General features: G+C 46.0%; 1 protein-coding gene and 1 long non-coding RNA gene across 3 annotated transcripts; one reads left to right on the top strand and one right to left on the bottom strand.

Annotated features, from left to right (window-relative positions):
- The first annotated feature begins 135,693 nt into the window (after window positions 1-135,693).
- Window positions 135,694-527,263, top strand: CMBL (carboxymethylenebutenolidase homolog). 2 transcript variants are annotated; one of them, XM_069613746.1, is made up of 6 exons: window positions 135,694-136,000; window positions 176,451-176,676; window positions 264,149-264,256; window positions 283,545-283,687; window positions 449,138-449,229; window positions 526,880-527,263. In XM_069613746.1, the coding sequence occupies exons 2-6, from the start codon at window positions 176,462-176,464 to the stop codon at window positions 527,057-527,059; spliced, it is 738 nt and encodes a 245-aa protein (XP_069469847.1). In that variant the 5' UTR covers window positions 135,694-136,000; window positions 176,451-176,461; the 3' UTR covers window positions 527,060-527,263. The 2 variants fall into 2 exon arrangements, with proteins under 2 accessions (XP_069469847.1, XP_069469848.1); XM_069613747.1 differs by lacking the exon at window positions 264,149-264,256 and having other exon boundaries at window positions 135,864-136,000.
- On the bottom strand, window positions 145,081-158,774 carry LOC138481560 (uncharacterized). Its single transcript, XR_011274275.1, has 4 exons — window positions 158,736-158,774; window positions 155,986-156,126; window positions 146,406-146,485; window positions 145,081-145,512 (listed from the first exon to the last, which is right to left on the bottom strand). It is a non-coding gene; the product is annotated as an uncharacterized lncRNA (long non-coding RNA).
- Window positions 527,264-576,716: the final 49,453 nt, after the last annotated feature.

Below are 576,716 nucleotides of genomic sequence, written 5' to 3'. Positions count from 1 at the left end.
TGGACAAGAGAGAATCTTGCAATGGGGAACCCTTTTACGATCCAGAAATAGACACCTCCCTGGCAGGGTGGGGAGCTCACTACCTTCACCACACAGCTCAGGGTCTCTGGTCTCACACAGTGGCTCAGGATCACATCAATCTGCTACAACTTCTGGCAGTCTTCAGAGCGCTTCGGGCATTCGAACCCCTCCTGTCCACCCAGTCAGTGTAGATCCTAACAGACAGCACAACGGCGATGTTTTATTTAAACAAACAGGGGGGCACTCGTTCGCCAAATCTGTCCAAGCTTGCCCAGAAAAGTTGGAAATGGGCACATTTACCTGTCATCCCAACATGTTCCAGGGGATCTCAATTCACTAGCAGACGCTCTGAGCAGAGATCCCCTCCCACAGGAAAACGAATGGCGACTACACGAAGAAGTCGTAGAAGATCTCTTCTCTCAGTGGGGTTTCCCCACTATAGACCTATTTGCCACAGAAGAAAACAGACAGTGTCCAGACTTTGCATCCAGGTTCCCCCAGCCAGGCTCCAAGGGGAACGCTCTATGGATGAATTGGTCAGGGATGTTTGCCTATGCTTTTCCACCAACACCTCTGATGAGGAAGGTGGTCAACAGGATACACAGGGAATCGATGACGCTCATCCTAGTTGCTCCTATGTGGGCGAGACAACCATGGTTTCCACACCTACGCAAACTGGCGGTGTGCGACCCCATCAGACTCCTGTGCTGGTACAACCTACTCTCCCAGCACGAAGGACAAACAGTGCATCCTCAACCCAACGCGTTGAACTTGGCAGCATCGCTCCTGAAGTCATAGAGTTTGGCTATCTCAATTTACCCCAGAGATGTATGGATATCTTAAAAGAATCAAGAAAACCTAACACAAGGCACTGTTATTTAAGTGGAAAAGATTTGTTATTTGGTGCCAGAATAAACAAATCAACCCAATTGATTGCACTCCTTCCAATATTGTCACCTACACGCTCCACTTACTGGACGCAGTGTTGGTATTTAATTCACTCAAGGTACACCTGGCGCCGCTGTCAGCATACACCACCTCACATAACAAGGTGTCATGGTGGAAAGTGCCAGTTGTCAAAGCCTTTATGGAAGGGGTGAAGAGACTCCACCCTCCAATTTCTAACCCACCACCAGGCTGGGATCTTAATGTGGTGCTTGCTAAAATCACGGGAACTCCCACTTTGAACCCATGCATAAAGCTAGTCTCAAACACCTGATTTATAAAACTGCCTTCTTAGTAGCCATTACCATAAGAAGGGTCAGTGAAATTCAAGCTCTGTCAGTGCAGGATCCTTTCTTTACTGTCCATAAGGATAAACTGGTTTTACGCACTCACCCTAGGTTCTCACCTAAGTTCATTTCAAAATTCCATGTTAACCTGTCCATTGAGCTACCAGCCTTTTTCCAAGAACCGAAAAGCTCTGCTGAGGTGAAACTCCACACACTAGATGTGAGGAGAGCGGTCCTCTACTACGTAGACAAGACCAGACCGCTAAGAAAGACAGATCAACTGTGTGTCTCCGTAGCTACAGGCAGAGAAGGAGATCGCGTCTCTAAAGGTGCCATCTCTAAATGGATAGTCAGATGTATCCAATTGTGCTACTCCCTTTCAGACAAGACACTGCCTTTTAAGCCAAGGGCCCACTCCACAAGAGGTACTGGGGCCACTCTGGCTTTCATTGCAAATGTACCCCTTGATACCATTTGCAAAGCAGCTACATGGAGCTCTATTCACACTTTTACTCAGCACTACTGCATTGACACTCATTCCAAGACAGATACTCAAGTGGGACAAGCGGTTCTAAGACATTTGTTCGCTCATGACCCTTCTCACAACCCACCTCCTTCTTCTAACACTGCTCGCTAATCTATGCACAGCATGTGATCTAAGCAGATTCCACAAGCCTCAGAAGGGATACATTACTCACTGTAATCATATTTCTGATGTTTGTATCTGCTTAGATTCACATGGGCCCGCCCTTCCTCCCCTCTGAGAGAAGGCACATGGATGCTTGTAGTCTTATCTATCTTATCTACTTGGATACGCTGTACTCACGCTACTCCTCATGCTACCTCATGTCAGAGAAAATACAATCTGAGGGTCCTACAAGTGTGAGGGATCATGGGTACAGTGGACGTCCCAATATGGATAGTATTACTGGCACGCCCTAGTTCGACGCCCCTTTTCGAGTTTCGAAAAACAAACTGTAATACTCTGCAGCTTCCACTAGATGTCGGCCTATGCACAGCATGTGAATCTAAGCAGATACAAGCATCAGAAATACGATTACGGTGAGTAATGTATCCCATATATATATATATTCACTGGTAAAAAAACGTTAAAGGAACATTATGGTTAAGTTGCACTACCAAAAACCTATGCAATTCAATGGACAAACGTTGTTAAAGGTATGTTATGGTTACAGGTAAAACCGAAACCCCCCCAAAATTCGCAAGTTATGGTAAGGTAAGCAACCATAACTCGCACCACCAGTATGCACTGCAAGGACTAACACCCATGACATCAAAGATGCCATCACAAATCTCATTCATGACATCACTGATGACACCACATGTGCATTTAGTTTTCATGGGAAGCCTCCACAAGGGATTGGTATTGTTATGGTGGCAAAAAACTATCAAACATCATTGGAAGAACTACCAAGAGAGAAGTAGTTCATTGAGCAATGCTTAGCTATACACACCATCGTATAATACACTTCTTTGCAGTACATGAACCAACACATGTGGAAACGAAGCTATTCTCTGTACCATGCCCCATTGAAGTGTAATATTGAAAATCTTTCCATGTCACATAGTGACACCATGAATGCTTTCGATTCACAGTTTTGGGTACTGTGAAACATAAAGTAGTAGCTACAATTCTCTTAATAACACAATGCATACCAATATGAGCATATACAGGGAAATTAAAGTCAGCAAAAAAGGAGCACTATTACCAGAAACTGTTCATAACATAATTGATTATCTTCATGCACAGAAATGCTTGCTGTGTTTTACACTTTTTTCTTCCCCTATGGGTGTATATATGACATCATATGAGTGTACCCTAAGGAAAGTAGTGTAACAACATATGAGAAGGGTGCTGTACACAAAGACAGAACCTTTTGAACTCTTACTGACTGTTAGTGAAGAAAAGCACCTGGCCTACTTATGTCAGTGAACAAAAAAGAGGGAGACACACATGTGATGTCATCAGTGATGTCATGAATGAGATTTGTGATGGCATCTTTGATGTCATGGGTGTTATTCCTTGCAGTGCACACTGGTGGTGCAAGTTATGGTTGCTTAGCTTACCATAACTTGCGAATTTCTGTGTTTTTTTCAGTTTTACCTGTAACCATAACATCCCTGTAACAACATTTGTCCATTGAATTGAATAGGTTTCTGCTAGTGCAACTTAAACATAACGTTCCTTTAACGTTTTTTGCCAGTGAATTTCATTGGTTTTTAGCAGGATATCCTTTGTTTGTAAAGAAGAACTCTCCAACATAGTGAAACTGCTGGCAGCATGGTAACGCATAGCAAAAACAAAGAGGTGATGGCTGGAAGGTTTAGAATTAATCTTAACCACTGGCAACGCTCTGGGCAACCCTCCAGACCACTGTTCTTCGCCTGCCAAGCCATTACAGAAGGGAAAGACCATATGCAAATCAGGCTTGGCCCCACCCCAAAAGGGGCAGTCCAGCCCGAACTGCTAGGCCACATCCCCTCTGCACGAGACCACAAGCATCCCCAAACATGTTTCGCCCTTGTTGGGGCTCATCAGTGAGGAGTAGCTTGGGTCTCTAGGCCCAGCAGGCACGGGACCCACGTCTGGGCATACCCGTCCCACTCGGGGTGACATAGCAAAAACAAAGAGGTGATGGCTGGAAGGTTTAGAATTAATCTTAACCACTGGCAACGCTCTGGGCAACCCTCCAGACCACCGTTCTTCGCCTGCCAAGCCATTACAGAAGGGAAAGACCATATGCAAATCAGGCTTGGCCCCACCCCAAAAGGGGCAGTCCAGCCCGAACTGTAGGCCACATCCCCTCTGCACGAGACCACAAGCATCCCCAAAGACTCTGGGTAAGTCTCTCGTAACCAGGACTAATGTCTGGCAGAGGGACTCCCAGGACCCCCCTTGTTAATTAGCATGGTAACGCAGACAGCAGTCGCGGACTATGCGTCTGGTTGCGCACATTGGGTGGCATCCAACCTGCTCAGGAAGGCCCCTGCTCTCTTACATAGTGGTGCCAATCACTGAACGCAAAAAATATATGAAAACAGCTGCATGGCAAAGAATAGCAAGAGAAAATGGAGTAGGTGTAGAAATTGGTACGTACAAAGCAAACAGGAGAAAGTCATTTGGAGGACACCAAAAAGGAATGCATCAACAGCAGAATTAATGTCTGCCTTCACCAATCGTACCACACTGCTACTGTACATGGGAACAAAGAAGTAACTGGCAGAGTAACAAGCTTAGAGCAAAACGTAGGTACAATGTAGTAAGGAAGCAGAACAGTCTCTAATGATTACACAGGTGTTGCAATATGCAATAGTACATATGTATAACGTGTCTTTTTGTAAAGCCGCAAAGCTGCACTTTCGAGTTGCAGGAAAGAAATGTCCCTCATAATAGGATGACTTTCTACAGTAACCCCATTGGAATGCACTGTAGTGTGAAGCGTACATTATGTACTATATATTCCTGCATGTACATCAAACACATTCTGTTTTCCGTAAGAAAACATATTGGAAAGGAAAGTAAGGCAGTAGAAGATGAAATCCTTGCACAACACCATTTGCACATAGCAAAGGAAAGAAACTGTGCAAATAGCAAAATGGAGAGACTGGAAGGCAAAGTGAAAAAAATGGGGAACAATTGTGCCCCCTTACAAGTTGTGCACAACCAAATGTTTTGGACAAAATGAAATGGCTGTGGCACACCTGCACGTATACTCCTTCCCCATGTCGCAGGCCGCCATCCCCTCAAAAATCATGTCACGGGAGATGTGACGGTGACACAGCAATCTCTTCCTTCCGTAACCAAGTTCTGCAAATCCGCATTTCCCCACAGTAAGTATGGAATTGTGCTACCCCTTCCCTTCCCTAATGGGTTTTAGGAATGTGCAAAAGTGAACATTCATAATGATAGTGTTACTAAGTGTTTGGGTGGTCTTTTGTTTCTGAAATGGCGTTCAGACTCAGTGGCACACAGTCCTCCTTGCAATGCTTGCAATTAAGCAAAAGATAAATGTCCTACGGAATACCCACAATCACAATGTACGCATCCGCACGACGGCATCAGGCTCTGTATGGCTGCATGTTGTCCACCACCTAGCAATGCGTGTGGGAACAGACGTTTGTGCGTGCTGCAATTACAGGCATGTGTATGTATGCCTCTGTGTCCTGGTAACATTAGCACTCTGCAGTATATGCGAAGGAACGTTAATGTTGTTGGGGCGTGCACCCACGTCCTACAGATAGGTATGCGAATAAGCATCCCACCTGGTGCACCCTATAAGTAGCCAGCATCTTCCCAAAATGGTTGGCGCACGTGTTGCGCACGATTAGTCCACAGAAATTTGACAACAGTGTGATTAGTACACCCACGCACATGTGCAAAACGCAGTGCGCCCAAAATGCGTCCAGCGGACAGTCGTCCAAAAGCATAGGAGCCAACATTCTTTGCCCAAAAGTGTGTAGGGATGTTAATGTTTCTTCCTAAGCAGTACACAATTTCCTCTTGAAACATATCAATAACAACAATGTAATTCACCATTCACTTTGGATTTTTAGAACTGGATGAAACCTCATGAACAATCTATAAGATCACGACACATGTATTACTTATGTACGAATGAACCATTTTAATAGGTATTGGTAAAAAAAACGACATGTCAGTGAGTAAAGACAAGCAAGTAAAGAAAGTGATAATAGTGTACTCAGTAGGTAAATGCAGTAACTTTTTAAATAGCAAAGAGTACCTTGACATCAAACAGATTTTGTTTTGTAGAGGCCTAACAAAGCCTACACTTTTTAACAAAAAACAAGTGTACTTGGTGTTACAAACCGTAATGCTACATTGAAATAAGTAAGCATCAGAAAAATGGGGACAAAATATGAGCAAACATACAATACAGGGTTCCAAAATCAGGGGTGCTGGGAGCAATGTAGATTCTACCTGTAGCAGAGAAGGGCCTGCCTAGCTTAACACTCAACAGTTAACAGGAGCTACATTTGACACCCACACCAACTACTGCCAAACAAGCACAACTATGTCAATTTGGGACAATCTGTAATTAAACATTATGACACATCTACATCAAAATCATTCAAGAAAAGAATCCTTAATTATTCAAGAAAAAGTCCTCTACTCGTGTTTCACCACAAAGTGTGGATCTTCAGGTGGTGAAAAGTACTCTTATGTTGATTTATCCTATTTATGATTTGGCAGTTTGATTTATATTTTAACCAGACCATTTGTGAATGCTTTTTGTACTGGCTGAATGGAATGGGATTCATAATCCAATGTTTCTTTGTTGGAGAGGAAGAAGGAGATATCTCTTTCCTTGGTGGCCGTGAGCAGGAGTTTCTTATTAGGACAGGTTATGCTTTAAATGTGCTTTTCTTTTGTGCATTGATTGTATTCTTGTGTGTTCGGATTGGTTAAAGGATTGGATTGTGTATAAGGTCTTGATAAGATTATATCACTGTAACCAAGTATCTCTATGTAACTAAGACAAGTTCATGTAACTAAGAAAATGTCATGCAACAGCGCCTCGATGCCCTTAGGCTGCTAGTGCACTTTACAAATCCAAATCAAAATAAATAAATACAAAAATAAAAAACATAATACATCACTCAGTTTCCTACAAAGGCAATGTGATCTCACAAGGAACAGATACAGTATTGGGGGTTTGTGAAACATGCATAGAGGCTGAAAGAACACATCACTGACTTTCCTACACAGTCACTCAGACCTCACAAGATACACATACACTGGTGGGTGTCTGTGCAAAGTGCATTAGCGACTTTCATAAGATATCACTCAATTTCCTATACAATCAGTCAGACTGCACACAGTACACAAACACTGCGGGGGGCCTCTGAATGTTCTTGAGCAGTATGTCACAAATGCATGTGAGAGGCCTGGGTAGGCTGGGGTAAAGAGTGTCTCTTGAAACCATTTCTAGAAGAAATTGGGTGCATTTCACTTTCCGCCATTGTGGAATGGCTAAAAGTAGTTTCCTACAGTGCATCTGCAACTGCCAGCAATCATTTCACTCTGGTTGAATACGCACAGTAGTGGAGAAAATTATGAACGTCCCTTCCTGTCACCCACACTCTGAAACACTTGCGTACGAGCGTGATAGAAATAAAATATCAATCAATCTACCACACCTGCAGCAGCGACAGTCCCCATTGTCCCAATGTCATAGGCAGCTTGCAGAAAAAGGGAGTATACGCATGTGCGTTTACCCAAGTACGGCGACAGCCTTGTCCGGATGAAGCTGAAACATTACTTCTTCCCTTTGCAGTCTCTTCTTTTCAGAACAGCGACATTGTATACTCGTAAAAAGTTGCACACACTTCCACCAATAACTTTGAAGAGCTCTCCATGTCACAGCATTAGTTGTTTACGACGTCCCTCTGCGTACACACCAGGGCCACAAACATAGTTTCACAATCCCTGTGGCTGTACAGTCCCATTTCCATAGCCGCCATCCTCAAAGTCCCTGGATGTGCCTTTTGAACTGCGTGACGACAGCAGTGCCAACGTGACCAGCCGACCACACCGACGGTGCACGTGGGCTCTCATTTCGGGGACAGGAGCCGGACTCTCCCACAGCGGCAAAGCATAGGGTTGAGCAATGTACGCAGTATTTTTTGTGAAGGGCAGGCTTACAAACACATTGGTATTGTAAAGCTTACCTTAAATCTCTGCAGGAGCATAATGCCTTTTCAGCTGAGGTCCTGTGGCCTGGGCACTAGTTCTGTGGAAACAACAATTATAACAAAACCACTATTGTAATCCCCATTCACAAACTGATAACTGTGATACAGTGTACCTTGAAAATGACCCTCCCTTCTCACCTGTGCTTTTTTTGTGGAGCTCTCCATCCTGTATTATACAGGTGCGTGTTGGTTAGGTGACTTATTCTGGAGGGGGTAATGGTGTCGAAAGCCTTTTATCTGTATAGCATCCAAAACATCTTTTAAAGTATCAAGGGAAAGTCTCTTGGTAAGAATAATAATTGTTTATAGGTCATCGAATTAGAAATGGTCCCTACGTTGGAGAGATCTCTCTTGCTAGAATTTCCTTTTATCCTTTGCAGGTTTGTGGTTCCCTAACAAGGGCTTAGGCTGTGGTAAGTCTGCAGCTATACTCGTTTTTAAGTAAAAATTAAACTACATCAGTTAGCTGAAAAAAAACAGAGTAATAGCTGCCTTCAGAAACAAGCACGGTAAAAATAAGCGAAGAAAAGCCTTGCCGAGGCTTCAGGTAAGCACATATGAAACTTCTTCTTTCTTTTCTTTTAACAAGGTCATACATTCATGAAATACCTTTGTTTTGCAGGTCTTTAAGAGACTGTGGAAGAAAATACCTTCGGACGATGCAGGGAACTGCTGTGGAAACTTTCGGAAGAATATGCTGCGACCACTGACAAAGGCTGCTGAGAGAAGAAATGCCGCGGCTGCGATGGAGCTTCTGACAGGAGATGCAAGACTTCAAATATTACTGCGGACTGAGGAAAATTCCTGGAAAACTTCGGTTCAGGAAGTCTTTACAGTTCTTCTGCTATTCTGTTGATTTTGCTATGGAACTAATATCTTTGACTTGTTTTCTTCTATTGACAGGTTCTGTCAGGAGATCGCTGGAAGCGTTACCCACTATCAGTGGAGAAGACGCAAGCGAGAGCTTCGGCGGAGGCGGGGCTTATGTAGCTCCATTTGCTACAAGTGTAGAATGCACTGTGAGTTACCTCATGGAATTACCAGCGGCCATGTTGAAGATAGGGAAGATAATGTAAGTGTAATGAGCCTATGGGTGCAATGCTAAGAGTGAGGCAAATGCCTCTTGTGCCAGGCTTGAAGCCACTGTTGACCCACTGATAGAAATGAAGTTCCCTGCCTCTCAAGTATTTCTGAATGGGATCTGGATTTCTGTGCTGGGATCATGACAGTCCCCCCGGCCCCCCAAGACCTCTCCCAAGGATGACCCCTCCGGTCCTGGCTTAGTCGGGTGATTTTGATGAAACTTTTGGAGTAGTCTAGGGGCATGAATGTTTGAGCTAGGTTCCCAAGTCCTATCCTGTGGACCAAAACCTTTCCAATCTATCAGGTAGAACAATTTATTTTGAACTATCTTAGAGTCTAACATTTCTTTTACTATGAATTCTAGTTCACATTTGACAATTTGGGGTTTTGGTGATGGCTGTAATCTGGTCCCTGGATTCAGTGGTTTGATCAGAGAGACATGAAAAACTGGGTGAATTTGCATGTGAGAGGGTAACTTTAGTCTTACTGCTGCAGGATTAACAAAAGTCTCTACTGGAAAGGGGCCTATGAATCTTGGTTGGAATTTACGTGGGCCTTTGAATGCCATGTTCTTAGAAGACAACCAAACCTTGTCTCCCACCTTATACTCTGGTGACTCTCATCGAAGTCTATTTGCAAATTTCTTTTGATCCTCCTTTGCTGTAGCCAAATGTCGTAGAACTTCTTCCTGTACTCTGGTAATGTTGTCATGGAGACTCTGTACTGCTGGCATCTCTAAAGACTCAGTGGGATCGAAAGTGGAGATCCGAGGATGTAAACCGTTCAGAGTGTAGAAAGGAGTATAGCCCGTGGAAGTGTGTTCTGAGTTATTATAAGCGTACTCTGCGATCGAAAGGACATACACCCAAGAACAATCTATCTGGTGAAGGAGACATCGAAGATATTGTTCCAGGGTCTGATTGGTTCTTTCTGTTTGACCGTCAGTCTGTGGGTGGTGGCTGGTAGATAGGCGCACTTCAATCTTGGCCAATTCACAACATTTTCTCCAAAATTGGGATACAAATTGGCTTCCCCTATCTGAGATCACAGTAAGAGATGCACAATTTGTTCCAGGAAGACCTTCGCTACAACTGCGGAAGTTGGGAGTTCCTTTAAGGCTATGAAATGCAGCCTCTTGGTAAATAAGACCGCCACAAATAAAATAGTGTTATATCCTTGACAAAGAGGTAGCTCCGTAATAAAGTCCATAGAAATGGTATGCCATGGCACTGGTGGGAAGGGCAACGGTTGCAGTAGTCCTGCTGGTTTCTGTTTTGAACTTTTGTTCTGAGCGCAAATTTCACAAGTTTGAATGTAATCTTTGATGTCTTTGCGCCATGTTGGCCACCAGAAGTTTCTCTTGATCTTGGCCGTGGTTTTAGCGATCCCAGGGTGACCCTCCAAGGGTGCTCCATGGTAATCTGCCATAACTTTCTTTTGCAACTCCAGATGGGGTAGGTAAAGTCGACTCTGGAAATAAGGTAGACATTCTTGAAGACTAAACTTAGGTCCTCTTGATTCCCAAGCCTTTAATTGAGATGTGGTTAAGTGAAGTAGAATTTGTGCTTTTAAGCCTTCTTTGGGGGATCCAGTGACTCCCAGCATCTTTTCTTCAGGGATTATGTTTACAGGTTCTGTGATGCTTTGAATCTTTTCTTTTTCTCCAATACTTGACAGGGCATCTGCTTTGCCATTTCGTACCCCTGGGCGATAAGTGATAACAAAATCGTATTCTACAAAAAATAACGCCCAACTGAGTTGTCGTGAAGATTGAGCCTCGGCATTCCGCAAATATTGCAGGTTTCGATGATCTGTTAAGACAGTAACTGTATGTCGAGCCCCTAACAAGTGGTGTCTCTGTTCTTTGAACGCGTGCTTTATTGCCAGTAATTCCTTGTCTGTGATGCTATAGATCAATTCAGCTGTTGAGAACTTCTTGGACCAGAAGACCACTGGATGCAGCTGTCTGGTTTCGGGGTCTTTCTGGGATAGTACTGGACATGTTGGTTTCGACTACAAATGGTAACTCTGATTGAGGGTGTTTCAACACCGAAGCTGTGGTAAATTCTTTCTTCAATATCTGCAAGGCCTGGGAAAATGCTCAGACTAGCAATCTAGCAAGCAATGGTGAAATAGGATTAGGATTAGGAAAGTTGTGTTGCAACATATATATTTAGAAAATACCCTTTAAATGCATTTCTCTATCTATTACAATGTATTACTATCCTTGGATGTCCAAACAATTGAAGCAATTTTCTTTTCATAACATCCTTCTGGGGCATGTGCTCTGCACCAAGGCAACAAGCTGGGAGCAATATAGCTCAGTTTTGTTAATAGTTTAAGCAATGCCTGGTTACCATAAACATAGGCCATTCACCAGATGTACAATATCTGAAATAACGTACAGGTACAATTACAGCTGAGTATGAATTATGTACAAAGGTACTAGGATACCCTTGGACTACTATAGCCATAGGAATACTTGTCTCCCCTCAGCCTCCAGAAGATTTCGGACCTTCTTAATACTTGGTATTGTATATATTTTCAGCAGATTTGGGATATTATGCTTCCAATTGGTTGTCATTTAGCCACTTAAGCACACATTCACGGTCCATCTTGCTGTCCCCTTTCAGTGTAAGAAGGCAACTGCCCTACAGGGAAGAACTTTGGTAAGGAGTGGTATCTGCAGGTGACTACCAGAAGGTCAGAGAACTTCACACATCGAGTGGAGGCTCAAAAGGAAAATAACAGTGTGGCAAGGTTGTCAAAAGAGCAGCACATGGCGGAGACCCTGGGCTGAACTTGTACTTCCGCTGATTAATTTGGCTGTCTGAGCCTTACCCTTTATCTGGAATTTACAGCATGCAGCAGTGTTGTAACGTGTGCAGAAAAAATGCAGTACTATATAAAACGCAGCACAATAAAAGAAACTTCATTGTTAGGTCCCCCCCAACGGCACCGTATACAGACTTACTAGTAATAGTACAGGTGACCAGATTGAACATGTATGATAGTGGGACACAGGCAGGCATTTCCTGTTCATTTTTCCATGTCAAAAGCAAGATTTTCTAAATGAGAACCGTTCGTAGCTGATATGTCAAATAGAGATAAGAGGTCCGATATCAGGAGCAAGTAGATGCATTCAGGATTAGCACACAATCAATAGCATCGAGCTGCTCCAGAGTCACAATGCCTGTACTACAATCAACGCAAACACTAGATTGGTCAGGAGCAACAAGCGACTGGTCACAAATGTCGCTTCAATTGAAGGAATACCATTTTTTGCATAGTCATTCCCAAACAAGGAAGTGTTATACAATCTTCAATCCAATCTTCAAAGACAACCTCTTTAAGGCATGTCTATCGCTGGCTGGCAACAGTGCAAATAATCGAAACGTTAGATTGACATTATGTTTAGCCTTTGCTTGAATCTTTGGTGGTAAAAAGGGGGGTTTCTGCCAGGACTTGAGACAAATATCTCAATAATAGTATACAGTGCAGTGTGTCATGTATGGATTGTAGTGGGTGCTCTATCTTCTACACCGTGATTTAAACAAAAAAAGACAAAGGAAGAATCACTGGCTAACTTGTTCTGTTTTCACTAGTTTTTAGTGGGTAGATATCGTTTCAGATTTATTATTCAAAATGGATTTGCTATTGCTATTGTGACAAATTATGTAGAATCACACCGGCAATTCAGGTTCTTCTGGCATTCACCGACCAATACCTTACATTTCACACCTACTTCTTCCTTCTCCCACCCCAATAAACTCTACTTCCCTCCCTTTATTACAGAATCATGCACTGAGTCAGCCCAAAAAATCACAAATTAGCTATGCAGACCTTTTCTATTGCCAAGCTGGAATATTAAAACAAGCAGCAAAGCTGGTGATTGGCAAGCCTGAAGACCACATTAATTCAGCCGTAGCATAGTTGAAATCAAAACATTTGCATCTCAATAAGACGCTGACTTCACCAATAAACATAAGTGTCTGACAGGTGGGGAATCATCACAACATTTCATTTAATGTAAGTAGCTAGTCTTTGTTAACACCTGTATAAAAGTGCATTTGGAAATTCAAATATAAGCTCAATAAAGTTAACTTGTTCCAAACAAAAATGTGTACTGTCGTTTTTCCCAACCTCAGGAGTTACCTTGTTGTGATGGTTGGGCTAAACTGCAGTTTCACTTTTGAAGAGGCAGGACCAAAGACTCCCTCTTAGCAATAATCAGAAGATTTGCTGTGAAAATTAGCTGGTGATGGAAGGACTGAAGCTTTCCCTTGGAAACCTCATAGCTTTCATAACTCTCTGTACTCTCGCTACTGCCAGTGGATTGGGCTTGTTTAGTTGGCAAGATTTAAGGGAAATTGTTTTACAATTAATGCATTCCCCACATATAAAGCAGGGGCTGCTCAAAAAAAGTTGGACACTTCACAAATCTTTTCCCTTCAAGAGCCTTAATGATTCTTAAAAAACGATGGTGACCCTTCAATGGGAAAACAACTTATAAGCAAGCACCTGTCTGCAATCCTGGACCCTCTAATAGACTATTTACAGGGCACCTTCCTCCTGTGAGGACATATTCCCTTTTTGGAACCGCTGGGTTTTCATTTAGCTGCTCCTTTCAGTACGCTGAGGATACAGCCAGTTCCTTTTCTAGAAGTATGCCCTCAGTGGTCAGCCACATATCCTACATCTGACTTTTCCTCAGTTGTTTCCGAAAGGAAATCTCTGCTGGAAGGTCCTCCCCATTTCAGAGACAGCACCCCTTTCCTCATGCCAGCTCTTAGTCTGTTGCTAACAAATGTTGCTTCCAGATTTGAAAGTTTCCCACATGCCTTGTTTTCTCAATTAGTTATCTCAATTGTATCTGACTACTGTGATGATTCCTGTGGAGTCATCACAGGTTCCCCGGCCGTTACATCCTCCCATGTGGCCAGGGCACAGCAGCCACAGCCACTACCTGATTCTGACCTTGGGGGTTGTAATATAAGAAAGGAGTAAATGGGAAGAGTCAGCTACTGGGAAGATGTCATAACTTCGTTGGAGGAGTCACAGAGTTCCCCCGTGACCTTGAAGAAGGCCCTCTAATATCCAGGTTCTCAATGGCCTATTGCCATGTTAGCAGGTCTACACCTTTCACCCAAACTCCCACAACTCACACATAACATTTTACCAAAGAAAGTTATCGACTTCAACGCCTATAAACACTCAGGTACTGAGACGAGGAAGAGGACAGAGGTGTTTGTGCAAGATGACAGGACCTGGAAATGCAACATGTGGACTAGTTTTTTCTGAACCTGTAAGAGTAGGACATTTAAAAGTGGCAGACACATTGAGAAGGAGAGAGGTGCAGCAAGGCGTGCAGAAAGAGAGGTTAACTACACAGCAACTTTTGATTGCGGTACTTACCGAGAGAGCCGGTGAAGCAGAGAGGGCTACCGGGGAAGGGATTGAGACACTTGGTGCGAGTGAGAAAGGCTGTGAAGAAACTCTGAGTAGTGTAGAAGCTCTTGGAGGCCGGGCCACATGACGGGACAGCAGTCTTCACTCCGGGCCACGGGGAAAGCTGTCTGGTGACCACTGAGCCGCACTGGATACCGGAGAGGTATCCGCACACCCGAACTGAAAACCAGAGGAGGAGGCCATAATGAGAAGGTGCTAAGGAGAATTCTCAAAATGTGCTAATTTCCCTTACCTTTTGAGACTCCCAGCAACTTTCCTGGTTTTCTAGGATTTGATTTATTTACCTGGGAAGAGTGAGCCTTTTTTCCCACTCTTCCGTGTATTTTGATGTGTGTTTTACTTTTGTGTTCTTTGGTTATGGATTTTTAACACAACTCCATAGGCATCATCTTTTTCTGTTAGTCACACAGCACCTTCAGTGCAGTGGCACAGAGATGTCTTCCAGACTTCCCAAGTTTTAAATACCATCTCTGGGACTGACTACGGTCTCCCAGAGCATGTAAAGTTAAATTGACTTTACTAGTCTCTTTAAATTTACTGACCCAGCACACACTATCTTACTATAGAGTGCAGAAGGGGTTGCCCAGCTTCCCCTAAACCAAAACACTCATGTAACAGTCAAATGTTACCTTTTCCTACTTTAAATGGCTGGTGGCAGTGGTTTAGATCAAACTACCATGATTTTTCCCGACCGCTAACAACGGTAGCTAAAAATCGTGTCAGCCATGTTTTTCAATATGGCGCCCCAGACCTGTCTGTAAAAACAGACTCTGGTGATCTTTTTTCACCATTTCTTTTAGGAAAAATTCTTCTTGTGTTTTTCTATGCGCGCCAAACCAGGTTTGGTCCCTTTGTTCGTTGGCCTTTGGTGGGCATCAGTGCTGAAGCCCTCCTCTGGCGCCTGAGTGTCTGGTGTGGACAGGATGTGAGGGAGGTGCCCAAAACTCCCTGTGCTTAGTCTCCTAGGAGACCTGAGTGCACTCTGGTGTGATTGGCCGGCTGGCTGTCCGGCAAGGACAGCCACCCTGCTGTGTGAGTGACAGTCAGGCTGGAATGAATGGGGGAAAACTGTTTAAAAGAAGGTCTCTGGGGCTTGGAAAGCAGAGTTGACCACTGGAACGAAAGAACCAAAGACGAGCTGAAGGAAGAGGACTGCTGCAACTCCTGGACGACCGGTGAAGCCCTGCTGCAGGTCCAAATTGCTTGAAACTCCATCGACAGAGAAGCCCATCAAGGTTAACTTCTTCCCTTGAATTTGGTGGGAACAACCAACTTGCAAGCCACCTGGACACCGTCCCCATCTGGTCGAATTTTCATCAGAGTGCTGTTGAAAACCGGATAGCCAGAGTGAAGGAAACCAGCTTGTGGACTTTAAGGCACTGACACCTTAAACTGACGTCTTGCTAAGCTTTTGGCCTCATCCCTGGGCAGTGCAGGAACCTCCCGACGTCCTCCTTCTTGTCCCCACGATTGAAGCTGAGGAACAGCGAGATCTGCACGAATTGCCGCAAACAACTGCCTCAGCTCCAGCTCTTCTTCATTATCAAGGTACTGTGCAAACGCGGTCTGGAAATCTTTTTGGCCATCGCGAAAGTTCGTGGAACTTTCCTCAACTTCGAAGGTTTGTCCTTCCCTAAACATTCGTCAAACTTTTCGCCTAGCCAAATTCTTCTAAACTCTGTGGCAAAGACTTAACCATTACTACCAGAATTGTGCTATCCTATACAAAGACTCTGAACCATTGACTTCAGCCCAGCACTATTGAGAAGAATTGCTAGTTGTATTTAAGTGAAACCCTTTGCCCTGCCTATGAATGTACTTGGGCTGTCTATTCTTATAATCGTGTCTTTTTACCCCTTTAAGAAGTATCTGAAGTGCCATTTTGCTCCCACTTCAGGGGAGCTAAACTTGTTCATTTACTTACCGGTTGTATTTTTGTGGTTTATTAGTGTGTGATATTGAACTGCTTAAGCTAGTGTAATGTTTTATAACTGACTGAGTAAATAAATGTATATTCTTTTACCAAGAAACCTTGAGTGTTTCTTTGAATCACTGTATTAGTTGGTCCTTTGTGTAACTTATTGTACTGCACACTTAAACTCTTGAGATAAGTCTGGCTGCTCAGCCATCACTACCACTTTACTGTGTAGTACAGGCTTGTACCAAAGGTGAAATTGTGCTTTCACTTGTAGTCTTAATTTCATGTAGTGTTCCCAAAGGGTACTGCATGGGATTCTGCCCAACACTGGTGTACAGGGGTGAGGATTAAGTATACTTGTTACATCTAGAGTGCTAATTTTACCTTCGTTCAAATAATCCTCCCAAGGCTAAGCAACACTAGTAAAGCAATTGTTTTTATCATGACTGATATGGAAAGCTACAGACAGGAAGGAGACCCTAGTCACTTTAACAGTTGATCAATTGAGAGATATGTGTAAACCTAGCAATCTCACTGTAAAAGGCAAAAAGGTTGAATTGATAGAAAGGTTGTTAGAATACCAAAGTCTGATGAGTGGGTCTGAAACCCCCACCCCTGCAGCAAATACAGAAAATGTTGATGAGGATGATAATATGTCAGAGCCTAGCGCTAATATTGTGGATGAGTTAGATGAGGCAGAAGAGTCTCAGAATGTAGGCCATGTTTTACCTCTACCTGCTCATAGGCCTCAACCTTTGACCACAGCGACCCCATCAGGTCCAAACCTAAGTCCTGAATTTGTCTCACTGGAAAAGATGAGACTGGAATTAGACTTTAAAAGAATCCAAGCTCAAACTGAAAGCAAACATTAAGAACTTAGACACAGAGAAATGGAGTTGAATCATGCACTTGTAATGAAAAAGTTGTCTCTTGAAACTGGTTCTCTCCAACAGTCCTATAGGTCTTCCAGTCCTAAGAGACCTCACATGTCCAAAGATGCAGTAAGTATGTATGAGGTTAAGCTTGATATTTTGGATTGGTTGGCTGCTTTTGAATATAACCATGGGATTCAAGACATTACAGGGAATTAGTTGATTCCTTGGCTTTTTTCTAGGCTACCCCCTGTTGCAACTGATGTGGTAATGGAGTTGGGGGATATATACAGAAAGGAGTATGAAACTGTGAAGCTAGCTTTGATAGCTAGATTTGGGAAGACCCCTTCACAGTATCTTAAGAGGTTTAGAACCCTTAAAAGCATAATGGTACCCCTTTGGCTACCTGGGTGACTGAATGTTTGAAAAACTTAGATGGATGGGTTAAGGGTTACAGAGTTAACATTTATGAAGGTACGAGAAATCTGTTTATGTTGAAATCTATTTATGATGCCTGCTCTCCTGAGCTGTGACAGCATTTGGCTGGCTGACTCTAAGGAAATAGATCCAAAGAAGTTAGCAAGGGCTGCTGACTTGTGGGATGCCAACAGGGCTACTCACAAGGATTCTGGGGCAACTCAGAAGAAGAATGAGGGAAAGCAGCACAAGAAAGACACCAAAGAGAATTCGAATACTTCCATTCCAAAAGAGGGCCACAAACATAACAAGGGTAAGCCACAAGGGAAACCGAATCAGGTTAGTGTACCTTCTGGTGACAAACCAGAAGGAGGTCAGAACAAACCCCCATTCATAAAGACATTTGGTAGATGTTATGCTTGTGGGTCAACTGACCATGTGAAAGGAGATCCCAGATGTAAAGGTAAACCTTCAGGGATCCACACTGTCTCCTTAGCCTTCTCCCCAGTGGATGAAGTACCAATGGCAAGTGGAAACTTTCACTTACTGGCTGAGGAACCCATGAAAGTCTCAGCCAGTGTTTCTTTAGTATTCCTGGTTCTGTGGGAACAACAGAACTTAGATGTGTACAATTCCATTCCAGACAATACTAAAGAGTATTTCAAAGACAGTGTTCTTGTGAATGGTCAGGAGACCCCTGCCATCAGAGACACTAAGGCCAGCATAACTGTCATGATCTCTGCTTCCAAAAGGTCAGGGTTTTCCCAACTCCCTTGGAAGCAGATCCATAACCAATTGGGACCTTTTGGACCCAGTCCTGGCGCCAGTGGCACCAGGCTCATAAATATGCCCAGTCCCAGCGCTGGAAGCGCCGGGCTCATAATGCTTGGGTGGACTTACCTTCAGCAGACCATGCTGCTTACTTGCCTGCCAGTTGAGCCTCTGATCCTCTTCTGTTTGGAACTACTTTTCCTGTTGGGTGGGGCTGGAACCACTCCCTAGATTCAGAACACTGGAACTCTTCTGGAAGGCAGGAACTCTTTTCTTACCAGGAACTCTTTTCTTACTTAGGCGTGGCTGTGGAAGGAGACACATAAGCACTACAGGAGGCTATTTAAACCACACCCGGTGGATGAATCTTGCTTTGCGTTATTCTGCAACCTCTGCAGCAGAACGCTCATCGTGTCTTCTGCATCCGGTCCTGGGCCTAAGGAAAAAGGCTTACCATCCTGAATCCAGTCTTCAGCAACACCTATAAAGACAAGAAAGAACAGGTTAGCATTCCGGCATCTGAAAGGCAAAGGCTTACCATCCTGAATCCAGTCTTCAGCAACACCTATAAAGACAAGAAAGAACAGGTTAGCATTCCGGCATCTGAAAGGCAAAGGCTTACCTACTCTTCGTGCGCTCCGGAGGTCTTCACACTGCATTCCGGCATCTGAAAGACAAAAGTTTACCAACTCTTCGCACGCTCCGGAGGCCTTCGGCGCTGCATCCCGCATCTGAAAGACAAAACAAGGTGCGTTTAAAGACATTGGGGAACTTTAATACTCACGTGCCATTACTCCTTTCCACATCTAATCCAGTGGGTATTCCGGCACCCTGCAGCCGCTCCGAACTCGTACCTGCAAAATAAAAAGACAGTTAGAGCGCATAGTGAAGCAGGCAACAAGCGCTTACTTACGTGCTTCCAGGCGCTTCTATTCATCACACGGGCTCCATCTTCAACTCACTTCAGCCCGTCATCCGCCATCGCCGGAACCCTGCAAAACAAGAGACATCATTACTAAAGACTTTAAAGACATTTGAATGACTCGAAACTTACCGTTCGTGCAGTAAACGACGGACAGCAGTCCTCTGAAGTCAAGAGTCCTGCGCTACCTATCCAGTGAAGAAACTGGTTACAGCACCCTGCCCCGAGGCAGATGGAGAGCTCGGCATTCACTTACCTAAGACATCTTACTCTACACGTCAGGCATACAGTGCACAGAGGTCCAGCCCAAAGAGCCAACCGGGTGCTACACATCACCTTTGAAGATACGGTAGTCGCCCAGTCAAGACCGGCGCCTCTGTGAGAATCAGGTGAGCGTTACAGAACGCAAAGCCTTCCGCAAAACTCTCGCCCAGGCGCTATGGAAACCTCGGATACTGACCCCCTAGCCCGGTTACTTGGGGAACTAAGGGCAGAAGTGCATGCAGCTCGTCAGGAAACAAATGCTCTAAGAAGGGAACTAATTATTTCCAAGGAGAGAACAGACAATCTTGCTAGACAAGTGCTACAGTCACAAGCCGGACAGACCCCGTTACCCGCATCAGGGGCAAATCTTACTTCAACATCCTCTATGAATCCAGTGCAGATCAACCTACCTGGGAATGTACCTCTGGCTCCGCCCGAACGATTTTCTGGTGACCCAAAGAGGTTTGCAGTATTTATCAATCAGTGCCGGTTGCACTTCTTATGCCGGCCAGCAGCCTTTCCAACTGATCAAGCAAAAGTAGCTTTTGTACTTTCGTACCTTAGTGGCAATGCGGCAGACTGGTCGATCCCTCTAGTTAATCAAGATGATCCGGTTCTCCATGATTTTCAAGCCTTTCAGCTTAGTATGGAAAAACTGTTCGCAAGACATTCACAGGGGCAGGCCTTGGACAATGAGCTTCTTTCGTTGCGACAGGGTAATCAAGACCTTTTGGCTTATATTGCATCTTTCAATAGACTAATAGTGGAAACTCAATGGCCTGAGGACAAAAGGATTACGCTGTTTTATAGAGGTCTACGTGGAGAGCTCAAAGACGTTTTAGCCCAAGTAGTGAATCCCCCACAAGACTGTTCGGATTATATAGACTTGGTCGCTCAAATAGATCACAGGCTGCAGAACAGGAAGGCCGATCGTTCCAAGTTTGATGCTCGAGTATTTTCCAAACCGCCAACTCCTTCCAAAGGAGTAGACTCCGGGGAACCCATGCAAATAGGGGGTCTGAAAGTTCCTCTAACACAAAGGGAGCGGGAAAGGAGGAAACAGTTGCAATTATGCCTATATTGCGGAAACTCAGGGCACTTTCTTCGAGACTGTCCGGTGAAACCTGCCAAGAAGGCAGTAGGAGCTGCAGTTACCAAAGTTACAAACTCTGAGCAGGGAAACGACCTCGCCCAACAAGAATAGAGGTCCTCTTGCCGAGCGTGAAAACCAGTTCCGTGACCTCGCATTTCGTGATACCTATGGTCCTCATTAGCCCTGATAATCCGGATCGATTACATGCAATTGAAGCTTACGTCGACAGCGGTGCCATCGGCAATTATGTGGATCATGAAATGGTTTTGAGGATGAATCTAACTCTTTGTCCCAAGGCTGTAAAGGACGTCATGACTACGGTGGATGGTACGGAGATAGCCTCCGGGCCAGTAACGCATACCACTCAAGAGGTGACGCTAGTAAGTCAAGATGGACACCATGAGAAGATCGTGTTCGATGTGATCAAGGCCCCTCAGTTTCAGATTATTCTAGGAATACCTTGGTTAGAGAAACACAATCCTCTGATCGATTGGCGAGCAAGAACGGTCCAGTTTCCAGAATGTGTCTCTACTTGTCACCCTCCACCTGGTGTTGCACTGGCCGCAATTTCTTCAGAGACTCCCCAGTTACCTCCCGAATACCTAGAATACCAAGATGTTTTCCGGAAGGATCAGGCTAACTCTCTACCTCCTCATAGGTCTTATGACTGCCAGATAGACCTGATAACTGGATCTACTCCTCCTTGTAGTAGAATTTATGCCCTCACCGAGCCTGAGAACCTTCACCTTCGACAATACCTGGATCAATACCTGGCAAATGGGTTTATTCGTCCTTCCAAGTCCCCTGCTTCTTCAGCTTTGTTCTTCGTTCCAAAAAAGGAAGGAGACCTTAGAACTTGTATCGATTATCGCTCCCTGAACCAGATCACTGTTAAGAATAGATATCCGTTACCTTTGATCCCTGAACTCCTGGACCAAGTCAGAAAAGCATGCATATATACAAAGCTGGATCTTAGAGGAGCTTACCACTTGGTACGAGTAAAAGAGGGCGATGAATGGAAGACGGCCTTCCGCACCAAGTATGGGCTATTTGAATATCAGGTCATGCCCTTCGGACTTTGCAATGCCCCGGCCGCCTTTCAATATTTTATGAACGATGTCCTCAGAGAGCTCATAGATGTATGTGTTGTTGTTTACATTGACGACATCCTCGTTTATTCTTCATCGGAATCTGAACATCGGAAACACGTGAAAATGGTCCTCGAAAGATTGCGTCAACACAAACTTTTCGCTAAGTTGGAAAAATGTGTTTTCAACGTGACTGAAGTTGAATTCTTGGGATTCATATTATCACCTGGCGGAGTGCGTATGGATTCAAAGAAGGTCGATGCAGTTCTCAAATGGCCATCACCATCCTCCGTAAAAGGTGTGCAAAGCATGTTAGGCTTCGCTAACTTTTACCGCAGGTTTATCCCCGAATTCTCTCGAATAGTCCAGCCCATCACTGCCTTGTTAAAGAAAAACAAACGTTTTGAATGGTCTACCGAGGCGGAACAAGCTTTCCAGGATTTGAAGACTAAATTTATCTCTGCACCAATCTTAAAACACCCTCGCCCCGAACTCCCCTACATCGTGGAAACTGATGCTTCAAGCCTTGCCATGGGGGCAGTTCTATCACAAAAGGACCCGGTAACCAATCAGTTGCATCCCGTGGCATTTTGGTCCCGCAAATTCTCGCCTCCTGAAATCAATTACACGATTACTGACAAGGAACTTCTGGCTATCAAGTCTGCCTTTAAGGCTTGGCAGCATTATCTGCTGGGGGCCCGACACACTGTTACTGTGATTACGGATCACCGAAACCTGCAATATTTGAAGACCGCAAAAGCCCAATCCTCTAGACAACTCCGTTGGGCATTATTCTTTGCCGAGTTTGACTTCATAATTACCTATCGACCTGGTACAAAGAACGGTAAAGCCGATGCCCTTTCTCGGATGGGAGTGGAAGAACACTTGGTCAACCCTAAACCTGTACCAATCATTCCCGAACAAAGAATTCTGGGTGTTATCGCCACAGAATCCATAGAGGAAGTTAAGGATAAAGCCAGGCAACTTGTAACTCCAGCAGACATACAGAATTGGCATCTGCAGGGAAAGGACTTTGCAGTAAAGGACAACTTATTGTATTTCCAAGAACGATTATACCTACCCAGCACAGATTTACAGAAAAAAGTAATCTCTTGTTATCACGACTCTTTAATGGAAGGTCATCCCGGTATATCCAAGACCTCAGAAAAGATCAAGCGCTACTTCTGGTGGCCGTCTTGGAAAAAAGATATCAGAGACTTTATAATGTCCTGTGGAGTATGCGCCCAAAACAAGAGTCAAAAGGAAAGACCAGCAGGCCTCTTACGCCCTATTGACATCCCACCTCGCCCTTGGCATACGCTTTCTATGGACTTCATCACCGATCTACCTCCATGCTCCGGATACAATACGATTCTAGTAATCGTGGACTTATTCTCCAAGATGGCGCATTTCATTCCGCTCAAAGGCTTGCCAACAGCAGCAACTCTGGCCCGAGAATTTCTCGAAAACATCGTCCGACTGCACGGTTTTCCTTCGGTTCTAATTTCGGATCGAGGTAGTCAATTTATTTCTCATTTTTGGCGAAGTTGCTGTCGGTCGGCTCAAATTGATGTGAGACTATCGACCAGTCACCACCCTCAGACCGACGGACAAACCGAGAGGACCAATCAAACTCTGGAACAGTATTTACGCTGCATGCTGCAACAAACTGAAAAAACTTGGAAAGATATCCTTTGGATAGCCGAGTATGCCTACAATAACTCTGTCCATTCGGGAACTGGGAAAACCCCGTTTTTTCTTTTGTACGGCAGTCACCCTCGAACCTCGGAGTTGGATCCCCTCCAAGATCTTGAAACACCAGCAGTAGACTACCTGCATTCTACAATCACCCAAGCCTTTAAGGAAGCTGTTTCTCACCTTCAAAGGGCTAAAGAACAATACAAGAAAGGAGCAGATCAACATCGGAAGGAAGCCCCTCACTATCAAGTAGGGGATCAAGTCTGGTTATCCACCAAATATCTATCTCTAAAAGGGCCACGCACATTCAACCCAAGATACCTTGGTCCCTATTCCATCACTACCATAGTAAACCCAGTAGCTGTCAAGTTGGACTTGCCCCCGCACATGAAGATACATCCGGTCTTCCACGTCTCTCTATTAAAACCCGTGCAACCTCAAACCCGACTAACCAAATCTCCAAAACCTATCCTAGTGGATGGAGAACTCGAGTTTGAAGTCAAAAGCATTCTGGACTCCAAGATCTCCAAATCTAAACTATTCTACCTAATTGACTGGAAAGGCTACGGCCCCCAAGAGAGATCCTGGGAACCTGCTGAATATGTCCACGCTCCTCGCCTAATCAAAAGATTTCACCGAACATTTCCTGACAAGCCAAAACCCCCGGAGAAGCCCGGTTTGGGAGGGGCCTTGAGGGGGGGTACTGTCATGATCTCTGCTTCCAAAAGGTCAGGGTTTTCCCAACTCCCTTGGAAGCAGATCCATAACCCAGGTTCCGAGTGCCAACCAGTCCCAATTGGGACCTTTTGGACCCAGTCCTGGCGCCAGTGGCACCAGGCTCATAAATATGCCCAGTCCCAGCGCTGGAAGCGCCGGGCTCATAATGCTTGGGTGGACTTACCTTCAGCAGACCATGCTGCTTACTTGCCTGCCAGTTGAGCCTCTGATCCTCTTCTCTTTGGAACTACTTTTCCTGTTGGGTGGGGCTGGAACCACTCCCTAGATTCAGAACACTGGAACTCTTCTGGAAGGCAGGAACTCTTTTCTTACCAGGAACTCTTTTCTTACTTAGGCGTGGCTGTGGAAGGAGACACATAAGCACTACAGGAGGCTATTTAAACCACACCCGGTGGATGAATCTTGCTTTGCGTTATTCTGCAACCTCTGCAGCAGAACGCTCATCGTGTCTTCTGCATCCGGTCCTGGGCCTAAGGAAAAAGGCTTACCATCCTGAATCCAGTCTTCAGCAACACCTATAAAGACAAGAAAGAACAGGTTAGCATTCCGGCATCTGAAAGGCAAAGGCTTACCATCCTGAATCCAGTCTTCAGCAACACCTATAAAGACAAGAAAGAACAGGTTAGCATTCCGGCATCTGAAAGGCAAAGGCTTACCTACTCTTCGTGCGCTCCGGAGGTCTTCACACTGCATTCTGGCATCTGAAAGACAAAAGTTTACCAACTCTTCGCACGCTCCGGAGGCCTTCGGCGCTGCATCCCGCATCTGAAAGACAAAACAAGGTGCGTTTAAAGACATTGGGGAACTTTAATACTCACGTGCCATTACTCCTTTCCACATCTAATCCAGTGGGTATTCCGGCACCCTGCAGCCGCTCCGAACTCGTACCTGCAAAATAAAAAGACAGTTAGAGCGCATAGTGAAGCAGGCAACAAGCGCTTACTTACGTGCTTCCAGGCGCTTCTATTCATCACACGGGCTCCATCTTCAACTCACTTCAGCCCGTCATCCGCCATCGCCGGAACCCTGCAAAACAAGAGACATCATTACTAAAGACTTTAAAGACATTTGAATGACTCGAAACTTACCGTTCGTGCAGTAAACGACGGACAGCAGTCCTCTGAAGTCAAGAGTCCTGCGCTACCTATCCAGTGAAGAAACTGGTTACAGCACCCTGCCCCGAGGCAGATGGAGAGCTCGGCATTCACTTACCTAAGACATCTTACTCTACACGTCAGGCATACAGTGCACAGAGGTCCAGCCCAAAGAGCCAACCGGGTGCTACACATCACCTTTGAAGATACGGTAGTCGCCCAGTCAAGACTGGCGCCTCTGCGAGAATCAGGTGAGCGTTACAATAACTGTAGTTGATTCATCATTTTTCAAGGTCGAGGCTGTTGCTAAGGCACCCAAATTCCTAACTAAGCTTGCTAGAGGCCCTGTCCAAATGTTTCCACAGTTACCAGCTCTTATCCAGTGCAATGACATGACTGTCAAGATACCTGTAAGTGTGCAGAGTGAAGTACCTGGAAGAGTCCTGTTGGGGAATGAATTAAAGACTCTTGGAGTTGTATCAAGCACCTCCAGGCCTCCCAGCAAAAGGCAACCGAGCAAACTAGGAAGGCCAGAGAGAGTACCTTAAGGGGCTCTCAAGAGGAGATTATAGAGGAAACTATAACTCCCAGTGCACAAGACTTAATGACTGCAATTTCTAAGAAGAAAGAGGAAAAGGGGAAACCTAAATCCCCCAAGAAGAAACCAGCCAGCACTCCTGTGCTACCAACAAGGATATCCCAGAAAGGACTGTCCAAAGTCACAACTGTGACTCCTCCACCAGCTGAGGCTGAGTGTGTGGAACAACCTTGTGTGGTTGAATCAGCTGCTGAGAAATCAGAGCTGGAAGAGGACCTTGCTCCTGTTGGAGATCTGAATCCTGTAGAGCATCCTGAGCTGCAGTCTTTACTGGCAGAAGGTGGACCCTGTAGGGCAGACTTCAGCAGAGGTCAAAGAGAGTGTCCTACTCTTAAGGGTCTTTGCCAACAGGCAGCTTCCCTGCTGAAAGGGCAAGAGCCAGGGTAGCATATGTTGTACTGGGAAGATTCCCTCATCTACAGTGAACTGACTGAGTCTATCCCAGGGGACTAAGGAATACTTTTAGTGTCTGTTGAAAGCAGACTCCAGTTCCTACAGTTAGCCCATGAGATACCTTTGGCTGGTCACTTAAGTTTTAAGATGACCAAGGAAAGGCTCTCTCTATACTTTGACTGGCCTAAATTGGGGTCTGATGTAGACAAGTACTGTAGGAGCTGTCACACTTGCCAAACCTCTGGCAAGAGTGGAGACAAGAATGTGGCACCCTTGGTGCCTCTCCCAGTGGTGGGAGTCCCTTTTGAGAGGATAGTAATCGACATTGTTGGTCCCTTAGACCCTCCAACCTCTTCAGGAAACAGGTTTATCCTGGTAGTAGTAGTCCATGCTACTAGGTATCCTGAAGCTATACATTTGAGGACTGTTACAGCTCAGGCTGTGGCTAAGGCCCTACTTGGTATTTTCACCAGGGTAGGTTGCCCTAAGGAAGTTATCCTTGACAGGGGATCCAATTTTAAGCAGAAAACAGTAGCCAGTCCTGAAAGGGTCTGTGCCTCCAGAAGCCTTGAGTGCAGAGGTTGTGCAGCGGGAAGCATGAAAGAGGGAAGCTTGTCTTCTGAAGACCTGTTTTGCTAAGGCTGCACAGCAGGAATCAAAAGCAAGGGAAGCGTTGCTTCCCAAGAGGCTGTCTGTGGGTGGCCCTCGAGCACCAGAGAGCCTCCGGAGGAAAGGATGTTTCCTTTTCAAGTTGCGCAGGAGACGGCTGACCAGAAGTAGCAGTTTGCCGTGTCGCGAGGAGCCACTGAAGCACATCATCTGCGACCACCAAGGAGATTGGACGTGCATGCCTTACCTGGTGAGTTCACAAGCTAATAGTGATCCTAGAGCGCTCCGAGACATCTCGCATGCTCAAAACAGATGTTTACCAAGTAGCAAACACTTGCGTATGAGTGGAAGTAATACTATAGTAAATTTGAATACCGAACTAAATGTGCCAGTATTACTGGCATCAGAAATAGCGTCACTGCCAGAATGGGAAGCTCTTAAGGCCATCTTGAAAAACTCAATCTACCCCAAATCACCCATTTCCAGCTGGCATCCAGTCCCCAATGTCATAGCAACAGCATGGCACAACAGAAGAAGGCCGTCTGTCAGATCTCTGGTTCTGCAAGCCTCAAATTCACAGAGGCAGAGCTAACTGCATGCGCAGATGCAATGGTGGAGGATGCTGATGCACTATTTGGCAGCAGGCAGAGGAAAACCAGTGGCCAGCAAAAGTCTGCCATATGTACCCCCTACTGTCAGGGACTGCTGGAAGTGCTGGGATGACCTCTCCAAGCACAGGAGGCAGAGTGCCAGCATAGGAGGAGGCATGCTGGAACCCCTTTGCCTCATACCCTGGGAGGAGATGGCTCCATCCTCCACATGGAGGGCATCAAGGGGATAGGGACCACGGATGCTAGAGCAGGGACCGAAGGCGATGGCGGCGAGTACAACTGACAACATGTACATGTACATCAAGTTACCAAATGCATGCGTCCCCCAGCATCGACAGAATGGGCACAGGAAACGGTTCAACACACGGCAGTCACAACAAATGGCCAGTGAACACACACATACCAGGGGATGCGAGTGGAAGTACCAATTCACATGCACAAAATGTATATGTCGACACATGGACACATGAGAAGCACACATGTGTGCCAAGATAGTCCATGTCAGAAAGTGAGGCCCCACCACACCCACAACAACATCCCACATTGGCAGGCCAAAAGGGAATGTGCACATGCATTGTACCGTGTACATCCTCAGCAGGAACTTCCACCACCTGAAAGTAGGAGCATTCATTGAGCAACGCCACCCATGAAATATGCATCTCTGGGACACACACAATGTTGCATGAGTATAATACAAGCCCACAGACATGTCTGCTAGATGACTAACAGCATGTCATTTCATTACCAACAGGTACACAGTTCACGGACAGTGAAGAGTCAGGACATTCAACTGCAGGAAAATCCTCTGCTTTCACCCCTGCACCGGTCAAACCACTCACCAGCAGGAGCATACAGTAGGGCAGAGTTGCAGAAGCAACAGCAGCACCAACACCACCACCACCACCTTCAACCACCATGGACACACCAGCAAGATCTGAGGGGGACACAATCCCCATGGCAGTGCTCAGTAGCCCCGCCATGTAGTTGACAACGCTGTCACTGCAGCTTCCAGTGCCATGCCACATCAACAGCTGTAGTGGCACACCCTGATGTAGTCCCAGCAGTGGGTCACATACCTCAGCGCGTGCAGTGCAGCCACTGGCACATTGCGGCAGGGGCCATGTCCTACCTCAGATGAGGAAGAGGGGGTGGCAGAGTATGACCATGACATGGCCGATACCACACCATGCTTCAGCCCGAAGCCACCACAAAGCCCACAGAGCCCACCAGCACTGCCTGTGACCAACATGTCTGCAATACGTGCAATACTGGATGGCATTGAAAGTCAGCAGGTAGTCATACATAAACTGCATGAAATGCAGGTCTTGTGGGACTGCCTGCAGGGTGTACTTTCAGGATTGCCCGGTCACTTGGCCATGCCACCACAGTCATGGTCAAACTGGGACAGAGAGTGTGTGAGTACACAGATCCATCCTCTGTTGTGCCGCTCAAACAGGCCATCCAGCAAACCCAGCAGTACATGCGGGCACAGAGGTCTGAGCCATCCACCTCTGTGACAACCACAGAGGACTCCCGATCCAGCACCCCAAAGTGCCACTCACTGCACTACCTCACTGCCAAGGAGAAGGAGAAGGGCCCCAAGCCCAAGAGGGCCAGGATATGACAGTCGAACACTGCCAGGGTGTTTTGAGGTTTTAATCGTGGGTCATTCGGGGGATGGTGTATTCAAGCTGGGTCATTGGGGATGGTGTTTTTAGGGTCTTGTGGTGAAGGTCGTTACACATTGCAAGATAGAATTATATTCACTTAAGGCAATTACCGGACATTCCTTGTTGTGTGCAAGTGTTTCATGTGCACAAGAAAATCGATACATACTAAGGTGTAAGGGGAGTGCAATTTGGTGGCTTCATGAGAAGAAGTTCTCAATACATTCCAGGCAAGCCAGTCGTCCATGCCTGGACTCCACTTGCTCAGTGTGTGCATGCATGGCACCAGCAGCCACAAGGTCATCCTCCTAAGGGGGTGGCATGTCCACATCTGGGGGCAGGGGTATGTTGCGCCGGATGCAGATGTTATGCAACATTGCACATGCCAGCACAATCTGGCACACCTTATCCAGGCTGTACATGAGCGCACCCCCCATCCAGTGTTAACATGGGAAGCAGACTTTCCACAGGCCAAAGGTGCGCTCAATTGACAACCGGGTCCAGACATTGACCCAGTTGTATGCCACCTCCTGTGGCATCAGGGGATTCCTCAGAGGAGTCATCAGCCATGGAAGCTGTGGCTAGCTCGAGTCATCTGCAAGGGGAAGACACATAGGTGTCAATCATGGTGATTTGTGGGTGCGTTGCCTGTAATAGCAGCATCTCAATAGACAGACTGTGCATACATGTCCCATATTTCATCACAATACGCTATTTCATATTCCGGCCCTTGCATGTGGAGACAGCTATTCAAGGAAGGCGGGGGCGTTCGGGATGTCATGGTACACCTTGCACACAGCTCACAGTCAACACTCATGGCTTCCATGGTCGGTGATTGACAGGGCGGCATGCCATGGTTCCTGATGGGGGTTTGGGGTGTAGGTCTTCTGTGTAGATCAGTTGATGGATTCAATTACATGGTGTCCTGATAACCTGCCATGTCAAATGCCAGTGACATGTCCCTCAGTTGCAGTTAATCAGGATGTCATTACATGTATGCCACTGTTCTTCAGGCCTTGACATGACCTGATGGACACTCCATGGGGTCAATTGGTGCTCCCCATCTCCCTCAGCTCACACTAAGGGTGTCTGAGAATGGGCAGGCTGTTCAGACTTCCAGGGTGCTGTAGCAGCAACTTCTCACCTTGTTTATATTTTGTAATGTGTGTTTTGACTATTGCATGGACGTAACCTTGGTCATTGGGTATGTTGCCATCTGTCATCCTCACAATTCTTCCATGGCTCTTGTGGCAACCCCTCGTCATACCTTGGATGTCCTTAGATGGGATAGCCCCCCCCATCCTTGCAGACCATGCATGTAGGGGGATGTGTGATGTTGCATTCTGGTAATAGTCCAGTGTGTGTGGCTGGCCTGATGGAGAAGCATGTCTTGGCCATTCACTGCTGCATGATGAGTCATGTCCTACTCCTGTGGATTGCAGCATGCCATGTGCTGGGTGTGCGGGTGAGTCCTGCATGTATATGATGTATATGTATGGGGCCTTGTCAGGGCATGCAATATCTGTGTGGGTAACCCGCCTCCCCATTGCATGCCACTTGTAAGGCAAGGTTAGTGTGATGAAACACGTACTCGTCCAATGCCCAGGTCTGATGGCCTCCATGCCCCTCCATGTACGCTGCAGCATGCTTTTCCACAGGATCATGGCATCATTGGTTGATCCTGAGAACTAGACACAGCAGTGGGTGATCGTGAGGTCGGCATCACAGGTGACCTGGACATTAAGTGACTGGAACTGCTTCCGGTTCCTGTAGACTTCCTCCAAGGCCTGAGGTGCCACCAGCTCTAAATGTGTGCAATCCAGGGCTGCCACCACATTGGGCATGTGTGCTATGGCATAGAAATCTTGCCTTCCTGGTGTTCACCTGTGCAGTGTGGTGGGGAGTTCAATGTGCTGTCCCACATGGCCTAGGAGTGCATCCAACACCTGACCCAGCACTTTGGAGAATGCAGGCTATGAAATATCATGCAGCTAGCTCAGTGTGCTGGAACGTGCCCATGCCAAGGAAGTGCAGGACCAACACCAGCTTTACCAGCAGTGGTATGGCTGTCCTGATACCAATCCTGCTCCCTCTGTTATCCTGGATCTGGTTGATGAGGTTGATGAGGTTTGCAATGATCTCCCTGTTAAGGTGGTAGAGCGTAAGGATGCGAGTGCCCTGAGGTTGATGAGGTTTGCAATGATCTCCATGTTAAGGTGGTAGAGCGTAAGGATGCGCGTGCCAGGGTGGGTCCATGGTGTAGCCCTTTCATGGGGTATGGGGGCACACCTTGTGTGGCATCTCCTGCTCCTCTCCTCTGCCTCTTTTTCCCTCTGGTGGTATTCCAGCCCCGCAGCTCCATGTTGGCCTGGAGCAGCTGCTTGTTAATTCTGACTGTGATTATTGGCAGCATGGTGGTGCAGGGAAGTGGGTTTGGGGAAGGTGTGGCCTTTGTGTACTCTTCCTGGGTGCATTGGGTGCACATGTGGCCTCATTTCCATCACCTGTATTCATTTACTGCCTGCTTTCTGGTGTAGGTATCTCTGCCTTGATTATGCTGGTAATACCGGTGAAAAACGACAGTATTACCACCATTTCCCAACTCGTAATTGGCCGGTAATACTGTTGTGCCGGTAATACCGGTGTGCACTGGTTTGGGATATTTCATTGCAGGTTTTACCGGCACCAGTGTTTTTGGCACTGGAAATAACGGCGCTGTTAATACCGGCAATGGTATTGCAGCCAACTTGTACTTTGCCGGAACGGTAAAAGTGCTTGTAACTGGAATTACTGCCACTTTTACTGTATACCGGCAAACTCGTAATGAGGCCTTAATGCTATATCACACTACTATAACTAAGTGCTTGAATTTTCATTAGAAAAAGGTTGGTTGTGACTTCTGACCTAGTAAAATTGTATGTCAGGAATGGGGTTGTTCAGTCCGCTACTGATGTGCACCCGAGAGAGTGGATGGAGCTGGGTCTCATAGGCTAGTTACCCACATTCATGTCCAGTATTTTCTGCACTGGGCCATCCAAGTTCCTTAATCCAAAGTGGAAACATGGTTGGGACACCCTTTCAAGCCATACAGAAACGAGTTGTGAAACTAAACAGCCGAGAGTAGTAAGCTATTCTGCGACCACTCGTGGATCATTACGAGACTGTCTCAAATTTACCAGCAGAAGCACAGTAGGAATCCAAGCAACTGTAACCCAAGTAGATGTACAACGTGACCATTGCAAGGCCGTGTATGTACCAGAGCGGATGCGTAATGCCTTTGTGCGAGGAGCGGCTATGAGCATAAATCTAAGATGGCACCAATGGGGCGCTGCAGCTATAAAACTGGTGGTAAAATTGGTCCACTAATTCACCAATACAAAAACGCCACTGATTACAACTTTCAGAGTCAATTAAGGGGAATAATAAAAAAGCCCAATCCCAATGCATGACACAAACTCCTAGGATCCAAGCCAATCACGAAGAGTGAGCCAAATACACAGACGTGAAAGTCACTATAAAAAAGGTTGGTTGAGCCCAGGGCCAGCAGACCAGTAACAGAAGGGTGTGTTCCACGCTATTCTCTGGGGAGACATGGAGATCACCACTTGGCAGATGGTTGTCACTTTGCTGTCGCGCCTTGAAACACTTGTGTATAGGTGAATTATAAATCCCATATCATATCATACTTGGGATGTTGCTCCTCCCACAGGTCTAGGACGAGAAATGAATGCTCGACGATAATAGGTCTAGTAAGAAGAATGAAAGTTGATTAACTCATAGGTCTGCAAATGCCCTACATAAATGAATGCTGGGTTAGACAAAGATCTCGGGGAGAACTACCCAGTGAATAACTGAGAACCTAAGAAACCAGAGGTCCAGAAGGGATCTGTGCAAATGAAAGCTGAAATTATCCAGGTCTGGGAGAGACATGCACAATGAATACGAAAAAACAGAGGCCGTCTCAAGTGTTATGAAACCAAGGATCAGGAAGAATCTATCATAGGTTGGGATGAAACCAATAGTGCAGCAAAGGACGCTGGAGGATTTCCCAGTACAAGCTGGAAGACAAAGAGGCTGAGGAGGAGCCTACACGAGAAGCCAGAAAACCAGATGCTTCTGAAAAATCGCAGAGTACATAATGAAAGCAGGAAGACCAGGAGAGGGTCCTCTGACTATGAGTAATGCTGGGAAGAATTCAGAGGAGAGCTTTTCTTTATGTTGTCAATAGAATAGGGCTGGACTTTAAGTTTAGGATTTGTGAACTTTTTTATTGGCCAAACATTGAAACAATTTCCTTTTCAGCTTAGGATAGCAATGAGGCTAGGGACCTATTAGGAATAGACCTATTACCTATAGACCTATATAGACCTATAGACCTATTAGGAACTTTGTGTTGGACATTGATTTGTAGATTAGGGTGTGCCTGGAGGGGACGTGGAATCTTATGGAAAGGTTACAAAGTTATTGTGGAACATCCTGACTGAAGGTGCTGGATATACCAGGAAATGCCATATTTTGTGTGTCTTATAACTGACAACATTTTCACTAGAAACGTCCTTATCTATAGATGTGTCCCTAGTTCCTCTAGGTATTTGGTCCAACCCATTCCCTAACATAAATCAGAATATAAATAAATTGTTGAGTCACATTAGTTGTGTCAATTGTATTATTTGCTCGATCTACCTACAGGTGTCACATTCACCATCCACAAAGTCTAAAAAAACCTTAACCCCAATGCTGAAAACCATTAAATTAGACAGCATAGGACACCGAGGGCTTGTTGCTCTTTGAGTCTGACTTCCATTTGCACAATTATCCTTGTGCACCCTCTTCTTAAGAAACCCTCTGCTGACCCTTTCTGCCTGGCTAACTATCTTCCAATCTCCATCACTCCTTTCCTGGGAAAACTCCTGGAAAAGCTGGCCATCTCCCAGCTTAATCTTCACTCTGAATCTGTTGGTTGTCTCCATGACCATCAGTCTGGCTTCAGAGCTACCAGAAGCATAGAAACTTCTCTCCTGAACATCCGTGAAGACCTGCTCTCCAACCTCAATTCCAACACTGCCTGTGTCCTCATCTTACTTGATCTCTCTTCTGCCTTTGACACGGTGAACCATGCCATCCTGCTCAACCATCTTTGTGATAACCTGGGTATCACTGATAAGGCCCTAGCTTGGCTGACCTCCTTCCTCTCCGATCGACCCTCCCAATTCCAACTTGGGGCCTTCCTCTCCTCTATCTTTATCTCCACCTGTGGTGTTCCCCAGGGGTCTAACCTCTCTCCCTGGCTGTTCAACCAATACCTGGCACTTCTTGCCCACCGCATTGCCGCTCTCTGCCCCAACTTCCAGTGTTATGCGGATAACACTCATCTCATTTTCAGGCTCCCTCCAGCCACCTCCTCTCCTTCTCTCATCTCTGACTGTCAGTCCGCCATCCAGGAGTGGTGTGCCACCAATGATCTCTGCCTTAATGCCAGTAAGACCGAGATACTCCTCATCAGCACACCTGCTCCCTCCTTTCCTGTCACTCTCTTGCCGGTCTCTCTTGGCCCTCTACCTGCTCCCACCTGTGAGGCTAAAAACCTTGGGGTCATCTTCGACTCCACACTTTCCTTCTCTCCTCACATCTCCGATGTCTCTAAGAAGTCACACTACCAGCTGCACCTCCTCAGAAGTATTCTTCCTTTCCTCTCCTTCCCCCAGAAGCTCACTGTCTCCAGAGCTCTGGTTCTCTCTAGGTTGGACTATTGCAACAGCCTCTTTCTAAATCTGCCTGCCTCTACTCTCTCGCCCTCTGCAACTCATCTAAAACAGGACTGCAAGACTTGTCCTTGGCCTCAAGCACAGGGATCTTTTCTCTCCAGGACTGAAATCTCTGCACTGGTTCCCAGTGGTGGCGAGGATTAAGTTCAAAACCCTCTGCATTGTCCACAAGGCCTTCTGGGGCTTGGGACCTCAATACTTTCAACTTTCTCTTCCTAAATATCTTCCTTCCTGAGCTCTTGGCTTGTCTGTCTCCAACTCCCTCAGGGTTAGTCGCTTCTCCAAGCAGCGAGTTGGTGGCAGATCTCTTTCTTCTGCTGGGACCTCCCTCTGGAACAGCCTCCCTGCTTTTCTGAAACTTGAGGAGAACCATCTCCGGTTCCGGAAGCACCTCAAGACCTTCCTCTTTGCTTCTGCTTTCTCTCCTCCTTTCCCCTGCTGAACACTTGGCTGAATCTGAAACTGCACTGGTTACCTGGCTACCGTCTGATCTCGAGCCCAGGTTGCCCCCCTGCCAGTTGCACACCTGCACTGCCCCCCTGGCAACCATGGCACTCGGGGACTGTTTCTGTATCCCTACAGCCCCTACTAGCACTTGATACCTGATGTCTGCACTTACCCTTGCATTTGCCACCAGCTGGCTGCACTTTTATTTATTGTCTTTGTTTTACTGTTATCTTATGTACTGCACTGCCCCCTCCCCTTTTCCCCTGCACTTTTCTGCTTCCCCCGTCCTCTGCACTTGTGCGATCTCAATGTCATCTGGCATAGTAGGATCGTCGTCTCTGTCTTCCCTCTGTTTCCCCTCCCTTGCCTCGTCGCGCCTTGAAACACTTGTGTACAGACGTGTTATAAATGGCATATCATATCATATCCTGACAGGACCAACTCTGCTTCAGAAGCGCTGCCTCACAAAGGGAACATTACAGCTTCTGAAAACAAAACTGTGACCGAAGTGCCTTCTCATAGTGTGTCAGTAGTTCTGTAGTTCACATTCCAACTGATGAAACATGAACAATAGACTGCCTGTGAGTGACCTCAGAAGGGCTACCTTTTAAAAGCTGCAATCTCATCTTCTTTGAGACATCAAAAATAGCAAGGCTCGGGAGGGAAGAGAACAGCTAATCAATCCTAAATTGCAGAATCAGCTATGGCGAAAGTACTGACCGAGAATGCAGCGTAGATTCAATGCCAAGAGTGTGTACCAACATCGCTGCCTGTCTGCTTCTACAAGCATGACGGTATTGACAGGTGTAATTCTGCACAAGCAAAGTCAATTTCAGGACGGTGCTTCACCGTCTTTTACACTGATCGCCAATGGTCAGAATGCTAGAACTGGTCAGAAGATGATCGCATTGCCCATGGGGGACCCCATATGTGAAAGACTGTTGTCAACACTGTAGTAGATTCATTGTTCCCAAGAGAGCTAACAGACCTGCAGTGCAACCTGCATCATCTGGAAAGCTTGGGTCCCAGGTCAGAAGTCTGCATGGATTTCTTGGTTTTGGAGATGGACGGAAAAGGCATCGAAAAAAGCTTACTAATGAATGGCCATTTTACCTGCTATTCCTGTTACGCCTCGGCAGGCACGGAGGAGGATTATTGCCCTTCGGAAGGGCATGCGTCACATTGCAAATCCATTCTACGCCCACTGGCAACTGCCCTGGAAAATAGTGGCTTCGGCTCACTCCGCGGCGCCCTGCGGCAAGTTGAACTACGATTCCCAGCCTTCCGCCTCCCGCTCTCAGCAGATGGGCGATGATGCGTGAACCTCGGTTTCGTCCGGTTCCGCCTTTCCCCTTCCCGATTTAAACCGCACAACCGAGAAAGACGCTGCTTCTGATTGAAGTTGCATCCCGGTGTTTAGAAGTTCCGTCTTCGATCCTACTATTCTTACATGTGTACCAGACCTAATTTCTCCTTCACGGACTGCCTCTGCCTGCCGCTTTTGGAAATCTACTTACCTGTGTACCAGACCTATTTTCTCCTTCACGGACTGCCTCTGCCTGCCGCTTTTGGAAATCTACTTACCTGTGTACCAGACCTATTTTCTCCTTCACGGACTGCCTCTGCCTGCCGCTATTGGAAATCTACTTACCTGTGTACCAGACCTAATTTCTCCATCACTGACTGCCTTTGCCTGCCACCGAAACCATCACCTACAATTCTCCACTTCCATTGTGTCTCTTATGGTTGTCGTTCCCATCATCTCCACAATCAGACTTCCGTTGGACATTCTTCAGTAGTGCACAGGGACGCCTTGCAGATAGTGCACCCACTCGACTCTAGCGCGGCCCTCGTTCCGCCCGGGTTTAGTTCCCTAACTAACCTACCCATTTCTTATTTTGCACTTCCGTTTTTGAACTCCTTTGGGACAACTCAGACTCAACAGCACAGCCGTGGTAAGGGTTCTCTAATTTATGATTCCATACCTCGTAGCGAAGCGACCACTATCATTAGTATAGGTTACATTCTCCTTTCTTACTTGTAGGTGGTTCCGGTTGCCTTAAACAAGGGGAGGGCATAGCTCAGGTACTACTAGAAAGAAGTATCAAGGGAAAGTATTCTTCTTACCGTTCCAATTGCTCACCTCTGTTTTTTCCTTTACAGCTGGGTTATTGGCGGCGTGTCCTCCCCGCCCTTTTGAGCGATCAGTCCATCTGCCTGGTCCTACCCAGCAGAGGGTCATATCGTTAAAAAGGTCTTGTGCCCTCACAGAGAGGAGGCTAGGTTGGAGGCCCCGACCTAGCTCTTCAATCAATAGTGGAGTCCTGTGTCTTCCGGCCACCGATTGGTTTACTTCCCGTCCGGTGAGTAACAAAATCAGAAGCCATGGAAGAAGCGGATCCGTTGGCCACTCTAGTTCATTTGGTATCCGAACTACGGGCAGACATGTCTGCCGCACATGATGCCTTACACCAACGGATTGACAACATAAGGCCCTTTCCTGCACCCCAGACACTGGGAATTGATCCGTCCGGTGCTACTGCCTCAGGTTCTGGAGCCCATTCAGCCTCCGCCTCTGGGTTTACTTCGGGCCCCGTTCTGATGGCCACCCAATTCCCGTTGGCTCCGCCAGAACGCTTTACGGGTGACCCAAAGCAGTACCGGACATTTATCAACCAATGCAAATTGCATTTTCTTTGCCGCCCCTCGGCCTTTCCCAATCCCACCACAAAGGCGGCCTTTATCCTTTCGCACCTCGGAGGGACGGCGGCAGCTTGGGCTAATCCCTTGCTTGAATCCAATAGTTATGTTTTGTATGACTGTGATGCTCTTATCACAGCCATGAATAGGGTATTCGATACCCGGTACAAGTCACAAGCCACGGATCTAGAATTCTTAAATTTACGTCAGGGTACGTCTTCCCTGTTTACATACCTCACTAGGTTCAATCAGTTGGCAGCCGAGACGGATTGGCCGGAAGAAAAGAAATCTGCGGTATTTTACAAAGGATTGTCTGAGGAGTTAAAAGACGTCCTTGCTACTGTGCCGGTGATTCCTACTACATTCGGGGAGTTACTTGATTTAGTACTACAAATAGATACTAGAAGATCTGAACGGAAGGGAGAACGGAAAAATATGACTCCAGTTCCCCTTCCCCTTGATTCTGTTAACCCTCCTTCCTCTGCTTCTTCTGAGCCTATGCAGATAGGGGCGGTACGTGGTCCGTTGTCTCCTGCACAACGTGAACACCGTCGAGCCAACAATTTATGCATGTACTGTGGTTCGTCGGAGCACCACCTCAAGGATTGTCCAAAGAGACCCGTTAAGAAGGCGGGAAACGCCAGAACCCGGCGATAGCAGGAGTCCCTATGCCGGGGGTATTATCTTTGGACTCGAATATGGCAGTTACCGTACCTGTCAGTCTGCCAGTGGTATTTACCACTTCAACTGACTGTTCTTTCTCTTCTCAGGCTATAATTGATTCCGGTGCTACTGGGAATTATATGGATTACGATTATGCCCTGAGCAATAACGTTCCTGTGGTTTCTAAACCACAACCTGAAGCCGTACATGCGGTAGACGGCTCTTCTCTGGTCTCGGGTCTGGTTACTCAAAGTACGTCCCTCGTCCGTATGCAGACGAACGATGGACATACGAAACACTCACATTCGACCTAATTAAGGCCCCCCAGCTTCGTGTAATTTTGGGCATTCCGTGGTTACAACATCACAATCCTGACATTGACTGGGCCAGGAAGGTGGTACAGTTTCCTTCCTCTGTCTGTAACGAAAGCTGTTTTCAGACTAGTAGCATTTCCGGCACTTCCTGTCAAGCCCTGGTGGCCTCAATGGCCTTGATTGGTGCCATTACCAATGCCCTTGAGCCTAGCATCCCTGTGGAATACGCTTCTTTTCGGGACGTCTTCGATAAAGGTGGAGCAGAACAGTTGCCCCCACATAGGCCGTACGATTGTCCTATCGACCTGGTACCGGGGGCTAAAATACCTGCCGGCAGGGTTTATTCGCTCACACTGCCAGAAGACAAAGTGCTAAAAGAGTATATCGACAAGGCATTGGCTACAGGGTTCATCAGACCATCGAGATCACCGGCAGGGTCTCCGCTGTTTTTTGTTCCTAAAAAAGAGGGTGACCTTCGCCCTTGTATTGATCATAGGGCATTAAACGCCATCACAGTCAAGAACCAGTACCCTCTTCCCCTGATCTCTGTACTCTTGGATCAGCTGGGTTCCTCTGTGATCTTTACCAAACATGATCTGCAGGGTGCTTACAACCTAGTCCGCATAAGAGAAGGGGACGAGTGGAAAACCGCCTTCAAGACCCGGTATGGGTTATTTGAATACCTAGTGATGCCCTTCGGGTTGTGCAACGCCCCGGCCACCTTTCAAGCCTTCATGAATGATGTTTTTCACGATTGTCTGGACCGGTTTGTTGTGGTCTATCTAGACGATATACTGATATACTCCTCATCCAAGAGTGAACACACTCGACATGTGAGATTCGTCTTACAAAGGCTGAGAGAGAACCATCTCTTCGTCAAAGCCGAGAAGTGTATCTTCAATTCATCGGAGGTTGAGTTTCTAGGTTATGACCTTACCAACCGGGGTATCCGGATGAGCCAGTCCAAGGTTAAGGCCGTTTTGGATTGGCCTGTCCCTGCTACAACCAAAGCCCTACAGTCATTCCTGGGGTTCTCGAACTTTTACAGGCGCTTTATCTTTTCATTTTCTACCATCTCAGCTCCTTTGACGGCTTTAACTAGCTCAAAAAAGCCATACCGATGGACACCAGAGGCGCAATCCGCCTTCGAGGCCTTGAAAGCGGCTTTTTCTTCAGCGCCAGTGCTGCAACATCCCAATCTGCTCCTGCCATTTTTTGTGGAAGCTGATGCTTCTGGGATGGCCATCGGGGCTATTCTGTCGCAACCCTGTCAGGATTCGGGTGAGATCCATCCGGTGGCGTTCTTTTCGAGGAAACTGACACCATACGAACGCAACTATCCTATCACGGAAAGAGAATTGCTGGCAGTCAAGGACGCTTTCGCCGAATGGCGACATCATCTATTGGGGGCACGTCATCCGGTTACTATCTTCTCTGATCACCGGAGTCTATTGGCATTCAAGTCAATGAAGTGTCTCACTGCCCGGCAGGCCCGTTGGCACCTCTTCTTTTCCCAGTTCAATTTCACCATCACGTATAGGCCAGCCCGTCTCAATGTTTGTGCCGACGCCTTGTCTCGCCTGCCCTCTCACTCGGAGCAAAGCAAACCCGAATGCCCTCTTCTACTGCCTTCTAGGGTCGTATGTGCATGTACTCCACGTCCTTTGCTCCGTTCTTTAATCTCGGACTGGGTGAATACACATAAAGATGAATGTGTAGTCCTAAACCTTGATGTGGTACGAGGACTTCCTTATATTCAGGGCCGCCTGTTTGTGCCCCCGGGTAAAGCACGTCTCCAAGCCCTTGCTTTATCCCATGACTCCTTGATAGCGGCTCATCCAGGCCAGAAGAAGACTCTGGACTTGCTTCGGCGTTGGGCCTGGTGGCCGTCTATGTCACAGGACGTGGTTCGCTATCTGGCCTCCTGTTCTGTGTGTGCTCAATGTAAGGTCTCCCGGTCTAAACCTATGGGTTTGTTACAGTCACTCCCGGTTCCTCACAAACCATGGTACATGTTCTCTATGGATTTCATCGTAGACCTGCCACCGGTGGACGGTTTTGATACCATCTGGGTGGTAATTGATTATTTCACAAAAATGGCACTCTTCGTTCCTTGTGTGGGTTTGCCCTCTGCTCCGACTTTGGCCTCATTGTTCCTTAGGAACGTATTTCGTTTCTTTGGTCTGCCCTCTATTGTGGTTTCGGATCGCGGACCGCAGTTTACATCGCGTTTATGGAGGGCTCTGACGGCATCTGTGGGCATTGATGACAGGTTCAGTTCTGCCTTCCATCCACAAACTGATGGGCAGACTGAACGGCTCAACGCTACTCTCGAGCAATACCTGCGCTGCCTCACACTTCGTTTCCAGTCGTCTTGGTTGGCGTTGTTACCACCTGCAGAATTCGCTTATAACAACTCTCTGCATGCCGCTTCTGGTGTATCTCCCTTTTTTGCACTATACGGACACCATCCACGGTCCTTGCCCCTGGATCCTGATCTTCCAATTGACAATCCAGCGGCTCATGCGTGTGTTCGGGACCTCAAGTCCATTCATGAGGTCGTTCGTCAACACCTGCTGCATGCTCAGGCCAAAGCTAAGAAATTCGCTGACAAGCATCGGGCACCGGCACCCGACTACCATGTAGGTATGAAGGTTTGGCTGTCATCACGCAACCTGAGAATGCCTGGAAAACGGATGCTCTTACCCAAGTTCGTAGGACCTTTTTCTGTCACTAAGGTTTTGAATCCAGTTGCTGTACGTCTTTCATTGCCCTCGTCCTGGAAACAGCATCCTGTGTTTCATGTCAGCTTGCTGAAGCCTTGTCCGGCCAACATGCGATTGCCGATACGCCCGGCCCCGGTACGGGTGGATGGTAATGATGAGTACGAGGTGGCCGATATCCTGGATTTCCGACTTCGGAGGGGTCGTCCTTTTTACCTGGTTGACTGGAAAGGTTTTGGCCCTGAGGATAGATCTTGGGAGCCTTTATCTAATATACATGCTCCGGCCCTGCTTCGCCGCTTTCATGCCCGTAGGGGGGTGGTGCCGCCTTTGGGGGTGGATGCTGTTACGCCTCGGCAGGCACGGAGGAGGATTATTGCCCTTCGGAAGGGCATGCGTCACATTGCAAATCCATTCTACGCCCACTGGCAACTGCCCTGGAAAATAGTGGCTTCGGCTCACTCCGCGGCGCCCTGCGGCAAGTTGAACTACGATTCCAAGCCTTCCGCCTCCCGCTCTCAGCAGATGGGCGATGATGCGTGAACCTCAGTTTCGTCCGGTTCCGCCTTTCCCCTTCCCGATTTAAACCGCACAACCGAGAAAGACGCTGCTTCTGATTGAAGTTGCATCCCGGTGTTTAGAAGTTCCGTCTTCGATCCTACTATTCTTACCTGTGTACCAGACCTAATTTCTCCTTCACGGACTGCCTCTGCCTGCCGCTTTTGGAAATCTACTTACCTGTGTACCAGACCTATTTTCTCATTCACAGACTGCCTCTGCCTGCCGCTTTTGGAAATCTACTTACCTGTGTACCAGACCTATTTTCTCCTTCACGGACTGCCTCTGCCTGCCGCTATTGGAAATCTACTTACCTGTGTACCAGACCTAATTTCTCCATCACGGACTGCCTTTGCCTGCCACCGAAACCATCACCTACAATTCTCCACTTCCATTGTGTCTCTTATGGTTGTCGTTCCCATCATCTCCACAATCAGACTTCCGTTGGACATTCTTCAGTAGTGCACAGGGACGCCTTGCAGATAGTGCACCCACTCGACTCTAGCGCGGCCCTCGTTCCGCCCGGGTTTAGTTCCCTAACTAACCTACCCATTTCTTATTTTGCACTTCCGTTTTTGAACTCCTTTGGGACAACTCAGACTCAACAGCACAGCCGTGGTAAGGGTTCTCTAATTTATGATTCCATACCTCGTAGCTAAGCGACCACTATCATTAGTATAGGTTACATTCTCCTTTCTTACTTGTAGGTGGTTCCGGTTGCCTTAAACAAGGGGAGGGCATAGCTCAGGTACTACTAGAAAGAAGTATCAAGGGAAAGTATTCTTCTTACCGTTCCAATTGCTCACCTCTGTTTTTTCCTTTACAGCTGGGTTATTGGCGGTGTGTCCTCCCCGCCCTTTTGAGCGATCAGTCCATCTGCCTGGTCCTACCCAGCAGAGGGTCATATCGTTAAAAAGGTCTTGTGCCCTCACAGAGAGGAGGCTAGGTTGGAGGCCCCGACCTAGCTCTTCAATCAATAGTGGAGTCCTGTGTCTTCCGGCCACCGATTGGTTTACTTCCCGTCCGGTGAGTAACAATTCCCGTGCTTTCACTTATAAAGGACCAAAAATCTGGTATTTGTAGCAGGAATGTTTGCAGCTAGGTTTGATTAAAATAAAAAACCCTTCTCCTGCAGGGGTACATTATTAATGTTTTAAAGTGCTCCAGTAACTACTGCACTCATCTAGACAGCACTGAGTAGTGTCTGGAAAGCAGTGAACTGTGCCCCACTAGGCATAGCCAGACCTTATTCTGTATAGGAATGGAAAAGGGCACTAGGGAAGATGTAGGAGCTTTTGCTAGTCGCATACACGTTGCATCAGTGAGGAGTGTTCAAGGATATGGCTGACTGGGGAAAGGGATAATGCATAATGCTTCTGAGATCTCCCATGCAAACCGGAACAACAGTTTTTAGTACTTCAAAGAAGCATTGAAATTGACCAGTTTGTGTTTGCATAATGGGTATTCGTTGTACTCCAAAGTACACTCACAGAATGGAGGCGTGTGTATCTCATAGGTGTTAACATAATCTGCCAGACTTCAGGTGGACAACTCTGGGACTGAGCAGTCAGCTGGCAGAAGTGACTGTGTGCAAGGGGTGTGTTGGCAACACAAAGGGAAGAGGTAAATGCAGTGTATACCCTTCCTGGGAGTGCCACTCTGGCATGGCAACGTGCTGGGAAATGCTTTTTGCGGATGAAACAGCATGTAAGCATAATTAGAGGGAATTATTGTAACCTGTGAGATATTTAACATAGAGGTAAGGGTCTGGTGATGCAGGGCAGAGTGGCTGAATCATAGACAACATTATATTAAGGACAAGCTTCCAGCAGGACACAGGTTCCATATAAAGTCATTCTTGAGATTTGCGTGACCATTGGTTGATTCATTTACATTTACAAAGCATTTCACTCAAGCTCAGTACAACAAACTAACAACGTTGCTACAAAAATATTTGGAATAAACCAAAAAGTAACCATCATGGAGTAAACAAAGAAAGAATGAGATGAATGGAAGAAGATAAGCAAGATGAACAGAAGCAAGAGTAGATATCCAGTGCAGATACAGAGAGGGAGGATTCTAAAGTTCAGGGGAAGAAGGGTGAAAGAACAGAACCAGTATTGGGCACAAGGGGGCCACAGGATAGACAATACAAACAAAGAAGCAGAACATAGAAAGCATGATGGAGAATATACAGAAATGAGAGATGAAAAGTAGGAAGAAGCAAGAAGAAATAGAATAAAGCAGGTGGAGATGAAATTAAAAACAGATAGCCGAGTTAGAAATTGAATTTAAAGGATCAAGAGCATTCACCAGAAGACCAAAGAGAATAATCTAGTTGTTAGAAAAGAAGAGTAAGAATCTAAATATTAGTACAAGGGGCATTAAGTGAATATTGAAAATCTGGTAATGACAAGAACATGCAAGAAAAGAGATTTGAAGGTAAAATGAGAGGATGCCAAATTGAAAATGACTGAGATCCGAGTCTAGAATGAAAGAGAGCCAAAAGGGAAATCAATAGAAATCAGAGGAGAGCAGAGCGCTATCATAAGGGGAAGGAGCAGGAAAGAAAAGCGCATTCTTGCATGAGTTAAGATGAAGGAAGTGAGAAAGCCTTAAAGGCCAGCAGGCATCCAGAAATAGTGTTCAGACATATTCGGCTATAAAAACCGTTACAAAAAACATAAAAGCAACATCACATCACACATTGCATATAAAACAATTATAAAACCAAAGAATTCCTCATCATTAAATGCAGTCAAATCCATCCCCAGCAAGAATACATTCTGAAAAACAATAATAATTACAAATTTAACACAACGATCTAAGAATAGTCTTCTTAAGCAAGCTCTGAACACATAATTCAATGTAAAATAAACTGCATTCAAATCATCTGTAATTTTGCAAAAATGTACATCTGCAACAGTCAATCTGATATCCCTCAACCTAAAAAGTGGTAACAAATAACATTCCCTCAAGTCCTTAAATCCTGGGCAGAACAATAGACAATGTATTGTCGATTCCTGGAAGAATCCACAGACTTACACTGGCAATCATTAGAGCGTGACCACTTTGCTGTAAATGTAGCCAGGCAACTTGTGTTGTTACGCAGCTGAATAAATAATGTTCGAGCACATCCAGGGCCAACACAATTACAATAGGGCTCAAAGCCCTCTGTCGGTTTTAACTCATAGTACAGGGAACCAGTACTCAAAATGATACAAGCCCATTTCAAACTGTTAATAGTTGCCTCGTTGCACAATTTTTTCACTGTCTCCTTAGTGCTGGGGGTCAAACCTACAGGGTTAGACCAGAGAATGTCCATGTCCAAACCCACTAGACCTTTGCGAATGAACCTAAGCCAGGGCAGAGAACCTGAACCAGATACATCCAGAAGGCTACTAAGCGCATATCTGTATTTACCCAGTTCAGGTGCACTCCATAAGCGCATCTCTGTATTTACCCAGTTCAGGTGCACTCCATAACCTAATCTAGTATAGCAATGGTTTATTCACCAGTACCTCAGAGATTGACTTGAGGTCACATTTCCACCGAATGCTAGCCATAGGTACGCCTTTCGATTGCATATGTAAGGCTCTCAAAAAATATTGTCGACTACATTTAATGGGGCAATTGTACAATGCCCCCCACAATTCAGCCCCATATGTGATGGCTGCCGAGCTTTGAGATTTATACAATTGTATAGCAGGTAAAACAGCACCCGTGTCGTGGCTACAATAAAGCTGATAGACTCCTGCGCTGTATTTTTCTAAAATTGCCACAGCCTTTATGTGGTGAGCCGAGCAAGTTAAATTCTCGGAGAACCTAATCCCCAGTGTCATATGAGCTCACATGTTCCGAAACACAGCCTTCGTTAACAATCTTCAATTACATTTTCTTACTGGGCTTTTGGCCGAATACTATCACTTTAGTCTTTTCAGAATTGAACACCATAGAAAGTTCCTTACTTTTCTCAACAAAAGTTTGCAAATTGTGTCTCAATCCAATGGGAGTAGTTGATAGTAGCACTGCGTTATCGGCGTAGAATAACGCGGGAAGCCTATCCTTCCCCAATGTTGGGTGGCCGAGGCTGCAGACTAACAGATCTTCAATAACTACATTGATGTATAGGCAAAATAAGAGGGGGGGGCAGCACACACCCCTGGCAGACCCACCCTCTCTACCTCAAAAGGGTCTGTTGTCTCCCCTCCCAGTCCCCACCTCACTGATGCCCTTTTGCCAGTATATAGGAACTGATTTTTAGCCAAGAGATGCCCTGGGACGCCCTCATTTCTCAGAACAGACCACAATTTATTACGAGAAACACAGTCCAATGCTGTGCGCAAATCCCAAATTATTGCATATATTCTACAATGCTGTAGGGATACGTATTGGCTAAGAAATAGTTTATAAACTGAAAACCTGCATACTGTTCTTGCCCCTTCAAGGTCGTGCTCTGTGGCACAAGGAAAAATATAAATAGCAGGTCCGATAGCACAGCGAGCGCTCGCTTTGGTATCCGTGTAGAGCCTGCTGATGCCAGTTTGAATCCCGGCAGGGCCAAACTCAGCCTTTCATCCGCAACTAGGGTTCTACAAGAGAGTGCTTCAAAAAAGAATGTGCTTATTCAATACAATTGTGTCACAATTAGATCAACAAGGGAACCCAGTATTACGGACCTACTTATGGTCATTGGAGGAACCATGTATGAAATGTGTATAGGTGGGACTGTAGACAGGCAGCTTGATACCCCTCTGCCTCCGTGTTACCAATTTACACGCTGCTCTCCCAGTTCATCAATCTCATTCACCTCTATCAGTCAGAAAAGGGGCAGGCCCTCATCAGCCGCCCTCCCAATCAATTACATGCCTGTGTCTCAGAGTCAGAGAGCCACCTGGGTGTGAAGCCTGCTCCCAACCGCGGGGCAGGCTGGAGGAGGGGCGCTGCGCGAGCCCTGTCTCGTGCATGCAATGAGACACGGGATAACTGCTCTGTATGGCACTGGAGCGGGGACTGCCTTTCGGCAGGCTCCTGCTTCCTTTTATTTGCATGCCCACATGACTGGGATCAGGTGGACATCACATCCCTTATCAACTTTTGATAAACATTCAACATGTGAAACATTAACACTATTCTGGAGATTGCGGCTGGAACAAGTCTCATCATTGCTGGGATGGGCTGGCTCCCGGTTCAGTTTCTTGGTCGCACGTATATGCCATTGAGGACGTATCCTTTTAGCCTCGTGGATGGCACTGGTCGTCTCCTGAGTGCGTAGTGTTCTCCACGTTGTCGGTGGGGAGTTTTATGTGTGTCACTGCCCCTCTCTTCTTCATTTTGGTCAGGAGGCCCTGGGGTTGGTTCTTCTGTGAGTCTCTCTGTCGTTGTTGGGCTGCCTGTTTGTGGCGGTTGGTCTTCTGCGGGGCTGTTGCCTGCTTTTCTTTCTTCCCATAGGGTCGGCGGGACTTTCTTGAAGTGTGAGACATTTCTGGTTACTGATTCATGCCCACGGGTGGATGACGCGAGGCTGGGTTCTCGATGTGAGACTGTCCACGGTACCGACTCGTATGGGAGTGACATCTTCCCTTTTTGTGTTCTGGTCTTTACCAGTACCATGTCTCCAATTTGGAGATCACTGGGTGTTGCCTTTCTGGCTAGGTCCTCTTTGGCGTTGTGCTTGTGCCTTCTAGCTTCCATGCTTTCTAGGTCGACTGGGGCCGGGCTCCAGGAGTAGTGTAGGGGCAGGCTCCCTTGGATGGGGACGCCGAACATCATGTCCGCTGGGCTGACATGAGTTGAGGAGTGTGGTGTCAGCCGGTAAGCGCGTAGGAATCTGTAGAGCTCTGGGAGCCACCTGCGACCTTTGTCCTTGGCGATTCTTACAGTCTTGTTGATGGATGCCATGAATCTCTCGGCGTCTCTGTTGGCTTGTGGCCAGTATGGTGTTACATGATGGTGGCGTATTCCCAGGTCGTCCATGAAGCGTTTGAAACCTCTGCTTGTGAACGGTGGTCATTTATCACTCCGGATTGCCGACGGGATGCCGTGTGTTGCGAACATTTTCTCTAGCGCGGTGGTGACAGACGTGGCATCTGTGGAGAGGATAGGTTCAACCTCGGGGTACCTGGTGGGCTCATCAATCGCTACTACCAGATAAATTTCATTGGTGATCGTGCAAAAGTCAATGCTGATGGAGTTCCACCTGCGGCTGCACTTGGGTGGGCATTCCATGGGTTCTGGCAGTCTGGTCGGGGTGTGGACAGGCATGCGGAGCAGGTTTCTACCTGGGCCATGACTTTTCGTTGCATGTGAGGCAGCCATAGGCGTGATTTGAGGTATGCCTGTGTTTTTATGGCTTGATGCCCTTCGTGTGCTAGTTGGATTGCCCTCTCGTGTAGGGACATTGGTAGTACGATCCTGTGTCCTTTTAGTATTAGGCCCTCCACCGACATGGACAACTCATGGCGTATTCCAAACTGTGCGTGTATGAGTTCTTGAGCTGTGGGCGTCCTTCGAGTGACGGCTGTCAGGAATGTCTTCCATTCACCTGATAGGATGGCAGACTTTGTTAATTTCAGGCACAGGTCTTTGTCTGTTTCTGTTTGTATCTCCACCAGTGTCATGGTTTTTGGTCTGGCATATTCGACTATTTGGCAGACGTGTTCCTCTGTGATTTTTGCCGCCTCTCGTTCAGTCGTGGTGGCTGGGCGTGGGTGGCAGGACAGTTAGTCCGCTGGGTTGTCAGCGCCTGCTCGGTTTTGGACATCTAGGTGGAACTGTTGTACTTGTAGTAGCCAGCGCTCGATCCTTGCGGGGGGGGGTGCGGTGCCGAGCCTCCAAAGATGGGGATGAGTGGCTTGTGGTCGGTTAGTACTTTCGCTGGGTGTCCTAAAATATACACGTGAAAGTGTTTGCACCCCCAGATAATGGCTAGTGCCTCTTTTTCAATATGGGCGTAGTTTTTTCTATTGGTGTGAGTGCTCTGCTTGGAATGCGATGGTGTAGACTGTTCCGTTCTTGTCTCTCTGAGTCTGCACAGCCCCTAGCCCCACCGGGCTGGCGTCGATGAGTAATTCAGTGGTGCGGTTGATGTTGAAGAACGCCATGGTGACATCACTTGAAAGGGAGTCTTTAATCTTTTGGAATGCTTGTTCTTGAATGGCGCCCCACTGCCATGGAGCTTTTGCTTTTGTGAGTTCACGTAGAGGGGCTGCGGTGGTGGCTAGATCGGGAATTAACCAACCACAGTAGGTGGCGATTCCTAGGAAGCTTCTGACTTCCGACGCTGTGGACGGTGCTTGTGCATTTTTTATGTCGTTGACCTTGCAGGGGACTGGGGAGACACCCTGCTCGTTGAATATGTAGCCGAAAAAGCTGAGTGATTTCTTAGAAAACTCCCATTTTTCTTCATAGAGTGTGAGCCCTGACTCCTCCAGTCGCTGGAGTGTCGCTGCTAACCGGGTGGTGTGTTCAGCTTCTGTTTTTCTGTAGACCAGGATGTCATCACTGACGCTGGTTACTCCTGGCAGGTCTTGGAGCACTCTGCGAATCTCGTTCTGAAAAACCTCTGCTGCAGAGGAAATGCCAAAGTTGAGGCGACGGTAGCGCCGAAGGCCCAAGTGTGATGAGAAGGTGGTAATGTAACGTGATTCCTTGGCTAGGCGGATCTGGTGGTAACCTGACCGAAGGTCAAGTTTGCTGAAGACAGTTGCGCCTGTTAGGTCTATGATCAGTTAGTCTATTGTTGGCATGACATGTCTTTCTCGACCTATTGCTGCATTGGGGAGACGCATGTCAATGCATATGCGGACTGCATTGGGTTGTTTGGGTTTTGCTGTAACTACCATAGGGGAGACCCATGGGGTGGCTCCTGACGTCTTCTCAATGATTTTGAGATCTTCCAGTTTGCTAAGCTCAGCTTCCACAGCAGTTCTCATGTGGAACAGTACCCTCCTGTGCCTTACTGCCCTGGGTTCAACGGTCTGGTCGATGTGGAGTTTCACTGATTGGCCTTTGAGGCATCCAATGCCGGTGAAAAGTTTCTTGTGTTTCTTGAGCAGGTGTTCAATGTTTTCGGGCTGGATGGAGAGGTTGAATTGTATGACCTCTAGGCGTTCCGCAGTGGTGCAGCTGAGCAGAGTCTCAATCCTGCCGTCAACAACGTGGATTCGTGTCCTGCAACTGATTCCCCGATGCGAGAGTGTCGTTTTGAAGTACCCTGTCACTGGAGGGGCTTTTTGCATCCATAGGCGTAAAGTAGAACTGAGCGCCGTCGAAGCGTCGGCCTAGGCTTGTTTGGCAAACCTAGAGACAGGCATGACGTTCACGGTGGCCCCTGTGTCTATCATCATGGTGACAGGGATGTCTCCTACCAGTACGTTGCATCGTCGCGATCTGGTGCCACTGTGGTTGTTGCTGTTTCCTGGTTTCACTGCCGAAATCATGTGCACTCTCTCTTTCTTGTGGTTGTGGCCCCGCCTGTGGTGGTCGGGGATGGCTCTCTGCTGGATTGGTCTTCATTGCTGCTGGGGCAAGTCTGAGTTTTCCCCATCAATGGCGCGGGAACGCCCACTTCTGCCGTATCGTGTCCCGCCAGTTTGCCTCTTCTGACGGTGGGCCGGTCTCTCTGGGTGCCTTGTGTGTCGTCGGGTTCCCGCGTCGTCTCTGTATCGCGGGGCGTTCTCCCTGTGAGTAGTGACTTTGGGCTGTCTGGAGTTCAGGCACACTGATGCATAATGATTCTCTTTTCTACATTTGTGGCACGTGGTGCCATATGCCGGGCATGGGTCGTTTCTGCTGTGCTGTCCTCCGCACCATATGCAGTCTTTTGGTCTCATGCTGGGTGGTCCTGTCTGTGGTTTCTGTTGTCTCAGGGCGTTGATCATCGAGGCGTTGTCCTTTGAAAGGTCGGAGTCTAGGGGCAGGCAGCTTATGATCTGCTCCATTTCTGTCGCGTACTCGTCCGTCCTTTCTCGTAGTCACCCCATGGCCAGGATGGTGTCGAGCGGGAGGTCTTCTTCTGCGAGGATGGTGCGTCTTAGCTTCTCAGGAGATAGCTCATGTATAACCTGTTGCCACACTGAAAATTCCTTGTTCGGGAAGTAACACTATAGTGCCATTTCTCTCAGGCGGCTGTGAAAATCGTCTATATTCTCCTGCGGGCGTTGTCTGGCCTGGCTCATCTTAAACCTTTCAAAATAATGGCTGGCTTTTGGTTTGAATTTCTTCGTGAGAACGTCCTTGGCTGTTGCATAGTCGTCATCAGTGCCACGGTTTGGTAGGGCATTGAAGATGCGAAGGGCCATCGTGCCTAGGTTGAGCATGAGAAACACTCTCTTCTTTTCCTCATCATCGATCTTGCGAGTGTGGAGTGATAGTTCAAACTGTTGTAACCACAGTTCCCACCGGAGGCCGGTACAAGTTCTGAATGGCTGGAAGGGTTGCATGAACGTGCCTTGTGTAGTGTCTAGCCACGTGCTGGTGTCTGGGTTAAGGGCCTGCAGCCTCTGCGGCGTGGTGATGTTGTCCGTCATGGTGACTTTGGCTGTGCGCCTTTAGACCCTTGGGGTGAGCGCCCATGTGGCGTTGTGCTTGTGCCTTGACTTAGGGGCTGCTGGTGTGTGCCGTGTGGTTCCCAGTCTGATTTGTAATGGAGGTTCCCTTTGGTGTGTGGTTATGGAATGGGCCTTGTGGTGCTTGTGAGCATAGGCCTGGGGCCTTGGTGGCCACTCTCTTGTTTGGGCCACGTGGTGCGCCCTTGCTGTGGAGCTGCATTTTGTGTGCCTCCCGCGCTTCTTTGGGGCGCCTGTGGCCACCTGTTTTGGCCGAGTTATCAATCTCGTATGGCCGTAGAAAATGTATTTATTTATTTTTTGGGAGTGCGAGCCGGCGCCTGTGCTGGGGGCACCTTCGATGTGGCTTGCGCATCTATGTGGCAGCTGGAGAGGGGGGGGGGTGTTGTCTTTTTCCCTCTTATTCAGAGTGCGGCGCAGCGCACTTACTTCTGTGTTGTTTTTTTTTTCGCATCTCCTGGGCTTCCCCTCGTGTGGCGCGAGAAGCTCAGCAGACCATGGGGTTGCCCGGGAGGCGCTGTCGTTGGGCAGTTCGGGAATCCCACCTCGTCGCCAGTGTGATGCCTGCTCCCAGCCACGGGGCAGGCTGGAGGAGGGGCGCTGCACTGGCCCTGTCTCGCACATGCAATGAGACACGGGACAACTGCTCTGTATGGCACTGGAGCGGGAACTGCCTTTCGGCGGGCTCCTGCTTCCCTTTATTTGCATGCCACGTGACTGGGATCACGTGGATATCACACTGGGCTTTAGCCCTTAGTACAGGCAAAGCAGTAGCCACACAATTATCAATAATAGAAGAATACTGGGGGATAAGAATGGATGCATATAAAAGCCATTAACAGCCCAAATAAGACAGTGGTTCCATAAACAGTGTCGTAAATGATGAAAAAACTGAACCAAGTTGGAATATAATGCTTAGGGGGTACTAAGCTGATGTGCGCAGTTGCCTCAGTGAGCTGCTAACAGTTCTTATCTAAATGCTCATTACATATCATGAAGATCCCCAACTTCAGACCAGTCTCAGATCCCAGCTGCACTAACCAAGTAATAATGTGTGATATAGGATATCAAGAAGCCAAGAGCTAAACGATCAAAATAAACCTTTCAGAGGCAAGAAGAATGACCCCATATTCAAGATGGATGGTAGGACTAAAGGTACATCCCAAAGAGTAAGGATTAGCAGAAACACGTGTATTTGACATTAGAGCTGGTATATTCCTATAAGTACACCTAGACAGAAGGAGTTTCAGCGTAGCCTTCTTTGGACTATGGTTCCCAGAACATAAGGTTGTCATTTGCCAAAGACCTGCTAGCTTGAGCAGCAGTCTTGAAAGGTATGCAGCAGAATTTCCTTGCAGTTGATAATAGCCTTTCCGTCACGACATGTAAGCACAGAGGCAAAAAATGGTTGCTCTGTAACCTTCCCAGAAGAGTGTCTGTTATAGGGATAAATCAACCATTAAATAACCCCTCCCCTCCTGTTCTGAAACTGCAGCTATTTCCTAAAACAGACTGTTTCATATTTTCTAAAAACATCTCTCATTATATTCCCCACATCCTCAACACCATCTCTACAGAAAAGGAGGACATTGCAGTTGCAGTAGAAGAGTAATTGCTTGAAGGGAGGTCCATCTCTGATTTGCTTCCATATATGTTTGCCTCGGAGATCCAGCCCACATCTCCAGCGGCAAAGACTGCAGCCTGGGAATAACCTGCTAACTAATGGAAAGATCCCAAATCCCTCCCTAGACAGACCCAAATATACAGCAATGAAACTGAAGGCGTTGCCTTTAATGGAATCCCTCACCTTGTCCCGGGCATAGGAGGCATGACATAAGAGGAGAGCTGGAGCAGATGGTAAGCGCTGAAGTGGTGAGGAAGGAGGTGATAGCAAGGATGGTAGTAGTGGAGAGGAATGAGTTGGTAACATCAGGAGTGGAGAGGAAGAAGGTGACAATATCAGGAGTGAAGTGGAAGGAGTTGGTGACATCAGGAAAGGCAAGGCAGGAGGTAGCAACAGTAAGATGGGAATGCGGTGGAATTATTAAAAGAGGTGAGTAAAGAGGTGACAACATGAGGAGCAGAAGGGAAGGAGTTGATCAAATCTGTAATGGAAGTGATAACATCAGGTAAGGAGGTGGTAACAAAGAGGAGGCGTATAACACTGAAGGGTGAGGTGGTGAGTGTCAAGGAGGAGGATTGTTATGAAGACAAAGTTTGGCAAGGAGAGGAAACAGATCTCTTGGCGGATAAAGAATGGGAACAATCATCAGTGCCCAGGAGCAAGGATGTAATGTCCTACTTCATTGTTTATTGTTTACTTGTCAGGGACCGAGTCCTCTTTCTGTTGTTTCAGTTGTGGGCTGCAACCCACATAGTTGAGGGGCGGGGTTACCGCCCAGTGCGCCAGTTCGCGCTTGATTAATGAATGGTTCAGACATACTTTCCAGTCTCCGTGATTCATTGATATTGCTGGTCATTTGGCTTTATCTAATTGCCGGCTACGCCTCAGTAATCATACGTGCGATATTAGCACACACTCAACAAAGATCAAATCTGTGCTGACAGCAAAGGACAGGAATGCAGAAGAATTGGGATAGAGGGGGAGAATATGTAAAACCAAGGAAAACTGTCAGGAAGACAAGGGTTTCATCAGCCAGAATACGCAGGTTTCAGGGGCCAGGTCCAGATGGTGGGTGGAGGAACGAGACTGAGTCTGGGAAAGTCCACACAGGGAAAAAGGCAGAAGTCCAGGGTTTGGTCAGCCTGCCCAAGGGACCCTACCCTAGTTCACTCTGCCTGCTGCTACCAGTGGCCTAGCCACTAACAACATTAGACAAACACAGTAGCCCAGGAGAACAGGACCAGGGAAAGCCTGCATCGAGAATCAGCTAAAGAACATTGTTCAGGAACCTCGCAAGAATACGGCATGGGGGGTGCGGCAACTTCCCAGGAACATTAAGGGCTTGGGGAAAGAAGAAGGCTTTGGGAACATCCTGTTCCCACAATGCCCGAGCAGAGGGTGGTGCAGCAATCTCCTGAGAGCCTCTGAGAACTGGGACATTGATGTCAGAGTGGTGCATGATACCCACACCAAGCAGAAGAGACGTATAACACGAGAAGATCATCCTGTTTGTTGTCTTGTTACGTTTTTGTGGGAAGATCCCAGTTACTATTTTGTTAATCTCAATGTGTATATCCTCAAATAAAGATTGTGAAAGAAATCCTGTGGTTTTAGCATCCTTCTCAGCCAACATTGTTGCGCTGTGACAGCCCTTACCTTAATCCTTCCACCCCACTCAAATATGACCACTTATTCACACTGTCTTTTCGGGACATACAGGGATTATCTGAACATTACTTGTGGGGCAGGATGCTGGTCAAGTCCAGGGCTAAGGTACTTGAGGTAAATTCAGACTGAGATTCACTTAGGAGGTGAAGGCAGTTGGCAGCAGAAGGCCACCCTATGCCTTTCCCATAGAGCGGGGAAGGAAATTACCAGGAACCCAGAGGTGACGGGAATCTTTTTCTTTCTCCTGTCTTCAGACACTGCAGTCAGACAAGGGCTCGAAGGCCAGCCACAGCAACCTTTCTTCTTCTTACAGTTCTGTGGTAAGGAGTTCTGTTTCAAAAGACAGACAGAAGCAGCGGCTGTGTCATAGACGTTCTCCCTCTCTTCACTCTAGTCGCTGGGCTTTGAAGCTGGAGCTGGTCTTCCATAGTCCGAAGAGTGCTAAATTGTTCAGCTAAGGAGGGGACACAGCTACCACAGGTGAGTGAGCACACAGCAATCAAGTCTGGGTGCAACCTAGGACAGGGCACAGGGCAGAACACACAGGAACAAGGCCTCAGGGCAAAACCTATCTCAGAACGCAACTGGATGCAGGGTCAGGCTCCCTAGAGAAGTGTGCCAAGCAAAGTCATGGATATGCTTTTCAAGGTTTTGGGAATATACCTATAAAAGATGCAGTGAGGAGTTCAGCAAAGATGTACCAAGTACCAAACACACGACAAAGGTGCATTAACTCCACATTTTCAGCACAAAGTAGGTAAATGTATGGTGAAGCAACAAACCTGCACCGACTTATTGAAAAATGGTATGCTGAATTTAGATTTTGTGTGGAGATAACTGAATAGGTATGCAGCATGTGCTTTGGAGGATGGTTTACCTTCACCAGGTGACCTGGCAGTTTAATGAGCACTCAAAAAACAAATGGCACCTGTGCACACACCAACATTGAATTCCATATAGAATTCAAAATGTATGTCAAATAGACAATTGAGTCTATTTATTTTATTTAATCAAAATTTAAATGAAAACAATGCATTTCTGGCACATAAATACCTACAAAACCTTTTAACATTTATTTACAGAGCGGAAGACCAGTGTCCTTAACAATGGGGATGTGGATATTGGACCAGATGAAGCAGGGGAGATAGAAACTTGAATCAGGGACAAGACTAGGGCATGCTATAGGAATGGGATAGTGGAGGAAGTGCTATGTTTAGGGTGCAGGGATGAGGGATACGTGCTGTGGGGCTGTCGTAGAGAGGTAGCGGGATGGGAGAACAGGGAAATGTTATGGTATAGAATGCGATGCAGCTGGAGCTTCAGAAAGGAGGAGAGCTAGGAGGTTGGCTTCATATAGAGATAGATTGGGAGTAGTGCGGAAAGGGAGAGGAAGAGCATTTCAGAGTAAGTGATTGATTGAGGGGAGGAAGATAGTGGAAATGAGAGAGAGTGCAAGGGACACATGAGGTGACAAGGAGGTGAGCCGGGGATGATCGTAGGGAGCCACGGGGAGAGTAGGGAGTGAAATGGGCCAATAGTGAGGGTGGGGAAAGTTCATGTATAGTTTTGAAGATGATGAGAATGAGTTTATATTTTGCCCTCTGTCTCATACATAACCAGCCTAACTGATGATTGGCTGGGGAGGTGGAGGTGAAGCTGGGATGGTTGAAGTGTGGACTCACAGCAAAGTTGGGAAGGCCATAGAGTAGACTACCACAGTAGTCACATCGAGCGAGTACTAAAGAGGAAATTAGGTGCTTAGCAGGTCAAAGATGACACCAAGGTTGTGAGCAAAAGCAGAGTAGGGAAGGTAGTAGAAGAGAAGAATAGAAGAGGGGTGAGGAAGAAATAGCTTGTTTGGATGGGAAGTAGAGAACGTCAGTCTTGGTGGAGTTGAGCATGAGCGAGTGAGATACCATCCAGTGTTTGATGGCGGAGAGACAGTTAGACATTTTTGACTGTAGCTCATCAGATGAGGATGCAAAGGAGAAGAAGTTCTCAGTGTCAACAGTGAAGAGTTGATAGGAAAAGCAACAGGAGGAGATCAAGGTTACACGAGCAGAGGTATAGAGAAGGACGAGTGGTGGACCTAGGATTGACCGTTGGGGCACACCAACAGTAAGGGGGGTGAGTGGGGAGGTTAGGCTGTTGCAGGAAACCTGGAAGTATCTTCTGGCGAGATATGAAGCAAACCAAGCAAGGCCCTTGTCTCTGATGCCTAGGATAGTGTAGAGACAAGGACAGAGTGGTTGACGGTATCAAAGGCAGCAGAGAGCATGCATGTCAACTTTCTGAAGCACCTGAGAGGGAGATTTCATCAGAGAAATCGGGAGAAATGAATTTTCCCATAGAAATATATTGGGTTTAGAATATTTTTAGCTGGGAGAAAGTGAAAAATAACTATACTTTTAAATGAAAAAATCGGGAGTCTCCTGCCTAAATCAGGAGGGCTGGCATGTGTGAAAGAGGCCGAGAAGAATAAGAATAGATGAACGGTTAGCATGATGAGCAGAAGAGATGTAGTTGCTGACATTGAGGAGAGCTGACTCAGTAGAATGCAGAGGTCGGAAGCCAAATTGAGGAGAATGCCAGAGGTTGTGTGTGTCAAGGGACTCAGAGGTTTGGTTGAGAACTACACGCTCTAGATCTAGGATTTTGGAATAGTGAGGTAGTAGAGAGACAGGACAACTGTTGGCAGGACAGTTAGGATCTAGGCCAGGTTTCTTAAGGATAAGGATAACAGTAGCTGACTTGTAGGGTGATGCAGAATTGGCACTGTCAAGAGAGGAGTTGAAGAGAGAAGTAAGATATGGAGCAACACTGGGAGCTATGAGTTTCACTATGTGTGGGAATAGAGGGTTGATAGGGGAACATGAAGGGTTAGCCCTGAGGAGAAGGTCAAGAATCATATGAGGGTGAGCGGGGGCAAAGGAAGACATTGTCACAGGTGAAGATGGTAGAGATGGTGAAGAAAAGTGAGTAGGTGGGGGTATAGAAGGTACTTTGCAAGGGTCTTTTGAAAGTTTGACATTTTTGAAGCAAAGTATAGAGCTAGATACTTAGCAGAAAGAGTAGAGGAGGTGGGGGAGGGTTTAGGATGTGAGAGAATTGAGTTGTGAGATTTCTGGAGACACCTAGGTTGAGGGGATTGAGATGAAATGAGAAAGAGATAGAAGTCACATTTGGCAGCGTCGAGAGCAGAGGAGTCGTTTTGAAGAGCAGTCAGGTAGAGTCAGAGATCTGAGGAGTGTCTAGAACTTTGCCAAGTGCAACGTTATTTCCTCATTGTTTTTAAAATTTTGTTTATTGTTTTATCAATTCAACTTTTTACTTATAAACCATTATTAAAATATGTCACATTTTTCACATTTGTAGATTTGTTCTTCCTTACAGCAAAAAAGTATATTTTGAACGGTTGCTTCATATATTCCACAGAATGCAGTTCAAGCTTGCTTTACATAATACTCCCTCTATTCAAGGGACTCCCGTTAAAATAGTACTTCTAGCGTTTCTGGCTCTGCCTCCTCTTGGCAATGTCAACATGTAAACTCCTCCTCCATTCCTAGAGATATGATGTTGTTACTCTCACAGGTGGGAAGCAAATTAAACCTAAACCTTCAAAAATTATACCTCCACCTAGGCTAGGGGACATTCTTAGGTATAAAGCAATGGAGCCAAGACCTTTTTCAGTTAGATGCAAGATGTGGAAAGGTTGGTATTTGACAATTTACTCTCTAGTTTTGACGCAGTCTAATTGCTGCAACTTTTTTGTTACACTTGAAGGCCGTTCAGTGAGAGTCTCATTGTTCACGTCTAGACTTTCCAGTATACTCTGCGTCTCCTGACACCAACAGTTTAATAGAAAAATATTTGTTATTGGTATTCAAAACCTGTAGTTTTGTATATAATGATTCAATTGGGGGACTTAACACCTTGCTATATAAGGTCAAAGATTTCCACTGCCTTTGAAATTCAAGGGAACTGAGTCTGAATTTGAATCATAGAATCGCCATTGGCACGCCCTTAGGCCAATTTAGAGCCGCTCTCCATATCGTGCCCTCCAGCTTGCTCCATTGGACTTTCAATGGTAAAGATTCTGTCCCGTACATCAGGGAAGGAACAATGTTATCCCAGTAGAACTTAATAAGTGGCAATACAGAGAAATGTCTATTTTTTAATTTGTGCTATAACAGGAAGACTTTTCATTTGAGCTTCATTGTGGACATTAATAGATGTTCAAAATAAATACCCAGGCATTTCCATCTAGATACCTGTTCTAACTTTATATCATTCAGGTACTAAGCAAAGTGGAATGTTCTGGTCTTTCGAGGTAAAATAAATAGAATTTTTGTTTTTAAGCAGCTTATTTCCAGATCTCTCATATTGGTCAGATATCACTGGAGTCATATCAGTGTCTGGTCTAGCAGAATTATATTGTAAGCATAAGCGAAGTGCCTAATCTGCCATTGGCCCAATTTAGGTGGATAAGTATTAAGGGAGGCTAAAGCCAATCCCACCTCCGCCATATAGAGGCTAAATAATGTGCCAGCTAGTACGCACCCTTGTCTTTACCCTCTGTGCAACTGAATTGTTTCTGATAGGGTGCCCTTGCAGTCCAAAAATACTTGGATCATAGTGTCCGCATGTAGATGTCTCTGAATGTTAATCAACGAGGTAGGGAAACCCATACTACACAACTTTAACCATAGTTTAGTGCGATTTACTTTGTTGAATGCTTGCGTCAAATCCATAAATGGCACATAAGTGGGTTGACTCAATATCTTGGAATGCTGCTAAATAATAGATAAAATAAAGGTGTTTAATTCTGTGTCTAACATTGCCCTAAATCCTGACTGATTAACATCCCATACTTTATATTTCGTCATCCAAGTTCTGAGATTCTTCAGGACCACTGCATAGAAGATCTTTCGAACTTAATCAAATACGTCAGTAGATCTGTAATTGCCCGGAAAGGCCCTGTCCCCCTTCTTGAAAAGAGGGATCAAAAATGCAGTTTTCTAGGACTCAGGAGATTTTCTGAGAAGCAGGATCCTTCAGAAGAAGTTAAAGAAAATTTCAGACCATAAAATGGGATTTCCTTTAAATACCACCATTGGGACTCCATCCAGCCTGTCGCTTTTGAGTGTTAAGATTTCTTTATGATCTGAACTATGTCCTCTCTGTCAAATTCTAGATCCCCGGATAGGTCCTCCCACAGCCTCTTTTGTTGTCCTTCATATGTTAGGTCAGTGTATATCTCGGAGAGATGCGCTATCCAGATGTCTTCCCCTATAGAGTTTTTACGGGCTGTACTCGTGGACTGCCCACATCATTAATTATGTCCCAAAAGTGTTTGGACTGTCCTCATTGTTTTCAGGGTGCGGATGGTAGGTTTAAGCCAAGGCCATGTAGGGGAGGGTTTAGGAGTGTATGTAGTAAGACGAGAAGTGAGCATTAAGAGAAGCGTTAAAGTTAGTGAAGGCTTTATCAGTGGCTGGAACAATGTATTTTGCATTGGAGGAGAGAGTGGTGTAGGTTAGAGAGGTAGATATGAAGTCTGGAGGGAAACCTGCTCCTGGTAATGAAAGTGGTGGATGGAGAGAGAGAGGGGTGGAAGTAGGAGTGAATATTTAGGGAAAGATGATGGAATGGCCAGAGGGAGAAGGAGCAGTGGAGGTAACAGAGGCAGAGAGTTGAGAGGAGCTGAGAATATGGTCATGGGAGTTGCCATCTGAATGGGCGGGCAGAAAGTGGACATAAAAGAGTGAGTGGTTAAGGAGAAGAGTGCTAAAGTCAGTGGATAGAGGAGTGGAGAGGGAGGGGAGGTTAAATTCACCAGTGGCAATGAGGTGATGATGGATATGAAAGGAATCAATCATTTGTGAGAGGTGGTCAATAGATTTACCAGTGGGACCAGGTAGCCAATAGAGAGATATAATAGGAATTCCATAGGCAGCAGTGGCTGTGGAGATAGTGTATTTGAAAGAGGCTGAAATAGCGGGGATGAAGGATTAGGAGAGATAGTGTGGAGGTGGACCTTTGATCTCCTTACCTAAAATAGGCCTACCTCTTAAGAAGCGAGTGTGTTTGTCTGTAAAGCAAGTATATTGCACAAATGGCTGGGAGGGACTAAACGACTCTTTAGAGACCAAACTAACCAGATTCTCTCTGAGCCACAGAAAGGTTACACATTATATACATTATCACAACAATTAACACTAAACTTAACTTAACAATATTTTGTTACAAAGTCATCCCCCCAAACATTATTGATGAACCCCATACAAGGACATCTAATGCCCCCAAGTTCTCACACTCTCATTGGATACATTCATTTAATCACCAACCCCTTTCAACATATATTTGCAGTAGTTCATATTTACAACACACCCCTTTTTGGGATCTTTCCATAGTCAGTCGTGACATCATCACATGGTTGCATAATCACACACAACAATCCTAATTTATTACAGGTATTATCTGGTTGGGGACCTCTAACTCTGAATGTGATGCACATGGCGTTACAAGGACATTTCAACAATATGAGAAGGAAGAGAAACAAACAAATTCCTTTTGAACCAATGATAGCCATCTTATCTGCCCAGACTTGCTGGTGTACCTGGTATCTCTCACTTTATGCTGATCTTGTCATGATGCCTACCTCCAAGGTGCCAGACAAGACCCAGCTACCCCAGAGGCAGACATCATGTCTTCAAGGGAAGTCACAACAGCCTCAAGTAGGGGCTCTTTGGACTCAGTCCTGGCGCCTTTGGCGCCAGGCTCATATCGGGCCACAGTCCTGGCGCCATAGGCGCCAGGCTCATAAAAGGGGACTTTGTGTTAAAGGTGCTTAGTGTTAACTTACCTTTTGAGGCCTGAATGGGACTACTTTATCTTTGGAACTACTTAACCACACGGGTGTGGTCAGGGGAGGAATACATACCTGAGAGGAAGGATACATACCTGGAACTACTTTGAAGGCTATTTAAGCCACGCCCAAGCAGCAACTCACACTTCGCGTTGTTCTGCATCTAGCAGCTGGACGCTCACCGTGTTTGCTCCTGCATTCTGTCTTCTGCCACTCCTGCCAGCATCCTAGAACACCTGCAAAGAGAGAAGAGAAGAGAAAAGGGTAAAGAAGAGTCCTTACCTGCTAAATCCGCATTCCGGAGACATCTCGCCGACGGTCCTCAAAAGGAAGACATCCATTTAAAAGCACATCGCATCGATCGCTGCAGCGCCGCATCTCACTCACCTGTACAAGGTACCACCACGTTCTACGGTGACATCTGTACTCGCAGCCACATCACCGCACCTAGGGAGAAAAAGACAAGAATAAAGGTGAGAGGGTAAAGAAAACAAGGAAACCTTAATTTCCATTACAAAGCTTACCTGTTGGGTTATTCCAACTTCATTTCGGGTCGGTGCCGCATCCTGGCATTTCCGGACCCCGGCCCCTAAGGGGAAAAAGACACATCAGCATTAGTGGGCGCATGAAAAGACGTTACCCAACGCCCATTAAAGACTTACCTGATTTCTTCTGGATTGATCTTTGTTTCGGGTTGGTGCCGCATCCAGGCATTTCCGGACCCCGGCCCCTACGGGGAAAAAAGACATCAGCGTTAGTGGGCGCATGAAAAGACATTACCCAAACGCCCATTAAAGACTTACCTGATTTCTTCTGGATTGAGCTTCGTTTCGGGTCGGTGTCGCATCCAGGCATTTCCGGACCCCGGCCCCTATGGGGAAAAAAGACATCAGCGTTAGTGAGCGCATTGATACAAGGACACTGATAGAACTCTCATCAAGCTCACCAGAGTCTCATTCTTCGGTTCCACAGCTCTTCTCTGAATAGTTTCCGCACCTGAAAAAGAGACAACGAACAATTATTATTGCGGAATCATACTCATTAACAGAATCCTTACGGTACTATACCGGGAAAACAAAACTTGAACCGTCTACAATCAAAATCCCAGATAAGTAACTGGATACAACGCGCTCCTGCATGAGAAGCAGGATGGAGAGCTCAACCTTTCAAACCCTAAGGTGAGACTTCACGTGGGGTCGCAGGAGGGTTTCGTAGAGGGGTGAGAAGGGAGCGGGAGGCTTATACTTTCTCCCGCAGATTGTTAATACTCCCTTTTCACATACAGAAAGATATTCCTGCGAGCCAGACAAGCCAGATTCGAAGGTCCGGTCCAGTCCATCTTCCGGGTCCTGCGCTTCACCATAGAAGAAGCAACAACACTCCAAACCAGACCTGCGCCTCCGTGGGAGTCAGGTGAGCGTAACAGAACGCGAAGCGTACCTACAATTTCCCACCCGGGCGCTATGGAAACTTCCGAGACAGACCAGCTGGCTCAGCTTTTGGGGGAATTAAGGGCAGAAGTACACTCCGCCCACCAGGAAACTAATGCTCTCAAAAGAGAATTAATCTTATCCAAGGAAAGAACTGATGACCTGGCCAAACGATTGTTGCAGGGTCAAGCAGGACAAACTCCTTTACCTAGTTCTGGGGGTAATGCCTCGTCAATGGTTTCGAATAACCCGGTACAAATCAATCTACCTGGAAACATGCCTTTGGCCCCGACTGAACGTTTTGCGGGGGACCCCAAGAAATATGCCGTTTTTATGAACCAATGTCGCCTACACTTTCTATGCAGACCTGGGGCCTTCCCTAATGATCAAACCAAGGTAGCCTTTGTATTATTTTATCTCAGTGGCTGTGCTGCCGATTGGTCTGTTCCGTTGGTAAGTCAGGATGACCCAATTCTCCAGGATTTTCAAAGCTTCCAGGTGAGCATGGAAAGATTATTCGCTCGACACTCTCAGGAAGAGGCCCTTGACAACGAACTACTATCCTTACGACAAGGTAACCAAGATCTCTTATCTTATATTGCCCCCTTTAATAGGCTGGTTGTAGAAACGGGGTGGCCCGAAAATAAAAGGATCACACTATTTCATCGAGGCCTGCGCGGAGAACTTAAGGATGTTCTAGCTCAAATAGTAAATCCACCTCGAGCCTGCGCAGAATACATAGACTTAGTGGTCCAACTTGACCACAGACTGCAAACTAGAAAAGCAGATCGGTTCAAGTTCGAAACTCGAGTGCTGATCAAAACTCACGCTAACCCTAAGAGTACCGACGTTTCAGAACCTATGCAGATCGGCGGTGTTAAAGGACCATTGACGCAGAAGGAACGAGAGAGAAGACGGCAAAAGCAACTATGTCTCTATTGCGGGGCTTCTGGTCACTTTCTACGAGACTGCCCGGTAAAGCCACCTAAGAAGGTGGTTGGAGCCACGGACAACAATTTAATAGAACCTGATTCAGGAAACGGTCAAGCCCGACAAGCGTAGAGGTCCGCTTGCCGAGCTTGAAAACAGACTCTTTGACCTCGCATTTCGTCATGCCAATGGTGCTCGTGGACCCAAAACAGCCTCAGCGGTTGCATGCTATAAAAGCATACATCGACAGTGGAGCTATTGGAAACTACGTAGATCGTGAATTGGCCTCCAGGATTAATCTTCCTCTCCGTCCGAAAGTTAACAAGGGTGTCATTACTACAGTAGATGGAACCGAAATAGCCTCAGGGCCGGTAACACATTCCACTACAGAAATGACACTAGTGGGACAGGATGGACATCGGGAAGCAATTGTGTTCGATGTAATCAAGGCCCCACAATTTCAAGTAATTCTAGGAATCCCTTGGTTAGAAACACATAATCCTCGAATTGACTGGCGAGCAAAGAGAATAACCTTTCCTGATTGTGAACTGACTTGTTATCCAAGAAATCCAGATATGGGTCTGGCCACAGTAACTTCCACCACGATACAACTACCGGTTGAATACCAAGAGTTCCAAGACGTTTTTCAAAAAGAACAGGCGAACACGTTACCTCCCCACCGGTCGTACGATTGTCAAATCGACCTGGTACCCAATGCTCAACCGCCCTGTAGTAGGATTTATGCTCTTACTGAACCTGAGAACGTTCATTTGCGTCAGTATTTAGATCAGTATCTTGCCAACGGTTTTATTCTCCCGTCAAAGTCTCCTGTTTCCTCAGCTCTGTTCTTCGTGCCGAAAAAGTAAGGCGACCTTAGAACATGTATTGACTACCGCGCCCTAAATCAAATAACGATTAAGAATCGTTATCCTCTGCCTCTGATCCCTGAACTTCTTGACCAGGTAAAAGATGCTTGTATATACACCAAGTTAGATCTCCGAGGAGCTTATCACCTGGTACGTATAAAAGAAGGCGACGAATGGAAGACTGCATTCCGCACCAAATATGGGCTCTTTGAATATCAGGTGATGCCCTTCGGATTATGCAACGCACCTGCCGCCTTTCAATACTTTATGAATGATGTTCTTTGGAAACTTATCGATGTTTGTGTCATCGTATATATCGATGACATCCTGGTATACTCCTCCTCGGAATCAGAACACAGAAAACATGTCAGGGCAGTTCTTGAGAAATTGCGCCAGCACAACCTGTTTGCGAAACTCGAAAAATGCGTTTTTCATACCACAGAGGTCGAGTTTCTCGGATTCATCCTGACACCTAAAGGAGTCCGAATGGACTCGCGAAAGATGGACGCCATCCTCAAATGGCCATCTCCTAACTCTGTTAAGGGGGTTCAGAGTATGCTTGGCTTTGCCAATTTCTATCGAAGACTCAACCCGGAATTTTCTCGAGTGGTTCAACCCATAACGGCCCTCTAACGCAAGAATAAACGTTTCGAATGGACTCCTGAGGCAGAACAGGCCTTTCAAGACCTAAAGACCAAATTCACCTCCGCCCCTGTATTGAAGCATCCGCGCCCAGATCTCCCTTACATTGTTGAAACTGACTCTTCCAGTTTGGCCATGGGTGCTGTCTTGTCTCAAAGGGATCCAGAAACTAACCAGATGCACCCTGTAGCCTTTTGGTCCAGGAAATTCACGGCTCCTGAAATCAATTACGCAATCACCGACAAAGAATTACTAGCTATTAAGTCCGCTTTCAAGGCTTGGCGTCATTACCTCCTCGGCGCAAGACACACCATTACGGTGATTACAGATCACAGGAATTTGCAATATCTAAAAACGGCCAAAGCCCAATCATCCCGCCAACTCCGATGGGCTTTATTCTTTGCAGAATTTGATTTCGTAATCACCTACCGCCCTGGTTGCAAGAATGGCAAAGCGGACGCTTTATCCCGGATTGGAATGGATGAAACAAATTCAAACTTAGAACCAGTACCAATTATACCCGAACAAAGAATTTTAGGCTTGACCTCTTTACAAACTATAGAGGACGTTCAAACTCGAGTTAAACAACTTTTAAATTCCACAGCCTTGCAAGAATGGACTCAAAAGGGGTCACACTTTTCCGTTAATAACGATTTACCGTACTTCCAGGGGCGGTTATTTCTGCCCAACAAAGAACTGCAAGAATTGGTCATTGCTCACTATCATGATACATTAATGGAAGGACATCCTGGTATCGCAAAAACTGAGGAAAAGATCAAACGACAATTCTGGTGGCCATCCTGGAGAAAAGACATAAAATCTTTTGTGATGTCTTGCGGAGTTTGCGCCCAAAATAAAGGTCAAAAGAAGAGACCAGCCGGTCTCCTACAACCCTTGGATATTCCACCGGCCCCTTGGCACACCTTGTCAATGGACTTTATTACCGACCTGCCTCCTTGCTATGGATATAACACTATCTTGGTAATCGTGGATCTGTTCTCCAAGATGGCCCACTTTATCCCTTTAAAAGGGGTACCTTCAGCCTCCATCTTGGCCAAGGAATTTCTGGAAAACATAGTTCGTATGCATGGTTTTCCATCCATATTAATCTCAGACCGAGGAAGCCAATTTATTTCCCATTTTTGGAGGAAATGTTGCCAACTGGCACAAACTGATGTACGCTTATCCACTAGTCACCACCCCCGGACCGATGGTCAAACCGAGAGGACTAACCAAACCCTTGAACAATATCTTCGGTGCATGTTGCATCAATCTGAAAACAGCTGGAAAGATATTCTATGCATCGCAGAGTATGCATATAACAATTCTGTACATTCTGGAACAGGACAAACCCCTTTTTACACCTTGTATGGTCATCATCCTAGAACCTCAGACCTAGACCCTCCTCAAAACCTGGAAATGCCTGCAGTTGATCATTTGCATTCTACTATAACCCAAGCCTTCAAGGAAGCTACAACTCATTTGCAACAAGCCAAGAAAAAATACAAAGAAAATGCTGATCTACATCGGAGTGAAGCACCTTCGTACCAGATTGGAGACCAGGTGTGGCTGGCAACCAAGCATTTGCCTCTCAAAGGACCGCTGACTTTTAATCCCAGACACATTGGACCCTATCCCATCAAAGCTATAATTAACCCGGTGGCCTTTAAACTCGATCTACCAGCCAACATGCGAATTCATCCAGTTTTTCATGCATCACTGTTAAAACCGGTGCAGCCTGGAACCAGACTAAGCAAACCACCTGAACCAATTCAAATCGATGGGGAATTAGAGTTTGAAGTTAAGGACATATTGGATTCCAAAATGTTAAAATCAAAACTCTTCTATCTAGCTGATTGGAAGGGGTACGGACCTCTGGAAAGATCTTGGGAACCAAGTGACCATGTACACGCCCCGCGATTAGTGCAAAGATTCCACCGAAAATTCCCAAGCAAGCCGAAACCCCCGGAAAGGGCGACTTTGGGAGGGGCCTTGGGAGGGGGTACTGTCATGATGCCTACCTCCAAGGTGCCAGACAAGACCCAGCTACCCCAGAGGCAGACATCATGTCTTCAAGGGAAGTCACAACAGCCTCAAGTAGGGGCTCTTTGGACTCAGTCCTGGCGCCTTTGGCGCCAGGCTCATATCGGGCCACAGTCCTGGCGCCATAGGCGCCAGGCTCATAAAAGGGGACTTTGTGTTAAAGGTGCTTAGTGTTAACTTACCTGATGCAGACCATGCTGCAACATCCAGGCCTTCTGAGGCCTGAATGGGACTACTTTATCTTTGGAACTACTTAACCACACGGGTGTGGTCAGGGGAGGAATACATACCTGAGAGGAAGGATACATACCTGGAACTACTTTGAAGGCTATTTAAGCCACGCCCAAGCAGCAACTCACGCTTTGCGTTGTTCTGCATCTAGCAGCTGGACGCTCACCGTGTTTGCTCCTGCATTCTGTCTTCTGCCACTCCTGCCAGCATCCTGGAACACCTGCAAAGAGAGAAGAGAAGAGAAAAGGGTAAAGAAGAGTCCTTACCTGCTAAATCCGCATTCCGGAGACATCTCGCCGACGGTCCTGAAAAGGAAGACATCCATTTAAAAGCACATCGCATCGAACGCTGCAGCGCCGCATCTCACTCACCTGTGCAAGGTACCACCACGTTCTACGGCGACATCTGGACTCGCAGCCACATCACCGCGCCTAGGGTGAAAAAGACAAGAATAAAGGTGAGAGGGGAAAGAAAACAAGGAAACCTTAATTTCCATTACAAAGCTTACCTGTTGGGTTATTCCAACTTCATTTCGGGTCGGTGCCGCATCCTGGCATTTCCGGACCCCGGCCACTAAGGGGAAAAAGAGACATCAGCGTTAGTGGGCGCATGAAAAGACGTTACCCAATGCCCATTAAAGACTTACCTGATTTCTTCTGGATTGAGCTTCGTTTCGGGTCGGTGCCGCATCCAGGCATTTCCGGACCCCGGCCCATATGGGGAAAAAAGACATCAGCGTTAGTGGGCGCATGAAAAGACATTACCCAAACGCCTATTAAAGACTTACCTGATTTCTTCTGGATTGAGCTTCGTTTCGGGTCAGTGCCGCATCCAGGCATTTCCGGACCCCGGCCCATATGGGGAAAAAAGACATCAGCGTTAGTGAGCGCATTGATACAAGGACACTGAGAGAACTCTCATCAAGCTCACCAGAGTCTCATTCTTCGGTTCCACAGCTCTTCTCGGAATAGTTTCCGCACCTGAAAAAGAGACAACGAACAATTATTATTGCGGAATCATACTCATTAACAGAATCCTTACGGTACTATACCGGGAAAACAAAACTTGAACCCTCTACAATCAAAATCCCCGTGAATTAACTGGATACAACGCGCCCCTGCATGAGAAGCAGGATGGAGAGCTCAACCTTTCAAATCCTAAGGTGAAACTTCACGTGGGGGTCGCAGGAGGGTTTCGTAGAGGGGTGAGAAGGGAGCGGGAGGCTTATACTTTCTCCCGCAGGTTGTTAATACTCCCTTTTCACATACAGAAAGATATTCCTGCGAGCCAGACAAGCCAGATTCGAAGGTCCGGTCCAGTCCATCTTCCGGGTCCTGCGCTTCACCATAGAAGAAGCAACAACACTCCAAACCAGACCTGCGCCTCCGTGGGAGTCAGGTGAGCGTAACAGATCTCTAATGACTACCATTTCAGCATGCATGGCCTCTGGCCACATCCTGGTCATTCCTAAGAACCTGATGGAAACCCATAAACCATTTGCCAACTCTGCCCTTAAGCACCCCTTCTACTGTATAACAAACTTCCATGTTCTCAGAAAGATTGCATATCCTATTCACAATTGCACCAAGTCATAAAACCATGCCTGGCCACAACTGACCATTTGATGTTATTGCAGCTGCCTGAATGCAGTTAGCTGCCTTCCTCCATGCTGCGTCCTCGATCGACCAACTTCCCAGGTCGCACAGAGTTTATTTCGCCAACCCAGGATTCTGTGTCCTACACAAACCCCAACTACGAAGGACCCACGGTATACAGATTTGTGCGTTTTGCCATGTACCCATGGTTCCCCAGGTGTCCCAAACAAATTTCTTTGAAATCCCCTGTGTATATATGTCTGCGCATGTATGTTCAAGACTACCACGTCCCCTCACAGTGGCGTCTCCATCCGCGAATATCCTTTCTCACGTGCGCATATAAAGCTCCTTGCTTCTCATCTTTAGACGCTGTATTGCATGCCACACAGCTACACTGTATTCATACTGTATCTGCAGACTTATGCTGCTACGTGTATGTGAATCTAAAATGTATCAACTATAAACAAAATAATACTAATAGTAACAGTCATCCCATTCTTATTGACTACACTGTACACATACTGAATCGCATAATTTCTCTAACATCGCTTCTACCCCAGTCATCAATACGGTACACGCAACGCAAACCCTTCTTTCCCATTGAAACCATTATCGACCACCGCAACAATAGGAAGTTTGGAAGATGCGAACAGTCCTACACCATCACCCCTATCAGTTGTGCATGGAGATTGGGGTATGGTGTAGGCCGGGCCGCAAAGGGAAGCAAGGGTTGTAGAGAAATCCAAGTTTCTTTACCAGTAATAAAGCCATTAGTGGAAGAATGGGAAAGAAGGAAGTCAGGGTAAAGGAAGTCTTGTTACAGACAGATTGTGCTTTCCAAAGAGAAATATAAGAGATTTAGATGTAGAAGCATACTGATGTTGAGATCGTGAAGTAGAGAGACGCTGGGGGTAAATGCGAGAAGAGGAAGTGTGATGAAAGTTAGGTTTGGAGGTTTTGTGAATAGAGAGAGTAGGTGAGCGAGAAGAGGGGTTGGCATTGAGGAAAAGAGATTAAAAGGATAGGGAGACGGTTGAAATTATTTTGAGCAGAGGAGAATGTAGAAAGAAGTAGAAGGGAAAGGAAGAGATTGTAAGGGTACTGTATGGTGATGGCGGGGCTGAGCAAAGACGTAATTGGAACTCACAAGCAAGTAGCAGGACACCATAAATAAATAACTCAAAGGCAAAGACATTGGAGGAAAGTCTGCAGGTTGGCCCTTAGCTGTTTGCCCTTTGCTGGGTTGCCTGGGGCTGAATCATCACAAGGCAAGGAATGAACTACTGGAAGTGGTGAGGTGCATTCAATAGCAGGAAGGGAAGGTGGGGCCACCAGCCTTTGGCTAAAGAGCAGGGAAGGCAGGAAGATGGAGTCCTGGCCCAGCACACTGTTCACCGCTTGAACACCAGCAAGCCCAGCTCTGTAATAACAGTTGGGGCCAACTGTCACTTATCACAACAAGTGCACACGCAATGGCATTCCAAAGTGGAATATTTGCATGCCATTGCATGCACAGCCGATATAACATATGTTTCTTCTTATATATAGCATATTAAAACGTTGACAGTGAAACATGGTGGAAACGGATAACAATGAAAAATGTATATGAATAAACACATTAAAAATTACACACAAGATGATAATGGAATTAATTGGAATATATTAGAGAAAAGAAAACACAATCATGTCACATAGTCATTACATTTCATTGGTCTTCTTCTCACACGACAATTGGTGCCCTCATGGTCCCTCTCCCTGCCATCACCCTCTTCAACCGACCCGTGCCCTTCTTGTGTCCCTTGCTGTGAACCGTCCCAAATACCATCGGGATCCATGCCACAAGCTGATGTAGACATTTGTTGAAGTTTCCCTGTTGTCTGTTGAGGGACGTCTATTTGCGACTTAAGTTGCGAGGGAATGGGGTTGGAGGTCATTTATATGGGGATACTCAACTAAGACAGTTTTGTCCTTAGCAAAATTTCTGGTAGAGCTGTGTGCTGAATTAGAAGAAAGGTGCGCTAACTATCAACAGTGATAGCGTTTCCTTGAGAAGTTTTCAAACAGAACTATCTAATTAATTTGTAAAATGTAACTGTTGTGTGATGGATTCTTGTGATTTTTGTATAAGAGAGCATTGTTTTACTAATGAAATCAATGTGGGCTGGTAACACACTGTTATATATGTCGCTCAAAAAACTGTTTGATGTTAAAAGGTGATGCTAATTTAATTGTTTATAATCAGGAATGATTTATATCGAAATATTTATGTTATTTTATATGCTATGTGTTACGCTCACCTGATTCCCACGGGGGCGTCGATCTGGACTGGCCCGCTGTTGCTTCCACCAGAGTAACACATAGAGCCGAGATGACAGACTGGACAGACCCACTTGGCTTCGTTTGTTGGACTCGTATGAATATCTTTCTGCAATGGAGAAAGGGAATTAACCTCCCGTAATCTGAGCATTAACCCGCCTTCCCACTCCCCTTGTCTGCCCACAGAACACTCCTGAAGTTCCCTCTTAATCTCACCTGAAGATTTGGAAAGATGAGCTCTCCATCCTGCGTCGAGCGCAGGGGCGCGTAGACGACCAGTTACTTCACTGGCGTGGAGGAATTGGTGAGTTCCAGTATTGACTCTAAGTCCAATTGTTCGTAAGAGTTCAAAAGTCTGATCTTCACTCCGCCAGGTTCCTTGCAGGTTGCGGATTTAAACCACCAGAAGAGTTCCAAGTGGCAATTGGTAAGATCCTGGTAAGTCTATTGTGGTTCTCCCTTTTGGGGCCGGGGTACAGCGATGATGCAGAATTAACAGCGCCGACCCGAAATGAGGGAAGTACCCCCCTGTGGTAAATCGGGTAAGTCTTTGGGGTTAGGTTGTATTGTCCTTGTTTTTTCCCCTTAGGGGCCGGGTGCGGCGGTGATGCGGAATTGACTACGCCGACCCGAGATGAGGTGAGTACCCCCCTTTGGTAAATCAGGTAAGTCTTTGGGGGTGGTTTGTATTGCCCTTGCTCACCTATCTTTTCTTGTCTCCCCCAGGTGTTGAAGAATGGCCTGGAGATGCTGGATTCGCGATGGAGTAAAGGAATGCAGCCTCGGTTGGTGAGTTCAGCGCGGCTCTGCGAGGTGCGTGGCAATGCACCTGAGAAGGCTTCTCTCTTCTAGATCGACGATCTGCTGGATCAAGGATTCAGGTAAGGGTTTTGTTCTGACCTCTTCTCCTTCTCATTTTCTTGTTTCAGGTGTTCGAGGGCTGAAGCGGGCGTGGCTGAAGACTGGAGCTGCTGAAGCACGGTGAGCGTTACGCTGCAGCAAGCAGAATAACGCAAAGCACGTGTGGATGTCCGGGTGTGGCTTAAATAGCCTTGGAAGAAGTCCCAGGTAAGTATTCTTCCACAACCCCACCCGAGAGGAAAGGAGCCCCTGAGGTAAAGTAGTCCCTTTAAGCCTCATTTGGCTTGTGGCTTCGAGCAGCATGGTCTGCATCTGGTAGGTATGCAGCATGGTCTGCAACAGGTAAGATTTCTGTAATGAGCCTGGCACCCATGGCGCCAGGACTGTAGCCAAAGAGCCCCTAACTGGGGTTTTTGGGCATGCTTCAAGTGGCATGATGCCTGCTGGTTGCTGGGCCTGGTCTGGCTTTCCGGGGGCAGGCATCGTGACACTATGTGAGTGTTGTAAAAGTTTGTTGAACAAACTAATAAACGATTTATTAATAAATAAAAATTAAAAAAAGATGTAGACGTTTGTTCATCCAACCTTAAATTATTTCCTTTATCATTATCACTTTTGTACCAAACATCTTCTATTTCTCTTGATATGTCATTGTGTCTTTCCACTGAAACTCTCTCATTTGAGGTTGGTGTATGATGGCAACAAAGTCTTTACTCCACCTTCTCGCATCACTTGTGACATCATGTCTCTTGCCCACTCTCACCACTTCAATGTGCTAAAAATATCAGGAACATCCTTTTGGTACGCTAAATGTTTTTTTAATCCATACCATATCACCCACACACACACCACTCCCTTCCACATATCTTTGCTCATCATCACACTGTTTGCTCACAACCATCCAATGGGGATATAATTCTGTGTGCATCTTCCTACCCCTCATTTTCACGAATGGTGTGACACCAGTCAATACATGTGGTGTGTCTCTAAACGCCCTCTTAATCTCTTGTATAATTCTCCTCCAATCCAAGCCATTTGCAAATGCTAATTGAATAGTTTCCTTAATAATGCCAGCCATTGGCTTGTTCAACTAAACCATTTGCCTTAGGATTTCACAACGGTGTACAGTGATTTTCAATGCCATTTCCTTCCAAGTATTCCCGCATCTCCCAAGACACTAATTGTACACCATTGTCAGAGATTACGATCTTGGAGTATCCTTCTCTTGCAAATACTTTTTCCATGAAATCAATTACACATTTGATAGAAATGCTTTCGACAAATTCCACCTGAAACCACCTTGAAGCATAATGAACCATTACAATGGCAAATCAATTTTCTTGACCCAATACACTCATGGGGCTCATAAAATCTATGGCTGCTTTCTCCCAAGCCTGCTCTGGGATGTCCATGTTCCCAATCTCCATTTTCTGGGTTTTAAGAGATTCATCGCTCGCTCCACAAGGAAAGCAAGCACCCGCTTCTTCATCCAACATGTCATCCATACCAGGCCACCAAAACATTGCCCTCAATCTGCATGTGGTCAAGCTTTTTCCTAGATGTCCTCTATGCCTGACCAGTTCCTTCCTAAGCAATGTGGGAGGAACCAATCTCTTTCCTCGAGCCGGTCCCCATATAGAACTACTCAACTCATCGCTGATCTTATAGAATGGTGAACTGACCTCTTCGCCGTTGGCGCTATCCACGCTCAGTCCTGGAAATTGCTTTCTTCAACCCCTATCACTATCAATGCCCCTCAACCACATCTTTTTTGAAAATGCGCAGTCCACAGTACTCACAACCTGAGTGATCCACTCATCACCCTACACTTCCACCTCCACAGAACTCATCCTAGGGGACCTTGATAGGCAATCGGAAACAGGATTGCAACTCCCAGGACAAATCTAACCACAAAGTTGAAACCCTGCAAAGCAGATAACTTTTTTTAAAATTTGATTATTGGTTAAGAACAAACCTTATACACAATTAATACAGACACGTGAAAAATACAATATAAAAATGATACTATAAATAGTGAAGGATTGCACAACTTAGCAAGATAAGATCATCATTACAATATCGGTCACAATGTTCTCAAATAAAAAAATGTTTTAAAAATAGTAAAACAATTAAAATCATTGACCATTAATAAGTGCACAAGCACATTTTCACACATGGTAGGTATGCTGCAGCCGCAATCACAAATGATTCTGCTCCAAGGAGTGTGCTCCAAAATTGATCGGCGTCTCTACTCATATCACGAGAAATAAAACTTTCATACCCTTTTTTATAGATAACAGTCATAGCTGGTCATTGTGTTAAAATGTGATGGCAGACTCCCCTGTTTGATTACAGAGGCAGAAATGTCTTTCCTCTCTGGGCAGTTTTTTTCCATCTACCTGTGTGCTCAAGGGTAGGTAAGATGTTCATGCGCAGATAGGTAATACATTTCTCAATTGATGCTAAGTACAATTTACTTAAATATGTGCATAGAGCATTTCTGCGGTTACTGCCAAAGCCCTGTTTGCTGTATTCTACATAAATTGTCAAAGAGGAAAGATGATCAACGTCATTACAATGAGCAAGAACTTGGGCCTTCTTCTTTAGGACTTGGACCCAGTTAGGAAGCGCTCAAAGTACATTTAATGAAAGGTTTAGGTCAGCAAGTAGGGAGTCTGCGTCTTCACCCAATTGTAAGAGAAACATTCTTACAAGAGCCGGTATTAGCTGCAGCTAAATAAGAAAGAAGACTATCAGGCTTTTCAGTAGCTTGCAGAATGGTGATATGCATAATACTCTGCTGCGTGAGCCAGAGAGATCTTAATTATTGCAGGCCCAATTTGCAGCGCAGAGCCTCCACAGGAACTGCCTGTTGGACCCCCAATATGGACCGCAGTATTTTACCTTCCTGTCGGGCCACCCAGCTCATCAGATGGCCCGGAATTACAGCCAACCCATCAAGAATTCCAGGGACAATACTTTTCCAATACAAGGCTATCTGTCCATCAATGTTATTTCCTGCTTTAAGACGGATACATTTTTTTAAAGAGGAAACATTTCTTCAATCTATTAGGTGTCAAAACTAACTGCACTTGATACGTGCGCCTTCTGTCGCACCAAGCTCAACCTGCTCACACTCTGCTGCTTATTAATAGGTTTTTCTCAGCCTAAATCTTTTTGCCTGGCTTGGACGCTGTACGTGCATCCCAACATTGTAATTCATTGAGTAGATAGTAGGGAGATGCAACCTCTGGCTATATGGGATGTGGAACATTAATGTGCAGGGGGCCCATGTGCTATGCCTGGGATGCTCTATGCAACAGCAAAGCCATGGATTGTGTATTTTGGTTGTCTGGCTGAGGAGATAAGCAGATCCAGTGGTTTTGGCAGGTTTTCCATGAGGAATGCAGGCTTTGTAGCCAGATTGAGGGCAGCAGGCTAGAGACATCCTATTTTGAAGCAATGCTGTCTAAAACCTCCATCTACGGGTGCAGTCAACCAGTGTTACATCAATGGGCAGCCGCTGCAGTCCTCTGCCTTCCCATGTTTACCTGCCTATTTGGTTATTTGAGGCACAGTGAATGTGGCCTAGGACCCGGGCTCCACTGGTTGTTAGGGCAGCGCTGCACTGTCTTTCTCTGCATGCAGCGTGGCCATATAGTTTGGCCTGCATTGACCTCCCTCCACTTTTCTTGGGAGGTTACGGGTGCTAAGTTTCTTGCCGGCATGTTGCTCCTCTAGTGGGCACGACATGGATTGGGAAAGGACTACCAGTCGCTTCTCTTCCTCCTATTTTCCCCATGCCAAGGTGACTATTCATTAGACAGACAGTGCAGCAACCCAATTCCAAATGGTAAGTTGCCTTCTTCCTTTTCCGAGTCATTAAAGGTTGGGACTCCAGTACAAGAAGGACAGCTAGCGGCTGCTTTGGGTGTCTCACTAGGTTGTGATGTTACTAACAATATGTTCTATACCCCTTTAGTCAGATCTTGGCTGTTTCCTGGCCTTCTGCTATTTTGACTAGCTTTTTAATGCTTTGATTTCTTTTTTTGGTTCTTTTGAACCTGACCTGTTTGTTCCCGGTGGGGCTTTTCAGCCTTTGACTTCCCCCGTCCCCAGGTTTGCTCCTCCTCCTCCTTCTGCCCACCTCCTTGTGTCCTTGTTTTTCAAGGCAGCATAGGTGCACCAGTGAAGTGTCAACCCAACCTGCCCACCACTAGGAAGACTAAGGTAAGCTTGGCTGTCTGTCCAGCCACTGACCCCAGGCCTTCACACCAATTCCCCAATGCAGAGACATTTGTGAGGTGAGTGGGGCATTAGTGCATAAAGGAATCTAGAGTCAGCAGTCCAGTTAGGAGCAAGGAGAAAGTGCAACTGTGAGGAGTGACTCGGAACCAGGCGTGTCTCCTGTAGTGTGTCATCTGTATTCTACATAAGGAGACACAGAAGCAGAATACAAGATAAACCACCAGTTAATATCTCTGCTAGGAGGGTAACTACCATGCCGCTGTGTGTTGCAAACCCATTAAATCTCCTGGCTGAGTGGACGAAGCAGGACAAAAGAGTAAAAAAACGTTGAAAAAATGGGTTTGTATGTGTGCAACCGTTCTTGTTGGCCTGACCTTAGTTTATTTTACAATCTGAAGCTGCATTTTTATTTTTTTACTTTTCTGCCTTCCACGTTTCCCCTTTACTCCGAGCTACTGAACGTCAAAGAAATGAGAATGATTGTGGGTCATATTGTCCAGAAGGCAGATCAGAGGGCGGTATCGTTTTGGAGAGACTCAGAGTGCATTTACCATCTGAGAAAAGGAAGAACAATCTTTAATAATGTACAAAGCCACTTGTGTGCTCTGCTATCATTTTATGTGTCAAAATAACTAATGCTATGCAGGAGTACAGAGATGAGTAGTGGTCTCTAAACTCCTAATCACACCCACTACTACTAAACCAGTAGTGATATCAGTAACAAATCTGGAATAGGCACAACATGAATGACATAACCGTGTCACCTCTTTAAGGTAGCCTGGGCTTTCCTTGCCTAGTAGAACTCGAGAGAGAGCGTGATTCACATCGTTTGCACTGGAGCAAATCAGGAGATGCCACTGAGCATCTTCAGTTTGCAGCTGCTACTTATACCTCCTTTACAAGGCCTACAGCTGGAGCAACTCTGGAGATTCCTCAAGCATCTTTAAAGTGCGCTTGAACACATCTTTGTGACTCACACTTGCAGATGAGCATCTCAGTGATGCTCCAGGCATCTCAGAATTGTGCCTCCTTTAGGCTTTGTGGATTTGATATAAGGTAGTAGTTGCACATATGAGATTCCCACTTGCTCGAGTGCAAATCTTTAGGAATTGGGCCCAGTGTATGCATTCCTCTCTGGGTTCATCACAACCAGAGTGGGCAGCGGCCAGGCTCCTGCAGAGATAGCACTAAAAGGCAATCCACCAGCAACATTTGCTTTATATTTGCCTCTGTGTTTTAAATGATATTTTATTTTCCCAGTCCTTGAAGCTAGACATTGACATTGTTAGTGGTATTGCGTGAGGGCAAAGTGTCTTTTATGATGCCCGGCTCTCGCCTGTCAATGCTATGTGCACAGAAGAAGCAAGCTGATCCTCTGTCAACTACTAGAAATTAGTCACCTAGACAAACTCCACTCATTGGTGCTGGAACCATTTTCAGAGTGGGGGTGCTGGCCACTGGCATCACTTCACCAAAAACATGGGGTTGAGAACAATTCTGGTCTAACTGAAAGGGCGAGTGTAGCAATTTGGCTAATTCCTGCAGTAGGAGAATATTTGTATGGGGGCACTTCGAATATTATTTTAAATTACAGTTTGCCCATTTTCCCTGACATACGTTGGAAATCGTCTCTTAGTACTGAGAAATCACTAGAAACAAGTGGATGGCTGAGAGCCTTTGAGGAAGAGCAGGTCTGTAATACCATGCAAACCCAATACCACCATACAGCAATCCTATGAATGAATGAATGTACTACTCATCAATTTTGTAGAATAAGGAAAAGGATTTGCACAGTGTAACCCCAGAAGCTGGGCAGAAAAATGTTTGTGCTTTGGCAGTGATTATATTCATGTGAAATGTTAAGCCATCACAGAGGTAATACTCAGCATGCATACTGTGCCATTGAAAGTAATGGGCATCAAGAATCGTGTGCCATGTGAAAAATATCCCAAAGAATACAGAGAAAGGAAAATGTTTCAAACAGAAAATCAGTTGGTTTATTGGAATACTTGCCCTTTGTAATACTCTTTTATGAAATGTATTGAATATGTGTGAACTGGAATAATAAATACAATTCTGAATAGTGGGACCAGGCCATTCCCAAAGAACATACTCTTTCAGAACAGGACTTTGGAATAGTGAGCTGTACATAGAAATAATCATTATTGATATCTGCTAGCATCACAACAGTCAATCCTCATTTCCTGAAAGCAACTACAGAAATATCAGAGGTTCTCATAGTCAGTTGGATATTCTGGAAAAACTCTTATGAAAAGCCTTCTATAAACATGGTCTTCTATGCATGGCCATTAGTTTGCTATCTATGTTCCCTTTTTACAATCTTGCAATCGCTTTACTCTTAATAATAGCAGAATCTCTTAGTGCTGTGTTCTTGAAAATGCTCTCTTGGCAACACTGTAACTCATTCAGTGTTCTTCTCCTCACACACAGACTTTCTCAGAGCTCTCCAGATTCAGCGTGTCTTCAACATGTGCATTAGGTAATAGCCAGCATGTCTAAGAGGTCTTATTATACTGTGGCACTGATACTGACTGTGCGCCTGACCGTGAAAGTAAGCTAGCACATGTCCTCAGGTGTTAGCTCTCTCAGAAAAGAGTGTACACTACAGCAGATGCCCCAGTGCCCATGGTTTCAAAGTCCTGCACAGGTAATAAGCAACATCAATCATGTTTCTGACATAGGCACGAATTACACAGCACTGGGAGGGCTGCCCTGGCTGCTTCTGACCCACTTACCCTGACATGGAGCCACTTGAGGAGATATGCTCCACTTACCTTCGCCAGAGATGCATCACTGTGGTGAGATGGTTGCCCACCATGACTACACTCTCCAAGATAAGGGAATGGAAAACTTGCAGTGGACGTCAGACGGCACAGAAAACTAAAGCTGCCAAGAAATGTAGCAGTGACCATATTTTTTTTATTTAAAAGTTGTGTTTAGTTTATACATAATAAACTTTTACAACATGATTCTTAGAGACAATATAAAACAGATAAAAATTAAATACTAATCATTTGTTTCAATCGAGTAACATTTTGTGAATAAACAGTTTTTCTTTCCAATTTCAATTCATTGTCAAATGATAAAATTATACAGAATGTTTTTGCAACCAGACTTTAATTATTTGTTTCCATCAGAAAACATTTTGTTATTAAACAATTTTTCTTTCCAAATTCAAATAAAAAAGCAAGGTTGTTCTCAATCATTAATTTTTGCAAACAATAGCACATTATGTACCACTCATTTCATAAAGACTCTTGTTCAACGTTCCCAGCTTCTATAAGTAGTGGTTCATTTTTCATTGATAGTGCCTCATCAATTTTCCATAAGATACGAGCTAATGATAGTATCAGACACATTCTCCCCCCCCATCCATACATCTCTCCCAAAAAGATGATCTTGAGATAAGAGTGTCTTTTGGTGCATTTATCCCCAAGAAATGTTTTCTATCATCTTCAAAGAAGGTGCAATCGACCACAAGATGTTTCAAGGTTTCAAATTCTGTTCCACATTCACAGGATCGACATTTCAATTTATCTTTTACCCTAATATGTTTTGCCAATGATGAATTCGCTCTAGTGTATGAAACTGATTCAATTTAAACCGCATATAGGTGTTACGTATTTTTCTAGAGGGGCATTGGGATAGATAAATCGATCTCAGTGTCAGCGTAAGAGCAGACAATTTCATCAACTACCACTCTCATAGGAAAAGAACATTTGATGCTACATTGGCGCATGGGCTGTTCTTTCTGGCGCTTCAGTCTGGCACAAGTGACTCCCTGCAATCCTGATACTTAATTTGTGGTGTTACCAAGATGTAAGTCACCCGCTGACTCAGAACTAAGTGCATGATTGTTTAGTCAAGGAAAATATGCATAGAGACTTAGGCCTGTAAGAAATATCTCTTTGCTAAAATGTAGGGAATTAGTTCATAACCATTTCGCTGTTGCTACACTTCTTATTTCGGGATCCTTGACTAGTGAATTATCAGGCATTATTCCAGACTAGGCACGCTCGATTTTCACGCTATTTGTTATGAACTGAATAAGCCACACAATAACAGACAAACACACAGGCTTTAAAAAGTATGCCCTCGGGCACTTTTATATTCATTCAGCAAACCAGAATAAAAATATGCAGCAAGGAGACATCAGAGTTACATTCTCACTGAACACATGCAAGAAACATGAAGAGGAAAAAAAAGAAAAAAAACACAGCTTTCATAATTGATCAGTACATTTGTATTCACATGTTACCGGCATACTTTTAAACCTCAGTGACAACCCTCCACCCCATAGCAGTGATTTCTTTTTATCTGAGTGAACTTAGCTGGTACTCATTAACAAACTTGGCAGAACACAGGCATTCCCTAGATGCAATCTTGACTCTATACTTGGCAAGATTTTAGCAATTCTGCATGACATGACAGAATGAAACTCCCTGCTTCAGAAACAATTCTCAATTTACACTCCCTCCAACCCAGTTGCCTTTCGGTACCTCAAAGACAAATAAGTTCTTGCCCTTTTTGTCTTCAGTTTGACAATAATTTGAGTATGGGGGTGTCTTGGTTAATTATCTTTTTTATCATTACCTATACTCATCAAAGTTTTAGGGTCTGCAGTCTCTGCCTGCCATGTATTTCGTCGCACTGGATTGCGACCTTCCGTCTCAGCTATTGTCTCTCTATCTGCCAAGATCGGCTCTTCCCAGGGTCAGAGCAAGCTGTACTAGCGCCCGTCTCTTGTCTCCCAACAGGCTGCCTTGTCACAAGTCGGCGAGCCAGTTAGTCCCGATCCGATTCCGTTGATTTTCATTTTTCTCCTTCATCGCCTCTCTCTGTTCTTGCTAGTTGCATGTCCAACCCCTTTATCTCCCCTCCCCTCACCCCTTTTAAGCTCTCCTCTATTCACCTCGCATCTACCTTCATTCTCAGATACCATCGTGATGTTATGGATGATGCCTCTGGCCAACACACCCAGTAACTTTCCAGCCCTTTCTGGCTTTTCCTATGATGGCCTTTACACAGCAATTTTGGCAAACAAAACACTGAGTTGTGAATTGTGAAACAAAACTTCCTATTTGCTTGCTGGCTTTCACTAGCCTGAACAATGAAATTGTTCTTTTCAGCGAACATTCTTCTGTGCCATTGAGCTCTTTCTCCAGCGTCTGCAAGCACACTGTTGTTCAGCTTTACATTTTTGTATTTATTTCCTAAACTAACATTGCAGCATCAACGATCATGCACCTCCAACCTTCAACATGGCCTATGGCCTAAGCAAACCCAATTTCTAATGTCAGTATTGTTAAAAAGTAGTATTGATAATACTTCGATATGTTAATGCTATCACTAATACCATACACTGCAGTATGCTATGCTAAGCCCCCAAATCAACCCACTCTTTAGTTTACCCTCAATGCCACACATCAGTACTAGTATCCTAAATCACACACATAGCACATGCTGTCATTTTAAACTGGTGCGCAATGTACCTGTTGAAATCAGTGACGCTGTTGAAATTAGTTTACAGTTAAAATCTGTCCACTGCATTATTCTAAGAGCCCACATGCTGCTGGATCTGGGAGTGTTACTGACTCTCAGAACGTATGGAACAAGCAGCGCACTTTTATACTTATGGAACCAAATGAAAACAAATCAGAGAAAGAGAAACCATACCATATGACTAGTCACTCTTTTGTGGAAAAGAAGATAGCACTAACATGAATGGATACACTACATCTATACATATTGTGCTTTGATAAATCATTATTTTAAAACTAAGGGGGCTTGACTGTGTGCATATTTAATGATGAATGTCTAAACATGTAAGGAATATGAATGTCTGAAATGATCAAGTATGTAGAGAAGGGAGCACAACTTTCCCCCATATTCCCCTTCCCTAATACTCATTCCATTGCACCTAACTTTGCTTACCTGTGATACTAACGTTCCCTAAGCCCTCCCCTGCGAGGTTGGTTATATTCTAGGAGAGATGGTTAGTGCGTTCTACACCTGCAAAGTGAGGATGACATGACAAGCACAATCCTTGATTGGGGTGTAACATGGGCCCTGAGCTTAAATTGCACAAGTCATTAGTAATCTGTGTACATCACATACCTAGAATATCCTCGGACACAGGGTTGTCAGGGATAGCCATATTTCAGACCCTTTTATCTCTGTTCAAAGAAAAGCAGTCTGTAATGTGTAGTAGCATAGTGGGATATCAATATAATGCTGAGAGTACAAGCTCCTGATACCAACAGTATGTAACTGTTTATTGAGAAGCCACCCTCAACACAGGGAGTCCCTTCCCTCCCCACTCAAGTGGTTATTCAACAAACTGTTTAACAGATATATTTTTTTAGCCCTATCTCAGACACATATCATGCCACTCGGATCCCTCTCCCCTGAGCTAACAATGAGCCAAGAACTAGGCCGTTGTACGGGAAATATATTGGTATTTATTTAAATTAACATTAATAGAAATTAGCACGAAAATATCGAAAACACCACTTTATCCGAGTTAAAAAAACACAGACACAATTCTTCCCTTTCTGTAAATATCACTTCACAAAATAATTACAATGATCAATAATATAATTTCACCCCAAACTTTTGGTTTAAAACAAATACAGGGTGATTTATCGCTTTGTTTTTCAGACCCCCCGGCCCCCTTGCTTTGGTCTATGTTGGGAAGTCAGTCAGAAAAATGTGAATGCTTTGGGGAATTTTGGATTTCAGACCCCCTTTACTGAAAGGCCTGTGTTGGGGAAGCTGGATAAAAAGATTGGACTGAGTTAAGAACAAAGATACCACTCTTCCTTATAGAAGTCAGGGTCAGCTGGACAACAAGGATTACCCAATTAAATGATAGGCTATAGTTTTCCGCACACACTGGGAAGTGGGCTTTGTTAATTACAAATTTTAACAAAGTTCACCTCGTAGTATTCTGCCCAATGCAGAATTAATTAAATGAAAATTTTTGATTATATAGGCTAAGGATCTTAGGCAGTTTTGCCCCCCTGCCCCTCCAACCACTATAAAGGGAATGGATTCAGGGCAAGCAGACTCCCCCCCACCTTTTGGTTTTCCAGGGCTTAATTCTACTTACATAGCAAGCTCCGTTTAAGGTTCAGGAAAGCCAGCTGCATCTCAGGACACTCTGGAAAGATAAGGCAGGGGTTTGGTCACTCCACTCCCAGATGCACTCTTGGTAATCTCCTCTGGTGTCTCCTTACAGCTGTCAGATGATACGTTTCAGCAGCCTTCCTGTCTTTCTCCTTTTTCTGTCACCCAGTTTTGTGTGTCCTTTGTCTGTCCTAGTGCAGTTTCCCTTATGTAGCAAAAATGACATCACCCATTTTACAATCTTGGGGAAGTACCCTGCAATACTTCCATCCACTGGGATTGGACAGTTACCCTCTCTCTCCGCCCCAAGTCAGGACTGGTTTAGGGGTTTGGCGCAACATATGTCTATTCCCATTTGTCATCATTCTTTCATCTCATTTCAGCTTTTGGCAAAAACTAGGTATGTATCACAACTTCATAATTTTAGTAGCAACTGCCATACCAAACATATTTTCTGGTTTAGATGATCATGTAGAATTAGATACACCAAATCCGTACAATGTAGCACGGCCATGTTGCACATTTCTGTTGTTTCCATAAAATGCACAACAGTTATGAAGATATAAGTTATTAAGCAAATCCCTAATTTCATTTTCCACCTTTTCACCAACTCTCATATTTGGAACATGTTCAAATCAGCCAGAAACCTAGTCTAACTGGACATTACAGTTCCCAGAGTCACAGGTAGATGCATTTTATATCCCCAAAATCACCTGGAAATTACATAAAAAATGGTCAAAAAAATGAAATCAATCCACAGTATGGTTGTACGAAAAATGCCTAAATGATACTATTAATTGTGAATGTTCATGTTCAGCACATGGGAGGTCTGCTTCATCCAGCACAGCCATCTGTCTCCCTGTGTCAGCCTGTGACTAGAATTTGTTTTATGAGTCTCTTTGAAATTGGTAGTTTGCTATTTGAAGTGAAAGTCCCCATTTTCACAAATATTAGTCGTTGTTACTCACCGGAATGGAGAGTACGTAAACAGGCCGGACCTCTATTGCTGGGGAGTTGCTTGAAGGAGCTACGGTTGGAGCCTCCACCCAAGCCTCCTCTCTGTGAGGGAATGAACTCTTTAAACCAATATGACCACCTGCTGAACTGTACAGACAAGGGGACCGATCGATCAAAAAAGCGGGGAGAACAGACCGTCTCAAACCCAGGCTGTAAAGGAAAGGATAACAAGTTAAACAATCTGCCAATAATGAATCTGTTTTTTTCCCAAGACTATTCCCCTTTAGTAGTACCTGGTTTAATCTCCCCTTAAGCCAAAGGAACCGGAGCAACCTATAAAGTAGAGAGGCTTTAGTATATGGCTAAGGTATAATTCTTCAGTATGGAAAAACCAAGAAAACTATACTTTACCCCTGATGGAAATAGGATTGACGTAAAGAGTCCTGGGAAACAACGAAAGTATAAAATAAAAAAAGGGAGGTTAGTAAGGTAGCTATCCCCGAACGGAACGAGGGTCGCACTGGTTTTGGGATGGTGCACCACAGCAAAGCGTTCAAAAGATGCACTTAGGAATGAAGTCGAACTCCACAGAAGATGGGATTCCAATTAGAGTCTTTCTTACCGGAGTAGTTACTATCCCAGAGTCCAGGAAGCAGGCAAGGGGTCTGGTACACAGGCGGTCACGAAACACAGCAGAATCAGTGTCCAAGAGTTCCGGAAGCAGGCAAGGGGTCTGGTACACGGGCGGTCAAGAAACACAACAGAATCAGTGTGCAAGAGTTCCGAAAGCAGGCAAGGGGTCTGGTACACGGGTGGTCAGAAAACAGTTCAATCGAGGATTCAGAAGAAGGAGTCCGTGTGCAGGCAGGGTCGGTACACGGGAAAAACAAGGACTTCACAATTCAAGATACAGGGAGAGCACTTCGGAAAGTATGCCGGTTGTAACTTTAAACAGAAGCAGCGTTCTGTATGCCGCTGTGGAATAAATAACAACAAAGAGGCGTACCGTTTGAAAATGAGGCTCCCATCTCAACGCCGAGAACTACAACGTAACATGTTTTCTGGATACTGTAGTTCATGTAGAAATTTGCCATGGGAGCTGCCAGCGCGATAAGAAGGGCGCATGCCGGCGCCGTAACCCTTTATGAAGGGCGATCACTTTCCTGTCCCTTATTCTGGTGTTACCTGGAATTCCCCAATTGTTCTTGCGCATACGAGAGCAGCGAGGCAGAACCTGGGAAACGTGGCGCGGCCGAGGGCGAGGTGTAACAGCATCCACCCCCAAAGGCGGCGCAGACCCCCTCCGTGCATGGAAACGGCGCAAGAGAGCCGGAGAATGTATATTGCATAAGGGCTCCCAGGACCTGTCTTCGGGACCGTACCCCTTCCAATCCACCAAATAAAAGGGGCGCCCCCTACGGAGATGAAAATCCAGGATGTCCGCCACTTCGTATTCATCATCCCCATCCACCTGAACCGGAGGAGGGCGATCGGGCAGCCGAACAGAGGGTGGACAAGGCTTCAGGAGACATACGTGAAATACCGGATGTTGATTCCACGAGGTAGGTAAAGAAAGGCGTACAGCCACCGGATTTATAATCTCAGTAATGGGAAAAGGACCCACGAATTTAGGCAACAACAAGCGTTTGCCAGGAATCCGCAAATTACGGGTGGACAACCAAACTTTCATGCCCACCTTATAATTAGGTGCCGGTTTTCTGTGACGATCAGCATTTTTCTTTGCCCTGGCCTGAGCTAGAAGCAGATGAGAGCGAACCGTACTACGGGTCGTCACCAATTCCCTTACACAGTCCCGAGCCGCCGGGTTGTCAATGGGAAGCGTAGGATCAAAAGGTAATGATCGTGGATGGCAACCATATAGGGCAAAAAACGGGGAGACCCCTGAGGCGGTATGCATGGAATTATTGTAAGCAAATTCAGCAGAAGGAAGCATCGTCAACCAGGATGCTTGGAAACGAAGGCAGAGACACCGGAGAAATTGTTCAAGGGTGGCATTTACTCTTTCAGTTTGCCCATCCGTCTGAGGATGATAAGCAGAACTGAACCGATCGTCAATACCCAATGAAGCAGTCAAAGCCCTCCAGAAACGTGATGTAAATTGAGAGCCACGATCCGAAATCAGGATGGCAGGCAATCCAAAGAACCGAAAAACGTTCTGGAGAAAAAGGGAAGCCAAAACAGGGGCAGAAGGCAGACCTGTACAGGGAATGAACAACGCCATCTTGGTGAAATAATCAATTACTACCCAGATAGTGTCAAGACCTTTCACAGGAGGTAGATCCACAATAAAGTCCATAGAAACCATGTACCATGGTTTGTAAGGCACAGGGAGAGGGCGTAACAGACCCACAGGTTTAGAACGGGAGACCTTGCATTGGGAACATACAGAACAGGATGCCAGATAGTCAATCACATCCCTTGACATGGTAGGCCACCAGGACCAACGGCGCAATGCCTCCAGCGTCTTTTGCTGACCCGGATGAGCCGCACATAGGGAATCATGAGACCAAGCTAGAGCATGTAATCGTGCCTGTCCTGGAGGCACAAACAAGCGTCCTTGGATGTAGGGTAGGCCTTGAACCACATCAAGATTGAGAGTCTCACATTCTTCTTTATGCGCGGAGACCCAATCCGAAATCAAAGTCCGCAGGCTAGGTTGAGGAGTGCAGGCACAAACAACGTTACCAGGTAACAAGAGCGGTTTGTCAGAGGCTTTGTTGTCAGAATGGAAGGCAATGCGTGACAAAGCATCTGCACAAGAATTCAATCGGGCCGGTCGATATGTGATTGTGAAATAAAACTGGGAAAAGAAAAGATGCCAACGAGCCTGTCGCGCAGTAAGACATTTCATTGATTTAAATGCCAAAAGGCTCCGATGATCCGAAAAAACTGTGACCTGATGTCGAGCCCCCAAAAGATGGTGCCGCCATTCAGAAAAAGCGTCTTTTATGGCTAGGAGTTCTCTTTCTGTGATTGGATAGTTGCGCTCATAGGGCGTCAATTTTCTTGAAAAGAATGCAATCGGATGGGCTTCCCCTGAGTCTGGACACCTTTGAGATAGAACCGTCCCAATAGCCGAGCCAGAAGCGTCGGCCTCCACCAAAAATGGGAGTAACGGATTAGGGTGCTGTAACACTGGGGCGGAAGTGAAGGCTGCTTTAAGGGTGTCAAAGGCTCTTTGTGCCTCCTGGTTCCATTGATAGGATTTCTTAGAGCTGGTCAAAGCCGTCAGCGGCGCTGATATAGAAGAAAAAGAACGGATGAAGCGCCTATAGAAGTTCGAGAACCCCAAAAAGGATTGCAAGGCTTTAATCGATGTAGGAACGGGCCAATCCAAGACAGCCCTAACCTTAGAGCGACTCATTCTTATACCCCTACTAGTCAGGTCGTAACCAAGAAACTCCACCTCAGTGGAGTTGAAGACACATTTTTCAGCTTTGACAAATAGGTGGTTTTCCCTCAACCGTTGCAAGACAATTTGCACGTGCCTCATGTGCTCCTCGCTGGAGGGTGAATATATGAGGATATCGTCCAAATATACTACAACAAACTGATCCAAACAGTCATGGAAAATATCATTCATGAATGCCTGGAAGGTGGCCGGGGCATTACAGAGACCAAACGGCATCACCAAATATTCATACAGTCCATAGCGTGTTTTGAATGCGGTCTTCCACTCGTCCCCTTTTCGCATTCGAACGAGATTATATGCACCCCTAAGATCCAGCTTAGTAAAGACTACAGAAGAACCGAGCTGGTCTAAGAGCACTGAAATGAGCGGGAGGGGATATTGATTTTTTACCGTCACCGCGTTTAATGCCCGATAATCAATACAGGGGCAGAGGTCGCCCTCCTTTTTAGGGACAAAAAAGAGCGGAGAAGCCGCAGGGGACCTGGAAGGTCTAATGAACCCAGTGGCCAATGCCTTGTCAATATACTCCTTTAATACCTTATCTTCTGGAACCGTAAGGGAATAGACCCTACCCGCCGGGACCTTAGCACCTGGCAATAAATCGATTGGGCAGTCGTAAGGCCTATGAGGTGGCAATTGGTCTGCCCCTCCCTTGTCAAACACATCACAGAAAGACTTGTATTCAGGAGGGATTTCGGTTTCGGGAGATTTAGTGATGGCTCCAATTATAGACATAGATGCTACCAAGGCTTGACAAGAAGACTCAGAGGACACACTAGTGTCTAGGAAACACTTTTCGTTACACTCAGTGGAAGGAAACTGCACCGTTTTTCTTGTCCAGTCGATGGCTGGATTATGATGTTGCAACCAAGGGATGCCCAAGGTGACCTGGAATTGAGGGGCTTTAATGAGATCGAAGGAGATCGACTCAGCATGTCCTTCCCTGGTTTGCATATGAATTAAGGAGGTATTTTGTGTAACTAGGCCAGAGACCAAGAATGTAGCGTCCACAGCGTGAACAGCCTCGGGTTGGGCTTTAGAGACAACCGAAACATTCTTACTTGTGGCGTAATCGTAATCCATATAATTCCCGGTGGCCCCGGAATCAATGATCGCCAATGAAGAAAAGGTACTATCTTCAGTGGTAAATACCACAGGAAGGCTAACAGGAACAGAACCAGCACCATGTGAGTCCAAGGAAAGCACCCCCGGCGTAGGGACCCTGTCTATCGCCGGGTTCTGGCGTTTCCCGGCTTTTTGACAGGTCTCTTAGGGCAATCCTTCAAGAGGTGTTCAGCAGATCCGCAATACATACATAAATTATGCGTTCTGCGATAATCCCGTTGTGCAGAAGTCAAAGGACCTCTTACTGCCCCGATCTGCATAGGTTCCGGAAGCGAAGTAGAAGGAGAAGACTGTTCCACCTGCAGAGTAACAGGGGCTGGTGACTTGCGTTCACCCCTTCTTTCGGTTCTTCTAGCGTCTATTTGTAATACCAAGTCTAACAGTTCACCAAAAGTGGTTGGAACCACTGGTACCGTGGCCAAAACGTCCTTTAACTCTTCTGACAACCCTTTGTAAAACACAGCTGATTTTTTCTCTTCCGGCCAATCAGTTTCAGCTACCAACTGATTGAATTTAGTAAGGTATGTAAACAAAGAGGATGTGCCTTGACGCAGATTGAGGAACTCCAGGTCAGTAGCCTGGGATTTATAGCGGGTGTCAAATACTCTGTTCATGGCCGTGATGAGAGCATCACAGTCATAAAGGACGTAGCTATTAGATTCCAGTAACGGATTAGCCCAAGCGGCTGGGGTACCCCCAAGATGAGAGAGAACAAAGGCTGCCTTCGTAGTAGAATTAGGGAAAGCAGTGGGCCGACAGAGAAAATGTAATTTGCACTGGTTGATAAACGTGCGATAATGTTTAGGATGCCCAGAGAATCGTTCTGGGGGGGCCAGTGGGAATTGAGTAGCCATAAGCACCGGGGTAGTCGTAAAGCCAGAGGCAGAGGGTATAGGCCCGGTTGAACCTGATGCCGTAGCAGCAGACGTATCCACCCCCAGGGTGTGGGGGCTTGGAAAACTCTGCAAAGTGTCGATCCTTTGATGGATAGCACTATGTGCGGCTGTCATATCAGAACGAAGTTCAGATACCAAGCGAACCAAGGTGGTTAAAGGATCAACTTCTTCCATGGCTTCTGTTTCTGTTACTCACCGGAATGGAGAGTACGTAAACAGGCCGGACCTCTATTGCTGGGGAGTTGCTTGAAGGAGCTACGGTTGGAGCCTCCACCCAAGCCTCCTCTCTGTGAGGAAATGAACTCTTTAAACTGATATGACCACCTGCTGAACTGTACAGACAAGGGGACCGATCGATCAAAAAAGTGGGGAGAACAGACCGTCTCAAACCCAGGCTGTAAAGGAAAGGATAACAAGTTAAACAATCTGCTAATAATGAATCTGGTTTTTTCCCAAGACTATTCCCCTTTAGTAGTACCTGGTTTAATCTCCCCTTAAGCCAAAGGAACCGGAGCAACCTATAAAGTAGAGAGGCTTTAGTATATGGCTAAGGTATAATTCTTCAGTATGGAAAAACCAAGAAAACTATACTTTACCCCTGATGGAAATAGGATTGACGTAAAGAGTCCTGGGAAACAACGAAAGTATAAAATAAAAAAAGGGAGGTTAGTAAGGTAGCTATCCCCGAACGGAACGAGGGTCGCACTGGTTTCGGGATGGTGCACCACAGCAAAGCGTTCAAAAGATGCACTTAGGAATGAAGTCGAACTCCACAGAAGATGGGATTCCAATTAGAGTCTTTCTTACCGGAGTAGTTACTATCCCAGAGTCCAGGAAGCAGGCAAGGGGTCTGGTACACAGGCGGTCACGAAACACAGCAGAATCAGTGTCCAAGAGTTCCGGAAGCAGGCAAGGGGTCTGGTACACGGGCGGTCAAGAAACACAACAGAATCAGTGTTCAAGAGTTCCGAAAGCAGGCAAGGGGTCTGGTACACGGGTGGTCAGAAAACAGTTCAATCGAGGATTCAGAAGAAGGAGTCCGTGTGCAGGCAGGGTCGGTACACGGGAAAAACAAGGACTTCACAATTCAAGATACAGGGAGAGCACTTCGGAAAGTATGCCGGTTGTAACTTTAAACAGAAGCAGCGTTCTGTATGCCGCTGTGGAATAAATAACAACAAAGAGGCGTACCGTTTGAAAATGAGGCTCCCATCTCAACGCCGAGAACTACAACGTAACATGTTTTCTGGATACTGTAGTTCGTGTAGAAATTTGCCATGGCAGCTGCCAGCGCGATAAGAAGGGCGCATGCTGGCGCCGTAACCCTTTATGAAGGCCGATCACTTTCCTGTCCCTTATTCTGGTGTTATCTGGAATTCCCCAATTGTTCTTGCGCATACGAGAGCAACGAGGCAGAACCCGGGAAACGTGGCGCGGCCGAGGGCGAGGTGTAACAGCACCCACCCCCAAAGGCGGCGCAGACCCCCTCCGTGCATGGAAACGGCGCAAGAGAGCCAGAGAATGTATATTGCATAAGGGCTCCCAGGACCTGTCTTCGGGACTGTTCCCCTTCCAATCCACCAAATAAAAGGGGCGCCCCCTACGGAGACGAAAATCCAGGATGTCCGCCACTTCGTATTCATCATCCCCAACCACCTGAACCGGAGGAGGGCGATCGGGCAGCCGAACAGAGGGTGGACAAGGCTTCAGGAGACATACGTGAAATACCGGATGTTGATTCCACGAGGTAGGTAAAGAAAGGCGTACAGCCACCGGATTTATAATCTCAGTAATGGGAAAAGGACCCACGAATTCAGGCAACAACAAGCGTTTGCCAGGAATCCGCAAATTACGGGTGGACAACCAAACTTTCATGCCCACCTTATAATTAGGTGCCGGTTTTCTGTGACGATCAGCATTTTTCTTTGCCCTGGCCTGAGCTAGAAGCAGATGAGAGCGAACCGTACTACGGGTCGTCACCAATTCCCTTACACAGTCCCAAGCCACCGGGTTGTCAATGGGAAGCGTAGGATCAAAAGGTAATGATCGTGGATGGCAACCATATAGGGCAAAAAACGGGGAGACCCCTGAGGCGGTATGCATGGAATTATTGTAAGCAAATTCAGCAGAAGGAAGCATCGTCAACCAGGATGCTTGGAAACGAAGGCAGAGACACCGGAGAAATTATTCAAGGGTGGCATTTACTCTTTCAGTTTGCCCATCCGTCTGAGGATGATAAGCAGAACTGAACCGATCGTCAATACCCAATGAAGCAGTCAAAGCCCTCCAGAAACGTGATGTAAATTGAGAGCCACGATCCGAAATCAGGATGGCAGGCAATCCAAAGAACCGAAAAACGTTCTGGAGAAAAAGGGAAGCCAAAACAGGGGCAGAAGGCAGACCTGTACAGGGAATGAACAACACCATCTTGGTGAAATAATCAATTACTACCCAGATAGTGTCAAGACCTTTCACAGGAGGTAGATCCACAATAAAGTCCATAGAAACCATGTACCATGGTTTGTGAGGCACAGGGAGAGGGCGTAACAGACCCACAGGTTTAGAACGGGAGACCTTGCATTGGGAACATACAGAACAGGATGCCAGATAGTCAATCACATCCCTTGACATGGTAGGCCACCAGGACCAACGGCGTAATGCCTCCAGCGTCTTTTGCTGACCCGGATGAGCCGCACATAGGGAATCATGAGACCAAGCTAGAGCACGTAATCGTGCCTGTCCTGGAGGCACAAACAAGCGTCCTTGGATGTAGGGTAGGCCTTGAACCACATCAAGATTGAGAGTCTCACATTCTTCTTTATGCGCGGGGACCCAATCCGAAATCAAAGTCCGCAGGCTAGGTTGAGGAGTGCAGGCACAAACAACGTTACCAGGTAACAAGAGCGGTTTGTCAGAGGCTTTGTTGTCAGAATGGAAGGCAATGCGTGACAAAGCATCTGCACAAGAATTCAATCGGGCCGGTCGATATGTGATTGTGAAATAAAACTGGGAAAAGAAAAGATGCCAACGAGCCTGTCGCGCAGTAAGACATTTCATTGATTTAAATGCCAAAAGGCTCCGATGATCCGAAAAAACTGTGACCTGATGTCGAGCCCCCAAAAGATGGTGCCGCCATTCGGAAAAAGCGTCTTTTATGGCTAGGAGTTCTCTTTCTGTGATTGGATAGTTGCGCTCATAGGGCGTCAATTTTCTTGAAAAGAATGCAATCGGATGGGCTTCCCCTGAGTCTGGACACCTTTGAGATAGAACCGCCCCAATAGCCGAGCCAGAAGCGTCGGCCTCCACCAAAAATGGGAGTAACGGATTAGGGTGCTGTAACACTGGGGCGGAAGTGAAGGCTGCTTTAAGGGTGTCAAAGGCTCTTTGTGCCTCCTGGTTCCATTGATAGGATTTCTTAGAGCTGGTCAAAGCCGTCAGCGGCGCTGATATAGAAGAAAAAGAACGGATGAAGCGCCTATAGAAGTTCGAGAACCCCAAAAAGGATTGCAAGGCTTTAATCGATGTAGGAACGGGCCAATCCAAGACAGCCCTAACCTTAGAGCGACTCATTCTTATACCCCTACTAGTCAGGTCGTAACCAAGAAACTCCACCTCAGTGGAGTTGAAGACACATTTTTCAGCTTTGACAAATAGGTGGTTTTCCCTCAACCGTTGCAAGACAATTTGCACGTGCCTCGTGTGCTCCTCGCTGGAGGGTGAATATATGAGGATATCGTCCAAATATACTACAACAAACTGATCCAAACAGTCATGGAAAATATCATTCATGAATGCCTGGAAGGTGGCCGGGGCATTACAGAGACCAAACGGCATCACCAAATATTCATACAGTCCGTAGCGTGTTTTGAATGCGGTCTTCCACTCGTCCCCTTTTCGCATTCGAACGAGATTATATGCACCCCTAAGATCCAGCTTAGTAAAGACTACAGAAGAACCGAGCTGCTCTAAGAGCACTGAAATGAGCGGGAGGGGATATTGATTTTTTACCGTCACCGCGTTTAATGCCCGATAATAAATACAGGGGCGGAGGTCGCCCTCCTTTTTAGGGACAAAAAAGAGCGGAGAAGCCGCAGGGGACCTGGAAGGTCTAATGAACCCAGTGGCCAATGCCTTGTCAATATACTCCTTTAATACCTTATCTTCTGGAACCGTAAGGCAATAGACCCTACCCGCCGGGACCTTAGCACCTGGCAATAAATCGATTGGGCAGTCGTAAGGCCTATGAGGTGGCAATTGGTCTGCCCCTCCCTTGTCAAACACATCACAGAAAGACTTGTATTCAGGAGGGATTTCGGTTTCGGGAGATTTAGTGATGGCTCCAATTATAGACATAGATGCTACCAAGGCTTGACAAGAAGACTCAGAGGACACACTAGTGTCTAGGAAACACTTTTCGTTACACTCAGTGGAAGGAAACTGCACCGTTTTTCTTGTCCAGTTGATGGCTGGATTATGATGTTGCAACCAAGGGATGCCCAAGGTGACCTGGAATTGAGGGGCTTTAATGAGATCGAAGGAGATCGACTCAGCATGTCCTTCCCTGGTTTGCATATGAATTAAGGAGGTATTTTGTGTAACTAGGCCAGAGACCAAGGATGTACCGTCCACAGCGTGAACAGCCTCGGGTTGGGCTTTAGAGACAACCGAAACATTCTTACTTGTGGCGTAATCGTAATCCATATAATTCCCGGTGGCCCCGGAATCAATGATCGCCAATGAAGAAAAGGTACTATCTTCAGTGGTAAATACCACAGGAAGGCTAACAGGAACAGAAACAGCACCATGAGAGTCCAAGGAAAGCACCCCCGGCGTAGGGACCCTGTCTATCGCCGGGTTCTGCCGTTTCCCGGCTTTTTGACAGGTCTCTTAGGGCAATCCTTCAAGAGGTGTTCAGCAGATCCGCAATACATACATAAATTATGCGTTCTGCGATAATCCCGTTGTGCAGAAGTCAAAGGACCTCTTACTGCCCCGATCTGCATAGGTTCCGGAAGCGAAGTAGAAGGAGAAGACTGTTCCACCTGCAGAGTAACAGGGGCTGGTGACTTGCGTTCACCCCTTCTTTAGGTTCTTCTAGCGTCTATTTGTAATACCAAGTCTAACAGTTCACCAAAAGTGGTTGGAACCACTGGTACTGTGGCCAAAACGTCCTTTAACTCTTCTGACAACCCTTTGTAAAACACAGCTGATTTTTTCTCTTCCGGCCAATCAGTTTCAGCTACCAACTGATTGAATTTAGTAAGGTATGTAAACAAAGAGGATGTGCCTTGACGCAGATTGAGGAACTCCAGGTCAGTAGCCTGGGATTTATAGCGGGTGTCAAATACTCTGTTCATGGCCGTGATGAGAGCATCACAGTCATAAAGGACGTAGCTATTAGATTCCAGTAACGGATTAGCCCAAGCGGCTGGGGTACCCCCAAGATGAGAGAGAACAAAGGCTGCCTTCGTAGTAGAATTAGGGAAAGCAGTGGGCCGACAGAGAAAATGTAATTTGCACTGGTTGATAAACGTGCGATAATGTTTAGGATCCCCAGAGAATCGTTCTGGGGGGGCCAGTGGGAATTGAGTAGCCATAAGCACCGGGGTAGTCGTAAAGCCAGAGGCAGAGGGTATAGGCCCGGTTGAACCTGATGCCGTAGCAGCAGACGTATCCACCCCCAGGGTGTGGGGGCTTGGAAAACTCTGCAAAGTGTCGATCCTTTGATGGATAGCACTATGTGCGGCTGTCATATCAGAACGAAGTTCAGATACCAAGCGAACCAAGGTGGTTAAAGGATCAACTTCTTCCATGGCTTCTGTTTCTGTTACTCACCGGAATGGAGAGTACGTAAACAGGCCGGACCTCCATTGCTGGGGAGTTGCTTGAAGGAGCTACGGTTGGAGCCTCCACCCAAGCCTCCTCTCTGTGAGGGAATGAACTCTTTAAACCGATATGACCACCTGCTGAACTGTACAGACAAGTGACCGATCGATCAAAAAAGCGGGGAGAACAGACCGTCTCAAACCCAGGCTGTAAAGGAAAGGATAACAAGTTAAACAATCTGCCAATAATGAATCTGGTTTTTTCCCAAGACTATTCCCCTTTAGTAGTACCTGGTTTAATCTCCCCTTAAGCCAAAGGAACCGGAGCAACCTATAAAGTAGAGAGGCTTTAGTATATGGCTAAGGTATAATTCTTCAGTATGGAAAAACCAAGAAAACTATACTTTACCCCTGATGGAAATAGGATTGACGTAAAGAGTCCTGGGAAACAACGAAAGTATAAAATAAAAAAAAGGGAGGTTAGTAAGGTAGCTATCCCCGAACGGAACGAGGGTCGCACTGGTTTCGGGATGGTGCACCACAGCAAAGCGTTCAAAAGATGCACTTAGGAATGAAGTCGAACTCCACAGAAGATGGGATTCCAATTAGAGTCTTTCTTACCGGAGTAGTTACTATCCCAGAGTCCAGGAAGCAGGCAAGAGGTCTGGTACACAGGCGGTCACGAAACACAGCAGAATCAGTGTCCAAGAGTTCCGGAAGCAGGCAAGGGGTCTGGTACACGGACGGTCAAGAAACACAACAGAATCAGTGTTCAAGAGTTCCGAAAGCAGGCAAGGGGTCTGGTACACGGGTGGTCAGAAAACAGTTCAATCGAGGATTCAGAAGAAGGAGTCCGTGTGCAGGCAGGGTCGGTACACGGGAAAAACAAGGACTTCACAATTCAAGATACAGGGAGAGCACTTCGGAAAGTATGTCGGTTGTAACTTTAAACAGAAGCAGCGTTCTGTATGCCGCTGTGGAATAAATAACAACAAAGAGGCGTACCGTTTGAAAATGAGGCTCCCATCTCAACGCCGAGAACTACAACGTAACAGGTTTTCTGGATACTGTAGTTCGTGTAGAAATTTGCCATGGCAGCTGCCAGCGCGATAAGAAGGGCGCATGCCGGCGCCGTAACCCTTTATGAAGGGCGATCAATTTCCTGTCCCTTATTCTGGTGTTACCTGGAATTCCCCAATTGTTCTTGCGCATACGAGAGCAACGAGGCAGAACCCGGGAAACGTGGCGCGGCCGAGGGCGAGGTGTAACAGTCGTGCTTCAGCCAAGGGTGAATTTCCTTGAAGCCCCTGCTTCTAGAGCCGGCAGGTCTGGCGTATACTGGGCTTTCAACACCTTCAGCAGCACATTTTATTGTGGGGGTCATTAGATGGGAGAAGTGACATCCAGACTGGAAGTGGGAGTGTTCCTTTGTGAAGTTTTTACCACAGCCAGAAACAGGTTTTACATGAAGACAAAGCGGCTCTTCAAATGTCACTGGAGTTTTGTAGGTGAAACAGGGCCTGATTCATGGAAGTGTTTTATAATGGCACAATCCCATAGGAAAAATTCCATGAATCAGGCCCAAAATGATATACATTACTTTTGTCAAGCCACACATCATGTTTTGTTTTCCTGACATGTTTCTGTGAGCAGTGATATTTTTTCCCACTTTGGCTTTTGAAAGGCGTTTTTATTTGCACACACATGTGCAGGCCGTTTTTGCTTTCAATGTTTAAGAATCCTGTTTTCCATGTCACAGGGATCTTTGATTCCTCTTTCTTTTGTAAATTAAACTGCTGCTTGTCCATTGGTAATGACAGGTAGACCCCCTTTCCACATGGCTCTTTAACTTTACTTCAAAAACAAAAGCAAAAGCCAGGCCGTTTTGGTTTCAGTGTTTAAATGCCTGCCATTCATGGGAAAGGGACTTCAGTTTGGGGCCTTTAAATGCACCCCACATACACCCCGCCCCGTTCTTCCATGACTCTTTGTTGGGGAAGAGCAGGGCAGAGTGGGGTTTCCTTAGGCGTAATTTTCCTTCATCAAGGTGTGGGCACTGAAGTCTCCCCTTCTGTCTTTAGGTTGGAGGGTGTGGCATGGCACCCCCTTTCTTCCTTCCTTTCCAGCTCCCTGGGGAACTCATCAGACTCCACTCTCACCTCCAGGCTAAAGTTTAAGGTTAGTTCTCAAATAAAAGATAGAAAAAGAGTTTCAGTACCTTTTACACACCTTTTTCCCTGGGGAAATTTACATTGAATTTACAACAACAACATACAGTTATAACATGACATTTCCGTTTCACAAAACACATTTTTATTTTTATTTCATTTACTTGTACAATAACACCAAGAAAATGACTCCCTGTTATATATGTATGTATATATATTTCCGTCCGATTTTTCCTCCTTCCTTTTCATTCTTCAGATGGTTCCTCTGCTTGACTTTAATTTGGCTCATTAATCAGTCGCAAAGCGTGTCTGGGATGACAGCTTTTCAACTGATTGATGTGGACCCATTTTTCTTCTGTCAGTTCTCCTTTTGGGATGCAGATCTTGTAAGCAGCAGGTGATATTTTATCTATAATTTCAAAGGCAGCACGCCAAGATGGGAGGAATTTCCGCTCCTTGGCCTGATTCCTTTAAAAATTGAACAGGTAAACCATGTCACCTATTTCATACTCTTTCTTGGTGGTCTTTAGATCAAAGTAGATCTTCATTCCTTCAGCCTACTTTTCTAAATTACGCTGAGCATAAGCAAAAGCATGCTGTAGGTGCTTCCTTAAAAATGTTCAATGTACTCATGAGTAGTGGACGCATTTATGAGGGTCTGCTCCTGAGTCCGATAGAGCAGATGCTGTGCTAACACCATTTTCTGTCCAGTTATGAGCTCAAATGGAGACATCTTTGTTGCAGAAGATGGTGTAGACCTAATAGCCTGCAGGACAAGCGGCAATCGGATGTCCCAACTGGGTGCAGAGTCTGCCACATACTTCTTTGAGATACTCACAATTGTTTTGTTGTATCTCTCCAACCCCCTCCCCCGCTTGAGGACAGGTGGTAGGAAATGTGGAGTTTTCTTTTTACCCCTAGAATCTCCCACATCTTTGCCATCACCTCAGTGATAAAATGGCTTCCTCGGTCCGACTCAATCCTTTGCAGGAGGCCGAAACGAGAGAAAAAGTGGTTGATCATTAGTGTAGCAGCTGTCTCTGCCTTACAATTTGGGGCTGGTAGACATTCTACCCGCACTGTGAACAAGCATGTCACAGTCAACATGTACTTGTTTCCTCTAGAAGAGACAATCATTGGCCCGATGAAATCGACTTGCAAATCTGACCCAGGCAGGGTTTTTGTAGGGGAGCTCTGTGTGTGAGTGAACTGGGCTGGAATTGAGCACACACAAGACACCCCTTTAGGTAAGTGTCGAGGTCCTGGCCCATGGGTGGCCAGTAGGCAACCTCACACACAATTTCCAATGTCATATGAAACCCCCTATGACCGGCAGTGGCCGCGTCATGGGCATGGTTCAACATCAGGCTTCGGAATGGGGTAGGTACCACCCACTGGTCACAGCCAGATAGGGCTCTCCTTACCAACAAACCGTCTTGTATCTGGAACATCTTGGAAAACTTCATCAACACCCACAGATCCTCTTTACCAGCATAATCCGACTGTTAGAGGAAAGCTTACAGGGTCTTCAATGTATCAATAACATTTCCCAATCGGGTCCTCTTTCTGTGCAGTGATGAAATCTGCATCTGAGGTATCTTTACTCCACTGGGATGTTCAGAGTTCACTGTTAGCCCGGGTTTGTGACCTGGTGACCGCTGCCACCACTTCGATTTCACCCAGCAGGGATTCAATTTCTATGAAATTCCCCTGCAGAGCTCCGGTTTTAGCCAGCTGTTCCGCCAGGTAATTCCCAGCCTTATCTGTTCCCTCCATCTTAGAATGACCTCTTATCTTTTTCCAATAGATGGCCATCCCATTGGATGTCACCAGGTTGTTGATTGACTTGTAGAGAAGGAACTAATTACCCCCACCTCACCCATCACGACCACAGCACCTGTATGTTGGATGCCGCAGTGTGAAACACGTGCGGTACCAGTGAAGATACTGATACCTAGGAGAATCTAAGGATGGCTACCCTTGTCTGGGCCAGGAAGGCCACAGCACTATTTTATCGAGGTATGTGCCCAGTGCCTCCCTGTAGTACATAGTGGACACGCCTTTGCAGTACCTGGCTCTGTAAGACGTACTTTGCTATTACTACATTTATCGCATCATTGTACCCATGATGTATCGCATGCACTACCGATGTAGCCCGCAACCCCCTGGCCATGGCTTTTCCAACATGTGCCTTACACTCCTGCTCCCATAATAGCCTGCTGCTCCCCTGCCTTTCTACTGCGATTTATCTGTAACCCAGCAGCCAAGGCTTGACCATTTGTATCCTCACAGTTCTTTAATAATATTGTCCTGCACATCATTGTTTGCTTTAGCCAGCTATTATTTAACCCCCCCCCCCTTATTTGTATCTGGTAACCTTTCGACGTGTAACCAATCTTCACTGTAACCAACCCAGATGCTTCATGTTATTATCTTCATCAGCCTGCTGTGTTCCCCACTATACCACCACAATGTACCTGAACTCATCAGGTAGGGCATGTCCTATTCTCTTGCTAGAGACACTAATCATGCTAATGTGCAAACCAGAAGTATCTCCCTGTACCATGAAGTGTGTATTTACATCAATGTTGTTTTTCATGCCAATTTGCACACCAGATGTAGCCTTGTACCATGAAGTTAGGCTTGTCCAGTATGTGCATCTACATTAATGTTGTTTTTCATGCCTATTTGATACCAGATGTAGCCCCCGTACCATTAGGTGAGGCTTGTCCATTATGTGAATCTACATTAAGGTTGATTTTCATGTCTATTTGCCCTTCTGATGTAGCCCATCCCCCAGCCCCCGTACCATGAGGTGAGGCTTTACCAGAGAATGCTTTCACAACCTGCCTTTATGCTATAACGTCAAGCATGGTTTTAAACAAGATTTGGGTAGCAAAGGGGTGTTTGGCCCTCTTAAAAACAAATCCCCAGTAATGTTCTTTTTTGTGTGTTTCGGGCCGCACAAAAATGTACGTTTTGTCCCCCCAAACATTTCTGCCGCAAAAACCCCAAATGTGCAGCAATAAAGCTAGCGAATCATCTAGCCTGTGGAACGGAATTGTTGTAGAATTCTGCCCACATTGTTTCACGTGTGGGATTTTTGCCCTCCCTTCCATCTTTTCTGAAAAAGGAATCCAGCCAGGCCCTGACAAGATCAGAGCGTTGACAAACGCCCCTTGCCCCACGAACATTGCACAAGTGAGATCCTTCCTGGGCCTGACAAGTTACTGTACCCGTTATCTGCCAGATTGTGCCCCCCCAAGCGTCCCTTTGCACTCACTTAAGAAACAAGACCACCTTTTCGAATGGGGACTGTCTCATCAGGCGACCTTTGAGAAAATCCAGAGAGACATTGTGCAGCGGTCTGCATGTCTTACTTCTACCACGAACATGCACACCTAAGGGACAGTGGACGCGGGCCCCGTAGATCTCAGAGCAATTCTTGCCCAACACTTGCGCAGTGACCACGTGCAGAGGCGGATAGTCCCGTACGCCAACAAGAGCCTCACCGAGGCAGACCAATGATACTCACAGGCTGAGAAAGAAGCCCTGGGCGTTTAAGCATTTCCATTTGATTCTGTACGGCAAACCCTTCACCATCTTCAAGGACCACCAGGCACTCATCACCAATTATGGAAATCTGACCGCTCAAATGCCAACCAGGATAGCGAGATGGGGACTCCGTCTGCAGGAGTAGAAGTACGTCATGTTAGGACAATTTTTCTAAAGTCCAACTAAGGGCTTAGTAAAACTATTCAACGCGTAGACAGAGCAGCCAGGCTTATTTTAGAAGGGGGAGAGGGCTTTAGAATCAGTACAGAGAAATTGTATTATACATATGGTCCAAAGAAACCCTCACACACTATGTATTGTACAAATAAAGGGTTTATTTTATATACATGCAGACCAAGAGATTCCTGGGTAAGTAAGTACTATCATAAAGCATATAAACACATTATAAAAACTCAACACTATGCTTTAAACACACAAATCACAGCACAGACCTTATTTAGAATACCACAGTATTTCTAGATAAGTCAAACCTTTGTATACACATTCAGTATAGGGCACACCTATTCTTGGGGAGTAAAACCATGAGTTACTTTCCGATTACTTTACAGTAATACAAGGCTAGTAGAACCTAGCAGTTGTACCGTGACGCTCATCAAGTAAATTACATAGTAAATTAACTGGACAATATACTTTGCAAATAGTGGGACACTTATTGCAGGAACAGTAAAAATCTATACACCTTTCCTATCACTCTCTGGCCGGCCTGTCTTGGCCCTCTTCCTGCTCCCACCTGTGAGGCAAAAAACCTCAGGGTCATCTTCAACTCCACACTTTCCTTCTCTCCTCACATCTCTGACATCCCTAAGAAGTCCCACTACCAGCTGCACCCCCTCAGAGGTATTATTCCTTTCCTCTCCTTCCCCAGAGGTTCACTGTTTCCAGAGCTCTGCTTTTCTCAAGGCTGGACTACTGCAACAGCCTCTTTCTAAATCTGCCTGCCTCTACTCTCCGCCCTCTACAACTCATACAAAACAGGACTGCGAGACTTGTCCTTGGCCTCAAGCCCATGGATCGTATCTCTCCAGGACTGAAATCTCTGCACTGGTTCCCAGTGGCAGCGAGGATTAAGTTCAAGACCCTCTGCATTGTCCACAAGGCCTTCTGGGGCCTAGGGCCTCAATACCTTCAAGTCTCTCTCCCTAAATATCTTCCTTCTTGAACTCTTGGCTAATCCGCCTCCAACTCCCTCATTGTAAGTTGCGTCTCCAAGCAGCGAGTTGGTGGTAGATTTCTTTCTGCGTCTGGGGCCTCCCTCTGGAACAGCCTCCCTGCTTCTCTGAAACTTGAGGAGAACCATCTCTGGTTTGGGAAGCACCTCAAGACCTTCCTCTTTGCTTCTGCTTTCTCTCTTCCTCTCCCCTGCTGATCTCTTCGCTGAATCTGTAACTGTACTGGCTACCTGGCTACCCTCTGATCTTGGGCCCAGGCCCCCCCCCACCAGTTGCACACCTGCACTGCCTCCCTGGCAACCCTGCACTCTGGGACTGTTTTCTGTATCCCTAACGCCCCTGCTAGCACTTGACACCTGATGTCTGCACTTACCCTTGCACTTGCCACCTGCTGGCCGCACTTTTATTATTATTTATGTTTTATTTATTTATTTGTACTGCTATCCTATGTATGTCACTGCCCCCTCCCCTTTCCCCTTGCACTTTTCCCCTTCCTCCCTCCCTGGCACTTGCGCGATCTCAATGTCACCTGGCCTAGTAGGATCTCTGTCTCTGTCTTCCCTCTGTTTCCCCTCCCTGGCCTCATCGTGCTATGAAACACTTGTGTATAGGCGCATTATAAATGCCATATTATATCATATCATATCATAACTACATTTGTGATAAAACACAGTTATACTAGGTGAGTAAAGCCTAAGGGTGTAATATACTATTACAGGTGCTTTTTGAGAGCAGTGAAACAGTGATTGAGATAAGCAATAACTCTTGTAACTTATTTTAGGATGGCACACAGCTAACTCAAGATAAGTAAAACCTATATACTTTTTAAAGGAGCTATCTGCAACTTAAAGGCAGATGTAAGCCTAAGACATTTTTGTGTCTGTCTAAAACAGACCAGGGAAAGCAAAACTCAATGTTACTCTTTATGAATGACTCAAGGTTATTCTATGTAGGTAAAACCCAAGGCAGACGTATTCTGGACAGGCTAACAGCAAGTCGGGGTAAGCAAGACCCAGTTGGGGACACTCGTAGATTTATCCTAACAGGAATAGTGAAGTGGAGCCAACAGCATTAGTTTTGGGAAGAGTCACAACCAAATCACAGGTGAGTAATATAACCTTAGATCTACTTTCTGTTAAAAAGGCGAAACAGTTTCTAAGGAAAGAAAGATGTTACATATAATTTTCAGAATGGCAACACATGTCTAAGGTAAGTAAAACAACCTTATATATACTTTTCAGAATGGCAGAACATTTCTAAGGTAAGTAGTAACTTTTGTAACTGTTCACTCTCAGAGTTACAGTTACCAACCAACTTCTTTTACAAGTATATTTTGCACACTTGTTATTCTTTTCAAGGCAGAACCCTTCTCTTATCCAGTCCTTCCCTTATTCTATAGCATGAGGTCACTCAGTGGCAGTAGAGGGACCCTAGTGGTCTAGGTGACAGCTATAGGCAGGGTGAGATAGGGTTCAGTTTCAGGCAAAGTCATAGTTCCAGAGGAAGACTGTTCAAACAAGTATTTCACTTCAAAGTTGAGGGTTCAAGGACTTCAGAGAAGACACCCTAGGAGGATTCTACAGTTGGCCTGGGTGAACGGAATGAGTGGCCTCCCAATCACAGAAAAAATCACAGGCCGTAGGGAACTTGTCAAGGCTGACAATAGGTACGCAAGAACTTGAGTTCAGAAAAAAATGCAGGAGACCACATCTAAGTCAGAAGGCAACTGATAAAAGTAAATCGAAGAAGGGTAAGGGCACGGACCCCCTCACATGCCTGCTAATAAAAGTCCCAAAAGCAAGATGGGAAATTCCTGACACATGGCTCGTCAGCACCCATAGGAAAAAGGGGTGATGGTTCCTCTAACACGGAGGCAACCGCACCCTCAGCCCCCAGAGGCTGCTTACTGTGTGGCTGGATGAATTCTCCCTAGTGACTCTGAGTGGGAAGGTTACTGGATCTCGGGCAGATGCCTCGGTTCCTGTCAATGCTCAGATAATTTTGGAGCATGTCTTCATAAATGGGAGCAAAGCCCCAGGCCTAGGTTATACTGCTGCGAGTTTCACTGTTGTTCGGCTATGGTGGGTGCAAGAAGATGAGATAATTCCTGGTCCAGACAGTTAGGTTGGGGGGGTTTGATGTCTTACCCGATTGACCACTGGCTGCCGTGGAGTTAATTTTGAGAGGGATACTTCTTAGCACTGTGTTATGGCCAAAGATGCAATTGTGTTAGGGAATGATGTGCCCGACAGTGAAATAATTGCCACGGTCACCATCTCTCCAACCAAATAAGCAGCCTGGGAAGCAGCAGTTGAGGCAATGGGCCCAGGAGCTCTTCCAGCTGGAGATTGGGAAAGACCGGAGCCCGTGGTACTGCCCAGTCCAGATCTCAAGTCCACAGAGGCATTTGCTCCTGTTGGAGCGGGTCTAGTGTCACTGTGATCTCTACTGCAGTGACACCTGAATCAGTGACCTCAGGGTGACTGCAAGCATAGAACCACATGCTGAGGTTGAGGACACTAAGTTTCAGACTGCAAAGGCCTCCCAGATCTGAGTGAGTTGTCCTTGTCTGGAGGCCCAATTACGCCTGACTTTTGCAGGGCTCAGAGAGACTACCACAATATAGCTGATCTGCACAAGCAGCAGGCAGAGAAACAGGATCGGGGGAAGCCTTTGGGATGTTCTGGTTGTACTCAGAGGATGGTCTCCTGTACAGTTGGCCCAAGAATTCAGAGACATGGGCTAACCAAGGTTGATTGTGCCCCAATGCCACAGAACGTTCCCCTGGACTTGTTTCACAATATCCCCTTAGCAGGATTGACCAATATAACTTGTAGGCTCTGCCCATTATAACTGGCCCAAGGTGGCTGAACAAATCAGGGCATTTGTGTGATCTAGCCAAGCTGGCTAAGCATTGATAAGTCTGGCGTGTTGACAAAGGCCCCTGACAGTGGTTGGGAGGCCTTTTGAGAGAATAGGCATGGACATTGTGGGTCCTTTGGATCCTCAGACCACCTCGGGTAACCGGTACATTTTGGTTGTGGTAGATCGCACCACACCCAGTAAATCGAGGAGGAACCCTTGAGAAGCATCAAAGCCCCAGAAGTGGTGAAGGCTTTGATAGTGATATTCTCTCTTGCGGAGTTCACTAAAGAAATAGCTCATGAAGCACACACATGATCAAAGAGCTACAATTTAATATACTCCAGGATAGATGGTCTGGATTATGGCACCTGACAAGCATAGCAACCTTCATGACTAGTGGACTGTGCCTTCTGCGCTTCTGGAGAAGATCAGTGAGGTTAACTACCTCATTGATACCAAGGCCCCAAAGCAGATGCACAGAGTCTTTCATGTTAACCGACTGAAACCTTGGTACACCCAGAGGACCTGGTTTTGGTTCTAATGACAGAAGACAAGAATGCCGAGAAGACAGATCTCCTCCCAGACTTTCAGCACTCAGAGTCCACAGATGGGTCTGTATAGGTAGTTCAGATTTCCCCAGAAAACAGTGAAGAGAAATTGCGGCACTGCTGGCAACTGCAGGGCTAGTACGCAAGTCTATTCTCACTCATTCCACGAATAATTGATGGGTGCATCTATTATACTGACAATGGGGACAGTAAACCTGTGAAGGGCAGAACTCACTGGATGTCTGGTAAGGTTAAGGAAACCACCAAATAGGAAGTCTCCAACATGTTTGAGTTTCCCACAGCCTATGAGCCAGTTTTGTGGTACCTAGAAAGTCCTGGGAAAACTGAAGTCTGCTTTTGTGTGGACTACATGGGGCTCAATTCTGTCACAAAGACTGATTAGGCGCTGCCACGTTCATGAGTGCCTTTTACCTCAAACTGGGAACTGGCAACTCAGCCTAACCTTTTTTTAAAAAAATACTTTATTTTTGGGTTTTACACACACAAACATACACATTTGCACCAACCGGGTGCAGTCATAACAGTTCAATTTACGAACTTCACTGCTCTAATTCCCCCCACCCTTGACGCTCAACTTAACAGTTATTCATTGCTTACTTGTCCCCAATGGTTTAAACTACCACATGTGGCTCTGCTGGTCAATGCCCGTTTTCTCTCATTGTTTATATAGCTGAAGGCTGTGAATCAGAGGTCTCAACGCTGTTTAGCAAGTATGTTATGTATGGACCCCAGAATTCCGGAGGCCGTGCGTGCAGTGGTAATGTCCTTATGAATTCAGTGTCCATATCTTGACAATACAAAATGTCTTTTTTCCAGGCTACGAGTGTGGGAACTGGGCCACGGCCCCATGTCATATCAATCCTCCTACGCGCCAGCACCATGAGAAGGGCTGCTAGTTTTCTTGATGCCGGTTGCAGGTATTTGGTCAGCCCTAAGAGGGCCGCTAACGGGAGTGGGGATATATCCTCTCCTACTATGTCAGCTGTTGTTTGTAGGACGGTAGTCCAGAATTGATACATCTTGGGGCAGTCCCAGGCGAGGTGGAAGAAGTCTGCGTTTGCAGCGTTACATCTTTCACATTGTGCTGACATTTCTTGATGGTGTTTAAGTTTTTTGGCTGGCGTGTAGTAGGTCTGGTGCACGAAATTAAAATGGATTTGCTTAAGGCAAGTGTTTATAGCGACTTTTTGAGTTTGGTGAAGGATGTAAGCCCAATCCTCTTCAGGTATTGTGGCTTGGATTGCTTTTTACCACTTTAACTTGACTCAGGGATCAATCTTTACCGTGTCTGTTAGTAGGGACTTATATTACAACGATACCAGTCTCCTCTCGCCTTTCGCCTGAATTACATTATGTAGTAAGTCCCATGTCGCTGGCTGTTTGGGGAACAATGGGAACAAGGCTTGTAGGGTGTAACGCAGCCTAATGTATATGAACGTGCCTAATGAAGTGGTACCTCCCCTCTCTTTAGCCATCTGCGGGGTTATGAAGGTGCCTTCAGGGAAGAGGTCTCCCAAGGATTGGATGTTGACTTTGTCTAGCCATACCAGAAATACTTTTTCAGCTGTTAGGGGAATTCCTAGAATAAATTTGATTGGTAGTAGGGGGGAAAGCCTTATGTTTACCCTGTATTTCCGTGCAATCTTCTTCCAGATTGCATACGTGGATAGGACGGTATTTAACGTATTGTGTGGTACTGGAATGTGGCTGATGATGACGGCTCTCAGCAGGTTAGGGGATGCGAGAGCCCGTTCCACCTGTACGTGCGGGCGGATGAAGTGTATTGTATACCAGTGGCTTAGAAATTGTGCCTGGGCTGCCCAATAATATTTCTTTATATCTGGGAGTGCAAGGCCGCCGCCCGATGTTGGTAGTGTTAGTGTTGTGTAAGCGACCCGTTCTGGCTTTCCTGCCCATAGTAGTTCCAGGATGAGGCTTTTGACTTTTTGGAAAACGGATCTTGGAAGAAGTAACGGAATGTTTGTGAATAAGTAAAGGAGTTTGGAGAGAATAACCATTTTGGTCAGTGAGGTTCTGCCGCAGAGGGTTAGTGGGAGTGACTTCCATCTGTGAACCCGTTCCTGCAGGGCACCTAGTGTTGCCGCATAGTTATCTTTATAGATGTCGTTGTGACTAAGGGACATGTGGATTCCCAGGTACCGAACATTTGCGCTTTCCCACTTAAAGCCATGATCGTCTGAGTACTTAGTGGTGCTCGGGGTCAGTGGGAATATTACTGATTTCGAATGGTTGGTTTTAAGGCCAGAGATATGACTGAACTTGATCACTTCACGCATTATTGGGTTGAGGTTAGTTTGGGGGTCGGTAACAAATAATATGACATCGTCAGCATATAGGGAGACCACTAGTTTATGGGGTCCCAGCGTGAGACTTCTGTGCAATTGGTAGGATCTTAGTCTTGAGGCTAGGGGTTCCATCAGTAGTGCAAAAATGAGGGTTGATAGGGGTAACCCTGTCTGGTACCGCGTTCTAATTTGATGCTAGAGGATTTTGTGTTCCCCACTGTGACATAGGATCGTGGGCCATTATAAAGCAGTGAGACAGGCTTAATAAAGAAGTTCCCAAGTCCCATTTATTTTAGCGTTGCGAATAAGTAGGGCCATTCAACATTCAGCATCAAGTAACACAGCAATTGCTTGCTGTGTCGGATCGAGTGCTTCTATGACGCCGAATAGCCTTCTGATGCCGTATGTTGTGCTGCGCCCAGGGATAAAACCGGCTTGATCGCCAAGCACCAGTGCTGGCATGATAGGGAGTAGGCGTGATGCTAGAATTTTGGCCAAAATCTTGTTGTCCACGTTGATCAGGGAGATCAGTCTGTAGGATGCGCATTCCTCGGGGGGTTTACCTTGTTTGTGTAGTACTATCACATTGGCTTTGCGTAGTGTGGGTGGGAGAGTGCCTAGTTCTATGGATTCTTCATAAACTTGAAGTAATAGGGGGGCAATGGTGGACGCGTAGGCTTTGTAGAATTCTCCTGTAAGCCCATCGGGACCTGGTGCTTTGGTGTTTGGGAGAAGTTTGATTGCTTCTACAATTTCTTCTTGTGTTATGGGTGCGTTTAGGGGTTCGCGTAGCTCGTTGACTACCCAGTACAGTTCGGTGTCGTAGAGGAAGTTTTGCTGTGTCTCAGAGTTCGTGCTACCCATGGAGCTATACAAGTCTTGGTAGAAATCACGGAACACTTTAACTATTTCCTCTTCTGTATAGACTAGGGTTCCGTGTGTATTTCTGATACTTTCCACGTGGGTAGGTTTCTTGTCAATTGTTAATAGACGGGCCAATAACGCTCCCTGTTTCTGCCCCTCACCGTATTGATGGATCTGATGCCTACGTCCTAGGAATTTCAGCTCTCGCTCAGCCGTTTCTTTAAACTTTAGCAGTTCTTCTTTTAGGTCAGCCTGGGTCTGTGGTTCGTTAGAGGTAGTGTACTTGAGTTTGAGCTCTTTCAGGCGTTGTTCACTATTGGCCAGTTCGCAACGTATTAGTTTTAAAATGCTGTTTTCTTTTGCCATGCACAGTCCACAAATGTAGCATTTTAGCGTTTCCCATATGGTGCTGGCGGAACCGACAGAGTTCTGATTTACCACTAAGAATGTTGTGATTTCCTGTTGCAGCTCAGCTGCAAACACAGAGTCTGCTAGCGAACCTGGCTTGAATCTCCAGTTGAGACCTGGTGCTGTAGTGCCGGATAGCGTGAACTCTAGTGCTAACATCGAGTGGTCCGAGAAGGATCGTGGGAGGATTTGACCCAGTCCCCAACTGAATGGGCTGTGAGTTGATGCCAGGATGTAGTCTATGCAGGAACTGGTGTTGTGGACGGCTGAGTGGAGCGTATATTCTCTTGCATCTCGGTTGGAGTGTCTCCATGTGTCGATCAGATCGAATGTATGGCAAATCTCCTTGACCTGAAGGCTCGCTTTGTATGGCTTGCCAGTCGTGTTGTATGATTTGTCGATTCTTGGGTCCATGGGTGTGTTGAGGTCAGCTCCCCAGATGATCGCCGCTGAGTTGACCCTTCCCAGCTGTGTCATGACCCAGTTGAAGTTATTTGGCCCATCTGTATTGGGAGCGTATGAGTTCACTAGGATTATTTCGTTCCCCGTCAGGATTCCTCTCACCAGAAGGGCCCTTCCCTCTGTATCTCTCTTTGATTCGATCAAGCTGAAATTGGCTCACTTGTCGATTAGGATTGCTGCTCCTCTTGCATAGGATGAGTATGATGAGAAGTACCTATGGCACCCCCAGGACCTGGCCCAGTGTTGTTCCGATGTTGGCAGGAGGTGTGTCTCTTGTAGCATGGCCACGCTGATTAGGTGTCTCCTGAGGTATTGGAGGATTTCCTGATTTTTGTTGGTTGGTTGCCACCCCGAATGTTCCAGGTGGCAATTTTAAACAGTGTTACCTGAGGATGGGTGGATGGTTGATGATGGGCGTGTCGTGGTCAGCAGGCTTCGGTTGGAGCTTGGGCATGTGTGCAAGTCTGTTGGATCTTAATGTCATCCGGCTGGGGTTCTGTAACGTTGGTATGGTGGTGTGTATGTGAGCAGCTGATGGCTTCTTCTTGTTGCTTTTTTCCCTCCCTTGTGTGGGCAACCCCCAACTGGCCCCCGGTGAACCTTCCCTTACAAACAGTCAACATTGCTGCGCTCGGGGCGCTAGTGGCCTTACAAGAGGGGAGTGGGATCCCTTGAGTTATAGGCTATTTACTTCTGTGGTAATTGTTTTTGAGTGATGGTGGTGGCTCGATGCCCTTGCCATTTGTTGCTTACGGGGTGGTTTATGGGGGGTCTCTCCTCATCCGGTCTCTGCGTTGTGGTCTTGTGTTGTTGAGGGCGGGTCTGCAGCCGGCTCGGTCTAGATAATCGCTGGCTTCCTCAGGTGTATTGAAGAATTGGGCTTTGTCCTCGTGCTGGATGCGGATTTTCGCAGAGAAGAGCATTGAGTACATTATTTTATTGTCCTGTAGTCGGCGTTTTACGGCTGTGTATGACCTTCTTTGCGCCTGGACAGCTTGGGAGAAATCAGGAAAGAACTGAGTGTGATCTCCCTCGTATTGGAGGTCTCCTTTTTCTCTGGCCGCTCGGAGTATCGCGTCACGGTCTTTGTAGTTTAACAGCTTTGCTATGATCGGGCGTGGGTTTGTTCCCGGAATTGGTCTCGTGCTGGGGACTCTGTGCGCTCTTTCGATAACAAATAGCTGGGAGAGGGTCTCAGCTCCAAAAGATTCCATGCAGATCTTTTCCGCATGTTCTTCCATTCTAATCCGAAGCTGTTGCTGTCTGACCCCAACAATTCTAAAGTTATTTCTACGAGAGCGACCCTCCAAGTCTTCATTTTTGGCACACACTTCTTTCATTTGGGACTCCAACAAGGATACCCTGGAGGTCAGGGAGGTTGCACCGTCGTCCAGGTCTGATACACGCTGTTCCACCGCATCTAATCTGTCTGCATGCTTGTCCAGACGATGTTGGAGCTGATCGACCTTTGAGGACAGTGTGTCCAGTTTACTGCCTAGGCCCCCGATTCCAGCTTTCAGGTCTTGGAGGATTTCTCTGATATCGAAGTTCGGCGCCTCCTCTTCCATCTGGGAGGTTTCTTGTGTGGGTGACTGCGATCTGCGGTTGGTGTTAGTCGCTTTGGTGGAAGAACTGGCTTCGAAGTTTAGTTTCCTTTGGGATTTGTGGGTTTTCCCCATGTTCAACACTTGGGTAGTTACTATTTGCACTCGGGCCTCGACCAGCTGCAGTACTGAGGGTAGTCCCTTGGTGTGTTCTCCAGCGTATGGTGATTTATTTCAGCATTGTAAGCAAGTTGTAGGGGCTGGCTGATAGACCTTGTGTGTTCTGGTTGGTTTGTATCCAGGGATTGCACAGTACCCCTGTTGCTGGATGGTACGGAGTTGAGGCACTTAGGGCAGTCGTACTTGGAGCTGTCCGTTTTCAAAGTGTGGCTGTCCAGGTGTTTGGAACGCGTTGTCTGACTATAACAGTGGATTTTGCCTGTATGGACTTGATCTGGTTTCAGTGAGTCGTGGGTCGTGCCTCCTGGGTTCTGGCCAGTTCCACTTTCTGTTTATACAGGGCTTAGTGTGCCTGAAAGTGTGGTTCTCCGCTCTTGCACAGGTTGCTATCCTGTATCCTTGGTTAAAGGGCAGGGTGTTGGTTTTGCCTGTTCGTGGTTGAGGCCTGGCGGCAGGGGCCACCTCTGTGCGGTGTCTGAGGGATGGGCTGGTTACGAGGTTGTTTCACTGTCTCTGCCGGGGAGGACCGTGCTGGTCGCGGTGCGAAGCGTCCTCACAGTCACCAGCAAGTGTTAATGGCCTGCCAGCAGATCGGGGTACCCATAAGGTTGACCGCCACGGGCATCAATTAATTGGTGGTTTGAGCTGCCATCTGGTGAGCCCCACGCTCCCCTGAGCGTGGATCAGGCAGGAGTGGGAGGAGGGCGCGCTCCGCTACCTCCATATGACTCAGATGGTGTTGTTTGTGATGGTGTTACGCCTTGCAAGGGGCTCACGTATGGTGTCTCGGCCCCCTGAGGGGGTTCACACTGGCCCACAGATCCTGCCGCGAGGGGCGCCGACTGGATGGCACTGCGCTTGGTCGCACGGGGAGTCGCGTTCGCTCTGAAGCGCCCCTACCTTGATTTCTCCCGTACTCCGCCCGGGCACAGCAGCGCTGTCTCTCCGCTCCCCAGTTGGCTGACAGGCGGGCCCGGTACAGGCTGCCGGCGGGCTCACGCCACTCCCAGTGCTCGAGCCGCGTTTGTCTCCTGGGTCCTTGATGTGTCTCCCGGGTCTTTGATGCGTTGTTCTTGGTGTCCACGGCCACTCCTCCCCGGCGCACAGCCCAGCCCACGTCGGCTCCTCCTCTGGTAGTTGTCGGCAGTGTTGACACCTTGGCCCATGCAGGCGGGAGCTCCAGTGCACTGGGGGTGGGCAGGCCTCTGTTGGTTGCACTGTCAGAGCCTGGATTTTCAATCGTCAGCTACGATCTTAAGCTCTATGTGTGCGGTAGTGTCTCCCGCAGATTTCAGGTGGCCAGGGGCAGTCAAATGGTGTGCCACAGAGTGGGGATGTTTCAGGATTAATTGGGAGCTGCACCAAGCTCTTTAGGGAGCTGCCATCTTGGTCGGCCCTCTAGCGCCCTCTATGACTCAGCCTAACCTTACAAAGTGAAGGAGAGGTCAGCATTTTCCACTCAGGTGGACACAATCAGCCCCTCTGGAGTGGAAACGTTGGGTTAAAAAATGACCCGACCATCTTTCAGAAGTCGGTGTATCAGGACGTTGGGCAATATCCCTACGAAGTGTCCAAAGAATTTGAGTGTGGCCTTGCTGAACGCGCATTTGTCCTTATTAAGCATCAGGTTTGCGTTGTTAAGGACTGAGCAGACTTTCATTAGCGTGGCGTTGTGGGCCTCCTGGGGTTGGCCGAAGATCGGGATATCATCGCTGTGATTAATACAGTGTGGTATATGGCAGATGATCTTGCAGATCTCTTCTTGGAATATATCTGCAGCTGAAGATATTCCAAAGTTTAGGCATTTATAGCAAAACATTCCGACATGGGTGGTGTAGGTTGTGATGTACCGCGATTCTTCACAGAGTTCTTTTTGGTGATATCCTTGGTTTAGATCTAAACAGGAGAATACTTTGTCTCCGTTGAGTAGATGCATCATATCAGTGATGCATGGGGATTGGTGGTGTTCTCTGAGTATCATTTGGTTTGGCTCATGCATGTCTATGCACAGACTTATTTGTCCTTTTGGTCCCTTTTTTGGCACTGGTTCCACCGGTGAGACCCATGGAGTCGGTCCTGAAACTGGTTCTATTTTGTCGGCTTCAACGAGGGAGAGTAGTTCTTTTTCCACCAGGTGTTGGATGTTGAACGGAATGCCACGGAAGTGTTGTACTATTGGCTTCACTGTTTTGTCTATGTGTATCTGGATTTTTCACCCCTTTACTTTTCCGATTCCCTTGAAGAGTTTGGGGAAGTTTGCCACTATCTTGGCAGCGGGCGGGATGTATTTGTCCACCAATACTTGATATAGTATGTGGATGAGTCCCATCTGAACAGCCAATTTAAAACTCAGGACACACCCACTGGCGACCTCTGGGGCAAGAACGTGGATGAGTATGCGGTCCTGCTTGACCTTATGTCGACAGGAGGAAGCAAAGGCACCTAAGCATGGAGTCGTTCTTTTGCCCCATATGCATAGATGGCTACACATGCTTTCTTCAGTTTGGGGTTTTGTGCGAGTTTCCGGTATTCACATTCCGGCATTTCGTTGATCGTGGCCCCTAAGTTAACAAGGAAGTCGAAGTCTTTTCCTTGGATTGTCATCAGTAGCGTGGGGCTATGTTACAAGGCTGCACGATTGAACAGGGTATATAGGTAGCCTCTCTTCCTCCGTTCCGTGCTGGACTGGGATTCAGATTTGCCTCTGGATGGCGTGTTTGTATGCAGGTGGTGAATCTGCCTCCGGTTAGGAAAGATTTCCATTTATGTGTAATTTTCCATCCAGTTGTGGACCCCCCAACTTTTTGCTTTTGTCTGATCATCCTAGCCTAACTTTTACCAGTGGAGCCTAGCCTTCGGCTGTACTTCGCAGGGCTTTAGCTCATTTCGTTAAGGGGAAACTGACATGCCCTTCAGACTGTCAGTACTGGGAGACTTTGTTTCCCTTAGTCTTTCACTTTGTTGCCATTTCTCTGTAACTTTTTATCAGTGCACAATGTACCTTCCAGTACAGTCTGCTGGAGTCTCTCTTTAATTTTTAAGGCCCTAGACACCCTCAAAGGATTTTTGGTGAATGTACAAGTGTGCCCAGGATGGAACTGGTGGAAGAAGTTACTTTTTAAAGCATTTTGACTCTTTTCAATGGCCCAAACCACGTTTACCGCGTTTTGCCCAGGGCAGTCGCTAGTGCGTAAGATGGCCATGCCATGAAGTCCTTTTTTCTGTCCTTTGGCCATTTTGTCCTTTAGCCTTCCACAGGTCGAGCTGGCCCAGGACAATCCTTATTTGGTCATGCAGGCTCCCCTCAAACCAAGGCTTTGTGGGCTTCTGCATGCCATGTGTGTGGGCGCCCAGGATGTGGGCTGGACCTGTCTAGTTCCAATATACATCCTGGGTGCCAGGATGTCTGGTGTGCTGGGATGACTGGGACTTATGTGGTTCATGAATGGTCCATATCTGGGATGATTGAATGTGAGCAGATCTCCAATTGGTTACCCTTCATTTTGGTGCAAAGCAAACTTGGGATAAGAGAAGGCACTCTACACCCATTCTAGGTTGAACGTCTGAGTTCTCACCAAACTCAGTAAAAGAGCCAAGTATTGTGAACCGAAGAAACAGATCCGTGGAACCTCTGGAGACCCGCTGGAAGATTTGGCACCCTGACCCTGTTGTTGTCCTGTGGGAGCCCCAGTTTCTCATCGATCACAGAAGGCCTGCAAAGGCGCTTCAACCCTTTGGAGTAGTGGGACCAACTACTCTTGGCACCTCCTGCTTAACCTGCAAACGAGCCCCTTCGAAAGTGTTCCTGGACCGCCAAGTGATCTGACCAGCTCATGTGGGACAATTGCTCTGGAAGCGATGCCATCTCGAGTCTTGGCTTGAGACTTTGGGAACTGTAAGCTCTTGGTAGAAAGCACTCTCGCGCAGACTTTCGTACACCTAGCATTCCTAGGTCTGGGATTAGGAGAGTCTGCCCGAACCCAAGCCTATGCTGTACCTGTGTCGCCCCTCTGTGGTGACAAGCTTTGTGGGTGCCTTGCTGCTGTGCCCTCCTGTGCCCTAAGACAATCTGCAGTGGAACGGACCCTATCCCTTCCCCAGAAGCGGAGAAAATGCCACTGTCCCGCCACAGACTGAAGTCCCGGAATGCAGCCCCTGAAAGCCAGAGAGACGCACAACTGCTGGACTCGAACCTGCAAGCGAACTGGACTAGGCTGGCGAAGTTTGGCCTGGTCTGCGTCGAGGGTCAGTGAGTACTTGCAACACTTATCAGTGGCCCCTAGGTGCATCCATAGACTTTTACGCACAAGTGTCCCCCAAGAGCCACTCACCTTAGTTAGGGTAGTCTGCGCTACCATTCTGTTCCACATTCCTGGAAATCGCTCTGCCCTCTTGTGGAAACCCTCCTCGAACAGTGGAACTCTATTCTTCATAGCCTCACTGTTATGCTTGATCTAAAATGGCGCTGGTGCGCAATGCATTCTGGGAGGGCTCGGAGCCATGATGGATATTTACTTCATACCGCAGTGAAAAGCTGCACACATTTTGCTGAGTGTTAGATTCACAGTGTCGAGAAAAACATGCTTTCCAAACCTGGTATGCGGTCAAGGACATTTCTGCTGGGAAAGCTCACTTTGTTATGGTTTGCTACTGTTCTCCGTGGAGCGTGGTTTTAGAGAAGGGAGGCCCTGCGCTTCTTGGGGGGAGCTCTCGATTGATCCAGCTGGCAACCGATGGCTGTTCCTCAACTGCGCAAGTGCAATTTCCAGAAGGTTCGAGAATTGACTCCCCTTTGTGGAGTGTGTATATATGCGGAAGCCCGGAGGTGGTCAGGTGAGACTTCAGCCGGAGAAGGACGCTTATGTCCGGCCTTCCTGTGAGCTGTGGTGCTCTCGGCCTGGCTGTTTTCGGGGTCTTCCAGCCGCTTCTGGACGAGATGAGGAATCCTGTTACACTCACGGTGATGTATTTTCTTTTGACTTCTTTACTTCTTCTGTGATCTATGTCCTTGTTATTTTTATGAGTTATTTCTATGTACGTGTAAGCTTTGAATAAATAGCTGTAAAGAGCTGATTATCTTCTAAAGAGTGCGTGGTTGTGAGTTATTGTGTCTGTCTGTTTATTGTTCAAAGTATTTGCTCTATAATTGCATTGGTGATTTATGGTTGTTCCGTGCACTTTTTGGGGGAGAGCAATACATTTTTGGCGTCACGAACAGGATGCTCGTGATGAGTTGTTCCGAGTATTCAAGAATCTGTTGAAACGTAGATAGGATTTGGTTGTCTTGTAAGTGAAGTTTGTGAATAGTGAAGTTTTTTTCTCTTTTGTACGTGTGTGAGTGCCTGTGGGAGTGATCGCAGTGTGGAGAAGAAAATATATATAAATTCAACAAGGTTTTGTTTTGTTTGCGATAATGAGTAGTTTGTTCAGGAAGAAGAACGTAACCGCTGGCGGTGACTGTTATGATGTTGTTATTCCAGGCTGGACGAAGGGTCCATATGATAAGTTGGCTCAGGCGTGGGCATGTGGTGCCGGTTTAAGTGAAACATGGGATCAAGGATTGGGAGATGCCGATCCGGCTGATGTAATGGCATGCTTGCAACAAGTTCCAGTAGAACGTGGCAAAGAATGTGCGGCATTAGGTAGGCGAGGTTGGGTTCTTTTGCATGCTTATAGGAAAATACATCAAATGAAGGTGGAAATGAAAAATGAGGTCTTGCGATTAGAGAGAGAGCTGGCTGCAGAACGGCAGACTGCGTTAAGGCAGCAGATTCAAATGAAACTGTTTAAAGATAAGGCCAACACATATCAGACAGTGGCCGAGAGGGCAGCAGTCAGAGTAGCCAGGTATAAGTATAGGAACAGACGGGGAGTGGTCAAAAAAAGAAAGGTGACAACAGTAATCACTACCGCTGGTGTAGACTGGGATCCGGATAAGTGGGATGGTGATATTTTTGATTCGACCAGTCTAGAAAGTAGTTCCGCAGATGAGTCTGACCCCAAACCATAGGCGAAACAGAAAACAGTGGTGGCTAAGCCTGTTATAAGACAGCGAGCCGGACCCCATCCACAGAATCCTGCTGGCGGAATGGTGGATTTAAAACGCTGGAGGATTACACACAACAGAAGGTTGGGGAAATTATTACCCGTTTGAGGCAAAAATCAGGGGAAGCTTTATTGACATGGATGGTGAGATTACTAGATGGGGGTGCTGCAGGGTTGTTGGTAGATTCTACAGATTCACCGCGTTTATTACCCCTGTCAATTGACACCAATGTACAGGAGGTCTTAAGAGCAGGACCACCCCCTGATGCAAATGGTCAAGATACGCAGGTGTCTTTGTTGCACCTGGTAGCCCAAGCATGTAACCGTAAATACCCTATTACCACAAATTGGCCTAGTGAAGAAACAAAATGGTATACGTTGAGAGAAACAATTCAAAAAGTCAGAGAGCATGCAATGAAAGAGGCGATTCACATAGATGCTCCTGATCACATGGGAGCCGTGCCGCTCTCAGTTTCAACTCGAAACATGGTGATTAGAACTGCACCACCCGCATACAAAAGTGTCATTATGACTTTGCTCGTAGGTATGACGGGCAAGGCCACTGATGAGGTAGCAGATGCCATTCGGCAACTTGCAGACTTGAGAGAGTGGGATAAGAGTGATACAAGCCATGGGATAGAGAGGGGCGTAGTGAGAGAAGAACCGAATGCAGGCGGCAAGATAGCAGAGACTCCCGAGTATCCCGAAAAGATATGTTTTTGGCTTTGTTAAAAGATGGCGTGCCACACAAGGAAATTGATGGCATTGAAACCAGAGTAATGTATGAATTATACAAAAAACGAGGACTTCCAGCCAAAGAGCGCTATAAACAGGTTAGGAAAGAAGTAGTCACCACGCCACAGGGGGACACCTCACCTTCTGCTCCCCCTGCGGAAGAACAAGATGAAGGATCTATGGGGACACCTTCCCCGTACCAGCCAACATACGCTGATTTGAGAAAGGTGGTGAGCGCGATGCTAGAGGCGGAGTCGAGTCACACTCATTCGAAGTTTGACTAGGGCTTCGGCCAAACTCCGGCAGCGTCTGCCCACATAAAAGGGGATAGGTGGCCACATGTTGATGTTAAGATTTTTTGGGGGGCAGGAAATACACAAGGGGTGCGAGCATTGATAGACACCGGGGCGGTGGCCACTTTGATTCATGGTAATCAACACGATTTAAAGGCAAACAGTTTACTATTACAGGATTAGGAGGAAAGGAGACACCCGCAGTACAAACGAACGTGGAGATGAGAATAGGCAATTTGAAGAGGCAGAAATACCAAGTGTTGATTGTCCCGATACCCGATTATATAATTGGTCTTGACATTTTGGAAGGGTTAACCTTGGGACTTGGCGGTAAAACGTACCAGTTTGGGGTGAGTGCATTAATCTGTACACCCATTACCGTAGGCAAATTGAAGATGCCCCCAGTGCAAGTACCAGTGGCAACCAAGCAGGTAGCAATGAAACAATACCGCATTCCTGGGGGGCACAAAGAAATTTCAGACACCATTAAAGAGTACGTGGAGGCATGTGTATTACGCCCTATTACTACCTCATGGAACAATCCTCTCTGGCCTATTTTTTTTTTAAACTTTATTTTTTGAGCTTTTCATACCATCGGTATACATTTGCGCTAACATGGTGCACCCTCTAAACAACAAAAGAGGGAAAGGAGGGAAAGAGAAGAGGAAGAAAGGAAAGTGAAAGAAAGAACAAGAGAAAGGAATAATATAACATGACCCACTAACGAGCTCTCCCACCAAGGCAGCCCCGTCTCTCCCGCGTTAACAGAACAAATATCAATACATTCTTTGCTTAAAACTGACTCGATTTAGGTCAGGAATATTCAGTAGCTCTTCAGTCACAAAGCCTTATTTCACGCTCAGGTGGTTTCGGAATCAGATGGTGCAGTACTATTTAGCAGATATGCAACGTACGGCCCCCAGATGTCCGGGGGGCGAGCATGTAGAGGAAGGGTTCTTATAAATTCACTCTCTACATCCTGACAGCATGTTATGTCTTTCCTCCAGTCTTCGATTTTTGGAAGTGGGCCTCGGCTCCATGCCATGGCGATTCGCCTTTGGGCCAGGACCAGCAGAAGTGCTGCTAGTTTACGAGACGCGGGTTGTAGGTGTCTACTGAGGCCGAGAAGGGCCGCTAATGGCAGCGGGGTCACCTGTTCCCCTATGATGTCTGGAATTATTTGTAGAACTGAAACCCAGAAGCGTTGAATTCCTGGACAATCCCATGCTAGGTGAAAGAAATCTGCGTGTGGCGCCGCACACCGGTCGCATTGGGTCGAAGCTTCTGGGTGATGCTGGTACTTCTTAACCGGGGTGTAGTATGTTTGGTGAACAAAGTTGAAGTGTATTAGTTTAAAGCATGTATTTATTGCGACTTTTTGAGTTTGGCGCAGGATATAAAACCAGTCTTCTGCGTTTATTGATTTCTGAATGGCAGATTCCCATTTTTGCTGTGTTTTAGGGTTAGGTGTCCCGGTGTCTGCCACGAGGGATTTGTAAAGCAGCAAAACCAGCCTCCCCTCTCCCTGCGCCTGGATGGTGTTGTGTAACAGATCCCATGTGGGGGGTTGTTTTGGAAAGGAGGGAAACAGTTTGTGTAGGGTATGGCGTAGTTTAAAGTAAAGGAAGATGTCCAGGGAGGTGTTCCCGCCCCTGTCTTTGGCCATTTGTGGGGTGAGGAAGGTGCCTTCCGGGAAGAGGTCCCCGAAGGAGTGGACATTTATCTTATCGGCCCAAATTAAGAAAACTTTTTAATTCGTGAGTGGGATGCCCGGGATGTATCTGATTGGCAATAGGGGGGGAATATCTTACGGTCATGTCGTATTTGACCGCCATCTTTTTCCAGATTGCATATGTGGACAGGACCGTGTTCAGCGAGTTATGCAGGACTGGGATTTGACTCATAATAACGGCACTGAGCAAGTGAGGCTAGGGCTCGTTCCACCTGCACATGTGGGCGAACGAAATGGGACATATACCAGTAGCTCAAAAAATGAGCCTGGGCTGCACAATAGTATTTTTCTATGTACGGCAGTGCTAGGCCACCCCTTGACGTTGGAAGAACTAGGGTGTTATACGCGAGGCGCGCAGGTTTACCTGCCCATAGAAGTTCCAGAAATGCAGACTTGACTTTCAGGAGAAAGGCTTTGGGGAGTAGAAGCGGAATGTTAGAGAAACAATACAGAATCTTAGGGAGTATGACCATTTTCGTCAAGGAGGTTTTGCCCCACAATGTTAGCGGAAGCGTCTTCCACCTATGTATCCGGTCTTGGATGGCGTTCAGCGCGGACACATAGTTATCTCTATATATCTCGTGGTGATTACGTGACATATATATCCCCAAGTAGCGTACCCTTGAGTTTTCCCATTTGAAACCGTGATCATCCACAAATTCAACTGTATTACGGGTCAGGGGAAAAACTACAGATTTGGAGTGGTTAATCTTAAGGCCTGACATTTGACTGAACCTTAACACTTCACGCATTACTGGGTTGAGGTTCTCTTGGGGGTTGCCGATAAACAGTATCACGTCGTCGGCGTAAAGGGAGACAATCAGTTTGTGAGGACCTAGTTTAAGACCCCTATGTATTTGGAATTCCCGTAGTCCTGACGCCAAGGGTTCCATGATGAGGGCAAAGATCAGGGCAGAGAGTGTCTTGTTCCACGCTCCAGTGCTATGCTCGAGGACCTAGTGTTACCCAGAGTGATGTAAGACCGGGGGTCGTTATACAACAGAGATACTTACTTAATGAAGAAATTGCCAAAGCCCATTTGTGTGAGCGTTGCTAGCATGAAAGGCCATTCCACAGAGTCAAACGCTTTCTCAGCGTCAAGAAGCACTGCTATTGCCTGCTGTGTCGGGTCCAGGGCCTCGATAACACTGAACAGCCGTCTTATGCCGAAGGTAGTGCTGCGTCCCGGAATGAATCTGGCCTGGTCTCCAATTACTAGAGCCGGCATAAGAGGGAGAAGCCGTGATGCGAGAATTTTTGCAATAATTTTATTGTCCAGGTTGATCAAAGAAATCGGCCTGTATGAAGCACATTCATCTGCGGGTTTGCCGGTTTTGTGCAGCACTATTATATTAGCTTCACGCAGCGTAGGGGGAAGGCTGCCTCACTCAATAGATTCCTCATAGACGTGGAGCAGGAGAGGTGCCAGGATAGCCGCGTGTGCCTTATAGAACTCTCCAGTGAGCCCGTCTGGTCCCGGCGCTTTGGAGCTCGGGAGGGATTTTATTGCACCCAATATTTCTTCTTCGGTTATTGGTGCGTTCAGTGGTTCTCGTAGGGCTGCCTCCACCCAGTACAGCTCGTTGTCGTTGAGATACTCTTGTAGCGATTTTGAGCTCGAGTTACCCCTGGAACTGTTCAGGTTCTGATAGAAGTCTCGGAATGTATTGGCGATGTCCTCTTCTGTGTATACCAGCTGCCCATGTGCGTCTTTAACGCATTCCACACGGGTTGGGGTTTTGTCTATTGAGAGCAGTCGGGCCAGTAGTGCGCCAGATTTCTGTCCTTCTCCGTATTGACGAATTTGATGGCCGCGGCTGAGGAATTTTAGTTCCCTTTCGGCTGTTTCCCTGTACTTCAGGAGTTCTTTTTTCAATTCTGCTTGGATTTGAGGGTTTGGTGCTGTGGAGGCTCTCAACTCTATCGCCTTTAGACGTCGTTCGCTGTCAGAGAGCTCTCTACGGATTAGCTTTAACATTCCGTTTTCTTTAGCTAGGCATATTCCTCGAACAAAGCACTTCAGCGCTTCCCATATGGTGCTGGACGAATTGACAGATCCTTGATTAATCTCTATGAAGGCTATCATTTCTTGACGTAGTTCAGCTGCGAAGACAGCATCCGAAAGTGAGCCCGGCTTGAATCTCCAGCTTAGTCCGGGAACTGTTGTGCCTGCTAGGGAGGCCTCAAGCGTGACCATCGAGTGGTCGGAGAGAGTGCGTGGTAGGATTTGACTCGTTCCCCATGAGAACGGACAGTGGGTGGATGCCATGATATAATCAATCCGGGAGCTGGTGTTGTGGACGGGTGAGTAAAATGTGAAGTCTCTCGCATTGCGGTTATGACTCCTCCATGTGTCTGATAGATCAAACGCTTGACATATCTCTCGCACTTGCATGCTGGCTTTGGACGGGTTCCCAGTTGTGTTGTGGGATTTATCGAGTTTGGGGTCAATTGGCGTATTGAGGTCAGCTCCCCATACAATGGTTGCTGTATTGATCTTTCCAAGTTGGGACATCACCCAGTTGAAATTGTCGGGACCATCAGTGTTTGGAGTGTAGGAGTTCACAATCACCACTTCCCTCCCTGCGATTATCCCTCTCACCAGTAGGACCCTTCCCTCAGAGTCTTTCTGTGATTCGATTAGGCTAAAGTTCGTCTTTCTGTCGATCAGGATTGCAACCCCTCTGGCATAGGACGAGTACGATGAGAAATATCTATGGCACCCCTAGGATTTGGCCCACTGAAGTTCCGTCGCTGGCAGGAGATGGGTTTCTTGGAGTATGGCAATATTGATTTTGTGTCTGCGTAGATACTGGAAAATGTTCCTATTCTTCGCTGGTTGGTTACCGCCACGGATGTTCCAGGTGGCTATTTTAAATGTTGTTACTGTCATCTTGGTTGTCAGGTAGGTTCCTGTTCGACAGGATGTGAGGGTGAGACTGGAATCTCGATCCATGTAGGAGTCCGAAGGGCTTGTCTTCCGAGTGACTTGTGAGTCGCGGTGTTACTGTTGTGGGATGAGGGTGGGGGGGAGCCTGAACATGGCCGAGCAGATAAAAGTAACTGAAAAACGTCAACTTCCCTGCCTTGTGTGGGCAACCCCCAACATGCCCATGATGTGCTCATCCGCAACCATAAAACTACAGCCATTGCTGTGCTTAGGGCGCTGTTTGCCGAGCCGGAGGCCGCATGGCCCTGAAATCGTTAAGTATGGGGTTCTGTGGTGAGTAGTATAAGTCGTGAGGGTTTCGAAAATGGTTGCTCCGCTGTGCGGTGCCATGGATGGGGGCTTATGTCGGGTTTCTCCTCCTCCGTTCACCCCGTTGTAGATTCGGAACATTGGCTGCAGGTCTGCATCCGGCCTTGTCCAGGTACTCAGCAGCTTCATCAGGTGTAGTGAAGAAATGCGCCCTCCCGTCATGCTGGATACGGAGTTTGGCAGGATACAGTATGGAGTAAAGAATGTGGTTATCTTGCAATCTTCGCTTAATTGACGTGAAGGAGCGCCTCTGTGCTTGTACTGATGATGAGAAATCGGGAAAAATTTGGATAGGGTCACCGTCAAATTGGAGTTTTCCCTTTTCTCTGGCTGCTTTAAGTATTGCATCTCGGTCTTTATAGTTGAGTATCCTAGCTATGATCGGATGTGGGTTCGCTCCAGGGATAGGTCTGGTCGCAGAAATCCTGTGCGTCTTCCATTTTGGTCTGGATTTGTTGCTCCCGGACCCTGACAATTCTGATGTTGTTTCTACGGGAACGGCCCTCCAAATCTTCGTTCTTAGCGGAGACGGCTTTTAGTTGGGATTCTAGCGCAGAGACCCTGGTGGTTAGGGCCGCCGCGCCATCATCGAGGTCCGACACACGTTGCTCCACGTTGTCTAGCCTTTCGGCATGTAGGTCGAGGCGGTGTTGAATACGATCTACTTTGGAAGACAGATTGTCCAGTTTACTCCCCAGGTTGCCAATTCCGGCTTTCAGGTCCAGGAGAATCTCCTTAATGTCGAGGACAAGGGTCGGGTCCTCGGTGAGTTCCGTGTCTTTTGCCACGGATGCAGGTCTGCCGTTGGGGTCCGTCGGCCTGGTGGAGGAGCTGGCCTCAAAGTTCAGTTTTTTCTGCATCTTGTCTGTCTTCCCCATGGTCCGCACACGTCCACCCGCCTCCTCTTGGCTGTATGTGTTGCTCGCTCGCTAGTGTGATGGACCTGAGGCTCTGTGCCGACGTTGGTTATGGTCTCAGAAGCGTAGTTGGTGGTCTGCTGAGTTTAATGTGTATAGGCAGAGTGCGTCCGGACTATGGTGAGCTTGGAAGTCTCTTACAGCTGAGATGGCCGGGAGCTGGAGCGTGGAGGGAGCGCTGCAGCGCGGCAGGATTGCCAAGGGTATGCTGTTGGGCGTCTAGATGTGGTCCCTGGGGAGCGTTTTACAAACACTCTGGAATAGGGCACTGATGCAGCTTGCAACCGTCCGACCGGCTGCCTTCCGGTGTAGGTTGATGCTCAAGGCGTCCTGTGGTAAGCGGTGTGAGCCTGTTCACAGTGGCTGACTCTGTAGCCGTGGGATATTGGTTCCGGAGGCTGGGGGCCGGAGAGTAGAGAAAATGGTGTCTGTCGTTTTGGCCCCTCCCCCAGTTCAGCTTCATGCGGACGTTGCGGTGATCCCGAGGTGTAGGTGTTCGCCGGCGTGCCCTGACGGCCGGGGGGGATCTTGCCTGGTCCACCCGCAGGAAAGGGCCGTCAGGTTCCGCAGCACGCTCGGCAGGAGTGTCTGCCGCTCGGAGGGGGTGCGTATCGGCGCCCGCAGGGGTACTGGTGGATCCTCCCTCAGGCGTTATGACTGGCGCTGGCTCCTACTACCCCACTGTCAGCTTGTGACACGCTGGGCTGGGGGATAGGATAGCGCGTGCCCGGCTGGGCTCCTACCTTCTCCTCTTGCAGGGCCTCACCGCCGGGCGGACCACGAGCCGTCGCAGGGACGGAGACCGCTGCGTCTCTACGCGCATAAAGGGTGCGCCCGTCAACCCGACTACTCCAGGCGGCCCGCCACCGATAAGTGCTGTGGCCACGGGTCTACGACTGATGCCACGGCGATCTGCACCACTGGGGCACTCCTCCTCTATTCGCCTTGGGTGGCCCGATCCGGCGAGCCACTTAAAACTCCGCCGATTTTGGGAGTTTCGGGACCCGAATGGTTCCAAAATATGCAGCTCGGTATCCGGAATCAGTGCAATGTGCACAGTGATGAAGTTGGGCACCACAGAAGGATGGATGTTGCAGGATTTTTTCAGGGCCACACAGATCTCCCTAGGAAGCCGCCATCTTGCTCGGCTCGCTAGAGCCCCCTCCTCTCTGGCCTATTAAAAAGGGAGATGGGTCGTGGAGGATGACAGTGGATTACAGGGAGTTGAATAAACATACTCCTCCCTTAGTGCCCGCAGTCCCAGACGCTATTACCTTGATTGAAAATGTCCATAAGTTTGAGGGGACTTGGTATGCAGTGATCGATTTAGCTAATGCAATTTTCTCCGTGCCAATTGCTGACGAGCGTCAAGAACAGTTTACATTTTCGTGGAGTGGACGGCAGTACACTTTCACGTGGCTACCTATGGGGTACATGCACAGCCCGACTATCTGTCACCGGCTGGTGGCAGAACACTTAGAGAAGATACAGTGTAAACCTGACATACAAATCTCTCATTACATTGATGATATTTTGATCCAGGGCAAGGATGAACACAGTGTGCAAAGTCAGTTAGATGTCCTTATGGAAGGATTGAAAAAGGAATGGTGGGAGATTAATCCGAGTAAAATTCAAGGCCCAGCTAAAACAATGATATTCCTAGGAATTCATTGGCATCATGGGCATCGAGAAATGGTGCCAAAAGCCCGACAGAAAATACTTGAATTTACCACTCCAATGAACAAAAAGCAAGCTCAGCAGTTTATAGGACTGTTTGGGTTTTGGAGACAGCACATTCCTCATTTAGGGCAGATATTAGCCCCCTCTACAAGATGACACGAAAGAAATATGAGTTTCAGTGGGGGGAAGAGCAGCAGAAAGCCTTTGAAATGGTGAAAGACACCGTGCAGCAGGTGCTTCATTTATGGCCCTTGAAGGAAGACGAAGTGGAATTAAATGTGTCTATACAAGACAATTATGCTAACTGGAGTGTGTGGCAGAAACAAGACAGGAAACGTGTGCCATTAGGGTTTTGGAGTCGTAAGTTGCCCGACGCTGGTAACTCATATACTCCGTTTGAGAAGCAATTGCTGGCATGTTATTGGGCTCTTGTTGATACCGAGCAGATGACGGTGGGCCATGATGTATTCATGAGACCAGAAATACCAATCTTGCAATGGGTGCTGAGCTCTCCCAAAACGCATTGTATAGGACCTGCTCAAGAAGCCAGTATAATTAAGTGGAAATGGTATATTCAAGACAGAGCCAAATCAGGAAAGGGTGGAGTGGCAAAATTACATGAGCAAGTAGCCAACGTACCGCCCTCAGATTACATACCACCGGAAGTGCCTGAAAAACGTGAGTCTCCCGTAAAATGGGGAGTACCTTACAACAATTTGACCGTGGAGCAAACAGAGCATGCTTGGTTCACAGATGGTTCAGCTTGATATGTGGGAACTGAGCGGTACTGGAAAGCAGTGTTGTACAATCCCAAAACAAAAAAGATGTTGACAACGACAGGAAAAGGAAAGAGCAGTCAGTTCGCAGAACTTTACGCAGTTTACCAAGAATTGAAACAAGAGACCCCTGGTCAGTTTTATGTGTACACAGATTCATGGTCAGTGGTGAATGGATTGGCAGTGTGGTTGCCAGCTTGGCAAAAGAATGGGTGGAAGATTCATTCAAAAGAGTTGTGGGGAAAGGAACTGTGGCAAGATATTGCAGAAATGTTGTTACAAAGTGAAGTCACTGTATATCATGTGGACGCGCATTGTGCCACAGACTCATTAGAACGTTGGTTTAATTCTGTGGCAGATGAACACACCAAAATGTCATCAGTGGATGCAGAGGCTCAGGAAGATGATATGGAGGGTTTGGCCAAATGGGCCCATCAGAAATGTGGGCACCTTGGAGAAAAGGCTACTATCAGGTGGGCACAAGCTCGAGGAATCAGTCTTCCTTTAGAAGTAGTGTAAACAATCATTTTGCAATGTCCCGTGTGCCAACACCAATTGCATAGACCTATACCTCAAATTGTTCGAGGCACATTGAGAAGAGCAAAATTACCAGGTCAAATTTGGCGGATTGATTATATCGGTCCCATGCCAATCAGCAGAGGTTGTCAGTATGCATGCACTATTGTGGATACATACTCGGGATATTTGATGGTTTCGCCGTGCAAACGTGCAACCCAATTGAACACCCTCAGGTTGTTAGATCAGATCATATTACATTATGGAGTGCCTTTGCAAATTCAAAGTGACAATGGGTCACATTTCAAAGGCAAATTAACCCAAGAATTTTGTCAGGAAAAGAGCATTGAGTGGATCTATCAGGTCCCCTACCATTCAGCTGCGGCAGGGTTAATTGAACGAATGAATGGGTTATTGAAAGAACAGTTGCGCAAATCTGGAGACGGCAGTTTGGCAGGCTGCCGTGATTGTTTGTTTGATGCGGTGCAAGTTTTAAACAATAGGCCTGTGTATGAACATGAAACTCCTTTGATGCGATTAATGACTCCTACTTTACAGGTTCAACCCAATTCAGTTAGAGAAACACTATTGTACTGGGAAATTACTCCAGGTTCTTTAGCTCCTTATTGAGCAACTCCAGAGTCAGCAGGGGTAGACTTGCATTCCCATGAAGAAATCAGATTAGTTCCAAGAGGAATAGTTGTAATTGAAACAGGGATTGGAGTACAGATTCCCTCAGAGCATATGGGATGGATTGCCCCTAGATCTGGCCTAGCATTGAAAGGAGTTCAAGTGTTGGGAGTGGTAATTGATGCTGATTACCAGGGTGAGATTAAAGTCATCCCAATGAATAGTGGGGTCAATTGTTATCAATCCACAAGGGTGATCGAGTAGCCCAATTGATAGTCATTCCCATTGAGTTGTCCATTATTAAGAAGGGGGAGCCTCCTAAAGTGTTAACTACCCGTGGGGATCGCGGTTTTGGCTCTTCAGACAATATGGTACCAGGTGCAAAGGTGTGGGTGGAAAAGCCAAGTGGCCCACCAGTGCCCGCAGATGTCATTGCATCAGGCAAAGATCAAGTAGTTTTAGTTATGGAACCTGGTAGAAAGAAATGGCAATATGTACCCGCAGACAAATGTTACCTGAGAGAGTGATGTGCAACACTGATATCTCTTTTCTGGGTTTGCTTTGTAGATCCTGGGTCTGGTTGGTGTAACTGTGGCACTAAATGGACTCCATTTGGGAGAGTTAAACAGTCTGCTGCTACCAACGAAAAATGTCACATCTGTGCCAGTGATCAAGGGGATTCTGATAGTGATGAATAATGTTATCCCCAAGCACCCTTATGCCAGTGCCGAAAAGCCAGCCAGACCGAAGACATGGATTCGTGAAATGCGACAAACACATCAGTAGCAAGTGAAAACAACCTTGATGCCAGTCGTGAAAGAGTCGTTTGTAGGAAGACGGAAACACTCTCCTATGATTACACAAGAGGAGAATATGTGGATATATCTGGCACAGCAAGTACTGAACATATCACACTTTTGTCTTACTGATGTGCCCAATGCTGAAGCTTTATTGACTACATGTTTAGTAGCAGTGCCGACGCCTGTTCCGGTTTTAAAGCATATCTTCGGCGTCACACATAATGATTCTTTAGTTCAAGACTCAGACATTAGACAATCTTTTTCAGTTTATGAATATTGTCGGTTCTGCCAAGAGACTGACAGGAAATGGAGAAATTTGACACGTGTTATTACTTACAATATAACCCAAGGTGATGTGTGTTATATTATGACGTGCAAGGCACAAGAAATTGGCAAATGCCGACAAATAGAGTTGACCAATCAGTACAATCATACTATGTTCGAGAGGCGACTATGTTCACGAATGTCACGCAAATGCACCAGTGTAAATAACACTATGTCCTGCAATCATAAAGTGGTAACTGCTAGTCATTTGAATCATGTGAAACTTCCAACAGGATGGCTCTTTTCATGTGGTAACATTACATATACTTATATTCCAGCTAACATTTCTGGAGGTCCATTTGCTTTAACTCGATTAGGACTAATGATGTTTCCTTTACACCCAGCGATAACTCGAGGTAAAAGGTCAACTTTTGAATCTGTAGATCTATCTCCTGACTGTGATTCACGTGTACATTTGTTATCAGAAGCTGAGGTTCTAGCATTAACCCTTTTATTAGTGGGAGTTTGGGGTTTAGCTGCTGGAGGTTACAAATCTTTAATGAAATTAGCATGTTTAGTAGTTAAAGGCCTTAATCATACTTCGCAGGCTTTAGAAGAATTACTCCTTGATAGTCACGTTATTAGGAAAGCAACTTTGCAGAACAGAGCTGCTGGTGATTATCTATTGCTAAAACATAATTTAGGGTGTAACGCATTTGAAGGTATGTGTTGTTTCAATTTAAGTGACCATTCACGATCTATTGAAAGTCCTATTCGAGGTTTGAGGGATCTAATTTCTCAAGTGTCTCAAGATCGTAATAGAAATTGGTGGGATTGGTTATTTTCATGGATACCTGATATTGGGGGTACACTGTGTTACGTTTTTGCTTGCATTTTTATTATATTATCGGTCATAATTGCTTGTTGTTGCATTCAATGTATTCCCAATTTAGTTTTAACATTTTGTAGGTTTCAGAGACCGGTTCCTGTGCCACCGGGTTATGGAAGATAAATATCCAAGGGTGGAATTGTTATGCTTGATCTAAAATGGCGCTGGTGCGCAATGCATTCTGGGAGCGCTCGGAGCCATGATGGATATTTACTTCATACCGCAGTGAAAAGCTGCACACATTTTGCTGAGTGTTAGATTCACGGTGTCAAGAAAAACATGCATTCCAAACCTGGTATGCGGTCAAGGACATTTCTGCTGGGAAAGCTCACTTTGTTATGATTTGCTACTGTTCTCCGTGGAGTGTGTTTTTAGAGAAGGGAAGCCCTGTGCTTCTTGGGGGGAGCTCTCGATTGACCCAGCTGGCAACCGATGGCTGTTCCTCAACTGCGCAAGTGCAGTTTTCAGAAGGTTCGAGAATTGACTCCCCTTTGTGGAGTGTGTATATATGTGGAAGCCGAGAGGTGGTCAGGTGAGACTTCAGCCGGAGAAGGACGCTTACGTCCGGCCTTCCTGTGAGCTGTGGTGCTCTCGGTCTGGCTGTTCCCGGGGTTTTCCAGCCGCTTCTGGACGAGATGAGGAATCCTGTTACGCTCACGGTGATGTATTTTCTTTTGACTTCTTTACTTCTTCTGTGATCTATGTCCTTGTTATTTTTATGAGTTATTTCTATATATGTGTAAGCTTTGAATAAATAGCCGTGAAGTGATGATTATCTTCTAAAGAGTGCGTGGTTGTGAGTTATTGTGTCTGTCTGTTTATTGTTCAAAGTATTTGCTCTATAATTGCATTGGTGATTTATGGTTGTTCCGTGCACTTTTCGGGGAAGAGCAATACACTCACCACCCTTCCTGAGACACTACAGCCCCTTGAAGAAGACCCGTTTTGTACAACGCACGATCGAGCGCTGCCGCGCTAAAGGTACTTTTGAGCACAAGGCTCAACACTTTTTAGGGATTGGACTGCCTACTAGTTAGGGTTGTGGTTCCTGAAGAATTGCCTAAAGTATATCTGCACTTCTTACCCTCTTCTGTTACAGGTTGCGGATCCATACTTGCTTAATATTGCTTTAGTATAACAGTAAATGTATATATCGTCTCTAGTATATGTTTGTGTTAGAATTGTTAATATTACTCGAGTTTCATCTTGTATTTGATTTAAAAGGCCTTTAATAAATGTATATGCATTTTTGATATACACACCTGACAGCGTAATTTGTGGTGTTTTTTACTGTTTGTGCTCATTGTGGGCCTTTGATCTATCTCACCCCTCCTGAGACCTCATCTTGACTGCCACCAATGCTACCGTGATTGGTCTGGCTTGTCCAGAATGTTACCCTGTTCCAAGAAACCAGGCTGGCCTTCTGAACCTCTGCCCAACAGGTTAGAGTTCAGAAATCCATCTTAACACCACCTTCCCTTGCGGCGGGTGTCCGGTGATGGAGAATTCTTTGGCCGGGTGTGGCGTCTCTCTTTGTGGTGTCGTCTCTCCGAGAACCTGGGTCTTTCCTCCCAGTATTGGTGGGGCGGAGATTTGTATCTGTGTGATTTCTGATGCATTTGGCCAACTTTGGAGGCTTTGGGGTTTCGGCACACTGCTCGAAGTGGTCTTCACCCCCGCAAGCAGAGCATATCGGGCCGAAGGCTGGGCAGGATCTGTCGTGTGGGAGGTCGTAACTGCATTGAAAACACTGTTGTTTCTCCTGTCGGCCATCTTGTGTGGAGTGTTGGTGCATATGAGTTTGTTTATGGCTTCTTCTTTGATGGTAGATGCTGCAGAGATATGAGTTTTGCTCAGGGTGGATATTTGAAGATCCAGTGCCGAGGTTGCTATTGCTAGGACGAGGCTTTCAGCTACCATGTGTGGTACTTGCAGCAGTTTCCTTTTTTAGGGGTATTGATTCACACCCCGCTATGACTTGCAACTTGATGGTTTCTTCGTTGTTGTAGAGATGGAATTCACAGTTTTTGACCTTGGTTTTGAGGCACGTTACAAACTTGTCTATGCTCTCAAAAGGGAGCTGCATCGTGGTATGGAACACGTGTCTGTGGTAATCTACGATTCTATGTACTGCAAAGTGTTCATTCAGTATTTGCATGAGGTCTTGGTATTTGTATTCAACGTCCTCTGGTAGCACAAAAATAATGTACTGCACTTCTGGGCCAGCCGTGAGGGTGAGTAGCCCTATGTTGCAGTTGTCTTCCCGTGGGCTGACGGCATCAAACTCCTTCATCCTCCTAGTCCACCTTGGTCCTAGACTGGTGGTATCTGTGGTGTCAAAGGGGAGCAGAGATGGCAATGGGAATGCATCCCTCCCTTTAGGTGTCGGCAGAGGCTGCCCTTGGCCTTGCGCCGGGTCAGACATGCTGCTGGTGGAGGGTTGGGGTGGTCTTCCCTTGCCGTTCACTTGGACTGTGTGAGCACACTGGGCATACCCTACGGGTCGCAGTGGGCTGAAACAGCATTCTCAGGGAACTTCAAACTTCCCCTGGATCCCCTGGGTGTCCCAGGTGGCTGAGCCCTGCTTTGAGTGTAACCGTGGAGCCAGATGCCTGGGGCTCGCCGTACCTGCTTCCTGAGTGTGAGGTTGTGAGCGGGCAGGCCACCGCTGGCTGTGCCAGGTCTGCTTACTTGATGAAAACGCTGCGCTGACACTCCTGTGTGCAGCGGTTCAGGTGAGTGCCCTGCTGGCTGAGGCCCCACCTCTCCTGTGTGCTGTCGAGCTGCTGGGCTGGCGAGGGAGAAGGCTTCCTCCGTGCACGGCAGGTGCACTGGGCTATACCAGCGGGGTGCGCGGGTGGTGGCAGTGGCCTCACTGCGTTGTTGCCAATCTCATATCCCTGACGTGGGGTGCAAGGGCGCGTGGACCTGCCAAATGAAACACAACCATTCATGTATATGGTGACATGAAACTAACTTTATTTGGCTGCCTCGTGCACCCACATCAACTGCGGTCATGTGACCGGACTTAGCGTGCCACTGTATGTCCCCTGGTCAGGTGACCACAGGCGACGCTACAGGAGTAGTAATTTATTTAACACATACCATTTTTCATCTGGACACCCCACATTGTACCCATCACCCGCCTTGTTGCTGAGCTGCCAGCAGTGCCAGACCCAGGTCTGCTAGTGCCCTGTGCGAAATGTTTGCGCCACCCTCCCACACACCCAACATTCTGACAGCACTGGACAGGGGGCCTGATTCGATGGGCGCTTTTCACTGCTTTTTTGCTGCGTTTAGTGAAGCATCAGGAATTCCTCGGCGAGGAGACCTGGATTCTTCACTAATCGTGTCAACCGACCACAAATGCAGAACAGCAGGGGGATCAGTTCTGTTGTTCCGCTGATACTTGTTCTTCATAGTATGAAGAAAAAGTATCAGCCGAACAACATAACTGAGTCCGCTGCTGTTGTTGTAAAGTGTGTTTAAAGGCCACGGTTAAATAGGTGCTGTTTCCATGACTGAGCTGGAGGCAAGGCGCCCTTTATTTGATGCGCGTGCGGCACCTTTGTGCGGCCGCATCCCCTGAGCGTATCTTGAGCAGGAGCTTGTATCCGACAAACATTGCATAAATAAATATACTACCATCATCACTCCCATTCTATCTAATGCTGAAATCAAGTTGAAATTACTCTGTACCCTTTGCTCTATTACTATCACTTCCTTTTCGTTGTAATGTAACTACGTTGAAAGTATTCCTGTAACCTACCATGTAAAGGCGCCCAGATGCCGCTAGGTCGGGTTTGCCATATAAATAATAAACAAACAAACAAAGAAACAAACAAACAGGTATCCGACAAACATTGCATGACTAAATAAATACCCCTATTAACATTTAAACTATCACACACGATGTAGCCACCCAACAGCTTTCAGAGGGGAGCTGCAGTAGCTGAGCCTGGTGTTGTTCAAGGAAAAGAAACGTTGCTTATGGCGAACAGAAATCACCGTTTGAATAGTACCCAAGGTTTTTTTTTTTATATAAAATGGGATGCAAATTGTACATTTTAAAGAATATTTACTGAGCAACACTGGTCAAAACTATTATCTGCATAGTGAAGTAACTCATCACCAGTGCCATGGAAGTGGTTTCAAGTGGAATTGATATATAGTTTGCAAAAGAAGCATTATGAAAGAAATACCCTTTTAAAAACTATTATATTGGACATTTCCTTTGATCGGAGGTCAACTGACAGCTCCGCCCCCTAAACCCCGCCTCCTCGGACACCAGCCCCCCCCCACCCCCCAAATTCTGCCCTTACCGCACCTTTGTGGGATTCCCCACCAATTTTTTTCCATTTCTACCACTGCTCACATGTGCTAACTGTCATGTGTAAACTGATAATAGGCTCTGGGTCTATGGCACATGACTAGATGCAGGCGGAGCTAAGGGGCTGGAAACATAGAAACATAGCCTTTTCCTGTGAATGACTTCAGAAGCTGACACTGCACAGTCTCCATCAAACCAGATAAATCACAGCTGCACAGGGGTATACACCGTGTCGGAAAATAATTCCAGTGTTTGTCAGCTACGGATTGCACGAGGAAATCCAGGTGAGCAGTACAATGTTAAACGCATTGTGCATAGGCGCATTACAAATACCCAAAAAATAAATAAATACAGGTGTCCAGGATAAATCAAGCAAATTGTTGGGCAACCTGTGTGCCTTTAAGGCCCAGGGGATCCACCAGGCGGGAGGAAAGGGAGGAGTCGGGGCTTTTGAGAAACGTCAGTTCCTATAGTGTATATGTAACCAGTCCAAACGCAATAAAGAAAGTTCATGTTCCAGCTGTGTCGCGTCCTGTTATTTAGATGTTCAAACTCCCAACACAAATTATCTCAAAAACGACCGTGGTTGTGACCGGAAGAGCCTTGGGGTTGTTTCTGAACCACTTCCATAATCGTGCGGCACGACTGTAATATTTGGTATCCCATACCGATCCGGTATCCCCTGTCTTCGGCTGTCTTCGTAGATCGCAGACCAAAGTAGGAGATTTCCGAGCCTCGGTATGGGATACCAAATGTTGCATAACACCGGCATAACGCCCGAGTTCTATACAGCCACGGTGAAACTCTCTTAAAACTCGCTACTTTCCCTTATCAAAACTCGCTACTTTCCCCTCTCAAAATTTCTACTTTCCCCTCTCAACTGGAGTGCACGCAATTCCAGGTTGTCTCATCATACTTTCCCCTCTCAACTGGAGTGCACGCAATTCCAGGTTGTCTCATCATATCGCATTTTAACACAAGAAAAACGGCAGAATCATTACAGATGCAGGGAACTCAACTTTTAGAGCCCTGTCCAGGCACTCTGGGGTAAAATATATGCACATCTCCTGATTTGCTTATGGATTGCACCAACAGAAATTACTTCACAGAAAGCACATTGCAAGAAGCCAAGTGGCAAATAATTTTGTGAGGCAAAATACCTAAGATGCACTGTTATATATGGAGCAAGTAAGGCTTTAAAAAAAAAAAATAACAGCATCATATATTAACACATAAGCTTTGAAGTGAATCACTTACAGAGCTGCAGATAACACAGTCTGATTAAATGATCTGCCCAGGATCACACACTTCACACACTTTGGTTAAAATAGTGAAACCGGGATGTGGACAATTTAAGCAACTGAGCACATCTTCAGTCATTATTTCATAAGCATGCAGCATTATGCAAACCTCTCACACCTGATCACTTCCTGCCATGTACATTTCTAAAGGGACAAAAGTCCCTGCTAATAGTCCCCCCTCCCTCCCATCAGTGCCTAATGGCTCACATTGAAATGCTCTGTTGACACAGAGCAACTTGAGAGACCCTCTGCTGCTGCCCTGAGCTCCTTGGGACATTGTCCTGCCAGAGGTTTCGGAAAGGGTAAGGTGTCCTGCTGCCAGGAAAATTACTGTGTTGAGCAGGAGTTACTCAGCACACATTGTCCTGCCAGCGGGACACCTTTCCCATTGGGTACCCTCGTTGAGGTGCCGAACGGGAGGGGTGGCCCAATGACGAAATTCCCGGTCAGGCTCTAAAAAGAGCCTGTGGGGTGGCAGCTTGGCCCCCCCACTCCCGCGGCTCGGTACGCCACTGTTACTTGATCAGTCAGCCAAACTGCTTTGAGTTAAATGAAACTTAGTTGGTTATATGGTTATTTGTAGCTTAAAAAATCACAGCTGCCAACACTTAGTGGTTTATATAATTAGTAGCTTAATAAATCACAGCTGCCAACAGTGATGGAAATGACTACACAAACTATGGCTGGAAATTGAAAAAAATACTCCGGAATACTACCTCCTTAGGGAAATTGACCCGATAGATGGGTTCACTGTAGAGGGTGTGGCGTAGCGGCGCAGTCATCATGGCAGGCACGTAAAACACATACAAATAATATTTCATTTTACAGGGTTGACATGAAACGCAGATAAATCACACAATAAACCAGACTGACAATATGTATATATATTACACATCTCTTAGCATAGTGGGAGAATTTGTGGTGTTTCCCATTTAAGAACATGTATTGTCCCTCTAAGGATGTGTCATGACGGCCTCATACCTGACTGGGAAAAGAAGGAGCCTGCGCACGCACGTGCAATACCACGGTGGTAGACTAAATGTAATGGCACTCTGTATCTGTGTCTCATTGTGTTGGGCCTGCAAGCCTACCATGTGTGATCACAGGCCTGCGGCCCTGCTAGTCTGGGTGCAGTCTGGGTGCCCCAGACAAGCATGTGTAACCTGGGTGTCTCCAGGCCACTGGCCCTCTGTGTGATCGCAGAGCAGCTGCTTGTCCGGGAGCTATCCCCTTAAAAAAACAGGTGGGATAGCTTCCAGAAGGAGGCATAGTGTAGACAAACGATGTACTCCCCCCTGCAATGCAAGGGATAGTTCAAGCAGTGCGTTGTTAAATGTTACCCCTCAAAATCAAGGGGATACCAAATATTACAACCCTATATCAGCTGTAATATTTGGTATCCCCTTCAGAAAAAGAATGGGATGGCTTCCAGAAGCTGTCAGAGTGTAGGCTTATGATGTACTCCCCTCCCCAATGAAAGGGATAGTTCAAGCAGTGCGTTGTTAAATGTTACCCCTCAACATCAAGGGGATACCAAATATTACAACCCTATATTAGCTATAATATTTGGTATCCCCTTCAAAAAACAGGTGGGATAGCTTCCAGAAGGAGGCATAGTGTAGACAAACAATGTACTCCCCCCTGCAATGCAAGGGATAGTTCAAGTAGTGCGTTGTTAAATGTTACCCCTCAAAATCAAGGGGATACCAAATATTACAACCCTATATTAGCTGTAATATTTGGTATCCCCTTCAAAAAAAGGATGGGATGGCTTCCAGAAGCTGTCACAGTGTAGGCTTATGATGTACTCCCCTCCCCAATGCAAGGGATAGTTCAAGCAGTGCGTTGTTAAATGTTACCCCTCAAAATCAAGGGGATACCAAATATTACAACCCTATATCAGCTGTAATATTTGGTATCCCCTTTAAAAAAAGGATGGGATGGCTTCCAGAAGCTGACACAGTGAAGGCTAATGATGTACTCCCCTCCCCAATGCAAGGGACAGTTCAAGCAGTGCATTGTTAAATGTTACCCCTCATAATCAAGGGGATACCAAATATTACAACCCTATATTAGCTGTAATATTTGGTATCCCCTTAAAAAAACAGGTGGGATAGCTTCCAGAAGGAGGCATAGTGTAGACAAACGATGTACTCCCCCCTGCAATGCAAGGGATAGTTCAAGCAGTGCTTTGTTAAATGTTACCCCTCAACATCAGGGGGATACCAAATATTACAACCCTATATCAGCTGTAATATTTGGTATCCCCTTCAAAAAAGGATGGGATGGCTTCGAGAAGCTGACACAGTGAAGGCTTATGATGTACTCCCCTCCCCAATGCAAGGGATAGTTCAAGCAGTGCGTTGTTAAATGTTACCCCTCAAAATCAAGGGGATACCAAATATTACAACCCTAGATCAGCTGTAATATTTGGTATCCCCTTCAAAAAAAGGATGGGATGGCTTCCAGAAGCTGACACAGTGAAGGCTAATGATGTACTCCCCTCCCCAATGCAACGGATAGTTCAAGCAGTGCGTTTTTAAATGTTACCCCTCAAAATCAAGGGGATACCAAATATTACAACCCTATATTAGCTGTAATATTTGGTATCCCCTTCAAAAAAAGGATGGGATGGCTTCCAGAAGCTGTCACAGTGTAGGCTTATGATGTACTCCCCTCCCCAATGCAAGGGATAGTTCAAGCAGTGCGTTGTTAAATGTTACCCCTCAAAATCAAGGGGATACCAAATATTACAACCCTATATCAGCTGTAATATTTGGTATCCCCTTCAAAAAAAGGATGGGATGGCTTCCAGAAGCTGACACAGTGAAGGCTAATGATGTACTCCCCTCCCCAATGCAAGGGATAGTTCAAGCAGTGCATTGTTAAATGTTACCCCTCATAATCAAGGGGATACCAAATATTACAACCCTATATTAGCTGTAATATTTGGTATCCCCTTAAAAAAACAGGTGGGATAGCTTCCAGAAGGAGGCATAGTGTAGACAAACGATGTACTCCCCCCTGCAATGCAAGGGATAGTTCAAGCAGTGCTTTGTTAAATGTTACCCCTCAACATCAGGGGGATACCAAATATTACAACCCTATATCAGCTGTAATATTTGGTATCCCCTTCAAAAAAGGATGGGATGGCTTCGAGAAGCTGACACAGTGAAGGCTTATGATGTACTCCCCTCCCCAATGCAAGGGATAGTTCAAGCAGTGCTTTGTTAAATGTTACCCCTCAACATCAGGGGGATACCAAATATTACAACCCTATATCAGCTGTAATATTTGGTATCCCCTTCAAAAAAGGATGGGATGGCTTCCAGAAGCTGTCACAGTGTAGGCTTATGATGTACTCCCCTCCCCAATGCAAGGGATAGTTCAAGCAGTGCGTTGTTAAATGTTACCCCTCAAAATCAAGGGGATACCAAATATTACAACCCTAGATCAGCTGTAATATTTGGTATCCCCTTCAAAAAAGGATGGGATGGCTTCCAGAAGCTGACACAGTGAAGGCTAATGATGTACTCCCCTCCCCAATGCAACAGATAGTTCAAGCAGTGCGTTTTTAAATGTTACCCCTCAAAATCAAGGGGATACCAAATATTACAACCCTATATTAGCTGTAATATTTGGTATCCCCTTCACAAAAAGGATGAGATGGCTTCCAGAAGCTGTCACAGTGTAGGCTTATGATGTACTCCCCTCCCCAATGCAAGGGATAGTCCAAGCAGTGCGTTGTTAAATGTTACCCCTCAACATCAAGGGGATACCGAATATTACAACCCTATATTAGCTGTAATATTTGGTATCCCCTTAAAAAAACAGGTGGGATAGCTTCCAGAAGGAGGCATAGTGTAGACAAATGATGTACTCCCCCCTGCAATGCAAGGGATAGTTCAAGCAGTGCGTTGTTAAATGTTACCCCTCAAAATCAAGGGGATACCAAATATTACAACCCTATATCAGCTGTAATATTTGGTATCCCCTTCAGAAAAAGAATGGGATGGCTTCCAGAAGCTGTCAGAGTGTAGGCTTATGATGTACTCCCCTCCCCAATGCAAGGGATAGTTCAAGCAGTGCGTTGTTAAATGTTACCCCTCAAAATCAAGGGGATACCAAATATTACAACCCTATATCAGCTGTAATATTTGGTATCCCCTTCAAAAAAAGGATGGGATGGCTTCCAGAAGCTGACACAGTGAAGGCTAATGATGTACTCCCTTCCCCAATGCAAGGGATAGTTCAAGCAGTGCATTGTTAAATGTTACCCCTCATAATCAAGGGGATACCAAATATTACAACCCTATATTAGCTGTAATATTTGGTATCCCCTTAAAAAAACAGGTGGGATAGCTTCCAGAAGGAGGCATAGTGTAGACAAACGATGTACTCCCCCCTGCAATGCAAGGGATAGTTCAAGCAGTGCTTTGTTAAATGTCACCCCTCAACATCAGGGGGATACCAAATATTACAACCCTATATCAGCTGTAATATTTGGTATCCCCTTCAAAAAAGGATGGGATGGCTTCGAGAAGCTGACACAGTGAAGGCTTATGATGTACTCCCCTCCCCAATGCAAGGGATAGTTCAAGCAGTGCGTTGTTAAATGTTACCCCTCAAAATCAAGGGGATACCAAATATTACAACCCTAGATCAGCTGTAATATTTGGTATCCCCTTCAAAAAAAGGATGGGATGGCTTCCAGAAGCTGACACAGTGAAGGCTAATGATGTACTCCCCTCCCCAATGCAACGGATTGTTCAAGCAGTGCGTTTTTAAATGTTACCCCTCAAAATCAAGGGGATACCAAATATTACAACCCTATATTAGCTGTAATATTTGGTATCCCCTTCACAAAAAGGATGAGATGGCTTCCAGAAGTTGTCACAGTGTAGGCTTATGATGTACTCCCCTCCCCAATGCAAGGGATAGTTCAAGCAGTGCGTTGTTAAATGTTACCCCTCAACATCAAGGGGATACCGAATATTACAACCCTATATTAGCTGTAATATTTGGTATCCCCTTAAAAAAACAGGTGGGATAGCTTCCAGAAGGAGGCATAGTGCAGACAAACGATGTACTCCCCCCTGCAATGCAAGGGATAGTTCAAGCAGTGTTTTGTTAAATGTTACCCCTCAACATCAGGGGGATACCAAATATTACAACCCTATATCAGCTGTAATATTTGGTATCCCCTTCAAAAAAAGGATGGGATGGCTTCCAGAAGCTGACACAGTGAAGGCTAATGATGTACTCCCCTCCCCAATGCAAGGGATAGTTCAAGCAGTGCATTGTTAAATGTTACCCCTCATAATCAAGGGGATACCAAATATTACAACCCTATATCAGCTGTAATATTTGGTATCCCCTTCAAAAAAAGGATGGGATGGCTTCCAGAAGCTGACACAGTGAAGGCTAATGATGTACTCCCCTCCCCAATGCAACGGATAGTTCAAGCAGTGCGTTTTTAAATGTTACCCCTCAAAATCAAGGGGATACCAAATATTACAACCCTATATCAGCTGTAATATTTGGTATCCCCTTCAAAAAAGGATGGGATGGCTTCGAGAAGCTGACACAGTGAAGGCTTATGATGTACTCCCCTCCCCAATGCAAGGGATAGTTCAAGCAGTGCTTTGTTAAATGTTACCCCTCAACATCAGGGGGATACCAAATATTACAACCCTATATCAGCTGTAATATTTGGTATCCCCTTCAAAAAATGATGGGATGGCTTCCAGAAGCTGTCACAGTGTAGGCTTATGATGTACTCCCCTCCCCAATGCAAGGGATAGTTCAAGCAGTGCGTTGTTAAATGTTACCCCTCAAAATCAAGGGGATACCAAATATTACAACCCTAGATCAGCTGTAATATTTGGTATCCCCTTCAAAAAAAGGATGGGATGGCTTCCAGAAGCTGACACAGTGAAGGCTAATGATGTACTCCCCTCCCCAATGCAACGGATAGTTCAAGCAGTGCGTTTTTAAATGTTAGCCCTCAAAATCAAGGGGATACCAAATATTACAACCCTATACTAGCTGTAATATTTGGTATCCCCTTCACAAAAAGGATGAGATGGCTTCCAGAAGCTGTCACAGTGTAGGCTTATGATGTACTCCCCTCCCCAATGCAAGGGATAGTTCAAGCAGTGCGTTGTTAAATGTTACCCCTCAACATCAAGGGGATACCGAATATTACAACCCTATATTAGCTGTAATATTTGGTATCCCCTTAAAAAAACAGGTGGGATAGCTTCCAGAAGGAGGCATAGTGTAGACAAACGATGTACTCCCCCCTGCAATGCAAGGGATAGTTCAAGCAGTGCGTTGTTAAATGTTACCCCTCAAAATCAAGGGGATACCAAATATTACAACCCTATATCAGCTGTAATATTTGGTATCCCCTTCAGAAAAAGAATGGGATGGCTTCCAGAAGCTGTCAGAGTGTAGGCTTATGATGTACTCCCCTCCCCAATGAAAGGGATAGTTCAAGCAGTGCGTTGTTAAATGTTACCCCTCAACATCAAGGGGATACCAAATATTACAACCCTATATTAGCTGTAATATTTGGTATCCCCTTCAAAAAAAGGATGGGATGGCTTGGAAGCAGATAATATCCATTTCAGCCAAGCTTATATTTGGAGCTCATTCACCTCTGCCCATTTGCTATAGTCAAGTTCATTGTACCTTGAGTTCCTTTCTGGTTCACTGATGTTTAGGTGTTTCTTTGGCACTTGCTAGTCAATGTAGATGTGCCCACACTTCATGCACTGGTATGGGCATTTTGCATTTTGGGTGTTGAAGAGGGATGTGGCCTCACTGTGTATCAGTGGGCTGCATTCATCACTCGTGCACTCAATGGTAGATATATTTTTCCCTTCTAAGGTACGGCCACCTACCTGCACACATATGCAATCACCCGCTACCAGATCGCACATCACTTCTGCCACTAGAATGCAGCTAAGTACCGTGATAAAATCTTTGGTCTTGCAGGACACATAATCAGTCTCCTTGACTCCCATACTCTCTGACAGCCATCACATCACCCACCCACAAGCCTGTTCTACTTGTGTTGCTAGCATGGATTTAGCCACCCCACCAACCTTCTTATGGGCTAAAATGCACACATGCATTGAATGTCACTGGGACCAATCGCAGATACCTCAGACTTAGGTCCTCCAAGGTCATGCACCTACAGTGCTTTGAAGCTATACCAATGGCACAAAGCCGCTATACAAATGTCACACCACATTACTATGCTACATGTACATCGAGGGGGCAAAGTGTAGCTGGTGAAACAGAACAGTGTCCTGTTGATGTGCAGCTGAGTGTGGTCCAACAGGAAGCCATGGAAGAGGCTACTGCCTGGATTCAATGGCAGTACTCACTGGTGTTCATGTTGAAGGAAGACATCTGCCACGTGTGCTTCATGGTGGAGGCAGGCCAGAGGAGGACGGGGGCATAGGCCAGAGGAGGACGGGGGCATATTAGCGGGTACTGCTTTGAGTTAGAGTAACGAGCGGCAGTTTTTCCAGGGTGTGTGGGGGCTGCTTTGAGTTTGGAATTTGGGGTGCGGTTTAAACGGGGTACTGGGACGAGGACTGCGAGTCACAAGAGAGGAGTGGATGTAATGGTGATTGTTTGTAAATAATCCTTGTTTACTTTTTAACATGGGGTGGGTCTGGCGCAAAGGTTGTTTGACACAGCTAATTTTTGCTTGCCGTGGAGACATGTTGTGGACTTTCCAGGCCCAACACGTTCTTCTTTGCGCTGCAGGTTTCTTTGCGCTATTGAATCTTTGAATCTGCTCCCCACGCTATTCTTTTCGTCCATGCAATGATCTTTCTTGCGCAAAGTTGTTAGCGCAGATTTAGTGCTTTTTTTGTAAATTAGGCCCATGGACTCCTACTGCAAGTACCATATTCTAAACGTACAATGCTGAAGTGAAATTGGCAGGAAACAAATATTACAAATATTGAACAGTGGTAACTTATGCCATTGCCTGCAGGTAATGTCAAGGATTTATATACTCCATTCCAAACCAAGACACAACATAACTTCAAACTTTATTTTACAAATACTTATTATGTACATGAAAACTGCAAGTAGCATTCACTTTCTTTTCTTTACTTTACTCTTAAACATGACAAGTATATAGTCTGCAAATTGAGGACCAAGTTGGAGCAGCTCATTTTGAAAGTGCTTCTTCCCACAAAAAACATATGCAGCAAATCCACATTAATGTCAATGCTGCTGAGTACTGGCAGTCCAGAAAAGGCATGGGTATCATACAATCACTTTAAACCCAGTCACATACAGAGGCACCCATGGTGGCATAGAGGCTTTCACATAACCTACGGGTTATCACTTCTTTGGCATCTCCTATAGCATCTGTAGCACAGAAATGTTGAACACTCATCAGCTGGTCTTTGTTCTTTGTCAGTACAGGCCAAGTGGAACCATAGATTGCAGGTATCACACGCAATCTAAACAAAATATGAACAGTAGTTTAGGATTCAAGTAACGTTAAATGCGGTCAGCATCACTACATATGGCAATAGTTATTAAAATACTGTATTTATGAAATCAACGGTAAAGAACATTAATTGAAATGAAAGAAAAATAACAGATTACCAACTATGTATGTGAATGCCAGGCCTTCAAATCAAAACACTAACAGTTTTACATAGAATAATTTCCACATAGTTGTGTGTCGAATTGTAAATTATTGCAGCCTTGGTGTTCAATACATTGAATATACATATATACAATGTGCAATGTGACGGATCGCAGAATTCAGTCACTTCTCCACAGTGGGGAGCCTTTCCCGGTGAGGCTAGGGAGGTGAGCTTGCTATGAGATACCCACCTTAGTGGTAGAGGCAAGCGAAACTTCACCGTAAGAGAGCCCCACCCCTTGGGGAGTAAAACTCCCATGGGGTGTAGAAACCTTTTATCTATGTGTGAAGAAAAATGAGTACACTACTGTGAAGAAGACCGTCCGAGTAATGCAAAGTACTCCGATAATATAGAGATGTTTGACGCTCTGCCGGGGAAAGCCTAGCTATGCGAGATAAATCCTGTTGGGGAGAAAAGCCCAGGAGATTTGAATTAGCTGTGCAAGGAAAGCTGAACCAGACCGGGCCACGCAGCCTCCAAGCATTTACACAAAGTGGCGAGTGAAGGCGACATGAGAAAAGGCTGAAGTGAGAATAACTGAGGCAAGGAGACATCAGACAAGTTAGAGTCCATGGAGGATGCGTGACCGGGAGTTGGTGGAGTGCGACGTCCAATGTTCTCATAAGACTACTTGTGACTTAGCCAATCTTTGAAATAACAGTTAGGAATGAAAACAAAACACTGAAAATCATATGTATTACCCAATTTTGCACCCCATCACTCTGTCCATCAACGGTCGAAGTAACCTCTGCACAAATGTGGCACAGATTACTCATGTCATCTGTAAGAAGTCATAAAAATACAGTTTACTATGTGTACATGAAATATTGTAAATATACAGGCAATTTATATTCACTTTAAAGACACAGTATGGTAAGTTACTTCATGAAAATCACATGAGCACTTGAAGAATGTTGTCCATTAAATTACACGCACAATATACTTCACACATACCAGAGGTACGTTGTATCTTATGGCAGTTTAATCAAAGTTGTTCACACAGGACAATGCAATGTGCATCCTGCAATAATTTTAACAATATCATATAGCCTTTTATCCTGACTTTAAGTGCCAGTAATGACATAATTTTTTAGCGGTAGGGAACCTGCTAAGCTCCAGCTTTTGGATGGACATAAGTCAAGTGCCCCACCGGCAAACTCCTAGTCAGCCCATCTGGTAAAGTGCTGGTATTCATGAAAACTGGAACTTTAATTCCGGACCGCCGAAACTGAATGAGGCCCTTTGATTGCATGCTTACTGCTTATTTTTTCGTTTTCAATATCTTAACAATGTGGTCCAATGTCATTCTCATGACTGTTATGTTGGTGTTTGGTAGGCAAGATTGTATGCAGTGACCCTCAGGGAGACTACGCCAGTCTTGTCCTCTTGGTATTAGGTAACCCACTTATTGGTATAGGTCTGTACTACACAAGTTGGTAGTGTGACTGAACATCCAGGCTTATCTCAAGAGGGTTCAAGGTGATCTGTAGAGCTGTAGCATCAAAATGCACAAATACAAGTATTCAAATAACACTTACACTCAAGGTTTTCTAGTAAAATAATTATTTATGTAATGGTTAGGTTTAGATAAGCATTCTTTAAAAAGGACAATGTGCAACAATAAAAATACACTTCATAACACGTTCTCACAATCAAGATAAGCAAGTAGATATTCGTGAGAGAAGCTTCATACACACTTCCTACACCCTGAGGTGACTTCACTAAGTAGGACAGTATTGGCATTTATATATCACTTTTGTGCTTGGTAAATTCTGAGGTTGGCAGAAAGCAAAGGTTAAAGGAAGGAAAAAGGTTAACAGGTTCTCAGAGCATGTGAGCACTTTCAAATCTTCCAATGAAGTCTAGATAAAAACCTTTACCAGCACTCTTAGTTAAAAACCAATGTCTCACCTATGAGGGACAGTTAGAATCAAAGTCAATGGGACAGAAGAGTCTGCAAGGAGCCAAAACAACCAAAGTCAATTTGGAGCAAAGTCTATGGAGCGGAAGCACTTCTTAGAAAGCAAAAAGTCTTGCACAAAGTTGGAGAGTTTGTTGCAGAAAAGCACTGTTGGGACACGATCGTTTAAACTTTGTCAAACGTTAGAGCTAAAATATCTCTAGAAAGGCAGCTACTGCAAGTCTCAACTGATACAAGCAAGCTACAGACAAAGAGGTAAGTACCCCTGAGTCAGAACAGTACCATAGTTTAAAAGAAGAGGATCCAGCTGGCTTCTATCCTGGTTGCAGACTTGCAGATCCTGGGTTCCTGGGCCTCAGTCGTGGGGACAAGAGGAAGGACGTCTGGAGGACTCCTGCACAGCAGTTTGGAGGTTGGCGGCAGCTATGGGCTCTTTTCAGTTTAGCGGCCCTTTGCGGTTTCAGCTACTGTCAATTAGCACCACCGCAGATCTTGGAGACTGGATGGGCTTCCATCGCTCTCTGAGTCCAGCGGTCTGGTGTGGTGACTCAAGCTTGGGTCGTCCTGCTTCCGGAGAGTCCTCAGGATTTTCCTGGAGCTTCGGTATGGCTTAAAGTCGATGCACTCGACTATGGATTTCTCGACCCTTGGCACTTCGTTCCAGCAGTACAGGGAGTTGGGGAAGGTCTTCCAGCAAAGTTCTTCTTGGGGTTAGCTGGTCTCACCAACCCAAGGGTAGAAGTTGTCCTTTCCAGAGCTGCTCTTGTCGATTAGGAAAAGCAGTTTCAGCACAGCAGCAGGGCTTCACCAGGCAGTTCAACGGTCCAGGAGGATGCAGCAAGCTTCTCTTCACAATTCCTTTGTCGGATGTTTCTTCCAGTGGTGGACTGTCTGTTAAACGGGATATCATATCGTGCCTCCTTTATAGTATATATTGGCCTAAGCCCAGTCGCTCTGCGAAGAAATCCGCGTTGTAAAGTTCTGATTTTAGATCGACTTTGCCGCCATTTTAGGTTCATCCACCATTTTGATTCTCGCTCCAAAGTCACCCTGTGTTCTAAAATGGTGGACAATGTTCTTCTGTTTGTAACATGGCCGACTCGACCTTCGCATTTGGGTTAGTGCCTAAACTGCCCGCAGGCCAAATGTTAGGGTCATGTAATAAGACCTTGTCCTTCGTTGACCTGTGGATTGAGGATTACCTGTGCCAACGAAACCGATCCGTGAGCATATATTAAGCACAATGTTGTTTAAATACTGAATGCGAACATTTGAACTACATTGTATAAAACGTGTACGAAGGCTTAATGTTAAATCCGAAGATACACTGTTCCTATTGTGACCTGTTTGTGTATGAACTAGGAATAACCCATATGCATATAGATGACCAAATTAGTAGTGAACCCGGCACAAACCCCTAACCCGAAGAATGATTGACCTATAGGTGGGCTGGACATCAGATTAGAAATTGTATAAAAGAGCAAATGTTCTGATGTACAGTCCCACTCACTACACACACTGAAAGGCCTGGTATTCGCTGTGATGTACTGAGGGCCAGATAGCTATCCGATACTTTGTTCATTTGAAAACTGTTCAGTTACTTTGAATAAAGATCTGTGAATCTTTATAACCTGTGTTTGGTGTATTTCCTTCGAAGGTACTCGGCCTCGATATTTCCTTTTGCTTTTACATGTCTTCAATACAAGAAGCCTCGCCTTTCATGCAGGTTTCTCCCATTCATGCACAGCCTAGCTGTCACTCACAGCAGGCTGGCTGTCCTATAAGGACATCCAGCCAATAAGGACTGGGTGCATTCAGGTTACGAAGGAGACTAAGGACAGGGAGTTTCGGCACCTCCCTCGCTTCCTTGTTTTGCGTGCAGAGTAAAACCCAAGAGAGACCTCACAAGCAAGAAATGGCAAAAAAAGAAGACTGGGGCCATTTTGACAAAATGGTCACCCATGGGCTGCAGCTGACAATTCAGCCAGCGGTAGAAAAGCACAATGGTAGGAAAATTAATCCACTGCCACAAGCCATTAAAAGTCGTGAGGGTAACATAAAAAAGATATTACATGAGTAAGTAGGAAAAGGAGCTACTAAGTAACCCACCAGCACTCCACGTAAAATGGTGTGTGCTGGACCAAAAGGTAAGTAAAGTCAATTTCACTTCACTATACTTGGGAACTGTAGTTCACCCAAGAAAAGGTATTTAAACCTTCAGAGAAATCTAAAGGATTTCTTTGTGACACTGCACTGAAGGTGCTGTGTGTCGCCATACAAAAAGTATATTCCTATGGAGTTTGTCAGACTACAAAAACAAAGGAAATGCAACTACAAATCAGATCAAAACACATGAGTGAGTGAGAAAAAGGGTGTCACTCGCTCCATGGTTAAAAATAAAAAGTCCTAAAGTCCAGCAAGAGCTGGGGGTCTCTAAGGTTGAAGGGAATTAGCACAGAAATGTAAATTGTCCCTAACAGTGTTTTCCCAAAATCTATGCCCAAAAGTACCAACCATTTATATCTTTTTTTAAAATCCTGGAATGGGGCTTGCATAACAGCCTGAAGTAGCTTTCTATTTCTTCCCTTCCAATTTCAATGGCTTGACAAGTAACAGCTGTTCTGCTTTAAGCAACGCCGCCAGTCTGATGTGCCGATCCTTCAAAGTGCGCTTGGTAAAGCCACGACAGATCTCGCATTCCTCCTCCTTGTGTGTCGGGTGAAGATAATGAAGGCACTTGGAATTCTTGTCCTCCACGTAAACATTCCTCAAACCGCAGCTGGTGCTGAGTTGAAGAGGGAAGCCCCGTCCTTCTTCTCCTCCGACATGGTCCGGTGTAGGCCCGATGGCCTTCTGGAAACTTCGAATGACAAACACTCGGTAAACATCTGAAGATGGCTCACAGAGGAGGGGCTTAGGGAGAGGGCTGTCATTGGCTGGGGGCAGTAGAATCCAGAGCTCAATGATTGGTTTATAGGAGAAAGACAGTTTGTAAACAAAAGTGAAACTGTTTTCTTTTACTGAGGATTCCCAGCCTGAAGACGGTGAATATTCATGAGCATGTGAATCCATGCCAGACCCCATGCTGGAGAATAATTATTTACAACTGAAACCTTGAGTGTAAGTGTTACTTGGTTCCTTGTATTGACTGATTTCATCTGTACAGCTCTACAGCTCACATATACCCTTCTTGAGATAGCCCTGGCTGCTCAGTCACACTACCAACTTGTGGAGTACAGACCTATACCAAAAGGTGGGTTACCTAATACCAAGAAGATAAATCTTGTGTAGTCTCACCCAGTGTGACTACACCAATTCCTACCTAACGGCACCTGATTCATTGAGAGGCGTATGCCTGACACCTCTCTAAACAGACAAGTGTACATCTCAGTAGAACATCTACCAAGTTGAAAATTCTATGCTACATATCTAACCTTAAATGTCGTATGAATGGGTGTGGTACCAAATTGTGGGCTTGTCAATGGAAATTGAAAGTATGACCATTAAGGGTTATAGAGCAAGGAAAGAGCCTAAACTACTGTCGAGACATTTAGAATTGGAAAGTTGAAACTGTCCTGAATACATTTTCTACTCCATTTCATTATATAATATACAGAAGTACTCATAGCACCTAAAAACACATCAGTGTCTTTTAGGTGGTGTAAGAAGTCTAGAACATCACTACTTCTGAGCAACATATGTGCCTTTCATATTATTCACCACAGAATGATGAAATGCTTTGTCAGTGGGATTTCATACAAGCGTAACTTGCATAATCTTGCCCAACAATGAATAGAGCTGCCCATTGCTTAAGTCCTACCCAACAGTTTGTGTGAGTGTGAAAGTGAAACTGTGTTCAAGGAAATGAGTGCGATGGATGGAGCAAGCGTACAAGTGTGTGAGAACAGTTTTGGGCTCTTTCACTTGAAAACATACCGCCACCAAAGCATTAGATAGATAATTTCCTCCAGCATTTTACAGCTGAAGGGTGCTTACATAGCCAATTTGGATTACATTTTCTGTGTGCCGGCGCCTCCCTGAAACCCAACGGCTTTGAAAGCGATCACCAAACAAACACCTTGGTTTGGTATGGTTTTGTTCATTTATATAGCGCCTATACACAGACTAGTGTTTCAAAGCACTCAAGGAGGGTGGGGAACATGGGGAAAAAAACAACTGCAACTCAGAGAACTTGTTTAAATTCTGAGACAATAATAGTCTCCACAGGCAGAGTAAGTGCGTAAAATACATTTAACAGTTTGAGATACAGCAAATAGGCCTGATGGTGATTCTGCAGTTTTACCAGTACAATTGAGGGTGCATACAATGGAGAACAGACAGGCGATCTTCAGGCACAGGGTGCATGGATCGGCTAAGTGCTTAGATGGTCACAGGGATGGGGAGTACCAAGTACACCCGGTCATTGGAGACTGGGGTAAGTGCAGAGAGAGCCAATCTCTTGGGTTATTTCACAAGTGCAGTGAGTGTGGGTGGGATGCAGTGCACTGAGGCAAGTGTGAAAGAAGACTGGCGGGGGTGCCTGCGACCTATGAGACTCCGAGGCACACCAGGCGGCCAGTCAGCAAGCTAGAGGAAGAGCGGGAGAGAGCAGAGAACTAGGTTAGCAGGGTAGTGGGAGAGATTAGGAAGAGGAGAAGAGGAAGTTCTTGAGGAGTTTCTGTAACTTATGAAGATCAGGCTCAAGACGGAGGGCGGCAAGGAGGCTATTCTAGAAGGGAAGCACCTGCTGAGGATAAGGATCTCCCTCCAAATCTCTGCTTGCAGAACCGGCTCACTCGTAGAAGGTTGGAGGTAGATGAGCAGAGGGCTCGTGAGGGACAGTATTTAGGAAAGCTGCATTGCAGGTAGGTAGGTCCCAGGTCCCAGAAAGCCTGGTAAACAATGCAGAGGGTCTTGACCTTGATCCTTGCAGCCACAGGGAGCCAGTGACGGGATTGCAGCGGCAGAGAGATGCGGTTCCTGGTCTTGAGGCAAAGGATAAGTCTTGCGGTTCTATTCTGGATGAGTTGCAGACGGCGAGGGGCAGAAGGGAGTTTGAGGAAGAGGCTGTTGCAATAGTCCAGCCAAGAGAGAACCAGTGCTCTGGAGACAGTGCGCTGCTGGGGGAAAGTGAGGAAAGGTAAAGTACCTCTGAGGAGGTGTAGCTGACAGTTAGACTTTTTACAGATGTCCTGAATGTGAGAGGAGAAGGAGAGAGGAGTCAAAAATGACCCCAAGGTTTCTTGCCTCGCAGGTGGGTGCGGGCGCAGGACCAAGGGAGGCCGGCCACAGTGAAAGTGGGAAAGCGGGAGCAGGGGTCCCAATGCGAACGATCTCAATCTTACTGGAGTTGAGGCAGAGGTCGTTTGCAGCACACAATGACTGATTAGCGGACAGACATTCAGATATGAGCTGAAGAGTAGGTGGCGGCTGAGGGTAGCCTGAAAGATAGTTATGTGTCATCCTCGTAACACTGGATGTTAGAGGTGAAAGTGACAATCACACGTGCCAAGGCAACCATATAGACATTGAAGAACCAGGGGGATGCCATATGTTGATAGAGCTATAGTCGAGAGAAACATTATGAGTTCAGCCTGGAATGGGCGGTCGGAGAGAAAGGAGGTTAACCATGCCACAGCCTGACCTGTGAATCCCAGGGTGTCACGGAGACGTGCGATCAGGATGTTGTGGTTAACCGTGTCAAAGGCAGAGGAGAGGTCAAGGAGAATGAGGACAGAGGGAGTGTTAGTGTCAGGATTTCAGAGCACATCTTCACGGGTGTTCAGAAGAACAGTTTCCATGCCTCTGGAGGCTCTAATGCCAGACTGATGGTCATGGAAGCAACCAATAGATTCAGTGTGGAGGGTCAGCTGAGAGATAGCCAACTCCTCCAGGAGTTTGCCCAGGAAAGGAGTGATGGAGATAGGGCGGTAGTTTGTCAAAATGTAGGGGTCAGCATAGGAGTTTCTGACCAGCGGGTGCACAGGGCAGGGGCTAAGGGCAGTTGGAAAACTTCCAGTGGAAAAGGAGAGACTGCAGAGCTCAGCCAAGACTGGGGCGAGGGAGTCAATATTGTCTTTAATGGTTTTTTAGGGACAGGGTCCACCTCTTTGGATGAAGCCTTCATAGATCGGACTTATCTGGTCACCTCATCAGGTGTGATGGATGAGAGAAGAGATGGTAAGTAGAGGGGGGCCAAGGGAGGCTCTGGTATTGGTGTATGCAGTGGCGTAGAAGAGAGGGTGGAAAGGATGTCTTGGGTTTTTGTGGTGAAGTGTGAAGCCACAGCCGAGCAAAGGTCCTGGGTTGTTGTGACAGAAAGAGGCTTCTGCAGGATTGACCAGTTCCTTGCAGACTTTGAAAAGGTTGGCCGTGTTGTTTGATGCCGCAGAGATGCAGGCTTGAATAAAGACTCTTTTTTTGGAGCGGATGCAGAGTCAATATTGCCTTTAAAGGAGGCGGCAGGGCAGTTTGTCAGATAGTTTAATAGACACGTTCCATTTCCGCTGAGCTGCCATACTGTTGCGTTTTAGGGCAGCCAGGTCAGAGTCTTACCAAGAGTTGCACTTTTTGGAAGGCTTCAGTCGGACCCTCATGACAGGGGCAAGAGTGTCAAGAGTGTTGGAGATAGAGAGATTGAGGTTAGCGAGGGCTGTCTCAGGGTGGGAGTTAGCCAAAGGAATGGGTGGAGGACAGTAGGTTAAGGCAAAGGCAGCCAATGTCACTTTTTTCATGGGTCTGGTGACTTTGAAGCCAAGTGTCTGTGCCGGGTGTGTTGCAGCAAGAGGAGAGGAGGGCTTCAGGTGTGTTGAGAGAAGAGTGGTCAGTCCAAGAGAGGGAGGTAGTGAGAGGGATGTCGGTAGAGATGAGAACATCCAAGGTGTGGCCTGCGGTGTGCGTGGCGGTAGAGGGTAGGATAGAGAGGGAGAAAGTCGCAGAGGTTGCAGAATGGACCTGAGGAGTCAGGAGAGTCTAGATGCATGTTCAGATCACCCATTAGCAGGAGGAGGCCCGGTCAGCCCATTCCGAGATGAAGAGAGTGGACTGACCTGATGGCCGATAGGTGGCCATAATGAGAGACAATTTAGGGGAGAGTGAGAGTCTGCAAACTAGGCACCCGAAGGAGGAGTAGGCACGAGTAGGGTTGATGGATACAGGTATCCATTCAGGGAAGATGAGCGATAATCAAGATTCATGAGTTCGAGGAGGTTGCAGATGTCAGACGAGTATTTGACGGCAGAGTGAGTGTTGAGAGTGGCAATGTGGAGCAGCTTGCCATCTTTGAAGATCCCCCACCCCCCAGAGTGGCAAGAGGACAATGGGAATAGTGGAGGTTGGCGAAGGAGCCAAGGCCAACAAGGGAGCTGGGACAATACAGTAGGGCAGGAGCGCCTGTACAGAAGGGGGGGCTTAGAGGGCAAGGAGGCCTGTGTAGAGGAGGAGGAAGGCACAGAAGGGAAGGGAGCCTGTGCAGAGGAGGAGGAGGAAGAAAGGAGGAGGAGTAGGAGGAGGGAACAGAAGGCAAGGGAGCCTGGCCGGAGGGAGAGGTGAGGTTAGAGAGGCGAGGGAGGAGCCTGTCAAGAGAATAAGGTTTGGTTGAGGACCCTGAACCATGATTGTTCCATTGAAAAAGACATTAATGATGACTCTGGAAATGGTGAAGAGGTCAAGAAAAACCTCCCAGCGAGTGCCACCATTAATGGAAGAAGAGGCGATAGACGAGAGAAAGCCAGCAATGTAGTGAGTCCATAGGTCAGGTGCCTTAAGGAAGAAGAGGATGTCAGTGAGAGTCTCTCTGGCGGAAACCGTGATATAGTTGTCTGCAATAGGAAGGCCTGGGGTGGAGCCCAGTATGTCCTTCTTAAGTTTCTTCTGGCCAGATTTAGTGATAGGAGAAGGATATGAGATAGTTAGGAGACCTAGATGGCGACATGGTTGGCTGCAGTGGAGGGGGGAAGACACTTACCAGTGTTGGGCACTGGTGCATTCGGGCGGGTAGGGGATGGGGTGGGTGGCACAAGGGAGGGGGGAGTCAGAGGGTTGCACACCAGCTAATGAAGACACCAAGCAACCCCAAGGCAAAGCTAGCTCGTTCACAGCAGGAAACAGTGAAAACAGAGTGCAGCTACTGAGCAGAGCTAAATTCGGTTTTGGCAAGACACAGTGAAAATGGAATGCAGCAACTGGGCACAGCTAAATTCGGTTTTGGCAAGGCAGGTGAAACCAGAATGCAGCAACTGGGCACAACTAAGTTCAATTTTGGCAAGCAAAATGAAAACAGAATGCAGCAACTGGGCACACCTAAATTCGGTTTTGGCAAGTCAGATATAAACAGAATGCCGCAACTGGGCACTGCTTACCAGTTTATTCTCCTCCTGGTTAAGGCACGTAGTACAGTAGAAAATAACTGTAAAGGAAACCACAGTCTGCACCTTGAAGGGTTTCAGCACAGAGCACTGCTGTATGCAACCAGTGAGGGTAGTACGTCCGTACCTTTCCGTCTAAAAAGAAAGACACACATTTTAGACTGCAAATGCACACACACTTCTGCCAAATAGAACTGACTTAAAAAGTGTAAGGGCCTATAATTGCAAAACCCCATTCAAAACTCTGTGAATTAAACCTTAAATGTGAAAATGTGTGGACGGAGCTCAGTGTGATAAAAGGACTATGTAATCTATGTGTAAAAACTGAACTTTGTATCATGAAATGTTACCTGCGATGTACAGGGGACATGCACTTCCCAAGAGATTGAAAGACAACTGTTATAGCAAAAAGCAAATGTTTTCAATCAATGGACTATGGAGAATATCATTTTAAAGAACAAATTACACCACAGCACTTACACAAAACCCACACCAGGTGTAACTGGTTAGTGATTTGGGGGTGGGAAGATTATAGTCTTTATTTCCTTCAATAAGACACTTTTTTAGGAGATTAAAGACAAGACGAATTATATCACAAAATGAAGCTTCCTACACCCTCACCTGAACTGTAATGAGGTTTATGACCCTCTCAAAGAAGCACTACAATGAACACCCCGCTATAAGAAGGATTGGACTCCTTTCAGCGGTAGAAACATAACCCTGTAACTTTAATAAAAGCTGACTTCTATCCCAAGCTTGCCCCTCTCACAAACACATCATCCACTGTGGTGTCCCAGAAGGATCCTGCACTGCTCCCACGCTATACAATCTCTTTACTAAGCCCCTTTTTGATAGACTGGATGCACTTCGTATCGCATACACTAATTATGCTGATGATACCCAAGTGCTCCTTCCCTTAACCAGTATATATCACCAAGACGCCACAGCATTAAGACTAATCTACTCCACTATCCAAGCATGGATGGCCACTAACGGCCTATGCCTTAACGGGGACAAGACAGAAAACCTCATTCTTGGTAAAAAGGCTACTCTAGCCAAACTAGACTGCCTATACGCCAACTTCACCATAGACAAGTGCACCATCCCAGTCTTATCCTCAGTTAAAACTTTAGTGGTCCACATTGACGCTACCCTCTCTATGAACAAACGAGTTAGAGCCATTGTCTCTGCATCCGTCCTTAGCACGAAACTCATCAACGCTATTAAACCCTTCCTAACCAAGGAAACCTGCCTCTCCATAGCCACCATAGCACCATAGGAGCCAAGCTCGACTATTGTAACGCGCTCCTAGCCAGCACCTCTATGAAAAACGTAAACCGACTCCAAATAACCCAAAACAACTCCCTAAGAGCTGCATTAAGTATCCCCAGGAGAGACCACATCTCACAAGCTAGAAAGTCGGCTCACTGGCTCCCAGTCAAAGACCGCATCACATTCAAAATCCTCACAGCCACTCATGCATTAACTATACTGCACACCCTATCTTTCAGGCACGCTATCCAGATCCACCTCAAGCAGGCCCACAAGATCTAACTACACCGATTTACTCACTGTACCGCCCATTAACAGGGCCAAAGCAGGAGGGATAGGCTTCCCATACATAGCCGCTAAGCTGTGGAATTCACTCCCCACTGCCCTCAGAGCTGAAACCTCTCTCCCTGCCTTTAGAAGAAACCTCAAAACTGTTCTCTTCAACTAACCTGCCTTTCCCTCTCACTCCCTCCCCTCTCCCCTCTCCCCCTCTCTACCCGTTTCCTTAAATTGTTCCATGCACAGTTCACAGCAACTTTGCCTGTTTGTTTCCTGATATGTAACTAAGTGATGTTCATTCTCTGTAACAAGTGCCACAATGCCTCTGTGCTGATGTGCGCTCTACAAATATGAATAAATAAACAAATAAGCTACACTTTAATGAGAACTGTGATCGCAGTGCCTTCCAGAAAGGAAGAAAGGACCAGCACCTCCGAGCAGGTCTGTTTGATGAGGTCTGTCACACTCCTACAGCATGCACGCTCTTTAGCCCAACCACTATAACATTAAGAAAGCTGATTTTTACATCAATTAGTACAGTACTGTGCATGTTAGCCAACAAGAGGGTTGACTTGTTAAATTTGGCTATAACTGCAATTGAGGAACATTTAATTAAATACAACTGCTGTCTGCTTGCCTCACACAGTCATGAGGAGGCCCCACACATTACTGGGCAGGGCTTCAGACTGCATGTAAAAAAAGTAAGCTGCAGAAAGCCTCAACATTTAGAGGTACAAGGCACCTTATGCAGCCATGCTGTCTAATCACCCACCATTTGCACCATCTGTTACCCACACACCCATGCCTGCAGTAATCTAATGTTAATAATTCAGAACAAAACTGCTCATCACAACGGACAACATTCTGTGGGGTGGCTTGCAAATAAACATACAGTTTCAATCAGACAATAGAATACAACTGAATGAAAACTGTCTGGGTAGAATAACTCCACAAGTTACAACAACACTTAATTGCCTGCCAGACAAACACTTTTAATCCCCATACAGACACAATACAAAACATACAGGGGCCTTCTCCTGCCATGAAAAATCCATGACTTCCCACCCACTCCTATTACAAATGAAATATGTGTGATGTGACAAGTACTGTAATCAGGAGATGTTAGGAAAGGAGTAATACCAAGGGAGATAGGCATGCTAATCCCCAACCATGTGCCTTTCCCAGTCACTTACCTGTCTCACTCCTATTCACCAATTTCAGTCTCTTTCCTCAGACTAAATGTTCAGGCTCTCTGCAGCTTATTTTTATACATGCAGTGTGAAGCCCTGCCCAGCAATGTCTGGGGCCGGCCCAAGACTGCGTGAGCCAATCAGACAGCAGTTACACTATTTAAATGTTCAATCACAGTTCTAGCAACATTTAAAAATCAACCCTCTTGTTGGCTAACAAGCCCAGCCCTGTGTGAGCCAATCAAAATCATTGCATTTATTTAAAATGTCTACCTACTCAATCACAGTTCCAGCAAAATTAAAACCAACCCTCTTCTTGGCTAACACACCCAGCCCTGTGTGAGCCAATCAAAATCATTGCATTTATTTAAAATGTCTACCTACTCAATCACAGTTCCAGCAACATTTAAAACCAACCCTCTTCTTGGCTAACAAACACAGCACTGTGTGAGCCAATCAAAATCATTGCATTTATTTAAAATGTCTACCTACTCAATCACAGTTCCAGCAACATTTAAAATCAACCCTCTTGTTGGCTAACAGACACACATTTTTTTTTAAAAAACATGGAAATATCCCTGTTCACTTTTTCTTATAACATATTGAGTGGTCATTACAAGTTACTGATACCCTCATAGTTGCATTTTTTTAAATATCATGTAAGTGTTATAAAATTACACGATTATTTTCAGCATGCTAACGGCACACTAATTCTAATGTTCCTTAGCATCAAATATATCCAAACTACTTATAGAAGCAAGCTTAATTAACTATTGCATTTGTTGGAAACATTTTGAAAAAATAAACAGGTATCATTTTCCAGTTTTAATTAATAAAAAAAAAGAGGCAAACTTTCAGTCCATGTGTATTTGCCTCTTGTCCAGCAACGGAGCGTTATGAAGCATTTCACTATTGTAGCATCCAGTGACATGATTCATAACGCTACGTTTCCTCGTGCATTGCATGTTTCAGGAAGCAGTTAATAACAGCGTTATAAAGCATTTCACTAGCTTCAGGAAGCAGTTAATTCTTAACGGAGCGTTATGAAGCATTTCACTATTGTAGCATCTCGTGAAATGCTTCATAACGCTACGTTTCCTCGTGCATTGCATACTTCAGGAAGCAGTTAATAACGGAGCGTTATGAAGCATTTCACGAGATGCGATTGTAGCATCCAGTGACATGATTCATAACACTACGTTGGCTCAGGAAGCTGTGCACAGCTCGGAACTCTGCTGCTTTAGTCTACTATTTCCGACTCACGAGGGTGTTGCTAGAGCTTAATGCAGCCAATCAGCATTAAGCCGAAGACAGCCGAAGACAAGGGGATACCGGAACAGTAGGGGATACCAAATATTACAGAACACCGTTTTTTGCGCCGCCGTTTTGGATATGCCTCACCTTGAGGTTTGATCTTGACAGGCACGAGGGACACAAGCGTCACATGTGGATCGGGCTAATCAGTCGCAGGGGGTCAAAAAGCGAAGCAATGCGCACGTTGCTAGACTGATCAGCCCACATATGATAACGTCTCCCACTGCAAAGAGTACCAGGTTTAAAAACCTACCGCTCGCATCACCCATCCGCCTTCATTGTAAATGAATAAATTGTGTGAATGGGTAGGTAAAATTGAAGCAGCACGCTTTATTTAGCAGGAGAGTTAATTTATTACGAACTGCCCTCTCCAGACCATTGTTTTTCACAGCTCTTCTCCGTACGGTCCCTCTGTACCCATTCAATATGCGTGTTTTTGAACGTCTTGAAGGTTTTCTTTCGTATATTTACGTCATCCCTCCACCATTCTTCCCTCTATTCTATTCCAGTTTCCTGTGCCCTTACCCCTCCTGTATTGCACTCCCCCGACCCCTTTGCATCTAGACGGGGGGCCCCCCGGGGAGTTTTTGGCACTGCACACGGCCAGCGAGTGGCCGTGGGGGCAGAGCGCCTCCCGGGGGGGTATTTAAGGGCTCAGGGAAGGTTCGGGTGGTGGCAGGCGACGATTAGGACTTGATGATTGTCAAGTCCTGTTGCCTGCTCCCGAGCCTTCCCTGTTAGCTGTGATTTCGGTGCTGTGAGGTAGCATAGGTGAGGCGGATTAGATCTGTAGTAGTGGGGGAGGTTAGGCATATTTAGTTAGGCATTTTGTGATATATTTTATATATTTTTACGTTATAATTACAAGGGTGATCATAGTCGGGGGTACCGTACATAAGGTACCCCCCCTTACCAGTGTTTTTGTCCTTTGATCCTTGTGGTGCGGCCCGTGGCAGTGGGTGCAGGGGTTTTTTCTGTCCTTTTGCGTGATTTTTGGGGAAGTAGGTTTGTGGAATAGAAGCCCCTCCCAGTCCCGGGTCCTCGCTTAATTTTGTTGGGAGAGTTCGACTCCGCTGTTCGTGCCCGCGTTCATTTGTTAGGCAGAGGGGGCAGGGTCGGGCATTGCAGGGTCCGCCACTGGAATAAGGTTGTCTATGGTGGGAGAAAGTTGGGAGCCATCCCGCCGCGAGTGCCCACGCACGTTCAAGTCTTGAGGGCGCAAGGTAGCTGTCTCCTGACAGAGGGGGCAGAGAGGGATCCTTAAAGGGCCCGCGTGCTATATAGAGCAGGACAATGCGGTTCTCGCGGCACGCCGCTATTGGGCAGTGTATACCGCAGCCTTCTGTTCACCAATTTGGAGCCTGTGAGCCCAATTTTTGGGTTTTCTTGGTGGCGGGGGGCTAATTTTGAATTAAGGAAGGGGTCCATCGGATAGGGTAGTTTTGAGGGGAAATAAATAGCGTTTTGGTGCCAAGTGCGGTTAGGCTTGCAATCCTCCAGGGGCAGTGTCATAAGTTTGTTTTGGGCCCATTGGACCTTGTTTTGTTTGTTTTTTAAGGTGTCATTTTCTCCCATAGCAGTTTAGGAGCTAGAAGGGGCCTGTTAGGGCAAATTGGGGATTATTAAAAAGGGTTTTTTAAAATTAAAAATAAATAAATAAATAAAAATTTGTCAGGGGAATAATTATTATAAAACTTATATCTTGTTGTGATTATAAGGTATTTGTTTCTCAAGGAGATTAGTTTTTGTTTTTAGGGCAGTTTTCTGTCCTGGATGTCCCATTTTCCTAGGATATTGTCCACAGGTAGGTGCTGGCTCGGGGGCTTAGTTAGTTAGCTGCAGGGGCATAATTTTAGCGCACATCAAGTATATTAGTGCAAAATGGTGGGACGGGGATCAAGTAAGAAAGGGCTGGTGGATGCTAGGGCTATGAGGGAGGCCCTGGAAATTATCAGCAGGGTGTCTAAGGCCCAGCTGGAGGGGGCGGTGGGGGAGGTCCCGGGTGAGGGGGAGGTAAGTGGTGGTAGGCCGCAGCGTAAAGCAGCGGCAGATGGGGCTCTCGCGGCAGTGGTGGCTTGCACCCCCGCGGCGGGGAGAGAGGAGGTTTGGGAATCCAGGGGCAGGAAGATGAGGAGGGAAATAGATAGGAGGGCGTCAGGGGGAGAAATTATTGCGGGTGGGGAGCCAGTGAGGGAGGGAGTGAATGATAGCCGTGGGGAAGCTAGGAGTGCTCAAAAAGAGGTGGGTCAAGGGAATCATGGCAGGGGCGGTGATGGGGCGCAGAAGGGGTTGACAGGGCAGAGGGGAAGAGGGGGTAAATACCTGCAGAAGAGTGCAGGTGGGAGAAGGAGGGTGAGGTCCCCATCAATGGAGGAGGTTAGGAGGAGTGAGGGCGGAGGGCGCTGCGCAGCCCCTGCTGGTCAGGTGGAGGCACTTGATGGCAGCGACCAGGGAGAAGATTCAGGCGGGGGAATTTGTGGATGTCTTTAAATTGCTCCATAGGGAAGTGAGAGCAAAGGAGGGGTCTAAGGAGGAAGAGAGGGAACTGGCTTCACGCCAAAGGGTCCCGGTGACTATTGAGAATTGGACGTCGGCATTTATCATTTATGCCAGTGGGTACTGTGAAAAATTCCAGGAGCGTTGCGTGGGCCCTGCTTAAATATATGGACGTAATTAGGAAGGCTTTCACGAGTTTTGGGGGTTTTGCCTGGGTACGCTATGATGAGGAATTCAGAGCGAGAATGGCGGAGGACAGTGAGGCGGTCTGGGGGGAGATAGACATGGATCTTTGGCTGCAATGGATGGCTCCAACGATGCCTGCCCCGAAATTGCACACAGCAAGTGGAGTGGGCTGCCTGTGCCTTACCGGCCCTTTCTTGGTCGCCACGCCCACGAGGGGGCAGGGGGAGGAGGCAGAGGACAGCCCTCGACAGCATGTTGGGCGTTCAATAAAGAAGGATGCACGAGGTGGATGTGCAAAGTTAAACACGAGTGCAGCAGGTGTGCGGGTCGGCATCCGGTTACAGATTGTTTTCAGGCTGGGGACAGTGGGTCAGGGCGAGGAGCGGGGCAAGGAGGTGGTGGGGAAGGACCGCATGCCAGGTAAATTGGGGTGTGCTGGTAGGTCGGGCTCAGTTTAACGTAAAAGGAGGGGGGGCACAAGGTTTGATGAAAGGTTTTTGGGGGCGATTTAAAGGGGGTAGGAGAAGGGTGAGGAGGAAGAAGAGTAGGTAGTGGAGGGCCGTAGGGGGATGTAACTGTGGAAATTGTTAAGGGGTGGTGGCCGTCGTTTGGAGGGCATGGGCGACGGTGGCGAAGCCCTCACTCTTGCCGCACGACAAGGTGAGTAAGCTTCAGGCTGCATGGACGGAGGTGCGGGAGCGCCTCTGGTGCAGCCAGGGGAAGTGATGAGCTGGGTCTGCATGGACGGGGGTGCACTAGGGCCCCTGGTGCAGCTGGGGGAAAAAAGAGGAGCAACGAAGCAAGGTGCTGGAAGAGGAACTTATGTGGAATGGACTGCAAGGACGGGGGCACAGGTTTGGCCCCTGGTGCAGCGGTGGAGAGGAGTAAGGCAGAAAAAGGGCCTGCATGGATGGGGGTGCACTAGGGCCCCTGGTGCAGGTGGGAAACAGGTGGTAATGGACGCAAGGATCTTGAAAATTAGTTATATGGAAGGGACTGGCGAGAGGAGTAATAAAGTAAAGGGCCTGCATGGACGGGGGTGCACGTGGGCCCCCGGTGCAGGGAGGGGCAACGCAGGGCCAATATTAATAAGGTGATGGAAGGTGGGGGGGCAAAGGGGAGCAGAAGGGTAATAGTTTAGAGGAAAAAGGGGGTCTAAGTGGGTTTAGGTGTATTGTTTAAAGGTTAGGTGAAAGGGGCGAAATATAGGGGGACGGTAGGAGAAGGCCTGGGTGTTTCCGGAGAGGGTTAAGGAGATGGCCAGAAAGGATAGGGTACTGAGGAGGTGTTACTAGTGGTGTGGGAAAGGTTAGGAGGTTGGAACTCATTCATTTAGGAGGGGTGCAGCATCTGAAAGTAGCAGGCTGGGCTATTAAGAGGAGTAGGTGAAAAGGTTGGGACGCTGGGAGTAATGGAGATACAAAGGGTATGTCAGGGACCGGGACAAACGGAATGTCTTTATAGAATTTTTTCAGTAGGTAGCAGGAGTGTTGCATTTATTAGGATGTTGTTGATTTGTAAGTGATTTTGTAATTTCTTTTTCAGATGCTGCTAGGAGGTCCGGTCAGATGTCAAAAATCTGGTTTTTGGGACATTCTAGGGTTAAGTAGGCGGGGAAAGAAGCTGAGAAAAGGGTTGTTGGCAGGCAACTGGGGTGCAACTATAAAGATGTGGTAAGATGTCCGGGTTTGGGGGGGCTGGGCTGGGATTAGTTGCTTCCTATGTTGGCTGGGGTGAGGGAAAGCTATGGGCCTCCAGATGGGGGGGATTAGTCTTGCTGGGGAAAATGATCTGGTAAGGGATACGGGTGTGGCTCTTCTTAGGTTCTTGGCTGGGAGACTGGGTAAAAAGTTTGAGGTAGAAAACTTTAGGGGGGGTGGGGCAGAAAGAACTCCTCGGGGGAGGGTTTTTCTGGTGCCGGGGGCATGGCCCCTTTTGATGTGGGGGGAGGGAAGCACAATGGGGGAATGACACGGGAAAGGATGGGGTAGCGCTGTTGTTTGCACAAGCAGGTCACCCCGGGGGAACAGGTACTGAGCCTGGAGGGGCATGGCCCCTGGGAGAAAGCGGGACGCCTGGAAAAGGGGCAAGGAGACGGTAGGATCCAAGGGATCATTAGGGAGGAAATGGGTTATTTAATTATTTAATTGTTGGGGGAAAATGAAAGGATCATTCTTCCCTCTATTCTATTCCAGTTTCCTGTTCCCTTACCCCTCCAGTATTGCACTCCCCCGTCCCTTTTGCATCTAGACAGTACATTTTAAATGGCATCTTCACAGCGCCCCACTTCCCGACAAATTGATTCCTTTTTGCGTAATTACGATTTAACATTGAATACATATTATTTCTTCAATATTTATATTCTTTTCACAACCCACCCACAAGTTTTTGCCGGTGTACAAACCTTCCAACCACCCAGCTAGAACCCTCTGTTGTAGTTCCAGGCCCCCCAGATGTCTTGCACCACAGGGCGCTGATGTTCTCAACTGGTAGCTGAGTAGTACCTTTGTGGTTGTAGGACAACACAATAGACCACATAACATAACCATGAACGCACTGAGACTTACAACCGACTGTTTGACATAGTAGTATGTTGAGTTTCAAGATCTGGCGAGAGCTGGCCTAATGACCAACACTGGGTAAAAATCATGCATTTATACAGCAAGAAATTCTGTGGTATATATCTTGATGCTAACGATATTGTCTCCAAAACTCGATATATATCTCCCAGCACACACAGAGCACGAGTTAAGTTCACTCCTGCTTTCGGGCCTTCATGGGCAATTTGTTCAAATTATTGACTGGTAATGGACACCTGCCATTTTATGCACTTTGAAATGATACAGGGTCTAATTCATGCAATTATTTGCACAGTTCAAAGTGACTTTGCACTGCCGACATGAACCCTGATTCATGGAACTGTGCAAAGTGTATTTTTGCAGTGCAAAGTCAGTGCATAATCATTTCTGCAGTGCAAAATGGCTTTGCACAGCAAAAGTACACTTTGCACAGTTCCATGAATCAGGGTTTGTGTTGGAAGTGCAAAGCCACTTTTCAGCAGTGCAAAGTCACTTTGAACCATGCAAAAATGTCCATGAATTGGGCCCACAGTGTCCATATTGTGTCCCGATAGCATCCGCTGTATGTGGCCTTTCACAAGTGTGCCATTAATACCCAACGTTCGCAACGCCTTCTTATGCATCTCGCATCTGGATGAGGGGGCTTTTCTGGATGGTCTTAGCAGATCGCAATTGGGGTGTGGGTTCCTTTCTCAGCAGTGTCTTTTGTGGACATTAAATAGTGCAAATGTTGCAAGAGCGCTGAGAATATCCAGAGCGGGAGTGTGAACTAGAGGAGCACAGTGTGTGTCAGTGTGTGCGCGCTATAACCGGTCAACCAGCAACAACATATGATCCTTTAAAGCAGTGTCTTCTGCATAGATGGACCGTGATCTAATCTGCAGTCCTCCTTTCCCCAGCCGTCACTTGCGTGTTTCCAGGGGTTTTGCTGAGCCCGTTTTCTTTCTTCTGGCCTGAAAGGGACACACTGCCCTCAAAACATCAGAGTGGGTCCATCTATGCAGAAGACACTGCTTTAAAGGATCATATGTTGTTGCAGGTTGACAGTAAACAAATGCCATGTCATTGTAAGAAAGCATATCCAGGCTGGCTGCACCAATACAGTCTAGCAACTTGCCCTAACGATGCTGTGACTACCTGAAGCATCCTGCCCAGACATGTAACTACCAGCACCACCCTGACACAGACTCAATGAGTCACTGCAACATGCTACCCAGGCATTGTGACATTTATGCCCACTCCTTTACTGGTGGACGGTATTGAGAAACAGCTGACAGTTGCTGGACTAAGATGCCCTGGAAAAAGAAACCTCAGTATTGACCACATTGCACAGAAAAAGTCAGGAGCCGTTCAACAAGCCTTTTCTGGCACGAGACACTGTGCTGAAATTGGTAATAAGGGTGCAAGGAGGGCCTTTGTGTCTTGGTAGAGCTGGGCACTATGGACGGCTGCCGATACAGCCCACATACTTCTAACAGACCACATTTAACAATCAGAAGGTAAAGAGCTTTCACCAGGCCCCTGTGCAACAGGTTAGGCTGGCAGCTGCAGTGACTCAGTGTGATGCTGGAAATGTATTGGAGGGACAGGGCCTCCATGTCCTTGTCCTCTAGTCCTGTTATCATGTGTGTTCTATGTTATTTTCTGCCAGGAGTCCATGTGGGACTCCTGGCAGTGCAGCTCTTCCTCTTTTTGTTTTGGTGGACAGACCCTTGGGATACCCTTATGGCGCCCATGGTTGGGGCTACAATCCTGTACCCCTATTGTAGGTTTTTGGGCACCTGTGTGTGGCCCACAGAGCAGGGTATGGGCTGGTGGCACGCCATGCTGAATATGACAGGAAAATAACTATCAAATGCATGTGATAGGTGAACATATCGTTTTTATTATTAATTTCATGTTTTCTAATGAAAGAATTGGCAAGCAATCTCAAGGCCTGATGATAGCTCAGTAAGCCTACGTATTATGACACAATATATATGGATAACGGTGACAAAAAATGTGCTTTCCAGTCATGGAATATTAGGTGACTTAACAAGATATGTTTATGCTGAAAGAAAGCACGCAAATCTGTCATCTTTTGCTTGGATTATTACATAATTAACATGGCCTTTACAAGAGAGGAAACACAAAGGGCACATAGAGGTTTTGCTTTAAGCCATAGTGCCATTGAAATGTGTGCCTAATAAATAAGTAAACTTAAAGTCACTCCCCCATTTATCACAGCAGTGATAAGGAAATCCACCCAATTTAATGCCACATAAGAAAAGGATTGACCTCTTGTTACTGTACCCACTCCCCCCCACATTGACAGACCATGCTGCAGAACAGTGAGTATGACTGTGCACACCGCTCAGGCAGAGCCACTTGGCTCATTTGCTCAAAATAAATGTACACAGGTGGGAGATACATGATACAGAGGGAACGTCTCCTCCTACAAATGTATTCTTAAAGGGGATAATGTTTTGCAGCTCCAAGACTCTAATGCAGAAAGCTGGCATACTATAGACTGTGTTGCAAAACTGCTCTCAATCTGCCTACATATCATCTCATTTGAAAAATCACCCATTCATACAATGCTTGTTAAGTGGGTGACTGTCGCCTGTCTTGTCAAGTGCCTTGCAAAATGCCACCTTGGGTTTGTTGTGAACAGACACACAGAAAAAGTGAGTATTTAGGCTCAGTTATAGACACTGACAAACAGAAGGATGGTCTGCAAATACAGCGAACCGGAACAGTGACACACTCATTAGAAGAGAGAAGATACTTTCGCTTATTTGCTCATCATTCCTGCCACAAAGCTTAAAAAAGGGATTTATATTATGTAATAAAATACGCATCTTCAATGACTTGAGTAGCAGCCTAGAAAGTAATTGCTTTTGCAGACAGTATAACTTGGAGATTTAAGGCTGGATGCTCTTCTGCACCTCTGCCTTCTTTCAAGCCCCATTCCTGTTAGTTGAATAAACCCTGGCAAGACCTGGCTCATAGTTTCATTTCCACAGTGTGACTTATAGTATTCCCACCTAAGCCCACTCACTGTGTCTTTAAATCCTTGTTTTGGGCAGAGAAACAAACCACATAGCAACTCCTTGTGAAAAAGTTTATTTAAATGGGAGTGTTATTTAATTTATTAGATCTCCATGATGAAAGACAGAAAGGCTCATTTAATTTCACTGTAAGCCGACTCTTCATCAGAGTCACTGTCGTTGTCTTCACAGGTAGGTATGGATGCGAATTTGCCCAAATCTGTGGTGCCCAACAGATTTGTCGCTGGTACTTCCACCCCAGGAATGCCATCGGGGCCCAGGGATTTCCTCCTTAAATGTTCACAGAAATTGAGTAAGGACCTGTTGTTATAATGTTGAAGGAATTAACTGGGGAAGGAACCTGTGCCGTTGAGGCCAGGGGCTGCCATTCTCTGCTCTCTGTGGGCATTCGAGGGACCAGGGCATCTTTGGTATTTTGGGAAATGGCAGGTGTTCTACTAAAAAAAACATTTTAATTTGCTGCACTGGCCCATTCACCTCCTTTTCCCCTCTTTTTGCATGTGGGCAAACACTTTTTTACGTGCCTGAGGTGCAGTGCTGTGCCCCCGCTTCCCTCTTAGTGCCATCAAACTGTGGAGGCCATATCTCGCTTTTCTAGTCTCCAAAGGGGAGAGTGTTATAAGCAAATTTGATGATGACAAGCACTCAGTAGGAGTCCACAATTGCTTAGGCTTCATAATTGGTCAGTATAACCAACCGCCGAGCTGACAATGTGTGAATTACTATTGGCAAGTGGGCTATGAGGGCACGGGTCTTGGTCTGTGCGGCTCGTTCCGCCTCTCATTAGCAAAACGGTACCTTCAGGTATTTACAGTATTTCATGTTCCATGTAGCAAAGCCTGCGGGCGGCTCAAAAGGATCAGTTCCCCGCAGCCACTGCCTCAAATTAGTTAAGTCAATGGTCCCCAGAAAAACTGACAGTCTTCCCAGAAAGCACTTTCTTGGGTAAGGGCGCAGTGCTGCGACTCCCGCAGTCCACTGCAGACCACTTTCGTCCACTTTCTGCAGTCTTACTGAGTATATGAGGCTTTGCACTGAAGTCCTCCTGTCAGTGCAACACCTCCGACAATGGAAATAGTGAGAAGACTCTGGCATCCCCCACTGCAGACCACTTTCACCCACTTTCTGCTCTCAAGTGCCATTAAGGAGCTTCACAAAAGGAGAAGAGATAAAAAGAGCCCAAAGACCAGACCCATATCAGTGTAAGAAGATGGAGACGGGCAAGTCTCAAACTACCTTAATGAGAGACAGGTATCTCCTTAGTGCTACGTCCCAGCCAAACCCCCATATAGCCCCTGTTTTCTGGCCTGATGGATTGTGCTTTCCCTGCAACAGGCCTGGGATAGTCCCCATGGAAACAACTACCCCAAAACTACCATGCCACCTGTATAGGGAGGGATGCTGCACCTGCATATAAAATCACTGTTAAACAGGATATGGTCTACACCCAGAGTTCAGTCCTTACTTTTTCTTAAGACACAGACACCGAGGTGAATTTTTAGGGATCCCAACGGGGACCCTTCTATATTTATAAAAACACAAAAACGTTGTTATTAAACATTCCTGATACTAAGGCCGTGAGTGAATTTCTAAGGGATCTGCCCCACCAGTCCACCCTCCTTTAGAGGGGTGGGAGGAGGGCCCATAGGGTGGAACTGACTGAATACACCACTTAACTTTGCCTGGCACGCCCCACAGTACAGGCGGACCAGTAGATGGCCCCAGTGACTGGTCCCACCCTCTAGGCGGCCTCTGGCAGGCTGCCGCTTCCTTTACCTATCTCGCACCAGGGTACACCTCAATATTTTATTCCCTATTTCTTCCCCCTTTTTTAACTATTGACATGCTCTATATATAAATAACAATAACCACCTATACTTCGAATCTATACACACCTATGAATATATATGTAAACATGAAACAAACAGTAACATATGTAAAACGTATTATTATACATAGGGGGCCTGCTGCGGTCAGCCCCCCCTTTTTAGTACCTGTGGGTGCTGTCTTTGGTTTATGGGGATCTGCCCCTATGATGTAAAATGAGCTGTTTCCACCAGTCTGCAGGGCTAGCACCCCTGCTCTTGCTGGTCTTCAGGTTGGCCCTGTCCTCTACGTGGGGCCACCCAATCTCACAGCTTGTAGCCTGCGCAACCTTGTTATCAGGCGGCCCCATGCCCGTATGTAGCTCACCACTGCACCCTACTGTGTTTCCAAACTTCTGCACAGCCCCTTGCCTTGGGGGGGCCCCCGTGGTCACCGCCATACACTGCAGCCTAGGAAGCCTCATCGATTTGCCCCTCACCATGACCCCCACACGCTGCTGCATACACCAGCAAGGTAAGCCCTTGAGGGCTCATGACAGCATTTCTGGGAGAGAAAAAGAAAATAAATAAAATAATCAAAAATCACAAAAGGAGCGCTCCACTCCAACTTTAATTACTAAATCAGCCTCCTCAATCTTTGAAATGATTGCACCCATGTAAGGCAGCTCACTTTGATCCATTTTCTCCTTGAACCTGCCAGCTTGGCTTTTTATCATGTATTGAGCAAAAACGTTCCAAGGTGGCCACCTACTCCTCCTGCAGAGGAGTTGATGCTCCACCTAGCAGACCCCCTCTGTGATTGGGCAGCAGCATCCAGATATCACCCAATCCCGTTTGCCGGCAGGCATGAGCCATCCCCTGCCCCAAGGCCCTGCAGTACGGCTCGGGTCTGAGCCTGTCAGGGCCGAGTAGGGCCAGAAGGGCTCCCACCTGCATTAACCCTGCAATGAAGGAGCCTCATGATTCAGCTGGCCACTACACATGGACTTGGGCCCCCCTTGCACCTCGACTTGTGAGTGATGTCTGAACTTTGTCAAATGCCTCCTGCACTCACAATCAGAAACATAAATGTGCCGTCTTCAATCTGCCATCTCTGGCTCACTTATTTTACCTCTTCCTTTCTTCACTGCATTGTGTGAAGCGGTCTGCTCTAAAATTTCGAATTTGGGTGTGTGCATTTTTTTAACATCCTGCACCCCACTGCTGCATTTGCCTTGTGTGCCCTGCTTTTTATTTCGAATGTGGGTGTGTGCATTTTTAACATCCTGCACCCCACTGCTGCATTTGCATGGTGTGCCCTGCTTTTTATTTCGAATTTGGGTGTGTGCATTTTAGCATCCTGCACCGCATTGTTTTTTTGTATCCCCCTTATAACTACTTGGCCAATTGGTAGCTTGGCTAGGACTGCAGTGCAACCACTCCTCTTTCCTTCAACTATCCTCTGCCACCATAATGGCACTCACCATCTCTCCTATCTTCTCTAACTACTAAACTATCACCTACCCTCCCTCTCTTCCAGACAGGTCTTCTCTGATATCATCGTCTCTGTCCCCTCCCCAGATCTATGGACTTCTCATCTCATCTCCACTCTCCCTCCTTTCACAGCCTCTCCCAATAATGGTGGCACCAAGTGGGAAGTCCTCTTGGCAGGCTTCGCATTACCCCACTGCATCATTAATGTCTACCACATTGGCACTATCTTGGTTCAGGGTCCTCAACCCAACCTTCTTCTCTTTGATCGGCACCTGCCGTCCCTCATTAACTTCCTCCTCTCACCTGCCTCTCCCCTAACCACTCTCGCCGTCTCCCCTCCGCCAGATTTACCACGCCCTGTACTCCTCCTTGGAAAACCTTCAAAGGCAGACACCTCCTTCACCTGGCCACACTTAACGCCCACTCAGCCAACAAACACTAACCCGACCTCTTCCGCCTTCTTCAAGACATTGACCTAGACATTCTCGCTCTCACCGAGGCATGGTTCAATGCCAGCTCAGTCACTGCTTTTGACTCCCTCCTCCCCAATGGCTACAAGATTATTTCCAAGCCACCACCTAACCATGCCGGTGGTGGGGTTGCCTTAATGTTCTCTGATTGGGTTCCTTCCTCTCTCATACCAACCAAGCCCTAGTCTTCCTTGAGAGCCTTGTGTGCAAGTTGGTCATCTCTTCCTCCTCCTCTCTGACCATTGCCAGTATCTACAGGCTGCCTGGTGTTACCACCCTGTTCCTCTCTGAATGGGATGATTTCTGCTCTTCTCTCCTCAACCACCTCCAAACTCCTCATCTTGGGTGACTTCAACATCCACTTGGACTTCTCTGTCACAGCATCTACTCTCTTGCTTTACCTCTGCAACTCCCTCTGCCTCTCCATTCTCCCTTCTGGTCCAACACACTCGGCTGGACACACTTTTGACGCTCTCATCCACTCTGATCTTTCACTCTCCCCGCCACTGATCAAACATCTCTCCTGGTCAGACCTCTCTCTGCTCTCCTCTTACCTGGGTCCCCTAGGCACTCTGACCGCTGCCTTCACATCCACCTTCATCCCCCCCATGTCCCAACACCACGGACTCTACCTCTGCTCTCAGCAACCTCCATCTGGCCATTACTAACACTCTGGACATTCTAGCCCCAGTTATGAGGATCTGCCTGAAACCTGCCTCTAAGCGTAACACCTGCTATGATTGCAAACTTGCAGCCCTGAAACGCAAGCGCAGAGCTGCGAAACAGAAGTGGAAAACCTCAGGCTCACCCTCTGACAAACTGGCTTGCCGCCTGCTCCAAAGGCAATACAGACTCTCCATCCGTGTTACGAAAAGGGCACACATCTAGGCACAGATATCTGGTGCATCCAACAACTCGGCTGAACTCTTTAATATCTGCTGGGAACTAGCCAACTCTTCCACAGTCTCCTCCTCCCCTCTTCCATTCCAGTCCCTCTGCAAGGCACTGACCACACACTTCACCACAAAACCTTTGGACATCCTGAGCACCCTTGCTACCCTCTTCCCCAAACCCCTCCCTAACCCGCTTGCCTCCTATGGCCTCACACCCTCCTTCTTCCTCTCTCTCCTTCTCCCTGTCACACCTGATGAGTTGTCCGCTTTATGAAGGTCTCCTCCAAACAGGTTTTCCCTTGTGCCTCCAGAACCGTCAAGGACAACATTGGCTCTCTTGCCCCCACTCTTGCTGATTTTTGCACACTTTTTCGCTACTGGATCTTTCCGCTCCTCCCTTAAGCATTCCGTTGTGCGCCCCCTCCTGAAAATAACTCCAGCAGAGCCTACTTGTCCAGCTAACTACCGCCCTATTTCTATCACTCCCTTCCTTGTAAATCTCCTGGAGAAGTTGGCCTTCCTCCAACGTACCTCTCACACTGAACTTGTTGGCAGTCTCCACGACCATCAATCTGGATTCTAAGCATCCAGAGGCATGGAAACTGCTCTTCTGAACACCTGTGAAGAACTGCTTGCATCTTTGGATTCTAACTCTCCAGCTGTCTTCATTCTACTTGATCTCTCCTCTGCCTTCGACGCGGTCAACCACTTCATCCTCAAAAAACGGCTTCATGATACCCTGGGTATCTCTGATCCGGCACAGGACTGGCTGACCTTCCTAACTGACTGTCCGCCCCAGGTTATTCTGGGCACCTTCTCCTTGCCTACCTCTTTGTCCACCTGTGGGGTCCCCCAGGTTTCCAACCTCTCCCCCTGGCTCTTTAACACTTACCTTTCTCCGCTGGCATGCATCATTTCTTCCTTCTCCTCCAACTTCCAGTACTACACAGATGACACTCAACTCTTCTTCAGACTTCCTGCTGACCCTCTTGCTTCTTCCATCATCCCGGACTGCCTATCTGCTATCCATTCCTGGTGCACTTCCAATGATCTTTGCCTCAATTGCCGCAAGAATGAGATCCTTCCTATTGGGACCCCTGCTCTCTCTTTCTCCCCCTTGCTCTGAAAATCCTCTATGGGCTTTCCCCCTTCTCCTTCATCCGAAGCCAACAACCTTGGAGTCATCTTCGACTCCTCTCTCTCCTTCCCCCCCTCACATCCAGGACATTGCCAAGAAGTCCAACGTTCAACTCTTCCTTCTCAAAGGAATTCTCCCTTTTCTCACTTCCCCCAGAAGCTCAATGCTATCAGAGCTCTGGGTCTTTCTAGGCTTGACTACTGCAAAAGTCTACTCTTCAATCTCCCCTTTTCCTCTCTGCGACCCCTCCATCTAATCCAGAATAGGGCAGCAAGATTACTCCTTGGCCTCAGACCCAGGGACTCCATCTCTCCTCCCCAAAAAACTCTTCACTGGCTCCTGGTTGCTGCACGGATTAAATTCAAATCCTTCTGCATCATCCACAAGGCTGTCTGGGGCCGGGGACCACACTATCCTCAACTTGCTATCACTAAATATTCTCCCTCTAGACCTCTAAGTTCCTCTGGTACCAACTCTCTATATGTGAAGCGTTTCGCTAAACACAGGCCCAGAGGACGAGTTCTTGCTTTAGCAGGTTCCCTATTGTGGAACAGCCTCCCCCTTCCTCTTTTTCTTGAACCGGACCTCCTCAAATTCCGGAAGCTCCTCAAGACTTTCCTTTTCACTTCCTCCTTCCCCTTCTCCCCTCCTCTGTTAACCTCACAGTCGCTTCCATTGGTAACGAGGGCCCTTATGTGTCCTTGGGGCCCTGGCCTGCCACACCCAATCGCCTCAGCTTCTGCCTGCACCCTGCACTTGCCTCAGCACCCACCTGCCTACCCCACTGTAGGCCTGCACTTACCCACTTATTGCAGCTCAATGCTCCTTAGCACTTACTATACTTGGCACCTACATATGCTGCTCATCTACGAGCGCAGACATGCCAGCACTTACTCCCACTCCCTCCTCTCCTCCCTGCACTTGCACGTTCTGAATACTCACAAGGCATAGTAGGTTTGTCTTTATCCTGAAGTGTATATAATGTTTCAATCCCATGTTCCCTCCCTGTTGCCATGTGGGTGCCTTGAAACACAATTCACTTGTATAAGCGCCTAACAAATGCACAATAAATAAAATAAAATACCTGGAGGCTGCCCAGGATCACTGCTGCGCCCCTGTAGCCCTTTTTTATCTTCTGGGTGGCTGCATGCTCTGGGCGGCTGCCCTTGATTACAGACTTGTGGGCAGCTCCATAGCTTGTGGCGCCGCCCACGATCACTGTCAAGCCCCTTGGTGCCATTTACTGTCCATTCGGCGTTCCCATTGCTCAAGGGACTCCACCGTCATCAACCACCACGCCTGTGGTGCCCTTGAGGCATCATGGACCCGGACCCTCTCTTCAGCGCATCAGAGTGACGCAGGGGATGGTTTGCGCTCCTCCTGCTTCATCCAGGGTGTCTGACGTGGCGGCTATGGGCTTTTCTGGGGGGGAGTGGACATTCACCACCCTATCCGGCCTTTACCCAGGCTGCGTCATGGGCCACGGGCACCCGCATCCCAGGAAAATATATGAAAACTGCCTTGTCACACAACGGGAGATAGAGAAAAGAGGAGGGAAACCCCAAAGGACTGAGTGATATGGTCAGGGTAGAGCACATGTATCCGTGGAAAACCCACAATGGTCTTGGATTAGAGAAACTGGTGTCAACCACCCAAGAACTACGAGAGATAAAAATAGAGGATACAGGAAATCATAAAACCCATATACTGAGATAAGAACTCTTTCCAAGCAAGAGAAAGATGAGGATTTTGACCATATGTGCTACATTTTCATCTTCTTGGGGTCCAAGAAAGAAACAACGAAAAGTCTGACTGGACAACCACAGACCCAGACAGAGGATAGCCGTGGACATTGGAGAATTTTATTTTGGCCCACCCTGTACACTTTGGCCCAAAATAAAAGAATAAACTGCAGTTCTTGATCCCAGCCCTCCTTGTGACAGCCCATTTCAGACACACCGGATACATTACCAGAGGGAAGCACCTTTAACAAAGTAACCGTTTTGTGTTTACCATCATTTATAAAGTGCTTTCTTTGTATCTAGGCAAGATGGAGACGCTTGTTTGGAGCAAAATTATATATATATATTTTTAATTAATGTTTTAACGGTTGTATAAATGTCAACCTTTAACATGTACAATCGGATGTGAGCTAAGCGGAACTGCCTCTTCATTCAATATTTACAAAATAAATTATATCGCAAACGTTTTAAAAAGAGCTCCTTAAAGTGGTATGTAAACTGTTAGGTGATGTTTAAAACCAGTCTGATTGTTTTAGTTTCCTTATTTTCAGGCGGTGTCTAAATGGCAAATGAGGAGTGCCCATGCCCGTGCAACATTGGAGATAAATTGGAATATGGAGGGCTTGGCCAGGAGGTCCAAATTGAGCACATCAAGGCGTACATTTGCAAACCACCAGTGGAGACAGACCGAGCTGTGATTGTGGTTCAGGACATATTTGGATGGACCCTCCCTAACACACGATACATTGTGGACATGCTTGCAGCCAATGGTTACATGTAAGAAATAATATGTATTCATCATTACAGTACTGCTCCTCCTTTTAGTAAGATAAACAACAACATGTGCTTTTAAAACCGAATTAAAATGAAACCTAACCAAAACTTTGATATGGGCTGAGTCTATTTTAAAACATATTGCGCTTAACGAACAAATTGAGAATTGTTAAATTCCTAGTGTACTTTCTTGGGCTGTTTTCAAAGCATGGCAGGATTGGCAACACAAATCAATGCGGGCACCTCCCTCACCTTTAGCCTCGCAATCACTGGCCCTGGTCCACACTTGCATAAATACTTTACGCATGCACACTCATTTACACCTGCTCACAAATACACTTGCATACTCACAATGGCACATAGAACTATTGTGACAAATACCTTGATCTTTTCACTTTTCCCCCAGAGGAGACCCTTCCCATGGGGCAAGGGAGGTGAGGCTGCTACCTGATACCTGATAGTCCCTCTGGGGGTGGTACTCAGACCGAGGATCCCATGGGAGGTGACCCCCTCTGTGGAAAAAGTGACGACTATCAAAGGAGAATGCGGTATGTCAACCACCATTCTACCCTACATCATACACCACACAACACAGATAGGGCCCAAGCACCCCTCCCCCATCCTCTATGTCCCCTCTTTTTTTCTGTCAGTTACTTCATGCATATTAGAACTATCTATAAGATAGACAGTACTGGGACGCGGAAGAGTTGGGAAAGTATGGGAATAGATGGCTCCACAAGTACTGACACATAAAAGAGCAGGACAATGAAGAGACCTATGCAGAACCAAGACAAACATACTAGCTATCGAAGATTCAAGAGACGGCTAGCCATGAAAACTGATGAAGCACTTTCCTCGGGGTCAGTCCTGCCCCAGTGTAGTATTAAGCTGGAAAGGGACCGCGCCCAGAGGGGACGCGCTGCAGAACCAGACGCCTTGTTAATGAAGATGGAAAGAGAAGGAGGAAAGAAGCCTAAACGTACCTGAAGGCTGGGATATCCAATGTCCGGTGGCAGGAAGGAAGCCCACTGAGTGGTCCAGGAGAGATCCGATGTGCAGAGAGAAACCAGTGTGGCAGAGTGGCCAAGAGCAGACCGCGAAAGCCAAGGGGAAGCCAAAGAAGCTTGCTGATGTTGCTGATGACCGGAACCCTCATGGACCAAGTTAGAAGGTTCAGGAAGGGGGACCGGGAAGGTGCTGTGAACCCCGAGAGACTGTAGTTGTGAGGAAGTAGGGGACCATCTTCCTCATCCCAGTGGGACCAAGCAGAGAAACGAAATAGAGAGATATTGGGTGAGAGAACACCCCCAAAGAAACCATAGGAGAAGACCATGCCTGGCAGGATAGTGAACCGGGTCTGATTATGAGACATTATAAACCTGAGAAGGGGGTCTGGGACCCATGAAGAGAGACAAGGGTCTAGAACCCATATGTTGAGAGAATTGAAAGATTGTACATGCTAGACAATGCCTGACAGGATAGTGAACTGTGCCTGATTCAGAGACATTATAAACCCGAGAACGGGGTCTGGGGCCCATATAATGAGAAGTGAAGTCCAGGCTTAGAGAGAGAGATATCCTTTGGCAAAAGTCAAGAGAAGACCAGGGGAAAAAGATAAATATCCTTTGGTAAAAGGCAATAGAAGACCAGGGGAAGAGGGGAACATCCTTTGGCAAAAGTCAAGAGAAGAACGGAGGAGGAAATATATATCTTATGGTAAAAATCAAGACATCATTGAGACTATTGAAGGAGAGCCTAAGAATGCATTCATACATACCCAAAGTAGTTGTTAAATTACCTACTCGACCAGCCCACTAGCTACCAATAGGAATTCACTGCACCATCTCTCAAGGAAAAAAATCACAGTACGATGTATGCATGTAGCCAGGAAGCATGGTGGCATCTCAATCAACACCTCACTCTGAATCCTGTTCCTGTGAATGTGTTAGTACTACTACTTCAGCACCCGGCGCTAGCCTCATTTGTGGGTATGTGGAGATATGCCACATTTAAAGAAACGGGTATGCAGTACATTAGCCGGAACGTCCAATTGATCAAGCCCCTGATCTTGCATGCACCATTGGGCATGTGCAGGGTGGTGTTATAGGTTTCCTCACAGCACTTGGGGCCCACACTGGAGCTCTCTGCCACCTGGTTGCTGCAACTTAGAGCTCAGTTGGGTTTCCCTTACCTGCCCTCTGCCCCCCACCCCTCAAATGGGGGGGTACCACCCTGTCACCCATTATGGGAAAGGTCCCACTGTGATGGATGAGCGAGCATGGAGATTCATGAGTGGAGGAAGTAGTGTGTGCTTGGGATAATGCATGATCTTTAGGGTGCATGGGTGAGTAAAAATGGATGAGTGGATTGATGAGTTAGTATGTATGAGTGAGTGAATAGGTAAATAAGTTAGTGAGTTGCTCGGTTAGCAGGAGGGGGATTGGATGAATGTATAGATGAGTGCGTGGATAAGTGGATGCATGAATGAAAGTGTGTATGCATTGCCACCTCATTCACAGGAGCATTATAATCGGCACAAAGTGGAAGATTTTGTTTGTCCCTCTGACAGACCCTAGGCAGTAGTGACCCCGACACACTTTCACTTATAAGTGAGCTGCACAAACAAGCAGATGACAAGCATGCACAAACAATTGGGACCCTCAACCTCAGACATTGGAAAGGATCAGGAGACTTTTATCATTAAAGTATATTCCATGGTGGAGGGAGGAGTGGTAGGAGAAACTTGGGTGGCTGTGTACCTTTACAGGTCTTGACCCTTCGGCTCTACTGCTGCCCAAAAAAAGCTTTGCATGTAGAGGGACCCAACCCGATTCCCCCCCCCCCAACCCCCCTGCCCCCAACCCAACATCCTTAAAGGCCCTACCTACTGCTGTCACTGCCACAAAGCCAGTGCATCTTGTGTACAGCTGGGGATAGCACTGCTTCCAAAGCCACCACCAGGCCATGGTCAGGAAAGCTGGTGTTGTGGCTCCAGACCTATTGAATACTGCATTAGGCAGCACTTTTGGGGGAAAACAAAGGGGCCATCCTAGATTAGTGATTTCACGAAGCTGTCACAAGTTGTTTAGGAGATGAACAGACAAGGACACCAACATTTTTTATTGAATACATTGTTTTAGTTGAATTAACAACTTTTTCAATTACATATTCACATTTCGTTTCACTGCTCACTTATAAATTATATGTTTGTGTTACACCTGTATATCGTCATCATATCGTAATTTCTTACACCGATTTTCCTTTAAAATACATATACTTTTAGAAAACAAAATTAAAATATTGTTTATGCTGCTTTAATATTATGACAGTACTTAATATGCAAGCCAAGATTCGTTTCGTCGACAGTTATGCTTTATATGCTCATGTTACCTCATGACTAACTGAACATAGGTGTAATTATCGCAATCCTGTTCATTTGGATGATATCAAATTTAGTTCTTTCAAGAATTGGATGCAATCAATAATCAATGATGTGTTGGCAGTGTTGAATATTGCATCCCATAGTTTATTCTTGGTCAGAGACACTCTATGCTTAAAATGTTTATAAAGATAGCAAGTTCTCATCTCGAGAAGGGATGGACAGTCGACCAGTAAGTGTCTTGTTGTTCTATAGAGTCAGCCTCTTTACAGTAGGTACATGTTTTAAGTAGATTCGATTTTTTATCGTATGAGGCAAGTTTATCTTTTGTAGGCAGTAAATCAAATCGAAAACGTAGAAATGCATCTGCATATAGTCTATCAGTAAATTTGATTAGATGCTGTGGTATTGTGTTGATTGCTCGTATTTGGAAAGCACCGTTTTTGAATGCTTGATATACCATCATTTGTTCCATGGTTTTAATCCAGTCATAGCTCCACAGTTTCAGTTTGGCCTTATCCGGGAATTCTAATAGCTGTTCCAGTGAAATATCTGCTTCATGCAGAATTGACACACAACAGTTTTTCCATTCTAGAAGTGGTTTAAATAAAGGCTTTTCAAGAACTTTTTTCAATACAGGGAATAAATTCCTATTAGTCTCGGAAGCCATTAGACACTTTCTATACAAGGATAACATTAGCCAAGAGACTGAGGCATTTAAAGATGTAAGTCCTAATTCAAATCTGACGAGGGCAATTGGGGTGCCCTGAGTGTCATGAATCGCAGGGTGCGCCCCTTTTGGGCCTCATGGTCCCTCTCACAACGGGTTTATACACATTAATACTTCCAATATGGCCGTCCAGCGCATTCCCTTCTCGCTCCATGCGTTGGACGTAACCTTTCTCTATTTTTAGACCACGCCTTCCGCGGCTCCGCGCGTCTCAATGCTATTGCGAAGTAGCGACCAGACGTGTGCTCCGTAGCTCGCGGTTCTTCTCTTTTCCACTCCGCTTTCCCTTCCTTGACCCCCCCTTCTTCTTACCTCCTGGATTCGAGTTCTAGCGAACTTGCATTGCCTCCTGGATTCCTGGATTCGGCCTCCTGGAAAACTGAACGCATTCCGGATTCGGCAGAGACACGGGCCACCTTCTTCAAAACCCGTTCCATCCGTAAGAAGGCAGCAACCAAGGACGCCGGTAAAGAATGGACTCAGGTGAGAAGGGGGGAACTCGTTGACAGTTTGAGTGGCCACCCAATCGAAGGCGATATCGACATGGAGGCTGCCGTGCAGGACTTGATGCGTCGTATGCAGGAACTATCAACCGAGGTACACAATCTGAAAGCGGAGAACGCCGCTCTCAAACAATTGGTCCTATCCCAGGATTATGCTACAAAAGAAAGTGTTATACTGGGCGGCGTCATGGATAAATACGACGGCTCAGCAAAGACCCTTCGTGCATTCCTGGATTCGTGCTTGGTTCACTTTACCTTCAAGCCTTACTACTTTGCGACCCCCAGGGCCAAGGTGGGTTTTATAATATCTCACCTTTCCGGGAATGCCTTGACTTGTGCCTCTCCCCTCGTTAACTCTAGTGATGCCCTCTTGGACGATTATGATGGGTTTATACGGGCCCTAAAAGACATGTTTGACGCCCTGAGCAGGTCTACAGCGCACAAGAACGCTTGTTAGACTTTCAGCAAGGGGCCCAGCATATGCTCACGTATGTGACCTGATTTAAACAACTGGCAAAGGAAGCTGACTGGTCCACTGAAGCGAGTTTTACCCTGTTCAGGAGAGGATTGAACAAAGAAATTAAGGATGAGCTGGCCAGAGTGGCACGACCAAGCTCGTTCCAGGCATTAATGGATCTTGCCATGCATATTGACTTCCGTATCCAGGAAAGGAAGTCAGAAAAGAAAAATCCAGGGGAACTCCTTCCAAGGTATCATTTGAAGGTACCCCCAGACCGGACATCAACCCAAGCCCAGTCTCGGAATCCGAGCCCATGCAGATTGGGGCCTTTCGTGGACCCATATCTCCACAAGAGAGAATGAGGAGAATTCATACAGGCTTGTTCATGTACTGTGCCTCAGATAAGCATTTGGTTAGGGAATGTCCTTTAGCACCCCCTCAGCGTTCGGGAAATGCTAGCTCCCGATCCTAGATGGAGCAGAGCTTCGGGAGAGAGATGTTTGCTCCACATCCATTCCATCCTTGAACTCTCCTGGACAAAATAATTTGGTGGTACTACAGGCCTTTTTATCACCATCCAAGAATACGAACTATTCCATTTTGGCCCTGGTAGACTGCGGAGCTACGGGAATATTCATCGATCATGAGTGGGTTGCTAAACATCAGATTCCCTACGAGACACGAAGCACCATGCAACCTGTGGAAGCTATCGACGGAAGACCCCTCACATCAGGGCCCATAAGCCTGCAGACCAAGGAGATCCAGCTTTCAATAAATCACCATCAAGAGCTGATCAGGTTTGACATTATTAAGTCAGCTCATTACCTCTTGGTATTAGGCATGCCCTGGCTACAGAAACACAACCCATATATCAACTGGTCTGCAGGTTCTCTATTCCTAGGCTCGGAGTTTTGCATGTCTCACTGTCTATCTCTAGAACCTCCATTAACACACTCAAAGGAACCAACTAATGAACAACAGACACCACTAATGGTATCCAATGTCATGCAAGTTCCTGAGGCCTACCAAGCATATGCTGATGTGTTTTCGACTGCCATTGTCCAGGCCTTACCCCCACACAGACCTGAAGACTGCGCAATAGATACGGATCCCTCTGCAGTGATTCCCTTCGGCAGGATGTTCATTCTTTCCGAACCCGTGAAAAAGGCCCTAAGAGAATACCTGGATACCAACCTTGAAAATGGCACCATAAAACCTTCGAAATCTCCTGCTGGTGCTTCTCTATTCTTTGTTCCCAAGAAGGATACCAAGGAACTCAGACCCTGCCTTGATTATCGCGGGCTAAATCAATGCACCCTCAAGGACCGGTACCCGTTACCCCTGATTTCGGATATCCTGGAAGCCGTGAGAGGCACAGTAATATTCACCAAGTTGGATCTCAGGGGCGCCTATCATTTGATCCGTGTCAGGGAAGGGGACGAATGGAAAACCACCTTCAGAACACCCTTTGGCCATTATGAGTATCTAGTCATGCCCTTCAGATTGGCTAACGGCCCGGCAATTTTCCAACGCTTTATGGACAGGGTGTTTTCTGACATGCTGTTTCTCTTTGTTATTGTATATCTGGATGACATACTGATCTTCTCCAAGGATCCTATACAACATGAAGGCAGTGTTGCAGAGACTCCGAGATCATAAACTCCTGGCAAAACCTGAAAAATGCTTGTTTCATGTGACCTCCGTCCATTGCCTAGGGTTTATTCTTACCCCAGAAAGAACTGGTATGGACCCTTCAAAGGTAAAAGCCATATTGACCTGGCCTGCTCCTACATCCGTGAAACAAATTCAATCTTTCCTGGGACTTGTCAATTTCTACCGGAAATTCATATCTAATTTCTCCGAGATAGTACAACCGATTGTTGCTCTCCTGAAGAAAGACACTCCTTTCCTCTGGTCAACACCACAAGATATGGCGTTCCAGCGTTTAAAGGCAGAGTTTACACAAGCTCCTATCTTGGCTCAACCCGATACTAGCCGTCCCTTCCTGGTACAAACGGACGCTTCAAATTACACCATAGGCGCAGTCCTGAAACAAGAATTAGGAGATAAACTGGAACACCCAATTGCTTACCTCTCATGAACCCTGACTCCTCATGAACCCTGACTCCTAGTGAAACACATTATTCAGTCCTGGAAAAAGAATTGTTAGCCATTCACCAAGCCTTCATTGAGTGGCGACATCTACTTCTGGGAGCTAAACATCCAGTTCAGGTCCGTACGGAACACCGGAACCTCCAGATTCTACAGTCTTTGGAGTGTAGGAACAGTCGTCAGGCGCGTTGGGCATATTTCTTCGCCCAGTACCAGTTCCATATCACTCATGTTCCTGGATCACAAAACCTGATTGCCGACACCTTATCTCGACGACCTGACTATGAGCCCACTGAAGACAAGGCATATCCTCAGATGTTTTCCCCCACGATCTTTGTGGCCCAGGCAGTCAACCTCCTTGAAGATATCCAAGCACAAACCCAATCCTCTGATCTGTGGAACGACACATCCAAAAGAAATCAATGGAATATAAAGGTCCGGGAAGGTTATTTGTTCAAGGACAATGTATTGGTCATCCCTACAAAAAAGCTACAACAGAGAATAATGAATCTCTGTCATGATACCCTACACTCCGGTCATCGTGGTGTCACCAATACCCTCCATCTGATACAAAGGCAATTCTGGTGGCCTAGGATGAGACCCGACGTACGGCAGTACATTCAATCCTGTGTTGTCTGTAGCCAAAATAGACACAATAACAAGAAACCAGCGGGCCTACTACTACAAGCTACACTGCCAACAAGGCCTTGGGATATTATCGCTACGGACTTCATTGTGGAACTGCCACCTTCCCGTGGGTACACCACCATCATGGTTAGCATAGACTTGTTCACTCATATGGCTCATTTTACGCCCCTGCGTAAATTACCATCCTCTTCTGAACTAGCAGGAATCTTCCTGGAACACATATACCGTTTGCATTGACTCCCTTCCAAGATCATATCGGATCATGGACCTCAATATATCTCACAATTCTGGAAACATCTCTGTCAATGCTTAGGGATCCAACGTGCCCTTTCGTCAGGTTACCACCCTCAAACCAATGGAATCACAGAACGTGTCATTCAAACCCTGGAACAGTATCTTCGATGCTTCGCCACCAAGGTCCAGGATGACTGGTCGCTCCTGATACCCGTGACTGAATTCGCTTACAACAATTCTGACCATTCGGCACTTATGATCAGCCCCTTTTATTGCAGTCAAGGATTTCATCCATCGGTCCTGCCTTCTGTTCTTCTTCAACCTACACCAGTACCTACAGTTGACTCCTGGATCAAAACCCTTGTCAACATACATAAGGAAGCCAAGGAATTCGTGGAGAAGGCCAGGAAACAGACCAAGAAATATGCAGATTCCAGAAGAAGACCTGGCCCTTCTTATGCAGTCGGTGATAAGATCTGGTTATCCTCAAAATTACTACCCCAACATCTACGACCCAGTAAACTGGCCCCTCGGTACTATGGTCCATTTTCCATTAAAGAAATTAGAAATCCTGTTTCTTATAGGATCAAATTGCCTGAATCCTGGAAGAAGATACACCCAGTCTTTCACACATCTTTACTGAAACCCTACTATCCATTCTCCCAAAACCCCTCCAGACCTCCTCCTATACTGGTCGATTACCAATTGGAATATGAGGTATCTCGGATTTGTGATTCCAGGTATAGAAGGGGCCAGCTTCAATACCTGGTTGAATGGAAAGGATATCCTCCTAGCGAAAGAACCTGGGAGCCTGTCTCAAACATCAAGGCCCCACGGCTACTCAGAAGGTTCCACCTCATCCACCCGGGCAAACCAGGAGGGAAGGGTCTTCGGAGGAGGCATGCTGTCATGAATCGCAGGGTGCGCCCCTTTTGGGCCTCATGGTCACTCTCACAACGGGCTTATACAATTAATACTTCCAATATGGCCGTCCAGCGCATTCTCTTCTCGCTCCATGCGTTGGACGTAACCTTTCTCTATTTTTAGACCACGCCTTCCGCGGCTCCACGCGTCTCAATGCTGTTGCGAAGTAGCGACCAGACGTGTGCTCCGTAGCTCGCGGTTCTTCTCTTTTCCAATCCGCTTTCCCTTCCTTGACCCCCCCCTTCTTCTTACCTCCTAGATTCGAGTTCTAGCGAACTTGCATTGCCTCCTGGATTCCTGGATTCGGCCTCCTGGAAAACTGAACGCATTCTGGATTCGGCAGAGACATGGGCCGCCTTCTTCAAAACCCGTTCCATCCGTAAGAAGGCATCAACCAAGGACGCCGGTAAAGAACGGACTCAGGTGAGAAGGGGGGAACTCCTTGACACTGAGGAATCGGTAAAATATGTTTCCAAAAAATGCCTTCAATATAATCCCATTTCATAACTTTGGGATTTATCTTGGTTTGGCTTCCATAGATTACTGTTGGTACAACCTTTTGTAAATAGAATATTCTGGCCGGAATCATTGAGAATTTTCCATAATTATTTTGTAGGGCTTTACCTTGAATGGCAAGTAGTCTCATTTTAGCCATGATTTCATCACAATAAGGTATGTCAAGAGGAAGTGAATTCAAGTTCTCACCTAGGTATTTATATTCTTGTACACAATCTAAAACGTAATTTCCTAATTTCCACTTAAAACCAATTTTCTTTGCTAGATGACTGTGTTGAAGTACAAGAATGTTTGATTTGGACGTATTCATTGTTAGTTCATTCTTTGTTGTGTAGTCCGATAGGGCCACACGTTTTCTCTGCAGTCCAATTGGTGTTCTATTAATTAAAACAAGGTCATCTGCATATAGTAAATATGATATTTCATGTTTATCTAGTCTTGGTGGGAAACAGCGAGTAGAATTAAAAGCAGTACAAATATCATTAATATAAAAATAAAATAAAATTGAAGCAAATGGACATCCTTGCTGCAGGCCAGAGTTTGTTCTGATTGCCTCTGACAACAATCCATTTGATGTAAGCTTAATTCTTATGGTAGTATCAGAATACAATTTTTGAATTAAAAGCTGGATGTATGGTGGGCAATCAGAGTCTTAGTTTTTGCCATAAAACCTGTCTCGAGACGGAGTCAAAAGCTTGTTTAAAATCTATAAAAGCAATGAAAACCGGTTGTTTGGTTTAAATTACTTGATGTTTTATAATAGATAAAATGAATAGATTTAATGATGTGCCAATGCCCGGAACAGACCCTGATTGATTGTTGTCAAGTAAATTGTATTTGGTCAACCATTTACAAAAATCTCTGAGTATTAGTTTTTCAAAGATTTTCCCTGGTACGTCAAGAAGTGCAATGGGCCTATAGTTTGTTGGGTCAGATCTATTCCCCTTTTTAAATATGGGAATGATTATGGCTTGCTGCCACGATGGTGCGTGTAACGCTCACCTGATTCTCGCAGAGGCGCCGGTCTTGACTGGGCGACTACCGTATCTTCAAAGGTGATGTGTAGCACCCGGTTGGCTCTTTGGGCTGGACCTCTGTGCACTGTATGCCTGACGTGTAGAGTAAGATGTCTGCAGATAGAAAATATGGGGTTAATGAACTGGGGTTATTGGGGTGTCCCTATCTCTTTCCTCTTCTCCTCTCCTGTAGACCCCCAAAGGTTAACGCTCTCACCTTAGGTAAGTGAATGCCGAGCTCTCCATCTGCCTCGGGGGCAGGGTGCTGTAACCAGTTTCTTCACTGGATAGGTAGCGCAGGCCTCTTGACTTCAGGGGACTGCTGTCCGTCGTTTACTGCACGAACGGTAAGTTTCAAGTCATTCAAATGTCTTTAAAGTCTTTAGTAATGATGTCTCTTGTTTTGCAGGGTTCCGGCGATGGCGGATGACGGGCTGAAGTGAGTTGAAGATGGAGCCCGTGTGATGAATAGAAGCGCCTGGAAGCACGTAAGTAAGCGCTTGTTGCCTGCTTCACTATGCGCTCTAACTGTCTTTTTATTTTGCAGGTACGAGTTCGGAGCGGCTGCAGGGTGCCGGAATACCCACTGGATTAGATGTGGAAAGGAGTAATGGCACGTGAGTATTAAAGTTCCCCAATGTCTTTAAACGCACCTTGTTTTGTCTTTCAGATGCGGGATGCAGCGCCGAAGGCCTCCGGAGCGTGCAAAGAGTTGGTAAACTTTTGTCTTTCAGATGCCGGAATGCAGTGTGAAGACCTCCGGAGCGCACGAAGAGTAGGTAAGCCTTTGCCTTTCAGATGCCGGAATGCTAACCTGTTCTTTCTTGTCTTTATAGGTGTTGCTGAAGACTGGATTCAGGATGGTAAGCCTTTGGCTTTCAGATGCCGGAATGCTAACCTGTTCCTTCTTGTCTTTATAGGTGTTGCTGAAGACTGGATTCAGGATGGTAAGCCTTTTTCCTTAGGCCCAGGACCGGATGCAGAAGACACGATGAGCGTTCTGCTGCAGAGGTTGCAGAATAACGCAAAGCAAGATTCATCCACCGGGTGTGGTTTAAATAGCCTCCTGTAGTGCTTAGGTGTCTCCTTCCACAGCCACGCCTAAGTAAGAAAAGAGTTCCTGGTAAGAAAAGAGTTCCTGCCTTCCAGAAGAGTTCCAGTGTTCTGAATCAGGGAGTGGCTCCAGCCCCACCCAACAGGAAAAGTAGTTCCAAACAGAAGAGGATCAGAGGCTCAACTGGCAGGCAAGTAAGCAGCATGGTCTGCTGAAGGTAAGTCCACCCAAGCATTATGAGCCCGCCGCTTCCAGCGCTGGGACTGGGCATATTTATGAGCCTGGTGCCACTGGCGCCAGGACTGGGTCCAAAAGGTCCCAATTGGGACTGGTTGGCACTCGGAACCTGGGTTATGGATCTGCTTCCAAGGGAGTTGGGAAAACCCTGACCTTTTGGAAGCAGAGATCATGACAGTACCCCCCCTCAAGGCCCCTCCCAAACCGGGCTTCTCCGGGGGTTTTGGCTTGTCAGGAAATGTTCGGTGAAATCTTTTGATTAGGCGAGGAGCGTGGACATATTCAGCAGGTTCCCAGGATCTCTCTTGGGGGCCGTAGCCTTTCCAGTCAATTAGGTAGAATAGTTTAGATTTGGAGATCTTGGAGTCCAGAATGCTTTTGACTTCAAACTCGAGTTCTCCATCCACTAGGATAGGTTTTGGAGATTTGGTTAGTCGGGTTTGAGGTTGCACGGGTTTTAATAGAGAGACGTGGAAGACCGGATGTATCTTCATGTGCGGGGGCAAGTCCAACTTGACCGCTACTGGGTTTACTATGGTAGTGATGGAATAGGGACCAAGGTATCTTGGGTTGAATGTGCGTGGCCCTTTTAGAGATAGATATTTGGTGGATAACCAGACTTGATCCCCTACTTGATAGTGAGGGGCTTCCTTCCGATGTTGATCTGCTCCTTTCTTATATTGTTCTTTAGCCCTTTGAAGGTGAGAAACAGCTTCCTTAAAGGCTTGGGTGATTGTAGAATGCAGGTAGTCTACTGCTGGTGTTTCAAGATCTTGGAGGGGATCCAACTCCGAGGTTCGAGGGTGACTGCCGTACAAAAGAAAAAACGGGGTTTTCCCAGTTCCCGAATGGACAGAGTTATTGTAGGCATACTCGGCTATCCAAAGGATATCTTTCCAAGTTTTTTCAGTTTGTTGCAGCATGCAGCGTAAATACTGTTCCAGAGTTTGATTGGTCCTCTCGGTTTGTCCGTCGGTCTGAGGGTGGTGACTGGTCGATAGTCTCACATCAATTTGAGCCGACCGACAGCAACTTCGCCAAAAATGAGAAATAAATTGACTACCTCGATCCGAAATTAGAACCGAAGGAAAACCGTGCAGTCGGACGATGTTTTCGAGAAATTCTCGGGCCAGAGTTTCTGCTGTTGGCAAGCCTTTGAGCGGAATGAAATGCGCCATCTTGGTGAATAAGTCCACGATTACTAGAATCGTATTGTATCCGGAGCATGGAGGTAGATCGGTGATGAAGTCCATAGAAAGCGTATGCCAAGGGCGAGGTGGGATGTCAATAGGGCGTAAGAGGCCTGCTGGTCTTTCCTTTTGACTCTTGTTTTGGGCGCATACTCCACAGGACATTATAAAGTCTCTGATATCTTTTTTCCAAGACGGCCACCAGAAGTAGCGCTTGATCTTTTCTGAGGTCTTGGCTATACCGGGATGACCTTCCATTAAAGAGTCGTGATAACAAGAGATTACTTTTTTCTGTAAATCTGTGCTGGGTAGGTATAATCGTTCTTGGAAATACAATAAGTTGTCCTTTACTGCAAAGTCCTTTCCCTGCAGATGCCAATTCTGTATGTCTGCTGGAGTTACAAGTTGCCTGGCTTTATCCTTAACTTCCTCTATGGATTCTGTGGCGATTACACCCAGAATTCTTTGTTCGGGAATGATTGGTACAGGTTTAGGGTTGACCAAGTGTTCTTGCACTCCCATCCGAGAAAGGGCATCGGCTTTACCGTTCTTTGTACCAGGTCGATAGGTAATTATGAAGTCAAACTCGGCAAAGAATAATGCCCAACGGAGTTGTCTAGAGGATTGGGCTTTTGCGGTCTTCAAATATTGCAGGTTTCGGTGATCCGTAATCACAGTAACGGTGTGTCGGGCCCCCAGCAGATAATGCCGCCAAGCCTTAAAGGCAGACTTGATAGCCAGAAGTTCCTTGTCAGTAATCGTGTAATTGATTTCAGGAGGCGAGAATTTGCGGGACCAAAATGCCACGGGATGCAACTGATTGGTTACCGGGTCCTTTTGTGATAGAACTGCCCCCATGGCAAGGCTTGAAGCATCAGTTTCCACGATGTAGGGGAGTTCGGGGAGAGGGTGTTTTAAGATTGGTGCAGAGATAAATTTAGTCTTCAAATCCTGGAAAGCTTGTTCCGCCTCGGTAGACCATTCGAAACATTTGTTTTTCTTTAACAAGGCAGTGATGGGCTGGACTATTTGAGAGAATTCGGGGATAAACCTGCGGTAAAAGTTAGCGAAGCCTAACATGCTTTGCACACCTTTTACGGAGGATGCTGATGGCCATTTGAGAACTGCATCGACCTTCTTTGAATCCATTCGCACTCCGCCAGGTGATAATATGAATCCCAAGAATTCAACTTCAGTCACGTTGAAAACACATTTTTCCAACTTAGCGAAAAGTTTGTGTTGACGCAATCTTTCGAGGACCATTTTCACATGTTTCCGATGTTCAGATTCCGATGAAGAATAAACGAGGATGTCGTCAATGTAAACAACAACACATACATCTATGAGCTCTCTGAGGACATCGTTCATAAAATATTGAAAGGCGGCCGGGGCATTGCAAAGTCCGAAGGGCATGACCTGATATTCAAATAGCCCATACTTGGTGCGGAAGGCCGTCTTCCATTCATCGCCCTCTTTTACTCGTCCCAAGTGGTAAGCTCCTCTAAGATCCAGCTTTGTATATATGCATGCTTTTCTGACTTGGTCCAGGAGTTCAGGGATCAAAGGTAACGGATATCTATTCTTAACGGTGATCTGGTTCAGGGAGCGATAATCGATACAAGTTCTAAGGTCTCCTTCCTTTTTTGGAACGAAGAACAAAGCTGAAGAAGCAGGGGACTTGGAAGGACGAATAAACCCATTTGCCAGGTATTGATCCAGGTATTGTCGAAGGTGAAGGTTCTCAGGCTCGGTGAGGGCATAAATTCTACTACAAGGAGGAGTAGATCCAGGTATCAGGTCTATCTGGCAGTCATAAGACCTATGAGGAGGTAGAGAGTTAGCCTGATCCTTCCGGAAAACATCTTGGTATTCTAGATATTCGGGAGGTAACTGGGGAGTCTCTGAAGAAATTGCGGCCAGTGCAACACCAGGTGGAGGGTGACAAGTAGATACACATTCTGGAAACTGGACCGTTCTTGCTCGCCAATCGATCAGAGGATTGTGTTTCTCTAACCAAGGTATTCCTAGAATAATCTGAAACTGAGGGGCCTTGATCACATCGAACACGATCTTCTCATGGTGTCCATCTTGACTTACTAGCGTCACCTCTTGAGTGGTATGCGTTACTGGCCCGGAGGCTATCTCCGTACCATCCACCGTAGTAATGACGTCCTTTACAGCCTTGGGACGAAGAGTTAGATTCATCCTCAAAACCATTTCATGATCCACATAATTGCCGATGGCACCGCTGTCGACGTAAGCTTCAATTGCATGTAATCGATCCGGATTATCAGGGCTAATGAGGACCATAGGTATCACGAAATGCGAGGTCACGGAACTGGTTTTCACGCTCGGCAAGAGGACCTCTATTCTTGTCGGGCGAGGTCGTTTCCCTGCTCAGAGTTTGTAACTTTGGTAACTGCAGCTCCTACTGCCTTCTTGGCCGGTTTCACCGGACAGTCTCGAAGAAAGTGCCCTGAGTTTCCGCAATATAGGCATAATTGCAACTGTTTCCTCCTTTCCCGCTCCCTTTGTGTTAGAGGACCTTTCAGACCCCCTATTTGCATGGGTTCCCCGGAGTCTACTCCGTTGGAAGGAGTTGGCGGTTTGGAAAATACTCGAGCATCAAACTTGGAACGATCGGCCTTCCTGTTCTGCAGCCTGTGATCTATTTGAACGACCAAGTCTATATAATCCGAACAGTCTTGTGGGGGATTCACTACTTGGGCTAAAACGTCTTTGAGCTCTCCACGTAGACCTCTATAAAACAGCGTAATCCTTTTGTCCTCAGGCCATTGAGTTTCCACTATTAGTCTATTGAAAGATGCAATATAAGCCAAAAGGTCTTGATTACCCTGTCGCAACGAAAGAAGCTCATTGTCCAAGGCCTGCCCCTGTGAATGTCTTGCGAACAGTTTTTCCATACTAAGCTGAAAGGCTTGAAAATCATGGAGAACCGGATCATCTTGATTAACTAGAGGGATCGACCAGTCTGCCGCATTGCCACTAAGGTACGAAAGTACAAAAGCTACTTTTGCTTGATCAGTTGGAAAGGCTGCTGGCCGGCATAAGAAGTGCAACCGGCACTGATTGATAAATACTGCAATCCTCTTTGGGTCACCAGAAAATCGTTCGGGCGGAGCCAGAGGTACATTCCCAGGTAGGTTGATCTGCACTGGATTCATAGAGGATGTTGAAGGAAGATTTGCCCCTGATGCGGGTAACGGGGTCTGTCCGACTTGTGACTGTAGCACTTGTCTAGCAAGATTGTCTGTTCTCTCCTTGGAAATAATTAGTTCCCTTCTTAGAGCATTCGTTTCCTGACGAGCTGCATGCACTTCTGCCCTTAGTTCCCCAAGTAACCGGGCTAGGGGGTCAGTATCCGAGGTTTCCATAGCGCCTGGGCGAGAGTTTTGCGGTAGGCTTTGCGTTCTGTAACGCTCACCTGATTCTCGCAGAGGCGCCGGTCTTGACTGGGCGACTACCGTATCTTCAAAGGTGATGTGTAGCACCCGGTTGGCTCTTTGGGCTGGACCTCTGTGCACTGTATGCCTGACGTGTAGAGTAAGATGTCTGCAGATAGAAAATATGGGGTTAATGAACTGGGGTTATTGGGGTGTCCCTATCTCTTTCCTCTTCTCCTCTCCTGTAGACCCCCAAAGGTTAACGCTCTCACCTTAGGTAAGTGAATGCCGAGCTCGCCATCTGCCTCGGGGGCAGGGTGCTGTAACCAGTTTCTTCACTGGATAGGTAGCGCAGGCCTCTTGACTTCAGGGGACTGCTGTCCGTCGTTTACTGCATGAACGGTAAGTTTCGAGTCATTCAAATGTCTTTAAAGTCTTTAGTAATGATGTCTCTTGTTTTGCAGGGTTCCGGCGATGGCGGATGACGGGCTGAAGTGAGTTGAAGATGGAGCCCGTGTGATGAATAGAAGCGCCTGGAAGCACGTAAGTAAGCGCTTGTTGCCTGCTTCACTATGCGCTCTAACTGTCTTTTTATTTTGCAGGTACGAGTTCGGAGCGGCTGCAGGGTGCCGGAATACCCACTGGATTAGATGTGGAAAGGAGTAATGGCACGTGAGTATTAAAGTTCCCCAATGTCTTTAAACGCACCTTGTTTTGTCTTTCAGATGCGGGATGCAGCGCCGAAGGCCTCCGGAGCGTGCAAAGAGTTGGTAAACTTTTGTCTTTCAGATGCCGGAATGCAGTGTGAAGACCTCCGGAGCGCACGAAGAGTAGGTAAGCCTTTGCCTTTCAGATGCCGGAATGCTAACCTGTTCTTTCTTGTCTTTATAGGTGTTGCTGAAGACTGGATTCAGGATGGTAAGCCTTTGGCTTTCAGATGCCGGAATGCTAACCTGTTCTTTCTTGTCTTTATAGGTGTTGCTGAAGACTGGATTCAGGATGGTAAGCCTTTTTCCTTAGGCCCAGGACCGGATGCAGAAGACACGATGAGCGCTCTGCTGCAGAGGTTGCAGAATAACGCAAAGCAAGATTCATCCACCGGGTGTGGTTTAAATAGCCTCCTGTAGTGCTTAGGTGTCTCCTTCCACAGCCACGCCTAAGTAAGAAAAGAGTTCCTGGTAAGAAAAGAGTTCCTGCCTTCCAGAAGAGTTCCAGTGTTCTGAATCTAGGGAGTGGCTCCAGCCCCACCCAACAGGAAAAGTAGTTCCAAACAGAAGAGGATCAGAGGCTCAACTGGCAGGCAAGTAAGCAGCATGGTCTGCTGAAGGTAAGTCCACCCAAGCATTATGAGCCCGGCGCTTCCAGCGCTGGGACTGGGCATATTTATGAGCCTGGTTCCACTGGCGCCAGGACTGGGTCCAAAAGGTCCCAATTGGGACTGGTTGGCACTCGGAACCTGGGTTATGGATCTGCTTCCAAGGGAGTTGGGAAAACCCTGACCTTTTGGAAGCAGAGATCATGACAGTGCGATTTGGTCCGTATTTATAACTCTCGAAAAAATAGATTTTAACACATTTGCCCATAATTCCGATTCTTTTTTATTATTGCATTGGAAAGCAAGTCCGGGCCAGGGGCTCTAGACGTACTTAATATTTTGATTATCAATAAAATGTCTAATTCGTCAAATACCAAATCTGTTAATTTCGGATTACTTAAGGGCTCAAGGATATGAGTTTGATCTACTTTTTGTAACAGCCCTTAAAAATGTAAAGCCCATGCAGACTCTGGTATTGGATTAAGTAAAATTGATTTGTGGGCATTACGAGGGGTATCATTGATTAATTTCCAAATTTGACCTGTGGATTTAGAAATAAGTGCTTTGAGCATGTTCTCAGCTCGTTCTTGGTTGTAGGTATACAAGAGTTGTTTGATTTTATATTTGTATTGCGACTTTATTTGATTCATGCGTGCTTTGCATCCTTTTACTGCTGCAGTTCGTAATTTCTGCCTCATTTCTTTCTTTAGGTTTGAGACTTGTAGTAAACGTGGGAATTTATGGGTATACATTGTACGAGGTAGAATACAAGATTCTTGCTTTATTATTTGAATGCAATCACTATAGAACATATTAGATGCTATAGATTCATCCTGACCTGTTTTAGTCTGTTTTTTTTGTTGAGTTTTGCTATCTGGTCAGGGTACCATTTAAGACGGTTTCCCTCGTTATTTATGTCTAAAGAACAGGGATAGTGATCATTATTTCCAATTTCATGGGGGAACCAAGATACTTGAAGGATATTGTGATCATTGAGTTTGGTCGGTATCACTTCAAAAGATGCTATTGAAACACTTCACTTGAAATACAAACGTAGTCTACTATAGACTCACTGTTATTACGCTTCCAAGTTGGTTTAGGTGGTGAATCAGTTGGCGAGGAACCATTTAACATAGTAAGATTTCTTTCAGCAGCCAATTTTGACCATTTGTGCACTCTAGAATTATATTTTAAATTGGTGAGCATGCAATTTAAATTAAAATCTCCTGCAATAATTATTGATTTAACATTGGGGTTCATTAGTGACTGATTTAGCACTTTTTCAATTTCTTCTATGAATCAAGATTCTGAGGGAGATAGAGGATTCCAGTAAATGTTTAGTAGTAAACAAGATGGATATAATGGATGAAGCGTATTAACTGTGGACATTTCTACAACCTGAATCCCAATGTCCGTAAACGGCAAGGCTTTAATAGACAATTGGCAGTCATTGCGAACTGCTATTAGTAGGCCCGCCGCAGGTCGCCCCTTTGCAGGTTTGGAAGCTGGGACAATATAGAGTTGATGATCTACCCAGCATGGGGTGGTCTGGAGCCAGGTTTCCTGCAAAATGACTATATCATATTTATTTATGTTTGATGTGCTATTAAAGAGGAGATGCGTAAACCCTTGAGTATTCCATGACATTAAGGAACAGCTGTGAAATAGTTTTGTCGCATTTGTCTAATGACTTGCCTATCCTTGTTGGATTTTCTTCTCATTTTTTAACCATTCCCATTTAGATGGAGGAGGCCCCTTGTTTATGCCAGCATCTGATCTACAGGTGCAACAAGGAGCTTCATTGTTGTGAGCTTGATTCTCATTGTGATTAGGGTTTTTACGTGCTGATTCGTCACTCTCCTGAGGAGGAAAGAAGGCTTCAAAACGCAACCCTCTGTTATATAGTTCTTGTCTTTCCTTCCATATTAGGTTTTTGACAATTGACGATTTGACCTCTTTCGCACTAACATCTTGTTGTGCAGGAATAGGATACCACAATGAGGTGATATCATTTGTGTTTATTTGTGACAAAGCTGGAATTTAGTTCATTATTAGCAAGATTGTCGATCGATTAGGAAATGGATAAGAGTGGAGTCGATCAACCATTGTTATTTTTAGGCATTCGTCTTTTAGAGTGAAAGGGTTAGGCCAGTAAATGACAGGTCTAACTTCATCATGAATTATGTCTTCATAATGAGGTACAATCTTTGTTGCACCTCCCATCATAGAGGAAGCTGATATGGTGCGTCTGTCAGTTACCTGTGAGTGTAGAATTGTAGGTTGTTGTATATCGTTTACTTGCAGATTTTTATTGTCTAGTAAAGAAGAAACTATCGCATCAGAGTTTCCAGATAGACTCTGGAAATTGGTTTGAAGGGATTTCCACCTTTGATCCAACGTTCTAGTCGTAGAGGAATTTGCATCAAAGAAACGTTTGGACAGGTTGTTGTTTGGTTGAAGAAGTATTATGTAAACCTTGGTACACCACTTCTGTAAACAGATAATTTGGATAAGTTGACAAGTTCATTAGTTCCTCATGGGAACCATTCATGTTAACATGATTCAATTCTTCACTTTCGAAACCAGTTGGTTGTATAGGGATAGGCTTCTTACCTTTAGAGATGTCCACAACCGACGGAAGAATGGCAGAATCAACTCTTGCTGGAGAAAGTTGCATTTTTTGGTCATCCAATTTTTGATCAGATGAATCGTGAGACACAAGATCAGAAGAGGCCAAATTGGCAATGAATTTTTTCGATTTAGCTTTTTGATATTTTTTGTTTTTTGAAGATTTTTTAGGTGGTCTTTGTTCAATTTCTGAATTGCCACCAGAATAATTCAGATTTTGAGATGTACGTTTCTGGTTCCCTCTCCTTCTTCTTTTGGATATTTGACCTGGTTTAGAGAACACTTCATAAAGTGGTTTCTCAATGATGTGTACTTCAGGAGATTTTGAAATTTGATCACTCGAATTGGAGGCCAAGGGCGAGTCAAGATTTATCTCAACAGTAGGATTAACTTCCTCAGGTGGTGGACACTCCAAAGATATTACAGGTTGAGGCACTATCCTTCCAACAGAATTGGCAAAGTGGTTGTTAGGGTCAGCAACCCAATCCATTTTTCGATGTAGAAGGAGTAATGAGTCCTGCTGGGACGCAGATGTGCAGTCCAAAACGTCAAATAATTTGACTAGAGAAAATATACTAGTATTAATAGCGGTTCAAGCCGCATCGAGGGCAGGGTGGGTTATTGATGGGAATCCAAATGACGAAGTGCAACAGGTTTAATTCAAGGAGGCCACCAAGGATGTTGAGAATCGTTTGGAGAAATGATATCCTCAGGGGCATCCGTGGTGTACAATTCTGGGGTTTTAGAAAGTGTAGAGGAGTTTGACACATTAGCAGCCGCGGATGTAAAAGGTAGCAAATTTGTACCATTTGGGACCGATGTTTGTGTTGAGGAGGAAAGAGGTAGAGGAAGAGGGAGTAATGGATTTAATATGTCAGAGGGCTTTGTTAAAACCTGCTCCAAAGTTGCTGTTGTAGTAGGGACAGTTTTCGCTATATTAGAGTATAAGGCCTTCAAAATAATATCTTGTGTGGGTATTTCAGGGGAGCTTTGTTGTGGTTCCATACAAAACTCTGGGAGGTAGGTAGGAGTGTGAAAGTGACTACTCTCTAAAGGGCTCGAGGAAAGAGATATACAACATTGCATTGCTCTATCAGATAGATGCAGCAATTGCTTTCCTGGATTGGCAAACTGCTGGTCCAACAATGCTATATTGGTAGTGAATTTATTTAGCTGTTGTGAGCCTGCCGTTTGTGACTCCGGTTGATCTGGATTCACTAAAAAGTGGCATATGTCCGGAGAGAACCCCAGACTTTTTTTTGGAGGGAGACCAGGATTTACAACTCTCAGGCTCAATGGTGATTTATTTGAATTTGTGCGCATTGATATACTCGGGACACGGGGCATAGCCGCAGTTAAGCGAATCATAATCGCACACTTAAATTAGTGCCAAGTTGACTGGATGTCACGTGAAGTGAGGTGACAAAAGGCTCTGGAATCCGAAGATTGCTACACAAACAGTGTTGGAAAAAACTTAGAAGATTTATTTAGAAGGTTAGAAAAACAGACAATGGACAAACCTGCAGGTATTGGGGTTTCCTAACAGAGTTTCACGCTGACTCGCTGTACCGCGGTGCAGCGGTCAGCAGTCAGTACTCTTCAGGGTACTCCGCTGGGTGCACGCGCAAGTGCGCGCACCTCCAAGATCTTATTGCCGACGTGAGAAAAGGGGCGTGGCTTAATTTCTAGAGGCAAAAAAACATACTTATATTAGTTATAAGTCCACTTTAAGTCCACTTGTAGTAGTAGTAGTAGATTAATTAGATGAGAAGTTGTAATCCAGTAAATATTTCGGGTAGATACCGAGGAGGAGCTGGAATCAGGAATCAAGTAATGGCGCTGAAGCAGGGTAGAGCAGCGTGCAGGTAATGCAGTCTGTACTCTACAGGGTACTCCGCTGGGTGCGCGCGCGCAGTTGCCGATGCGAGAAAAGGGGTGTGGCTTAATTTCAAGGAGGATCTGGAATCAGGAATCAAGTAATGGCGCTGAAGCAGGGTAGAGCAGCGTACAGGAAATGCCGTCAGTACTCTTCAGGGTACTCCAATACGTTTCAATTGATTTTATTGGCTTATAAAACACAAGAAAAGAATGGTGCATGGGAACTGAGTCAGGGTGACTGTATCTCTGGGGTTCTTGGGAAATCTAGTCCTTGTGGCCAGGGTTGGTGAAAAGGGTACCCAAAGGTGCGTAATACAATATTCCAGACTAGGAACTATCACTAGTTCACGCTGGCTCTCAGTTCTCTTCTCCACCTTCTGGGGATTGCTAGGACTTTGATATGGGTTTCAGGACGTTTGCCCTCCTGCAGTGCCCACAGTTGCTCTGCCCCTTCTGAACTGAGAGCTCTCCTCTTATCTGGTGCTAACTCTCCTCTTCTCTGTGTAAATGGGTTCTCCTTCTCTCTGGTTCTCTCTCCCTTTTGCTGGGGTGCATCCCATTGAAAACAGTTTTGTGAATCAAGCCCCATGTACTTCTCCTCACTTTGTTCACATATTCCGCCTTCCCTTAGCTTCTTATGTGAGCTGTGCCAGTCAGTCCCTATTTCCAGGTTGTGGTCCCTAGGTATATATTTGTTGAGTGCTTGCTTGCGCTTTGGTTTATTTGTAACCAAAATGAGTTATTTGTAAGTTTTAAAGTTTTGCCCCATAGAGCTGTAGCATTTTAGTAAGCTTGCTGTTCTGAATCTGCACTCCAATACATTATGCACTGGTTCCTTAGAGCCTCTTTTAAGTCCCTAGCCAATGTATCTTTTTGTATATGGTTTCCTATGCTAGGAAACTATGGGGCCCTGCTGTAGAAAGACCAGAGTCAGTAATGTGTTGTTCTAGGCCCTAGAGGGAGTGTTTCGAGAGTTTTGCTGTTTGTAGTGAAGGGTGTTTGGGTTACTGTCCTTGATATGGCACACACATGTAGGCAAGCTCTTTTCGTTTTTGAGCAGCAGGGGCAAGCTCCGAAGTTCTGTTCTGCGCCCATGATTTGGGCGATTCCAATGCACACGAACAATCTGTGCGCAGAGGTGGAGGTGTAAAACGTCTGTGGGAGGTTGTTCAATTCTGCCCTTTCAAAAGGAACAAGAAACAAGCTCTTTCCCTCCTCATCATGGTGACTGTTTAACAACACGCAGTGGTTTTATGTATTTTTCATGGAACTAAATGTCAGTACAGATCATACTTGTTCGAGAGGCCTCATAACTACACTGGGCTAGTCATCAAACAGATCAGCACACATGATCACACCATGCTTTTATTGATCTAATGATACATGCTGCCAGCATGTTATGCGGGTGCGCTGATTAATGTATTATTTAGTAAAGTTCTGATCAGTGAATCAGTATAAAAAATGAAATCAGAATAAATGTGATGTTAATATGCCAAATGCATAGGCTTTGATCAGGACAGTAGCATAGCTGCACGTACAAGGGAAAAAGTGGCGCTAACGGAATTACCACCACTTTTCCCCCTCTGCCATACTATGAGTTTGCCCCTGGAGTGGGTGATTTACTGCGTGGATAATTCTGCCAAAATCCCCAATGGAGTTCTATGGACTCCAAATGAATGGGGACTAACACCACCACTTGTAATCTGGCGGTAAATCCGCTGAACCAATTGACGGTAACGATGATTCGTTGGGTGTAATTCTGGTAGATTTACCACCGGAATACCGCCCAACTCGTAATGAGGCCCTGTTGTGAACAGTTGCATACTTGGATCACAGGTCAAAGGTCTGAATGGTTTGAAGCAAAGCAGTCTTCAGATTAGACATTAATTTCTCGCTTTAGTTGAAAGGGCAGCACGTCTCAGAGTCCATACTGATGCAAGCAAGAATTGTTGCTGCCAGCATCATTCCTGCATAGTTAAGCAATGCGTTGGCGGCACGTACCAGTTTAAGCACACACGTATACTAACAAAAATGGGGGCTGAAGCAACCAATCTTTTTAAAGGTCTGCCTTGCCTACACTCAATCAATAACATAGCCCGATTGTGTAAAACTACAGTTAAAACAGCTAGCAGAAGTACCACATAGATGTATGGGGTGTTCAGAAAAGGCCTGCGCAAACTAAGAACGTCATTCACCTATACTTGACAAGAAAGCAAATACAGGCATTTGGCGGAATGGGATATTTCAGCGAACTCCATCATTTGTGGCAAGCAGGTGGTCGCTATCTGTTGCGTAGTAATACGCGGTTCTGCGCATGTGCGGCCCATAACGAGGCTCGCGCATGCGGGTTAGAAATAAAGACGGTCCCGGCCGGCAGTTCGCGCCGGAGACCACAGCAGCAACACGTCTCTGGCATGTTTCTTAGCGCGCGCTGCGTGTGTGTGTGTGCGCGCCTCCAGGTGGGGTTTCCCTCGCCCCACACTATCACACTGGCGATGAGGACGGCGCAGGAGCAGTCCTCCGCTCCGGTCGCATCCAGAGAGGAGAATGCTGCTCCGTGTCGGCACGGGCTCACACGTGTGGCCGGTGGCCATTTTGGATCGAGCACAGCACGCAGTGGTTGCGGCCCGTGAGGGTGCTCGTGCGCCACCTGCAATCTGCACCGAGTTCAGTGACTGTTTGGACCCTCCACAGCCTGTGCAGCCGCAAGGTTGTGGCAGTTTGCCTTGTCAACAGTAGAAAATTAAAGAGGAAGAAAAGAGCGGCGACAGTGAAGATTTTGCGCCGAGGGTGGTCCGGGGCACGGTTTTGGAAGCAGTTCAACGTACTCCTGTAAGTACCACGTGAGGAAATGGGAGAAGAAGATGAACAGGATGGTGCTCCTGCCCCCATCCCTCGCAGGGTGAGCAGCACACTGGCCCCCATGCCCGAATTTGATACCACGGGCCCACCCTCCAAGCTGGGGCCAAAATGGCTCCTCTGGGTGAAGAGGTTGGAGATGTTCTTCACAGCCTCGGGGATCACGGAGGATGAAGAACGAATTGCAATCATGGTATACTCGGCAGGGGCCGAGGTGCACAAGATATATGACTCTCTGAACATTCCGGTGGCGACGTATGCGGCAGTGAAGCTGGCGCTCCGGGATCATTTTCTGCCAATGGCGAATGTGGACTTTGATAGATTCGTCATGAGTGCGGAAAGACAGCGAGAGGAAGAATCACTGGATCAATTCTGTACGTGACTCAGGGTTCTAGCAAGCTCCTGTAGATGGGGAAATGAGGAGATGGTTTGGAACCAGCTGCTGCAGGGCTGCAGCTCAGGTAAACTGAGAAGGCAGTTATTGAGGGAACCTGGTTTGACCCTGCAACAGATTCTGGACACAGGAAGGGCCTATGAGCTGGCTGACGCGAGGGGTGCGAAAATGGAGGCAGCCACGCATGGGAGGAACGAAGGAGAGGCGTTTGCTATTGGCCGCAACAACCCAGGAAGGTCAAGGTGGACGTCGAGAGGAGGTGATAACCCGGGGGGGCCGAGCAACGCCCCCTTGTGTGAATACCTGCCACATGCGGGCGACTGTCCAGCAAAGTCGAGGACTTGTGGCCGGTGTAACACCCCAGGGCATTATGCTAGGATGTGCAAGGCATCAACACCTGTCGCCGCGTCGCGAGGGCCCAAAAGGGTCGCCAGAGGCGGCGCTCGGAGAGTGAGGGGTGTATCATCCACCGAATAAGGCGTGCAGGAGCTGAACATCGCCGAGGAGGAGGAAGAGGAAGACGAAATCTTCTTCATCTCGAGCATAGCCGAAGGTCCAGGCAGGAGAAGACAGCCCAAGTGCACTGTGCACATTGGGGAGACACCGACACCGGTCTTGATAGACACTGGGGCATCCGTCTGTGTGCTGGCGACGGAACAGTACAACGCACTCCCTGGTCCACCAGGCCTAGCAGAGTCCACAGCACGGATATACGCTTTCGGAGGACACACACCGCTTCCCATCCAAGGAGTATTCGTTGCCCCAGTCGCTCACGGACAGAATAAAATAAGGGCAAGGTTCTTTGTCACAGATGTGAGCCCGCATTCCCTTCTGAGTTGTGCTGCGGCTGAGGCATTGGACCTAGTACACTTCTTGTTTGCAGTCTATCACACCGACCTGGACAACTTGTTGAGTCGGTTCGAAACGATATTCAGAGGAATAGGGAAACTGAAAGCTGACCGAATACGCCTCCACATCGATGGGTCTGTGAGACCAACGGCTCGAAAGCACAGCCGCATCCCTTTCCATCTAAGGACACAGGTGGAACGCGAGCTGCAATCCCTGATAGACAAGGACATAATCGAGAAGGTAGATGGCCCCACCCCGTGGGTCTCCCCGATCGTGGTAGCCCCAAAGCCCAAACAACCGGGGGCGGTACGCATATGCGTGGACATGAGGCTTCCTAATTTAGCGATCAAAAGAGAGCACCACATAACACCCACCCTGGACGACTGTCAGAAATCCGGGAGCCTGGTTCCGCGTTGACCCGTCGTGAAGAATGTATTTCTTCCTACCAATGTGATTCTCAGGAGTACGAAAGGACAGTCTGAGAATCCAATTGATCGGAAGATGGTGTAGAGTCGTTGGGATCGTAGAGCTGAGCGGCCCGCAACTTCCCGGTAGATGATGGTTCCAGGTTCCGTCCAACGACTGCAGAATATTATACTGATTACAATCAAATACACCCCTTTCAAGAGAACACGTAACAAAATCTCAACAGACTAACCTGCAGAAAACGGTTTAACCAGAAGTGTTTCATGCAAGAATGTCCTCTATACTGGTGTACTCTGGAGACCAGAAGAAGAAAAAAGACAATCAGTACCAGAGAATGAGTGAAAGAAAAAATGGTAAGGAAAGGTAGGTTTCTTACCCTGGTTTCCCTGGAAGTGAACGTCCCTGGCAAAGTTCTTCTTCTTTCCTGTAGGAACAGTGTGATGGTATCTGCCCTCTGTTCGGTGGACCAAAACAATCCAAGGTGTAAGAAAGTCACTAGTCCAGCAACCAGCTATTCCCGCCGGCACGAGGACGCCTAAAAGGTGCTCAGGAAGTCTCTAGTCCAGCACCAAGCCTATACCCGCCGGCACGAGGACGCCTACAGCACCCTGGGGAAGGACAGGGAAGGGATTGGAGGGGGAAAAGGAAGGAAGGAAAGAAAGAAGGTAAGAGGTCTCCCAAGCTTCGAGGTCCGAATTCGACAAAACCAAATCACTAGGCAAGAATAATCCATAAACAATCCGAGGTCAAGATACAAGAACAGGTAAGGGTAATCCAAGAGCAATCCAGTAAACGTAATCCGAGATCAAACAAAACCACAAAATCCGAGCAAGAAAAACCACTGTCACTATTGGATCAGAAGCAGCGAGAAGTGGGCGCCAGATCATTAAGTACTTGAAGTACCGGCACCAAGATGGTCACGTGACCCAACACGTTTTCTATCACGTGGAAGATGCTGCGTCCACTGACGTAGTCTCCATGGCAACTTCCACGTGAGGCGTCGGGAACTGCGTTCCCGACGCAAATGTGTTCCGTGCGTAGAGCGTGGATACCGCAAGCCCGCCTTCTGTATGGTGGTATAACGGGACAGAAGCTTTTGGTGAGGATGAGACACGAGAACCGCAGGGGTGATACAAGACCTGGAGCGTTTTCTGACAGTATCCTCCCCCAAAGGACCCCCATGCCCCCGAGAGGCCAAAAATTGGGAAACCAACAACGGGGCATGCACATTCTGCTCCGGTTCCCATGTCCGATCTTCCGGACCGTAACCCTTCCAGTCCACTAAGAAATACCTGGTACCACGAGAAACCTTGGTATCAAGAATGGAATTGACCTCATACTCCTCCACCCCTTGAACCAATATCGGAGACGGAGAAGCCGGTATCCTGGTACTGTCTACACAAGGCTTAACCATGGACACATGGAAAACCGGATGTATCTTCCAAGAGTGCGGAAGTTCTAATTTGACCACCAATGGACTCAAGACGTCCTTTATAACATAAGGACCTACAAAACGTGGCAACAAGCATCGTCGACCTGGAATGCGTAGATTCTTAGTGGACAACCATACCCGTGTACCTGGAATGTAGACGGGTGCAGGACGGCGATTCCGATCCGCGTACTTCTTCGCCTGTTCTTGTGCTTGATTCAGATGTTCCAGCACCCTATCACGGACCAGAGACAGATCTTTGATACAAGATTGAACTGCCGGACAATCCTCAGGTAGCTTCCAATCAAGAGGAAGGGTGCGTGGGTGTTGCCCATACAAGGCATAGAATGGCGATGTTCCCGTTGATGAATAGCTGGAATTATTGTACGCGAATTCCGCCAAAGGCAGAACTGCTAGCCAGGATTCCTGATGTTGAAGGATGAGACACCTGAGGTACTGTTCCATGGTAGCGTTAACCCGCTCTGTTTGACCATCCGTCTGGGGATGGAACGCTGTAGAACACCGTTCATCTACCCCCAAAGAGAACATTAGATGCCTCCAGAAACGCGACGTGAACTGGGACCCCCTGTCAGAAACCACAATCTCAGGCAACCCAAAAAACCTGAAAACATGTCGCAAGAACAACTCTGCCAGCTTAGCAGCTGATGGCAGACCTTGGCAAGGCACAAAGAGAGACATTTTAGAAAAGCTGTCAACCACCACCCATATGGTATCAAAACCATCAATCAAAGGCAACTCCACCACAAAGTCCATGGTAATCATCGCCCAAGGTCTGGCTGGCACTGGTAATGGTTGTAATAACCCCATAGGTTTCGCTGAATGGGACTTACACTGGGCACAGATGGCGCAGGTCAAGATATATTGCGAGACGTCTCTTCGCATGGAAGGCCACCAACACCAGCGTTTGAGGAGTTCAAGAGTTTTCTGGGAACCAGGATGCGCTGCGATAGCAGCGTCATGACACAAAGAAATAGCTGTACACCGGGTATCCTGATCAGGCATAAAAACACGACCCTGGACATAAGGAAGACCATGCAGAATATCCATGTTATAGTCTGCCAGTTCTGTGGGCTCTTTATCAACCCAGTTCTGGAGCGTTGACTTCAAAGTGGGTTGTAGAACACAACTACAGACCACTTGTGTTGGTAATAACAAAGACCCATCCTGTGGACGTGAACCATCATTACCCAGGCTTCTGGATAGCGCGTCCGCCTTGGAATTCAAGACACCTGGGCGGTAAGTCAAATTAAAGTTGTACATGGAAAAGAATTCATGCCAACGGGCATGTCTCGCAGTGGTGCACGTCAGGGACTGCAACGCCAACAGGTTTCTGTGGTCAGTAAAAACCTGGACCGGTAATTCCGTCCCAAGGAGATGATGACGCCAGATCATAAATGCGTCCCTTACGGCCAACAATTCCCGTTCAGTAACGGTGTAATTACGCTCATAGGGCGTTAATTTGCGCGAATGGTAGGCGACTGGATGCAACTCCTTGGTATCAGCGCAGGTTTGGGACAAGACAGCCCCTACCGCAACATCCGAAGCATCAGCTTCGACAACGAAAGGACGTTTGACATTTGGGTGTAGCAACACTGGGGCTGTAGTGAACGCGGCTTTTAAAGACTCAAACGCTATTTGGGCGTTATCGTTCCATAAATAAGGTTTCTTGTTACTGGTCAATTCGGTGAGGGGTGCAGCAATCGAAGAGAATTGTCTAATGAACCGCCTGTAAAAGTTCGAAAACCCCAGAAATGATTGTAACTCTTTCCTTGAAGTTGGTACAGGCCAGTTTAAGACAGCTTTCACCTTATTGCTACTCATCTGCACTCCTTTATTGGTGATGTCATATCCAAGGAACTCGACCTCACTCGCATGGAATACACATTTTTCCAGCTTGGCAAAAAGATGATGCTCCCGCAAGCGTTGTAAGACTTGTGAAACATGACGTACATGATCTTCCATGGATGGAGAATAGATGAGTATATCATCTAAATAGACAATAACGAATCTGTCGATCATGTCGCGTAGAACGTCGTTGATGAAATTCTGGAATGTGGCCGGGGCATTGCAAAGCCCGAATGGCATCACCAAATACTCGAATAGGCCATATCGTGTCTTAAAGGCTGTTTTCCACTCATCCCCTCGACGTATCCGGACCAAATTGTACGCACCCCTTAGATCTAATTTGGTGAAGAATTCTGAAGACCCTAACTGATCCAGCAAGACAGAAATCAACGGAATCGGGTATTGATTACGGATAGTACCTGCATTGAGTTCCCGATAATCAATACAAGGTCTTAAGTCCCCCTCCTTCTTGGGTACAAAAAATAGCGGTGAAGCAAATGGAGAGTGAGAAGGCCGAATGAAACCTAACTCGAGGGCTTTATCCAAATATTCTTTAAGGACGACTTCTTCCTTTTGTGTAAGGGAATAGATACGTCCCGAAGGTGTCTTGGCATCCGGTTTGAGAACAATGGGGCAATCGTAGGGCCGATGAGGCGGCAGGATCTCTGCTTTCCCCTTGTCAAAGACGTCCTTATAACTTGTGTATTCGACAGGTAATACGGTGTTAACAATAGCTCCGATTGTAACCACAGAGTTCAACAACGCCCGACTAGGAGCTTCAGGTACTTCATACATGGACTCTAGGGAACTGCAGGATCGAGGACGTTGCTGAGCACTGAAAGCGATAACCCCGGTCTCCCAGTTAACGAACGGGTTATGAAGCTTGAGCCACGGTAAACCCAGGATGAGTTTGTATTGCGGTGCCATAATGACGTCAAATGTGATGGTTTCCGAATGCTCGGCGCCAATAGTTAACAACAACGGAATGGTATGTTCAGTAACAAGCCCCGAAAGTAGGGTTGAACCGTCAACCGCATTGACTACCTCCGGAACACTTTTTGACAACAAGGGAATACCCCATTTCCGAACGTATTGGGCATCTATGTAGTTACCGGTTGCCCCTGAGTCAAGAACAGCTGCAGAACTCCAAGGAGTGACCTGATCGTAACTCAACATGACGTCAATATAAAAAGGCGTGGACAACGAGGAACCCTGCAGGGAAGAGCTCGGCGTAGGGGTTCCTTCTACGACCGGGCCTTGGCGTTTCCCGACTTGCGGGGTCTCTTTGGACATGCACTAAGCAGATGAGTAGAGGAACCACAATAAAAGCACAGATTGTTCCGTCTACGATGTTCTCGTTCTTCTGTCGTTAACGGGCCCCTTACTGCCCCAATTTGCATAGGCTCGTCACCGCCAGAAACAGGGATTGGGGATATAGTGGTATTGACCGTAATCATTCTCTTCTCCCCCTTTCTTTCGGTACGTCGGGCATCAATCTGGAGTACTAGATCCAAAAAATCAGGAAAGGACGTAGGAACCACCGGAACCGTAGCTATGGTATCCTTTAACGTATCCGACAGTCCTTTATAGAACAGAGCGGCTTTCTTATCTTCCGGCCAACCAGTTTCAGCCACCAACTGATTGAACTTAGCCAAATACGATAATAAAGGAGTGTCCCCCTGACGGAGATTCAGCAATTCCAGATCCGTGGCTTGAGTCTTGTAGCGAGTATCAAACACCCTCGTCATAGCACTGATCAATGCATCGCAGTCGAACAACAGCGGACTGCCTTGTTCCAACAAAGGATTCGCCCAAACCGCGGCCATACCTCCAAGGTTAGATAAGACAAAGGCTGCTTTTGTAGTCGCATCAGGAAACGAGGTAGGCCGACACAAGAAATGCAGTCTGCACTGGTTAATGAATGTCCGAAAGGATTTTGGATCCCCAGTAAACCTTTCTGGGGGAGCAAGCGGGAACTGAGCGGCCATGTACACATGCGTAGAATCAGGTCTGACCGAAGGCCCTGCCTGACCTGAAGCGGAAGCGGAGGCCAAAGATGGTATTCCTGTAACCACTTCCCTGATACCAGCTTGCATTTCATCAATGCGCCGGTGGGTGTCAGCCTGGGTGGCCGTCATATCGGCACGTAGGTCGGCCACTAACTGAACCAAAACGGCCAACGGGTCATTCGCGGCATCCATAATAAGGCTTCTGATTCTGTCAGAAATCCGGGAGCCTGGTTCCGCGTTGACCCGTCGTGAAGAATGTATTTCTTCCTACCAATGTGATTCTCAGGAGTACGAAAGGACAGTCTGAGAATCCAATTGATCGGAAGATGGTGTAGAGTCGTTGGGATCGTAGAGCTGAGCGGCCCGCAACTTCCCGGTAGATGATGGTTCCAGGTTCCGTCCAACGACTGCAGAATATTATACTGATTACAATCAAATACACCCCTTTCAAGAGAACACGTAACAAAATCTCAACAGACTAACCTGCAGAAAACGGTTTAACCAGAAGTGTTTCATGCAAGAATGTCCTCTATACTGGTGTACTCTGGAGACCAGAAGAAGAAAAAAGACAATCAGTACCAGAGAATGAGTGAAAGAAAAAATGGTAAGGAAAGGTAGGTTTCTTACCCTGGTTTCCCTGGAAGTGAACGTCCCTGGCAAAGTTCTTCTTCTTTCCTGTAGGAACAGTGTGATGGTATCTGCCCTCTGTTCGGTGGACCAAAACAATCCAAGGTGTAAGAAAGTCACTAGTCCAGCAACCAGCTATTCCCGCCGGCACGAGGACGCCTAAAAGGTGCTCAGGAAGTCTCTAGTCCAGCACCAAGCCTATACCCGCCGGCACGAGGACGCCTACAGCACCCTGGGGAAGGACAGGGAAGGGATTGGAGGGGGAAAAGGAAGGAAGGAAAGAAAGAAGGTAAGAGGTCTCCCAAGCTTCGAGGTCCGAATTCGACAAAACCAAATCACTAGGCAAGAATAATCCATAAACAATCCGAGGTCAAGATACAAGAACAGGTAAGGGTAATCCAAGAGCAATCCAGTAAACGTAATCCGAGATCAAACAAAACCACAAAATCCGAGCAAGAAAAACCACTGTCACTATTGGATCAGAAGCAGCGAGAAGTGGGCGCCAGATCATTAAGTACTTGAAGTACCGGCACCAAGATGGTCACGTGACCCAACACGTTTTCTATCACGTGGAAGATGCTGCGTCCACTGACGTAGTCTCCATGGCAACTTCCACGTGAGGCGTCGGGAACTGCGTTCCCGACGCAAATGTGTTCCGTGCGTAGAGCGTGGATACCGCAAGCCCGCCTTCTGTATGGTGGTATAACGGGACAGAAGCTTTTGGTGAGGATGAGACACGAGAACCGCAGGGGTGATACAAGACCTGGAGCGTTTTCTGACAACGACATCATTGGGGAGCTTCAAGGTCGAGGTACCATAAGATAGAGCTCCACCCTGAGTCAAGATACATCACGACATTTACGACGCACGAGGGGTTATACCAATATAAAAGACTCAGTTTTGGTATCTCATCCGCGGCAGAGGTCTTCCAGAACACCATCAGGGGAGCCCTGTCCGGACTCAAAGGAGTGATAAACATGTCGGACGACATTCTGGTTTTTGCCCGTTCCGAAGCTGAACACCTGAAGCGCCTGGAAAACACACTGGTGAGGTTGTGCGACCTAGGGCTGACACTGCACAAAGAGAAGTGTGAGTTCTTGAGGGACAGGCTGGAGTTTTTCAGGTTCACCTTCCACGCAGGGGGCATATCACCAGATCCCGAGAAAGTGAAAGATATCCGGGAAGCAACCCCGCCAACAACACCTTCCGAAGTCAGAAGCTTCATGGGTATGGTGACGTATTGTGGTCGCTTCATCCGCGACTTAGCTTCCCTGTCGGAGCCCCTGAGAGCGCTAACAAGGAACGACATCGCCTGGAACTGGGGGGAGAAAGAGCAGAGGGCTTTCAACAACATCAAAAATGCCCTATCGGAACAAGAAACGATGGCGTACTTTAATCCGGATTGAGAGTCCGAAATTGTTGTCGATGCCAGCCCTGTAGGACTGGGGGCTGTCCTCATGCAGGCCGACAATCAAGGAACCATGAGGCCCATCGCATATGCCAGCAAAGCACTTACAGAGACGGAGAGACGGTACACTCAGCTCGAGAGGGAAGCTCAAGCCATTTTATGGGGGTGCAAGCATTTCCGTATATATATCCTGGGAAAACCGGTCGTGGTGGTCACCGACCACAAGCCTCTCATCCCGATCCTGTCCGGAACGTCATCCAAACCACCGCCCAGAATAGAGAGATGGATGTTGTTGTTAATGGAGTACGGGGTCAAACTGCTGTATCGACCAGGCCCTGAGAAACCGGCAGACTATCTGTCCCGCCATCCAGGTGCGGGAAACCAAAAGACTCAGTGGAAGTGACGGAGGGCATTGAAGCGATACATCTCGCGGTCGAATCCGCGCTGCCCGTTGCCCTATCCCGCCAGGAGATCGCTGAAGACTCCAACAGGGACGAGACATTCGCAAGGATCAAGGTGGCCATGGCAGATGGAGAATGGCGTGAGGTACTCCAAGACAACTCACGAAGGAACGCAGGGGCTCAGAAAGACCTGCAGGCCCTCTGGAAAGTGCGTCATGAGCTCTCGGTAGCCGAGGATAGCCTCCTGTTAAGGGGTCACCAGATCGTCGTCCCGAGAACACTGGTTGACAAGGTTCTGCAGCTCGCACACAACGGGCACCAAGGGATGGCCAAGATGAAGGCAAGACTGAGACTCAAGGTCTGGTTCCCCGACCTGGAAAGCAGAGTGGAGGAGTTTGTGCGAAGGTGCATCCCCTGCCAAGCAGCTCACCCGGTGGAGAGGGCCCCGCCGATTCAAGCCATGGAGAGAAGTGACCAGCCATGGGGGACGGAAAGTCACACCGCTCTGGCCGAGGGCAAATGGCGAGGTAGAACGCTTCATGCGAACGCTAAACAAAGTGTTCCGCATATCAGCAGATGGAGGCGCAGACCTCCGACGCAACTTAGTAGACTTCCTTCGTGAGTATCGCTCGACCCCCCCATCAGTCAACTGGAGTCGCCCCAGCCGAAGCGCTCTTCAACCGGGTACCGAGAGGGCTCCTACCCGAAATGGAAGGTCGCCAGCCGGGAGAGATTGAAAAGGATCAAGTACGAACGGAGAGGGCAGTAAGGAATGAAAAGGAAACCATCCAGAGGAAACTCTCGGAGAGGCCGATTGTGGTGGGGGATACCGTACTGGTGCGAAACCGAAGAGCAGAACGAAAGCTGTCGTTAACGTATGAAACTCAGCCCTTGGAAGTGACACATGTGAAGGGCTCGATGGTCACAGCAGCCAACGCATGTGGAACAGTCACCCGGAATGTCTCGTTTTTCAAGCGAGTGGGGCCCGCCGAAACTGAGGAAGTCGACCCTCCGGCACCTGAGCCGAGCGATGAACAGCCCCTGAGACCTGACGGACTGGCCGAGGGCCAAGGGACACAAGAGATGCCTCCGGCCGAGGGACGCAGGTACCCGATCCGGGCGGGGCTTAAGCTGTTGCAGAGGTTCCAAGACTTCATCATGGATCCTGCCTAGGCATCTAGGTCGTATTGGAACATTTATGGTTGAAGAACATGTTGTTAGGTTCTACTGTTGATCACTGTTCGTTGTTTGGGGGAAAAGGAGGGATGTTGCGTAGTAATACGCGGTTCTGCGCATGCGCGGCCCATAACGAGGCTCGCGCATGCGGGTTAGAAATAAAGACGGTCCCGGCCGGCAGTTCGCGCCGGAGACCAGAGCAGCAACACATCTCCGGCATGTTTCTTAGCGTGCACTGCGTGTGTGTGTGTGCGCGCCTCCAGGTGGGGTTTCCCTCGCCCCACACTATCACACTATCCGTGCATGGACAGGCACACCATTTAAGCACTTCCGCAACAGGAAAGAAGCACATTGCATTCACATAGCTATGAACTAGCTGACAAGGGTATACTCTTCATTATGCAAAGCTCGCCGACTATAGTCAGGCAGGCCAGAACGAAGGTGAAGTCCCATGGCTTTGCCGCAATCACAAAACTTACCCAAGACCATGGTCAATTCGGACTGTTGAAATGCTCAGAAGTTACCGGCCATGGACAGCAGGCCCCCACCAGGCTGATGAGTCGTAGTGTGCTTTTAGGTATGATGGTGAAGATAACGAAAACAACCGTTCGCGCATGTTGATTACCATGCTGAGGGAAGGTACACGAAAAGTAAAGGACAACATACGTGCACGTCTGGAATATATCCAAACATACCTACGAAACAAAATGCTGAACAGCAACTCATGTGTGATTCCAGCTCCTCGAACTTTTCTTATTACCAGCCACAATGAAGTTACCAGCCCTTTAAGACCGTTAGTAGCCGTGTGCGGCTATATTATACTGAAGAAAAAAAAACACCCGCACGGCTGATCTCTCTACACAAGGGGAGCTGTCCGCTAATACAGGGCAAAAGAAACAATCCTTCCCCGAAATGACCTGACGCCATCCACTGGTCCCAGTTCCGTTACCTGCCCAAGTTTGCGACAGGCCATTAACACTGTCTTGCTTGGAGTAGCCACTTTCAGTTTCTGTTTTAATCCTCCTGAAGTTACAGATGAAAATACTGAGTTATCAGCATAAAAAAGAGTGCTTATTCTCTGAGCTATTTGTGGGCGTTAACATTCAAACCTAAAATATAAAAGAAATGGCAGGGGTGCTAAAACGCACCACAGGAGGACGATGCCGAAAATGGGTCGTCTTGCCTTCCTGGCCACAAGAGAGGACTGCAGCATTATCTTCATGTAGTATCACGATAGGATTTAAAATTTCCGACGGCACATTAAACTGTATTCAAACCTTTTTCAAATCATTGAAACCTACATACAAAGTCTTCTTTCTAGCAATTACACATCTACTTAACATGGCGAATAGGAGGAAGATCTGATCAATAGTGTTTCTTGATTTTCTAATCCAACCTTCATATCGGTCAAAATATGTTGACCTTTTGCCCATTCTTCTAACTTATCCCATACAATTTTACGTACACTTTAGACCAGGGTTGTCCAACATGCGGCCCTCCAAGCCATTTTATGTGGCCCTCGAAGCCCAAGAGCACAGACAAAGCATTAGGCTTACTTTTGTACATTTTGTATTTATTTTATACGCAGCAAGCGTTGTGGCTGCAGTTTCAGGGTAGGAATTGTAGTCCACACACATTACGATTTCCATTGGCTGACAAACAGCCAATGGAAATACTGTTACCATGCAAGGCACGTTGTAGTAGTGGAAATAAATAAAATAAATAACTGCCTTGCATGGTGACAGTATTTCCATTGGCTGTTTTTCAGCCAATGGAAATCATAATCACGTAATGTGTGTGGGTGGAGTGATAGGCACACAGCGCCACCTTCACACATCTGTGTTGCCGAGCCTAGGACAGAGCCTGCGTTTTGCAGCAGCTCAGCTCAGCCCAGCCCAGATTCACAGTGCTACGTGCGGTGCACACTGAGGCCTAATTCTCCTTGCCTCCAGCAGTGGGAAGTACTTACTGCCTGCCATATTTTCCGATGTATGTTTGCGGCATGCAGTGCTTTTGAACCCCCGGCCAGATACACCAAAACACAGGTATCTGGCCAGCAGTATCTCGGAGGCTCAAAAGCAGCATGGGCTGCCTTAATGTTTGAAAATTCCGCCTCGGGTATAAGGGTAAAAAACCTCCCCCTTGGGTACTGCTCAAATTGCGTCACAAAAAGAATGAATTCCCACATGATTTTACCGCATGTGGGAATTCAATCATTGCCAAAATGGCTAGGCAACACAATCACGCCATCCACACCCGGAAAAGCAGCACAGCGGGTAAAATGCCTGGGGCTATATCCAGTTTTTGTTTTTGCAACTGACAAGAGCTAACCTGGACAAGGCAGAACAGCCCTTGGGAGGTGTCCGTGCCCCTGTCGGAGGAAGGCCAGCTGCGGGAGTGAATTTTTAGAGCGCATAACACCGTAGCCCACCAGATCCAATGCACTGTGGGCTTTACAGCAGACACCATGAGGTCAATTTCCTCCCCGGTTCCTAAAACAAGGGCCTCAGCTCAGCTCAGCTGGAGCGATCCGATTACGGCACACTGGCCACCCCTGGGCGCTGGGAGAGGAGGGCACCCGGCCATGTTTAGTTCTTCATACTTTAAGATTGTGCTCACATTGCGTTTCTTCAATTAGGTTCACCTCTGGGTGATCACTTTTCCCCATTTATCTGTCGAATTGGATTATGCTTCCTTCATTAGCACAGAAGTAATGTATGTGTATTACAGAGATAAGCTGCCATATGTATTGGGCACACTGCACAGGCAGCATCAATCATTAACAGAGAAGTAATTAATGTGTATTACAGAGATAAGCTGCCATATGTATTGGGCACACTGCACAGGCAGCATCAATCATTAACAGAGAAGTAATTAATGTGTATTACAGAGATAAGCTGCCATATGTATTGGGCACACTGCACAGGCAGCATCAATCATTAACAGAGAAGTAATTAATGTGTATTACAGAGATAAGCTGCCATATGTATTGGGCACACTGCACAGGCAGCATCAATCATTAACAGAGAAGTAATTAATGTGTATTACAGAGATAAGCTGCCATATGTATTGGGCACACTGCACAGGCAGCATCAATCATTAACAGAGAAGTAATTAATGTGTATTACAGAGATACGCTGCCATATGTATTGGGCACACTGCACAGGCAGCATCAATCATTACCACAGAAGTAATGAATGTGTATTACAGAGATAAGCTGCCATATGTATCGGGCACAGGCTGCATCAATCATTAAGACAGAAGTCATGAATTTGTATTACAGAGGTAAGCTGGCATATGTATTGGGCACATTGCACATGCTCAAGGCAGCATCAATCATGCTTTGTAAAGGACAATGTTGGCCTAAATTGGGAACAGCCAGGATAAACATGTTGCTACAGAGGCATATTTTGGGCACAACCAGCATGGCAATGTGTTACATCAGTGACAGTGCTGTCTTACACTGTGGACACATAGATAATTAAAATGTGTTGTGTTGTAAAATGTTCTTGTCTGCTGTTGGTGACATGGAATTTTCATATTCCCCTTTAGAACTGATTATAAACGTATGGCTTTTTGGTCAGTTTTTCAGCTGTAAAATGCACCCCTTCAACCCCACATTTGAAAAAAAATTCACCCTAGATCCTTATAGCTCCCTATTTCAGGAAAATATGAACACATACACTCACACTGAAAGAAATCACAAGCAAGTGACCTCGGATCATTTGATGGAGGGTCTCCCTTAGATACTCACTGCCCCTGACACCAAAAGCTATCTTTGGGACTGCATGGCGCATCACTGCCTGTGATGCTATTGTGTCAAAGGTCACACAATATCGTTTTTTAATATAATGCTTTGGGTGAGGTTGTTGACTTTTGGCTCGCTGGCCCACAGAGTGACAAAAAGTTAATGCTTCGGCCCCACATTCAAAAAGGTTGGACAAGCCTGCTTTAGACAGTCTATCAATTAAAGAAATGGGCTGTAATTACTTGGAGATGACCGATCGCCTTTTTAAAGATGGTTACTACCATGTCTTTCCTCCAACTGCTGGACACATAATTTACTCAACTTATTTTGTTTTTAAAAAAGTATTTTAAAACGGTACGCGCACCGCAGATTCTGCCTCAAACAGATTGATTGGCAAACCATCGGCTCCCCGGGCAATCCCGGTTTTTTGAGCATTCATTAGCAAAAGGACAGCAATTTGTGACACCACAAGAGCAGGCTCAGGACCATCATTGAGGTCTATTGTGAGTCTGTTATCATAGAGATCTTGGGGATACAACTCTTGGACATGTGTGTACCAACTGTCCTTTGTAATTGAGAGTTGTAGCTCGTGACTGGATTCGTTGCTTGGATTAAGATATTTTGTTGTTAAATACCAAAAGGTGGTCTGGTCATTGCTGGCTGATGCGTTGCTAAGGGCATCCCATTGCTCCCTTTCATCATCTATTTTTTTTTCTTTTGATAAGGGTTTAGTACCTGCATCGTAATTCAATAGTTTAGTCCTTTTCATTGCTAGATAGCAATTCATGTTTAACCAGATGGCATTCCTTATCAAAGCTTGAGTCCTTTGATCTAATCATTTGTGCAATGTACTTTGCCTGTTTAGTAACAAATTGTGAGACTGCACACACCATCTCACTGTACAAATGTTCCTTTCCTCTTCATATCACAGTTAAAACAAGTCAATAATAGATAATACCACTGAAAATACACTTGGGACTGTTTCAGAGTAATTAACTATAGCCCCTTTGAGACACCTCCTTAGGGTTTGGAAATTGAGATTCGAGGAGCACGAGCTAAAACCAGCTCCTGGGTGTCAGGCTTCACCCTGTAGGCAGGAGCTACTGCAAGGGAACCAGGAGCTACCAGAGATGCTCCTTTAATTTTGTGTCCATTTTGGACGAATCAATGTGTTTAAATGTGTATTAGATGCGTTCTAATTGTTTTTTATTAACATTCTCAAATAATTAAAGTTAATGTCACATTTAAATGTTTCTAAAGCACCCGATGTCCGCAAAAAGTAGCTCCTGGTAGCTTTTGTTTTCAAGCTTAACCAGGCTCTAATATGCTAGACTGTTTTGGTCGAAATGGTGACAAGCATTGTAGGCTGCACTTTTCATCAATTTTGCACTGCAAGCTTGTCCGTTAAATTGCACTAATAATTGTTACCACTGCAGAATATGAGATTGGAGAGGTGTTGTGATTTTGCAGTTTTTGCATTCTCTTTTATTCCGAATTAATGGAATAAGTTGCAGCCAGACTGAGAATTGATTCCTGGACTGTGCATGCAGTTTGAGACTGGGGTTAGCATTAGGACCCTAACAAGGTATTCCTCTCTTTTTCTTTTAGTTTTTGTGCATCCCCTTTCTTTGCCCCTCCCCCCGCCTAACTTGTGATTTTTTCCGCAAGACTGTTTCTTTTTTTTTCCACTTTGTGGGGGACGATTGCACTTTATACTCTTCCTGCGACGCAGGGAGCTCAATTACCTGACATGCACTTTATCTGTACATATTCCATTTATATTCCATTTACTGTCTGTTTTTATGCTGTTTTATCATGAATTCAGCACCATATGTATTGTGATTTAATATGTGAATAATAAAGATTTCTTGATTTTATACTATCCTTGACCCGGCCTATCCCCTCATTGTGCTCTCATATGCTCTCATATTGATGGTAACTTATCGTGCTTGATTTTTCTAGCACTTTTGTTACCCCCTTTTCATTGTTTATCTCTATAATGCTAGAAGCAGAAGCTAAATAGCTCCCAGCTCCTCTCAGTTTCGAACCCTGCGCTCCTTTTAGTTGGTGATCAGACTATCCCATGTACCGGCGTATCGCTCCCGATATCTGGGGATCTATGATTCTTCTTAATGGTTATGCACACAGGATTGTGTTCATTTCCAATCCTCCTATAAACTACTAGGGATTCAAAATCACGACAGCCTTCTACTAATAGTCAATGTGGCTGCTATACGTAGCAGGACGATTGCCTATAAGGCATCCATTACATCCCCTTAGGCCCAGATTTAAAAATGATGCTGCCAATTAACATGTTACACATGTACACTTTTTCGGGGACTGGCAAATTAAATCCAGCTTCTCCAGTAGCAATCCTCTTCTTGCACGAATTGCTTAAATGCCACTGTCAGTTCAATTTGATTGTTCAGATCACCTGACACCAACAGGAGGGGTTGTCTCTTTCAGGTAGCGTTACTGTTGTGTTGCCGAGCATCTCTTTGAGAACAGCTAGTACAGAGAACTCAAAATTAAATAAAGATATTCTCAGATAAATATTAAACAATAGTATACTTAAACCAGCGGGTAAAATAATGTACAAGCACAGTAGATCATTATGATTTGCCTTAATGAATTTAACTGTCACCCTGAGCTTCATAACGATCCAGATTGAAAGTCCTCCCACTCGGTCAGTCTCTTGGGCTATGGACAGCAGGAACAGGTTTCTTAGAAGCTTACAATTCCAAAGCCCTCAATATATGAGTGCCACTCTTGATCAAATAGTTTGCTGCAAAGTCCGGAAATATTCCAGGACAAAATTGTTCATTGGCCTTCAAGAGTAGCAATCGTAGACGTCTTGGATGGGCAGGTACATCCACCAAGTGGGGGCGCAACCTGTCGTTCAACCTCGGACATAGAACTACCCAAGTTCCCTTTCCGGAGTGCCTCAGGGTCAATACTGGCTCTGTGCGACAGAATAACCTCGGACTTGGTAGTGCTGCAAAAACTGAGTAATTAGGGGGTGCATTGTGAGTTTTCTTAATATCAGTCTTCTTCCCAGTGGATGTAAATGACCTATACCCAGTAGCACGAAGGCCTTCAACCAAAGATGTTTTTTTGGAGTAACATTAATCACATCATGAGATGCATCAAGTAGATCACTAAAGTGCGTCTTTGCGAATGATTGCCAAGCATCCTGTAATGTGTCGTATATAATGTGAAACCTTATTTATAAAAGGGAATTTATTTATTTATTGGGTATTTATAATGCACCTATACAGCAAATGGTGTTTGAAGGCGCAACAAAACAGATGCGGAGGGGACTGATGACAAACAAAACAGTCCTACTAGGCCTTGTGACATTCGGATCGTGCAAGTGCAGAACAGGAAGTGCAGGGGAGTGGGGAGGAGGAGGGAAGTGCCAATCGGAGCGGAAATCGCTAGTGCTAAGTGCAAATGTTTGTCTTCTCGCTTATTGGCTCTTGTCCTTGGCACATTAGTTAGAAAAAAAAGTATTTGGTGACTGACGATTATAAAAAGTGTGATGGTATGCCATTTATAGTCAAAGCATATAGTTAATTAAAATTATCCTTACTTGGCACTCGGTGTTTTGTCGCTGGTGTTAAGCCAAGGTTACTGAGTTCTTGGAAAGTGCCTTATGGGTTTGCTTAACTTTTACAGTGAAATCGTTAATTACTCTTAATAGAGGTGCAAATAATACCTCTGCATTCTTATTTCAATTCAGTTTAGGGTCTCGTAGGACAATTGGGCCTCTTAAATTTGATGTAGGGTTTTCATCCTGGGCTGTCAGGGGTGGATACCTAGAGAAATGAATGGTGTCATTAACTCTATTAGAAATCGGTAATTCCAGGTTCTCTGCAGCTATAAGGCTGACCCTTGAGCAAGGAGCCTGTCAACTTGATATTATCATTTATCTTAGAAGAGCTCATTTTGTGTGAGAAATTTGCTAAAGAACTGACTGCATCAATCTTCTTATGCATATCCTTTACGCCAGCCATCGTTATTTTAATGAGCTCCAAAGCCTCGTGGTATTTGCTTACAATATGTGCAGTATGAGTGTGGTCTGACGCTACATCCAAGAGAACTGATTCAGTAGAGGGCTTAAGGTCCTCACTAGTCATCGCCTGGGTATGGTTATCATTAGTGCCTTCTTCAAGATTCACTAATAAGGCAAATGTATTTGATGTAGATACCCTGTCAGACACAGCAACGTTAGAATGTATCTTCGGCGACAGACCACATACTAATGTTGCTAGTGCTACACTGTATTTCTTTGAATAAACTTCAGTTGAAAAGGGACTAGGACACATCATCTGTTACTGCCTTCCTGTGTATGGGGTGGACATTACTAGAAGTGCTCCGGCTGGTAGTTTGTGAGTTTTTGGCAAAGGGCAGCTTTGGTTGCTTCACCCTTGATGTTCGACACAGCTTGATACTTTGCTCGTCATGTGTTACTATAGCTGGGTCCATGCTAGTAAATTTGCTGAAATTATTTAGTAGGACTTTCATTTCATTTATTAAATCATTAGCTTCCTGTGTGTGGAGCACTGCTGGGTTTGATTCCTTTTCATGACGAAGGGAACTCAAATCCAGGCAGATGTTTCTTTTGGTTGATATCATCAGCTTAACAAAAATATGGAAAAGTCAAAAAGGCCAAAAAATGCGGGAACTAGAAGGGGCCAATTAGAAGTGACATTTAAGGTAATCTTCCAATAGAAGATCTTCGTGTATAAGTACACATGGGTAGAAATATGATCACAAAATCAAGTACGACCTACAAAAAGTGCTTTGCACGTGTGTGCTAGTGCAGTATAAAAATATGTTTGCAAGAAATCCTTAGAAAATTTGTAAAGGTGGTAAAAAAAAAATAACAAAATTAGTGACATTTCCTGAAAATAGCAGCAGTTGAAAATAGACAGAATATCAATTATTGGTCCGGTATAGGGCAAATACGAATCTAACAAGCTGTCAGAGGAACGCTCAACTGGCTTGAGGGGCTGCCATAGTCCAACCCCCCACTCCTCCCAACACAACCAGGTTTCGCAGCCAATATCAACACAGCGTTAATCCTTGTTAAGTTGACTCAGTTTTCAAGACTTTCTTTGATGTTGAATCCTGGGGTAACTAGTCACCTTTCTTTAAAAGATTGTATGGGCTTTATACAAACTTTCCTTTTTTCGGCGGCCCACAGCTCTTTTGCAGTCCAACACAAATAAATTGTTCACCTAGCAGACTCCCTGCTGATAAACGGCCAAAACAGGTATCGATGTCAGAGCCAGGTTCGCTAGTACCAACAAGGGTACCTTCCTTGAAAGAACAGAACACAGCATACAAGGTGGGGGGAGACAAGAGTGTTTGCCCCCCCCCCCAACTTTTGTGGAACACCATTTTGTCCCACTCATTTGGCAGGGGCCCCTTTCATTTAGATGTCATGTCCCCCCACTCCACTGGCGGTGAAGGACAGGAAGCAGTGAATGTCGGTGTCAGGGGTGAAATGGAAGGCAGGTAATAACAATAGTCAGTGGGCAGCCAGGCAACCAGGAACATGCCAGAAGAGCCCACTCCACCTCCACACTCTGCTCACATGCAGGGCTCCCTCTTCAGCCGACTCACACTCTCAGCTGTGATCGCTGTAATTGCCGTAGCGGGAACAGTCCGCTCCACCTCCCCTCTCCTCTCCAAATATCGGAGCAGCTGTAAGGGAAGTGCTTGTTATCAGGATGGTCTTAACATTCCAATATGGCAGTCATGCCTCATGGCGCTCAGCTGTGTAAAAGCAGTAAAATCAAAAGGCGTACAATGAATGGCAAAGTGTTAGTCCTGCTTTTATTTTCAATACTTCCCCCGTTTATTTTTAGTTTGGGCTATTCGCGGAAACTATTGCATTGGAGTATAGATAGGGAGCAATGATATATGAGGACAGAAACAAAGCTTGTGGGTATTGTTTGGTTATTTGCCCACCCATTGACTGCCCATGGCCATGCTAATCCCTATGGCCATTCCTACCCAGTGCCTGCCCCACCCCACCCAAAACGCCTCCTCATGGGAACTCTTTGAGCTTTCTTTGATCAAGTCTTACCGGCAAACTTTTCACTCGAAGTGCCTTCCGGTATTTTTTCAAAGCAGTCTTCTAAGAGTTAATGGGCCTCATTACAAGTATGCCGGTCCGGAAACAGTGTTGCTGGTATATCCGTACCAGCACCTTCTTCTGGACTGGTGTAGTCCCGAGTAGCCATGCCGGTAACACTGGCATTGCCAGAGAACCGTCGCGCCCGGCAACACCGTTGCCGGTATCTACGGAAACACGCGTCAGCCGTGCCAGTGATACTGGCATGGCGTAAGGAAATTCACATTCAGAGATGCACAGACATGCAACCACCGGCATGGACATGTCGGTAACAACGTGAAAATGATGCATCGTGGACCAGGCGTTAAGTGGATTCTGGTGTGTAGAAACATGCCAAAGGTGCACAAAATCAGCACAGGTGGACCCAGTGGGCTCTGCCACACCACAAAAGGACCACTCCCACACCGTTCCAAAACCACAATGCTACCAATTAGCACTTGCAGTACTGGAGCTGGAGGACATGTCTGCAGAGCTACTGATTGAAGAGCAAGTGAGGCGGAGGCGCATGAGGAAAAGGAGGGCCATCATGGCCCAGCAAATCCCCAATTTGCAGCAGGTTGTACCCCACAGGCAGCCACCAATCCCTCGTCTAAGGGCCACCCCATTCAATCTCACCCCGCTCAGATCCACACCCTTTACCGGCTAGACAAGGACACCATCACCACTATATTGGACCTGATACATGATGACTTGGTGAGCATCATAAATATCCAGACTTCCACCCCCCCACCCCTTGCTGAAAGTAGTGTCTGTGCTACACTTCATTGCCACAGGCACACATCAGCACACAGTGGAGCAGCTGCATGTATCTCCCAACCCTGTTTCTCCCGTGTCCTCTTCCAGGTGCTAGATGTACTCCTGTCCCAAGTACGCAACCACATCAGCTTACCACAGGCTGTGGTGGAGGTGAATGCCACAAAAGTAGCATTCCATGCAATTGCAGGCATGCCTAATGTAATTGGTGTGGTCGACTGCACACATGTGGAGCTGGTGGTCAGGCATGCTGTGCAGGTAGTGTACCGCAACAGGAAGCTGTACCATTCCCTCAACGTACAGATGGTGTGTGATACCCACCAACCCATCACACATTGCTGTGCAAGATTCCCTGGCTCTACACATGACTCCATGGTGCTGCGGAACTCCATGCTGCCCCGCTACATGGCACGACACGCTCGACATCGTACCTGGCTGCTGGGTGAGTCCAACTACAAGGCCATGTGTACTGTTGAATTGGTGGGGTGGGGGCAGTAATCAGAATAGCCAACCTTGCTTCTGGCTGAGTCTAACTACAAGGCCATGTGGACTGTTGAATTGGGGTGGGGGGCAGTAATCAGCATAGCCTATTGGCTGCTGGCTGAGTCTAACTACAAGGCCATGTGGACTGTTGAATTGGGAGGGGCAGTAATCAGCATAGCTAACCTGGCTGCTGGCTGAGTCTAACTACAAGGCCATGTGTACTGTTGACATATGGCCCATTATGAGATGCATAACCAGTGGATGTGCACACTGCATGTATTAATCCATCATTACCCCTACTACAATTTCCCGTAACCTTTACCAAACCTCTGTGTAAGTGCACAGAGGCCGGTTAGGTCATCAAAAGGCAAAGGTAGATGAGCAATAAGAGCAAGTAACCTTATTACCCACAATCTGCACAATAACAAAACTCACACATAGAACGGGAAATTACACTAGTCAGCGTAGTGGGGGCATGAAATGTGCAAGTGTGTAGGTGTAACTGAAGGTGCAACACAGTAGTAGCATGCCAAAGCGCAAGGCCTTGACAGCCGTGTCTACATGTATGTAATACATATAGTGCATACATCTATTTGGGCCCGCCAAAAACCAAAATCACATGTACCAGAATGCACCACACCATAGTGACAATAAATGACAAGCAAAAACACAGTCAAGGAAGCACACAAGTCATGATGCTCAGCCAGAGATTCCAGGAGCTGCCGCACAGAAATAATTTGTGACTGCACACACCTCACATGTGTAGTACTGTCTGTTCGTACCCGTGTCATGTCTCCTTAAGGAACACCTTAAAATTGAATGAGTTCAGACCAAATCTTCCAAATCAACAAATTCCTTGACTACCGCTAATACATGATTCAAATGTGGCGGTCTCACCCAATTCAGCGTTTACTATCCATAAATACACTCCCTCACCCTTATTGCAATTATGTAACCCTTTACCCCTCACACATATATTCGATCGATATGTGTTTTCATCATATGGGTTACGATATATATGGATGCCTAGATGAAGGATTGCAAATAAAGACTGCATACCGTTACTGCCACTAAATCACAAATGATAATGAATTATAATGCCAAAAGTACCGTGGTACAGGGACAGTTCATCTTCATTTGTGACACATTAATGACATTCTCGTCCATTTGTGTCAGTTGTATGTAAATTCTTACAGGTCAAGTTGTATGTGAATGGTCCATGTGAAAGCAACTGCACAACACCCCCCCACGCATCCTGACCAAGTTCCCTTGGGGTATACACGAAAAGGAACATATGAACTGTAGACTAATTTTTGCGTGTGCATGTCAGTCTTCTCAAATGAGCACTATACAGCCTGTGCCAACATGAAATGCCCAGGAAATTGACATGTACTTGTTCTCTTGCTCCTGTGCAGGTGATGCCGGGTATCCCCTGATGCCCTGGCTAATGACCCCCATCAGGTGACCCCACAACAGGCACAAACAGGCATACAACCCTGCCCATGTACGCACTTGCTGCACCATTGAGCAGATGTTTGGGCTCTTGAAGGCCAGGTTACGCTGCCTCAGCAGATCTGGGGGAGCCCTCATGTACAGCCCAGAAAAGTTGGGCAAAATTGTGCTGGCATGTGCCATGTTGCACAACATGTACATCTGGCGCAGCGTCCCTCTGCCCCCCTGACCTGGACATGCTGGGCAATCACAGGCTGAGGACGAGGATGAAGAGGAGGAGGATAATGCACTGTGCCACGATAGCAATGATGGACGTGCCACACGCCAAGAACTTACACACCACTACTTTTGAGCACCTATTACACACACACCACTGGACATCAAGCACATTGGGCACTGGACATGTATCCCACTAGGCACTGCACACTGTACATGAATAAATGTACTCACACTGAAAGATCAATGTCCAGTCATTTTTCTTTTTGCAACATCAGATATATTGTCAAGAATAACTATGTACAATTGTCATTGCCATTAACTACCTCTACGATCCCATCCTACTGTCCCTACACCTCTTTCCCAACTATCCCCACAACCCCTCTCCAACTATCCCCACACCCACTCCCCAACCCTCCCCACAACCTCTCCCCAACTATCCCCACACCCCCTCCCCAACTATCCCTCCCCACACACACACAATCCTTGTCCTATTTATGCCCCCTTTTTGTCAGAAGGTTGTGCCCTTCTGCAGTGCGAGACAGCTGCTGCGATCTACGCAAAGGGTTGCTTTGCAGGGAACCTGTGGGTGTGGTACTGGATTATGGTGCCGGTGGCGTGGTTATGTGCCGTTGTTCTGAAATTGCCTGGACCAACACAGCAATCGACTCAACCAGGGTGGACATAGATCCATTACCCTCCCTCACACGCTATGCTAGATGGTAATCTCACTCTGTGGATCTGCCCAGCATGCATGCAGTGCTCCTGGAGGTGTCCTGCATTGTCTGCTGCATGAGCTGTGCCTCGGCAAGGTATTGTTGCACCATTGTGTGCATGGCTTGCTGCTGTTCCTCCATTCTAGTGAGGCGCCCCTCAATGTCACGTGCATTCCGTAGGGGTGGTGGTTGTATGGGTTGGGGGCTCCAAGGGCCCACAGGACTGAATCCAGCTGCATCCACATAGCTCTGGTCGCTCATTATGCTGTCCACTCAACCATCGTTCACAATGTTGTCCGGACCACCCCCTTGCTGAAGGGGTGAAGGTGCCTCTGCTGGTGGGGTGGGCGGGTGGCAGGTTCCTCCTGCTGGTGGGGTGGGCGGACGGCATGTGCCTGCTGCTAGCGGGATGGGCGGGCGGCAGGTGCCTCCTGCTGGTGGGGTGGGCGGGTGTCAAGTTCATCGTGCTGGCGGGGGGCTGCGTGACAGGTTCATCCTGCTGGATGGGTGGCTGGGCGGCAGGTTCATCCTGCTGGCGGGGGGGCCTGGCGGCAGGTGTAGTTGCCTGCTGCTGTCTGCTGGTGGATGCATTGGTATCCTGGATGGAGGTGGTAGTTGTCCGGTGGCGGTGCTGTGCCCCGGTGGCCCTAGATGTGTTTGGCTGTTCGCCGTCATTGCCAGATGATGTGCCTGTGTGGGACAGTAAGGCAGGGCATCAGTGATGGGTGTGGATTCATCAGACAGACATCAATGCTAGTACTTTCCAATGTATGTACATTGTCATGGACATGGTGGTGGGCATGGCATGCTGTGTGGGTGCATGTGTGGTGTGCAGACATGGTGTGAGCAGTGTCTGTTGCCTGGTGTACTGGTGTTTCCCAGTTTGGGTGTTATGGGTGTGCCACACAAGCTGTATGACATGATGGTGTTCTGTGTGATTGTGAGACTGATGTGTTTCACATGTGACTGCTGCATATGGCAGTTGCTGCGTTGATGGTGATTTAGTGGGATGGGACATGGTGGGTGGGACAAGTGTGCCACATGTATCATTGATGTGTGCATCTTGTCATATGGTGGTGGTAGGGGAACGTGACACTGACATGACTTTGGCCATGTGGTAGCAGGGCAGTGACGACAGCAGTTGTGCGCTGTCAGGGGGATGTGTGTCTGAGTTGTAAGTGATTTCAATCCAGCACTCCAACTAAGTCAATGCCTATTATGGGATGCCCAATGGAAACCCTTATTTATATATTTTTATGTCAAAAGTTCTTTTAATTCTGGATCATGTACCCTTATATAACGCCCCTCTCTTTGAATCCCCCGGCCTCACTGAGCAAGAAGTAGGTTTGTTTTGCAAATTAAAAGATTTATTTGAAGATCTGAACAATATATAGATTACACTTTTATAAATATGAATAATATCTTAATATCACACTTATGAATATGCAATGATCAGCAATGGGTAATATTACAATATCAACAATCTCTTTAATCAATTGGGAGTAGGAATAGGAAGAATAATGTAGCAGAGAATACTTTGTATGGTTCAAGGAAATGCAATGATAGGAAAGAATGCAACACAGAAATAAGACTTGATATGATTTCAATCAAAAGACAATATGATCCCTCTTTCCCTCTGGTACTTCTCACTCCCCCCTAATATGCAATATGGAGATATGGGATGAGGGCACACAGGTTTCAGGAATAACAATCAACAATGCAGTTCAATCCCAATTCCCCCAGCAAGCTTAGAGAGAACAGTAATGATTTTAAAACAGGTCAATTGCTTTTAGATGTGGTTTGGATTGAATGGGAAAAATGCTAAAAATGACTTTAATTCGCTAAATTGAATTCCGAAGTAGTGAGAGTGGCTTTCGATTGGTTCAGGTCAACACTAGCAATGATTGTAGAATGATTAGCAGATGGAAAACGAAATTCAGAAGTTGAAAACAAGAAATAGCTATTTTACATGCAGTGAAATTGAGCCAAATGCAAATTCGTGGCAACTTTTCTGCGTGCGAGAAACGCGATTACGGAAAAGCTATAATGAATTGGAACATCCTCAGCTTTCAAACGAACCTGAGGATGTTAGCTTCAAAATGACATTAGAATTTCGTTTCTAGGACGTTGTCATGCCTGCCAAAACCACGTCTGCTCGGCACCCTGCACACACAGCCCAGAGATCTGCCAGACCTTTTTATACACGGTGGCGACTCTGGGGAAAGCTCCCTGGCAAACGCTTTTTATAAACATTGTCTGACCTTTTTGCATTCTCGGTATTCTACCTCAGGTAACGAACATCATTCCTTTATTTCGCGTACTTCCGATACCATTTTACGAATAAACGCGAATGGCACATAACCTGACGTCATCGCGCTACCCACGCAATCTCATCAGCTGACCGGTATTTAATCAGAAGCCTTCCGTAGTACAGCGCTTCTGATCGTTGTTCCTGTGGTCTTCGTTCCGGAGCACGGAATCCTTCCGTACCGCTCTTTCCAGCGGTCTTTTCTAGCTGTTCCTTTCCATTGGCGGTCGCTGCCGGGACCGTGCCACGTCTACGGTAGAAACTCCAGCTACCCCAAGCCACAGATTTCCTGGCTTACTCAGCAGTTAAGAGCGGTTCATCCCGCTTTCCTCCAGTTGCCTTAGCTAACCCCGTAGCTGAGGTTTTCCCGGCTTACTCTGCAATCCAAAGCGGATCTATCCGCTGTCCTCCAGTTGCTTATCCAATATACCACGTTATGGATCTACGACCTTATTTTGCTACATGAGCGTTCCACCCTATTCAGTTACGCATTTTTCCCACCAGAGGGAACGTCACAGATGCAAATGATATTTTGGGGTGGTACTCTGACTCCCTCTTGTCTGTTTATCCAGTCAACAACTCACACTAAAAGGGACTTGCCAGTCTTTGCCTAACCTGGACTCCTCTGATCTACGGAATACATTACAACTGTAAAATCCTTACCTGGGTCTGCTTCCTCTACTTCTTTGTTACAAGAACAGTGCACCAAACTTCATGGATGCTACCCAGTGTGCACCAACCCGACTCTAGTGTGGCCCTCGTTCCGTTCGGGTTAGTTTCCCTACTACCATTCCTTTTCCTATCGTTGTTTCTTTGTTTTTTCCTTTGGATTTCCTGGGTTACGGTCCTTCAGTCCATCAAAGCAGGTCAATGTATCTCTAATTAGACCTATAATTAGTCTGCTAGTTAGGGGGCAGTTACTAAAACTCCTTTGTGTTTGTTCAACAGTCTGGTGTAGCCCTACCATAACTCGCCCTTTCCACTGATTACTCTCTTTGACTGTGTATATTAATAGTCTAAGAGTGACATTAGTTGGAAGGTCTGTAATCAACTAAAGGCAATTTGCTCCGAGTCATCCGGAAAACCCAACTTGTATGCTTTTGTATACCAGCGTATCCTTTTCTGGTGTTCCAATATATCAAAGTACATTGTATCCTTTTGGTGTTCCCATATACTTAATACTTAAATCCTAACAGACGTACGGTTCAAAAGTTAGAGGTTTTTGTGAAGGTAGATTTTTCTTAAGAGTCAAAATTTCAAAATGAAAGATGCGCTTTAAAGATCAGGAACCAAAATGGACTTATACTAAGGGGCTATGAAAGTGCAAGATACCCAACGGGACAGCTACCAGAACAGGGCGCCTTCCGATCTGACTTCTGTCCGCCAGGACAATTGACTTTCTTCAGAAAAATATCAGCGCACAGATGATTATCACTACAATTATCACAGACTATATAATGAGAAGGGTTCAGGATGGACACAAGATTCTATAATGCAGTTCTGGATAGGTTGAAATGGATTGAATAGGATTACTTTAAACTAAGAGATGACTATGGACAGTCCTATACTAAATACTCACTACTATGGCTTTGGAATGGAATGGGCCCGTCAAAGATCTGGTCAAGGGTTTGGCTGTGATTCGCTCGCCACCGGACAGGTCTCAGGCGCTGGCTGGGTTCTGCTCTCAGCAAGGCACTCTGGTCTGCACGGCCTCTTGGACTGGATCTGACGGGTTCTGGGTTACAGCACTGCTCTACCGGTTTGGATCTCTGGTTCTAGCACAGGTTCTTGGCCAGAATAGCAAAACAGCTCAGCCAGGCTGTTGAATGGTTTGGCCCCGTGGAAGTTTAGGGGTTAAAACCAGGTTGCTAGATTTTAAAGGCCTGCTGAAAAGGGTTCAGCTTTTTGGGTTAGGCCTCTGCTTCAGGGTTCTAGGGTTTGGTTCTAGAGTCTGGATCTTCCTGCAGGGTGCTTCGCCAGTGGATCAGTTGAAGAGTGAATGTCTCCTTCTGGGTCCTCAACAGTCCCTATTTATCCATTTTCCAAAGTGGTTGGGGAGGCTGATTATACAATGCCCAACCCTCTAAGGATCTGATAGGTCAGAGAATTCTCCCTCTCCTGATTTGAGAAGGGAACAGTGTGTCATGATGTGTCATCATGTGTCAGAGTGACACTGTGTTTATGGTCCAAAGAAAAAAAACTCCCCTTTGTGTCTAACCAGAAAATCTACTTTTCCTAAAAAACATATTTCCAATATCACAAACTTATTGATAATGCATATTTACATTACAGATTACTTAAGATATGCTTCTGTCAAAGTCTCATGTTCCTACGAGTTTTGGTTTACCAATGACAGTTTTTTGCGCTTTTGGTTGGTTACACATTTTCGGATCCGTACAATTTTTTACACATACATGCACATACCATCTGAGCATACTTCTGTATATTTTCATCTTCATAGCATAATCACAATAGCTACAATATTAACATTTTCGTGGTTCAGTCTCAGAACATCGCACAGATTCTAGATTAGTTTTCAACTGTGAGCGAACTTTTCATTTTAATACCCTATAAATCCCATATTTTTATCAGTTCCGTACAATTTTTCTAAAACATACAGTTACTTTAGTTTCAAATCCACATTTTCAGTCTGGCCCACCTCCAAGGCTCAGCTGAGTCAGAGAGTCACATGGTCTTCTTCCTGCCAGGGCAGTTGATGTCAGTCACACCCGAATTAGCATTTTCATTCAGCTCAAGAGAGTCCTTGGTCTACACTCAGAGCAACATGCCAGAGTGCCCCTCCCAGTTCCTTTCACACCAGCCTGCCAGTTTCTTAGCAAAGAACAGGGGGAAAATTCCTTTGTTTGGGAGAAGGTGTAGAATGTCTTTGAAGCTCAGTGTGGCTAACTTTAACTTTTAAACACAATGTCTGAAATTGTCTTGTCCTAAAATATAAATCACACTTTTAACAAATACATCAACCAATTTTTAAATTCAAGGCTTTTTAAAATATAGTTTTGAATTGTATCCACCTCTTAGGCTTCTGATAGCAAGTCTTTCTTTGGCATATTTAGCTTTTGAGATTGGCTCAATCAAAGTGTAGTGCTGCAGATTTAGAGATCGCCAGGGTCTGACAGAGGCGAGTAACGGTATTGCACCCATTTTCAACATAATTTCTGATAAGTGTACTTCTGTGGACATTGTATTTATGTGGATTCTTGAAGTAGAATGATGTTTAACACCCAAAACGGAGGTTGGATCTTTTGTGTGGTTTTTGAGCCATGATTTTTGTAAATTTGATAACCAAGAAAGACGGATTTCCACACAGCTCTATATTTCTTTTGCAATCAGCCTTGCTCTGTGGGCAGCCAAATGATGGGTTTTGGCAGTGGTCTCCTGTGTTACCACTGAGATAGGCAAAAGTGGATGGCGGCCTATTTTTCAGATTTTTACTGCGCACTGTTGGGTGATTTGTAGCGAGCAGCATGCTTTCTGGCGGCCATTCTGATGTTCCTGATGCAAGCAATGCACAGTAATGTTGCAGGGCCTGGACTAGTGGGTTGAAACATCTCACAGAGTGCCTGCAGATGCAACTTGTGGGGGCAATACAGGGGACCTGTGTGATGTGTGAGTGGTGTATGGGTGTGGGTTACAGGCAAGTACGATGTGCATGTGTGGAACAAGGTTGGCCGTGGGTGGAATGCCAGCAGGGCTTTGCTGTCTTCGGGTACAACATACTTGATATATTGACCTAGCCATTGGCATTGGGGCTACAAGGTGGGTGGTGTGAAATTGGGCTTACGGGGACTCAACAGCATCATTGGATGAGACATCTCCAGCCTCTGCATCCCCGACTCCCTCTATCGCCTCCATGTGCATAATACTGCTGCATGTTTCCTCCCATGCCTGCAGTTTTACTGGAGATGGTGGTCCCCCTCCTGTGCCCGTGCCCTGTGCGCGCTGTGCAGCAAGGAGGTTCCGCACATGGAGACGTAGACCGTCTCACCTCTTTTTGCAGTCCCGCACTGTCCTGGGGGTTGTACCCACCGCCGACACCTTCCGGGCAACCTCCTCCCAGATGGCCTTCTTTCTGATTTGCGTTTGCCTCTGTAGGTCGTTGCAGAACACTTCTGCAGAGTGCTCTACCAGTGAGTCCGCCAGCATTTTAAGTTCTGCTTCACTGAACCTTGCCTTCTGCCTCTGTACGGTGGGGTTGTAGGGAGAGCTGGGTTAGAGAGAGTGGGGATAGGGTAAGAGTAAAGAGCATGGAGGTAGGTAGATGGGGTAGGGAGGGTGGGGATTGGGTGGTTGTGGTACAGAGGATTCGATAGGGTCGTTGAGGTAGAGAGAGTGGGGGTAGGGCGGATGGTCTAGAGAGAATGAGGGTTGGGTGGGTGGGCGTAGAAAGAATGGGGAAGGGTTGGTGGGGGGGTAGAGAGAATGCGGGTAGGGGTAGAGAGAGCAGGGGTAGGGTGGGTAGGTGGGGGTAGAGAGAGCGGGGGTAGGGTGGGCGAGGGTAGAGAGGGTGGGGATTGGGTGGGTGTGGTTCGAGAGGGAGCAGGTAGGGTGAGAGGGTGGGGGTAGGGTGGGGTCAGAGAGAGTGAGGGTGATGGTGTGTGGGTGATTCATGCTAGTTGGTTGGGGGTAAAAAACATGAAGAACAGAGCGGCCTTTGGAGGACTTGTTAAAATTAGCTCACAATAGCCCAAACAAAACCCAACCAGCACATGTAATGGGGGTGGGGTAGGTGGGTGGGGGTGGAGAGAGTTGTAGTGCAGTGGGTCGTGGTAGGGAGAGTGGTGGTGAGGGTTATAGAGAGCGGGCATGGGCTTAAGGCTGTATAAAGTCAACCTCAGGAGGACATAAGCTGCTGTGAAAGTAGCCCAAACTAGCCCAATTGTCAGGGGGTGTAGCCAAAATAGCCCAATATGAAATCACTGCGCAGCTGGAAAATGGAAAGCCTGGCACCCGACTTACATCTTGCTAAGCTGCTGATTGGAGCAAATATTGTTAGGGAACTTCTCATTGGGTTGTATAGCAGAGGTTTTTGGAATAAGATTTTTCTAATTTGGCAGTTTGATGCCATGGCATGGCTGTTGCTGTACCAACCAAATATTCACTTCAGGACCCCATTCACACTCTCTCTTCTGTAACAAAGGCTCTGGCAATTTTGTGGCACAAGCGACACAAACATGTGCCAAAACCAAAAATGATGGCTTCAGTGAGAGAATGTTTATCAACTTCCGAGGAACCTTTGTGATTTTGGTAAAGTCCAGGGAAAACAGTTTAGCCACAAAATCTCAGCTCATGAAGCATTGTGCCAGAATTTAAACCAGCGAAGGAAGCATTCCCTCATTTGCAGCACTACACTTTGATTGAGCCAATCTCAATGAAACAGCCATTTCAGAGGACTGGGGCCGCATGCAGGATTATGCAATTCCGCTCTTCGAACTTGTTGATGCAATTTGCCCAACGCGAAAATGCTTAACTATTTTAGGGATGTTGTGGCCATCAACCAATGTTAATCATTACGTGTGGTTATCATGGAGGTAAAGGCTCGGAGGGATGAAGGTAAAAAGACAAATGGTAGGATTGATAAGAAATTAACAGAAGCTTTCTGTACCTGCTCTCTAAAACATAACTAAACGATATATGTTAAGCCACCTTGACCTACTAATGATCAGTCACGACATACATTATTTTAAAGGCTTTCGTGCATTTTTCTCTGGTGCAAAAATGTTGGTTTTGTGGAGGGGAGGTGTGGGTTGCCCTGGCTGTGCAGTCGGAGGATTTTTGTTTCTGTATTTTCTTAGTTGGCAGCGTGTATTGTGCAGATGACAAACTGAATTGCTACTAAATGCTGCAGATGAGGAGGTAATGGGAGCGGGAGAGAATGGAAGGCACAGCAATGAGCCACGGAGAATCATGCTTAGTTGGATAACCAAGTCTTGCGAAGTGTCCTGAATTTGGCAAAGGCATTAACCAACAGTGGCTTTAATCATACAAGATTAATCATTACTGGTTGTGTCCACAAACATCTCTGCAATGGTCTATTCACATATTAACACGCAGACAAGGTAAAACCAGGACAGGGTGCCCTGCACTTCCATTGCAATAGTTAAGATGACAACTGCATGTTTAAAAATGCCTTTGATTTTTAAAAATGATAGAAGGCATAATTCCCCTCTGATCCCAATTCTTTTACAGAGAATCCTTCTGCTGTCATTTGTTTAATGCAGTTCACTGGTTCTACAGAGGCCTCGCGTGTCTAATGACCAGGGTATGCTAGACGTCGAGAGCTGATCTGATGACAGCAACCCTGTGGACCTGGTTTATGGAATGCATTTGAAATCCACTGTATCAACGATATTGTGCCTCATTACGAGTTTGACAGAAACTATGGTGGTACTTCCTCCAAACAGAATTACTGTTACCGTCAATGTGTCTGGTGTAATTACCACCATATTTTCTGTCAAACTCGTAATGAGGCACAATGTCGTTGATGCAGTGGATTTCAAATGCAAGAGTTGGCCTGGCAGTATGGAGGAATTACTACCAAAAAACCTTACTGAGTAGCAAATCCACCATTATTTGGAGGACTTATCATCAACGCTAGCAGTGTTGGGAGGCATTATTGAGTGTTATTTTTTCCTCAAATAAATGGGCACCATTAGCAGTTGGTAATTCCTCCATCGTAAATGGGAAGCCAAGCTGTGGCCATCTTTAAAAACAGAATCAATTTGATATCACCCATTTCCTGGTGCCATCCAAGAGAGAAATACACAGGAAAGATGTTGGATGACAATACCAAATCATTAGTTCCAGAAATGGGTCTATGGAGGTCAAAGTTCGCTGAAGCTGAGCTTGCAGTAATGGGTGATATGAAAATGAGGTGGCAGTTGGGTGGTGCCTCTCAACTGCTCTAGTACCCCCTGGGAGTAGACAGTCAACAGCATCCTCAATATCCCCACCTCAAGGATGTAGGATCCAACTGTGGAGCTAGCAGACAAAATAACCCTAGTGAGTACTTGATTGTGCATTTGCCAATGTGAAATCGCATACTGAATTGTAAGGCCTACACTACTTGTCATCCTGCAGACTCTGGGGTTGGCAATGCACATGCACAATGGAGTAAACCAGTAATGAGGACTCGAGGCAGGCGACACTCAGGAAAAAGTAGGCATGCAGTCAGATAACGCACATCTGAAAAATACAAGACCTGTTGTAAAAAGGGTATGTCATGTATCTTGCTTTGCCCTCATTCTACCTAGTCCACTGTCATGCACCATAACATTGCACTCTCACTTACAGACCTCCCCAATCCATGGTAGATTATCACCCTAAACATCAGGAAGGTAATGGCCAAAAATACATATCCTGGACACATGTGGTCTACCCATGCACCAACAAGTAGCAACAAGGCTTGTGAAGGAGGGTTTACCCATCAGTCAGGGGAACTCCATGAGTAGCACCATACCCCTCCATCCTCTCTGTTTAGGCTGAATTTCCTAACCTAGTGAGTACCCCAGCAGCTCTGCTGGATTTCTGGAGTTTTTTTTCTCCTGCTAAGAGTGAGACTCTTTTACTCCCACTCTTAGACATGATTTGAGGGGTTCCTTTGACTGTTAATGTGTTTTATGGGCTATGGGGTCTTTTACTCCATAGGGTCTCATGTGTTTTTACTATGTGTGTTACACAGCACCCTCAATGCAGTGACACAGGGGTGTCATAGTGACACACCACCATAGTCTCCATACCCTGGGACTGACTACTGTCTCCCAGGGCATGTAAAGTCACCATTGGCTTTACTAGTCCCAAATTATGAACAGAAACCAGTACAAACCATCATATTGTGGACGTACTGGTTGGGGCAATTCGATTGCCCCGGGGTCTGTTATTCGAGGGGGCACATCTCCATACCCCCTGATCGAGTTTTGGCTGGTGGCAGTGGATACTACATTTTATAGTCGACCGCAAATATATCTCTATGGGATTTTCAAATTGTTCGAGGCTACCAACTTTAATTATTTAATTCCTATAGCCTCGAACATACCGCCGGGTTATTTATTTAATATTAATTCACCGGTTGGTATTTTTTGCCAGAACTCGATTCTAAAATGGCGTTTGTGTTCTCTTCTGTGACTCCAACCCAAGTCGAGCCCTTTGTTCCACTTTTTGGCGGGCTTCTCCACAGAAGCCTCCAAAAGTGGTGCCACTCTGTCTGGGTACCAGAGGGGCTGTGGGAGGGGGTTTAGGCACCCTGGACTGAGTTGCAACTCAAGTCGCACTCTTGTGTGATTGGCCCAAGTGGTGAGCCGGCCGGCTCACCACTTAGCATGTTTGATTGACAGCTAGGCTGAATGAATGGGGGTTTCTTGCATAAAAGCAGGGCTTTTGGGAGTGGAACTTCAGAAGTCGCCACAGGACCTGAAAATCTGAAGAGGGAGAAGCTGAGCCGACCTGCAACGACGACACCACTGGTGGAGCCCTGCTGAACCGTCTCACCACTTCCAAACGACAGAGGAGATCTTCTTGCCGGAGAGTCTCTTCCCCTTGAGCTGGTGGGGACAACCAGTTCACTTTCCTTTTCCCCTACCAGGACGTCTAGTGGTCAAATTGCCCGTGCCAAGCACCCCGGCAACCGGATAGCCACTTACCACTGAACCGCGAATAAAAGGACCGCTCCTTTGAATCGAGAAACTCCGCGGCTGGTTTCTTCCCTGGCAGTACAACAACCTTTTGCTTTCCTCCCCGACGAGATCTTCTCTTCTGCCGGACGAAGCACCGACTCGCAACCGCTGCCAGGAACAACTGCCCCCGCTGGAGTGTTCTCACCATTTCAAGGTACTGTGTCCGCCTGGCCTCCCTTTCTATAGATTGCTACAAGGTGACAGTACATCCTTAACCTTCTAGACTGGGCTGGTCTCCTGACCATCTAACTGGTCCCTTTCTTTTGGTCCAACTTCTTTCTGAACCTTTTTCGAGACTTTTGTGCACTTTTCAACCGTGTGACCTTGGACACATTTCGTTCTGATCCACTTAAAGTGGATCCGGCTTTCTGAACTCTAACTTCACGGTTTTATTCTGCCTTCCTCTCTTGCTGTGTTCTTTTGAAAGTGTTAGGATCTGTTTCAATTTATGCTCTGCCTTTCTCTCCCTTTTAACCGAATTATTAGAGTGCCATCTGTGTTAAGCGCTCAGCGGTGTCTGAAAATAAGTGGTGCTTTACTTAAGACTTGTCTAATATTCTTTGAAGGGAGTGTATATACTTTAGTAACTGTGTTTTTAAAATTGCTTGATATTAGTGCCAGTGTGTTTTTATAGATGTGTTTTTAAATAAATAATTATATATCTTTCACACCAAAGCTCTGGTCAGTGCTTGCTTGTTTTACTGTATTTACCTGCCCTATTGTGTATGCTCTGTATACTGCCTAACTCTTCTTGAGAGAAGTCTGACTGCTCAGCCACAGCTACCAGGTAAATCTGGGTGGTGCAGATTGCTACCAATTGGGTTTACTGCTAACTCCTGTGGTCTTAAACTTTTTGCAGTGGTCCCTAAGGGAACTGCACAGGTTTCTGCCTAACACCTGTCCAGTGTCACTATTATCTCATATAACCTCCAGAATACAGGTAGCCTGCATGCATTGATATGAGCATGACCGATATAAAATGTCCACAAGAACAATTGGCAGCCAACCCCATCAATTTGTAGCTTGACATCCTGTCAGTGGGTGCATGCAACCTATAAAACCAGTCCTAAGTACCCCATGTGTATTGTCTCCACCCTTCTATGCCTGAATTGCAAAATGCTCTACTGTAATGCACAACCAACCCCCTTTCTGAAATTAGCAATTGACAGAATATCACATTTTAGGTGCCCATGCCAGGCAGGGAGCTGATGAAGGAGTCAGCACAGCAGGCACTTCTGCAACTACTTCGTCCACCCCAGTGTCAGCCCCACGCGGCACCTCCAAGAATGCAGGGCAGCAGCATGCCTGCAGTCACCATAAAACACTCCACAAGGAAGCTACAGAAACCTCCTTGCCAGAGGCTACCAACTCTGCATCCCTTCAGTACACTGAGCACCTGCACCAACCCCACCTCCGGCAGCAATGATACTGTGGCTATCACAAACCCCTTCCCCAGCAGCACCTCTGCAATGTGTATCTCATTGGTCACTGTCACCACGGATGCCACCACGCCTTTAGCCCCATGTGCTGCTGAGGCTCCTACACCACTGCAGCTACCACCACCCCTGACCCATGACTGCCAGCGCAAGTCAGACATTCCATACCACGCACTCCTGGTGGCTCAAGGGTGGACATTCAACTGGTGTAGCCCCCTCTCCCCACCACCTCATCACTCTTATCCTTTATCCACTGGCCAGGTACTGCAGCGTCATCATAAGCAGGACACTGATTCCACACCTGATAAAGATGTCACTGTGGATACGGGAGCTTGGGCACCAGGGATGAGGCTGCCTTGCGACCCAGCTTCCTCAATCCACCAAAACATCCTTCACATGATTTTGGCAAAACTCACCCAGATTGAGCAGCGACATGAGCATATGGAGGCTATAGCACAGGAACGACAAAGCCAGTTTTGGACCATGCATGATGTTGTGCAGCAGGGGAGTTGCTAGGTCTGGAAAAGACCCGGGGCAAAACTGATGTCGGAACTGTTGGGACTGGGGGCTAGCTAGTCTTTTGGCTGTAGCTCCCGAGATTCTATCCGGGGCTACAACCAAAAGATCAGGGGCCATAGCCCACTTAGCCCCCCTCTAGCAACGCCCCTGTTGTGCAGGGTGCATCAACGAGGGTGGCGTATGCCGTGGAGAGAGGGAATTTTGCCCTGGCCTTTTTTTTACCGCTCTTACTGTTCATCATACTGAACAGCTGCCTAACCTTTCTTTCCCGCACATCACCCGTTACTCCTCTTTTTATTAACCTTGGACTACTGAATACCTCTTCCTTCTGCAACAAACTGCACCCCATTCTCAATCTCTTCTTCTGCTTCAATTTCCTGCCTGACCGGGATATGGATTGCTTCTCACAACACTACCAACTTTTCACACACCTCTGTTGCTGTTGGCCGAGGAGGTGGCACTGGGATTATTTGCCATCCTTCCTGGACTCCCATGCCTTGCCCCACAACCTTCCCCAATTTCCATCCTTCAATTATCTTTCTTCCTTCTCCAAACCTTACTCTTTGTCATTTTGTGTTATTTATCCCCTAACCCCATTTCTAACTTCTAAGATGAACTTGACTCTTCTATCTGCCCTCCTTTCTCTCTTTCAACTGGATTATTTCTCCTTGTTGACACTTTAATCTCCCTCTAATCTCTGCTCACTTTGCATCCCCTTTTCTTTCTCTTATTGAATCCTATCACTTTTCCCGAATCCCCCATCTCCCATTTCTGGCTCCCACCTCGACCATGTCTTCTCTTCCTTTCCATTCATCAACACTACCACCTGTCCACCCTATTCACTTTTCGGATCATCTTCTCTCTCTCTCTGTTTCCCCTTTCCTTCAAATACTTTCTTTTTTCTCTCCACTTACAGACCTTGACACTGCTGCCTGTATCATTTGTGCTCATCCTACTGCTTCACCCCTCGGCTCTCTTCTTTCTACCCTTATACCTCTAGTTCACCCTCACCTCATCTCCGATCTCACCTCCCACCTTAATACTTCCCTTTATTGTTCCTGCTTCCCATCCTCCTTCAAGCATGCGTTAGTTGAACCTATACTAAAAAAGCCTTCTATTTATCCCACTCGTCCCACCAACTTCCATCCTATTTTTCTACTGTTTCTCTCTAAACTATGTGAGCGAGCCTTCAATTTCCAGGTTTCATTTTATGATAATCTTAATTCTTTTATTCCTCCTCTTCAGTCTAGCTTTCGGCCCTCCCACTCTGCAAAGACTGGTCTCCAATGCTCTTTTATCTACTCGTCACTCCAAACTCTCCTCCGTTCTCATTACTCTTGGTGCTTTTGACACTGTTGATCATTCTCCACATCTCTTGTCCCTCACTTGCCTCAGGCTCTCTGGTTCTGTTCTGATCTTTTTAACCGCTTATATTCTGTTTCTTAATCTGGACAAATCTCCCTCTCACGTCCACTACTTAATGGTGACCCTCAAGTTTCTGTACTTGGCCCTTTGATTTTTTCCCGCTCTATACTATTCCTCTATCAACTCTTATATCCTCGTATAACGCATCTTATTACCTCTTTACTGAGGATACTGAAATGTTCTTTTCTTTCACTTCATTTTCTGATTCTTTCCATGCCAACGTCTCTAACTTTTTCTCTGCCCTTCAATTTTGTATATTTACCCACTTTCTGCACCCAAACCCCTCTAAAATGGAGATCCTTTTGTTTCCTGCTAACACAATGCCCTCACCCATCAATCTTCCTACTTTCCTTTTCTCCTTCATCTATTCCTTTCTCCACCTCTGCTTATAACTTAGAAGTGACCTTTGACTCTTCTCTCTCTGCATATCTCTAACACAGCCATTCTTGCCGCGTCTTCCTATTTAATATTCATCATGCTTGACCCTTCTTATCTTTCCACACCACCAAGCTTCTTATCAATTCCATAATTTTCTATCGGATTGACTATTGCTGTGCTCTGCTTCTTGACCTTCCTGCTTCACATCTCACTTCCATTTGATCTAGCTATAACTCAGTTATCGCTCTCTTATTCTCACTCCCCCTCACCTCTATCACCCCCACTCTACTTTCCATCTACCTTCTACCCTTTGATGTTTGCATTCTCATCCATTTTCTTACTATTGTCTTCCAATGCATCCAGCGTCTCGCCCCACTCCATTTCTCCCCATTATCTCTCTGTACTCCCCCCACTCGCTGCCTCTGCTCCCAAAATCTTTTTCTACATACTCTTCCCAAACCCCCTGTGCTTCACCCCTTTTGTGGTCTTTTTCTCCTCTCACTCCAAAACACTGGCGCGAGCAGAGACTCTCTGTTCATCATCTTCTTTTCGTATCTTCCAAACCCGTCCTAAATTCCACCTTATTTCTTCTCTTTCCAATAACTGTTGCTTTCTCCATTAACTCTCATCGTTTCTGCTTTTGCTTTGATTAATTGGCCACCCATACCTCATTATTGTACCGTTGTTTTATTATGTTCTACACTTTGGCAAAAGCACTAAATAAATCCAAATAAATACCAAAATAAATACGAACATTTTGCAAGAACAGAGCATAAAACAGCAACGAGGAGAAAAAGAGCAATGAGCATGAAAAAATAAAATTCACATACAGTAACCATTCATTCCCCTGCTGCTTCCCCCTCTTCCCTTCTGCACCCTCAGTTTAAGAAGATAATGCATACATTACCTAACGGTACTCTACATTACTTATGCCGTTTTCTTCCTCTTCCCAGTATTCAATTTAGAAGTATGAAAAAGACCAGCTCATCAACCAATAAAGAAAACATAGAAAGCAGGCAAACCTACTTGTTGCTTGCTCACATCTAATGAATGCTACACATTCAAACAACTTCAGTAGGGAGACAGCTAGGAGGTGCAGAGGAAGATGGCTAAGGGAACGTCTCGCTCCTAGCTCCGTATTGAGAAAAGCTCCATCACAGCTTTGAATGATACAACCTGCCCCTAATTAAGGACAGCTTGGCTGGAGCCTTTCAGGCGCGGACTGGCCAAGCCGCCTGAGGGAAGGCCCCGGCAAGAGAGGCCTCTGGAGGCCAGAGAGAGCATGGTAGCGAGAGAGGGCCTTGTGATGGAGTGTCCCCTGGCACCCGTGGTGATGGCAGCAATCTAGCGCTGTGTGAGGGCCCAGAGAGATGATGCTGAGCAACCCGATGCCACGCCAGAGTTTCGCTAAGGAGGGGATGCTCCCTATCAGAACTCATTCTGGGGCCCCGAAGATGAGGATGCAGGTGTAGCCAGGGCATGGAGGCCCAGGATGGACCCGATGACGCCCACCAACAGGCAGAGGTAGAGCAGACAGAGGGGTAGCCTGACACGATACATCACCCACAATGGGGGAGGGTGCACAGAAAGTAGAGGGCTTTGCAGTGGCCTGTCCCCAGGCAGATCTACAATACAACAACTCTCTCTTTCAGGATCCAGTTTTTATGGATTTCCTGGAAAAGGAGATGATGTGCTTGGGAGACACTTTGCCACTAATAAAGACAGACTACCGTTCACGGTATACACACCAACTTTATTTTGGTTCGTCCTATATATAACCATCAGCTCCTTTGAGGGATCAGAGTCTTTACTTCTTCCTATACAGGTCACTCTTGACAACCAATTAATTCAGAGAAGAGTGGGCTGGTCCTTTAGTCTCTCTCTTAGTGTTTCACATGAAGGTTGTGACGTGGAAGACCGGGGCTCGCTATGGTGGCCTCTCACACTGTTTGTTTGGTTTAAGTTGTCACGGGAGACCGGGGTGTTTGTTTGAAGTCTCTCGTGCTGCTGCTCTGGTGCGCGGGCTACATCAGAATCTGCTCGGCGAACCAAACTATTAACTGGAGTCTCCAACGTGGCTAACAACTCGCAGCTTCTACTCCTCGGCCTCTCTCTTTTCCTGGTTCCTCGCTTCTCCTCAGCATCTCAGCATCCTCAGCATCTCAGTACGACCACAACAACTGCTCCTTCCCTGCCTCACACACCTCTTGAGGGGATCAAAACAATAATTATCCTCCTGCAAAAAGAAAAGCACCCAACAGGCATACAGACTGCCTGGGTCCGCCTCCCCCACCCCTCAACACCCGGCTCATCAGACAACCATTAACCCTTCCTCTGACGACTCCTGGTGTTTTCTGTGCTACCTACGCTCTTGTCTTTACAGACCCTCCACCCACTTGTCCGCCAAACACTCCTTTTCAATGGTAGCATAGTCCAGTTTGTGCGGTAGGAGTTTTCTACTGATGAACATGATGGGTCTTTCTGCTTCCCCTGTATTCTGGAACAGGACCGCTCCTATCCCTGACCCGGAGGCATCAGCGTGTAAGTAGAAGGGACTGTGTTATCTGGACATTGTAGCACTGCCTGATCGGTAAGCACATTCTTCAAGGCCAGGAAGGCGACTTTTTTCTCCTCTGCTAGCCAGGCTCTGTTTTTTGTCTTGGTCACCTTCAACAAGTCTGTAAGGGATGAGGCAATGGTGGAGAAATGGGGGATGAAACGTCAATAGTATCCTAGAAAGCCTATGAAGGCTCGTACCTGTCTAGAGTTAGCTGGAAACAGAAGTTTTCGAATTGCTTCCATCTTCTCCTTTTGGGGTCGAATCGTGCCTTGACCCACAAAGTACCCCAAGTATTTTGTGTGAAAACATGCCATCTGTGTCTTCTGTGGGCTGACATGTAGCCCAGCTTGGAGCAATGTTCTTAGGATAACTCTCAGGGATTTTCTTCCCAGTTTGAACGGTATACAATGATGTCATCCAGGTAGGCACCCGCATACTGGTCACGTGATCTCAACAGGGTATTCATTAGTCATGGAAAAGGTGCCAGGGCTCCATGTAAGCCAAATGGGAACACCGTAAATTGATGCAGCCCAGAAGGGGCCACAAAGGCTATCTTTTCCTTGTCTTCCGGTCATAAGGGAATCTGCCAGTACCCCTTTGAAAGGTCTATGGTCATGATGAACCTGGCTCCTCCCAATTTTTCTAAAAGGTCTTCGATTCTGGGCATTGGATAGGCATCACATTTTGAGACTTCATTGAGCTTGCGAAAGTCCATGCAAAAACCGGACACTGCCATCAGGTTTGGGTACTAAAACAATGGGGGAGTACTATTGGCTGCGGGTCGGCTCTATCACCCCCATTGGTAGCATCGACTGTATTTCCTAGTTGACAGCTTGTATTCTGGCTTCCCGGGATCCTGTAGGGTCGTAATCTGCCTGTGATCCCCGGAGTCGTCTCGATAGTGTGGTAGGACTACAAACCCTATAGATCCAGTGATTCGAGGGATGAAGAAAGTCAGGGCCCAGTTACAAGGAGGAAAGTGAGTCTGAACCCACAGTCGAGCCATTGGAAGAACCAGACTGCAGTAATTCCAAACCTACTTCCCTGACCATGGAGGAGTAAATGAGGGCTTTGGTCAAAGGGCAACTGGTCATAAGTTGACAATATCAGGAAACCCTAAACATCCTCCAGGAGTCTTAACAGAGAGGTAAGGTCAGCTTGGAGTACCAACAATGATACTGTAAAAGATGGGCAGCAGTAAAGACCACACTGCTTTCTTTGTCAACGTCAAAGAAGTGGCAGAAATGGCTGGCTGACAACTGGAATGATGGGCTTGATATATTGCCCCTTTACTAATGGAAGAATCCCAAAAAGCCTTCCATGCATTAAACCCAGACGGGACTATCCAATTTGATGAGCTTGAACAGGGGATCCTGGAGAGTTTGGGCAAACCGAGAACATAACCGGATCTGACTTCAACATCTCTGGCTATGACAGTGTGAAGTGCCCCCCCCCCACCCCTCCAAACAGATGTTATACTTCATGAGGGACCTACTAAAAAAATGGTTAAAAGACCAGATTTATGGAGAGGTAAAGGAAATTGTGGCTCAAGAGCAATTTGTGGACTCCCTACCCCATACCTCCAGAAATGTGTTTATCAACTACATGAGCCATCATTAGAAGAAGCCATTTAAATGGCTAATTCTCATCAGCTGGCTGTGTACTCCCGGGAACCAGCTCTAGGGATGAGAAAAGGCCAGGAAACCAGACCGGAGAGTAAGAGGATGAAAGAAGAATCTTGCCACAAGGAGACCCAGTCCTGTTCAACCTAGTAAGGAGGCACTACAGGCCATGCCTCTCCTAGTAGCCGACCTAGGTAAACTCTGACCATGCCGTCGGCTTGACATTATTAGTTGCTATGCCTGTGGGAAACCTGGACATATCACCAGATTTTGCCCAGAAACCAGAAATGCAGAGATTATGTAAATACGATGCTTGAATCCTGTTCTGCAAGAGAAATTGCCCCTGGAACCAATCCCAAGTAAGGAGGCTGAATTGACTGGCCCAAGTATCCCCTGTACCGGTTCCCTGAGGAAGAGGAAGATCACCACTACCCATCCTGGACCGTACACACTACTGGCGAAGTAGACCAAAAATTCCATCTGCCGTGATGGTCGAGAGGAAGTAAGCACAAGCTTTATTAGATTCAGGGAACAGCAAAACAGTCATAGTCAGATTAAATAACCTTGGAGGAACTCCGTCCAAGACTCCTGTCCTAGATAAACTGGGTACACGGGTAGGCCGACGTCTATTTCTAAGCAAAGGTGGGCATTCAGATATTGGGCAAGGAGCTCTCGCTATGGGTAATAGTGATTCCGGGATTATCCAAAGAGGTTCCCTGGGAACTGATTTCCCCTTTTTGACCATTGTTGGAAAATTGTTCAAAGCCAGTAAGGAGAGGGGTTTTCATATTGCCAAGATCATATTCATCCAGTTAGAAAGTCTGAAGAAGAGAGGAATTTGGGTGAAAGGGTGGAGGTATGGGCAGGGCCTGGGACTTGACATTGTCAGTGGGAGTTGGGCAGGGGGAAAGAGGAAGCCAGCACCCCACCCTCATGTGTGCCTTGAATGTTGCTGACGGTACCACCCTCTGTTACCCTAATCCCTCCAATACTGTTTTGTGTTGCATTTTTTCTTTTGTAGAACCACAGCTACCACAATGCACCCGGGAGCTACAAAGAAAAACCGGACCAGAAACAAAACAACAAGAAATTTTGAAATGTGACAACTCAAATAGGCTTTTTCCAAGTATCATGCACAAACGGCATACAGCGTCTCAAAAAAGCAAACAATTCAGAGCAGTGACCTGTAAACAGGTTCTGAAGACCCACAGCACACTGAGGAAAACACAGAGTAGCCATTACTGACTGTTACCAAAACTGTGTTGGAGAATGGGTGGCGGTTTCAGGAGGTTTTGAAGATTTTCCTATGTATAACCCGGCCCTTGGAGGAAAGACGGGAGCAGATTGGCCCACAGTCAGGTGAGCACTGGAACCAATGCAAGAGGCAGTCGGAATCAGGAAGTGAAAGGCAGAGTGTTGGTTGTTCAGGTTGGAGAGGCAGCAGACGAAGAGACCAACTAGGAGGGTGTACCAGGTTAAGACAGAGGTGGTAGGGGCTGTTGGAGTATAGATAGAGATTAATGGTGAGAATTGGTTGCAAGAGAGAGTGGTACCAGTTGCATGTAGTGCAGGGTGCGAAAGTGATGTGTTTAAAAGGTGAGGGGGACGGAAAAAATAAAGTTCCCGAAGCATGGGCTTTAAGACTCAATATTTTGTTTGAGAGTGTGGTGAGTTGTGATCCTTTTTCCAGCTCATGGTCTCTGTCACATATCGTTCCCATTTATAAGCGGGGCGCCAGAACAAGCCCTCTAAATTACAGACAGATCGCCTTTCTTGATGCGGACAGCAAGGTTTTTGCTTTAATCTTGTTGTCCCATCTGGAGACTTGGGCTCGAGAGGTGGGCCGATTAGAGAAATGGCAAATTGGATTCTGTGCCAACTTGGGAACTTCATTGAATGGTTTGATAGTTAAAACCCTCCAGCTTCTGACATGGGATGGGAAGTATAGGTCAGTCGTCATTGTCTCTATTGATTTAACTGCAGCATTTGATGCTTTGGACCAAGATTGTTTATGGTTTAAACTCCACCAGTGGGGTGTCACCGGGGCCTTTTGAAGCTTATAATTGGCCTCTATTCACAGTCCAATATTCCAGTTCGCCTGAACCATCAGGGCACACTCTCGCAGAAGATCCCATGTTTCATGGTGTCAGGCAGGGCTGCGTTCTTGAGCCCTGCCTGTTTAATCGGTATCCAGTGATTTTAACAAATAAAAAAGAACAAAAAACAATTACAGAGAAACAATTTGGTTGAAAAAAAAATACTGAAAATTATTTAAATACATATATGGGCGTCGGGTAAGGGGTTAAAATGGGCGGGGAGGGGATTGCGGAGGGGTTATTAATACAAGGATATATATTTTTTTGACCAAATTGCCTCACTGTAAATGTTTTCGTTAAAATTACATAGATCCGAACAGGGGGAAGTAGGCCCCCGGAATGGACCCCATTGGGCCTTAGAACAGAGGAAGCGGTAGGAGAACCGAGAGCCAGAGAAAGAACACGGGTGATGCTCACTATAGCTGGAATGACAGTCTCAGAGGTGGAAAAGTTCAAACATACTGACGTTCCAGGACTGGCTGCGTAAAGTGTCGGAGATGGTTGCAATGGAATGGGCCACATACGCAATGAACAATGCAATGCAGAACTTTGCAAGTGAGTCGGGGGATATCCTAACCTTTCTCAGGGATGACTTTAGGATCGGGTGGCGTCCGCAACGCCTAAGACTCTTAGACCTACAATGATCCTAGGGAAACACAACAAGGCCACATGGTACGACGAAAACCTGAGGCGGCACCGAGGGAGAGGGAGGAGGTAAGGGGGGATATTGGGATTGTTTGGTTTGTTGAAAAATGTAATAAAAAGAAATAAAAAAAATCTGTTAAATCTCTGTCTATCAGACATAGGTCTCTGAGCCTCCATCAATTAAGACCCGTCTAGCTGTCCTACGTGGATGCCTTTCTTATTTTTTATTGTACTCCGCTAGGACTCCAGAGGCTTTTAAACACTTTTTTGGGCTATATGAATAAACATTCTCTACAGTTGAACCATACAAAGCCAAAAATAATGCAGTGCTCAATCGGTCAAATAAACATCCCCTTTAGGTGGAATGTTGGTCAAGAACCGGTGGATAGAGTCTAATCGCTAATATATATATATATATATATATATATACACAACTAGAATAACTGAAATACAAGATGTCGCATCTCTCCTTCTTGACGAGGACAGTTGACAGATTAGGTTTCTTCTTTCTGTAACTAGCTGAGCATTTCGGGTTCCGACAAATTTTGTTAAGAAATTGACCTATTGCAATGGTTGATTTTATGCTTTGGCCACTCATCAGGTGATTCCATCAATGCTCCTCCTCTAGGGTCTTTGCATCTCGGAAGAGGTGTCCCATATGGGTTTGTCTTTCAGTTGTTCCAGGACAAGAAAGGAGCAAATGTCTTATTGTTTCTACTGTGTCTTTATGGTCAGAGTATCGACAGGTATTATCACTGGAGCCACCTCTTATTGCCAAAATCTCATTGGTCTTGAACAGGTTCAGCCGTGCCCTTAAGAAAGTTGCTCTCAACCTCTTATTTGGGAATTTTAGCAGATATCCCATTGGGTTGTTTATTTTCTGGGTGTTTATGGGCAAGTGAATAGTTGGTTTGTTCTTGGCAGCGGCCTTTAGAGTTGTGATCCAGTCCGAGTCTTTCAGGCGTCTTGTTGTTTTCATCTGATTATTTTCAACTTCCTGCTCAGAACTTCCTATCTCTTCCAAGAGTGCCAAGTTCCTGCACGCCATTTGGATAACATCTTGTTGTTACTGCTGTTCATTTCATCACGGATTAGTTAATGTATTTTCTGTTTAGAGACTCTTATCTTTCTGAAGAACATCAGGCCGTTTAGATCAATTGTGCCTTTGAGGGACACCAGGCTAAGTTCTCTTCTAATAGAGGCCATAGGGGCGGATGATGGTAGATTAAGCACTTTATTCCAGAAATAGCCCTCTAATTTTTGCCGTATGAGAGTTGGGAATGAGGGCATTGCTTCCACTCCATAGGCGATTGATGGTAGAACCTTGGCCTTTTAGAAGTTTATTGCCGGCGTCAATGAAAAACAGCCAAATTTTTTATCTAAAGTCTTCGCTTGTGACGTCAAACTCTTGATTTTAGTGTAGAGAGATTATTGCATTGGGGTCTCTTGCTGGCTGGCATTGATTGTTACACCCAGATATTTAAAGCATTTGCCTTTCTCTAGCTGCTGCCCTGCTGAATGCCAATGTGTTTTTTTCATTTCTCTTTGGATTCTTCTCAAGAATCATGACTTTAGTTTTCCTTGAGTTGATCTCTAGGTCATTCTCTTGTAGATAGGCGAGAAGACCATCCAATTTTCACTGGAGGCCTATGGCAGTCTGATGAAGCAGAATGATGTTGTCTGCATAAAGCATTCGGCTGATTTTTCCATTGCCCATTCTTGGAGGAAAAGATCTTATTGTTTTTTCGAAAGGCTGGAAGTCGCCGATATATGTGTTATAAAGTGCTGGTGCCAAAGGGCAGTCTTGCTTCACTCCTCTAAAAGTTGCTATTTCTTCTGAGAGTTGGCCTACGCCACTAAGCCGCACTCTCATGGTAGTCCCAGTATATAGTTTTTTAATGGGTTTGAGGATTGAGGGGGGGGGGATTTCCATTTTTCCAGCTTTGACCATAGTTTCCCTCGATTTACTTTGTCAAAAGCCTGGGTTAAGTTTATGAAGGCCAGGAATATTTTTGGGCTTCCCTCCATTACTTCGCTTTAAGTGTACTTACTAGCATAATGTTAGCGGAAGTGCCCATGTTCTTTATAAATCCAGATTGGAAAGGATCTATACAGTCCGGAGATTGCGCCCAGACATTACATTTTTCCAGGAGAAGAGCCCAAAATAATTCTCGAAGAGCATCCAAAAGGTCTATTGGCTGGTAGTTTCCTGGGTTCCGTTTATCTCCTTTTTTATATATTGGCACCACGTTAGATGTTTTCCATGAATTCGGGATTGAGTATGAATGGACGCAGACGTTCAGTGTTTCCTCCATTAAATGAGCCCAGGCTTCCGGGTTGTTTTTTAAATCTATATTTGAAATCCCGTCAGGGCTGGGTGCTCTTCTTTAATTTGGCGATTCTTTTGAAGAATGGAGGCTTTGTTGTGATCAACGTCCCAGGTTGTTGATGAGGGTGAGGGATCACTTTTTGTCAGCATTGGTGGTTGTCTAAACAGGTTGGCAAAGTATGTGATCCATTTTTTCTAGCAGCGCTATTAAGGAACAGAAAGCCTTGGCTTGTTTTCCGCTAAAAGTGTTTAGCATTTTCTCTGAATCTTCTTGTTAGAGGGTGGCTCTGTGGGATTTCAGCCAGTTTTTATATGTCCTCACAGCTTTTTTTGCTGCCTCTATGCTTGCAAGTGACAGCAAGGTTTTTGCTCTTCTTACCTTTTGACGCATATCTTTCCTTTTCTCAATCAAGAGCTGGATTTTGCTATGTGGATGGCACTTGTTGGATTTGTTGTTTCTCCATGTTTGCTGGTAAGGAACCAACAGAGGACAGTAGTTGGGCCTTAGGATTCCTGTTGTTTTGACGTCACTTTGCTTTGATGTTAGAAATGTCCTTGTAATTTCCTTTATCGAAGCAGTGGTAAATCTCAATCTCGTGCCTCTGTTGGCTACTTCAATTGTTGTTTCCATTTGTTTCTTCTCTGCAATTGATGTAGGAGGTGGGGCAGCCCAGGAGGCAGCCAATATATTGTGGGCACTATTAGCCATTCTAACAAACTTTAAAGAACACATCAGTTCTAAGAGACCCTTAGAGATATGGATGTGGTCCAATGTTGATGCTCTACCTGCGTTTTCCCAAGTTGGAATGGCAGGCGCTTTGGAAGTATTGGCGAGGTGGAGATTATACAGATCTCGTGAGTCTATGAGAGACGACCAGAGTCTTCCTGTATGGACCGAGCCAGGTGTATACCCCTCAGTGCTGTTTTTCCTCTTTTGAATTATGTTTACGTCGGGTGTGTTTTCTTTCCCTGAATTTATACATGTTCCGTTAAGATCTCCACATATAATGATGTGGTCAATTTCATTATCTTCGGTGACTTCGTCTATTAAAGTTTCGATCTTACTTAGGAATGCTCCGTCCGATTGCGCTTTAGGGTTCCAATATATGTTTAGCAATAGGAACATCTCCGTTTTTGTTGCTTCCTTTGCGACTAAACTAGGTTTCCAACACATGATGATTGCCAGGATAAAAGTGTCTGTAAGTAAGGTTTTTTCCAATGGCGTCAACTTCCCGAGCGCACAGCAGATAGGAGACCCGAGGATGGTCTCCCCAATTTTCTTTTATCCGCTAAAGAACAGGCCGTTTCGAAGCCATCTAAGGAAGGTGTATTCGTTAACCCGGTACTTGTAGACATAAGAGGTCAAAGAATCCTAATTTAACGTTGCTTGATGACATTAGATTAGTAAAGCCTCGGGTGTTCCATGACCCGAGGGTCATTTTGGTTCCTTCGTGAAGTTCTAATGTGCTGATTTGCTTTCGGGCAGTTGAACAGAAAGATGATTTTTTTTGCTAGGATCTTCGATGGCTTGCCAATTATTCTGGTAACCAAGCCCATTTCGTTATCTCCTTTTTTTGGGAAAGCTCCTGACCATCCACCGGGTTGGACGTTGTTGTTTTGTCCTGGTCAATGGTAATTTTCCAGTTCGGTAGAGGTCCGTGCGGCACTCGTTCAAGATCGACTGAAGAATCGCAGTCATACGTTTTAGGACTTGTATGTTCTTTATTGGGTTCTTCGTGCCTTTTTCGTGTGACTCAAGACTTGGTACTACAATCTGTTGAGTGTTCACTCCTCGAGTACCTAGATCCTCGGGGGGGGAGGTGTGATTCGATCCACTCGGTCCGCTGCTCCTCTTTTGATCAAAATCTGATGACTTTTGGTGGTCACGTTTATATGGTTCCCCAAATTGTGTCCACTGGGTTCACGCAACTTCATAGAGGAATTAGTAAATGAAAACCTCTCTCTCTCTTAATCTGTTGGACTCTGGTGCCGAGACCTAGTGTGGCTAGATCGTTTGTTTCTTGTTAGGTGTTTTCTGAGTGAAAATCTCTGTGTCATGTTCCGAGTGATTGACTTCGCTTAGGTCATAACCTAACCTAAGGATCTCAATTTGTCGACTGCCTCTGATGAGGAAATGTGCAAGTAAACACTATTCATGAGATTTTCGTGTACAAACTCTATGATGTCTATGTTGTCTGAGTGTAAAGTTCTCAAGTTTGAGATGTGACTAAATAGTGTCATTATAGATTTTCGCTTCATAATGGACAGCCCCCCTTCTTCCAAGATGTGTTCAAACTTAAATGTTCTAGACTTTGTCGATCTGCTGTGTCTTGATAAGTGGGCTCTTTTAAGTTGCCTATCGTCTTGTGTTGCCGACTTCTCTGATTTAAGATAGGCTCAAGCTCTTTTCTCTGTAAATTTCGATTCTTGTTTTGTGTTCCAGATAAGATGTGCATTTCTGTGAGATTCATTTGTTTGTGAGTGCCTTCTGGCTAACTGCTCATCATTTCTGGCAGTATCGAAAGCGTTAGTTTTTCCATTGTCTGACCAGCTTATGTTTTTTTTTTTATTAATTGCTTAGTGCTAGATGAGTTGGATTTCTTCTCTTCTGTTGCAAAAGCCAAGTCTCTTTTAGCCTCTAATGTTAGGAATGGTGGTGATCCCGGGTCCAAAATTATTAACTTTTTTCCAGGTTCTCTGCATGATGAATTTGAAGGTGGTGAATCAGCTTTCTTTTTGTTATGTAGTTTAGCTATAAGTTCACTTTCTTAGGTCTCTATTGAGTATTGACTAAAATCCAGTAGGTCGTCAAGAGGGTCTCTCTTCTGTTGATCCATCCCTAGTCTTTGAGACTTCTGGCTTTTGGAAATGAGGACTTACTGGAGGCAAAGGAGTTTTCCGGGATCCCTTTAGAATAGTTCTCTTTGGGAAGATTGGAGAAGGTTGTTTTGGTTTATCAGGTTTTGAGTTCATCTGGAATTGATATGGTTTCTTTTGACTTTGGTTGAGGCGCCCCTTCAAGGGGGAGAGGTGCGGAAAGGGATTGGGTTGATCCTTTGAAGGTAGGAGTGAATCAGTACTGCTCAAAACCATACATCCATTTTTGCGATCCACTAATGATATGGTTTTAGGAGAGGCCTTGGATGTGGCGCCTTGAGAAAATGTGAGAAGAGTACGTGATCTCTGCAGGAGTCTTTTGACGTTATGTAGCTGTCTAGGTATATTAATCTAGTATGTGCTTGGGGTACCATAGTTAGATGATCTTTCAAGGTATCGTTTAAGGATTCATAGTTTGGTGAAAGGCGCCAAGGCTATTGTTATAGCTGACATTATTGCAAAAAGGTCTGTCTTTTTGTACAGTGTTTCTCTCCCCCCATCATTAGGAATCTTGCTTAATCTTTTGTTTCTCAGTAGTGATCTCGGAGGAGATTGAAACAGGGTTTGCAGATCTTGAGATGTTATCTCAGGTGTGGCTTTGTGGAGGTGATCCTGTGATTTTAAGTTTGGGTTCGGGACCATAGATTTGTCTTGCCCAACTTTTCTAACCGTATCTTCCGTATTTTGCTTTGGCAAGCTCAGTGCAGGTTTACAGGGTTCTTGAGGAACCTGGGGGGCAGGGTGGGGGGGGGGGTCAGTTTGTTTGCTGACTACAAGTTCTTATATTTGGCTAGAGGTGTCACCACTATGCACCCCCTATCCACATTTTCTTTTCGTGGTCTCTCGATGTCCAACGCTGGAGGGTCTTGAGTAGGGTGTGAAACTCCCAGGAAGTTATCCTGTGGAAATAATCCTAGACCCAGAGCTTTCCCAAAATGCCATCGCTTGGGAGTGGAGGTTTGCTTGTTTCTTTTGTTATCCAACGGATTTTTTAAATCATTTTAGGTACGTGCCAAAGAGCCGACCTCTGGTTCCAACACTTCCGTTATCCCTTCCAATGGTTCAGCATCGGAAGGTTAATTTCTTACAGCTACTGCCCATTTGTCACGTTTAAAGAAAAATGTGTCCAGCACTCCAGAAGTGGGGTGGCTAGGTATGTTTTTTATCGTCTTGTGGACGCCGTTACAGTAGAGTTGTTTTTTTCGGAATGTGCTCTTGTGGTGTCTCCAAGAACCAGGTTGGGTGTCCAAGGTCTTGTCAACTTTGTTACTCTGACACTGTGGTGTGTGTGAAACTTTGTTCGCTCGTTTAAGGATGTTCTGTTGTAGGCCCCCTTTTGCAGGTCTGCTCTTCTTGATCATCGATGAAGCTCTGTCCCTTTTTTGTTTGTCTAGGGTTATCTTCTCTTGTGTCCGGGGTTTTGAGGGGGCCTCGGGATCTTCCACAATCTCTGAAATGTCAGATTCTTCTACCGTGGTATAAGAGAAGTCTTTGCCCCAGTCAGTTTCGTTTAGCTCAGTTGTGACGTTCGGAGGGATAACCAGATCAGCCATAGCAATTACCAGATGAATTTCAATCGCTATTTATAGCCTTTGCCAGGAGGATGGGGGAAGTCCATCTTTATTCTGTACATAAACTACTTTGGTGGTGGCATAACCCGATGGTAGAGCTAGTAAGGATGGTGGAATTAGCTTGTCATTTTTTCTGTTGCTTAAAAGCAGCTTCTGGCTCAGTCCCATTCACTGCTATTGGGAGGTTGTTTTCTGGGACACAAGCCCCTTTCTCCATTTGTATCCCATGAGGTTTTGTCAAATTGAAAGGCTGGAATATCATAATAGGAGGAGCTTCAGCTTTAGGCCCCGAGTCATTTCTCTCTTTCCCCCGCTTTCATCCTGTTTTGGAGGGCTCGAACTAGCTGTAACCTCCGTGCCCTCGGAAAGCAGCCGTAGTTCAGGCCCCTTACCCGGACTAGAGCAGCTGTTGAGGCCAGATGTCGGTGAACCCGGTGGAGATGCCGGTCCCAATGGGGAGGAGGAGTGAGAAGCCTGACTTGACAGGCTTGAGGGAACATTTCCGGACAGTGGTACGTTTTCACCTGTCATGTGGGTGGAATCCTCTGCTGCCTCAGGAGACTCGCCTTCATCGTCAACCCGCAAGAGTTCCAGGGGAGGTGTAAGCCGCCCTTGCTGTTGGAGGACACCCACCCCAGCACGGCACACGTGTCCATTGTTCATGCTAGCGTCGGCATCTTTTCCATTTAGACTGGGGGCTTCATCATCATGGCCTGCATGCTTTTCTGGAAATCCATGTTAACTGCAGGATGCAAGAGTTTTTTTCTCGGACGGTAAGGCGATTTCAGCAGGCTCCTGCGTTCCAACCCGCTGTCCTCATTATGGGTGCGCTGGCTATGGAGCTTGCGCCCTTCTTCTTCCTGACATCTGGATAAGGTCATGTTGATGCCGCTGCCTCCCGGATGGCCGCAGACTGCCGAAGACTGCAACAACCTCTGCAACCACGCTCTGCAGCTGCTCTGAGGCAAGATGGTGTTTTTATAAACCGTCACCACCTTCTTTGAGTGAAGGTAGTAAACTGACTACCAGCTCTTCTCTGTGTACGAAACAAAAGCGGACTGCCGAAGACTGCAACAACCTCGGCAATCAGCTCTGGGTTTTTTCATTAACGCAAGACCTGGCCAGACAAGTCAAAAAGTCAAAAAGACTGTTTGAAGGGGCAAACCCTGCCACTGATTAATGAATTGCAGAGGGTGGACCTTAGTTAAGGTAGATACACACTGAAAAGTTGAAGTTATTACGAAGGAAAAATCATCCCCAAAATTCTGTATGGCACAGATATTTATCCTATATCACTACTATGCGTGTTGCCCACTCTGGAGGCATTGATATGGAGGAGGGTCTTGGGCGTTCCCAATTCCTTTCCAATCCACGCAATCCAATATGAGCTAGGCATTGCGTCCCTGATGGCAAGGGCACAGTGGAAAATTCTCTCTCTGATGAGAAAGATTTTTTATCCATTGGTGGGTTCGCTTTTTTGAGGAGTTGAAGATCATTCTTGAAGTGGGTTCACGTATGTGGTTGAAGGAGGCACTTGATTATTGCAGTGTCTGTTTGCGATCGGTCTGTAGCACAGTGGATGTCATGATCTCTGCTTCCAAAAGATCAGGACTTGCCCGACTCCCTTGGAAGCAGACCCATAACCCCGGTTCCGAGTGCCAACCAGTCCCAATTGGGACCTTTTGGACCCTGTCCTGGCGCCAGTGGCACGAGGCTCATAAAGATGCCCAGTCCCAGCGCTGGAAGCGCCGGGCTCATAATGCTTGGGTGGACTTACCTGCAGCAGACCATGCTGCTTACTTACCTGCCAGTTGAACCCCTGATCCTCTTCTGTTTGGGAATACTTTTCCTGTTGGGTGGGGCAGGAGCCACTCCCTAGGTTCAGAACACTGGAACTCTTCTGGAAAGCAGGAACTCTTTTCTTACCTAGGCGTGGCTGTGGAAGGAGACACCTAAGCACTACAGGAGGCTATTTAAACCACACCCGATGGTTGAATCTTGCTTTGTGTTATTCTGCATTCTCTGCAGCAGAACGCTCATCGTGTCTTCTGCTTCTGATCCTGGGCCTAAGGGAACAAAGGCTTACCATCCTGGAATCCAGTCTTCAGCAGCACCTGTGAAGACAAAGAAAGAACAGGTTAGCACTACGGTCTTCAGTGGCAGCGCATCTCTTACCTGGTCCATCGGCTGTCACCAACGCCTCGCGCTGCATTCCGGCATCTGAAAGACAAAGGCTTACCTACTCTTCGCATGCTCCGGAGGTCTTTGCACTGCATTCCGGCATCTGAAAGACAAAAGCTTACCAGCTCTTCGCACGCTCCGGAGGCCTTCGGCGCTGCATCCCGCATCTGAAAGACAAAAGAAGGTGCGTTTAAAGACATTGGGCAACTTTAATACTCACGTGCCATTACTCCTTCCCACGCCGAATCCAGTGGGTATTCCAGCACCCTTCAGCTTCTCTAAAGCTCTGAACTTGTACCTGCAAGATAAAAGGGACAGTTAGTGCGCATCGTGAAGCAAGCTACAAGCGCTTACTTACGTGCTTCCAGGCGCTTCTATTCCTCACGCGGGTTCGATCCTCAACTCTCATCAGCCCGCCATCCGCCATCGCCGGAACCCTGCAAAACAAGAGATATCATTACAAAAGACTTTTAAGACATTTGAAGTGCCCAGAACTTACAGTTCGTGCAGTTAACGACGGACAGCAGTCCTCTGAGGTCAAGAGGCCTGCACCCTTATCCAGTGAAGAAACTGGTTACGGCACCCTGCCCCGAGGCAGATGGAGAGCTCGGCGTTCACTTACCTAAGGTGAGGGCGTTAACCTTTGGGGTTCTACAGGAGAAGAGAAAGGGAAGAGGAGAGAGGCACCCAATAACCCCAGTTCATTAATCCCATATTTTCTATCTGCAGACATCTTACTCTTCGAGTCAGACATACAGTGCACAGAGGTCCAGCCCAAAGAGCCAACCGTGTGTTACACATCACCTTTGAAGATACGGCATTCACCCAGACAAGACCGGCGCCTCTGCGGGAATCAGGTGAGCGTTACAGAACACAAAGCCTACCGCAAAACTCCCACCCAGGCGCTATGGAAACCTCGGATACCGACCAGCTAGCCCAGTTACTTGGGGAACTAAGAGCAGAAGTGCATGCAGCCCGTCAGGAAACGAATGCTCTAAGAAGGGAACTGATTATTTCCAAGGAGCGAACAGACGATCTCGCTAGACAATTGCTACAGTCACAAGCCGGACAAACTCCGTTACCCGCATCAGGGGCAAATCTTCCTTCAACATCCTCTACAAACCCAGTGCAGATCAACCTACCTGGGAATGTACCTCTGGCTCCGCCCAAACGATTTTCTGGTGACCCAAAGAGGTTTGCAGTATTTATTAATCAGTGCCGGTTGCACTTCTTATGCCGGCCAGCAGCCTTTCCAACTGATCAAGCTAAGGTAGCTTTCGTGCTTTCGTACCTTAGTGGCAATGCGGCAGACTGGTCGATCCCTCTAGTTAATCAAGATGATCCGGTTCTCCATGATTTTCAAGCTTTTCAGCTCAGTATGGAAAAACTGTTTGCAAGACATTCACAGGGGCAGGCCTTGGACAATGAGCTCCTTTCATTGCGACAGGGTAATCAAGACCTTTTGGCTTATATTGCGTCTTTCAACAGACTGATAGTGGAAACTCGATGGCCTGAGGACAAAAGGATTACGCTGTTTTATAGAGGTCTACGTGGAGCGCTCAAAGATGTGTTAGCCCAAGTAGTGAATCCCCCGCAAGACTGTTCGGACTATATTGACTTAGTCGTTCAAATTGACCACAGACTGCAGAACAGGAAGGCCGATCGTTCCAAGTTTGATGCTCGAGTATTTTCCAAACCACCAACTCCTACCAAAGGAGTAGACTCCGGGGAACCCATGCAAATAGGGGGCCTGAAAGGACCACTAACACAAAAGGAGCGGGAAAGGAGAAAACAGCTGCAATTATGCCTCTATTGCGGAAACTCGGGGCACTTTCTTTGAGACTGTCAGGTGAAACCAGCCAAGAAGGCAGTAGGAGCTGCAGTTACCAGGGTCACAAACTCTGAGCAGGGAAACGACCTTGCCCGACAAGAATAGAGGTCCTCTTGCCGAGCGTTAAAACCAGTTCAGTGACCTCGCATTTCGTGATACCTATGGTCCTCATTAGCCCTGAACATCAGGATCGATTACATGCGATTGAAGCTTACGTCGACAGCGGTGCCATCTGCAATTATGTGGATCATGAAATGGTTTTGAGGATGAATCTGACTCTTTGTCCAAAGGCTGTAAAGGACGTCATTACTACGGTGGATGGTACGGAGATAGCCTCCGGACCAGTAACGCATACCACCCAAGAAGTGACGCTAGTAAGTCAAGATGGACACCATGAGAAGATCGTGTTCGATGTGATCAAGGCCCCTCAGTTCCAGATTATTCTAGGAATTCCTTGGTTAGAGAAGCACAATCCTCAGATCGATTGGCGAGCAAGAACGGTTCAGTTTCCAGAATGTGTCTCTACTTGTCACCCTCGACCTGGTGTTGCACTGGCAGCAATTTCCTCGGAGGCTCCCCAGTTACCTCCTGAATACCTAGAATTCCAAGATGTTTTCCGGAAGGATCAGGCTAACTCTCTACCTCCTCATAGGTCTTATGACTGCCAGATAGACCTGATACCTGGATCAATACCTAGCGAATGGGTTTATTCGTCCTTCCAAGTCCCCTGCTTCCTCAGCTTTGTTCTTCGTTCCAAAAAAAGAAGGGGACCTTAGAACTTGTATAGATTATCGCGCCCTGAACCAGATCACCGTTAAGAATAGATATCCGTTACCTTTGATCCCTGAACTCCTGGACCAAGTCAGAAAAGCATGCATATATACAAAGCTGGATCTTAGAGGAGCCTACCACTTGGTACGAGTAAAAGAGGGCGATGAATGGAAGACGGCCTTCCGCACCAAGTATGGGCTATTTGAATATCAGGTCATGCCCTTCGGACTTTGCAATGCCCCGGCCGCCTTCCAATATTTTATGAACGATGTCCTCAGAGAGCTCATAGATGTGTGTGTTGTTGTTTACATTGACGACATCCTCGTTTATTCTTCATCGGAAACTGAACATCGGAAACACGTGAAAATGGTCCTCGAGAGATTGCGTCAACACAAACTTTTCGCTAAGTTGGAAAAATGTGTTTTCAACGTGACTGAAGTTGAATTCTTGGGATTCATATTATCACCTAGCGGAGTGCGTATGGATTCAAAGAAGGTCGATGCAATTCTCAAATGGCCATCGCCATCCTCCGTAAAAGGTGTTCAAAGCATGTTAGGCTTCGCTAACTTTTTTACCGCAGGTTTATCCCCGAATTCTCTCGAATAGTCCAGCCCATCACCGCCTTGTTAAAGAAAAACAAACATTTTGAATGGTCTACCGAGGCGGAACAAGCTTTCCAGAATTTGAAGACTAGATTTATCTCTGCACCGATCTTAAAACATCCTCGCCCAGAACTCCCCTACATCGTTGAAACTGATGCTTCGAGCCTTGCCATGGGGGCAGTTCTATCACAAAAGGACCCAGTAACCAATCAGTTGCATCCCATGGCATTTTGGTCCCGCAAATTCTCGCCTCCTGAAATCAATTACACTATTACTGATAAGGAACTTCTAGCTATCAAGTCCGCCTTTAAGGCTTGGCGGCATTATCTTCTTGGGGCCCGACACACCGTTACTGTGATTACAGATCACCGAAACCTGCAATATTTGAAAACCGCAAAAGCTCAATCCTCTAGGCAACTCCGTTGGGCACTATTCTTTGCCGAGTTTGACTTCATAATTACCTATCGACCTGGTACAAAAAACGGTAAAGCTGATGCCCTTTCTCGGATGGGAGTGGAAGAACATTTGATCAATCCCAAACCTGTACCTATCATTCCCGAACAAAGAATTCTAGGTGTAATCGCCACACAATCCATAGAGGAAGTTAAGGATAAAGCCAGGCTACTGGTAACTCCAGCAGACATACAGAATTGGCATCTGCAGGGAAAGGACTTTACGGTGAAGGACAACCTATTATATTTCCAAGAACGGTTATACCTGCCCAGCACAGATTTACAGAAAAAGGTAATCTCTTGTTATCACGATTCTTTAATGGAAGCACATCCCGGTATGACCAAGACCTCGGAAAAGATCAATCGCTACTTCTGGTGGCCGTCTTGGATAAAAGATATCAGAGACTTTATAATGTCCTGTGGAGTATGCGCCCAAAACAAGAGTCAAAAGGAAAAACCAGCCGGCCTCTTACGCCCTATTGACATCCCGCCTCGCCCTTGGCATACGCTTTCTATGGACTTCATCACCGATCTACCTCCATGCTCCGGATACAATACGATCCTAGTAATCGTGGACCTATTCTCCAAGATGGCGCATTTCATTCCACTGAAAGGCTTACCAACAGCAGCAACTCTGGCCCGAGAATTTCTCGAAAACATCGTCCGACTGCACGGTTCACGGTCACGGTCCTTCAGTTCTAATTTCAGATCGAGGTAGTCAATTTATTTCTCATTTTTGGCGAAGTTGCTGTCGGTCGGCTCAAATTGATGTGAGACTTTCAACCAGCCACCACCCTCAAACCGACGGACAAACAGAGAGGACCAATCAAACTCTGGAACAGTATTTGCGCTGCATGCTACAACAAACTGAAAAAACTTGGAAAGATATCCTTTGGATAGCCGAATATGCCTACAATAACTCTTTCCACTCGGGAACTGGGAAGACCCCGTTTTTTCTTTTATACGGTAGTCACCCTCGAACCTCGGAGTTGGATCCACTCCAAGATCTTGGAACACCAGCAGTAGACCACCTGCATTCTACAATCACCCAAGCCTTTAAGGAAGCAGTTTCTCACCTTCAAAGGGCTAAAGAACAATACAAGAAAGGAGCAGACCAACATCGGAAGGAAGCCCCCCAATATCAAGTAGGAGATCAAGTCTGGTTATCCACCAAATATCTACCTCTAAAAGGACCACGCACATTCAACCCAAGATACCTTGGTCCCTATTCCATCACTACCATAGTAAATCCAGTAGCGGTCAAGTTGGACTTGCCCCCTCACATGAAGATACATCCGGTCTTCCACGTCTCTCTATTAAAACCCGTGCAACCTCAAACCCGACTAACTACATCTCCAAAACCTATTCTAGTTGATGGAGAACTCGAGTTTGAAGTCAAAAGCATCCTGGATTCCAAGATCTCCAAATCTAAACTATTTTACCTGATTGACTGGAAAGGCTACGGTCCCCAAGAAAGATCCTGGGAACCTGCAGAATATGTCCACGCGCCTCGTCTAATCAAAAGATTTCATCGAACATTTCCTAACAAGCCCAAACCCCCGGAGAAGCCCGGTTTGGGAGGGGCCTTGAGGGGGGGTGCTGTCATGATCTCTGCTTCCAAAAGATCAGGACTTGCCCGACTCCCTTGGAAGCAGACCCATAACCCCGGTTCCGAGTGCCAGCCAGTCCCAATTGGGACCTTTTGGACCCTGTCCTGGCGCCATTGGCACCAGGCTCATAAAGATGCCCAGTCCCAGCGCTGGAAGCGCCGGGCTCATAATGCTTGGGTGGACTTACCTGCAGCAGACCATGCTGCTTACTTACCTGCCAGTTGAACCCCTGATCCTCTTCTGTTTGGGACTACTTTTCCTGTTGGGTGGGGCAGGAGCCACTCCCTAGGTTCAGAACACTGGAACTCTTCTGGAAAGCAGGAACTCTTTTCTTACCTAGGCGTGGCTGTGGAAGGAGACACCTAAGCACTACAGGAGGCTATTTAAACCACACCCGATGGATGAATCTTGCTTTGTGTTATTCTGCATTCTCTGCAGCAGAACGCTCATCGTGTCTTCTGCTTCTGATCCTGGGCCTAAGGGAACAAAGGCTTACCATCCTGGAATCCAGTCTTCAGCAGCACCTGTGAAGACAAAGAAAGAACAGGTTAGCACTACGGTCTTCAGTGGCAGCGCATCTCTTACCTGGTCCATCGGCTGTCACCAACGCCTCGCGCTGCATTCCGGCATCTGAAAGACAAAGGCTTACCTACTCTTCGCATGCTCCGGAGGTCTTCGCACTGCATTCCGGCATCTGAAAGATAAAAGCTTACCAGCTCTTCGCACGCTCCGGAGGCCTTCGGCGCTGCATCCCCCATCTGAAAGACAAAAGAAGGTGCGTTTAAAGACATTGGGCAACTTTATTACTCACGTGCCATTACTCCTTCCCACGCCGAATCCAGTGGGTATTCCAGCACCCTTCAGCTTCTCTAAAGCTCCGAACTTGTACCTGCAAGATAAAAGGGACAGTTAGTGCGCATCGTGAAGCAGGCTACAAGCGCTTACTTACGTGCTTCCAGGCGCTTCTATTCCTCACGCGGGTTCGATCCTCAACTCTCATCAGCCCGCCATCCGCCATCGCCGGAACCCTGCAAAACAAGAGATATCATTACAAAAGACTTTTAAGACATTTGAAGTGCCCAGAACTTACCGTTCGTGCAGTTAACGACGGACAGCAGTCCTCTGAGGTCAAGAGGCCTGCACCCTTATCCAGTGAAGAAACTGGTTACGGCACTCTGCCCTGAGGCAGATGGAGAGCTCGGCGTTCACTTACCTAAGGTGAGGGCGTTAACCTTTGGGGTTCTACAGGAGAAGAGAAAGGGAAGAGGAGAGAGGCACCCAATAACCCCAGTTCATTAATCCCATATTTTCTATCTGCAGACATCTTACTCTTCGAGTCAGACATATAGTGCACAGAGGTCCAGCCCAAAGAGCCAACCGTGTGTTACACATCACCTTTGAAGATACGGCATTCACCCAGTCAAGACCGGCGCCTCTGCGGGAATCAGGTGAGCGTTACAGTGGATGAGCTGAGTGATAACCCTTTTAGGATTAAGAAACTTTTTTGAATATGATTTGTCTTGTACGGCTGAAAAATTACACACATACCCGTCTCTGTCCCATCTACATGGGTACCATAAGAAATTGGGAACCTTGGCCCCATTTCTGGCAATCTATCCAGCAAAGCATGTAAGGCTGGCATTTATTCGCTTGCATTGGCACTTGTATCCGACCAAACAAATAATGATTAGATTTGTAATGTTAGAACCGGAGCAAAAGGGATGCCGCTACTGTAAGTGTGATACAGAGTGTGAAACCCCTAAACATCTACTTGTTGTTTGCCCTGCGATTCAAGGCTTGAAGTCGAATCAACTAAAAAAATCTTGCCATCCCTTGAGTAAGGAGACGAGGAACATGTTTGGTCATTATGTCCGTCGAGTCACACTACATCGACAGTTGTTTCTGTTTTTAAGTTCCTTAAAGGCTTGAGATTGGAAGAGTATTGTGTGCAGTCATCATCGGGGTAGAGCGGAAGAGTATGGTCTCTTTAGAAATTAGATCTTGGTAAAGTATAAGTTTGGTTAATGGAATGTGGACCCTTTTATAATTTTGTCTATGATTAATGAAATTTCTTCTCTCTTTTTTATTCAGAATGAATTAGGGACCTGTATTTTTCTTTTTAATTATTAATGTTATCTTCTATATAAGTGTATATTTGATTTTTATAATGTAGTTGCAATGTTTTTATTTCTGTGATTTACATGTTGTTAAAGATTAATACATTTTTTAATCATAAAAGAATTAAAAAAGAAAAATGTTTTGGTGTGGTTTTAGACTACGTATGTTGGTTGTCGCAATAGTTTTAAACAATTTCGTGATGTACAAAAGGTGTTTAGTCGCCATGGATGTAGAAAACGGAACCTAAATATGACATTTCTTAAATCCAGAGCCGTTTTACCAGACTACTTTGTGGGAGGGAAGCCCTGGGATCCTTCAAATGACTGGGCCCTCTTCGATGAATGGATAAGAAGTCGTCGGGCAACGGAAACAGACAAGTAAGTTGGCTAGTAGATTTAATATGTTTTCAATATATCACAGGAACAGTCTGACTATTATACAAAAGTGCACATAACCAATGCCCCTTAGGATTCTTCCCAAAGTGTCATACTTTCTGAATACGCAATCGCAGAAAGATGTACACAGTGTTGCGGTTCATTACTTCTAAGGTATGGCTGACAAAAGCTTAAGCTGTCTGCCCAGAAATGGGCTCTGAAGTAACACAAGCTATCACACTGCAACAGTGTAAGGTGTACCAATTTTCATTGGTCCCTCCGTGCCTCTTTCATGAAGCAATGTGTGTGGTGGTGGAAAAACAGGAGGAAGCAGCTAACCATTGGCCTTAAAATAGGTGGCCGCGTGGACCTGCTTTCACCAAACCCTGTCTCCTTCTTTGCAGCAATCTCATTACCCTGCCCCTAACTTAACCCCAGATGTCAACCATTTCAATTCTGTTTGGGTAGGCTGAGGGGCAGGGTGGGTGTTCCGCAAAGCATATTTAATCTGTAATATTTAACACCCCTCCCCTCACAGCTTAATGTATTGTGGGCCACAATCATATGGACTGTAGCTACTGAGCGAGCGAGACTGCAAGGTGTGATATATAAGTGTCCAATCCTGGCCTCCATATGATCGAGCTGGCTTTGGATTTCCCAGAACTTTCAATTTTATTCTTCCATGGTCCTTGAAGGCTGTGGCAAAGGGGGGGCAAGTTGATCGGTGGATCACTGTAGGCTGCTATCGCTTATTAAGGTAAAATTCCTGCACCCATGCAGGTTGCCGTTGGCACAGTAACTTCCCTATGGCAATGGAAGCTCCTGACTGCAGCTCATGATTTCCCACTTAGAAAAGAAAAGCAATATGTATGGTATTAACTACTTCGTATAGTATAGTTTAGTTGATTGGGTAGTTTATTTTGGTATATCTTGGAGTTTATTAAGTTTAGAGTATAGAGTTAGATTTAGGAGTTATTTTAAAAGTAAGTTAACATTTAAATAAGGCACAGATTTCACATATAGCTTGCTCTCACTTGCCACCACCTTCTGATGCCATGTGAGGCCTAGGTTTCAAAGCCTCCTATGCCTGCACACCCAGGCTTGTAAGCAGGTCTGGCTCCAGGCACACATCACCCGACAGATGGAAAGCCTATTTAATGGAGTTTGCTGTCTGTTCTCACCCCCATCTTGGTGACCACCTTCCCCAAAAATGATTTCCATTTCTGGAGGTTTTATACCCTTTAACCCTATCCCAGCTACGTGGCATGTAATATGCCATGGAGCTTATTAGGCAGGCAAAATCTAACTCAATTGTTTTGTGTGCTCCTACCAGGGGGGCTCCCCTAATCCAGACAGTCCCCAAGAGAGAGCAGTAGCCAGGATGATCTCCAAGTCACATCTGTTGAGTATGTACATGGATTTCCACCTCACTCCTGTACACTATGTGTGAATAAACCACTGCACGTACATACTTTGTTGTCCACTAATTGTACTTTAGCCAGTGTGACAAAGTCCCCTTTCTCGCTGTGGGGACCACCAACGTGGTGACCATGGGGTTGTCTGCCTCGCCAAGCTAGCGGATGAAAGGGGGTATAGAAAAGATTCCTGTCCAGGGCAAAGGACAGTCCCAACACGCCAACAAGGTCCCCTTTAATGGTCACTACCCCTGCACCTGGGAATGAGAGACTGTTCAGAATCCGGGAAATCAAGCTGTCTCAAATGCAAAGCATAGTGTTTTTACTTCTATTGAAGATGGTGACTTTGCAGCCACTGTCCCTCAAAAGAAATCAAGGGACTGTGGTTTGGCAGCAGCAGCATGCTTGGCTCCCCTCGTGTTGATGCAGGGATGCTGGCCATAGAGGGCCTGATTTAGAAAGTGAACCTCATCCTTTAATAAGCCATCCCTTGTACAAGCCTCCACTGTCAAAACATTTAGGGACGGATAGGCGCAGGAAGTTTACCAATGGGCAGGGTAAGGGTATGACAACCAGAAAGAAAACCACCCAAGAATGTGGAGTAGCCTGTCCCAAATCCCACATGAGATGTGGGAGCCATCCTCAGGTTTAGGGACCATGAGACTATCCTCATGCCAGCTGCCTGAAGAGACACATCTGCATTCTGTTTCCCTAGGCAAAGACTGGAAGGCAGGACAAGTGTGTAAGACAGAGAGCAGAGTGTGATGGGCCATTCGCACCCGGGAAAGGCAGATTGACCAATCACAATCCACCTTTCCTCAGGCCTACAAAGCTCGGGCTGGCAGGCCGTTAAAGACCATGCATGCCCCGCTGCCGGGCCGTGAATGCAACGGTCCAAAGTCCCTCAGCAAGGCTGTAAGCCATTCCAGGGAGCGCAGCCCAACAGCCAATCCTTATCCTAGCTGACACACATGTGTCCCCTTTCAGCAGAGGGAAAGGCTGGGAGGTGCAGCTAAAGCCCTAAAAAAACCAAGTGTTCACTATGACATTGGAAGTAGTGGGAGTGGGAGACAGAAGTCAGGAACTGGTTTGTAGAAGGTTGAAGGAGAGACCAGGATGACTTGGAGGGGGAGCAGAGCCCAAGTGGCTGGACGAGAGGTCCAAATGTCTGAGCTCAAATACAGCCTTGGAGCTGGAGGAGAAAGCAGCAGGACCTAGATGTGGACCAGAGCCCAAGATGCTAGAAGAGAGGCCCAGAAAGGCATGCTATACTGGAACCTAGAGACTGCAGGAGAAAACTAAGAGACCAAACTGAAGAGTCAAGAGCAGTGGAGCTGCTGATAAGGATTGAGGTAGTGGTGGGCAAAGGTCGTAAAAACCTGGAAGATGGCGGTGCTCAGACCAGCGAAGTCGGTGCAAGGGATAGTTGTGGTTTGGTGAAGATCACTGAGGAGGAGTGAAGGTGCGATAGATATTATTAGTAAACCAGAGGAGATTCATGAGGAGAGGGGTGAGGGCGATACAAGAGACAGTTGGGAATTGAAGAGGGGCAATGAGAAGATGAGTGGTGCCCAGATGGATGAAGGACGTGTGGGAGATAGGGAAGACCTGGCGAACAATGATTGCAAAGAAGGAGGTGTCGAAAGGCGTGAAGGAGCTTGGAGAGATAGTGGGTATTTAGAGATCTGGCACTGGGAAAAGGAAGGTGCACACGGGGTGAAGAAAGCAAGGAAGAGTGTAGAGTGGAAAGGAGATTTTTTTTTCTTTTTTATTGATAGAGCTGAAGTTCATCAAATTTACAATATTTTATATCACAATTAATTAAATTAACATCACTATGACAGTGTAAAATTTAAAATTAAGCAAAAGAAACACACTAAGGGAAAAAGGAGAGAAAGAAAAAATAAAGCAAAATAAAATAATAAAAACAAAACCAGAGGTGATTTGTCTTAAAGCTGACTGATGATCATACTTATCACATGCGCTTGAGAGATCCACAAATTAAATCAACCAGACTAGTCTCCAAGTAATTTCAATTAATTTAAAAATCTAATTGAATTAATTCTTAGCGATGTACTCAAGCCACAAACGATCAACTGCCACAGCTTGTCTGGGGTTATTTCTCTGTATTCTTTTAAAACTGGTTTAAAATATTCAATTTGTTTTGCTCTAAGGAATTCACACTCAACCATCAAATGGCGCAAGGTTTCAGATTGCCCTTTGATTTTGCAAAATCTACAAAAATTGTCTTGTGGTAGAATCATCTTTCGTTAGGCTAGAATCTCTCTCGTCGGCCATAGGTTAAATCTGAGTCGTGCAAATTCCGATCTGTTAGTAACTGAAGGTGATTTAGTCATATACGGCTCCGTTAAGCTATGCTTTTTGTGAGATTGAAAATTGCCATTGGAATTCTGGAACATTAAACATTTTTCTCTAGTTCTCCTCCAATCCCATAGAAATATTTTTGTCTTTGCTCTAGTGGGATTGTCCAGAAGTACATCAACAGTAACATTGGCATCAGCTAGGACATTGATTACCACTTGTCGCCACTTCCGCTTATATTCATCATTAGAGAAAAAAATGTGTTTGGAAAGGGTGCCTATCAGCATAGTAGTTTCAGTTGTTACAGTGCACTTTCTAAACAAGGCGACTATCTGCCAAAGATGTCACGCATACATAGATATTAAACCCAATTTGCTTCTGATCCAAGCAATTGGAATGCACTTTATTCAATCTAAGACAACGTTTCCAAAAAATACTCTAAAATCTCCACCATGTTGATTCTGGTATTAGATCTTGTGTTTCTGAGCCATAGAGCAAAATTAGAGTAACCTTTTGACGAAAGGGTGTTAGGCAGAAACCTGTGCAGGTCCCTCTGGGACCACTGCAAAAGATGTAGGACTACAGGTGTTTGGCAGTAAACCCACTTGGTAGCAGTCTGTACCACACGGATTCACTTGGTAGCTGTGGCTGAGCAGTCAGACTTCCCTCAAGAAGAGTTAGGCAGTATACAGAGTATTCACAATAGGTCAAGAGCACACAATAGAACAAGTAAACACTGACCAGGGCTTGGTGTAAAAGAGATATAATTATTTATTTAAAACCACATCTAGAAAAACACACAGGCACTAATAGTAAGCAATTCAAAAACACGGTCACTAAAAGATATACACTGCCTTAAAAGAATATTAGACAAGTTTAAGTAAAGCCCCCACTTATTTTCAGACAGCGGTGAGCGCTTGACGTAGATGGCACTCTAATAGTTTGTTTTAAAAAGGGAGAGAAAAGCAGAGAACAAATTGAAACAGATCCCAACACTTTTTCGAGAACACAACAAGAGAAGAAGGCAAGGTAAAACCGTGAAGTTAGAGTTCAAGAGGCCGAATCCACTTTCAGAGGATCCAAACGAAATGTGTCCAAGGTCACATTGTTGCAGTGCACAAAGGTCTTGTAAAGGTTCAAAAAGGAGTTGGACCACAGAAAGGGACCAGTTAGAGGGTCAAGGCGGCCAGTCCAGAAGGTTAAGGAGTTATTATTACCTTGTAGCAATCTTTAGAAAGGGAGGCCTGGTGGACACGGTACCTTAAAGTGGTGAGAACTCTCCAGCAGGGGCAGTTGTTCCTGGCAGCGGGTGCAAGTCAGTGCTTCATCCGGGGGAAGAGAGGATCTCGTCGTGGAGGAAGACAGGAGTCCTTTGCACTGCCAGGGAAGAAACCAGCCACTGAGTTTCTCAGGTACAAGGAGCAGTCCGGTGATTCGCGGTTCAGTGGTGAGTGGCTATCCGGCTGCCGGGGTGCTTGGCACGGGCAGTTCGACCACAAACCGGGCTGGGGTGCGAAGAAAGAAAGGAATACTGGTTGTGCCCACCAGTCAGGGGAAGAAGCCTCTCCAGCCGGGGAGATCTTCTCTGTTGTCGGGAAGTGGTGAGTCGGTTCTGCAGGGCTCCACCGGTGATGTCGTCGTGTTAGGTTGGCTCAGCTTTTCCCTCGTCGGATTCTCAGGTCCTGTGGCGACTTCTGAAGTTCCAGTCCCCAAAGCCCTGCTTTTATGCAGAAAACCCCCATTCACTCAGCCTAGCTGTCACTCAAACATGCTAAGTGGTGAGCCGGCCGGCTCACCACTTGGGCCAATCACACAAGAGTGCGACCTGAGTTACCAAGGTAACTCGGTCCAGGGTGCCTAAACCCCCTCCTACGCCCCCTGTGGTACCCAGACAGAGTGGCACCACTTTTGGAGGCTTCTGTGGAAAAGCCCGCCAAAAAAGTGGAACAAAGGGCTTGACTTGGGTTGGAGTCACAGAAGAGAACACAAACGCCATTTTAGAATCGAGTCTTGGCAAAAAATACCAACCGGAGAATTAATATTAATTAAATAAACCGGCGGTATGTTCGAGGCTATGAGAATTAAATAATTAAAGTTGGTAGCCTCGAACAATGGGAAAATCCCATAGGAAAATATTTGCTGTCGAATATAAAAAGTAGTTTCCACTGCCACCAGCCAAAACTCGATCAGGGGCACGGAGACGTGCCCCCTCGACTAACAAACCCCGGGGCAATCGAATTGCCCCGACCAGTATGTCCACAATATGATGGTTTGTACTGGTTTCTGTTAATAATTTGGGACTAGTAAAGCCAATGGTGACTTTACATGCCCTGGGAGACAGTAGTCAGTCCCAGGGTATGGAGTCTATGGTGGGGTGTCACTATGACACCCCTGTGTTACTGCACGGAGGGTGCTGTGTAACACACATAGGAAAAACACATGAGGCCCTATGGAGTAAAGGACCTCATAGCCCATAAAACATATTACCAGTCAAAGGAATACCATTAATCATGTCGAAGAGTGGGAGGAAAAGAGTCTCACTCTTGGCAGGAGGAAAAAAAACAAACTGCAGAAATCCAGCAAAGCTGCTGGGGGACTCACTAGGTTAGGAAATTCAGCCTAAAGAGAGAATTCTCCCTAACACAGGGCATATGGAAAAATTGCCAAATTTAGCCTGTAAAATGGAAGTTTGGGAGACAGTAATTTCTAGTTTGTCACTTATATTTATCAAGTGTGCTTGATGTTTAGCATCAGAGATAGTTACTCCCAAATATGTGTACTGTTGTATGCGGTCAAGATGCTCACCTTGCACAGTCCACTTAAAGGATTTAGCACTACTTTTAGCATTGGAGTTGCATATCATAACCTTTGTTTTTTCTAGGTTGACACTCAATAGGTTCTCCTTGACATAGGTCGACAACGCATCCAAGAGACTTTGAAGGCCTTGAGGAGTCTTGGACACAAGGACCAAATCGTCAGCGTAAAGTAGGGCCGGAATGGCTTTGGATGCTAATTTGGGGGCATCCATCATGACTCCATCAAAAGCATGAGCAATGTCTGCCAGAAAAAAGTTAAAAAAGGCTGAGGCAAGAATACAGCCCTGCCTCAGTCCTCTACAAGTCCTGATAGAGGCTGACAAGACACCCTCAAAAGTTAGCCTAACTTGGATGCTGGTATCCATGTGCAAGGCACTTATAAGTTCAACAATATACCCTGGACAACCCTCTTGAATTAGCTTTTGCAACAGGAGTTTGCGGGACACTGGATCAAAAGCGGCTTGTAGATCAATAAAGTCAAATGTACAAGGGTTGTTTGATAGTTTGGTGATGTTTAACAATCGTAGTTATGGTTAACAAATTGATTGATGTTCCTAAGCCTCAGATAAATCCAGTTTGGCAAGGGTCATGTTTAAAGAGCTCCTTGGTCCATCTATTGAATTGAGATCCCCCAGGATAAAGCATGAACATTTTTTGCCTGGGGCATCTAAAAGGGTGATCGGCTGGTAGTTGGAGGGATCAGACCGATCGCCTCTCTTAAAGATGGGGACAATGACTGACCGAGATCTGGGATGGTGTTGATCTTTAGGATTTGTCTAAAGATGTTATACAAAACCTTTACCCACAACCGAGGATTCTGTTTAAACATTTGATCATTGAGTCCATCAGTTCCTGGGGCCCTAGAGATATTCGACTTGCGAAAATAATGGAGTACATTTTCTTCAAGTATGTGCATATGGTCAAAGTGTGCCACCTGCAAAAGATTATCTTGATGAGATTGATCAGGGCAAGCATATGAGTCATTATAATATGCAACCCAATCACCTTCTAACACACCGTTAATTTGAACAGGTGATTGTTTAGCATGGTTTGCGATGTTTATCAACAACCAGATCTCTGACAAATTATTTGAGGCCATGGCCCGCAGCATGGCCTCTCCATCACATTGATAGAGGTGAGTTCTTTGAGATCTGACCCAATTCCTGCACTTGCACTTCAAAGATCGGATCATTTTATTTCTAAGAGGCAAGGGCAGAAGTAAAGCTAATTTCTTTTGCTTTCCGGAATATGGCTTTATGTTGTTGAACTTCAACACTGAAATTATGTTTAGGAGCACATATTTATGTGTTAATGTGCTGGAATGAAGTTTGTATAATTGAAGGGTTGAAGTATAAGGTTCACCAGCCCATCCAATAGGTAAACAGTTCTCTAAAATGTCTTTGTTTAAGTTTGTTAAGGCACATTCATTCCAACGAAATCTGGTCCTTGAGTTGTTGACAGTAAAGCAAGGTGCGAATCTATCGCAATTAACCTTAAGTGGTACAGTATCACAACACCAATATACAGTTAGTAGTTCATGATCGCTCCGAGTTTGTTTGATGATTTCAAATCTGGTAGCTTTGCTAAAAGTGTGAGTATTGGTGTATATATATAATCAATAGTTGATTTACTATTGCCTCTTTGCCAGGTGTTATGTGGAGGAATATCACCACTATTAAATCTTGGATGTCCTCTCACTTCCTTACTCTCAATACCGATAAAACTGAAGTCCTTTTCTTCCCTGCATGCACTCTACCTTCTACCTCTCCTCCCCCTTTCATTCTTTCCCCCCTCCAATCTCTCCTTCTCTCCCCATGCACGTAACCTTGGTCTTTATCTTGACCCCCACCTCTCCCTTTCTCATCATATTTCTCTTACTGCTAGATCTTGCCGCTTTCACCTTTACAACATCCGTAAAATTCGATTCTTCCTAACCTTTCATGCTACCAAACTTTTAATCTCCTCCCTCATCTTCTCTAGACTCTTCTACTGCTCTACTCTTTTCTTTGGACTCCCCTCCTCTCACCTCTCCCCACTTAAATCTATCTACCACTCTGCCATCCGCTCCCTCTGCCTTCTCTCTCACCATGACTCCATCTCCTCTTCTCTCACCTCTCTAGGTTGGCTCCCATTTCATTCCCAGCTCAAATTCAATTTCCTCTGTCTCGTATTCAAATCCCTCCATGGTCTTGTCCCCCTATATTTCCTCCCTCCTCACTTTCTACACCCCTTCTCATTCTCTCTGCTCTTCCAATCTCTACCTACTCTCCTCTCCACCTCTACCCTGTGCCCCCTCTCGCTTCCGCTCTTTCCAACTCCTCGCCCCTTACCACTGGAACTGCCTTTCTCTCTTCATCTGCTCTACTTCTTCCTTCACTTACTTTCGTACCTCCCTAAAATTCTATCTCTTTCATTCACCTCCTTAAAACCCTTTGCTTCCTCTCTTACTTCTATTAGTACTCTCCCCCACACCTCCTTTTCCTTTTCCTACTTCCCTTCCCCCTCGCTCTCTTCTTTCTCTCCACTCTCTCCTTCCTTATGCCCTGTACGTTTCTAATCCTCTTCTCTTCCTTCCTTCTCCCTACTCCGTCTGCCTCTTCTCTTACTTCTGCTCTCACCTTTCCTCGTACCCACTATGGCTTCTCTCTTCTTGACCCCTCCCTTCTCTTCTTCCCCTTCCATAATGTAAATTGTTTTTGTACGGCTTTATGGTTTAATTCAATTGTTATGTAATGCTTGCTGTATATTGTTGGTTCCTCTTGTAAAGCGTTTTGGATTAAAACGCTATATAAATTCAATAAACTACAAATACAAATAAGTGCACCATTAAGCATGAGCAGGTTTCGGTTTTTCATACGATTTTTCCACTTGGTACAGGCTTGATTGTCTTTAATATTAAATCTTGGCTGCATTGCAGATTCAAGTCACCAGCTATACAAGTGTTGGTTATTTCAGAAGCTTGTACTACCATGTTAAGCAGAATATCAAGATCATTGAAAAAATGAGTGTCTACTATATCAGCAGGATCACGGTATATATTAATAAGTGCAAAGACCCCCGCAGCATGCACTATTTTCACCATCTGTAGATAGGAATTAGGACATATTACAGGTTGACAATCAGGTGGTGGTTATTGGGCTGTATTCAGTCTTCGGGCATCATTACTAGACATTTGTATTTCATTGTGAAATAAATTATGAGTTTGGGCAAAATTATTCGATTGGTATGATTTCATCCGTCTGGCAGGAGCCACAGTAGCATTAGCATTATTTGGATTTGGGTGGTTAGTTTCGATATGAGGTGTAGGGTCTACCGCCAGAATGAAGCCCATGGCAAATATTTCCATTCTGGCTTGCCTTAACAAATTTCATATCACATTTGACGACAACCATAACCTGTCTATTGAAAGATGTACATCATTCAAAAACTCAACCTGGTTAATGTCAGGTGGGGTGATGTCTTGGAGACTGCCAATGTCACTAAAGTTCGCCAGCACACTCGCTCTAGATAAATCCTATAGGGGAAATGGGGTTGGACAGCACTTTAGAATGAATTGATGGTCATTATTCAGTGGCAGAGCATGTTTGGGAATTTTTGGAGTTGTCGAGTTTTTAACACATTGAGGAATAACTGAGTTTTGCCTGCTGAATGTTTTTGCTGCAAATACGTTTTCTGCCACAGAAGAAGAGCGGGAATAGATTCACATTGAGAATCAAAAGTTGTGCAGACTGGCAGCGAAGTCTGAATTGGTGCAGGAATCAAACATTTAACCTTTAAGTATTCGTCTATGGATCTTTGAATCTCCGCTCTGACATCTAGTAATATGCTGTCAGTTTGAGTAGGTTTTTTTTCAGTCTATCCCTGGATTTTTAAGTGCTGTAACTGGAATATCTGTTTCAGTGATGGAAATGTTTTCAGCATGTAATGAATCGCCCCTTCTGGTTTGTTGAGGCCTAGAGGTCATAGAACTCACTGGCTTCTCCAGAGTCACTGGTACTGTGGCTGCAGTCATCTAGCGGTTCATACTCATTGGGAATAGTCAAACTTCCATTAACATCACCTCTCTTTTTTCTTGCTATATTCGAATAGCACTACCAACTTGAGGGCAAGACACTTTGGGAAGTTGCAAATTCTTTACAAACTGTTTGGCATTAGATTTTGTGCGAGACGTCATGCTTAGTTGGTTTTTGGATTTTTTGATCATAGAAACTTCTTTCATCTTCTTAACCTTGGTATTTGAATAAAAAATGGTGTAAACAACTGGAGTTGCTATATCAGACTTTTGTGAGTTCTTAGAAACATTAGAAGTTGTCAAAGAGTTCCCCCATTCTCACCTGAGTGCGTTCTTTACTGGTGTCCTTGATCGATGCCTTCTTGCGGATGGACCGGGTCTTGAAGAAGGCTACCCGAGTCTCTTCCGAATCCAGAATGCGTTCAGTTTCCGGGACGCCGAATCCAGGAATCCAGGAAGCAGTGGAAGCACGCTAGCCACGAATCCAGGAGGCAGAGGAAGCACGCTAGCCACAAATCCAGGAGGTAAGTAGAAGGGGGAGGACAAGGAAGGGATAGCGGAATTGGAAAAAGGAGAAGAACCGCGAGCTACGGTGCACACGTCTGGTCGCTACTTCGCAATAGCATTGAGACGCGCGGAGCCGCGGAAGGCGTGGTCTATTAGTAGAAAAGGCTACGTCCAGTGCATGGATCGAGAAGGGATTACGCTGGACGGCCATGTTGGGAGTATTAATGAGTGCAAGCCCGCTGTGACAGGGACCAAGAAGCCCAGAAGTGGCCAAGACATATACAATACATGTAGTGGAATCCTCCTTACTAATTTCAATAGGTCGTATGATAGTATTAAAAGAGGGAAGAACGCTTGCATTCAAAGGTTGTGTAAAAAACCTGCAAGAGTTTATGTGAGAGGAAGGACTGTGCGATGGGTCACAGGAAGAGATCCTGTCTGCTTGTTTGAACTATACATTTCGCACTTGTTCATTCTCGCCACTAGGAAATCTATTTGAATCATCATGTAACAGCGAGCTACCAACTCTCACGTCATTAAGACTGGAATTAGATGCAGATTGAGTAGATACTCGCACCAGGTTGCAAGAGTAAATCAACAATTTCAATTGAAGGCGATGACTGAGGTGCGGTATTCTGCACAACAGCCACAATTTAGGAATCAGAAATAGAAACATTCACGGTGGAGTCGTGACCGCGTACCGATATCATAGTATTGTTCAATTCCTCAGTCAAGATCATTGAGCCAGCAAGAATACAATTGTCAATTAAGTTTGTGTCACAGCGTGGCTGGTAAAACTCACGGATGTCGCCTGAGGCAATCTTCTTATCTGGAGCGGTAGCTGGATGTCAGCTGAGTTTCCTTCTGAGGGCGATGGTCGGTGAAGGTCTCGGGGGAGTCTGTTTTAGCAAAACAGAGGCACAGGTTACCACGTGCAAGGGCATGTTGGACTTTAAAGTATACAAAATGTTGCGCACGAAATGGAATTAGCAACAGTAAATGGACTCCGCAAGCAGCCATGCAACTGCAGTCGTGTAACGCTGAACAGCTAAACAGCTTAACAGCATAACAGCGACTTGCAGAAGTTACTTTGCTTGAACCACGTACGCAGAAGCGCGTGGGCTGCCCTTTTAGAGAATTGTGGGGAAAGGGGCAGAGTCACTTAAAAAATGTATAAAAATACAATATTTAGGGTATATAATTCATAGAGTGTCTCTTAAATTATAATATAAATGTTCGACAGTCCTTTAAAGTCAATACTGCATACCACGAGCAAGATATCCAAGGGATCCAGGTAAAAAACGCAGTCCAGCCGAGATTCACCAGCGTAACAGTGACTTGCAGAAGCGACTTTGCTTGAAGCGCATGCGCAGAAGTGCGCAGGCTGCCCTTTTAGAGAATTGTGGGAAAAGGGGCAGAGTCACCACGAGCAAGATATCCAAGGGATCCAGGTAATTAATGCGGTCCAGCAGAGTTCACAAGCGTACCAGCGACTTGCAGAAGCAACTTAGCTTGAAGCGCATCAGGAGATATTAACAATGAGAGGTAGTTCAAAGGGAGAAGGAACTAGAGGAAAGGGAGGAAGAGTTGGTCCAGGTGTTGATAAAGAAAGGGAGGAGTGGAGAGTATGAGGGTAATAAGGAGAAGAGTCGGAGGATTTGGCACAGAACTGGAAAAAGATATAGAAGCTTGGAAAGTCAGGATATGGTTAAAAAAAGGAGCAAGGTCAGTTCTAGTTGTGATAATTAGAAGATCAGAGAAATGGGGTACAAGCTGTTGTGGAGGTGGCAAGGTATGTTGGAACCATACGGGACAGAGACAGAATAGCTGGCTACCCTGCTGTCCTTCCACAATGTCTGGGCCACATCCAGGATCTTGGGACTTGCTCCTCAAGCCCCTCTGGGATTCTAGAAATGGCTTGGAGGGACAGGGCCTCCTTGTCCTTGTCCACTACCTCCTTAGACTGCGTTTTCTGCTTACTGTCTGCACAGGCGTACAGTTTGGACCCCTGTCAGTGTAGTTCTGCATTTGTGTTCTTGGTGAACAAAGACCCATGGGGTACCCTTAAGGCACCCATCGGTAGGGGTACACCCTTGTACCCCTAGTGTGTGTGTGTTTTTGGGCACATGTGTGTTGCCCACAGAGCAGGGTATGGTCTGGTGACAGCTACATGCTGACTTGACAGTTGCTATGGGCATCCTCCCTTCTCAGGGATTGCTGATGTGGGTACACCCCAGGGGTGGGACTTGCCTGAATGGAGGGAATAGTGAAATCACATTCTGCGTTGTGGGTGTCTGGTTTTGTGTCACAATGCATGCATGCCTGAGCCCGCCCTGACTGGTTTTGGGTGAAAAGCCTGAAGGCCTGTGAGCATGATTGGTAGCTGCAAGAATGCACTTTGTGTTATTGGCAGGCTGAGTAAATGGGGAACATTTTTGTATAACTAGGGACCCCTCACTTACCTCCTTGTCAGAAGCAGAAAGTCGAAACCGAAGCAGAAACTGACGACTCAAGAAGCTTGTATCCTGAATCCAGCTGGAGGAAGAAGTCTGCAGCTCTTCATCAAACCCTAAGGCTGCTTTTCTGATTCGAGGACTGAACCAGAGAGGACATGGATTTATTTATTTATTTATTGTTTGCTTGTTAGGTGCTTATACAATAAGAAAATGCTGCTTCAAAGCGCCCACAGGGCAGGGAGGGAGCAAGGGTGGGAAACACATTACAGCACAATATTTAAGAGCAGAGGGGGAAGAGGGAGAGGAACGAACCTACCATGCCTTGTGAGTATTCAGAACGTGCAAGTGCAGAAAGAGAGGGAAGGGGGGGTAAGTGCTGGGGAGTCCGAGCTTGTGGTTGGGTCATAGACAAAATGCTAGGAATGTTGAGTGCTACATGACCTGGGCCACAGGAGGTGTACGTGTGAGCCTCCAGAGTAAAGAGTGTGCAGATGCAAAGTGATGTGGATAGACAGGAGCTGGGAAGAATTGGTGTGAGAGGTCAATGCCCAGAGGATGCATAAGGGCCAAGGTCACTGATTCAGCAACTGTGGGATTAGCCGAGGAGAGAAGGAGGAAAGGAGGAAGAAAAGAGGAAAGTCTTAAGGAGCTTCTGGAATTTGAGGAGATCCTGCTCAGGGCGCAGGGGGAGGCTAATCCAAAGGAGGGAGACCGCAGAGGAAAGTGAGCAACACCCTGCCCTCTGTTTAGCAAAACACTTTACACACATAGAGTTGGTGCCAGAGGCGCAAAGTGGTCTAGAGGGAGAGTATTTAGTGAGATAAAGTTGAAGATAGTGTGGTCCCCGGGCACAGGCAGCCTTGTGGATGATGCAGAGGGATTTGAATTTAATCCGTGCAGCAACCAGGAGCCAGACTACTGGAAGAAGACTTCCCGTAACTATGAGGGGACACTGCTGCTCTTCACCCAAAGTGTCCTGGAAGCCAGTTATGTGTGCCTGCCATCCTGAAGAGGTGTTTTCTTGGGTCCAGAAGAGAAGTGCCTGGACATCTTGAGCCCAAGAAGTCCACCTGTGTCATTCAGGGTCTGCCGCTGGAAGCCAAGTTGTTGTGTATAGCCCAGAAGAGAGGGTACCCTGGCACAGTGCTGCTCGACGCCCAGAGCTGCCAAAGTTCCAAGTAACACCAGAAATCTTCATGTGCCACTGCAGCCACGACATTGGTCCACTTTACCGTGCCAGAGAAGATCAAGGGTTGCTGCCTGCAGTGGAGTGCCAGCCAGTGGGTTTCCCACCACCAAAAACCGAAGAAAGTGTCCCAAAGATCAGACTTGGTGAGGTTCCACAGTGCAGTCCAGTACTCAGGTCCAAGTCACCAGAAGCTGTTGCCTGTCTCCCCTGTTGGGAGATATGGTATCGCCCAGTGTGTTGTCTTGGTCACGTGGAGAACCACGTGACCAAGTTAATAAAGAGAACAAGCCGTTTCCGGCTCGTCAGTCAGACCAACTGGACTCCGCGCGTGTGTGTGTGTGTGTGTTTGTGTTCGCACCATGCTGGTGCCTCACCACGTGTGCTGGGCCCAGCTCCAGGATGGTGCCCCTGCTGGGCAACGCCGTCTGGACGGTGCCCCTGCCGGGCAACACCGTCCGGATGGTGCCCCTGCCGGGCAACGCCGTCCCTGTGTGTTCCCCTGGCCCTGTGAGTGCCCACAGAGCCGGGGCCACGGTAAGCCGGTTGCCACCCGGCCATGTGCGGAGATCCAGTGATCCGGATCGGGGGGGTGACCCCCACCCTTTGTGTCTGCGGCGTGATCGCCGCCCCTGTGGATCCCGTCGGGTGCCCCCCCCGACATGAGTATGGGGCTGCCAGGTGACCCGGAGCAGCCCCCAACAATGGCGACGAGGAAGAGGGGCCCCGCGTGCCCCGAAGAAAATGTGCGGAGGCTGGCCCATCTCCAACTGGGCCTGCGAACAAGAAGGGGTCCCCCGTGGGAGATGGAGCGTGTTGGCAGCTGCGCCACATTGAGGAACAGATGTGGCCTCAGGAGGTGGAGCGGCTGTTTTCCCCCCGTATGAAGCGGGCGGTGTCGGCCGCACAAAGTGCTGGTCCCCGCGAGCCCTGCCGGGGAGGAGAGCTGCCCCTCCCCCACCCATTTGCCTCAATGAAAGGAGGCATGTTGGCGGACCGAGCCGCCGCAAAAGACATGGCGGCAACGTACATCTGTGGCCATGTCTGGTGAAGATTGGGTGAGGCAGGTGCCCTTTTGCTGCCCACCCCCACAAGCCGACTCTAACAGGCCTGACAACACCCGTGGTCGGAGGGGGGGGGAAGCGACGCGCTCCCGCCGGCCGCGCGAAGACGGGACTGGGAAGTGGAGCTCTCCCTCCTGCAGGCCGCGAGACATGCCTGGCCCAATAGCGGAGGGGTTCCACAATAGGAGGCGGGCCCAGTACCGCCTGTGCCCGCGTGAAAAAAAAAGTCACACCGGAGCGGTGCCGGCCCCGTGGCTGGCTGCCCCTCCCCCACTGAGACATGGAAGAGCGGGTTGTCTCCCGCGGTGGTGAAGGGGAGGTGCATGCCCCCAGAAGCAATGGAGCGGCACCACCACCACGGGCAAGCCTAATTTTCAGCTGGGCCCGCGGCGGTGAGAAGGGAAAAGACTGATGCAACTGGCCCCGCAAAGGCAGGAAGAAGGAGCCACTGTTTTCCCCCCGTGGGGAAGGGGATTGCCGGTGGCGTCGGCCACATTGAGAAGTGGGCTGCCCCTTTCCACGGCATGCCGCCTGCCGCGCACCACAGCGCTGCGGTCCCCCCCCCCATCGGGCCCGAACAGGACAAAGGGAGGGGGCGTGGCCGAATCAACCTGGGCCGCAACAGTGAAAAGTTACAGGAAAAAACCTGTTTCGAAAAATAGAAGGGAACATCACTCCGCACAAGAGCGTGTGCAAATGGAAGGAGGGGGCAGCCCCCGGACAATGAGCAAAGAGGGGCACACCACGAGTACCCTGCCACACAGCAGGCATCCAGTCCACAGTATTGCTAATGAGGATGTGGGGAAGGAGAATGTCAAGGCCGGCAGAACCTCTGCCCTCCGCCATCATGAGGGAAGTGAAACGAAAATAGAACTGCACAGGCCAAGGTCTGCACCTTCCACACTGGGAGGGCTGAGTCCATCACCCTACAACGGGGTAGCGGCTCCATCTGGAGTGCTCGTGCGCCCTCAGTGTCACCTATCTGTCTGAACTGCCACAAGGTTTGCCCTCTAGACTGTGGACCTGGCCGATGTGGCCCCTGGCCCTCCCTAGGTGCGGCTTTCCCGGCCTCTTTTGACTCTGGTGAATGCGGGTGAAGACGTGAACCGTTGTCCTGCAACCCCACAAGTGTGAAGGAGGGACTTCGTCCTCAACATTCCCCTGAAGACTGTGAGCCTGCAGACACGGATTTGCTTAAAATGGCCCAGTTGGTGAGCAATGTAATGTGGTGCACACCGGTAGACTTGGAGTGCTTTATGTTGTGCCAGTAGCCCTCAGTGGTGCCGTTCAGGGACATGAGAGCCACTCACCCAGGTTAATAAAGGGTGTGTAAAGTAGTAGAGTGGCTCAAGTAGTAGTAGTGGTGGTTATGTTGGGACTTTGGGGTTTTGTTTTTATTGTTATGAAAAAGGAGGAGTGTTGTCCGTCTCCCCTGTTGGGAGACATGGTATCGCCCAGTGTGTTGTCTTGGTCACGTGGGGAACCACGTGACCAAGTTAATAAAGAGAACGAGCCGTTTCCGGCTCGTCAGTCAGACCAACTGGCCTCTGCGTGTGTGTGTGTGTTTGTGTTCGCACCATGCTGGTGCCTCACCACGTGTGCTGGGCCCAAGGACGGGGCCCAGCTACAGGATGGTGCCCCTGCTGGGCAACGCCGTCCGGACGGCGCCCCTGCCATGCAACGCCGTCCCTGTGTGTTCCCCTGGCCCTGTGAGTCGGAGATTCGTTGATCCGGATCGGGTGGAGTGACCCCCACCCTTTGTGTCTGCGGCGTGATCACCGCCCCTGTGGATCCCGTCGGGTGCCCCCCCGACATGAGTATGGGGCTGCCCGGTGACCCGGAGTCATCCGTGCTGCAGCACTGACGAACCATAAATGCTTTTTAATGACTGTCCACAGTTGGTGCATTATAACTGAATTTAAACATAACAGTGGTACCACATCGAACTGTATATATTAAGTTAAATTACCTGAGTAGATTTCTTGTACAAAGTCAGTCTCATTAATTTGTATACAGCTACCCGAATGTTTATCCTTCAATAAAAGGACTGTGTTAGCACCCATCATAGTGTGCTGAAATTCCATTATGGGTCATTATGGGTCACTTGGGGATTCACTGCACCTAAGAACCAGCCGGCATCACCTCCATTGAGTCTTATCCTGGCTTGCTCGTCCATTGCTACCATTAGAGAACCTTGACTGGGGTGCTCTATGCCTCTACCACAACCATATAGTGGGCAGAAGTTCAGATACCCGACTCCAGTCTTTACACCCTCATTTCCTGTACCCGAAGTGCAGAAGCTCCCAAGGACTTGGAGCATCTGAAGGTGCAGAAGAGATCTCAGAAGAGGATGAGAGACCAGCGACCAGTAAGAACATGACCCGAAAGAGGAAGAGAGGGAATGGGGACGTCTCTGTAAAAGTCTGTATTGTTGAGGACTGTCCACGAACCATAGTAAAAGGCAAGCCTCAGATACTGGCAGACCATAATAACTGGGACCCAGGAAGTGTATGTACCTTGCCACATTGAACTTACGTTTTCTGTGTTGGTCGGGTCCTTGATCCCTCTCACTTACGTGACGCCAGTAATACAGTTTGAAAATGTGATAATACATGTTTTTATGTTCAGCTCAATGTACTTTCGGAAGACATACATTTTGCAAACGGGGTTATGCTTCTCAATTCTAAAGCACAGCTGAATTGTTGTGAACGTATTTCTGCACATACACGTTTTTAGCCACAAAGAGAATTTGCGAGTATGTCCTCTTCTAATTTAATGCTAAGGGCAACAAAATGACAGTGCTGGCATAAGTTCAAAAAAACAGTAAACTCTGCAATTTCGATTGGTCGCACAGTCTTTGTAAAATCCCCCCATTGGGAACAACACGTAATGAACCCTTTCTTACTATGAATATAAGCATGTTGCGAGAATTTCAATGAATGCATTTAGTTGGCATTTCAGAAGTGATCACTTGCGCTTATTATTTTTTCGGCCCCCCTTGTGTTTGTTCCCACTCTCCTGTGTTTTAATGTTCATCTTGATTTACTTCTGAAACTATTGATATATCCTTAGCTGTCTATGGGCTTACTGTCTCTCTTTTGTTAATTTTAGCAACTTAAATACACATTGTTCAATACCTTGTTTTGTACAGAAACTTAACAAGTGATGTATATTTTGGCTTGCACTGTCACTACCTGTGGGCCTGTAGTGTACTAGGATAATCAACGCAGTGGGGCAAACAGGAGCAGACAGGGGTCTATACTAATCTGCTTGCTGAGAGAAGTACCTACTGTGGCCCCTTGGCCATCAACATGTCATAAGGGACCATGATGGTCCATGTGCCTATGGCAACAGTGGCTATAGTGGAAATCTCTGATACAAAATGTCAGGAGAGCATACAATGAAAGAAACAAAATAAACCTACAATGTGTAGAAGCAATGGAACTCAAATGTGCAAGATAGGTTCTACCCAAAAAAAATATTTGCCCGAAAATGTTTGTTTATCCTTTGCAGAGAGACCAACGTTACCGTAAAATACCTGAAGGAGCAGTGCAACGCCAAGAAGATTGGGGTGGTTGGATTCTGTTGGGGTGGAGTCGTCGTACATCACCTGACGCTAACAAACCCAGAAATAAAGGCTGCGGTGTCCATGTACGGTAAGCAAAGGAGCTCAACAGGTAGCCATAGCTGCCTGCAACTTATGGCTTATGGTTGCACTTTATAAAAGAGTTGCATGGGATCAATGGCCAGACAATCCAAACGCTTCATCTTATAAACACAGTTTGAAGAAGACTGCCCACTAGATCTGTCAATTTGATTCTGGGCAAAGGGGCTTGGAATCTGTGCCCTTTTAGGCATTTATCCCTTTGTAAAGAATAATTAGAAAAGGTAACATGCACATGGGTAAATTGCTGGCTGTAATGAGCAGAGGCCTTCCCAATTGTATAATGAATAAAGTACCCTCTACTGTACGTTATAAGGCTATTGCAAGTCACTGAGGAGGAACGTGGCCAAAGATCACGGAACTCGGAGGTGACTTGCAATATCTTTTTTACATACAGTCGGGTATTTTTCAATCCTTATAAGACGTGGCCATACACTGTTATCCCCTTCAATACCTGGCCTCTTGTTTAATGTAATTCAAGAGATCTTCCAGTTGTGGATACATAAAACCAATGTTCAATAGGTTCGGATTTAAAAATAATAATAATAATATGAAGCTTACAATGTGTTGCAAAAAAGTAATTTAAGCAGTTTAATAACTTGCATCTGAAAGAGTTTTCGTTCTGTGCTGCTTCAAAATAAGCATTATCATGCATATTTTTGCCCCCAAGTGTTAAACTCCAGCAGTGGACAAAATAAACATACTACCATAAACAGTTCCTTATCAGGGCATGCCTGTAAAGTGTCACAGAAAGCTATTTTACAAGCAATGTATTTGGAAAGTGTGCCACAGCTTTAATTAAGAGCTGCCATGACAGCTGGAATTCTGCTCTGTGCTAGCTCAAGTGTAAGGCATTTTGACGTTACAACTGAAGCTTAATACCTGGTTACAGAACAGTAGTGATATAATTTTCTTATTACAGGTCAGTAGTGATGTTAGAGCTAGCCTGTAATGTAAGGGATAAAGTATCCCCTACTGTACATTAATAGGATATAAAGCCACGGAACTCGAAGGTGACATGCAAAATCCTTTTCATGTACAGTAGAGGGTGTATTATTCCTTATAATACTTGGCCACACACTTAATTCCATATAATAACTTGCCTATTGCTTAATCTAATGTAAGTGATCTCGCATTTGTTGATCCATATAATCAATGTAGAATCTGTTTGGATTCTAAAAAGTTAACAGGCTGCTTTGAATGTGTTGCAGGAAAACAGTTTTAACATTTTAATAAAGCTTGTAACGACTTGAATTAGCTGCTGCCGTGACAGCTGGAATTCTGACAACATCAGGCATTGTGATGTCACAGCTGAAGCATAATAACTGATTATGGTGCAGTTGTGATGTCATTTTCTTATTAACGGTCAGTTGTGATGTCATAACTAGCCTGTAATAAGGACATTATTTCCAGGCTTTTATATGGATATGGTAGGCTCCGATGTATTATAAGCATAGCGCATACGGTTCTAAAAGGAATCCTCTTTTTGATTTTGAAGACAGCACCTGCGACATGTCTCTGTAACTGAGGCACTGGGCAAAGATTCAGGTTACAGATAAATGGTGCATATTACTTCTACTGGTGTCCTTTTTTCCTTTTCTTGTTTTTTTCTTGGTGTCCTTTTGGGGTCATCGCTTGTGTCTGTTCAACAAACCCTTTGGCATTTCTACAGAGATTTAGTATATGGTTTACCTCAAAGCTCATTAAAAAAATAAACAACAAAAACATGGGGTTTAGAGGTCCTGCAGAGTGGCCATCTACCCCAGCCCACCAGGAATGAAGGGTCCAATGCCCTTTGGTTTCGTTACCTTTATCCATACTGGGCAGGCATATTGAAGTAAGGAACTAATAAGCTATTTTGCCTATTAATTAACGAAGAGGCATTAGGTAAGAGGCATTAAGTATTTCATAATTAAAAAAAAACATTTTAGATAGTAGATCCTGAGAAGATCACTGTAGTTTCAGAATAAAGCAAAATCCACACAGCTGATTGTCAGAATAAGTGCGTGCCCTGAGCAAGTACCGTTAGGAACCGCTTGGCCGCAATACCCTCGTCTCCTGGCTATCTGTGAAAAGGATTTCTGCCTACGCATTCACTACGAGCCCCACAAGGCTCCTTAACAAGAACTATATACGCCCATTTGAGGGACAGGACTATATATTGGGAGTGCGCGCGTGCACCGAGCAACTACCGTTAAGTACCGCTTGGCCACAAGACCCTCGTCTCCTGGCTATCTGTGAAAAGGATTTCTGCCTATGCATTCACTACGAGCCCCACAAGGTGAATTGGGACCCCTACTGAAGATTGTTAACAGCTAGCCTGTGCAGCCATATTTACAGCTGTATTTACAGCCTATTGTTTTCTTCATTTTAGGCTCCTTAACAATAACTATACGCCCATTTGAGGGGCAGGACTATATATTGGGAGTGCGCGCGCACAGAGCAAGTGCCGTTAAGTACCGCTTGGCCACTTAGCCACAGTGTTGTGGCGGGCTGGCGGGCAGTTCTTTTGTTTGTTTTTCTCTTTTGGTTTTTGACCTGTTTTGGGCTCCCTGTTCTTAAGCTAACGGATACTCCTGAAGTGGTATCCTGACCATAGGCCTTTCTCACGTAAGTGATATTTATTTTCAGTTTCTTGTACATGGGCCCGTGATCGCTTGAGTTCAAATTTTGCAACTAAGATGCTGTTGAGCGTTTAGTTCGTATACTGCTTAGTTGAGCGTTATCATAGCATTTGCCAAACTGTGTGGGTGTTTGAGGTTTTGTGTTTGGTCCTTGCCTAACAACACAGGGCTTCCATGCAGCTCGGCTGTAAAATCCAATGAAAAAAACAAACGTACATTTCGCATGTCCCGAAAAGTCATTACTTTGAGTCCTGTCAGTCGCACTCCTCCTGTTAATCGTGATATTCGTTTGTTTTGTGCAAAAAAGGCTGATGTCATACCAGCAACCCAAAGCCCACAAAAGTCAAATTCTTCATCAGTCGTTACTGACACTGAGCACAATAAACACAATAGGGAGCCAATCACACATATTGGTGCCCCAAAAGCAGGAGTGTCTGACCAAACCATTTTGACAATACCTCAGACTCCAAAGAAAAGTATACAGCAAAAAAGGACCTTTTCTATAGTGGAAGAGGAGGTCACATTTTGCCCAGAGGTTACAAATAACATCAAAAAGTGTAAACCGTCTGCTGACATTTCTCTTCATGCTAGTACTGGAGATGTTGAAAGTTCAAGGCTTTCTAGTGTGTCCAATGTCTCTGATTACAATGCTCCATGTTCAGTGGACACAACCAGACAGGCTTTAGATGAATCATACATTCAACCTACAACCCGTCGCTGTTTATAAAATGCTAAAGGTGGTTTTGTCTCTGAAAATCTAGTTCTTATGGAAATCACGTTAGGCGCAGTGAACACCACAATAGCCAGTCTCTTCAAACTTTTCGAAGGTCTGGATATGAAATTAATGCAAGTCATTAAAAATTGATCAGATCACAGATGAGAAATGCAAAACACAACACAGGAGAGGTTGACCCGAATAAAAATATAATGGAGAGACTAGCAGTGATAGAACAAAGGGTGGAGCATATTAATGCTGGTTTTGCATTAGCGTTGTTGACAGCCTTGCCTATTTTTTCAAGGGTTATTCATCCTGTGGAGTCGAACGACGCTGAAACCATAAAGATAAATGACTCATGGGTCAGCGTAGAATCTCACTCTGATAATACACGTCCAGTGACAAGCGCTGGTCATTTTGATGTCTTTTTCGGCTGGCTCGTACTAAAAGCCAGAACCCCCCCCCCCAAGTAAAAAAAAGAAAGCTGCCGCAAAAAAAATAACTGACAAACCTTAAGAACTCCCAAGATTTGGTTGCACACTCTGCTGATGTCGCCAATGTCGCCAATGCTGATCATACAAATAAGCTCTCCGTAGTGATGAATCATCCAGTAGGGGTTAGTGCAGGAGCCGCTTTACAAATAAGTCCGGCGAAAATTTGCCCTGCCTCATCCCCTCCATCCTTGTCCACCATGCATGAACCACTGAATGACCTGGTTGAGTTGCTGAACCATAACCCAGATAGTCTTCCCCTGCAGTGTCAAAAAGATCAAACATCGGATTTAAATGTGGGTATGATCGCCCGTTAGAAAATCCGCTTGCAGAGAAAAAGAACAGCTCTTTGGTACAAATGGACCCAGGGTGTAAAGAACGCATGACTGCGATAAAAGCAGCGGTTGATGCGTATTTACTACAATGCGTCCTAGAGGCAACTCCAAGGATTGACTTGACCAAACCAATGCAATGTTCAGGCCACCTCCAGGAGCATTCGGAGCGGCTAACTTATGCAGAAAGTATATGCAAGACAAGACCAGATGCTCCTCTTGGTGCTTTGAATATAAAGGGCCCTTGGAGCGCAAACACCAATCGGCCAATTGTGAAAAAGTTGGCTAGTGAGCCGAATGCTAAAAGTTAGAGCAGTGAGTACAGGAATAAAAACAAAAACTGTCTTCAAAGCTTTCACACATTAATCATGAAATGCCGTGGCGCCCCTCATGAGAAAAATGATTTATCACGTGCAAGTGTTCTAAACATTTTTGGAGATGTGGCTGCCCTAGAAGATATTACCTCGAGTGGCCTAGATCAAATTGAATTCCTCTGTGATCACAATTTATCCATAGTACGGTTGTGGATTAAATCAGGACTTGTACTTAACACAAAATGGAAGGCAAAGATGGACCTCTTCCAGATGGGTTTTCTTATAGCACAAGACCTGGAACGTTTGGTCCAAGAAACGAAGGAAATTAACTCTACATTAGAACAAGCGAAGACAGTTTAACAATCGGAACCAGTGTGCCAATGCCCATTCTGTGATACGACCACAAAATCCCAGCGAGCAATTGATTCAAGGGGGCAATTATAACCATTAACTGAAGAAAATAAAAACCAACTCTCCCAGGCAAGATGGAATACAAGGGGGTTTTCACATCTGCAATGGGTAAAAGACAGTATACTAAATGATTTCGACATTGTAGCTCTCCAGGAAACGTGGATGAGGCATCCTCCAGTATGGGATGATCATGCCATTGGTCTAGTACCAGTGGTAACTGCTGATAAAGGGAGACATACCTCAGGGCTATTGATAGCTGTTAAAGTAAGTAAGGGCCTGCAAATTTCGTCTTGGGCTTCTCCAAATAACTTTCTTCAGCTGGTCAAAATTACCCATGCCAATCAATCGCTGGCCTTAATAAATATTTATGGAAATCCCGCAGGGATTGCGGATGATGCCTTTTATAAAGATCTGGCAGGCCTATTAGAAATCATAGCTAAGACTCATAACATCTCTGCTGCTACTTGCAATTTTGTTTTGATCCAAGAATCTAATTATGTAAATATATATGTATTCTTTGCTTGCACATATCTGTAACTTTTTTGTATGTTTTTTGAACTTTTTTGTCACAAGTCTTTGGTTGTTACATTGATGTTCTTATTACTTTTTTCTTAATTTAAATATACTAGAACTGCAAAGCTACCAGAGTGCACCTGTATTTTGTCGTTTTCTCTAGTGACCTATATGGCACTGATTCAAATCCTTCTCCATAAGTTTATTACTTTCTCTGTGAATTTATGATAATGAAATGAATATTGGTTTCTATGTGGATTTCCCTCTTTTTTGTTAACAGTATCTTACCCCCCTATCCACATTAGCACCAGGGGTATCCCTATTTTTGTACTCACATTGGTGATGGGTGACATAAATCTTAATTGTGTTGATCAGAGGAAAGGAAATATTAATCGGAGCACTCGAAGATGGATGATATGAAGGACGTACATCTAAGAATGGCCAATGGGCGATTCAACGAGATATTCCGGCATGTAGCACTTTGGAGAGTGGTAAATCGACGTCCATCATAGATTATATCTGACATTTTCTCAAGTGCCACAAAATTTGAAGTTGTTAAACAATCTGCCAGTGATCACCATCTACTAACCTAACCTTATTCTGGACCACAATAGCGCAGCAACATACTAAGAATCAAGTTTGGTCCAGACAGACATTAGTTGCAAATAATGCTAAAACGCGTTTTAGATGGTCTGCCAGTAATTTAGCAGCTTTAAATGTCTCCCTCATGAAACGTCAACTTTGATTCATATCTTGACATCTTAGATACTTTTAAAAACATCCAGACTACTAACACTAAAAAGGGGCAAAAGCACACTCATGGGTTTGATCTTTTCCTTAAACAGACGAAAGCGGCCCATCGTAGAGAGATTAGGATGCTAGCCAAACTACCAACTGAAGAACGAAAAGCGGCCATTAAGTCAGCCAAGTGTCGATATCGAAATTGGACACGTGCTAGGAAAGCCAAGCTGTTTCAAGTAGACAGTGAGATATTTATGTCAGCATGTCTCAACAAAAACATGGCGCAAATATGGGCTCAATTAAATAAATGTATATCAAGCAGCCATGTGGCATGTGAAATAAATTGGGTATCCGAAGCACAATGGCTCGCTCACTTCACACAGTTATATGCAGATGAGAAATATCTGTGAAACAAGTACATAAACCAAACCTCTTCGAGGTGGCAGTTTGAATGCTCTGAGGAAATTTTTGAAGAATTTATTCGGAAATCATCATCATCCCGAGCGGCAGGTCCTGATGGACTAACTAATTATATGTTCAAACAAAATCCCAGGCAATGGCCTATTTCCTTAACAACACTTTTCAGCACATTCTGCAAGCGCGCAATATGCCTAGCTCGCGGCGCTCCTTGCTCATCGTGCCGATATTTAAAAAGGGCGATCACGGTGACCCCACGAGTTATCGCCCAATTGCGTTACTTGATGCGCCAGGAAAACTTTCTTCCCAGTTGGTATTAAGGGATTTCAATCAATGGACGCATCAAGCTAAGCAGCTAGACCCTCACCAGACAGGTTTTGTGGCAGGCATGGGTACTGCTGTTAATCTCCTTACCCTGAATGAATTGAAAGCCCAGGCACATGCAACAAAACATCCGATATATTTTGCTTTGTCGACCTCCATTCTGCCTTCGATTCTGTATCAAGAACTAAGCTTATGACAAAATTATTAGAGGCAGAATGTCCAGCATCCCTGTGTGACATCATACATGCATTACACTCTGAAACTTCGATACAAGTAAGATTATCCACCCTAGGCCTTTTGTCGTCTGCCATTATCACATCAAGAGGGCTGAAGCAGGGTTGCATCCTAGCTTCAGCCCTCTTTAATTTCTTTATTAATGATGTCAGATTGGCTTTTGTTGGTGTGAGGGCAGACTCTCCAAAATTAAACTTCTTGGAAGTTAAAGCCCTGTGGTATGCAGATGATTTGGTGCTAGTTTCCAAAACACCAGTAGGGCTACAAAACTTGTTGACAGCTCTGGGTGCTTATTTTACACATAATGAACTGGTTGCCAATTTGAAAAAGTCTCAGATTGTACTTTATGTTGCAAAGACGACAGCGAGGAATAAGATGGTTTGGAAAATGGAAAACTCAAGGGTTGAAGTGATGCCCAATTATGTATATCTGGGTATGATATTTGATGGACAGCCATCGGCAAAGTCTCAATTGCAAAAGATTGATCAGAAGTTGTCCTCAGCCATATCGCAGACCAGACTAGTTTTACATAAATATGGGGAATTTTCCATTAAATCTGGTATGGAAACCAAAACATTTATCCAAATCAAGTACTTTAACAAGTTAGAGTCAACATTTTGGCGGGCAGTTTTACAGTTACCACAAAGCATACCAGGTTTTTGTCTGTGCTATGAGCTGGGGCTGACATCTTTGGGGGCTATGTACAATTGGCGTTTGTGCGCCATGTTTCGGAAGTGTGTACTCGCAGACCAGAATGGCACCACATTAGCAATCATTTCATATTATATGCTGTCTTCTTTCCACACTTTTCCCCAAAATTGGTGTAACCACGTCATATCTATCATGGCAAATGCAGACATAACAATTGATGTTCTTGTCTCGAATCCAGATCGCGCCAAAGCAAAATTATACATGATGGACTGGATAGACACAAGAGCATCATGCCTCAAATATAGAGACTTTAATAATCTCTGGTTTGGCCCAAAAAGGTATAGAGATACACAAGCATACTTATATAAAGCTCTGTCACCTCAGATGAGAAGTGCAATACTCCCGAGTACACTTCAATCTTTGGCCAACTCGTGATGTTCTAGTTCGTAGGAAACTTATTATTCCTGTTGACAACTTTTGCCGGTTTTGTAATGATCATCAAAATAAGGAGACCTTAGAGCATTTAATAGTAGAATGCCATATGCTCACGGGCTTAAGACAAATCCATTTCATTAAACATATAGCCTACTTTGCAAATATGAATCTCGAATACCGATGGTTGGTGGTGGTGGCCACAAAGAGCATGAGCATTCAAATAGTTAATGTCCATTTTCTGAATGCTTTGACACTGGCGGAATCAATTGATCTGTAATGGTATACGATAGGAACATAGAAATTAGCTTGTTTTGAAACTGACAGAGCTAAGGGATCTGTATTGTTGTATGATAGGAACATAAAAATCTGAGGTCTCGAAAATTAGTCGAGTTCAAATACTGTTCACAGTTGTGTAGATACCATTTTATGATTGAAGCCTTTGGAAGTTTTTGATATAAAATGATTTGAAGTAACTTTATCATGAACTTTTGTATAATTATGGTTAGTTAGGCCATATGAAGTTATCATTTTAGCTCATTTTCTGTGTCTTTGTTATTAGAAATTTAAATTACCTGATTCAGGTTATTTTCATTTTATTTATTTTGTTTCCTTTTCTTTTTTTTATTCTCCTTATATCTGCATTCTTTCTTGTTGTTGTCTTCATTTTTGCAATACTTCCGAGTGACTTCTTTTATAATATGTGTATAATGTGATACTATGTTCTCTTTTTCTACATTTTATGGTTGGAATTGTTTGTTTTTATCCTTTTGTGGATTTTGTAAAGATTGAAAAAGTTGATTTATTTCAGCTAACTCAATAAAAAAATAAAAAAAATAAACAATAAGTGCAGCTCATTTCAATATTGAATATCCAGGATAACTCGAGGACACTCATTGGTCCCACCTCCCAACAGTTATGTCCAGTACAAAGTGTGCCATTGCAGTTGGCAGTTACAACATTACAGACTCTACTCCATTTGCACAATAGGAACGACAGTATAGACTTACAACTAATACAAATCGAAATAAGTCCAGAAAGCGCAAAACATGATCCTGTGACCAGGCGTGTAGACAACATTCTTTTCAATTTAGTATTTTTCTGAATTCTAAAGAGATCATGTTGGAACAGGTATTTCCTATATCAGGAGGGAGGCAGAGGTGACTCAGAGACTTCTACACACAGTCCTATAGGTTGGAAATGTTTCTTGACTTTGTACTCCTCCTGATTTGGTATTTCCAACAGATTTTGTTTCGGTCGGAATAAGTCGGTAAATCGGGGTTAGCAACATATTTTATGTGCTTTTTTGTATGCTATGCCTTTGACAGGTTTCCACATGTTTCCAATGCTGGCGTCCCAGGTGTACTAATTGTTGGTATTTGCAGTGGTTTCTGAGTTCACCAGTGTACTTGGAAGAGAAATATTGACCGTTTTGGTGGAAATAACGAGGTCGTTTCTGATGGCCAAAGTTTGGAATTTTTCCAAAAATGTTTTGAAGAGCACTGTGACAACATTGGTGCTGGCAGGTACCTGTTATCTCCTTGGCACCTCATGCTTCTTGTCACCTGTTAGCACATTGATTCCACTCCCCATTGAAGCTCCCTGAGGCCTATGTTGCACCAAACACATACACCTGTTGGCACCTTGACACCAGCTGACATCTAGCGACCAGTTCTGTGCCCTCTGGGAGACCTAGTTTGTACCTTTAGGGAACACACACAAGTTGGTGTTTTTGGGCATCCATTATGCATTGGCACACCTGAAATATGGCAACCTGTTCACTCCTTCGCACCGGGAATTTACATTGCTTGATTTTTTTTGTTACCTCTTAGCACCCCATCACATGCCGTTGTTGCCGGTTTCAAACTACGGCTGCTGCAGGCACTTACACAAGCCCAGATGGAAACTAGCATTGTCCTCACAGTTGATGTTGGTGCACCTTTTTTTTTTTATTGTGGATTTTTTTTTAATAATCCTTCCACAAATCAGTTTATACAAAAAGCAATAAAAACAAAAAACAAAACATCGTAGCCTAATCTACAGAGGAGAAATGTAAGTTACAGAACCATTCAAAATTTCTCATCAACCAACTATACAACAATCTGATTTAAAAATCTAAATAATGTTGGGATCAACGACACGTTATTACCAGATAAGACTATTCCGCACACTATCATCTGCTCCTTCATAATTCAAGTACATGTCATCATTAAAATGCTCAATTCATGCAGTTTTAAAAAATAGACAATAAATTAGAAGGTGTTTTAACGTCTCCGCTTTTGTGATTTGTTTATACCAATTACAAAATCTAGAATTCAATGGAGTGCCTGACCTGGGGCCCAACATTTCCAATGTTGGTAATTAATTAAGTTTAAATTTCAAGTATGAATATCTCCTTTTCTGACATGGAAAACGCACTAAAAAAATCAAATGTAATGTCCCTCTTCTCATAATTTCTGCATACTCAGAACACTGGGCATAAGAATGCATCACCTCAATGGTTTTGCACCAAACATATTGGTAGAGTCTTTTCTTTGCTTTACCCGGGTTTGTAATAAGTTATGTAAAATCGCTGTTAATATTCAACCAAACATTTGTCATCTGTGCTACATAAGCATTTAAGGATGAAGCCTTATTACCAACAAATACAATTGTCTTAATAGCACTAAAAAGAGACATAGAATCAGCATCCAACATTTTTGCCAACAGTCTGTGTGAAACCAAGTGTTGTCTCACCCACTGGTCCACAGGGATCTGTCATCCAGGTGGCCAGGGCACGGCCATCGCTATTAGATCCAGACGCTGGGGGTGGACCGGTGCGGGATGATCACCTAGGTGAAGGATCCTTCGGGAGTGAGAGCGGGACACCTTGTGGCAAGACGCAGGATCCGCCCCTTTTAATCCCTTTGACCCATCCTACCATGTAGGTACATGGCGACTGTAACCCCCCCCCCCCCCACCTCCTTCCCTTCACAAACACTGCTACACAGACAGCCCGCTCTGGGAGAAAACAGACTAGTACCCGAACAATGTACCGGACATGTCCCATTACCATGGTCAGGCAGAGTCAGGCAATCGCCGTTGACGACCGTATCTCCATTGAACTTCCCCACACAGATAAAAAACGGAGCATGAGAGCACACTTTGAGCGAGGCAGAGCACACAAAGAAGCCGTTTCTTCCAGTCCACAGCTAAATCGGTGGAGAAAGACGACAGGTTGAGAAGAAAGAGAAAGGAGGGAGATGCCCTTGAGCTTTTTGACAAGTGATCGTTATACTCTTGAGGATTTTAAAGCAGCACGTGTAAAGCCAGGAAGTGAAGCAAGGGAATCCTATTCTGTGTGTCCGAGATACCCGGGGCCCTCCTGCATGACTGGCCGAGTCAGTGAGGAACAGCAGCTGCCGTGGTATCATCCTTGGCTCCCAGATGAAAGCCAAAAGCAGAACCTTCATCACAGCCAGTGGGTCGGTAGAAACTGTAAGAGGCCGCTCTGTGTTTAAATGAAGGTTTCCAGTGGTGACAATGTATCCTCAGAGAGTGAACTTTGAAGCGGTTGATGGAAGACGCAAGTAAAATATGGAAAGCTGATAAGTGTGTTGAACATTTTATGAGAGAAACACAAGATACAAGTTTGCAGAGTGGTCCGGCACTGCGTGGGTCCTAAATTGAAGGTCTCTAGTGAACGGTATCTTAGAAAGAAACAAAGCAGCCAAACTTTGATATTTGAGTAGCGACATTGCAGATGAAAATCCAATACAAGAAAATGGAAGTGGTCATGCGGGGGTCTGAGAAAAATCCTTTGCACAATTGAACGTCTTCGAAATAAGTGAACTACTCATTAAAGTGAACTCTATCAAGGCACAAGCTCAAGAATGGACACAGTGATGAAGGATGATGTCGAGACCTAGTGATAAAGGAATTATGTCTGGACGGTTCTACGCGACGCCTCCTATACTCTAACAAATTCAAAGCAGATCTTTGCATCTATTGAAAAGACATCCTTTTTCTTTTTTCTACTTTTTCTTTGAATATTTTATGTCCGGAGACTCTAACATCTACATTTCTTTCCTTGTTTTTTTTTTTACTTATCTAATGCTTTTTTCTATCTGCATTTAAATATAAAAAACATTTTTTGAAAAAACAAGTTTTCAACAGAATTAAACACTTGCTTTGAATTTGAAAAGATATAGGCATGTTTCCATCTAGACCAGGGGAATCCAAATGTGCACAAATCATATAACAACCTGACAAGACAATACATGCATTGTTTTTTTAACATGTTATGCACAAAGAGTATGGTTGTAGTAAGGGGGCTTTTGTTTCATAATGGACAGCGACCTGCCAATCATCTGCCCATTATGAAGAAGAGCTTATCCCAGAGAAAAACGGAAAACAGACAGGAGCGATGCCTCTCCTTGCAGGCATCATTCCTTCTGATGCATGCACAATAGGTAATGACTGCCTTTTATGTACTGCTGTCCTAGCCTAGCCATATTGGGGGCACCAGCATCACAAACACGATATGAAATGACATATTGTGTGCACGGGCAACAGCAACATAAGTTTTACAGTGGCAGTGCTGGCACATTTTGTGTGCAAAGGCATCATGAAAGCATGTTGTAAAATGCTGCTATTTACAGTTGGTGACCAGGCCTCCATTGAATTTTTCCATGGTACCTTGCATAATTCCTTATCTAAATATATACTTACAAATCACTGCCCACTTTTCTCAACTAATTACTTCATTCATACTCTTGTTTCATAAAAGACAGTCTGAAACCAAACTCGCAAATAATGTTCTTCAATTCCATATTTGTTTTTATGAATCAGCAGAAACAGGGAGCCTTGCAGCATACAAATAGATTACGGCCCCTTTTGAGATCAATCACCAGCACCACCCATCTCCCAATCACTCCTTTTATGGCAGCCATTCTATGTTGATCGCCCTGCACATTAGCCCTCGGCACATGGGACACCTTGTATAGACACTGTCAGGAGTGCTTCGGTACCTTTTCCCCCCCTTCTGTGCGTAGATGCGGAGCTTTCTAGTGACATGTGTGCCCATCTTTTTCTCCATCTTTGCCCATGCCTCTTCATTACCATGTCTTCCTTTTGTTTGTGAATGTTCTCCCTTCTTGGGACATGCAGGCCTTAAGGCTATCCAGCGGCCCTCATGGATAGACAGTGCGGCTAGCTTGAAGACCAGCACAGCATGAGGAGCTTGTTTCATAAGGACAGACAGTATGGAGGTAAAGGTAGAACAGCAGACAAAGGTCTTATGAAGAGTTTGTGGTAAATACACTGAAATACCACCACACACGATTATCGCTACCACCATTTGGTCCTGCAAATTTACAGTTGTATTACAAGTGGTGGTAGGGCAGCATTAATCCCCATTTTCAGAGTCCATAGTACTAAATGGGGATTGCAACAGAATTTTCTGTTGCAGTAATTCTGCCTGCGGTAATTCCAACGATTTCTGCCCAATATTGGCAAAGAGGTGGATGACTTACCAGCCTTTTGCTGGATCTAAATCCTCCACCTTACCACCCAATTTGTACTATGGCGGTGCAGCAATAACAAAATTACCACCACATTACCACAGTTTTTACCAACACCGCCGCACTTGCAATGAGGCCCAAAGTGATGAGCAAGAGGGCGGATTGTCTGAGTGAGATGGGGCATATACATAGATGTTGTGATGTGCTTAGACATAGGAGCTTATGTCAAATAGACTGACCTTGTAAGAAGAATAGGTCACAGTCTGTTTGAATAGTTTGGATTTCCAAGGAGGACTTTAGCCACTAGTACATTTTATCAGCCACAATTCACAGGTGCTAAAATCCAAATGTTTGGGTGATGCAGCTCTCAGTGAGCCAGGTTGCATGACCTGGGTACATTTGCTGCTGTGCAAAGATGTTTTGGAATTACATTTGCAGAAACCAACCAGTACACCCCTTACATTTTTACCCAATGACCATTGCAATGATGACATTTTGCACAAGCTGGTCAGTGCAAGTGTTAGTGTTACATTGCCTGGCATTAGCACTAAAAAAAGAAGAAATATATGAAATGTGGCCCAGTCTGTGCTTAGCACTAAATATCTATGCAAGTTGCATTATCAATGAAACGTTGTGCCAAAGAACGTAACCATTATTTTATCAATTAATATCGTATTGATATTGTCGCACAAGTGCACATTGGTGCTGGCATTATGCCCGTGGCATTTTGTCAATTTATGTTAGCATATGTGTTAAAGCACAAACACATGTTAATTACTAAATACATGTTGACAAGCTGCTGATGTGCTGCAGCCCCTCCTATTGCTTGTGACTTCTGCTATGCAGGGAGAGGCGTAGGGAGAGGGCAGAGGAAGAGGACCAAGGACCACAGACCAAATAAACACAGTGGGCCTCGTTGGTGGTGGTAACCATGCCAGTAAATACCGGCACGGCTGCCGCCGCAGTACTTTTTTTACCGGCAATGGGGATGTACCAGGGCATTCCAGCCCCAGCGGCCCTGGTAATTCCCTTATGCCGGGTGCCGGTAAAAATTACTCCCCATTCCCATTTGAGTCCTATAGGACTCAATGGGAATGGGGAGGCCGGCACTACCTTGTAGGTCTGCTCGCGGGTGCCATTCCGTCTGGCAGGGCAGACCTGCCGGGCTGACTGGCACCCGCGAGCCGACCTTGTAGTTTGCTGGTCCGGTAACAACGGTACCGGCAAGCTTACCAGTACTGTTGTTACCGGACCGGCAACCTTGTAATGAGGCCTAGTGTGTTCATTTTGGGTTCTGATGTGAACCAGCCACTGGCAAGCTTCGGGCGAGCTACCAGTGGCTCACAATCAACGGGTTTGCGACCATGGTTCTAGACAAACTGATGAAGGATGAGGTCTGGATATAGTGATAAATAAAGAATGTCTGGGTGTATTGATGAAATATGATGTCTGGTGAAGGATGGTGTGCGGATATAGTGATAAAGGAAGGAATTCTGGAGTTAGGGGCCTATTCTGATGCAGGTGTAATTCTGCTAGAGGTGCAATTCATGGTTGAATTCCCCGTTCACAATGTACACCTGTTTGTTTACACGTTTCCTATCTTTAAAATGGGACCTATTCTGCTAGAGGTGTAATATCCCCATGGGATTGTTCCACCTCTAGCAGAATAGTTGACACAATTTTGCTGAAGCTCACTGGACTAAATGACTCCTCATCTGAATAAAGTCAGGCACTTCCTTTAGGTGCTCTTGCCATCTGTCACCACCTCCAGTGAGAAGGCCTTCCGAGATTTTAACCTATTGAGTGCCATTGTCCCTCTTGCCCGTGTCCTGAACCGTGGATCTCCCCAACCATCCAACATCTCAGAACCTAAATGCACATTCATCTTTGATGCTAATGTAAAATCCATTCCCAGGTTCTTCTAGTCTCCTTCAAGGAATCACTCCCCATACTCTGTTCTGTCCTTCACTCTGCCACATCACTCTGCTACAACAACCTCATATCTTCTTTCCATTTTCACTGCCAAGTCCTTGTCTGCCATTACACTTAAGCAGTCCTTGCCTACTCAACAGTCCCAGGTCCAGAAGGCTCAAAAGCAGAAGTCGTCATTTGGTTTCCGAAACTTCCAAAAGCAGCGGAATAACTGCACTGCACCCACAGCCCCCTCTCCGTAAACAGCAGTATGAGCAAAAGAGATTCAAGTATACTCGCCCATACTTCCCCTCCTCTTCATCAGACACTAACAGATGGTTTAAATGATGGGCTGGTGCCCAGGGGATATCTTTTGCCAAAGGGTGGCAGACTTGCCCTTTTTGCACAGGCATGGTCAACACTGTCAGAAGAGAAGTAGACTCTCAGTAGTTTTTAACGTTTTTCGTTTTCCTCCTTCACCCTCGGCCCCCCTGCTTCTGTCTGTTATACTGCCTCTGTCAGCTCCAGCGGCTTCTCAACGAGGTGTGGGTCACCGGGGATGCAATGCCGTGCTTTCCTTTGCATGCACAGCATGCATCACAGGAATCCCAGGTTCATGCTGTCTTTATTCTCACATCCTGAAAGAGTGGACAGAAGTGGAAAAGTTATTAGTCATGACAGCGGTGGAGGAAGTTCAGGTAGCAGAGAGGGGGTAGGGGGAGTTTACTCCAGACTGTTCTCTGTATGGAAGAACATCATCACTGGCCTCAGGCTTATCCTGGACCTGTCAAACTTCAACAAGTTCACCCGAGGCCTTCAGCAGAACAACTGCCTCTCGGCGGTGGACCTGAGAGACACATACCTCCACATCTCGCCTAAACAAACTCGATTCCCGCTACACGTCTTTCAACATTGACGGTGACATTATCAAGGTTGCTAAGAGGTCAAGACCCTGGGAGTTTATCTAGACTGCAGGCGCTCACTCAAGAGACAAGTGAGCGCCACTGCCTCCACAACCGCTTACACTAATAAGCCTATCAATGCATGCAAATCCTACCTGTCTCCTAACAGTTGCATTACGCTTGCTAGGACTCTAGTCTTATCTAAGTTAGATTATTGTAACTCTCTATTCCTAGGCTCTTCAGAACGTAACCTCAATAGACTATAGATCCTCCAGAATAACACCTTGAGGGCTGCGCTAAACATACCTAGGCCTCATCACATATCAAGCCTCAGACGGAACACCTATTGGCTCCCGATTCGTGATAGGATCGTGCTCTGCACGCTTGTTATCACGCACAAATGTCTCCTCTCAGACAAATTCTCTAGAAATCTTCCAGCCAGACCTACCAGATCCTTCTATTCACACTGTCTCAGCATCCCAAGGTTTAACCTAAAAATTGCTGGAGGAGTCAGCTTTCCAGTTCAAGCTGCCAAATGCTAGAACTTTCTCCCTCTCTCGATCAGAACCGAACAATCTTTCTGGCCTTTCAAAACTATAGTAAAGAACTGGCTTACAGACAAGGCGTATTGCCATTTGCTATCACTGACATCTAACAGTATCCTGAGGCCACTTGCTAGCACTGGCACATAACTGTATCCTCTGGCAACTTCCAGCACTTACCTGTATTTACATGTAAGCCGCAAAGTCTGTAAATCTGAGTCTGCTTGTCTTTGTATTTTACCTGTATTTCACTCCTGATTGTTTTCATAACTATGTATCAATGTTTTCTTTCGTTTTTGTAACCATGTATCAAGTTCATGTGACCAGTTACCTGAGGGTTAGGTGCTAAACTAAACATCTTGATCTGGTCTCCACACAGATGGTTCCTATGCTTTTCCTTTGGGGACCGTCATTTCTAGTACTGTGTGCTTCCCCTTGGCCTTAGTTGCTCTCCTCAGGTCTTTACTAACGTTATGGCCCCTATCACGGTGCACCTGAGGTTGAAGGGGATGCACATTTATCCGTACCTGGACGATTGGCTAGCACAGGCAGATTCCCCCCAATGGTTCTACAACTGGCTATTCCCTCTGGCTGTCTATAAATGCCAAGAAATCAGTCCTGCATCCTACTCAGTTGATCAATTTCATCAGGTTCAGGTGGGACACCTTGCAGGCGAGAGTTTTTCCCACAATGGACAGATTGGAAACAGTGTGGTGATTGGCCGAATGTTTTTGCAACCAACAGCAGTGGTCGGTGAGGTCGCTTCAGTCCTACTTTAGTCACCTGTCATTGTTTATTATAGCAGTCCCACTCACCGAGATGCACATGGGGTCTACCTGGTTAAATCTGTTGGAAAACTGGGACCAGATGCAGATGTCTCGGCAGAATCCCATTCCAGCGAACAGGGTATTCAAACATGAGATGCTGTGGTGGAGGAATACATTGAATTGGAAGGCTGGCAGTCTATTCTCAATGCTGAGTCCATTGGCTATGCTCTCTTTAGATGCCTTGATGATGAGATGCCGGTGGCACAGTGCAGGGTGCACAGCCTCTGGGAGGTAACTGATCTGAGCCAACACATCAATTACCTGGAACTCAAAGCAGTCTTCTGACCCATGAGATCTTTTCCAGAGTTTGTCAGAGGGCAGGTTGTGTATATTACCACGGATAATATGAACACTTTGACGTACCTCAACAAGCAGGGTGACGTGCACTCCAGAGCACTGAGCAAGCTGGCCATCGAGATATGGAAATGGGCCTTCGAACTCCATGGCAGAATAGTGGCCCTGCATGTGGCAGACCAAGAGAACAACATCTCCGACGAGCTGAGCAGGCAGATCTTCCCGTCCTACGAATGGATGTTGAATTGCCATATGCTACTGCAGATCTTCCAGGTTTGGTTACACTGATACTGGATGCATTTGCATCAGAAACAAATGCCCAACTGCCAAGGTATTCTTCCTAACGAGGTAGACAAAGAGGTTCGGAGGGCGACGCCGTAATAATTCCATGGATCGACATGCTGATATAACATTTCTCTCTCTTTCTCTGTTTCTGAGGATGCTCCATAAGGTGAGATGGTTGTCAAACATCCAGATGATCGGATTAGCCCCATATTGGCCACAGAGACACTGGTTCTCTGAGCTGTTAGCCATATCCATGGTGGACCCGATTCAGTTACTGCTGATCCAGGCTCTTTTGCTACAGCAGGAAGACAAGGTTTTTCACCTGTTTCCACAAGCACTTAGGTTGAGTTCTTGGCTCCTGACGAGCTACGTTTTCACCATCTGGAGCTGTCTGAGGACAACATGAGCGATCAAGGCGGCTAGACATCAGTCTACTTGCACCAATAGGGAAAATGGGCCAGGTACTAAGTCCACAGCTTTCTTAATACTCACTGAAAGCCTCTGGGCTCAATGTTGACTCCTGTAGAACGTTTCTTGTAGCTGTCACAGCATATTTGTTGTTTCCAACCTTGGATCTGACTATAGCCAATCCAGTGATGAAATGTCGTTTCAGAGGATTCCTGAATCTTTATCCACCACTCTGCAAACCACACCTATAGTGGGATATGAATGTTGTACTAGGGGCTTTGGTGAGGAAGCATTGTAGCCCATGAGCTCCACTGATTTGTTCCTCCTTTAATGGAAAGTAGTATTCTTTGCCAGAGTGATTTCAGCTTGACAGACGAGTGAGCAAACTTCAGGTATTGTTCTCCAGTTCCACAAAGACAAAGCAGTACTTCATACTTGCCCTCACTTTATGCCTAAAGTCCTATCAGATGTTCACCTTCATCATGAAATAGTCCTCCTGGTTTTTATGAAGGACCCAGTGTCGGACGCAGAAAATACCTTGCATTGTTTGGATGTTGCTAGGGATCTCAAATTCTACTTGTACAGAATTTCTCAGTTAAGAACCTCCACCAATCAGGGTATTCATGCTCCTCTCATCCGAGCTAAGGATACCTCAGTCGTCTTCCAGCGACATGTGCCAGGCATCGACATATGCAAGACAGCGACATGGTGTACCCTGCATGCCTTCTGCAAGCATTATTCCCTTCATACCAGCTCCAAGAATGATGCAAGGCTTGGGCAGGAGGTCTCCGAAACCTTTTCTCTCAACAGTAAAGCAGGAAGTTTCCTTTCTGTTTTCACTGTTGGGTTTGTTGGTTATTCATGCAGTTGGTTATAGTATGATGCTACCATCCTCCTAGTATTGTTTTTATTGGTTCTTGGAAATCAGCCCTTGAATATGGAGGAAAGGGGATGAGACGAAGGAATACGGAACAAGTTACTCTCGTAGTGCCAATAGTATTCCTAATCTATAGTCACCTTTCCTCCATATGACCCTCCTGTCACCCCCCTTAGATTGTTTCATATTTGTTATTGGGACTGAGGAATTGAGCGTATGCATGTATGCTAGGAAGAGGCTGTGGCCAGGAACGTCTGTTCCTATGCCCGCATATGTTTTTTCCTTTTAATGAAAAATATAGCAAGCGTTGCTTGAGAGACACTGAGCATGGTCCTGCTTCGGCGGGAGAACCCATGAGTATGGAGGAAAGGGGACTCTAGACTATGAATACTATTGTCACTACAAGAGTAACTTGTTCCGGAATGCTCCATAATGCAGTACTCGCATAGAAATAAACAGGAGATGAGGGTCAGGGCATGTCAGCAATAGCCCGCAATAGAGTGAAAATGAGGGGCAAGAAGGGTAAAATCTGATGCAGATTGAAAGGACTCCCTTTCTCCCAATATAATCAATGAAGCCTCACACTGAGGGCGGTAGGTAAATAGTTATAACCTTTCAATGGAAACCATGAAATAATTTGATAGAACATACCAGTTTTAGAAAAGGATTAGGTTTTGATCTTGGATGGTTTTAATGGCATATTGGTTAAGTAATTATTTTTACAGTGGGTCAATGTTCATTATTGTCAGGTGATTCTGTTGTGCAATGTTCAAGAATGTAAGACAACTAAAGCAAGTATGAAAACACAGTTCGTCTAGCGTAGGCATTATGAGTTGCCGCAAATGAAGGCTGGATTAAAAGCACAAGCTAGTAAATGAAATCTAAAAAGCCCTGGTCATACTAATTAAATACATGTAATGATAACAAAACCTGTGCAATATTATAATTGCACACCTAAATCCTCTTCTTTTAAAAAGTTTATGAGAGAACACATCAAATTCTGATGTGTGTGCCTTCCCCATTTACCAGTGCATTTGCTCCTGGATTAGTTCAGAAAGTCAGGATGAATTTGAAAAGTGATGTGGGAATGCTGATACCCTTGAGCAAGACATCTGCATAGCGACAATCCTCTGCAAACTTATCCTCACATTGTTCTGGACATGCATGGGCGACTTCTGCACTGTTACCACAGTTACAGTAGTATCTGATAGAAGAAGGCAAAGGTTTCACTTCTTCTGCGTTACTCAGAGAAAAAACAAGAAAACTGCTTTCTTCATGATGCACATCCAAGTTTCTCCTAAGAAGAGGCATTCATTCTTCCTTGTTTGCATAAATGTGTTTATAAACTGCTGCGTCACCTTGTAGACCATTTATGATCCTTGCTGTGTCTGACCTGCATCTAAAGTAAAGGTGATCAGCACAGACAAGATGAAGGTGCAACATTTAAGTGAAGAAGACGTGCGAAATGCTACCACTGTTTGCATCATTTTAAAGTGAGTTTCGCTGAATTTATACATATCATGGTGCCATTATGGGTACCTTTTCATATTAAAATGTATATTTTGGGCAGTAATGGGTTAATGACAGCACATTGTTTAACCTTCTTCATTTCCAAAATGTTCTTCCTTTTTATATATTAATAGCGTAAAGGCCTGTATACGGGCTAATGTGCATAAAGGAAGACATTTTCAGAGTGTAAATATATTATGTGGTGTATTTTAACGTAATCTATGTTAATAGAAAAAAAGAAGATGTCTTTAATGGACGTCAGACACTTTTCGTATGACTCCTCGAAATCCTGTAGAGGAAGAGCCTATGCAGATTGGCACAGCTGGTGGTCCTCTAACTCCTGAGGAATGGAATTGCAGCAAAACTCAGGGTCTCTGCATGTACTGTGGCTCCAATAAACACCTAGTAAGAGAGTACACGATTGCGTCACCGAGGCAGGCGGGAAACGCCAAACCCCTTCCGTAATGGGAGCAACAAGGAGTTTGTTCCCAAGTTCATAACGCACAAGACACAGTTATGGTGGTGATAAAAGTGGACATTCATCTATCTGACCGGATATTACATGATTTACCAGCCCGTATAGACTTTGGGCGGCTGGTAATTTCCTCGATTACCAATGGGCAATGACACGCGAGATTTCTCGTTAACCCACCTCTGTGCCCATTCCCGTGGAAGGAGTAGGTGGAACACCACTCTCTTCTGGACCTATTAAGCAACAGGCCTCAGAAGTCATGATGTGCCTATCATCCCATTCTGAAGTCAATCAATTGGATTTAATAAAGGCTGCACATTGCCCCATCATTCTGGGCATTCCTTGGCTCTGGCAGCACAACCCCTTTGTGAAATTAACAGCTGGCACGATGTTCCTGGGATCTGTATATTGCCTTGCTCACTGTCTAGGTAATGGTGCCATAGGATTCCACACACATGTCGATAAACATCAGAAGAAATAAACATCAGAAGAAATCTGTTTCTCTGCTCAAGCTCTTGCCCAATGAATACCAAATCTTTCAACAAGTCTTTTCTGATGAAGAGTTTAAAGAGCTTCCTCCACACAGAGCCAAAGATTGTGCCATTGATCTTATACCCAAAAGGAAGCATTGAGAATGTATTTGCAAACCAACTTACGGAACGGTTTGATAGCGGAGTCTAAATCCTGCTCTGGTGCTTTGCAGTTTTTTATACCCAAGAAGGATGCGGCAGAATTACGCCCCTGTATTGATTATCACGGTTTAAATAAAATAACAGTGAAGGAAAAGTACACTCTTCCTTTGATTACCAGACATCCTGGCAGCTGCACGAGGGGCTTTCATCTTCACTAGGTTGGATTTAAGAGGTGCTTACCATCTCCTCCGGATTCCTTGTGGCGGCGAGTGGAAAAGCATGTTTCACACTCCTTTTGGCCACTACGAATACCGTGCAATGCCCTTTGGATTGGCTAATGCCCCTGCAGTCTTTCAGCAGTTCATGGAATATCTTTTTACAGATTCGTTGTTACTTTCCGTAGTCGTCCATTTAGACAATGTTTTGGTTTTCTCCAAAGATTTGCAAGAAAATTGCATTCATGTCTCTGAAGTGTTGTCACGACTGGCAAGGAACCACTTGTACGCTGAAATAGAGAAATGCCATTTTCATCAACCTTCAGTCAGTTATCTGGGCTTTGGTTTTTCCTCAAAAGGGGCTTCCATGGATCCTGCCAAGGTACAGACAATAGTAAATTGGAAAGAACCCACTTCCATTAAGGATATCCAGAGGTTTTTGAGCTTCTCACATTTTTAAAGGAAGTTTATCCCAAACTTTTCGCTGCAAATCTTACCATTGGTGGCCCTCCTAAAGAAAGTAGTTTGTTTTTGTTGGATCAATTCTCCAAGTAGAGCATTTCAAGAGCTAAAGGAACATTTCCTACAAGCCCCCATTCTACGAATACCGCATACATATTGACCCTTTTTTCTGGAAACTGATGCCTCGAACTCAGCCACTGGGGCTGTTCTGAAGCAGAAGTTCGAAGATGAATGTGAACACTATATAGCATACATGTCCAAGACTTCGGCGACCTCAGAGCAAAACTACACAGTGCTTGAAAAGGAACTCTTAGCTATCAAGAGAGCCTGTACGGAATCTCTTACCTCTTACTCGGATCCCGGTACCCAGTTACAGTCAGAACAGACCATTGTAATTTGAAGGTCTTAGAACAGCATGAATGCTGGGTGTATTTCCTTTCGTATTTCTGCCTGGGAATAAAAATCAGATGGCAGACACATTGAATTTGGATTCTGAGAAAATGGTCTTCCAAGAAAAACGACTTCCCAAAGCCTTTTTTTTGTATGTGGTATCTACGTTTCTTGAGTGAGTTCAACACGCCACAAGACCCCAGTAAAGAGTAGTCCAAGAGACCATGAGACCGCACGGTTTGCATGAAGAACTAGGTCTTTTGTTTCATGAGCAATTACTCTGTGTTCCAACCTCAGCACTTCAACAAGAACTTTTGTATATGTGACATGACGCCAAAACCACGGGTCATTGAGGCATTAGCGCCACTTTGAATAACATCACCCGTCACTTTTGGTAGCCAAATCTGACAAAGGATTCCAGGAATATCTAACGGCTTGCCTCATTTGTCAACAAAGTAAAACACCTCGCAGACTCCCTCTGGGCAAACTAACACAGCCTTCCTTACCATCCCGACCTTGGCAGCACATAAGCACTGATTTCATAGGTGAGCTAAACCTTTCCAATGACCAAACCACTATAATGGCGACTGTGGATTTGTTAAGCAAGATGGCTCACTTTGTTGCTCTAACACAAGTTCCAACTGCACAACATATGGCATGGATCTTCCTCCAAACTATTTTTCAGCTTCATGGCTTACGCTCCACTATCTTGTCAGATCATGGAGCTCAATTCACTTAATAATTCTGTGCTGCTTTGTTAAATTACTGGGAATCAAGAGAGCATTGACATCTGGTTATCACTTGCAGTCTAATGGACAAAGCGAAAGACTCAATCAGTCTCTCGAACAATACTTCCGATGTTTTACCTCTACCTCACATGACAATTCAGCTGATTTCACATACAAATATTCCAACCACTCTGCAATCAAAGTGAGTCCTTTCTACTGTACTTACGGGTTTCATCCCACCTGTGTACCTTCCATTTTCTCTTCAAGCACCCAAGTTCCGTCAGCAGAAGAGCTCATAGACCGAATTCAATCCGGTCGTGCTGTAGCCTCAGAGGCTTTAGCTGCATCCAGAGAATCCAGCAAGAAATACGCTGACAAGAAACGCTTGCAGCCACCCGAGTTGGCAGTCAGTGATTTAGTTTGGCTTTTTTCTCGCTACCTACCCAAACATTTAGCACCCACCAAACTAGCACCATGTTTCTTTGGACCCTTTAATATATTACAAACCATCGGACCAGTCGCCTTCAAGCTACAGTTACCTTCTTCCTGGAATTGGATCCATCCTGTTTTCAATGTTTCACAATTGAAACCGTACATTCCTGAACGCTTTCAAAGAAGGGATCATAGGCCTCTGACTCCTGTGAGTGTGCAGTAATAAAATTGCGGCAGAAAAGTCACCTGTAAAAATAATCATGACAAAAATGCTGTGGTTTGATCCGGTAAAAGTATACCCATTATACAATTAAAGAGGCGCAGGGGTTGCAGGGGTATCCCTGCTCCCTTTAAATTGTATAATGGATCCGGGGGTTGCAGGAGTGTCGCCCGCATCCATTACATGGATTGCGGTGGCAAAACCATGGCCTGTTTGTCACGATTTGTTGTGTAAACGGCAATTTTTGCCGATATTCTAACACAAGTAACCCTCCTGTGGACACCATATCATGCCCAGAGTATGAAGTGCAGGCCATTTGCGATTCTACGTATTACAGAGGCTTCTTTACAGTATTTGCTAGACTGGAAAGTATACAGACCATCTGATCGCACCTGGGAGACAGCCACTCAGGTGCATGCGACTGATCTCCTGAGAAGATTTCACATGACTCATCCTTGGAAACCCAGTTCATTAACCCCACGGAGGGGGCATACTGTCAGGAAGCATACCCATACCTGGTCACTCTTGCAGCAATGGAGGAAAGTATATCCACACATTGTGTCTGCCCCTTCAAGAATGCGTATGTTTAGACATTGCAGTAATACTGTGTAGCCTTCTGAAACACTTACCGGAACTCTCGATACTCCCAGGAAACGTTCTCCAGAAGAACTGTAATTATGAAACCTCTGTGGTAAGACCTGTGCGTCGCTTTGATTCTTCGAACACTGATGCTGTTTCTTTGTTCAGTGTGTTTTCTCCCTGTTTTGCTTCCTGATCTGTTCCCTGCTACTGTCTACCTGTTGCTCTGTTCTTGGACTTCACTCTCCTGCGCTGCTTCCTGCTTGCCCATCCTCTCCTTCCTCGAGATCTTCTCCTGCTTGCTTCCTTGTGCTGTGCCAGCATCAGCTGTAAATCTTTGATCTCTCTTCGACATTACTATCGAGTTCCATTCTGCCTGCTGTGGTGATAAAACTGCAAGCTGCCCCATCGGATTTCATTTCTACAGCACCAGATAACTTAATCTTCAAACACATCCGGGTTTTCTCCCTTGGAGGGTTTTTCCATCTGGAAAGACGGATACTTTTTGGGGCTTAGTTCATTGACACGCAATACCCAGCTCCTGGACTCTAGCAGAGTTCTGCCGCTTTCAGGTCAGTCGCACAAATCTATCTGTGAAACGTAATAGTAAGTACATTACAAAAAAAAGTAATTTATTTTGTTAAAGAAATAGTGCTTCATTGTCTGGAAGATGAACTCAAAGTCTTATTGTTCTATAATTAAGGCAACAGCTCCTTCTAACAGTGATAACAGGTGAAGCGGGCAGGACGGCTTCAGATAAACATACATTTGGCCTTTTATTATATAGTATCCTAGTACTGTTCCTGACGATTCTGGGTACTTATTTTCGTGTTAAAATGTAGATTTTGGGAAGTAATGGGCTAATGACAGCACATTGTTTCACCTTCCTCATTTCCAAAATGTTCTTCATACATGTCTACATCATTTTCAGGTGGGTATTGCTGAGTTCTTATATATTATGGTACCGTTCCGGCCTGTTTCGTGTACTTTTCCGTATTAAAATGTAGATTTCTGGCAGTAATGGGTTAATGACAGCATATTGTTTCACATTTCTCATTTCCAAAATGTTCTTCATGTGTGTTTGCATCCTTTTCAGGTGACTGATGTTTGAGAAAACCTTATGTTGGGTGTGCACAATCCTCCCTACAGATTGAATGGATAGTAGAAAGCTACAAACAAAATGTGCTGCAGTGGTGAGGCTAGGTAGGTGACTTTTCACCATCACCTATATACAGAGGCAAAAAATCTTAGAGTATCCCCACTTGCCGCGTTCACTTGCAGACAAAAATATATAAAGCAATGATACTCCAATTTTTTTAAAATTTTTTAATCAGAAACCAGCTCAGTGGCTGTGTTTATTGAGGAAAAAGAAAAGAAAAGTAAAGAAAGACCCTACTGTGTGGGTTGTTATTCTTTGAAAGTTTAGAAAGAAACCTGAATTGCGTATATATTCTCGAATACACATGACCTGGTGGGTTGCCAGATATTGAATATAACTGAAGGCACAGTTTTACATAGTGTAACAAATTTACCAACACACATTTTCATAACATAACATATTGCCCAAAATGGCATTCTTGGTTGCCAATGGGGAAACCCTAACATAGCATTTGGACTGTAGCCTTTTCGGTTGTAATATTGAAGGTTTGAGTTGTCGACATGTGTTTCAACCCTCTAGGGTCGTCATTAGGGCACAAAAAAGTTCCTATAACACTGTGTACAGAGACAGACAAATGCATGTGTTCAATCACTCAATGCCATTAAATCAACAATTGCAAAATACATAAAGATATTGGAGGGAAAAGGAAGGGAAACACAGGGAGGGGAGGCAAAACGAGAGAAACTTGTGTTTACTGCATGTTATCTTAAAACAAACAAATGGTCATAACAACTTTAAATCTCATGCTATAATGTATATTCATAACACCATTTGGTGATTTGAGCACTCACAATTGGGTTATGGGACTCCTATAGTCCTTAGCTGCATTTGTAGATATTCCGACATTAGTTATATGTTCTGTGCATGTTAGTCTACTACGTAACCATACAGAGGGATGGCTTTGTTGCCATGGAGGGAAGAATTCCCAAAGTCAAAGAAACCGTACTTTCACCCAAAACTCAGTGTGTGTTAATCTAAGTGATACGAGAGAAAATGTCAAGAGAAGGTACCTGAAAGGGTCCTGTAAAATGGCTGAAAATGAGCCGTGGCCTTATTAGTAACTCATTGAGCATGAATATACATTAGCTCTTGCTACGGTGCGAAAACTCCACGACTGCCATTGAAGAAAAAAAGGGTGGAGAAGATTGGGACTGTTATGTAGCTACCTGTTTGTGAAAAATACCCCTTCTGGGCTTAATACGTCATATTATCAGTGATTTCAAAACAATAAAATGATGCGGCTTACCTGCCAATTCGCAGAACTAGTGTGACATTGTAGATATTGGATAGTGTGGTTTGAGGAGGGCAAGAAGAGTCTTAGCATCAAGTAATGGTGCAGGTGTGGAGACATCTGCAATGGTAAGTGGAAGTACGAATGAGCTGTGTGAGAAGCAAATCTAACTCCCTGCGAAAAAGTGCTAGAGTACGAAGGCAGCCAGAATCTGTCTGTGCCGTGATTCGTATTAAATTAATCAATTTGTATATAGACCTAAAAATAAGTGTTTGATATATTACGGGATGTCTTACCAAATCAATCGCATCATTGCAAGCAGTGCACGTATCGCTGCTTCAATTGCAGAAGGATGGCGACATTCTGCCCCGAGAGTCGGGGGCGTTGTCCTCTGCTGACCTATCACTATGGTGAAAACCGAGTTCCTGGTCATGTGATTAAAGTCACGTGACAAGTGCTGGTTGCTTGGCAACAGTAGCACGTTCATTGTGTAGCAACTTGTCTATGTGCAGACAAAAAATATAAGTTAATCTATATGAAATGATATTATTAAGCAAAGCCAAATGTTAACTGTTACGTTAGTGTCACTAACCTTTCGTTCATGCATTACCGCTGGTTTGTGTAATGTCTATGTTTAACAAGCCGGAAACAGCGTTTTTTCATGTGATTAGAGTCACGTGACAAGTACTGGTTGCTTAGCAACAGTTGCACATTCGTTATGTAGCAACTTGTCTGTAAGCAGACAATTAGTGAGTAAATCTATATGAAATGGTATTGTTGATCAAATGTTACGTTGGTGTTCCTAACCTTTAATTCATACTTTACCGCTGGTTTGTTCAATATTTATATATAACAAGCCGAATTCCTGTACATCTGAGACAGCGTTCTTCCAAAAAAAACTGAGAGAATGCTGCTGTTAAACAGTGAATCTTGGCAATCATGGGGATAAGAAAGTAGTAAGGTCCTGAAAGCTTGAATTAGGAAAGCATGTCATGTCTGGGTCTGGTTGAAAGTGCGGTAACAGATACAATGGGCCTCATTACGACCCTGGCGGAAGACCATGGTGCTATTAGCACCATGGTCCATGCCGGTAAGTTACCGACTCCGCCATGGAGAAAGGGGGAATTACCACCCCATTACAAGGTTGGCGGGGCGGTAATTCCCCCTTCCTCCATGGCCCTTCCCCATTCCCATTTTTGCCCCATAGGGCTCAATGGGAATGGGGAAGGCGCTAAGTACGGTGCCGCAAATTGCGGCACCGTAATTAGCAACAAGGTCCCTTTGCGGGTCCCTACTTTAACGGCTGGTCTACACCAGCCATTAAGGTCGGGTCCGCAAAGGGACCTCGTAATTAGGCGCTAATAGGTTAACGGCGCCGCAGCCTTTTACAGCGCCGTTAACCCATTAGCGCCTGGGTCGTAATGAGGCCCAATGTCTTAACAGTATATAATTTAGCCTAATAGAAGACAAAGTGTTAATCTGATTTGTCCTGGGAGGCAGACACCTATACATAATGCAAATCGGCTTGGCAGCATCAACCATACAAGTGTCAATTCATAAGAACAATTGGAGATCATTTGAGCCATTTGTGAAGAAAAAAGGGGGGAAAAGAATGTACGGTCGGCGTATGAATGTTCTTATAGAAATACATTAAGCTCATGTTTCTGATTAAGACCAAGTTGTAGACAACGTAATTTGCATATCATACGTGCTTCTTGACGTCGGAATGTGAGTTGTCTGTCACCACCTCTTGCATGTTGTTTGATTTGTTGCAATCCGATGAATCTGATGTCTTTCCGATGGGCTAATTGGTGATGAGTTTGCCAATGCAAGGCAAATGGCAATTTTGGGCCCTGCTTATTAAGATTCGCAAAGTGTTCACGGATCCTGACTCGCAACTCATGGATGGTACTGCCAATATATATCTTCTTGCATACACATTGGATCCCATAAACTATGAATTTGTGGCGACAATTTATGAAGTCTGTAATCTTGACTTGTATTCCTCCGTGACACGTAAACACTTTCGTTGGTGATAGTGCGAATTGGCAAAAATTACTTGTTCCACATGTGTGGAAACCAACTGGTTTGGTGGTTGAAGATAACGGATTTTGCTGTCTAATGGGGTCAGATCTTAGAAAAGAGGGACTCAAGAGATTTCTCAAAGTAGATGCCTTTGTGAAGATGATATTTGGTCTCTCAGAAATATATTGTGATAGGTCCGGATCGGATCTAAAAGTAGAATATGCCAATGTTTTCGCAAAATATGTAACAAAAACTTGTAATCTTGAGAGTATTTAGTGATGAAACTGACATGTGACGGATAGTCACTGTTTTGTCTAGGTCTGTCCATCTGGATAAGCAAATTAGTACGGTCAACTTGCGTCATGTGTTTAGCAGCCTTGTTGACTATATGCCTTTGATACCCTCTTTCTTGAAATCTGGCTCCAATCGACTCACATTGTTGCATGAATATGTCATTTTGGCTACAATTCCTTATGGATCTCAAGAATCCTCCTCTCAGAATATTTTTAATGACACTCTGTCTATGACTACTAGCCGCGTGTAAGATTGAATTTACCACAGTTTCTTTCCGGTGGGTGCGAGTCTGTATGCGATTGGAAACAAAGTCAATTTGTAAATCTAGAAACATAATTTTCGTGGCATTTATCTGTCCAGTGATTGTAATACCAAAGTTATTTCGATTCAAATGTTGCATGAATAAATCAAAATTTTGACGATTTCCAGACCAAATTACAAGAACATCATCAATATATCTTTTCCAAACTGAACTGTGATATAGTGATGAAAGGGATTGTTTTGAAAAATATATTGATCTTTGAAATAAGCCATGAAAAGATTAGCTAAAGAGGGAGCATATTTGGCCCCCAGAGCGATGCCTTTGGTTTGTGAATAGTAATTCCCATTGAAAATAAACTGATTATGTTGTAAGGTGATTTCCAAGAAGCTTTTTAGCATTAGCACATGCATGGAGTGCGAAGCAAAAAAAGTCCTAAAAGTAAAATCAATTGTCTCAAGGGCCAAACTATGCTGAATTGAAGTGTATAATGCCGCTACATCTAAAGTAGCTAATAAGTCATGTGGTTCCCAGGAAATTCCATTCAAAATGTGTAAAGTGTGTGTGGTATCCTTGACATATGCTGGTATCTCAGGTACTAGGTGTTTGATGCTAGAATCAATGTATTCTTAAAGGCCTTCCGTGGTCCATGCTTGCCCACTCATAATTGCGCAAACCGTGGGTAAGTGTGAGAAAGGGTTATGAACCTTGGGCAGAAAATACAAAGAAGGCATTAGTGGTTTATGATTCATAAGAAATAATTTTTCATCATCTGTAAGAAGCACTTTGTTATGCCAGTGATGTACCAATATTTGTAATTCCTTGCCAGTTTGTTCAGTGGGATTATTGGCTAATTTCAAGTAGCATTAGCTTTAAAGTTGTTATGACCATTTGTTTGTTTTAATATAGCATGCACTAAAGTTTCTCTCTTTTTGCCTCCCCTCCCTTTGTTTCCCTTCCTTTTACCTCCAATATCTTTATGTATTTTGCAATTGTTGATTTCATGGCATTGAATGATTGAACACATGCATTTGTCTTTCTCTGTACACAGTGTTATAGGAATTTTTTGTGCCCAGATGACGACCCTAGAGGGTTGAAACACGTGTCGGCAACTCAAACCTTCAATATTACAACCTAAGAGGCTACAGTCCAAATGCTATGTTAGGGTTTCCATTGGCAACCAAGAATGCCATTTTGGGAAATATGTTATGTTGTGAAAGTTTGTGCTGGTAAATTTATTACGCTATGTAAAACTGTGCCTTCAGTTATATTCAATATCTGGCAACCCACCAGGTCATGTGTATTGGAGAATAAACACAATTCAGATTTCTTTCAAAGAATAACAACCCACACAGTAGGGTCTTTCTTTTCTTTTCGTTTTCCTCAATAAACACAACCACTGAGCTGGTTTCTGATAAAACATTTTTGGAGTATCATTGCTTTATATAGTTCTGTCTGCAAGTGTGCGCGGCAAGTGGGTATACTCTAACATTATTTGCCTCATTTTCAGGTGAGTTTTGCTTCCTTTTTATATATTAAGGTATTGCTCTGGCACGTTCCTTGTTTTTCCCACACCCAAATAGCACGAACGCACTCCACGCATTGGCCACGGTGGGTGCCTGTCAGTGTTGTGGAAAACGTCACACCATAGGAACGTATGCACCTTCTCTGTCTACTGCACCTGCTCCTGTTTTTGTGACAAGTGCACATAGGGGGCTGTATAGAGAGCACATGTATTGGGCCAGGGTCATTTTGTTTGGCCTGTTGGGAGAGCAGGGCTTGAAGTTTTACAGACACCCTCAATCCTGCTTCTCCCTGACATCATTAAGGCTAGGATCATTTTGAAGAATTGTCGCCATTGCTTTTGTCCCAGTCTACTGTTATGACCGACTCTTGGTCATAGGGTTCACTCCAAGGGACACTCACGATACACAGGCCACAAGAGCAGCTCATAACATCTACTTTTTTCTGGGTCCTGCCACAGGTGATCTGTGCTATGATGAAGATTTCCACCCGTTCCATTTCAAAATAAATCAATAATCTCCTGCTGTGTTGGTTGTGTCAAAAGTGGGTTTTATGCCATTACAAACTGCCCTGCCATGGTTGAGGCCATGGACTGTCCACACAGTGCTCTCGCGCAAACTACTGGGCATGTGTAGATGTTCTGGAACCATGCCAGCTCCTGGTCAGATGCAGATGTTCTGGAACCTGAAAATATTGTATTCCATCAATAGGCAGACAACCGGTTTGTCCAACCAGATTATTATGCATTGTATGGCAATTTTCCAGGGTCTGAGCTTCAAGAGAACACATCTCCCAAGCTAGGAAAGATGCCCATTGGTTACCAGTAAAGGAACGCATATTCTTCAAAGCCATGGCCATCACATATAGGTGCCTTACTTCAGACGCCCCACCCTATTTCTCAGAAAGAATCACCCTCAACACCTCCAACAGACCCATTAGAGCACACCGCGCTAACCAAATCTATGTTCCCACGTTCAAAAGAACTAGAGCTGGAGGGTCCAGCTTCCAACACCTTGCACCCAAAATTTGGAATGCCCTGCCAACCTCAGTAAGGAATGAAGAATCATACACTACCTTTCGCAAAAACCTAAAAACCTTTCTATTGCGCTAATGTTTTTGCTTACCAACATGCTCGGTTATACCTGCACTGTAACCAAAGTAAAGTATAACCCCTGCCTCTTTGTCATTGTACTACTGTTACCGACTGTTACATCTTACCTATGTTAAGCTCAAGCCTTCTGTAACAGCGCCACGATGCCTCAGGGCAGCTCTGTGCGCTTTATAAATGCAAATAAATAAAAATAAAAATAAATTGCTTCATACTGCATAGTAAGTCTACACCAGCCTTGATGATTTCTCTGTCGGAGTGTACACAATTAGTTTAACTGTAAGTGCCACAGCCCCACTCACATTTATTTCTAAGAACAAAAATGGATGACGGTAGAATTATAGTAGATAGTTTTGTCTGCCATTTGGTTCCATGAAATTACTAGAAGTGAACAAGGGCCAATTTAGTTTTTTGAAATGGCTCTGATGGCCTTGATGTAATGGCAAAAATCACTAAAACCTAATGTGGCATAGCAGAACAAAGGCAGAGCGGGAGAGGGTGAATGATTATTAAGCAAAGAAGTAAGCCTAGTGAGGTTTGCTATGTTTTATTATGTTATGTTACTCCCTTTGATATTGCACTCTAATTTGTAATGTCTCCATGCGTTCTGTCAGGCTACATATTAACTTACATGTTAATTCAGTCACTTCTACATATGGGGAGGATCCTCCAGGGTGAAAACAGTATTTAAAAGAACCATTTGCTCAGCCATTTTGGTGTGGGTGTGATGTCAATAGCAGAACACGTACCTAAATGCTCCAGTGTTTTTCATTGCTTACAGGTGCCTACTATCCTAGTTTTCATGTTGTGTTCTGTACTGGCAAATAATTGACAGGGCATGCAATCTGAATTCGTGGTTGCTGATCCCTCTTTTATGGTCACAGTTTGAAACAGAAGAGTGGTATAATGCAACCCCCATTCTACCTCACAATCAAGCAATCTTTCGGATTCCTGTTAATGTTAATGGATATTTGTACCGCACACTATCACCACCAGAGTGGTCCGCTGGCGCTCTGGTGGCTCTGAAAAAGTGAGAAGGGGGGGTGAGTTAGTGGGAATAAGCTGGAAAAGTGCAAAGGAGCAGTGATGTGCTGTTGGCAGTCTCAGCGCAGTGGGTCTGTTGGCTGGGCTTGGGGTGTTTTACGGTCGGTAGTTGTTGTGTTCTGTTGTACAAGTCTATGTGTGGTTTGTTTTGTTGTTGCAGTGTAGTGAGGTTTTGTGCAGATTGCTGTATTTAGGTTTGTGGTTGTGTTTGGTTAGAGTATGAGAGGTGTATGCAGAGGGATGAAGTTGTTAGTGGATTGGTTAGGTATTGCTGTCCTTGCAATTGTGCCTAGGTGTGATGCTTGCTATCATTCACTATTCCTTCTGAGTGGGGCACTTGCTAATCTTCACTATTCTGTCTAGATGTGAGGCAGGTCAGTGATCACGATTCTTTCCAAGTGTGGCACTTGTCATCATCCACAGTTTCATCTAAGTGTGGCACATGCCAACACTCACACTTCTATCTAGATGCGACGCCAGCTAAGTTAAGAATTCCATCTAAGTGTGGCACCTGCTAACATTCGCAGTCCTGTGTGGGTATGACGGAAGCTAGAGTTAAGAATTCCATCTAAGTGTGGCACATGCTAATATTCACAATCCTGTCTGGGTGTGACGGAGGCTAGAGTTAAGAATTCCGTCTAAGTGTGGCACATGCTAACATTCACAAAAGAACCAACTTCGGTGCATACTTTTGACAGTAGGCAACGCGTGAAAATGTTTGCTGTACAGTTAGAATTTGGCACAACACGCAGTTTCCTGGATCCTGCTTAAGGTGACCTACCCCACAGTGATAAACCCCAAAGCAGCAGTTGCATAGAGAATCAAGGTCGAAATCTGTTGGGGAAAGTTGTGGGCAGATTTTTAGCATAGGACAGTCGCAGATCGTTGGAACAGTTCAACATGGTTTTCTCTTTAGGAAGTGTGGCCGTTCAGAAGGAGGATGCAATCACACTAAGGACATTTCAAATATGGGTTTATTAAAGAATAAGAATACAGCCTAACTTCACTGTTGCTATGGGGTGTTCCCTACCTAGTAAACTAACTAAATTGCTCTTCAGTCGTCTATGAATATCCAAAGAATAAGTCCAGAGTCCAAAGAATAAGTCCAGAGTCCAACACTAACCCTAACTGGCTCCTACCACTATAATAACAACTAAAAGCAGGATAATGACTACCTTCTTCTGGACTTTGCTTTTTGCAAATTCTTTCCGTTTCTTGTTAATAGGTGATTTTTAAATAGTCTTTATGACTTCTTTAATCTGTCCTGTAACTCTTTGCAGATTTTAAGAGACTTTTATTCCTTCTCAAAATTCTTTGACCTTAATTCATACATTCATTTTCGTCATTTATATAGCACCTTTCACCATAATTACGGTCCCAACACGCTGGTGCTTGAATGCCCTCGAAGGGACCAAAGTCCAGAAGTATGCAAAATTGGGAGGTACTAATATGCGTGTGTGCATTTCGGCCAATAAAGTCATGAGAGTGTTGCCAAGATCCTGCTAGTCACCCATGCCTAAACGGCATGTGGATAGGTGGAAGGAGGCATACTTGGAGTTCAGGAGGAGCAGGTGTATGAGAGGATAGACTGTTGTGTGTAGCTACAGTTCTTATATTTTGTCATGAAAGGTATCTAAAGTCTTATGGTAGGGGTGTTGTGAGATGTATGTATAAGCAAACGTGTGTGGGAGTGAGGCCGTGCCTTTGGCTAAATTACAAAGGTGCGCAGTGCGAGGGGAATAAATGGGTTAGCTTTTGTGAGGGGTCGGCAATGAAAGCCAGAAACAAAGTTGTCATGTTTTTATTTTATTTATTTATTTAATGTGATACAGTCTATTTAATAAACTTTACACATTAATAAGTAAGCACCATATATAGATTAAACTTCCATGAGCAGAATAATAACAATGTAACAATATGATAAATAATGAACTATTTACACATATAAAATCAATCTCAAAGCTCAAATAGCATGTGAAATAAAAAATAAAAAAAAAAAAGGTACAAAGAAGAAGAAGAAACGAGGGCCGGGGTAGTGACTGTTTTAGGTTACGAGTACTAATTTCAAATCTGAATATTCAATATTTCTTCTATCCTAATCCAGATATTGAAGAGAGCTAACATTTCTCGCATGCTCTCAGAATTCATGCAGTGATGCCAGAATAATGACGTTCCGATTGATGATAGGTTATGGGAAAACTTCCCCAGATGACAATGGATTACATCAATCATAGTGCCACATTCTGTCAAAACATGTCTTGCTGACTCTATTACTTTGCTTCCTTCACACAACCGACAGGTGCGTTGTTCCAATGGCAACTGCAGACTTCTGCCCGTGACCAACAGGATAGGCAGTTGGTCCATCCTTAATAAAAGGATAAATAGTCGCAGTTTTTTTGAAGGGCATAGATTGAGATACCCTTGGGGTTGCAAGAATGAGTATAACCTGTATTGTACAAATGCGTAGCTTTTCAACGCGCTAAGGTGAGCGAAATTCTCTAGCCAATCCCACATTTCTACCCTCTTATCAAGTGCATTTTGAACTTGCTTAGAGTATGGGCCTTCTCGCCAGGTCCATCCAATTGTGGCCAGAAGTTTTATCATCGTCACAGATGGTGACTGAGGATTTTGTTTCTTGCACAATTCTTGGAAGATAGTAAGCAGGAGAGGGTTAGCTGTTGTACTGCGCATTTTCAAATAGTGCCCCAATCTCCTTTTCATGACGATAGCCTTCATAGAGGGAAGCCCTAATTCTAATCGGATAATTGCCATCGGGACTCCCGGGCCCAGGCCAAGTATGCGACGCCAGAACTTCCCCTCGATGATTTGAAGCCAGCTAAAATCTAAGTCTAGAAGTGAATCTAGCCCATAAGTCATCGTAGGGATAAATACCTGCATGTATAATTGGCGCGTACCCCAAAGCGAAAATCCTCCTTGCTTATTGGTAAAGTTGGCTATTAAAGATGTTACTTGTGCTGCTCGCATTGTACGTGAGAGCTTAAGAGCCACATAGTCCCCATAGGGCTCAAAATCAATACCTAAATAACGGTAGAGTGGGGCGTATGGAATCAAGTTATTATTCACCGTGAAGTTCACACGGGACACTTTTTTGCTAGTAAATCTCAATACCTTAGTTTTGTCTAGGTTAATAATGAGACCATTAGATTCGGCGTACTCCCATAATGCAGTGGCTGATCTACGTAAGCCACTAATAGTGTGGTCAAAGATGACCAAATCATCAGCATATGCCATGACCGTACAGGCAGAGTCCCCGATTTTGGGGGGGCAATTACGGGTAGAAGTTAGAGCAAGCGGGATATCATGCACATAAAGATTGTACACTAGGGGGGCAGTCACACAGCCCTGTTTGACCCCCCTATTTTGATATACCTTGCTGGTCAGATGTCCCTCCTGGTCCAATTTTAACCTGACTGAGGTATTCTGATGTAACAATCTGAGAAAATATAGTACGCCAACAGGGCAGCCTAGGGCAGCAAGTTTGGACCATAGGCGTTCTCTAGGTACCAGATCAAAAGCTGCTTTAAAGTCAATGTATAGTGCATACAGCGGCGGCTCATCTCTTTTACGGGGTCTTGCTCTTAATAGGTTCATTACCATCAAATTATACCCGGTGGAGTAGCCTTTTCTAAAACCACATTGGAATTTAGATAATATATGGGCCTCATCTACCCATGTCTGAAGGTCCTTGAGCAACAGAGCGGCAAACAATTTTCCTGTCGTGTCCAGCATAGAGAGGAGTCTGTAATTATTCGGGTCTAGCCGGTTTCCCTTTTTAAATACCGGGATCAACACGGCTGTTTGCCACGACTTAGGTATCACCCCTTGGCTCAAAATTTTCTCAAACATGATTGCCAACAATCCTGCCCAAAACTCAGGTTGGGCTTTGATAACTATATTGGCTAGGCCATTAGGGCCGGGAGCTCTAGAGGATTTTAGAGTTTTTATCTTACAGAGTATCGCTGTGTATGACATATCAAATGATATACTAGATCTTGGAGGAAGCGGTGGAAGACTCTCCTCTGGCTGCACGATGGCATTACGATTCATTAGGAAATCCTCCCATTCCTTTGCACCGATGGGGTTTGCCAGTTGCCCCTTAGCAGTTTCCCTAGCTTCACCCAGGAGTGCCCAGATGCTGCGAGTGTTTTTCGAGCAGATGGTGTGTATCAATTTCTGATATGCCAGAGTTCTTTCGGTAAGCCGTAGCTTTTTGATATTGGTTCTATATTTATTCTTGCATTTCCTAACAGCCACCCTAAGATTTTCTATAGGTTCGCTCCTTTGTTTGATCGTGCGCAGCTCCCTTCTAAATTCCCTCTTAGTGTCTCTGATCTTTTTATTAAACGGGGGTATCCCACCCTCTGGTCTAGTCATTCTCCGATTGGGGGCTAAGGCATGAGTATTAGAAAAAACACTGATCCAAGTTTCTATAGCTTCTATAGACATATCATTGAAGTTGGGTATTTGGGGCCAGTTCTCAATGTTTAGTGCTTCTGAAGCCAAGTATATATTCTTGGCAGTCCACCTGATGCTAGAGCCCGCTTTGTTTACCTGAATTGTACCCAAATTACTCTTTTCTGGATTAGTATGGACAATATCTAATACACACTGAAGTGCAGCGTGGTCACTCCATTCATTTAAAGATACCGTTAGGTCAACAACACATAGTAACATTTTAGGGCACATAAATATATAGTCAATTGTACTAGAAGAAGACCCGTTAGCCCACGTTTGTTTTCCTGGATGGTCACTAACAGTGTAACCGTTCACCATCGCCAGATCCCAGTCATCAAACAAGAGACGCCATTGCGGGCCTTCAGTGTCTTTTTTGCTATGCGTAAGTAACCGCTTGTTTCTTAGCCTAGAGTTTTGTGGGTGTAGCCCTCCCTCCCCCGGTATTCGGCAATTGAAGTCGCCAACTACCATTACCGCTCCGGTTCCCTGAGTCGCTGACCAGAATGCCAACAATTTATGGAGGGCTGCTTGGAGTGGTTCACTTATCCGGGCATAAGGAGGGTTATATATATTTATCAGCAGTACCTTTTCTCCTTTGCCCTTAAGCCCATATTCAACTTCCACTGCCAGCAGATTATTGTCTAGGCTACAGGGTATCTGTTTCGAGTTCAAACAGCTTGCCACCCCAGTAAGCAACCCGCCGAATGGTCTACCCTTCTCTCCCCTTTTCGCGAAAGACTGATAAGTCACAAAACCATCCAGTAATAATGGGTCCATCGCCCAGGTCTCTTGTAAACATATTAGCTCATGTTTGGCGACAAAGTTTACTGACCCCTCAGAGGACAGCAGATGCGCAAAGCCTCTGCAATTCCACGATAGTAATGACCAGGTTCAATGATTGGATAGAGCTTCGGGAAGCGCTTCGGCCAACCATTTTAGCACGTGTTGTATTTCCGCCACTTCCACTTTCTTTCCCTTAGGTACAATCGGGCATACATCTAAATCAGCTGAACCACTTGTTTCGCCGTTATCGACACAGGGATCAGGTTCATCCAAGTCTGCATCTATCTCCACGTCAACTGCCCATAGTTCGTCTCGATACTTCCTGATCAACTGTGCGGTTGAAAGAAACTTGCAGTGAAGGGCAGATACACACGAGTTCCGCCCCTTCAATGGCTCCACAAACTGGAAGTCATCAGATTGCAACACTCGCAATTCAGGAACGGAGTATAGTCTGGTTAGGAGTTCTGACCGAGACAGCCATCTGCGCCCGCCGTTATTGTAAAGGTTCTTGATCCGACATATCCTACTGAATGGAGTGCCCGAACCCTCCTCCGTTGGTTTGATAGGAGGATGGATGATTTTAGCCTGAGGCAGAAGAGGGTGGGATGGTTTCTCCGGGGGCCCACATAGCCTTTCCTCTGTCAACTGAGCATCGTTGTCATGTTTTTGGTTATAGACTTTTATTTAACTTAAATGGGTTCAGAAAATGCCTCTCTGACCCTATTCTAAAGAGGAGTTTCCCTACCTAAGAACCAAAACTAAGGATATGTCTTTGTCAGGATGTCCTAAATAAAAATCCGTCCTTGTGTCCAAACATTCTATCCTGACCCTCAAACGAAAACAAAATAATAAAGTGATAAGGGCAATGTCTATAACCTGGTATTTGCAAAAAGTGTTCTTGAATAAATGTAGAATAGTTCCAACATAAACGTTCTCCATAATGGAAAAGACCTTAATTCCAGAGAGTGATTCCCTTCCCCTGGATTCTTCACTGGTATCACAAATGTCTCTGGGTCTAACAGTTCTTTATGCCTTCATTGTCCCACAACAATCTTGTTAGATGAAAACTGTTCAACCTCGCAAGTTCTTCTGTAACAAAAGTTCCTTCTTTTAACACAAGTTCCTTCTTTGATTAACAATCACTGTTTCTTCGTGATACTCCTTGAAGTTTTGCAATGTGCCTGGTATACTCCCCTGCCAGGTACTCCCCTGCCAGGACTCTTTATGCACTTCCAACTGACTGATGTACTCTCCTGCCAGGACTTCTCTTGTATACACAACTGCCTGGTGTATGCTTGCCAGGACTTCTCTTGTCTTATAGTTACTCTTTAAATTCAAGTAGCATATTCCTTTCTTGTTGGCCTGGTATATCTACTTGACAAACCATATTCGTATTACTTTCCGTAATTTCACAATGTTCAAAATCTTCTGCCCTTTCAATTCATAAACAATCTTCTTGCCATTTCACTTTCTGCAACTTCACAATATTCTTACTCTCTTGGGTGCGGCCACTGAAATGCCCTGGGGTCCCCACCCTGCTCTGGCAGACTCACCGGTTCTCTGTAGCGTTTTTAGGCTTGCTCGCACTTATGCGCCATACCTTCGATGCTCGCTTCCCACTCTGGGCGCCCTGACCTCTCTCCTGGCTTTCTCGCGGCTCCACTCCTGCACGCTGGCTTCTCTGATAAGGACAACGCTGCTTCTCCTGGCTGCTGTAAGCCCAGGGAACCTGTTGCGGTTCCTGACTTCTTCATGGCATGCCTCGGTCTGTGAGAAACCTGAGGGTATTCTCCAAGGTAGATCTCGGGAAACCCTTATTCAGGTGGCCAGGACACGTCCATCACTGTTGGATCCAGTTCCTTGGGTTGGACCAGTGGAAGAGGATCAGCTGGATAGGGGAGCCCCCAGGGTTATGCTCGGGGGAATACCCCAGGTGAGACGCGGTACCATCACGGGGAAGATGGTAAGGGGAACGAAGTCCCTGAAGCTTTTATAAGCTATTCCCGCTCATCATCATTTCCACCCATTGAATCTCCCTTAGCCAAAACTAACAATCCATCCATACTAAGCCCTTTAAGATCCCAAACTCCAGTGCCATGAGAAACTACACCTCCCAGAACCCCTGCTGTCTTGTTTTCTATCTGCACATCCCCCTGATTATTCTTTTCCAAACACCCAGCCTACTTGGACTAAACACTACCGTTCCCACAATCCCCCCTGTTGTGTTCACGATAATAACTTTGGTCATTTCCGTATGTCTCACAAACCCTATCTATGGTCCTCATGACAAGTTTGCCGGTCCGGAAACAAGGGTGCTGGTAAGCTCAATGGCACCCTTGTTTCCGGACCGGCAAACTATGTGTTTGCCTGCCAGAGCTGCTGCGCCCGACAGGTCTGACCCTATCGGGCGCAGTGGTGACGGTAGGCAAACCCTTCACGGAAGCACCGGCACCGTCATTAACGGTGCCGTTGCTTCCGTGTCCCCACTCCAATAGAGCCATATGGGACTCTATAGGAATGGGGATTAACAAATATACTGGTGCCTGACTTCTCGGTCGCTGGACTCGTAATGAGCTGATGGCACCGGGAAGTCAGGCACCTGTAAATTATTACAGGTCCGGCGGCAACCCTCTGGTAGCACTGGCAGGATTACCACCGGACCCTTAATGAGCCCCTATCTTACCCTTCTAAATTTATCAAAAAACCTACAGAGAGTGCTAGAATTCCATATAACACGGTTTTCCCTTCCCACACTATGGGGTACTTGGAAAATCCATCACCCTCCTTTTCCAACCCCAACACTGTCCCATTTACTGAAGAACAAAGCACTGATATGAAAACTGTTTACCTGACATGTCCCAAGCCAAGGGTCTGGCAAAGTTAGGCAATTAACTTGAATCACACACACCTGGCAGCCCTTTCCTTTCCCCACAGGGATAAAAGGTGGGGCCCGACAGCAGAGTACGAGCAAGGCAGATGGCACGATGTAAGGGCTAACTCAGCAGAGCAGTTCAAAAGGCAGAGAAAGATGGCGCAGAGCGAAAGGATCACAAGGGGAGAGTCGACCTTGTCCTTTCCAACCCACACCTGTGAAGCCTCCACAGAGTGAATGATAAGTGCGCAAACAATAGCTGGCGGGTGTTGCAGCAGATGTCTATGGTACGCAAGAACCTCCTCTGCTGATTGCCAAGACGGGGAGAGACGTTTGTCTCGGTGGTACCAACCTTGACTCCAAGGAGAAAGAAAACCAAGCGGTTCATCGCAACCGGTGAGTCGAGAGGAGGACCGATCAGAAACGGAACTGTGTTGAGTGTGGCTATTTGTACTTTTGAACAAACACAGAACTGTTAATATTTTGGAAAGGGGAATACCAGCAGTAGAGGTATCCGGCACTATACGGGTGGTCGCTCAAGAATTTCTGGACGATTATCCAATGGTTAAAGACTACTGTAACCAGAAGGCCTTTGGGAAGAGGTGAAGAAAGGTCAAAGTGGTCAAAGAGGGGTCTTGTAAAATCCTCTGTATTGTTGAATGTCTTTGACCGACAGATTACTATGAAAGTTAAGGGAAGTGAATCTCGCATGGTGAGAAATAGCGAATGAACTGTGTTTCGTAAAGTTGGCAAGTGTGAACCCGGAAGAGGGGAGCCGACAACCGGGGCAAAGCCGGAAGAACTGTTTAAAATCTGTGAAAACGAGGAGTATTGCAAAACAAGGGGAACGAAGTGTCCCCCTTGTCATTTTGGATCTTAGACTGGCCGAGGGCTATCCCGGGGTGGAAAGTCACCACCCAAAGTTCATTAAGAAAGGAACGGTTTAAAAAGTTGTTGAATAAGACTTGCGAGGGGTCAGCGCCCAAAAGAGGGGAACCCACGGGGTGAAGCCATCACCCAACGTGTTCATAGAATAAGAACTTTGTGTTTGTTTGTTAAGAGAATCAGGCCTCAACGGCAGGAGACTTTTATTTGAACTGACGAAGAACCTGGTAGCTGCTACGGAACTGTTAGCTTGTGCTGGGAAGGCTCAAGCTGTGCTCGAAAGTCCTACCTTGTCCCTTGCTAAAAGCGTGGGGAAAGGAGACTTCAAGGCAATCGTATCCTGACTTATTATTTGGGAACTCCTTTCCCTTAATTGAATACCCTATCCCACGCTCCTTTGTATTTAGTGTAAGGAATTGGCAATAGGTTTTTCTTAGTATTGGCCCTTTATTTTGACACAACGCCACTAGGACTGCCTTATTTTCATTTGATGGTCGACGCTTGTTCCCATCTTAGGTTTAGTTTAGGCGTTTTTCCACCCGGCATTAACAGTTTAGTAAACACCCTTGCACTGTGATCACTTGTGTCTTTCTTTACTGTTGCCACCATGAGTTCCTTACAGCTATCACCACATTTCCTTCCTTCTCTGCCGGTGAGCACCCTGGCTCTGCCACACTGTCTCGCGCCTCCAGCTTCTGCACACAGACACCTTCCTACAGCTTCCGCACACCAGCTCCTGCCTCTAGACTCCATTCGCCTTCACTGGAGTAGTCACGTCTTCTCTTTAGCTCCCTCTCACTGTTTGGCTCACATGTTTAAAGGTCCCAAGTCCAGGTCCCACGTGTTAAAATGTAGATTTTGGGAAGTAATGGGTTAATGACAGCAAATTGTTTCACCTTCCTCATTTCCAAAATGTTCTTCATACATGTCTACATAATTTTCAGGTGGGTATTGCTGAGTTCTTATATATTATGGTACCGTTCCGGACTGTTCCGGGTACTTTTCCGTATTAAAATGTAGATTTCTGGCAGTAATGGGTTAATGACAGCATATTGTTTCACATTTCTCATTTCCAAAATGTTCTTCATGTGTGTTTGCATCATTTTCAGGTGACTGATGTTTGAGAAAACCTTATGTTAGGTGTGCACAATCCTCCCTACAGATTGAATGGATAGTAGAAAGCTACAAACAAAATGTGCTGCAGTGGTGAGGATAGGTAGGTGACTTCTCACCATCACCTATATACAGAGGCAAAAAATGTTAGAGTATCCCCACTTGCCGCGCTCACTTGCAGACAAAAATATATGAAGCAATGATACTCCAATTTTTTTTTATCAGAAACCAGCTCAGTGGCTGTGTTTATTGAGGAAAAAGAAAAGAAAAGAAAGACCCTACTGTGTTGGTTGTTATTCTTTGAAAGGTTAGAAAGAAACCTGAATTGCGTATATTCTCGAATACACATGATCTGGTGGATTGCCAGATATTGAATATAACTGAAGGCACAGTTTTACATAGTGTAACAAATTTACCAACACACATTTTCATAACATAACATATGGCCCAAAATGGCATTCTTGTTTGCCAATGGAAACCATAACATAGCATTTGGACTGTAGCCTTTTCAGTTGTAATATTGAAGGTTTGAGTTGTCGACACATGTTTCAACCCTCTAGGGTCGTCATCACGGCACAAAAAAGTTCCTATAACACTGTGTACAGAGACAGACAAATGCATGTGTTCAATCACTGAATGCTATGAAATCAACAATTGCAAAATACATAAAGATATTGGAGGGAAAAGGAAAGGACACAAAGGGAGGGGAGGCAAAACAAGAGAAACTTGTGTTTAGTGCATGTTATCTTAAAACAAACAAATGGTCATAACAACTTTAAATCTCATGCTATAATGTATATTCATAACACCATTTGGTATTTTGAGCGCTCACAATTGGGTTATGGGACTCCTATAGTCCTTAGCTGCATTTATAGATATTCCGAAATTAGTTATATGTTCTGTGCATGTTAGTCTGCTACGTAACCATACAGAGGGATGGCTTTGTTGCCATGGAGGGAAGAATTCCCAAAGTCAAAGAAACCGTACTTTCACCCAAAACTCAGTGTGTGTTAATCTAAGTGATACGAAAGAAAATGTCAAGAGAAGGTACCTGAAAGGGTCCGGTAAAATGGCTGAAAATGAGCCGTGGCCTTATTAGTAACTCATTGAGCATGAATATACATTAGCTCTTGCTAGGGTGCGAAAACTCCACAGCTGCCACGACTGCCATTGAAGAAAAAAAGGGTGGAGAAGATTGGGACTGTTATGTAGCTACCTGTTTGTGAAAAATACCCCTTCTGGGCTTAATACGTCATATTATCAGTGATTTCAAAACAATAAAATGATGCGGCTTACCTGCCAATTCGCAGAACAAGTTTGACATTGTAGATATTGGATAGTTTGGTTTGAGGGGGGCAAGAAAAGTCTTGGCATCAAGTAATGGTGCAGGTGTGGAGAAATCTGCAATGATAAGTGGAAGTACGAATGAGATGTGTGAGAAGCGAATCTAACTCCCTGCGAAAAAGTGCTAGAGTACGAAGGCAGCCAGAATCTGTCTGTGCCGTGATTCGTATTAATCAATTTGCATAAAGAACTTAAAATAAGTGTTTGATATATTACGGGATGTCTTACCAAATCAATCGCATCATTGGGAGCAGTGCACGTATCGCTGCTTCAATTGCAGAAGGATGGTGACATTCTCTGCTGACCTTTCACTATAGTGAAAACGGAGTTCCTGGTCATGTGATTAAAGTCACGTGACAAGTGCTGGTTGCTTGGCAACAGTAGCACGTTCATTGTGTAGCAACTTGTCTATGTGCAGACAAAAAATATAAGTTAATCTATATGAAATGATATTATTAAGCAAAGCCCAATGTTAACTGTTGCATGAACGAATTTCGTTCATGCATTACCGCTGGTTTGTGTAATGTCTATGTATAACAAGCCAGAAACAGTGTTTTTCCATGCGATTAGAGTCAAGTGACAAGTACCGGTTGCTTAGCAACCGTTGCAAGTTCGTTATTTAGCAACTTGTCTGTAAGCAGGCAATTAGTGAGTAAATCTATATGAAATGGTATTGTTGATCAAATGTTACGTTGGTGTTCCTAACCTTTAATTCATACATTACCGCTGGTTTGTCCAATATGTATATATAACAAGCCGAATTCCTGTACATCTGAGACGGCGTTCTTCCAAAAAACTGAGAGAATGCTGCTGTTAAACAGTGAATCTTGGCAATCATGGGGATAAGAGAGTAGTAAGGTCCTGAAAGCTTGAATTAGGAAAGCATGTCATGTCTGGGTGAAAGTGCGTTAACAGATACAATGTCTTAATAGTATATAATTTAGCCTAATAGAAGAGAGAGTGTTAGTCTGATTTGTCCTGGGAGGCAGGCACCTATACATAATGCAAATCGGCTTGGCAGCAACAACCATGCAAGTGCCAATTCAAAAGACAATTGGAGATCATTTGAGTCATTTGTGAAGAAAAAAGGGGGGAAAAAGAATGTACTGTCTGCGTATGAATGTTCTTATAGAAATACATTAAGCTCATGTTCCTGATTGAGACCAAGTTGTAGACAATGTAATTTGCATATCATACATGCTTCTTGACGTCGAAATGTGAGTTGTGTGTCACCACCTCTTGGATGTTGTTTGATTTGTTGCAATCCGATGAATCTGATGTCTTTCCGATGGTCTAATTGGTGATGAGTTTGCCAATGCAAGGCAAATGGCAATTTTGGGTCCTGCTTATTAAGATTCTCAAAGTGTTCACGGATCCTGACTCGCAACTCATGGATGGTACTGCCAATATATATCTTCTTGCATACAGATTGGATCCCATAAATTATGAATTTGGAGCGACAATTTATGAAGTCTGTAATCTTGACTTGTATTCCTCCATGACACGTAAACAGTTTCGTTGGTGATAGTGCGAATTGGCAAAAATTACTTGTTCCACATGTGTGGAAACCAACTGGTTTGGTAGTTGCAGATAACAAGTTTTGCTCTCTAATGGGGTCAGATCTTAGAAAAGAGGGACTCAAGAGATTTCTCAAAGTAGATGCCTTTGTGAAGATGATATTTGGTCTCTCAGAAATATTTTGTGGTAGGTCCGGATCTAAAAGTAGAATATGCAAATGTTTTTGCAAAATATGGAACAAAAACTTGGAATCTTGAGAGTATTTAGTGATGAAACTGACATGTGATGGATAGTCACTGTTTTGTCTGGGTCTGTCCGTCTGGAAAGCAAATTAGTATGGTCGACTTGCGTCATGTGTTTAGCAGCCTTGTTGACTATGTGCCTCTGATACCCTCTTTCTTGAAATCTGGCTCAAATCGGCTCACATTGTTGCATGAATATGTCATTTTGGCCACAATTCCTTCTGGATCTCAAGAATTCTCCTCTCAGAATGTTTTTAATGACACTCTGTCTATGACTTCTAGCCGCGTGTAAGATTGAATTCACCGCAGTTTCTTTCCGGTGGGTGCGAGTCTGTATGCGATTGGATACAATGTCAATTTGTAAATCTAGAAACATCATTTTCGTGGCATTTATATGTCCTGTGAATTTAACGACAAAGTTATTTCGATTCAAATATTGCATGAATAAATCAAAATTTTGACGATTTCCAGACCAAATTACAAGAACATCACCAATATATCTTTTCCAAACTGTGATATAGTGATGAAAGGGATTGTTTTGAAAAATATATTGATCTTTGAAATAAGCCATGAAAAGGTTAGCTAAGGATGGGCATATTTGGCCCCAGAGCCTTTGGTTTGTGAATAGTAATTCCCATTGAAAATAAACTGATTATGTTGTAAGGTGAATTCCAAGAAGCTTTTTAGCATTTGCACATGCATGGAGTGCAAAGCTGAAAAAGTCCTAAAAGTAAAATCAATTGTCTCAAGGGCCAAATTATGCTGAATTGAAGTGTATAATGCCGCTACATCTAAAGTAGATAATAAGTCATGTGGTTCCCAGGAAATTCCATTTAAAATTTGTAAAGTCTGTGTGGTATCCTTGACATATGCTGGTATCTCAGGTACTAGGTGTTTGATGCTTGAATCGATGTATTCTGCAAGGCCTTCCATGGACCCTGCTTGCCCACTCATAATTGCGTGAACCGTGGGTAAGTGTGAGAAAGGGTTATGAACCTTGGGCAGAAAATACAAAGAAGGCATTAGTGGTTTATGATTTATAAGAAATAATGTTTCATCATCAGTAAGGAGCCCTTTGTTATGCCAGTGATGTGCCAATATTTGTAATTCCTTGACAGTTTGTTCAGTGGGATTATTGGCTAATTTCAAATAGCATTAGCTTTAAAGTTGTTATGACCATTTTTTTTTAATATAGCATGCCCTAAACACAAGTTTCTCTCTTTTTGCCTCCCCTCCCTTTGTGTCCCTTCCTTTTCCCTCCAATATCTTTATGTATTTTGCAATTGTTGATTTAATGGCATTGAATGATTGACCACATGCATTTGTATAGAGAGCTCATGTATTGGGCCAGGGTCACTTTGTTTGGCATTTTGGGGGAGCAGGGCTTGAAGTTTTACAGACACCCTCAATGCTGTTCTCCCTGACATCATTAAGGCTGGGATCATTTTGAAAAATTGTCGCCATTGCTTTTGTCCCAGTCTACTTTTTTCTGGGTCCTGCCGCAGGTGATCTGTGCTATGATGAAGATTTCCACCCGTTCCATTTAAAAATAAATCAATAATCTCCTGCTGTGTTGGTTGTGTCAAAAGTGGGTTTTATGCCATTACAAACTGCCCTGCCATGGTTGAGGCCATGGACTGTCCACACAGTGCTCTCGTGCAAACTACTGGGCATGTGTAGATGTTCTGGAACCATGCCAGCTCCTGGGCAGATGCAGATGTTCTGGAACCTGAAAATATTGTATTCCATCAATAGGAAGACAACCTGGTCGTCCAACCAGATTATTATGCATTGTATGGCATTTTTCCAGGGTCTGAGCTTCAAAAGAACACATCTCTCAAGCTAGGAAAGATGCCCATTGGTTACCAGTAAAGGAACGCATATTCTTCAAAGCCATGGCCATCACATATAGGTGCCTTACTTCAGACGCCCCACCCTATCTCTCAGAAAGAATCACCCTCAACACCTCCAACAGACCCATTAGAGCACACTGCGCTAACCAAATCTATGTTACCACGTTCAAAAGAACTAGAGCTGGAGGGTCCAGCTTCCAACACCTTGCACCCAAAAATTGGAATGCCCTGCCAACCTCAGTAAGGAATGAAGAATCATACACTACCTTTCGCAAAAACCTAAAAACCTTTCTATTCCGCTAATGTTTTTGTTTACCAACATGCACGGTTATACCTGCACTGTAACCAAAGTAAAGTATAATCCCTGCCTCTTTGTCATTGTACTACTGTTACCGACTGTTACATCCTACCTATGTTAAGCTCAAGCCTTCTGTAACAGCGCCACAATGCCTCAGGGCAGCTCTGTGTGCTTTATAAATGCAAATAAATAAAAATAAATTGCTTCATACTGCATACTAAGTCTACACCAGCCTTGATGATTTCTCTGTCGGGGTGTACACAATCAGTTTAACTGTAAGTGCCACAGCCCCACTCACATTTATTTCTAAGAACAAAAATGGATGACGGTACAATTATAGTAGATAGTTTTGTCTGACATTTGGTTCCAGGAAATTACTAGAAATGAACAAGGGCCAATTTAGTTTTTGAAATGGCGCTGATGGCCTTGATGTAATGGCAAAAATCACTAAAACCTAATGTGGCATAGCAGAACAAAGGCAGAGCGGGAGAGGGTGAATGATTATTAAGCAAAGAAGTAAGCCTAGTGACATTTGCTTTGTTTTATTATGTTATGTTACTCCCTTTGATATTGCACTCTAATTTGTAATGTCTCCATGCGTTCTGACAGGCTACATATTAACTTACATGTTAATTCAGTCACTTCTACATATGGGGAGGATCCTTCATGGTGAAAACAGTATTAAAAGAACCATTTGCTCAGCCATTTTGGTGTGGGTGTGATGTCAATAGCAGAACACGTACCTAAATGCTCCAGTGTTTTTCATTGCTTACAGGTGCCTACTATCCTAGTTTTCATGTCGTGTTCTGTTCTGGCAATTAATTGACAGGGCATGCAATCTGAATTCGTGGTTGCTGATCCCTCTTTTATGGTCACAGTTTGAAACAGAAGAGTGGTATAATGCAACCCCCATTCTACCTCACAATCAAGCAATCTTTCGGATTCCTGTTAATGTTAATGGATATTTGTACCGCACACTATCACCACCAGAGTGGTCCGCTGGCACTCTGGTAGCTCTGAAAAAGGGAGAGGGGGGGGGTGAGTTAGAGGGAATAAGCTGGAAAAGTGCAAAAGAGCAGTGATGTGCTGTTGGCAGCCTCAGCCCGGTGGGTCCGTTGGCTGGGCTTGGGTGTTTTACGGTCGGTAGTCGTTGTGTGTGTGCAAGTCTATGTGTGGTTTGTTTTGTTGTTGCAGTTTAGTGAAGTTTTGTGCGGATTGCTGTATTTAGGTTTGTGGTTGTGTTTGGTTAGAGTATGAGAGGTGTATGCAGAGGGATGAAGTTGTTAGTGGATCGGTTAGGTATTGCTGTCCTTGCAATTGTGCCTAGGTGTGATGCTTGCTATCATTCACTATTCCTTCTGAGTGTGGCACTTGCTAATCTTCAATATTCTGTCTAGATGTGAGGCAGGCCAGTGATCACAATTCTATCCAAGTGTGGCACTTGTCATCATCCACAGTTTCATCTAAGTGTGACACATGCCAACACTCACACTTCTATCTGGATGCGACGCCAGCTAAGTTAAGAATTCCATCTAAGTGTGGCACATGCTAACATTCGCAATCCTGTCTGGATATGACGGAAGCTAGAGTTAAGAATTCCATCTAAGTATGGCACATGCTAATATTCACAATCCTATCTGGGTGTGACGGAACCTAGAGTTAAGAATTCCATTTAAGTGCGGCACATGCTAATATTCACAATCCTGTCTGGGTGTGACGGAGGCTAGAGTTAAGAATTCCGTCTAAGTGTGGCACATGCTAACATTCACAAAAGAACCAACTTCGGTGCGTACTTTCGACAGTAGGCAAAGCTTGAAAATGTTTGCTGTACAGTTAGAATTTGGCACAACACGCAGTTTCCTCGATCCTGCTTAAGGTGACCTAACCCACAGTGATAAACCCCAAAGCAGCAGTTGCATAGAGAATCAGGGTCGAAATGTATTGGGGGAAGTTGTGGGCAGATTTTTAGCATAGGACAGTCGCAGATCGTTGGAACAGTTCAACATGGTTTTCTCTTTAGGAAGTGTGGCGGTTCAGAAGGAGGATGCAGTCACACTACGGACATTTCAAATACGGGTTTATTAAAGAATAAGAATACGGCCTAACTTCACTGTTGCTATGGGGTGTTCCCTACCTAGTAAACTAACTGAATTGCTCTTCAGTCATCTATAAATATCCAACGAATAAGTCCAGAGTCCAAAACTAACCCTAACTTGCTCCTACCACTATAATAACCACTAAAAGCAGGATAATGACTACCTTCTCCTGGACTTTGCTTTTTGCAAATTCTTTCCGTTTCTTGTTAATAGGTGATGTTTAAATAGTCTTTGTGACTTCTTTAATCTGTTCCTGTAACTCTTTGCAGATTTTAAGAGACTTTTATTCCTTCTCAAAATTCTTTGACCTTAATTCATACATTCATTTTTGTCATTTATATAGCACCTTTCACCATAATTATGGTCCCAACACGCTGGTGCTTGAATGCCCTCGAAGGGACCAAAGTCCAGAAGTATGCAAAATTGGGAGGTACTAATATGCGTGTGTGCATTTCGGCCAATAAACTCATGAGAGGGTTGCCAAGACCCTGCTAGTCACCCATGCCTGAACGGCATGTGGATAGGTGGAAGGAGGCATACTTGGAGTTTAGGAGGAGCGGTGTGTGAGAGGATTAACTGTTATGTGTAGCTCCAGTTCTCATATTTTGTCATGAAAGGTATCTAAAGTCTTATGGTAGGGGTGTTGTGAGATGTATTTGAAAGCAAATGTGTGTGGGAGTGAGGCCGTGCCTTTGGCTAAATTCCAAAGGTGCGCAATGCAAGGGGAATAAATGGGTTACCTTTTGTGAGGGGTCGGCAATAAAAACCAGAAACAAAGTTGTCATGTTTTTGGTTATAGACTTTTATTCAACTTAAATGGGTTCGGAAAATGCCTCTCTGACCCTATTCTAAAGAGGAGTTTCCCTACCTAAGAACCCAAACTAAGGATCTGTCTTTTTCAGGATGTCCTAAATAAAAATCCGTCCTTGTGTCCAAACATTCTATCCTGACCCTCACGCGAAAATAAAATAATAAAGTGATAAGGGCAATGTCTATAACCTGGTATTTGCAAAAAGTGTTCTTGAATAAATGTAGAATAGTTCCAACATAAACGTTCTCCATAATGGAAAAGACCTTAATTCCAGAGAGTGATTCCCTTCCCCTGGATTCTTCACTGGTATCACAAATGTCTCTGGGTCTAACAGTTCTTTATGCCTTCATTGGCCCACAACAATCTTGTTAGATGAAAACTGTTCAAACTTGCAAATTCTTCTGTAACACAAGTTCCTTCTTTGTTTAACAATCACTGTTTCTTCGTGATACTCCTTGAAGTTTTGCAATGTGCCTGGTATACTCCCGTGCCAGGACTCTTTATGCAATTCCAACTGACTGATGTACTCTCCTGCCAGGACATCTCTTGTATACACAACTGCCTGGTGTATGCTTGACAGGACTTCTCTTGTCTTATAGTTACTCTTTAAATTCAAGTAGCATATTCCTTTCTTGTTAGCTTGGTATATCTACTTGACAAACCATATTCGTATTACTTTCCGTGATTTCACAATGTTCAAAATCTTCTGCCCTTTCAATTCATAAACAATCTTCTTGCCATTTCACTTTCTGCAACTTCACAATATTCTTACTCTCTTGGGTGCGGCCACTGAAATGCCCTGGGGTCCCCACCCTGCTCTGGCAGACTCACCGGTTCTCTGTAGCGTTTTTAGGCTTGCTCGCACTTATGCACCATACCTTCGCTGCTCGCTTTCCACTCTGGGCGCCCTCACACCCCTCCTGGCTTTCTTGCGGCTCCACTCCTGCACGCTGGCTTCTCTGGTAAGGACAACGCTGCTTCTCCTGGCTGCTGTAAGCCCAGCGACCCTGTTGCGGTTCCTGACTTCTTCAATGCATGCCTCGGTCTGTGAGAAACCTGAGGGTATTCTCCAAGGTAGATCTCGGGAATCCCTTATTCAGGTGGCCAGGACACGGCCATCACTTTTGGATCTAGTTCCTGGGGTTGGACCAGTGGAGGAGGATCAGCTGGATAGGGGAGCCCAGGGTATGCTCAGGGGAATACCCCAGGTGAGACACGGTACCATCACAGGGAGGATGGTAAGAGGAACGAAGTCCCTGAAGCTTTTATAAGCAATTCCACTCATCATCATTTCCACCCATTGAATCTCCCTTAGCCAAAACTAACAAACAATCCATCCATACTAAGCCCTTTAAGATCCCAAACTCCAGTGCCATGAGAAACTACACCTCCCAGAACCCCTGCTGTCTTGTTTTCTATCTGCACATCCCCCTGATTATTCTTTTCCAAACACCCAGCCTACTTGGACTAAACACTACCGTTCCCACAATCCCCCCTGTTGTGTTCACGATAATAACTTCGGTCATTCCCGTCTATCTCATAAACCCTATCTATGGGCCTCATGACAAGTTTGCCGGTCCGGAAACTAGGGTGCTGGTAAGCTCAATGGCATCCTTGTTTCCGGACTGGCAAACTATGTGTTTGCCTGCCAGATCTGCTGCGCCCGACAGGTCTGACCCTATCGGGCGCAGTGGTGATGGTAGGCAAACCCTTCACGGAAGCTCGGCACCGTCATTAACGGTGCTGTTGCTTCCATGTCCCCACTCCAATAGAGTCATATGGGACTCTATAGGAATGGGGATTAAAAAATATACTGGCGCCTGACTTCTCGGTCGCTGGACTCGTAATGAGCTGATGGCACCGGGAAGTCAGGCACCTGTAAATTATTCCAGGTCCGGCGGCAACCCGCTGGTAGCACTGGTAGGATTACCACCGGACCCGTAATGAGCCCCTATCTTACCCTTCTAAATTTATCAAAAAACCTACAGAGAGGGCTAGAATTCCATATTGCACGGTTTTCCCTTCCAACCCTATAGAATACTTGGAAACTCTATCACCCTCCTTTTCCAACCCCAACACTGTTCCATTTACTGAAGAACAAAGCACTGATATGAAAACTGTTTACCTGACATGTCCCAAGCCAAGAGTCTGGCAAAGTTAGGCAATTAACTTGAATCACACACACCTGGCAGCCCTTTCCTTTCCCCACAGGGATAAAAGGTGGGGCCCGACAGCAGAGTACGAGCAAGGCAGATGGCACGACGTAAGAGCTAACTCAACAGAGCAGTTCAAAAGGCGGAGAAAGACGGCGCAGAGCGAAAGGATCACAAGGGGAGAGTCGACCTTGTCCTTTCCAACCCAGGCCTGTGAAGCCTCCACAGAGTGAATGATAAGTCCGCAAACAATAGCTGGCGTGTGTTGCAGCAGATGTCTACGGTACGCAAGACCCTCCTCCGCTGATTGCCAAGAGGGGGAGAGACGTTTGTCTCGGTGGTACCAACCTTGACTCCAAGGAGAAAGAAAACCAAGCGGTTCATCGCAGCCGGTGAGTCAAGGGGAGGACCGATAAGAAACGGAACTGTGTTGAGTGTGGCTATTTGTACTTTTGAACAAACACAGAACTGTTAATATTTTGGAAAGGGGAATACCAGCAGTAGAGGTGTCCGGCACTATGCGGGGGGTCACTTAAGAATTTCTGGACGATTATCCAATGGCAAAAGACTACTGTAACCAGAAGGCCTTTGGGAAGAGGTGAAGAAAGGTCAAAGTGGTCATAGAGGGGTCTTGTAAAATCCTCTGAGTTGATGAATGTCTTTGACCGACAGATGACAATGAAAGTTAAGGGAAGTGAATCTAGCATGGTGAGAAATAGCGCATGAACTGTGTTTCGTAAAGTTGGCAAGAGTGAACCCGGAAGAGGGGAGCCGACAACCGGGGCAAAGCCAGAAGAACTGTTTAAAATCTGTGAAAACGAGGAGTATTGCAAAACAAGGGGAAGGAAGTGTCCCCCTTGTCATTTTGGGTCTGAGCCCGGCCGAGGGAGATCCAGGGGTAGAAAGTTACCACCCGAAGTTCACTAAGAAAGGAAATAGTTTCTGTTAAGTTGTGGAAGTGACTTGTGAGGGGTCAGCGCCCGGAAGAGGGGGACCCAGGGGTGAAGCTATCACCCAATGCGTTCATAGAAAAAAGAACTTTGTATTGTTTGCTGACTGAGATTTGTGAAAGCAAGAAGAATTACAAGACCATTGGAGGTGAACTGTCCCGCTTGTTATTTGGGGTCCGAACCCGGCCGAGGGCGATCCCGTGTGGAAAGTCACCACCCAAAGTTCATTAAGAAAGGAACTGTTTAAAAAGTTGTTGAATAAGACTTGCGAGGGGTAAGCGCCCTGAAGAGGGGGACCCAGGGGTGAAGCTATCACCCAATGTGTTCATAGAAGAAGAACTTTGTGTTTGTTTGTTAAGAGAATCAGGTCTCGAAGGCAAGAGACTTTTATTTGAACTGACGAAGAACCTGGTAGCTGCTACGGAACTGTTAGCTCTTGCTGGGAGGGCTCAAGCTGTGCTCGAAAGTCCTACCTTGTCCCTTGCTAAAAGCGTGGGGAAAGGAGACTTCAAGGCAATTGCATCCTGACTTATTACTTATTAATTTAATACCCTATCCCACACTCCTTTGTATTTAGTGTAAGGAATTGGCAATAGGTTTTTCTTAGTATTGGCCCTTTATTTTGACACAACGCCACTAGGACTGCCCTATTTTCATTTGATGGTCGACGCTTATTCCCAACTTAGATTTAGGTTTAGTTTAGGCGTTTTTCCACCCTGCATTAAAAGTTTAATAAACACCCTTACACTGTGATCACTTGTGTCTGTCTTTACTGTTGCCACCATGAGTTCCTTACAGCTCTCACCACGTTCCCTTCCTTCTCTGCCGGTGAGCACCCTGGCTCTGCCACACTGGCTCGCGCCTCCAGCTTCTGCACACAGACTCGTTCCTACAGCTTCCGCACACCAGCTCCTGCCTCTAAACTCCATTCGCCTTCACTGGAGCAGTCACATCTTCTCCTTAGCTCCGTCTCACTGTTTGGTTCACATGTTTAAAGGTCCTTCGTCCAGCTGCTTTCATCCAACAACTAGCACGCTCATTGCGCTTTCTGCTCTGTATCAATTCCTTCATCCTCCTCGTCTCGTTACTTAGGTGGTTTTGGGGACTGAAGTCCATTAATGGTTTCTGATGCATAATAGTTGGACGGTCTTTTCCAAAGATTCAACATGTAAGATCTGTCTACCTGAAGGAGTACTAACATAGTAATTGTCAATTAGGAAATTGGGAAAAAATTTCATGGGAAAGTGGGGTTACCGCGCCTCAACTAATGAAGCCATGACATCTCCTCGGTGCCTATCACCTCCCATGTGATCCTCCCTCATATTGCCACCCCCAGTGTCAGGATCAGGTAGCAGCTGCCATCCCCTGGCAACATGGGAGCAGGCTACCGTGGGAGAATCTGGGATGACTCCATTGGAATCATCACAGTATACTTTCAACATTGTTTACCCCTTGGATTCCACTAGGTGTCAAGAGCAGTACTTAGTCTCACAAACAACCTAAGTGCCTTCTATTGCAGCAGGCAGGTTAATTGGAAACTTCAGCCGACAAGATGGCCTTTGCCTGTCATCGATATTAACCGATTTCAATATAGCAATAAGTATTGCTTTTGAGGCTAGGCAGGGCCATTAACGGCCCGGCAACCCATGCCACGTCTGCCAGAGCTCAGCATTACCAGCCTGCTGTATTTATTGCCATTAGTACCGTATGCTGTGCTCTGGGGTGCTGACACCATTCTTAAGGGAAATGTCTTTATGATTCACGCGTGACTTCCCTTAAAAATATGTCCAGCATTGGAAATATATATAAATATATTTCCAGGATCTAGCAGCGGGCGAGTGAGTGGCAGGACATGGGATGAGGGATTAGAGAGGAGCGGGTGGGGAATTCGGCCCGGGTCACCAGCACCAAGATGCCAGCCAGGGCAAAATCACAGGGGATCTGTACGCAACGTGGTCAGTTACTAGATGATTCCATCGGCATTGCCAGACTCCTGATTGCCAGTGCCTCTACTCCAGTTGCTGCTGTAGAACAATTCTAATAGAAGATCAAAGAAATATCTGGAAACTAAATCCGTTATATGATGTTGCAGTAGGTCTGTAGATGTACAGAAAGGATTGAACACATGATTGCTGCTTTGCATAAACATCTTGTTAGCGTTGTCTATCCATTATGCAAGAGGAAAGAAAAAGCTAAAGACAAAGCAGAAGGTATGGCATAGCAGCCGGAGAACTGGGTAAACTAGGTGGAAAATTGTAGTTTGCTAACTGACACTTTCAGGGTACTGGGTTTAAAGCGACAGGTTAAGGAGGCAGAATGACTATGAGTTTTGGATCAGCTCACGGGTCACGCACCAGCTGCACATATACATGTAACCAGCAAGCCACAGAAATTGGTTTTCCATCAAAAGCATAGGGCTGTGAGAATAGACATTTTAAAAAAGTGTTCTCTCGTGCTTGTCCATAAAATGCCCCATCCCCATCCCAATTAAATAGTTCACACTATGGGTTTGAAATCCACCAACATAAACTGAACAACTACAGAAAAACATGGTAACAATGCAGTGTTTAACCGTTTTAGTGTTTTACTGTTTAATGGCATTAAGCATTATAAATATTTAACTAGAGGGATAACCCCAATATGCTAGGACCTGGGGTCAAAATATTATGGCCACGATTCATGGAATTAATGTGCGCCGAAAATTCCGGCGCAGAAGTGGCAAAACGTGCGAATCGCAGGTAAAGTGTGAAAATCGCAGTGCAACTGCGAAAATCGCAGGGAAACCAGCGCACATCGATTCATGGAAGTCCGTGCGCGAGAAAACTATTGGATGTGCGCTGAAAAAGTGCGCGGCGCATGCCGGCGCACCGGTCATCCAACGGCGTTCGGCCCTGCTGCTGCGAAATCGCACATAGCGCGGCGCACATAACAAAAGTAGGCGGAACACGTGGCGTAACACTCGGAATGGGGAACAACGCGTGAAAATATGGGCGTCACGGGGGAAGTACAGGAGGCAAGTGCGCGGAACGCCCACACACTCGCCTACAACTCGTATTCATGGAATCGAATAGGGCAAACCAGCGCAAGGTCAAAGACGCGCACAGGGCCAAACAAGTCCGCCACAAGAAAGCAGGCGGTAGCGTCCCTGCGCCTGAAATAAATGTGCGCCAAAATGTGCGCTAACAAAAAGCACCTATATACAGCTATGACGAATGATCCATACTGTGGCCCTCTAGGACAAATGAGGTGCAAAGGGGTACCGACAAACACGGACACCCGCTGTGTGAAAAATAGCGCGTGCGTGTATTGCGGGGTGCACGGGAAGTTTCACACGCGATTTCAGCAGGGTACGTGTATTCCAAGGTGCGCATGAAGTTCCACACGCAAATTTGTATTTCGGTGTGCGCGTGAAGTTCCACACGCGATTTCAGCAGGGTACGTGTACTCCGGGTGTGCGGGAAATTACACACGCAAATCCAGCAGCCTACATGTATTTCGGGGGTGCCGGGGAGTCCTACACGTGAATTGACCATGTGGGTCCTCCCAGCTGTTCCCTCTACACCCTCTACGGCCCCTGCAGGCGGCCCACACCACAGGGGACTACCCTGCACCCCTGCACATGTCCCGAAGGCAACCCATTCCACCATGGCCATGCCCCCCAGCCAACCCACATGTCACCTTGCACTACTGCCCACCAACGCAAGTCCCCCTACACCCCCACCCCCCGCAGTGCAGGGCACCCTCCACCAGGCCCCCACTCATGTCCCCCTGCACCCCCACCCCCCTGCATCCAGGGGCACCCTCCACCAGGCCCCCACTCATGTCTACCACCCCCCAGCAGTGCGATTCGCCTGTCTACGTGTATTTCAGGGTTGCGCGTGTAGTCTGACACGCAAATTCATCAGGGTACGTGTATTATGGGGTTCACGGGAAATTCCACACGCGATTGTCCGTGGTGCGTGTCTTTCGGGTTGGGCGTGAAGTTTCACATGCGATTTCAGCAGGGTACGTGTATTCCAATGTGCGCGGGAAATTCCACACGCGAATCCAGCAGCCTACGTGTATTCCGGGGGTGCCGGGCAGTCCTACACGTGAATCGGCCATGTGGGTCCTCCCAGCTGTTCACTCGACACCCTCCACGGCCCCTGCAGGCGGCCCACACCACAGGGGACTACCCTGCACATGTCCCGCAGGCAGCCCATCCACCATGCCCATGCCCCCCAGCCAACCCACATGTCACCTTGCACTACTGCCCACTAACGCATGTCCCCCTGCACCCCCACCCCCCACCATCCAGGGGCACCCTCCACCAGGCCCCCACTCATGTCCCCCTGCACCTCCACCCCCCAGCACTGTGGGGCACCCTCCACCAGACCCCCACTCCTGTCTCCCTGCACCCCTACCCCCCAGCACTGTGGGGCACCCTCCACCAGGCCCCCACTCATGTCCCCCTGCACCCCCAGCATCCAGGGGCACCCTCCACCAGGCCCCCACTCCTGTCTCCCTGCACCCCCACCCCCCAGCACTGTGGGCCACCCTCCACCAGGCCCCCACTCCTGTCCACCTGCACCCCCACCCCCCAGTATCCAGAGGCACCCTCCACCAGGCCCCCACTCATGTCCAACTCATGTCTCCCAGCACCCCCACCCCCACCAATCAGGGGCACCCTCCACCAGGCCCCCACTCATGTCCCACTCATGTCCCCCTGAACCCCCACCCCCAGCACTGTGGGCCACCCTCCACCAGGCCCCCACTCATGTCCCCCTGCACCCCCACCCCCCAGTATCTAGGGGCACCCTCCACCAGGCCACCACTCATGTCCCCCTGCACCCCCACCCCCCACCAGTCAGGGGCACCCTCCACCAGGCCCCCACTCATGTCCAACTCATGTCCCCCTGCACCCCCACCCCCCAGCACTGTGGGGCACCCTCAACCAGGCCCCCACTCCTGTCTCCCTGCACCCCGACCCCCCAGCACTGTTGGCCACCCTCCACCAGGCCCCCACTCCTGTCCCCCTGCACCCACACCCCCAGCATCCAGGGGCACCCTCCACCAGGCCCCCACTCATGTCCAACTCATGTCTCCCAGCACCCCCACCCCCCACCAGTCAGGGGCACCCTCCACCAGGCCCCCACTCATGTCCCACTCATGTCCCCCTGCACCCCCACCCCCAGCACTGTGGGCCACCCTCCAGCAGGCCCCCACTCATGTCCCCCTGCACCCCACCCCCCAGCATCCAGGGGCACCCTCCACCAGGCCCCCCCTCATGTCCCCCTGCACCCCCACCCCCCACCAGTCAGGAGCACCCTCCAAAAGGCCCCCACTCATGTCCAACACATGTCCCCCTGCACCCCCACCCCCCAGCACTGTGGCCCACCCTCCACCAGGCCCCCCCTCATGTCCCCCTGCACCCCCACCCCCCAGCACTGTGGGGCACCCTCCACCAGGCCCCCACTCATGTCCAACTCATGTCTCCCAGCACCCCCACCCCCCACCAGTCAGGGGCACCCTCCACCAGGCCCCCACTCATGTCCCACTCATGTCCCCCTGCACCCCCACCCCCAGCACTGTGGGCTACCCTCCAGCAGGCCCCCACTCATGTCCCCCTGCACCCCACCCCCCAGCATCCAGGGGCACCCTCCACCAGGCCCCCCCTCATGTCCCCCTGCACCCCCACCCCCCACCAGTCAGGAGCACCCTCCACCAGGCCCCCACTCATGTCCCCCTGCACCCCCACCCCCCAGCATCCAGGGGCACCCTCCACCAGGCCCCCACTCCTGTCCTGCTGCACCCCCACCCCCCACCAGTCAGGGGCACCCTCCACCAGGCCCCCACTCATGTCCAACTCATGTCTCCCAGCACCCCCACCCCCCACCAGTCAGGGGCACCCTCCACCAGGCCCCCACTCATGTCCCCCTGCACCCCCACCCCCCTGCAATGCAGGGCAGCCTCCACCCGGCCCCCACTCATGTCCCCCTGCACCCCCACCCCCCAGCATCCAGGGGCACCCTCCACCAGGCCCCCACTCATGTCCCCCTGCACCCCCACCCCCAAGCACTGTGGGGCACCCTCCACCAGGCCCCCACTCCTGTCTCCCTGCACCCCCACCCCCCAGCACTGTGGGGCACCCTCCACCAGGCCCCCACTCATGTCCAACTCATGTCTCCCAGCACCCCCACTCCCCACCAGTCAGGGGCACCCTCCACCAGGCCCCCACTCATGTCCCACTCATGTCCCCCTGCACCCCCACCCCCCACCAGTCAGGGGCACCCTCCACCAGGCCCCCACTCATGTCCCCCTGCACCCCCACCTCCCAGCACTGTGGGGCACCCTCCACCAGGCCCCCACTCATGTCCAACTCATGTCCCCCTGCACGCCCACCCCCCAGCACTGTGGGCCACCCTCCACCAGGCCCCCACTCCTGTCTCCCTGCACCCCCACCCCCCAGCACTGTGGGGCACCCTCCACCAGGCCCCCACTCATGTCCAACTCATGTCCCCCTGCACCCCCACCCCCCAGCACTGTGGGCCACCCTCCACCAGGCCCCCACTCATGTCTCCCTGCACCCCCACCCCCCAGCACTGTGGGGCACTCTCCACCAGGCCCCCACTCCTGTCTCCCACCCCCCCACCCCCCAGCAGTGCGTTTGGCTGGGTACGTGTATTACGGGGTTCGCGTGAAGTTTCACACGCGACTGGGCCTGTGAGAGTGGAGTACGTGTATTCCTGGGATGGGCGGGAATATTTACTCGCGACTGGGCCTTGGAGAGCATGTCACGTGTATTCCTGGGGTGGGCGGGAATATTTACTCGCGACTGGGCCTGGGAGAGCGTGTCACGTGTATTCCTGGGGTGGGCGGGAAGATTTACACGGTCGCCTAAAACGCGCCGAAAAAAAGGTCCAATCCGGAAACACAGTGCACGTCCCGCGCAGCATAAAAGAGTGCGCAAATAACAAACAAGCTCAGACGCCAGGATGAACATACCGTTCCTAGCAGCAGTGGCCGTGGGATACCGCAGGAGGAGGAGGAGGATAGTCAGGGCCAGAATCTTCACACCCAGAACCAGCCTATTTGGTGTGCCTGATGACCAGGTGTATGGGAGGTACAGGTTTCCACCACACATAATACTCAACCTGGTCAGTGAGTGGGAGGATGACCTCACATCACCCACCCTGTGCTTCCAAGCACTCAGCCCCCTGGAGAAGGTCCTCAATGTACTGCACTTCTTGGCTACCGAATCATTTCAGCGGACAAGCGCCATAGTGGGGGGGCGGTGTCACAGGCCATGCAATCACGGTGCCTACACCAGGTGTTGGCCATCATCACTGCACGCCCATCAGTCCGCAGGCACATATACCTGCCCAGAACACCTGCAGAAAGGCAGGCTGTCTGCCAGGATTTCTACAGGGTGGCACAATTCCCCAAAGTGCTAGGTGCCATTGATTGCACCCATGTGGCTCTACTACGTCCCCCCAGGGCATCTGAGCACATCTATAGAAACCGCAAGCACTGGCATTCCATCAACGTCCAGGTAGTATGTGATGCCAAGGGAATCATCACCTCAGTATATGCCAACTATCAAGGGTCCACCCACGACAGCTTAATTTACAGGATGTCAACCCTAAACCGGGACATCGAAGCTGGGCGGCATGGCGATGCATGGCTGCTTGGTGAGTATAAATGCCACAGCACACGCATGCATGACAGATACAGAGTAATGTCACTACCCCACTAATGATCCCCCATCACCACCTCGCCAGGGGACAGTGCCTACCCTCTGAGCACCCACATGATGACTCCAATTCGGAACCCCATCAAGCCTCCCGAGGTGAGATACAACACAGCCCATATTGCAACCCGGGGCATAGTGGAGCGCACATTCGGAGTGCTCAAGTCACGTTTTCGCTCCCTTGACCGTTCTGGCGGGCAGCTGTTATACGCTCCCCCAGTAGTGTGCAGGATCATAGTGGCAGCATGTGTCCTGCACAATGTTGCAACACGCCGGGGCCTGGCTGTGGACATGCCCATACGCAGCTGGTGGCTAATTACTTCACATAGAAATCACACACCTGTGGAGGGCACACAGCCCTGGCACATACCATCTGACAAGCAATGATGACTCGACCTGACAATTATGACGAACAAAGGGACAGTCAACTGTCAGAACCATAGCAGCCTGAGATTGTTCATGTGGAAGTGTCACAATGTGTGCATCCCTAACTACACAAACACCACCAATGCAGTGTCATCAAAAGACACACTTCCATGCTGCAGAAATGAATACCCACTTGCAAAATACTACATGAGAACAGTGCCATGTCACCCAACCCCTCCCCGCCACGGCCACACAACACACCATGGCATGTCATGCAATGTGAGAGCAAACAAATGAATCCCCACAACATGCCCCAAGTGTCACCAACTACAGTCTCCCTAATGGAAACATGGCCACACATGAAATGCTCACAGTAATGCAGGACCTACAACACACATTACCAAATACTTACCAAGAATACCAATCACCTACACAACCTCCAACCTACCTTAAACATGACATTACAGACTTAAAAAAATGGTAGCCTCACTACCTGATGATGCCAGCACTTCGAACACTTCCAAGTATACAGTGTTAGCGCCACGCAAGAGTGTAGGTGCACTGCTTACAACATGGACTCCAGTTCCAAAGTAGACCGCCTTGTGAAGACATGAGAAATGGACCTGCAAATTAGGAGGATGAGATGGATGCAGAGGCACAAATCAATACACCATGCAGTGTACAATACAACAACAATATCCACTAGGAATGTATACACAGTATTGACTACAGACTGCCCACACATCAAATGGGAGTCCAACGTCACCGTGTAAGTCAATGTCACTTGGGCACACCCTTTGCAAGCCCATGGAAACGGGAAGCAGGAGGGGTGTGTGTCACACAAACCCAAGCATCTGACCCAAATTCAGGACAAGCCTGCATGTGCCCAGCCACAATACAGCGTATGCCCACGGGAGACACACAAGGCAACACATTGTCCAAAAAATCAAGAATCAAAAATCAAAAAAAAAAAAAAAATCAAAAATGGCCATTAATGGGCCCGGGGTGGGTGGGGGAGGCCACCCAGGAGGTCCGAGGACAGGGTGCACACCAAAACCCACCTGTGTGGATCTTGCGAAAAAAAAACACCTCCATGGGCTCATGGCCTGCACGGCTACCCTATTGTGGGAGAATCTCTGCTGTCGCTCTCCTCACCCTCTGCAGCTGCATCAGGAGGTGGTGGCACTATGGGAGACAGCCCACACAAAGCCCTAGTCTGGTCCTCCATGGCAGCAAGCATGCGGGTGTGGAAGGTCTGGTTCTGGAGGATAATCGTGCGGAGGTCCAAATGCAACAACTCACGGGATGCCCGGACCTCCTCCCTAGTTGCCTGCATCTCAGCTGAGAGCGTACGTGTGAGCCGCTCCAGCTGCTGTTCTGTCCTCATGTTCGCTGAAGCCTCAAGCTCAACCAGAGTTGCCCTGAGCTGACGGAGTTCCACCCTCAGGGCTTCCCTCTGGCCCTGGGACTCAATAGAAATGGCTTCCCGCAGAGTCTCCAGTGCCGCCCGCCTGTCCCTGATGGACGCCAACATGTCCTCCCTGTGTGACTGGCTAATGGAGTCTTGCCTGCTGTAGTTGTTCAATCAGCCTTTCTTGGGGGACAATGGAAGTGGCCACCCTATCCATGGCCTGAGCCATCATCTCAGTTGATGCTCCCTGTTGGTTTGCCATACCGTATATGGATTGCTCCCATGCGTTATTGCCAGGTGGTGTACGGCCACCGCGTCGGCGGGAACCACACCTGTCTGGGGCAAGGCGAACTGCGCCTTGCTGTGCTGGCACTGCCTGAGGCTGCAGGACTGCATTCCCGCTCTGATCTGCTGGCCCAGGAACAGGATCAGATGTAGCGGAGTGTGACCCTGCATCCGTAACCACCAAAGATGGACCTACCAACACTGACATCCCCATTGAGGGTTCTACCCCTGGTGCAGGTGGGTTGGACAGTACAGAATCCCTCCCAGAAACACTTACCTGCGACGGCACATAGGTCTCATCATCCGAATCGACACCTGAATAGAGCTCGGGGGAGGTGCACCCAGAGACACCCCTTGAGATGACGGTCTGCAGCAAGTTTGGGTTCTCACCCACCACCACACCACGTCCCTCACTGGTGCCCGGTCGGGCCTGAGACCCCTCCTGGGTCTGCACCATCTCCACAACCCCAGCAGTATCAAGTGCGTCATCCCCTGCAAAGACATGAAAGAAAAGAAATGGGAACAGGCATTAGCACCATGGAACACAGTTAGGCCTGAGAAGCAACAGAAACAGTACTTCATTGACACATGTCCCACATGACTATAACCCTCCCATGCATGCACTGTCGCTGCGTATGAAGGGGAGGCAAATGGCACACATTGAGGACACCAAGATGGAAGACCAACAAATTTGCTGCATGCTGCCTAGCAGTGCCATCACACATTGGCCTGTGATTGGCATGTCCAATACACATACATGACACATGCCATCACACAGATGGCATGTACCATAGCCATGTCACACATGTGACAATAGGACTGAGAAATGCCTAGTGAAAGTGGTGGAATGCATACAATCAGCCTGAATGAACACAGAATAATATGCAACTATGTTGTGGCAAGATGACACTTCAAGGGCAACTGGCGTGAGGTTGGGCTGAATATCTACTGTTGCCAGAAGGGATACTGCAACACCCAAATCCTGGTGCGCAGAATGTATTGGATGGAGCACATGGGTGACCCAAACCACTCAGGCACAAACCCCCTCACCTGGCACTCAATCAGAAGCACTCACACACACACCATGCACATGGATGACACACACATGCATGTGCACTCACCGGACAATGCCTCGTAATCTGGCAGGTCTCCCACGCCTTGGATCTGTTCCTCCGTGACGTAGGTCCCAGCAACATACTCATGTGGAGTGAGTTCAATGTCCTCTGCCGGAGACCCACCTCCAGTCACTAGAGTTGCGGCATGACTTGAGGCCAACTTTTTCTTTGCCCTGCGCTTAAGGTCATTCCAGCGCTTGTAGCAATCATTAGCTGTGCGCCTCATGAATCCAAGGGCACTTATGAGTTCCGCAATGGTCTGCCAGTGTGCATGACGTTGTGTAGGTGTGGTCTTGCATCCTGCAGTAATCACCATCTCGCTGTCATGTGCGGACACATACTCCACAAGTGCATCAAGTTCGGCCTTATTGAAGCTGGGCTTCCTTTGTGGGCCTGACTGTGTAGCCGTGTCTGGGGCATCAGCCTGTACTGGACTAGTACTCTTCCTCTTCCGCTTGGAAGGTGGTGGTGATACTGAGTGTCCTACGCCGCTCTGGACACTAGGGGCAGGAGCCCCGGTGGACTGTGGACTAGGAGTGTGGGAATGAACACTCACCATGGGACTTGGTGCAGGCATTAGCTGAAGTGTGATGTAGTCAGGGGGAACGTCAGCAGGATGGACTAGGACCGACACTGTCCTGGCTGGGAGACTCAGAGCTGGGGTGGATGGAGACGCAGCTGCCCCTACAGCCTCCCCACCCTGCCTACTCGGGGCAGCAGATGACATAGCTGCCCCTGATCCACGTGGGCTGGTGACACCAACGTGCACCGCCACACGTGGCCTAGACCTGCTGACCTGGAAGTCAGCCATGGAGTCACCCTGTGCCAGGTCTGGTGCCACAATGGGCTGGTCCAACAAGGGCTGAGCAGGAATGGTGTGAGCCATGTTACCCTCAACCAGGGGGGGGCATGGGTGTCCCTGACTGGTCACCCACACATGGGGGGCTAGGGGCACCCTGCAAGTCCTGGCCACCTCCCCTACCGTATCCACCACGGCCACCTCTTGTGGCTCACCCACCTTTGCCACCCTTACCGCGTGCTCGCCTCCCAACCATGGCACTGATGTTGTTGTGCGTATGGGAGTTGCAGTAAACTATTGTCCTGGGCAATTGAGGGTCAGAGTGGTAGGGTACTAGATGGAATTCGTACCCTAGTGCTCTAGCAAGGCTGTATGTGACCCCTGGGGGAAGATGAGGGGTCACGCAACGCACAGGCACCCCGAAAAAGGGAGATAATGTGCACGCAACCCCTGCTAGACCACGTGCATGGAAAAAAAAACCTGCACTACGCTGTGACACCCAGAAACACAAAAATGAACGTATGCGTGTCACACGCAGCCTAGACTGACCTCTGAAGGGGTAGGCAACACACGGGGCAAGCACAGATGTCAAATACGTGCGCGACTCACCGTCTGCCAGGAAAAATCGTGTGAAAAAGACGCGCGTGTGCGCGTTGGCAACACCCCCGCCAAAAGAAGAATTGTACGCTGTCTGAGGAGACAGGACAACAGGAGAAGTGAACGCTGTTTGAGGAAACAGGCCCAGGAAAAAGACAAGAAGAGAAAAAGCTGTCAGAGGTAACAGGGAGTACGAACTTGGAACACTGTGAAGTAAATCGCGTGTGAACCGACAAGATGTACAGATTTCACCCACTCGCTCTCCACGAAAAGCACGTACAAGGAAATGGCGTTCTACATGTACCTTTTAAACATGCCCACACGTCCAGCGTCACTTCCGCGTGTACGCGCTAAGGCCCCATCCTCCAATTACACGAGCTGACACTCTGATGTTCAGTCAATGGACGTGTAACATGCACCCTTGTACAGGGAAACGCCCGCGCACGCACGTCAGAGACGCGCATTCGCGCTGGTGGCCTTTGGGCCAATGAATTCGCGTACGTGTGCCGACGCGCTTACGCGCTAAGGCCCTTTCCTCGAATTACACGCAGACGTGCTGGATTTTCACGTGCCAAATCACTCTGTATCAAGCTAGCCACGCGTAAGCACACGGAAGACCACGCTCCTGCCCAGAAGGCCGAATTACTGCCCCCCAGAGCCCCGAGCACGCTCCCTCCTGCCATCTGCTGCTGCCTGATTGCCTGCTGCCCACGTGCCCTGCCATTTGCTGCCTGCTGTTGCTGTGCTGTTGCTGTGACCACCCCTGCTGGAACCGAAGACTCCCGACTGGGATTCCATCGCTTCACAGCCCAGCCCCAGGACCCAGTTGCCCACCCACTCCTGCCTCTGGGGTTGTCATGTTGGGCACTGCAACATCTGGCACCACTGACAACCCCCGGCCAGAGAGGCAGAGGGGCACCAGCTTCACTGCCACCGAAGTTGGTGTCCTGGTGGAGCAAGTCCTGGGGCAGTATGATGCCCTCTTCGGATGTTTGCGCGCCGTCAAGGAAGGACGGACTCGGATCTGAACGGACATCATGACTGCCATCAACGCGGAGGGGATGGCAGTCCGACTATTCCATCATGTCAAGAAGCGCTGGGAGGACTTCAGGTCCAGGACCCTCAACAAGGCCCGGCGCCTCTTGAAGGCAGCGGATGCTAAGGGGAGCTGGGGCCAGTTGTCGGACGATCAGATGAGGGTCTTGGAATGCATATCCCCAGCGCTCCACGTCCAGGTCCTTGAGAGGCAGACCCGTCTGGAGTCGAGCGGTAAGTGTACATGCATCATGATTGTAAGCTGTGCGTGTGGTGATGTGCCAGTAGTGTGCAGGTTGCACATGTGTTTTTATGGGGCCAAGTATGGGGGGGTGTACAGGGCCGTGAGGCTAACACATGCGAGGGCTTTCATGTGTGAGACATAGATGGTGCTTGTGTGTGTAGGCTTGCATGCCAAATGCAGTTGTGTGGGTACACATGTTTGGATGAATGTGTATGTAAGTAGGCATGTTCGTGATGTCACACATGGATGTTGTTTTCAGCTGCATGTATCAGCACTGTGTACATGTGCATGTGTGTGTATTTGACAAGGGTGCAACAGTGATGCAACATGGATGCATGTGACAGCGGGATGTGGAAGCCTGATTGGCAGATGTGACATGGATGCCGATCTGAACACTGCAACCGTTGGCAGAGGTGTACACATGCATGCAAGTGTGGTGGTGTGTGTGCATGTGTAGTGCACTCCCTGTGTTGCATGTGATGTCTGGCTCACCTTTGCCTGCTCATGCTGTTGGATGTGTATGGATGGTGCTGGCTGTTGCGATATGGCTGTGGTATGGCTCATGTGTGCGAGTTGAAATGACATGTGTGTTTTGGCGATTGTGATGCCATGTCTGAGGTTTGCCAATGCCACTCATGTACAACTGTCATGTGTGTATGTGTCCATTGTACAGTGCCCTGATGCCTGTGTTTTATTTCTCCCTTTCTGCAGCGTCAACTGATGAAGAGGGCGGAGAAGGTGCTGTGGAGCACAGCGGCGGGGATCGCACCGCCAGCCGGAGACGCAAGGCCCGGCTCCCCTCCCAGGTTGTGATCTTGTCGGGGAGTGAGGAGTCCGGTGCCGGGTCCCAGGCCGCAGCTGCCGGGGGGAGGTCCAAGAGGCGGAGGTCAGAGTTGGACTCCTCGGCAGCAGAAGGGGCAGCTGGGACCCCACAGGGCCCAACGCGGGAAGATGGCACGGAGTCAACCAGCTTGGTGGGGGGGTTGGTGGAGGAGGAGGCCGTGCAAGCAACAGAGACTGGGTCTGGAGGTGGGGATTCCACTGGTGCTAGTGGTGCAGTGCAGGACCAGGGACAGGAGGCAGCACAGGCCGCCGCGGAGGTGCCTGTGTGCAATCCTGTCCCTGATCCTGTCACTGCATCATCTTGCACCAGCAGGGATGCCTACGTCCAGACCCGTTTTCAGGCAGGGGATGAGCTCACAACAACTGGCATTCCTCTGCCTGCGGACGTGGCTATCCAGGTCCGGGTTGAGCCTGTCCTGACTGGTGTGGCGTTGCGTCAACGGGCCATGCGAGGTGACCTGCAGTCTTTTCATGAGGAGACTGCACGTCATCTCGAATGGCTCGTTGACCGGGTCGGTCTACTGGGACAGGTCACCCAGGCCGGATTCCTCCGTTTGATGGGGCTTGCTCCGAGCCCCTCCTCAACTGAACCCCCTATGCGCCAGTCGTCCTCCGTGCCATCTTCCCACCCATTAGTCACCTGGGTGCCCTGTGGAGCTGCCTCTGACGGTGCGGCCAGGCTGGTGGAGGAGGCATCCCTGCCACAGTCGGGAGTCGGACGTCCAGCAGGGGTGGCCACATCAACGACTGCACCCCAGCCGGTGGAGGATGTGCAGGCAGCAGAAGCCAGGGCACGGGCACAGGCACAGCAGCAGCAGCAACGAGGTGGGAGCCATGATGGCTCTGGGCCTTCGACATCGGAGGGGCAGGGATCGGCCGGAGGGCAGGAGGACCCAGGACGGGAAGTGTCTTGCGAGTGGCAGCGGTTGGGCCACGCCATAGATGCGGAGCGGCAGCAGGCGGAAGAGGCACGGCTCACGATGGTCAGGGCGGAGAACGCCATCGCGCCTTGAAACACTTGTGTATAGGCGCGTTACAAATGCCATATCATATCATATCATATCATGCGGAGGGCCCTGAGGCGGGCCGAGTGCCTCGAGGCAATCCGCAGGGAGTTGGAGGTGAACATGTCGACGGCCCTGCGGACCCTCGGGGCCATGGAGGAGGACCGCCTCCGGGACATTGAGCAGGAGTTCGATGATGCCCTGGCCCGGAACATCCCAAAGTGAGCCGCCGGACTGGCCCGCTGCCCTTGTAAATAGTTCTGTAGTTAGTGTTAGGTTTCCTTTGGTTTTGCATTTTTTTGACCTTTGGACAATGGGCCACATTTTTGTATATAGTTTTTTTTATTAGGTAGTGTTTTTAGATAGGTTTCATTTCTTCTGTTGGGATCATGGACCCTGGATTGTTTATCTGTATATAGTTGACTGTTGGATTTTCTATTTTTTTTTAATAATTGACCCATGGTGCAATGGTTTTCGATTTTAATTTTCCATTGTATTTACTTTTGTGAATTGTGACTTTGGACACCTTTCCTTTGGATTATGATTTGTGGTTTTACATTATTTTACAGACATGCTGCTTTCTTTTTTTGAATTCCCATTTTCGTTTGTTTATTTTTGATTCAATTTATGTCGCTTTTAATACATATTTTTTCTTCAAACTTCAATGTGTAGTATCATCTCATTGGTTTCATGCATATCATGATATGGGTTTTGACATTCACTGACACCCATTGTGTGTATGTGAGGGACATGTGTTCATTTACAAACTTGCCATTGGGGTTGTATCATGTAATTGCCATTTCTAAGTGGGTGGATGCAATACTTGGGTGGGTGTTTGGCATTTGGAGGCTGCCCATAAGGCCCAGGGATCTAGATTGCGATGACGTGTTGGCTGGAGACATGTGTGGGGGCCTGCTGGCAGGTGCCCCTGACTGGTGGGGGGTGGGGGTGCTGGGAGACATGAGTTGGACATGAGTGGGGGCCTGGTGGAGGGTGCCCCTGGATGCTGGGGGGTGGGGGTCCAGGGGGACATGAGTTGGACATGAGTGGGGGCCTGGTGGAGGGTGCCCCTGACTGGTGTGGGGTGGGGGTGCTGGAAGACATGAGTTGGACATGAGTGGGGGCCTGGTGGAGGGTGCCCCACAGTGCTGGGGGGTGGCGGTGCAGGGGGACATGAGTGGGGGCCTGGGGGAGGGTGCCCCTGGATGCTGGGGGTGTGGGTGCAGGGGGACATGAGTTGGACATGAGTGGGGGCCTGGTGGAGGGGGCCCCACAGTGCTGGGGGGTGGGGATGCTGGGTGACATGTGTGGGGGCCTGGTGGAGGGTGCCCTGCACTGCGGGGGGGTGGGGGTGCAGGGGGACATGAGTTGGACATGAGTGGGGGCCTGGTGGAGGGTGCCCCTGGATGCTGGGGGGTGGAGGGTGCAGGGGGACATGAGTTGGACATGTGTGGGGGCCTGGTGGAGGGTGCCCCTGGATGCTGGGGGGTGGGGGGGTGCAGGGGGACATGAGTTGGACATGAGTGGGGGCCTGGTGGAGGGTGCCCCTGACTGGTGGGGGGTGGGGGTGCTGGGAGACAGGAGTTGGACATGAGTGGGGGCCTGGTGGAGGGTGGCCCACAGTGCTGGGGGGTGGGGGTGCAGGGGGACATGAGTGGGGGCCTGGTGGAGGGTGGGCCACAGTGCTGGGGGGTGGGGGTGCAGGGGGACATGAGTTGGACATGAGTGGGGGCCTGGTGGAGGGTGCCCCTGGATGCTGGGGGGTGTGGGTGCAGGGGGACCCGAGTGGGGGCCTGGTGGAGGGTGCCCCACAGTGCTGGGGGGTGGGGGTGCAGGGGGACATGAGTGGGGGCCTGGTGGAGGGTGCCCCACAGTGCTGGGGGTGGGGGTGCAGGGGGACATGAGTGGGGGCCTGGTGGAGGGTGGCCCACAGTGCTGGGGGGTGGGGGTGCAGTGGGACATGAGTGGGGTCCTGGTGGAGGGTGGCCCACAGTGCTGAGGGGTGGGGGTGCAGGGGGACATGAGTGGGGGCCTGGTGGAGGGTGCCCCTGGATGCTGGGGGCTGGGGGTGCTGGGGGACATGCGTTGGTGGGCAGAAGTGCAAGGTGACATGTGGGTTGGCTGGGGGGCATGGGCATGGTGGATGGGCTGCCTGCGGGACATGTGCAGGGTAGTCCCCTGTGGTGTGGGCCGCCTGCAGGGGCCGTGGAGGGTGTCGAGTGAACAGCTGGGAGGACCCACACGGCCGATTCACGTGTAGGACTGCCCGGCACCCCCGGAATACACGTAGGCTGCTGGATTCGTGTGTGGAATTTCCCACGCACCTTGGAATACACATACCCTGCTGAAATCGCGTGTGAAACTTCACGCGCAACCCGAAATACAAGCACCACGGACAATCACGTGTGGAACTTCCCGCGAACCCCATAATACACGTACCCTGATGAATTTGCGTGTCAGACTACACGCGCAACCCTGAAATACACGTACACAGGCGAATCGCACTGCTGGGGGGTGGGGGGGTGGTAGACATGTGTGGGGGCCTGGTGGAGGGTGCCCCTGGATGCAGGGGGGTGGGGGTGCAGGGGAACATGAGTGGGGACCTGCTGGTAGGTGCCCCTGACTGGTGGGGGGTGGGGGTGCAGGGAGACAGGAGTGGGGGCCTGGTGGAGGGTGCCCCTGGATGCTGGAGGTGCAGGGGGACATGAGTGGGGGCCTGGTGGAGGGTGCCCCACAGTGCTGGGGGGTGGGGGTGCAGGGAGACCGGAGTGGAGGCCTGGCAGAGGGTGCCCAGTAGTGCAAGGTGACATGTGGGTTGGCTGGGGGGCATGGGCATAGTGGATGGGCTGCCTGCGGGACATGTGCAGGGTAGTCCCCTGTGGTGTGGGCTGCCTGTTGGGGCCGTGGAGGATGTCGAGTGAACAGCTGGGAGGACCTACACAGCCGATTCACGTGTAGGACTGCCCGGGACCCCCGGAATACACGTAGGCTGCTGGATTCGTGTGTGGAATTTCCCTCGCACCTTGGAATACACGTACCCTGCTGAAATCGTGTGTGAAACTTCACGTGCAACCCGAAATACACGCACCACGGACAATCGCGTGTGGAAGTTCCCGCGCACCCCGAAATACACGTGCCCAGGGCAATCGCGTGTGTAACTTCCAGCGCACCTTGGAATACACGTACCCTGCTGAAATCGCGTGTGGAACTTCCCGCGCACCCCGAAATACACGTGCCCAGGGCAATCGCGTGTGGAACTTCCCGCGCACCTTGGAATACCCGTACCCTGCTGAAATCGCGTGTGGAACTTCCCGCGCACCCCGAAATACACGTACCCAGGGCAATCGCGTGTGGAACTTCCCGCGAACCCCGTAATACATGTACCCTGCTGATATCGCATGTGGAAGTTCACGCAGACCCATAATACACGTACCCTGATGAATTCACGTGTCAGACTACACGCGCAACCCTGATATACACGTACACAGGCGAATCGCACTGCTGGGGGGTCGGGGGGTGGTAGAAAGGAGTGGGGGCCTGGTGGAGGGTGCCCCTGGATGCTGGGGGGTGGGGGTGCTGGGAGACATGCGTGTGGGCCTGGTGGAGGGTGCCCCACAGTGCTGGGGGGTGGGGGTTCAGGGGGACATGAGTTGGACATGTGTGGGGGCCTGCTGGCAGGTGCCCCACAGTGCTGGGGGGTGAGGGTGCTGGGAGACATGCGTTGTTGATCAGTAGTGCAAGGTGACATGTGACTTGGCTGGGGGGCATGGCCATGGTGGATGGGCTGCCTACGGGACATGAGCAGGGGTGCAGGGTAGTCCCCTGTGGTGTGGGCTGGCTGCAGGGGCCGTGGAGTGTGTAGAGGGAACACCTGGGAGGACACATACGGCCAATTCACGTGTAGTGCTCCCCGCGCACCCCTGAAATACACGTACCCTGCTGATTTTGTGTGTGAAACTTCCCGCGAACCACTGAAATACACATTCCCCGCTGGGCGTTTGCTTTTTGACAGCCCTGTGAACTGGTCTAGGGTTAACGCAGCCCTTTGCGATGAATTGGGAATTTTGATGGATTTTCCTTGCACGAGGGCGTTCTTGGGGGCGTAACTGGCGCTGCTGCAGGGTCGCTGCGCCACTCTGCGCCACGGCTGGTTTTGGAGGCTAAAATCCATGAATACGCTGTGCGATGAAATGGATTTTATCGCACGCGGCTGGCGCAGTGTATCGCACGGGGACACTGTGCGCCAGCCGCGTGCGCCACTTTTGTGCGAAATTCTATGAATTACCCTGTATATCAGATGAAGCTGTCCTAGTTGCTTTTTTTGGGAGCACAATTGTGTGCATTTCATTTGTCAGTATTCATACACATTTAATTTCTCCAAATTGCCAGCATTGTTAGCAACAGTAAATTACAATCACCAGTCAATTGTGATTCAACGTATTTTATAGTTTAGTATGTAGTGATGGTATTTCAAAATTATTTCAACAAAACTTGTTTTTACTTTTAGTGTAAAACATTGACTGGATATGCGGCATCTAACAACTTATGCTACTGCATATATTCATCTAATTCACTTTTCATACACAGCGACGTATATTAATCCCTAGGAGCTCTTTCAATCCAAAATACTTAATCCAAACAAACAGTTCATGTGTGGATACAAACAGTGTTTTAACAGAACATTACATACGGTAAAAGGAAAAAGCATAAATACTAAGCTATGTATAGCATGAGCGTTTAACGTTGTGAAAATCTAAAAAAGTTTACACCTCTATAGTTCCAGTGTTCATTTTGGGTATTTGTTCCTCTGAATTTAGTGGAAGTGTGCTCCTCTGAGGTCCCTAGTGAATGAGACCTGGGGTATTTACTGAAGGTCGACGTCACTATTCATTAGCGGAATGTTTCGAGCAGGCCTTCCCATTTTCGAGTCTTGGCCCTTCATCTTAAGACGTTTCGGCAGGCAACGATTTGGTTTGCCTTCCTTTGGACCGGGATGGTGTAGTTCCTAATGGGGAACACCAAATAACTGCGTTATTAAGAGGTACATCTGCTGGTTGAAAAACTGTAGCCAAGTGTGCATACATGCAGACTGCTACAAAAATGATAAAATGGGCTTAAAGCTGATGCCCAATATAGACTGACCTTGTAGAGAGTGGAGTTTTTTCACCCGGGGGGTTATTAGTGTGTGCTGTTGGGCAATGGTTAAAAATCCCACTATACCTGAAGAGTGTACCTTATTTTACATACTCGGCCTAACAGAAGAACAAATAACTCGCCTCTCAGTAATGTTCTTTCTGATGGATGTTTCTCACACGGATTCCTCATCCTGCATATCCATCTCCCAGCTCAGCTGCTCTTCAGAACCCCCCCCTGCCACCAGGGTGCAGCGTGGCTCCGCCCTATGCCTCCACGTGACCCACGCCGGACACGTGTGGACCATCACATACAGAGACGCTGTGCCCGTTGACCTCGGGTCCACCCTTCCGACAAATACTTTGATCCGTAATAATGTGTTTTGCATACGTTTTGTTACCTGTTTGGGATATGCCTTCCGGTTGATTATAATTCACTTCTTTCCTAGATCGTGCTTCTTGTCTTTTACAAACTTTAGGTATTTCTTTATATTTCAACTAATTGCATATCTTTCACTTAGGTTCCCCTCTTTCCTTATCCCTTCTTCCCACTGTAGTGATAGCCAGACTACTATTCTCCCTCTTGGGGGTTTCTTCTCTTCTTAATTCAGAGTATTCTTTCTGTTCATGTGATTCTCCTTCTAATTTATAGTCTCTGTCTTCTGACATACATATGATATATGATATGATATTTTATTTATATCGCGCTCATACACACATGTTTCCGAGCGCGACCAGACAGGTGAAAACAAGGGAGAACAAATCAACGATCTTACTAGCCCCAGTGACATTGAGAACATGCAAGTGCATGGGAGAGGGGGACAGGAGAAGTGCATGGGAGGGGAGGAGAAGTGGAAAGTGCAGAGCAAGGGAAAAAACAGATAAACAATAATAAATAAAATAAATAAAAGGGAAAATACTTCGGAAGAACTATCTGGGAGGCCTTTAAATGTACAATGCGAGGTCTTGCTCTAAGTGCGTCTAGCAGCAAAAGGAAGAAAATGGATAGGTTGACTTCGTATATTGATGCTCGTATTATTGAGGTGATGAGGGAATTGGTGTGTACTCCAAATGATGATGGTAAGAGGAATGAGTTAAGGAAGCTGAAGAAGGAACTGGATGACATTTTGAGTATGAAAGCTAATAGCGATTTGTATAGGATCAAGTGTACTTATTTCGAACGAGGCGAAAAGTGCGATAAGTGGCTAGCTTACAGATTGAGACAACAACACTCTGAGGGTGCCATTACTTCAGTTCAGGATGGGAATGGTGTGACCACTTTTAATCCGCGTGAGATTAATGCAGTCTTTAAGACCTTTTATGTTGATTTATATAGAAATGAATCTGATGTTACTGGTCAAGGTGAACATTTTATGCGCAGGTTGGATGTTCCAAAGGTTAATTGTGATGAGAAGGAAGAGTTGAACAGACAGGTCACAATTGATGAAATCAGGTTGGCCATTGGTAAATTGAAATCTGGGAAGACTCCGGGACCTGATGGTTTACCGGTTGAGTTCTATAAAATTCTGCCAGAGAGGGTGTTGGTCTTTTGAAGAATATGTATACTGAATCAAAGGAAGCTGGACTTCTCCCGTCGTCTACAAACCATGCTACTATTTCAGTCTTTTTAAAGAAGGGCAAGGATGGTAACTTGCCGTCAAATTATCGACCAATCAGTTTGATTAACACTGACAATAAGATTTTGGCTAAATTACTTGCTTTACGGATTGAACAACTCATGCCGAAGCTTATTCACACTGACCAATCTGGGTTTGTTAAAGGCCGTAGGACTTCCAGTAATATCAGAAATTTGTTATTGACCATGTCCCATGCACAGGATTTAGATGAAGACGTGGCGATTTTCTCCCTAGATGCTGAGAAAGCATTTGATCGAATTAACTGGCAATATTTGTTTATGGTTTTACGAAATATGAACATGGGAGAAGAATACATTGCGTGGGTGGCCCTTTTATATGCTCGCCCCACAGCCGATGTTAAAACTAATGGCTTATTGTCGGAATCTTTTGATTTACATAGGGGCACTAGGCAAGGTTGTCCATTGTCCCCATTGTTGTTTGTCCTAGCCATTGAACCGCTGGCTATTGCATTGAGATGTGATTTGAATTTGCAAGGTGTTTCCTTTCACGGTGTTGAACAGAAGATTTGGTTCTACGCAGATGATCTTTTATTAGTTTTGAGGAACTTGGATTTGGATTTGCATTCGTTGATGAACACACTTAATTGGTTTCATGAAGTGGCTGGATATATAAGATTAACTGGTCTAAATCAGAGGTAATGCCGGTGACTGCACATTGTGATAAGTCTTTGGTGGTGGGGTTTGGATTTCAATTGTGTGAGAAAAAACTGAAGTACTTGGGGGTTTGGTTGACTCCGGATGTCAGTGATATGGTTGAAGAGAACATGGGTATGGTTTGTAAGGAACTGAAATTGAACGTCCAAAGGTGGTCGGTATTGCATCTATCTCTGTGGGGTAAGGTAAATGCGCTAAAGATGAATTCTGCACCAAAAATTAATTATATTCTGAGTATGCTTCCCCTGAAAATTGGTCAATCTTTTTGGAAGTTGATTGATACCACTCTCCAGTCCTTTCTTTGGGATGAGAAACCGCCAAGACTGAAGCTTTGGAAACTGTAGCTTCCGGTTGAGAAGGGGGGACTAGGTGTCCCAAATTTTAAGGCATATCATTTGGCCTTCTCGTGCCAATTTTTTCTTCCTTTTTTGAAGGATTCTCCTAGTGTGTGGGCGATGGCAGAGGCAAGTGTGATGGGCCCACTCGCCCCAAGAGCGATATTCACGACTGTTAGCAAACATGGTAGTAGATGCCCCTTGACAGAGTTTCTAAGAGACGTTTGGAAGAATATCTATGATATGTGTGGATCGGTTGCTCTGAAATCGCCTGATGCATCTCTGTGGTTGAATAAAGCTATAACGGACAATGGCAAGTTGTTGTTTTGTCCGGAGTGTTTTCTTGGCGGAATTCAATGGATTAGTGATGTTGTTAAAGATGGAAAATGGATTGACTTTGCTGAGTTAAGTGCTACTTTTACTGTTGAAAATTTTTCTATCTCGGACTTCAGGAAATTGAAGAGATGTATTAGTGAAGTGCATTGTGACGGGGATGCGAATGTTGAACTTTTCACTACTGGCGTTCAGTCACTTGCGAGTAGGGTTTATCATCGAATTGTATCGAATTATAAGGAGAATACTGAATTACTTAATGAATGGAGCAGAAGAGTGGGTTGTGAAATCACTTCTGACCTGTGGCTTGTGATGTGTGCGAGTGTGAAGCTTTGTTCGATAAGTTTGACTGCACGTTCGAGACAAATTAAAATTCTCAATAGAGTTTTTTGGAGCCCGGAAAGGCTTAAAAATAGAGGTTTGTCTGATTCTGATGTTTGTTGGTGTTGCTGGAGTGAGAAAGGCAGTATTGAACATTTGCTGTGGGACTGTGTGAGGGTTTGTGGTTTTTGGCATGAGGTTTGTATTATTTGTCTCGGGGTTCTGAACCAAAATGTTGACTTGGATTTTAAGACTATGGTGCTAGGCTGCGATGATTTACTTGACGACCTTTCACTATCGGAAAAGACATTTTTGTTCAGAGGTGCTTCTATTTGCAAAAAAATGATTTTGAGGAGCTGGAAATCGTGTGTCTCACCAATATTGGAGGATTGGATTACAGAAATGAACTGCTTAGTGAATATTGAGAAATTTCTATACAGAAAAATGGGGAAATTGAGTTTATATACGAAGGTCTGGGAGCTTTTTTGAGTAGGTACTAGTTCATCGTTTAATTCTTTCTTTTTCTATTCCTATATGTTTATATTCTTTATGCTGTGTTATGATACTTTGTGATTTATTGTTCAGTCCTGTTCTAAGTACTAAAATTAAAACAAAGAATTAAAAAAATAAATAAATAAAAGACAACAAACAGTGGTGGTGCAGCCAGCAAGCGGCAAGTGCTGGGTTTAAGTCATCAGACGCGGTATGTCAGATAAGTGCAGGAAGAAAATGGGGATGGGGGGCTGTATGGGTACAGATACAGACCCCAGTGCAAAGGGTGGCCTGAGGCGGTGCGGGGGGATGTCAGGGTGAGCAGGTACCTGGGCCCAGAAGACAGAGGGTAGGCCAGGTGCATGGTGCCAAGAGAGAACAGATCAGCAAGGGAGGGGGGGGCGAAGGCAGAAGCAAAGAGGAAGGTCTTGAGGTGCTTCCGGAACCAGAGATAGTTCTCCTCAAGCTTCAGAGTGGCAGTGAGGCCTCAGCCAAAGAAAGAGATCTACCCCCAGATCGTTTCTTAGAAAAATGACTGACCCTGAGGGAGTTGGAGGTAGAGGAGCCAAGAGCTCGAGAGGGGAGGTATTTGCGGAGGGATAGCTGAAGGTATTTTGGAACCAGGCCCCAGAAAGCCTTGTGGACAATGCAGAGGGTTTTGAATGTAATCCTTGCATCCACTGGAAGCCAATGGAGCGATTTCAGAGCTGGAGAGATACGATCCCAGGGCTTGAGGCCAAGGACAAGTCTCACAGTCTTGTTCTGGATTAGTTGCAGAGGGCGAAGAGTAGAGGCAGGTATATTTAGAAAGAGGCTGTTAAAATGGTCCAAAGTAGAGAGAATCAGTGCTTAAGAGACAATGAGCTTCTGGGGGAAGCAGTAGGAAGTTTGACTTTTAAGAGATATCAGAGATGTGGGCGGAGAAGGAAAGTGTGGAGTCAAAGATGACCCAAAGGTTCTTAGCCTCACAGGTGGGGGTAGGAGGAGGGCCAAGGGAGGCTGGCCAGAGAGTGAGGGGAAAGGAGGGTGAAGGTGTGCTGATGAGGAGGATCTCTGTCTTGCTGGCATTCAGATAAAGATCGTTGGCGGCACACCAATCTTGAATGGCAGTTAGACAATCAGAGATGAGAGAAGGAGAGGAGGTGGCCGAGGGTAGCCTGAACATGAGTTGAGTGCCATCAGCATAGCACTGGAAGTTGGAGCAGAAAATTCCAATGCAGTAAATGAGTTGCCAGGTATTGGTTAAAGAGACAGGCTATAGGCTAGACCCCTGGGGAACACCACAAGTAGAGAGGGAGATAGCTGATAGGAAAGACCCAAGTTGGACCTGTGAGGGTCGATCAGAGCGGAAAGAGGTCAGCCAGGCACTCTGCATAGCACTCTGACTTTCTCCCAAGGCATTTGTCTGTGTTTCTCTCTCAATTTTTATTGTATTCAGATTTCTCTCATTATCATATAGAGAAAAGGCCCCAAGATAGAAGTTGGTTTAATGCAGAGTTTAGAGAGCTCAAAAAATGCCTGCTCGAAGTTTTAATATCTTGAGATAGGTCTAGAGGGGATATAATTAATGCTAGAGCTGCCTATCGGGTGGAGGTAGTGAAAAGAAAAAAGGAGTTAGAAGATCAGGCCTAGGATGACTTGATGGTGGCAGTAGTTTCGAACGATTCAAGGAAGGCTTGGCAGTATGTGGTTTATTGACAGCTTTATAAAAGGGCTTGGAATTACACAGAGACAAATGTGGATCGCAGAGCCTGGGTGAACCATTTCTCAAATTTGTACCAGGTTCCCACCTGAGTGGTAATTTCGAAATCCGCTGCCTGCCTGACATTTTCCTTGAACTAGGTGGAGAATGCAATCCTAAAACAAGCATGTAATTGTGCACTGGGTCCATCACTGCACTTGTGGGCCACATTTCTAACAGCAAGCTTCTATGCCATTCCTGAAGCTGGCGTACTGCCATTCTCGTTGAACCTGGCCATCATCTTCCCTATTTTTAAAAAGGGAGATCAAGAAATTCCACTTGCATAAAGGGCAATATCCCTATTAAATACTTTAAGATTTGTAGGAGGGTACTCTTAGGTCATTTAGAGGAGTAGATTTCCAGTAATTCCATACTCTCTGACGTACAGAAAGGTTTTAGACTGGGAGTAGGGACTGGGGACCTGGCTTTGAATCCCTGTTTGCTTGTGGCACATTCAGTGTTAAGTAGGGGTGAACTCATATATTTGGCATTCATGGACCTGAGCACAGCCTTTGACAAGGTCAACAGAGCTAAGCTCTGGATGGTGCTCATGTCCATGGGTTGCCCGGTCTACCGCATTTGAACCCTGCGCACCCCTAGTTAACAACTTACCAGCTACTGTACCGCTGCAGCTTCGTTACTCATTCCCTATGGCTGTCGCCTCGAGCTCCGCAGTTTATGGCAACATCACCTGCAAGGGAAGAAAGTAAAAGAGCAAACATCAAAAGTGGAATGGACAGCAATACAAGACAACAAACTTTACAATACAACAAAAACAGACGAGGAAAGACAAAGGCAAACAGGAACACTTACCTGAAGTATAGTGGCTTAATCGCAGCAGGACTGGCCTACCACGTGCAATTGGCCAGTGAAGGAACTCGGTCCAGATCATACAAGCGCCCCTGCCAGAAGCAGCAGGATGGAGTGCTTGACAAAACTAATCAACAGGTGAGCTTTCCAGGGACAGCGCATCCCACGGGTACCACGGTTTGGGAGAAGGGGTCTGGAAGGGTATCGGGCGCACAAGCTGACATACTCACGCCCCTTATTCCCCACGCAGGAGCAGCCCCAAGCAGCATCACCTATTACCACCAGTCACCACATAAGCGCAGAGGGCGAAGTGGGACCCGAGCGACCTCACCCTCGGCAGGGCTGCAACTGTGCCCCAACGCATCCACAGAGACCAGGTGAGCATAACACCAGGGCAATGACTAATTATGGGGCCGCATTATGGGGTCACCAGCAATGTTCCCTCTAATTATTTTTCTCTATGTGCGGAACCGGGTGGCAGTTGTGCGCACATTATTTTCCATGTGCTCAACTGACTAATGAGGAAAGCCACTTTATGAGCTACCGTCGCAGAACAGAGTTTCGAAAGGAATTTCCTCTTCCCAGCCACTGCAATTCTTTAAAAATCTTACAACACTTTTTCCAAACACATAGGCTAAAATAAAATATGTTATATGTGGTTATACAGAAAACTCCTCAACCAGTCCAAGCCTTCAATATCTGCCACAGTACCTTGCAAACATTCTTCTATGCAACGAAAAATGTGTATGTTTTATGCCACTGGAAAATCACTCATTTGTATTACAAAACACAAATATCTCTTGTCATAACTGATGTGGCTGTCAAGAAACTCAGAATACATTTGCCGATGGATTAATGGCAATTAAAAGCAATGTGTCAAAAACATACTGAAAAGAGTTCAAGTGCCATTTTACTGAAGTAATTCAAGGACCAGGAGAACATGCTTCTAATAATTTGTGTAAGGATGATAATTGCATCAGAATAACTGCACCTTAGAAAATGATGATCCAAAATTCCTGTGCCTCTGCTTACTATCCACATTACGTTTCCCTGTGGGTAGTGATGACACATGCATTTTTACTTCCTAAAAAAGGAAAATGTGCCTAACAAAAAAGAGAAACAATGAACATATCATTGCTGCAACCCACAAAGCTCAACTGATATGTTTTCGAATTAGTGAACAGTAGAGCAGTGGCATAGGGAGGAAGGAACTCTAATAATATAAATGCCCGATCTCAAGATGAATTTTATGGGGAAAGAACATCTTTTTAATAAGCAGAAAGTATCCCTATTGGCAAAGATAATAACTTTTTTACTCCCTGAAAAATCATTTGACTCCAAGTAGGGAGCAAAATCTGATTAGAGTCCTGCTTGTACCACTGACATAGGGAGTGAAATGACAGGGCACATAATAAAGTGTATAGTTTTTCCCACCCTTCCGCACCATAGCCTAGATAAAATTAAACAAGAGCCTTACTGAGGTTTATTATGGAGCCATGTTGAGGAAAATCACATATATATGCCTTTTTAAGGTAATTGCATCAATTCATCAGAGATACAACTGATTGAGTGCCTTCTTCTGTAACTATGGATCCCTCTTCTGTAATTATTTTTGATCAGTTAGATAAGATGCAGGGATATGCTAGAAACTGCACAAACAGAACACATGGCTATATTTAAAAGCCCACAGCAGTTGCGCATAGAAAGAAAAAGAAGGTGCTGTTGTCTAGATGGGTACTAGAATGTCCTATCCTTTAGCAAACATGCAACACATTTCCTTCAGTGTACTGCTGAAACGTCTGACTTGATCTTTGGAATTTGCTGCTTTGTTCATCACCCTTCCCCGCCCCCTGTGCTTGCCTGCAATGCTAGTTGATAGACCAGTCGGTCCGATAGCACAGTGAGTAGAGTGCTCGCTTTGCCATCTGTGCAGAGCCTGATGATGCAGGTTTGAATCCTGGCAGGGCCAAACTCAGCCTTTCATCCTTCTGAGGTTGATAAATAAGCACCACACACCATGGGTAATAGTAAGCAGCGCTCTAATGCCTGAGAGTTCGTAGCCCTATATAAATGCTAAATTATTATTATTATAGAGCACTGTAAAAAGAAAGGGATTGTAGCAGTAAACACCCACTGGGATATATGCAGTAAGTAAGGCATATTTAAATGACAACATATGATGCGAAATTTAAGAGTGTCATGACTGTGCATGTACACAATTCTTTTGCAGTGCATACAAGATTGTTTACAACATACCCCACCCTTATATCATTGAGTAGGATTACACAAAGGCTCAGTGAAACTATTTTTGTATAGAAGCAAGTTACCATATAATGTGTGAAGCTCTATGCCCAAAGAACTCTGAACACCTGGAAATTATGCAGATTGTGTGAAAAGCATTCTTCTGTCTGAATATCCGGTGCACTGATACTATGGTGGAGTAATCCCAGGCATAGTCCATACCCATTATCCCTTGTAGGGTAAGTAAATGATATTGCAATGTTGCTCTCTACTTACAGGGTAATGGTAGTAATGCTGAATTAGGAGACACTGAGCATCACATTTGTCTTTTCAAAATCTTTATAGGGCAAAATAATATTTGAGTTTTATAATGCGTTAACTTACAAGGGGGCCACTTCAAAGCAGTTGCATGACAGATGTACAAAGAAGAGGAAGTATGAGATTTGGTTACACATCCAAATAGCCTGTTTACTTACAGCCAATATCTGATATTGGTAGTTCGATTATGTAGTGGGGGTGATGCTTTTCATAAGGCACAATGAGTAACAGACATTCTGGCACGTGAATGTTATTCATGTTACAACAAACATAAAACAAGTGGAGATAGGTATGTGTCTGCTAACCATTCGCAGAGCCAAGAGATGAAGAGTCAAGGTTGTCCAGTAGTATCTTAATGCACTCTAGGGCAGAAGTTAGAGTCATAATGTGTGGTAGAGTCAGGTTTAGGAGTCGTAGGTGGGGGGGGAATCTTTGGTTAATGTGTGCAGGCATATCTTGGTTAGATTCTTCTGTTCATGGAGCCAGTTTTTCATATTAGTTTTTAACCTCTTGTGTTGTATTTTGCTATTAGGGATTGTGGGTGCATAGTAGTGTAATTCAAATGAGCAGAAAATGAAGACTAGTTGCTTATTTTAAGAGAAAGACACTGTCAGGTAATTGCTGTGGCTTGTGCCTTATTAAATCTTTTTGTAGGTGAGAATTGTCTGTGTGCGCTGCAAAAAATCTTCTGAGTGGCACCCAGAAGGAAGCTGGGCAAGCGCACATGCGCACAGGTGATGAGAATGTGTCAGTGCTTCAGATACAGTAAAACCACGTTTTTAAGACATTACTTGGTTTGCCGACATCAACCGCCACGGATGCAGTGCGCGTGGTGCTGGGAGCCAAGATTATTATTATAAATTATTATTATCTTGGAAGATGAATGGCGCCTGGCCCCACTTTTTCATTGGCTGCGTATTTGGTCGACTCCTGTGGCAGCAGTCATTCTTGCCCTCATCTGCAGAGACGACTGGTTCGAGATTGCTTGGTTGCAATAAATCGGATGTTGTTTAATTGAGATGAACGCACCATATTTATTTTGACCTTTCAGCTTATTGAGCCAGATTCAGGAGAACACTTGTAAGGAAAATTATAGCTATTTTGTCAAGGAGCAGCGAGAATCTTAAGAACTTTTAATCCTTTCCAACAGAGTTCACACAAGTGTAATCAATGTGGAGTCTATTCAAATGGATTTAACAGTAACCAACAGGAAATTAGATTGTTGGCCAATAAATCAAGCTTGTTTTAACAGTTTAATCTTAAGAGCCAATACAGTTACTTGACCCGGTTTTCCTGATGACTCCAACTGCCCTTGCTGCCATATGGCTGTGGAGGATCTTCTTCATTTCATACTTGTTTGTCCTTTTCATTCAGGCATAAGGAAACATACAATCCTCCCAGTACTTTGGAATCAGAACTTTGTACCAGCCTTACACTAGCTCCTTTTGGCAGATTCACCTTGTGTGGCTTGGGCGATATATTTAAAAAGGGCTATGCAGTGGAGTAACTTTGCAGAAAATGTTGGGGTGGGACATGACATCTGAAGAAAAGGTGCCCCAGCCAAATGAATAGGGACAAAATGGTGTGCCATGAAAGTTGGGGGAGACAAATACCCTGTTCCCCCCCTAAAATTACACCCATGGGGCTAAGACTGCAAGGATACACTGTCTGGATCTTTGGATCATGAGTCTGTCTAATTGATGAGTTTTAGGGTACTGTTGATCGATTGATTTACTTTTGAATATATGTTGAAACTATTATGCTTTTTTAATATTTGGAATTGATGTTTTGTTTGATGATCGGATTTGACATTTAATGGATTTGTATCTGAATAAATGTATTATGATGATGATGAATATCATGATTCCAGTTTCTTACTTTTCATGCTGTTTTCTTGTCAATTCGACTGAGACGAGCATGAGCAGTCCCATAATGATTCCCTGGCAGCATCCCGGATCTCCCGTCACCCTGTTACTTTGGATTCTCTGCGAAAACATCTACGGGGTCTCTGTTCTCTTGGGGTTCATTGTGCTCTTCGTTTAGTCGGCTTCTCCAGTTACTCCGGCGTTCCTTGCATTCTTTCTGGATGTACTGGCAGTCCTGCGGGTATCCGGATGGTATGTGGTTTTGACCGTTCAGTGGTAAGGGCATTGTTTTGTGGACCGCCGGTCCACCACGAAGTTCCCATGCTCACATTATCATCAGCTTCTCCCTCGCCCCTTCTCAAAGGTGGCTGCATGTCCAACGCTCTACTTTAGGCTCCAGAGCACAAAACTTGCTGGTTGTAAAGCCTCCTCCTCTCTCAGGTGTTACGTCACCCTGGGGCTTCCCTGGCTGACGTTCACGTCTCTCTCCCTCCACGTTTTTTGGTATCTCTTTGTTCCAGCCTCCTTGACTCAGTTAAATGGGTATTCTCATTTAAAGTGATATGCTCTCTTTCTTATTGACACTAACATATGTTAGTTCTCCCTTCATACAAGTCTCGATATTGTATATTCTTTTGTAGGTCTGATACTCCCAAGTAGGCCACACTCGGGGTATCCTTTAGGGAGTTCCTCACAGGAACAGGAGTCCTTATCCTCATAGGGGACGTCTCTCCCAGTGAGGTCCCACTTGCCTCGACCCCTAGGGAGGGTGTTGCGAAGCGGGCTCACCTCCGTGGCTTCACAGTGGGTGGCTTCACCCTGGGGAGAAGGGACGAATTCCCACGATTCACCTCAGAATGCACCATTTTTGCACTATGGCATATGTTACATCAGATATTGTTTAATTCGTTAGACCCATAAGGAATGTGCACTCTTCGGCACTTTGTTTAATCATTTTGTTTAAAAAAATGAATGCCTTTTTCTTTGATTTCGATTAATTACTACTGAGCTTGGATTGAAGGGGGTGTGACGAATCGCGGGATTATGTCACTTCTCCCTAGGCGGAGCCTTTCCATGTGAGGGTAGACAGGTGAGCATGCTATGCAATACCCTCCCTAGGGATGGAAGCATGCGGAACCTAAACGGGAGAGACTTCCCAAATGGGGACAAGGACTCCTGTTCTTATGGGGAACTGCCTAGCCAAAGTCTCACCAACCCACCTGCAACCAAAGCCAACAAGGAACTGTGTGAAAAAACACTTAGAATCTGCTATTGCCTTCCAAATACTTAAACTATTCCTATGGCGAAAAAAGCATGGACAAATGAGATGAAGAAACCCAGTGGAAGAATACAGAGCCATAATCAAAGAGAACAGACTTTTACACTGCGCCAGAGAAGCCCTACAGCTGTGCAGTAAGAATTGGAGGTGGAGACCTTCAAAGAGAGAGAACCAGCAAGCTTCAAAACAGCCCATCATGATACGAGAAGGAACAGCTGGACTTGCAGCGTCCAACTTTATCAGTGAGCATGATAGACTGATACGTCGCGTTGGAGAGAGAAGGAGAAGCGAGAAGCTGAAGTCGATGTACAGTGCCCTGAAACAGGCAAGCGGTTGCGTGACCACAAGTCCATTGTGGTGGACCCGGGGGGCAATTAACTGCTCCGATACCACTTAGAACACAGTTCCACATAGCGAACCAATCGGAGGAAGAGCAAGGAGGTTCCTGAGGGGGCAAACCTGACAATTGGAAAAAAGGGTCCCGAGCTGCCACGAATCCCGGTGACATTATCGCTAACCAAAACAGGTAACGAGGAAAGCGTGAGACCCAGGAGTCGGATCGAAGATAATCACTGGAGTGCTCATACTTGTCTCAGTTGTAACAAAGTATCTGAAGTGAATGAAGAAAGTGAGAATAAGCACTGGAGTGCTCATACTCGTCTCGGTTGTAACAAAGTATCTGAAGTGAATGAAGAAAGTGAGAATAAGGACGGTAGTGCTTATATGCGTCTCAGCTTTAACAAAGTACCTGAAGTAAATGAAGAAAGTGAGAATAATCACTGGAGTGCTCATACTCATCTGAGTTGTAATAAAGTTAAAAAAAGAATGAAAAGAGTAAGATTAACCTCTGAAACGGTGAAGTTTGTTTCAACAAGATATAAGGCTAAAAGTAAAAGAAGGAAAAAAGCACATATAAAATGAACAAGACGAGGAGTGCACGGAAGGAAGGAAGATTAAACAAGGGAAAAGACAGTTCAGACCGTGAAGAACCCTATATCAGGACTTAATGATTTAATCAAAGGAATTGCTAAGAACTATCTAAATATACTTTATTGAATTGAACTTGGTGCAAGAACCTATCTACAAGAGAAGGGAGTCATTCTTTGCATTTCATTTTGTTCTAATAGTTGTATGGTTAGGTCAGGGGAGTTTGTACAGCGGAAAGATTGTTTTGGGCTTTCACTGACGACTGACAAGCACATTAGTTGTGTTAGGTTGGGAACACCCTTAGTATAGGGAAAGGCAGGAGTTTTCACATAAACGTCAGAAGTGAAATGGAAAATCTGAGTCTGTGTCCTCTTTCTGACCCACCACAGGGGTCACCACTCCAAAGAACAAGGAATTAATTGTACCCTTTGAGATTGAGGCCAGATCCTGCAACCCGCAGCACTTCGGTGGCAATGATGGTGCTGGTCATTAATGCACATATTTCTTTCATACATAAAGATCTTTGCATCATTATGTGGACATTTATTAGTGTACATATATTTATGATTCAGTGAAAAATCTTTGTTAAAGGGACGTTCTGGTTAAGTTGCGCTACTAAAAACCTATGAAATTCAGTGAAAAAACTTTGTTAAAGGGACGTTATGGTTACAAGTAAAACCGAAAAACCCCTGAAATTCACCAGTTATGGTAAACTAAGCAATCCGTCCGCATGTCTGCAAATATTCAAAATAAGGTGTCCTTAGAACATACCCTCTGTTCGCATTGTCCACAACCATAATGAATAGGTCCGTAGAACACATAGCCCGTCCGCCTGTCCGCAAAGTTGTGACGCACATTTAATTTGATCGGGGACCTAAACTCTGTCTGTAGAACACCCGCACGCATGCGTATTACACCCCTGGGTCCTACGAACATTGCGCCTGTCCGTAACTGTCCGCCGCACATGGGTCGCACTTTTAATTAGTTCGGGGACACGAACACTGTCGGTAGAACACCCACACGCATGCGTAGCCCTGACCCTGCACATTTGGTGTCCTACAGACACCCGTCCCATTCCCGAGCGTGTCCGTGACGTGATCATGTGACCGCACCCACGCTAAGCATCGGTCCTTGTTCATGAACACAGTCTGGGCCCCTGGACACCTAAAAAGTGATTTCTTGATCAATCCAAGGCATTTTCCTCTGAAACTTCACCCTTGCACATGTCCCAAACAATGTCCCTAGCAATCTACATACTTTTTGGAACTTTTTGAGCCCTTTTTCGGTGGTTGAAGTGTTCGCGGACAGCGCAGCTGTCTGCGAAGGGTTCCCCAGCACCTCTATAAAAGGCCACACCCCAGAGCGCTGTTTCTCATTCTGTTTTTGGAGTTCCAGGACAGACACTGCTGATTTTTATATTCTGCAAATTGCTGACTTTGCTGTGCCTCCTGACACCACTGAAGATGGCAACCATGGGTGCTGCTGCTCCTGCTGGTGCTACTTCTGCCTCAGCACCACCACTAACCCCTCCACCACCTCCCAGGGGCCTGCAGAGGGGAACAGGCGTGAGGATGCAGAGGAGGATGAAGAGGATGACGAGGATGAGTTAGTGGAAGTCCCTACTTCTAGCACTCACCATGAGTCTTGGGTGTGGAGGTTGTTTGCCTCTCTTACCGAAAGCTTGTGCAAACAAGGTGTGCTGCACTCAGTGGCAGTTGGTGCTGAGTCATGGCAAACCAGGTTTGTACAGCTACGGTACTTCCTCAATGAAGCGACACCTAAAGTCATTCCACGGTGGGGCTATTCGTAAGATTGTACCTTGCGATAAATGTAGTAGGTTGAGTTCCTCTGCAGCATCCTCCGTTTCTGCTCCTGCCACCACAAGAGGCACTCCTGTGGGGCAGCGCATGCCTCCAGCTGCCTCGCAGGTCCTACGTGGTTCTGTAGACCCTTACCTTTTGAGGGGGGACCCCCTTCGAAGTGCTTTCGAGGCTGTGGTCCGGGAGCATGAGATGGACTGCCAACTACCTGAGTAAGGCCCACCCTACATCTTCCTCTCTCCACCTGCCCTTTCTTATCCCTTGGTTGGTGCCCCTTCCTTACCCTCCCTTCCCTTCCCTTCCATTCCTTATGTGTCATGTCTGAAAAACAAAAAGAAAATACGAAACAACAAAAACCAAAAAAAGGGCTCTTTTCAGAGCCGCCTTTCACAGTTCAAAAATAGAAGTGCCAATGAAATGCTGCAGGGCCCTGTGCATTTTCAGAAGTCTGCGGACAGTTCACAGACATTTAAAAATGTTTGGGGTGCTGCCCTATCAAAACCATTGCACTCTTCTCCTGGATGAAGTGGTGGCTCTGAAAAGAGCCTTTTGGTGGTGGTGTTTTGTGGTTCTAAAACTTCAAATGGTCAACACCTACTGGAAAAAGGATTGCTATAATTCCAAAAAGGGTCGCAATGCATTTTGTATATTTCATATAAAAATCTGATTGCCAGCATAAGTAAGCTGTACTCCATTTCTGGGAGAAATGTGTGCACTACGAAACATAATATTTTCATTGTGAAAAGAGGACATGCCAACATCTCTCAAAAAGGCAGAAACAGCCTTGTTGACATTGCACCTCACTTTCTCCATTTGGGGACCAAATGAAGAAGAATGCAGCCGCATTTGTCTGCGCAATACGAGAAAAAATTACTCGGGACGTTGGAAACATGTCCATGACTTTCCCAAGTCCTTCTTTCATTGCAAATTGCAAGGAGATTCCAGAGACATGTCCTAAAATGTTCCCTCCACAATGAATAATAATAATGTCTGGATGACGCTGTGTCACCAAAGTAGCACAAAGAGGTACCAAATCCAGCCACTTCATTCCACGCACTCCATGCCAGTGTACTTTCACATGAGGGAATCCAAGATGTGCAGCCACTCCACAGCGATCTGCATGCACCTCCAACCAATTTATCCATGAGTCTCCCAAAATCCAGACATTTTGCTTTCTGAAAGACACAGCCATAGCTATCTGCTCTCCTCTCAGGAAAAAGACTTTCTGACAAAGTCTCTCCTTACACATCGCACCCAGTAAACCTTATTGACCAATCCCTTGCCCTGCTAAGTCTCATTTGCATGCCTCGCAGCCTCAAAATCCATGTATGTAACACGTGCTCTCCGCAGACAACCGCAGTGTCCGCGGACACATCGTAAAATCTGAGAGTGGGGAATGAAAATTGAAATAGTGTGCCCCATTTCCCCTTTGAGGTTGGCTCTGAAAAGAGCCTTTTTTTGTTTTTTTTGAAGATGCTTCAGAAACACATTTTATTTTGTACATTTTTTTGTTTTTTTCCCTTATTTTCCTCCAAATATCTTCACATTAGCTTCTCCAAAGCAACTCACATTAGCTTCTCCAAAGAAAGTATTATTATTTATTATTATTATTATTATTATTATTATTATTATTATTATTATTATTATTTATTTATGATTATTATTTTTATTAACCCTTATGTTCCAAAACACCATGGCATTTCCCATAAAATATAAAGACATGCCATCTGCTTTAAAGTAGGAATCATTACCAGATTCAATGTTGTCATTATTGCAAAAGAACATGCCAGCTCTAATCATAAAGGCAAACATGCCTTGGTTAATTAAACACCTAGCAACATTTTGCTGAGGACAAAAAACAGAACTGTTGTCCCATACTGCCCTAGGTAACAAAGCAGAAAAAATAACCTTGGCATTTGGAAGGACGTTCATGACTGCCTGAAGTTTTGCAGATCTTGCAACAAAGTAGGGGCACTGACATGATTACACCTAGCCATATCCTGGCAAACTTCCAGCATTGCCTGCAAATTAAAACCAGGCACGGTGCACCACACCACCTCCACTCCTTTTATGTCAGAATGATTGGCCACATTCCTAGATTTAGCATACTGCTCCAAACCATTTACAAATATATCTCCAACCACAAACACCCTGACTTTTTCCACCTCTGCCATCTTCACTACACACAGCCCCTCTCAATACAAAGCAGAACCTCAACACCTGATTGGCTAATCCCCAAAATACACTCACATTTCATGCTCAGAAGGCCCGGATGTGGCATGCCCTGCCCGTGGACAGCCGCAGTGTCCACGGATCGCGTAACACTGGGTGGCCCTTCTACGCTTTCCACTTCACTCTCTCCACCATTCCCTCATTGGCTACTGTTAAGCAGTCACACAACCATCCACCAATCACATCCAAGAACTCTACATCTAACTCCATCATCACAGTTCAGCACTTTAGATGTACTGTTGATCACTCTGAGTTCAATTGGGCTGTGATTGCAAATCACCTACAGCAACAACTACTGTAAAACTCTCCAAGATTTCTGCTTGCAGATTCATGCACATCCACATGAATGAACACAAACAACAGGTATGAATATTGTCTGCACAGTACATGTACAGCTCTCGTATAAATGCATATAAACAGAGTAACTGGCAATTACCTTGTATAACCTGTAAAAAAACCTTACTGTAATTTCTCCCATCTGCTATGATCAAGTGTCGTTTGCAAAGCTGTCTGCTCTCCAAATGTTTATTTACCCATATTACTAACTGTAATGTGCAAACTGTTATTCTCTTCATTCATTCTGTCATTTGTGTAACCACTGTCACCTATTTATCCACATTTCAACTATAGTAGCATTTAATGCATTATAGTGCATAGGATGTACATACACGTTCCTTTCTATACAGTCTGGATATTTTACATACAATCTATCCCTTGAACTTCCTTTAGGAATGATTATAATAGTAATTAGGCACAACACAAACAGCTAATTAACAAGGTGTCATTTCATGTTAAAAGATGTGATAAATAACAGTATAATTGTGGGAGAAGGCTTTGTAGTGTGTTATAAAATGACACACAGCCACAATGAGTACATGCTTCTTTATTCATGCACACAGATAACCAATATCATTTGAAAGGCTTCCAGCTGAAACAACACCACTTCCTCTACAACTATACAATCTAGACAGCTCTCTCATTCCAGCTGGTTGCCCATTCCATTCTAGAATTTACCACAGCATTCAAGTATATCACCTCATATACAACTATGTACAAACAGTATAGTAAACCAACACACACAACATTTCCCCCTTTCCTTCAGTCTTCAACGCCGACACCAGAACCTTCATTGCAACCCTTACTTTATTTCAGACTCTCCTATCTCCAAGCACCACAGTATCACCCACTAGTTTGCTAATCACCTGCAGTCTGGTAAACTTGCTTTGTCCCTTTGCCAATTTTCACGGTTTTGTTATTTGAACCTTTCACCCACAACTATCCTGGAGAGTAATAAACTGCTGAACTCATCAAATCCTTCTGCTTTATTTCCCACACCTTCACAAATTCATACATTGCATGCTTATGCTCACATTTCCTACCATTTACCCTGTATAAATAACAAGAAAAGCATATTGTTATTTCTCCTATCTCCTAACATCCAATAACACTGCCTTAGAAAGCCAAGTGTGCTCTGTGTGCTTACTATTGTAATCCTTTCTAAGGCGCGTTCAACGGACAGATTCTAAGTAAAATATACAGAATGCATATAGACAAAGGAAAGCGCATCTACATGCTATGCACAGTTATCAGAAAGCACTACTACTGCAAAAACAAACAAATTCATGTCTACATTAACAACAGTGCTATTAACACACATATTTACTAACTTCTTTCTTTCACAATTGCAGTGAAAACCACTCTCCTGAAAACCAGCAGCATCTGAAGTACGAACCAGAACTCAGAAGAAACCTACTCTTTCCATCCAAAAAAGTAAGTGCAATACTGCCACAATGTTCTAACTGTTACTCAAACACTGTAAAATTCTAGTATTGTAGAACAACCCATTATATTAACCCTGCAGCATTAGATTCAGTATTACTGTTTGCCCCTCAGGAGCTGCATACTTTATATTGTCATCTGAACACCAGTATAGTAACACACAAATATGAGAATATCCTTCCCAACCTGAAGCAACAGCCCATTGCACAATCACACACCTCCACATACATGCCTACCATCATACTCAGACACTCAAACATCTGTGGAGGTGAATGGACTCATACCACCAGCATAGAAGCATATTTCAATGAAGAAGCATACAAACAAAAACAAATAAACCCAATTGCCATACATAGCAGTGGAAGAGGGTATGACAAACTTAAGAATACCATTATGGAACAAGAAACGTTGCTAACAAAAATATCCCCAGAAAACTTAGTATCAACTCTCCATTCCGCTGAACCAATGCGTCCAGTCTACAAATGGCCGTGCACATCAATGTGTAACATAGCCAACAAAATCTTTCAGATCTTTATGCCAGTTCCTCAATCAGTATGTGAAAGGCAAAGCCAAATGGAAAATAAAACTATTAAAAAGTATGGACTCCTGTCTAGTGCGCAAATTCACAGGACTACAAGGACATTCATTAGCCTGCATTTCTGGACCTATTTGCAAAAGCACCTTCCACCATATCAAAATGATATCAACACACCATTCAACTATACGAAATCTGGTTCATAAACTGTACTATGACAAAAGTCTTGCTTTAGCACTGGCTAATTTAAATAACAATCTTCTACATGGTACAGCCAAAGAACTACTCGAAGAAATGGAGCATATCTAGAGAAAATATTTTGGAAGTGAAGGTCACTTACAAAATGCAATTGATTTACAACAGACTAGAAACAACTTTACAGATGCCAACCTTCAACTAAACACATACAAAAGAAATACTAAAATTTAAAAGTACATCTGCTGAAGTACCAAACCATGTGTGTTTGTGTTGCCGCACAACTTTTTATAAGAATAGCACAAAAACTGTAGATACAATGTACAAAATAGAAGACAATTAAGATTCCAAGTGGTTCCAATTAGCTCTCTATCGTATAGCAGAAAACAAATACAAATTACTGACCCCTTAATACTTTGCAGTTTCTGCACTGCAAAACTTGACAACAACCAAACACCTTCACGTGCTATCACAAATAACTTGGAATTATCCCCACTACCAAAACCCCTGCATAACTTAACTTGTATGAGAACATCATAATTGAAAAAGTGCACCCATTTCAAGCAATAATATGCCTTCAAACAAAAACAGCAAAACTACCTCCCTCTGAATTACTGAAAGGCATTCGTGGCAATGTAGTTTATTTGCCATTAGATCTCGAAGAAAATGTACACACTCTGGGAGTGCAACGTCCAATAGATCAATCTTTAATTGTCTTAGTATATGGCATACCTACAAAAGACAAAATAAATTGGCAACAACTCGTAGACAAGCCCTGCAATATCTAAAGGACAACAGTGAATACTACAAAGAAATAAATATTGAAGAAAACCTCAGGGAAACCACTGAAATAATTCAAGACTCATCAGAAACTGGTCAATTTCAACTTCTAGATCCTGCTGCAGAATCCAGTATTTTAGACCATTATACAATTCACCGATTACACTCTAAGGACACCATAGATGATGCACTGGAAATGTACCAAATGCGACAAGCCAAAGGATCTCCAATCAGCATATGGGATAAAAGTATAAAAGCACGTGCCTTTCCTCTACTATTTGCTACTGGAAAAGGTGGAATGTACGATGATAGACCCACACAAATAACAGCATCAGAATACCGCTCTTTACAAATGTATTCTGAAGACCCCAGATTCAGACAAAACATGGAATACATATTCCACCTTCTCTTTGAAAGTGAACTAGCAACTCTATCCTACAGAGTTGCACACACATGGAAATCAAGTACCAATTTTCAAAATATGTCAGCTATGCAATTATTACAAAAAGTGCAAGAAAAAGATGAGGTTTTACAGACCAGCATTACAAATCTTTTAGCAAACATGGGTGGTACAAAAGAATACTGTTTCTGATGTCACAGAGATGTACGCTGTATGATAAGAAACCTTGGCCCACCCACTTGGTTTGTGACATTAAGTTGCACAGAATATGCATGGGAAGGTTTACACGATTTCCTACACATAGCAAACAAAAATAAAACAAATATAGATATAAAAACACCAGGAGAACTCTGCTCTCTAGATCCAGTAAATGTATCAAGATATTTCCATCATCGCTTCATTGCTATGCTACACTTCATTTGTAATAAAACAAACCAGAGGAGCACCACACATCCACGTGCTTTTGTGGATTAAAGATGCTCCCAAATTTGGTCAGGACAGTGATGCCACTGTTTTGCAATTCATCCAAAAATATGTCACTTGTGCAATCCCTTGACAAACGACACATAGTGACCTTCATGCACACATTTTATAATTTCAAAGACACAAATGTGGGAGGTATTGTCGTTGCAAATATAAAAACAAAGGGAAATATTACACCAAATGCTGCTTTGGTTTCCCTAGACCAGTTTCAACAACAGGCCAAGTAAACAACTTCATGTCTTCAGTTAGACATAGTGTCGAAGGTAAATCACTGTAGAACACATATTACATAAAAAGAACAGAAGGATCAAAATACATCAATGATTACAATGCAATCATTGCCCTCCTATGGAATGCAAACATAGATGTGCAGTACATTGCAGACAATTCCACTGCAGTTGCACAATATGTCACAACCTACTTAACCAAAGCTCCAAGACCTCTGGGATGACATATCATCTGACAAAACACTTTCACAGAAATTGTACAGCTTAGGCATAAAAATGCTCTCCCATAGAGAATGTGGCTCGTATGAAGCTGCAGACCGTTTGACCGATACTGCCTTGTATGGAAAAGCTGAAAATATAGTATGGCTAAGCCTTGCTCCTGCTAAATTTAGAAAAAGAGTTCTGAAATGAAGACATAGAAACAATCGCCAAAAATGATCCCAACAGCTAAGACATTTTAAAAAACAATTTACTAGATACATACTACACAAACAGGAGTACCACTTTGGAAACCATGTGTCTACACCACATAGCCCAAATGTTCACATACAGAATTCATATTAAACCAGATGAGAAGAAAGGTAGAGACAGAGTGGCAAATTGTGAAGGCAGCTTAGTGAAACTTACCAAACACAGCTTAATTAATCATATCAAATTGTCATTAAAAAATCCTCAACATAAAGAACTGTATTGCATGTCCCTGCTACAACTTTTTAAGTCATGGAGAAAAGAACATTGTTTACTAGATACCTAGGACTCCTATGAAGACGCTTTTAAATTAAAGCACTCTAACAAACGTAAACTTTACACAGTACAAAACAATGTTGCACAATGAACAGCAACAAGAAGAAGAACTCCAGGCGCAACTAGATGTGGACACTCCTGACAGTAGTCAACTTTCTGTAACAGGAAGCTAAGAACCACTTGGACAGCCACTAAGAGCAAATGAGGCAGAATTAGCCATGACAGAAGTAGGAAACACCATGTGTCAGTATGAGCAATCTACAGAAGACTTTGCTCCACTAAAATCACAACTAAACAATGAGCAGCGGAGCATTTTCTAAGAAATAACAAATTCAAATTGAACATGGTGTGCAGCATGAAAAAAAAATGGTACCTGCCAAGACTACAAACCTATACTGCTATACGTGAGTGGTCAAGCTGGTTCAGGCAAAACATTCTTAATTAAAAAAATCAGCAGCAAGTTCCTCCAACAAATGACAAACAACAAACTGCCAGCTGTTGTACCTGCCCCCAAAGGTTTAGCTGCCTACAACATAGATGGTGTCACTTTACACCGATTAATACTCCTTCCTGTAGAACACTAAAACAAATGAGACTATTACAAACTTTCTCCAGAAGCAGCATTGGAACTACGCAGAGTTTTTAAACAAATGAAAATGCTGCTAATAGATGAGGTAAGCATAGTTTCCAATCTAATGTTAGTCTTCATTCACCTCTGATTACAAGAGGTCCTGAAAACAGACTATGAAGAACTCTTTGGAGGAAAACACATTATAGTTTTTGGAGATCTTCTTCAATTAACACCAGTTAAAAGTGAACCTATTTTTAAAACCTTAGGGCACAAACTATGCCATAAAACCCTTGGCAGCATCGGAAATGTCAACCTTTGGCAACATTTCCAATACAGAGAATTAACTGAAAACATGCGTCAGTCTGCAAACCTCACATACGCCAATATTTGTAAAGATATTAGAGTTGGTGTACTATCTCAAGAAGCACAAACTATATTGAAATCCAGGCACATCCATGCACTCTATGGCCATAACTCATGTGCTACTGATGTCATGGAAAAATTACAACACAAAAATGTAAACTGTTTTGTCCTTGATGGCAACTCTAGCAAGCTGTTAAAAATTTTATGAAACACTGTTAAAAAAAGAAATGCAACCAATACTTTGCTCCACAGACAAACTGGACGTACATGGTATGACACTCCAATGAAACATATTGCAGTGTGAACGATTTGATATACTGTGTTTGTTTGAATTCTACGGTATCAGGGTTGGAGCTAACCCCAAACTGTTAATGTTTTTCTAGAGCCCGCCGTAAGGAAGGACATAGTCTGAAATGCATCGGCAAGGGCCTCTGCTATTTAAAGAAGAAATAAAGACAATCTGAGAAAATTGCAAAGTGATTGAAATTTGATTAAAATTTGAGTCAATCCCTTTTTGATTGACTGCATAGCCAACACTCCTAATTTGAATTATTCATAATTCTAAACTTGAAGTAGTACTTACTACAAAACAGGCATCTTCAAGCTCAGTGGATCTTCCACTGAGCAATTCCTGCATGACACTACCCATGTGTCAACAAGCCACAACAAGGCTAAATACCTTAGAAAACTCTATCTCTAACACAGCTGGTTTGGAGAAAATATTAAAATTATCTTTAAACTGTAGAGTAATGCTTAAACGTAACCTTGACATGGACCAATGGCTAGTTAATGGAGCACTTGGAACAGTCGTTGGCTTTCAAACATACCCACGTGACAGCGACATTCAGTTTGTCAATATTCTCTTTGACAAACTATCAGAAGTCAAAAGGATAGGTCGCTCAACAGCCCGCTTCCTTCTTTTGAAAGACATGTATGTACGCAGAGAACAATTTTCTCTAACTCTAGCGTACGCAGTCACCATTCACAAATCACAAGGTCTTACCCTAGATAAAGCATTGGTAGATATTGGTAGCACAGTCTTTAAAGAAAGCATGAGCTATGTAGCACTATCACGCTTACGTACACTTGACGGACTATTTCTAATCAACGTTGATGCAAGTAAAGTAAATGCTGATATTCCTTGTATTCGGGAATACAATAAACTGCGTTCAGAACTGTAAGGTCCATTCACATTTTCAAATAGAACTGGTGTAAATTGCTACGCAAATGTAGCAATCAATATTCTATTCCAATTGCCACCAATTATTGACAACATTTACTTACGCGAGACAGACCAATTGTGTGTGCAAATGTTAGTCCTTCACAGAAATGCAACCAACAATCCTGACAACACTTACAGTGTTTCTGGAATAAGGCAGGAATTGGACTACTGTGCTGCAGTGGTCAAATTCACTATAAACACACAAGAAGATCCACCAGAATTTCTAATGTACTTACTACAAGTACTAGAAAACAGATTTCATACATGTGGAAACGTACATGCACTCTTTGCAGCCATGTCTCACAAGAAGAAGTTCCTAATGAACGCTTCGTATATGTTTCCATACCTAACTGTGAATCCATTCCATTTCAGCAATTTGTACAAAATGCAAACCATAGCATATTATGCACTACCTGCAATTCAGATAATCGCTCCACCTTACAAATACAAACACATAGTAAATACGTAAAAGTAATGCTTTTATGTTACAATGCAGATAGTACCAAAAACAACTGCAAGCTGACTGGATTCACACATGGTCAAGTATCACTTGGTATGAAAACCTTCACAACAATAAGTATAATCTACCATGCAGGAGCCACAACCAATGCAGATATAAAAAAGAATTGTGGATGGTTCAAATGTAATGATACTACAATTACTCTAAAACAGAGATTAGCAGCAAATCTTATAAACACTTACTTAATATTCTTAAAACCAACATTTTATAACTAATCTGTGTATGAACATAATGAAAGTTCAACTTTAAAACTATGAACAGTTACAATACGCCAACCGGTATCTAACTGCCCCAAGATTATTCAACAAGTAAACAGATAAATGAATACCACTAAAAGGAAACAATAAATAAACAGAATACGCCAACAGGTATCTAACTGGCCCAAAAATCTGAAACAAGCCAACAGATAGATGAATACCACTAAAATGGAAAAAGAAATAAGCAAATAGAATACACCAACTGCTATCTAATTGCAACAATACTACCACCACATCCAAATCAAAAACCATACACCTATTCAATTCCTCCTGCTGAAATCAATGAAAGAAATATATTGTACCACAACGTAGAAAGATTTTTTTTTAATCCAGCATGGATTTTTTTCCCACAGACCCAATGATTTAGTGAACAAACACAGGGACTGAGCAAATTGCACAGTACACTGGTTTGAACTATAGTACTTCTAAAGTACTAACTATGAGGGTCGACAAAATACAGAAATGTCTACTATGCAATGCAATACTCATTATAAACTACCTACACTAACGTGATTTTTTTCCTTTATCACAGTGATTGAAAAATAAATTCTGCTCCAACTACACATGTCGTACAACCACAAAAAGTCAAACAGTAAGTATATAATGATTGGACTCACAAACACCACAGCATAACACACCCATTCAAGGAAACACCTGACCACAGACCAGAATCCAAAATGTATGCTTCCATGGGTATCTTATGCTGCAGTGTCTGTTGCCAAACACTACAATCTTGACTGCATGGCCTGGCCAAAACTCTACATACAGCCTCAACAAAGGAAACAGTAAGTATATCATAATTCGACTCACAAACACCTCAACATAACACAGCCATGCAAACGAACACCTTACCAATAAATACAACCCAAAATGCCTAGAATCTTCAATACCAACATTCTGAACACAATCCAACAAACTAACACACATCATCTCACTATCCTATAAACACTGTTACACTACTGCCAATCAGTACTCACATTTTTTAATACATATCCCCTAAGCAGCCCACATACCACAGTCAAAATGTTTGGTAGCATTGGTGTGTTATGCTGCAATGGTTGTGGCCAGGGCCTAGAGTCTTGGGTGCATGGCTGAAGGCCTTCGACCATGCACCCAAGACTCTAGGGCCTGGACACAACCACCGCAACATAATACACCCATAGAAACAAACACCTACCGAATGAACACAACCCAAAAACATAACACATCCACCTCAAAACCTATCCACTTCAATTAACATTCTAAAATAATAATTACAACCAATGCACAAACTCTTCAATACATACCCTTTTCACCCAGTGCTCTACTAACGACCCAAAACCAACATCATAGTAAAGTAAAATAACCAGTAGTGCACCCAGTGTTTAGTATGTTCACAGACAACCACAGTGACTGGGACACCGCAAACACCGCAAACACATCACAGCCTTCTCCCACCTAAAAAATAAATCATTTGACCCACCTCTTACTCCCCCAACCTCTCCAAGCACTCCTACACACCAACACACTCCCCAAAATTGGATTTATGCTCCCTTCCACGCCGCGCTGTCCGCTGACTTTTTGGTCATTTAAAAAAAACTACTGTACGGATTTTCCCCAAATTTACAAAAGCACGCTTTCGGGACCAAGCCGCCACTCCTGCCGCAAATTTTGTGAAAATCCATCCAGCGGTTTGGGCTCTAACGGTGCGTAAAACTTTTTCTCCATTCAGTCTATGGGAAAAAAAGAAATTTTGGGACCCTCCTGTAACTTTGTCCCCCCTTGACCAACCCAGACTTTGCAAAATTATTCAGAGTGGGCCATATACTTTTTTTGCAAAGTTTGTGGAGGATTCGTCCAGGGGGAGCAAAGTTACGAGCTGCCCAAAAAGTGTTATTCTTATGGTTTTCGCAAATTAACCATAACTACATGGCCGCTACCGTAGACCATGTAATGGAAAAAACTTTAAGCAAAAATTCTGAATGAAAACAAGCTATACGTATGTAACTGTCGTAAGACACTTTTGGGGCTTTTGATACTCCACCAGCTAGTGGTGCTCCACAGTATTGTATCTTATTTTCATCCAAAGTAAAGGTAGGTATTGATGGGCGTTCTAGTAACATTATTACTGGGAGAGAACCAAAGCAACAATCACAAGACAAAACTGATTTTAAAAAACTAACTAATCCAGGCCAAAAAATTCAACTGTATCCTAATCAATGCAAGATCAATGCCAAAACACGCCAAAGAGATATATGACCTACTGTGCAATGACGGTATCGACATCCTACTCATCACAGAAAACGGCTTGGATGACAACTACAAAATCACACTCCACAGCTGCCTACCCGACAACCTCAAGTGCACACAGTTAAACAGGAAAGGAAAAAAGGAGGAGGTCTTGCAATAGCATTCAAGGTACACCTGAAAATAAAAACAGACGAACCACTAAACATCAAAAACTGTGAATCCATGGTATTTCACTTGACAGTAAACCCAAAAACAAACATAAAATTCATACTGGTTTACAGACCAGCGACATAAGACGCAACTTTTGTCGACAACTTCATAGAAGCCATCACCAACATAGCCATCCAAGAGGAACATCCGATAATCCTTTGTGACTTCAACATCTGGTTTGAAGAAGTAAACGCAACCTCACAATAATCACTAATTGAGCAACTAAAAACCATGAAACTACGACAATTGGTCAAAGGAGCAAGACACACAGCAGGACACACACTTAACGCAATCTTCGCCAACAAAAATCTTATCACCACTGCACCACCAATACAGATACTCTGGAGTGACCACCTTATCATTCCATTTGTGATCATGCTACCAACTAAAGCAGCCAAGCAGCCCAATAAACTCCCAACCATCAAAAAAAGAAACTGGAAGGCCGTCAAAGCGAGCAACTTAATAAAGCAACTTCAACTCACAAAACCAACCACAATTATAGTGGATGAAGCTGACCTCAACAGAAAAACAGAGCTACTTCATACATGGATTGCTGAAACAATCGACGGCATCTCCCCTGAAAAACCTTTCACCCCGTCACGAAAGAGAGCAATGGCAAAATAGTTTACCCCAATGCTCAATAACTTGAAAAGGAACAACAAGAAGCTTGAACTAGAATGGAGGAAAGAATACAACCAGGAAAAGAGAGCTCCATTCCAACAACACATCTAATCTTTCAAAAAGGAAATTCAAAAGGCCAAAAAGATACACTATGACAACAGAATCACTGAAGCCGCCAACACCCAAAAAGAACTGTTCAACATCATAAACAAAATGCGGAACCCACCAGGATGCAACAACACTCTGATACCTTCACAGAAACTATGCAACTACCTAGCGAACCACTTCAAAAATAAAATCAGCGACATCCATCAAATCATACAAAGCAGACCGGTCAACTCAAACACACAACCGACCACACCAAATGAGGAACCATAGCATGAACTCCAAAGCTTCCCACAAATATCAGTGGAGACATTTGTCATGCTGGTAAGACATGGCAACAAAGCAGGCTTCCCCATGACCCCCTGTCCTCCAGACATTTACAAATCCATCCTCACACAGGGCACGCCACTGGAATACTACAGAAACCTTTTTAACCAGTCACTCGGAACGGGGAAAGTAACGCAAGCGTTCAAATCGGCACTCATCAAACCACTCCTCAAGGACAAGAGAGGCATTGTCGAAGACCTTGCCAACTACAGGCCTATTTCAAACCATTCCCTACCCAGCAAAACTGCTGGAAACCTACATCTACAAACGAACACAAGAACATGTAGAAAAACACTTGTTGCTGCCGCTTTAGGTCAGCGAGAGGAACAGAAATGGCACTCCTATGTAACTGGGATGACCTAAAGACAAACGCAGACTCCAACACAAACTCTACCCTGATATTCCTCAACCTCTCTGCAGTGTTCGACACAGTCAGCCAAGACATCCGCATCAAGAGAATAGAAGAAATAGGAAGAACAGACTTAGCCCTATTCTGGATTAAATAATTTTAGCAAATAGAACAGAAACTCTCTGGTTAAAACCCTTCAAATCTGTTCCACGGGACACCGACTGTGGAGTACCACAAGCATCATTCTTCTCCCCACTGTTCTTGAACATATACCTGGTTCTGCTAATCAAGATAAAAAAACACAACCTTATGTGCTACAACTATGCAGGCGACACACAAATCATCTATGTTATGTTATATAGTTTTAGTCGTAGGCCTGACGGCATCTTGACAATAAGACATCAAACACAGCTAGATGGTCTGGGATGTTTCAGAAGTGAAGCGTTTTCAAAAGGCACCTAAATTGAAAATGGTTAGGATTAGATCTCAGAGCAGGAGGGAGCGTGTTCCATAGTTTGGCGGCCACCACAGAAAAAGCACGACTGTCGACTCGAGAAAGATGGCTCCTAGGTACAAAGATTAAAGCGGCACTCCCGAGCGAAGGGCTCGGGTAAGGAGGTACGGAGGGAATTTACCCCAGACATAGTCCGCCCCCTGATGATAGAAGGCCCGATGAACAAGGCAGAGGGCCTTAAATTCTATGCGCCTGGCAATAGGAAGCCAGTGAGGGAACGCAGGACTGGAGTGATATGGGCGTCATAAGGAGTGTTAGTGGCCACCCTAGCGGCCAGATTCTGCAACAACTGCAACCGGTGGACAGGCCCCACTGGCTGAGCCAAAAACAAGGAGTTACAATAGTCTATACGGCTCAGCACCAGTGAGACCCCCACCAGAGGTCTAAGATGGCATGGCAAGAAGGTGTAAAACCCTGCACAGAATCCTCAAATGAAAATGGCCATCCTTACACATTGCTCCATTCTGGGAAGCTATAGACAAAGTAGATGAAAGAGTGACCCCAAGATTTTTAACGGTCGACACAGGGGGAGGGAAATCCCCTAGTGCAGAAGGCCAAAAAGGAGTCCACCAGGTTAGGGGGTTAATCCACCATCAAAACCTCTGTTTTTTTCCCCATTCAAGTTCAGCCAGTTCCTGCCCATCCATTCCCCAGCGGCCACCAAGCACTGACTCAAGCACGACGACACCTCTGCCTTTTTCAGATCTAAACAAACCTGGATATGGGTGTCATTGGCATACAGGTAGCACCTGAAGCCAAGGGAGTCGATGAGGCGGATCAAGGACTGTATATTGATGTTAAAAATTGAAGGGTACAGGGAGGAACCCTGTGGGATACCACAAGATCGAGAGCAAGAAGCAGAAGAGAAAGAAGAAAGTGAGAGGGTTTGGCCCCTATCAGTCAGAAAGGAAGAAAACCAGGCTAAAACAGACCCGGAGAGGCCAGCTGAGGCCAAGTGAGAAAGCAAAATCTAGGTGGTCGATGGTATCAAAGGCTACCGACAGGTCTAAAAAATATCAATGCAGCCATTCCACCACCGTCCACCAGTCTAGCCCGGTCGTCGACAACAAACACCTGGGCACTCCATGCCACGCCCTGGGTGAAAACCTGACTGAAAGGGGTAAAAAAAAAGAAGCCTCCTCCAGAACGGAGGAAAGAAGAGGGAAACCAAAGACTCCAAAAGTTTAATCGACAGGGGAAGAAGTGAAGTAGGATGGAAGTTAGCAGGAATAGTAGGATCCAGTGAGGGATTTTTAAGAAGGGGGATAACTATGACCTGTTTTAACTCCACTGGAATAAACCCAGATTGGCAGGACAGATTGACTGCCTGTGAAACCCAGGTTGTCAGCCCAGGGATATTATCCTTGAAAACTGCCAAGAGTATGGGATCTGAGGGAGAGGCAGATTTAAGTTAAATAACAGCCTTGCCTACCGCTTACTCAGAAAATAGCAGGAATTCAGATGACACGTGGTAAAACCGAAGATGCACAAGAAGAGAACACAACGCTGGGAGAATGTCTCAAAAAACTCTACGGCTGGATGAACACAAACAGCCTAAAACTCAACCCAGGAATGACAGAGATCATGGTTACATCCAAAAACCTGGAAGATAACACTTATATAATATGGCCCTCAGAACTAGTAATAGCGCCCACACCATTGAAAATAGTCGAAAACCTTGGAATCCTAATGGATAATGCACTAACACTAGATCCACAAGTAACCGTAATAATCAAGAAATGCTTCTTCCTCCTACACTTGATAAAAAGAATACTGCTGTTTTTGTCCTTCACCCATAAAACACTGACAATCATCGCCCTCATGTCGAGAATTGACTATGCCAACAGCCTATACCTCGGAATGCCGGATCACTGACTAAAGAAACTGCAATGTATCCAAAAGGCAGTGGGCAGACTTCCCCTTAAACTATCAAGAAGAGACCACATCAACCCAACGCTTAAAATGTTATACTGGCTTCCTATCAAACAACCAATACATTCAAAACAATGTGCATAACGCACAGAGGAGTCCGTGGCCAAGGAGCAGAATTTCTATAAAAGAAAATAATCATTTACCAACCGACAAGAACACTCAGATCAAGCAATGACATCCGCCTGCAACCAAAACCATACACACAAAAAAACTTGTGGGATCCTCTTTCTCTCACCTGCCAGCAAGGACGTGGAGCATCCTCGAAAGAAATACAAAATACAAAGGATCACCTACAATTCGGGAATCTACTCAAAGCCTGGCTCTTCAACTCAGAACCAGACGGAATCAACAACAACAAAAAATGTAAAAAAATTAAATGTGATTCAACCACCCCACAAAGCCAAACCCCAAAGACCTAGAACAGGGACCATAGCTGGAAACGTGGGAGCATTAATCAATAACTAGGATTAACAGGGAGCGCTTAGAATTTGCAGGGAGGGGACGTCGCCCTAGGGGCTTAGGGAGGAGATGCTAGGCAGAGCCCACTTATGACCAAAGAGCAACCCACAACCCTAAAAATCGCCACCCGGATGGTGCAGATGGGGTGTAGCCACCACTGTACCCCACTAAACAGCCTTGACTCCCTAATTTCTATATTTATCATCTGATGCATGTACCCACTGTGATATCCCAACAGCACCTCTCATGTACACCACAACGTCAGCTTCCTATCCATGCCTATCACCCATAGTCCGAATTCACCTCATTTATACAAGGTAGCCATCTTGAAATCAGCCCCACTGTGTAAGGTGACCATACTCTACATCATGCCAATTGTGTTATTTCAGCCTCAGCTTGCATTTGAGCTAGTAGGAATGGGATAGAACTGCCTAGATAAACATGTGTCATATCTAGACAGAATTGTGAAGATTAGCTTGTGCCAAGCCTAGACAAAACTGTGAAGATTAACTTGCGCCATATCTAGAGAGAACAGTGAAAATTAGTTGACATCACATCTGAACAGAATCGTGGAGATTAGCTTGTGTCACACATTGAGGTAGAATTGTGAAGATTAACTTGCGCCACATCTAGACAGAACTGTGAAGATTAGCTCATGTCACATCTAGATAGAACTGTGAAGATTAGCTTGCTTCACATCTAGACAGAACTGTGAAGAATAACTTGTGTCACATGTAGGCAAAACTGGAAATCTTAGCTTGCGTCCCATCGAGATAGAACTGTGAAGATTGGCTTGCGCCAGATCTAGACAGAATTGTGAAAATTAGACTTGCGTCACATCTGGATAGAACTATGAAGATAACCATATGTCTCATCGAGATAGTGATGCCACTAACCAACCCTACTAAAAAAGCTCAGCCTTCTGTATACACCTCTCAAACTCTGACTTAACACAATCGTTCCTCTAAAAGCACAACAAACCGCACACAGTTCACTACACTGCAACAACAAAACAGACCACACATAGCCCTGCGCGACAGCACATGATGGCCACTGGCCAAAAAGCACACTTAAACTCAGCGAACAATGTTAACTGAACTGAAGCTGCCAACAGCACATCACAGCTCTCTTGCTCTCTCTCCCACTCTGTCCTACTAACTTACCCTACCCTCTCTCCTTTCAGATCCGCCAGAGTGCCAAGGGACCACTCCGCTGGTGATAGATTGTTTTTTTATCACCATTGGCCTGGTCACACAAGTTCATAGTGGAAGACAATCAATAATCGACACAACGCTAACAGCACAAACTTATTTTCAATGTTTTTTTTTTAATCACATATTTTATTGATTTTTGAAACGCAAACAAACAAAACAATACTGTACGTGCACACTGCCGATAGAGGCCTTGGAAGAGAAGCAGACAATCATAAATCATAAAACATAAAACATCTCCCTTATTATACACAGGGGCTTGCGGCAGGGTATGTTTGCCCCTGCGTAGGGGTCACCTCCCTTATTCCCCCCTTTTCTGTGAGCGCCAAGGGGCACCCGATTTATCTCATCTGTGTTCTGATGACCCATTGTCTGTTGAAAGCATCAGTGGACGTCCTCCCATTTTTGCCATATTTTCTGCGCCTTGGCTGGGCATCCTCTGGCCGAGTATACCCTACGCTCCATCGCAACACACATATCAACGTCCGTTACCCATTGTTCATAGCTCGGTGTCAGGTCCGACCCCCATTTTTGAGCAATATTTCGTTTGATCAGAGCGGTTGTGGTAGAAAACAGGAGTTTTTCGTATCTGGACAATTCAATTTCTTCATCCATTCCCAGTAGTAAAAGCTTAGGGTCCATAGGTATCGACTTGCCCATGACTCTAGATGGATCATTGCAGCATGCCCCCCAAAATTGTCGAATGTGTGCACAATCCCACAAAATATGGAAAAAGGTACCCTCTTCTGTTTTACATCTCAAACAAGTTGGATCATTTATCTTTCCCCATTTATAGAGGGCAACCCTAGGGTAATATATTCTGTGCAATATCTTTAACTGGATCAGTCTAACTTATTTTCAATGTTGATCAAGAGACTGATACCTAAGGACAGCATGGACCGATTCCTGAGACCTTACCAACGGCACCCCAGGGAGATGGCGACCCAACCACTGCAATTTGATAGGGACAGGTTTAATAAAAAGAATGACTTAAATTATTATTTTTTGGTTCTTGAGCTCCTGGCAACGATGCCCTCACTGCAAATCCTGATTCCACTGCTGTGGCATATGAAGTTGGTAGCCAATGCCTACTGAGCAATCACTCAAAGACAGATTGCCCACATTCAAGGTTTTCATACCCAAGACTCTTAAAAGCATGAAAGAACAGCAGAGAGCTGCATATACTATGGAGGCCATTAAGGCCAGAACCTCGGAGGAGTTGATTGAAGTCAAGTCGATTTGGGATTGCAAGACATGGACTGCGAGGAGACCCCTCAACCCCTAAAAACAAAGGCACATCAGCATTTCCTTTAAAGCGGACCCCCATCTCAGAATGTCTTACCAAACAGCAGCCACAACAGGGCAGTCATAGGACTGGGTAGGATAAAACCCCAAAGACTGCTGAAGTAACTCAGGTGATTAGAATCAACCATCGCCTAAGCCTTTCAAGGAAGTTTCGCACTCAGAGGCCCACAAGAAGGGGAAGTCAACCGCAACTAAAAAGGGGCACATCAGCACCAAAGGACATATCACGCCCAAACATGGCAATAAACATATCATAGCCGCACATGCACATGGCACTGAACAGGTTGGGGCTGAGCACACATAGGCCACTCACAATTCACATCTGAGACACAATGCACAGAATATGCGTTGAATAAGAAATATGCAAGAATGCTGGTGCCACTATCTCGGCACTGAAAAACCAGACACCGAACCAATCAATGCCGAGTATCAGGTTGCCAAACAGGCAATTACACAAAAATGCTCACACCTATTTGGCCAAAGAAACTTCAGACTGGCCATGCACACTAAAATGCATGTCCCTTCTCACCGTCGATATATAAGCATGCAAGAACAGCGTCCATGTCCTACGTGCATTCACATAAAAAACTTTGACAGTCACTGCTAAGCAGGGACATAGAAGAATCAGATTTTCCTTATAAAGGGAAGATTATAAAGAGGAAGAATGAGAGAGTCCTTATCAGTAGGACTGATGACAACTTGGCAAAATCAAGCTTTTGCAGAGGCAATAGCTAACGTTAACATTTTAATAACAAGGAGAAAGGGAAAAGAGGAGGCAGGATCCATTACATGAAGGGATAGGCACGCCTCCCTCGAAGATGCATACAATTCTCTATATTCACCCAGATTATGTCATCCAAAGGGAGACAGACCCAGAAGAAGAGGATGTACATTGAAGAGGACATAACATTGCACAACCCTCAAGACTCTTCTAGAGACACCCACATCTAAAGGGCCAATGTTCTTACGTGACGCGCCTTAAGTGTTCCATGGATTGGTTCAGAATCAAAATGGAAGAAGAGGGGAGAGCTAGAAACCTCAGTGAAGACATTAAAAGGACTGTGCCCAATTGCTCAATGCGTTTCAATAATGAAATTTGTCAATAGACAAATGCAGCAGACTAAGAAATACAAGCAAGTGGAATGTCTGTAAATATCAGACCAGAGAAAAGGTATAAACCCTCACCTGCAGATCCTGTGATAATCTGGTGCAGATTATACCTGCCTGTTCTCCCTAGTCACTACCACTGCACATACATGCTGCAGAACATCATCTACCACAGTTGGACCATCTGATAAAAAGAACAGCAGCTCTAGTCCATGGGGAGAAAAATTGGCACAACATCAGTCTACAATCTCTGCATCAGCAAGGCCACAGCAGTGGTGAGCAGATATGACCGCGCAGTGAGATGATATGCAGGCATCACTGAAAGACATTCCAGAGTGTGTTCGAGCTCAGGCACACGACATAAAAGCAGGGCAGCTTGCAGCTAACGCAGGGTGAAAGGTGGATACTGCAGTCACTTTAAAGAGGTACTCTGGGTTATGTATGATCTGCTTGTGCCTGGAGACCAAGGCTATATTCATTAATGAGCCATTAGTTGGTGAGTTCCATTTTGGGAAGCAGGTTGTTGAGGCACTAGAAAATGCAAAGAAAGAGCAATAAATGCTGAAGCCACTTGCCTCACTTTCAGGATGCACCATCCAGGGTCAGTAGTTAGCAACGCCAAAAGAAGTAATCACACACAACTTTCCCAGTCATACCAACGGCGTTACCAGGGTATTGGAAGCAACCAGGGCAGGTCGGGCTAGGGCAAACAACAGTTCATCATGTCCTAATTTCAACAGGGACATTATTAATCAAAGATATGGAGTAGAGGCAGTACACATGGGGTCCCTGCCACGCGTGGAACAGCGTCAAAACATTGACCATAACCACCAAGTACTTTCCTGTGCCACCACCGTAGGGAGAAGGGTTCTCTACTGTACACATGGATGGAAGGCAATAACAATGGACCATTGGGTTATAGACACAGCTTACCACAGATATTTTGTGGAATATCTCAGGCAGCCTTACACCATCCTGCCCAAGAAGATGTGCACAACAACAAACCATTGCCCACTTTTCTGGTTGTATGTCAGTCACTCCAAGAAATATTTTCCTTGCTAGGACAGAAACCAGAGAATACATTCCACCCACTTCCTCATACCCAAAAAGGACAGGACAAAAAGATCATTACCAGCCCTGTGACCAACAAACAAATCTGTCAAAGTAAACATATTCATACTGATGAAAATTTGAGGGATCCTGTTAAGGCAAGTAGGCGTCATGTCAACATTGGTTATGAAAGATGTATACTTTAATATTTACATGCTCCAGTCACACCAGTTCATGGTAGGTGCCTCATATTACCAATTCAAAGCTTTTCTTTTTGAGATAACATCAGAACCTGGGTATTGTGAGGGATCAAGAGTAAGTGGCATTTTTGGTGATTTCCAAAGGCTTTTATAAAAGAAAAATTAGGTGTTGGGGATAATCTTACCTATCCCGACCTCTACGAGGGATTTTCTTGCCTCAACAAAACTAATGAACGTCTGTGTCAGGATGTCAAAATCAAAAAGAGTTCTCGTACTGTTTCCAAAATCTCAAGCTGACACTCACACACTTAACTCAATATAACGTGACAGAGGTGTATCTTTGTGCTGTACGCCAACAGCTTCTTCCCAAAGTTCTGAACATAAAGACTTGAAGGTGAAGAATAGAAAAGAAAGCAAGGTTCCAGGCAGAGAAGGTTTCTTGCCTTTCCCTAGAGTGTTTCCGGTTATTCAAAATGTTACTTGTATATAATCCCCAAGGAGGGTAGTTCTTCCGTTGGTTTTCTTCTCTGTTTGCACAAGTAATCGCAATGCCACTTATATATATTTCACAGTTCTTTCTTTGGACGCTGATATCTGGTTATTGGGGTATGGCTCTTCCCATATGATTCACAAAACAAAGTTGGGGGGTCTCTACCCCAGTTCTCTCAGCTTTCCACATGTCTCTGCCACGGTTTTCCAGTTCCTGGTTCACTCTCCTGCCAGGGCTTTTACTCTTCTGCTTGAGTGTGGGTCCCAGACTCGCGGTGCGCCTGATTTACTCTCCTGTCAGGGCTTTTTACTGCTTGACTTTGGTGCGAGTCCCAGACTCGTTGAGTGCCTGGTTTACTCTCCTGCCTGGGCTTTTTAAATCTGTTGAATATTTTCATGTAAATGCCAGGTTCCCATTCTTTACTTGCATTTGCTCGTTTTTGTATCCAGGTAATTATCTTTCTTATATTTTTGATCACTGACCCTTCTCCATTTGTGCTTAATGTCCCAATTCCCCCGTAAGGACTTCTGTTAGCTGCTAATGGTATGCAGTATTCAGCCTGAAGCGCCCTGGTGTCCCATTCTCCTTCTCTGGGCTTACCGGTTGTCTTTGGCAGCTACTGTCTCACTCACGTCTCTTCGATTATTCTGTGGTCCGCCTCCTGACTGGGAGCACTTCTCACCGGCATCTAGGTGTTTGCCTTGCCTTCTCCTTTGCTTGGCGGTTCCAGCTGCTCATCCTGGCAGTGGGGTGAACACTTCTCAGCCCACCCTCTGTGGATGCCATCTTCTCCCATTTCTGTGCCTTGGACTGCTTCTCTTCGTCCCGTGTCCAAACCAGCACGGGGAGGCTCGAATCTCCCATTCTGCTTAGGTGTTCTGCTTTTAAATGTCCCAGCACCTGTCAGTAACTTCCAACAACTAGACCACAGCATTGGTTTGCCAATCTTGGTGATCTTTATTACTCAACTCCTCTTCCTCGTCTCAGTGTTGAAAGAGGGGGGGGGAGAATACATGAGTCTCATTACTGATTGTCTCAGTGTTATCTAAGGGACAAGAACGGGTATAAGATTGGTGGTCAGCAATTAGTGTAGGTTTTTTATCCACATTACAATAGGCCATATAAGAATGGGGAAAATGTGAATGGGTGCAACCTAGAAATATGGGTAAAGACTTATTCTAATCCCCTGATTTCAGTTTACATCCCCAAGGGTTGTCCTCCCCCATGTGATCCTCCCTTTGATAGCAACCAACAGGGTCAGAGTCAGGTAGCTTCTGCCTTTCCCTGGTCATTGGGGGGAGGGGTATTTGCATTGAGACCAGTGACGAGTTCACTAGATTTGTCACAGGAGTCACAAAAGTAGTGTCCATGGCAGCTGCACTTTTGCATCGACAGGATATTCATGTCTACCCCTATTTAGACGATTAACTCATAATGGAGAACAGTGCCAAAAACGACTAGGCATGATGGCATTGTGTATTTGCCTAATGCCACATTCAAAGTTACAAATGAGTCCATTCTAGGAAGGGCTCAGTGCTCAATGGTCACAGGCAATATGGGGCTGGGAAGAACTAGTAGAAATAACGCAAATGGTTTTGACTGCACTGAAAAAGATTGGGGAAACAAAATGCATTACAAGGGTGGCCAAGCCCTCCGGTTCAGGTGGCCATTCCAACAGATGGCTGCATGTTTTGGACAGGAGCACATCTCCAAAAATCCAAGGTCCAAGGGAAAAGGACGATTCAAGAGGCAGAACTACATATCAGTGTGCTAGAGTTTATAGTGGTTTGCAAAGAGATTCACAACTTCCAGACATTAATCATCAGAGTGTACTCACAAATACATACATACTACAGCAATGTTCTATCTGAACAAACAAGGGAGAACTCACACCCTCTAATTTGCTCAACACATTTGACACTTTCGCATGAAAACAGGAAAATGGCTGCGGCCACAGCATGTTCCAAGGTGTAGACAATTGTCTGTGAAATAGTCTTGCCCTCTAGATTCTACAGAAAAACAAGTGTGAGAAGCGAATAAGCACACTCAGACAGATTTTAAGCAAGTCCAGGACTAATAATGTAGAAGACTTGCAACAAGTACAAACACACAATGTCACAACTTTGCATACAGGTACCATAGCATGGTTCCTTCAGCAATGCACTGTGGATACCATGGTCAGGGAGATTTGCCTTCACTATCTTTTCCTTACACCCCTTATAAAACGAATAGTGTACAAACTGTGTCAGGAGAGCACAACGCTAATATTGTTGCTCTAACAAGGGCAGGACAAGTGTGTGTCACACCATAGCCCCTGGCCTGGGAACTCAGGGTCTCTGTCCCTCGCCACAGTGTTCCCGCAAGGCCCCAAGGGCCCAATCTTTCCCCCCTCGGCTGTCCTGGAGCCAGTCTTGGCGCCTTTGGTGCCAGGCTCATATGGCAGGTGGAGTTTCCATTGGGGAATGGACCAACATGGCTGCCCCCACAAGGTTCGGCGTGGAACTGCATCATGCAGTCTAGCATTTAGGGAGTGGTCCTCCTTGAAGGCACCTGGGATACCTGCTGGCTATTTAAGCCACGCCTGAGCTGAGGCACGCGCTTCGCATTGTTCTGCACCCGCAGCGTGACGTTCACCAAGACCTGCTCGCAGCATCCTTGGCCTGCACCTACAGGGAGAAGAAGAACACCATTATTCAAGCTTACCTGTTCAGCATCCAGCTTCTCAATGGCTCCAGAGTCTTCCCTGGAGCTCGTCTTCTTCTGCAAGCAACATCCTAGAGTGGAGAGACAAGAAGAGGACAATTAGTAAGCGTTCATCTTAGGGCAACAACTATTGCAGACACATATTCTTTTAGAACTAAAGACTTACCTCAAGAGTGGAGTTGCAGCCGGCCTGGACTCCCGGGCCCACGCCAGTGAAGTAACTTGGCCGAAAGGTGCCCAGCCACGATGCGCCACAGCACAGAATAGCAGGACGGAGAGTGCACCTTCTCAAAATACAAGGTGAGGAAGGCTCTATGGGCGTCACAAGGGGGACACTTGGGAGGCGTGCCCCGAGAGAAGGTGATTGTGGCTAAAACTGAACTCCTGTCTTCCAGAATAGATCCACGGCAGCGCGAGTCCCCAGGGGAGGTGAATCCAATCCAGAAGCGCTCCAGTCCAGTCAGGTGGCGTCCCTGTGGATACAAGGTGAGCGTTACAGTGTGGTAACCTCACCTAATGTACATAGTAGTGAAATCACTCAAGCTATGCCCTCTTCAAATTCTGTTAACATAACAACAACCACAGCTAATCCAAACCCACACAAGCCATGAACTTGACATCCTGGCTCTGGCATTCATAGAATTTGGACACTCCTAGCATCTTTCAAGATATATAGTCATTCTTAGAGAAGCATGAAAACCAAACAAACGAACATGCTACTTCAACAAGTATAAACTGTTTGTCATTTAGTATAACAAACAAATTAAAACAGAAAAAAGGAGAATCTATGGTGGACTACCTGGATCAGCTTGAGGTAGTTTTGACCTAATCTGGCATATTAACACCAACACGCACTGCACAGGAAACTGTGACCACCACTATCTTGTATTCCAAGAACAAAAGAGAGAAAAAGTTAAGAATAAGCTCAGGGCATTACAGTTACAAAATCTCTATGGGCAAATGTCCAAGATCTGTAGTAGAGGTTTTACCTGGGTGAAGTGTGAGGGGTCAGAAATAAGAGGCGGACACAAAGCAGTAATGTTTTCAACATTAGCATTTTTTATTAAAATAAAAGGGTTGGATAAATGCATTTCTGTCCCTATCCTAAAAAGAGATTCCCTGCCTAGAAAACTAAAACTGATGATCCATCTGTGTCTCCTTTCCTTGTGCGCAAAACATATCGTACTCTCACACAAGGAATAAACAATTATACGTGTAAGGTAAATGTCTCTGTTTAGACTGAATCCTGCAGAGTCCTCATAAAAATCTCTTCCCAGGTGGTCAGGGGAAGGCAGCTGCTGCCTGATCCTAACCCTGGGGGTGGAATGAGCCGGAAGGATCACTGGGAGGAGAAGTTTCCCAAGGGAATAGGAGGGCTCCATTGGGTGAGATGCAGTGTCTGTCTTCCTCAGAGGAAGGGATGTCAGTGATGCCAGAATATGTAATGGCTTGTTGTCAGAGTGAGATTTCTTGTTCCAAAGCTACTCATCCTGGGAGTTGCAAAAATTATCCTAATCAAGCATTTATTAGGCATAAGGATCCCATTATAAAGTTACCTACACTTATAATGGTAAGAACTATTGTAGACAAAAAGAGAATGTTAAATGCAGACATCAGAACATTACCATTTTATGTTATGATTCCAAAACAATCATTGACTCCTTTTAAATTTCCTCTTGTAAATGTAGTCAATACTAGAATTGAAGTAAGTTTTTGTAAAAACAATGTTCAGCAAGAAAATGGTAATTTGAATCTTGGGGACTTCAGGCCCCACAGTGCCCAAAGTACTGTGATGAGGAAGAGGGATTTGGAGGCATTGCACTGCAAGGTTCAGTCTAATGATTCCAATGACTCACACCTGAGAGGATCTGGCGAGTATAATGGACCCCTACAGGTGCAGCCCATTAGGAGAAGCAGAGGTGGAGTTCTGTTTGAGACTCAACGTTGCAGTGGCAGCAGAAGTTGAAGGGATGCAGAGACGCCGGGACCGCTGCTAGCTGTGAAGCGGATGCTGGTTTCATGAAGGCCTGTTGCAGAGTCTGCATGGCGGGAAGTGTTGTTCCAGCAAGCTTTTCCCCTGGTGGCCGTGATCAAGCCATGGGATCGTATCTCTCCAGCTCTGAACTCCCTTCATTGGCTCCCAGTGGATGCAAGGATTACATTTAAAAACCTCTGCATTGTCCACAAGGCTTTCTGGGGCCTGGGTCAAAAATACCTTCAACTATCCCTCCGTAAATACCTCCCCTCTCGAGCCCTTCACTCCTCTACTTAACTCCCTTATGATCAGTCGTTTTTCAAAGAAATGAGCTTGGGGCAGATCTCTGTCTTCGGCTGGGGCCTCCCTTTAGTTGAGGAGAGCCATCTCCGGTTCCACGAGCACCTCAAGACCTTCCTCTTCGCTTCTGCCTTTGCCCTTCTTCTTCCCTGCTAATCTGTTTTCTCTCTTGGCACTGTGCACCTGGCCACCCTCTGTCCTTCGGGCCCAGGTACCTGCTCACCTTGCCTCCCTCCTGCACTGCCTCCGGGCCACCCCTTGCACTGTATTCTGTACCCATACAGTCCCCCACCTTTCTTCTGCACTTATCAGATATACCCTATATGACTAATCATGCACTTGCTGGCTGCACTACCACTTTTCATTGCCTGTATTTATTTATTTATTTCACTTATTATGTATTCTTTTCTCTCCTCTGCTCCGCACTTTCCACTTCTCCCCCTTCCACGCACTTTCCCCCTTTTCCCTTTTCCATGCACGTGCACATTCTTAATGTCACTGGGCCTAGTAAGATCATTGTTTTTGTTCTCCCTTGTTCCCCTCCCTTTGCTTGGTTGCGCTCTGAAACACTTGTTTCAGAGCGCAACCAAGCCGCGATATAAATAATATATCATATCATATCAATGCAGAGGTTGCACGGTGGGAAGCGTACATTTGAAAAGCTTTCTCCAAATTAACTTGTGCTCCGGTGACAGGCGAGCACCAGAGCACTCTTGGAGCGAGGAATGCTTCTATACTGACCAGCTTGGTCGTGGGAAGAAGGCAGCAGCTTTCCGTGTAGTGGAGAGAAACAGAAGGCAGATTGGTAGCAGAGTGTGCAGACGCGTATGCAGCATCCGGAACGGATGCAAAACAATGAAAGTGGCAGAATAAGAACCTTAGGAGCAGACAGGTTACAATTGTAATTACAAATATAGAAGTAATTGCCTATGCCAAAAGAAGGCAATATTGAAAGAAGTTAATACATACTACCATACCCAAAGTCAAGAGAGCAATATTAAGGAAGATTAACATTCACCAATATTGCCAAAACCAAGAGAGAGCAAAGTTGTAGCAAGTTAATAAGAACCAATATTACGAAATCCAAGAGAGGGCAATTAAGAAGCAATGCAATTGTAACCCCTATTGCTTAAGAGAAGAGACAATAGTTGATAAAGACCCAAACAAGATTTATCTAATCCAAAGAAGAGCAAGTGTGATAACAAGCCATTTTCACAGATGGTTGATGTAAGATTAGGAAACCAAGAGCGGCAGAAAGACTATCCTCCTGACAGAAAGCTTTCAGGAGGAGAGGAGCATAATCCGCATTGCATGTGGCATAAACAGTATCAATGGGTCAATGTGCCTTATGTCTTTTCAGAAGAAGTATTAATTGCTGATATTGCTGATAATGTTGTGTGAACTTTACCACAGAAGTACTTGTAATAGTGTTAGAAGATTTTAGTTCAAGCAGGCGAGTACACCAGGGCAAAGGACCTTCTAGTGGTAGACCTGGCATGTGAGTGGACCAGGTAGAAGTTGTTTAAGTTCTGTATTGTGGTTGAAGACTGTGAAGAAGAAGTGGCTAAGACCACCGCGTTATCTTGTGAAATCATCCAGACAAAACATTGCTGTTGCCAAAGACGAACTGTGGAAGTGTTTTTGTTTCCTAAGAAGAAGTCGTGTTGAATTCTTTGATACCGCTTCGCCCGCTCTGCATCTCTCTTCTCCACCTTCCAATTGAAGGTGGTGTAAAAGGGGTCCTCCTAGCAGATAACGTCAAACACCAGAGTAATCCAAAAAGGACCATACACCAGGCAAGAAGTAACACAGTTGGTTTCAGGTCCAGACGCAGCTGGGAGAGCACAACTCCATCAGCAAAGTGCACTGGAACTGAATGATGGGAGCTGTCAGCACCACCTACTGCGGCTTAACGTTTTATACTATATCCCATGATTAGCTTAGACAAAGTTTCCGAAACTGTTAAATCATTTTACAAAGCTTATTGGCGGGACTACCTCAGTCCCCTATGGCATCCTATATGTTACTCATTCATGAATGATGAAAGTAATCTTGACCCTCTCTGCCCAATACCTTCCAGCGTGACATCACAAAACTTCCCACAATGACAGATATTATGTTGCATAATTGTGCTGACCACAGAAATGTATTCAAATGCCAGTGGCCAGTTCTAATGAGATGCATAAACCAACCTGGGTTTGGCAAAGAAGAGACATTCACACAGCATCTAAACAATGAGGTACCCTGCTGACATCAGCAAGGACACAAAACACTGTTGTACCCTCAGGACACTAAAACTCTCCAACTGATTGGTCCCCTGCCGGGATCAACCCCCCAGCCCTCTTCCCAGGCCCATCTGCCAAGGGGTGATTTGAAACCACGTACCCCACTGTGATGTTCCTTCCATTTACCAGTATTTATTAATTAAAGGTCTTCCTTTCCCAGCGAGTGCCCAGGAGCATGAGTCGCTGACCTCGAGAGTAATGGCTGGACCCATCTCCCAATGACTAAAGTTTACTGGGAATGGTCGGTTTGCAACATGTCTCTAGGATGCTGCTATGGCTGAGCGCTCGAGAAATGCCTGTCAGCCCACAAACACAGGGCCTGTCAGTGTGAAAACCCAAGTGACTAACTTATCTGTGGCGTATGTGGCAACATGTCTGAAGTGTGGTTCATGATATAAGTTACTACAACTTCTACTCCCAACCCCCGTCCCCATCACCCTTGGGTGCACCCCCTCCCACTCTTCCCCACAGACCTCTCTAGCTGCACCTGTGCACAAGATGCATAAGTTAGATGTGCCAGCTTTGAATGATGTCCCCCCATTCAGGAATGCCCCTTTCACTTTCCCAGTCACTCCAGCAACTGATAAGTGCACCCCCATTGGCAGCACAGAATATGCACCTTTACTGCATTCCCTCCTTTGATCGATTTATCGATTGACACAGTTTTGCCCACCATATTCTTCCTTACCATTTTGGGGATCCACAAACGCTTTACCCTGCTCATGCCCCCCCTTCCTCCACATATTCTCACAGGGATGAGTCTAGTACCATACGTGTCCTAATTTGCACTTGTATATCACCCTGAATTTCTTTAGACTGTGTGGCATTTATTTTATTATCCTGTGTTTTACCCTCCTCCCCACTGACCTGTGTTGACATTATATAGCTTCTTCTTCCCTTTTTACATTTGCAATTTTGCAATATCAGCTGGCCTGCACAGAACGCGATGAGCATTAGAATGAGCATGGGACAGTCACCTTAAATATGTTTACCAACCAGGTGGGGACCCAGAAGAATAAGAATCAAACCAGGTTTCTGATGCTACAGTCTGCTTTTACTTTGTCATTTTCTCATGGAGAGTGTGAATTGTGATGGCTGCAGTCAGTGTTCTATTGGCTGCATCATGTGCCGGTGACAATGTGCAGCAGCTGCTGCCAATTTTGGGGCACACGCCACCCTCAATTGCTGTTAACATGTCTAAAACATAGCTGTTCTGCAGTGCCACTAATGTCACTGCATGAAGTTCTTCCCTCACTGCACTGAACCCCTTCTCTGTTAAATTTGCCAGCTGCAAGAGCTCGTGGCGGGCCAGCTGTAACCACTTTGCGCTAGTGGCTGCTTGGACCCCAGGAAGCAAGAGGAAAGTGAAAAAACTGAAGCCCTTGAGAAAAACCAGAAGTGATGAGGTATACCTTCTAAACTCCGTGACAAGCCTGTCCAGCAGTAATTGCCACTACGCTTCCTTCTGTTCACTGTGTTCCCACGCCTGCCTTGTGCCTGCTGTTTCTCCATAATTTTTCATTTGAACAGTGCTTGGTGGTCATTGAAAGGTATCCGATCACCTTGAGGCACTACCAGTGCAGGACTGTAAAGCATGACAGGCAAACATAGCCCCCCCATGAGGAGGCAGTTGGGCATATGCCTGGGTCTCACATGCCCACCAGTGGTCCGTCACTGTCCCACTCTGCAACACTGTGGTACTCATCACACTTTCCATAGCCGGTGTTGACTTGGTTGACTTAAAACATAAGGAAGTTTGTGTAAGAGGCTTATGTGGACTGGTTGTTGTCTCTCTACTAACCACGTGAAGACATGCACATAGTTGTTCCATAATACCCTGCAAGTGTCATTTATATTTGTTACTACATCCTCCTCAAACCCTACTAATCCTTCTGCTCGACACTGGACCATTCCCCCCTCCCATTTGCCATCAATAAATGCTGATCCCTTTATCCTATCCTCATCAAAGGCCTTGTAAGGCACCAACGAATATCATGCCCTGATGAATTTTTGCAATGTACTCTGTCGTGGTTAATGAACAGTTGCTCTCCTTTTCTTGCACCTTCTGTTATACATTCTACTATTATGTGCTTAGTAGCCTCCTTTGTGGCCATTCTGTCCAGTTGTATAAAGTTGTCTGCGTGTACCTTTTCTCTTTCATCTATCCAGTGAACTGCAACAGCGTGTCCCTGAAAGAGGCCTCATGTTTTACACAACAACAGGTGCATTAGACACACCTCCTCCCCCACTGTTACCTCCTGCGGCAGAAAGAATATGGGCTTCCCTGTGACATGTGAGAGGAGAGAGCACACCTAACAAGTGTCATTAGCCCTCTCTCTACCCACACGCCACATATCGTCATACCATGCATTGCCAGATGCAATGCCCTGCCTGCCCCCAATTACATAGTTGAAGCCATCTGCATTAAATGCGCTCCTTTTTGCCATCATATTTTTGTCAGTATTTCTTATAGGGTTGTCTGACTCTTAGCTTATTACAAATCAGAGAAGAAAGAGAGTGAGAAAAACACAGAAAATTGACAAAGAAAACCATAACACATTATTTTTCTGCTTTCTATTATTACTACTACTCTGAGACCGTTCCTCCTCCCCCTCCACGGGCCTTCTGTAGAACCTAATAGCAGAGAAAAAAGTCAATGACAATTGGTGTATGCTTCCCATCAGGTTGACATGCTCCTCTCCTCGTCTCTGAGGGAGCCGGTGCTATTGTCTTGACGGACATCTGTTATTGTTTTTTGCCAGTGACTTCGACTGCTGTGGGTGTAGCGTACACAATGGTGTGCGGTCCAGTAAACCGTGGATCCTTCCACTTCCTAATGAAATTTCTGATATAAACTTGATTGCCTAGGTAGAGAGGTGCAGCTGGTGGCAAACTTTCTTCTCCTTGCTTATCTGTAGGTGATGTCTATGTGATAGGTTGGCTTGGAGGTGGTTGCACCTGACGAGATATATAGACAATGGTAATTTTTGTCAATTACTTGTGGAACTCATCACCAAGAATCTGTGCTGAGCTATTTGCGTCTGAAATTGTACTTGCAGGAGCAAAAGGCGCATGCATTCTCCTGCCATTAACAATTTCATGGAGCATAAGCAATACATGCAATTTTTGCCAAGCTTCACTGTTAGCTTTGCCAAGCGTTCTTTAAGTAGGCCATTTAATCCATCTACTAAACAGTTGGCTTGTGGACGGTACACTGAACATAGGCAGTGCTTTATCCCCAGGAGGTCTGTAACCTCCTCAAAGAGGTCATTGGCAAAGTGCTGCCCATAGGAAACACCTCCCGCACCAAGAGTTTGCCCGTCGATTTGGCATAGTTGTAGGCACAGGGTCCTGCCTCAAGCCAACATGAAAAAGGACAGGCTATGACAATCATGTACCTATAAGAGGCACATCTGTCTTGCAAATCTACATAGTCAACATGCAAGTGCCGGAAAGGCCCTTCTGGTCATGGAAGCATTGCTTTGACAGTTGTCAATGTATTTCCTGCTAAATATTGTTGACACATCACTCAGTTCCCTGTAAATTCAGCCACCAATTCCTACTACTTAGGCACAACCCACCTGTCACTTATTTCTGCGACCACGGGCTCCTTTGACACATGGGCTGGAAAATGCAGCTGCTCTAATGTTACATTAAGACATTTCCTGGGCATGACTTGTTTCCCCATGCTCTTCTGCTTCCAGAGCAGATTGGTGGGAGAGAGAGAACACCCCCTCTGTATCCACAACTCCTTTTCCTCCTGGGGTACTTCTCCCTGCAGTTCTTATATCTGCACTATGGGCAGTGCATTAAAGATTTCTGTGGCATCAGCAGTTTTGGGCTGCTTTCACCCCTGCACCATCATAGGCACTTTCACATTTGTACCCGTGTATAGCTTGGTAGTGCCTTTAGGCAGGTAGGCTGCTTCTTTTGCCACTCAGTCGGCCATATCATTCCCTTGGGAAATAAAGTCCTGACTGCCTGTGTGGGCGTTGAACTTTTGTCATAGCTACCTCTACTGGGACAGTCAATACCCCAATTAGCTGCTTCAGTAACTCTGCATGCTGGATAGGAGACCCATCGCCTCTTCTGAACCCCCACCCTTCCCATTGAGCCAGCTCAAGTGCACTGGGGAGGTAACTTAGGGAGAGTCTGCGAAGATGTTGGCCACAGGCCCCTCTGACATGTATAATGCTTTAATTAGGGCCACTAATTCAGTCGCCTGTGCCAAGTAGTGAACCAGCAATCGCACTTGCAAACAAATGCTAAATTTTCCCCCTGTGTGGCCACCACCGCGGTACCAATGTGCCTATATTCCATGTTGGAATTTATTGTCGATGAACCATCAACAAAGAGCATGTTGCAAAAGTCTGCCAATATTTTGATTCTGTGAAAAAAAAGCTTACATCCCTCGGCATGAAGTATGCATTGTTTTCCCCAGCCACTCTTAAGCTTTACCACAACAACAAGGTCCATGTCTTGCACTATCCGAAAGAGGTCTGGGACTGGCTGGAAACACAGGTCCTCCCCGGCCCACAGCCCATGGCGCAGAGGGACCGCACACCTAGACAGGACACCGGCGGAGGAAGCCCGACTCAAGCAGACACCCTGCCACCACACATGGACGATATGAGCGGTGTATCCCCAAGACAAGCTGAAAACACCTGAGGTGTATCGACATACAACGTCTTTGCAATGGAGCACTGAGGACCGCAACAGAAGGGAACCCCACCCCTTAATTAAGTGGCCCCTACCGCTCAGCCTTTATTTGAATCCTAAGTCTGGCAGCACTGGCCGGGGTGCAGGGGGAGAGTGAGTTAGATTGGACCCCAGGGATTTCCCTGAATCTGTATTTACAAGTTTAAAGTTTCATATGTTTGGGCGACAGGTACTTCTAGTTGGGGGAAGTGCAGGGTTGGGAGTGTTTATGGGGTATTGTTTGTTGGACTGGGGGTGAAGATGCATAAAGGTGTGCTACAAATGCCTGTTGAAAACATTAGAGTCTGCACCTAATCCATTTGTTCTGTTGGTAGGTGTGGGAACCTGGGACCCGCAGTCCTGGGATGTTCATAGTTCATGGTTTACATTGCGATGTCATGGAGCAGCACTGAGGTCGCACTGAGGTCCTGTGCCAAGACACAGGAGGTCGGAAGGCGGGGAAAAAAGGGTCGGACTGGCATTTATTGAAGATGGCAAGTTATGCTTTACGACACCCCCTCCAGACCCAACATAGATATCATGTAAGTATTAATGGCTCGGGATGGGCATATATCCCTGATCACATGCAATGTTAATGGGCTAGGCTCTAGCATTAAAAGGAGGCTGGTGCTTCATCTTCTCAACTGTCATTCCCCGACATTGCCCTCCTCACGGAAACCCATTTCTTGGGCACGGAATGCAGTTTCTTTAGGAGGTCCAATTACTCGCAAACATACCATGCTGGATTCTCAAGAGGGGCCAGGGGTACAATGGTCCTTATTCATAAACGGGTACCATTCCAACTGAGGAAAGTACGAGCCGACCCCAAGGCAAGTTTGTGGTGGTGCTGGGTGACACGTGGGGGGAAAGCTGGGGTCTGGTTGCTCTATATGCCCCCCTCCGCTTATGATGGAGCTCTTAAATGAGCTGCAGACAGTATATCTGGCGGAACGGGCCGACTTGTGGGTCCTGGAAGGGGACTTTAATGAAGTCCTGGAGATAAGCAGAGTCAGGTCACATAACGCTAATAGGGCTCGTAATGCCCCAACTAAAGTTTGCACCTTTGTGGAGGCCATGGGGATGCTGGGCACTTGGAGGGCACTGCATCGCACTGATACTGGTTTCGCATTTTACTCCAATGCACGCAAATCGCTCTCTAGGATAGACTATGTATTAGTTCCCTGTAATATTTCCCAATGGCTTCTATCTGCAGTATTCCTTGTAAGAGGGATTTCTGACCACTCCCCCCCATTGATAACACTTAAAACCACCTAAGACAAGCCAGATCCTGCATGGCGTTTAAACACGTACTACCTCGGCATACATGAGATTGCAGAAGGCCTCTCTCAGAAGACCACAGAATATTTTGAGATAAATCAGGGTTCTGTACCCTGTCCAATCACAGTATGAGAGGCATACAAGACAGTCCTATGGGTGGAAGCCATTTCCTTCGTATCAGCCCACTGCAGGCAACACACTCAGGAGGTCGTCGAGGCAGAAAGGGAAGAACAGCTTCTTGAATTCGGGACTCAGGCCACACAAGAGGCCCTAGTGATGGCTCAGGAGATTTTTAGAAATGTTGCCTTAGATACGGCACAAGCTTCCCACTGGTCGACGCAGAGTCAAACATACGAAACAGGAGACAAGGTGGGCAAATCCCTGGCTTGGCTAGAAAAGCGCAAAAGAAGCAAGGGGCACATACGGGCCATCCTATCAGGTGATGGCGAACTACTCAATATAGACCCCAGCATAGCAGAGGCTTTTGCTGCCTTTTATGAACGACTCTACTCCCTCCCCACCCATCGATAGGACCTGAGACAGGCAGCTCACAATTCTTAGACTCTCTCCCGCTCCCTTGTTTCTCTGAACAACAGGTGGGGCATCTTGAATTCGAGATCACAGAGGAGGAAGTTCAGACCGCTCTATCACAACTCCAATCAGGGAAAACTCCTGGGCCTAATGGCTTCCCGGTGGAAACCTGGAAGCGACAAGGGAGCGACATAACGCAGCATATGCACTGCATGTTCCTGCACAGTAAAAAAGGACGACTTCCCTTGGTCCTTAGGAGGACATGCATTGTGGTGATCCCCAAACCCGGGAAGCCCCGGGAACTCTGTGCCTCCTATAGGCCAATATCATTGATAAACAGAAAAGCCAAAATTCCTGCACGAATCCTAGCTAATAGGCTGCTAAGGGTAATAGAAACCTTTATCCACCCGGACCAATGCAGATTCATGCCCGGCAAATCCACACGTATGAACCTGCGTAGGGTCCAGCTAGCTATTGATCGTGCCCCTGCAATCTCAGACCCACTGGCACATCTAGTGGTGGATTTTGAGAAAGCATTTTATTCGGTGCGGTGGGATGCACTATGGAAAATTATGGGACAGATGGGATTTGGGCACGGATTCATGTCCTGGGTTAAACTCCTCTATGACTGCCATGAGGCGTTTGTGCAGGCGAACGCCAGATTCTCTAGGGTGTTCCTGCTTGGCCGTGGAACTAGACCAGGCTGCCCCTTCTCCCCCATATTGTTCCTCCTGGCCATCAAACCGCTGGCAATTAGACTCAGAATGGATAGGGGTTGGGCTGGGTTCTTGTGGCCGTGGGGAAGACTGAGTCTCTTTGTATGCTAACAACCTGCTCATCTATCTCAGCAACACCATGATCTCCTGCCCAATAGTGTCCCATAATCTTGTAGAATACCAAACTTTTAGTGGGCTTGAAGTGAATAGACAAAAAAACAATTTACTTTCCACTCTGAGGTGGGAAAGCAGCAATTCCCGAATGTCGATATTCCGTACCGATCCTGGTCTTCACCTACCTGGGCATACGCATCAGCCCAGCCCTAGATGATTATCTCCAACTTAACCTCTGGCCGCTGATTGACAAATTCGCAGCCGGCGTTTCTCATTGGAAGTCCCTCCCCCTCTCATTAATGTGTAGAGCTGTACTGTTTAAAATGATGACACTCCCGAGATTCTTATATGTCCTCCAAAACACCCCGCTTCCCATTCCTCATACAACTTTCGTCCAAATAGATGTCGTACTCTGGGGATTGTTATGGCGAGGGAAACAGCCCAGAGTTGCCCTTACGACACTACAACACTCGGTGTGGGAGGGAGGCATCGGACTGCCATGTGTCTGCACCGGTTTATGGTCATTGCATCGAATTATTATTATTGGGCTTCGCAAACAGGGGTGGTGAATGAATGGCTACAAAGGGATTCTGAGCTCCCACACGTTGGGTGGAAGGTAAACAATTTGGGCTCGCCCACCCCTCTCCAGATATTATATGGTGACAACGAAAGGTTGGTTGGAATGGCTACAATGACGGCTACAATGACACTGCATGTCCACCGGGTTTCGAGGGAGGCCCATCATCACATCGGGTGGAGAGCTCGACTGACACTGGCCCAAACCCTGTAGCACAATATGTATCTTCTGAACTCCAGAAAATGGGGCACTTTGCGAGCTGGGAGAGGCAAGGTATACGCACACTTGCGGACACAGTACAAGATGGGCGTCTCTTTGAAGGGGAAATTTGGGTTACAAACTATGGACTCCTATAGGTACATACAACTCACACACGCTATAAATGCCCAATTCCCCACTCTGGCTGAAGTGCCCAGCTGTTCCCCCCCTGGAGACTAACTTTCTCCCAGAACGTATCCCGACTAAGGTCACCTCTACGATCTTGTCAGGTCCTCAACTCCTTTGGAGCCTGTGACCTCACCAGACTAAGAGAGAAATGGGAAAAGGATCTGGGCCCACTGGACGTGGAAGAATGGGTGGAAGCATTAATGTTCCCCCGTGAGATTGGTGTTGATGCCAAGCTACGACTGATTCAACTCTGAATTTCACACCGACATACTACTCTAGAACGGCAATGTCACGTTGGGGTGTGGTGGAGGGTGTAGAATGTCTCAGATGTAGAAAGGAAGAAGGCACCTTCTTTCACATGGTATGGGACTGCTATGTAACACTGGAGTTTTGGGCAGAATGCATTAACAGGATCTCCTGGGTCTTGGGATCCCCAGATCCACAGGACCCAAAACTGATAATACTCAGTATTTGGGGGGAGGTGGACCTCACTAAATATCAGTAGACATTCCTGGTGGGAGCATTGGGTTTGTGCAAGGGTTAAATGGCCACAACTTGGGGATCAGCTAAAAAACTGTGTGTTAACCGATGGTCCAACGAGGTAGACAGGTGTGCATCCCTTACAGAGACAAATCTATAAGGCCAGAGGATGCCCCACCAAATTCCAGAAGGTCTGGGGAAATGGGAGGATACCGGATAGTCGTCCACCCGTGGTAAACGGCACGTAAAGAATAATTCTTCCAAAAGAACATGAGTCATTTGTTCGCTCCGGTTCGTCTTCTACAATGGGCAAGATGCCTGCACCCATGTGAATGACCCCTTGCTCCTGCTGGGGATACCCCTGTGCTACCGTGACATACTCTATGGTTAATATTGATGATTGTATAACATGTGACCTCGCTGGTTGTTTCATGCTGTTTCATGCTGTTGTGTACTCATAATAAAACCAATAAAAAAGAGTTATCCAAAAAGCAAAGAGCATGTCTCCTTCCTCTATTACTTCCTCCTTCACCTGGGGGCTCCCTTCTGTTCTGTCCAGGTAAAATGCGCAATCATTAATGTATTCTCCTTGCTCAGCAGGTTGCACTATGGACTCCGCTAGGTTCACCACATGACACCTAACCACATCAATTTCTGGGTTTATCAATATTATCTCATATGCTGGGGCCCTTTGAGTAGTCAATGTGGATTTGGACTTCTCTAGTATTGCAAAGAGTGAGGGCTCCACGTATAAAACAATGGGGTACCCCATTGCTGCCTTTTCCATTGCAAACGCTGCAGCCGCAAGCACTTGTTCGCCGGGAAAGTGACCCTGCACCACTAGGTCTAACAGTCCACTGTAGTACACAAGTGCACCTGTTTTCCTTTCTGTTTGAGGACAGCTGTCAGAATGGGAGAACAAGTAAACTTCTCTTTATAATTGGGGGCTGCCAACACTGGTGCATGTGAAAGTGCCTCTCTGAGTTCAGCGAAATTCTCATTCATTTCTGAGATCCATTTAATGTGACCCTTGACCACCTGGGCTTCTTTGACTCCCTGGAGTTGGGGCATTGTAAAGGTTCAATAATCAAACGCCCAAGCCATGCACTATTTGCACAGTACTCATAATTGTTGCATATCTTTCACTGTGTGGGGGGCAGGGTCTTATGTATTGCTTCTACCCTTGCTGGTGTTATCCTTGCCCCTTCTGTGGATATTATCTGTCGCAGGTACACCACCTCTTCCTGGCAGTACTGTAACGTCTCATCCTTTACCTTGTACCCCTTGTCTGCTAGCAACGTTAAAAGATTCATGGAATCTGCCCTGCACTGCTCCTCTATCACACTGCACACTAGGAGGTCATCCACATACTGCATAGCTGTGCTGGATACCTATAAATTGCTTGGATCCATTACTGGGGACTCACGCACCCCGGGGGTAAGCTTGTGTGTTAAAATCAGACCCTGCGCTAGTTGAACGTACTGAGATACCTGGAGACGGGATGTAATGGGATGGAAAATAAGGCATTCTTGAGATCAATTACTGGGAAATATTTGGCATTTGCTGGTATATTGCACAATATTGTGGCAGGATTTGGAACAAGTAGAAACTCAGCATCTACTACGTTGTTCAGGGGGAGGAGGTCATGTATGAATCGCCAAGCCCCTCCCTTTGCTTTTTTGATCAGGTATATGGCCTTGTTGCATGGGGATGTTGATGTTTGTATCATGCCCTGCTCCCATAGTGCGAGAAATGTCGTATATATCCTCACCTGCTTCATGAGAAAGGAGGTACTGTTTTACCCTAGGCAACAATGCCCCCTCTTTTTACTTTATGCTGACTGACCCAGCTCCGTTGATCACTCCTACATCATGGGGTCCCGTAGTCCATAATGTCTCTGGGACCTTCTTCAAATCCTCCCAAGTGTAGCTTGCTTGCTGTTTTATTATCTGTGTCAGTTGCAGCACTAACCTTTATATCACTCAAATGGGGCATGGAATGTACAGTTGAAATACTACTTCCTCTTCTCAGAGTATTATATGCCATTCTATGCCATGCTCATCCGTTCCACATAATATCACCATGTCTTTTCTTGTGATCACCTCCTCCAGATACAACAGTATTCGTGTAGCCGGTGTAATGTCCCTGTGCCATGAGGTCCCAGACAGAAATTCTGTACATAGTCAAAATGTCTCTCCCTTTATGCCTGACACCCGACCTAAAGGTATTTGAACTCCATAGAGGAACACCTTGGGTGCATAAGTTGCCTATGTAAGGTGCTGTGGCCGTAGTGGGTGTGTATGATTGCCTCCACTCTCGCTGGGTACACGCTAGAAGTCGAACACACCATACTTTTTTCTGTGAATGAGATGGTAGCATTCAGCTTGCTAACTAATCTATCCCCAAGATGTTTATGGGAGTGTCTTTTGAATACAATAGAGGAGCTACGGGTGTTGTGTCCCTATTTTTAGGGGTAAATCCTATGTCACTGGAACCGCAACAATAGCCCCAGAAAATCCCTGTCTGTCCATAACTTAGTTTGAAAGTGGAAACCCACATTCCTTTATGCAAGATTTGGTGGCCTCCGTATCTATCAAGAAGGAGAAATCTTTCTGTCCCATCTTTACCGCTACCTCGAGTTCCTCGTCGGGGTCTTCAGATACTGCAAGGACTGGACACACACGCACATTCTGTTGGCAGTCCTAATTGTGCGTTAGGTCCTGTGGGAACGGGAAAGGGTTCCCTCCCAGAACAGTTACTCCCGTGTAGTGGGGTACTACATTCTGACCCAACAGCATACTGTCCCCTTGTCTATGTGTTTGCGCGGGTGCTTGCAATGCCTGTGTGGGCGTCCCCAGGAACCCTACTGGTCCTGCTTGGGCAAATGGCTGCACTTGCTGGGTTTGGGGTGTGAGAAACCTGACGGTGTCTCCCTGGCTAGTGCCCAGGGAGCTGTCATCCAGGTGGCCAGGACACGGCCATCATTATTGGATCCAGTTCCTGGGGATGGACCAGTGTCAGAATTCTCAGGATCCGTAATGATGGAACCAAACTTGGACCCGTAGTGTAGCCGGAGAATTATTTCTACAAATGTAACCCCCTGAACACACAAGGTAAGTACAGAGGGATCTATTAGTTGAAAGATAAGGAACACCACACGAACGACCAGGCTCTGCAGAGAGACAAGATGAACAACTTAGATCTCAGAGTCACTGAACAATACATTAGGTAAGAAGAAAATAGTCAATAATAACTGGCCAGATGAGAAAGAATTCCAGGGTGTTCTGGTCGAGAGAACGTGCAAGACTGCGTCAAGATGTAGGCTAAGAAAACATAAGACAGGAGGTGAGGCTTTAGAAAATATTGTAAGAACAGTAGAATGCAATGAAACTTGTCCTGACGTAGACGTAATGCCAAGCAACACCCAGTGTACTAATACCTGAACCGATGGCAGGAGGACGCCTAAACGGAATGAGGCAGCCTCTAGTCCCAATCCTATCCCGCCAGCACGAGGACGCCTAACGACTCAGCGCAGGATGGCAGTATCAAGTTCAGCCCTTTTCCTCTGAGTACAGTAGGGTGCGACTGGTAAGTTTCAGGACAATATGAGGTATTCCTTGAAGAGATGAAACAAATCCAGTCCAGTAGATAAGGGATGGTAAGTAAGCATTCCGGATTCGGTGCATGGGAAGACAACAAAATCCAAATCAGTAGGCAAGGGATAGTAAATAAGCGTTCCGGGTTCGGCACACATGGAGGCGACAAATCCAAATCAGCAGGCAGGGGATTGTAAGTCAGCGTTCTGCGATCGGCACACGTGAAGGCAAACCATTCCAAATCAACAGGCAAGGGACTTTAAGAAGCGTTCCGGTTTCGACGCACGTGGAAACAAACACATCCAGTTCAGCAGGCAAAGGAAGTCAGTAAGCGGTCTGAGTCACAAGGATACCAAGGAAGTGGGAAAGAACAAGGCAAGGCAAGAAGCACATAGGATACAAGGTACACACAAGATGTAGTTGTGGCTGATTACAAAATCAGAAGCGAAGAATGAACAAACCGGAAGTGTTTAAATAGGTTACCATGGAAATAATGCCACTAACGCCGTCTGTAATGCGAGATGAGAAAGAATTCCATGGTGTTCTGATCGAGAGAACGGACAGGACTGAGTTAAGATGTAGGCTAAGAAAACATAAGACAGGAGGTGAGGCTTTAGAAAAGATTGTAAGAACAGTAGAATGCAATGAAGCAGGAGACTTACTACTTGTCCTGATGTAGATGTAATGCCAAGCAACACCCAATGTACTAATACCTGAACCGATGGCACGAGGACGCCTAAACGGAATGAGGCAGTCTCTAGTCCCAATCCTATCCCGCCGGCACGAGGACGCCTAGCGACTCAGCACAGGATGGCAATCTCAAGTTCAGCGCTTTTCCTCTGAGTACACTAGGGTGCGACTGGTAATTTTCAGGACAATATGAGGTATTCCTTGAAGAGATTAAACAAATCCAATCCAGTAGACAAGGGATGGTAAGTAAGCATTCCGGATTCGGTGCACGGGAAGACAAACAAATCCAAATCAGCAGGCAAGGGATAGTAAATAAGCGTTCCGGGTTAGGCACATGTGGAGGCGACAAATCCAAATCAGCAGGCAGGGGATTGTAAGTCAGCGTTCTGGGATCGGCACACGTGAAGGCAAACAATTCCAAACCAACAGACAAGGGACTGTAAGAAGCATTCCGGGTTCGGCACATGTGGAAACAAACAAATCCAATTCAGCAGGCAAAGGAAGTCAGTAAGTGGTCCGGGTCACAAGGATACCAAGGAAGTGGGAAAGAACAAGGCACGGCAAGAAGCACACAGGATTCAAGGTACACACAAGACGTAGTCGTGGCTGATTACAAAATCAGAAGCAAAGAATGAACAACCCGGAAGTGCTTAAATAGGTTACCATGGAAATCACGCCACTAACGCTGTCCATAATGCGGAGGATGCAATGGACGCTAAAGTCGGTATGGCAACCCGTATCCATTGATCTTATGGATTCGGGTATGGCGAGAGTGTTGTTTCACGTTCTGTTGTTTTATTCTTCAAGAAGCAGAACAAATAGACACCTGACCAGGTCGGAACCTGACAACCAGTGAGGGAGGAACAGCTGGTTAGGGGGACACAGTGTCCCACTTTTTTGAATACCTTTTCTAAAACACTGCCCCCCTCCCCCTTTCTGACATGAACACTTTCGCACAACATGAAAGACAACGGACTAACATCAGAGCCGTTTAACTGGCATGTCCCAATACAAGGGTCAGGTAAAATCAGGCAATTGACCTGAATCATACACATCTGACAGGCCTTTCCCTTCCCCACGGGGATAAAAAGTGGAGCACGAGAGCAAAGGACGAGCAAGGCACGCAGCACAACGTGAGAGCTAACTCAGCACGGCAGTTCAAGAGCAAGCGAAAGACAGCGGATACTGAGAGAATGACAAGGAGAGAAACAGCCCTTCCCTTTCCGACCAGGGCTCTTGAAAACTCTGCAGAAGGAATCATAAGACTGCAAACAATAGCCAGCCTGTGTTGCAGCTGATGTCTACAGTACACAAGACCCTCCTCCGCTGACACCCAAGCCGGGGAGAGACGCTGTTCTCCGTGGTACCAACCTTGACTCCGGTGAGGAAGAAAACCAAGTGGTTCATCACAGCATGTGGGTCGAGGGGAGAGCCGATAAGAAGCTGAGCTGTGTTGAACGAAAAAAGTAGCAAATGGCTAATTTGAACTTTGAAAGGTTTAAAGAAACTATTGATAAAAGAGAGGGGAAAACCACAGCAATAGAGGCGTGTTAGGGAGAATTCTCATTCAATGGCTAATTTCCCTGACCTAGTGAGTCCCCCAGCAGCTTTGCTGGATTTTCTGGAGTTATTTCTTTCACTTGGTAAGAGTGAGCTTTTCCCCCACTCTTACCGATGTTTGCCATGTGTGTTTCATCTGTTTTTGAGATTGTGGACTCTGGAGTACACCACATCAGTAGCCCCCTTCTTTTGCGTGTTACACAGCGCCTTCAGTGCAATAACACAGGGTTGTCTTTTAGACTTCCCACCGACTCCATTTCTGGGGCTGACTACTGTCCCCCAGAAAAGGGTAAAGTTGCCATTAACTTTACTAGTCATTTAACCACAGATCCAGTATACCCCATTTTACATGGAGTACTGGAAGTGGTTAATCCTTAGCCCTTTTTATCTATACCTCCTAGAGCATTGTTTCGCTCTTTTTTAACATTTAGACTTGGCTGGTGTGGTATCTACCCTAACTTTTCTACCGCAATTATACTATATAAGCGTAGTACTGTTTTGGGCTATTGTATTAGCCTCGAACTTAAACCCGCTTGACCAAATCCTTTTTCTTTTGGCTCCGGTCGAGTTTATTCACCATTTCTTTTTGTTAAAGTCCTTCTTGTGATTTACTTTGCGCGGCAAACCAGGTTTGCCTTCTTTGTTCACTGTCTTTTGGCAGGCTTCTGCCAATAAGCCCTCCTCTAGGCGCCTGGGTGTCTAGGTGGGCTGAATGTGAGGGAGGAGTGTAGTCACCCCCTGCACAGGGTGTCCTAGGAAACCCAAGTCACACTTTGCCATGATTGGCTGAGGTGGTTGTCTGGGCTGGACAATCCCCCTGCTGCGTGATTGACAGCCAGGCTGTGTGAATGGGGGATTGTCACATAAAAGGCAGGTCTCTTGGGCTAGAAGTCAGAGTCACCACTGGAATTGCAAGGAACCGAAAAGATGCAGAGAAGAAGTCAGCTGCTGCAACTATCCCGTCCCGGCGAAGCCCTGCTGCAGTCCTGAGCTATCTACCCTTCGACGACCAGAGAAGATCCAGTCCGGAGTCTTCTTCCCTTGAGCTTGGTGGGGATGACCAGCTCATCTTCTACAGCCAGAGGATCCTCTTCTTGGTCGAAATCACTGCACACAGCTGTAGTGGTCGGAAGAGCCTCTCCTGTTTTTAAGGAGCGCACCTTTTATTCACCGTCGCTGCTGCCGGCCTCATCCCTGTATGGTGCAGACCCCTCCAGACATCCTCCTTCACCCCGAGGCTCCAGGAACTGAGGGTCTGCAGGCAACTACCAGGAACAACTGCCGTGGCACCAGCCTCTTCATTGAATAAGGTACTGTGTCCTGCTTGATCAATCAGGGTGAATCCCGTTTCTTCATCTCCAAGGCTTGCTTTGTCTTCCCTCCCTCTTATAACTTTTGCTTCCTCGTTTGACAATATCTAAGTACTCCTGGCTACGTTGAATCATGAACTGTCCGACTGTGTGATCCTCGACAACAGGAACCCGGTTCCACTTGACACTGGCTCCGGCCTATTGACACTTTAATTTCTGTCCATAAGTGTTCTCTGATTCTGTCTGCCTTGAGAAAAGTATTGCCTATGATTTTTGCCCCCAACTCTCTCTGGATATCTCAGGTGCTAAGTGTGTTTTGCCCTGATAACATTTCCTGCCACGGATACGTGTTTATTTTATAAGACCGAACTGTCAAAAAGTGATCGCAAGTGTATTCCTGGTAATGTCTTTTGTTTCGCAACACCGGTCTGTTCAAACACAGGGTACTTACCTTGAGCTATACTGTACAAAGTGAATTGGTTGGTTGTAGTATATTTTACGTGTGGTTTTTGAATTAATAGAAGTGTTGTCTTTATAACAAATGGTTTAAAAAAAAATAAATGTACTTATATTTATTTACCTGCAACCTTGAGTCAGTGTTTGCTTGAGTCACAGAAATTGTGGTCCCTTTGTTTAATCTCTGCTACTGCTCATATACTCTTGAGATAAGCCTGGCTGCTCCGCTACTTCTTCCACTTTAACATAGTAGTACAGGCTTGTACCAAAGGTAAAGCTTGCATTGCCACCTGTAGTCTTAATTGGGTCTAGTGGTCCCTAAGGGCACTGCACAGGATTCTGCCTAACAAGGCGTCTGGCACCACATGGGTGCCCACACAGGAAACTCTGGGCGAGTACCCAATGGTAGAGACTACTGTAACCAGAAGGCCTTGGGAAGAGCCAAAGAGAGGTCAAAGTGGTCTTACAGGGGTCTTGTAAAATCCTCTGTACCGTAAAATGTTTTTGACCGACAGATGATTGTGAAGGAAAGGGAGATGAATCCTTTGTGGTGAAGTTAGCAAATGAACAGTGTCATAGAAGAGTTGGCAAGAATAAACCCGGCAGAGGGATGCTAACAAGAAGGGACGAAGTCTAAAGTCCCATGAGCATTTTGTTGACAGGAGTGAACCCAGCGGAGGATGTCCACAGTGACTTGTTTGAAAAGACATTAAGACTTGTGAAAGTAAGAAAAGCCATAGTGAACCCGAAGGTGTCCGAATCCGAAAGAGGGAGATCCAGAGGTGGAACGTCATCACCCCAATAGCTAACTTTGAGAAAGCCTGAAGAATTGTTTAAAAGGAAATTGTGATTTGTGAATGGAAGAAAAGCGGTAGTGAACCTGAAGGGAGAGGCTAATGTCAAAAAGGGGTCCTAGCTCAAAGGAGGGAGATCCAGGGGTGAAAGTCATTGCCCAAAGTTCATTGTGAAAAGAACTGTTTAATTGATTTTGTTGAATACAACTTGTCAGGGGTCTGCACCCAGAAGAGGGGGACCCAGGGGTGAAGTCATCACCCAAAGCCATACGTGGAACAGTACTCTGTTTTTTGTTGAAAATATCAGCCCCTTGAAGGTAAGAGACTTTTGTTAAGAGACTTAACCATCGAAGAACCTGATAGCTGGAACGGAACTGTCGACTCGTGCTGGGAAAGCTCAAGTGTGTGCTGTGCTCAGGAGATTCACCTTGTACCACGCTCAAAGCGTGGAGAAGGAAGACCCCTGGCAATCATATCCTGACTAATTATTTGTGAACACTTTTTCCTTTATTGAAAACCCTATCCCCCACTCTTTTTTGTAATTAGTTGTAAGGATTTGGCAATAGTTATTTTTTTTAGTATAGGGTTTTTTACTTTCACAAAGACTCCACTAGGACTGCTTTATTTTTCATTTGACGGTCTAAGCTTGCTCCCATCTTAGATTTAGGTTAGGCATTTTTCCACCCTGCATATACAGTTGAATAAACACCCTTGAACTGTGATCACTTGTGTCTCTCTTTAATGTTGCCACCATGAGTTCCTCACAATGGGCTGGTGAGGCTGCAGATTTGTGGACATCACTTGCTGTGTTGAAGGGGCCTGCTGTTGTGTCGGTTGGTTGCCTAGCTGCGAATCCCCAGGATTGTAACATGCTTGTGGCCCGAAAGGGACATTCGTGTGAAATGGCCCTAGTGTTCACATATAAAACATGGCCCAACGGACCTATATCCTGCACGCTTATATCCACCCCCCGTCCTTTCTGCAAGTATCCTCTTCATTGTGGATAGTATTCTATTTGCTGATATGCCCCCTGTGGTTAAACCTGAGCTATTGGACCCCCACTGCAGGGTATATTGAGGGTGTATGCACCCTCCTTGCTGTGGTTCGCTCCCTACTGGGAACCCCCCAGACCTCCTGTTGGGTAGGAGCACATTTTACAGGGCTGGAGGTGAGCACCGCTCCCTCCGTGGAGAGCTTTGCTAACTTCTTTTGTACTAGCCTATTCTCTGCCTTATGGGCATTATCTTCGGATTCCCTTTTCCTTTCTTGCTTCCTTTTGCAATAATGTATAATAGTTGACTGTATGTCCGGCCACCCCTTTGTCTCTATCCCCACTATTTTATCTACGGAGGTCTGTACGTCTGAGGGGAGCCCTCAAGGCCAATATCTATATATATAAATGCTTGGGTATGTTTCCGTACTCAGCAAATGCAATCTTTCAGTGTTGGGCTGCCCTCTGCTGTCTGAATGGCTAAGTGCAGCCACTTCAGCAACAGCCACCATTTCAACAAACAGTAGGAATATGGTTCTATGCGGTCACCTTCACCTTCCACTATCGCAAACATTTCAGAAGTTACTTCTTTCCATACTCACTTGTCTTCACACAGCACACAGGGGTTCCAGTGTCAATGAACAGTTCATTACCGGCTCAACGTTTCAGTCTCTAAATAGAGAAACACTGTAAGGCGAATGCCTCCTCATGAGCTAAAACTGAAAGTATGTGCTGTTATTATGCTACTATGCAATCTTTTGCCATCACAGGGTCTTTGCAATGGAACATGGTTGACAATTGCGCATCTACAAAGACACATCAGAGGCCTGTGTGATCGATGCAACTTAATGTTCTTATATTGTGTGTACTCACATTCCATCTGATACGTTTAGCCTTTTCAATTATCATTAATAAGTCACAGGGACTATTCCTGGAAGCAATCAGTGGTAGTTCTGATATTTAAGAAGGGGGACAGAATGACCCTATGAGTTACCAACCGATATGGACCTTTAAGATATGCTAGAAGAGCATATGTTACGCCGGGAACAGCTAGTATGATAGAAAAGGGGCATGTACTCATCCCATGATTTTCATGTCTCTGATGCCCATTACTCCTGTACCTGTCATATATATTCTGCAGGGTCCTTGTCTGGCTTCATCTTACAGGGCATTACTGCCCCCAGATCTGAGGTATCGGGATACATAATTTGCAGTACTTTCCACTCAGGTGCGTGGCAGTTATTAAATGGCGCTCCAACGTGAACATTTGCATTTAGTTTGACCCCATTGTATCCCGCTTATTCCCATATGTTGTTCCCTTGCTCCCCTATTATTGCTGCAAACAAGCTTTTCATGTCCCTAATCGTCTGGGCAACCCCTGCTGTATCCTTTGCAAGTGCATATATCCATTTGCTCGCTCCGGCCATATGGGAGGGCAAGCTGTAAATCAAGTTGTCTCGGTCCATTGCCTTCCATGGCACATAATATGCATCTCCCCTCCCTTTCTATAATAGGGGCATTTGGGTTGTCCGGGGCCTTGTGTCCCATCCCCTTCTAGTTACTTTAGCCATCCCTTTCTTTGCTTTTGTTTGGCACAGTCTTGTCAGTCATGTTTTACTTGTTTCCCCCGTTTCTTCCTTCTTCCTTTGCTTCCATCCCCTCCCCTTCTCCTTATCTGTCCCCGAGGAGTCTTTGTCCCCTGTGCTCATTTCTAACTCCTCCTCCTCTTCTAAGTCACTGCAGTCTTCATCAGATATGGCAATTTCATCCTCCCCCTTATCAGACTCCTCATTGTCCAATGTAAACTTTCTTTCCTGACGTCCACCCGTCTCCACCCACAGCGGTCCCTCATTCCTTCGTCTTCCTCTGCACCTCCTTTTCTATTACTCTCTCTGCCTCCTTGAACATGGTGTCCAACTGTCGCTGCATACTCTTTTCTATGTCTGGCAGGTACTTCAGGTCACCCCTTTCCTTTGGTGCCACGTATCAGCCCTCTTTGCTGTTCCTTTTCCCCTTCTGAGTTCCTCCTACCTGGGGACACTGGTAGGGGCTTAGTGTACCCTTGGGCAGGCTTTAATGCTGGATACAGCCCATACGGATGGGGCAGAGTGCTAGGTGGTTCTGTCATGTCACTGTCTTACCCACCCTTCTTTTCGGGCTCTTTCTTACTCTCTTCATAGAGTTTCCAAAGCCCTAAAATATTTTGCCTGCTCTTAATCTTTGATCAATTGTACGTTGCTAGCAGGTATGAGAACACATGTTCTATTATCCTGCTATCGAATGTACCCTCCCTGGACCATTTTGAAAGCACTGTCCAGCAGTCCCCGAACCCACTAAAAGTTGTATTTTAATATTTTATCATGATATTGGGGTGACCTATTACACATATGATCGAGGAGTGTATCCCTAAAGGCCATTCTCTCGCTGCGTACTACCCCAATGCTATCCTCTAAAAAGTCCCTCCCCCTCGTCTCTTTTAAGCCTCCCTCAAATCCCTCCTTTCACTCTCCTTGTTCGCACACCCCCAATTCCCTTCACACAATCATACTTACCGCTCCTTCAGATCGCACCCTAACCACATACAATGGCCCCCTCCACAGGCCCGCCCACTAAGACCTGTCACTCTCGCCGACCTTCTCCTCAGGCCCACCCACTCACTCAGTGTTAGTTTAACAATGGCCTTCTTCACAGGCCGCACCCCTCCTCCGAGCCTGTGTCCGCTGCTACTATGCCAAGTGCAAGTATGTATACGTTATCTTTGGGGCCTAGGCCAACTCCACACAAACCAACAAATACTTTTCCTAGTGCTAAGACAACAACACCAAAAATTCAACCCAACAACCATCCCTACATATACTATTATATCGTGCACCTTCCTCAAATAGATCAACAAATCAAAAAACCCCTTCCCCAAAAATGATGCAACTATACAATCGCCTGCACTGCGCGCAACTCCCACCTAATTGGATCTGTCGCTTTCTACACACTCTTCTGCTCTAACGCAGGCATGGCTGCCATGCATCCACTCCCTATTGGGTGGATGGAACTAAAACCTCAGACTACTTCAGCTGATCGTCCTACCCCTCTGCAGGATGCATCCTAAACACCATAAAAATAATCCCTCCACCTCTGTGGGCATGCAACGACTGCATCGCACGTTCATACGAGGGTACAGTCACGTGTCTTAGAGATCCTCAAGTGCTACCTGCACTGAGCCTTCCTTGTGGCTTGCCCCTCCACCTGAGCGCAGGTGTTGCTAGGAATCAGGCAAACCTTCATGAACTTGCAGCCAGCAGGACCTCCTCGGGTGTACATGTGGGACTGGTCTGTGCTTGCCTGACCCACGGCCCGCTGGAGGGCGACCAGAATATCCTTAGCTGGCTGAGGGAACTGAGGATCTCGCTGGGGCCTCCAAATGTAACAGGGGTCCTCCATTAGAAGCTAACATCAGAAACACCAGAGTAATTAAAAAAGGAGGGCACACTAGGCAAGAAGTAACAGTGTTTATTTCAGGCCCAGACGCAGCTGTGGGAGCACAATTTAATCAGCACAGTGGACTGGAACTAAATGAAGGTAGCTGTCCGCATTGAGTGTTGCAGCTAAAAATGTTATACTATTTCACATTATTAGCATAGGCAACACTGTTAAATCATCCTACAAAGCTTATTGGCGGGACTACGTCAGTGCCCTATGGCTCCCTATATGTTACATATTCATGATTGGTGAAAGTAATCTTGACCCCCTCTGCCCAACACCTCACAGCGTGACGTCACAAACTTTCCTAAACCACCCCAATGACAGATATCAAGTTGCATAATTGTAATGACCACCTGAACTTTATTCAACTGCCAGTGGCCAGTTCTCATGAGACATATAAACCAACCTGGAAGACATTCCCACAGCATCCAACCAATGTGGTACTCTGCTGACATCGGCAAGGACACAAAACACTGTTGCACCCTCAGGACACCAAAACTCTCTGACTGATTGGTTCCTTCCCCGCTCAACCCCTCGCCCCACAGCCCTCTTCCCAAGCCCATCTGCCAAGGGACAATTTGCAACTGCTTACCCCACTGTGATGTTCCTTCCATTTACCAGTATTTATTAATTAAAGGTCTTCCTTTCCCAGCGAGTGCCCAGGAGTCTGGCTGTTTGACCACGAGAGTATCGGCTGGACCCATCTAGCGACTAAAGTCTCCTGGGAATGGTCGGTTTGCAACATGTCTCTAGCACGCTGCTGTGGCTGAGTGCTTGAGAAATTCAAGTCAGCCTTCAAATACAGGACCTGTCAGAACGAAAATTGAAGCGACTTACATGCTGCTTAAGTTCCATACATGGCTGTGGTGTGGTTCATGATATAAGGTACACTTCTATCCCCGACCCGTGTCCCCATCCCTCCTGGGTGCCCCCACTTCCACTCTTCCCCACGGGCTTCTCTAGCTGCACATGCGCACAAGGTGCATAAATTACACGTGGCCGCTGTCAATGATGTCCCCACTTTCAGAAATGCCCCGTCCCCTTTCCCCATCACTCCCGCAACTGATAAATATGCTCCCCTTGGCAGCGCTGAATTTGCAGCTACACCTCAATGGACACCATTTTTAAATGTCCCATGTAGCTGATTTCCATTGTAACAACTGGTCTGCACAATTAGCTTGATGTTTCCTTCAATCCACATTAAGTCCTTCTTCCTTCTCGTCTCAGTACTTGCGGCTTTATGGGAATTGGAGTCAGTAGGATTTTTAGGTCTTTTAAAGTCATATTGTTTTGAATTTGTGTTTAGAACAAAAACAAGAGACGGGAGATTTTAAATGTGTATATGAGGTATGAATAGTGTCCTGCTCAGTTTGTTTTGCAGAAAGGGGTTTTGGGCTTTTACAATGAGAGGGATTTGTAAAGTGAAAACAAGCGATCAAGAATTCAGGAATTATGTGGTATTGCTCTGCGGTAAGGGAAGAATACCTGATGGGATCACCACCTTTCCTGAGAGCCATCTCTCCCCATGTGATCCTGCCTCAGAATACTACCCCCAGGGTCAGGATCAGGTAGTGGTTAACGTCCCCTGGCCACATGGGAGGAGATCTTGGGCTGGGGATCAGTGATGACTCCACAGGAATCATCACAGAAGCTAGAGAGGGAGGGGCAGATGGAAAAATGGTACAGAGGTCCCAGGGAGTTTGGGAGTACCACAGCTTGTATTTTTTGCAAGCAGGATGGTCATTGGAAAAAATTAATGGCCCAATTGAGCCCAAGAGAACGTTCAGACTCCACTTCCAGATTCACCCATTGTCCCGAGTCCAGGTGCACCAGCTTTTATGTCAATCAATACAGCACATAGTGCTCTGAATGAAAGTCAATACTAAGACAGCCTGAGAGAAAATCTAGTCATAAATCCCTGATACCTTTTGATCGAGAAGTTCCCTATGTAACTGTCTTGATATTGGGCAAAATCTTCCTCGGGGCCAGCCCTTTGAGAGCAAAAATACCCAATTCAGCCCAAAATACAGGTTCTATTGTGCTGAGCAGTGATCTCATGCTAGTGACAAATGACACCCTCAAAGTGTTATTAGCATATTTATTCTAAGCAGTGAATTTCATATACATTTGGGATTCAAGTTAGAGAATATTACAAAGCATAAAACAAAGAGCAATGCAAAATATAGTGAAACATGGAACTTAGATAAACATAGAGAAACATAGAGAAATATAGAGAAACATAGAGAAACACAGTCTTACGTCCCTTAATCTCAGCCCTGGGAGACCTGGGTTTCTCATAAGCTAGCTGTAAAACAAGCCCCGCTCATAGAAAAACAAGGCTGGAGGACACCGTGAGAGCCAATTCCGGGCACCTGACTGTACACGAATCAAGTCCACAGGCGATCTCCCCCTGATCCCATGTGTGCATGGATGTTTTATAATCTCTTGCTGTCAGTCACCATGACGCATAGTTCCAGAACTTTCTCTGTGAGGCTGGTTCATGGAAAAAACCCAGCTCTCTCTGAGATGCTCCCTGCTCGCTCCTACCCCCTCCCTTGGTTCCCATCTGCGCTGGCTGAGGAATGTCTTATCAGTACCTTCCCAGAGAAAAGGAAGATTAGCTTGGGGCCAGGCCTACCGTTAGTGAGGCTGAATATTCTAAGGGAAGCAGGGATGTATTAACCCCATCTGCAAGCTCTAAAAGGCATGCACTCATAGCTTAGTGTTTATAGCGCTTAAGACTGGCTATCTAAGCGCTATATAGGTGCCATGATGTTCCAAACACTCCAAAAATACCTATTAGCTACATAGCTAGGGGCCCTCCCTGCCTGTCTATCAACAATGCTTAATTTGACCTGTTTCATACTAGGCCTGCATATTCCTTGTAGCTCACTACTGCATAATGGAAGTGCTACAACAGACTACTGTCAGCATTTTTAGCACATACCTTGAATACACTATTGGCTTTCAGCGGCTAATGCTGTCATCTAAAGCCCTGATTGGCAAGGTTGCAATTTCGTGTATCACTACATTCCACCCCTATTCAACGTTTGTGCGACAAATGCTGACTAATACCTATCAATATAGTATTTAGTGCAGTGATAAAGACCTTGGGGCTTTGCAAGAGGTTTAAGCAAACTATCTTATAGCGGTTAGTTAGCGTGGCATGCAAGGTAAAACACTACCTAAACAAAAATGTACACAAAGTGAACAGTGACATATACCCTTGCCAAAACCTGGCCTACACAAAAAATACCTGCACCAAGTGAACATGGACATTTACTCTAGCCAAAACATGGCCTACACAAAAATACCTAAATCAATTTTGTATAACTGATTGTCAGTTAAAAAGCAGCATGCAGTTAGAATGTCAAGGCAATCCGGTGTAGTCTAATCTACAATGCATTATTGCATTTATGTATGGTTACCAATTCTAAAACCTGGCAGCCTTTCACCCTAAGGGCCTACCCTCCCCCTGATCCCAGGGCATTCAAGCGTGACTATGGGCTGTGTGACTAGACACTTCCCCCAGGTAGGTGGAACCCAACCAGAAACCATCTAATTTCGTGAACAAGGTGAACCCATGGGCACCAGGTTGTCTAAATAAAAACAATTCTACTAATTTACATCAAAGCATGGCATGTGTTATTCATGCAATCAAAAGCAAGCAATTCAATCCATATGTATGCTGGTAACTGTAGCTCTGCGTGCCAGTGTGTGGAGGATGGTTGCCCCCACCCAGTAAAAAGCCAACACCTGCTGATTTAACAATGTTTGCCATACAATGCATCGTGTGTATTTAGCAGTCTTGTTGACCTGCCCTATGGCAGACAAAAATGTCTTCATGTCTAAAATTCTGTTATCTTCAATTGGCTGTCAATACTTGTAGCAGTGCTGGGCATATCAATGGGCCCCACTAGGCCAGAAGTTCTATAGCAGAGCTGGCATCAGAACCCATAGTGGCTAGCTTATTGTGCACAGTTTCTATGTCACAAGCATATAAAGCTCCTGTTACTCCCCGCTGCTCCTGCAATTAATGAATCTAGCTCCCTAGCTACGCGCACTCTAGTGATGGGCCATAGAAATGGACTCCATTTGTAGCAGCTTGGTAGTACTAAGGAAACATTGCCTCATGATAAATCTATGTCTAAGTGTAGCACTGTAATAATGAAGGTGTGCATTACCAGCCTACAATTTACATGTTGTCTTACTACTGGAAAATCTAACAGGTTCACAGTGTCTACCTTCTGTGACTTGGAGAATACCCTTCTTCAAGTGGGATATCTACCATATACAATATTAACTTTAGCCACAAACACCATACTACTATCCGGCAGTGGCTGTTTCATCACACCATGGAAAAAATTCATTTAGTCAAGTTATAGTTCATTAAATCTTGGCGAGAACACTCGCTGCAGTTCTTGGTCAGAAAAACATCACATTAGACAAATTAAACAAATGGTATCCATTCAGTGACAAAAGATGCCTGACAATGTGCCAGGCCAGTACTCTAGCAATTCCATGTGGATACTCATTTGCAGCGCTTTTCCAAAGAATTATTCCAAATGTTTACAATCAAAAGGTGACTCTTTGCATTAGTGTGCTGGAGACAGCTGTCCCCACAAAAACATGAAACTGGTTGGTTTAACAAAAAAAACCGTGTCACACTCTGTGTCATAAAATCAAACATCAAGTCAGTCATGGTTTCATTTACCTGCCTTAAGCTGGCTGTAAAAGTATCCAGTGTTTCAAAGATTACCATTTCAAATTATAGCTCACACACTTGGCAGCATTACTTCAATTAAGAATCTTAACCTACGCACAGGTGACTTTGATGTGCGCACCCATCTTATCTCAAAATAAATTACGCTCCTGCTTGCATAATTCTGCTGCCCCAACAGTTCATAAATCATTCTCCTGCCTACGTGCAATGTAGAATATTTTTTTTTTCAAAAAACAAAACATCTCTGGTTAAAGCCATTCAGTTGGAAGAGTAAAACCATTTGGTTTTTTCAGATTCATCTCAACAGTGCATTTAAAAACCATTTTTCAATGTGTTAGCATTCAATTGCTGTGTCACACAGCTGTATGTGGTGCCTGATGTTACAGTCCACAATTCATTGTCCATAGTCCTTTAAACAAGAAAGGGCAAAACATGTCATTTAAATGTGTAGCATCAAATACTTGATAATTAGCCAAGTCTGCATCGTGCCAGTTCAGCAAAAGTTATTACTCTGTTGGACACTATTCGCAGGTTACAGCATTGAGTGCGGTGCAGGGCACGTTAAAGTTGAAATAGCATGTCGCAGTGGCTCGCTTTCTCTGAGAATGCGTCTGACCCTTCTTTGATCAGTGTCACCCACAAACTGCATATTCACTCTCTGATATTGTAAAATGTCGTGCTTTGTCTAGGCAAAATACAAACAGAAATGTTAGGATGTCATCAAAACTTCAATATCAGCGTTATCCACCCCTTCCCATAATACCACCCCCATCTTCAAAAAGTCTCATCAGGTAACTACACACTTTGTCATAGCTACTGCAATTATTTATCACCTTTCTGCATGTTTCTGGGGGCTTATTTACACTCAACCATACGGGGTGTAACTGCCTAATCACAAACTCATTTGTGCAATGCAATCATAGCTGGTCAATGGTACCTCAGACTGATCTGTGCTTTTACAAAGCCATATAGTAAGTACCCAGGTCGCACAATGCTTTTCTTTTTTCACCAAAGCGATCACAAATGCCAGGCGCCAACTTGCTTCCAGTGTCCCATGATCTTGGTTTAGGTTGCCCTGCTGGCATCACTCCATTTTTCAAAGGTAAAGTCTTTCAGTCCAATACCGCTTACAGTTGTACAAGCAGCTTTGTTTATTTATCTTTCTTTTCTTAGCAGTGTCTTTTCAAGCCTCTGGTTTTTTCACTTGTCATTTTTTCAAAGGGCGTTTGCTGTTTTTGAACCACCCCTTTGAGTGCGATAGTCTAAGCCAGTTTCTTTTGTTGCTTCAACAAATCATTCATTCTTGCACTAAGCCGTGTGGCTTCTGGATCATGGCTAATGTGCAGTGTTCATGTTGTACTTCAAAGCCCCGCTCTGCATGTTGTCTCTTGCAAAACGGCTAAGCACTTTTGTCAGTTTTGCTTCCATCTGGAATGCCATAATGTCTTTGTCAGTTACTCCATCCCTGGCAATGTAGCTTGCAGTTTGCCAGATGTGTATTTTCTCTTCTCAAAGCGCCTAGAGGTTTCTTCTCCAGTGCACAGCGCTTTACTTCAGTTCACATCACATGGAGCATTGGAATGCAGCTTGCACAGCAATAGCGCTTTACTTCACTTCACATCACATCACATGGGAATGCGGTTTGCACAGTAATGTCTGTTGGAATGGGCAGCTGTCTTTTCTTGGCCCATTCACAGATGCATAGGTAAATGTTCAGATGTGATGTGCCCGTCTGCCATCCTGCATGAAGCCTTTGCTCCGTACCACAGTTTACTGGGCAAATTCTTTACTTTTTGAACAGCTCTCTGTTTTTGCTCCCCCTTCCTCAGGAATGCAGGCATGTTTATCTTTCGTGTGCACCTGGCAGCGCCACGCAGCTTATCTCTTTTGCCTATAACTCTTATACTGTGGCGGCTTCACTCGTTTCAGACAGTTCATCCAAATTAACTCTTTCTTGTACTGTTTCTGCTTTTGTTTGCCTTCACGCACCTCGCCCAAGACAGCTTCAAGGCACAAGCTCTGCACACACAGCAAGACTCTTGTTTTTCAAAAGCGGCACTTTTCTTGTCATTTTTCTACTCCATGTAATTTTGCAAAATGTCAAAGCGTCTTTTTTTTTCTTGTAATGTGCGATCTTTCAAGAGAACTCGCAACCCATTAAATCTTTGTGCTATCTTATCACACACAGATGTTTCATTCTGTTGTACCATTGCCAAACTATAACCACTCAGTTCAGTGCATTTAAAAAATAAAAATGCCATATTTAGTGCAGCTCCCTGCACGTTTTTTTTCCTGCAAGAACAACCCACACTCTATTGCTTGTGGGCTGTTTAATGTGTCAACAACATTTTTCCCCATGTATCACAGTCAACAGGACACTATTCCAAATCATACATCACTTATAAGGCAACAGCACAAATCCATGGCATAGCATGGGGACAGTCAAAAAATACTCCAGGGGCAACTTAGAAAAATATAAATTGTTTTTCCCCCCAACCATTGCAAACTGATTCTGCAATTTCAAATCAGTACACAAAAATCGAAAATCCAAATAACATTCACTCACTTTCCTTTTAAGTGAGTCTCTCACCCAATATAAGCATGGCACAGCCTAAAATGCAATATAACCATTTTAGTGTGTTTCCTTTAAACAGAATTTGCCACCATTAGCACATGGAATTTTACAGTTGCCAAAAGAAAGAAAAAACTCTTTAGGCTCTCAGCACAGATGTTACTCATTCTCCTAAGCATGGCTCATTCCCCTTCCTCATTATTCAGGAATGCCAACCCTTCAAAAGCATATATCAAAAAAGACGAACCTTCGCCTCCGAACATTACAGCCCCCACTCGCTAGCACACTGGGGCTGAGTCAATGGTTAAATCACTATTCACAATTTGCATGTCAAATCCCTGCAATTATTTTTTTTTTTTCCCTGCCCTCATGACAGAATAGAGATGAGAACTCCGTCTCATTATGCATTCCAAATTACAACTTTAAACTTGGGAAACCACATGATAAAATTCTTTTTCTAATTGAGCATACATCTTTCTTAACCATTCATCGGAGTGCTTTAAACAAAGCCATTTCCCGCTCGTTTATTGCCTTGTACTCCCTGGCACCAATCCCATGCAATAAGTCAGTCACGACTGATTTACTGAAGGGAGTCTTAACCACACAAGCTATCGGCCACGGCAAGCCGACACAACATTGCTGCCTTTTGAAGTCTCAGAGCTGCAGTGAGACCATCAAGGAAATGCGACAGCCTGCTCCCCACTCTACACTGTGTTCTCTCACACCATTTGTCATGTCATGGCACTGCTCTTCACAAATCCCACAAAGCTGCCACCAAATGTCTTGATATTGGGCAAAATCTTCCTCGGGGCCAGCCCTTTGAGAGCAAAAATACCCAATTCAGCCCAAAATACAGGTTCTATTGTGCTGAGCAGTGATCTCATGCTAGTGACAAATGACACCCTCAAAGTGTTATTAGCATATTTATTCTAAGCAGTGAATTTCATATACATTTGGGATTCAAGTTAGAGAATATTACAAAGCATAAAACAAAGAGCAATGCAAAATATAGTGAAACATGGAACTTAGATAAACATAGAGAAACATAGAGAAATATAGAGAAACATAGAGAAACACAGTCTTACGTCCCTTAATCTCAGCCCTGGGAGACCTGGGTTTCTCATAAGCTAGCTGTAAAACAAGCCCCGCTCATAGAAAAACAAGGCTGGAGGACACCGTGAGAGCCAATTCCGGGCACCTGACTGTACACGAATCAAGTCCACAGGCGATCTCCCCCTGATCCCATGTGTGCATGGATGTTTTATAATCTCTTGCTGTCAGTCACCATGACGCATAGTTCCAGAACTTTCTCTGTGAGGCTGGTTCATGGAAAAAACCCAGCTCTCTCTGAGATGCTCCCTGCTCGCTCCTACCCCCTCCCTTGGTTCCCATCTGCGCTGGCTGAGGAATGTCTTATCAGTACCTTCCCAGAGAAAAGGAAGATTAGCTTGGGGCCAGGCCTACCGTTAGTGAGGCTGAATATTCTAAGGGAAGCAGGGATGTATTAACCCCATCTGCAAGCTCTAAAAGGCATGCACTCATAGCTTAGTGTTTATAGCGCTTAAGACTGGCTATCTAAGCGCTATATAGGTGCCATGATGTTCCAAACACTCCAAAAATACCTATTAGCTACATAGCTAGGGGCCCTCCCTGCCTGTCTATCAACAATGCTTAATTTGACCTGTTTCATACTAGGCCTGCATATTCCTTGTAGCTCACTACTGCATAATGGAAGTGCTACAACAGACTACTGTCAGCATTTTTAGCACATACCTTGAATACACTATTGGCTTTCAGCGGCTAATGCTGTCATCTAAAGCCCTGATTGGCAAGGTTGCAATTTCGTGTATCACTACAGTAACGTGTGGTGTATTTGTATTTAAATATAGCACTTTATGCCAAGGCACAGTACAACATAAAAACAGTAAATCAAAAGTCGCCATGGGAGAAAAACGATCAAACCATTAGAAGGAAAGTAAATGTTCTTTAAGGCGGCCTCAGAAACAAAGAGTTAGAGGAGAGAGAACGAAGAGCCAGTGCAAGCTCATTCCAGCGAAGAGGGGCTAGGAAAACAAAGGAACGAAAGCAGGACGCTGGGCTGGGGGGTGTGGGGGTGAAGGACGGTAAGAAGAAAGAGAGATTGTGAGCGACAAGGCAGAGTAGGAGAGTAGAAGGATAGCAGTGAGGAGAGATAGGGGGAGAAAGATTATAGAGAGATTGGAAAACTAGTCATAGAAAGTTAAACTTGGGCAGAGTGTGAAAGGAAAGCCAGCACAGACAGGAAATGTTAGGGGGATATAGTCACAAGCAGACAAAGAAAATAAGACAAATAGAGGAGTTTTAGATAGATTTCAGTGAGGATAAGCTGACAGCAGGGAGTCCAAAGGTCAAGGAGGAAGAGTAGATGAGTCAAGAGAAAACGAGGGAGGAGATTGGGAGTTCCGTAGCATGAGATGAAAGGTTGTGCTTTGCGGATATTAAAAAGGTGCGCTCATTAGGAGCTGGAGAGAGGGCAAATGTGATACGAAAAGTAAAGAGTAGAGTCCAGGTTAACGCCAAGATTATGAGCAGTAGAAGAGATGGGTAGGTGAGAGAGAGGAAAACTGGGGTGAGGGGATATAGAAGAGGCAGGAAACAATAGATCCCCAGTTTTGGAGGAGCTTAATACCAAGTAAAAATTGTTCTTTTATAACACGCTTAATACCAGAGACCAGTTTCTAAGTGCAAGCCTGGGATTGGAACCTGTGTTGCTATGCGTTGTCTTGCTTCTGAGACAAACGTGTTGCCCCTGAGTTATCCAGTAATGAACAGCCATCCAAGATTATAAATGGGATGAAATGGTGGCATGGATATTAGAAGAGAAGGAAAAGAAGGATAGAAAGAGAGGGGTATCGTCCGCATAGAAGTGGTGGGAAAGACCAAAAGAAGAGAGGATTTCAGCAAGAAGTTGAGTGTAAAGTGAAAAGAGGAGGGGACCCAGGACAGAACCTTGTGTGACCCCATGAGAATGGGTAAGAGAAGGAGTGAGATTGCCAGCACAAGAAACAGATTAGGTGCGATCGTCCATGGAAGATTTAAAACAGGAAAGTACAGGGCCGGGAAAACCCAAAGAGGATTGAAAAGAAAGAAGCAGACAGTGATCAACAGTATCACAAGGCTGCTGATAGATCAAGAAGAATTAGAAGAGAAGAATGTTTGGTGTAGAGTGCAGAGAGAATAGAGTAACAGACAGAGATTAGAGCAGTCTCAGTAGAGTGGTGAGGGTGGAAGCCATATTGAAAGTAGGGGAGTAGTGAGTTTGAGGAAATAAAGGATGAGATTTGAGAGTATACAGCTTGTTCGAGGAGCTTCGAAAAATGGGGAGGAGGGTGTTAGGGTGGAAACTAGAAGGAAGAGAAGGATTCAGGGAGGGTTTATTAATGATGGGAAGGATAGTGGCAAACACGGAGAGGGAAAACTGTGGTAGAGAAGGAGGGCTGTAAGAAAGGGAAGAAGGGGATTGACTTTGAGAATAAAAGTAGATGGGACAATATTGTGAGGGGCAGAAGTAGGGTGTGCCTTAGCCCAAATAGAAGCTGGGTAGGAGAGGGGGGTGAAGGAGGACAGAGAAGCCGACGGTAGTGGCAGTGAAGAGGAAGAAGATGAGATATTGTTACGGAAAAGAATCACCTTAGAAGAGAAATAATGGGCCAGATCATCGGCAGAAAGGGAAGAAGAAAGAACAGGATCAGGGGAATGGGGAGAGAATGTGAGACAGAGTTTGGAAGAGACGACGAGGATGGAGGAGATCTGAATAATATGATTTTTTGCCAGAGAGAGGAGCAGTATTGTAAGCAAAGTGAAGAGAGGAGAGGGTAGCAGTGTCTGAACCTGCAAATAACTTGTGCCAACATCGTTCCGCTCGGCAAAGATTACGCCACTGAGAGTAAAGTTGGAGCCAAGGCTGGTGAGCCTTCTCGGCAGGAAGAAATAGAGTTGGTGGATAGAGGGAGTCAAGAGATGTAGATAGAGAAGAAAAAAGAGAGGAGGTAGCAGAGTCAGCAGAAGAAAAGCAAATTCTGGTAAGTATGGCAGGAAAGAAGTACATGTGGAAACGAACAGAGGCCAGTCAAATGCACAAAGATTGCTACAGAGGAAGGATTTAGCTATAGAAGGAACAGGACGATAGGGAGTAGGAATAATAGAAAAGGAAAGGGGTGGTGATCTGAAGAATATATTGGAAGAGCTGCAACTGAGGTAATAGAAAGCAGGGATGAAAAAATATGATCAAGAGTGGAGCTAGTAATATTAGAGAGAGGAGAAGGGACAGATAATAATTGGTAGGAATCGAGATTAGAGATGAGTGAAACGGAATAATGAATCGAAGAGAGGTAGAGCTTGAAGTCTCATAGAAGAATAAGAGGAGCATCTAGAGCAGGGGAACAGAGAGAAGTGAGTCAAAGTCCTCACAAAGTGAGGTAACAGGGCCAGGGTAGCGATAGAGCAGGAGAAAGGCCCAGGAAAAGGGGCCTTTGAAGAGTGAGTACTGGTACTGGAAGGATGAGAATGCAGGTAAGTCAGGAGAGGAAGCAGAAAGAGAAATAGAGGAGTGGTAAAGAATGTTGACCCCACCTTGTTGGCCCAAAAGGCGGGGAGGTGTTTGAAGGCAGTAGAGGAGGTGAAGAGAGCTGCAGGCGTAGCAGCGTTTGTTGGTGAGATCCAGGTCCCAGTAAAGGAAAGAGTAAGTTGAAGGAACATATTCAGAACCAAATGGATTTTGCTGTGGAGGGAGCACACATTCTGAGGGTTAAGTTGGTTAAGCTAATGGGGGTGGGGTGATGCAGACAAGGAGGTTAAAAAAGATTGGATGGGTTCTGGGAGGATAAATGCAGGGATGGAGCATAAGATTAGTACGGTGGAATCAGTGAAGACATGGAGATCAAGAAAAGGGACCAAGGAAGCGAGAGAATAAGAACAACAGAGGTAAGGTGAGCTAGCAAGTGCCAAGACTCAGCTTAAGTGATGTAGGTGCCAATATAAGCAGAAGTCCAGAGATAGTATGTGACACGATGGAAGTATTGCATGGAGTGTTTTGCCAGTATTAGCAGTGGGCAGTGTAGTGTTGCCAAGGCTGAACAATGGTTGAAAAGGGAGACACGCAAGCACCATCAGTGGACAATCCCAGGCAGCAGTGCAGTGACTTGTTCAGACTTTGCAGTGGCTTCACCCTGGCAGCAGTTCTTATTGCTTCTGGTTCTCCGGGTCTCTGAGGTAGGGTGTGGCAGATGGCAAAGGCACGGCTCCCAACACTGATACACTATGGGGGCACTATGGGGCAGCGACGTGCCGAGCAGCAGCTTCCAGGCACTTGGGAGGGATGGGCATGGAGTGGCTGGCACCAGCAGGTCCAGGCACAAAGGCAGAGAGATGGTAAGCGCTCTCTCACGCTGCGCTGCAGACAGCAGTGCAGCAACTTGTCCAGGCTTGTGTGATAGAAGAGAGGTTTATTTCATGTCAGATTGACACAGAAGCTAGTAAGTCAACTATACAATCTGAAAGCTTTCTCACTATTTCTCTTTCTTTTACTGATTACTAAAGCTGTAGCTATCTCTAAATACACTTGTAACCCATCCTGTTGCCAAACCTGTATCTGTTGTGTTGGGTTCCATCACCAACAAACATGCATGTTTGTTGGGTCCCTCTGCCCCAGTCAGTATGTTAGGCTGGGATCAATGATGTAAACTGAATTCTTCCATATACTGTACATTCATGAAAGTCCTGATAACAACACCAAACCTGTATTAGCAACACTAAAGGAGGTTATGTCCCCAAAGCCTAAAGGCATGAACCTTTCTCCAGAAATCGCCAACCTACTGTCTCAGTTCCCCAATTGTTCCGTGGTGCTCACATGATAATGAGGCTGGGGTGTCTGAACAGCCCTCTAAATAATTGACTAGGATTCACTGGTACCCGTTATTCCCTGAGACAGAAGAATGGATTGACACTCTGATACAATCAATGTTAAAGCAGGGAATAATAGACCTGACAAATAGTACGTATAATAATCAAAACTCTCTCTTTGAAGAAGACTAGAAAGGACACGTCAACAAGTTGTAAGGAGTCAGGAATGAAACGCGGACACAAGTGGTTCATAATTTTGGTCACTTTTATTAAAATAAAAGGGGGTTGGGAAATACCTCTCTGACCCTGTCCTAGAGGAGTTCCTCTACCTAAAACCAAAACTAAAGATCTGTCAGCGGTCAGAATGTCCAACACAAAAATGTCCTGTGTCTAACATCCTATTCTGGCACTCACATTCTAGCAAAACAACTTTAAAGTGAAAAGGTAAATGCCTTTGGTTTGAGTGATGTATACATTTTCAAAAATAAAACACAGAACTCTAACACAAAAAGTTCCAAAAGGATAGAGTTCCTTTCTAAAGAGGGTGGTTCCATTCCCCTGGATTTCTCTTCACTCTAGTTTCCATTCATTATTATCAGTCTCTTGAGCCTCAACACGACTGGTGCACAAAACAACTTGACCCTTGGACTTTGTCATGTTAGGCTACCTGTGTACCTGGTGTACTCTCCTGCCAGGTTTCTTTTCTCCTTTATTATATTTCCTCTGCCTTTTCCTGATGTGCTCTGATCAGGATTTCTTGAGTCAATTTCTTTTTACAAATTGTTCATCTCCATGCATAATATGCGTTCCTGTCAGGGCTTTCTTAAAAAAGACACATGTGTACGATTAGCATCCACCTGGTGTACTCACCTGCCAGGGACTTTCTTTTATGAACACTCTTGCAATGTGCAGCTGCCTGGTATAGTCGCCGGCCAGGGCTTTTGTTACATTTGCACTTTCTTGTACCTTCAAATACACTTTCAAATTGCCCGGTGTACTCTCCTGCCAGGGCTTTCTTATGTAGGCTTTGTGCACATTTCCAATAGTGATAGTCTCTTACATTAGCTTTTTCTGGAATTGTATCTACCTGGTATACTATTTTGCCAAAACTTCTTTCACATCTGTATTGCATACACTCACACTGTTGCAAGTCTCTTCTTCTAAGTGGTGTTTGGCATGTCTACCAATACGCCCCGTTGTCCCTGCTTCCCTTTCGTGGACTCACTGGTTCTTCTCTTTCGTGGACTCACCGATTCTGGCATATTTTGTCTCTCCTGCAGTAAGCCGGTAATGAGCGTTCAGCGTCCTGTTAGTTGCTTCCGTTTCTCTGCTTCTCTGCCCTTCGCAGCTCCTGCTGGGCTCTTCAGCGTCTTCCCCAGCTTCGGTAAGGTAGAAGCTGCCTTCTAACACCGGCAAATGTCCAGAAGTCTTCTCTCTGCTTCTGGCGTCCCTGCAGTGTGTTATTCCTCACGGCAAGCTTCCCTTCTCCTTCTTAATGAGTTGGATGGCTCCACATAACGCCTTCTAGCCCCTCAGTCTCTCTGTCGATTCCAAGAGCTGCAGATTTCTCCCACCAGCAGCTCCCCTTCTTCAGCTGCCTCTGCTGTTTAAATATCCCCGCTGTAGGCCAGCGCTCGCAGCAGCTAGAGCACAGCTTGTGTTTTTGGTCTTGGGTGATCTGCATTACTCGATCCCTCTTCCTCGTTACAAATGTCTTGTGCTTATGGAAATGAAAGTCCATTCTTGACGACTTGCATATGGAGTTTGGGCAGCTGTTCTTCATGGTTTTCAAGGGCAAGTTGGTTTTTGATGGTTTGCACACAGATCTGGTGAAAATGTTTTCAGCACTCTTCCCAGGTGGATGAGTGGGGGTGCAACCACACGTCATTAAGGCATTGGGTACGGGTGGGATATCCTCAGAAGAAAAAGGTGGATACCATGTCTCATCTGATGATACCATGACACTTCCCCAGAGGTTGTCTCCCTCCATGTGATCCTCCCTGATATAGCTGCCCCCAGGGTCAGGATCAAGTAGCGACTGCTGTCCCCTGGCCACACGGGGGAGGTCAGTGCCAGGAAAGGAGCGACCATTAGATTCATCACAAAGTATAGAACCTGCATGCTGTTAATGCCTTTGCATTAACATGCTTCCCAGTGGTTCTGAACATGCAATAATATATTCACACTTTTTACCATTAAGATACCTGTTTACTTTCTTCTATATCCCTGTACACACGGATAGTCGCTATCTGTTTCCGTTTCCATAACGTGGGTTGCAATACACATGGACCCATCTTCTACAGGGGTACACAGTATCCACCGGCACGCTGTTCTTTCAACTGTTACAGAAAGATTTAGATATTGTAAAACCTTGTGGGAAGTCTGTATTTTTCTAGTAAATGGATTACCTCTTTTTAGCCTCATAGTTCTATGACTCTTGCAAACAGAATACATTAGTATTGCTAACAACTCTAGCTCACATAGGTCACAAAGCATCCAAGTAGAAGCTGCACTCATTCCGAGACGGTACAGTAGTTGGGGCAGGACATAGTAGCAAGATACTGGTTGTTAAATAACACAGTCACAAAAGCCTTACTCAAAGCACCCAGACCAATAACACAAATGAAGATCGGTATGTTCCTAGGGATGGAAGGATACTGTCGCAAATGGTAATTAGGTTGCACATCACTGGACCCTTACCATAGTCAGCAGATGCTGAACAGGTGCTTACCATAGGAAAATGTGCACTCTCCAATGTACCAGCCCTAGAGTGTCTGATTACAATAAGAAATTCACACAAAACTGTCACGAAGGAAATGGGTTTTCAGCAGCAGCTCTTACACAACAGAAACAGGGTGAGCAACACCATCCACTCACGTATTACAGTACATCACATCACCCACTAGCAGCAGGGTTATCTCTTGTCTCAAACCTTTCACTGCAGCTTCATCTGCTGTACAACAGTGTTGAATGTAATGATTTAGTTAACCGACTTGAAGTTGAAGTCCTGCATGCTGTTATGGCACTGTTACTAAATACAAAGACACAATACCTTTCATTTCCCGCATAATGAAATATGAGATTTTGCTTTTGAAGTCTAATCATACTGCATGTTGTCCTGTTTTGAATCCTGCTTCCCTGTTACTTAGCCTAGTTGATGATGAGCCCCATGACTGTGCGGCTAATATCGTGGAAACTTTCTGAACTTACAAAGTACCTCCTTTATGTGCTCTTACATAGCCCTGATCTCATTTATTTTGTTGATGGTTCTTATTTCCGTGAAATTGGTTGTAGGATATGATGTATGCTCTCCCCAAACAGTGGTATAAAGTGCCCAATTACCAAATGTGTTCTCAGCCCAGGTTGCAGAACTTGTAGCTGATAAACAAAGTGTTAAGATTTACACTGTTTTGAGATATGCCTTTGGCATGGCAAATGAGTTCTTTCAGCTGTAGAATTAAACAGGCGTACTTACATCATCAGGTTTTCTAATTGAGAGTAATGAGCAAATGTCGGCCCTGATACAAGGCAGCATTATGCCCAGATAGTGTATGAAAGTGCATGTTCATAAACCCCCTGATAACAGTATTTAGAAAGGTTATGTTTTAGCAGATGCAGCTGCTAAAAAGGCAGTTTTCTCTAACTCATGCATTACGTTCATATTAAGATCACAGAGTTAGGCACATAACTCACTAGTCTCCTCATTACGAGAAGTAGTTGTTATAGAAGATGCATCCCCAGAGTCCAAAAAAGAGTCATGGTCTAAAAGGGGAGGTCGCCTGAAATCTGATAACATTTTGTGGGAAGAAAATTGGTTGCCTAGTTGCACCAAAGTTAGTGTGTATGGGTTTGCTGTTGTTACTCTTGTTCGGAGGAGAATTGCCTAGCATTTTGGTGCTGGACTGCCCCTGGGCAGGACAAAGACTGATATGCAGGGAAATGTCTTCTCTTTGAAAGGGACAGTGAGCTAAAGACTTGGTAGAGTCTCTCCCAGGGGCCATCCAGGTCACTGGGCTGTGTTAGTGCTGGTAGAGAGACTCCCAGAACCCCCCTTTTTTTACTGTTGTTTTTGTTGGCTCACATTTACCCCAGGCTTGCTCATGTACGGATTGATTGTAAGGAGGGACATAACATCAGAAGAGAGTGAGCAAATGGAGTTGGTGGTTGTGAAGGAAGTGGCAGCACCTGAAGCTAAAGGTTGACAAGAAGGGACCAGGTAGATGAAGAGGGACTCCCAGTTAGCGAAGGGGGGAAGTACAACAGAGACAGAGGGTGGCACAGATCCTCTGTTAACATCAGAGTGAAGTGATACAGAAGGCATGGGAGGAAGCAGATAAGATTTAGGAAGGAATACCATGACTTGTTATGCCAGAATCATGAGATTCCAGCATGCCATGTGGGCTTTAGAGAGGTCCAGATGGTGAGGTAGGGACGAGCCAGGGATAAGAAGAGTATGGTCTGTACAGAGAGGAGAATGGGTAGAAGTCAAGGGTTCAAGCATCCTACCAGAAGAACCTCTACCTAGTTCTCCCGGGTAGCTACAACCAGAGACCCTGCCACTCACAAATCTTGGCAGCTGCTCTAGTTCAGGGTTAAGGGACTCCGGAAAGCCCACCCCTAGAATATGATAAAGAAGAGGATTTGGAACCCTGTCGGTCCCCTATGCCAGGGAGGAGGCTGCTGGCACAACCTCCCTTGTTAGGGAGAATTCTCTGTAAAGGCTAATTTCCCAAACCTAGTGAGTCCCCCAGCAGCTTTGCTGGATTTTTGGGGTTTATTTTTTTCTCCTGCTAAGAGTGAGACTCTTTTCCTCCCACTCTTAGACATGATTTGAGGTGTCCCTTTGACTTTGTATGTGTTCTATGGGCTATGGGGTCCTTTACCCCATAGGGTTACATGTGTTTTTGATATGTGGGTTACACAGCACCCTCCGTGCAGTAACCCAGGGGTGTCGTAGCGACCCCCAAACATAGACTCCATAGCCTGGGACTGACTACTGTCTCCGAGGGCATGTAAAGTCACCATTGGCTTTACTAGTCTTAAATTGTGAACAGAACCAGTACAAACCATCATATTGTGGACGTACTGTCGGGGCAATTCGATTGCCCCGGGGTCTGTTGTTCGAGGGGGCACTGTCCAGTCCCCACTGACCGAGTTTTGGCTGGTGGCAGTGGATACTACTTTTTATATTCGACCGCGAATATATTCCTATGGGATTTTCCCATTGTTAGAGGCTACTACTTTTTATTATAGCCTCGAACATACCGCCGGTTTATTAAATTAATATAAATTCAGCGGTTGGTATTTTTTGCCGAAACTTGGTTCCAAAATGGCGTTTGTGTTCACTTCTGTGACTCCAACCCAAGTCGAGCCCTTTGTTCCACTTTTTGGCGGGCTTCTCCGCAGAAGCCTCCAAAAGTGGTGCCACTCTGTCTGGGTACCACAGGGGGTGTGGGAGGGGGTTTAGGCACCCTGGACTGAGTTGCCTCGGCAACTCAAGTCGCACTCTTGTGTGATTGGCCCAAGTGGTGAGCCGCCCAGCTCACCACTTAGCATGTTTGAGTGACAGCTAGGCTGAATGAATGGGGGTTTTCTGTAAAAGCAGGGCTTTGGGGACTGGGACTTCAGACGTCGCCACAGGACCTAAAGAATCCGAGGAGGGAGAAGCCGAGCCGACCTGCAATGACGACACCACCGGTGGAGCCCTGCTGAACCGTCTCACCACTTTTCCCGACGACAGAGGAAATCTCCAGCCCGGAGAGTCTTCTTCCTTTGACTGGTGGGGATAACCAGTTTGCCCATCTTTTCGCCTTCCTGGACCATCTCGTGGCTGCCTTGCCCGTGCCAAGCACCCTGGCAACTGGAATAGCACGGTTTACCACTACTGCGAAGAAAAGAGTGGTACCTTGTAACCGGGAAACTCTGCGACTGGTTTCTTCCCTGGAAGCGCAACGACCTTCAGCTTTCCTCCACGTCGAGACCTCCTCTTCCTCTGGACGAAGCACTGACTTGCACCCGCTGCCAGGAACAACTGCCCCCGCTGGAGCATTCTTCCCACTTTCAGGTACTGTGTCCCGCCTGGCTTCCCTTGCGACAGATCGTTTGGGGTGACAGTAAATCCTTGACTTTCTAACCTGGGTTAGCCTGGGGCCTGTTAACTAACTTTTCCTGACTTGATCTCAACCTTTTTGTGAACTATCTACAAAGACTCTTTGGGCCTAACCCCACTGTGTGATCCTGGACACATTTCGCTTGCTCTCTCTAAGAGTGGGCCTGGCATTTGAAATTCCTTGCTCTCCAGTAGACTTTGCCTAACCTGCCACACTGTGGTTCTTTGAAAAGTATTGAAATTGTGTGCTTTCATAACTTTGCCTTTTCCCTCCCTTTTTCTATAACTTATTAGAGTTCCATCTTATGTTAAGTGCTCACCTCTGTCTGAAAATAAGTGGTGTTTCTCACTAAGACTTGTCTAATAAGTAATTAGGGTTGTATATATATAATAGTGACTGTGTTGAATTTACTTACCTCTCTGTGCTAGTGTAATTTACAAGTGTGTCTTTAAATAAATAGTTATATACTTTTACACCAAAGCTCTGGTCAGTGTTTGCTTGTGCTACTGTATCTCTGTACCTATTGTGTATACTCTATATACTGCCTAACTCATCTTGAGAGAAGTCTGACTGCTCAGCCACAGCTACAAGGTAAATCTGGGTGGTGCAGACTGCTACCAATTGGGTTTACTGCCAAACACCTGTAGTCCTAAATCTTTTGCAGTGGTCCCTAAGGGAACTGCACAGGTTTCTGCCTAACATCCCTGAAACCTTAAAGACCTGTGGAAAGAATAGCGTTCGTGTCCCTGCGAATCTGCAATGCCAGAGAAGAGGGAGTGCTGGAATCTAGCAGCTCTGACAGCTGAGACTTGAAAGCTGGAGCCCTAGGGGGAGCTCTGCCCTCTGGATCCAGTGGAAAGAACTGTATCCGTAGAAAAAACGAATCTGAAAAAATCGAAGAAGAAATTACCGCATTTTGTTGTCTGATTTTTTTCCGAAATGTTGGTAGTTTTATTAAAATATAGGAGTTGGGTAAGGGTATTAGTTAAGGTGGGCGGGTGAAGGGCTGGTGTGGGGGGTCTACCTCTGCATTATTAAAAAAAAACAAAAGCGCAAAAAGCAAGTTTGAATTTTGGTTTTTCGACCAAAGTGATTTGGTCATTTATCCATTCGTTTTTTTCATGGACAACCAGAAAGAACAGGTATCTGGAGAAGACCATCATGGCTCTTTTGGTATTCAGCTTCCAAAATGATTCCTCCCCTCAATCACATCCAGAAGAAAGGGATAGCAAAGTTAGTCTCCCTGAGCAGTCCAGCATGGGATGGGGTGGAGTATTCCTTCCATTCAGTGAGGTGGAAACTGTTGCAGCAGTAGCTCATGCTGATCTGACCATCAGCGTACCACCACCATAATGTGTCTGAAGAGACACCACCCTCTTTTGAAGGGGTGCCAGAGTTCAGTGCCTACTTGTTCATGCTTTGTCTCTAGGCAATGCCTTGCTTCTCTCAATAGAATGCATATACTGAGGTTGGGAGCTATTGAATAGAAGCCAGGGAAATGGACAGGATTCCATCTTCAAAAGGGTAAGAGTGCTACAGCAGAGTTAGACACATGTCAAGTGTGGCCACCAAGCTATCCTTACCTTACCTACGACTCCAGCTAAAATGCCTATCGGACCCCAGCATACAGGAAGGTGTGAGGGAGCAGCAAAGGGAAAGGTAGTTAACACTAATTATTCTAATTTAAAATGGATAGTTTATTATTGAAGTGAGGAAAAAAAACTCCACTTCCTTGTCCCCTTGTTCTTTGTCCCCTCCAGCAGTTTGCATGGCATATGGATTAAAATCTATTTAAAGGAAATGTTCACTGTTCCTTTCTCTATTTGTTCTCAATCTCTCCTACATTGTCTGCCTTTCTCAGTCCTGCTCTTTATCTCTTTTACATCCTATTCCTTGCTCTCTTACCTGTTGTTTCAGTCTTCCTTGCTACAACGTCCTGTGAATGTTTCTTGTTTCGCATTCCCACCACTGCTGCTTCACTAGTTGTCTGGTTCTCTGCCTTAACTTAAGCATATGTTTATTACTGCATGTCTTTTCGCGCCCCTTTCTTTTGTTCTTCCTGTCTCTGAGCATCTCTCTTTTGCTTCTTGTCTGTCTTTCTGCCAGGGGTAATTGGTACACTTTTGTTTATTTCTCAACTAGTGCTTTGGCTCTTAGAGTAAAGCCAAAGTCCTGGCTCGACTCTGGCATGGCTCCCCCTCTGAATGTCTTAGCTTCACCACTACTAGTGATTGGGTTGGCCACGATCAACACGGCTACCGTCTCCCTGACTTCTGTGGTGCACAAGGAGGACAAAGCTGGGCACACTCCTTCACCTTATGGATGACCATCCACGTATCTGACCGTTATGGTGGGATCATTTTCAACTGGATCGCTTGCCACATTTATTTTGTTTATTGGATGATATGCAGTCACCTCTCTGTTCTCTGCTTGACACCCCCTTATTTTGTCAGTACTGAAGCTATAAAATGCAGCAATCTCCTCGTACACCCCTTCTCATTTTTTTATGGGTGCGTTTCAGTAGGACTGCTGAAGATTTTTTTGCCGTCCGCTACTTCTTCTAAACCAGCGACCTACCCCTCTATCACCTATTGTCATCTTAACGTATGGTTGGATAATGTATAATGTAGTAGCAGAACAATAAAAGTAATAATAATTATAATAACCACCGAATAACTGTTTTATATAATAGGGACACAGGTATCAAAGAACCTGTTATTAGAAGCAGGTGTTTTTATCCTAACGTATTTAATTAAATGATATCATTTTTGTTTGCCACGAAATAAGATATTTTGGAACCATTAAAAACAAATCTTCGATAGTTGACATTTTCATGAAATCTCCATGTCTGCATGTAGGTGCTTGGCTGCAGCTACATTTATCCTGCGTGCCTAAACACTATGGGCCTGATTCACAGACGCATTTTATAATGACACACTCCCATCGGAAAACGTTCTGTGAATCAGGCCCTATCTGTATTATTTCTTTGCATGGCTGTGTGATATCAACTGACAATTCATGAACCTTAGTTTAGAGGCTGAGATGTGGAACATATTTCTTGCAAAACGTAATGCCAGAGTATATGCATTTTATTTCTCTATGCCTAATAGCTCCTCCGTTGTATTCTTCCTTTTCTGACTTTCTCCCAGAAGCTCACTGTCTCCAGAACTCTGGTCCTCTCTAGGCTGGACCATTGCAACAGCCTCTTTCTAAATCCTCCTGCCTCTACTCTTCGACCTTTACAATGTATCAGAACAGGGCTGCAAGACTTGTCTTTGGCCTCAAGCCCAGGGATCGTATCTCCCCAGCTCTGAAATCTCTTCACTGGCTCCCGGTGGCTGCAAGGATCAACTTCAAGACCCTCTGCATCGTCTACAAGGCTTTCTGTGGCCTGGGACCGCTCTACCTCCAACTTTCTGTTCCAAAACATCTTCCTTCTTGAGCTCTCCGCTCATCCACCTCCAACTCTCTGAGGGTCAGATGCTTCTCCTGGGGGCAGAGCTATCTCCTCGGTTGGGGCCTCCCTCTGGAACAGCCTCCCTGCCTCCCTCAAACTTGAGCAGAACCACCTCTGTTCCAGAAGCAATTCAAGACCTTCTTTTTCACTTTCGCTTTCTCTCTTCCTCTCCCCTGCTGATGCACCTGACTGCTCCGCACACTGGTCACCTTCTAAACTCTGATCCAGGCTCCTGCATGTCCAGTTGCCCTCGCACTTCCTCTGGGCTCCCCAGCACTTAAGGGTCTGTATCGGCAACCCTACAGTCCATTCTCTCTGCCCTTATGAGCCACCCTCTGTCTGCACTTATGAGTTAACTGTGCTTCCTCCTTTCCCCCCCCCCGCACTTCTCCCCTTCCCACACTTGCACGATCTGAATGACACAAGGCCTAGTAAGATCGTTATTTTGTCCTCCCTTTGTTTCCCCCTCCTTGTCTTGTCACTCCTAGAAACCCTTGTGTACAGGCACGTTATAAATTCTGCATCATATTATATAAATGTATAGGGTTGCAGTTTTCTATTTTATACATTGATTGTTTCCCCCTTTTAGGAATAATCAGCATGTCAGATGACCGGTATGCTTTGAAAAATCCCACCATGTTTATTTTTGCGGAAAATGATACTGTCATTCCTCTTGAGCAAGTAAGTTGCATGTTTCTTCATTTGACACATTTCATCATTTGAAAATGTTTTCCTTGTAGTACGATATTTATTTCTATAGCTTTTTATTTTCTAACAGTATTTTTAGAGTTCAAACCTAAACACGGGCCTTTACATTTTGGGGTTTTGCACATTTTTAGTTTGGGCTATTCTTATAAGCTTAAACCATTGCATTGGAGTACAGGAAGTGGGGAGATGACATATAAGGATGGACACACAGCTTGTGGGTATTGTTTAATTATGTACCCACCAATTGGCTGCCCATGGCCATGCTTTTTCCTATGGCCATTCCCACCCACTCCTTGCCCTTTGTCCAAAACACATCCCCCTGGGATCTCTTCGAGCTCGCTCTATCAAGAAGTAAAAGCAAGCTTTAGCACCTGCCAGTGTTCCTCTAAGCAGTCTACAGAGAGTTAATGGCTTAATTGCAGCTGTAAATGGGTACTGGTGTAATAAATAATTCTTAACCAAGTGTGCCTTCAGCTTCTTGATTTGTATCTGCTTCTTGCACTGATGTCCTGGTAAAAGCAAGCAAGGCCAAAGCCAATAGCTTTGGTTTGCGGTATTAGATAGTCATTTGCCAGTTACTGAAATAATATGCTCAGTGTGGCGGAACCAGAAGAAAGACTCGGACTACTGTGTGCCATGTTAAGGGTTTTTATTCAAACCCTTAACAGGAAAATGCCTGCCTAGCCCTACCGCTATGCAGGAAGTTCCCTGTCTAATGAAACTAAAACTAAGGGTGTGTGTCAATGTTTGAAAATAAATAGCCCTGATTGCAAATCCTAGAAGCTAACAAGCCCTACCACTAAGAAAAATAACAAAAAAAAGAAGGAGGCCGGAGCAATGGCCTCTGTCTTTGGCTTCTGCCTGGCCCAATCATGTGGATCTCTTTTCCTTATGTATGAAGCTCATCAATGTCCCAAAACACAGTTCATAACCACTCTCTAGGTTTGGTTATCAAAAGTTAATGGCTCGCAATACAAGTTTGCTGGTCCGGAATCCGGTGTTACCGTGATATCGGTGACACCGGTTCCGTGACCGCATGGATGCAGAAACAAGGAAGAATTAAGGGTTGGCGGCTCCGCGCCTCAGCACAGTGTGGAACCGGTGCCACCGCCATCACAGTGGCACCTATGGAGATGGATACACCTGGCCAAAGGCCAGCAGTACATCTGTATCTGCCACGGCAATGGCGGTATCAGCGGCTGTGGAAACACTGGTGCTGGAAGTTCCGGCATCGCGAAAACCTGAAAGAGAGCGGCGGCCATTAAATAAACCACAAACCACTGCAATCCTCTGCAACCACTGTTAGGCAGAATCCTGTGCAGTGTCCTTAGGGACCACTACACACAATTAAGACTAAAGGTGGCAATACAAGTTTTACCTTTGGTACAAGCCTGTACTACTATGTTAAAGTGGTAGCAGTAGCGGAGCAGCCAGGCTTATCTCAAGAGTATATGAGCAGTAGCAGAGATTAAACAAAGGAACCACAATTACTGTGACTCAAGCAAACTCAAGCACAATTACTGACTCAAGGTTTCAGGTAGAAAAATATAAGTACATTTATTTTTTAAACAATTTGTTATAAACACAGCACTTCTATTAAATTCAAAACCACACGTAAAATATACTACAACTAACCAATTCACTTTGTAAGGTATGCCTCAAGGTAAGTACCCTGTGTTTGAATGGACCAGTGTTATGAAACAAGACACGTTACCGTGAATACGATTGCGATCACTTTTTGACAGTTCGATCTACTAAATAAACGCGTATCCGTAACAAGAAATGCTACCGGGGCAAAAACACACTTAGCACCTTAGATACCCAGAGGGAGTTGGAGGCAAAAATCATAGGCAATATTATAGTTAGGCAGACAGAATCACAGAACACTCATAGACAGGAATTCAAGAGTCAAAGGGCCCAAGCCAGGATCAAGTGACACCGGCTGCCTGTTGTCAAGGATCACACAGTCCGACAGTTCACGATTCAACGTAGCCAAGAGTACTTTGATATTGTCAATGTTCGGAAGCAAAAGTTATAAGAAGGAGGGAAGACAAGGGCAAGCCTTGGAGATGAAGAAAAGGTATTCATCCTAATTCCTCAAGCAGGACACAATACCTTATTCAAAGGAGAAGCTGGTGCCCTGGCAGTTGTTCCTGTTGGTTTGCTACAGACCCACGGTTCCTGGAGCTTCGATGTGAAGGAGGACGTCTGGAGGGGTCTGCACCACACAGGGATGAAGCTGGCAGCAGCGACGATGAATAAAAGGTGCGCTCCTTAAAAAACAGGAGAGGCTTTTCAGATGGCTATTGTTAGGAAAGATTTCATAATTGTAGGTAATTTTCCTTCCATGTGGCAACCCCCAAACTTTTTGCTGTTGTTTTACACCCTGATCTAGACTTTGCCAGAGAAGCGCAGCCTTCCGCCGCACTCCTCTGGGCTTTCGCTCAATTCTTACGGGGAAACTGACATGCCCTTAAGACAGTCAGTACCAGGAGGCTTCGTTTCCCTTAGTCCTTTCCTCATGTTGCAGCTTTTGAGCAACATGAAACAAGAGTGCACCGTAACTTACATTACCGCGCTCTTGGGTCTCTAGTCATTCCAAAGGCCCTAGAAGCTCTCACTGGACTTATCATGAAATGTGCAAGTGTGTCACAGACGGGACTGGTGGCAGCTATCGTTTCTTTGTGTTTTGAACCCCTTTTTGCCATGTTAACTGCGCTTCCCGCGTTTGGGCCAAATGGGTGTCCTGGCTTCCAAAATGGCCATGCCATGAGGTTCTTTGTCCTGTCCGCTGACCGTCTTGGCCCTTCACCTTCCCCCAGGTCGAGCCGACCCAGGGCAGTCCTTATTTGGTCATGCACTTTCCCGCGAAACACAACCATTCGCAGGCTTCTGCATGCCTTGTGTGTGCCTCGAGGATGTGGGCTGGGATGTCTGTTCCCAATACACATCCTGGGTGCCAGAGAGTCTAGAGTGTCCTGAATGCCTGGGACCACCGTGGTCCGTGATAGGTCCACGTATGGTGTGAGTGTTTGTGAGCGGATCTCCCATTGGGCCCTCTCCGTTTTGGCGCAAAAAGAACTCTGGATAAGAGGAGGCTGAAAACCCCACTACCATGTCAATCTCCTGAGTTCTCACGAGCAAAGGATAAGGAGCCACGTATCCTGCAACTAAGAAGCTGAGTCGATGAATCGCTGATGACCCGCTGAAGATTTGGCACCCTGCACTGCTGTCGTCCTACGAGACCACTCGGCCTCTGATCGAACGAGAAGGTCTGCAAAGGCGCTTCGACCCTTTAGAATAGTGGGAACAACTATTCTCAGCATCTTCACCAAATCCTGTACGTAAGCCTTCGGAAGCATCCCTGGGCCATCCAGTGGACTGACCAGCCTACCCAGGAACCTTGCTCTGTCACTGCCGTCTGGCTTACTGCTAATCCCGTGTCCTCGGCACTCTCACACAATTTGTACACTTGGCGTTCCCAGGTCTGAAGGGAGACATTTGTTTTGGGACCGGAATACACGTGGTTGCCGAGTTGCCCTGCTGTGGTAACAATCTGTGTGTGTTCGCTGCATTTGGGACACCCTCGGCCCTGACTCCTGTTGTCGCGGAATCTACACGGCGTCGAGACATCCTGCTGATCGCATCTGAACCTGCCAGTACCGAAACAGAACCGGAGAAGCCTGGGTCTGCCTGCATCGGGGACCGGTGAGTAGTCAATACCCTAACCGGTCGCCCTCCCGCAGGAGCCTGTGGCTTTCCATTGCTTTCGTAAACAGTAACCCTTTTTCGCACTTGCACCCTGCTTCTGCCCACAAGTGGAGGCCGTGCTTGAGTAGCGGGGAACTGTTCATCATCGTTTTGTTCACCTCTCTGAACTGCCTGATTTCCCTGAAGAGACTCCCCTTTGCCTGTTAGCACCCGCGTGCAGGTACTTTTGAGCACAAGGGTCCACTCTTCGTAGGGCTTGGATTTCCTTCTAGTTAGGTGGCCTCTGATGTCGAACTCGGTCTAACGATTACTTGCACTGCCTGTTTTCCTCCCCATCTAGGTGGTCTGCATATTTCGTGCTTCTAATTCCTTAGACCCCTTTGTCTTGTATATATATTGTATTGCTTGTGATGTGTTGGTTTATTGGAGTTTTACCGTGATTCTTTACTATGGTCGATGTTACAATGGCTTTATATATATATTTTTAATATAACACCTGTCTGGAGTAATTTGTAAGCATCCTTGCTTTGTGTGCTCATTGCGGGCTTTCAGTCACCCTCACCCCTCTTGAGACCTAGTCTTTACCGCCACCATCGCTACCCTGATTGGTCTGGCTTTTCCAGAGGTTACCCTGTCCCAAGAAACTAGGCTGGCCTTCTGAACCTCTGCCCCTCCAGGACGGAGTTCAGAAATCCATCTTAACAAATTGGTGTACAACGGTGGGATACGACTGAAGGTATCCAGTGTTGCGTACGAGCGAAGGCATTTCAAGTTATTCCTAACAGGACACGTAGTGAATTGTCGTAGTATAACTCTTTAAAGGCCATAGTCCTATCGAAACAGTATGGAAACAGGTACTTTGTTAACATTAAATGCTTCTAAATCCGAAACATTGAAAAAGATGTGTGCTGAAAGAGGTGTCTCCTCGCAAGGCACAACAATGGAAATGATCCAAAGAATCATGGCTTGGCAAGAAGCTCAGCTTGGCGCTATAGCTTCCGAGGACAGTGCAGAAGGAGGTGGGGCTGCTCTCACTGGTAGAACTAACAGGTCTGCCGCTGCACTGGTCCACCACGACCATGAGGACAGGGAGGATGAAATGTCCAATGTTTCCTCTGCCAGTGCTGATGGAGAGGCCATACTTGAATTCAAGAAGCAAGAACTGCTGTTTAGGCAGAAGGAGATTGATTTCAATATGGCCAAACTAAAAATCGAACAGGCAGAAAAACAGAAAGACAGGGATCACCAGTTGGAACTGGCCAAGCTTCAAGTTGCCAATGGATCCAAGGGTCCTGGACACGGGTCTGGGGCCTCCTCTCATCCACGGTTTACAAAAGATCTGCTCAGTATGTATGAGGAAAATAATGACATTATGGACTGGCTGAATACATTTGAGTATGCATGTGAAGTTCAACAAGTTGACAATGCTGATAAAATTGCCTGGTTACTCAGCAGACTGCCCCATTCTGGCTGCAGTGCCATTATGGAAATGTCGAAGGCTGAGCGAGCAGATTTTGCAATGTTGAAGCAAACTCTCATTTTACAGTTTGGAAAGAATCCTGCCCAATATTTAAAACGATTCCGAGAGTATAAGAAAAAAGAAGGTGGTACTTGGGTATCTTATGTAACCGAATCCTTAAAAAACTTGACTGGCTGGGTCGAAGGTTATAAGGTTTCTACCTTTGAAGGTATGATAAGTCTTGTCATGCTGGAACATATTTTTGCATCTTCTTCCCCTGAGCTTAAGCAGCATTTGGCAGATTCAAAGGAGATAGATCCTAAGAAGCTTGCCATTGCAGCAGATTTATGGGTGTCACATCGAGTGTCCCATAAGGACAAGACTCAGCCTGGTAAGCAGGAGGAAGGGAAAAAGTTCAAAGATAAGGAGGGTGGGGAAACTGATAAATCTTCTTCCCAAAAGGGCCACACAAAGAAAAATAAGGATAAGACACAAGAGAACTTACAGGGTAGTGGAGGCCAGCCTCCGAAACAGAACTCTGGTTATAATAAGCCTCCCTATGTATACAGACCCAATGGGTCTTGTTGAGCAACTGACCACGTGAAGGGGGATCCCAGGTGTAAGGTCAAAACCTTGGGGGTCCACTCTGCTAATCTGGCCTTCTCCTCCTACGAGGAAGAAGAGATTACCGGAGCATCCTTCTCCTCAGACTCCTTCCCCAGTGGGAAAGAAGCTGAGGTAGTTTTAGTTTCCCTGGGTTCCTGGGAGCCTAAAGTCGCAGAGGCTTATGCTAGGATTCCAGATAACACCAAGCACTACTTTATAGACAATGTGCTGATCAATGGAGTAGATACTCCAGCTCTTAGGGATAGTGGGTGCAGTCGAACTGTAGTGGATTCTACCTTGGTAGACTCAGAGGAAGTTGCCAGAGCTACTCTGATGCCCACTAAGTTGGCTGACGGCCCACCTCTCATGTTCCTAGTAATACTTGTAAATCTGACTATCAATGGTACAGCAGTCAGGATTCCAGTGAGCATTTAGAGAAGCGTCCCAGGAAAGGTCTTGTTGGGCAACGATCTCCGAGCGTTAGGGCTCGTGGGAGACACTGCCGACAGACCCTGCACAAGGTCTCAAACAAGGGCAGCACTGACCAAGATCAGTGAGCTGCCCAGCCAAAGGGGAAACCCAAGGCTAAAGGAGTCAGAAAACCAAAACGAGGAAAAGAAAATATTCCCCCGAACTCACCTACCACTGCGGTGGAGGAAGTTGGTCAATCGCCCGGACCTGACGAGGAGGCGGTGATACCTGAAGTATTTGACCCCAATGACCATCCTGAACTAAACAACTTGCTATTAGAAGGTGGTCCTGACAGGGAACAATTCAGTAAATTTCAACGTGAGTGCCCATCTCTGGAAGGCCTAAGGAGACAGGCCTGCTCCCAGCTTGAGGGTGAACCTCTTGGGAAGCATTGGATTTATTGGGAAGGTGGACTCCTGTGTAGTGAGCCCACAGAGTCTACAGAAGGAGACCATAGGAGGTTGGTGGTTCCCCTTGCTGTAAGACCCTTCCTCCTGCAGTTGGCGCATGAAGTGCCCCTTGCTGATCACCTTGGTATTAAGAGGACCAAGCAAAGGTTATCCATGCACTTCTACTGGCCTAAAATGGGGGTGCAAGTAGAAAGTCACTGCAGGAGTTGTGCCTCCTGCCAGTTATCTGGTAAGAGTGGCTCAACAATCCAAGCTCCATTGGCACCACTCCCAGTTGTGGGAATACCATTCGAAAGGGTAGGGATCGACATTGTTGGTCCCCTTGACCCGCAAACATCCTCAGGCAATAGGTTTATCCTGGTGCTGGTCGACCATGCTACCAGGTATCCTGAGTGCATCCCATTAAAAACTGTAACTGCCAGGTCAGTTGCAAAAGCGTTATGGCATCTTTACTAGGGTTGGATTCCCTAAAGAAGTTGTGTCTGACCAAGGCAGCAACTTTATGTCGAAGTATATGCAGGCTATGTGGAAAGAATGTGGGGTCACCTACAAGTTCTCTTCCGCATTCCACCCCCAGACCAACGGTCTGGTGGAACGGTTCAACAGAACGTTAAAGAGTATGATTGGGGCTCTGGAAGAACCCCAAAGAAGAAAATGGGATCTTCTTTTACCATGCTTACTGTTTGCCTACCGAGAGGTACCACAGGAGGGTATTGGCTTCTGCCCCTTCGAACTTCTGTTTGGTCCCCCTGTGCGGGGACCCTTAGCCATAGTCAAGGAGGGATGGGAGATGCCCACTCCCCCTATTACTACCAACGTAGTAGACTATGTGTTAGGGCTCAGAAAATGGATGGTACTCCTGATGGGTCTGGCTAGTGGCAAGTTGAAGGCAGGACAAGCCCTGGTGAAACATTGCTATGACCAGAAAGCTTCCCCCATCAACTTCACACCTGCTCAGCAAGTCCTGATCATGAATCCCATAAGGCCTAGAGCTTTACAGGATAAATGGTCAGGCCCTTACACAGTGGTGGAGCCCCTGGGTGAGGTCGACTATTTAGTGGATCTTGGAAGGCCTGGACAGGCTCCAAAAGTGTTCCATGTAAATAGGCTGAAGGCTTTCGCCCCAAGAGTCGAAATCGCAGCACTGCTACTGGCTTCAGATGATGAGGAAGAGGAGTCGGAACCTCTCCCCGACCTGTTCCAAAGCGGTCCTTCAGACAGCTCCTTTGAGGGTGTCCGAGTGGCCCCTAACCTGACTTCTGATCAGCAGGCTGAGGTGAAAAGTTTGCTTAGGCAATTTTCCCCCCTGTTTTCGCAGTCCCCTGGTTTGACACCTTGGTGCAAACATAACATAGACACAGGAGACAGCGTACCTACCAAAAGTAGAGGATACAGAATGTCAGACAAAGTACGGTCTTACATTAAGACAGAGGTCAACAAAATGTTAGATCTTGGGGTGATTGAACCCTCTAGTAGTCCTTGGTCCAGCCCTGTGGTTTTGGTTCCAAAGGTAGGTACTTCTGAATTGAGGTTCTGCGTGGATTACAGGGCTCTGAATGCTGTCACCAAGACAGATGCACACCCCTTGCCTCAAACAGATGAGCTGGTGGATACCTTGGGTGCCTCCAAGTATCTCAACACGTTTGACCTCACTGCAGGCTGTTGGAAAATAGCCCTAGCAGAACATGCCAAGGAGAAGACAGCATTCTCAACTCCAGACGGTCTTTACCAGTTCAGGGTAATGCCTTTTGGGTTGAAGAATGCACCTGCCACTTTTCAGAGGCTTGTGAATCATGCGCTAAATGGGTTGGATGAATTCTGTCTTGCATATCTGGATGATATCGCAGTTTTCAACGCCACCTGGGAAGACCATGTGAAACACCTCGGGATTGTGCTACAGGCTCTTCAGAAAGCACACTTGACCATAAAGGCTAGTAAATGCCAGATTGGACAAGGCTCCATGGTTTACCTTGGACATGAAGTAGGTGGAGGGAGGATACAGCCTCTACCCAGTAAAGTACAAGCAGTACAAGACTGGCCTACCCCCACTACACAGACCCAAGTGAGAGCCTTCTTTGGACTCACGAAGTATTACCGCAACTTCATGGCAGACTATGGAACTGTAGCTGCCCCTCTGACTGCTCTCACCACTCTGAAGAAACCCAAGAAGGTAACTTGGACCGACGAGTGTGAGAAGGCCTTCAATGGCTTAAAAGACTCCTTGTGCCAGGCCCCTGTTCTCAGGGCCCCTGATTACCAAAGATATTTTATTGTGCAGACAGATGCCTCTGACACTGGGATAGGAGCTGTGCTATCACAAGTAGATGAGAAGGGTAAGGAACACCCTATTGGTTTCATTAGTCGTGTGAAGTGACTTCAATTCAGCACTCCAACTGAGTCAATGCCTAGTCTGGGATGCCCAAGGGAAGCCCTTATTTATGTATTTTTATGACAAGTTTATAGATCTGGATGATAAACCCTAGTATAATGCCCCTCTCTTTGAATCCCCCTGACCTCACTGAGCCAAGAAGTAGGTTTGTTTTGCAAATTAAAAGATTTATTGGAAAAGTTAAACAATATATATGCAGAGGCTGCAGAGGAGCCAGGAGTCAGAAAATGATAGTAGGCAGTATATCATTAAAATAAAGAGGAAATGGGTATCCTGCAACAGGAAAAGTCTGACCAGGATACCAGATTTCTGGCCTTGCAGAAGGAGTACCAAGAAGGTTTGGACGCCCTACTGGAGACAGAAAAAGCTGGAGCAACAACTGGACTTCAATAGGGCATGCGCAGAGCAGGTAGTCACCCTGAAAAGCCACCTAGATAGGGAGAAGGTAGAGAACAACAAACTGATTCTGAAAGACCTAATACTCAGACAGAATTTGAGGAAGAGTGCCAGAAAGCTGGTGCCCTTAAAAGGCAGAGGGACGACCTGGCGGCACGGATGCAGGCTCTTAGTCAGGAAAGGGACACCTTAGGCCAGGAAGTCTGCCAATTAAAAGGAAAAATTGAAGAAAATCACTTGGCCCTCCAGGGACTGGGTGATCTCCAAAAAGAGCATCAGAACTTGTTAGAGCACACCAGGAGGGTGGAAGATGCTCTGGCAAGAAAGGAACAGGCCAGTAGTGATGGGACTCGGGAGGGAACCCTCCTGTAGCAAAGACTGGCCCAGTATTCCAGGACCAACCAGGAGGCACAGAGAGAAAATGAGGCTCTCTGTCAGCACAATGATAGGCTCCAGCAACAGATAGCCATGCAGGAGAGACTGATAGAGTCTAGTAAGGCTTTGACTGAGGAACTAAAAGCACAAGCTCTTGCATGGCAACAGGGAGCAGGGGTTGATAGAGATGAGGTTCGCTGGGAAAGGGAAACACCTGAGCATAACCTCAGGAGCCCTAGTACCAGAGGCCTTCACCTCTCCCAGTCCCTGGACTCTGCCACCCCCATGTCCCCTGGCGCACTTGAGCACAGGGCCACAGGGATGGCAGATTACTATCCAGCCAAAAGTATGGGGCTCATAGGCCAGTACCACCCAGGAATGGATGGGCAGACATCCGGGTATGGGCACCTAAGTACAGTGCAATTTAGTGGGGAACCCCAGGAGAGTAGGCCCACTAAGGGCATCCTGAAAACCTCTGCCCAGTTAGGTCATTGGGGGGGGGGGGCGTACCCATCAAATCCTGGCAGCAAGGAGGGATCTGAAGACTCCTCTGAGCGTCACAGGACACAGGAGACCAGGTCCCCACATTCTGCCAGCCATTCCCAGGCTCGCAGAATCCGGGAAAACCTGGAAGATCAGACGGGCACCTCTGGGAGCAGTGCTTCTGAGTCAGAGGATAAATGGACCAGGGTTACCCGAAACCAAAAAGGCCAATAAGGCAAAAAGGGCCTTGCTTAATGACCCATTAAAACAGATTAAGGCAATAAGGAGTGTCATCACCCCTTATCACAAGAACGCCAAGTATTCTGTTTGGGAACACTTGGAGCTTTACGAGCATATGATGGAGACTTTCCATTTTAAGGACAGCAGTAGCTGCATTTAATATGTAAAATGGACATTCTCCCCAGAATACTCCAGTTTCTTTGCAGGGCTGGAGGACCAAAACCATTCAAGATGGTCCACATATAGGGCGGCCATCTTGAAACATTTTTCTGTTTACCGGAATCCCCAAGAGGCTCGCAAGGCAGCCTACAATTTGCAATGTGGGGAGGATCAGGCCCCACAAAAATTTGTGCAGGAATTGAAGCGTGCCTTTGCGCAGACTACCAGAAGTTTGTAAATACGTTTTTCCATGCCTTACTCAAATACATAATGACCCAGCTAGTGAGAGATTTTCACGAGAAAAGGTCACTAGACTGGGTCATTGAACAGGCTACCCGGCTCTATGAGGTGCAGAAGCCCATAGCAAATAAAAATAACGCCCAGAAAAGCCCCACACCGACCAGCACCCCTGCTGCTGCCAAGGTGGCAGAGGTAAAGGTTGCCCCCATTTTATATTTGGAGATGGGGGAGCCTAAAAACCTACCTGCACCGAATAATTGTCAGCCCAGAAGGCCCTCGGGCCAGTCACAGACAGGGAGTCAAGGAGGTAGTCCCACAAATGGGGTCCCTCGCTCCCCTGGCTATGTAAGTCCCTGCTACAAGGGAAACCGACCCATCCTGGGTTATGTGTGGACTCCTCCAGCCCAAGGGGGGGGATCCAACCAGGCACCCAACCCAGGGAACTTCCCTCCTAACTTCCCCCAGGAGGGCAGAAATTCACCAAACCCTGGGCAGAACTTTTTTCCCAGGTATCCACCCAATTTCCAGCCCCAAAATCATCCATCCTTCTTTCCCCAATTCCCTGAGCCCAGACCACCTAATCCGGGAGAGGGGAGGCCAAGGGTGGAGGGGTACCCAAATCTTCCCAACCCGGGGTACTACCAGAGAAGGGATAGCTACCCTTCCCGGGATCAGCCCAGGGGAGAAAATAGAACCCCGTATCAGCCTGAGCGGGTTTCACAGTTAGAGCGCCAGGTCCAAAATTTTGCACAGGATCTGGGTCACATGCTGAGGGCTCAACAGAACCCTCAGATGAGCATGCCGGCGCACAATGCCCCAAACTCTGGGCCTGGTGCTCGAGAACAATGACGGGGGCAGCACCCCGATAACCCACCGGTTCCCAGGGAGGAGGCACAAGGGGAAGGGGGGTGTAAAGCCTTGGAGGAAACTTCCTTCCACACTTGTAAACAGCCCCTGGAAACCCAGGAACCGGAAACAAAATCTCCTACCCCTGAAAGTCTGCCACCCAAGGAGCAGAGAGGAGGTAGGAGAAACAAAGGACCCAAACAGAACCATTTTGTGGAGGAGGTACAGATCTTCCAATTTGAGGGAGAGGGATCCTCAGAGAATCCTGGGAAAAGGATCTTCTCCTTCAGAGATGGGAGAACTCCTCCCAAAGAAAAATGGCTCCCAAGGGATCCAAATCCAGACAGGGTAGATGTGGGGACTGAGCTAGCGCCGCCCATCATCTCATCCCAGAACCAACAGCATGCAAATCCCCTGGTTCAAACCCATTCTGGTGACTGCCTCCAAAAAGGGTGGGGGGGTGGCCCAGAACCGGAACCAGGGGAACCCACAACGGCTCTGATTTCCAGTTGCCAACTTTTTCTTGCAGATTCCCATGACTCTCCACAGAATTCTGCCCAGATCTCTACTCTCGCAATGTCTAAAACTAAAAAATTAGCCCACCAGTTGTCCAAAAATGTGCATTATCTGTGCCCCCTTGAGGAGAAGGAGGGAAGATACTATGCCCCGGTACAAGTGCAGGGGCAGGGTACAATTTTGGCACTGGTGGACACTGGATCCCAAGCTACCCTTTTGTCCAAAAGGGCCTTTGATGAACTAAATGCAGGAAGGGGGGGAATTACCGTATTCCTCTCACCTCTCTTCCTGGACAACTTCAGAACTTTGACGGGAAGGAAATTCCCGTCGAGGGGACTGCAGATTTGGACATCAAAATTGGGCGAAACAAGGTGAAACACCCGGTCATAGTAGTGACTCCATAGGGCACCCCTTGTTTACTAGGGAATGACCTCCTGAGAAGGTTGTCACCTCTAATAGATTACGTAAACAAGGTCCTCTGGACCCAGATTAGCCGACCAATACAATTAAAACAGAACGTCAACCATGTTATTTTAAACGGCACCTGCCACATGGTTGAACAAAAATCTGACCAAGTAGAATTTCACTTCCAGAACAACCAAATTCCAGATGTGACAGTAATAGCAGTAGGACAACAGACTGGTGAAGGGGGGCCCTCTCTATTTCTGAAAATCAACCTTCCTTCCAGTTTAAGGTGGTATTCCACACTGGAAGGAAACACTCTGAAATTCTTTACTAATCCACAATCAGACATTCCCACTCCAATAGTCCAGAAAGATGTGACATCAGCTCAGAGCCTGGCTGATATTCAGCAAATTGGAGAGCAGTTGTTCATCCCTGTTCAGTTAAATGATGGGAAGGACTCTGTTCTCGCCCGAGTGTGTGTGAACAACGCTAAGAGCTTAATCAGCAAAGCCATGTTCCACCACCTCCCAAAAGATCCAGCCATTCCCACATTCAAACTGATAGACAAATGGGAAATGGATCTGGAAACACCCAATTCCAAACATCTCCTGCCAAGCAGGTGTATGCTCAAAATCTCCATTGGCAACAAGAGCATAGTCCATAATTGTTGGGTCGTGCGGGAACGTCACTGCCGCCTTTTACTTAGGCAGTGACATCCTCAATCGCTTTGTCATTAGTTTGGACCTAATAAACCTCAAAGCTTGGTCCCGATTAGAGGATAATCCCATGGGCTTTGAAGATCCAGAAAAAGCATTTGGGTCAGCTCAATTGCTGCCTTATGCAGTTGAAATTCAGATTGGAGAGGAAGTCACCATCCCAGAAAGGACCCGACAATTCTCCCTGGAAGTGAAAGTTAAAAGAGGACAAAAATTGAAAAACCCTGATGCTTATATTAATCTAAATGCTTCTCTCCAACAGCAAAGGTTGGGGGTAAACCAAACACCATTAGTGAACATAGAATATGACACCATTCCAATACAGGTGGATAACAGCGACTTAAAGAGTATTACTCTAGCCGCAGGCACCATTATTGGAATGGCGGTTGATGACCGACATTTCTCCATTGATTTAGGAAATTAACTGTTAGGACCAATCCCCAAGGACTGTTTTGACAGTGACAGGGATGACAACTCAACACCAGACAGGATCATTATCCGACATGGGGGGAACTTCCTAGTGTACACTTCCTGCCCTTATGGTAAGGAAGATGTGACTTGTGACTTCAGAAGGGATGAGGTGATTTTCTAGGTCCATGAGGGCTGCCTTTCCCACCTGAAGCCTCCAGTCAAAATCGGCACTCTGACCAGGGACTTCTCCACCCAGCTGGAGGAGGCCGCGGAGATAGCAAAACCAGAAGTCTTTCCAGGCTTCAGGCAGATGGTGGAAGAGAGAGTCAACCTAGCTGATGCCTGTGTGACTCTGGAACAGAAGCAAAAGTTGAAACAAGTTTTCTTGGATTTTCATGATCTCTTTGCGGTAGACTCATATGACTGTGGTTGCACCGAAATCCACACAACAATTCCCACGGACCCTGGCATGACTCCAGTGTTTGTGAAGCAATATCGCTTGCCTCTCGCATCCATGGAGTCCCTTACTGAAAAAATTAAGAACCTTGAGTCCCGGGGAATAATCCGTCCAGTCCACAGCACCTTCAATAATCCGGTGCTGGGAATGTTGAAGCCAAACGGCCAGTGGAGACTCTGCGCCGACCTTAGGGAGCTCAACAAACGGGTCCATACTTCCTGATGGCCTCTTCCCTACATTTACCAAGGGCTGGCCCAGATCCAGGGGTCACAGGTATTCACTGCAATAGACCTGACCAATGGAAACTGGACTGTGCCTGCCAGTAGGGAGGACCAATACAAACTGGCTTTTACCTTTGGGGGTCAGCAGTACACATGGTCCCGGACTCCCTTCGGATCCAACTCCGGCAATGAATTCAACATTTTCCTACATAAGGCCATGCCCGACCTGGGTGCAAGGGGTAACCTGGCTTATGTAGATGATGTCCTCATCAAAAGTTCATCTGTGGAAGAACACATAGCGGAGATCCGTTATGTTCTGACACAGTTAAGGCCCGCCAGAGCAAAACTTTCCTTTCAGAAAGCGCAGTGGTGTAGAACCTGTGTTAATTTCTTGCGGCATGAGATTACTCCTCAGGGTCTCTGTCCCCAGGAAAAGAAAGTGGAAGCACTTCAGAAACTGAAAGACCCCACAACTCTGCGGGAACTAAGGAGCCTCCTAGGACTGACTAATTACAGTAGAAAGTTCATTGAGGGCTACGCAGAGATCACCAGACCCCTGATTCATCTCTTGAAGGGGGGTCCAAGTGAGAATGGGGTCCAGAACAATCCGAGGCAGTAAAACAGCTCAAAAGAAGCCTCTCACAAGCGCCCTGCCTAGCTTACCCTGTCAGAAACAAGGAGTTTTTCTTGGAGACAGGGTTCTCTAATAAAAAATGCTTGACTGCAGTATTATATCAAAAACATGACAAGGTCAATAAAGTAATCTCCTATGCGACCAAAACTTTATCCTCTGTGGAGGAAAAATTCAATGATTGTGAGAAGGCACTCCTGGCAACGGTGTGGGCATTGAAGAATTACCGCCCGTTCATCCAGGAGGAACACATCATAGTGGAGACCCCACACCAGCCTCTGCAATACCTCCAAAGTGACAGCGTCCGGGCCGGAAATGTGAGTAATTCCCGAATTACTTCCTGGATTCTGTCAATGCAAGGCTTTCTTGTGGAGGTCAGATATGGCCAAAAGAAGAAGAGTCCCCTCGCGCAAGGTCTGGCTGACTTGCATGATTGTGCCAGAGAAAACTGTCTCAAGGACGAAAGTCTAAAAATCAAGGACAACATGGAGGCATACCTCAATTCCCCCCATAAAGTCTTTGAAGAAGACAAGTGTGAGGGAATGCCCACTGTCTATGTGGATGGATGCTCTTACCATGTTGACAACAACGGGGAAAAAGAACTTGTGGCCGGCGTAGGGAATGCATGGTTGAATGATCCCCAGAACCCTCCGCTGGGTACAAAATTGGTCCCCGAAGTAATCAGGTGGCGGAGTTGATGGCTGTGCACCAGGCCATCCTCACTGCTGTCCAACATCAACTCCACGAACTGGTCATAATCACAGACTCAGATTATGTACGGAACAGGTTCGTGGAGCATCTGGTTAATTGGAAAACCAGAGGCATGTTATGTGCTAATAACAAACCCTTGAAACATGGGAAGTTAATCCAAAACATTGATGATCTGGTCACCTCGAACGGGATGACCATCTACTAGAAGATCAAGGGTCATTCCAAAGTAGAGGGACCAGACAAACCTGGAAATGACTTAGCTGATCAGCTGGCCAAAACCGGGGCCATCCAAGGGGATCTAATAGAGATTGAGTCCCTGTTGGGGGAAATCCAGGTCACTGCTATCACTAGGTCCCAGACAAATGCTCCCAATGATCTTTCAACTGCACAATGGAGTAAGGAGACCCCAGATGCTGATTTGATTACGGCTCAGACAGGCGATCCAATAATTGGTAAATTTTACCAACACATTGAGGACCCTGAGAACTTTCTCCTGACGGATATCGATTACATTGGGACAGAGGACCTTAGAGTATTGATGAAATGTCCAAAAATGTTCCGAATCCAAGACGGTTTGTTGGTAAGGAAATCCCAAGCTGGCCATGATCAGTGGGTGGTTCCTACCTCATTCCGAAGCCTGATGTTAAGTCACGCCCATGATGCGGCCACCGCCGGTCATAGGGGGTTTCATACAACACTTGAGATCTTAAGAGAGGTTGCATACTGGCTACACATGGGGCAGGACCTCGACCAATACTTGAAGGGGTGTCTTGTGTGTGCACAATTTCAGCCAACATCCCTCACACACCGTGCGCCTCTCCAAAAGAGGGTGATGACACTGCCATGGTCAGATTTGCAAGTCGACTACATAGGGCCCGTGATTCGCTCCTCTAGGGGAAATGAGTACATGTTGACGGTGACATGCTTATTTACTAAATGGGTGGAATGTCTCCCGGCCCCAAACTGCAAGGCAGAAACAGCAGCTGCCCTGATGATCAACCACATCTTTTCCCGTTTTGGTCTACCGCAAAGGATTGAGTCAGACAGAGGTAGCCATTTTACCAGTGAAGTAATGACTAAGATGTGGGAGATACTGGGGGTTAAAAGGAAGGTACACATTGCTTACTGGCCAGCCTCTTATGGTGCAGTCGAACGTTATAACCGAACCATTGTGAGCATCTTAAAAAAGTTTGTGGCAGATTCTGTGCCAAGTTGGGATATCCGATTACCTCTTGTCCTAATGGCCATCAGATCTCACCCCTTCATCTGCAACTAAGATGTCACCGTTTGAGCTGATGACTGGATACAGGATGGTGCTTCCCCAGCATTTGCTCTACATGACCCAAGAGCAAACGTTGATCAATGTCTCCACAACGCATGAGTATGTTGAAAATTTAAGGAAACACCTCCAACATGCTTTTGCCTATGATCAGCGAAACCTAGAAAGATCAGCCGATAGCATGAAGACTCACTATGATTTGAAGACTACTAGGAAAGAATACAAGGTAGGGGACCAGGCTTATCTATACAATTTCCAAAGGAACCAGGCCATACAGCGGAAATTTCTGCCTACATGGAAGGGACCTTTTTCAAATTGTAGACAAGATCTCCCCAGTCGCCTACAAGATCCGTAACCCCAAGGGTAGTTTGACGGAAGGGGAAGACAAGTGGGTCCATATAAATCAGCTAAAGTGTTGCCATCCCAGGCACACACTGCAGCAACTGGAGGAGTCCTCTGCAATCCCAGAGGGGGCCGCTCCAGAGTAATACAAGTCCAACCCTAAAATATTCTACATATAGCCTATAAAATTCTATGGTTCTGGAATGCAAATGTCTCCTGATGTATAAAATGTATATGTTCGCCCCACCATTAATAGTGGTGGGGAAATGTCTACGAATATGTTTCTGCCGCTTTTGTTTTGTCATCCTAGGTGAGAAGAAAGAGAGATAAACCATGGAGACTGCCCAAGAAGGACGACCCGGGGACCGGGAGCAAAGACCCGAGCGGCCCGGGGGACCGCCCGAAACTCCCATCAGGACCGGCGCGGAGAACCAATCGATCCACCACGATGGAGGAAAAGATGCTGAACTTTGCCATCGGCGGAATCGGAAGAAGATGAGGCGAACATCCCAGATCTTGCGAGTTCCATCAGTGAAAGTTCAGAATGGCCATCGCAAGAGGGGGGGCTTGTGGGATGTTTTTACCCATGCATCCAAGCCCTACCACAGAACTGCGCATTACTGGCATTGAAAACATCATGATGGCCAGAACTCCCCAGAAAATGCACAGGGAAAACATGAAAAATAGGTTGCCATCCATTTTTGCCTCTGTTAATGTTAATACAAAAGACCATTGCCAGGCCCTATCCTTTGGCTACACACAGAGCAAAAACCAGTGCAAAGAAATATGGTGCTGTTCAAAATCTGAAATGTATTCATTCAAGACAGCTCCCAAATAGGGGTGCAGTACCGGCGCTCAATACTAACCGGCGCTAGCGGTCTAAACTCTGACAGGAGGCCTGTCTTTCAGGAGCTGACAAGGAACCTGAGTTAGCTGGAAACTTCAAAGCCTTGCTGGTTAATGAGAATTCTTAACACCTACTGTTCCCAGGCCCCACATCAGAAGGCAGTCTGATCTAATTAAAGTTCAAGAGGCCTCTGTCCATGGGAAGCATTCCCACCTGCCCTTACCAGCAACAGCACAAGGAGATCACAGGTTTCTGTTAACCATATGCAGAGTGGCACCCTGCTCTGCTGACCTCAGTCAACACAATAGACTCTTCAGCTGAATAGGATATGCTGATTTGAGGTGTAATTGTCAACAGTTGCTCTGGGGGAAGGAAGACATTTGATCTCTGAGTCAAGCCAAGCTCTTGGGGGCGGACCCAGACTCAGATGTGAATTCCATTAAGGGCAAATGTATGTTTTACTTAATTGCTTATAAAATATTGTATGAAGCTTACAAAAATGTACAATTTGGAGATTCTTAATATGAAAAATGTACCTACAATTTGAGACTAAACTCAACTCCCTACAATGTTCTGAGACCGAACCCTGCGATTTATTAATCTCGCAGACACTGGGTTTATGCTAGCGACATGATAACTTATATTAATATGCTCAGGGAGAGGGTGCCGATCTGTGTACATTTTGAGGAAAAACCAATATGGCAAAAGTCACTAAAAAAGCACAAAATGTTGTCATTTCTAAACCCAAGCTCGTAGAAACATGTGTCTTGAACCCAACTGTACCTTAAGCAATCTCTGATGTGTACATGTAATTTCAACGACGTGTGTATCTGGGAAACCTGTTAGTTATGAAAAATTCATTTTCTATGTAAAAGCAAAGGGGCGTTTCTTCAATAGATTGTAAATTGGTAGCACTGGATGACTCACAACTCTGTTCCCCAGTCAGGCGACAGAGAATCCTATAGCCTATCAGGATCCTCAGAGGGTTGGGCATAGAAAGTCAGCCTTTCCACCCACTTTCAAGAGACATAAAAAGACCCACTGAAACCCAGGTAGGGACTGCTCTTTCCACTTTCTTGCGAAGCACTTTGCCGGACGACTTCAAATCCAGACAATATTCAGAGACCAGAACTTAGAAAACCAGACTCCAGATTCCAGAACTTTGTAGCAGAAAGGCCTAGTCCACAAGCTGAATCCTTTCCAGAGGCCTCAGAATCCAGCAACCTAACCAAACCATTCAACAGCCGGGCGAGCTGTGTGATTCTGGCTAGAACCCTGTGCTAAGAACTTTTGCCAAAACCAGAGACCAGACCGCTGTGCAGTGCCAGAACTTTTGCCAGAACCAGAGATGCAGACCAGCAGACCAGCGACAACCGCAGCTAAACCTGTTGACCAGATCTGTGACGAGGCCCATTCCTTCCAAAATTAGGAGTGAGTATCCAGCCAGAGCTGCGCAAACCAATCTCTTAGTTTAAAATAATCTAATTCAAATTATTTCCACCTATTTAGAACTCCATAGAAATCGTGTGTCCATTCTGTGATTTCAAACCTGTGAAAGTTTCATTTGCCATTCTGAATCATTATTTAATTTCTGAAATCTACCTCCACAAAATCATCCGTATCTTTTGAACCATACGTGCTAGGAACAAGATTTAACTTTTATTTTAAAGCTAAGATCCTAAGCTCTCCAACTGTCTACTCTTTATAGTTTAACCGTAATCATGCTCGATGCACTCCGAAAAAGTGCCGCGAATTGCAATTTGAATCAAATTTCTCCACCTGTCAAAATCGCTGTCTTTTGCTGGCAACTGCTGAAATCCGTTTTCAACCTGATAATCCCTCATGAATCACTGATAGTGTTGACCTGAACCAATCTTAAGTAGCTATCACCTACCCTGAATCTCCTATAGGGAATTAAAATCATTTTTAGCATATTTTCACTTCTTTTCAAATCACATTTAAAGTATTTTTGCCTGTGTTTTAAAATCATCCCTGTTGCTCTAAGCTCGCTAGGGGGGAACTGAATTCGTATTGCATTTGATTGTATTCTTGAAAATTGTGTGCTCTCCTTCCATCTCCTTATATTGCATAGGGGGGGAGTGAATTGTCAAAAGAAAAAGTGATCATATTATCTCTTGTGGAAACCATCTCAGTTATTTCTGTGCTGCATTCTTTTCCATCATTGCATTTCCTTGAACCCATAAAAGCATTCTCAGCTACTTTATCCTCTCTATACCAAATCCTAAGTAATTAAAAAAGTGTGCTAGTGTAATATTATCCATTGTTGATCACTGTCATATTCATAAGTGTGCTATCAAATATTAATTTATTCATAAAAGTGTTATATATATATATTGTTTTATTTGTAAAATAAATCTTTTAATTTGCAAAACAAACCTACTTCTTGGCTCAGTGAGGTCAGGGGGATTCAAAGAGAGGGGCGTTATACAAGGGTTTGTCATCCAGATACATGAACTAGTCATAAAAATATATAAATAAGGGCTTTCATTGGGCATCCCAGACTAGGCACTGACTTAGTTGGAGTACTGAATTGAAGTCACTTAACAGCCGCCAGCTTAAGGACAGAGAGCTCAGATGGTCCACAGTAGAGAAAGAATGTTTCTCTGTTGTGTGGGCCCTACGGAAGCTGAGGCCCTACCTCTATGGGACCCACTTCATTGTGCAAACTGACCATAAGCCCTTAAAGTGGCTAATGAACATGAAGGGAGAGAATCCAAAGTTGCTTAGGTGGTCCATAAGTCTGCAAGGCTTTGACTTCACTATTGAGCATAGGCCAGGTGTCCAACATAGCAATGCTGATGGGTTGTCCAGAATGTTTAATCGACCTGAACAAGAAACTCATCCAGGGGTGGATTAGTTCCCCCTGTCCTTAGTCTGGGAGGGGCGAGTATTAGGAAAGATTTAATAATTTTAGGTAATTTTCCTTCCATGTGGCAACCCCCAAACTTTTTGCTGTTGTTTTACACCCTGATCTAGACTTTGCCGGAGAAGCGCAGCCTTCCACTGCACTTCTCTGGGCTTTCGCTCAATTCTTACGGGGAAACTGACATGCCCTTAAGACAGTCAGTACCGGGAGGCTTCGTTTCCCTTAGTCCTTTCCTCATGTTGCAGCTTTTGAGCAACATGAAACAAGAGTTCACCGTAACTTATATCACCGCGCTCTTGGGTCTCTAGTCATTCCAAAGGCCCTAGAAACTCTCGCTGGACTTATCATGAAATGTGCAAGTGTGTCACGGACGGGACTGGTGGCAGCTATCGTTTCTTTGTGTTTTGAACCCCTTTTTGCCATGTTAACCGCGCTTCCCGCGTTTGGCCCAAATGGGTGGCCTGGCCTCCAAAATGGCCATGCCATGAGGTTCTTTGTCCTGTCCGCTGACCGTCTTGCCCCTTCACCTTCCCCCAGGTCGAGCCGACCCGGGGCAGTCCTTATTTGGTCATGCACTTTCCCGCAAAACACAACGCTTTTGCGGGCTTATGCATGCCTTGTGTGTGCCTCCAGGATGTGGGCTGGGATGTCTGTTCCCAATACACATCCTGGGTGCCAGAGTATCTAGAGTGTCCTGAATGCCTGGGACCACTGTGGTCCGTGATAGGTCCACGTATGGTGCGAGTGTTTGTGAGCGGATCTCCCATTGGGCCCTCTCCGTTTTGGCGCAAAGGGAACTCTGGATAAGAGGAGGCTGAAAACCCCACTACCATGTCGATCTCCTGAGTTCTCACGAACAAAGGATAAGGAGCCAAGTATCCTGCAACTAAGAAGCTGAGTCGAGGAATCGCTGGTGACCCGCTGAAGGTTTGGCACCCTGCACTGCTGTCGTCCTGCGAGACCACCCGGCCTCTGATCGAACAAGAAGGTCTGCAAAGGCGGTTCGACCCTTTAGAATAGTGGGAACAACTATTCTCGGCATCTTCACCAAATCCTGTACGTAAGCCTTCGGAAGCGTCCCTGGGCCATCCTACCCAGGAACCTTGCTCTGTCACCGCCGTCTGGCTTACTGCTAATCCCATGTCCTCGGCACTCTCACACGATTCGTACACTTGGTGTTCCCAGGTCTGAAGTGAGACGTGTGCTTTGGGACCAGAATTTGCCCTGCTGGGTAACAATCTGTGCGTGTTCGCTGCATTTGGGACACCCTCGACCCTTACTCCTGCTGTCGCGGAATCTACACGGCATCGAGACATCCTGCTGATCGCATCTGAACCTGCCAGTACTGAAACGGAACCGGAGAAGGCTGGGTCTGCCTGCATCGGGGACCGGTGAGTAGTCAATACCCTAACCGGTCGTCCTCCCGCAGGAGCTTGTGGATTTCCATCGCTGTCGTAAACAACAACCCTTTTCCGCACTCGTGCCCTACTTCTGCCCACAAGTGGAGGCCGCGCTTGAGCAGCGGGGAACTGTTCATCATCGTTTTGTTCACCTCTCTGAACTGCCTGATTTCCCTGAAGAGACTCCCCTTTGCCCGTTGGCACCCGTGTGTGCAGGTACTTTTGAGCACAAGACTCCACTCTTCATAGGGCTCGGACTTCCTTCTAGTTATGTGGCCTCTGATGTCGAACTGGGTCTAACGATTACTTGCACTGCCTGTTTTCCTCCCCATCTAGGTGGTCTGCACATTTCGTGCTTCTAATTCCTTAGACCCCTTGGTCTTGTATATATATTGTATTGCTTGTGATGTGTTGGTTTATTGGAGTTTCACCGTGATTCTTTACTATGGTCGATGTTACAAACGCCTTGTAATAAATGTGTCTATATTTTTAATCTAACACCTGTCTGGAGTGATTTGTAAGCGTCCTTGATTTGTGTGCTCATTGCGGGCTTTCAGTCACCCTCACCCCTCTTGAGACCTAGTCTTGACCGCCGCCATTGCTACCCTGATTGGTCTGGCTTGTCCAGAGGTTACCCTGTTCCAAGAAACTAGGCTGGCCTTCTGAACCTCTGCCCCTCCAGGACGGAGTTCAGAAATCCATCTTAACAGCTATCCGGACCACTACAGCAGTGTGCAGCGATTTCGACCAAGAAGAGGATCCTCTGGCTGTGGAAGATGAGCTGGTTATCCCCACCAAGCTCAAGGGAAGAAGACTCCAGACTGGATCTTCTCTGGTCATGGAAGGGTAATTAGCGCAGGACTGCAGCAGAGCTTCACTGGGACGGGGTAGTTGCAGCAGCCGACTTCTTCTCTGCTTCTCTTCGGTTCCTTGTAGTTCCAGTGGCGATTCTCTGACTTCTAGCCCAAGAGACCTGCTTTTTATGCGAAAATCCTCCATTCACACAGCCTGGCTGTCAGTCACGCAGCAGGGGGGTTGTCCGGCCCGGACAACCACCTCAGCCAATCATGGCAAAGTGCGACTTGGGTTTCCTAGGATACCCTGTGCAGGGGGTGACTACACCCCTCCCTCACATTCAGCCCACCTAGACACTCGGGCGCATGGAGGAGGGCTTCTGAGCAGAAGCCCGCCAAAAGACGGTGAACAAAGGAGGCAAACCTGGTTTGCCGCGCAAAGTAAGACACAAGAAGGACTTTAAGAAAAAGAAATGGCGAATAAACCCGACCGGAGCCAAAAGAAAAAGTTTTTTGTCAAGCGGGTTTATGTTCGAGGCTAATATAATAGCCTAAAACAATACCACGTTTATCTAATATAATCGCGGTAGAAAGGTTAGCGTAGATACCACTGCCACCAGCCAAGTCTAAATGTTAAAAGAGCGAAACAATGCTCTAGGAGGTACAGATACAAAGGTATACGAAGTAACCCTTTCCAGTACTCCATGGAAGATGGGGCGTACTGGATCTGTGGTAAATTGACTAAGTAAAGTTAATGGCAACTTGACCCTTTTCTGGGGGACTGTAGTCAGCCCCAGAAATGGAGTTGGTGGGAAGTCGAAAAGACAACCCTGTGTCACTTCACTGAAGGTGCTGTGTAACACACAAAAGAAGGGGGCTACTGAAGTGGTGTACTCCAGAGTCCACAATCATAAAACAGGTAAAAGACACATGGCAAAACATGGGTAAGAGTGGGGGAAAAGCTCACATCTGACCAAGTGAAAGAAATAAACTCCAGAAGTCCAGCAAAGCTGCTTGGGGACTCACTAGGTGAGGGAAATTAGCCATAAATGAGAATTCTCCCTAACAACCACAAGGCCCACAGGTACTGTGCCTGGCTCAAAACCACATGGAGGATGACATCAAGGGTGACAGTCAGCCAGCAGCGGAAAACCCTGCTTCAGTGAGGCGGAATTTACCGTCCTCGTTGAGCACATTGTGGATAATGCAAATGAACTATTCAGCGCAGACCAGAGGTACTCCATGCAGCAGAGGAGGAAGGCGATATGGGATGAGGCTGCCCAGAAGGTCACAGCTGTGGGTGTGACTGGGCGGACAGTAAAGGACTGCCACAGGAGGTGGGACGACCTGCGGCTGCAGGTCAGGAACCTGCTGTCAGCCTTCAGACAGCAAAGCTGTGCCACAGGAGGGGGATTACATTCCCCACTGAAGCTGCAACCATGGGCGGAGAGATGCAGCAGCGTGCTGCACCTTGAAGGAATTGAGGGTGAAGGGGAGGCGGGAGCAGACACACCTGGCGAAGCTGGTAAGTACAGAGAGTGCAAAGACATGAATGAAGGTACACCTTCCCCCCACTAGCCATGCACACACAGCCACATAGCACAGTCCCCATCAACCCCACCACACCCAGCACCCCCATGGGACACCACCACCCAGACCGCAAGCATCTCTGCAACCCAATGCAACCCATTAATCACACACCTGAGCGCAGTACCCATCAATGTATCTACTTGCAACTAGATGAAGCATGAGGAGTGTGTTGCATGTGATTGCCCCATACACATCCTGTGACACCACTAACGGCATGCCTCACAATCCCCCAAAGGAACATCATCTGACAGTGACAGGGTCAACAGTCGATGCCAAGGGGACTGCACGTGGTTGTCGTCGGAGACCAGACCAGCAATCCACTGCCAGCACCTCCGGCACCTGTGCTGCGAGTGCGGTGCCGGTGCAACCCCCTCTGGAGAGCACCATCCCTGCAGTGCCTGTAGACCAGCATACACCGCCGGTGAATCCCCCTGCTGCCACTCAAAGTGCACCTGCAAGTGCTGCTGCACCACCAAGCCAGGAAGAGTCTGATGGCATTGAAAGCATGCATGACCATCAGGTCACTGAGGCGCCAGGGTCTGGGAATGATGGGTGCACCTCCACACCTGAACAGTTTGGCACATTCAGCCCGATCGTACTGCACAGTCCAATGCCCTTGCCTACACCATCCCTTCAAGAACTTCCCACTCGCCTGCAGCGCATTGAAAAGCGCCAGGACACGCTGATGGGACTCGTGGAGCGACAGCTGGAGGAGTCAAGGCTCCAGCGGGAAGAGGCCCGTATGCAGCGGGAGAGCAACGCGACCTCTGTGCGGTGCCTATCACGCGCAATAGGGCGTTTTGCAACAACCAACATGGTGTTGTTGAGAATAGTTAGAGAGGGCAACAACATCAAATCCAACATTTCAGAGACGATGTTGTTGGCCCTGCAGGCCATCATGGGCCGCCTGCCCCCACCAAAACCTGTTTTACCCTCTGCCAGCAGCACACCTATAAGCTCTGTGGCCAGCCGCCCCAGGAGGATGTCAACATGGCTAGCCTGAGCAACTGGAAAGGACAATCATGGGCCCAAGCGTGGGAGAAAATAGGGCGTATGGTGTGACACAGAAGTCAAACAGGTCCTGATGTGGTCCTGGTAGGTAGGTGGGTACGTTGGGGAGGTGGGGGTGGTACATAGTGGGGTTTGTTATTTGGGGCCTGGTTGGTGGGTGGGTACGCTGGGGAGGTGGGAGGTCACGTGTGGCCATCATTCCTAGTTGAACCTGTTCCATTTGTTAATTACTCAATACACTGGTGTGCAAATGTAAATTATGAGTGGACAATCTCCTTTCATGTGTGCAGTAATCATTTTATATACAATTTGAAGTGCGGCATGTGCTTTTGAAGTTCATCAGAAAAAATTGTCTATGAGTGCTGCCCGTGCATGTAGGCCATCAATGGCACCCCGGCCTGGTTGTACACCTATCCCATCATCATCATCATCATAATCTTCATCCTCAACTGCTGGCTCAATGTCCGGAGGCAGTCGAATGTTTCTGGTATGCACAGATTGTGCAGCATGGCACATACCAGCACAATTTTGCCTACCTTCACCGGGCTGTACTGCATTGCGCCGCCTGATCGGCTGAGGCAGCGGAACCTGGCTTTCAGCAGACCAAAGGTCCACTCTCACACTATGTCTCCGCATGTGTGCCTAGTTGTAGGCCTCCTCATGCCTGTTCCGCAGCCGTCAGATGGGCGTCATGAGCCATGGTGTGAGTGCATATTCGTCATCACCTGCATGGGAGTGACAGTAAGGAGACATGTTAGTGTTTGTGGTATTACTGTTTGAATAAGATAGCATGTCTAGACTCTCTGCATATAATCAGCTCAGTGATCATTACAACAAACATATTAGCACGGCTTCCAACTCCACCGGCAAACTCTTTCAGATTCTTAAAGCCATTGATAAACCCAAGGCACTCACCCAGCCTTTTCAACCAACAGAACTAGATTGTGAGAAAGTCCAAATGGCGTTCCACAACAAAATCTTTAAGGCCAGAGAGGACATCCTAAATTATCAGAACAGTAGCTCATTTATTCCGGGGACGCCAAGTGAAACCAGGCCTGAATTGGAAAATCCTAAATTCCAATTCACACCCATAACACTTGAAGAGATGAAGAAAACGCTTTCAAATATAAGATTCACCTCATGCACAGAAAATGTGTTACCACCAAAATTAATACTTGAAAACACCAATATTTTTGCTCCCTTTCTTAGAAGAATGGTAAACGCATCCTTTAGGGATCGAACTGCACCAACCTTAATCAAAACAGTTACGGTTACACGATTACCTAAGAAACCAGAATTAGATCAACAGGATACTGCAAACTTAAGACCAATAACGAACTGCAATTTCCTGCTGAAAATACTGGACAAGCTTGCCACTGAACAGCTCCAAAACTATGTGGATAGGAACAACCTCCTGCACCCTCAACAGTCGGGTTTCAGGACAGGCCACAGCACTGAATCAGCACTATTAGATCTGCAGACCGAGATGCTGGGTATACTAGACAGGGGCAAATCAGGCCTCCTGATCTTATTAGACCTCTCGGCAGCCTTTGATCTGCTCGATCACACGAGGCTCCGAGAGGCCTTGGAACTCTCGGGAAACTGCTCACAAGAGGCAACCGAGTGGATATCCTCTTTTCTACAAGACAGACAATCTAGGATTGTCTGGGGAAACCAGACATCCAAAACCAAACTAGTACACTGTGGAGTCCCACAGTGATCCAGCTTCTCTCCCCTGCTATTAAATCTCTACATGCGCTGCCTTTGTACTATGCTGACACAACTAGGCATATTCTTCACTAATTTCGCCGACGATACCCAATTGGTCTTCGAGCTTAGTGGAGACTACAAACAAGACTGTGATAAACTAACATCTATATATAACATAATTGAAGGTTGGATGAAGGATAACTGGATGTGCCTTAATGGTACCAAAACGGAACTAATGATTTTTGGGTCTCCACATGCCAGAAAAAAATGGAACCCACTATACTCCTCATTCAGTATAAAAAATGCCCAAATACCAATATCAAAAAAAATTCAAGATGCTTGGAGTTTACTTGCAGGCTTCACTGGGAGCCGAGGCCCATACAACATACTTGAAAAGAATCTGCCAATACCACCAAAAACCTGTTTAAAAAATCAGATCCCAGCTCAATCAGAAAAATAGCACTACCATAGCCAGAGCTACAATACTCTCTAGATTTGACTATGGCAACTCTCTGCTCCCTGGAGCAAGTAGCAAATGCCTGAAGCAATGCCAGGTGATTCAGAATAACGCTATTAGGACTATCACGGGCAAGTCAAGAAGGGAACACATTACAGGCGACAGAAGAGACCTACACTGAATGGCCATTGAGGAGAGAATTACATTCAAGTCCCTCACTATGGTCCATCGATGCCTATATGGTAAAGCCCCAGCATACTTAAAAAAGCAGTTCAAAAGGCACCAACCTATCAGAAACCTAAGATCCTCCAACAAAGGCCTCCTCCAAACTATTCCAGCTAAAAAGCTGAATGGCCTCGGCAAGGCCTTCTCGGGCAGAAGTATCCTTAAATGGAACGAACTACCCGTGGCCCTGAAGTTGGAAACAAACTACACACACTTCAGAAAGAAACTAAAGACTTTGCTATTCAAATCATTCCTGACCAGACAATAAATCCCAGTATACCACGGAACTGACCTATATATGTGATTCCATTGTCTCATCTTCTGTCTCTACATGTCCTGTCTTATTGGAATGCGCTCTGATGCCTGCAGGCTTAGCGCTATACAAACAAACAAATAAATAAATAATGATCACTACAACACACAGATGTCCTATCTCGTAGTCCTAATTCGGACATATCAATTCTGCACGCGTGGGTCACACTTTCCTTTAGAGTGAGTTTTGTCTGATGTTTCCATTCGTGTAGTGATGGTTGTCAAGTACATGTCTCAATCATTGCAATGAACATGTGTTCAGATGTGGTAGTTGGCTCATGTATTATAAGGTGCTGTGCAGATCTGCATCAGGCAGACGCAGACCACACCAATGAGGTGACTTCTGCGCACAGCACGAAGAGCACCCATCGTGCACATAGGTGTAGCTAATATTTATTCTTCGGGGAAGATGCTGGCAACCAAATGTTGGCATTGCATGTTGTGCCACTGGCTATGATATTGCTAATGATAGCCAGAGTATGTATTGCTGTGACATGGCATAGTACCATTTTGCAATTGCAGCAGTAAACTGTGTGGACTCTGGTGCTTGTCTATTCCCCGCCCCCAATACACAGGGTTCATGCATTGGCAGTTCTGCTCACCCAACAGCTTGGGACACTGTGGTGCTTCTCTATTCCCCCAACCCCAATACACAGGGGTCATGCATTGGCAGTTCTGCTCACCCAACAGCCTGGGACACTGTGGTGCTTATCTATCCCCCCCCCCAATACACAGGGGTCATGCATCGGCAGTTCTGCTCACCCAACAGGTCAGGAAACTGTGGTGCTTGTCTATTCCCCCACACCACCAAGGTCATGCATTGTGTGACACTGTGGTGCTTGTCTATCCCCTCCCTCATGCATTGGCAGCTGTACTCACCCAACAGCCATGTCCTTTGTCCCGCATAACGTGCCATGTACCCTGGCATCGTGGAGTTCCGCAGTACCATTGAGTCGTGTGTGGACCCCGGGAAACGTGCACAGGAATGTGTGATAAGTAGTTGGGCATCACTGACCATCTGCACGTTTGGTGGCATTGACCTGGGCAGGGGTACGGGGTAGGGCAAGGTGGTCTGACACATGGCACAGCAGCGCATCCAGAACCTGGAAGAGTATCCTGGAAAAACAGGGTTGTGACAGCCTGTGCAGCTCCCCAACAGTGTGCTGATAGGTTCCAGTGGCAAGAAAGTGCAATACAGAGACTACCTTCAGCAGGGGTGGGATTGCAGTCCAGATGTTGATTCTGCTGCTGATGTCTTCTTCAGTGAGGTTGACAATTGATATTATTGTGGCCCTGTCAGGCGGGTATAATGTATGTATTTGACTTGGGGTCAGGTTCCAGGGTGAGGCCCTGATATAGGGTATTGCTGGCCGCCTGCAGGGTGGTACCTGCTGTACATTGATGTTTGGGATGGCCACTGGGTTCCTCATTTGCCTCCTGCGCCTACGCTGCCTCCTCCTCTGCCTCAGTGCTGCTTCTATCACTGATGCTGCTTGCAGGTTCCCCATCCCAATTGCTGATAGGGCGACTGACAGCATGGTTGTGTTGAAAGGTGGCTTGGGTGTAGGTGTGGCCCTTTTGTAGGCTCCTAGTGGCCTATGATGTGCAGCTGGCCTAATTGTGCACACCTGGGGCTTGTTGCAGCTCACCTGCCACTGTTTAACGTCTAGTCAGCGGTGCCAGTGTGACAGGCACGGTTTGCACTTTATTACCGCCATTTTTGTTGCAGTATTTCCTTGAACATGGTACTCATAATGTACCCGGTATTGCGCCTTGCCGGTAATTGGGGGAGCTCGTCCGAGTCGTCCATCTGTTTCCAGTCACGGTGCTACCGGGTGCGATAGCACCATGGGGGTCATTTTGCAGGGATGGTGTTTACGCCATCGTGGGTCAGAATATGCCGGTCTGGAAAACAGTGCCGGTATGGTTCTACCGACACCATTGATTCCGGACCGGCAAACTTGTAAAGAGGGCCAATGTCTTTCATACAGTTTCCTCTTCCTCAGGAAAATTAGGGTTTTCCTCATACCATTTCCCCAGATTCGAATTGGTACTTGAAACTCTCTAGGTTCTCTTTCTCTATAAATATTACATGTTGGACTCGTCAAAGTTCCCTGGTCCTCTGCCAGGCTTACTTCTCTTGGTCTCGGTGGGGCCTCACCCCTTTTGGGTTTACTCGGTTCTCACAACTCTGCTGTTAGTGGTTTTCCTAAAGATTATTCTCCCTAGTATCCAACTGTTGTTACAGCGTAATACAAGGGGCCCTATTCTGAGGTGCATGCTAAAATAAAAGTGTTCTTCCATGAAAGAACACTTTTCTTAAAAGCACCATTTTCTGTCAAAGTGAGAATGTGGTGGCCTGGCATCAAAGCCTCGACTTTTGCATCTGCCCGATTTATGACTTGACTACAGGTCTAGCAAACACCAGGAATGCAGGGCAGCCACTGCAAGGGGATACTCCTTACAAAAGCCCGGGAGTTGAAATACGGCACCTCTGAGGTGTCAATAACATCAACTGCACACTTTTCTCTTTATAATGAAGGCATTTCTCAGTCAGCAGCACCACTTCCGCTGAGAGTGGTGCTGCAAGGGGTGTGGTCCCTCCTGAAGGTACTAGGTGTTTTCCAGTTAGCTTTTCTCTTCCTGTTCATGGTAATGTCCCTACAATGAGACCTGCAGTGGTTCCTGTATATATGTTTGCAGTTTTGGAGGGAGACATTTAGCATTTTGGAAAGATCAGTCAAGGTTATATCCTGTCTACAGGCACTTCTAACGTCAGGGATCTCTTCTGGTGAAGAGTCACTGATTGAAGTATCTGAAAAAGTAACCCACTTCCGTTTTTTAAATACTCGCCCTTTAAAGTCTTTTCAAAACTCCTTGCAGCTGCCTATAATCATAGTTGTTGTTGAGAATGATTCTTTTTCTCACTTTGCGACCTTGTACACATCGATGATTTACGGTACCTTTGTGAACATCATTGTCTGTGAACTGTATTGAACTACGCTGCCACTTTTATATTTAAAAAACGTATTTGTTAGTGAGAATGTCTTCTGAAATTGTTGTACTTTGATTCTCTTTGATCTCTCATTGATCTTTTTCTGAAACATAATTTGTTACTACTTATTTAGATGTCAATGTCACATATGTAATTTAAAATTGTTTCATGTTTTGTTGTGTCCTTAACTGTGTTCTACAATCCTGCGAAAGACTTGGAAATGAAGGTCAATACGTTGATCACATAGCCTTCTTAGTCAAGAGTCAATGAGAATGCGACTTTAGGTTAGCCAATTAAACACACTTTGATTGTGAGACTGAAATAAACAATCAATTGATGGTTAACTGTAGTCCAACGGGAGCAGCCCCGTTCCATTGAATGAATTCGTAGCCCCCCCACCCCTATTTCCCATTTTTGTAGGGGTTCCTTGCCCTTTTATGAAGTTTATGTATTCTCCAAGCGGGGCGCTAGTGCAGAGAGAAAGAGGCGAGATTGCTACAGTCCATGCCAATCAGCTCGAAGGTAAGAGCAAAATGACCTATTGCCACACAAGAATCCAATTGATATGTAGACTAAAGAGGTACACAAGCAAGACCAATAGTAACAATATATCACTTTTAAAAATGAGCCAGTTTAATGAGATTTTGCTGTTGCATACTTAAGTTGTATTTCATACCAGTCATTATGCTCATGTTGTTCTGTACTGTCGGGGCAGCACCATGACATCAGAACTTTAATGTGTCATTAAATTCCAAGCCTTCTCTGATTGGAACCCTGTGAGATCACCAGCAAAGGGTGATGATGTGCTCTTCATCTTGGAGTGTGCTGACTTGGTGCCGGACCTGTAGGGTGAGAAGTCTTGTAATTGGATGTTACTATGCAGTTGCATAACCTATTTGTACTCTTCATACAAGTTATTATGCTCATGTTGTTCTGTGCTTCCTGTACGGAGCCATGTCTCTTCTAGTGCCCCATGCCTGCTAGGGTCAGACTTGGTCTACTAAACAACCTCTTCACCTTGCATATCTCTCTCCAACTGATGCTCTTCTCCTCCTCCTTCTGGTGGCTTCCACCCTCTTCCAAACTCCTGCTGATGTTCATCTCATTCCCTCCCTATTCTTGTGTTTCTGTTTTCCCCTCCTGACATTCTCCCCCACCACCTTCGGACAACTTTTACCCTTCTCCTTTCTCCATTTGATGTTCTTCTCCATCTACTCCCTTCTTCTCCTGAACGCCTGCTCTCACTCCCTGTGCCTTTGCCCTACCCCAGCCTGTTCCATACTCTCCCCAAGCTGTCTCCAAAAACCCGCATTTTACAGAATCCTCGTCCCGTTTATACTCTTGGTGTGACTGTATTTGGCCAGTTAATAAGGGTAGAGTTTTCACGTAGGGATTGGGGCCTTTGGTTGGCTCTTCTCCGCTGTACACTTCTCTGTGCATTTGTGGCCAGAGGTAATAAGAATGGGAGCTGCCATCTTGAACTTTCATTCTCTGGGACTCCCGTCGCACAGCTGCTCACTCATGCTGAACCAATGAGGCTCTGCAGCATTTCCCCTTTCTAAAGGCACTCAGTGTGCAATGAACCTTTTTCATACACTGGGCGCTCACAGCTTCTCTTTTCATATAGCTGATCTCTTTGTGCAATATTGTGCTTGTTTCTTAAAATGGAATATTGATGGTTTCTAGCGTACTTTTGCCTGTAGAGAAAATGTATTGATTCTCTATGGTGCTCATTATCATGTCATTTAAAGGAGCAGTAAGTAGTCTGCTGCTGGGAAATGTGACGGCAATGTAACAAGCCCCTGCATCCTTACCAGGGGATGACGGATTTTGCAAGGGAATCCTTCCAACATCTCCCCTGGGCCAGCATTACATGGATTGTGGCAGCACCTTTCCCCTTAGCGACCCCCACCATTTACTCCCCTGGTCAGGCAGGTCACAGTCCTTGAAGCTATCACTGAAGAAAAGGAACATGCACCCTGTGTGTCTCTCTTTACAGCTGGCTTGGTGGACTCAAATGGACGGTGGCAGCACTTAAATAATTCCCTTAATATAATTCTAGTAATGTGCAGAGTGATATACCCTAGAGGAGTTCCTGCTGGGAGACCCTGTGTTAAATCTTGTACCAAGTCCAAAAGCTGAACATTGTTCCTATGCAGGCGTGAATAGGATAGGAGTGTGACTATGCAGGGACATGGCTTCTGCCGGTCTTGGAACCAATGCTGCAGCTACTAGTGTGAGGCCGAAAGGGCTATGTATCTTTGGCAGGAGCCCCCTATTTTTTTACTTTCCCCATGATGCTTTTACTAACTTTTCCTTGCTGAATCCTCATCAAAGGCCTCATCAAGATGGTGGATCATGTATGTGCTGTGAAGGCATCATGAAGCAAGACATAGACAACAGATTCAAAGTTCAAAATAAACTGTTTTATTAAAATAAATGTCAGGATGGTAAAAAGCCTAACTTACCATATGCTAAGGTGGGATTTCCCTACCTGAACGAAACAAAGGTATATCTGAGTCCAAGAGTTAAACATAAGAATCTGTCTGTGTACAAAACCTATCCTTGCCCTCACAGCTAAACTAAACTATGTGCAGGGGTGTCAGCAACCAAAGAAACAATGTTAAAAAATAACATTCTGAGCTTCTTCCAGCTCGCAGCTTTGTTTCAGCTCCCTTCCCCAAGTATAAACCAGTTCCAGAAAAAGTCTCATGGTTACCTTTCTTAGGTTCAAGTTTATATAGTTCTAAACAATACTCTGGTTCCGTTCCCCAAGTTTTAGTCAATACAATTCAAACACAAAAGAGTCTTCAGGCTCTGTGCTCAAGACAACAAATGTGGCTCCTTAAGTCTCAGGGTTCCCTTCCCACAGTCTTTCATCTCATTATCACAAATATGTCGGCCTCCTGGCTACTTTCTCTATTTCCTTGCCCCATAATGGCTCCCTTGTAAAGTTCTGTTAGTCCAATCTTCCTTAAATCTGAAGTTCCATTAAATTTAGAATTCAACATGTAATGATTTTGCTTAGATTTTAAAGTTCCATTCACTTCAACATTCAGCATGCAGTAATTGTGCTTAATTCTGTCGTCAGGGGTACAATTCCTGTGTCGGCTCATTGACTCAGGGAACAAGCACTTCTGACGAAAGGCAAAGGGGTAGCCTCTCCGCACAGCTCCCTTCTCTGCCTTCAGTCCACAGCATGGAGCACCAGCTCCCACGCCACGCTTTCTCAGACCACTGCTCCTGGCAGTCCCCAGCGTCTCAGCATGCTGAACACAACAGACTGTCCCACAGCGGTTCTCTTCAGCGGCTCGCTCGCTTCTCTTCCAACAAGGTTCCCTGCTGATCGCACAGGCCTCTCTGCTGCTCCTCTCTGTGTTGCTTTTCTCTCCTCCTTTAATACACCTGCAGCCCTCTAACAGGTTGCAGGTGGGCTTGCTCAATTAATTTTGCCTGACCATGATTAAGGGGACATGCCTAACCTTTACAAAACACCTTGCAGGCCTCTTCTTCGGCTCAGTGCCAACGTGGGGAAATGGAATAGTGTTCAATACTCTCAGCTGCCTCTTCCTCATCTCAGTACTGTCAAGTGTCACAAAAGGGGAAAATTAAGGGAGCTGACTTACAATAACCCCTAAAGGTTGGAGGAGGGTTAGGTTGGTCGTCAATAGCAAAAGAGGAATACCATGTCTCGCCCGTGGGAACCCCACTCCCAATCCTCAAAGACCCTCCACCCAGGTGATCCTCCGTCGCTTCTCCGCCCCAGGATCAGGATCCAAAAGCAATGGCCACTCTGTGGCCACCTGCGTAGAGGATCCAAGGGGAGTAGGAGTGAGAATACCCTCAGGTTTCTGACATACCCTTCCCCAATGCGGGTTGGACTGAGATGCTTCACAGGGAAACTAGGAGAGGAAGTCCACATTAGCTTGCTCTCTGCCTTTCCGGGGTTCGACTGTGCAGCAACCAAGTTGACGGTCCAAGAAACCGTGCATATACCTTAGGCTGAATTCTCTTTGCTGTTGTATTGGGTTTATTTCCAAGGAACTCACACTTTCCTCCTCGCTAACTCTCCTTTCAAACTTGAGAGGTTCCTGTTTTAGTTGCTGATGATGCCCAGCTATAGGAGTCTTAGATCTTACTTGGGCCACTAGTGAAACCCATTTATCAAATTGGGGCACATCACTTCCCAGGACTAATTGAGCTGGAAAGTTGGAAATCTCTGCTACAGTCAAGTTTATTTTCCTTCCCGAAATGGTAATAGGGAGTTGGGCTAACGGATGTCTTTCCGTATGTTTGGCCACGTACACAGGTTACCCTCTCTTTTCCAATTGAGCGAGTAATCCTGTTCTTATGGCACTTTCTTTACTTCCTGTATCCAATTCGGCCCAGACAATTTTTCCTTCTAAGGTTACATGGATTTTATACAAGGTTTTCCCTCCAGTAGATAAACCGACGTAGGGTTCTCTCTTGTTCTTATAGTCTCTTCCCTTTTTCCCAGACCTCTTTTAAACTCTTCTTCTCTTCTAGCATCTTATCCTGGGATTGAGTATAAAAGACGTTATTATCTGATGACCCAGTTCCTTCCTCCTTATTCCTTTGTGTCTGGCCTGGTTCTCTCAGTGACTAACAATTGGGAAAATCAGCTACATTCAATGGACTACCTCTCACAACATGCTCATACCGTCTATAAGAATAACACTTTTGATAGGCGTCAAAAAGTGCATTTATTACTGCAAAATAATTTCAGACGTTGTACCCTCTTGTTGAAATATTTTTGTTATATGGGGAAAATGGAAAGGCACTAGTTCTGGCAAGGAAGATGGAATGCTAGATGATGATTTATTGGTGCTCTCTCGGGCCTCACAAGAGGTTTTCATCAGGTCTAAATGTTCTCCATCTATCTCTGGTATTTTATGGATTCCCATACTTTCTGGGGGAGTGGATAGCTCTGGTAGGATATCTTTTCCTGTGGAGAATGGTCTTTCTTTTTATAAAAGATTGGAAAAAGAAGTCAAGCTTCCCTCCTCACCCGGCATATCTTAAACTTGCCACCAATTGGCCCCGTTTGATCTGTTAGGCAGAAACCTGTGCAGTTCCCTTAGGGACCACTGCAAAAAGTTTAGGATTACAGGAGTTAGCAGTAAACCCAATTGGTAGCAGTCTGCACCACCCAGTTTTACCTGGTAGCTGTGGCTGAGCAGTCAGACTTCTCTCAAGAAGAGTTAGGCAGTATACAGAGCATACACAATAGGGCAGGTAAACACAGTAGAACAAGCAAACACTGACCAGAGCTTTGGTGTAAAAGATATAAAATTATTTATTTAAAAACACATCTATGAAAACACACTGGCACTAATATCAAGCAAGTTCAAAAACACAGTCACTAAAGTATATACACTCCCTTAAAAGAATATTAGACACGTCTTAAGTAAAGCACCACTTATTTTCAGACAGCGTTGAGCGCTTAACGCAGATGGCACTCTAATAATTTGGTTTAAAAGGGAGAGAAAGGCACAGCATAAATTGAAACAGATCCCAACACTTTCAAAAGAACACAACAAGAGAGGAAGGCAGAATCAAACCGTGAAGTTAGAGTTCAGGAAGCCGGATCCACTTTCAGAGGATCAGAACAAAATGTGTCCAAGGTCACACAGTTGAAAAGTGCACAAAAGTCTCGAAAAGGTTCAGAAAGAAGTTGGACCAAAAGAAAGGGACCAGTTAGATGGTCAAGAGGCCAGCCCAGTCTGGAAGGTTAAGGATTTACTGTCACCTTGTAGCAATCTATAGAAAGGGAGGCCAGGCGGACACAGTACCTTGAAATGGTGAGAACACTCCAGCGGGGGCAGTTGTTCCTGGCAGCGGTTGCGAGTCGGTGCTTCGTCTGGCAGAAGAGAAGATCTCGTCGGGGAGGAAAGCAGGAGGTCGTTGTGCTGCCAGGGAAGAAACCAGCCGCAGAGTTTCTCGATTCAAAGGAGCGGTCCTTTCTTTCGCGGTTCAGTGGTAAATGGCTATCCGGTTGCCGGAGTGCTTGGCACGGGCAATTCGACCACTAGACGTCCTGGTAGGCGAAAAGGAAAGCAAACTGGTTGCCCCCACCAGCTCAAGGGGAAGAGACTCTCCGGCAAGAAGATCTCCTCTGTCGTCGGGAAGTGGTGAGACAGTTCAGCAGGGCTCCACCGGTGGTGTCGTTGTTGAAGTTCGGCTCAGCTTCTCCCTCTTCGGATTCTCAGGTCATGTGGCGACTTCTGAAGTTCCAGTCCCAAAAGCCCTGCTTTTATGCAAGAAACCCCCATTCATTCAGCCTACCTGTCAATCAAACATGCTAAGTGGTGAGCCGGCCGACTCACCACTTGGGCCAATCACACAGGAGTGCAACTTGAGTTGCCACGGCAACTCAGTCCAGGGTGCCTAAACCCCCTCCCGCACCCCCTGTGGTACCCAGACAGAGTGGCACCACTTTTGGAGGCTTCTGTGGAGAAGCCCGCCAAAAAGTGGAACAAAGGGCTCGACTTGGGTTGGAGTCACAGAAGAGAACACAAACGCCATTTTTTAATCGGGTTCTGGCAAAAAATACCAACCGGTGAATCAATATTAAATAAATAACCCGGCGGTATGTTCGAGGCTATAGGAATTAAATAATTAAAGTTGGTAGCCTCGAACAATGGGAAAATCCCATAGAGATATATTCGCGGTCGAATATAAAAAGTAGTATCCACTGCCACCAGCCAAAACTTGATCAGGGGGGACGGAGACGTGCCCCCTCGAATAACAGACCCCGGGGCAATCGAATTGCCCCGACTAGTACGTCCACAATATGATGGTTGGTACTGGTTTCTGTTCATAATTTGGGACTAGTAAAGCCAATGGTGACTTTACATGCCCTGGGAGACAGTAGTCAGTCCCAGGGTATGGAGTCTATGGTGGGGTGTCACTATGACCCCCCTGTGTCACTGCACTGAGGGTGCTGTGTAACACACATAGTAAAAACGCATGAGACCCTATGGAGTAAAATACCCCATAGCCCATAAAACTCATTAACAGTCAAAGGAACCCCTCAAATCATGTACAAGAGTGTGAGGAAAAGAGTCTCACTCTTGGCAGGAGAAAAAAACAGACTCCAGAAATCCAGCAAAGCTACTGGGGGACTCACTAGGTTAGGAAATTCAGCCTAAACAGAGAATTCTCCCTAACATGATCTCAATGGGGTCATCAGAGAAATTCAAATGGAGAAACTTCTATTCATCTCCCCAGGAAAGTATAGGTAGTATCTTTAGTTCTGTTTCTCTATGGGTGTCATGTGATGGCACCCTGTTAAGAGTAGCACAGGACACCCAGGAAGGGTTTGGGTGGTTGTGCCGAAGTAAGGTGGACAGATTAGTACACACACAGCGAAAGTAATGAGAACGAAGAGTAGGCAAGTGTAGCAAGGAATAAGGTACAACAGAATGGATTCCCTCTAGGGGTGTATGCAGATATAGGAAAAGAGTATTCCACTGAACTTAGGAAAAACTCAAGCCTTCTGCACAGTTTGCTATAACAGAGGCCCTCGCTGTTTGCTCATCGCTTGGAACAACAGCTATGGGTGTCTGTAACGTAGAAACGAGACAAGGGAAGGGGCAGAGGTTGCCTGACGGAAACCAACAGACAAGCTCTGTACAGAAGGGTCTACAAACAGTACAAGAGAAGATACTAACAGACAAATCCGGGAAAAAGGAAGTCGATAGCAAACTAGCAGAAGGAAATGAAGGGAAAGTCGTGTAACAGGATTGGATAGCAGAGGACAGTAAGGAACAAGGTTGAGATCTCAGAGGAGCAGGAAAGCAATGAGCAAGCCCACAGGAGCAGGGCTGTAAGGTAGGGAGCCCAGAGGGAAAGGGCTTAAGGCAGTGGAGTAAAGTAGGCTGCACGGCAAGGAGCCCAGAAGGGCCGGGCAGCAAGGAGTGAGCCCTGGGGGGCAGGGCCGCTGACCGTAGAAGGTTGCAGAGGACTTTAAGCTGCAAGGTAGGGAGCCCAGAGGACAAGGGCTGTAGGCAGCCGGAGTGAGGCAGGCTGCAGAGCAGGGAGCCCAGAGGACAAGGACTGTAGGCAGCCGTAGTAAGGCAGGCTGCAGAGCAGGGAGCCCAGAGGACAAGGACTGTAGGCAGCCGGAGTGAGGCAGGCTGCAGGGCAGGAGCCTGGAAGACCAGGGCGGAAGGTAGCAGCTGAGCGTGATCGGCTGCAAGGCAGAAGCCCGGAAGGGCAAAGGTGGAGGCTGGAAAGCAGCAGAGCGTGATCGTCTGCAAAGCAGGGAGCCCGGCAGGGCAAGGGCGGAAGCTGGAAAGCAGCAGAGCGTGATCGGCTGCAAAGCAGAGAGCCCAGCAGTGCAATGGATCCAAAGCTGGAGTAAGAAGGAACCGCATACAAGATCCGTAGCTCGAAGCAAAAAGGTGCTGGAAGGACTCTTAATGCAAGAGGCTGAGCCCCTGCTGGCAGCAGCTTTAATACCGCCCTGCCCAGCACAGAGGCAGGCTAATTGGTCGCACCTGGATCAGCACACCTGCAGACAATCGGCCACCTCCCTCTCTGTTCCTGAGCTGGTGGAAGCAGAGGAGATCCCTAGGGCTTCTGGGGATTGTAGTTCCGAAGATGACGAATAGGAATGGCTAGGAATAGATGGTTATAGCCAAGTGCATTGTGGTAAGTGTAGTTTGTTGGGAAAAATAGAAAAGCACCACAGTCTCGCAATTGTAAAATAAAGTCCATATTGATCGCAAATGTATGCGCCCATGGCGCAGGCGTGACAATGGGGTAGTACATAAATGCCCATGCCATAGGGGAAACTTAGTTGTAAACCCAAAGAGATTGCTTGTGTGTTCAAAGCCTGAAAGTCTACCCTTAAATTATAGTTTATATGGTTGAGAAACTCTTACTTTCTAAATTTGACCTGCTGAACACATTTGGACTGACTTCTGCCTCTTGGGATTGTAGTCCATTCGTGTTATATGAGTACTAGTTTTCTGGCAGGTCACACACGTCTGCATAAAGGTTTCAATGTCCTCATTCATTCCGGGCCAGAAAAACATTTCTGCTATATGGGTTTGAAGTGTCAAGTGTACAGATGATCTCCCGTCAAATGTGACTGAGCTCTCTCTACGATCACCTGTTTATGACTTCTTAGGATTACTAGGTGCAGTTTTACCCTGCCCTCTGGAGAGGTGTCTCCTCTATAGAGAAACCCATGTTTCAGGAAGAAAAAAGGTTCCCCTTTCTCACAAGGCTCTGACTCTGAAACCACTTGTGAAAATGCCTCGGCCAAAAGGGGTAATTTCTAAGGGCTACGGTTAAACCTAGGAGTGTAGTCGGTTCTCCTTCATGATCTTTTCTGAGTTTAGGGTTGGGAAGGCCATCAGGAGCCTCATCGGTCTTCCCAAGGCCTTGGATCCCCCAGTCTGTGCTCTCCTTCACAGATTGTTCCTTAAGCCTAGGGAACACTGCTTTTTCAGGCACCCCTTGAACAACCTTATCCCCCTGATGAATTTGAAATGGATCCTTTCCGTGGTTCTGTAGCAATACCTTAACATCGCCTCTAAAGTCTTGGTCTATTACTTCTGCCAATACATCAATTCCAAATCTCCACGCATACCTTGACTTGGGTGCTAGTTTAATATAGGTATCCGGGGCTGGAATCCATGCCAAATCTGTGGGTATCAACACCCTGGAGGAATTGCCTCATCTCTACTACTACACATATTTGATTTATTTATAAGGCGCCAAAGCCTGCAGGCATAAGGGTACACCAAAATAGACACAAGTTAGACAGCTGCAAATCAGACGAGACACCAAGAGCTCCAGCAGGATTAAGAGCAGGAAGGGATTTATTCAAAGAGGAAAGTTTTCAGTTTACAATGAAAGTGGAGATGGTTTTCCTCAAGTCTCAGATTAGAAGGAAGGGAGTTCCATATTTTAGCTGCCACAACTGGAAAGGATTTACCTAGGCCATTGGTCCGATTGAAACATAAAGATATTACTAACCTCATCTCGGAGATGCGCAGAGATCTAATCGGGACATAGGGAAGAATAATGGATTTATGGTAAGCAGGGGAGGTGCCATAAAGACAGTTGATTACCAATATTGCCACTTCGAAGGATATGTACGAAAGGTGATGGGAAGCCAGTGGAGTTTGTGCCTACTCTTAGAGATGTGGTCCTGCTTCAATTTGCTTTTGACAATTCTAACTGTCTCGTTCTGGGAAATTTGAAGTTTAGACAGGTATTTCTTATTAGCTCCAATCAAAAGTGAGTTACAATAATCTAGTCTAGACAAGATTATGGCCCGGGCAATAGAGCCGCAGTTTTTCTCAGATAGGAAAGGCCGGGTTTTACTCAGCAGTTGGAGATAGTAGGAGAAGTATTTAGACACTTGGTTTACATGAAGTTCCGCAGAAAGAGATGAATCCATGTACATGGCAAGCATTTTGACCCTTTCTACAACCGAGATATAACAATTGTCAAGGCGAAACGATTGACACTTGGGGTCCAATTTAGCTTTAGTTTGGGGTAAACCAAAGATCAATAACTCTGTTTAATGGCCATTAAGGCACTTCTAATTGGTGTTCATCCAAGACTCAATTGATGCATAGATGTACCCTAGATGGTTTGAGTCCAAAGAGTAGTCAACCGATAGTTCCATCACCAATTGGATGTCATCTGCATAATTAGTAAAGTAGACACCCATGGTTTCCAGGAGGCTACACAAGGGTCTGATGTAAAGATCGAAAAGTATGGGAAACATACAGGCTCCCTGTGGGACACCACAGGTGATCGAAGCTTGAGAGGACTTTGCCTCTCCCCAGCACACTCTGGACATCTGATGTGTCAAGAACTAATACACCCAGTCAATAGAATCCTGACCAAATAAACCCAAATTCTTTATTGTGTGAAGTAGGTGTTCCTGGTCCAGCAAATCGAATGCCGCTGAATGATCTAAAAGGACCATAATACCTGTATGTCCCTTATCAATTATCCCCAGCATATAGGTCTGAAGATCTAGCATAGCTGTCACAGTGCTGTGACAGGGTCTAAACCCAGACTGCTTAGGGTGTAAAATCCCAACAGATTCTACAAATAACTGAAGTTGTAATCTAGCAATTTTATCTAAGGTTTTCAGTAGAAAATTACAGTTGGTGATTGACCTCAAATTACTGGCTTCCATGGGGTCCCGGTCTGTTTTTTCAATAATGGGGTAACTGTGACCACCTTGATGTCCTCTGGTACCAGTATGTGATGAAAGGATGAGTTAACTAATCTAACAAGAAAAGGGGCAAAAACATCCTCGTTTTTATTTTAATTTTTTTTTTTTGTAACATATAGTTTATACAAATTACACATTTCAGTTAATGACATCCAATCTCCATCACTCCAGATTTCATTAATCATCATATATAGACTCCAATCTATCCAATAGGGTCAGACAGTTAACTCATGTTCATAATTAGACCCTTGAAAAGTATTGGTTGACTCAAATCATGAGTTGCTTTTAACTCAGGAGACAAAATTATCTAACAGAATCTTATCAAGAAAATCCACTACTGCGCATGTCAGTATGACATTATTGATCGAAAGCATCCAAAACCTCCAGACCTTGTCAAGTATCAGTTTTGGTGGAATCACATGTTCTGGCAGGAGGACGGACGCATTGTGGATAAGGTTTTATTCATCTAAGCGATCGATACAGGATGGAATTCGAAAAACGCTGCTGTCCTATCTCACTAGCGTGCACAACCGTAGGTGGATCAGGCTTGTGTTTTAATAGAAAAGTCTCGATTTTATCACAGGCTTTCAAGATCTTGGTATCAAAAGCAAGCTGAACTTTGGCACAATCCAAATCAGTAGGTGTAATGGTTGTTGTCCGAATTTTTGGGGCCACTAGATGATTGCAATGCTCTGAGTTTTTTGGGGATGTTATTACCCTCTGCTTTTCTTTTATCTTTTTTCATTGTATGCATCTCTTGGGTGAACCATTTTTGATGGCATGGGTTCTCTCCACTTAATTTAGGTTTAAGAGGGGACACTTTGTCCAACATTTGGATCTTAATAGACTTAAAGTTTGACACTAAGTTGACTGGGGGATGAAGATCATTGGAGGAAAGCATAACTTGATTAATTGAGATCTGTAAATCTGTCAGGCAAATTTTATTAAAATTTCGACTAACAACTTGGGTTCTTGGCCTTTGGGAGGGGATCATGCAACTGGATCTGAAAGACAATGGCATAATGATCCGACCATATGCAGGGGATGGTGCTATAAATATGAACATCAATATTTTTGGCCACTTCTTTTTGCCACGACCCAGTCAAGAGTGTTACCTTTGGCATTGGCGGGCTCACTGTTAGCCACGGTAAAGCCAATGTCATTTACGGTCCCAACAAGTGTGAAGGCTTCTTTATCAGCTTTATGATTTATCTAGCGATTGAAATCGCCAAGTAGTAAGGTGGAGCGATTAGGACCATTCAAGTCTCCTAAAATTGCCAAGAGATCTTCATTGAAGCTTGGCATATCAGCAGTGGGGCGATCAATTTCGATGATGTTTACACAGCTATAGGGACTTGTGGTCATCAAACCCAATAGAGCTCTTGGTAGTTATTGATGGGTCTGATGCTCTGGCATTTAGTTTTTCAAATTTAAGGGTCCCACATTTTGTATCGGTAGAGCCGCATCCCACACCTGACACCAGCTGTGAAGGCATCATGAAGCACGACACAGACAACAGATTCAAAGTTCAAAATAAACAGTTTTATTAAAATAAATAGGATGATAAAAAACATAATTTCCCTATGCTAAGGTGGGATTTCCCTACCTGAATGAAAATAAAGTAAATCTGAGTCCAAGAGTTCAACTTAAGAATCTGTTGGTGTCCAAAACCTATCCTTGCCCTCAGGACCAAACTAAACAATGTGCAGGAATGCCAGCAACCTAAGAAACGGTGTTAAAAAATAACGTTGTGAGCTTCCAGCTTGCAGCTTTCTTTCAGCTCCCTGCCCCAAGTATAAACCAGTTCCAGAAAAGTATAAACCAATTCCAGAAAAAGTCTCAAGGTTACCTTTCTTAAATTCAAGGTTATATAGTCCTAAACAATACTTGGCATTCCCATCCCCAGGATTTAGGCAAACTAATTCAAACACAAAAGGGTTTGAGGCTCCGTGCTCAAGACAACAAATGTAGCTCCTTAAGTCTCAGGGTTCACTTCCACAAGTCGTCCATCTCATTATCACAAATAGGTGGGCTTCTTTGCTACTTTCTCTATTTCCTTAGCCCACAATTGCTCGTTTGTAAAGTTCTGTTAGTTCAATATTTCTTAAGTTTGAAGTACCATTAAATTCAGAATTCAACATGTAATGGTTTTGCTTAGATTTTAAAGTACCATTCACTTTGACATTCGGCATGCAATAATTTTGGTTAATTCTAAAGTTCCTTTCACTTCGGGATTCAAAAAGCATAGAGTTCTGCTTAATGGTTACTTTTTATTCAGTTCGGTATTCAATAGGCATTACTTTTGCTTAAAGTTCAATTTCATTCAGCCCGCTGTTCAATATTTTTTAGTTTCACTTTAATTGAAGTGCCCGGCACTAGGAGACTTTAGAAAACGTTCTTTTCAAGATACGTGACCATTCCGTTACAAAGTCTTCCTTACGCTGCAACATTCAACAATGGAATTTTCTTTGAACCGGAGACCTCACTCTCTTCGAAATCGCTCTTCTTAAGACACACGTCCACTCCAATACAAAGTATTCTGTAACAATGGCAATGTTCAATCATTCGTGCACCGGGTTTCTCAGCTAGTAGAAATTCACTGGTCTCTGCAATAGTTCTTCCAGCAGCACGAAACACACAAACTCCTGATTCTGTCATCAGAGGGTCCAACTCCTGCCCATTAGGCACTTCTGTGTCGGCTCATTGACACAGGGAAGCAAGCACTTCTGATGAAAGGGAAAGGGACAGACTCTCTGCATGGCTCCCTTATTTGCTGTCAGTCTGTAGCATGGAGCCCTAGCTCCCATGTCATGCTTTCTCAGACCACTTCGCCTGGCAGACCCCAGTGGCTTGATGTGCTGAACACAACGGACTGTCCCACAGCGGTTCCCTTCAGTGGCTCACTTCTCTTCCACCAAGGTTCCCTACTGATCACACAGGCCTCCCTGATGCTCCTCTCTATGTTGCTTTTCCCTCCTCCTTTTAAACACCTGCAACCTTCTAACAGGGTGCATGTGTGCTTTCTCAATTAGTTTTGCCTGGCCATGATTAAGTGGACATGCTTGACCTTTACAACACCTTGCAGGCATCTACTTTGTCCCAATACCAAAGTCAGGAAATGGTATAGTGTTCATTACTCTCAGCTGCCTCTTCCTCGTCTCAGTACTGTCAAGTGTCACACGAGGGGGAAATGAAGGGAGCTCATTTACAATAACCCATAAAGGTTGGGGGAGGGTTAGGTTGGTCATCAATGGTGAAAGGGGATACCATGTCTTGCCTGTGGGCACCCCACTCCTAATCCTCAGGGACCCTCCACCCAGGTTATCCTCCCTCCCTTCTCTGCCCCCAGGGTCAGGATCCAAAAGCAGTGGCCTTTCCCTGGCCACCTGCCTAGAGGATCCAAGAACAGTAGGAGTAAGAATACCCTCAGATTTCTCGCAGTGACCTACACGGTTTAAATCCATGAAGGTTTAGTGTGCCCTCTGGCTGTGTGGGCTTGTTTGGTTGGTGGCAGCCTTTGTGAATTATAGTGGGGTATGGGCAGCTTTACCACAAGTGTGTTACTACCGAAAGGGTGTTCTGCTTACTTTACGCAAGGTGTACCTACTTTGTGTAAATCCACTATTAGGTCTAACAGTTTAGCAGCCTCTGCCTTCCTCGACTTCAGAAGTTCTGTTTCTTCTGCAACCCAGAATCTTCAGGCAGTTCACAGCAGTCCTGCTTGATTGAATACCGTTAACAGCTGCACCAGAGTCACTGGTGATCCACCTTAATACAGGACCCAATGTCGTTGACCTCTCACCTAGACTGGACCCGAGCATTGACTTACTGCCCAACTGTCAGTTAATGAGGAAACCTAACTGAAAGCTACCCAGCATTCAGCTCACCTTCTCAAAGGTATCAGAGTGGTTATGAAGGAAAGCAATACCTTTAACAATCAGTCTATACTTACCATTTTAGAACAGTGCAGCATCAACACCACTACTTCACCATCACCCACATCCTAAGCCTGTCTGTCTCTCCCACAATTTCCTATTGGAGACTAAGCTCCTGTTGTGGCCACTACGATAATCTTGTTATGCTAAGACCCCATTTGACCTTGGATTTTGAGGTTGACCCTGCCTCACTAAGAACTCCCCTCAAAGACTTGAGTGAAACAAAGTATGTTTTCATATATGTCTGTGTAGGCGTTCCTTTATTAAAAGCAATAATGTGTCCTTTTTACAGTCCCCTGTCTAAACTTGGAAACCTCAAGTGATGGGGTCAAAGTAACTGGGGGCGACCTTGAGCTAGTGGATGATATACCAAGACGTAGTATACAGTGGATTTCCACATCACCCCCAACTGGGTTCCCACACTGAGGACTCAGGAACATAACCTCCTTTCAAACCTTACATACATCTATTACCACCTAGGAGGCAATCACAGGAACACATGCTTTTTTCAGCCCACCATACATGCAGATGCCAATGGTCACCTGGGGGATAGACACAAGAGCTTTTACTCCCCCACCACTCATAAAAATATGCAGGAACCGCAAAGAGATAGTTGCAGGGGCTTTCACTCCCGACTAATCATGTTGATATGCAGGACCTCTATGTGGTTGTCATATAGGCATTCTCATCCCCACCTCTCCTACTGATATTCTAGGCCACCAGAGGGGTAGTAGTAGTACACCCCGACCGCTTATATGCAGGATCACAAAGGGAGTAGTCTTGGGGGTACCTACACCCCCACCAATCCTACCTTTTCTAGTGACCGCTAGAGGGCAAGGGGGATGCCCATAGACTTGAGAGAGACTTTGTTTCATGGGGTGAACACACAGAGAGGCGTTTACGCTCACTACATCTGGTGGAAGAAAGGAAGTGTAACAGACAGCTTCTTTACTTAGGCAAGGATTTTCTAACTCCAGATTCACATGCTGAGAGTGCAGAGGGATCCAGACTAAAACAAGCAAAATAGGCAAGGATTTAATGGGTAGATATGGAGACGCCTCAATTGTTAATGCCTACGTGGACTGCAGGATGACAGCAGGCCAGCCTCTTTCGAAGCCACAAGACCAAAACATGGTGCAATTACACGCCCTCAATACACAGGTGTACTCCATATCATTAAGCACCACCCAGAATAAGGAGAGGTCCCGCTATATATATAAAGTTTGAGTAGGAGTTGGTGGAATGACTTTGACATAGAGTGGTGTGAGAGTACTGAGAGGAGAGCAGGAAGTGAGAACTGGATGTTGTAGGGTGAGTCTCGAGGCAGTTGGAGTGATAACTTTGGGAGGAGATTGGAGGAAGAGAGTTGTCAGCGGGAGTAGCGATGTTGGGGAGTGGAAGAGGCTGAAGAGGCTGGAGAAGAGATTTCTGAATTGGAGAACAGTTGCTGCAGGTCAAGAGGGGGGTTAGAGGGTATGCAGCATCAGTGCGAGTGAGAGAGTTGTTAGTGGTATCCCTACAAAATATCCCCACCAAAAATATCGCCATACATATGGCCGTTTGTCTCGCCATAGGCGATATTTTTTTGGGGGAAAATTTGTGGGAGCGGGTGTTGCGGGGGTGTCCCCCGCACATTTTAAAATAATGAAGGGGCTACGGGGGGTTCCCCCGCAGGGTCCATGGGTCAATATCGCAGCAAAAATATGGTGATATTTTTGTATCGTAATATTTTTGCGGAGATATTAACACATGGAACCGTTGTTAGTAGATTGAAAGAAAATGGATTCCATAGAGAGAGAGAGAGAGAGAGAGAGAGAGAGAGAGAGAGACAGATAGAGAAAAAAACATGGAGAAGGAAGGTAATACATACAAAAACCTTTACATTATTGTCAATTTCCACACATTTAGTAGGCATATTTAACACAAGCATTCATTATGTAAAACACTAATCCACAACATATACACCAACCCCATATCGTTCGTGAACACTGTGACAATGCCAAATCCTTGAGCCCCTCTCCATGGGTGGAAGGAGAAACAGTGAGAAGAAATCCAGTGCCAATTCTTCCCCTAAGGGAACAATCTGGTGAGTGGGCCCCAATTCCCGCCCTACCATGTACCATTATGTTTTTATGCAGACCTCTGTTATCTCCAGCCTTGCCTAATTTTCAATTTTCGTGCCAGTGTATTTGTATTAATTTTAGTGTACCCGCACGCACAAGTGTCAAAAGTAGAAGGAAACCTCAACTAGAAGAGAGATCAGACACACCTCATGACTGCCACAGAGATTGGCAGTGCAGAGAGCCGCAGAACAGAAGAGAAGCAGAAACGCTACTGCTGAAGCACAATGAATATTCCAGTGTTTAATGGCGAAGAGAGTGAGAAGCCATGTCCCTACATAGCAGCCCCATGGACATTTCAAAGCTGCTTAAACAGCACAGGCAAGCACACACAATGCCCCATAGGCTCCCTGAACCACCGTGGAGGAAAAGGGGACAACGTCCCAGCCTCCCTTGATAGACTTACTGGGAGACGAGAGGGACCAGGGTTCTGGACAGTGGCCTTCACAACCTGCCATCTTTGCAGTGAGCCTGCATGGAAATGGTGGGTTGGGAACCATATACTTATGCTTTCCTGAATCACACAAACGCCCCGGGTGGGGAAGTTAGGGTAGATTGTCTAGGTTGAGGGACTCAATCCTGGCCATGAAAGGGGGATAAAAGCAGGGATCAGGAAGCAGGAAGTTTGGCTTTTTGGGTACGGTCAGAGGTGGAAGTGGACGACCTCCTGCAGGAAAAGGAACGAGCGGCCGATTGTGGAGGCAAATTGTGCAGCAGGTGAAGTACTTACTAGGGAATGCGTCATGCTGCAGTGCCAGTATGGGTGCCTGTGTGGTAAGTATTTCGATAAGGTAGTGTAAGGAATGATTACAAAGTGAATGAACACTGGGTGAAAGAAAGGTGGCTGTGTAGAGTAGTCTGGAGGAGGGTGTAGTAGTGCAAAGAAGGGAGTAGTAGTGTGGAAGAGGAAATAGTAGTGTGGAGGAGGGAGTGGTAGTATGAAGGAAGGAGAGGTGACATCAAACTGTGAAGGCAAAACCCCTAGGAGGAGTGAGAACACAGGAGGGACAGGTGAGAGGTGGGAGAATCTAAGTGCAGTGGAGGAATAGGAAGAGTAGAACAGGGGCAGATAGGAGTGAGCATGGTAGAATGGGGCCTGAATCCACACGTGCATTTGCAAGGCAACATTCCTACTTAACATTAGAAAACGAACTGTTAAATAGCATAAGCAGAGTTAGGAAGTCCCGAAGGGAGTCAAGAAAGATAAGGCATTGAGCCTTTAGGTTAGCACTTCCAGCTGAAGACGACTTGGGTCAGCTTTCAGGAGACACTAACACTGGATCAAGGATACTTGGGTTAAGGTGAAGGTTCAAAAGTAGACGAGAGAGAGGGATGGCCATATGCAAATACATTCTTTTTGCTAAAAGCCCTCAACCACCTCTGAGCCTGGGAGATATTCTTGAGCCGTTTGTGACAACACACACCACTGGCCATGTACGTGTAAATGTAAAGAAATTAAATACATTTCAGAACTCACTGTTTTGCAACACAGCCTTACGCCATGTACTGTTATCGCATACTGTGATTTATTTATACACCATATACATACAACACACAGTAATATGCTATACACACAATACTTGTATATCTCATATACTAACTGTGCATGTACTTGTCAATGTACAATGTTGACATTTACATCACACAACACAGTTATGCCACACACTCTTATGCCATTCACTGTTATGCAACACACACAGAAGCCCACCCGTGACCCGTCTCTCCCAGGGAATTACCATCCCATCTCTCTTCTCACCTTATTCTCTAAACTTCTTGAGCACGTTCTTTTTATACTCGGGTTGCTTCCTATCTGAATCTTCACTCGCTTTTTTCCCTTCCTGTCTAGTTCTCAGCCTTCTCATTCCACCGAAACTGCTCTTCTTTGTGCTTCTAACGATCTTCTCTCGCCATGCTAAACTTTCCTCTAATCTTATCCTATTTGACCTATCATCTGCTTTTGGTGTGTCGATCATCCCACCCTTCTTTCTTCACTCACCCGTCTTGTTGTTTCGGAATCAGTTCTTCAATGGTTTTGCTCCTATCTTGCTCCCTCTCTATGGCATCCTGCAAGGCTCCACCCTTGGCCCTTTACTGTTCACCCTGTACACTATACCTCTTCATGCACTCCATACCTCATTTAATCTGTTCTGTCACTTCTACATGGATGACTCCCAGATTTTATTTTCTTTCTCCTCTTTCACCGACATTCTTCCCACTAATGCCTCTTCTGTCTCTCTGTTCTCTAGTCATGGATGCCCGCTCATTTCCTTCACCTTAATCCCACTAATACATGCCACTACTTTACCTCTCCCACTACCCCACCATTCTTTTCATCCTTCCCTCTTCACATCCCTTTGCTACCTCTGTTTAGTATCTTGGTGTCATATTTGATTTCTCTCTTACCTTCTCCTCTCATATTTCTTATGCTGCCCATGTTTGTCGCTTTCAACTATTTCAAATCTGTCCTGTATATTATTTATTTGCTTACTTATTTATCAAGCGCCGGAGCCCACAGGCACACACAAAACAAGACAAACAAACCACACAAAAAAACAAAGCAGATGAATCGGAGGGACAGCAGTTGGAGGCCAAATCTATAACAGATTCAGATTCTAGTATGAATACGTCTCAAAGAGTTTTAAGTCGCTTCCTAAACACCAAGAAACTAGATGTTAGCCGAATATCCAGTGCCAGATTATTCCAAAGGTTTGGACCAAGGGAATAGAAGGATTTCCCCTCCCCCCCCCCTGCTTGGTGAACTTTGGGACAGGCGAGCAGTGCTTGAGAATTGGACCAGAGGGAACAAGTCGGTTCATAAGGCTAAATGGCTTCAGCTAAATAACTAGGAATCTGACCATTTAAGCATTTGTAAACCATAGAGAGCACTTTAAATTCAGCTCTTGCTTTCACCGGAAGTCAATGCAAGGCCTTCCTTTTATCAAAAATGTGTTGCCTGTGGTTAATGCAGGCAATAGTTCAAACCGTGCCAATGTGTACAACTTGCAGGTTTTCAGAGTTATTAGTGAAAGTTCCGACGAGCAAGCTGTTACAATAATCCAATTTGGTGAGGACAACTGATCCAGCATTTGTGGCAGCATTTCTTTCAGATGGGTAAGGGCGAATCTGCCAGAGCAACCTTAACTTAATGCATGAGGAGCTCACCAGAGCACTGGTGTGGCAGTCCGTAGTCAGGGAAGAGACTAGTGTTACACCCAGGGTCTTGACCTTCTGAAGAGTACTGATGTCACAACCATCAATGCAAAACTGATTGTTAATTTGTTTTATCCTCACTGGTTTCCATACAGAAGCCACTGACATCTGCTCTGTCTTAGTGTCATTTAAACACATCCGGTTGCAACCCATCCAAGATTTAATGAGGCTGTAAGTGGTATTGATCGTATCTTGATGGGCAGTAATGGCCCACCAGACAGTTCCATCAACAGCTGTCTATCATCCACGAAGTTGGTAAAAGAATATTATGTTCCGAAAGTAGGTCGAAGAGAGGCTTCATATATACATTGAAAAGAGATAGTGACAAGCAGGCGCTCTGGGGGAATCCACAGGTCAGCACCACCTCCTCTGACATTTTACCTCCCCAGCAGATTTTAGATAACCTGTTTGACAAAAAATATGAAATCCATGAAACAGAGTTGGGAGAAAACCCCAGGTTTTTGCTTAGTCTATTCAGAAAAATCGTGTCATCCAAAAGATCGATTGCTCCCGAAAGATCTAAAAGCATGAGAATCCACACCCCTCACCTGTCGATAATGTCAAACATCTGTGACTGAAGATCGAGCAAGGCCCACCCTGTATCATAATTATCGGCTCATAACCAATGTGCCCTCCCTAATAAAGTTAATTGCTAGGGTTGATTGTTCACAGGTACAGCTCTGTCTTGAAAGGCACAACTTACTTGGTTGTAGGCAATCAGGGTTCAGGGCCGTACAATGCGAATCTAAGTCCAGCATGCTACCGATCTTGGACAAGGATGGGTTAGCCTTGCTCATGCTCCGGGATCTCTCTGCAGCATTTGACCAGGTCGACTATAGCATACTGACAGACAGGTTGTGCTCCTCAGCTAACTTTTCACCTGAATCTGCAAGCTGGGTTAATTCCTTTTTGTCTGAACGTATGGCCAGAGTCTTTAGTGTATCTGCCACAGCCAATCCAGTCATTCTGGAGTGCGGCGTGCCACAGGGATGTTTGTCTCCTACTCTCTATAACTTGTTTACTAAATCTCTCTTTGATAATCCTGATGATCTTTGTGTTCTTTATACCAGCTATGCTGACGACACACAGGTATTGTGTCAGCTCTATGGGGATTATAAACAGGATTCGGCCAACATCAATGAGGTTTATCACATCATCCAAGGTTGGATGTCCTCTATTAGACTGACGTGCAATGATGCCAAAACAGAGCTTCTTATTGTCGGCACAGAATGTAGATTATTTAGGCTTTCTCCAGAGTTTAAGGAATTCCCTATTGCCGGATGTTTTATCCTGGTGGCAGCCAAGGCTGTGACCTTATGGTGCTACCTTGATGCTACCTTAAACATAGAGGCTCAAACCAGCCACATTGTGTTTACAACTTGAAGCTGCTCAGCCGTATTCGCCCCTTTCTTTCTAGAGAAAATTGTGCCCACCTGGTGTAAGCTATTGTTGGGGCAAAAACTGATTATTGTAGTAGCCTCCTACATGGCACTTCTCAGGGCAATTTATATAAACTGCAGACTTTGCAGAATAGTGCAGTCAGGATTATTTATCATCTTAAGCGTAGGGACCACATCAGTGAGGCTCGATGTGCCCTACACTGGTTTCCAGTGATGGAGTGCTTTGCCTTCCGGGTTACCATTATTGCCCGTAAGTGACTGTATAGGAGTGCCCCTCCCTACCTGAAAGCCAGATTGACCTTCGAATCCAGCTTGCACACATTGTGTTCTAATGACATCAACCTCTTAGTCAATACCACATGTTAAACTTGAAAGAGCTGAGAGGTTGACTTAGAATTCCACAGCTCCTTGTCTATGGAACAATCTTACACCAGATCTCCAAGGAATTCATTCACTGCCATCTACAAGAAGGCGCTTAAGACCCACCTTTTCTCTTAATCGGCCTCTAGATAAGATTGATATTTAATGCAATGTCCATTAGTGGTTTTATGATTGTCTGTATTATGTCTTGTGTCTTTTACCTGTCTGTCTGGTCGTTACTCTTGTTTGTTTTCTGTGCACCTCTTTGCCTATGGGCCGTAGGTGCTTTATAAATATTAAATAATGTTCGAGACAAAATCCTAACTGACAATGGTGCAGAATATAATTCTTTTCGATATATTGTTGAAATGGTCATGTGGCTATTTTATCCACCACTTAAAGTAAAAACAGAATGCTTGTTATAGGCCGATAGCCATTCGGTCAGATGAATCAAGGCCAGGTTTTTTATATAAGCAGTCTATCTTTGACGTGTATAATGATCTCTGGCACTAAGCAGTGCAGGAAGGTAGTGTTAGTAAAACGAGTCAGAAAAAGGGCAAACATTTCTGGAAATTTAAGAACAATCTTGGCCAGACAAGCATCATTCATAACAGTGAAAGGGTGCATGCTTCTAAGGGTAGAGAGCATATCCTGCACCACAATGTGTTTAAAGGCAAATGGATTCTCATCAGGAGGATTGACTCAGGTTCCTGTGAGCGCTCAGTTGTCTCGGGAGGATAGCTCAGGGGCAACGTGCTCGCCTTGGAAGAAAGACGACACGGAGCAACATAGGTTCGATCCCCGGTTTTGGCTTAGAAACCTCTGGGTATTAAGCGCGTTATAAATAACCAATCAAATCATATCATATAATATTAACAAGGTGCTCTGCTGGTTTAGTAGAAATTATTTTTTCTCTAACCTTTTGGATCTTATTTTTTAAATGATCTTGAACTCTAATACAGTCTTGAGTGTCAGGGGAGAAGATTGTATTCTCCTGATTCTATAGGGCGTTTTAGTTAGCATAAGATGGAAAAATGCTCCGGCATATTGTTTTTTGCCAATGAAATGCGAGAGTTATAATGCTCTTTTTTTAGCATGACAAATAGCATTTTTATATTCAGCTGCTAAAGATTTCAAGGCACATTAGTCATCAAGACAATTCGTTTTTTACAAGGCTCTTTCTTTCAGCCATTTAGCTTTTTTGAGTGTAGCCAGCTCCACAAGCCACCATTTTTGTTGGCTGGAGTTTTTTTTTGATATCACATTTTTATTGTTTTTTTCGAGACACATTACAGATAAACATTGACTCTAACAGAGTCAATCCACCTCAACATTCAAACAGTCCTTGGGTCCCGGGTTCCAATACACACAGTAATAGCAGCATTACAATTCCTCAACTTTGCAATAGTTCATATATGGTATATAGTACATAGTATACAGTGTACAGCAGAACAGCAGGCATTCTCCCATTTCCCCCAGATCTTACTAGCTTTCTCCAGGCACCCTCTGGCTGTATATACTCGCTTTTCCATTGCTATGCATAAATCCACATCATTGAGCCATTGTGCATGTTCCGGAGTTATATTGGATCCCCACAGTTTGGCAATGTTGCGTTTTATCAGTATTGTGGTGGTCGAGAACAGCAATTTATCATAGCGAGACATTGATCCTTCATCTCCCACACCCAAGAGCATTAGTTTAGGATCCCTAGGCACATTGCAACCCAGAATCCGCGATAGTGTGTCACAGCATTGTTGCCAATTTTGTGTTATGTGTGAGCAGTCCCACATTATATGAAAGAAGGTGCCCTCCTCCTGGTGGCAGCGTAGGCAGTTAGGGTCTGCAATTCTGCCCCAACGATTGAGTGCCACTCTTGGATAGTATATTCTATGTAATATTCTGAGCTGTATGAGGCAAAGTATGGAAGATATGGCCGTCTCCCATGGGTACATCAGGATTTCTATCCAGTCTTCCGGGAGGATCACTCCCACATCTCTTTCCCATTTAGACTTCAGACCAGTTAATTCGGATGTGGCAAAAGATGTGATGGCATTGTACATTACTGAGGTGATTTTGTCATCTATTCGGTCCAGCACTAGGTTTCTCTCTATGGGGGTGCATTCTACCATATTACTTAGGTCGGGGAGGTGACGCTGCAGTGCATGATTTAGCTGGGCATGCCAATAACGTTCTGTGTCGGGGAGGTTAAATCTGACAGCTAGGTCATTGAAGGGTGTGCATTTCCCTTCTGTGATCATGTCACCCACTTTTGTTATCTCCGCTTCTTTCCAACTTTGCCATTTTGGGAGGTTATCTATCTCAGATAGGTTCTTGTTTCCCCATAGCGGTTGCGCTGTGGTGATTTACCGCTCCCAGTTGATGTGTTTGTGTGTCTCTGCCCAGATACTCTCTCAGTGGGACGACATGGTTCTCGGGGTGTTTATGTTCGTTTTCTGATACAGGGACTCCAGTGGGGTTTCCTCCCTCCACTTCTGGTATCAGGTCTGATGTGAGGTAACACTGTGTTTCCATGCAGCATATCATTTATTACTGCCATTTGGCTTGCCCAGTAGAATGTTTGCAGGCATGGTAGGCCAATCCCCCCTTACCAAATGGACTTCTGTAAGGTGGGGAGTGCTAGTCTCGGGCTTCCATTGCTCCACAGGAGCTTCCTAAGGGTTCTGTCTATCTTATGGAATTTGTGTGTGGATGTGTAGTGGGGCGTTTTGAAGGACGTACAGGAATCATGGTAAGGTCAGCATCTTGAATAGTGCAGCTCTCCCTAATAGGGTTAACAGCATGGCAATCCAGTGTTTGACATCTTCTGTAAACCTGTCTACGATTGGATGGAGGTTTCTGGCTACATATTAATTTAGGTTTGTTGTGATCTGCACTCCCAGGTATCGAAAATGACTTCTTTCTATACGAAAAGGGCAGTTGTGCGGAATTGCGTCTTCTATCCCTTTGATGGGGTATAGTATAGATTTCGACCAGTTTACCCTCAGACCGCTGAAAGATTCATATTTTCCCAGCATGTGTGTTACTACTGGACAGGAGGTTACAGGATCAGCTAGATATAGTAGCAGGTCATCAGTATACAGCAAGATCTTATCCTCCCAATCATCTGTCCATTGGAATCCCTTACATGTCTGTGTGTCCCTTAGTAATGTTGGCTGGAGTTTCTTGTCAAAAAATAGATCAATGCAGAATTATAGACCTCAGCCAAAGCCTCGGGAGTATCTGTTTATTTAGCTTAAACTTAGCAGATAAGAGGGAAAGGTTAGCCTCTAAGGCAGAATCGTGCCCCATATTTACAAACCGAAAAATTAATTAGGACCACAAGTGGGGAAATACCACACCTCCCAGTAACGGAGATGGCTCTCGGAAAAGGAGACAGCAAGTGCCCTTTTCCCTTGCGCCCAGACACAAACCGGCAAAACCATCAGCGATACGACGTCGCTTACGTGCCAGGTGCTAAATATGAGAGCACGACCAGCCATTCTTAATCCTGGGTTATGAAGTCCCTGTCAGCACTACTCAACGCCTCCACAGCCATGGTACAAGTTGTGACAAGCAAAGCAAAGAAAAAAATGCACACAAAGTAAGTAAAACATAGTGACAAAATCAATGTATAATTCTGCAGGCGGCAAATCAGGAAACAATTGAGAAATCAGCACAGTCAGTAATTCTGACTGTCCATATGAGCTTATTAAGATATGTAAATATTCCCCTTACTAAATTTTGATTGTTGAGCCCACGCCAATCAAATAACAATTGAGAATAGTTCACAATAAATATAAAACCTACAAAAACAGGCAGATACCAAAGGCAAGTTTCCGCAATAAATATGAATCCAAGGCAACTCAAAGGCCAGACAGCCCGCAGTCACAACCTCAGATGGTGTTGAACCTGGAGAATGACATAGAACAATTCCAGTCAGTTTGGAGCCTAGAGTACATTAGCAAAAAAGCTAAAACAGGTACAAAAACAGGTACTCCAGGAGGGGGCGTGGATAACAGCCATGCAGTCAGGGCGGCTATCTGAGAAACTCCCGCATGATCCTTCAATAAAGATAGTTCAAAGTGCCCGATTTCCTACCAGTTTGCAAGAAAAGGGTGTCTGACACTGTAGAACAGCGCTGCACGTACGCTGATGCTGGATCCTGGTGATTGGAGTGGAATGGGACGGTGGCAAGCCGAGACGATAATATCCAAAATGCTGGCCGCTGTGCCTTGGTGAGCTGCTTGTGAGGCGGGGACCTGATGACCAAGAAGCGGGATGCTCCTCGCCCTGCATCGGTTGTACCGACGGAGAGCTGAATCGAGCCAGAGGTGGGGAGAAGTGCAACAGAGAGGCTTTGAGTGGCTACCTCAGAACGGAGCGGGAGTGTCTTGGTGACAGAGATTGGGCGATGTCATTCACCCCTGCTTCTGTAGGGGCCCAGACAGTGAGGCCGGAGGCACGGTCACCCATGGAAGCTGGTTGGTGCTGCAGGGGGGACCCTACCAGGGAGTAGACCTACTGTCGGGGCACGGCAAGCGTCCCTCGAGGACCAGGGGACACGGCCCGCAGACCCCAGTGGCCCACCAGGCGAGGTGGCTGGGGACCTCCCCTTGTGAGCGGTGAGCACCCGGACACAGTGGGCAGGCCCGGGAGCAGGCCAACGCCCAGGACTAGAAGTACAGAGTAGTGCCAGATAGGAGGATACTGTATTGGCTTGCCCTGAACCCCAGATATATACAACCTTTCGCACTATGGAGATAATACTATAGTGGTGAAGAGGGAGTCCACGTTTTTTGAACCAGTACTCAATTGTTCAAAAATAGTTTACGGACAAAGTCAATAAATGAGTACATCTACTGCTTGGCACAACCTTACATGTGGATCGGTGGAAGAGGGAGAACGGATGGTACGAGGGTCATAGAATGCAATAATTTGACAAATATTGACATTTTGATGCCAATGAAGACTCACTTTGACAGGCGTGCGAAGAAACCGCGAGTCTTCATGGGCGCAAGCTGACTGTATTGCTGGAAAAAAGAAGTTGGTGGGACACACAGGGCACCGAGGGAGGGAGGAGAAATGTGGTGCTGGGCACTTGTGACAGAGGCAAAACTGCAGCAATTCAGTGCAGCCCATTGGAGGTGCATGGGAAGAGTTTGGGATACAGCAGCTTGACATATGTGAATGCTATGAGAGCGACTTAAAGGCAATGTGCACTGGCAGGATTATGTAAACCGGTGAGGGGGTCAAAAGCTCGGACGGCGTTAGGGAAGTGAGCGTGGATCAAGATCTGCGCAAGGTGCGAGAGGGAGTGGAACAGTAAACTGGAGCAGCAAGAAGGAACATCGGTGCACTACCTACAAGAGGGAAGGGTTGACACTTGTCTCTTGGGGATGAAGAGAGAGATAGGAGGAAAGGCATACGAGCTAACCCAGGCGGCCAAAGGGTGCATCCTGTACATGCAATCTCAGGATGATGCCAGGTGAGCGCATAACACCATGGGAAGGTGGCCACCCAAACAGAGAAGGTGCGATGCCTGAGGAAAGATTGAGGAGTGCTTATCTTGCAAATTGGACTGGGGTGATGTAAGAGTGACGTACGAGTGTCAAGTAGTTGTAACAATACCATTGATCTAACTCAGGCATATACTCCAGATGCCCGACAAGTGCCGTAAAGGGAAGGCCAGGCAGATGCACGAGGAGGACAACATAACGCAGCAGGGAAACCCGAAGGAAATGGCTGCATCATCGCAGGTGACACCGAAGGCCCTATCTTGGCAGCAATTGCAGCCTTAAAGACAGCATTGGAGTACAAAATTGATGTTCATAGTAGACGTCAGTTTACTGGGCCAGGATGTGCGTGCCCTGGCGGACCGTTTGGGTACTGCGAAATTGGGAGTGCAAGACAACACGAATAACATTGCTACCACTCAAACCCAAGTAGAGTATGTACTTGCACAAGTGAAGATCTTAGAGCACTATGCAGAGGGGAGGGCATGGAGGAATAATGTCAGAAAACTTGGACTCCCGGAAGGAGAAGAAGGCAGAGACCCCACAGTCTGTCGAGAACATGCTTCTGCAGGAGGTGGGCCCGGGCACACTAACATAGGGATTTATTAATAGCAGTGCCCGCTGCTCTGTCCCCCCCATCCCGAGCCCAATAATAGCAAAGATCATGAACTACAAGGACAGGGAAAACATTCTTGCCTTTTCTAGAGAAGGAGGGACTATCACCAGGGGGTCTTCAGAGCTGGCGATATATCCTGAACATACTGTACTAGCTCAATGGCGTAGAGCAATGTCCGGGACAACCAAAGAACGACTACAACGAGCAAACCTGCGATACATACTGATTTATCCAGCCGAATTGAAGGTCCTGCACAAGGGAAGGTCACACTTTTTTGACAACACCGTGGAGGCACACTCCTGGATGGACGCGCAGGGGATACCGAAGCTCCATAGCAAACGCAACAACAAACCATAGTTTGGTGGCACAGGGTTAGTGATATGAGGAAAGTAATGCAGGGGCATACGGAACTGGAACACCGGGAAGACAAACAGGTGCCCAGAAGGCCGCTCCTGGAAGCAATTGCCACATACCCCACTTTTAATTCAAGATGGCAGTTTTAAGGCATTGAGATGCTGCACATGACCCGGAATTTGGGAAGCGGGTACAGGAGAGGTGGCTGAACCTGAGCAGGCAAATCGCTGCTTGGCTGCTATTTTGGATTGAGGGGAAGTTTCTGGGTTGTTTTATGGTTGTTTGGGGTTGAGGAGTGGGAGGGCAGGTTTAACTAGGTGTTTGGCCAAGGGGGACTGTGTTGTTAGTTGATGGGCTAAATTGTGATCAATGTGATATTGGTGGGCGAAATGTGGATAAGGGCAGTTTTGGGGCAGACAGCTCACAGACCAGGGTGGCAGATGGAAGTGGCCCGACTCCTATTGGCGGGAAGGCAACCTGAGGGAGGTGAGTTAGAAAACCGGCTGGCGGGGCGATGGGAAGAAAGTAGCCCGGGCTATAATTATAACAATAATTATGTTAAGAGACTGCAAGTACATGCACAACTGATAAGAATAGGAATACGGGTTGCGTTGTTGTAGCAAATACACCCAACAGCTGATAGACAAGCTACGATAGTTAGGAAATGGGGTGGTAAATTGTACAGATTGCCATTTTCGGCATATGCCAGGTGAGTTCTCATTTGAATCGCCCCCTGTGTTCCCTTCCAGTTACTGGAATTCAAAAAGATGATGAGGGCAGAATGGCTATGGTTTATGGGCTGTTGGAAAATAGAGAACAATGCTTTGTGAACACATATGCCCCGAATCATTACGCCACAGCATTTTTTAAGTCTTTCTTCTCCAGGCTGTCCAAATACGCTGTCCAAATACAGGGGATCTGCATGGGTATGGGGGGGGCTTCAATTGCATCCTTAACTCCAGCTTGGACAGGTCAAATACGAAACAAAGGAAGCCTGCACAACCGGCTAAAGCTCTCGGTTCCCTTTTACGAAATGTATGATTGCTAGACGTTTGGAGAGAAAGGCATGGAGAGGCACAAGGTTATTCACATTTCTCGGCCCCTCATGGGGTACATAGACGTATCGATTACATTTTTACTGGAATGGAAACTCTGTGTCAGTTTGTGGACATAGTTTACAAGGCTAAGGTCCTCTCAGACCATGCCCCGTTGATTGCAGTATGGCAGGAGACCATGCAGAGACCCCTGATACCCACTTTGGGCCTAAGGGCAGAGGCCCTACTCGATGATGACTTTAAGTAATATATAGGGGACAGGACTGAGGAGTATTTTGACACCAACACGGGTAGTGTAGAGAGGACAAGAACCCTTTGGCACTCCTTTAAGGTAGCCATATGGGTGGCGGCAATCAGGAAAATGGGCGGCCTTATGAAGGATATATTGCAGGCTCTAGAGGACATTGAGAATGATATAGTGCGGGAGGGGGGCACTGCAGAGGGAACAAAAGACGGGTCGATGAAGTTGCTCGGACTGCGACAAAAATGTATTGTGGAATGAGAAAGGTTGGGCAGACTAGACTTTGCGAAGTATACCCAGAGATTACACACAGAGGGTGATAAACCTCGGCATTTGCTTGCATGCTTATGTACACAGGAAGAACCAAGGGATATGATTAATGCCATTGCAGATGAAAACGGGACCATCGTCAGGATCCAGAGCGGGATAAATTAGTTATTCTCGAGATTCTATGAATCTTTGTACTCGAGAGATATCACAGAAGATGACAACGATATTAGTGAAGCTCTAGCCCAAATAGACCTACCTCCATTGGAGAGCGAGTGGCTATGCTAGATGCTGTGCTGACACTAGATGAAATTAGTGCAGTAATAGCAGAACTCCCAACTGCCAAAACCCCGGGGCCGGATGGATTCCCTGGGGAATTTTATAAGGCATGCATAGATGTACTGGCGCCGAAACTTCTTCTTCTGGAAGTCTTTGCAGAAGCATATGAGTTACCCAGCAGCCAAAGGGAATCCACTATCGTGTCCATACTTAAGCCAGGGAAGCCCCCACAGAATTGTGCATCATATAGGCCACTCTGTGGTCAACCAGGATTGTAAGGTCTTAACGGCGTATTGGCAAACAGACTTAAAATGGTGATAGGAGGTGTAATTCATACGGATCAAACCGGTTATGTCCCGGGCCGCTGAACAGCATGGAACATGCAGAGACTACACCATGTGATAGACAGTCCGAACCACTTGAGAGATGATTACGTGGTGGCCTCCTTGGACGGAGTCAAGGCCTTTGATTCGGTCCGATGGAACTGGCTTCTGGGGACACTTGAGTGGCTTGGAATTGGTGACAACTTTCTACGATGGGTAAAATTGAATTACACTGCACCTAGGGCAAGGGTGAAAACCGGCTGAGGTATGGGAAGTGCATAAGGGTACCAGGCAGGGCTGCCCGCTGTCACCGATGGTGTTTATCCTGGCATTGGAGCCACTGGCAGTTTTCCTTAGAGCGAAGTTTGCAGAGGCAGGAATCGTGATAGATGGGGTGGAAAATCTGGTGTGTCTGTACGCAGATGATATGTTGTACATAAACCAACCTGAGGTCAATTTATTGCAACTACTAGATGTCATTGATCATCTCACCATGTTTCCAGGCATCAGGCTTAACAGGGAGAAATCTAGTTTATTGCCACTGGTGGGGCTCATAGGACTTACTATGGAGCTTCTACCAAATTTGAGCCTGCGGTGGACAGTTCACACCTTCCGATACCTGGGCATTAATGTGTGGCATGACCCTGCCTCTTCACATATAAATAATATGCAGAAGGCTTTAGATGGTGTAATCAACTCCATGCCCAGCGCCAAGCGTTCAGTGCACTTTACAAATGTCAAAATAAATAAATAAATTAGGTTTTGGAAAAGGCTGCCCCTTGGGGTGCCGCGAAGGACAGCGCTGTTGAAGATGGTTGTACTTCCGCGCCTCCTATATCATTTTACTACTATACCTTATAATATACCTGGAGGATTGTTTCTGCGGTTGGATACGCTGGGCCAGGAATTTTTGTGGGGGGCAGGGAGGAACAGAATTGCTTTACGTACATTGCAGAGGGGCTGTAGTGGTGGCTGAATAAGGGTTCCCCACTTTGAGTTGTATTACTTAGCAGGACAACTGCAGTTTGGGGTGAATTGGCTGGGTGATGAGGCCTCGCAAGACACCCTGCTGCTGCAGCCAATGTTGGGGCACTACTTCCTGAAGGAGGTGCTCTGGGCAGAGGGAGTGGTGCTACCAAGACCCTATAAACTGTTGAAATTGGTAAATATTTGTGGCGTAGGGCCTGGAAACTCTTGGGGACCCCTGACCCTTGCTCCATGTTTGTCCCCTTGCCGGGGATAATTGGGGTTCAACAGGGCGCCATGAAGCAGTTTAGAAGACACTGGGAAAGTAAAGGAATAGCTATGGTGGACGACCTTTTTAGAGATGACAAGATGATAGAATTCCCGACCATCGTTAGCGAATATGTTATACACAAGGGTCAGTTCTTGGTATACTTGGGCATGGTCAGAAGAATGGACAAGAGGTGGCCAGACGTAATGGAGGGACCGGAGATCAACACAGCACTAGATAATATGTACGATGTGTCGTAAGGGGACCACATGGTCTCCAGATTGTATGATTTGTTATTGAATAGCCACGACGCACTGGAGCTAGCGGCACGCAGGAGCTGGGCATTGGATCTGGTGAGAGTCTACGGATGTGGAATGGAGAAGGGTGTTTTTATATACTGGTGTGCCTCCAGGAACGGTAGATTTAAACTAACACAATTATATGTGACGCACAGGGTGTACCTGACGCCACATAGGATGGCGCCCATGCACAAGAACAGTGACCAGGCCTGGCCAAGGTGTGCCCAGGAGGGAGCGGATATGATGCACATGTTCTGGACATGACCAGTGATTACAAGCTTCTGCCAGGAGGTGACAGAGAGGGTGACCATGGGAGGCATCCAGATGCAATTGTGGCCCCCAGAATTTTGTTATTGAATAGCCACGACGCACTGGAGCTAGCGGCATGCAGGAGCTGGGCATTGGATCTGGTGAGAGTCTACGGATGTGGAATGGAGAAGGGTGTTTTTATATACTGGTGTGCCTCCAGGAACTCTAGATTTAAACTAACACAATTATATGTGACGCACAGGGTGTACCTGACGCCACATAGGATGGCACGCATGCACAAGAACAGTGACCAGGCCTGGCCAAGGTGTGCCCAGGAGGGAGCGGATATGATGCACATGTTCTGGACATGTCCAGTGATTACAAGCTTCTGCCAGGAGGTGACAGAGAGGGTGACCATGGGAGGGATCCAGATGCAATTGTGGCCCCCAGAATTTTGTTTGTTGGAATTGCAATGGCCTGGAAATCAGCTGAGGGTCCTAGGATTGAAGCTTGGTGGGCGTATTTGAAACGCTGGTCATTGGCCGAGACTGTAGTATGGCACAGAGCGCTGCAGAAGGGGATGCATGAGAGGATTATGGGAATAGAAGCCTGGAATGCGCTGACACAGACAATGTTTACCTCTGGTGATGATGCACACTCTGAAAAGGGGACCTAAGATGCGGAACCTCAGGGCCAAATGTGTGATGCAACACAGGGTACAAGATAGGAAGGGGTTATGGCGGAGTAAACTGTGTTAGATGAGATGAGGCCTTAAAGGACTAGAGATGACGATGGACCATAACATTTATGGAAATTATGTGTGCTTAGATGCTTGCAATGTCACAGTGAATATCAGTCTGTCTGTGTTTTTTTTGTTTGTCTGTTTGAAAAACAATAAAAGTGTTTATTTTTATTTTTTAAAAACAGGTGTCCCAGGGTGGAACAATCAGAAGCAACTCGAGGTAGCTCAAAGGGATAACAATCCACCGTCAATGCCTTGTACGAATCATAGAATCGTAGAATCCGGTAAAACTACACACATTGGGCAGTCCCAGTATATTCAAACCTGAAATGCATGGACGAATGGCATAACAGCGGATTCCCAGGGACATAGTAATCCTAAACACCTTAAGGCAACCCAAGGGCCCAGCAACCCAAAATCACTACCTCCCTTAAACACAGATTATGTACCGAAATTACCGACATTAATAAAAGTGGCTTCATGGCAGCTCAAATGCAACTTGGCATGCAGTTACTGCCTCATGTCATAAACGAACATAGTGTTGACAATCCTACGAGCGCTGTCAGTTCCTTTCCGTGATCCGTACCCCAGTGTCCCTCAAAATGATACGTCGAGCTGTATCTACCACGACACCTAAAACTCCGGTCTCTCCACCGGGATGGGAATAATATTCCCACCAAACCCTTAAATGGCTATCACAGGCCTCCAACACTGAAGATCTGGAGGGCTCAAATGATGTACCGGCACACTACCGTACAGTACAATAGGAGCTCCTGCTCCATACCGCTCTCGGTACCATCTTCCATCGAAAGCTGCCTCTATGCCCATACCCTCCTTTCGCGGCCACTAAACTCTGTATAGTGTTTCTCATTGTTTTCACATCTTGACTACTGCTCCTCTCTCCTCCTTGGTGCAACTGCCTCTCACCTCAACCCGCTTTGCTCCATCCACAAGTCTATAATCGGTCTCCTCTTCTTGCTCACTGCGCACTATTTAATCTCTCCATCTCTTCTTTCTTTCTCCTTTGTCTCTTTCGCCGCCCATCTTCTTTTTCACATCCTTCCATTGTCTAAGTGTGCGTATAGTTTTGCTCCTCTCTACCTTTCTTCCCGCATATCCATTTCTAGGGCTTTTCATCCCCTTCTTGCCCAATCTCAGCACGTTTTCGTTGTACCAAACCACCCTGTGCTTCATCGCGTTTTCACTCTTTTCTCTTCTTTCACCCAAGCACTGGAATTCACTTGCTCTGTCTATTTGTTTATCACTTTATTTCGCTCTCATCTTAAATATCATCTTCCGTCCACCATACGTAACAACTGATGTCTGTTAATCTGCTGTCTCATTATCCTTTTCATTTATGATTGATTATGTACTGTTTTTCAGGTTTTCTTATCCAGTGCATTGGTGAAAGTGCTTTATAAATTAAAATAAATAGAAATACATATACAAATCCACTTTTATGGCATACGCTTTTACCTTGTACACTCATTTACCATAAACAGCCGTAAACTATACGCCATACTGCCTAAAAAACAGCAAACATATCATGGTCTCACACTTTCAAATATACAATTCCTAAATTACGTTCATATACGCAGACTCAGACAAACACATACAGACATGCATAGCCACTGTAGACCAACGTGTACAAACCATGCATATTAATTCTGTAAAACTGCTAGTCACCAAAGTACATGTGCATCTTTATACAAATACTAGACATGTACAAAATTAACATGTACACGTACATGAAGCGACACACAGTTACAGCATATAGTTTTATGCCCTGGCCTGTAATGCCATACAGTGTTATCTTGTACCGTAATACAATCATACTCCATATTGATACAAAATGCAGTTCAGGGGTCTCCAGCCTGTTGCTCTCCCGATGTTATTGACTACAACTTCCATTAGCCATAGACATTGACCGTGACTGCTAGGGCTAACGGGAACTGTAGTCCAAAACATCTGGACAGCCAAAGGTTGCAGATGCCTTTGCTACACACACATTAATGTACATCTCATATACAAAGTGTTAATATTTACAAAACAAGCATGTACACAAACATCACACAAGACACGGTTATGCCACATAGTCTTACTACATGCGCTATTACAGCAAACACTGTTAAGCCAAACTCTTAATCATATTGTAATAAACCTATTCACCATATGCATACACTAAACATCCAAACACTGCGCCATTCTCCCTAAAAGACCTTGGAAATTGTCTAGTAAAAGAAACCTGTTTGCAACACAGTTAAGTTTACTGTAACGAAAGGTAAAGTCTACAAACAGTGAAAATAACAAAGTTAAGGTACAAACACATAGCACGCACCAAAACGATCTCTCCGTACCACTAGAAAGGACTGCATATGTCTACAAATTGAACCATAAAACTCCAACTATAAACCCAGTCTCCATTCCACTGCAAGTCTGACCTTAACACGCACTTCAAGTATTAGGCTGGATACTTCCAAACAATAATTTAAATGAGTGTTAAGGTTGGATTGATAGTGGTAAAGAGTGAGAGTTTTTAGTTTGAGTTTTATGGTTGCATTTGTAGAGCTATGTGGCAGAGGCGTAGCCAGGATTGTCTAGCAAATGGGGCCTGATGCTAATGTAGTTGGGGCCACTGCACTGACAAAAATATCTGTAAATACCCACACAGTGCTGCTGAGTGGGCATTTACAGGTTTTGGGTGGGCCTTGCCCCTCAGGCCCTACCCTGTCTACGCCTCTGCTATATGGTAATTTGTAGTGGTATGTCCTAGGTATTTGTACCTTAACTTTGTTATTTCCACTGTTTGTAGAGTTTAGTTTGTGTTAGAGTAACCATAACTATTTTGTAAAAGGTTTTATTTACTAGATATTTTAATATCGATGTATTTGACACTTGCGAGAAATTAGATGTTTTGATAGCCATCTTCTGACTATGGAGTGGAGCTCGATGTATGAAACCGTTTTTATTGTTTCAGGGGTATACTTTTGTAGAAGAAGAGAGCACAAGGTAAAACAAGTATTGGCAATGCCAACAGTTTGGGCTTTTGTGGAGGCATGGGAAAGGCACTTGCCCAGCAGTAGTGGTATTAACTGGCCATTGATGGTAGCAGGTGCAAAATGGTGCGAGTACCTGGGCATCTAATAGCAGTGCCTGACAAAAGCATAATACTTATATACAAGCCAAAACCCTTGGCTTTGCCAATGCTTGTTTTTGACTGGACGTCAGTGAAGAACATGCAGAGTTCTTACAAATTGGGTGGCTGAAGGCAGGCCTGGTAAGACATATTTATTACACCAGTAGCGGGTTTACAACTTTGATTACAGCTGTCACGATATATTATGCAGCACCAGCAAGTCGGGGATCTCTTCCCTTGCAAATAAAGGTGGCACACAATATAACGCTTTTTATGATTACAACAAAATTCTTTTTTTTAACGAGGCCTCCAGCACGTCTCGCACCCAACCTCCCACAGCACCCTTTGTCACAATAGACCAGGAACCAGGCTGGTGTGTTGTCAAAGAATACTTTATTAATTTATTATTTTAATATCAAATCAGAACAAATAGATTACAGCAGCCACTATTGATGTGGCAACACAAATGCACAGGCTTCCAGAAAGTAACCATGTTAAGAGACACTGAGATGCTATTCCTATTTGGTTCTATGAAAAGCAAGACAAAATAATTCAACTCAAATGATTGCAGGAAGGTTAAGCACTCACCCTGCGACACTCCACCCCCAAACAACTATTGGATTGAATCCCTTTCAGTGGAAGGTAGTGGCGGGGTAAGGATACAATGAACAAATCGGTTTTGGGGTGGTGCCCACAGACACAAGATGGGGAACCAGTAAAGAGGGGGGGACATTTAGTTTTGAAGTACCATGAAAAATGGATTCTCAATGATTTAACACTACTGCTATGGGATAGCACACAAGGGTACTTCGGGCTGCTTACACTAGAAGTCAGATAGGACTTCAAAACCGACTAGCTAGCATACATAGGACATTTGATTTTAATACAGGCAAAACATGAAGAAAAAAAATCCAAAATAAAAAGCAATGCAATTTGCAATCTGTGATCCGGGTACAGTAGGGGAAGTGAAATAAACTAGGAAAAACTGGCTTAAACAGGTGAAGTGAACATTTTTGAAAAACGAAAATGGAAATCACACTAGTTTTTGCTGGTGCTGGGAATGACAGACACACTCCAAACAATGAAAAACAAAGGAAATGCAATATAAAATCAGTGCTCAGAATATGATAGCGGAAGGGGAATACTATAGGAAAAACAATTTTTCAAAGGGCAAAAGAAATCTTTAGAAAAATGAAAATGTAAATCACACACATTTTGCTGGGGCTGAAAATGACAGGCACGCTTTCAACAATGAGGAAGGCACACAGGAACCACGGTATTCAGTGAAAATGACAAGGGCAACTAACAGGTAGGCTTTGGTCAAAGAGATTACTCACAATGGGAACAATGTTTGGCTTTTAATAGGACAAATGTAAATGGGTATTTGTTTTTAAAACACACAAAACACACAGAAGAATATATTTTTTTTTAGCTCTTAATGAAATAACTTTTTGGGGAACAATGTATACTTCTAATGACCCGCAAGACACAGGGAAGAGAGAGAGAGTTAATTTTGAATGTTAACTTTCTCAGTCCCGTGAAATAATGGGGACATTTATTGATTTACTGAACAAAATATGCTAGGGATTTACTCAAATGACAGAAGGCTCTTCAATAGTAAATGACAGAATGGCACGGGCAAACAAAGGGTTTTCAATGGGAAGAACTACTACAATGCACAAATAAATGAAATATTTCCATGGGAAAAATGACTGAATTACACAAACAAAGAAGAGAGGGGGTTTACCATGGGGGAATTTCTATGACAATGCTGAAGTATATATGGTTTATTGAATCTATTGCTGGGGGCGTCTATACTTACAAGAAAAAGGCTTGATGGACTTCAAGGGCCACCAAGGCTTCACTGCAGGGACCATCAAGGGGGTCTGTCAAGGACTCTCTCTGTCCTCCAGAAAGGTCCTACTCCAGGTCCTGGCTTTTGCTCCTAGATTAGGCCCAATTCTGCAAAGATGGTTCCAAATTGTGGCAGCTGCACAGCTCGAGATTTTCAAGGAGAGTCCCTCATTTGAGGTGGAGTGACCTATTTATAAGCCAAATGACATCACTGATATGTAATCCTGCTCAAAGAATTGATTGGACAATTTTCAGAGGTTCCCACCCATCTGCCGGGTGATGGGTCCAGAGAATGGGGGAGTGATTTGAGAAACCAGGGGAGTATACCTCATACATCATGGTACACCCCCTCCATCCTTTCCCCTCCCCCTCTGGCTGGCCTCCCTTGGCCCTCCTCCTGCCCCTACCAGCGAAGCTAATAACCTTGGGGTCATCTTTGACTCCACACCTTCCTTCTCCGCACACATCTCTGATGTCTCCAAAAAGTCTAACTTCTTACTACACCTCCTTAAAGGCACTCTTCCTTTCTTCTCCTTCCCTCAGAAGCTCCTTGTCTCCCAAGCTCTGATTCGCTCTAGGTTGGACTACCGCAACAGCCTCTTTCTAAATCTATCTGCCTCCACTCTCTGCCCTTTACAACTAATCCAGAACAGAACTGCGAGATTTGTCCTTGGCCTCAAGCCCTGGGATCGTATCTCTCCAGCTCTGAAATCCCTTCATTGGCTCCCTGTGGTTGCACGGATTAAATGTAAAACCCTTTGCATTGTACACAAGGCTTTCTGGGGCCTGGGTCCAAATTCCCTTTAACTATCCTTCTGTAAATACCTCCCCTCTAGAGTCCTTCGTTCCTATACCTCCAACTCCCTCAGGGTCAGTCGTTTTTCAAAGAAACAAGCTGGTGGTAGAGCTTTGTTACATGTGGGAGCCTCCCTCTGGAACTGCCTACCTGCCACCTTGAAACTTGAGGCGTACCATCTACGGTTCCAGAAGCTCCCAAAGACCTTCCTCTTTGCCTCTGCCTTTGCCACTCTTCTCCCCTGCTGATCTGCTTTATGTCTCACCAATGCTGCACCTGACCACCCTCTGCCCATCGGGACCGGGTACCTACTCATCCTGCCATCCTCCTGCACTGCCCCTTGGCCACCCCTTGCACTGGGGCCTGTATATGTACCCATACAGCCCCCCCAATCTTTATCTGCACTGATCAGATACTCCCTATCTGACTAACCTTGCACTTGGCCCTCACAGGCTGTACTACCAGTGTTTTTGATCACTGTATTTATTTATTTACTTATTATTTATCTTGTCCTCTCTTATGCTCTGCACTTTCCAATTTCTCCCCCAACCATGTGCACTTCCCCCTTTTCCCTTCCCCATGCAATTGCGCGTTCTCAATGTCACTGGGCCTAGTAAGATTGTTGTGTTTGTTCTCCCCCTGTCTCCCTCCCTTTGCCTGGTCGCGCTCTGAAACACCTGGGTATGAGCGCAATATAAATAAAATATCACATCGTATCATATCATATGACTGGGACAAGGGTTGGATCTGGATTTTGCACATGGAAATCTCACATTATCACAACTGCCCTTTCTCATCATATTATGCCACATATGACAGCATTTTCCGACACTATATATTTTTTGTGAATCAAATGATCCTACCAAGAAGTTTGTAGTTTATTCTATGGCAAAGTTACGTTTTTTCCTGATTTCCTTCCCAACTATATTCATGGGTGGGATGTTTATCGTCTGTTACACACTTTCTCAGATTTATATGATTGTCACAGTTATGCAGGGGTCACAATACATTTTTTTAGCATAACTTTTGGTATATTGGTGTCACCAAAATCATTTTCGGGCCACCAGATTTCCAGAAATCCACACGATGAAAAGCATGTCTCACAATTTTACACAAAAGGAAATAAACTCCCTCCATAAACCTGCCCACCCTCTGCCATGTGTGGTTGTGACATTAAGAGGGGTGCTGTACGAGCTTCAAAGGGCTAGTTGCCAGCAAAGGCAAATTTAATGGTGGACTTAAGTGCTTTTGGTCATAAAACATGGGGATCCAGAGAATTCCTCAGCTCATCTCCGTGGCAACAGGGCTTTGAAGAACTGGTTTCACTTGTGGGGGAAATTGAAACTTACTGGCAAGCAATTCGCTTAACCTTTCCTTCTCATCTGAAATTGCCACTTGAGCTTGCATTTTAATTTGACATGAACTCTGGAAATGCACTCCATTAATATATTGAAATATCATGGCAACGCTGTTTGCTGCATACAATGATTACATGTGGGCAACATAATTACACTTTTCAAGGCTTCGATGCACATCTTGTTTTATAAAGTGTTACGTAAAGGCAACATTGAAATGTCATTTGTAGTATCAGACGTGGAAAAGACAATCAATAGACTGCAGCAGTTTAACCCAGATCAGGTTCCCAACATGACAGGAACCAAACTCTTATGTTGACAGTACGGCCCACATTGTGAGGAGCATGTCTTTAACTGAAAAGGAAACATGGATTTTGAAGGCAATGATTTTGGTCAAAGTACAAAACTCCATTCTGCAGTGCAAACTTGAACACAATCTGGTCGTTATATTTACACGCTGGATGCTGCCATTTTGGCCAAGATGGTCTCAGCTTTACCAGACCTTTTGCAAACGTTTCCCGCAGTCTTTCCCTCAGGTGTTGCAAGGAACAGTTTCAGGCATCTCCAGGCTTTGATGCCTAAATTTGATCCTTTTCATTTAGGCATTGCAGAGCCTTACTTCAAGGTGGATTCACAGTAGGCCTTTCATTATGGGGAGCCCTCATACTGACTCCAGCCTTTAGTTATGGTATTCAGGGCTATTTCACCCCACACATCATTAACTCTCCGAAGACTGGTTTGAAGTGCAAAGTTTGATGGTAAGGCTTGATTAAAGAGGGCCCAAAGAGTTCCCATGAGGAGGTTTTTTGGGGGGAGAGGCGAGAATCTGTGGGAATGGCCATAGGGATCAGCACGGCCATGCGCAGTCAATGGGTGATGTGAGGAGTCAGAAATGAAAGCGGGACACAAAGTTGTCATGTTTTTGTTAAAAGACTTATTAAATTAATTGGGTTGGGAAAATTAATCTCTATCCCTGCACTAAGAGGAGTTAGTGCAGGGATAGACCAAAAACTAAGGAACTGTCAGTGTCAGGATGTCAGAAATTAAGCCATCTGTCATGACTGTGCCACTTGCGCACCAATTGGCACCCATCGTAGACTATTTGGGACTCATTCATCTCCATAATACATCCTGGACAATACCTATTCATATATTTCTCTTTACTTACCGTTTGCAAGAATGTGGAATTTTTGTAATTTAATTTCACAAACTACATGTCCCATAATGTACCTTGCAGCAGTTCCCATTCCCTGGTTATTCTTACAACTACAATCCCCAGAAGCCTTAGAGATCAGTGCAGCTTTCACTTTCCCAGGACCCGAGAGGGAGGAGGCCAATTACCTTCAGGTGTGCTGCTCCAGGTGCTGCTAATTAGCCTGATTCAGCAGAGGGCAGCTGAGTATTTAAGCAGCTGCATACAGGAGCACAGGTCTCTTGCATTGAGCGCGCTTCCAGCCCTTTGTTGCCTTGATCCTTGGATTTCTGCTGTGTCCTGTTGTTTCCAGAATCTGCTCCTCTTCCAGAGCCCTGTGCTCCCTGCCTTGCAGCCCTGCTACTCTGGTTTCACACCCCTGCTTTTTTCAATGCACCCCTGTGCTTCCTATACTGCAGCCCAGCTCTCCTGCTTGCAGTCCTATATCCCCTGTCTACAGCCACTTGCTCTCTAACACTAATTATCTTGTTCCCTACCTGCAGTTTCCTTGTTATCAGTCTTCAGTCTACCCTTGTTATCGCACTTCAGAGCTACAGTTTCCTTGTTATAAGTCTTCAGTCCTGCTGTGATACCCAACTTCAGAGCTACAGTTTACTTGTTATCAGTCTTCCATCCTGACCGTGTTATCCCACTTCAGAGCTACAGTTTCCTTGTTATCAGTCTTGAGTCCGGCCCTTGTTAACCCACTTCAGAGCTACAGTTTCCTTGTTTTCTCTCTGCAGTCCTACTCTTGTTCTTCCAGTCCAGAGTTACTGTTCCTTGTTACCAGTCTACAGTTTCCAGTATCCTTACCTCTGCACTTAGATTCTAGTTTTCTTGCTTTTCTTCTTTCTTTCCCGTTCTCTGTCCTGAACCTTGCTCACTTGGACTTCCTTTTCCCCCTGGATATTTCTGTTACAGTTCTTGTCTTCACTTGTGCCTTGTGTAATTCCTTTGTTCAGTGTTTGGCTGCTAGGTTTCCAGTAGGCAATCTCTGCCCCTTTCCTTTGTCGCGTTTCAGTATTGTACCTTGTGTAATTTTTAACGGTGTGCTGGTTCCTGTTTCAGGACGCAGTCATTGTTCAGTTCCTGCTGGACCCGTACAAGCTTCAGTCTTCTGAGTATTGTTAACCTTGTTCGTGCCTTAGGGTCCAGCCACAGACACCCACTGCTGTTGCTCCTTTCCAGGAGCATTTAGAGTGGTGCCCTGTAATAGTAACCTGCTCAGAAGGCTGGAGTTTCCCTGGTTCTGTGGGAAAATCTTCCCCCATTCTGCGTACACCCCCAAAGGGAACCTAATGTGTTTGTTTTACTTGTACTCCCTGCCCCTTTCTGTTCACTGCCTCTGTTACCTATCCTTTCTTGTCTGCAGGACTCCTTATACTCCTGATTCTTGTGTACTTTTCTCCCTTTGGGTTTGTGAACACATCTCTACCTGCAGGCCCGTGTGACACCAACCTTGTGCCCAAGCATTATATTCTGACACACTATAAACAAAATGATAAAGTGACAAGGGAAATGTCTTTAACCTGATGTTTGAAAAAGTGTTCATAAAAGAAATAGCACAACTGTATAGTAAATGTTCTCCAGAATGAAAAGGGATTTGTCCCAGAAGGGGGCTCCTTTCCCTGGATTCTGCAACGGTGTTTCAATGTCTCTTGGACTAACAGTTCTTTGTATCTTTTCTTGGCCCACAATATTCCTGTTTAACCTCAGAAATTCGTTTTTAACAAATGTTCCTTGTTTAACTAAAAATGTCCTTCTTTGTTCAATACATTTTGCCTTATCTTGTTTTTTCTCATAGGTTTGCAATGTGCCTGGTATACTCTGCTGCCAGGACTCTCCCTCTCCGGCCCTCACAACTTCTTGGAATACTCTCCTGCCAGGACTTGTTAAATACTTGCAGTTTACTGGCATACTCTCCTGCCAGGGTTTCTCTTGCACTCACAACTGCCTGGTGTATGCTTGCCAGGAGTTCTCTTCTTGTACTTTCCTCTTATAACCAAGTAGCATATACCCTTCTTGGCTGGGTATATCAACTTGTTCTCAGTCAATTTCCTTTCCTCTACTTCACCCAGAACCTCACTGTCTCCAGAGCTCTGGTTCTACTCTCCGCCCTCGCAGCTCATCCAGAACAGGACTGCAAGATTTGTCCTTGGCCTCAAGCCAAGGGATCATATCTCTCCAGGACTGAAATCTCTGCACTGGCTCCCAGTGGCTGTGAGGATTCAGTTCAAAACCCTCTGCATTGTCCACAAGGCCTTCTGGGGCCTCAATACCTTCAACTCTCTCTTCCTAAATATTTTCCTTCTCGAGTTCTTCGCTCATCCGCCTCCAACTCCCTCAGGGTCATTCGCTTCTCCGAGCAACGAGTTGGTGGTAGATCTTTATCTTCGGCTGGGGCCTCCCTCTGGAACAGCCTCCTTGCCTCCCTGAAACTTGAGGAGAACCATATCCAGTTTGGGAAGCACCTCAAGACCTTCCTCTTTGCTTCTGCTTTCTCTCCTCTTCTGCCCTGCTGAACTCCTGAATGAAACTGCACTGGTTCACTTGGCTGCCCACTGATCTCTGACCCAGGTCCCCTCCCCTACCACTTGCACACCTGCACTGCCTCCCAGGCAACCCCTGCACTTGGGGGCTGTTTCTGTATCCCTACAGTCCCCTACCAGCTCTTGACACTTGATGTTTGCACTTACCCCTGAACTTGCCACTAGCTGGCTGCACTTTAACCTATTGTTTTATTTATTTTATTTGTATTTTTTACTGTTGATCCTATGTTTTGCAGTGCCCGCTCCCACCCTTCCCCCTCACACATTTCCCTTACCCCCTCCCCTGCACTTACGCAATCTCAATGTCACCTGGCCTAGTAAGATCGTTGTCTCTGTCTTTCCTCTGTTACTCCTCCCTTGCCTCGTCGCACCTTGAAACACTTGTGTATAGGCACGTTATAAATGCCATATCATATCATAATTTCATTCCCTTTTTGGGGGGGTTTGGGTTGGCACTCTGCCCTTTCTCTTCTATGAACAATTCTTGAAGTATTACACTTTGTGACTTTCACAAACGATTCTTGAAATTATTCACTTTCTGTATCTATATAGAATTCAAAGTCTCTTTGGTGCGGTTGCCAAAAATGCCCTGGAGTCCTCACTCTGAACTGGCATACTCACCAGCTCTCTGTGGTGTCTTTGGTCTTTCTCTGCTGCTTTCCCCGTTGTCTGGGCAGCTCTGCCATTCCTCCAGCTTCCTCTGTTACTCTGCTCCTGCACGCTGACTTCTCTCCGGCTCCCAGTAAGGACCACGCTGCTTTTCCTGGTGGCCATATGCCCAGGGTCCTTCTCGCGGTTCACAGCATCTCCTTGGCCCACCTCTCTCGGTCCTCTTCTGTTGTAGAGCTTCCACGCTCCGCCACACTGGCTCACACCCCCAGCTTCTGCATACCGGCTTGTGCTTCCAGCCTCTGCACGCCAGTTCGTGCCTCTGTCCGCTTCTGCTGCAGAAGCCATGTCTTCTCCCCGCTGGTGTGCTGACAATTTTTACAGGTCCTGCATATCTTCTACTACTAACAACAAGCACGCTTAGCAATTGAAGGTTGGTCTGGATGATGTTGGGACAAAGATGGTTTACTTTCCCTAAAGGTGGGAACAGATACATGGCAACAAGCCATGAGGGTTTTGGGTATCAAGGGGTCTTCTACATGGGCAAATGGGGATACCATGTCTCATCGAATGAAGTCATGACATCTCCCCGGTAGTTGTCTCCTCCCATGTGATCCTCCCTCACGTAGCCGCCCCTAGGGTCAGGATCAGGTAGCAGCTGCCATCACCTGGCCACATGGGAGGAGATTACCACCAGGGAATCCATGATAACTCTATTGGATTTAACACAGTGGGCACATAACCCAACAACACCCAGAGACTGTGTTTCCCTCCTCATATGACATTCCTTGCCATCTGTACTTTAATGCAATAGTTTCATTTTATTGACACCTAATAGCCCAAACTAATGAGAGGTTTTAAGATTGTATTTAAATCAATTTGTTCATGTTTTACATACAAGTCATTAATTCACTTCAGGCAGAAAATGATCGTTATTGACTGACACCAAATCCGTGTAAGTGACCAGCCAAAGCACTGAGAGCATCTTTTTGTTTGTTTCTAGGTCACTGTATTGGAACACAATCTTAAGGAAAAGTGTAAAGTTGATTATGAAGTCCAAGTCTATCCTGGACAGACCCATGGATTTGTTCATCGCAAGAGAGAAGATGTGAAGCCGGAGGATAAAGCATGCATTGTGGATGCGAGGAAACGTATGATCAACTGGTTGAATAAATACATCTAATTAACAACGGAAGATTCAAATGTCAGATGATTAATGTGCTTTGGAGATCTTGCATGAAGAGCAATAATTATGTCTGAGAAGGCAATATTGTAGACTATATGTATAATATGGCATACTCAAAATAAAATGCAACAGCACTTTGGTGCCCCTGTTCGCAGCTAGACATGCTTTACAAATAGAATAAAATCAATTCACGTGACTCAATATTGCTTTCTTGAAACTGATTTCCGTGTTCTAATGAATGATTTTTACAGAATCACAGCTTATACTATGGGCGTACAGTCTCAGCAGTGATTAGCACCCAGTTTAGTGTGTGAAGCGCAAACCTTTGTCTTCGTTGCTACTGAATAGCTACTGAATAACCAATATACCTCCCAGAGGAAGGGCAGGTTTACAAGTTCCATATGAATGGGCAAAGCACTGACAACAATGCATGCGTCAATCGTTCATTGTACAAGTTCTCCAGTAGGAACCCATGATCAAATGTGTCCATAGCATTTGTGTAAGCATGGTGTGATAATGTGGGTGGTCAGGGAAGAGGTGTAGTAGAGATGCCTATGTAACAAAAACATGTTTCATGGCAGTCTTAGTGACGAAAATGTGGGAGCTACTCATGAATAGTTCATGGTGCGTGGCATGTAGTATTGATGATGACTTCACTTCACGTCACTTCAACTGTATTTCAGCACCAACTGCCAAAAAGGTAGCAGCACTTAATGCAGTCTATGTACACGGTAACATAACCAATATCTAAAAATATACATTTATCACAACCAGCTATCAATATGTGATGTCCACGTACATTTTCAAAGACAAGAACATAATCATCATAGTTACGGCCAAAGAAAAATAACCATGCTAAAAAAAAAACAATAAAGTACCTGTATCAGACTGCCGCAAAAAGGGGGTTTTACGCTAAGTTAATGAATAGATCTTTCTTTTGAGGAGGTACAGTTATCAATAAACTTGTATTATGTATGCAACAATGCATGAGAAAAACTAGCTGCAAAGTATCCAGAACCCCATAATCACTTGTTAAGGCAATACTGATTCGTTTTCTGAGCTTTCCTCAAGGGCCATCCTTGCCGTCCCCGAAGTAAGCCACCAAAAGCACAAACATACCCTACAGTGCTTGGGGCAAGGCAATTTTAGTTTTTTCCGAAGACATTATAGCATTACATAGTCCAACATAATATGTAACCTATATGCCTTCAAAAATATCTTCCGAGGTGAGATCAAAGGATAAAAATAGATACACGAATTTAAAATATATGCCTCCAAGAGACTTGGGCCCTATGCACTGCTCATAAATAGGATACATGAGCTTTACAATTTCAGGGCAGTAAAAAGGGCGAGGCTGGGAGGATGGATTTGGGAATCCAACCGAATTCAATGAACATGCTTATTTCTATATTTACGTTTATTATATATAAATGTATGACATGTATTAAAGGGCCTGTGGTAGTGGCCGTGTGGTTATGGCTAAGTTGCTCAACCCATAGGAAGAGAACTTTTTGGGAAGCTTATTACTTTACCCCCCCTGGACGAATCCTCATGATACTTTGAAAAAGTATATGGCCCCCTCTGAACGTTTCTGTGAAGTTTGGTGCAGTTTCATCCAGGCGGGTGGGGGCAAAGTTACAGGGGGGTCCCAAAGTTTGTAGAAATCCTCACACATGATGGACATTTTTTTTGCTGATGCCTACAGCCCAAACCGCTGAATGCATTTTCACCAAATTTGCGGCAGGAGTGGCGGCTTGGTCCAGAAAGCGTGCTTTTCTAAATGTGGTGTAAATCCATCCAGTGTTTTTTTTTTTTATAAATCAACCAAAAAGTAGGTGCACAAAAATGTGTGATATCTGGGTTCGGTCCGCAGACTCACTTCCCTGTTCGGTCTACAGATACCCCCCCTGGACCAATCAGGGGGTGGCGTGATGTCTGCAGACATCTTACGTGCCAGCTGATTGGATGGTGAAAAGCGTCATATTTCTTTTTTTGAAAATATGTTTTTATTAGGTCTTTCTTCTGGAATGCGGTACAGCACCGTATTTTAAACAGATCACATGGGAGCATGTCCCTTGAAACAATAATTCCTAGGTAACATGAGAACCGTGGTACACAATCAATCATGCAACATATATCGGCTCAAGTTCAATATTCCCTCCCTTACCCCTCCCTTCTCCTTTCCCTCCCTCCTGATGGGGCCGTTGGGTGCTGTGCCAAGAACTAGACTTTCTCATTTGGATCGGGTGGTAGTTGTCACAGGTCTGACGGGCTGGATGTCAAGGTGTCTTGGCGGTACATCCTGGAGCTGAGTAGTGTGCCAGGGTTGTGGGCTGTGTGAATGTCAACCTTGTGAAAGGCCTCTCTTCACGTGCCGGCAGTAGTATTCCATGAATTGCAGCCACTCAATGTTGATATGTGTGTGTGATTCTTGTAAGAGGGCCTTGAGGCTTTCCATGTCATATATTTTGCACGCTTTTGTCAACCATTCCAGCCGTGTTGGTGGGTGGGTCCTTTTCCAATGAAGCGTGATACTTACTCTGGCCGCTAGTAAAAGAGTTCTTTGCATGTTTGATAGAAGAGTGTGTTTGCCGTCGATTGACTCTGTACTAAACAATACCAGTAATGGTGACAAATCTCTGTTGAGACCATCTATGTTCCTTATCCATGCCAAGACCTTTTTCCAGAATGTTTGTGCTAGCGGGCATGCCCACCATATGTGCCAATATGTGATGATTTCTCTGCAGTTCCTCCAGCATAGGAGGCTGATATTTGGGTACATCTTTGAGAGTCTTTGCGGGTTAAGTTGCCATCAAAAGAGGAGGGAGCCTTGCATTTTACATTTTATATTGCATTGCAATGGTTGAGGACCATGTCGCCCTATAGATAGACTGCCAGGCTGTTGTTTCCTTCGGCAGTTGCAGCTCAGCGGACCACACTTTTTGGGTATTCGGTGAAGGGATGTGGCCTCTGAGCAGAAGGGCTTCGTACAGAGCCGTTATGAAGCCTTTTGAATCCGCAAATGTATTGAGGACTTGTTCAAACCTGGTCAGCGGGCGGGCTAGTTTGTGTCCCCAGTACCGGTCTGTGAGGGCTCCCTTCAATTGCAGGAACATCAGGGAGGGATACCCGGGACCCCAATGGCAGCTTCTAATTCTGACTTATGCATGAGTGTGCCCTTCTTCCACATTTGGCCCACTCTGTCAAGACCTGCCTCCTAGTAGGATTGGATGGCCAGGATGTGACACCCTTCATGTCTCCTGTGGGTTTCCATACTTGCCAGAGGGTCGCAAGCACCGGGTGGTATTAGATTCTTCATGGGAGATTTTTGTACGGGACCCATAGCCATTCCCCAAGGGTGACTGGTGTGAGATGGGTATTTTCCATCGCCACCCATTGTTTTTCTTTGTTTTCATGCAGATGATCCACCAGGATCCAGAGTTGGCCGGCACGGTAGTATTTGTAAAAGTCTGGGAAGCCCACCCCTCCCTCCCCTTTCAGTAGGATCAGAGTGATATACCCGATTCTGGGCCTCTTACCTGCCCACAGGAATGTCAATAGTTCTTCTTATCTCCTCATGGAAGGTTGTCAGCAGAATAAGGGGGAGTACCTGGAACAGGAACAGTAGTCTAGGTAGGACATTAATTTTAATTGTCGAACAGCGGGCTGCCCAGGATAATGTCACAGTTTACCATTTCTGGCGGTATTATTTTATGCTTTCCCATAATGGGGGTAGTTGGCCCCAAACATATCATCATGTCTTGGTGTGATAAATATCAGTTATTTTATGTTTGTGGTATGTATCTTTAAGCCCTGCGCCTTGAGCGTCCCTACCGTGTGGGGGGACAAGTTTGTTAATGGCAATGCTATCGTCTTCAAAAGGTTAACTTTGAACCCGGAGAGAACTCTATATGACGTTATTGCCTCAAGGAAGACAGGGACTGAAGTGCCCGGATGCGCAATGTATGCCAGTACATCGTCTGCATATAGGGCTAGTTTGAATTCCGTCAGTCCTGTCCTGATTCCCCTGATCTGTGCATTGGCGCAAATGGATGCCGGCAAGGGCTCTAACGTTATGAAAAAAAAGAGTGGTGATCGCAGGCACCCCTGGCGGGTCCGCCGGTACAGGCAAAACTCTGCGGGTGCCAATCCATTAGCTACCACTTGGGCCCGATGCCTGCTCTCTGCAGGGTCTGTTCCACGAACTGCCACTCAACCCTATTGAAGGCTTTCTCTTCATCGACCGATAATAGGATGGGGTCCTTGGACTCTCTCAGCATTCCCGCTATTATGTCAAGCATCTTGCATATGTTGTCCACACCCTGCTGTTGTGTGGCCCAGCGGAGTGTGGGTGGCCAAACACACATGCACACACACACGCATGCACAGAGGAGTCAGACACGATGTTGCCGGTTGCATCACCCGGCGGCAACTGTCGCACGGACTTACTTTATTCTATTGCGCATGCGCGGGCCCAAACGAGGCTCGCGCATGCCCAGTGCGCCTCCGGGACGTCACATCCCTTTTTATCTTTAATAACAAACAACAACATGAAATTAACATAGTAAAACATTAACTGGAGCGACCTGGGAGCAGGTCTATTCCCATCACTTACTGACGGCCACGGATCTCCTGACCTCAGTCCCCTAAATCCAACACATAGTCCTTGAGACGGGCAGGCGGTCTCCTGGACACTCTTGAGGGATACCTAGACGTGACTGTTGGGGTCTCCGTGCTCGCTTCCGCCGCTGGTGCTCCGATGTTCATGGGTTCCTCCCCCAGCTCTTCAGGGCCTTCTTCCTGGGCGGGCACGGCTTGGGCACTGGACATTCCTGTTAATGTGTCCACCTTCTTGAAGAAAGATACATTACGCGTGACCGTCACAGGCGGCTGTCACCATGGTCCCCTTTACATGGGTGACCTTCCAGGGGTGCGGTTCAAACGGTAGAGCTAGCTTTCCTTCGGGGTGACGGTTCTTGACTAGCACTGAATCTCCGACAAGGATCTCCTTGCTCTGCAGACCTCGTCTGTCACTTTCCTTCTGGTTGTGTATGGCCCGCTCTTGTCGTACCTTTTCATTGTCTATGATGCCCGGACTCCTCCCCTCCATTTCCGGTATCATTCCTCTGGGGCAGCGCCCAAACAGGGCCTCTGTCGGGGCGACACCCGTGGACTGATGGGGTGTGGTCCGATATTCCCTCAAGAAATCCACTAGCTTTTTCTGCAGGTCGTCACCTCCGTTGGCCGAGATCCTCAGCACTTTATTCAGCGTGCGCATCATTCTTTCCGCTTCTCCGTTAGCACGAGGCCACAGTGGTGATACTCTGCGGTGCTGTATTCCCCTATCACGGAGGTATTGCGCAAATTGGTTGCCGGTAAACGGCGGTCCGTTGTCGGAGCAGAGCATCTCCGGAAAACCGTGTGCCGCAAACATTCTGTCGAATGCCCTCGTGGTGAATTCTGTTGCCGTTGATTCCACCACCTCCACCTCCGGGTATCTCGACCATTGGTCAACGGCTACCAGGAAATACATGCCCCGACCCGTCGAACCAAAGTCTACATGGATTGTCCCCCACGGCTTCTCACTCCGCTCCATCGAGCTTATAGGGGGAGCCCTTTCACCCGGGGTCGCCGCCTGGCAAGCCAAACACCTCTTCACGAAGCCCTCGACCTTTTCTTCTAGATCCGGAAACCACACCTTTGGTGGTAGTCTCGCTTTCGTTTTGACCACCCCTTGATGTCCGATGTGTGCCAGTTCAAGCACCCGCTTCCTTAGTGTCTGCGGGATTACAATTTGCCTCCCTCTCAGTAGCAGACCATCGTCGGATATTGAGAGCTCCTCCTTCACCCGCCAGAGTGCCTGAAGATCTCTCTGGGCCTCCTGCTGGCGCCGGGAGTTGTTGCGCAGCATTTCCTTCCATTCTCCGCTTCTAATGGCTTCTTTAGTGATGTCAAAAACTTCATCCTTGGATGACTCAGAGACAATGGTTGCTCTCGACAACGCTACGGGGAGCGCCCCATCCACCACATAACAGAGTAGTCCCTGGCAGTCTAACACCTCTCCGTCTTTGTTGTTACCTCCAGCGTTGGGGTGACGTGACAGGTAGTCCGCCGGATTGTTGGTGCCTGGCCTATACGTTAGTCGCACCCCGTACTCCATCAGGCCCAGCATCCACCTCTCTATTCTTGGTGGCGGCTTCGAAGATAGACCCGCCAGTATTGGTAGTAGGGGCTTGTGGTCTGTTACCACTATCACCAGCTTTCCCTGAATATATAGGCGAAAATGGTGGCAGCCCCACAAAATGGCGAGCGCCTCCCTCTCAATTTGCGAGTATCACATTTCTGTATCAGAGAGGGCCTTGCTGGCGTACGCAACAGGTCTCATGTCTCCTCTTCCATCCGGCTACAAGAGCACTGCCCCCACTCCCACCGGACTGGCATCGACGCCAATCTCCGACTCTACGGCGGGGTTAAAGTAGGCCATAGTGTCCCCGTCCGAAAGGGCATTCTTGAGTGCCTGAAACGCCTCCTGCTCCTTACCTTCCCACTTCCACACCGCATCGCTTCTGGTCAGTGCTCTGAGGGGTTCTGATAAGGAGGCAAGGCCCTTGATAAAGCGTCCGCAATAGTTCACCATCCCCAGGAAGCTTCTTACCTCCGTGGGGGATGTTGGCGCCGCTGCCTCTCGAATGTCCCTGATCTTTTCCGGGTCCGGTGACACTCCCGCTGCGTGAAATATGAACCCAAAAAACCCAATCCGATCTTTGAGGAACTCACATTTCTGGCGGTGCAAGGTGAGGCCTAGGTCGTGCAATCTCTTGAGTGTGCTCTCGAGCCTTCTCATGTGCTCGGCCTCTGTGTCCGCAAACACCAAGATATTGTCACTTATGTTCAACACCTTTAGGCCTGCGAGTGCCCCTCTTATAGTGTTCTGAAAAACCTCTGCCGCTGAGGAGATACCAAAACTCAGGCGTTTAAATTGATAAAGTGCGTCGTGAAGACGGTGATGAACCTAGAGTCTTGGTGGAGCTCAAGCTGGTGATAGCCCGCTCGTAGGTCTAATTTCGAAAATACTTTCGCTCCCTGTAATTCGCCAATAATATGGTCCAGTGTTGGCGTGAGGTGCCTCTCCCTCTTAATGGTGGCATTGGGGAGACGCATGTCCACACAAATTCTCACCGCCCCTGGCTGCTTCGGCTTTGGCGCCACTACTATGGGGGATACCCAGGGTGTCGGCCCTTCCACCCTCTCAATAATGTCATTGTTGACCAGCGAGCGAAGTTCCTCTTCCACCTTCTCCCTCAGGTGGAATGGAAGCCGCCTGTGCTTCAGGGCGGTCGGCCTGATCGTATTATCAATGTGTAGCCGCACTGGTGGAGCTTTCAGCTTTCCAACCCCTTCAAAAATGCTTGGAAATTTGTTTAACAATACCTCGATGTCCATTTGATAAACTGCCATCGTGAAATGGACCAAATTCAGGGCCTCGGATGCTGCGCAGCTGAGCAACGAGTGGTGGCTCACGTCCGTAACGAAGAACCGTGCCTTTATGGTCTTACCATCCTTGGACACGGGCGCTATAAACACGCCATCAATGGGAAGGGGGGTGTCCCCACCAAACTTAAAGATCTTGGCAGTTGATGTGCTTAGCGCCGGTGGTCCCGGAATCCGCCTATAGTGGTCTGCGGCCAGCACACAGACCGATGCACCGGTATTGATGAGCACCTGCGTCGGCACCCCTTGGATTTCGACTACGCATTTAGGCTGTCTCTTGTTCTTGGCACCTGAAGCAATGTTTGAGATGAAGAATACTTCTTCTTCTTCCTCTTCCTCCTCTTCTGCCATGTGAAGCCTCTGTATCTCCTGCTCCAACGCCGCGATGCTTCGCAATTTTCTTGAGCCACCGCCACGTGCTCTGGCTGGGCCTCTCTGCACTGACACCGGGGCAGGGGCGCGACACATTCGGGCATAATGGCCAGGTTTATTGCATCTGCCACATGACCTGTCCTTGGCAGGACATTCCTCTGAGTGGGGCAGATCATAGCTGCATTGCTGGCAAATGCTGTCAGACCCCGCAGTCGAGCGACTTTCCTGCTTTCTCTGCCCCCACTTGTCTCTGGACATCGACTGTTTCCCCATGGCGAATGCTTCCTCCAACGCTCCTGGACGCACCGCCGCATCCATTTTCGCACCTCTGGACTCGGCCAGCTCAAATGTTCTGCCACTGTCCAATATCTGCTGCAGGGACCAGCCTGGTTCTCTTAACACTTGTCTCCGCAGTTTGCTGGAACTGCAACCCTGTAGGACCTGATTACGTATCATGCACTCATCATTGTCCCATCGACAAGAGGTGGCCATCATTCGAAGCCGGGCACAGAACTGGTCGAGCGACTCCTCCTCTCTCTGCTTTTCCCCGCAGAAGAGGAACCTCTCGTAATCGACATTCGAGAGCGGTATGAAATAGTTCTCCAGCGCCTTCTTCACCTCGGCGTATATGCCTACCTGCAAGTTGAGGGACTCGTAAATGCGTAAAACCTCTAAGCCTGCTGAGTATAACAAAGTGGCCCTCTTTGCATTGTCATCATTAATCCCTGTTGCTATAAAGTACATATCCAGTTTTTTTATCCAAAGCCGCCATCTTGGGCCCAATTTCGAAGGGGGTCCTGACACATCAAATTCTTGCATGGGTAACAAGGCACCCTGTTGTGCTCTCGCCGCCACCGCTGCAGTTTCTGCCTCTCCATCACTGTCTGTCATGATCACAGGTCGCACAGGCACCTCCTGCTGGGCTGGAGGCCGCAAACCTGACTCTGGAGGGTCTTGCACGTACCTTCACGTCTCTTACTGCGTGTGGTGGCCCCCTTGTTGCATTTTGCTGCTTCCAGGTCCCCTTCGTGTGGTGCCTGCCTTCAATGGGTCATCCTCTGTGCGTGGAGGATAGCCAGAAATTCCAAAAATTGGTAGAAATGGAGCTAGTGGCGCACGAGCACCTTCTCAGGCCGCTACCACTGTGCTCCTGCTTCCAAAACGTCGCCGGAGTGCACCCGCCGGGTCCGTGACTCATCTGCCGTGACGTTGCTGCTACAACATGCCATGTGTTTCACGAGCGCTCGTGCGGCATCCTGCCTCGTCGCCAGTTGTTGTGTGGCCCAGCGGAGTGTGGGTGGCCAAACACACGTGCACACACACACGCATGCACAGAGGAGTCAGACACGATGTTGCCGGTTGCATCACCCGGCGGCAACTGCCGCACGGACTTACTTTATTCTATTGCGCATGCGCGGGCCCAAACGAGGCTCGCGCATGCCCAGTGCGCCCCCGGGACGTCACACCTGCCTGCTCCTGATAAATCCCACCTGGTCATTCTGAATTAGTTTAGGGAGGACCTGACTAAATTTCTATGCCAACACGCCTCCGTTGATCTTTGTGTCAACGGTTAATAGTGATATTGGCCTATATGAACCACAGCACAACTTGTCCCTTCCCTCTTTTGGTAGGGCTATGATCTGTGCTTGCGTGAAAGAGTCTGTAGCCCCCCCCCACCCTCTAAAATGCTGTTAAATAACATTGCCAGGAACGGGGCTAACAGGGGGCCATGCTGTTTGTAGAAGCCCGGAGTATATCCGTCTTGCCCCAGGACTGATCCTGGTTTCAGTCAGGCGATTATCCTCATGATTTCGCCGGTATTAAACGGGAGCTCGAGTGCTGCCCTGTCTTCTACATGTAGGGCCTGATTCACAGATCCTTTCCCAATTGGCATTGCACCATTATAAAGCGCGTCTGTGAATCAGGCCATACGTGTGGGGATGGTCAAGCTTTCGAGGAATTCCCTGACCTCCCTCTGTCCCCATGGCCTATGTCATGCATAATCGCGCGTAATATTCCCGAAAGCGCTGGACAATGTCTTTGCGTTGTTTGTGTACCGTACCCCTTTCGTCCCTTATTCTGTAAACTGCCCGTTCCTCCCTTTGACCCGCAAGGCGAGCAGCCAAACTCGTATGCGTCTTGTCCCCTTTCTCGTAGTATTTTTGCTTCACATATCGTATCTGCGCAATGGCCTTTCCCCTCCATATGCCCCCTAACTCTTTCCTATATCCCCTGATTTCCGCTATCTCCTTCCCTTTCTTTCTTCTGGATTGCCTGCTTTAACTTGGTCTCATATAGCATTCTTTCCCTCTTTTTAGCTGCTGTTTCCGAGATCAGGAGGCCATGGAAGGTGGCCTTTGCTGCTTCCCAAATAATCTGCAGTGCGGTGTCCTCCTTGACATTGTGTTGGAAAAACTGTCTAATCTCTTCTTTAAGCATATCTCTGAAGGCTGGGTCCCTGTAAAGCGTTTCGTTGCAGACTCATCGCACGTCAAGCAGTGTCGTAGGCCCCATCTCGAGGGTGATCCTGCACATGTCATGGTCTGAACACGCCATGCCTTGGATGCGTCATATTTCTTAAAGCGGTCACCATGTTGGATCTGCGGACAGCCGCCGGTGTCTGCGGATAGCACAGTGGGGATAAAGTCTGAAAAACACATTTGGGGTCATTTGGTGGTTGAAAGAGGGGCTGTAAAGGGTGGAGGGTGGAATACAGATCATATAGAGCTGTTTTTACAAGTGAAAAAAGTGGGCACGGGTGCTGCCCCATCTTCGGACACTGCGTTAGTCCGCAGACAACGCTGAAAGCAAACAGCTTGGAAACACATTTGGGGTTATTTGATGGCTGAAAGAGGGCATAGAAAGGGCAGGGGAGTGGAATAAAGATGATTTGGAGCTGTTTTATATGTGAACAAAAGGGTTTGCAGATGCTGACTCTGCTGTCAATATTGCACATTATTTCAATTGCTGGGGCTTCAGGGCAAGTTTTGTTATTTCATGGTGTATTGTACATACTTGTTATATGGTTTAATTTTATTGTGGTGGTTGTGGCCAGTGGCCAGATTCTTGGGGGCATGGCCGTAGCCCGCAAGAATTTGCCCACTGGCCACACCCACCACAATAGTAATGTGTGTATAGTAATTATAGGTAATGTAGTGGTAGTATACAGTATTTGTAATATGGTGGAATGATACAATTAAAGTGTATATGGTATTTATGATTGTAGTCATTGGTCGAGGTGTACGAAAAGAAGTAGTGGAAGTATGTTTCCTGCTGGCCTGCAACCACTCCCCACAAACCCTATCACCATGCCCCCTTGCACAAACAATACAAAACCCCAAACACATGCACCTGCTGTTTAATGGAACGTTCAGTGTAATTTTCAACTTCTTCCTACACTTTCATTTGAAAACGAAACCAATTGCGGAACGGTTTGTTTCTGAAATAAAAGTATAGGAACAGTAAAATGTAATTAAAAAAAAGTAGAGGAGCACCCCTCCCAACTGTTCCTGCTCACTTTGATCACCGATTGTAGTACAATAGAGGACAGTGCTTCTTGATGTCTCCTCCACCTTTCACACAGGCAACAATTGTATCCTCATTAAACGGTTACATGATATCATTAGCATCATGGAGTGGGCCCTGGACTGGCTGATTTGTTTTCCTCACTAACCGCCCTTACCAGCTGCAACTGGGCTGTTTGTACTCCACCATCTCATTGTGTACCTGCAGAGTACCCTAGGGTTTTATCCATATCTATTTCGTCCCTCTGTCTCACCTGATGTCATTCGTCTTTTCTCATTTTCAGTGTTATGTTAATAAGATAGGTTTCCTTAAACCTCCCTAAACTAATTTGCATTTTTTCTCACTAATTGTCAGACTGCCATCGAGGCATTGGTGCGGCTAAGAATCTGTGTTTCAATGCCACTTAGATGGAGATATTATTTACTGTGACACCTGTGCCTTGTTTTTCTTCTACCCTCTGGCCACTGTCTTTAGGCCCTCCACTCTCACCGAATTGTCAGAACCAAAAACCTTGGGGTTATCTTTAAGTCCTCTCTCTCCTTTACTTCTTACATTTTGGAGCTTGTAAAGAAAGCACATGCTTTCAGCTTGACATCCTTACAGGCATTGTACTGTTCCTCACCTTCACCCAGAAGGTCAACATCTGTAGAGCCCTGGTCCTGTGTAGGGTGAACTACTGCACAGGCTTTTCCATAACTTCCCCTTTGTTGTCTATGCCCCCTTCGGCGAATCTAGAATACGGCTGCAAGATTTATACTTGTCCTCAAGCCCAGGGATCATATTGCTGCAACCCTAAAATGTGTACATTGGCTGCTGCTAATTGCAAGGACTACAATATGTCCAACTTTGCTTCCCTAAATGCTGCCCTGCTAGAGCCCTCCACTATTATAACTCCCATACTCTGTTTGTCGAACGCTTTTTGAAACGGAGCGGGAGGCCTGTCTCTATTTTCGGCCATACTCTCCCCTGCATCTCACACTCTCCCCTTGCTCAGCCTCTCTATCCCTCTCCCTCTCCCTCCCTATTTAAAAAACCAACTATTCGGCTCACTATTCGTCTTCGGCCAAATAGTTTTGCTAACTATTCGGTATTCGGCCGAATAGTAACTTCACTATTCGGTACACCCCTAGATTTAAGAAGCGCACCTTTTATTCGTTGCTTTGCTCTGCTGCTGGTTTCTTCCCTGGGTAGTGCAGGACCCTCCAGTCTTCTTACTTCTTGTCAGTCCGACAGTCGCTTCAGGAACCGTGAGCCTGCAGGAACTACCAGGAACGTTGGCCTCAGCTACAGCTTCCTCTCCGTTCTAAGGTACTGTGCAAATACGGTTGTTCGTTTCGTTCAGCCGCGGTGAAAATGTTTGAAATCTTTTTCCAAAACGAGGGCTTGTCCTTCTCTTCTCTTTGAACTAACTTTTCTGCCAACCAACCTCGTCCAGAATCCGTGGCACGAACTTTACCGCGAACTAACCTGAACTGTGTGATCTTGAGCAAAAAACTTTTGACGCATTGACTTTGGCCGTAAGCCTTTTTTTACCTGATTCTATCACTGTAGTTCCTCTTTCTCAATTGGAAACTGGATATATAGAGGCACACTCAATGTTATATGGCTTCTTGTGATAATATTTTAAGATTAAATAGTTCTTGGGTTTATCTTCAAGGTGCTCCCAATTAGTAGAGTCGTATCTCTACTTTAACAAATGTGATAAGTGAATGGTCCAACGATAACCTCGTTGTACAAACTGGGGCACAGCATAGGGCAAAACAAATTTTGCTTCTAATTCAATACAATTTCTTGAAATACTATCATATAGTCGATTATTCAATAGGTACATATTAATTCATATTCAACATCTTTCATATAAAAGAAAGCATTTATTTTTGTTTCAGACATTGCTTCATAGAGAAAATCAAAGTTGTGCATCATAAACAAAATATTGACATATTAACTTTACAATACACGTTTCTTTCACATATTTTTCTCATATGTTTCCAAATGTTACTTGTTCACGTGATCCAATAATCTTGATAGGTTTCCCAATATAGTTTCCTATCTTTAAACGACGCGTTTCGGGCAATTGATACCCTTCTTCAGGTTTAAGAGTATTGGATTGTTTTCTGTAAGACATGAATTGATATATCTAGATTACTTAGTTTGTGATATGTTTATTAAAGAATAAACTTGCAATGGCTCAGTTCAGATAAACTAACCTTAGAATTCGTATCTCCCTCTCAGGAAAAGCTTGCTGCCCAAACAGGGTAAATTTCAAAAGCTGTAAAATAAGGATAAAACGTGTTTCACTAGTGAATGATCTTAGTTGTAAGGAGCGGTGGTGTGCAGAGGGAACAGTCACTATAATGAGCGCTGGGTCCCCCTGCATATCACCTAATTCATGAGAATTCTTAATAGGGTACATAATTCCCAGGATGACATGTGTAACTCACCACCAATTAGATAGTCGAGTCTATTGGTAACTGCCACTGTCTTCTTAGGTTATTGCTTCAATTTTGGAAGAACCCTGAAAATAAATCAGGCGTGGTTCTTTTTAGAATGTGCTAAATGCGGTTTACATGTTTAAGTTAATGCATTCTCTTGGCTGTGCACCCTGCTTTGCCCATTTCATACCTTATGGGTGTGCACGATATAATTCACTTCTGCCGTGCTGTGCTAATCTCGAAGTTTTGGAGGGTTGCCGATCGACCCCCAATGTTTCCTGCTTTTACTCACTCTTCCCCCGTACATCTGTGATAACAGGGATTCGATTAGTTCTAGGGTATAGGGCTTGGCTAAAAACCAGTTTTTATTGCTAAATTAGCGATCAAACGCGAAAAGCTATTCTTACCCGTTCGGAGCCGGTATATGTGCATCTGCATTCCGCGAGCTCCTGCTCTCTGCAAAGTTCACACATGACGGGCTGCAACGCGTGTCGCTAGGTAACTGCGGCGGCTCGTCGTCAGTTTTATTAAAGCTATACTATCAGGTGCCGGTTTGGGTGCCATGTTGGGAGAACTAGAGTGTTAATCTTACTGAGGGATTCTCTCTATCTGTAAATGTATCTACTAGGAATGACGCTATAAAATCTTGATATATTTCAACCAGATGTCCTAATTACCATCAATTCGCCTGGAACAGTTAAGTGATATTACACAGTCACATTATTCTACGCTATTAGAGTCTAAGTTTTATGAGATGGTAATCCTCATTCAGTCTTAAGACATTATTCTTTTTACCCATTATTAGCCTTATGTCAATAGAAATACATCATGCAGGTATACAGTTCTGCATCATATACATCACGTGACCCTTCAATCATTGAAACACATTAGAAGGCATTTTTGCATTTGCAATTCTCGTTTGTGACAAGTGGGTCCCCGTGTGTTTGCAACAATCTCAAGAATGTTGCTTAAATACTCAAATGATCCCTGGTACCGTGGCTCACAAAAGTCTTTGTATAAAGAAATAACTCATCACGTTTCATTAGTCACACATTCACGTCCATTTGTTTTTTAATAGAAATGTCTATAGATAACAATTAAGATCCCAATCTAAATTCATCCCTCTGGGGTTCATTGTGTCGAGCTTCTCGATCTAGAATATTTCTGTTTGTTGTAACAATTTGGTGATGTTACCTCCTCGTTTTGCTAGTTTTACATGTTCTAAGATGACAAACTGGATTTGTGCAATGGGATGTTTTGCAGCATCAAAGTGTTGGGCTACTGGAGATTTCACTGAATGATTCTGAATATTTGATTTATGTTCACCCCAACGGATTTTGGCTTTCCTGGTTGTTAATCCAATATAGTATAGTCCACACGGGCATTTTATGACATATATGACATTCTTGGCGTCACAAGTAGAAGTGTGTTTCAAAGAGATACTTTGTCCAGTATGGGGATGATTGATAGAATTGCATTTCATCACATTATTGCAGGAACTACAGTTATTGCACGGTATAGTCTCCCTGTATATTTCTTTTGTCGAACAGTATCTTTGACTGAAGTCAGATTTAATCAAATGATCCCTCAATGATCTGCTTTTGTTATATGCAAATAATGGAGGTGATGGAAATAATTTAGCCAATGTAGCATCCTGGGACAATATTTCCCAATTCTTTTTGATTATTTTCTTTATTTATATCCCTCTTGCTTTATTGCCCTGAGTACTTACCTGTTGGTGTGGTTCAATTTCTAACCTTGTTTTTCCCTCCCTCTTCAATTGCTGGAGTGCCATTTTGCTCCCACTTCAATTTGTGAGCTTAACTTGGCTGGAACTTATTGGGAGTGGTGTGGTGTATTAAGAGTGTGATTTTTAAACTGCTTATAATAGTGTAATGTTATACAACTGAAGAGTGAAATAAAAGTATATTCTTTTACTTGAAAACCTTGAGTCAGTGTTTGCCTGAATCATAGTAATTGCTGTCCTTTGTGTAACTATTTGATTGTGCTCACTTACTCTTGAGATAAGTCTGGCTGCTCAGCCATCGCTACCACTTTAACTGTGTAGTACAGGCTTGTAACAAAGGTGAATTTGTACTGTCACTTGTAGTCTTAATTGTGTGTGGTGTTCCCAAAGGGTACTGCATATAATTCTGCCTAACACTGGTTTACAGCGGTGAGGATCAAAGTACTTAAGAGTGCTGCTATTACCTTGGATCAGCTAACCACAAGGCTAACATCACTAAAAGCAATACCAATCATGTCTGATATGGAAAGCCACAGTCAGGAGACCCTCCTGAGTTACTCTGCTGATTAGTTAAGAAACATGTGTAAAGAAAGGAAACTCTCTGCCAAAGGCAAAAAGACTGAATTAATTGAAAGGTTGTTAAAGAACCAAAGTCTGGGGAGTGGGTCTGAAATACCTGACTCTATAGCAAATGTGGAAAGTATTGAGGATGATAATATGTCTGTTAATGGTGAGTTGGAAGAGGTAGATGTGTCTCTTAATATAGGCTTCACTGCCCCCTTGCCTTCTCAGCAACCTCTACCCTCAGCCACCGGGACCCCCACAGGCCACAGGTCCTACACTCAGTCCTGAATTCATTGCTCTAGAGAAAATGAGGCTTGAACTGGAATTCAAACGTTTAAATGCTCAAACTGAACACAAACACCAAGAACCTAAGCTCAGAGAAATGGAGTTGAATCATGAACTAGAAATGAAAAGATTGTCTTTTGAAAATGCTTCTCTCCCAGAGTCGTCTAGGTCTTCCAGTCCTAAGAGACCCTGTATGCCTAAAGAAATTGTGGGTATGTATGAGGTTAAGCTTGATATTTTGGATTGGTTGGCTATGTTTGAATATAACCATGGTATTCAAGGTCTTACAGGGAATCAATTGCTTCCCTGGCTCTTCTCTAGGCTACCCACTGTTGCATCTGATGTTGTAATGGAGTTGGGGGAGGTGGATAGGATGGGTTATGAGTGTGTGAAGCTACCTTTAATTGCTAGATTTGGGAAGACCCCTTCCCAGTACCTTAAAAGATTTAGGACCCTCAAAAAGCATGATAGTACCCCTTGGGCTACCTGGCTATGTGAGTGTTTAAAAAACTTAGATGGTTGGATTAAGGGTTACAGAGTAAACATTTATGAAGGAATGAGAAATCTTGTTATGTTGGAGTCTATTTTTGATGTCTGCTCTCCTGAGCTCAGGCAGCACTTGGCTGATTCTAAGGAGATAGATCCAAAGAAGCTAGCTAAGGCTGCTGACTTGTGGGTTGCCAACAGGGCTACTCACAAGGATTCTGGGGCTACTCAGAAAAGGATGAGGGGAAACAGCCAAAGAAAGATAACAAAGAGAATTCTAATACCTCCAATCCAAAAGAGGGCCTCAAACAACAACATAATGGTAAACCACAAGGGAAACCAAATCAGGCTAGTACACCATCTGGACCCAAACCAGATGGAGGTCAGAACAAACCCCCATTCATAAAAACATTTGGGAAATGTCATGTGTGTGGGTCAACTGACCATGTGAAAGGGGATCCCAGATGCAAGGGTAAACCTTCAGGGGTCCACACTGTCTCCTTAGCCTTCTCTCCAGAGGAAGAAGTACATATGGCAAGTGGAAACTTTCACCTACTGGCTGATGAACCAATGAGAGTCTCGGCTAGTGTTTCTTTAGTGTCCCTGGGCTTGTGGGAACAACATAATTTATGTCTATAATTCCATCCCAGATAATACTAAAGAGTATTATAAAGATAGTGTTCTTGTGAATGGTCAGGAATCCCCTGCCATCAGAGACACTGGAGCCAGCATAACTATGGTGGATGAATCATTTTTCAAGGTGGAGAGTGTTGCTAAGGCACCCAAACACCTCACCAAGTTAGCTGGAGGCCCTGTGCAAATGTTTCCTCAGTTACCAGCTCTCATCCAGTGTAATGATACGACTGTCAAAATACCTGTTAGTGTGCAGAGTGAAGTGCCTGGGAGAGTCCTGTTGGGTAATGACCTGAAAACTCTTGGAGTTGTGTCAAGCACCCCCAGGCCTCCCAGTAAGAGGAAACAGGCGCTCACTTGGTCTGCAAGGGAGATAACCTTGAGAGGCTCTCCAGAGGAGTTGATAGAGGAAACTATCACTCCCAATCCACAGGAGTTGCTCACTGCTATTTCTAAGAAAACAGAGGCAAAGGGGAAACCCAAGACCTCCAGGAGAAAGTCAGACAGCACCCATGTGCTACCAACAAGGACATCGACAAATTGTCCTAAGTCACACCTGTGACTCCTACACCTGCTGAGGTAGAGTGTGAGGTGCAACCTTGTGTGGTTGAGCCAGTATCTGAAGAATCAGATCTGGAGGAAGACTCTGTCTTAGTTGGAGATCTTGACCCTGTTGACCATCCTGAGCTGCAGTCTTTACTGGCAGAAGGTGGACCCAACAGGGCAGACTTCAGCAAAGGACAGAGAGAGTGTCCTACTCTTGAAGGTCTCTGACAACAGGCTGCTAACCAACTTGATGGGCAAGAAGTTGGGAAGCACAGGTTGAGCTGGGAAGATGGCCTCTTCTACAGTGAACCAACTGAGTCTATCCTTGGGGACTGCAAAAGAATTGTAGTGCCCCTTGCCAACAGACTCCAGTTCCTACAGTTAGCGCATGAGATACCCTTGGCTGGTCACTTGAGTTTCAAGAAGACCAAGGAAAGCCTCTCTCTCTACTTCTACTGGCCTAATTTGGGTTCAGAAGTTGAAAAATTATGTAGGAGCTGTCACACTTGCCAAACCTCTGGCAAGAGTGGAGCCAAGAATGTGGCACCCCTGGTGCCTCTCCCAGTGGTGGGAGTTCCTTTTGAGTGGATGGGCATTGACATTGTCGGTCCCCTTCACCCTCCCACATCTTCAGGGAACAGGTTTATCCTAGTTGTAGTAGACCATGCTACAAGATACCCAGAAGCCATACCTATGAGAACTATTACGGCTCAGGCTGTGGCTAGGGCTCTACTTGGTATTTTTACCAGAGTAGGGTTTCCTAAGGAAGTGATATCTGACAGGGGATCCAATTTTATGTCCCACTACATGCAAGCCATGTGGAAAAACTGTGGTGTCACTTACAAGTTCTCTACAGCCTACCATCCACAGACAAATGGATTGGTAGAGAGGTTTAATCGTACTATGAAGAGCATGATAGGTGCTTTAAAAGGACCCCTTAAAAGAAAGTGGGACCTTCTACTACCATGCCTTCTATTTGCTTATAGGGAAGTCCCTCAGGAGGGAGTTGGTTACAGTCCCTTTGAACTTATCTATGGCCATCCAGTCAGAGGTCCATTGGCCCTGATTAAGGAGGGGTTGGAGAATGCTCCTTCCTCCAAGCCAGTCAGAGTGACTGACTATGTGATAGGTCTCCGGAGGAGAATGTCACACATAATGGCGGAAGCAAGTGATAACTTGAAAGCAAGTCAGGCTCTGGTCAAACATTGGCATGACCAGAAGGCCAGCATGGTTGAGTTTACTCAAGACCAGCTTGTATTAGTTATGGTGCCAACAAGGCAGAGGGCCTTGCAGGACAAGTAGATATGACCCTTCAAGGTTGTGGGCAAACTTGGAGAGGTGAACTATTTGGTGGACCTAGGCAGACCTAAGCCGGCTCTCAGAGTCTTTCACACCAACCGTTTAAAGGCTTATATCTCAAGACCAGAAGTAGGAGCTTTGCTTCTAGCTTCAGCTCAAGAGGAAGAGCAGAGTGAACCTCTACCTGACCCCCTCAGAGGCCAACCTTTAGATGAAAAAATAGAAGGAGTTAATCTCTCTTCTCAGCTGATTTATGAACAACAGGAGTGCAAAGTTCTGTTAAATCAGTTTGCCTCCCTGTTTTCACTATCACCAGGCTTGGCCCCCTGGGGCCAGCATGATATTCTCACTGGTGACTGTTTACCTGTAAAAAGCAGGGGTTACAGAATGTCAGAACATGTGAAATCCCACTTCAAAGGAGAGGTCAACAAGATGCTTGATCTCAGGGTTATTGTCATGCATGGTGGACATATTACCTCTGGACCTGGAACATCGTCTTCACACAGAACAGGTTATGCTCATAGAACTGCTAGATCTTTCTATTCTAAATGGAGGTTGTTTGTTGTCCTGCCTGGAAAACGATGTTTGCATTATTTACGTCGTTCAATTCACGTGATTCTGGGTAGTCACGTGTGTTACTGCATTACGTTCATAAGCAGCGTGGAGACGTTGTTCGCTGCTTCTGATTAAAACAACATGGCGTTTGGTAGCTGAATCCTTGATCTGCGTTCTCGCATCTCTTCAGTTACTTCTTTGGTTTTCCCCTGCTTGTTTGTTCCACACGCAAACTCCTGGAGCTGCATTCTAGAAGTTCCGGCAGTTTTGTCCTGTTCACGTGAAATTTCTACACGCTATCTTCGGCAGTCGTCCATTAGAAGTTCAACGGACAGCTTTCCTACACATGCGTGTTCTGGCAGCTCTATCTGCGTGCACTTCAGTCGTGTGTACCAACACACGCGGGTTCCTGATATCTTTGCATGCTGTTTTCCCGGCGGTGTGTAAGTTTGTCGCGTGTCAAACCATACGCGGTTTCCTGAACTCTTAAAGTGCGGCTGTCCTGGCTGTGTGTACTTCTGTTGCGTGTAAAACCACACGCGGTCTACTGTACTCTTCAAGCACGGCTATCCTGGCTGCGTGTACTTTTGTTTGCGTGTAAAATCCCACGCAGACTCTAGAACTCTTCAAGTGCGGCTGTCCTGGCTGTGTGTACTTCTGTTGCGTGTAAAACCACACGCGGTCTACTGTACTCTTCAAGCACGGCTGTCCTGGCTGCGTGTACTTTTGTTTGCGTGTAAAATCCCACGCAGACTCTAGAACTCTTCAAGTGCGGCTGTCCTGGCTGCGTGTATTTTTGTTGCGTGTAAAACCACACGCGGTCTGCAGTACTCTTTATGCGCTGCGGTCCTGGCTGCATGTACTTTTGTCGCATGTATAACTACACATGGTTTTTTGAACTCTTTAAACGTGTAATTTCACACACAAGTTGTGCTTCGCTTTGGATTTAATCCCTGGCACCTGTGATGAGATAACAGGTGGACTCCATTCATCATTTTTCTGTTCTACGTGGGAAAGGAAGTATTACCAACAACTGTTTATTTGAAGGTGATTGTGCACAGTACTTTGGACGCTATCTTGTGGTGCACCAACCCGGTATCTAGCGTGAGCTTCATGCCGTTCGGGATAAGTTTCCCTTACTAACCTTCCCTCCCTTTTGTCGTTGTTTCATTCCTGGATTTCTTCAAAGACTTGTTGGTGGAGACTCCAGTTCTAAGTCTCCAGGTTAGTGTTGCACTAAGTGCTATTGATGTGCTATTAGTGAGAGTTTAGTTGGGACACTTTCTCATTATACTTTATTTTACCCTAGGCTGACATCCTATGATGCTGTCATGATTCCTGCCCCTCATGTCCCCAGCCCTCCAAGATGTCAGGCTGGAGCCAGGCCACAATCACCTACATGGCCCTTAAGGGCCTCTCCATCCCTCCAAAGACTCACTTGGAGTCAGACTTGGCACTTGTGGCACCAGACTCACTCACTCCCATACAATAATATTGGGGATTGGACTTGTACTGCATTGATGGGGACAAGATGGATGCCCCCACATATTTCGGTTCCCAGAACTGCATGTGCAATCTAGTCTTTTGGGTGTGGTTCAGCCCAGAGACACCTGGGATACCCAGAGACTATTTAGACCACGCCCAGGCTGAGAAACATGCTTTGTGTTTTTTGCACCTGCAGCGTGATACTCACTGTGTTCAGATCGGTCTCCAGTAGGCGTGCATCTTTCTTCTGCGCTCAGCTCCTGATAGAACAAGAACACCGTTAGGAACAGCCTTAACTTGCCGCGCTTCTGCCCATCATTCATCGCTTCTTCTGTTCTGCGGGTATCTTCGGAGGTGTCATTCCCATCCCGGCACGCCGCTTCCTAAGGAAAAGGGAAAAGAACAGAAAAAAGGCATTAGAAAGCATTCAGCAGATATTCGCTTATTTTTAAAGACTGTACAAGCTTCAAACGCTTACCTGAATCCCAGCCGCTCTGGGGAACTCTGTCTCCGGAACTTCTCATCCATGTGCAAGAGGGAAAAGACACTCCAGGTTAGCGTGGAAACATCTAGAGGCGCTGCATACCGCGCTTACTCACCGCATTTCTTCTTCATAACCGGCATCCACGCTAAAAATGTTGCGGCACCTAAAAGACACAGAAAAAGGACTCAGTTCAATACAACTACGAAAGGGTCGCATCGCGCTCCCACTTACCTTCAGCGCTACTCATCTCAGCAGCACGTCGCCATCCCCGGATGCCGGCCATCATCTAAGGGAGGAAAGGAACGAAGTTAGAGAACTGTTCAAAAGACTCATTATACTTACCTGTCGGACTCTTGCCAGTGAAGTAACTAGGCAGCAACGAGCCTGCATCAATCAACGCGCCCCTGCGCTGAAAGCAGGATGGAGAGAACACTTTCCAAGAAAACAAGGTGAGCTGTGGATCAAAGGGAAGTGTTGGACCCCGGGGAAGAAGGGGTTCAAGCACACAGAGACAATAGGGAGTTAAACTCTACCAATCCTGTGTTTCAGGCCCAGTCTCCAATCGAGTAGACTCCAGGGAAGGGTCCGAGGTCGTAAGAGGTCAGAACAGGCTGAGTGACGTTCCGTGGAGATGCTCCCACGCCCTTTCCAGTGATCCCTCTCTCTGCCTGTTTTATTAGTCAGAGAGTTGTATCATTTGGAAGGTCTCATTTTGACTTCACTACTGTCAAGCCGTGTGATTTATCAAGGATCCGGAAGAGCCCTACCAATTGTATCCTTTTTGGTTACCATATCCTTTTCATATGATCCTTGGGTGAATTATGACAGAATCAGAAGTCATGGAGGGTACGGATCCTTTAACGGTCTTGACTCAGTTAATCAATGATTTGAGAAACGAAATGATTACGGCACAGGACACATTGCGTCATCGCATGGATGTTATGCAAGATGCCAGTCATGCCTCTCCTCAGGGAACGCAGGCTCCAGCGGCCACTGCATCTGGAACCGGGACACCGGCACTACAACAAGAAACCCTTAAAGTGGTTATGCCATCACAGATTCCTCTGACTCCTCCAGAAAGGTTTGCAAGTGATCCTAAAACCGATAGAACCTTTGTCAATCAGTGCCGACTTCACTTCCTGTGCCGGCCTAACTCGTTTCCTGATTTAACTACGAAAGCAGCATTTGTGCTTTCCCATTTCGGGGGTACTGCTGCTGCTTGGGCTAATCCTTTGTTGGAGACAAACAGTCCTTTGCTATACGATTGCGTCGATCTTCTGGCCGCCATGAGTAAGGTCTTTGATATGTGCTATGCCACTCAAGCCACAGATTTGGAGTTGCTAAGTCTACAACAAGGTCATCAAACCTTATTGGCTTAGATAGCCAGATTCAACCAATTAGCAGTCGAGAATCAATGGCCTGAAGGCAAGAAAATGGCTGTTTTTTACAAGGGTCTTTCAGAAGATCTAAAAGATGCCTTGTCTATGGTTCCTGTGGTCCTTAAAGGGTTCACAGAATTGCTCGATCTAATTCTGCAAATCGATGCTCGACGAAATGCTCGCAAAGGAGAGAAAAAAACCTTTCTTGCAAGCACCTGTTCGTACAGATGTACCGGCAGCCCCCTCGAATGACGCTGAACCAATGCAGATTGGTGCAGTGAGAGGTCGGTTATCTAATGCATAAAGGGAGAACTGAAGAAAGGACAATTTATGCATGTATTGCGGTTCATCTGAGCATTTACTGGCGGCATGTCCCAAGAAACCAGTTAAGCGTTCGGGAAACGCCAAAACTCGACATTAGCAGGAGTCCCTGTGTCGAGTGTTACATGGGACTCCCGTACCATTCCGGCGTACGCACCTATAGCTGTGGAGGTGACATTACATTTTGCTGACCAAGAAGTAGTTTCCAGGGCTATGGTTGATTCCGGAGCCACAAATAATTATATTGACATCACATATGCTAAGAAATGTTCTATACCTCTGATAACCAAGAATAAACCTGAAACAGTGAGCACTTTGGATGGGTGAGTTTTGACTTCGGGTATGGTAACCCAAGAAACTGTACCTATTCGGATGATTTTATCAAATGGTCATTCAGAGGAAATGATTTTTGATGTCATTGCGGCTCCTCATTACAAACCATTGCTTGGTCTTGCCTGGCCTACTCTCCATAATCCAACCATAGACTGGTTTACTGGATTGATCCAATATCCTTCTGTTGATTGTAACGAACATTGCTTTACAAGTCAGGGGATGTCAACCAAATCGCATATTTTGGCCTCTATGGAGGGAGGTTCATCTATCAGTGTTGTACATCAGAGCAGTACACATATACCGTGCAAGTATACGGAATATGCAGATGTTTTTGACAAAGGCCAGGCAGAACAGCTGCCTCCACATAGACAGTATGACTGTCCGATTGAACTTATTCCTGGGGCCAAAATCCCTACTGGTCGAGACTACTCTTTAATTCCCAAAGAAGATGTTGTCTTGAAAGAATACATCGATAAAGCTCTTGATATGGGGTTCATACGGCCATCCTAATCACCTGCTGCCTCACCCTTATTTTCTGTTCCGAAAAAAGAGGGAGATCTAAGGCCATGCATAGATTACAGGGCTCTTAATGACATCACCATAAATAACCAGTATCCATTACCATTGATAAACGTGTTGTTAGATCAGCTAGGTACTTCCATGTACTTTTCTAAATTGGACTTACAAGGAGCATACAATCTGGTTTGCATTTGTGAGGGTGATGAATGGAAGACTGCTTTTAAGACGCGGTACGGCCTTTATAAATATCTTGTGATGCCTTTTGGCCTTTGTAACACTCCCGCCACGTTTCAGTTCTTCATGAACGGCATCTTCAGAGACATGATTGACCAATTCGTGGTGATCTATTTGGATGACATATTGATATATTTCATCATCATTCCCAGAACATGTTAAGTATGTGTCCGCTGTCCTTCAAAGGCTCAGAGAGAACAAACTCTTTGTTAAAGCTGAAAAATGTGTCTTTCATACTCAAGAAGTTGAATTCCTGGGTTATGACATTACAAACCATGGTGTCCGAATGAGCAGTTCCAAAGTGAAGGCCATATTGAAATGGCCCATTCCTCATAATGTCAAGTCTCTACAGTCATTTGTCGGTTTTGCAAATTTTATCGCAGATTTATCCATTCCTTCTCCAAAACAGTGGCCCCATTGACAGCTTTAACTAGTTCAAAGGTACCATTTTGTTGTAACCAGAACGCTCAAGTATCATTTGAGATGTTAAAGGAAGCGTTTACTACTGCACCTGTAAGGCAACATCCTGATCCTGATTGTCAGTTTATCATAGAAGCTGATGCTTCCAGTGTGGCTACAGGAGCTGTACTTTTGCAAGTTTGTGCAGAAACCAAGGAGGAGCATTCAGTCGTTTTCTTTTCTCGCAAGCTAACCCCATACGAACAGAACTATATTGTTACTGAGCGGGAATTGCTTGCAATCAAGGATGCTTTCCGAGAATGGCGACACCATCTTCTTGGGGCCAAACATCAGGTGTTGGTGTACTCTGATCATCGGAATCTTCAAGCATTCAAAACTATGAAATGTCTTAAGGCTCGACAGGCCAAATGGCATGTGTTTTTTGCTCAATACGATTTCCAAATTGCATATTGCCCTGCCAGACAACATGTCAAATTGGATGCTTTATCCCGCATCGGTGAGGAGGTGAAGGAAGGACCTCCGGTTCAAAATAAGTTGTTGGCAGACCACGTGATTAGTTGTTCTGCACAGTCTTCCCTAAAACAGGAATTACAGGAATGGGTTGAAAAAAATCCACGATTGGTTCAGGAATTTAATCTAGACATACACAACGGTTGGCCTTTAACAGAAGGAGTGCTTTATCTACCAACAGATTCCACTCGGAACAAGGCTCTCAGTTGGGGACACGACTCCATTGTGGCAGCCTATCCTGGACAAAAGAAAACCTTAGAGCTGCTAAAGAGATGGTGTTGGTGACCTTCCATTACACGAGATGTAATAGATTATTTTTCTACATGTTCAGTATGCATCCAATGCAAGAACACTCCTGGCAAACCAGTGGGTTTACCACAATCTTTACCGGTTCCTCACAAACCATGGTATATGATATCAATGGATTTTGTGGTAGAACTGCCAAGAAATAATGGTTACAATACCATATGGGTTGTGGTGGACTACTTTACGAAATTGTCTCTCTTTGTTCCCTGTATTGGGTTACCAACAGCTGCTGTCTTGGCTGACTTATTCATCCGGCATGTATTTCGTTTTTTTGGTCTACCTTCAGTGATAATTACCAACAGGGGTTCACAATTTGCGTCTCGTTTTTGGAGCGCACTAACCTCTGCATTGCTTATTGATGATAGGATGTCTAGTGCTTATCACCCACAAACGGACGGACAGACTGAGAGTATCAATAGCACTATGGAACAATATCTGCGATGTTTGTGTCTTCAGTTCCAATCAGACTGGGTCACTGTCCTCTCGGCAGCAGAATTTGCCTACAATAATTCATACCATAATGCCATAGGTACCTCTCCTTTCTATGCTCTGTATGGGCAACACCCCAGATCAATTCCTTTGGAGTCCGGTTTGTCTATGGATACGCCTGCAGCTAACCGTAATATCGGAGATCTAAAAAATGTGCAGGGAAAGCAGCAATTGGAGCAGGCAAAAAGACGAGATAAGATCTATGCTGATGCTCGTAGAGTACCTGCACCAGTCTACAAAAAAGGAATGAAAGTATGGCTGTCTACTAAGAACTTGAGGATACCTGGTAAAAAGAAACTGTTGCCTAAGTACATTGAGCCATATGAGGTGCTCAACGTGATTAACCCGGCTGCTGTCTGTCTGGCATTGCCACAGCGATGGTGAGTGCATCCAGTATTTTACGTGTCATTAAGCCATGCTCAGATGCTACTAGATTGCCTATACGGCCTGTTGCTGTTTCAGTGAAAGGTTCAGATGAATTAGAGGCACAAGAAATACTGGATATGAGACTGCATTCTGGTAAGCCTTATTATCTGGTGGACTGGAAGGGGTATGGTCCAGAAGATAGATCCTGGGAACCTCTTTCCAATATCCATTGTTCTGGAGGAGAGGAAATCACTTACGGGCCCATAGGTCAACGCTCTCCCTCTAGAACTTGTAAGACAAGATAACTGCACCATGTGAGGAAGGGGGTGCAGGATTCACTTACTCCAACACGACTCAATAATGAGGACACAGTAAATTGGCAAAGGGAAGTCTGTTTAATGACAATTACATCAAACAGAGAAACAAATGGAAATCAGCAGCATTGCGATCACCTGTCTCGCTCCGACTTCCTCGAACTTCAGTTGAACAGTCATTGTTATAGGCTAAACTTGTCATCACTGACGTCTAATTCCATAAAAAATATCATGCAATATAATTGGTTAGGAAAGGTAACTTGAGTATAGGTGTTATATCTGTATAGGATAATAGGGCATGCAGATTGGATAACTCTTCTCGGGTGGGCGTCTACGCCCATCCCTCTACATCACGCGTGATAGACCTCACTACATCTACAACGTCCTATTGGTTACAGTATCTATAGGACTCCAGATAACTTGGTCCATTGTGATTGGGCAGGTTACACCCCTAGACATAAATTTCCACTTTTAATTAGCAGCACGCAGAATGGACACCCCTGTGCCTGGTGTCCCAAGTTTCACCCTGCCTCCCTTCCATCAATCAGTGTTTTAGGGCGATGTGTCAATTAGTTGGCTAAGGATGGCCTCGAAACGGTAGTCTCTTATCGGGAAAAGTTATGGCATCCTCAGGTCCTGGATGACATCAGGCGATGGTACTTCTTCGCGCCTGGCTGGTCACGTGTTAGTTCACCATGAATCTGCTTCAGTTTCCAGCTTATAGTGCATTTAATTCTGTGTCAGCCTAGCCACCTGCATGTGCCCCCCTTCTCTTGACCTTCATCAGGCAGGCTGGTAGGCTCTGAAGTTGGAGTTTTATGAGCTGACGCTCTCCTCCCCTTCTCTGGTTGACCTCGATTTCCTAGGCATGAGCCGCTCTTTGTTGAGTTTTAATTCTGCTCCTTCTCTTGCCTTTGGCTGGGTTTCGAAACTTGGCCTGTCAGGCCTCTGGTCACCTGGGTACATTTCTGCTTTTACAAAATGGAGTCGCACTCGTATAATGTGCCTTATTGAGGTAGATATATGGTTGGCGCTTGCCGCTCTATCTTCTACTAAGCATTGCAAGCAATATCGATTTCTTAGCATCTTGCGTTTCAAGCCTATTTACACACGTCTAACAGGACGGTTGCTACCATCTTGTCTCGTAGCACCGTTTCCTCACGTTGTAACATTGTCTCCTCTCAGTGTCTATTCCATTTTTTTTCGTAGTTACTCGCACTGGCGTGCTTGTCTTCGATAACTGCTTTTGTTCATTCACAAATCTGTTCAGGCCCTTGTGTCATTTCCACTGGCCTTCCATTAAGGCTTTTGGGGTCTCTTCGTGGACCGTGTGTAGGTACTCCTCATTTCGTATCAGTGGCTTGTATGGCTGTCTGGTAGGGTACCGTGCTGCCTAGGGTTGTCTGGTTATGGGTGCTTCAACCGGTATGGATCTTCTGATGTATACTGGGCAGAGTCCCAGTGCAGCTCCTTGTAGGTTCATTTGCTCTTCATACGTCACATACCTTGGCGAGTACGCTCCTGGTACCTCGAAATGAGGGGAAGGGGTGCAGGCCATGTCTGGGACCTCCTCTACACTCCCCCCTCTGGTCGATTCATCGACCACTTCTGCAACCTCCTTTGCATTCATTTCTTTTGATTCTTCGGTGTCCTGCTCATCGTCTTCAGCGTTTGTACATGATGGTGTGAATGTGTGTGCCTCTGGAGTCCATATTTTTATCACTCCTTTCAAACTCCCTGCTGTCTTTACATGTTCGTCTTTGTTCCATGTCATCAGCTGACATTGTCCATTTGGGCTGCAGTAGAGCCATTTTCCTTCGTACCTTCTTCATTTCTTAGGGTATGTGAACTTTGTTCCCTCTGGCGCAAATTTTCTGGCTTTCACAAAGTCTCTTATTTCTTCATCAGTTAGGTCTCTGGGCATCCACTCTGGCTCGACATCAACCATTATTTTCATCCCTATGGCTTTCTTCGCAGTTTTCTGGCACTGTGTAATGATTATCTTGATAACACAGAATCCTAGCAATATCATTGCTAGTAGAGCTCCCAGAAACTTGAATATATCTGCCATCCATTGAGGGACCCACGAGAATAGGCCTCCAAACCAGCTGTCATCGTCCACTTCATCACTTTCATCGATCATCTGGTTTTTCAGGCTTGTCAACATGCTTATGGCCTCTGTTAGGGTTCTGTTTTCTTCATTGTGTGATGGTACGAATGTGCAACATGATTCTGCGGTTTTTGCACAAACACCTCCATCCATTGCAGTGATCATGTCGAGCACATATCTGTTTTGGAGGTCTGTCTGATTGCTCTCAGCTCTTCTTTGATCTCGTTGAATCCTTTTATAGTGGTATTGATGGTCTGCAATAACTCCCATCTGGTTATCTGCAACCATTTAGTATTCACCCAACTTCGATGTGGGGCAAGAATAGTGTTGTGAATACTGTTGAGGTGAGTCTGAACAGCCTGTGTTCGTATGGGACTGCATGGAATGCCTCTTCTGATTTGGGAGAAAAGTAATTTTCCCTCTTCATCCTGGATACTAGTTCCACAGATCTCCTTCTTCTTAGATGAGCATCTGCTTTCGGGAAACTGTCCAACTTCAGGTTATTCTTAGGGATCACTAGTGCGGGAACGTGAACGTTCACTAGAGTACATATGCCTCCCCAGTTTTTCGGCAGCCTTATGTATGCCTTGGATCCACACGCCCAGTAATGGACCATAATAACTGCGGTTCCTTGTGTCATTCCTGAGGCTTCAAAGATTCTTCCGCAGTTTTGATTCTCTCCCATCTTCCTTGTGCCATTGTTTCTGAAACATAGTTTCGGGCTCTCCAGTGGCACTATCTGCAGGGGTCCCCCTCTATCTTCGACCCATGTTAGTAGCTTTACTAGCTTTGGCCACAGAGGTTTGCATAACCTCTGAGAATTCTCTATTGCTTCCTTGCACGCTCCAAGGACCATCCACGCTCAGCAGATTACTACTCCGTCCTCCCATCCATCAGGGGAGACCACTGACCCCCAGATCTGCATTTGGCCTCTCTTCTTCCAGATTTGAGCTGCTTCTGCAGTCTTCCCTTGAACGTTCAGTCTCGGGTTAACTTCCCATTGTATCCCTGATCCTTTGATGCCAGGGTTCTCATACCTGATCACATGATTTCTGGTGTGCGCTCGGTTTCTTGTTTTAATGTCAGGATGTAGCCATCTTCATCCGGGTAATCCTTTTTGTTGGCCCATATCAACGAGGCGTCTCGTCCCATAAATTGTCCTCTGGTGTTGCACATTGCTACGTGTGACATACAATGTGCTGTAGGGACATCAATTTCTGCAGCCACGAAGATCTTGGATTTTCCCATGCTGTATGGTAGGAGAGCACAGACGAAGCATTCCCCTTCCGACTGCCTTTGTCCTACTTCCTTCATGTGCTGGTACCATATGCTGTTTCCGAGATAGGCTGTGCTGTCCAGGTAATCATTAAGTTCATTGTTATCTTCGTGTGGGGTTCTCTTGATTCTCAGCGTTCTTCTGTAGTTTGCTATGACTATGTCTCTAAATGCATCTGTGCTGCTTTTCCTCTCTGGGTGTCTCAGTGGAGCAGGCTGCCTCGCTATGGTAGGAGAAGGTTTTGTGTTTCTCTTCCTCTCCTCTTGTTGGTGTTCATCGTGGTTCTCTGGCCGCCATTGGCTCATCATCTCCTCAGCGTGAGGCTGAGTTATAGATCTGGTGCTTGTTTGCAGTGCTCAAGCTGGCGTGTTTGTCGTTGTAGTCTCTGCAGTTCTATGTTCCAGCTCCTCGTGCAGTTTTTTTGCTCTGACTATGAATGGGAACAAATAGGCTATCATCATTTGTGTTTTATCTGTGAATTCCTTTGTGGCTAGTTCTGTTCTTTTGAGGGATTCTGCTATGCCCTCTCTCTCTAGTGGTTCACTTGGCTCCTCTTGAGTACTTCCACTGTTTTCTGGAATAGATTGTTCGGCATGCAGTCTCCTCTTCTCTGCTGCTTTCGTTGGAGGCCCTGTAGCCATTGACACTTGCCCTTGTCTGTGTGCATCCTGTGTGTGGGTGCGTGCAGTGGTCAGTGCAGCGTTTTCATTCATTCCGTGCTGATCCTGTCTCCAGCTTTTCTCTTTATTTGTTACCTCAAATGTGTCTAAAGCATTGCTCATTACATTTAAATTGAGTTTGTTACTTTTATCATCAGGTTTTCTTGGGATTGAAATGACTATATAGGGTCTGGGTGTTTTCGTAGGCCCCAGATGTTCATTATCTGGTGGGTGCACTGAGATCGGGACACTTTGTGCACCAATAAAGAAAGCAGTTCTGATTGTTAATGACAGAAAAACAATATTAATAACTATACATATACACACAATCGTTCGGAATGACAATTTGCAGCATTTTCTTCCAGGGAAGTGGGGGCGCCCTTCTGTTAGGGGTAAAACCAAGTTACTGTTCTGGGCCCCCATTTCGAATTAGTTCATAGTCAATTATTTATTCCTTCTTTTGCTCTGGTCCCGTATTTCGAGAGTTCGTTACTATTAGAGGGACGAGTGCTTCTCCTTATGTCCCCCCTCACGTGAGTGACGACGGTAGTTTCAAGTTACTCAGTGCAGTTCCTGTGCTAGATTGTGGAAAATGGTTAGGCTGGTACCTTCGATACATCACATTCATTATACATATCGATAATAGGTGAGGTCCCAATGCACACCTCAAATTTGTCTTGGTCCTGAGGACATGCTGGAACTTGCTCAATGCGAAAGAAGGAAAGGATGGAACTGCTAAAAATCACACAAAAAATAGAATGTTTTAAAAATAAAAACAAAAGTAAAAATAAAAGTGAACCTATGCAAAAATAGGAAAAAATGAGAAAAATGCAGAAAAATGAAAATAAGTTGGTGAAGTTCTTGTGCCCACTCCTTTCACTTGGACTCTCGGCGAAAAGTTGAAGAACTGTGTCTCTCTCCTCGATCTACTCCACAGCGGAAAGTTTATTGGGATCTCTTCTTCACAAGGCTCTCTTCAGCAGTTGATGAACATAATTACTTCTCAGTTGCGCTATGATGGCTCTCAGGAGCTTATTTAATTGTGCGTTCTTTACTGGGTCTCTGAGGAATGCGGGTACATCAACATTGCTGGGTCTACCCACTAGTTCTGGAACGTTCTCAATGAGGTGAAAGAAGACATGGTATGCATATCTGCTGCCTTCTGGTGACAACGACATTCGCTCTGATTTTCTGGCCTCTAGATCACAGGCCTTTCTTGTGACGTGAACAGTCTTTACACTTTCCTGCTGTGTGGATTACGACCACATAGTTCAGTTTGTACCACACTCGGTTTAGGAATTCGTTCTTTCTTGGATCTCTGATAAAGGTTAAGGTGTCTGTGGTTCTCCCGACAAGTCCTGGGCATTCCTCTATGATGCGGAAGAAGTGTGTGTATGTCAGTTCATCAATGATCACTTGTGGTGGAAGCATCTGTACCCTTGTCACTGTACTCGGGCAGTGCAATGAAAGCTTCCGTGATGACAGTCAGTAGTTGCCAGATTATTTTCTTGTTGGCCGGATCTTGAATAAAGTCTGTGATGCTGGTAACTCGCCCTACAAGTGATGGATATGTCTCTAATACTAGCCGGAAACAGGAAAGCACATCCTCTGTGATGTTTCTACTGGGGGATACCATAAGTTCTGTGAACAAAGTCTCAATACCGATTGCTTCAGGATACTGTGTTACACTCTCAGGCAATGTCTTATTTGCAGTCTATTAGAGTCTTGATTCTTTGTACTAATTGAGCATGTCGTGCTTTCGAAAGTTCATTTTATCACTGTTGTTTTGGCTTTTGGATGTGCTTCTCTTTACCCTGCAACTGGCATGTACAGAGTGTTCGTTATGTCCTTATTCCCCCTTTGCTTGGGGAACCTGTCCAGTTTTATGCCACAACTTGCATCCGGGTTCTTTGTCTTGATTTTCTGCTCATGCGTCCTTCTTCCTCGACATGGATCTTGTCTGCACATGCTGAGGTTCTTCCCCGTTGTCTGCGGTTCCTTTGCAGTGGGATGCAGCAGGAGGGCTCTCTCCTATATAAAGTTTAATGCCATTTAGGAAGATCCATGCCCTTCTGCCCTGGAGCTTGATGGCGGAGGAGGTGCAGTCCTCTACGATGAAAGGGCCATTAAATCTTGGCTCGTCCTGCCTTTTCCTGGTAAAATTCTTCACAAGCACGCTGTCACCAGGGAAGACAAGGGGTGCATGTACACCTTGCTCGGTGTCTGCTTCAGCACTTCCTGCTGTGTTTCATGCTGCGCCGTCCGCTTTTCACCGTCGCTGCAGCTGGCCTGTAATGACAGAGGTGCTGGATGTCATACAGTCATGGTACTTTTGCATCTCTGTTCCCAGAGCCTCTCTAGTTGGCTGGGCATCACATCTAGCTCTATCTCGGGGGTTAAGAGGGGTCCTCATCCTTCTGCCTGTAACTATCTTGCGTGGTGTGAGATGATGGTCAGAGCCTGGTTGGTTCCGAAGTGCATACAATGCCAATGGTAGACAGTGCAGCCATCCCTTCTTGAATGTGAGCTTCAACTTGGCTATCCTCTCCTTAAGCAAGCCGTTGATTCATTCACATATCCTGTTCCCCTCAGGATGATAGGCCGATGAGAACTTGTGCTTTATACCAAGCAACAAGCTAATCTGTTCGAAAACTGAATTTACAAAGTGAGCCCCGTTATCTGATCTCATTACTTCACACAACCCCCACCTAGGGAACACCTCCCTCACTAGGAACTTTGCAGCACAGGTAGCGTCTGGGTGTTTACAGGGACCTGCTTCTATCTATCTAGAGAATGGACACACCACCACAATTAAATACCTGTACCCGTTGCACACTTGAATCATGTCGACATAGTTGATATGCAAGTGCTGGAATGGTCCATTTTGTCTGGGGATGATCCCTCTCACTACTTTTAATGTGTGCCCAGCGGTGAATTGCTGGCAGATTATGCAGTTCACCATGAAAAATGCAACATGCTCTGCTAAATCCGGTGTGAACCAGTCTTCTGCAAGCGTTGCAGCGTTGCAGCAAGATTTTCTTTTGTCATATGGATGGGGTTGTGCAGTTGCTCTAACGCTACTTTTAGAAGGACGACAGGCATTACTGGTTTACCAGTGCTGTCTTGCCTCCACAACCCGTCAGAGGGGTTTAAAGAACACCCTTGATGCTTCCACAAATTTTTCTCCTCCTGAGGTGCCTCCTCCTGGAGCTCCATTAGCTGAATCTGCCCCATATTGCTATAGGCTTCTGGTGTAGCTCGCACTACCATCATCCTCTCATTGGTACGTGCCACCTCCACGTCCATGATTGTTTCAGTTTTGGATGCCATGCGCTTGGCTTCCGTGTCCGCTTCATGATTTCCACTTGATACGAAATCCGTCCCCTTGGTATGAGCGGCGCATTTCACGACTGCTCCATCATGGCGGAAATAGACCTTCGCGATCCCTTCATCTGCCTCTCTGGACATGGGATATTGTCATGCTTGTGGTAAAATTGCTCCTGTTTTCAGTTTAATTTTCACTTTACCTGCCCCCTTCAGGAGGCCTACATCATAGGGCCCTGTAGTCCATACCACGGCAGGCACTCAGGCCATGTCGTCATCAAAGTATTCTGGACGTACCAGCGCCAGCATCATTCTCCGTGGCACCTCCCGTCTGATCATTTTGACCCAAAATGTGAGACTTACTTCCACTCTTGTCTCCTCTAGGTCAGGGTGCTCTTCGAACAGATTGTCATTGGTGATGTTAGTCACTCGATACCCTTCTTCGATGGCGATAATCGCACACCATTGTCTGCCTTCGTCATCATATCCTTCGACCAATACCACTTTCCCTCGCACTGTGGCAGATTGTATCATTAAGGGAAATACTTACCCCTCCTCTTCGTGCATGGGTATTCTTGGTCTGAACAGAAACTCATCAGGGGTTCACATAGTTTTGTCTACGAGGCCTGGCAGTCCTGCCATAAGCACCCACACACCATATGCAAAGACTTCTGGCTCTAACGGTACAGCTGTCATGGCTATACGTCCTGAGTATTTTCTGATCATTTCGCCCATGTTTAAATAATCCATTCCTGGAGTGGAGCACACTATACCATTCTCAGTGAACGAGATGGTCATTTTTAATTTAGTCAACAGGTCTCGGGCCAGAATATTTACTGGGGTCTGACGTGAATACAATAGGGGTACATTCATTTTGCGCTCTCCCACTGAGACTGGGAGTGTGTCTGTAAAGGGAACTCTACTATGAGCTCCAGTGAAACTCTGAGTAACTATAGCCTCGCTGGACAAGGAAAATTTGCCCTCTTGTATGCACCCGTGTCAACTAAGAAGGAATATTCTTTCCCCCCTATGGTGACATTCACCCTTGGTTCCCTGTTAGGGTCTGGTGTCACTTATAGGATAGTGCACATCAGAGTCTCCCTGAGCTGTCCTATTTCATATATAAGTTCGGCCCACTGTATACTTGTTGATCTCCCCCACCCCCAGGGTTAACTCCCCCTCCGGAGCTAGTGCCCTGTGACATTTGCAGTGGTGCCTGCTGGGGTTGTCCCTGCGGCAAGTTCCCCATGTTCAGTGGTTGAACCACTTGCTGTGCACCTTGCTGCATGCGTGACGTCTGCGGCTGCACTGTGTAATTTTGTGCACCGCCCTGTTGCGGGACGGCAGGCTGATTCACCATGCCTGCCCCCATCGCTTGGCTGTTTTGCCACATTCCTTGGCTTCTGCACATGCGCGCCACGTGTCCTGTCATTCCACACAGCCAACAAGCTGGCGGTGGTCGGGCATCTGTCCATCTGGCATAGCTGGACCGCCCATCTGTGAGAGCATACTTCGAGAGCTTCTTTTGCACCAGCTTCGCCTCCTCGCCCTTACGCGTTGCCTCCTTTTTCCGATTCTTTTCTTGCAACAATCTACAGAAGTTTGCGGTTGTCAACTGTATTTCGGCCCATGGTTTTGCTTCTATTCCTACCAATTTTTTGAGCTGCTTCTGCACCGGTTCAGGCAACCCTTGGCATAATATGTGGTATAATACAGGGATAGATTTCGTTCAAGACTCATGCATTTCGAGCACACACGCGTCTTGAAAATTCTGGATATAAATCAACAGTTCCTCTGACTCTTTCATTTTTTGAGTCATTATAACCCCCATATTAGAAGTGTATATAGGATATGTATGTAAGGATATAGCGTTCGCAGCACTTTCCACACTGCTGCCCTACAGTTATTAAATGGCACTCCGTCATGGGAGGTGTTAGTTTGGGTTACCCTAGGATAGCCTGCCCGTTTCCATAAATCATCTGATCTTTCACCAAGTATGGCAATTAGGAGGCCCTTAATGTCCCCTATAGCTAGGTGACACCCCCGTCATTTTCTCTAACTCATGTATCCACTTTCCGGCTCCCGATGTTAGCATTGGAAGCTTATTTTTAAGGTTCTCTCGGTCCATGTGTGGCCATGGAATATATTGTGGTGTTGCTCCCTCCTTTTTTTAGCAACGGGAATTGGAATGCATAGTCCTCCTTCTCTTTTCCCATAGCTCTCCAGTCTATCACTGGGGTGGCATTCCCGCCTTGCCGTCTACCTGGCCCTTAATCTGTCTGCATATGCCGGTGCTGACGCCCCCCTCTGACCGTGGGGTGTTCCTTCATGACTTCGGTGCCCTACTTGTGGACCCGCTAGTGTCTGACCATCGTACCCCTCGGTCCCCTGGGAGCCGTTTTTCGCACCGACTCCCTTCTTCATGTGCCACATCCTCTGTTTCCCCACCGGAGTCAGATTCTGAATAATCCCAATTTACACAACTCCTTGCATCTTCTTTGTTCTTCTTCGTTCTGTCCAATCTCCAGCGTGTCTAGGGACAGTCCCCTGCTCCCACTACTTCGGTTGACATCCTCAGTGTCATATAGCTGAGTGCTCTCTAAGCGCTCATCTTCCCTTCCCCCATCGGATATCTGCTCTAGCCCCATCTCATTGTATATTTTATCAATCGTTTCCCCGATGCTTCTGGTGTCAAAGTCATCTTCAATATTTGTCTCGCTTGTACCTGGTACCACATCGCTTGCAGGAAAGAATTCTTCTATGTCTTCCCATTCTACTGTAGGATTGGGTTTAATCACTTTCCGCTCCAAATATTAAAGATCCAGTGCCCTCTGTCTGTGCTTACGTTCTATTTCCTCGTCTATTTCCTTTCATTTCTTTGCTTCTTCCCTAGCCTTATCTACTTCCCTCATCCGTTCATTTCTACGTTCTTTTGCCCTTCTACTTTCCTCATCTTCCTGCTTTTTTACTTTCCTTTCGTGCACTCTCCTTTCTTCCTCTAACCTTAACATGTTCTGCCTGTACTTTTTATAGGCTGCGCACTGTGTGCGACTGAGCGGTATTCCTTGCTCTTCGCGATATAGTTGTTCTCGCCTTAGCCTATCTTTCTTTCTAGTCCTTTCATCTCTTTCTTCCATCTCCTTCTCTTTCTCTCTCTTTTGCGTCTCATCAGACCTCTCCCTTGGCCTCAAATCATCACTTTCTTTTCCATCTAACTTCAGTAATATTTGACCTCCCATCCATTCGTCTTTCGCGAATGCTATCTCGTCAACTCTACCTTCATTTCCTTTACGTTTATTTCCCTCTTTCTCCTTATCTGGAGGTGCACAACTCTGTGCCCAATCTTTCTCTTCATCTTCGCATCTCTCTTTGTCCCTTGAGACTGCGGAGGCAATATTGTTTTCCTGTTCTTGTCCCTTATTGTCGTCACTACTGTACATAGGCGACTCATATGCGGGGTTGCTATACCCCGTGGCTGCTTTAAGTTCTCTGAGTGGGTAAAGACCCTCTGACTTGCTTCCTTCAATGACTGGCTTAGGCGGGGCTGGTGGCGCGGTAGGCGTCTCACCCCCCTCTGTACATACATTTAGTATCCAATCTGTGGGTGGTTCTTCCACCTTCGTTTCTTCAAACATTTTCCACAACTCTAGAACAGCAAGACGTTTCTCTAACTTCTTGCCCGAATATGTGGCGTGTAGGAAGGTAGTCATGTGCTGTAAAACAGCCTTAGAGAGTGACCCGTTCTGGGGCCACGGCATAAACATCTTACTGGCTTTACCCTTAACCCACTCTGTGCTGTATTTCTTTAGTTTGGGTGCATGCTTGGGCAGTTGCATGCACAGATGCGCAAGCGGGGTAACTTCCTCCATTTTTATTATCGTCACTAACAGTATTTACACAGTTCTTTAACCCTCCAATGGTATGAGCGAGCACCACATACGCAAGCTCCAATCCAATCTTTTTAGACGAACACCAGCTGGACACACGTATACCTGCCTTCTAATCAATACCCCGTCATGGGGTGTAAACGAACCCCTTTGATGCCGTCTTTAATCGTCACCGTAGCTTAAATTGTCCCCCTACTGTGGGCTATGAGTTCACGTTTCTTCTGACCACTCTTTAAAGCGCAGGAATAAGGTGAATCCTTACGTTTTTATCTCAGGTGCCCCCTGGTAATCCTTACTTTTTGTCTCAGGTGCCCCCCTGGTAATCCTTACGTTTTGTCTCAGGTGCCCCCTGGTAATCCTTACATTTTATCTCAGGTGCCCCCCCGGTATCCACTCTTTATTTCTTATGCTCGAGTAATTACCCCCTATATATATATACAGTCTCCTCTACTTCTAACTACTTTATTTTTTCTCCGCCACCCTCCGTTACCTTTCCCTTACTTACTCTAATGTCTACAAGACATTTGCCAAAGTAACGAGTTTGTTGTTTCACTCACCGATCGCATCTTTTCCTCTCTGGAACTTTGGGATCACCTTCCTCTTCCCGCTTTTAAGGTTTTCGTCCGATCCGCTGCCCGTGGAAATAAGAAGGGTTATACTTGGAAAGGCGGGTTTTTTCAGATCCACTGCAGATTTTCGAAATTTTACTCTATCATTGTCCACGGGGAGCTTCTCAGTCTACTCAGCTGGAATGGTGAAAGGACTTGTGATCTTACCGAAGGCCTAGAGTTACTTCGTGCCGTCGGTCTAAAGGTGTCTTAGTATTTATGATCAATAATTAATGGCCGGAACCATCCTCTGCTACCAAGTGTTCTGGAGGAGAGGAAATCACTGACGGGCCCATAGGTCAGCGCTCACCCTCTAGAACTTGTAAGACAAGATAGCTGCACCATGTGAGGAAGGGGGTGCAGGATTCACTTACTCCAACATGACTCAATAATGAGGACTCAGTAAGTTGGCAAAGGGAAGTCTGTTTAATGACAATTACATCAAACAGAGAAACAAATGGAAATCAGAAGCATTGCGATCACCTGTCTCGCTACGACTTCCTCGAACTTCAGTTGAACAGTCATTGTTATAGGCTAAGCTCATCATCACTGACGTCTAATTCTATAAAAAATCATCATGCAATATAATTGGTTAGGAAAGGTAACTTAAGTATAGGTGTTATATCTGTATAGGATAATAGGGCATGCGGATTGGATAACTCTTATTGGGTGGGCATCTACGCCCATCCCTCTACATCATGCGTGATAGACATCACTACATCTATGATGTCCTATTGGTTACAGTATCTAAAGGACTCCAGATAACTTGGTCCACTGTGATTGGGCAGGTTACACCCCTAGACATAAATTTCCACTTTTAATTAGCAGCATGCAGAATGGACACCCCTGTACCTGGTGTCCCAAGTTTCACCCTGCCTCCCTTCTATCAATCAGTGTTTTAGGACGATGTGTCAATTAGTTGGCTAAGGTTGGCCTCGAAACTGTAATCTCTTATCGGGAAAAGTTATAGCATCCTCCGGTCCTGGATGACATCAGGCGATGGTACTTCTTCGCGCCTGGCTGGTCACGTGTTAGTTCACCATGAATCTGCTTCAGTTTCCAGCTTTTAGTGCATTTAATTCTGTGTCAGCCTAGCCACCTGCATGGGCCCCCCTTATCGTGACCTTCATGAGGCAGGCTGGTATGCTCTGAAGTTGGAGTCTTGTGAGCTGACGCTCTCCTCCCCTTCTCTGGTTGACCTCGATTTCCTAGGCATGAGCCGCTCTTTGTTGAGTTTCGATTCCGCTCCTTCTCTTGCCTTTGGCTGGGTTTCGAAACTTGGCCTGTCAGGCCTCTGGCCGCCTGGGTACATTTCTGCTTTTACAAAATGGAGTCGCACTTGTATAATGTGCCTTATTGAGGTAGATATAAGGTTGGCGCTTGCCGCTCTATCTTCTACTAAGCATTGCAAGCAGTATCGATTTCTTAGTGTCTTGCATTTCAAGCCTATTTACACATGTTTAACAGGACGGTTGCTTCCATCTTGTCTCGTAGCACTGTTTCCTCACGTTGTAACATTGTCTCCTCTCTGTGTCTATTCCATTTATTTCGTAGTTACTCGCACTGGCGTGCTTGTCTTCGATAACTGCTTTTGTTCATTCACGAGTCTGTTCAGGCCCTTGTGTCGTTCCACTGGCCTTCCATTAAGGCTTTTGGGGTCTCTTTGTGGACCGTGTGTAGGTACTCCTCATTTCGTATCAGTGGCTGGTATGGCTGTCTGATAGGGCACTGTGCTGCCCAGGGTTGTATGGTTATGGGTGCATCAACCGGTATGGATCTTCTGATGTATACTGGGCAGAGTCCCGTGCAGCTCTTTGTAGGTTCATTTGCTCTTCATACGTCACATACCTCGATGAGAAGGTTCCTGGTACCTCGAAATGAGGGGAAGGGGTGCAGGCCATGTCTGGGACCTCCTCTACACCATGCTCCCGCTTTACTACGAAAGTTTCATTTGAAGTGGCTGCTCCTTTGGGGGGTGACACTGTCATGCATGGTGGACATATTACCTCTGGACCTGGAACACCGTCTTCACACAGAACGGATTATGCTCATAGAACTGCTAGATCGTTCTATTCTAAATGGAGGTTGTTTGATATCCTGCCTGGAAAACGACGTTTGCATTATTCACGCCGTTGAATTCACGTGATTCTGGGTAGTCACGTGTGTTACTGCATTACGTTCATAAGCAGTGTGGAGACGTTGCTCGCTGCTTCTGATTAAAACAACATGGCGTTTGGTAGCTGAATCCTTGATCTGCGTTCTCGCATCTCTTCAGCTACTTCTTTGGCTTTCCCCTGCGTGTTTCTTCCACACACAAACTCCTGGAGCTGTATTCTAGAAGTTACATCAGTTTTGTCCTGTTCACGTAAAATTTCTACACTCTATCTTCGGCAGTCGTCCATTAGAAGTTCAACGGACGGCTTTCCTTCACACGCGAGTTCTGGCAGCTCTATCTGTGTGCACTTCAGTCACATGTACCAACACGTGGGGGTTCCTGATATCTTTGCATTCTGTTTTCCTTGTGTTGTGCAGTTTGTCGCGTGTCAAACCCCACGCGGTTTCCTGAACTCTTAAAGTGCGGCTGTCCTGGCTGCGTGTACTTCTGTCATGTGTAAAACCACACGCAGTCTACAGTACTCTTTACGCGCTGCGGTCCTGGCTGCGTGTACTTTTGTTGCGTGTAAAACCCCACTCTGTCTACTGTACTTTTCAAGCGCAGCTGTCCATGCTGTGTGAACTTTTGTCGCGTGTATAACTGCACACGGTCTACAGTACTCTTTAGCGCTGCGGTCTTGGCTGCATGTACTTTTGTCGCGTGTAAAACCCCACGCTGTCTACTGTACTTTTCAAGCGCGGCTGTCCAGGCTGCGTGAACTTTTGTCGCGTGTATAACTACACACGGTTTTTTGAACTCTTTAAACGTGTAATTTCACGCGCAAGTTGTGCTTCGCTTTGGATTTAATCCCTGCCACCTGTGATGAGATAACAGGTGGACTCCATTCATCACTTTTCTGTTCTACGTGGGAAAGGAAGTATTACCAACAACTGTTTATTTGAAGGTGATTGTGCACAGTACTTTGGACGCTATCCTGTGGTGCACCAACCCGGTATCTAGCGTGAGCCTCGTGCTGTTCAGGATAAGTTTCCCTTACTAACCTTCCCTCCTTTTTGTCATTGTTTCATTCCTGGATTTCTTCAAAGACTTGTTGGTGGAGACTCCAGTTCTAAGTCTACAGGTTAGTGTTGCAATAACTGCTATTGATGTGCTATTAGTGAGAGTTTGGTTGGGACACTTTCTCATTATACTTTATTTTACCATAGGCTGACTTCCTATGATGCTCCCACGCCCTTTCCAGTGATCCCTCTCTCTGCCTGTTTTATTAGTCAAAGAGTTGCATAATTTGGAAGGTCTCATTTTGACTTCACTACTGTCAAGCCGTGTGATTTATCAAGGATCCGGAAGAGCCCCACCAATTGTATCCTTTTTGGTTACCGTTTTGGTTACCGTATATGAGGTGAGATAAGGCCATTGCCCAGCAAAGTACAAGCTGTGCAAAACTGGGCCACCCCTACTACTCAAACCCAAGTGAGAGCTGTCCTAGGTCTCACTGGATACTACAGGAATTTCATAGAGAACTATGACTCCATAGCTTCTCCCTTGAATGTGATCTCCTCTCCAAAATTACCTAAAAAGGTTAGATGGAATGAGGAGTGCACTCAAGCCTTTGAAAACCTGAAGAAAGCCCTTGGTCAAGCTCCAGTCCTAAGAGCTCCTGATTACCACCAACCCATCATTGTACAGACAGATGCCTCCAATATAGGTATAGGTGCAGTCCTTAGAGAACTGGATGAGAAAGGTAGGGAGCACCCCATTTGCTTCATCAGTAGGAAACTGAAGGAACCCGAAACAAGGTGGGGAACCATAAAGCGTGAATGTTTTGCCATTGTGTGGGCTCTGAAGAGGTTTAGACCATACTTGCATGGATCTACCTTTGTGATTCAGACAGAACACCAACCCTTGAGATGGTTAATGCAAATGAAAGGGGAGAACCCAAAACTTCTAAGATGGTCAATCTGCCTGCAAGGGTTTGATTTCACCATTGAGCACAGAGCAGGATGTCACCACCAAAATGCTGATTGTCTCTCTAAGATGTTTTTAACCGACTAGAGGTAGAGATTCATCCAGGAGTGGATTACATCCTCCTGTCTCTTAGGCTGGGGGGGGGGGGGGTGTTAGGGAGAATTCTCATAAATGGCTGATTTCCCTTACCTAATGAGTCCATCAGCAGCTTTGCTGGATTTCAAGGGGTTTATTTTTTTCACCTGGTAAGAGTGTGAGCCTTTTTCCCACTCTTACATGTGTTTTGATGTGTGTGTTTTTACCATTTGTGTGATCTTGGGCTCTGGAACCTCACCTACTCCATGAGCATCATTTTTATGTGTGTTACACAGCACCTTCAGTGCAGTGACACAGCGTTGTCTTTTAGACTTTCCACTGACTCCATTTTTCTGGGACTGACTACTGTCTCCCAGAAACATGTAAAGTTGCCATTAACTTTATGTAGTCTCTTTAAACCACGGACCCAGTGCACCCCATCTTACATGGAGTATTGGAAAGGGTTAATTCTTATCCCTTTTTGTCTGTTTCTCTTAGAGCACTGTTTCGCTCCCTTTTCATGAAGACTTGGCTGGTGGCAGTGGCAACTACCCTATTTTTCATATCGCGGTTATCTTATATAACCGTGGTATTGTTTTAGGCTATTATATTAGCCTCGAACATAAACTCGCTTGACCAAATATATTTTATTTCAGCTCTGGCTGGGACTAGTCGTCATTGCTTTTTGTTAAAGTCTTTCTCGTGTTTTACTCTGCGCGCCAAACCAGATTTGGTCCCTTTGTTTGCCGTCTTTTCGCAGGCTTCTGCACAGAAGCCCTCCTTAAGGCGCCTGAAAGTCTGGGTAAGCAGGATGTGAGGGAGTGGTTTTAGGTCCCCTGCCATGGGTTCCCTTAGTAACCCAAGTCGCACTCTTGTTTGATTGGCTGGGTAACTGTCCTTGCCAGGACAGCCACCCTGCTGTGTGATTGACAGCCAGGCTGTATGAATGGGGGAAAACTGCATAAAAAGCATGTCTCTGGGACTGGAAAGGCAGAGTCGCCACTGGACCGAAATAACCTACGAGGAGCTGATGGAAGAGGACCCCTACAACGACTGAACCGCCCGGTGAAGCCCTGCTGCAGGTCCGAATCTTCAGAATCCGACAACAGAGAAGATCCTCCAGGAAACTTCTTCCCTTGAGCTGGTGGGACCAACCAGTTCGCCCAAACTTCAAGCCAGGACCCCCTCCTTTGGTCGAATTTGCTGTACAGAGCTACAGTGGGCCGGATAGCCAGGATGGTCGGACCCTGCCTGGGTTTTAAGTAGCGCACCTTTTATTTGTAGCTTTGCTCTGCTGCTGGTTTCTTCCTGGGTAGTGCAGGACCCTCCAGTCTTCCTACTTCTTGTCAGTCCAACAGTCGCTTCAGGAACCGTGAGCCTGCAGGAACTACCAGGAATGTCCGCCTCAGCTACAGCTTCCTCTCCGTTTTAAGGTACTGTGCAAATCCGGTTGTTCGTTTTGTTCAGCCGTGGTGAAAGTGTTTGAAATCTTTCTCCAAACTGAGGGCTTGTCCTTCTCTTCTCTTTGAATTAACTTTTCTGCCAACGAACCTCGTCCGGAATCCGTGGCACGAACATTACTGCAAACTATCCTGAACTGTGTGATCTTGAGCAAAAGACTTTTGACCCATTGACTTTGGCCCTAAGCCATTCCTACCTGATTCTATCACTGTAGTTCCTCAATTGCCCTGAGTACTTACCTGTTGGTGTGGTTCAATTTCTATTAACCTTGTTTTTACCTCCCTCTTAAATTGCTGGAGTGCCATTTTGCTCCCACTTCATTTTGTGAGCTTAACTTGGCTGGAACTTATTGGGAGTGGTGTGGTGTATGAAGAGTGTGATTGATTTTTAAACTGCTTATATGTAATGTTATACAACTGAAGAGTGAAATAAATGAATATTCTTTTACTTGAAAACCTTGAGTCAGTGTTTGCCTGAATCATAGTAATTGCTGTCCTTTGTGTAACTATTTGATACTGCCCACTTACTCTTGAGATAAGTCTGGCTGCTCAGCCATCGCTACCACTTTAACTGTGTAGTACAGGCTTGTACCAAAGGTGAATTTGTACTGTCACTTGTGGTCTTAATTGTGTGTGGTGTTCCCACAGGGTACTGCATATAATTCTGCCTAACACAGTGCAGTACAAGCGAATACATAATCACAAAATAAGTAACGGCCAGCAGGTGACAAGTGCAAAGTAAGAGCAGAAGTCAGGCGGCAAGCGCTGATGGTGGAACTGTAGGGATACAGGAACAGTCCCAAGTGCTGGGGTTGTCAGGCAGGCAGTGCAGGAGCATATGACTAGCAGGGAAGGGACCTGGGCCTGAGGTCACAGGGTGGCCAGGTAACCAGTGCAATTTCAGCCAGGAGGTCAGCAGGGGAGCGGAGGAGAGAAAGCAGAGGCAAAGAGAAAGGTTTTGAGGTGCTTCTGGAACCGGAGGTGGTTCTCCTCGAGTTTCAAGGAGGCAGGGAGGCTGTTCCAGAGGGAGGCCCCAGCCGAGGAAAGAGATCTGCCACCAACTTGTTGCTTAGAGAAGCGACTGACCCTGAGGAAGTTGGAGGCGGATGAGCACAGAGCTCAAGAAGGAAGATATTTAGGAAGAGAGAATTGAAGGTATTAAGGTCCCACGCCCCAGAAGGCCTTTTGGACAATGCAAAGGGTTTTGAACGTAATCCTCGCAGCCACTGGGAGCCAGTGCAGAGATTTCAGTCCTCGAGAGATACGATCCCTGGGCTTGAGACCAAGGACAAGTCTCGCAGTCCTTTTCTGGATGAGTTGCAGAGAGCGCAGAGTGGAGGCCGGCAGATTTAGAAAAGGCTGTTGCAGTAGTCCAGCCTATAGAGAAACAGAGCTCTAGAGACAGTGAGCTTCTGGGGGAAGGTGAGGAAAGGCAGAATACCTCTGAGGAGGTGCAGCTGGTAGTGTGACCTCTTAGAGACGTCCGAGATGTGAGGAGAAAAGGAGAGTGTGGAGTCGAAGATGACCCCAAGGTTTTTAGCCTCGCTGGTGGTAGTAGGAAGAGGGCCACGAGAGGCTGGCCAGAGAGAGACAGGAAAGGAGGGAGTGGGTGTGCCGATGAGGAGAATCTCAGTCTTACTGGCATTAAGGAAGAGATAATTGGCAGCACACCACTCCTAGATAGCAGACAGACAGTCCGTGATGAGAGATGGAGAAGAGGTGGCCGAGGGTAGTGTCATCCACATAGGACTGAAAGTTGGGACAGAGAGCAGAAATGCGGTGGGCAAGAAGTGCCAGGTATTTGTTGAACAGCCAGGGGGAGAGGTTAGACTCCTGGGGGACACCAGAAAAAGATAGCGGAGAGTCAGGACCCCAGTTGGTCCTGGTAGGGTCGGTCAAAGAGGAAAGAAGTCAGCCACTCCAGGGCCTGCTCTGTGATATCCAGGTTATCACAGAGACGTTTGAGCAGGATGGCATGGTTTACCGTGTCAAAGGTGAAAGAGAGATCAAGCAAAATGAGGATACGGGGGTTAGTATCAAGGTTAGCGAGCAGGTCTTCACGGATGTTCAGCAGAGCAGTTTCCATGCGTCTGGCAACTCTGAAGCCAGACTGATGATCATGAAGACAACCAACAGATTCAGTGTGGAGATTAAGTCGATGTGGTCGTTGATGGTTTTGGAGGAACAGGGGTGAATTCAAATTTATATGTTAGTTACATAGAGGGTAAGCAGCATTAGGTTAATTGGATATAGCCAAACACATTCTGTCCAAAGCCAATTCCTGAATCATAATAAAGGCTTCCCTTCATGTCTATCCCCTAAGGATGGCAGCGTGCTAAGAAGCCACTTCTCATTTGCAGGTAAAAGGGACAGATGCATAAAAAATGAGTACGTCCCTCCCTAAAATTAAATCCAACAGGGCAGCTTCTACTGCCCGTGGAGGACCAAAGAAAAGTAAAAGCGGCTAAAGGAAGAATATTTAGCTTTAATTAAAAAATTAGGGCTGTCTGGAGATAAAGTTCAAATAAGGTAAAGTATCTCTGTAGCCCTATTGTGTTTTGGAAAGCCATATATGATTAATTATTTTTGGTACTACTACAATTAGCAAGATTAGTATCCCATCTTCCATTGCCCCAAGCCTCCTTAAGCACCAAACGTGTGTTCTTCTTAATCTTCTTAATGTTAACACAAATGTTTTCAAGGTCAAGAGTACAGCATAACTTAAGTATGTGTCTAAGCCAAGGGAGCGAAGAAGCACCACCTGTGCTAACAAGGTCTTTCACACTCTCCCAATAGACTTTTAGGCTTGGCGCACCCCAGATCTGTACTCATTATAGGAGTTCCTTAGATTTGACTATTGAATGAACGACCTGAAAGCCAAACTCAATAAAGGTTGTACCATTTAGGGATTTTTCTAGCACGGAGAGAACCGGTTTTAAGGAGATGTCCCCCCTTTTGTCAAACACTGGACCTCTCTATGGCCCCATAGCACAGCATACAGACCCACCAGGATATCCTGGGCTTTGTAACCTTCATAGTGTGACTCACAATTCTTCCACCAAACCACCTCGCAACAGTAGAAGTTGCTCCAGAACACCTAGACAAGGTTAGATCACAATGTGTTTAGACCAGCTGTACTTTTCACTGAATAGTATTCCAAGATAGTCAAAATACTTGGCTTTCTGACAACAGCGTTCTCTAAATGCAATCATAGTGCAGTGATTTTCTTTTATGGCACGCAATACATATTGTCCTGGAAACATTAATCACCAAACCCTTTTGAAGACAGATTTCTTGAAATGCATGAATTGAAGCCTGCAAACTGGAAAGAGTGTTAAAAACCAGATCATCATCATCTGCAAACAGCAGAATGCCCTCCACAGGTTTGCCATTCAAACATGTACCATCTGCCCACAACTCTGATACATTTGTATCTAGCTCATTTCTATGCAAGGGGAACAGCATGTGTGTCCTCCCTGCCGCTGTATCTGATTGGAGCAGAGTTATTTTTTTATTTATTGCATTTGTAAAGCGACTAAGCCCGGAGGTATCAGAGTGCTGTTGCGAGACCAGTTACACACAGGGAAGAAACACCCCCAGATTGAAGATGCCAAGGAGTGGTAAGATTGAAAAGGGAGGGGTGCCATTTTAGGCAATAGAATATAGTATATATATTTCCTAAATGGCAGTCAGAATGGGTAAAGGCGGCATGCATATTAGTTTTGGTCTACTAAAATCTAGGTCAGCATAAAGATGTCCTCCAAAAAAATACATAACATCTGCAATTATTTATGGAAGGATTTTCACTTCTACTGTCTTTTTTAAAATATATGTTTAGGTGTAAAAAGGTTATCCTACCAGCATTTACTTTGAAGTCAATTGTGTCTCAAAAATGTCCATATTTATAGTATAGATATGCAATTGCAGTGTTACGGTTCTTCCTTTTTTCAATGGTTGATTTTTATTATCTGTTTCAAGTACAGCTGTTTGAATGTATGCAAGGTGTAATGCAGATAGACGAACCATCGTTACCAAAATGCAACAGTTCGAAAAGTTTAAACTTTAATTTGTGTTTATTGTGTCAACAAAAAACAAGTAGGCTTTGGTTCAAAACACAAATTGTAGTGAATAACGACGTGATGCTGTTAGGAATTGAAATGAGTGAGTATGCAGTGATTGTAAACCCCTTGCAGAACATTACGAAAATACAACTGCAGAAGATGCAAACAGTGTAATGCAAGGTGGCATCTCTCTGTTCCAGGAAGTGTACACCCAAAGGTAATCATGATAAGACTACAAGTCAGACAGACGGAGAAGATGGTCGTGAGAGCTCAGTGTGTGGCAAGGACCTTCCCTGTACAAGATCCCAATGTACAGGTAGGCAATTACAACAAATGCCTACTTTTTAAACAATATGTATTTTTCAGTTTTCCTAACATGGGTACATCTAATTTTTACAACCAATAGTATCTTCAAAATATGTGATAGTGCCCTTCTTTTCCACCCTCCTCCCAATCCACGAGTGCAGGTACAATGATGAACCATGAAACGGTCAATGATTCTCCACATGCCTCCGCAGCCTGTCAAGTTTCCGGGCCCCCCCATCATTTATATCAAGTAAGAAGTGTGCAAATATTTCCCTTCTCCAGTGAACTCTATCTCCTCCTCTCTACTTGGTGCAAATTCTCCATTTACTCCTCCCCTCACCATACTTTTGCAAGAAAGCTAAACCATTCACCTTTCCTAGAGGCTTTTAATCATGCAGCAAAGCAGTAATATTCTCCATCAGATTTATTTATTTAGCCTTGGTCACCCATTACCTTTGAGATAGCATGCACTCCCTTTTCTATCCAATTACCAGGCAAGCTCTAGCAGCCAGCAACGATAAATGAACGATTTGGGGGAGAGGCTTCCACATATTCCTCCTCTCCCACCAACCCAAACAAAACCAACACCTTCTTCCAGAAGGCCAGCACTTTATCACAGGACCACCTCATGTGCCATTAGGAAGTTCTCTGACCACAGCCCCGCCAACACCTTGGGTCCACTGCTGGGAACATTCTGGATAACCGCAACAGA

This window comes from Ambystoma mexicanum, chromosome 5p (assembly GCF_040938575.1).
Source record: "Ambystoma mexicanum isolate Mex_15411 chromosome 5p, UKY_AmexF1_1, whole genome shotgun sequence".
NCBI lineage: Eukaryota > Metazoa > Chordata > Amphibia > Caudata > Ambystomatidae > Ambystoma > Ambystoma mexicanum.
Note: the sequence above shows the minus strand (reverse complement) of the source record. Positions and strands in the feature narration are given on the sequence as shown.

What these genes read in the sequence shown, in the direction of transcription:
- CMBL (XM_069613746.1), top strand. Translation starts at nt 176,462, where the DNA reads ATGGCAAATGAGGAGTGCCCATGCCCGTGCAACATTGGAGATAAATTG. An exon ending in CTTGCAGCCAATGGTTACAT is followed by an intron (nt 176,677 to 264,148) that starts GTAAGAAATAAT and finishes TCTTAAATCCAG; the next exon opens with AGCCGTTTTACCAGACTACT. An exon ending in CTGTCATTCCTCTTGAGCAA is followed by an intron (nt 449,230 to 526,879) that starts GTAAGTTGCATG and finishes GTTTGTTTCTAG; the next exon opens with GTCACTGTATTGGAACACAA.